Raw genomic sequence first — 457767 nt, 5'->3', positions numbered from 1 at the left:
CCCTCTCCTGTCTTCTCCCTGTTTCAGCCTCCTCCTCTATGCTCCACGTCTCCTCTGTGTCCCTGATCTCTCTCTCCTTACAGTGCCCTGGAACCACTGGGTGTGTGCATGGGTGTGTGCTGGGGTGGGTGGCGGAAGAGGAAAGAATCTAAACCCCTAGGGTAATGCAGGATGGGGGTGGGAAGGCAGAGGTGGGATGGGGCCTCGGAGGTTGTGAGGTTCAGATCCTCTGATATTCCAGATGGGAAAACTGAGGCCGGAAATGGAGGGACACTCCTCTCAACCAGACGTCAGTCCCTTGTCCAGGTCCAGGGGCCGGTTTGGAGCCAGATGAGCCATTGCAGTGGAAAGAAATAGCTTTGGTTGGTGTGTCACCCTGGCTTTAGAAACACTGCTTCCGGCAAGGGCTGTGACCAGGCGGCTGCGAGAGGGGAGAACAGACCACAGACAGGGAAGAGCCACCTGCTAGGGGCTCAGGGGGAGTCTGGGGAGCTGAAAAGGCACCTGGAGGCTAATAAGTATCGAAAATAGTGTGTGGCTTCAGCACAAATTGTCAAGTTGGGTAAATCTGACTCTATTAAATTAAGAATTTTCGCTCCAGGGGGTGCCTGGGTGGTTCAGCAGTTAAGCATCTGCCTTCAGCTCAGGTTGTGATCCCAGGGTCCTGGGATCGAGCCCGGCGTCGGGCTCCCTGCTCAGCGGGAAGCCTGCTTCTCCCTCTCCCACTCCCCCTGCTTGTGTTCCCTCTCTCACTGTGTCTCTCTCTGTCAAATAAACAAATAAAATCTTTAAAAAATAAATAAAAATTTAAAAAAAGAATTTTCGCTCCATAAAGGAAACCCATTGTTGTTTGCAAAATGCAGGTCTCCAGGGTAGGCAGTGAGAGAGAGAAAAAGAGAGGAAGTAGGGATTCATCTCGGTTCTAAAAGGAGGCTCTTCCTCCCCCAGGCCAGGGGTGGAGCAAGAGAGTGAGCTGGGTTTCCCTGCCCAGGAACTTCCAAAATTTGCTAATACCCTTTTAAACATGAGACCTCCTGCAGAGGGTGGGAAGTTCGGTGCCCCCACAGGGCCTACAGCTGCCCAGCCCAAAGATTCCATAGCCTCTGGCCAAAGGAGCCCCTGAAATATAGCTGGTTTAAATTGAAATGTGCTGTAAGTATAAAACACACTAGATTTCGAATACTTAGTACAAAAAGGAACGTAAAATGTCTCATGAATACCGTGTACATTGATTACATACTAAAGTGATAGTATTGTTGATACATAGAGCTGAATAAAACATTATTAAAATTCATGTCACCTCTCTCTTCACTTTTTAAAAATATGCCGACTAGAAAATTAAAAATTAAAAACAGGGGTTGTATTACACTTCTATTGGGCAATGCTGACCTAGAACAGAATGAACCCGACATAAAGGGGTCTTTTTGATGTAATAAAAACCCTAAGAGAAAAAGAAAAAGCCAAGAAGTCCCCAGGGTGGCTGGTGACTGTGAGGTTGCAGGGTGGGTTGGCTTTCTGGGTCTGCGGTGGGGGCAGGCTTGCCCTGCCAATGTGCGCGGCTGGGCTCACGGTGCCACCTAGTGGCCTGGTAGTGAGGAGGGGAATGACCAGAGATGGGGTTGGGGGTCGGGGAAGGAGAGAGGCAGGGAGAAGCCTCAGGTTTGGGCTCGGGGATGGTAAGCCCAGCCCAGCCAGTTGCCCTGGCTTCAGCCTGCGGTTGCTGCCTCCCCACGTCCCCCACTCCCAACTAGGGTCTTCAACGGAGGCCCATGGGCCAATACTCATCATGCAAAAAGGGTTTGGTCTGCACAGTGTTAATTCAATATGTGCTTTAAAAAAAATCCATTTCACATAGACGTGGAGCTTCGGACTTTTAACATGAAGATCTGGGAACTCTGGGCCCATTTTCTGCAGAACAGCGAGCTGCTGGGCAAGCTGCAGCCTTCAGAAGGGGGCATAGAGCTCCTCCGCCTTCATGAGGCCTGCCGGCCTTGGGGGGAGTTCAGCTGCGAGCCCCTGCGGCTAGACAGATGGATTGGCCTTTCTGTCCCAATGCTGTCCGGCCTGGCTGCTGAAGAAAGTCACTTCCTTCTCTCCCTCACCTCCTGACTTGTCTGTGAGGCTCTGGATGGGGCCACTGGGCCCCCCGGCTCCCTTGCCCAGGGTCTGGCCCAGTTATGGCTAGCTGCCTGAACCAGAGGAAGATGAAGACACCAACCAAGTGCCCAGAGTGTGTCCACATGGACACTAATTCCTACCTCTGCCTGCCCTGGGCTCGGTTCACCCCACACCAGGGGCAGATGCTGCCTTCTGGAAGCTGTGTGAGCACGCGTGTGCACGCACGCGTGCGCACACACACACTGTAAGAAAAACTTGATGTAATCCTGCTCCTATCAGCAAGCACCCGGGTTTCACATCCGGTGAGGTGGCATCCCTCCTAAGGAATCCACTCGGGATATTTTGTCCTTGCTGTCCTTGCTCAAAACATTTCCCTACCCCTCTTTGGAAGGCGCTCTGAGGAGACAAATCTTTCAGCTTTAGAAAGCAATTATGAAGAACCTAAAAGATACTAACTCTGTTTGCATCCCTCCAAATTCTCTTAGGGTATGTTCATGTACCTACATGTCTGTCTCCAGTTATAATCAGTGGGCACAGACCATTTTGTGATCTGCTCTGCTAACTCACCATGTTCACTCTGTTATAACTCCAGAGCTGGCTTTGCCACGCCTCTACGGCTGAGCATTCGTATTATTGCAAATCTTTCCCCGTGCCGTGCCTCTGGGACTGCCTTTTTGCAAATCTGCTTTTCGTTTTTGGATTACTCCCTTGGAGTCTTTTTAATGTGATTTTTGCCAATTTTTTCCTACCAGAAAAGGAACAGAGACACAGCACAACTAGCAAATCTGTAAATGTACCCTTTTCTCCACACCCCTGACAACATCAGTCCTATTTTTGCTGGTATGTCTCCTTCATTGCTAGACAGACAAGGTACTGCTCCCCTGACGGAGACAATGAGGATAAGGGAAGGGGTTAGAAGGCGCAAACTTCCTAAGGGAAGCCAAGAGACCGTGTGTATTGGAGCCCTTTGTGAGCTAAGGAGCTGCTGCAAGCATCTGTCATTCTTCTCTGCCCTCTCTCCTTGGAGGCTATTCCAGTGGACGGTCCCTATCAACCTTAGAGATATAGGATTTCTGTCTTTAGGTACACCATTCCTTCGTATCTTTTTAAAAAAGATTTATTTATTTATTTATTTGAGAGAGAGAGAGAGAGAGAGCGAGCATGAGCTGGGGGAGGGGCAGAGGGAGAGGGAGGGAGAGAATCTCCAGCAGATTCAAGGTATTCCGGCCCAGGAGACCCTAATGTGTCAGGGAGTACCTGTTAGGTCGATCCATACACATATGCACACACAAATATTCACACATCCACACATCTATATAAGCACTCACATGATGTGTGTATGTCAGAAAACCTTTATGACAAAAAAAAAACCTCTTTGAGGGGCGCCTGGGTGGCTCAGTCTCTTAATCATCTGCCTTCGGCTCATGTCATGATCCCAGGGTCCTGGGATTGAGCCCCACATCGGGCTCCTTGCTCAGCGGGGAGTCTGCTTCTCCTTCTCCTTTTACCCCTCCCCCTACTTGTGCTCGCTCGCTCGCTCATTCTCTCAAATAAATAAATAAAATCTTAAAAAAAAAAACACCTCTTTGAATACTAGGCAAACACCTAACAGCATGCAAATATACACATGTGTGCACTCAAACACCTGGTCCTGATAAGACAATGACTAGTGTGTTGTGGACTTAAGTTTATAAAACACCTTCCCGGGCATTCTCTCTTTATAACAACCTTGTGAACAGACTATGTCTCAATAGCTTCCACTCAGTGAGTGCTCACAGGGGCAGGCACTACACTAAGTGCTTGAAATGCATTCTCTCATTTCTCTGCACAACAGCCTCTGACGTAAGTCCATATTTTAGCTCATTATACAGGGTGGAACACCAAGGCTCAAAGCCCTTAGGTCATTTGCCCAAGGTCACTCAGCTGGAAAGTGAAGAGACTGAGAAGTACTTTCACTTCCCTCCCTCCGACCTCGCACATCTGCTGCACACTCGAGCTTCCACCTGCAGGGGGCGCCCTCACCACGCCTGAGCGGCGCGGGCCACCGAGCCAGATCGCGCTCACCTTTTTCTATCCTGGAACTTAAAAAGCAGGACTTGCTGGTCATTTCATTATGTTTCCAGGGCATAAAACCTGGAGCTGAAGCGAGGCAGAAGCACTGTCCAAACTGGTCATAAGATTATAATAATATACAAACAGAAACAATTGAAGGAACACCTTCTCATTGCCAGAAACCGTACCTTACGAACGAATGTTAACCCTCCCAGCCACCCTGAGATGGAAACATCTGGGTCAGCGGTGAGGAACTAGAGGTTTAGAGAGGGTAAGATAGGCCATGGGTCACTCAGGGAGTGAGTGGCCGAGCAGAAGTTGGACCCCAGGCCGGTCTGGCTCTTTCCTTTCCGCCATCAAAGAGCGGCACCGCCTCTCCACAGATGGAAGGCTCAGTGGGCAGGCCTGGGGCCGGATTCCCACATTTTGTTCCTGGCTGGACCCTGTGACTCCTCTGTCCAGAGTCAGGAGCCTTCCTGAGATCTGTGCTGCAGACACCTGCCCTGTGAAATAGGGAACCCTAACACCTGTGGGCTAGGGACAGGATGCCAAATGTGCCAGCCAGTGTCTCGCATGCAGAAAGCAGAGGTATCTTTAATTATGGCACTGAGCCTCACCTTGACTGTTTGGGGGACCCCTCACTCAACTCTGGGTCTACAGGCATCTCTCCAGCTTCCATGATGTCCCCCATTCTGAGCTGGGTAACTTTTCTTCCCACGGCTGGCAAGTGCCCAGCTCTCCAAGGAGACCAGAGAGCCCTCAGCCCTCCCCTGGCACATCTGGGTTCTCAACCCAGCCAGCAGCAGCTGCAGCATCAGCCTGTCAGCAAGAGTGGGGCCAGAGATTAGCTCAGGAGTGCTCAGCTTAGATGCAAAAGCTCTCGAGACCTCTCTGAGAGGGCTGGTTGTGCCTCCCACTTTCTTGGCAGACTTGGCCTGAGGCCCTCGTTCCCTTAACCTCTTCCCCATAATCTTTCCTGATTCCGTGTCTGCCCCTCATCATAGAGGCCCTGGCCGCACTGGACACCTTTTCCCTGGGAGCTCCATGCACCCACGCTCAGGGTCCAGGCGGGACTTACTGGCTTCCAGGCCCTGGTCTGCCTGAGGCTTCCTTTCCTGAGACTGGCCCAGACTCTGCTTCCATTGCAGCCCTCAGAGTGGCTCACTGCAGGGTGTCCCGTCCAGAGATGAGATGGACTGCGTTCTGAGTCTCTTGGTGCCACTCCCCCTCTTCAAATAATGTCCTCTCCCACAGTGCTCCTCACAATGCTCAACCACACCCTGGAGGCTTGCCATGAATCAATGCCCCAGGTACCTACCTGTGGGTGTCAGGCCCTGGGCCTGACATTCCACAGTGAGCTCCCAGACCTCAGGCCTTCCTGCCACCCTGAGCCACTGGGCCCAGTGGACACCTGATAGCAGACAGAGATGATAGTTTTCTGTTTTTATTTAGCTCCTTCTGTTGCCTCTCTCAGATCACAGACTTGGGGTACGGGCACGGGCAGGGGATGCCGATGCCACACTGTCATCAGACCACACCGGGCGTCACCCACACTCCCACATACAAGTCCCCCTGTCCAAAAGCCCCCTTTCTCCTAAAAAAAACAGCAAGAGAACATAGGGCTCAAAGGCACAGAAATGCGAAGTTTACTTTCCAAGAAGAGTTCATCAAGTCCAAATGGAAGAAAGAGCCCCAGCACGATCCTTGCTCTTTGCCCAGAGCAGCCACCCCTGGTTGGGATCGGGGCGGCAGAGAGGGGTGCTGGGGAGTGCAGCCCTGGGCTTGAATTCCTTCCCAACTGGCAAGGCTGCCTCCTCTCTCTGTCTCAGGCCTCAGCCATTCAGTTTTTCTCGGTCCAGGACGTTTTTTAGCAGTCTTCCCTTTTGTAGCCCTCCTACCATTGGTTGCTCCCCCGCCGGGCCTCCCTCCAGGCGCACCGGGTCGCTCCGGGGCCAGTCAGCAGTGCTGGAAGCCCAGCCCGGGGCCCGCACGCAGGTGCCCCCGCGGCCAGGCGAAGGGAGCTCCGGGACCTCTGCGCCAGCTTCCCGTGGACGCCTGGGCCGCGCCGGGAGCCTCGGCCACCGCCCGGGGCCGTCCCGGGGGCGTGTGCGGGGAGCACGAGGCACAGCGCGGCGCGAAGGGGCCGGCGGGCGGCGGGGCGGGCGGCGGGGCGGGCGGCGGCGGGCTGGAGCCCGCATCCCCGCTGCCCCCCGCGCGCGCGGCCTGGCCGTGGCACTCCAGGTGCCCGCAGGGCCAGCGGGGCGCGGGGCTGGCGCGCAGGACCAGGGAGAGCGCCGAGATGCGGTGGATGGCCCTGCGCAGCGTGGCGATCTTGGAGAGCCTCTTGCCGCCCAGGTCGTGCCGCAGCGCCCGGCGGAGCGCGTTAAAGGCCTCGTTGTAGTCCAGGATGCGCTTGCGCTCCCGCACGTTGGCCGCCATGCGCCGCGCCTTGGAGCGCACCGGCCGGGCGCGCTTCCTGCTGCCCGCCGCCTCCTCTGCCTCGCCGTTCTCCCTCAGCACCCCAAAGCTCCTCCCGGCCTCCAGGCAAGAGCCCCCCAAGTCCTCAGAGGAGCCCTCGGCCCCCTTGAGGCCTCTGAGGCCTGGTCCTGGCGCGCCTCGGTGCATGGCCTTCCCCGGGCCTTGCTGCCGCCCCGGCTCTGGCTCACGCGGCTGACAGTCCACCTTCTGAGCGTTGACTCCCTCAGGCTGGACACTCCCCGGACGGGCCCTCTCTAGCTGGGCTTTATGGCACCACGTGGCTCTCCACCCTTCCCATCCATCCATCTCCCTCCTCCTGCTTTATTACCTGCCTCCAGGTAAGCTGGCGAGGGAGGAACCGAGAGGAAGGAAACAGGGAAGGGAGGAAGCATGCAGATTCTTGTACGAGGGGACCAGACGGGCAGCCCGGCCACGCCCGGGGCAGTGCTCCAGCCGCCACGGAGAACTGGCTCTGCCTCACTCCAGGGCCTCTCTCTGGCGACCAGATTGAACATTCTACCTGCAGACCCCAAATACAGTGCCAAATGTGGCCTCTGGGCAGGAGTGCTGATAGGGGTACCGAAGGGTCACAGGGGTAGCTGAGTGTGTTTCACAAACCTTGAAAGTTCTTGTCAAGGCCTGTGAACAACACAGAGCTGTCCTTGAGGAAAGCGTGACTGTCCCAGTGGGACCAATATGTCCCAGTGGGGCCCATAAGCGGGGGACTCACCTGATACAGCAGGGCCCTGCCGATAACAGGGACCTAGAGCTTCTTGCTTTTTCAGCTACGCGAGTGAGGCTGACTGGGATTCTGGGTTTGGGTTTTGATTGGGCCTTACTCTCCCTATACCTCCCTTTGGCTCCCACTTCTGAAGGCAGAGCTGGACTGAGTCAGTAGCAGAGGGTGATGGAGATGGTCCTGTGGCCCTCCGGCTCCCTTTGTGGTACCCAACAGGGGCATCTCTTGGTATTCAGGGCCCTTGGGCTGCTCTGTCTCATGACACAGCACTGCCAAGTTATGAACTCAGTGAACCCACCCCACTCACTGATTCCTGGGGATTTGAATTTCTTTTTTAAGATTTATTTATTTATTTATTTATTTATTTATTTATTTGACAGAGAGGGAACACAAGCAGGAGGAGTGGGAGAGGGAGAAGCAGGCTTCCCACTGAGCAGGGAGCCCGATGCGGGGCTCCATCCCAGGACCCTGGGATCACAACCTGAGCTGAAGGCAGACACCTCACGACTGAGCCACCCAGGTGCCCCAGATTTGAATTTTAAATAGAGTCTCTGGAGAAAGAATAATACTTAATCCTAGAGAAAGACCATCAGTGGAAGTTCAGGCATCCACAAGTGAGTTACTTGGAGCACCAAGCTCAATCCCATTCCCAGCTACAATCCAAATGCCTCCAAAATGCAAAGGCTTGCTGTGGAATCAGCTGGGATGGGTATAGGGTTCACATCTATCTCACCAAAGAGCATGCCAACCACCCATTATTTCAAACTATTCATTGCTCCACAGAGGAAGAGAACAGGGCACTAGGAAACAAATTATGTAGGTATCTGTGTGATTATTTGTTTTATTGTCAGTCTTGCTCACTAGACTGTAAGCATCCTAAGGACATTTGTATTTCCAGGGCTCTATTCTCCAAATCTGCAATATCTGTGAAAGTCAAAAGTGAATGAAGGCAGAGAGAAGTGGATGTTTTCTCCTCTCTACTCAATCTATTTCCCATCGCCCCACAACACACACACGTGCACACACAATCACACAGAAATGCATGCCTCCAGCAGAATTCTACATAGAGCAGAGGCCACAGATGGCTGAGCACCCATGTCCATCCTTCCAGCTCATAACAGGATGTCAGTCTTACTGGGTCTCAGAGCGAGAGGTCAAAACCCGGAAAATCCGGTTTCTGAGTGTTACATTCGATGGCGACCTGTGCTCCCACCCCATCCATGTCCCTTAGCCCCTCCATGCCACTCTAGAGAGAAAATTGAGTCATTGCCTTGCTCATAGATTTGCGCAGCCCTTCAGAAAAGCCTGGCCCCAAGGGCCAAGGGTGGGCAGGTCAGGGGGTAGCAGGTGGACATTTCAGTCCCAGAAGGGCCAGGTGGGAGAAGTGATTTGGTGAATGGAAGCCCTCTCCTACCCTACCCCCCAGCCAGTGTCCCCTTCTGAAACTTCCCTTAGCCAGTGTCCCTCTCTGAAATTTCCCACACCCAGGGCACAGTTGGGCATCTGAGTACTTCCAGAGAATTCCACTAGACAGGGAGTCAGGAGACCTGGTTCTAGTTCTGCTACCAACTTGCAACATGACTTAGTACCAGTCATATCTTCTTCTCTGTACCTCAGTTTCCTTTTCTTTGCAAAGAAGACATCTTTTCTACAAAAGAAGGTAGGCAGGACCAGTTACATAATTTGCAGGGCCCAGTGCAAAAGGAAAACGTGGGGTTGCTCATTCAAAATTATCGAGAATTTGAAGATGGTGACAGCAGAGCATTAAACTGAGCTTGGGGCCCTTCTGGGGGCGGTGCACAGGTCCCATGCCCATGAAGCTGGTCTTGAGTGCAGGACACAGTAGTGTAGTGGTGATGAGCACAAACTCATCTGATAGTTGCTTCTTTCATAAAGACCTAGGGAAAGGCTCTGAACCTCAGTCCTCTACCTGCAAAATAGGATACCAGCCCCAGAGGTCTCAGTGAAATGGACCCCAGTAAAGAGTGGTCCTTAAGAAATGCTGCACCTGGTTATCTTGAGGGTAACCTCAGTCTGAGTGTGATCATTAACAGGTTTCCCCTCCCCCCTGGTGTCTCCAGGGAGCCCATAACCCTCCCCCCCCCATCAGGAGGAAATAGATGGGCAAGGCCAGAGCCCCCCTCATCTTCACAGGATAGACATGACCTACCCAAGGAATCCTTCCCTTCCCACCGAGCCCCAGGGTAGCCCCACAACAATCCTATATGGAAGGCCTTTTTATTATAAGACCCATTTTACAGACTGCAACCCAGAGAGAATTAAGTAATTTGCCCCAAGTCAGAGGGCTGAGCTGTGGCAGAGCCAGGATTTCAAATAAGGCAGTGTGGCTCCTACTCAAAGATCAAGCTCTTAACCCCTCTGGGCTGGACCTGCCTTCTCAACTCAGGGAGTCCCCCCACGCCCACCAACCACCTGCCTGTATTAGAGGCCTGGCACCTGACCTTTGAAACAAAAGCCATTAAGATACTCAAATAGTTTCAACCAAGTGTAAAAATAAAAAGAGCTTGGCTGATATATAGAGAAGGATTGGGGGAGGGAGGGAGGGTCCCCCCCCAGTGAAGAAAGACAAGCAGGAAAGAATAGAGAATATAGGCTGGAAGCCAGGAAAAGTGCAGAGGAGCCCAACCGCCTGCCTCCTGGGCTGAGATTTGTTGCCTGGGATTCCCTTGGCTAATCCTATTTCCAACACCAGCTGATCTGTTGACTGCTGGGACCCCAGGGAGAGCACAAGAGAGGAGGAGTGACAAACCCGTGCCCCCTGCTTACCTTACTGTAGGTGAGCAAGGGCCCAGTTAGCCAGGAGTAGCCCCAGGAGAGTCAAGATCAGCCTGGAGCTCTCTACACGCACAGGGTGGGAAGGCCAGAGTTCTGGATGGAGTTCTGGTTGGAGGTCAGTGGACTGCAAGGGGTCACTAGCTTCTGCAGCCACTTGCTAACCTTTTCTCCTCTGTGAAGCCAGCCCCGAGCCCTTCCCCACAGGGCTCCCTTCTTTATTTTTATTTATTTATTTTTTTAAGATTTTATTTATTTGAGAGAGAGAGCAAGAGCAGGGGGCTGGGAGCAGAGGGAGAAGCAGGCTCCCCGCTGCGCAGGGAGCCCGATATAGGGTTCAATCCCAGGACCCCGGGATCATGACCTGAGCCGAAGGCAGATGCTTACCAACTGAGCCAACCAGGCACCCCTTTATTTTTATTTCGTTTAAAAATCAATTAACATACAGTATATTACTGGTTTCAGAGGTAGAGTTTAGTGATTCATCAGTTGCCTATAACACTCAGTGCAGTGCCCTCCTTAAGGTCCATCACCCAGTTACCCCATCCCCCCACCCACCTCCCTTCCAGCAACCCTGTTTGTTTCCTAGAGGTAAGAGTCTTTTATGGTTTGTCTCCCCCTCTGATTTCACCTTATTTTCTTTTTCCCTCCCTTCTCCTATATTCATGTTCTGTTTCTTAAATTCCATATATGAGTGAAACCGTACGATATTTGTCTTTCTCCGATTCTTATTTCATTTAGCATAATACTCTCAGAGTGATTTGAAGGGGCATCTGCACCCCAGTATTTATAGCAGTAATGTCCACAATAGTCAAACTATGGAAAGAGCCCAGATGTCCATCGACAGATGAATGGATAAAAAAGAGGTGGTGTGTATATATACAATGTAATATCACTCAGCCATTAAAAAGAAATCTTACCATTTGCAAGGATGTGGTTGGAGGGCTCCCCTTCTTAACTCCATCTCAGAATTTAGCAGGTCATATTGTACTTTTATGTTTATGCTGGGTCCACATCTAGGTCCTGTCTGTATTCCCAGTCCTAGCACAGTGCCTGGTACATAGCAGGTGCAAGGAAATAGTTTCTGAATGTTGAATAAATGGTGCAGTCCCTAATATTAAGAAATTTATGAAACTCTGGAAACTGCATACTGATCTGATTAAACAAGCTCTATATTCAAATCCAGTAAACATTTATTGAACATCTACAAATACCGGGCTCAGTGCTATAGGCTTTCACGTGTGTTGACAGCCACAAATGTGTATTAACTTAAGTCTATAGAAACTCAGGATTAAAATAGGAAATAATAATAATCCCAGGGTGCTGGGATTGAGCCCCGCATCGGGCTCCCTGCTCCACGGGAAGCGTGCTTCTCCCTCTCCCACTCCCCCTACTTGTGTTCCCTCTCTCACTGCATCTCTCTCTGTCAAATAAATAATATTTAAAAAAATAAAATAAAATCTAAAAAAAGAAAGAAAAGGCTGTGGTTCTCATAGTGTGTTGTAGAGGCAGCAGCATCTGAGAACTCATTCCAGATCCATGCAATTCAAAATTCTGTCTTAACAGCAACGTGGTTAGAATGCTCAGAAGGATATATTTGTTCCTCCAGAGTCCAGCTCACCACAACGTAAGGTTTATTCAAGGGTAATTCTGATCACATGCAATTTTCTTCTCGTGCATTAACTTTAGAAATCCCTACCCATGTGTTGGATGGAGGGAAAATTTATGACAAGAGACAACTATGGGTCTCAAAAGGAACAAAACAGCCATAGAAAATCAGCAAGGGAAAAAAAGAGATTGAACCACCGACTTTTCTTGTGGTCCCCTAACATGAACCCTCAAATCGACCTTAAACCGAGGTTAGGAAAAGCCAAGAAAATGCCCAAGCAGCCCCAGTTCCCAGGCCTGGGAAGGGGCCCACCCTCCCAATCCCTGTCCCCCGCCCCCTCCCCCCAATAGTTCTGGCTTTTCTTTCCCGCGTTTCACACGTTTCCTAGCCAACTCCCCGCCCCCCTCCGCGCCCTTCCCCGCACAGATCAGGGAATGGCCCACGGCTCCAAATTCATAATTCTGAGCCACACTCCCCTGACAAATGGCCGGGGCCGCCGGAGAGAGGCGCCTCCGCCCCACCCCACCCCACGCCCCCCACGCCCCGGCCCGCTGCCACGAATCCCGGGGATCCGCGGGGACTCGCTAGGTCCCCGGGGCGTGCGGCTCCGCGGGGGGCTCCGGCGCTGGGAGCGCGGGCGGTACGGCCGGACTTCAAAGGCGGGCAGCGGGACAAGTATGTCCGCGGCACCTGCGGCGGCGGCCGGGCCCTCCCGCCGCGCGGCTGGAACCCGCCCCCGCCCGGGAGCGCCGCTTCCCCGCGCCCCGCCGCGCCCCGCCGGGCGGAGGGAGGAGGGGCCGCGGCCGTGATTTAGGGCCAGGCGCTTCCGCCCGCGGCCGCGAAGGTGCCTATTACCGCTCGGCTGGGCCTGGATTTCAGGAATTCCTGTTCTTCCTCTGGAAGTTCCGGCGCCGCTCGCCCGAGGGAGGGCAGAAGTCCCACCTGAGAGAGGAAGCCCCGGCCGGGGGACGGGCTTTCCGGAGAAATCGAGCCCGCGGGGTCCTGAGAACTCGATCACGCGGGGGAGCCCACCTCGGGGGAGGCCTGCAGACTTCCTTCGCCTTCAGGCCGAGACCCTCAACAGTTCAATTCCGACATAGTGCAGAGGTAGTTTGGAATCTGGCAAATTTGGGCTCAGTTTCAGGCGCTGCCCATTCATTCATTCATTCATTCAACAAAAGTGTATCGACTGCCCACTAGTTACTGGTGTAATGAATAAAAGAAAAACCTGTCCTCACGGGAGTCACATTCTAGTGCGGAGAGCAAATAATAAGGAAAAGAAGTCATTATGGAGTAAATCAGTACTATTTTATAAATACATTAGAAAAACAAAACAAAAAAAACTCCAGAAAAGATAGAAAAGTGGAGAGTGTGTGCAGGTTCAGAGCTTGGGGGAGGTGGGGTGAGGGAAAGCTCACCTGAGAAAGTGACATCTGAGTAAAGACTTGAATGAGACAAGGCATTGTGTCCATCTTGAGGAAGAGCTTCCAGGCAGCGAGAACAGCATGTGCAAAGGTCCTAAGGCAGGAGAGTATGGACAAGTTTCAGGAGCTATGGACAAGCAAGGTGGCCAGTGAGGGTGGGGCAGAGTAAGAAGGGAGCTTGGGTTGGCAACATGGCCATGTAGGCTACTGCAATATCTTCCAATTGTACTTGGGCAAGAGATGGGAAGCCATTAAACATTGATTCTACACCCCCCCCCCCGGCGCACCCCCATCCCTCTTCATGGAGCTTTAAAAACAAAACAGGGGTGCCTGGCTGGCTCAGTTGGGGGAATTTGTGACACCTGATATCAAGGCTATGAGTTCAAGCCCCATGTTGCGTGTAGAGATTACTTAAAAAAAAATTTTTTTTTTAAAGATTTTATTTATTTGACAGAGCAAGAGAGCACAAGCAGGGGGAACAGCAGAGGGAGAGGGAGAAGCAGGCTCCCTGCCAAGCAGGGAGCCCAATGCGGGACTCGATCCTAGGACCCTGGGATCATGATCTGAGCCAAAGGCAGATGCTTAACCATCTGAGCCACCCAGGCGCCCCTATAAAATCTTTTTAAAAATTAAATTTTTTTAAAAATTAAAAATTTTTTAAAATTAAAAAAAACCCAAAACATTAGCTTTCTCTTTCTCTGACTGCTGGATGAAGACTCCCTCCACCCTACCTCATCTCTTTGTGTTGGTGTCCTCCCTCCCCTGCCAGTGCTCTGGGGGCATGTCCTCTTCTCTCAGCCTCCACCCCACCTCTTCTGGGGACCTTGGCTCATCAGTTGCTGCTCCCTTGGCTTCATAGCTTTCCGTCTCCACTGGCTCCTTCCTTGGAAATACAAATGTGCTCAAGCTGCTTTCTCTGAGCTAGTCTTTCCCTACATCCTGCAATGACTATCTTCTTCCTTTCATCTCCTGGCATCAGTTCTCACCCCTCATAAACTGAGTCTGGCTCTTGCCACCCTCGATCCCCAGTCTCCTGAACCCCTCTTCTTATTCATTCATCTCCCCACCCCCGCCCCAGCCCCTCCATCTCAGCAAGCCTTTCCTAGGCAATTGAGTTACACATTTATTGAGCACCTATTTGCCAGGTCTTGGATTAGGTACTGAAGATACAGTGATGAACAAAATGGATAGGGTTCCTGCCCTCATAAACCATTTCAACAGCACGAAACAAAAGAAGGTTAGAAGTGATGCAGAGGATGGAGTATGAGTTTCTTTGAGGGATCAGGAAAGGTTTTACAGGGGACATGATGCCTGAACTGAATTTCAAAAGATGAATAGGAGTTTGCCAAGCAAACAAAGGGTGGAAAGGCATTGAAGACCGAGGGAACAACATGTGGGAGGGCCCAGAAGTTTAAGCCATCATAGTATGATGAGGACAATGCAGTAAACTGGCTTTGCCAACATGATATGAGAGACCAGGGAGTGGGAGATGAGGTTGGAGCTTACTAGGCATCATGTCAAAAAACTTGGCTTTTGGTCACTGTAGGTCCCTTGGTACCACAAAAGGATATTAACTTAAGGAGTGACACAGTCGTATATGGATTGTAGCTAGAATTCTTTGGAGCGGTATGGAGAATGGATCTAAGGCAAACTCCAGTTAAGAGGCTACTGCAGGGGTCCCGGTGACAGGGGAGGGGCCTGAGCTATGCAGGTTGGTGGGAGAGGGTGCTGGAGTCAACACCTGTTTGGAAAATAGCTTTGGTACATGGGGGCAACAACCAACTGGATGTGGCAGATGATGAAAAGGAAAGTGCTATCATCTCCCCATCCTCCTTCAAGAACCGGAAGCCGGGGATTTCTGAGCAGCTCCTAGTGATGGGTTCTCTGAACTAGGGTCCAACTGTGGACAAGAAGGCTCCAGTAGGGCAGAGAGCTGATGGCATTATGGTCACCTGGGACGGCGGAGGGGGGGCTTGCCGGGGGGGGGGGTAGACCTGGGGCACTGGGGCATTCCAAACCTGTTTTTTGTTGTCATTGTTGTTGTTTGCTAAGTGGCATCCAATAGTCTTCTTACCTGGGGGGAGGGACCTCCCTGGTGGGGCTCCGGGTGGGAGGCATTCCTCCCAGCTGGGACAGACTAGAGTCTTGACTTGAATGTGGAGCAGGTGTCCCATAGAAACAGGCAAGACAGGAGAAATTTCTCTGCCAGTCCCTGGGCCAGGAGCCTCCAGTGTCCTGCAGGGGCATCCACAGGAGGTTACTTTCTAGGCCTGGGTCCAGCCACCCAGTTTCCTTAATTCCCATGAGTTTCCCAGACATGATCCCCAGCCTTTCTTTTCATTGATCCTGCGAGTTTCCTCAGAGCTACCCAATAAGTTCCTCTTCTGCTTAAGTGAGCCAGATCAGGTTTTGTTGTTTACAACCCAGAATCCTGACAGCACAGACTCCCAAGCCAATCCCGGTATCTACCATGTACCAGCTTTGAGGCCTGGGCCAGGTGACTTAACCTCTCTTAGCCTCAGTTTCCTCATTCTCTAAAATGGTTTGCTAACTACCTCCTACCCAGATTATGGTAAGTAAATGACACCACGCACAGAAAACCCTTGGTGCTGTGCCTGGCACATAGATACTTGATACAATTTTGTTATTATGATAGTTATCCTCTTTCTGGCCGACGGACCACCCAGAAGTTCTTTCTTCTAAGCTCATGCAGGCATAGGGCCCTCTACCCTACCCCAAAACGCCCAGCCCACAGAATAACTTCCCTCCATCAAGCACATCCCAATAGCTTGTTCCTTCTTGCTCTAAAGCTAGATACTTCTTGACCTACCCTCACCTCTGATGTGCCTATAACACTTAACAGCAGAGTTGTTGTTTGGGCTCTGGGATAAGACCATCATTTATTAGCTGTATAGCCTTGGGCAAGATGCTTAATTTACCGCTCTGTGCCTCAGTTTCCGTATCTGTAAAGTGGGGACATGTAATAGTACTGCTTCATCAGATTTGTCGTGAAGATTCGATGAAACAGCATGTTATGCTTTCAGCACAGGGCCTGGCTCCTCTAAGGTGTTCTACGAATGTTAACTTTCTCCTCCTGCCACCACCCTGCTGCCTTCCCCAGCCAGTCTGGCCACTAGAGCTGTAAATCATCCAGGAACTAAGAGCATCCTCCCCCTTTCCACCCCAGTACCAAACTCCTTATCACCTCCACCCACTAATGACCCGGTGATTGGCTTCTCATTAAAGCAATGACAAAGGGCCTCTGTGATTTTAGCCTGGTTCTAATCAGCCATAGATCTGCCCCAGGGTCAGTCAGGGGTGAGGTAGGCATTCTGAGTCCCGGAGCCAAGCTTGGTGTAGACTGAGGACTCCGTCTCCCTGTCTCCCGGGGAGGCAGCCACTGCCCTGACCTGCAATTCTTAGGACAAGTCACTGCTATTGGGGCAGAGAAATACGGTTTCCCCCACCCCCAGCACCCAGGAGGCTGAGAGCCAGGTGTGGTCTCAAGGAGCCAACTCTGCCCTCCTGAAATTCAGTGTTCTCATCTGTCAAGTGGGAACACTACATGATTACCCCTTTCTTGTGGGGTTGGTGTGAGGATAGGAGATAAATTGAATGTATATTTCTACAACTTTGTAGGTATCAATAAATGGTAGTCATTATTGTTATTGTTATTGCTTTCATTATTATTGGATTTCTATTCTTATTACTATTAGAACCCAGGTGCCAAATTTTCCAACTCCATTTGGTAAATACTTATTCTGTCTCCAGTGATTCATAATGCCCCATCTTTATAATGCCACTCCCAGCCATTTCTGTTTAATCCTTCTGTGATCTGGCAATCCCTTGGCCTCGTTTGTTTTCAGAATTGGTTTGGATGTTCTTGGCTCTTTACACTTCCATGGGAATTTTAGAATCCTTTTGTCTAGTTTAATCATCCCTCTGATTATTCTTCTGTGATTCTTTTATATCTTTTCTTTGTATGTTTCTTTCTCAAGGTGGCTTCCCTCATGGTGGCAAAATAGCTGCAGGAGTTCTAGGAGTCACATGCATACTCCATCGTGTAAAAAAAAAAAAAGAGAGAAGAAATCCACCACCAGCTCCTCAAATCCTGACCCATAGAAACTGTGAAATAATTAATGTTCATTGTTGTTTTCAGCCAATAAGTCTTGAGGTAGTTTGTTATGCAGCAACAGATCATGAATACAGCGGCTACACCACTTCCCAGGCTTTCCTGCAGTTGGCTGGATTCTCCTGTGAATGTGAGCGGAAGTGATGTAGGTCACTCCCAGTCCTGTTCATAATAACTTCCCATATGCAGCCTCCATACTCCCTCCCCTTCCTCTTGGCTTGAAGATGGAGGGCAGCCATGGGAGCCAAAAGCTAAAGATGAGGAGTCAAAAAGGAAAACAAGCCTGGGCCTTTCTTCATGTCTGGAGCAGAGCTGCATCGAACATCACCTTAACAAATATACTTTTCTTTTTTTTGTTTTAAGATTTTATTTATTCATTGGAGACACAGAGATACAGAGAGAGAGGGAGAGTGCATGAGCAGGGGGAGAAGCAAAGGGAGAGGGAGAAGCAAGCTCCCCGCTGAGACAGAAGCCCAATGTGGGGCTCGATCCCAGGACCCTAGGATCATGACCTGAGCTGAAGGCAGACACTTAACCATCTGAGCCACCCAGGCGCCCCAACCAATGTACTTTTCATACAGTGTTTTACAGATTTTTTAAAAAATACAATCAATGTTCCATTTAAACTTGCTCATATATTCACGAATTTCTTTGCTCTGCCTTACCTCCTGTATCTCAGACATTCCATCTGGGGCCATTTATTTCTGCCTCAATGACAGTCTTTAGAGTTTTCTCTACTGAAAGCCTGCTGGTGATGGCTCTCTCAACTTTGGTTCTCCTATACAAGTCTTGGTTGACGATTACATTTTTAGAAAATCACTTTGAGGGGTACCTGGGTGGCTCAGTCATTAAGTGTCTGCCTTCGCCTCAGGTCATGATCCCAGGTCCTGGGATCGAGCCCCGCATCGGGCTCCTTGCTCAGCGGGAAGCCTGCTTCTCCCTCTCCCACTCCCCCGGCTTGTGTTCCCTCTCTCTCTGTCAAATAAATAAATAAAATCTTAAAAAAGAAAAAGAATCACTTTGAAGATATGATGTTGTCTTTTTACTTCCATTGCTATTGATGAGAGATGCCAGCTTCAGAGTAACCGTTGCTCCTTGGAAGGTAATTTTTTTCCCAGATTGGTTTTGAAAGCTTTGCATTGTTTTTGGTGGTTTTGATTGTTTTGATGGTTCACTAGGACACATTTAAATGTGTGTGCTTTTTGTCGTTTATTATCTCTTCTCAGACTGGTAAAATTTCTCACCTTTATCTTCTCAAATACTGCCTCTGTTGCTTTTTGTTTTTCTCTTATGGTTCTTCAATCACACACAAGATAGACTTTCTCACTGTCTCCTTGTCTGTTCTCTTCACTTTTGCTTTATTCTGCAGACAACTTTAAAAAGCATTTCCATAAACTCCGGTTTAGTTTGATCCTCCTAACTCCTTGTGAGGTAGGTAGGGAAGAGTTCCTCTTTTGCCAATGAAGACAAATGAGAATCAACAAGGCAAAAATATTTTCCCAAGCTCACACAGCTCCTGGTGGATCAGGAAGACAGCGAGGCAAGCCGTAGCAAAGATGCAGTATGAGCTACTCAAAAAAGTTTAAGCTCCAAGGACAAATTGCCAGGGGTATGAGTCCTAGACTCACTACTCACTAGCTTAGTGACCTTGGAGAAGTCACTTAATCACTTCTTGCTGGGATTTCTCCACTTGCAAAATGGGAACCATACCATACCAAACCTACCTTGCAGGGCTGTTTGGGGATGTTCACAAGATGGTATATGCAAAATTCCTGGCACCGAATAGGCATTCAATAAATATTTGATGAATGAATTAATAAAGAGTTTAGCCCGCTTTGGCGCAGTCTCTCAATCAATGTTAGCTATTGCTATTCCGTTTATATTTTATTTATATATAAACATACTACAGTTTGTTGCTATCAAGATTGTCATTTCAACAAGGCCCTCAGAATTTGGGAGCCTGTCAGGTGTCCCGCCCCTGCCTCTCCAGGCTCCCCTAGACGTGCCCAGCGCCCGCCGCAGGACGCGGCCCGCCCCGCCGTAAATCAGGCCCCGTAGGCTCGGGGCCTGTAATTAACATGCCGCACTGGGCGGGTCTGCGGCGGCCCCGCCCACCCTGTCCCTGGGGCTTCCTGCGCCCTCGTCCTCTCCAGGAGGGGGAGGGAGGGCGCAGGGAGCTGGGGGGTCTCCCACAACCCCCTGATTTATCGCCCTCTGTGTGAAGGAGATTTACGAGCTAAGAGGAGGTTGGCGGGAGGTGCAGGGAGCGGGGAGGCTAGAGGCGAGGGAGGCTGGTGGTCACCCACGTAAATCCTGTGGGCTGGCTCACGACATCCTGCAGTGTTCTGGTATCTGTTTACCTGTTTTACGGAGTCCCATGGAGATGATGTTCCTCCTAACGCTAGCACCTGCGGGGGCGCGGGGGGTAGGGCGGGGAGAAAGGAGAGTCTTCCCAAGCACTGCAGCTGTCTCTCTTAGCTTTAGGACAGCCCTCTGCCGCGAGTGTCCTTACGCCCCTTTCATAGATGTGGAAACAGGGCCTCCCAGAGGATTAGCAGTTCATGGGAGGTCAGGTGTCTGGACTGTTTTCTTTGTGTGGGGTTAGGTGAGGACACATGGGAGCACAGCTGAATTCGCCGTGGTCACAGGGATTCATGGAGGCTGCAGTGAGGGAAGGGGCTTTGGCTCCAGGGCCTCCAGCAGATGAACGGGACAACCAGGTCTCCCTCTCCCGGGAATATTCCTGACACACCAGCCGCTCCTCTGGTGAGATAGGAGGCCTGTCCTATCTACAGACCCTCAACCCTACCCACCGTACTTATGCTGGAAGGAAGAAGTGTAACCTTTACCTCAGGGTCGTTAGGACATGGAAGAAAGATCTTTCTTTCTTCTTTTTTTTTAAGATTTTATTTATTTGTTTGAGAGAGAGCACAGAGGGAGAGGGAGAAACAGAGTCCCCGTTGAGCAGGGACCCGATTCGGAGCTCGATGGGGGTTGGATGTGCCTGATTCCAAGACCCTGAGATTATGACCTGAGCGGAAGGCAGATGCTTAACCGACTGAGCCACCTAAGCACCCTGGAAGAAAGATCTTTCAGTTGATTTTGAGCCAGACAGACTCAGGCTCAGATCCTAGTTCCACCTTTGATCTGCTGGGCACCTTAGGTAAGTTATTTAACCTCTCTGAGCCTCTGTTTCCTCATTTAAAAAATTAGGAAAATAGAATCCTCCTCATTGGGTGATGTGAAGGTTAAATAACATAAAACATAAAATGCATTTCAAACAACTTCTGGCCTCCTATACATTAGGATCTGTATAGCAAATATTTCTTCCCAGGGTACAGGGCTAGCAGTTTATTTTTGTTTGAGTGAGCTACACACTACATCAGACGCACTCAGGGTGGAATTTCATAGACTCTAAGAATCTTTTTTTTTTTAAGATTTTATTTATTTGACAGAGACAGAGAGTGCAAGCACAAGCGGGGGAGCGGCAGACAGAGGGAGAAGCAGGCTCCCCGCTGAGCAAGGAGCCTGATACGGAACTCGATCCCAGGACCCTGGGATCATGACCTGAGCTGAAGGCAGCCGATTAACTGACTGAGACACTCAGGTGCCCTGACTCTAAGAATGTTGAGACAGAAAGATGATCATCTTCTTTCAGGATCCTGAACCTTGGCTAACTTCAGGTGTGGGGGTGGGGGTGGTTCTGCATCCCCCAAATCCATTCATCAGTACTTACAGGTCATCTACTACGTGTCAGGCACTGTTCTAGTCTAGACAACAGTAAATGAAACAGACAACAAACCCTGTCATCATGGGTGGAGACAGATAAATATGTAGTTTATTTAAAATGTTAACAACTAGGGAAGCCTGGGTGGCTCAGTTGGTTAAATGTCTGGCTTCCGCCCAGGTCATGATCTCAGGGTCCTGGGATCGAGTGTGTCCGGCTCCATGCTGTGATGGGGAGTCTGCTTCTTCTCCCTCTCCTTCTGCCCCTCCCCCTGCTCTTGTGCATGAGTGCGCTGTCTCTCCCTCTCTCTCAAATAAATAAATAAAATCTTGGGAAAAAAATGAAAAAACAAGTTACATCTACAGGCTTTTATCAGAGTGTCGGGGGAATCCATAATCCAAAAAAGGTTAAGAATCACTAATCTAGTCTGATACCCTAAAGGGGAGCCCCAAATCATAGGACCACCCAGGACTTGATTCAGTCAAAGTCTCTGAGAGTCCAGTGTCCCTCTGTCCCCTGCACCATTCACCCCAGAGAGCAGCTGAGCTGAGACCTACTAGGAGCTCTGTGTGTAGTGCGGGTTCGTGGTTTTTTTTAATTTTTATTGTTATGTTAATCACCATACATTACATCATTTGTTTTTGATGTAGTGTTCCATGATGGGTTCGTGTTTTTGTTGGTGGGTTTTATCACTGAGCCAAGCCTCCAGGGCTCACCTACACCCCCACCTCATCCAGGCACTTCACTCTTGGCAAGGCCCCACCCTCTGTGTCCACAATGAAAGCAGAAGTCACATGGGGGCCGGGGCAGGGGACTCCCCAGCTTCCCACCTTGTAACGCTTCTGTGTCCACACTGTCCTTTGCTTTTGTGTCAGGGGAAGAAGGAGCCCTCCCTCTGCCCAGGGCCATCCCTTCATTCTCCTGGACAAACTCACTCCATCAGTTATTCCTCCTCAGTCATGAATCAGTGTCTCTTCCCCCGGCTCCTTCCCCTCAGTCTAGAGATAGGGCACTATTCCAATTACCTATTGCTGCATGACAAAGCACCCCAAGTGGCTTGAAATACCAGTTGGTTACTTCTCATGATTCTGTGGGTTGACTGGGTGGTTCTTCTGCCTCGTGTGAAGTCAGCTAGGGTCACTGACATGACTTCATTCATCTGGGATCTTCTCTGGAGCTGGCGTGCCCAACAAGGCCCCTGTTGCCCTCCCCAGGGGCCTCTCCACAGGGGCCATCTCTCCAGCAAGATAGCCCAGCACAGCTGCTGGGTTCCAAGAGGGAAAAATGGAAGCTGCTGGTTCTCTTAAGGACTGAGCTTGGTGGGAAGAGCCAGGACGCCGCTTCTGCCAACTCTTTTGGTCACACACACAGCAAGTCTCAAGTCCAGCCCAGAGGGAGGAAAAATAGATTCTGCCTCTCGATAGATGGAGTGACGTGTGTGCCCATGGATTAGAGGAATTATTTGCAACAGTATTGGGAGACTATCTACCAGAAGTGATCCTGAATATAACAAAACCTTCCCTTGATCCGGCTTCACCCTACAAATCTCTCACTGCCTCACTACCCACCACCACCCCTGCCGCTTCATTTATGAACCCCGTAATAATCTGGATTAGCCTCTCTGTACTCTGCTGAAACTTCATCAATGACTTCCTACATGGCTGACATGATGTCCACCTCCAGTTCCCACCCTGCTTCCTCTGCCAATGAGCTCCAAAGCAGCTGACAACTCCCTCCTTCCAGAAATAGTGCTCCCTGCTTCCTGGTATGCACCTCTCTTTTGGGTCTCTTTCCACTCTTTTTCTGTCTTTTTTATTAGCTCCTCTTCTCCCATCAACCCCTTAAACGTTAGATCTCTATTTCCAGCTGCAAGCTCTCCCCCAACATGCATTTCCATGTTCCTTGCTTCTGGAATACTATTCTGCAGACATCGCAACCCAAACACACATCTCTTCTACCTGGCTTCCCGTCTTGGTGAATGAACAAGATCATCATCTCCCTGACGATTCCAGCTGAAAACCCAGCAGCCATCCTACACACTTCCCGCCCTCAATTGTCTGCTACCCTCCCAGATCTGCACAATCCGATGGTCCACTGGGCCTGTTGCTTTTACCTCCTGGTTTGTCTCCGGTCTATCTCCTCCTCTTCACCCTCATGGCCACTGCTTCATGGTAGAAGAGTCCCCAGACTGCTCTCACTGAAGTTCCTGCCTCAGTCTATCTATGTTTCATCTCACCCTGCACCTAGCTACCCAAACGCCCTTCCCAAACGAGTCTTGTCTCTCCCTTCCCTGCCACCACCACAGAGCCGACCACAGCACTTCACAAAGTTTGTTGTGTAGATGTGAACAGGTGTTAACAACAAAAGTTCTCTAGACAAAGACATTTGAAAAATGATGGGTTTGAACAAAACCAAGCAGGTTTCTTTGCTGCCTGCCCCCTGGGATTCTCTCTCCACTGTGCCAATATGCACAGAAACAGGGATAGTTTGCAGCTTTGCCAAATTTACTGACACACGATCCTTTCCTCACAGAGCATCTCCCAGGACAGGCGGCCCAGCACACACGTCTGTTGAATAACTGTGGACTGGTTAAAACCAAATAGGAATGCAGCTTAGCACGACAGGAATGATCTGGTAACCTCCTCGACCTCCCTGCAACTCTGTTTATTTGGCTGTAAAACGGGGATGATAATAACCACTCAGAGGTGGTTTGAGGATTAAATGAGACAGCACTTAGAACATCACCTGACACGCACTGGGTATTCGGTAACGGCTGGCGTGGACACTGCTAGCTCTTTCTTGAGGGAAGTAAAAGAAAGAAGCTTCCAGAGGCATAACCAAATTCTTTCTCTTCAAAGGCATTCCCTTTGGGCTGTTTCAAAGAGTTTCTCATCCTGCAAACATGGCCAGCTCAGAAAAGAACTTTTAACTCCTGGAATTGAAAGCTTTGGAACTTTGGAAAGAGAAAATTGGGAAATCTAAAGCAGGGGTGTGGGAAAGGGATTGTGTGGTGTCTTAGCGCCCTCCTCTGGTCAAGATGTGAAACTCCAAGGAGACGGTCAATCTAGGCTTCTAGGCTTGGGCCTCTGGGCCCTGCTCTTGGCACAAATCTGTGACGCGACGGGAAATGGCTCTTTTTTGTCCTCCGGTCAGCTTCTTCCTCTGCTCCCCTCAGCCCTCAGGGGCTCTCCAAATTTCACCACACGCAACCCACAGTTTTTCCATAGGTTCTGTCAGCAGGGGGCCCACCTCACCTTGCCTGTCAAGGAGGAGAAATTGAGGCCCTCAGGTGTGAACCCTCAACTTCCGGCTAGGGCTCACAGGAGTATCTGGGGCCCACCTCTCCTTTCCTCCAGCTGACCGAGGCTAACCCTGCGGCTGAGCTGAGGAGCCCCTTCCCTTCCATCTCTTACAAAACCTAGACTTTTTTTTTATTTTTTGAAAATAGACTTTTTTTAAAGATTTTATTTATTTATTTGAGAGAGAGAGAATGAGAGATAGAGAGCACAAGAGGGAAGAGGGTCAGAGGGAGAAGCAGACTCCCTGCTGAGCAGGGAGCCCGATGTGGGACTCGATCCCGGGACTACAGGATCATGACCTGAGCTGAAGGCAGTCTCTTAACCAACTGAGCCACCCAGGTGCCCCAAAACAGACTATTTTTTAAATGACTTTAGATTTACATAAAAATTGAGAGGATAGTACAGAGTTCCCATAAATTCTTCACCCCGTTTCCTTTCAAATAGCATCTCAGAAACATCTTCTTAGAAGTGCTCTTAAACATTCAGTATAAGCATTACCCACTTACTGAAAAACACTGTGCTACAATCATTTTTTTTTATTTTTAAGATTTTATTTTTAAGTAATCTCTACACCCAACGTGGGGCTCGAGCTCACAACCCTGAGATTAAGACTCGCGTGCTCTACTGACTGAGCCATTCAGGCGCCCCTGAAATCATCTTTTAAATAATCCTTAGAAAACCTTGTAGGAAGTCTTTTTAAACATATCTGTATAAGCATCAGAGAACGTCCACTCACTGAAACAACATTGTGCTGAATGCATCCTTCAGATCGCTTCTTAAAAACATCTTGTAAAAAGTGTTCTTAAATACATCAATATGAGCATAACAAGTGAATGTATGTTCCACTCACTGAAATCACACTTTGCTGATCCCAGGGTCCTGGGATCGAGCCCCGCATCGGGCTCCCTGCTCGGCGGGAAGGCTGCTTCTCCCTCTCCCACTCCCCCTGCTTGTGGTCCTGCTCTCGCTGTGTCTCTCTCTCTCAAATAAATAAATCAAATCTTAAAAAAAAATAAAAAAGAAAAATCTTGTAAGATGTGGGTTTTTTTTTAAGATTTGATTTATTTATTTGAGAAAGAGAGAGAGAGCATGTGGGAGCAGGGAGGGGCAGAGGGGGGGAGAGAGGGAGAGGGAGAAAGAATCTGAAGTAGACTCCCCACTGAGCGGGGAGCCTGATGCAGGGCTTGATCTCAGGACTGTGAGATCATGACCTGAGCCTAAACCAGGATCACATGCTTAACCGACTGAGCCACCTAGGTGCCCCGTAAGATGTGGGGTTTTTTTTATTTATTTAAATTCAATTTAGTTAACATATAGTGTATTATTAGTTTCAGGGGTAGAATTTATTTTTTTTAAGATTTTATTTATTTATTTGACAGAGAAAGCAGGCGGAGCAGCAGACAAAGGCAGAGGGAGAAGCAGGCCACCCGCTGAGCAAGGAGCCCGATGTGGGACTCGATTCCAGGACCCTGGGATCATGACCTGAGCCAAAGGCAGACAGTTAACCGACTGAGCCACCCAGGCACCCCTCAGGGGTAGAGTTCGGTGATTCATCGGTTGCATATAATACCCAGTGCTCATTGCAAATGCCCTCCTTAATGCCCACCCCCAATTGGCCCATCCCCCCCACCCACCACCCCCATGTAAGATGTATTTTTAACTGTTCTGTATAAGCATCACAGAGTACCACTCATTGAAACAACCCTGTTCCTGGTGCAGAGCTCCAAAAATCCTTGAATCTTCCTAAGTGATGAGAGCAATAAATGTGTCCTTTGTTGAATTAATGAGGTGACTTTCGGACCCTCTCTAAGGATGGGGTCTGGTTGCCAGGGGGAACCAACCATAGGATTAGAGTTTTGGAATTTCCAGTCCTCTGGAGGAGGAGCACGTCTTGAGAAGACAAGGAACTCAGTTTTTGAAGAGTTGAGTCTGGGGTGGCTGTGGGAGCTCCATGTGGCAAAATTTATAGAAGCATGAAGCTTGAGGCTAGGTTAGCATGGAGGTAGAGACTGGGGAGCCGGAAGCAGATACTGGCTGCTAACGCTAGGAGAGAAGATGAAATTGCCTGAGGCAACATGTAGAGCGAGGAGAGCAGTGGGCCTCAGAAAGATCATTAAGAACAGCGAAGTCGATAAAGAGGGCACGTTCTGCGTGGAGCGCTGGGTGTTATACGCAAACAATGAATCATGGAACACTACATCCAAAACTAATGATGTAATGTATGGTGATTCACATAACAACAACAACAACAAAAAAGAACAGCAAAGTCGAGGTGGGTGGTAAAGAGGAGCCCTCAAAGGAAGCTGAAGGAGGAGGCCAGAGGCGTGGGAGAGAAACCACCAGAGAAGACACAGAAACCAGCGAGGAGTATGTTTCAAGAAGGCGGGCACAGTCATGAACCAAAGACTCTGAAGAAGTCAAGTAAGATGATCAACCATCTTGATGACTGGATTATGGTACTGGCTGCATTATGAGGTTCTTCCAGGATACAAGGAAGGGACTTCTCAATTGACCTTAGGACAGTGGTTTTCAAACCTGAGCATGCATCAGAATCACACAGAGGGCTTGTTTAAAACATGGTTCTGGGACTGGTTCCCAGAGTTTCTGGTTCAGTAAGTCTGGGGCAGGGCTTGAGAATGTGCATTTCTAACAAGTTCCCAGTGATGCTGATGCAGCCGTCCCAGGCCACACTGTAAGAAACACCAACTTTGGGGTGCCTGGGTGGCTCAGTTGGTTAAGCGTCTGCCTTTGGCTCAGGTCATGATCCCTGAGGTCCTGGGATCGAGCCCCATGTGGGACTCCCCACCCGGTGGGGAGTCTGCTTCTCCTCCCTCTGCCGCTCCCCCTGCTTGTGCTCTCTTGCCCTCTCTCGATCCCTCTCTCAAATAAATGAATAAATAAATCTTAAAAGAATAAAAAGAAAGAAGGAAACACCAACTTTGGCATTACCATCCTCAGGGAAATGAGGCGGCAAGGACACCTTCTTGGCAGCCACATGGTGACCCAGGGACTCAAGGAGAACTAGAACAATGGTTCATTGGCATTCTAGCCATGGAAGAAGCTCCAGTAGATAAAGCAATCTAGCAGAGGGTTAAGAAGACATGCCCTCCTGCAGGGGGCCAGGCCCTCTCACACATGCTACTGAGAGGGAAACTGGCATCCCTCTTATGAAGGGCAATTCGGTAATAGCTATCAAAAGAATGCAGGTATCGTCCCTTTAACCCAGCAATCCTGCTTCATGGAATTTATTCTACAGATATCCCTGCACACATCTGCCAGTAGAATAGTATGCAGCCTTAAAAAAGAAAAGGACCGAACCAACATGGAAGTTTCTCTAAGACACTTTGTTAAGCGAAAACAGCAAGCCACAGGACAGAACAGGGCATGGAGTATGTACCTTTTGTGTAAAAGGTGGAAAATAAGAACATATATTTGCACATACTTGCATTTGCATAAAGAAATTCTCTAAAGATACATGAGAAATTAATATGAGTGATTTCAGAGGCAGGGATGAGTTAGGGCTAGAAGGATGGAGAACAATGGTAGGAAGCAAACTTTTTACTGAATACTTGTTTATGCTTTTCAAAAAAACATTTGAAATTGGGGAACCTGGGTGGCACTTACTGGTTGGCGGCTCAGGTCATGATCCCTGGGTTCTGGGATCAAGCCCCTTGTCGGCCTCCTCGCTCAGCATGGAATTTGCTTCTCGGTCTCCCTCGGCCCCTCCCCCTGCTTATGCTCTCTCTCTCCCTCTCAAATGAATAAATTTTTAAAAATCTTTAAAAAAATAAAAATAAACACTTGGATCATGTGACTCTATTATCTTTTTTTTAACAGACTTTATTTCTTAGAGCTGTTTTAGATTCACAGCAAAATTGAACAGAAGGTACAGAGATTTTCCATATGGCCCCGCCCCACCCCACCCCACCCCACCCCACCCCACCCCACCCCACCCCACCCCCATATATGCATGGCCTCCCCCATTATCAGCATCCTCCACTAAAGTGATACATTTGTTGCAGCCAACGCACCTTGCTGACACAGCATAATCACCCAAAGTCCACAGTTTACATTAGTGTTCATTCTCTGTGTTGTATAGTCCATGGGTTTGGACAAATGTAAAATGACATGTATCCACCATTACAGTATCACACAGAGCAGTCTCATTGCCCTAAACATCCTCTGTGCTCTGCCTATTCATCCCCTGCCCCCCAGCCCCTAGCAACCATCTGTTATCTTTTCTAATTTAAAATTTTAAATGATTTTTAAAAATGGAAGACAGTATCTTAAGTCACACTGCCTGGGTTTGGATCTCCTCCCTACCATGGCTAGATGATCCGTGAAAAGTTGATTAACCTGCTCAAGCCTCTGTTTTCTCATTTTTAAAGTTGAGGTTGCAAATAGTATCTATGTTGTAAGACTGCTGGAAGATTGAATCAGGTAAAACTTGAGAAGTGTTGGGCAGAGCCCCTGACACTAGGTAAGCATACATCCGGGTGCACACAGTTATTGTGATTCTTATTTGTCACCTCTTCCCTTGTCCCAGCGTGCACCTGGCATTGGAACGTCCAGAGAAAATCTGATTGGCTGATGGTGTTACTATCCAATATGGAGCATCCCTATTGGACAGACTCTCACAGGCTCGTATGTGGGTGGTTGGTTGTTCTGTGTCCAACCCGTCCATAGCCACTTTGGGCTTGGGACCCATTTCCGGAACTAAACTGTTAGTGCCAGAACAATCGTTCAGTCACATGATCCAGGGCAAAGCAAGAAAGCCCCAGAAAGTAACCACATTCCTCAGAGAAGGACTCTGGCGGTAGCGGACATAAGGAACTGTTTGATTCACGCAGTAAAGTTGGTTTGGACAGAAAGAGAATAGAGGAAGAAAATGAAGGAACAAGGGATTAAAAAAAAATCTGTTACTATTGCTTTAGGGTTGCTGCGAGAATTAATTGAATCAATCCACGTATAGTACTTAGCATAAGTGCTGGGCACATTGTAAGCATTCAATGGTAGCACGGAGTAGGAGGAGGAGGGGGTGACAACTGTTATCAGGTCTACTTAAGGCTGAGGAACAGGTTACAGGTAGAACGGGGAGAGGAAGATAATGGACAGGAGTTGTGCTCAAGGGAGAGAGGGACCTTAGGGTTTAAGGCTTCAAAGCGGGAGCAGTTCCTAGGCAGGTAATAGTACAGGATGATCTGGAGCTGGGAGTATGACGTGCATACACCTGTCAGGTCCTGCCTCCTTACATCTACAGATAGATTCAGTGTCCGAGCTTTGTGTTCCCCTGGGGTCTCACCCACTACCCACTCTTCCTGTGTCAGCTCCACGGGGAGCCCTTTGCCCCTCCCTATGCCTTTTGGATGTACCCAATTTTCTCCCCTTTCCAGGACTCCAGGACTGGGTCAGTGTTTGCAGCCCTCCTGCCATGGAGAACGAGCGCTCCCCAGAGCGGACGGATGGCACACACTGATGACTGGTGTGCGCTTCAGCTGCGGGGGAGGTTCCAGAACACTAGGCTATTTTTAGGCTGGCACAGATGCCCAATTCCCAGCTCAGGGAGGGGGCGTGGTAGGTGGGGAGTAATCTTGATTTCATCGTTTATTATTTTATTTTATTAACCACTGAGGTATGCAGTGAGCCTCACCCCATTTCATCGCTAGTTTTCCTTTTCGTGATTCCTTCCTGCTAGTTACGTCAGAAACAACTTTCTCCCCCGAGGGCCCAAGAAGGGTCAGGGAGAAAATGAAATTGACCAAGTGACAATGAATGAGGGCAAGGAAGGGATAAATATTCCATCCTGCTCCATCAGCAGTGGGAGTGGGTCCAAAAAAACACTTAGCCTCACAAATTGCTCACTTATCCTCCCTGTAGTGAGTTTGCTCCAAATGGTTTGGAAAACTATTGCTTCTAATCAAAGGCGTCAGGCCTGTTGCTGGAAGGGCGCCCGCATGGGCCCAGCAGGAGTCTGAATTGCGCCTGGATTCATTATCTTTATCTAGTCCAACGTTTTAGTGGTAGGTTTTTGTTTGGTTTCAAAGTGAGATGGTTAGGTCATTATTTGTTAAATTATAGCTTTTAATTAGCAGATCTATTGAAATGAAAAGCCTGAGAGAGGTTCACATGCCTCGAAGTTTTGTTTGGAATTTATAATTATCGCTGTTTGGAAAAGATTAGTTGGGGGCGTTAAAGTCTTTCTTTTAAGAAAATCCTCAAATTATATGCTGTTGTAGGAGTGGGAGAAGGGAGATGCCAGTAAACTAGACATACCTCTTACAAGTGATGCTATTTGTATTATTACCCACATCGAGGGTCCTTTTATTTGCAGAAAAAAGAGGGAGACAGATGTTTTATAACAATTCATGTAACTTTTCTCAGGGTGAACCCAAAATGGGAATCTAAGGGGGTAGTGAGTTGGGTCAGTAGAGTGAGTAGCCAAGGCTACAGCATGGAGTTTTGTTTACCACTTATCCATTCCTGATTCCTTCCTGATTTCCCCAGGAGGTACGGGATATAGGGGTCCTTGAATCAATCTTGGTAGATTTTCTCCCCTTGGGGATTTGTTTTCAACTTTTAGAAGGAACAAGGAAAGTTCTTGTTCCGCCTTTCGAGTCTGAGCTGCCTTCCTCCCACCTGGCTTGGTTGACGCAGCGCTAGTTGCAGAACGGCCTTAGATCCAGCAGGGGGCGCGCCGCCGCCGCCGCCTGATTTGGAGCTCTTGCCTCGGGAAACCACACCCCCACCATCTGTGCCAGCCGGGAGTTTTTCTTCCAGTCTCTGTTGGTCTTCCTTCTCCTGTAACAGCCGGGGTGCAGATTACAATCCCTGCGCGTAGGGCCTCGGGCTGTGAGCGGCGGTCGAGGTGGGCGCCCTGGCTTTCTTCTTACTCAAGGAGAGCATCGCTACTCACTGCACAGGGGCAGAGGCAGTGAGAGGCCCCCAGAATCTGAGTCATCTCTCCCAAGACTCTTTTGTTCTGCGCTCTGCGGGTCCCACCGACAGCGAGTGGGAAGCCTTTCTAGGCGAGGGTTGAGCCCACATCCACCGTCCCTCCTCTGACCATCTCTGGCGTTTGAACATCTTGTGCCGTTGGACCACAAACCCCATTAGGGCGGAGACCAGGGATGTCCTCTGATCTATTACCAGCACCCAGCATAGGGCCTAACCCACATGAAAGAAAGAAAGAAAGAGAGAAAGAGAGGAAGAGAGGAAGGGAGGAAGAAAGAAGGAAAGAAAGAAAGGATTCATGTAAACCATTATTTTATTCTTTCTTTCATGTACTGAGCATGTACTCTGTGCCAGGCATTGAGAAATCAAAGATTAAAAATATAATACCCATCCTCGGGGCTCCTGCGTGGCTTAGTTAAGCGTCTGCCTTCAGCTCAGGTCATGATCTCAGGGTCCTGGGATTAAGCCCCCTAGGGCTCCCTGCTCAGCAGGGAGCCTGCTTCTCCCTCTCCCTCTGCCCTCTGCCCCTCCCCCTGCTCGTGCTCTCTCTCTCTCTCTCCCCCTCTCTCTCTTTCTCTCAAATAAATCTTTAAAAAAATTAAATAAATAAAAATATAATACCCATTCTCAAGGAGATTACAATATGCACACGAGATAGACATGAATGTGGGCAACTAGAATTTGTAGCTTCCACTAATTAGTGGCTAACTAACTTCATTAGCCAGCAAAATCACGTCAGTCCCATAGTAGAAATACATACTGGCTGGACACGACAATATCCTGAAATTCGAGCACCTCTGATCTTGGCAGTGAACTTGACTCCCATCTTCTTTTCAGGCTTGTGAGGGCAGGGCAGGGTTCCAATTGAGATGCCCTCAGTCTCCTGTTACTTTGAAGCCCCAAATTACATTCGACATCCCATACTTCCTTTGAAACCAGTCCACCTCAGAAAGGTCACTTTTGACCTGAGGTCCTTTGTCTGTGCATCAGGGTCTCTCAGCATGATTTTTCCCTCAGAAGGGGAAATGAGAAAAAAAAGCCTATTAATAAATAGCACATTGTTTCCTAAAAGAGTTTTGGGCTGTTGCTGTTATTGGAATTTTGTTTGTCTGTTTTGTTTTAATTTTGCTTTAGAGTGTAAATTTGATGCTCTGCCTCCCCATCTTGCTTTCATCTTTATTCCTAATGATCACATTTACTCCACTTATAGGATTAATCAAAGAGATGAAACCCTCTCCCTTTGGGAGAGAACAGCACAGAAAAGCAGCCCAGAAATAGGAATTATGTTTGATGAGCAAATGTCAAATTTTATAGGAGATTAACTTTGGGGATTGGAGGGAGGATTATCACTATGGCCTGGAGCAACCAGACACATCTTTAGAGGTCTGAGAGCCAAGAAAGGCAGAATACACGTTTGGGAAGTGGTCCAACACATTTTGATCCCTGAAAAAGACTAGAGCATGAAATGAGTAAAAGAAAAAACTTTAAAGCTTTTTGACTCTTGCAACAACAAAAACCAAGAGTTAATCTTTATAATTTCATAGTATTAAAAATTTACTAGAATTAAAATGTTTTAGGGGTGCCTGGGTGGCTCAGTTTTTAAGCGTCTGCCTTCGGCTCGGGTCATGATCCCAGGGTCCTGGGATCGAGCCCTGCATCGGGCTCCCTGCTCGGTGGGAAGCTTGCTTCTCCCTCTCCCACTCCCCCTGCTTGTGTTCCCTCTCGCTGTGCCTCTCTCTGTCAGATAAATAAATAAAATCTTTTTTTAAAAAAAGAATTAAAATGTTTTAAATCATACAATTGCTCCGGCTCCAGCTGTGTGCATCGGTGTGGATCAAATACTGTCTGTCATTTAGATTACACTTGCCCCCTCCATAGCCCCTCAGCAAGGGTCGCAATGACTACAGTTAAAACCACTGCACTACATGGTTTCACAGGGGAATTCTACCAAACCTTTAAAGAGAAGACAATCACAGAGCTGTTCAAATTGTTACATACTATAGAAAACGAAGAAAAATCTCCAAAATCTTTAAAAAAAATATGATCACAGGACTGATACCAAACCAGCAAAAGACTTCACAAAAATAGATAAATATCTCTCAATAATGTTAGTGCCAAAAGTCCAAATGCAATTATTAGTAAATAAAATATAGCATATTAAATTAGTATGTCATGACCATATGGGGTTTATTCCAGGAATTCAGGACTGGTTCAGCATACAAACTCTACTACCAAAATCCAGAACTTCCTCTTCTGGTAGTGGTAGACTGGGTAATTTAGAACAATTCTCCACAAAGAAAAAGTTCTAAGCTGGACAAAATACAACAAAATTTTTAAAAAGCATCAAAGAGTTAACAAGATAGGGATTAATTACTGGATGAGATCTGGGAGAAGTTGGGAATGCAGATTGGTGAGCAAAGCACTGGGGTCACTTTTTCCAGAAACATTTGCTGAGAGTCTATGATGTACTTTGGGCAGTCCAACAGGGATGGGGGACAAAAGATAGAATCCGCATAGGGTAGGCACTCTGGTAAACTACTCCATCACATAGTGTTTATTTTATTTTTTAATTTTTAAAAAGATTTTATTTATTTGAGCTAGAGAGAGAGCGTGAGCATGAAGGGGGGAAGGGCAGAGGGAGAGGGAAAAGCAGACTTCACTAAGCAGGGAGCCGGACACAAGGCTTGATCCCAGGACCCTGACAACATGACCTGAACTGAAGGCAGGTGCCTAACCGACTGAGCCATCCAGGTGCCCTAATCCCAAGGTATTTAATTCAGATAGGATCTAAAACCTCTGGGGGAGTAGATTCACTTCTCAATAAAACAGTATTGGAACAACTGGTTAGCCACTGGAAAAACAAAGGTGGATCCATACTTTACACTTCAGATAAGGATAAATTCCAATTGGATCAAAGTTTAAAATGGGGAAAAAATGAAACCATGAAAGTAATAGAAGAAAGTACGAGAGGATTCTCATAACTCTGAAGGCAGTAAGACTTTTCTCATTGTATCACAAAATCTAAAAGCTACTAAAAATACATTGATAAATTTGGCTACATAAAAAAATCTGCAAGGCAAATAACATAAACAAAGTTGTAAGACAAATGACAAACTTGGAAAATATTTTCTTTTTTTTTTAAGATTTTATTTACTTATTTGACAGACAGAGACACAGCGAGAGAGGGAACACAAGCAGGGGGAGTGGGAGAGGGAGAAGCAGGCTTCCTGTGGAGCAGGGAGCCCGATGCGGGGCTTGATCCCAGTACTCTGGGATCATGACCTGAACCAAAGGCAGACGTTTAAATACCGAGCCACTCAGGCGCCCCAGAAAAATATTTTCAACTTATATTACAGGCAAAGGATTAGTTTCCCTAATAAAGAGCTCCCAAAAATTGATGAGAAAATGATTAATAGCTCAAGAGAAAAATGGGCAAAAGATATAAACAGATGGTCCACAGAAAAGAAACATGGCTCTTATTATGAAAAGATGCTCAACCCGTGTCATGATAAATGCAAATTAAAATCACATTGAAGGGGTGCCTGGGTGGCTCAGTCGGTTAAGGGCCTGCCTTCTGCTCAGGTCATGATCCCAGGATCCTGGAGTGGAGCCCTACCTCTGGCTCCCTGCTCAGTAGGGAGTCTGCTTCTCTCTCTCCCCCTGCGTCTTTCCCTGCTTATTCTCTCTCTCTCTCTCTCAAATAAATAAAATCTTTAAAAAAATAAAACCACATTGAGATATCATCTTTCACTCATTATCCTAGTAAAAATCCCCAAATTTGGTATCACACTGTGTGCACTAGCAAACAAACATTCTCATACATTGCTGGTAAATTGACACACTGTATCAAAGACAATTTGTTAGTATTTATCAAAATTACAAATGCATATACCCTCTGATCCAGTACCCACTTCCAGAATTCTTTTCTACAGATATCCTTACATGAGTACAAAATGACATTCATATCAGGTTTTTCATTACACTTGTAATGGCAAAAGATCAGAAACAGCTAAATGTTCAATGACAAAGGATTGGTTAAATAAAGGATGGTACCTTCATATACTGGAATATTATACAGCTGTAAAGGAATCTCCTTATGTATTTTATGAAAAGTTCAACAACATACATCCTAACAAAAAAAGGCAAGGTTCAGAACAGCATGTTACCATTTGTGGAAAAAAGAGGGAAACTATAAAAACTCCACCAAAAAACTACTGGAACTGATAAATGAATTCAGTAAAGTCCCAGGATCCAAAATCAGTGTATGGAAATCTGTTACATTTCTATATGCTAAGAATGAAACAACAAAAAGAGAAATTAAGAAAACAATCCCATTTACAATTGCACCAAAAATAATAAAATACCTAGGAATAAACTTAACTGAAGAGATGAAAGAAGGCTCTTCTGAAAGAAGGCTGTACTCTGAAAACTGCAAACCAATGATGAAAGAAATTGAAGATGACAAAGGAATGGAAAGACATTCCATGCTCATGGATTGGAAAAACAAATATTGTTAAAATGTCTATGCTACCCAGAGCAATCTATAGATTTAATGCAATCCCTATCAAAATACCAACAGCATTTTTCACAGAACTAGAACAAACAATCCTAAAATTTGTATGGAACCACAAGAGACCCTGAAGAGCCAGCGCAGTCTTAATAAAGAAAAACAAAGCTGGAAGTGTCACAATTCCAGACTTCAAGTTATATTCCAAAACTGTAGTAATCAAAACAGTCTGGAACTGGCAGAAAAATAGACACATAGATCAATGGAATAGAATAGAAAACCCAGAAATAAACCCACAATTATATGGTCAACTAATCTTTGATGAAGGAGGAAAGAATATACAATGAGAAAAAGACGGTCTCTTCAACAAGTGGTGTTGGGAAAACTGGACAGCAACATGCAAAAGAATGAAACTGGACCACTTTCTTACAGCATACATAAAAATAAACTCAAAATGGATTAAAGAGACCTGAAACCATAAAAATCCTAGAAGAGAGCACAGGCAGTAATTTCTCTGACATCAGCTGTAGCAACATCTTTCTAGATAGGTCTTCTAAGGCAAGGGAAACAGGGACTACATCAAAGTAAAAAGTTTCTGCACAGCAAAGGAAACAATCAATAAAACTAACAGGCAACCTACAGAATGGGAGAAGCTATTTGCAAATGACAGATCTGATAAGGGCTTAGTATCCAAAATATATCAAGAACCCATACAACTCAACACCCCACAACCAAATAATGCAATTAAAAAATGAGCAGAAGACATAAACAGACATTTCTCCAAAGAAGACATCCAGATGGCCAATAGACACATGAAAAGATGCTCAACATCACTGATCATCAGGGAAACACAAATCAAAACTACAATGAGAGGGGCGCCTGGGTGGCTCAGTCGTTAAGTGTCTGCCTTCGGCTCAGGTCATGATCCCAGGGTCCTGGGATGGAGCCCCGCATCGGGATCCCTGCTCGGCGGGGAACCTGCTTCTCCCTCTCCCACTCCCCCTGCTTGTGTTCCTTCTCTCGCCGTGTCTCTCTCTGTCAAAAGGATAAATAAAATCTTAAAAAAAAAAAAACTACAATGAGATATCACTTCACACCTGTCAGAATGGCTAAAATCATCAACACAAGAAACAACAGGTGTTGGCAAGGATGTGGATAAAAAGGAACCCTCTTGCATTGTTCATGCAGCCACTGTGGAAAACAGTATGGAGGTTCCTCAAAAAATTAAAAATAGAACTACCCTATGATCCAGCAATTGCAATACTGGGTATTTGCCCAAAGAATACAAAAACACTAATTCAAAGGGATACATGCACCGCTATGGTATTGCAGCATTACTTACAATAGCCAAACTATGGAAGCAGCCCTCATGCCTATCGATAGATGAGTGGATAAAGAAGATATAACGTGTATACACACATTATAATATATAATACCTGTAATGGAATATTATTCAGCCGGAAAAAGAATAAAATCTTGTCATTTGCAATGACATGGGTGGAGCTAGAGAGTATAATGCTAAGCAAAATAAGTCAGTCAGAGAAAGACAAATATATGATTTCAATCATATGTGGAATTTAAGAAACAACAAATAAGCAAAGGAAAAAGAGAGAGAGAGAGACAAACCAAGAAACAGACCCTTAACTCTAGAGAACACACTGATGGTGACCAGAGGGGAGGTGGGTAGGGGGATGGGGGAAATAGGTGCTGGGGATTAAGGAGTGCACCTGTGATGAGAACCAAGTGTTGTAGGGAAGTGTGGAATCACTATATTGTACACCTGAAACTAATATAACACTGTATGTCAACTATACTGAAATTCTTTTTTTTTTTTTTTTTTTTTTGAGAGAGAGAGAGGAAGAGGGAAGGGCAGAAGGAGGGAGACTCCCGAGGCAGCTCCATACCCAGCACAGAGCGCAACGCAGGGCTCTATCTCACAACCCCAAGATCATGACTGGAGCTAACATCAAGAGTTGGACGCTTAACCAACTGAGCCACCCAGGGACCCCTATATTGGAATTCAAATAAACAGAAAAACAAACAAAAAAGAGGGAAAAATAACATATATCCATAATATCTTGTATATGCATAACATTTTTTAGAAGGATAAACGAGAAACTAAAAACAGACTCACCTGCTGAAGACATGGGAAGTGAGTAGATGGGGAAAGTGTAAGAGGAAGACTTTTTACTGTCTTTTATGTTTTACGTTTATGTTTAATGTTTGAACAATGTGGATGTCTTATTTATTTACACTCTGGGTGTAACCTTCAGTGTCATGGCCAACTTTCCTAACCCACTATTTAAAGCAGCAGATGGATCGTATTTCTCATCAACTGGAAGATATTGCCCTGAGTCAAACTTTCTACTGGCCAAAGGCACTGATTTCCTTTTTTTTTTTTTTTAAGATTTTATTTATTTATTTGAGAGAGAATGAGTGAGAGAGAGCAAGCATGAGTGAGAGGAGGGGCAGAGGGAGAAGCAGACTCCCCACTGAGCAAGGAGCCCAAGGACTCTGGGATCATGACCCAAGCTGAAGGCAGACACTTAACCTACTGATCCACCCAGGTGCCCCCAAAGACACTGATTTCTAAACACCAGTTGGGTTTGGGATGGAGCTGAGGTGATTTATGAGCCAGAATGGAGCTAACAGGCCCCTACTTAGATTTTGTCCCTAACTTTGACCTAAATTTTTTTTTGATTGTAGTAAAACATACATAATACAAAATTTGTCATTTTAACCATTTCAAGTGTACAATTCAGTGGCATTAAGTACATTCACAATGTTGTGCAACCATCACCACCATCCATCTCCAGAACTTTTGAACGATCCCAAACAGAAACTCTGTACCCATTAAACAATAATTCCCCCCATTCCCTTTCCCCAGTCCCAGAGACCTTCTTTTCTACTTCCTGTCTCTATAAATTTGCCTATTCTAGATAACTCATATAAGTGGAACCATACAATATTTGTCCTTTTGAGTCTGGCTTATTTCATTTAGCCTAACCTTTCAAGCTTCATCCAGGTGGCAGCATGTACCAGAATCTCTTTCTTTTTAATGGCTGAATAACATTCCATTGCATGGATAGACCGCATTTTATTTATTCATTCATCTGTTGGTGGATATTTGGGCAGTTTCCACTTTTTGGCTGTTGTGAATAATGCTACTGTGAACGTTGGTGTCCAAGTATCTGTTCGAATCCCTGCTTTCAGTTCTTCTGGGAATAAACATCTGGGAGTGGAATTGCCCTAATTTTGGCTTTTAACCAACTGAGCTTGCCAGAGCAACACTCCTGTGATTAAGATTAACTGGATGTTAAGAACGTTGACTTGAGGGATGCCTGGATGGCTCAGTCGGTTAAGCATCTGCCTTTGGCTCAGGTCAGGATCCCGGGGTCTTGGGATGGAGCCCCGGGTCGGGCTCCCTCCTCAGCGGAGAGCCTGCATCTCCCTCTCCTCCCCACTCGTGCTCTCTGTTGCTTTCTCTCTCTAATAAATAAATAAAACCTTGAGGAAAAAAAAGAACCTCGACTGTGAGTTAGAATACAAACAGTTAAATAGTGTAAGACAGCCAACATAAATGCATCACCACCAAATGGCCGAATGTGAAGCCACAGGCTCTAACACCTCCCCTCTGTTTCCACAGATGATCCACAGTTGTGTTGGTATCTCGTGTGGGTCTTCATCCTCGGACCATAAGGAATCCAAGAGATGCCCGGCACCCCTCCATAGGAAGGACAGATGGGTCAGCAGCTTCTACCTGCTCCTTGTAAATTGGAACCAGGGCCATGCCTCTTACTATCACAGTTTTATTGGCAGTCAGAAAAGCTGGCCTGTGGTGACACTAATCTATCACTTGCTAATGAGAACTCTGAAAAAGGCTGCAAGCTTAGTAATTTGCTGATTGCCTCCTCCTGACGGCCTCTGAGAGGGCTTCTGGGCAGGGACACCCCAAAAAGCATTAAAACTGTGCCAAGACACCACTAAATTTGTGAAATAAGCACTCTGCCCTGCTCACTTCTCTGGCATCAGTTTGTACTCGCCCCGGAGAGTGGATGAGTGCCTATTTTCAAAGCGGCTTTCTCTACTTAAACTATTTCAAACCCCTTCTCCCGTGGGTCAGGCACTGGGGCTTTTGGGCATGGGCTTGGTCACTGAGAAATGCCCATGAGGAACACAGCTGCCCCATATTCACCCTGTGAGCCATCTTCTCATGGCCTGGGCGCCAGGCAGAGGGCCCAAGGAGGCTCACCCTTATCTCCAAGAAGAAATGGAATGGAATAGTGAATTCTTGGTAATGGAACACCTTTCTGAGGACCCTGAGTTCAACCCGGAGCAGACATTTTTGTTGGCCAACTCCTCTTCTCCTGCCAACATCACCCTGACTTGTCATGGGAAATTAACCTCTCCCTGGTTGTCAGCCATGTGATTTAGGTATAATTAATCCCACCCCCAGTTCCAGGGATGGATTCTGATTAGCTTAAGACAGAGCATCCCAACCCCTGGAGGTAATGATGTAGTTGGCCCAAGCCAATAAGATGCAAGGACATGATTGCTGGGGTTTCTGGCAAAGAAGAGCCCCCTTCTTTGGGGGAAGCATGCAAATAAGGGAAGACATAACCTTGGGAGTTCCTGGCAGCCATTTTGCCACCATGAGGGAGAACGCGCCTGGGATTAAAACCAATACTAAGGATGATGAGAAACCTACAGAGAAGTTGGGTCCTGGCACATCGTTTGAGCCTGTATCAAGCCCCACCTGAAGTTAGCCCCATCTTGAAACGAGGTTATGTGAGCCAATAAATGACTTTTATTTTTTAAGCCAATTTGAGTTGAGTTTCTGTCATTCACAACATAAAGTTGTCCAGCTAATTCAAATCTCCAAAACCAATGCTACATAAATATAGTTCTTCCAGTGAGAAAAAAAAAATTGTTAGCTGTTTCTGTGACATATTACTAAATGTTCAGCAGAGGATAGGGCAGGAGCATGGAAAGAGGGAGTTTGGTATTGCCCTGAGGGAGAGAGACCCTGCTGACAACCACTTAGTCATGAGGAGAGACGCTATGCCCAGGTGACAGTTATTAGGGCATTAGGGCTACTCCTGTACAAATTGGAGAAAGTAGACAAATCTATCTTAGTCTTATCTCCCCCTACTCTCCCTATTTCCTCCCTATAAAATGAGGATGTTGGATTTGGTGAGCTCTGAGGCCTATCTGGCTCTAGCAATCTGTGCGTCTTTGTTTCTGTACAAAGAACGCAGGTTTTGGAACTTCACATACCCAAGTTCAGATTCTGCTGGCATCAGCTGAGCAACCTCAATTGAGTTACTTAACCTCTCTGAGCCTCGATTTCCTTTGCTATAAAATGGGGATCTACTGGCTCAGTCAGTAGAGCATGTGACCCTTGATCTGGGGGTCATGAGTTCAAGTCCCATGTTGGGTAGACCTTACTTAAAAATAAAATAAATTAGATTTAAGAAAATAAAATGGGGATACTGATTGTACCTCCTATATAGTGACTTTTGTGAGGACTAAATGAAATCCCAGATATGAAAGTGCTAGTACAGGGCCTGGCATGTGGTATCCACCCCGTAAATGTCAGCTCTCCTTACCCCATCCCACTGCCCTTCTCTGTAAATGTGGGACAAGGGGTCGGCAACTTACGGCTAGCGGTGCAGGAAGTCTGGCTTTTGTTTTTTTTTAAACATTGGTTTTATTTTATTTTTTTTAAAGATTTTATTTATTTGACAGAGAGAGATAGCGAGAGCAGGAACACAAGCAGGGGGAGTGGGAGAGGGAGAAGCAGGCTTCCCGCGGAGCAGGGAGCCCGATGTGGGACTCGATTCCAGGACCCTGAGATCATGACCTGAGCCGAAGGCAGACGCTTAACGACTGAGCCACCCAGGCGCCCGGAAGTCTGGCTTTTGTAAGTAAAGCTTTATTGGAACACAGCTATGCTTTTCCACTGTGTATTATCTACGGCTGCTTTCTAGCTATATGAGGAGAGCTGAGTAGCCAGAACAGGGACTGGAAGGGCCAAAAGCCCCAAATCTTTACTTCTGAAACTTTACAGAATAGCTCGCTGTCTCTTGATATGGAACATGAGGCCTGAACTAGTTGAAGGAATTTCAGTCACCAGGCAGCACATAGGGGAAATATTGAGGAGGTATGAAGGAACGCCTCGACGCCCCTGGGTCTATCCCGCTGACTCAGGGGCCATGTGAGCTTTCATGCTGAGGACAGTGGCCAGTCTCTGAGGAGAATGCCCCAGGGCAGGGAAAAGTCCCAGTGGAATAGTGGAAGATTGGACAGGACTCAAACCTTCTCAAACCTTCTCTGGCATTCTAGGAAAGGGGCCAAAAGGGAGGTCGTCTCTTTAGACATCACATACACATACACACATGTACAGACGTGCACACACACACATACACACACACTGCTTCAGGGAAATTACCAGAATGTTTTGTTTTTGTTTTAAGTATTAAAAAAAGGTCAATGTTGCAATAGATCTCAGGTTCTGCTCTGGTGTGAAGAAGAAACTACTTCCTTTGGGGGTGGCATTTTTAGTGGGCATGGTATCTGGAAAGGATTATCAACACCAGGGTCATAAATATCAGTTGATCTCGGGACTCTTGGGTGGCCCCAGTACTAAGCATTTGGAACTGAGCTTAATGCCGCAAGCCGGTTACCTGACCCACCGCCCAAAGCGATTTATGGTTTTCTCTGCACATGTAACTGTCTGAGCAAACGGCACGCTCCACAGGTTTATCTGCTGCTCTTCCAGGTGGTACAGCCCACAGTCAGTCACTATGACTGTCCCTAAGATTAAGTGCAATTTGCACCCCTCTGAGCTGCATGTTGGTCTCCATAGAAGAATCTGGCAACTCAGCGTCTTCCTCAAACAGATAACATCAGGCACACATGCCACTGAACAATGTATCGTTTTTCTTAGCAAGACACACCTTGTTTGGTGAGGTCAGGGTCCTCAGTTCTGGGCCCTGAGTAACGAAATACCTCTAAGCAGTTTTTCTGTTTGTTTTTTCTCCTTAGCTCCATGAGAGAAGCCCACCCGTGTGTATCCTATTTTCTTCCCGAAACTCAGGGCGGGAGATCCCCTTACCCTCCTCACCCCCACCTCACTGGAGAAGTAGCCTTGACTAACTTGCCCTTGCCCTTTCTCCTTCACCCTCTTCCTGTTTTTGTCTCTCTCTTAGACACAGAAACTAAAGCTTATGACCAGGCCATTTTTTATGTGTTAACCGTTTTAAGCCTTGACACTATCTTATGAAGTTGGTAATACTATGATCCTTATTCTACAGATGAGGGAACTAAGGCAGAGGTCATTAAGTGACTTGTCTGAGGCCACACCAGCTAGGAAGGGGCAAGCATGGTAGTCAAGCCCAGGCTCTCTGGTCCAAAACCGCTGTGCTTTTCTGCTTCTCCAGACTCCACACACCACACGCACACACTCTCCTGATCCTTCACTGATCTGGACCCAGCTGCTGGAAGCAGGGCACGATCTGGGCTTCTGGGTTCTGCGCATTGTCTCTCCTGGACTTCACGACGCCCTTTCCTGCTGGGCTCTGCCCGTGCCCAGGGGTGACCTGATAGCACCCTCTTGTGATGATCACATAGCCCGCATTGCCCTAACCTCGGCTCCTCCAGATCTGGGCAGGGCTTCTCTAACTCTTCAGTACCCTTTGGTGCTCCCTGTGCATGGGAGCTTGTAAGCTCCTTAGGTGTCAGTCCTCTGTCAGTGACACCACAGAGAGGGCTTGCTGGTACAGGCGGGGACCACCCACCACCAGATGAGGAAACTGAGGGCTAGCGGGGTGATGTGGTCTCCCCAAGACACCAGCTGGCTCACTGCAGCACTGCAAGTCCAGCCCCGGGTCATCTTTCCCACCCAGATGGTGAAGCACATCATCATCAGGGTGCAGTGGCCCCTGGCACCAAGTGAGGGTGGGCATGGGGTCTGGGTTTCCTCAGAACATGGTCTTTCCTACGGAAGAGATGTGGACACAGGGCAATGACTGACATCTCTCACTCTGTCTCGGTTTCAGAATGCTTGTAGGGCAGGGATTCCCAGAGGGTGGCACTCACCCCCGGGTGGGTGGTCCACGAGATGATTTCAGGTGGCACCCCGCTTGTTTATTTTAAGAGTGACGTGCTTATGCTTCTGTGCACTGGGGAAGTATACAAGGAGGCACCAAATCTATTCACGTGTGTCATGCCTGTATATGACTGCTTAAGAGGGGGCTCAGTAACTAAAAATTCAGTCAGTAAATAGTAGCACGGGGCATTTGTTAATCGGGAAAAACATACTATGCAGATAACCGAAGTTTCGGAAGTGCTGTTGTGGAGAATACCAGCAATTTTACAGAGGCTTAAACTGGGGACTTGCCTATAATGACAACACACACCCTCAGCCTCATTAATTACCAAAGAAATGCAAACTCAAATTAGGATGAGATACAATTTTTCACCTTTGAGATTGGTAAAGGTTATGAAGATTATGTGTTCTCACTTCGGCAGCGCATATATTAGATTTAGAACGACACAGAGGATTGGCATTGTCCCTGGGTACAGATGACAAGCAAATTCATGGTAAGTCTCCCGTGGGGCTGTTGCACGAGTGATCAGGTTGGTGTTCTTGAGGACAGGAGCTCTTTTTTTGAGATGGCAATAGGAGAAGAGTAAGTAGAAATTCTGTCATCCTGAATATTAATTGGAAAAGTGACTATAAATTCATTGTGGGGCGACCCGAGCGGGTGGAGGCCGGTGGCACTGGCAGTGGAAGAATTCACCCCAGGCAGCACGAAGGACGCAGAAGTTTATTGAATACAAGGAAGCAGCCGGGCAGGACAGCGAGGGAGAGACTGTCTGCCAGGAGGCAGTGCTGGGGGGCTGTGGTTCAGGTGGGGAGTGAGGAGGTATGGGAATGTGTGGAATTTTCCATTTTTGGTACCGGTGCGCGGTTGTAAGGGGCCCATTGGTCAGCTAGGGCTCGCGGCTGTTTTGAGGTGGGTCGGCGGACGGATCTGTCTGCATTCAGCCCCGTGGTCACTGCTGATAGAGCCTGAGAGGTCTGTACTCGCGGGTGATCCTTGCCCCCTGCACAGCCCTTCTACCCCCCTCGGCTTCCAGGGCTCACACCAGCAGCCTAAAAGCTGCCTTTACATTGATGATGTAGTTTAAATATAAATATTTCCTAGTTTTTTCCACTGAAAAGACCTATAAATAATGACTGATGCAATAGAAATAAACACCTCGAATACCTTAACTGACGTCTCCAAATGCCATTTCCCACTAAAAGAAAAACTGGGCTCTTTGGAGAAATGGCTGATTTTATGCCTGGGACAGGAAATACAACAGACAAGATAAGCCTGGAACATCTTGTCAAACAAGAAAACAACAAAGCTATCCAAGACCACTAGACTGAGGTCCAAAAGCCTAGGAAGCCCCCAGCTTGAAGATGCTCCTGGGGGCCAAAGACGGGACGACTGGAACATCAGTAAAGACAACAGCGGAAGTGGAACAAAACACATGAGCATATTTAAAGTCCCAAATGAATTATTATACTAAAAACAATTCAAAACAAAATAAAACCTCATTGGTACCTCTAGGACACTAGTAAACCAACCCGTTTTATTATTTTTTTAAGATTTTATTTTTCAGTAGTCTCTACACCCAACGTAGGGCTCGAACCCACAACTCTGAGATTAAAAGTTGCATGGTCCACTCACTGAGACAGCCAGGCCCCCCTAAACCAAATCATTATTTATTTATTTTTTAAAGATTTTATTTATTTATTTTGACAGAGAGAGAGGGAACACAAGCAGGGGGAGTGGGAGAGGGAGAAGAAGGCTTCCTGCTGAGCAGGGAGCCCGATGCGGGGCTCGATCCCAGGACCCTGGGATCATGACCTGAGACAAAGGCAGACGTTTAACTGACTGAGCCACCCAGATGCCTCTCATTACTTTAAAAAGTTGGGAATAAGGGCTACTAAATGAAGCTACTAAATGAAGAAGGAATGATGGTTTAACACTATTTGCAATCATCAGCAATGGCTGCTAGCTTCACAAGACGAGACATGGCCAGAAATGATGACATTTTTCCAAAGAAGACATTCAAATGACCAATAGGCATATGAAAAGGTGCTCAGCATCACTAAGCATTAGGGAAATGCAAATCAAAACCACAACGGAGACATCAGCTCACACCTGTTACGATGTCGATTATCAAAAAGGTAAGAGATAACAAGTGTTGGTAAGGATGTGGAGAAAAAGAAACCCCAAGCGCTGTTGTTAGGAATGTAAACTGGGGCAGCCACTATGGAAAACAGAATGGATGTTCCTCAGAAAATTAAAAATAGAATTACCATATGATGCAGTAATCCCACTTCTTTTTTTTTTAAAGATTTTATTTATTTATTCATGAGAGACAGAGGAGGAGAGAGAGAGAGAGAGAGAAGCAGAGGGAGAGGCAGGCTCCCAAGGAGCAGGGAGCCCGACGTGGGACTCGATCCCAGGACCCTGGGATCATGACCTGAGCCAAAGGCAGATGCCTAACCATCTGGGCCACCCAGGCGCCCCAGTAATCCCACTTCTGGGTATATATCCAAAGTAAATGAAATTACCATCCGGAAGAGATATTTGCCCTCACACGTTTCTTACTAATACGTGCTATACCATGGATGAACCGAGAAAACATTATGTTAAGTGAAATAAGTCAGAAAAGTCCAGAAGAGGGCTAGTGGCTAGCGGGTTGGGAGGAACATAGGGAGTGATTGGTAATGGCACGGGACTTGTTTTTAGGGTGATGAAAGGATTCTGGAAATAAATAATGGTGATGGTTATACAAGTGAGAAAATATCTAAAAACCACTGAACTCTTCACTTTAAAATGGCAAGATTTATAGCACGTGAATGGTATCTCAATAAAAAATCAAAACAAAAAAAAAAGCTCATAATGAATTTACAATAAAAAATTACTAGAACTAATGCATAAGTTTAGCAAGGTCTCAGGATACAAAGTCAATATACAAAAACCAATTATAATGTTATATACCAACAACGAACATTTAGAAAATGAAATAAAAGTCCCATTTATGATAGCATCAAGAAAAATAAAGTACTTAGAAATTGAGCAAAAGATGTGCAAACCTACACACTGAAAACATGAAACATTGCTAAGGGCAATTAAAGAAGACCTTAATGTATGGGGAGATACACCAAGTTCATGGTTTGGAAGACTTAGTATTGTTAAGATGGCAGTTCTCCACAAATGTATCTGTACATTCAGTGAAATCCCAAACACAATCCAAATAGTCTTTTCTGAAAAGTCGACAAGCTGATTTTTAAGATTTATACCAAAAGTCAAAGGACTTAGAAATAGCCAAGACAAACGTTTAAAAGGGCTGTTGGAGGGCTTTCAGTACCTGATTCAAGACCTATTATAAAACTGTGGTAACAAAACAGTGATATTGCTGTGAAAATAGACATATACATCAACACAACAGAATGGAGTCTAGAAATAGATCCACACTTACATGGTCAATTGACTTTTTACAAAGCTGCCAAAGTAATTAGGTACGGAAAAGAGTCTTCTTAGTAAATGGAGCTTCAACAATTGGATATTCACATGGAAAGAAATAGCCTCTGCCCTGACCCTCTATCACACCCCTAAATTAACTAAAAGTGGATTAGAGACTGAAACACTAGCCCTAACACCCTTAAACTTCTAGAAGAAAACATCAGAGAAATCTTTGTGATGTTGGGTTAGGCAAAGATTTCTTTAACAGGACACAAAAAGTGCAAAAAAATTTATAAACTGTAAATTTTATATACATAGATACATACAAACTACACAATTTAATATAAACTGTAAAAAATTAATAAACTGTACTTCATCAAGATAAAAAAAATGTTCACTAGGGGCGCCTGGGTGGCTCAGTCGTTAAGCGTCTGCCTTCGGCTCAGGTCACGATCCCAGGATCCTGGGATCGAGTCCCACATCGGGCTCCCTGCTCTGCGGGAAGTCTGCTTCTCCCTCTCCCACTCCCACTGCTTGTGTTCCTGCTCTCGCTATGTCTCTCTCTGTCAAATAAATAAATAAAATCTTAAAAAAAAATGTTCACTAAAGAAAAAGGAAAAGGCAAGCCACAGACTAGGAGACAATTATTTGCAAAATACATCTGACAAAAGGCTGGAATAGAGAATATAAAGAACTATTACAACTCAATTATAAGAAGACAAGCATCCAATATAAAATGAACAAAAAGATATGGCCAGACACTTCATGAAGAACATATATTAATGGCTAACAAGCACATGAAAATATGCTACACATCACTAGTCGTCAAAGCAACATCAACTAAAATGGCTAAAATGAAAAGACTGACAATACTAAGTGTTGTATAGAATGTAGAGCAATGGGACCCTTACACCTTGCTGGTGGTAGCAGAAAATGGTATGACCACTCTTGGAAGCAGAATGTTTCTTTTTCTTTTTCTTTTTTTTTTTTTAAGATTTTATTCATCTATTTGACAGAGAAAGAAGTAGGCAGAGCAACAGGGAGAGGGAGAAGCAGGCTCCCTGCCAAGCAAGGAGCTGGACGTGGGACTCGATCCCAGAACCCTGGGATCATTACCTGAGCCGAAGGCAGATGCCCAACCAACTGAGCCACCCAGGTGCCTCTTATCAAGTTAAACATACAGTTGTCATACAATCCAACAATTCCACTCCTGTGTGTGTGTGTTTTTTCCCCTGAGAGAAATGAATATGTATGTCCACACAAAGACAAGCCAAATGTCCATCAACTGGAAAATGGATGAACAAATAGGGGTGTATTCATAGTATGGAATACTAAGTCATAACTCAGCAGTAAAAAGGAAAGAATGGTCTAAACTTTACCAACTCTCTTAATTTCATCGAACCATAATCCATTTATCTGCAAGATGATGATAATACTTCTGTCACAGCATTTATGATAGAGGTTGAAACTGATAAAGTACATTAAAATGCCTACTCTCAACCCTGGGGGAAGATGGAAGGGAGGAATGAAATATAAATACACTTAACATAGATGAGACTCAAAAACATTATGCTAAGTTTCAGCACTCAGCCGAATACCACAAACTGCGGTCATTCATAGAAAACTCCAGAAAAAGCAAAACTATAGTGACAGAAATGACAGAAAACTGGTCATCTGGGACTGGGAGCCAAGAAAAGGGATTGACTGCAAAAGAGCAAGAGGGAACATTTTAGGGGCTCCTGGCTGGCTCAGTCGTAGAGCTTGTGACTTGGGGTTGTGAGTTCGAGTCCTATGTCGGGTATAGAGATCACTTAAAAATAAAAATCTTAAAAAAAAAAAAAGATGGCATAGGGTAGAGGTTCAAGGGTCCAGGTGGAGCACTAATCATTCATTCATTCATCATTTATCATTCCTCAGCAGACATGTACTAGGTTCTGGCTGTTTGGCACTACATCAAGTACTGTGGCAGTTAAAGGGAGAAGAATTGCCACCAGAGTAAAGCCAGGATTTCCTCAAGGAGCCATGGAATTAATTACAGTGTGATGTGATCAGTGCTAGAACCAAGGGAAATCCCTCTGCAGATCAGCATGTCTAACTGGACCCAGGGTAGGGAAGGCTTTAGAGAGAAAGTCACAGGTGAGCTGGGCTTTGCTAGGTGAAAAAGGATCTCACCGGGTAGAGGAGGAAGCAGCCTGGCGAAAGAAGACACGAGAGACCAAGGAGTAACTGGGGGAATGGTGAAGCACCTGGTGTGGCTATGTCACAGAGGCCATGGGGAGGCTGGAGGGTGTCTTAGTGGGGAGAACAGAGATGGAAAGCAAGGAAGGACACAAGAACCTGGGGCAAATAGTTTAGTCAGGAGATTGTCCCAGAAAGCGGAAGTGAGAGAGACAGACAAGAAGGGAAGTCAATAGAGAGCTCATTATGGATTGGTTACCACTGTGAACCGCTGGGGCTCATTCCTATTGGACCACTGAGTCAGAAATGCCCTCCAAAGAAGGAGCCTGGGGCATTTATTAAGCAGCTCTCATTTCCACTGTCCCTGGGATGCCCATGGGGATATTAACATCCCCCTTAGAAGCTTCCATCTGGGATGCCCTTGAGAGCTTTGCGACTTAAAAAAATAATAATAATAACAGGGCAGAAAGTGGGAGAATCGTAGGGGTGGGGGTGCTTGAGGTGAGACCACAGCAGCCCATTGGAAGTGTCTGCTGCAGCTGCAGCAGAAATCTAAGATGGACCAAAGGGAGATGGCATGGGACCCAAAAGGTATCTGCTCATAGAGAGACTCAGATTAAGAGACTGAATGGGTGCAGCCAGTGGAAGAAAAAATTCAAGAAATGGGATTGGAAAAGTAGGCTGGGGGTCAGAGGATCCATTGTGAAGAGTCTTATATGCCAGGTTACAAAGTTTAAACTTTATTTGCCAGACCCTGGTACCTAACAGGTGCTCAATAAATACAGTTCTTAAAAGATTTACTTATTTATTTATTTATTTTAGAGTGAGGAGGTAGGTGGGGGAGGGGGCAGAGGGAGAGGAGAGAGTCTTAAGCAGACTCCCCACTGAACGCTGAGCCCCATGCTGGGCTCTATCTCACGACCCAAGATCATGACTTAAGCTGAAACCAAGAGTTGGATGCTTAACGAACTGCATCACCCAGACACCCCTTCAGGGGCTCCGTAGATATTTACTGAATGAATGAATGCTAATGACAGATGCACCTGGACCAAGCCCTTGCAAATCTACTGGGCTTTAGAATCCAGTAGACTAGCTGTGTGACTTCTAACCTCTTTGATCTTCTATTTCTCTCTCTCTCTCTCTTTCTGAAGTAGCAACAATAATACCTTTTTTATGCAGTTGTTGTGAGGAATTAGATGAGATCAAAGATGTATGGCAACTAGAAGTATGGATTCAATAAATGCCAGCCACTCTACCCCTGCCCCCATGATGACCCAAAGTCGAGTAATAAAGTTGAACTATCCACCAGCTAAAGACAAGGAAGGTTGCTCCTGGGATCTGTTTACAGAAGATGTATGCCGGCATTTCCAGCTATATTGGTCCTCGTGGAAAAAATTAGTGGTATTAGTAACAACTTCCTTGGACCAAAAGGGAATCATGCTGCTGTTTTAATTAAAGCACAGAGTTGAAACTATCCTCCTAGGGAATTTACAAATTCAGAAATTGATGTTTGTAGTAACTTACAGGGTTTTTTTTTCCTTTGTGTATTTAAATGTACATATAGAAACATCTTCCAATCAATATGCTGTTGACTGGGGTCATCCGTCCTTGCTGTGCTGCATTTCTCTCCCATTCTGAAATTTTAACAGAAGCCAAGATGCTTGTGGACTCCATTTGATGGAATACCCCTGCCCTGGCTCTCAGTAGGCATTGGGAGCCCCTCAGTCCTTCTCAGTAGACAAAAGAAATTGTGGCAGCCTCTGGGGAGGTAGGGAGAGACTATGAAGCTAAGGTGGGAAAGAAAACAGCTTGAGGAACTAGGTGAAGGACTGAGAAATCACACAAACTGGGGAATACTCAATTAATGTATTTTAAAACATATCCATTCCTTCAGTTTGGCACAAGACAAACACCATGATGAGTCATGCCACTGGCACACCAATTTTTTTTTTTTTTAAGAGAGAGAGAGAAAGAAGAAAGGATATTGGGAAAATGAGTAAACACAGACTTTGTCAGGAAGGAAATTCCAGAGTTGAGAAGCCTCTGTGGGAAGCACATCTGCTCCTAGTCTGGAGTGATTCACAACTGGAGAAGCTGAGCAGGAGCCACAAGGTGGAGATTCATTCACCTGCCTGCTCATTCATTCATTCATTTCTTTCATTCAACAATGTTCAGTTATCTCTCTACCACTCTCTGCAAGAAGCAGCAAGAATACAAAAGTGGAAAAGACACAAACCCTACCCTTGAGGGCTCTAAAAGTAGAGGAAACAAAAAATATCACTAATAGTTGTAATAAATTGGAGAAAGGGTAAAGATAAAGACGTGGAGGAGATGCAGTGGTGGCACAAACCCAGAAATGTCTTCTCAGAGGTGGCAATCCCTTAGCTGAGTCTTTTTCTTTTTTTAAGATTTATTTATTTGTCAGAGAGAGAGAGACAGAACACAAGCAGGGGGAGAGGCAGGCAGAGGGAGAAGCAGGCTCCCCGCCGAGCAAGGAGCCCGGTGTGGGACCCGATCCCAGGACCCCGGGATCATGACCTGAGCCGAAGGCAGCCGCTTAACCGACTGAGCCACCCAGGCGTCCCCCTTAGCTGAGTCTTAAAGGCGTTGGAATCCCCTAGGCAGCAGGGAATTATGCCTGTGTGTAGGGATGGGAGTAGGAAGAAAAGTCACTTGGAAAGAGGGAGGCGTCTTTGAGGACAGAGCGGAGTTGATAATTCTAAAGCATAGGAGGAAGGCAGAGAGGTGGGCTGGGGCTATGTGTGGGAGGACGTCCTGTATGCAGAGTCTAGGCACCGGCTTGTAGGTCATGAGGAGCCACTGGAGGGTTTTGAGCAAAAGCATGGCACTATCTCATTCATGGCTAAAAGATATCTTCCTGGTATCTTCGCAATAGCCAGCCTTGAAGGATGGGCTGAAAGGGATTGAAGAGTGAGAGCAGGATAGCTTGTTCAGACAGTTCAGGTGAGAGGCAAGTGGCAGGTGGCTAGAGGGAAAGGGTTGCTGAGCTTAGCTCTAGCCCCAAAGGGCAGGAAGAATTTCCAGCTGCCAAGTCACTAGTTTCTTAAAATATCAATTTCCTCATCCTTAAAATGAAGGAAGCATGAATCACCAATAAGGTCCCCTGTTGCATCAACCACGAGACAGTTTTTCAGGACCTCTCTGCAGACACTGGGGCCTCACCCGAAACCCTGGAAAGAGGAAGGGCAAAGTGCTCTGCAGCCACGTGCAGAGGGGAAAAGAAGCGGGAGCCCCCTAACCACTCCACCGTCAGTGCCCAGGCACCTGTCCCCAGCTCCTCCTTTCTATTCCTCCCTAGGGGAAGTATGTGAGGCCACAAAGAGGAGGCAGAATGGAGGGCCCTCTTGGATGCCCAGGTATCTAAGGCTCCTGCTGCCGTGGTTTGATTCAGTCAGGCAGGAGTACTCTCAGCTTTGAAGTCACAGGGGCCTCTAGCAGAGGCTAGAGGCTGTCACCCTTGCCCTTTTCTCCCCTGGAAAAGCTCTAAGGGAGCATTGGAGAGAGTGCTTTAAAGGGACTCGCAAAAACCAAAGTTCACTCCCCAGTTTTGGATTAAACAGCCCTGTGATCTTGGACACGTTAGTTCAAGGCGCTCAAACAAATCCTGGGTAGGGATAACCCCGCCGGTCGGCATACCTCCCCCTTTGACACCTGCCCTCGCAGCCGCGCCACCTCGCCTTACCCCCCACCTTCTCCTTCCCGGTCCAAGGCGCCGCGCTAGCTCTGGACAGACGAGGCTGCGGAGAGCCGGGCGGCGGGAGTTTGGCTGGGAGCCCGGGGCGCCCCCGCGCGCTCCCTCCCCGGGGCTCCCGCCTCCCCCGGCCGCGCGGCCCCGCGCTCGGATGCAGGGAGCCGGCGCGGACAGCGCGCGGCTGCGGGAGCGGCGCCGCCGAGGCGGCGGGGAAGGTGCGAGCCCGGCCTACAGCGGTCCGCTCCGAGCGTCGCGGGCGCCGCTCCGGGGCGCGCCAGCGGGGTCCCGGCCGGGCGCCACCGAGGCTCCGCCCCCGCCGCGGCTCGCCCGCAGCCCCCAGCCCACGAGGCGCCCGGCCGGGCTGCAGGAGGTGCAGACCGCCGGCTCGGCGCGTCCGGCCCAGGGCGGGCCCAGGGCGGGCCCAGGGCCCCCAGACGCCCGCCTCCGCCGCGGGTGGCCGCTTACGTCAGGGAGGCGAAACCCAGAAGAAGGGGGAAAAAAAAAGGCACAAGGGCGGAAGGGGAAAAACTTTTATTTTTTCTATTTTCTTCTGGAGCTGAAGTGAAGAGCAGGCGACTGCGCCAGCGCGGGCTTCCGGGAAAAGCCCGGCGCGACCCCAGCCCGGGGCGCGCGGCGAAGCCAGGCCCGGGCGGCCCGAAGGGGCGGCCGCCATGTGGGACCCTCAGGACTTTGAGCGCCACTGGCAGGCCGAGTTCCCCGGGGAGGAGGCACCAGTCATGCGGCTGGATTCGGTGCTGGACATGGAGCGGGAGCTGGAGCGCTGCAAACTCAACCTGAAGCGGCTGCAACAGGTGTTGGCTGAGGAGAAGTTCAAAGTCTCCTATCTGCAGGCGGCCCTGGCCGGGGAGAAGCGGGACCTCGGCTGCGGGCGCTTGGAGGGCGGAGACGGCGACAGCCCGGGAGCTTGGGCAGAGGAGCCGGCGCCGGCCGGGCCGGAGCGGGCGCCGCCACCGCGCGAGAAGGAGGGCGCCGCGGGCGGCGGCGGAGACCCCCCAGGCCCCTGGCGTTCGGCCCCGGGGGTGGCCGCGAAGGCCGAGACTCCTCCCTCCGCGTGCCGGGACCTTCCCACCTGGCCCCGGCCGGCCGGGGCCGGGGGCGCGGTGCGCACCTTGACCGCCGCCATCCACCAGCAGCTGCAGCAGCCTCGCCTCCTCTTCAGGCCCCAGGAGGACCACGCGCCCCCCGGCCACGATGATACAGTCCCCAGCGCCCAGGGAAAGGAGTCGTCCTCCGGGACCCGCGCGGGGCGGGGCTCGGAGGAGGGCGAGCCGGACGCCTCGGTCGCAGATGATGGGGGCAACAGCAGTGACCACGACTTCGAGATGGTGGATTTGAACGAGAAATTCGTCCTCGGCCACTTACTCGTGGCCCCCTGCCGGCTCGGGGCCCGCGATGAGGCCGAAAGGCCGGGGCGGGCGGGCAGCCCCCATCGCTGGATGCACCTGATCCCCGGGGGCTGGCGGCCCCAGCTCCGGAGCCGCGACCTGGAGCAGCTGGAGGCTGAGGCCAAGGACGGGCGGAGCTCGCCCCTGGCGGCGGAGGAGCACCCCCGGCGCGGGGCTCGCGAGCACCTACCCCCGTGGCGGCGCAAGAGGTTCCTGCGGGTGCCGGAGCGGGACTCGCCCAGCCACAGCTCTCCCGAGAGGGGCAGTGACTGCAGCCACAACAGCTCGGACCACGAGGACGGCTTCTCTGCAGGTAGGCGCACCCTCGCTCATCCCGGGGGCTCCTGGCCCCTTTCTGCCCCCCTTCCTGGCACACCTTGTTGGTCATGTTTAACCTCAGGCGCTTGGGAATCCCAAGGGAGATAAAATTTATGTTTACCTTGAAACCACTTGTAGAACTGGAAAAAAAAAAGTGCAACATGATTTCGCCTTGGGCGAGTTTATGAAAATAAGCAGTATGGCGATGCCAGGGGGTGATGGAATGGTGTGCTGGGCTACACCACGGGAGGAATCTTTCACTTCGGGCCTCAGCCCTTATGCTCTGACTATGGTAACATCACCGCCCTTCCTCCCTCCAACTCATCTTCCACAGGTCGGTCAGATTCCTTTGCACCACAGGATAGTACCTTACTCTGCACAAACGACAGTGGCTCCCCATTTCCCCCAGATTCCTTGATGTGAAAGTTTAAATCTTGCATGTAATTCTCCGAACTTCTTTCTCATCTTTCCCAGCCTCTATCTTGTGTTCTGGCCAAACTGAAACATCCTGTCACTCAGGGAAAGGTACATAATCCTCACTGCCCCCTCCCTTTGCTGGCTGCCCCCTTCCTAGAAGGCTGCTCCTGAGCTGTCAGCTTCCAGGAGCCTGAGTGGGAATGGGAGGGCATAGAGTCATAGTTTTCAAGCTGGCTTGGTGCCCAGAGATCGTGTCTTGCACAATATCTTCGTATGACAAAGGAGAAAGCTGAAGCTCAGAAAGATTAAGTGCTTGCTGAAGTGAGTTGAGAGCCCCACTCGGGGCTTCTGTCATTTGTTGTTTCCCCTGACATCTGCCCTCTATTTTTAGGACAGGACCTGGTCCTAGCCATCTTTGAATCCCCTTGTGGCAGTCAGTATGGTGCCTTGCACATAGTAAGTGCTCACTAAATATTTCTTGAATAAATGGATGACTGCATGGAACTGAATGTCTCCCAGCCACCCAATCCTCATAGGTCAGGGAGTGGGAATGGGGCTGAGGAGGAAAGGACAGATAGGGATGTGAGGAGGGCCTGTGACTGCTCCTTTGCTGCCCCTGGGATCGTCAGAGTCTCCTCAGTCATAGGGAAAGCATAAATTGATATCTGGCTGGGTCAAATCGTGATCAGGAACTTAAGATGCCTTCCTGCTCCGTGAAGGAGAAAAAAAAAAAAAGTAATCACTGATGCTGGGATTGTTCCAAAATCTCCATTATTAGATCTTATCTGGGTGAGTTTGCATTTGAATGAAAAACTGTCCACTTTGCTAAAAGCACATTTGGAAGGTCCATCAAGTCATCTGTTGTGATCAATTACACTTATTCATTAGCAGAGATTGGCTGCTTTTCCCATAGGTAATGCTTTTGCTGCCCATGCTAGTAATATTTTTGTGTACCCCTTTGACTTAAGGGAAGAGTCTGAAGATTTCACTCTAGTGCCAAGTTCCAAATACTGAATGGCAGCTACACAAGTGGCCCAGAGCAGCTTCAGAGCTGACTCCAATCCCATCTTCCTGGAGACCCACATCAATCACCCCTTCAGGTATGCCCAATGCACTGGATTTTCCCCAGGGAGTTATTTTTATTTCTGTGCGGCTGTCTCTTCTCTCCCTAAGGGCATTCTAGCGCAAAGAGCATCTTGATGCAGATTAGGAATTAGCATTCCCTCTGGACTAACGAATTACAAAAGGTGCCCGCTCTGGGTGGACCAATGATAAAAAGATTCTCATCCCTCTGGATTAAAGGCTCCGGCCCAGTCACATGTCTGGCACTTCTGTGGCTTTGGCTAGTGGTGCCTGGGCTGTATTTTAGGCCTCACTCCGGAACCCCGCTGCAGGGCTGGCTTGTGGATAGAACCCCCCCCCCCCCCCCCGGACAGCTGTTGTCGGGGCCCTACCTCCAAAGCCTCCCTGCCTTCCTCCATGAGGGAGTGACTGGGGCGGACATGCACATGCATTCACGCATGCGCACACGTACATGCATGCCTATACACGTATACGCATGTGCACCCAATCACGTACATGTGTGCATGTGCACACGGCCTTGGAGAAAGAGCCACTAGAGTGGATGGACTAAGAGTGGATGAGAGAGTCACTAGAGTGGATGGACTAAGGGCAGGGCTTTTCACCCGGTGGGTGACAGCCCACTGAAATCAGTGTAGTGGGGAATGAAAGCATCGAGAGGCTTTCCTCAGCCACTCTGGGCCATCGTGCTTTATTTTTCTCCATAGCACTCACCAGATTACCACTTCAGATGCTACAATTTTGCATGTTGATCTTATCTACTCTCTATCCAGTAAAATGCAAGGTCCAAGAGGGCAAGGATTTTTATCTTTTTCATCCACCGACATAGCCCCAAAGCCTAGAACAGTGTCTAACACATATTAGGTATTCCATAAATATTTGTTGAGTGATATATTTTTTTAAAGATTTTATTTATTTATTTTTGAGAGAGAGAGAAAAAGCACAATGGGGGGGGGGCAGAGGGAGAAGTAGACTCCCTACTGAGCATGGAGCCCCATGCAGGGCTCAGTCCCAGGCCCCTGAGATTGTGACCTAAGCCAAAGGCAGATGCTTAACCGGCTGTGCTACCATGCGCCCAAGTGATATATTTTTTAATAGGATGGAATAGAAGAGAAAACATGGGAGTGAATTGCCCGTTGTAATGGTGAGTATTTTCTGTTTTAAAACTTTGTTTCATTTATGTATAAATGTGTGAGTGTATATTGAGTCCTGATATAGAATGTATTTCTTGCTGTGGATTGGACAAAAAGGTTTGAAAATGCTGATAAAGACTATGGGCTTTGAAGCTAGACTGATCATGTGAACTTGGAAGAAGTTATTTGAATTTTCTGTGTCTCGGTTTCCTCATCTGTAAAATGAGACTAATAAGCCCTGCTTATATCATACTGTTGATATGAGTAATAAATGGGATTTTGTCTCTAAAGGGCTTTGAACACGTCTTGACACATAGTAGGTACCCACGGTACCTACTTAACTAACCATGACTACAGGTCATCTTCTTTGAGTTGATGCTTCAAAGATTCTCATTCCCAGGCCATTCCGAATCACAGGTGGTTTGGTTTTCTATGAGGCATGTGTTTTTTTCCTAGCTTGGCTCTGGCTCTTTCTAGAAACTTCCAGGAGCAGGGCAGGACCCAGGGCCAAGTCTTGGCTCATGATGCTCTCTTTCTGGCTTGGCCCTCATGTTTTTCCTTCACTAGCAATCATGCCCATTATTTGTATTCAGAGATCCTCAACTGAAGGTTGGGTTTTATTGGGCCATTCAGTCTCGAGGTCTTAAGGAGAGAGAGAGCCACGTGAGAGCTGCATAAAAAGGCCCAGAGGGAGAGATGCCCCCCTCCTTGGAAAAGGTCTGTTTTCTCTTACGAAAGGTAGATTCCCATCCAAAGACACATTTGGATCTGTTTCTACACATAGTAGCCAACCCTGAGTATAAGTTAGAATGCCAGTTCTTTTTTTTTTTAATCTTTTTTTTTAAAGATTTTATGTCTTTATTTGACAGAGAGAGTGCGCAAGAGAGATAGAGAGCACAAGCAACAGGAGCAGCAGAGGGAGAGGGAGAAGCAGGCTCTCCACTGAGCAGGGAGTCCAACTTGAAGCTCGATCCCAGGACCCTGGGATCATGACCTGAGCCGAAGGCAGACACTTAATCGACTGAGCCACCCAGGCGCCCCTGTGTACATTATTGTGATTTGCTTCATTGCTGAAGTCCCCAGCAGACCCCTGTCCATCTGCTGCTGGGGTCAACCCTCAGGGCTGCCGCCCACCCATGGGGCTCCTGGGTGGACTTGGCCTCACAGGGGAGCAGACCACCTGCTGTATTTTAGATCTCCCCTCTTCAGCGGGGCACTCTTGGGCAGACACAACTTCATGTCCACATGCGGAGGCCTCGTGGTGACATGCTTCCTTACCCCTCCTGCCATAGAGTTTGGTCGACATTTCCTTCTCGGGGCTTCTGCCTCTCTTCGGGAGGCTGTGGCCTCCCCTGTGCCACATCTATACTCCTTTTGCACCAAAGTACACTCTTCTAGCAAAGCCCAAAGGTGGCTTTTCAGCATCAGGCATCCTCTTGACTGGCAAATGATTCATCAGATATTCTGGTTGTAGTTCGGATGACAAAATAAATATCATTAGTATTTTAAATTGGCAGCATTTTCTTCTTGCCTTAAACTTTGCTCAGTGGAGGGCAAGTGTTCTCTGTTTTGGCTGGCCCTTGAAATCCTTCCTTTGTTCATTCATCTGCTCCACTCAACGAGAATTTATCAAGGTCTTACTTCATGCCAGGTCTGTGTTAAGGCCCAAGACTGCAAAAGTCGGTGACCTGCCTTTATGGTTCTCCCTAACTCTTTGGCTCCTGGGATAGATAAAGAAACAGCTTTCTATCAGGTAACTTGGTACATCCTGAAATGAATGACTAAGGACTGTTCATCTGGATCTTAGTGACATTCAAGAGTCTAGAAGAGGAAGAGATCTTAGAGTACGTCTACTTCTGCCCCTCTCCAGACAGAGCCCCGGAGACCTAAAAGTAACCTCAAGGTCACATGCTTATGACCCTCAAGGCTGGGCTCATGAGCCAGGACGAGGCTCTTTCCATTGTCCTGTGGCCTTTTCTCTCCTAGAATTTGAAGCAGAGAACTCTGAAGACCTAAGTTCTGTCAATGTCATGGTGACAGGAACAGTAGGCCACCTCCTTTAGCCTCCTAGCCATCTCAGGGGGTGGAAATTACTAGTGCTATCTTACAGGTAAGGTGCTGAGGCTAGGAGAGGTAAAGAAATGTACCCAGAGTCAAACAGCTTGTGATGGAATCAGCTTGAACTCAGGGCAGTCTTACAAACATCACACTCTTTAACTTCCAACATGTAGTGCTGTCCTCAGCCAGCTCTAGAATTCTAGATTTCTGAACTTGGGAGGCCCTGCCATCAGATTCTGCCAGGCTGCCAAAGGAGATTTTTTTTTTTTTTAAAGATTTTATTTATTTGACAGAGAGAGCACAAGCAGAAGGAGAGAGAGGGAGAAACAGGCTCCCCGCTGAGCAAGGAGCCTGATGTGGGACTCGATCCCAGGACCCTGGGATCATGACCCGGGCCGAAGGCAGTCGCTTAACTGACTGAGCCACCCAGGCGTCCCCAAAGGAGATTTTTTTTATTTCTAATCTGCATGGGCAGTGCACTTCCTATTAGGTACTCATGTTACCTAAATCATTTGTAACCGGATGGGTTTCTTCCCCCTTCCCTCGAGTGACTGATGAGATTTTACCTCCAGGAAGAATTCCTTGTGTTCAGTGGTTGTATCTGAATAACTTAATTCAAAGTATTGAGTTTTCGGCCTTAGCTGTGATAATTTTTTTTTTTTTCCATTCCCTGGTGTGGAAAGATACTAAAACACTCTCTGAGACACATGAGCCGCTGGTTGGCTGTGATTCATTTATCCCTGGAGGTGACATTGTGTCGCTGTTTGCTCGGTTTCTCAGTGCTTACTTCCACCCTCCCCTCACTCCCGCAATCTTAGCACTATCTGCACCTCAGGGGCCCTGGACCAGCCAGCCAGGGAGTATGGGTGGGTTTGTTGAACAAGTCCTTCCTCCTCTACACATAGTAAGCACAACCAAGACTCAAAACTTTTCTCTTCCTCATCTATTTGTTTTTCTTCTGGTTAAGAGAGTATTCACAAACGCAATCGACTCTATACTTGGTTCTGGATCTTTACGTTTGAAAATCAGGATCTTGACCAGTTTTCCTGGCTTTGAAAAAATGGGACAAACACATTCCTCATCTGACAAATGGAGTTGTTGGGAGCCAGCTTCCAGGGTTGTGAGGCTTACATTGGGTAAGTTACTGACTCTCTCTAAGCCCCAGGTTCTTTGTCTGCCAGATGCAGGTGATGATAGGACTATGTCATAGCCGTGTCGTGAAGCGTAAATGAGATAAGTGTGTGGAGAGTGCATAGCCCAGGGCCAGGCACATAAGCATTTAATAAAGCGTGATGGTGTTGTTACTGTTCTAAGTCCAGGCCACAGCTCATACTCCTGTCTCCTCATGTAATGAAGTTCCCCCAGCCTCTTCTGCCTCTTTTTCTCCTTTCGTTCTCCCTCCAGGTCCACAGGTGTTTTGCTCCTTTGGAGGGAGACAGCTTTTTTCTTCCTTTTTTTCTTTCTTTTTTAAAAGATTTATCTATTTATTTTGGAGAGAAAGAGGGAGAGCGTGTGTGTGGGGAGGGGCAGAGGGATCAGGAAAGGGAGAGAAGCAGACTCCCTGGTGGGCACAGAGCCTGCCATGCCATGGGGCTCCATCTCACAACCCCGAGATCATGACCCGAGCTGGAACCAAGAGTTGGACGCCCAACCGACTGAGCTCCTCAGGCACCCCAAGCTTTCTTATTGCTTTGTGGTCCCTGGTCCTTCCCCAGTCAATCCCTGTTTTCCCTGACATCTACAAAACCATCATCTGGCTTCTCTTTATTTCCTACTCTTTACCCACTTGATTTCAGCCAGTGCTCACTCCTGCCAGTGTCTTTCCCTTTGCTCTTTCTGGCATTTGAGATGCCCTTCCATCCCCGCCCACCCAGTCACAAAACCAACTCTTCCTTTAAAGCCTGGCTTTTCTGTGGAAACTTGTGTTAGTTAAGATATGGGTTTGCTGCATATGACAAAACCCACAAAAATAGTTTAGGCAAAATAGAGGTTTATTTGCCTTTCAAGTAAAAGAATGCCAGAAGCAAGCAGTCCGGGGAGAGTATGGTGACTCCATGATCATCAGGAATTTGGGCTTTTTTGTATTCATGCTTTTCTCTCTCAAGGTTGCCTCATGGTCCAAAATAGCTGCTGGAAATCCAGCCATCACACTCATGTTTCAGATGAGAATTAGAAGGAAGGGAGGAAGGACACATGAGTGAGTGGCAGCTGTTGGTCTGCCTTTTAAGGCACTTTCCTGGTAGCCTCTCCTAACAATTAGATCTCATTAGCACCCTCTAGCTACAAGGGAAGCTGGGAAATGTAATATTTTATCTGGGCATACGGCCATCTCAAATAAAATAGGGGCTCTGTTACGAGGAAAAATGGAAGAATTGATATTGAGTAGGCAGCTAGCAGCCTCTGGCACAAGGCTTTTCCAACTACTCCAGCCCATCTTGTGGTTCTTAGAGTGAGCCCCACATTCACACAATTGTCTTATTATTGTGCCCTCTATTAATTCATTGACCCAACGAACAAATGATGACTGATCCACTGCTCTGTGCAAGGCACAATGCCTTTTATATGTTTACTGTGAAGTGTTGCTTTCCAACTCAGAGGTTAGCTTGGCTGCTTGAGAGCAGGACCCCAGCTTATGCCTCTTTTTTCCTCCCTCACAATATCCTTCACAGGGCTGGGCACAGGACAGGCACTTGATAAGTACCTGGTTGATTTTGGAATATCACAAATGGGAAGTTCGGTGAAAAAATAAATCACCTGCCTCGGTACTAGGCTGGAAAATTCCGGTTGTGTAGGGCTTGTTTCTGGCTCATTGTGGTTTTGAGGAGCATGGGGCATGGGTCATCTCCAAACATCAGGGCTGTGCTGTATAGCCACATGGACTTGTCCAGGTGTGGGGGCAGGCTTGGCTGTTTTGGAAACCGGATGAGTTTGTATACCAAACTAGAATTATAAGCAGAAATCTCTGTGCCCACCTGATTTTCTTTACCACCACTCTGCGTAGCTGTATTTACACCACGCAAGTCTTGCTCAATATCTCTGCACCGCACAACTGCAGACTCAACCTTCAGTCTTTCTGCAGTGAGTGTGGGCTTTGGTTCCTATCGCTGTCTTCCCATTCTCTAGTCAGCCTGAGACGAGGCTGTCTGAAGGGAGCTTGCCTAGAGCTTATGTCACATCTTGTGGCTGCTGAGAAAAATGATTGTTTTAAAAATTTCGTTGGCACTTAAGAGGAGAAGAACCTGAATATGTTTAGCAACTACTACCCGCAAGGCGCTATGTTAAGAGTTTAACTTGCATGATCACATATATGTGAGAATATATGATCACATATATGATAATATATCACACATATGATAATATATGATCACATATAACAGTCTACTGTTCTTTACCACTGTTCTCATTTGGCAGAGGAGGAAACTGAGGTTCTGATCAGTGACCTCACAAGCCCAGGTTCCCTTAGGGCTCAGGGGTGGGGTTATTTTTCTCCTGTTTAAAAAATTAGTTATTTTTATTGGGAGATAATTCACATCATATATAACTCACCCCTTTAAAGTCATGAGTTTTTAGTAAAGTCACAAAGTTGTGCGACCATCCCTAGTCTCTAATGCTGACCATTTCCGTCTGTGGCGGGGGGTGGGGGGGGGCAGTGTTTGAGTCCTAGGCTTCTCCTGTAACCACACCAGTTCCTCTTCTAACTCACCCCATGCAGTGACTTAAAATAACTAGGCCCGATTTGGGGGGGACATCAGGGCACGTTTAGGTGAGATAGGGGCAGGAAAGGGCCATCGCTTCTTCAGTTGCTTTCCCGTCATTGCGATGGTCCTGGTGCCCCTTTGAGTTCCCCCCGCCCCCAGGCCGCACCCCACCCTGTCTCTGTTTCCTGGACTTGGGGTAGGGGGGCAGAACACCCCCAACTTGAGTTCCACGAGCACCCGTCATTCCTGCCCTGGGGTTGTGGTTGGCAGGGTGAGAGGCGCCCTTGCTCCGACCTGTGTCTTATTTGCCTTTGTAGCCCCAGAATGTCACAGCACATATAGGAGGTGCTCCAACAACGTTCATGAATATCTAGACTTTGATTTCATTGCCCCTGATATAAACCAGTGCAATAACGTCTTGTTCTGCCTCTGGCCTCAGCCTGTCTCCTCCAGCCTCCCTCCCCATGGCTTCCACATGAAAGCCAACAGGATTGCTCTTGCCCCTAAATCTAATTATGCACCCCCTGCTTGCATTCTTCAATGACTCTCTGCCACCTACAAAGTAAAATCGGAGCTTCTTAGATGCAAATGTACCCAGCCATTTGTGATGCGGTCCACCCTCATCTTCACCCTCCCCCACCCCATACAGTCAGACGCTTGACGCTCTAGCAATACTGAACTGCTTGTAGTTTCCAAACATACCTTGCATACTTGTTCCCCTCTGTGTGCTACACCCTTGCCCTGGAATGCCCTTTCCGTATTTGCCCATAGGACAAATGACTGTGCATCCCTCAGGTCTCAGCTAGGAGGCTACTTCATCCGTAAAGCCTCCCCTGCTTTCCTCGGTAGACCTGAGAGCTGGGTGTCAGTTAGGCATGCACTTGGCTGCAGATAAGAGAAAACTGCCATAATGACTGTGGTATGCAGAATAATGGCCCCCAAATATGTTCAGGTCCCAATCCCTGGAACCTATGAGTATGTTACCTTACAGGGCAAAAGAAACTTTGCAGATGTGATCAAATTAAGGACCTTGAGAGGCCCTGGAGTGGCTCACTTGGTTTAGTGTCTGACTGTTGATTTCAGCTCAGGTCATGATCTCAGGGTCATATGATTGAGCCCCACATCTGTACTTAGCATTGAGTCTGCTTGAGATTCTCTCTCTCCCTCTGCCCCTCCCACCATTCGGGCACGCTCTATCTGGCTCCAAAAAAAAAAAACATTAAGGACCTTGACATGGGGAAATAATTCTGGATTACCCAGGTGGGCCCAATGTAGTAATGAAGGTCTTAAAAATGGAAGAAGGAGGTAGAAGAGGTCAGAGTGATGCAATGTGCTAAGGACTCAACTCACTGTTGCTAGCTTTGAAGAGGAAGGAAGGGGGCCTTGAGCCAAGCAGTATGAGCAGCCTCTAGAAGCTGGAAAAGGAAAGGGAACTAATTACCTTCTAGAGCCTCTGGAAAGCACCTTGATTTTAGCCCAGTGTCAGACCCTGTCAGACTTCTCCCCTATAGATAATACATTGGTATTTTTTAAGCCGCAAAACTTGTGATCATTTGTTAATGGCAATAGAAACTAATGCAATGACTTGACCAGAGAAGGATTTGTCTTCCTCCAGTCCTAAGAACTCCAGAGGTAGGCTTTCTGGACTGGCTTAGCAGTGTAGTCAGGACCCCAGATTTCCCCATTACGTAGCAGAAAGGTGTTTGTCCTCTTGCCTGTTGCCTCAGGGTTAAAAAAAATCTGCTGCATCACCAGATGTGTGCTCATGTTTCAGAGAGGGAGTAGGGTGCAGAGGACTGTAGTGATCATACTGGATGTCCCTTTAAAAAGCTTTCCCTCAAGCCCTACCCAGCAACTGCTGCTTTCATGCTATTGGCCAACATCACAGGGCCATCATTAGCTGAAGGGAGGGCTGGGGGGACCAGGGATGTCGGCTCTTCAGCCTCTGTGTAAAGATCATTAAGGAGAGGAGACTGATTGGCTTTTGGAAAACCAGCCCAATGTTGGTCACACAGTTCTTCCTTGCACTTTGTACATTTGCTCATTTGAGCAATTATAATACGGTTTAAAAACGTTTGCCTCTTTGTCTGCCCCCACGGGATTCTAAACCCTTAAAGCTCCCGTGTGTTAGAAAAGGACTACTTTTTAAAATTCTAGTCTCCCTGCCCCTAGCACAATGCTGGTGTATTGTATTTGGAGGCTTTTTGTTTGTTTGTTTGTTTTAAAGATTTTATTTATTTGAGAGAGAGAGAAGAGAGAACGAGTGGGGGGAGGGGCAGAGAGAGAGAAGCAGACTCCCCGTTGGGATCATGACCTGAACCGAAGGCAGAGCCACCCAGGGGCCCTGGTGTATTTGTTAAACAAATAAAAGAATGACTGTGTCTTTTCAAGAATTTTGTGGGATTTGGACAGACTGGGCAGACTGTTGGGGTCTCTCAGCATTTAAAGACGTTTTACTTTTTTCTCCTCCTCTTCCTCTTGTTTGCTTTTAGATTTATTTATTTATTTTGAGAGAGAGAATGTGTGCAAGTTGGGGGGAGGGGCAGAGGGAGAGGGAGAGAATCTCAAGCCGACTCCCCACTGAGTGCTGAGCCCCAAGAAGCAGGGCTCCATCTCATGACCCTCATATCACAACCTGAACCAAAATCAAGAGTCAGACTCTTAACCTACTGAGCCACCCAGGCACCCCTTCTTTGCTTTTATCTTTATCTCTTCTTCCCCCTTCTCCTCTTTTTTGGGGAGCCAGTAGGACCAGCTGATAAGACACATTCTAGAACCATTATTCTCAAGGGCTGTGGTTTTTCTTCCTGAAGCCATTTTCAAACTTCATATGCCCCCGAGGAGATTTTTTTTAACATTTTATTTTATTTATTTTTTTTTTTATTTTATTTTTTTATTATGTTATGCCAGAGGAGATTTTGACATGTGCATTTCTAGCTTACTACCCTGTCTGCCTGCCCACCAGTTCAGAATCTGCTATGGGAGGGTGTTGTTTCCTGAAGGTGGACAATACAAGAGAAAGATAATACTCCAAACCTGACTAATGGAGACCTGTGCTAGTCGTTAGGACTGTAAACTAAATATTTTGATTCCCTCTTGCTTTCCAGGAGCATGGTAGGTAAGATTACATTCCTGGTTCCCTTGAAATTGGGTAGAGACCGTTGCTTAGTTCTAACCAGTGAGTTTGAATGGAAGTGATGTGTGCAGCTTCTGCCCCAGAGTATTTAATGCTGGTATGAGACCTCTTTTCCCTTTGCTACTGGAATGTACAGATGGTGACTGTTCAGTCAGCCTGGGTCCTAGAGGGAGGGCAGTACAGAGCAGAACTCCCAGTCAATCTTCAGTGGACATGTACTGAGTGAAAAATAAACCACTGTCATTGTAAGCCACTGAAATGTTTGGTGCTCTTTGTTACTACAGCATTACCTAGTTTGTCCTGACTGATACAAATATCTGACTTACATTCATAAAGAAGAATGGCTCTTTGGAGCTTCAGAAATCAAAGTATTTTCCTCAAAACCTCTAAGCTCCTGGGGCACCTGGCTGGCCCAGTCAGTAGAGCATGTGACTTTTAATGTCAGGGTCATGAATTCAAGCCCCACATTGGGCATGGAGCCTATTTAAAAAAAGAAGAAAGAAATGCAGGATCTCAGACTCCACCCTGAACCTGTATTAAAACAAAACAAAACAAACCTCTGAGTTGGTCACTAAGACCAAGGGGTAGCCATAGCTGTTTGTGGGTATATATCAGAGGGTGGGTCTCAAAAATGTGAAAAACAATGTTAGAAATGGCTAAATTGTTTCACCATTGTTTTATTCAGTGATTTGCTAGAAGAATTTATAAGACTCAATAGAAGATTATACTCATGGCTAAGATTTTTTTTACAGAGGATACAGAACAAGAGCAGCAAGAAAATATATGTATGGGGCGCCTGGGTGGCTCAGTCGTTAGGCGTCTGCCTTCGGCTCAGGTCATGGTCCCGGGGTCCTGGGATCGAGCCCCGCATCGGGCTCCCTGCTTGGCGGGAAGCCTGCTTCTCCCTCTCCCACTCCCGCTGCTTGTGTTCCCTCTCTCGCTGTGTCTCTCTCTGTCAAATAAATAAATAAAAAATCTTAAAAAAAAAAAAAAAGAAAAATATATGTATGGACAGACCCAAGAGAGATCCAGCATAGACTTTGATGTCTTTCCTTGCCTGAGGCCATGTGGGAGTGCCCTCTCTCTAAAAGCAAACTCAACGACATAGGTGGAATATCTACTCCCAATGAGTGGGGAGTAGCTTGTAGGGAGTTTGTAGGGAGTCTGTAGGGAGTCTGTTTGAGTCTTAGGGTTTGAGACTATTATTGGGTGCTGGTCACATGAGCATATCCTGATAAGTAACCAGCCTGGGCAACCAAAAATAGGAATCCCAAAATGAAACCAAATGTACATCACCAATCTTGATGTTTGTGCCAGAGGACCAAACATGCCATCACAGCATGGTCCACTGTTCCAGGTGCAAAATCATGAAATCACTAACATCATGAAAAGGATACTAGAATTAAAAACCATGGAAACCTGTCTTGTCCACAATGTCATTGATCTGGTAGTATATTCACTTTATTTGTGATGGTAGAAGGCCTAAACATCTGAGTGCTGAGATCTCTGATAAATGTGATTTCCTTGGGGATTTTGCACAATGGGGGTGCTGCTCAGAAAAGTTTCAGAAGTGCAGTGCACTTTTTCAAGGTCTTTGTTAATTAGACTTTGGGGGCCAATACTGGCCACCTACTCACCACTTACACATTATTTCAAATGCAGATTTGTAAGCAGAAGTTTGAAATTATCCATCTGTAATTTGGGGACCACCTGACTATAATGAAATGGTTTTGCCATGCTGAGTGTTTATTAGAATATATATTGCACACATACCTTATCGCCCATGAAACTGAGTATTATTATTCCCATTCTCTACTAATAAGTCTAGAAACATTGAGTCACTTGCCCAATCACACAGCTAATAAAGGACAGAGCTAGGATTGGAACCCAGCTCTTTCTGGGGCCAAAGTTACTCGAGTACAACCCACCACTAACTCTTTTTTTTTTCTTTTTAGGATTTTATTTATTTATTTGAGAGAGAGAGAGCATGAGCAGGGGAGAGGCAGAGGGAGAAGCAGACTCCCCGCTGAGCAGGGAGCCCAACATGGGGCTCCATCCCAGGACCCTGGGATCATGACCTGAGTTGAAGGCAGATGCTTAACCAACTGTGCCACTTCAAGCGCCCCTCTTTTTTTTTTTAAGTGAACGCTATAACCCCCCATGGGGCCCCAACTCACAACCCCGAGATCAAGAGTCTCATGCTCTACCAACCAAGCCAGCCAGGTGCCCCTCTACTACTAACTCTTAATCTCTCTAGGCTACACCTCCTCACCTGTAAAAAAAAGGTGATTAGACTAGAGGTTTTCCAGGCCTAACCGTTATGAGCCAGTAAGTTAGATGAACTGGTACTCTGGACCAAGTAATAGTTAAGAGCCTGGCTTTGAATCAGAGAAATCTGGGTTTGGATCTAGTATGTAGGCCACTTGTTATTTGTGCCCTTAACCAAGTCACTTCACCCTTCTATAAACCTATTTTCTATTCTGTACAATGGAGATGATTATACCTCACCTGGTGTTGTAAAGACTAAATGAAATAATGTACAGAAAATATGTGGCACAGCGCCTGGCATCCAGTAAGCTCTGCGTAAACGCAAACAGCCACTGGTATGATGGTCAAGAGCATACTGTCTAGGACCACATTGCCTGGGTTCAAAGCCCAGCTCTGCCACTTCACTGTTAATTTTTTTGTGCCTCAGTTTCCATATCTGTAGACAGAGTGATAATAACATGATATCAATATCAAATTAGGTTGGTGTAAAGATTAAATAACTTAATATATAAAGCCCTTAGAAAAGCACCTGACAGTATACAATGTGTGCTGGTTAATTTTACTATTATCATCACAGTTATTACTGGTTTGGCCATACGTATTGCTGAAATAGTAAGGGTGAAAAATGGTATGTGGCTCCTCTTGTTGCCTGGGCATATCCTTAACTGAAACCCAAGGCTTCGGGAAATCCTGCAGTTTGAATAATCCAAGAGCTGGAGCAGTGGAGCATCCAATTATGGATGCTTCACAGCTGCAGCCCGGGGGAGGAAGGTGAGGCCTCTGCACTGTCTCGCTGAGGTTGGTCCTATTATGGAGAAAGCCCTGCTTTGTATGCAGCTGCCTTGTCTTCAGTTTGGCTGCATAATTGCGCCTTTTTGTTTCATTATAAAGCATCTTGAGGAATTCAGAGCCCCCTCCCGCTGATAGCAGTGAAAGCCAGAGTGTCTGTCTCTAATGAGCCTCGGACGCTCTGATGGCCCTACCAAGGCAGCCAGGCAGGGAGCATGCACACAGGCCCTGGCCGCTAGCCGCGGGCTCCCTTTGAGCCCCGGCCGCCACTCCGGACTTCATTATGGGGCTCCCTGAATACCCCCAGGATCTTCCATGCCTGTCCTCATTGTCTCAGAAGGGGACGGAGCTGCTTCCTTGAATGCTGGGCTCGTTGGTAACCTTTGTGGGCCGGCAGTGAGAAAACAGAAATTAATTATTCATATCCATGGGCCTGAAGGATCTGCTGTTTGCAGAGCTGACTCCCCTTCTGGCTGCCAGACTCAGAACTCCCCAGGGCCTTTGGGCAGGCAGGAGACGGCACAGCCCTGGGAGACAGCCACCCTGAGAACCAGGGCAGCAGGTGGCCCGGCCCTGGGCCACATGCGGTCTGCCCAGGCACTTTGTTGGGGCTGCAGAAGGTTAAAACAAAAGGGAAACAATTTGAAATCCAGAACTTTCCATAAAAATCTGGATTTCCGGCTTTTCTTGAAAGATGGGAAGATCTTGGGTACCTGTGGAAATCATCAGGTCGTGCTGGACAGCTGACCCCTTCAGACCGGGCATGATTTTGCTAATCGCCTCAGCTCTCGTCTGGTCCTGTTTTCTGCTCACATTGTGAGGGGTGTGTGTATCGTGTAGCAAACAAGCAAGACTCTGGAGCTGGGCTGCCTGCCTGGCCTCCTGCCTCTGCCACGTACAAGCTGTATAACCTTAAGCAAATTACTTAACTCCTGTGGGCCCCGGTTTCTTCATCTGCAAAATGGGGGTTATATTAATAGCTTACCCAATAAATGGGTGAGAACCGAGTGAGTTAGTGTAAGTGCTTAGAGCTGCCTGTCACATCATAAGCGCTGCTTAGGTGTTGATAGCTACTGGCCTAGTGTTTTCGGCATCTGAGATTACAGTCCCTGTGTTAAGAGTTTTCCATGGAAGAAGAAAATGTTCTTTCCTAGTGTGCGTCTTCACTCACTAATAAGTCTTTCCTCCCTCCTCCAGCCCCTAATCTCAGCACCTTGGAGTAAGCCATGAGAATAGTGCTACCCTGTGTAACAAACCAACTCCAGCATGTCAGTGGTTTAACAGCTGAAGTTTCTTCTGGTTCCCGTGACAGTGGATGCAGGCATTCCTGACGCGCAGGTTTGCTTCCTGTGGTCCCCTTAGAACACAGTCTCCCGGGCTCTTGTGTATGGGCCCTCCTCTAGGTCCTGGTAGTTTTCAGCTTCCAGAGGGTACTGGGCAAACAAGAGAGGGAAGACACACGTGCTTCTTAACTCTTCTTAACCCAGAAGTGATACCCATTTCTTTCGCTGGCATTGCATTGGCAGAGACAAGGCCTGTGTCCCCTCTTAGACTCAGGGGTCCTGGCAAGTGTGGCACCTAACAGGCAGCTGCTTCCCTGCGACAGCCGTGCTCTGGGAAGGGGGCTGGGGCGGGAATCTTTGGTGGACCCTCAGCTGCCTTTACCACCACAGTCATAGTAAAGATGCCCCAAATCAACATCTCCCCGGGCTTATTTCCTTGTTGCTACTTTTAGCTCATGGAGGGTGACTGCCTTGTTTTTGTTTTTTGTCTGGTTTACTGCGGGAACAAGGAGGGAAACAACCTTTTTATTTTTATTTATTTATTTATTTATTTTAAGATTTTATTTATTTATTTGACAGAGAGAGACACGGCGAGAGAGGGAACACAAGCAGAGGGAGTGGGAGAGAGAGAAGCAGGCTTCCTGCGGAGCAGGGAGCCCGATGCGGGGCTCAATCCCAGGACCCTGAGATCATGACCTGAGCCGAAGGCAGACACTTAACGACTGAGCCACCCAGGTGCCCCCAACCTTTTCATTTTTAATTTCATGCTTCAAATTCCTATATACCATAAGAGCATTGATTTAGGTTATCAAAATTAGATTTGGGCAGTAAATCACATTTCATCTGAGTTACTTATTTGGAGAGACATGCAACTTAGTCATCGTGCTTATATATTCATTGAGAGAGCAGCCAACTTAGAGGAAAAAAGACATTTACAATCAGAATTTTGATATTCAAATATTAAATCTCTTTTCTTCTTTTAAGTTGGGTTAAAGTAGGTAATTTAAGCTTGTTACAGTAGTTACTTGTGGAGGGAGGTATATGTATATATAATACAATCATATGTATATATCATAAATTTTAAAAATTGATGAAAGCCAGAGTATATTTTTAGGAGGGACCCTTTAAAAGCTAATCTTTAGGATTAAGGAAAAAAGAAACAAAAAGATGTCCTATACAGCACTTCACATTGCTTCGAAATAGAAATTGCCACACACTGCCTTCTTTTAACCAGTTTGTTTCTTTGGAACCACAGGGCCTGTCACATCTTTGAAGAAGTGAGATCACTGTGGGGTTAAGACAGCGTCTTTGCCGCAGTTGGCAGACAATCTCTGAGAAGCCAGCACAGAACTTTTATGACCTAGAACAGTGACCTCAGTGACCTTCATTCAGACTTAATTAGTTTGCTCCCTGGCTCCCAGATTGACTGACAGCTTTCTCTGTCCCTGCCAATCAGTCTTGAGGTGAATCAGTCGTAGTCACAGAATGGAAAGAAAACACAGAATCGGCAGTTTTTTGTCTGACCGCTTCCCAGGCTGACCTGACTCACACCCTGAACACATTATAAAAGCAAGGGGTTTTAGAAACTGAGAGGTGGAAATAGCCAGCTCTCTTCCTTGGTCTCTGGGCTAGATAGAGCTTGTTTAGTGTCATACCTCAAAGAAGGATGTGTGTTAGAACAAACTCTGGATCTCTGCTTGTGGTCAGATGAGTTGACTCTTACTGATTCTTTATGGCTCCATTCAAGGATTTGCTGGGGAATTTCACACTACTTTAGCTGATTGGCAAAAGGGTAGAAAAAACCTCTTGAGTCCAAACCTGTCATGCCGGCTATGGCTCCTCTCCCCGCACTTGTCTTTGTGTCTCAATTTCACATTTGTTTCATTCTGCCTCTTATTATGGTAATTTCTATGTTACCCCCCACTTCACAAGGCTTGCTGGAAGTAGGGACTGGCTTATGGTGGTCAAGAGTGCAGACCCAGGAGCCACATTTTTTACTACTAGCTGTGAGGACTTTAAAAAGTTATTTAACCTCTCTGTGCCTCAATTTTCTCATCTGTAAAATGGTTGTGTTAATAGCATATACCTCCTGGAATGTTGTTAAGAATTAAATGAAGTGGGACGCCTGGGTGGCTCAGTGGGTTAAGCGTGTGACTTCAGCTCAGGTCATGATCTCAGGGTCCTGAGATCAGTAGCTCAGCAGGAAACCTGCTTGTCCCTCTCCCTCTGCCCCTCACCCTTTCACGCCCTTCTCCTTGCTCATGTACTCTCTCTCTCAAATAAATAAAGAAAATCTTAAAAAAAAAGAATTAAATGAAATAATCCATGGTACGTACTCAGCCTGATGCATAGTGAGCACTCAATGAATAATAACTCATATTCTTACTTACCCTCTGTTTTCCTAGCATCTGCCATTGAGCCTTATGTGTCTTAAGTGTTTGACAAATGTGTACTGACTAGCCTGAAAGAATGATTGAGGAAGTTACTAAATTCTTCTTCTTCTACTTCTAGAATAATCTAGGTAAGGAACTGACTGCAAGTCAGAGTCTTTTGCAGGAGCACTGTAAAAAGACAGATTCCTGGTGCCCAGGCCCACTGAAGTGGAATCCCAGTGGATCTGGGCACAACCTGGAATGTATATTTTTAGCCAGTCCTGGGGATTTGTGGCAGCCAGCCCAGCACCCTGAAGTTAAGCAGGCTTTGCTAAGTGCTTGATGTGAGGTAGTGGTCAATGTCTAGGGTTTTGTTGTTGTTGTTGTTGTTACTATTATACTGTTTTTCATGTGCACTTTCTTTTACCTTTTTTTTAAGAGATTTTATTTTTAAGTAATTTCTACACCCAGCGTGGGGCTTGAACCCACAACCCTGAGATCAAGAGTCGATCACTCCACTGACTGAGCCAGCCAGGTGCCCCTAATGTGCACTTTTATAGTTTGTTTTATCAAAAAGGAAATTTTATTATAATTGCCATCAAATATAGGAAACAGGGTGAGGCTATTACATTACATCCCCCCCTTTTTTTAAAAGATTTTATTTATTTATTTGACAGAGAGAGACACAGCGAGAGAGGGAACACAAGCAGGGGGAGTGGGAGAGGGAGAAGCAGGCTTCCCACCGAGCAGGGAGCCCGATGCAGGGCTCGATCCCAGGACCCTGGGATCATGACCTGAGCTGAAGGCAGACACTTAACTGACTGAGCCACCCAGGCACCCCTACATCCCCTTTTTTTTTCAAAAATTTTTATTGCAGTGTAATACACATAAAGTTTTTTAAGTGTACAGTTCCGTGGTATTAAATACATTTATAATGCTATACAACCATCATCACCATCATCTCCATAACTCTTTTCATCTTGCAAAACTGAAACTATACCCATAAAACAATAGCTCCCCAACCCCCACTTCCCCACTGCCTCTGGCAACCACTATTCTTTCTGTCTTTGTGAATGTGATTACTCTGTAAGTACCTCATGTAACTGGAATTACACAGTGTTTGTCTTTTTGTGACTGGCTTATTTCACTTAGCATGATGTCCTCAAGTTTCATTCATGCTGTAGCATGACAGGATTTCCTTCTTTTTATTTTATTTTAATTTTTTTAGAAGATTTTTTTATTTATTTGAGAGAGAGAGAGAGAACACTAGGGGCAGGGGGACAAGCAGACTCCCCACTGAGCAGGGAGCCCGACGTGGGGCTGGATCCCAGGACCCGGGGACCATGACCTGAGCCAAAGTCAGACGCTTAACAAACTGAGCTACCCAGGCGCCCCAGAATTTCCTTCTTTTTTTTTTTTAAGATTTTATTTATTTATTTGACAGATAAAGATACAATGAGAGAGGGAACACAAGCAGGGGGAGTGGGAGAGGGAGAAGCAGGCTTCCCACCGAGCAGGGATCCCGATGCGGGGTTCGATCCCAGGACCCTGGGATCATGACCTGAGCCAAAGGCAGACGCCCAATGACTGAGCCACCCAGGCACCCAGAATTTCCTTCTTTTTAAAGGCTGAATAATATTTCACTGTATGTCGATACCACATTTTGCTTATCCATTCATCCATCGATGGACACTTGAGTTGCTTCCACATTTTAGCTATCCTGAATAATGCTGCTACAAACTTGGAGTACAGATATATTTTTGAGACTCCGCTTTCCATTCTTTCGGGTAAATACCCAGAAGTGGAATTGCTGGAACATGTCTGGTATGACCCTTTCTGTCCATACAGCCCCAAAGGTTGACATTAAAAGGAAGCCATAAAAAAAGTCCCATTTACTTAAGAACTTTAGGTGCTCCTAAGTAAAATGTGGAGGGAAAAGCCTTTTGAGTTTGTGTGTGAGTAGATAAGGAGTTGCCAGACAGTTGATAAAGTAATCCACTTGTGTTAGGAGCCAGTAAGCCGTCAGAGGGAGGAAGCAGCCCAGGGTGACCTTTGCCCCGGGAGCAAACACAGCATCAGCAAGCTGAGTGACACTTGGATGATGATACAGAGAAGAACATTGTGATCTACTATTTCAAAACACTTGGCTGGTTGTGGTTTGAATCATGTAGGTCACCCTCTTGCTGCCCCCAGATAGTGATCATGGTGTTTGAAGGTGTTGGGTTCCAAGCTGGAATGCTTACCCATGTTCATTCCCCCTGCTGAGCTTCGGGGGAGGAGGGCAGTGGGGTGGGGTCACATCTTTCCACCCAGGTTACAAGTGACAGCCTGAAAGTCCCAACACAGGCTGAGCTTCTACCTCTCTGAATTTCATTACTTTCTGCCTCTACTTTCTCCCTGTCTCAAAGAGAACAGCCTTCACTGGTTTAGAGGTGGGCGGCATGAAATACCTGTGTGTGCTTTCTCTTTGGGAGCAGAGATTAATGTGGAGTTAAGGCAACCACTTCACTGCAATTTATAAATCTGCTGAGTTTGTAAATAGTTAAGCAAACCTACTGGTCTTTAATAAACGGAAATTTTTCTCGGATTTTAAAGTCACAGATAGCATGGAGTACTTATTAACCTCCAAACTGATCAATAAAAAAGGTCAACACATACCTTTACCATAATTCTCAATGTTTATGGAGTATCTAAATTACCAAGTATTAGAGGGTTAAAAGAGAAGGATTTGGACAATAAAACATCATCCATGGAGCGCGTTGGTGGCTCAGTTGGTTAGGCGCCTGACTCTTGATTTTGGCTCAGGTTATTGATCTCAGGGTTGTGAGATCAAGCCCCGCATCAGGCTCTGCACTCAGCTGGGAGTCTGCTTGAGATTCTCTCTCTCTCTCTCTCTCTCTCTCTCCCCCTCTGCCCCTCGCCCACCTCTCTCTAAAAATAAGTAAATAAGGGTGCCTGGGTGGCTCAGTTGGTTAAGCGACTGCCTTCGGCTCAGGTCATGATCCTGGAGTCCCAGGATTGAGTCCCGCATCGGACTCCCTGCTCAGCGGGGAGTCTGCTTCTCCCTCTGACCTTACCCCCTCTCATGTACTCTCTCTCTCTCATTCTCTCTCTCAAATAAATAAATAAAATCTTTAAAAAAATAAAAAAAAATAAATAAATCTGTAAAAAAAACCAAACCAAAACATCATCCACTTCAAAGCAGGTTTCAGAGAACAAATCATTGTATATCTGGTTTCATGACCATGCGAGATCAATCCTGGGCTACCATAAACCCCTTCTCTCCAGGACAAAGGGATGCAACCACCATTAAAGCAACTTCACTGACACCTGAATTGTGCCAAACATGCGTCTGGGGAAAGGGTTCAGAGCTCTGCTTCAAGACCCTTCAGTTGCACTGTGGGAGCAGGCTAGCCGACAGGTTTTCACTGCAGGAATGTGAATACAATAGAGACCCAGGCTAAGGGCTTGCCATCTTTAACTGTCTCCCAAGACACAAAGAAGGGGTTTATAAAACTGTCAGTAACCTCTGTGTTCAAACACCATACAGCAACAACCACATCTTCGCAGGTTGACCAATGGTTACAGAAGTCGTCGTACCTGCTTCACAGTCTTGAGGGCACATCCTTTGATGTTTTTCTCTGTTTCTTCAGCTCCAGTGCCCACATGCATACCAGCAAACATCCCAGCAACTCCCTCTTGAGACTTTCCCTTAGAGTCAAAGAGGGGGCAGTGGTCAGTGCTACTACACCCAAATTGGCAGAGAACTAGAGTCTCTTAGCAGGAAAGACTTCTCACTGCACAGGCCAACAGAGGTGGTATGGGACACAGAGGTGGTATGGGACACAGAGGTGGCATGGGAATGCACAGCACAGCCCGTCCTTGGGACAGGAAAAAGTTAATTCCTCAGTGCTAAGCTCCTCGGAGGACACCTGCTCCTGCTACCTGGTTCCTTTAGGCTGTCGACAGAGTGGCTTCCCGTGTGTTCATTTGCCCAGGAAGGCCGGGAGGACAAGTTCTAGCATCGCCACTATTTCCTTTCCCTAGGGGACCCATCTTGGGGGACTGGAAGACCTCTCTTTTTAAGCCCTCCGAACTCAGGGGGTCTTCTTACACCATCTTTCCTAGATTGCAGCAAGGAGGCTCTTCTGGTGTCAGTGTTCCAAAGCGGTTGATTTAAGACAGAATGCCCAAGGAATTTTAAGGCTATAAGGTCTGTGACTCTTGAGACCATTTTTGGGGGGAGGGCACTTCTCTTTTCTAGAGAAAAGGCAAAGGGGATAAATCTAATCCCTGGCACGGTGTCCCAATTTCTGCTATTACAAACAATACCACAATTAAAACCATATGCACAACCCATGTGTGCATATTTGTGAATATTTCTCTAGAGAAGATCTAGACATGGATTCGCAAAGTTGAAAACCATGTGCATTTTAAATATTAATCGATATTGTCAAATTGTCCTCCAAAAATGCTATTCCAGTTTAGACTCTTTGCCATACTTTTTGGGGGAACCTGTTAACTCCCTCCCCAACGTTTGTTACTATTTTTCATTTGGGCCAATCTCATGGACGGAAATGGCATCTCAATATACATATGGCCTCAATTACTAGTAAAGTACAGTATCTTTTCTTATATTCTTTGACAATCCTATTTCCTCTTCTTTGTGATATTCTTTACCCATTTTTTAAAGATCTAATAGAATACATTTAACGGTTTACCATTGAACAGCATGCTAATGATAGATTTACTTAAGAAATGTGCTGTTCTTTTTTTCTTTTTCTTTTTGGCTGTCCTAAATTGTTTATTAGGTAAGAATTTTACAAATGTTATTTACATTAGTGGTAAGGGTGAAGCTGGAGAGTATTGTGTCTTCTCCAAGCTGCATGGTGAGAACCACCCATATTGTGGTGGAACTTGTGACCCTTTCTAAGGTCATGGCTCTTGCAGCCTGCAGATGTCGGCCCTGGCATAAACCTGTGCTGGTGGGTTGGTCTGGTGACCTGGGTGTCAGGATTTCTTCTGATAGCTTTATGGAATGGATCAATGAGGATAACCTCAAAGAATTTGTATGTGGAATCTTCACCAACCCAGGAAGAATTTAGGACTCTCAGAGCCCCTGCTGTTCTTTGTATTTCTAGTTTCTGGGAGTATTTTTTTCAGTTCTTTTTAAGCAGAAATGGGTATTAAGTTTTAACTAATGCTTTTCTCACATATGTTAAGATAATCCTATACTTTTTTCTTCCTTAATCTATTAATACAGTGAATTACACAAATAGATTTTTTAATGTTGAACTAGGCCTGTATATTCCTGGGATTAAACCCTGTTTGGTCTGATATACAGGGTTGAGGGCTGCTCAGTGGTGCACTAAACAACTCGCTGCTCAGTGGTGCACTAAACAACTCATTCACACCTCAGCAAGTTGTGCAGTGTACATCCTGCACAACCGAGCATAGTGCCCTGACCTGTTTTTTAAAAAAAAAGTTTGTTTTTTGTTTTGTTTTGTTTGTTTTAGAAAAATACTTGTTTCTTAAAAAAAAAAAGCATTGCTAGATTCAATATGCTACTTGCAAGTTAAGATCATTTTTATCAGTGGCATAAGAAATATTGACCTATAGTTTTCTTCTTTTGCTATCCTGAATAAGGAATAAGTTTTAGTGTCAGAATTATGGTAGTATCATGAAATTAGTTGGCTAGCTTCCCATCTGTTTCTATGACCTAGAACAATTTATAGAACATGAGCATTTTCTATTTGTAGAGGTTTAGAAGCCCCTACCTTTATAGCCAATGGAGTCTCATATCTAGATCTTTGCATACTTGTCCAGTTTTTTAAAAGATTTTATTTATTTATTTGAGAGACAGAGAGAAAGAGTACGTGAGTGGGGGGAGGAGCAGAGGTGGAGGGAAAAGGAGGGGGAAAGAATCTCAAGCAGACTGTGCGCTGAGCACAGAGCCTGAGGCGGGGCTCAAACCCAGGACCCTGAGATGGTGACCTGAGCCACCCAGGCGCCCCAACCTTTTTTTTTTTTTTTTAAGGTTAGTAATTTGTTCCGGTTTTCTTCTCAAACCAATATTTGGACTTATTTTTTTCTGGAAAATCAATCATTTCAAACTTCAGATCAAGTTCTTGCTGTGAATTCATGCTTTAAGCCTATCCCTCCGCTCTAAACAAAGCTGTAGATAAAACATTTTTTTTAATTCAAAAGGTATAGCTGTGCCCAAAAATAAGATATACATTTCTATGAGCCAGAAATGGGATAAAAGCCCCAGTGTGAGAAAGGCAGCTGAAGCCAGAGCCTGTTGGGCTCTGGGTCTTGGGGAACGGAGGATGGGACAAGAGGGGCGTGGGCGTGCTAAACTGCCTGCGTGCTCCTCCTACTTTGTCTCTACTCGTCTCCCAGATAGCTCCCCTGCTGCTTTCCTGCTCCAGGATCTCCTTCTTCCCTGGACCCCACCTTACCCACTGTTTTGGCAGCAGTCTCCTCCTGGGCATGTGGTTTCTTCTTTCCATCCGATACTCCTATCCCCTTCTTTCAGGGATTACTTAGAATTCATGGTCTTTGAGAGTACCCTTTGTCAGGGTACCTTGTTATAGGTTTTGTGTTAATACATGATTTAGATCATGTCTAGAGATTTGGGCTAAGAGGGGGAGGCATATGACAAGTTTATTATAATGGTGTAAAACATACAAAAAACCTCCATGTGCTCAGTCTTCCACCTTGAACCAGAAGCCCCAAAGGAAAATTAAGTTAGAATTGAGATCTCAGTTTTAAAAATTAACATGAGTATCTACCATGAGGCAGTGCCTGTATTATGCATAAAGGTATTTTTAATATAAAAGTTGAAAACAGGGGCGCCTGGGTGGCTCAGATGGTTAAGCGTCTGCCTTCGGCTCAGGTCATGATCCGGGGGTCCTGGGATCGAGCCCCGCATCGGGCTCCCTGCTAGGCAGGGAGCCTGCTTCTCCCTCTGCCTCTGCCTCTCTCTCTCTCTCTCTGACTCTCATGAATAAATAAATAAAACATTAAAAAAAAAAGTTGAAAACAGTACTGAAGTCTTTGGAAGAAAACATCTCAGTTCCAGGCACTTATCCCCACCACTTTCACTCCTCTCTCCAGAAGGAACCTGCAGTCAACAGTTTGTTGTAGGTAATATATTTTTCCAGTCCTTTCATGGAACACATACAAATACTGTATCTCATTTGTTCATTGTTTCATTTGTTCTCACAACCATGAGAGGTTAGTATTATTAACCCATTTTATGGATGACAAAACCGAGGCCTAAGAAAGTTGGGTAATGTGCCAAGGGGTCCACAGCTAATTAGTTTGAACCCATGTTTCTCATTTTGAAAAGAGCCAGTGCCTCTTTCTCGGAAGATGGAGGCACCAGTCTTGAAAAAAAATAAATGAATAAGCCTTGCTCAGTGGTGTATTTCTTACAAACCCAAACCGGTCTGAAGGAGTCTAAGGGACACGGGGGTCTCCCACTCAGCTACATTCTCCTTTAGCAGTTGTCCTTTTGGAGACCTGGGGGAGCAAGCCCTTGCCTGATAATTCGAATTTCAGGTGACCCTCATCTGGATTTCAGATCTTCCATTTTGCTAGGACGTTTTAAGCCCTGTGAAAAGACATCGTTGAAGCGCTTCCAAGAAAGGGTTTCAGGTGCTAGGGACTCTCACAGTTCCCACAAGTGCCCCTGGGGGAAATCCCGGAGACCCTGACAGCGGCTGCTGCCTTGACGAGCTGGGGAAGACGCCGAGAGGAAGTAGGCTGGCCTGGCACCTAGGACAGGTGTGCCTGAGCTTTCTCGCTCATTCTCCCTCTGCTCCAGGGATTTCCCCAGTGGATCTGACACCGAGGCCAGGAAACGGAAACTCTTTGATCTATCTGTTTTGTTTCAAAACCTGAATAAAAGGTTGGCGCTAGCTCCTCCCACCACAGCCAGCCCCTCCCGGAATGTCCGCTGCTCGCTGCTAGTTGTTTGGCTGCGGCGCGGCGGGACGCACGCGAATGCCACACTCCCTGGCCCGTCCCTTCCCGCCGCAGCAGGGAGAGTCTGGGCCACCCTTCACCCCGCAAGGTGCGGAGGATTTAGGCAGATCCCGGAGGGTTTCGGCATCAGCCTTCCCGCGCGAGTTAGAGAAACGAGGCCCCAGGCCCTGAATACATTTGCATCTCAATAACTGCATAAACCTCAGAAACCGAGGCCGCCTCCCCTGCCGGGGTCCTAGAGCAGCGGGCCGCCACAGGACTTCTGATTTGATGCTGGATTAATTATGCGTGCTGGTGAAGGCAACTCTGGTCGCCTGCGAGGTTTAGCCCCAGTGCTCCATTTCACATTTAAATGCTGCAGCGCCCTGTCTCGAGACTAGGAGCCTGCGGCCCCGCCCCTATCCAGCCCAGCCGCCCCCCCCCTCCCCGAGCTGTCTGGAAACCCCAGTTGCGGTCAGAAGCCCTACCCAAGGGGGCCTCACCAGGACCCGCTACACACACAGACTAATGGAGGAACTAGTAGGGGTCAAGGAAGAGCTGAATTTACCATTTCTGCAGGCGTCTGGAACCTCCTCGTTTAAATAAGAGGGCCATTTGTCTTCAAACCAACTGTTTCCAGCCCCAGTGTTTCAAACCCGAAACCTAGCAGGCTTTCATCAAGGGTCTGTGGATTAGGAATAGATGATTATGAATCATCTTCCTTTTCCTAGCAGGATCATCAAATTTCATGCAACATTTACCAAGGGCTAATATGTGAAACATGAAGATGGTGTTATACACTCTGATGGGCACATCATAGCCGGAGGTCCTTCAGAAGAGGGTTGGGAAGTTGGGCTCTCTGTCCACCAGGGAAATGCCCTTAAATGTGGCCTCATCATTTGTGTGTGTCTGTGTGTGTGTGTGTATTGGTATATATTAATTTCTAAGAAATTTTTTTTCTTAGTTCAACATTTTGATATAGTGTTTACTCTGGATAATCCAAGGTTTACAATTTTTTTAAAAAAGATTTTATTTATTTATTTGAGAGAGAGTGAGAGAGTGAGCACAGGAGCAGGGGCAGAGGGAGAGGGAGGAGACTGCCCTGCTGAGCTGGGAGCCCGGTGTTGGGCTTGATCCCAGGACCCTGAGATCATGACCAGAGCCGAAGGCAGATGCTTAACTGACTGACCCACCCAGGTACCCCCAAGGTTTACAATTCTAACATAAAATTACCCACATATCTTATTTTCTTTGAACACACTTAGATACTTCAGACCTGTTTCCCCTTTGCCAAAGCTCTACTTGGTGTCCTGGAGAAAATTGTTTGTCAAGGAAGTCTATCCTGAACTGAATTTTTCAGCTTCCATCGTTTTGGAGGTCTTTCAAGGACCTTTACCAATCTAGAAGCCCCTGGCTCTCTCAAGCCTGACAGCCCTGACTTTACAGCAAAGGGATTATATTTTTCTAGATGGATCTTCCTCTTCCTGCTCTAGCATCTGTTGAATAGCAAAGTATGGGGGGTTCACACTTCTGAATAGGGAATAGGGTTGCTTTGACTCTTTACAAAATGCGAATGGAGCTAACGCTGCAATGAAGATGAGACACCTACGGAAAACAAAGGGTGTGGTTTGGCTTTGGTAACCTCAGTACATCTCACAGTATCTCTTTACTAGGTTTGCTGTAATGTTGGCGGGGGTGGGGGGCTGTTTCACTTTTAGCCTTGTTTTGGCTCTCAGGAGAGAGGTGTACTGTATGTGTGCATGCACGTGTATGTGCTTGTGTGCACATGCGCTTGCAAAGCTCAAGCAGCTTAATGGTGATAGCTAACGGTGCTGAGTGGGTAGATGGAGCCAGCACCCGGCCAGGTGTCTTAGCATCTGTTCTCCCATTTCAGCCACCTCCGATAAGGCAGTTACCATTAATACCCTCATTTTACAATGAAAGAAACCGAGGGCCAGAAAGATTGAATTAAGGACACCAGGTCTTAAACCCAGGTCTATTCTGTCTCTGGAACCCACATCCTGACCATTAAACTCTGCATCCGGAACAGCAGCGGCCCAGAAGCTGGCCCCATGAAGTTATTGCTGATGTGAGAGGCCATGGGGGATGCTGCTGCATGCAGGGGACTGGAGCTTTCTGCAGCAGTGCCCAGGGGAATTAGCAGGTGTCCCTCTCCCCCCTTCCCCTGCACCTGGGATGGGAGGATGGGCTAACCCAGCCCAGAAAAGAGCCACTCTCGTGTTGGCCGTTCTGCTTTTCTTAAGTAATTATCAGTTTCTGCCTTGGCCCGTAGGCCTGTAAACTCCTGAGCCAGGAAACAGAAACCTTTTGACAAGATTGGCAAAACTAATGTCTGGCCCAAGCCAGGGCGTTCTCTTCTAGGCGATCAATTCCATTTTATCAGCAGCCATGTCCAGCAGATAGATGTCCTGGGAAGAGTGCCTCAGTCCCATGGAGTGTCCAGGGGAAATCACCTAGGCATTGCCTCCTTTCATGGGCTGTGAGGACCAGGGTCACTGCCTTAGAGGGAGTTTCATTGATTTTATCTTGGCAGTGTGGGGGCTTCTAAAGTCAGAAATGCTTAGGAAGACTGTGGCCACTCGGGAGGTTTGTTAAAAGTAGAAGGGCCTTCTCTCCCCATTTCCTCTCCCAGAGTGTCCCAACCAGTGTTCCTAGAATGTGTTGAAGGTGTGAGGAAATGCTGATGTTTCAGACTCTTGGGCTGCTTGCCCTAGCATGCTGTGCAGACACCGGCATTTCCTGCCTGTGGCATGATGTGAGAAAGGTTGATAAGCACATCTCTCTCCTGTTCTCCTGAGATTGCAAGAGCAAACCCAACTTCCTTTGTTCCTATCACAGGTTGGGGTTTGGGTGGCAAATTCAAACCCAACTTTTTCTCTACAATTCTCCCTGCACCTCCCTCCCCCCACCCCACTCCTCCTCAGTTTCCATTGCTAAAGGCCTGATGTCACTAATATAGCCCTGGCCAATCCCAAGACTTCCCAGCCCCAGGGAAGGAAGAGTCCCCAGGCCCTGCCAGGAGCAGATTCTACTGAGGACACTACGGATTAGATTTTGTTTCCAGTATTACTGGGCAGTGCTGACTAGAGGGTGATAGTCCTCCCTCCCCCAAGGAATCAGAGACATCTCACTTGTACAGGGACCAAAGGTGGATGATGAACCAGTTTCCCCCTGGAGGGATCATTTTCGTGTCTAGGGCCAACGTGGCCCTGAGCAAAGTGAGGCTAAGGTTCATCTAGGTAAAACTTGCCTTGCTGGACACAGAGAGAATGAAAGCTGGACTGACCACGGATCAGTGGCTGAGAAATTCCTGAGTACAGTCTGGAGATCCGCTTTGATTATAACTACACAAAGACCCCCACTGTATATACGCATACTCAAAAAAGCTGGAAAATGCTAATGCACATTTTACTCTTTTATTGTCTAAAAAATGTGTTTGTGGCTTTATTACTTTTAGAACAGGGTGGGGGGGGAGCGGAATAAACTCACTAGTTAAAAAAAACAGCCTGGGGCACCTGGGTAGCACAGTCAGTGAAAGCGTCTGACTCTTGGTTTCAGCTCAGGTCTGACCTCAGGGTTGTGAGAGCGAGCCCTGTGAGGGGCTCCGTACTCAGTGAGGCATCCACTTGAGTGTCTCTCTTCCTCTCCCTCTGCCCCTCCCCTGCCACTTGCTCTCTCTCTCTCTCAAATATATAAATCTTAAAAAAAAAAAAACCAGACTATATGCTTCACAAAACCTGCTACATAGTCTTTTGATGACATGTGGGATGCATACAAGTAAGCAAATGACAGGTGCTAATGCAGTGTGGCTTCTGAGCCGGCAGCGTGGGTGTTCGAGGCAGGACCTGGCCACAGTTCATGTTTCCCCATTCTTCCCTGCCTCCTGCACACCTAGAAGGAACTTGTTTGCCCAAGTGTCTGTGACCCCGACCACACCTGAGCAAAGCTTCCACACCTTCACCAGCTCCCTAAGAACGAGGGTCTTCACGGGAGACAGAGCATCGGCACTGGAATGAGGCATCTTTGCTTGCAGGAGCAGACAGGCCAGCTGGGAAGTCAGCTTCTGTCGGTGTCTCAGGCCATGTTCTCCTCGGCCAGACAGAAGTGTGTCTTCCTTTTGAAATCGGCAGAAGTGTTGCCACGTGTACTAATGTTGGCGTTAGTGGTCTTTGTAGGAAGTCAAGGTTCCTTGTGGGCCTGGAAGGAAATGTGGCCTGCTTGCATGTACAGCTCCATGTGTGGTCTCCAAGAGAGAGAACAGCAGGAAACCAGGGGCTGCAGGGGCCAGAACGTCTCTGTGACTGCTTCCTCATCTGTGGTTAGTCGTGGTGGGAGGCAAATGGGATATCTTTTACAAAAGCTGTCCTTTTAACTCCAGAAAAAAAAAAAAAAATCAGCTCAGTTTCCCTAAGGGCCTCCCGAAAATGAACCTCCAGTGTGGAGGCTCTGGCCAGCCAGGAACGGCAAAGGCTCCAGTCTCAGCAGCCTCTATCATGGCTGTGCTCCAACAGTCAGTAGGGTACATTTGCCCCAAGAGCCAGGGATCTGAGGGACAGAGCAGGCCCGGAGCCAGGTCCAGCTGGTGCTAAGGGGAGGCACCGTGTCGTTCCTTGCCCATACGGAGTGGTGGCTACTGTCTTCTGTTTAGGGTGCCTGGCATAGAGCCCGGGTGCGGGGGCCACCCCTGGGGACTGCTCAACCAAGGCATGGCCTTATCTGGGCCTGCACTGGTTTCCCTCGGGTGGTCCCAGGCCCCTGGGGAAGAGTGGGGAACCACCACCCACAGCTCTGGGGTCCAGGAAAGGGGCCCTTCCAGCACCCTTCTCCCATTTGCTGGTGACCTGTGGCTACCCCCATGTGATGAGCTTGTGGCTTCCTGGAGGAAAGAAACTTGCATAATCAAATAGAAATAGGAACCTGGAAAATAACTCAGTGGGGCAAGTAAGGGATTAGGCAATGACTTATCTTAGAAGATTTTGGGCCATGACGGGGGGTGGTGGCAGAGTGAGGAACCAGGTTTCATCTGAGTCATGGCTAAGAATTTAAGGAGGTCTCTGGAGCATGAGACTTCCAAGGGGTCAGGAGGCAGAGGGACAACCTGCCAGCCTAGAAGTTCCTCAGAGCCTTTGCCCTTTGAGGTTCTGTGGAAAGGTTTCTCAGAAATACAGCATCCTTCCTTAGGAACGTGCACCTCTCACACCTCACCCTGTGGTGCTATCTTCCCCCAGGGCCTCTAGCTTTGTTCAAAGCACAGAGGATTTTTGAGAACATTCCCAGCATACCCGTCCTTTTCCTTAGGGCCAGGGCAGTGGAGACGTGAACATTGGATGGGCTGGACCTAGAGCTGACACCTCTGTTTTCTCTACCTTGTTGTGTTCATTTCACAATACATACAGTAAATTATCACATTGTACACCTTAAACTCACCCAATGTTATTTGTCAGTTACACCTTAATAAGCCTGGAAAGAAAAAAGGGTGAAAGTAATGTGCCTAACACAGCACCTCGAGCATGAATATTGGTGAAGCTGGAGACACATTGACTGAGGGCTTTCAGTAACTGGGTGCCTCTGCCCACAAACTCACAGAGACAGGAGGTGAGTCCTAAACTTTTGTTGTTGGTGTTGCAGGCAAGAGGTGTCCCTTGTTTATAAAGACAGGCCTAAGAAAGCTGCAAATTCTGTTGTGTCCCTGAATTCATGCTGAGGCCACATATGATATTAGCAACTGCCTATATTCTCCCCCAGTTCCCCAAAGAACCTTCTCTTCCAGGTATTCATTCTAGTTCCCCCTTCACCCCAATTTCTGCCTAATTATATTTCTGCATAATTGCTTATGCTTTTCCTTCCCCCCAGAATGCCCTGTCTCCCCACCCCACCATTGTTGCCATTGAAATATGAGGTGTCCTTCCAGGCCCTGGTTCAAATGACACTTCCTCCAAGAAGCATTTAGTTAGTCAGCCCCTTTCAAAGTGGTGACCCCTCCATCTCCTCCATAACATACTCTCCACATCACTCTCTGGACCCACCAGACACTGCCTTGCCTCTTGGGGACTTTTAGACATGTCTCAAATCCACTATCACAAGTATCCTGAGCAAAGGAACCCAGTCTTTTTTATTGTTATGTTAATCACCGTACATTACATCATTAGTTTTTGATGTAGTGTTCCATGATTCATTGTTTGTGCATAACACCCAGTGCTCCACGCAGAATGTGCCCTCTTTAATACCCATCACCAGGCTAACCCATCCCCCCACCCTCCTCCCGTCTAGAACCCTCTGTTTTTCAGAGTCCATCATCTCTCATGGTTCGTCTCCCCCTCTGACTTACTCCCCTTCATTCTTCCCCTCCTGCTATCTTCTTCTTTTTCTTTTTTTCTTAACATATGTTGCATTATTTGTTTCAGAAGTACAGATCTGTGATTCAACAGTCTTGCACAATTCACAGCACTCACCATAGTACATACCCTACCCACTGTCTATCACCAAGCCACCCCATCCCTCCCACCCCCCACCACTCCAGCAACACTCAGTTTGTTTCCTGAGATTAAGAATTCCTCATATCAGTGAGGTCATATGATACAGGTCTTTCTCTGATTGACTTATTTCACTCAGCATAACACCCTCCAGTTCCATCCACGTCATTGCAAATGGCAAGATCTCATTCCTTTTTATGGCTGCATAATATTCCGTTGTGTATATATACCACATCTTCTTTATAAAGGAACCCAGTCTTATATAGAGCTCAGGGAATATTCGATGGGCTAATGAATAACTTTTCTAGCCCTTAAAACCTATGGGACGTCCTGAAAAATTGGGGAACTGAGGGGTGGGAAAGAAGAAAGTTTTTCCCCTCTCTTATAAACCATTTCCTGGTCATCGATAGATTCTCAAGGAATCATAGGCAGGACAGCTTTCATCCCTGCATGTCAAGGTAGGAAACCAAGGTCCAGAGAGTAAAAGGGGGTTCCTCAAGGTCACACAGCAAGTTAGTGGCAGAGCCAGGGCCTGGACTCATGGTGTGCTCAGTTTAGTGCTCTTTCCCTTGTGTTGGGGAGGCAGTGGAATATTGAGGGGCAAAGATATAAATTCTGGGGCAGTCAGGGGTTACTTTGATAATTCAGTGATTTAACACATGCAGAGTCCTTAGATCAGCCCTAGCCCAGGAATCACAATATGTTTGTTGCTATCACCTTTGTTGTGATTCCTCTGCCCATCATAGGACAACTACTACCTCCTCCCACCAGGTCCCATCATTTCAGGGGAGAGAAGAACCCTGGGAGTATTAACTATGCCAGAACATCCTTCCTAGGCAGCAGGGGAGAAGCTGGTGGGTAGCTTTAGAGGACTAACCATCTGGTTTACTGACCCTAGGGGCCTAGGGTGATTTTTCTGGACCATCATAGACCCATGGCCCAGCAGATCAAACCTTGATTAAAAATTGGGTGTTTTAAAAAAAAAAATTGGGTGTTTTGTCTCTTTCTTTCAGGGAAGGAAAAATGAAAAGGAATCTTCTTCCTTTTTTGCAGGTACCTGGCCTGCCCAGGGGTCTACCAAGACCCTCTCAAGCTAGGTCCTGGGGAAGACAGGGTGCCCAGAATCAATTTCCAGGTACTCCTCCCATCCCTGAACTGAAAGCAAGATTTCCCATCTTTCTGGTTGGAGGTGCAGCAAAGTCATCACTGGAACCCAGTGAGTGACAGCTTCAGCTGACAGCCCCTGGGACTGGGGAGTTTAGCATCACTGCAGGCCAGCAGCATCTCATTTCTCAGACTCCCAACTTCTGTCCCCTGCCAGACCACGGGAGGAGAGACCAGACAGGTGTGCACCCAGGGACTGCTTTTTCCCAGAGGAGCACTACAATTTGCCTCCCTCCTCTAAAAACAAATGTAATTGCAGATTTCGGACGGGCCCAGGAGAAGGGCTCTGAGAATTGAGACCAAAGTTCCCTTAGTGGGCTGAACCATTTCCTGGTTTCTATTCCATTTCCATGTTGGAGTCTGATTGGGTAAAAAAGAATACAGCATTAAATGCTGGCTGCTTGGCAAGGGAGCCCTGTGCATTGGGGAGTTTTTAGTTGGGATTTTGTGTGAACAGTTAGGAATTAATTAGAGCAGCAATCCTCTTGCCCCAAATCTGCTTCTAGGATACTGTTGTTTTTTTCTGAGTCTGTCCAGAGAGCGTGACCCCTCTCGTCACGACATCCCAACCAGCCCAGACAGGGTTTTTTGTTTTGTTTTTTTTTTCTAGCTGGAGGACCTGGGCTGGCTGAAGTGTCTATACTCCCTCATTCCAGGGTCTTTGTGACCAGGAACATATTCAGTCATCCATTCATTCATGTACTCATTCATTCACTGAAACCACTATTTCAAGGTGCTGGGGTTACAGTGGTGAACAAGAGAGGGGGGCTAAGTCTAGCAGGAGAGACAGGCATTGAGGTGTTTGCAAAAGCACGGAGTATTCTGAAACGCAGGCCTCCTGGGTCTGGTGGTTAAGGAAAGCTTCCTAGCAGAGGTGATATTCAAGTTAAGATCGGAGCGAAGACCAAGAGATGTCTGGGCATTTTAGCTGGAACTATCATCCTGTGTAAAAGTTCTGAAAACGCAAGAGAGAGCCAGGAGACTGTGCCAGATGAGGCTGAAAGGAAGTAAGGAGCCAGGCCACAGGGCCTCGTCTGCCACCAAAAGGATGTGGGTCTTTATTCCGACAGCAGTGGGTAGTGTTCTAGTTGCCGTGGGACGCTGGGAAAGTGCTTCCTCTAACTGGATCATCGTGTGATGACGTCAGCCTCGTGGGCCTGGGACTGCTCAAACCAACAGACTCAGGTCGGATGTGACCACTGTGCGGCTTTCTTCGGCCACCACAGCCAGAGTTCCGTTCTTTTCCACTCGCCTTTCATTAGAATACATGTCATATGTGTTGGTTTCCTATGTCAGCTGCTGGCCCCGGGCTGTGTTCCTGAGACTGAGCTGACCAGCCCAGGGCTGAGTGCAGTGAGCCTGGGGAGGGGGAAATTAGGAGCCACAAGGTTTAATGACTAGAACCTGAAAGTGCCTTATGTAAAAGATGGGTGTCCTGGGACAGTTTGGGGAGAAAGCCAGCACTTAGGTTGAATCATCCATGCGGGAAGATTGGTGGGGTGGTCCCTTGGGGGCAGGGGGTGACTGGTCTTCTGTGATTCTTCTCAGACATTGCTGCCATTTCTAAGTGTCTGCGCTAGGCCACCCACTCGGCTGCTGCCTTCCTCCTTCCAAGGGTCGTGACCACCAACGCAAGCTGCATACAGGTGTGTACCCAACTTCTGGGTAGGGGCAACCCTTGTGAAGGTGGCCTATGCCAGACCGCTTCCTCTCTCCACCTCTAAGATTATAAAGATGAAATTTAGAGAGGACATCAAAGGTAGAATGCCGGGGAAAAGAACAGGGGGTGTGAGCTTGCCAAAGAACCTCTTCATTTCTGCCTAACCAACTAGTGTTCTCAGCACTGTTGACACTTGGGGACAGTTCTGCATTTTGCAGGATGCTTAACATCTCTGGCTTTAAAATACTCCTACAAAAATAAATACATAAATAACATGCTCCTACACATTTGCAAACACTTCCTGTGGGGCGGTACCAACTACCCCTTCCCTGATTGAGAACAACTGTTCCCATGTTTACGGGCACAGGATATGCACACCTGTGCTTTAGGTCCTGAAGCTGGCAAGCTGGGACACTGGAAAATCCTCCTGTTTGAGAATATCTTAGAGAAGCTTTTGTACAGTGGGATGGTTATTCTTCCCAAGCTACTCATGGGGGCTCCTGATGTCTCCTGACCCCACGTGGAGTTCCTCCTGCCTTCCCTAGCCTGGTTACTCACAATGGTCACCTGCAGCTCTGTGCAGAATCTGGTGGACAAAGCTGAGATTTTAGTACAAGCATTTCCAGGCCTCTTGGCTGGACTGTGGCCAAAGTTGGCAGGACCCCTTCTGGTGGCTGAGTAGCTGCTCTGTTGGGCCACCAGATGGCACTCGGGAGACACACACACACACACACACACACACACACACACACACACACACACACACACACACACACACACACACACACACACACACACACACACACACACACACACACACACCCGCCGCCCCCCCAACCCCACACGCAGTCCGCCGCAGGACTGCCGGTACACACACACACACACACACACACACACACACCCGCCGCCCCCCCAACCCCACACGCAGTCCGCCGCAGGACTGCCGGTACACACACACACACACACACACACACACACACACACACACACACCCCCCGACCCCCCAACCCCACACGCAGTCCGCCGCAGGACTGCCGGTACACACACACACACACACACACACACACACACACACACACACCCGCCGCCCCCCCAACCCCACACGCAGTCCGCCGCAGGACTGCCGGTACACACACACACACACACACACACACACACACACACACACACCCGCCGCCCCCCCCACCCCACACGCAGTCCGCCGCAGGACTGCCGGTACACACACACACACACACACACACACACACACCCGCCGCCCCCCCAACCCCACACGCAGTCCGCCGCAGGACTGCTGGTGGCAGGAGTGACTGCAGAGGGAACTTGCTTTAAGGAGGCCTGGTCCTTAAAGAGACACGGCCACACACCGCAAACTTGCATGGTTCACCCCAAAACAAGACTCCACTGATGACAAGCATCACAGCCTAGGCTCCGATTCTCCTTTGTCCTTGCCTTCTTGAATATTGAGCCGCCAGCTCTTGGAGCCAGTCTCCACAGCCTATCCTCAGCCCCTGCGGCCATTCCTGGGCCCGACAGGGACGGGGCCAGCTCTGGCTGGTGGCGTCACAGCTCCTGGCAGAGCAGCACAGGGCTGGGGTGCCTCTGCAGAAGTCTGGCTGGAAGAACAAGCCGCACAGCCAGCTTCAGGGGAATGGTGGCCTCAGGAGGGCGGGGGGCCAGCCTGTGAGCTCTGACCCCAAGGGGGCATGCCTCTGCTGCACTCGGACCTGAGCAGCTTGGAACCGCTGAACTTGGTCTCTGGGCTTTGGGGACTTAGAGAATCCTACCGTCTCTTCTGCTGGCCTCTTTCCAGATGCTGACAGGGATGCTGTGGTGAGTAAATTAGGAAGGGGGCTCCACCCCCTACTGTTGAGCCCTCTGATCCACGCTCTAGGAAACCTCTCACATTGACCCCTGGGGGTACAATCTGAGCCAAGTTGGGGAAGAGCCACTTTAGGGGCTTGGCACGAGACCCTCCTGAAATTGCACCTTACCTAGTATAATCCAAGGCAGCTACTCTGCCCAGGAAGCTGGACTCACTATGACTAATGGCCGGGGGGACTGGGCTTCACTAGAGCCTCTGGAAACTGCATGGGGATGTGGGGGGAGCTTCGCAGCTACAGAGACTTGGATGGCACTGTGCCTCTCCCGGCCACGGCCATGGTGCTGAGGAAGGTAACAAGGACGTGAATGCAGTTCTCTGGTTTATGTCTTGCCAGGGCTGTAGATATTTATGACTCAAGCTGACACAAAACTTTGGTAGAGAAATCAGTAACTGGGGAAGGCTTTGACTTCATCTGTGCTGTCTCTAGATCTGGCTGTCTCTGGAAAAGTAAGGAGGCTGGGAAGAGACAGGGAGAGGACAAAGGATAGAACTGTCAGGCCAAGCCTGCTCCCTGAGAGGTGACCCAGCAGAGGCCTAGGGAATTTCCTGCTTTCCAGGCCCAAGAGGGGAGGGTGAGCATCAGAACTTAGTAAATGCTACTTCACCATACCAAGGTAAAGGAAATGAAGCAAGGAACCAGAAACAGGCCCCACAAGATCTGCTAGGAAGCAGAGTTTATGGTCTACGAAGGCAGATAGGAAGCCTGGAATTCGTCCACCTGATCTACGCGGGTACCCACCTACAAATTTGAAAACTGAGCTGGGAAAGCCTAGAGATTGGCCCAAGGCATAGAAGCAGTGGGGTTCAGTGGGGACTGGAGTTCAGGAAATGGTCACTGGATTGATTACATCCAGCTTGTGTCCAGAGTCATCTGCCCTGTTGTGGTAAATGTGGCTTTGAGAACCAGTTCTCCTTTTGCTTAATCATTGGGGTGGGGGGGGGGGGAGGCAGGGTTTCTGGAATTACACTGCCTTGCATTCCTGCTGTGGCTCCAGCGTCTTTCTCCCTCAGTTTAACTTCATTCTGTTCATTCATTTTTTCACTCATTGCAGCCCAATACAGAGATTATACACATCTCAGTTCATTTCCAAGTGTCACCAGTGGCTGTAGCTGGCCGATGCTTAGCCCGACTGCTTCTGGGGAATGGAGAGAAGAGCAGTACCTATCTCGTTAGCTTATTATGAGGATTAAGGGAGATAATCTACCTGAAGCCCATAGAGCAGTGTCCCACACCTAACAAGCACTCGGCAAATGTCAGCTGTCATTCATTTTACGAATTCAACCTGTATTGTTGAATGCCAGTCTATCGGGCTTTGGGCAGAGAGTCTGGCTGGTCTGTGGGCACAATGTGATTATGAACACTTTAGTCTGCCTGAGCCTCAGTCATCCACTGGGCTGAGTGCTATGGATACCCCGGTGGAAAAAAAAAATGCAGTTCCAGCTTTTAAAGAACAGATCTGGCAGGAAGGGTACAAAGTCTTGGTTTTTTGGCTATCATAGTTTGTTTTTTGTTTTTTGTTTTTTAATTTGAATGCGGAGGCCCTCCACCCCCACCTACACCTCCAGCTTCTGCACAGTGGTGTTCTCTGCCAGCCCCAGCATGGGGAGAGGTGAACGGACATCCTTTTCACCAGCTGTGACCTCCGTGACCTCCGGGTGATCAAGGAAGCAGGGACTCCCCAGCCTCCCTCTTGTGCACCGTGGAACTGGGTTGCTAACAGTGAGGAGGGAAGAAAGGTGGCGATACTGAGTTTTGGTTGTAAGTACAGTTACCCTTTTTCCATCTGGCTGAGTGGCTGGTAGAAGCAAGAGTCAGTTGTTCCCAGGAAGACACCTGGGAATTAAGGGCAAGGCCACTGACCTTCAGAATGGGATATATCTCCTTCCCACTCAGCCTCTCATCATACGCCCAGTGCTACGGGCAAGGCAACCGGCCCTTCAATCCCCCTTAAATGGGTGGTGGTAAGGCAGGAGCAGGTGGTCATCAAGCCTGGCCTATGTGCACAGGCCAGAGGGATGGCTGGTGAAGATAGAGAGTGTTCACCCAAAAGCCTGGACAGAGAATGGTTAGTGTGGGCCTGGAGGATGAAATGTGTTGGGTGCTGATTCAGTGCCTTGGGGTTCGAAGGCAGATCTGCACTTAGCTGAATCAGGGCAGTCTGTCCACAGGAGAGCCCCTCCCCTGCTCAAAGAGATTGGGGTTGCTGGCAGAGCACTTAACCTTTGGCAAAATGCAGATGAGGATAATTCCTTAACTCCTTCCTTCCTCGAATGTGGTATTGGATCTCCCCAAACTCCTCCCCACCCTCAGTGCCAGGAATCTGGAGGCTTCTGTTCCAGTCTCAAATCACCCTGGTTCTCAAAGGCCCACACACTTGTCTCCAAGCCCAGATTAGAGTCAGGCTGTGTGGTGTTACCTACCTACTGGAAGCCACCAGCAATGGCATCAAGGGCATCTTGAAATAACTACCCTTTCCTGGGACGAGTGTTCGGGAGACGGGTGTGTGAAGATGGAGGAGGGCTGGGAGGGCTACTCGGTGCCTCCGTTTTCTCATCTAGAAAATGCAGGGAGCTGAGATGGCAGTGAGGTTCGCAGGGAAATGATCCTGTAAGCAAAGCACTGGGGTCCAAGCCAGGTGCACCACAGATGTCCTCCGTTAATTACTACAAGTGTTCCTCCAAGACTGTTCTCTCCCTGGACCCTATATTGTGTTCTGGAGTGGGAGGTCCAGGATGGGATTGGACAGAATGTAGGGGAAAAAAAGCAAACAGTGGCAATGCTAAGGAGAGCAACTGTAACATTTTCGCTTGAAAATGCTGAAAATAGCATGTTCAAGCCTTTGTAGATAAAAATGTAAAATGTATGCAAATGTATGTGTCTCACGCAGAAACATACATCTCTGGCCTCCTCACAGTCAGTGCCCGGATGTGGCCATCAGGAAAATCCCTGCAGCATACAGAGAGGGTCCAGGCTGCCCTGATGGAGGTGGTGGTTATTGGGGAGGGGGCAGTGCTGCTGCCTTCCTGGGCTGCGCTCCTGTTTCCACCTTTCTTCTGGGTTCCGTGCCTTCTGAGAGTTCCACGTGGGAAGAAGAGAGCCTCTGGGCCCCTCTCTGCTCCTCCACCCTCACCATCCTCCCTCTGGTTCCTCTGAGAGCCCATTTGCTTCCTCTCCCATTCTGGCTCTATTTCTGGAGCATCTCATTGGAGATGCACACCCCCCCTCTCTGCCAAGCTCCAGGTGCCTGCTTGGTCCTCCCAGTCTTGTGTGCAAGTCAGGGATGGTGGGAGGGTGACAGCTGAGCAGGGAGGGGCCAAAGAGACAGAGCCAGAGTCTGAGCCCAGAGAGTTGGGATGGGGGAGAGGGGAGTGGATGCGGGGAGGGGCCAGTGTTACCTCACAGTTGAAAAACACCCACGGTAGCCACCTGTGGAGGCTTTCCACACCCTTCCCCTGCACCTCCCAGGGGCTCACCTGACCTACTGTGAGTTGGAGGCCTCTACCCAAGCAGCTGCAGGGGCTGGGTGCAGGCTTCCTTTCAGCATTATGGGTGAGGGTCTGCTCCTTTCCTCAAGAACTGGATCTGTGGTTGTTTGGAAGGATGAGGAGCCCTGCCCCCATGTGGGTGGGTCCCAGCAGAGCTCAGGAGAGGCTTCTGAGTCCCAGGAAGGCTTCTGCTTCTCTTCTCTTGGGTTCAGGAGAGGAGCTTCAGCACCTCCTGCCCTTGCCCCCCCTAGCCGGAGGCCCCTCATTCCAGGGCCCTTCAGAGCCCTTTGGCCAGAGGAGGCCTACAGGACCAAATCTGCAGCAAAGTTGCCTCGGATCCCAGGAGACAGGCATAAAGCCCCCTCCCAACAACCTCTTCACTGCTCTTGGGAGGTCTTACCAGGAGTTTTATTTCTAAAGGTTCTGTTCGCAGAGGCATCTTGACCCCAGACTTCCCTCAACTTATATGTGATTACGCATGCAAGGTATGCCTTCTGGGCTGCGGGGACTGTGGATCCCCAAAGAAGTCTCCTGGGGAACCCAGTGAAGATCCTGGAGTCTCTCCTGTCTCCAGTTTGTCCTCCATTGCCCCTCCTCGACCCCCCAGCCCCGTGCCTTTCTCCAGCCGCCACCCTCTGGTGTGTAGGGCAGAACTGCCCCGCTTTCAGGGCAAGGGTGTTTAAACAGATGAGGTTGGTAAGGTTGAGAAGGAAAGACTGTCCCGGCGGCCAAGGCTTTCCTCCGGCGGCAGGACCTTAACCCCGTCAGGGCCGCCCCCCCCAGGCTTGCCTAGGGGAGGGGCTTGACGGCGGTACCGGCCCCAAAAACTGCGCTTTGAGATCCTGGGGTGGCAGGTGATGTCACCCCTGCGGGGCCCATAGGTCTCCCCGCGGCACTTAGTCTGCGGGTTGCCAGAATTCGGCTGAGCCCAGCGAGGGGAGGAAGAGGAGCCTGGACCTGCGCCGCAGCCCGGAGACCCCCCGCGGGACCACTTCTCCGTCACGGGCTGGAGCCCCTCTCGCCCCGGCGTCCGAGGGGACTGGGGCTGCTCCCCACACCCCCCGACCGGGTCTGGAGGCGTGCTGCGGCGGGGGAGGGGACGCGGGAGCCTCGCTCCGATTGGTCGCGGTCCCCGCCCCCCCGCCCCTGGCCGCCGCGCAGCCCCGGGGGAAGTTGCTAGTCTGCGGGCGAGCTGCGGGGCAGCCACTCGGGGTTCCGCAGCGGGGCTCGCCGGGGCCGCAGTGGCCGGGGGCGCTTGCCTGCCCTCGCCCGTCCTCCGCTCCTCTCCGGGCAGCTCCGGCTCGCTCCTCCCTGCTACCTGTTTCCCTGCCTCCCCCCGCCTCCACCCCGCGCCAGGCAACTTCGGCCTCCGGGGCTGGCCGCCCATCCCGGCTCCCCGCCGGCCCGCCCGCCCGCCGCCCGCGCCCTCCCTCCTTTGTTGTGCGATGAGGGTCGGGTTTCCGATTTGACGGAGCCACAGCCGCCGCGCGGAGCCGCGGGCATGGAGCCGCTCAGCCACCGGGGCCTGCCGCGTCTCTCCTGGATCGACACCCTCTACAGCAGTACGTGTGCTCTCGGGCCGGGGAGGCAGGGCGGGAACGGGCCTCGGAGCCCCGACGGCCCCCAGGGCCCGGATCTGCCCGGCTTGTATGGGGAGCCCCGCGCGGGGCCGGGGGCTGCCGGCCAGGCGTCAGGGGGCCGGGAGGTGGGGGGAGAGATCGGCCACAGATGGGGTCCCCAGAGCGGACTGAGCGCGGGTGGGGGGCCAGTGGCCCAACAGGACCAGGAGAGCTGTGTCACCCCTTTCCCACCTGTTGTGTAACTGAGCACTCCCCAGCCCTCAGGAAGGAGAGCCCTTGTAGGGTGCTCCCTCCGCTTCCCGCTGACTGCTCCTTCTGTCCGCGCTGAAGCAGAAAGGCCATTTTGGCAAAGTCCTTGGCGCCTGAGTTTGTCACCTCAGGGACATCCTGGGGCCGTTGTGTGTTTTGGGGTGGAGGTGGGGTCGGGTGGAAGGGACTGTAGGTGCAGCTCCGCGGGGGGTATCTGCATTGAAGGAGCTGGAAAGCTACGGCTCAGCAGTCTTTCCTGCCAGCCTCATCACCACCCCCACCTTCACCACCCCCCAAAAAAGAAAAAAAAAAAAAACACCTCGGCTTCTCCACCCCCTCGCTCCCAAATCTGCCTCGATCATGTGATTGCTCTTGCACTGCCGCTGGGGATGTGTAACTGATCACTCGTACATTCTGGGGGCTCTTGCGGAGCCGTGAGCGCCCCCACCTTACACCCTTGCCTTGCTGAGGTGACTAAAGCTCTGCACTTCTCTCCACCTCTCCCTTGAAGCACCTTCCCGGAAGCTTTCAGTGAGGTAGAAAGAGGGTCCTGCTGGCCCCTGAAGAAGGGGATTTTGCCTCTCTGAGCACTTCGGTGGGACCCTCCCACTCTCTTGCTGTGTCTCCTAGCCCAGAGTCCTGAGGCAGGGGGCAGGGGTTTGGGAGGCAGATGGTGCCAAGTTCGGTTTCTGGACACTGGATGCCATGGGACAAGGACATTTTTAAGGGTTAACCTGTTTTCAAATTTCTTGGTGACAGTTATATGGGGGAAGAGAGGAATGGACAAGGATGGTGCCTTGAACCCCAAGGCCTTGCCTTGGAGGCTCCTCAGCATCTGGCCTCTGCCCCTGGGTCCCTATCATTCCCTCTACCTTCTCCTTCCTCCTCCCCCTCCATCCTTATTTCCTTCCTCTCCGCCCCCCCCCCCCCCACTCCCGCCCCAGGAGCTCTCCTTGTGATGGTTCATTCTGCTTTGGTTTTTCAACATCAAAGAGGCAAAGCCAGATCCCCTGGGTGTCAGTCTTCCACTGAGCCCAGCCACTCCATCTGCTCCTTCCCCCCACCCGGCGGAGGCCAGCATCTTTGGGTGAAGGTCAGGGCCTGTGACTGTGTGGCGTGTGTGTACACGTGTCTGCGTGAATGGGGGCACACATCTGTTCAGAGGCCGGCTGCAGATCAGCTCCTGACCCAAAGGAAGGATTAGTGACCTCTTAGCTGCACTCCTGCAAATAACAGTAAAAACAATGCCTCATATTCACATGCTACTTATGTTCCCAAATATTTCTGGCCCTTTGCAAAACCCAGTAGTGATTTCTGTATTTCTCAAAGCATAGAATCCTATGGAAATCTGTCTCTGGCTTTTTCTCTATTGCCCTGACGAAGACTCCTCAACCTAATTATTTCCAAGTTTTCCTACCTCTCCCTCCCCCCACCTCTTGGAGCAGGGAAGTTGTCTGAGGTCTCCTTGAACATTTCTGACCAGAGGAAGGTGGGACCTGGAGAGGGAATTAGACTTGAGGCCTTCTCTGGGGGTGCCTGTTAACCAGCCCTGACTGAAGTAGGCTGGCATCTGAGCTGTTTGCCGTGCTGCTTGCTGCCCTAGCCCCTGGGCTCCTGGGGCAGCCTGGCTGGGGGGTGGGGGGAGGCACTGACTTGGCAGCAGTGTGAGAAGTCCCTGCCGCCCTCCTCAAAATGGCTTATTTGAGAGCCATAGAATGAGGCTTCCTGGGGAGGTGCTGTGCAGTCATGTTTGGGCTGTTAGCCATGAAGTTTCCTCTTGACAAGAGCCTAAATTAAAACAAATACCCGGGCTGTCATTTGCCTGGCAGCACGGTTTTGTGGTTCCCAGAGGAAGTTCCTCTGCCTCTCAGAAAGCTGTTTGCTTACAAGGCTCACAATCCTGGGGTGGCAAGGCCCCCACAAAAGCTAAATCCAACAGGAATTGTAAAGGGGATGTCCCCAAGGCACAGGGTAGCCCGTGTCTGTTTTAGAGATGTGACTGACCCCATGACAGAGGCCCTTCCTAAGTGCTGCTCCAGGTAACAGTGATAATAGCATATTCTGAGGAGCGTGGATATGCCAGGCACTGTGCTAGTCTCTCTCTGGCCATCCTGTCCAGACTGCACAACTGTGCAAGACACGTAGTCTGATCTCCATTTTGCAGGAAGAGAGGTGTGGTAAGCTCAAATCATTATCCAAAGTCACATAACTGGTAAGTGACAAAGCTAGAATTCAGATCATACCCTACGTTGGTGAGGGAGACTCTGAGCACCACCTAGATGTATCTGAGCTTACCCAAGGCCTCGGGATGTCATGGAATGGGTGGGGGAAGGGATGGGCATCTGTCTTTTTGGTCCTCTGTTTTCGCAGGATTCTTCCTGAAATGGTCCAGCAGGATAAGTGGCCTAATGATTCTGAGCCCAAGCTGTCCATGTGCCTCTTGCAGGAACTGGGGGCTGGTCCTGGAGCCACAGTGGGGGCATTTGAGGCTCTGAACTCACTGAGGTTGGTGATTCTCTACTCCTAAGGTGCCAGACTGCCAACCGACCCCTCCTCTGAATTACTTCTTGCCTTTGGAGTTGTCAGCTCATTCTTCCTGGCTTCAGCATCAATGCCAGGAGGAGTGTGCACATTTTCATTGCAGGCTGATGGTCGTTTGATAAGAGGTAGACAGCAGAGCCCCTTTTTCCCCTATGGTAGAAGTCCTGAAGGGCTGCCGTGATAGGATTTGTCCGACTCCAGGAGACGGGTTGACTCCCAGCTACCAGTGTGATATGGGGCTGATTGGAGCAGGGCCTTCGCTCCCAACAAGCCAGAGTGGCTGCCACATGAGGCTTCCAGACACCCCTCTTCTTGTCTCTGTACCACTCATTTTCCTACGTTAATGTAGTAATGTCAGCTTTGCCCCTCAGGGCCTTGCCTCGACTCTCTCCCCAGAGCTGGCGTGATTCTTTCTGTAGGGCTGCGTTCTTCCTTTTATCTTCTCCGTGTCTTTCTCTCATCACCTTCTCCACTGAGCACTTACCGCTCTCTCTTGGTTTTCTTCTATACCATGGGATTAGATTGGATTAAATTAAGTTCTGTGGAGGGGCGCCTGGGTGGCTCCGTCATTAAGCATCTGCCTTTGGCTCAGGTCACGGCCCCGGGGTCCTGGGATCGAGCCCTGCATCGGGCTCCTTGCTCAGTGGGAAGCCTGCTTCTCCCTCTCCCACTCCCCCTGCTTGTGTTCCCTCTCTCACTGTGTCTCTCTCTGTCAAATAAATAAATAAAATCTTTTAAAAAAAATAAGGAAATAAATTAAGTTCTGTGGAATAACAAAATGGGGGGTGGTCTGAGCCTGCCCCTCTGAGTAGATACCACCCTCCAAACAGAGCTGAACTGAGACATGGATGTGCCCCAGGCAGGCAATGATTTGGCACCTCTTCAAATGGAAAGTCTTTCTTCTTTTACCCCAGGCAACATTTCCAAGGGCTATTTCAGTCACTTGTGATATTTCCTTTGTAGACTTGTAGACTCAGTACCTTATCCAAGAGCCCAGAAAGCATTTGGGGCTGTGGGCATACCAACCCGTTTCCAGATCATCATGAACCAGCCTCAGTTTCCCATCTTACTCCTGTATTAGCCACACCAAGGAGCAGGCTACTGGCCTGACAGACTGTGGGTCTGATCAGAGCAGCTGTCTCACCCAGGCCACATCAGACCACCCCAGATATGCTAGTGAACACCTGCAGATGGATGCTTTCTTATCCTCTGAAAAGCCCCAGGATTTATTCCTTCTTGTTGACACTAGTCCATTATTGTCATGGCTGCTGGAGTCTCAGAGGTGGGGCTGGCAGAATGAAATCATCTACTTGGAGAACATTTTTTGTTACTGTGATTGTTGCTGTTCTTTGGAAAACAGAAGAAATGACAGGAACATTTGTGAAGAATTAGCTAAGTGGGTAGAAGACAGGGGAATAGCAAGAAAACCCATTCTGCCTCACTCTTGCAGGTGGGATGGAAGACTTGGGCTGTTCTCTGAGGTGTGGTCTGGCTCCTGGGTACCCTGTACATACTCCTCTGTAATGTGAGGCTGTGATATCTCTCGTAGATGCCACGTGGATTCATTAATCTGTATAAGGTGCTTTGAAGGTGAGGAGTGCTGTGGTACTGTTGCTCAGCTCGTCATGGTCCTCAACACGAACAGGGGTCCGTGAGAGGCTTGCTGATGAGTGGAAAGGGGCTGCAAAGGGGGTGAGGGGATGGCAGGTGCAGAGTGCTGGACCCAGTTCTTAGGTGGTGCCTAGGCCAGCTCCTCATGCGTAATAAGCCTTCAGTGATTTTTGGTAGCATGAGTATGGGAGGGAAAAGAAAACTCCTGGGTTCTTGGCTCCTTTAACTCCTTACTCCACCAGAAATCCCAGAAACCCATTCATTGGCCCATTCACAAGTTTCCAGCGGTGTGGATTTGGTAATTGTAGTAGTTTGTACTGGAGTTGGAGACCCCCCAAGGGAGTCCCACGTGTTGCTAGGGCTTGTGATTGTGCAGTTGGAAGACTTCCCTGCCAGGGTTGGTACTGCAGCTATTTGGCTCAGCTTGAGCCCTTTGGGGGCAAGCTGGGAACTAGGCAGCTTCACGGTCAACTCCACGTCCATCCTTGTTTGCCTCTGCCAGGCCCCTGGCTGTGGTAGGTGGAGGCAGTCCATGGGGCTCCAGTACCCATCACTTTCTACCTACAGGGTCTTAGCACTTTCCACTGAGTACCAGTAGGAAAGAGGCTTGCAGCTTACCTGTCTCCAGAGCAGGATAGGAGAGACTGATTTTGATTTGTGGCCTTGCTGTGCCTTAGTTTGCATTTCTTTGGGCAAGATAGGGTCAGTTGGAGCCATGGATACTCCTGACTAGTAGTGGGAGTGTTCTGCTTGTTCCTGAAGCTTGGGGAGAACCTGTCCAGACACTGTAAATGGGAAGAAACAAATCAGAGTAATAGGCAGACTATGGAAACGCCCCCATATGGGGATTGGGGATAGATGCCCAATCCAACCTCCTGCCCAAGGCATTTGGCAAAGAGCCCTTCAAGATGAGGCCAACTGGTACCATGACTGACTGGATGAAGAATAATGTTCTCTGTCCCCAGATGCAGACCTTATTTGGGCCTCTCACTCAGTTTTCTTCACCTACACTTTTTTCCTGTCTTCTCTTCTGCCCTTCCTTCCCCACCACACACCAGAATGAAAAATGAATATGGTTTACTAGCCATATAGAAACTACGGTCAGTGTGGTCTTCAGGAGATGGGGCAGATGGAGTGGGCTCTGCAGTGACCTAATTGGTCAGGTGCCATTTCTCTCCACCCTCACTTCTGATGCCTACATATCCCTCTAGACCACAGGTAGACCTGGAAGATGTGGTCAGGCATTTTGCCTCAGATGAGGAAGGTCTCCAGAAAGGGTTGGGTGGCTAGAAGGCCTTGGGTGGACCAGTGCTGATGGAGCTCAGAGTCCTTGTCACTCCGGGCGACCTGGCGGTTGGCCTCTCTTGTGTGTTGGCGGAGCTGGTGCTGCCTAGAAAAGCCCCATATTGACAAGGGATCTGTGGGTTTACTCAGGGCTGTTGGGAAAGGATGTGGCCATAATTACCTTTATGGGATTGAAGGGTTGATACTATTAGTGTGATGGGCTAACCCCTTCCTCCTGGGCATTACCTCAAACCCAGCAGCAAGGGTTTAATGGATCAAGATTATGGAGACCAAAGATGTTGTGTAATTAAGCCCAGTTATTTCCTTACCTGGGAGACATCTAGTTCCACAGCAACAATTGATTTCCTCACTTGTGGTCACCCTGTTCGGCTGCAAGTTACTCTGGGCCTAAAGAGCCTAGGGGCCATCTTTGTGATTGAGTTTCTCCCTTGAAGGTGAAATTTTAGGAGAAAAAACCCTTTTCTGAGAGTTTTGGGGTCAGAGTGGCAGTGTGTTCCATATGATGGCACACCTTGGAGTTGTACAGTGGGGACCTCTTTGGGAAATGTGTCTGGGTTCCACAAAGGTACATAGAAACCTCACCCTTGCGTCTCTCACCGGGCCCAATGAAAAGAAAGCTTGGGGCACCCAGTGGCTCAGTTGGTTAAGCATCTGCCTTCGGCTTGGGTCATGAGCCCAGGGTCCTGGGATTGAGCCCCACGTCGGGCTCCCTGCTCAGAGGGGAGCCTGCTTCTCCTTCTCTCTCTGCCTCTCTACCCCCTGCTCATGCTCTCTCTTTCAAATAAATAGAATCTTTAAAAAAGAAAAGAAAAGAAAGCTCATCAGTCCTGCTGAGTTTGTAGAAATTAGGTTTTCCATTTGGTCTGGGAAGAATGGACATGACACTATGTGCCAGGTGATGTGCTGTGCTACATACTTCCCCTACATTATCCTAAGACGAGAGAACAGAGGCCGTGAGAGGTTAGGTTATTGTCAAAGGTCTCCAGTTTGAACTGGATCAGATTTCAGATTGCCCTGACTCTCTGTGGAGCCTTCCAACAGCAATCATGATTATAGCCAATACTGTGGAGTACCTACAATGTGTCAACACGGTCTTAGGCATTAACCCTGTGTTGTCACCAGTCCTCATCGGGCCCTACTTTATGAGGCAGGAGTTATTATCTCTATTTTATAGAGAGGAAACAGGCTCAGACAAGGTTCTAGAGCTAGAGGACAAGCCAGGCTTTGAGCACAAGGTTGGCTGGATTCTAAACCCCTGCTTTCTCCCACACTCCTTGCCTTTCACAGCAGTGCCAGTGAAGGCCCCTTGGCAGCTGGTAGTTCATGGAAGTTGCTTGATCTGTTTGCCTCTCTAGCTAAAATGACAACTGTAAAAACTGTCTTGGCTCCCCCGTGGTGTTCAGGTGGCTCTCAGCCTCCAGGGGGCCTGTAAGTGCCTACCAACTGGACTACCTCTTCCGAAGGAATGATCCCAAGGAGATCTCCCCATGGCCGCTTGGAGCCCATATCTCAGCATTACCTTCTCCCTGGGATCATTGACAAGGAACACTGATGGTTAACAAAAACAACAACAAAGAGCTTTAAGGGAAAGAGAGAAAATAGACTTTGGGGGTAGAGATGAGGTACAGCTAGTGCCAGTTTCTAGAGCAGAGCAAGGGCAGAGGCAAGAAGATGGGGACTGGAGCAGGGGGGGACTTGGCAGAGCCTAGGTGTGCTGGCCTCACTCTTCGGCCTTTTAAAATTCATCTCCACAGTTTCCAAAGGAGAATAAAGGGCCCTCAGCCCTAAATCAGGCCACTGCACACCAAGGTCCTTTGCCGAAGCCCAGGGCCAGTTGGGCTGCAGATCCAGCCTCTGCGTTTGAACTCACCTATGTGCAGCATGCTAATGATGGGGTGGTTCTGTGCAGACCTGCCAGCCCCTCTCCTCATACCCCCAGGGCCCCAGAGCCCAGAGTCCCCTGCCAAGGGGTCAGTCTGCTGCAGCTTGCATCCTAGCAGACCCCTCTTCCAAGGCTGTTGCAGACTGTGTGTGGTAAGTGTTCTGGATGTGATAAAACAGAGGATTGCCTGCCCTGAGCTGAGAACCTGAAGCTGTAAGTGGGGACAAGGGAAGGGGCACTCCACAACACCATTCTCTTCCTTTCCCTTCCCTGCCCCAAATTTCACTGTCAGCTTACTTCCTTCATGAGTCTGCAGGTATTTTTAGGAATCCCTGTTTGGTTGGGTATAGGGACCCATGACCCTCCCCCTCCCCCCCCCCAACCCCGGGCTCCTCTGTTTGTAGAGGGACAAATAAAGAATTTCAGTTGCCCCTAAGGCTTTAGTTGCTACTGCCCTCCCTGTGGTTCCAGGATGCAGCCAGACCAGAGGCTCAGCCTTGACCAGGTCCAACCTCTGGATACCCCCTTCCCCCACCCTGTCTCCTCACCCCCACCTTTCTCCTGTTCTTGTTCTTCCTGCCCTTCCCCCTAGCCTTTCAAGGGAAGAGATGCCACTCAGGGAAGACTGTTGAAATGGGGCTGCCCAAGCCCAAGAATTGAGAGGGCCGGGAGAGCACTTCCTGGTGATGGGGATCCTGCCCCTCCCAAAAGGACATGGCTTCCCTCTAGTGCTTCTCCACAATTCTTTCTGTGCAGGTTGAAACACTGCCTCAGTGCAAGCTGCCCAAACCCTCCCTCACCTGAGCAGGGCTGGGGCGTGCCCGTTTTATCACCTGCTGCTGTAGCTACTAGTGTCAGCTCTGTGTAGTGAGAGAGGAGCCAGAGAGCTAAGGTGGGGACCTCCAGGGTGTGGCCAAAGGAGTCAGCTCCTCACCACTGGAATTAACTTAGTAGTGGCTGGGGACACCTACCAAAGGGAGACTGGGCTAGATGAGTGACCTGCTAACTCTTACAATCTAAACATAATACATATATTTTATGTTATAAGCCAGTACATACACAAAGTAAAATAAAAGTTTTTCACTGGACAGTACTTACCCTTTCTATAACGTTTGCAATGCACTTATATTTTTATGCCCTTCTATTCCATGCCATTCTGTTGCATTCAAAGCAAAGAAAGTGCTGGTCATGACCTACTACATTGATTTCATGACCTACAGTATGAAAACAGTGGGCAAGATGATCTCAAAAGGGCTTTTATGAACTGTAAGGAATAATAACTTACCGAACTGTAGTGATTTATATACCTTTGTTGTGATTTTTGCCAGATTCCCACAATTCTGTTTCTATGGACTTAATGTTTTTCTTCAGTTTGATTCATTGTTTAAAATATAACTTACTTAGAAGAAAGGGAACTAGTGGAAAATCCATACCACTTGCAATAAACCAAAAGTTACCTTACAAATAAATGCACTAAAAACTAAACAATATATTAATTCTAATTATACACTGTTGCCCTTGGAAGGATCTAGGTCTGAGCCTCCTGTGTCCTTGTTTAAAGCAAAAGGAACAGAAGAATAGAGAGATGTTAAAGACATACTAGCATCAAACAGAGTCTTTCTTCTTCAGTAACAGGGAGATTGAAAGGAATCAAGAAGGGAATAATTTTCTCAACATGTGCTTGAGTGTGCTTTAATGCAGTGTGGCTAGCAAACACATGCTAATCAAAGGGCACTTTTTTGTTGGCATTCTCTACTTCTATCTACCCAGAGTCCTGGGTCCTATATTTCCTGTGGTGGGAGAGGAGAGGAGAAAAGATGGTTTTCTCTTAGGAACAAACATAGTAGAGCAGAGTCTGAAACTCTGTCGTGCATTTGAATCACCTAGGGATCTTGTTAAGATGCAGATTCTCATTCAGTAGGTCTGAGGCCCAGGGTTCTGCATTCTAGCAAGCTCCCAGGTAATGTCAATGCTACTGGAGGTCTAGGGACCACAGTTTGGGGAGCAGAGCTCAGGGTCCTTTATTCCCATCCCTAGGAGACTGACTGCAGACCGTGAACCAAGTCAGACCCTTCTGTAACTGGATTCTAGCCAGATGAAAAGCAACCCATGACTTACATCTCTTTTGAGCCCACTTCTCAATAAAAACAAAAAGAACAAAGCAATTGATTGGACATCTAATGGGTACCAGACTTGAGCTAGTTTTCTTACATTCATGATCTCATTTAATCCTCACAGTAAAACCTGTGAAAGGTTGTTACCCTCAGGCTAAGGACGAGAAGAGAGAGCTGCCATTGTGGTTGGCCTTTGCTGGGGATTTCTCAAATGGGGGGGGAGGGGGCATACCAGGCCTTGATGTTCACCTCCTCCCTGAGTGGCAGAAGCTCAAGCATCTGCCTTTCTGAGTGCCTCTGTCTAGACAAAACCAGTGTCCTCCCCATCCCCTTTCCCCCTGAAGGGCCAACTTCAGTGTTAATGGAGCAGAATGCCTTGGCTGTTAATTTTCTGGTGCATCATTGAGAGGGTTAATGAAGGACCAGCTGGTGTGCCACTCAGCCGTGTGGAAGCACCATTTCCCCCTGATTTAGGTGGGCAGACACTTTGCAGACCCCATGGCAGCTCCTGACTAAACGTTCCCCTTTTGGGCCTGGATGGTGCCTACCTCGATGTGTCCATGGGTGCTGTGTGCCATCTTTGGGTGTAGAACCTTTAGAGACCAGAAGCAGGAGCAGGTACTGTCTCCCGCTCCCTGGAAAGGAAGAATGGGACACAAATTTGATGTCTGAGAGGCCGTTTCTGGCCTGGGCGCCCTGTCTTGGCTGATCACCACCACCATAGCCAGGCCCTGGCAGCAGCCGCCTGAGCACCCGCGGGCCCCTTCTCTGATGCCTCCTGATGCCACCCTCGTCCCACGTGGCCGTAGCTATGATAAACCCACTTCCATCTGCCACTCCTTTGTCCAGAAACCTTCCGTGGGGCATTTTATTTCCACATGAGATCCAAACTGCCTTCAAGCTCCCCCATGCTGGGGGATCCTCATACTATCCATTCAGGTTTCCCAGCATCCCGCAGCCAACCTCTGTGCTCTGCTGAACTCCCATCCACCCTCAAGCCTCAGCTGGGCTCCCGCCAACTCCAGGAAGCCCCCCATGCCTGATGATAGTGCTCGCCTCAGTGAGGGCCCCAGCTCAGAGCCCTGCCTGCTCTGGGCCCCATCGTGCGGCACTGACATACCTATCGTTTTGTGATGTTTACCCATATAGCTTGTCCAGGCTGTTGTCGTTTCTTCTCTGCCAGGCTCTAAACTCCTTAGCGGCATGAAGACGAATAACAAAGGCTGCCGTTTATAGAGTGTCAGACACTTTCCTTAAGCACTTTACAAACAATGTTCCATTTCATCTTCAACCTCCTGTGGAGGTCCCAACTATTTTTATCCAGTTTTATAGATGAGGAAACTTTTTTTTTTTTAAGATTCTAGAGACATTAAACAGCTTTCCTATAAAGGGCTGAGCTGAGCTCTAAACCCAGATCTGAAACAAACAAACAAACAAACAAACAAACAAACAAACCCAGATCTGTGTGGATGCCCCAGCCTGCAGTGTTCACCAGAAGGGTCCAAGTGTCAGGGCCCTCTGAACGAGAACTGTGTGTTTGAGAAACTCCTCTGCACGCCCCGGCCAGTTTGGGGACTGGCTCTTACCCGCTGCGTGCTTCTCCCTTTCCTGCACACCCAGCTGTGCCCTTGCACATATGGGAGCTTGGAAATGCTTTGTGATTGGTGGAGAGGGTAGGAAGAGAGTGTTCTGCGGGGGTCCAGGTCCATCATCCAAGGGCCGTCTAAGAGAATCGTGGTGCAGGGGAGATGCAAGGAGGCACTAGAGCTGGGCCTGAGGAGGGCAGAAGGGCACTCAGAGAAGGATCTTGGCGAGACCAAGCCGGTGACCCTCTCTCGGCCCCACCCGTAACTCAGGGCCTCACTCAGCTCAGGGCATATTAATCAGTGGGGGCATCTTGTGAAAATAGAGATTCTGATCCAGCAAGTCTAGGGCAGGGCCTCCCATTTGGCATTTTTTAAAAAAGATATTATTATTTGAGAGAGAACAAGCGGGCATAAGCAGGGGGAGGAGCCAAGGGAGAGGGAGAAGCAGACTCCTCAGTGAGCAAGGGAGCCCAATGTGGGCCTTGATCCCAGGACCCTGAAATCATGACCTGAGCTGAAGGCAGACGCTTAGCCAACTGAGCCATCCAGGCGCCCCCCATTTGGCATTTCTAGTAAGCCCTCAGGTGATGCTCTGGGTAGGAAGGACCTAGACTCCTCCAAGCCCTTCTGGAGGATGTGATTCAGTCACTTGCCAGTCTAGTGCCTTCCCACCTCCGTCCTTTCTACAGGATAAAATCTAAACTCCTTAGCATGGCATGGGAGCCTTTTCAGACACTGTCTCCAGCCCACCTGCAGCCTAACCTCCTGGTGCTCCCTACCACGCTCCTGACCCTCCAGGCAAACTGAATTTTCACAGTTCCTCAGACACACCATGCGCAGTCATAGTTTGGTATTTTCTGCACAGGCTGTTCCTTTGCCTAGAGGAGCACTCGTTGGCCTTTCTTAACTAGATGAGGATGAGGCTGAATGTCACTTCCTTGGGAAGTCATTGCCTGGGGAGTGGGCTCTGGACCTAAGCTTCTAGCCCTGGAGAGAAGTCCCCGAGAGGTTTCTAGAACCCTTCCCTGTCCCTGATCCCAGTAAAGGTCAGCTGTGGTCCCTGGCCTTGGAATCAGGTGACTTAATTGTCCTGCTTCGAACATTCATTGTTTGTTGCCACTTTGAGTAAAAATAGAGTTGAGAATGACCGAAGTGAAACCTGCCTTGGAGTCCAGGAGGGCAGGGATGGAGCCCCTCCCTGGGAAGGCGTGGGGGCGCTCTTTGGAGGCCCGGAGCCATCTGTGCGAGCTCTGGGGAGGGGGCCTCGTGGCCTGGGCCAGGGCTGCCGGGGCGCTGTGGTCATGCCCTGGACGCTAAGAGGCCAGCCTGGCCCTCCTGTCAGTATTCTTAGGGTTGCTGTCACTTTAAAAGTTTCTCTCTGGGCTGTGGAAATATTTCAGGACTTGGGGAGGGGTTTCCTTTGGTGTGGTGCTTCCGGAGTTTTCCCCTGGGCTTTTTGCCTCCAGGTTCCAGCTCCAGGCAGGGGCAGCTTCCGGAAGGGCTGGGGGTGCCGCCCTGGCTGCCTGCAGCCCTCCTCAGGACCTCCTACCCCCTGGTCGCCCCTCTTCCTCTCCTGACTCCTAGAGGCTAAGCTGATGAGAAGCTTCTGTGGATTTGACACAGAAATATTGAGACTGTTTTTATAGACTTGACACAAAAGAATAATGATATGATACATGGGGAAATGCCAGTGATAAAAGCTATCACTTACCTAGCACTTGCTATGTGTCCTACATTATTCTAAGCACTTGATGTATATACATTCTCTTCTTCTCGACAACAGTCCTATGCAGAAGACACTTATCTCCACTTTACAAATGAGAACACAGATACACAAAATAGACAAGTAACTTGCTCAAAGACAGATAGCTAGTAAGTGATGAGCTAGGATATGAATCCATGCAGTGGGACCCCTGTGTTCTTGCTCTTTAGCAGGATGTGAGTGCTACATCTTGCCTACCAACTGCCACAGTTAAAGATGTAAAGTTTCTTTAAGGTCAAGGGCATGGAAACCTCCAGGGATGGTTTCACAGAGCAGGTGATAACACAGCCTGCTCCCAGAGGGAGGTGTGACTTCATGGTTTCTCCGGAGATCTCTGGATGGAGAGATGGTTCGGGCAGGCGTGAGGGGCTCACACTAGGGTCTATACCCACCTGCCCACCACCCCCTTGAATGTTGGGGAGACACTGGCCACATGCCAGCCTGTCACCAGGTACAAGATACACTGTGCGTCTTTGTGTATTTGCTGAGAGGTTGTAGAAAGTGAGTGTCCCTAACTGGCCTGGGCTCCAGACCTGTCTGAGCTCCATGCCTGTAAATCCTAATTCCAGGTCCTTTTCAGATTTATTAATTCACAAATAATTGTGTCACAATGTGATATCTTCCTTCTCCTTGAAAATCTTCATGATTCTCCAGGATAGAATTTTTTCTCTTTATAAAAGGATTGCATGCAGTTATTGAAGATGAGAAAAATGCCTGAAAATAGAAGGGAGAAAATCCATGTTCCACTGCCCTACCCCCTGAGAAGAGCTTTCCGTCTTTGCTCTTCTTTGTCGCCTCGGGTCTGGGCACCCAGCCCAACTGTGTGCTCCCGGCAGAGGTGAGGCTGGAGGCCAGGGCATGACAGAGACCCCTCAGAGCCCCATGTCCCAGCACCAACCCTGGATGCTTGTGCCAAGGAAAGAGGATCTGGAAACCAACAGGTGGCAGCTCCCCTTCTCCAGCTGGCTCTTTCCGACAGGGCGAGGATCAGGGGCCCACAGCTTCCCTCTCCAGGCCATCACGCACCCACCCGTCCTCACCCCAGCGCATCCTGGGAGCACAGTGTGGAGGTGCCCGCTGCTATCCCAGCTTGTCTGCCCCGGGCCCTGTCCCAGCTTGTGACTAGAGACCAGTTTCCAGAACGCTCGCATAGGGAGCATTAGTGGCTCTGTTTGGCCAGAAGCCCAGATCCAAGTCTCCCCCACCTCTTTTTCCACCACGTGCCTCCCCCAGGCCCAGTTTCTCAGTGTTGTGGTCTTTCCTCATTTTCCAAAGGTTAACTCCAGTTAATTCAAAGAAATCTGAGACCAAGCGCTTTGTCTGCTCTCCCTGCTACTAGTTCCTTCCAGTTCTCTGCCATCTTCTTCCTTTTCTCCGAGTCTCCGCCCCCCAGGTCCCCAAGGGACTGTTCAGTAAGTGTTTGCTGGCAGGTTCTGAGAGACCCGCTCAGCCATCTGGAGACCAGAGTCCCCAACGAGTTACTTACTGCTGCATCCATCAGGGTCCAGCAGGAAACAGGTGGTGCATGCGCTCAGGCTGGGGAGTTTGGGGAGAGCTTAAATGGGACTGTGACCAAAACGTGAGCAGGGTGAGGGGAGGGTCTGGTTCCCACACCTGGAGGCACAGAGGCCACGTGTGAGGCTTGGCAGGAGCTGCAGCCTTCAGGGGAAGCACACAGCCTGGGTGGCCCACAGGGAGGGGCCGGGGAGAGGAATCCCCCCCTCATTCCCTCCCTTCCTCTGATTTCTCTGGGGCAGAAACCCGAGTGGAGAAGCAGGGAGAATGGACCTGGAGGGGCATACTCCAAGACACTAGCCTGTGTCCTGGTAAAATCATTCTCTCTGAATCTTTCCCCACCTGCGGAGTGAGGGCTATAAAACCTGCCCCGTGTATGTTGTGAGGTCACGGAAAAATCAGCGAAGGCAATGAATGATGACGACATGTGTTCATCATACTGCTTTATACCAGAGTAAAGGGTGATTGTTGTCATTAATAAGCACCCACTGGGTACCCCCTGTGAAATGAGGCTTCCACATTCTCATTTCTGCTGGGGGTCCTCTAATCTCCAAAGGATATGTGGGTAAAGGAGACAGCAGTTGCAAAATTGCAAAAGCCTGGATCTGAATCCCAGAGCCCTGTTTAAAATGTTCGTGTGGCATTGGGCAAGTTGTCAATGAGCCTCTCTGCAGTGAAAGTACCTCCTTGGGCCGGTTTGGGGTTCAGAGGAGCTTGGTTGCTGTTGTTACTATTAGCCAGCCTTGAGGGGGTGGGTAGGTTAGAAGACAGGCGACCTTGACCCAGTAGGAAAGATTTAACTTCCAGAGGGGTAGGGCTTTCTGAAAGGCCCAAGATGGGAGCTGAGGATCTCAGCCTTTGTGGTGTCCATGGGCTGGGGGTCTGCAGGGTTCTCTAGCAGGCAGTGAGGGCTGGCTGCCGCCTGCCCACTTCTCTTGGCCAGAGCACTTGTCAGCAGCACTCCCTAGAGGCTGAAAGGGTCAAGAACAACAACTCCATCAAGTGACAGTGTCTCCACTGGCTAAGTGTCCCACCCTGGGAGGCTTTCATATAACTGAGGATTTGTTGAGTGAATGAGTGAATGAACACGTGAATGCATGATTGTTAGTCTGCACTGACGGTTCTCCTTAGAACCCGAGAGCCTTGGATGTGAATGTGGGTTCTGTGACGTAGTTACATCTCTAACCCTTGGTTTCCTCATCTGTGAACTCGCGGTATGATTCCTACATATGGTGCTGACATATGAAATTCGGTTACATGATGCATGGAGATGCTGGGCCCATAGGTGCACCTGTTGAGTGTCACTTTCCGCAATACACGAGACCACAGGCACTGTGCACACAGGCCCTCAGGGCTCTGTTCCTAGCCATGTTTGGGCTTTGCAATAGAGCCAGCCTTCCTGTCTTCCAGGCAAGACCTGCTGTGGGTCCCTCTCCTCTCAGTCCTAAGGGACCTATTCTCTCCGGACAGCAGCCCCCTCCCTGGGGGTGCCATCACTCACAGGGGCCTGCAGTTCAGGGGTAGCATCCCTCCTCCTTCCGCTGAATCCAGGCCCTACGGTGGTCCCCAGGCTCCAAGGTGTGGGTCCCCAGTCTCTCTCCTTAGCCTCATTGACCCAGTCTCAAGGCCATGGAAGCAACTCCTAATATGGACAGTAACCATTGCTGACTTATACCAAGTCCTTACTGTGCACAGGCACTGATCGGTTCATTCTCTTGGACTCACCAGAGTCCCCATGGCTAGCATAGCATTTCAGAGTAACTGATTGCCCTGGCAGTCCTGTGTACTTTATGCATTTCAAAGCATTCTTCAGAAAAGGGTCCATGCACTTTGCTAGACAGCCATGGGTCTGTGGCACAGAGTGAAGGGTCCCTGCTCATTTCCTGCAAGTTCCAGGTTCCCTGGATTCTGAACAAAATTCAGCCTTCTCTGGGTAACTCTGGGCGGTGGCTATGACCATGGCCTTCACTGAACTGGGAGGCAGGAGACCCGGGCTCTTCTTCAAGCCTGGCTGCTCCCTGGCCATGTGACCTCAGGCAGGTTCTCAGTGTCCTCAAGCATAAAATGTAATGGTTGGACTATCCCTGCATGATTTTTATTTCCCATTTTCTATATGAAATATATAGCATATATACAAAAGAGTATATAAAATGTCTAGGGTTGGCTTAATAAGGCCTTACAAGACAAGTATCCATTTGTCCTCCATGAAGCTTAAAAAGACCTTTGCCAGGTCCGAGAAGTGGGCCTCACTGCGTTCGTTTGCTAATATAAAGCCCCACAGACTGGGGTGTTTAAACAATAGAGCTGTGTTGGCTCACACTCCTGGAGACCAGAAGTCCAACATCAAGGTGCCAGCAGCGCTGATTCCTTCTGAGGGAAAGTCTGTTCTGTGTCTCCCAGCGTCTGCTGGCTGGCTGGCAATCCTTGATGTTTCGTGGCTTGTAGATGCATCACCCCAATCGACCTCTGCTTTTCCTCTTCACATGGCGTTCTCCCTGTGTCTCTGCATCCAGGTTTCCCCTTTGTATAAAGAAAATAGTCGTGTTGGATTGAGACCCACCCTAATGACCTCATTTTAACTCAATTAGCTCTGTAAAGACCGTATTTCCAAATGAGTCACATTCTGAGGTCCTGGGGGTTAAGACTCCAACATCTCTTTCTTGGGGGACACAATTCATCCCATCACACTCATTTTCACTGCCCTCCCACCCCCAATGCAGACAAGGTAACACTGTCCTGAATTTTGTGTTAATCATTCCCTCCTTTTCTTCAGAGTTTTACTGCATAGGTATGTATTCCTAAATAATATAACTGTGCAGGTTTGCCAGCAATTTATATGAGTAGAATCACAATAGAAGTATTTTTTGTGGCTTGCCTTTTTCTGCTTAAAATTATGTTTTTGAGATTCATCTTTGTTCTTGTCTATAGCTTTAGATTATTCATTGTCAAAGCTGCATAAAATTCCATTCTATGAATAAACTACAACTTATTTAGTAGTAATAATGATACTCCTATGTTTTTGGACAAAATCCATAGTAGGGGGCGCCTGGGTGGCTCAGTCATTGGGTGTCTGCCTTCAGCTCAGGTCATGGTCCCAGGGTCCGCGGGAAAGCCTGCCTCTCCCTCTCCCACTCCGCCTGCTTGTGTTCCCTCTCTCGCTGTCTCTCTCTCTGTCAAAAAATAAATAAAATCTTAAAAAAAAATCCCCAGTAGGAAAATCATTTTACACTGCAACACAGCACACACATACAAACCATATATATACTATATGGATACATCTGAAACAAGCTTCACAAAACAATACTTACTCTTAGTCTGTGAGATGCTCCTTTTTAATCCATTCCAAAAGTTGACCTGCCAAACTGATTGCATAATGCACTAAAGGGTCAATTAACAATGGCTGAACGTGCCCCCTCGTACGTCCGGCTTGATGGCCTGGGGTTCTCTGCCCAGCAGGTGGGCACAGGGCATGGCTCCGCTTCTCTCACCAGGGCTGTCTGCGCATGCACCCACTGGCATGAGATCCCGGGCCTGCTGGTTCCCACTCTGCCATCTGTCATGACTGTTGGCATCTCCTGCCTCCTATTGGACATCATCTACCTGTGGCCTCACCGTTGTAGCACATCTCCTGGGCTGTGGCTGGAGAGACCAGATCCCTGGGCATGTTAGAAGTGTGTGCATTACTGATCTAGTCAGGTAGCAAGAGAGAGGGTAGTGTCTGGGACCAGACTGCCTCGGTTCCAAGCTTGGCCACTCAGCAGCTATGTGACCTTGGGGAAGACCTGTGGCCTCTCTGCGCCTCAGTTTCCTCATCTGCAAAATAGGGAATATTAGTAGTACCTACCTCATGGGGTGATGCGAGGATAAAGTGAGTTAATTGTTTGCATAAGTATAGGCTCTTATTATTGTTCCTGAGCCCAATTGTGTGTCAGGGCCTGATATCTAATTCTTTGCTAATATCTCTGGACACAATGGCTGTTTTGGGGAGAGGTCAAAACACTCAGTTAAAAGAAGTTGGAGGCTGGAATGCCTGGGTGGCTTAGCCAGTTAAGCGTCTGCCTTTGGCTCAGGTCATGATCCCGGCGTCCTGGGATCGAGTCCTGCATCGGGCTCCCTGCTCAGTGGCGAGCCTGTTTCTCCCTCTCCCTCTGCCTCTCCCCCTGCTTGTGTGCGTGCTCCCTCTCTGACAAATAAATAAATAAAATCTTTAAAAAATAAAAAATAAAAGAAGTTGGAGGTGGATGGAAGAGCTGGTTCTGGACCCAGGCTGCCTGTATTCAGATCCCAGCTCCACCATTAACTAGCCATGAAGCCATGAGAAAGTTGTTTAACCTTCCTGACATGAGGAAACTGAGGCACAGAGAGGTTAGGTAACTGGCACAAGAGCACACAGCTAATAAGTGGTGGGGCTGAGATTCCAACCTCAGGGCAATCTTCTCTCCAGTGTTCTCTCCTGAACAAGTACGTGATATTGAGTATTATCAGAAGTGATTCATTCTACTGGGAGTCAGAGCTGTTTGAGGGACGTGATGGTGAACTTGGTTTGAATCTCTTCTTTAGGCAAGCAAATGGGGAAGGAAGGAGACTTCCAGAGGCACAGAGGCAAGAATCAATGCCGAGTTTGGGAAATTCGGGGGGGAGTCAGAGGTATTAGAGCATTAGGTATAAATGCAAGGTGAGGGGTGGGACCAGTGCTGTGGCTCAGGAAGCCAGCAGGCTGGGCCACAGAGGTCTGGAAGGCTATGCTACTTTATGCTAAGGAGCACTACTCCTGATGATACTTAATATCATGCCAGGAGCTCTCAGAGTGTCTACCTCATTGTGAGAATTTAAGGGAGTTACTACACGCACCACACACATAGTCAGTATGTACTACCTGTCCACTGGATGTAAGCCTCACGAAGACAGAGGCGGAGTCTGCTTTGCCTCCCTCTTGCGTCCCCATCGCTGGACACAGTGCCTGGGGCATAGTAGGTCCACATCAGATATCTGCCGATAGAATGGAGGAAAGCCACCTTTACTCTCCTTGGAGAAATGTCTATTTGGATCCTTTGCCTATTTTTTAGTTGGGTTATGTGTCCTCTTATTGTTGAGTTGAAAGATTTCTTTATATATTCTAGCCACTAGTCCCTTATCAGATATATGATTTGCAAATATTTTCTCCCATTCTAATGGGTTGCTGTTTCATTGTCTTGATAGTATCCTTTGAAGCACAAAAGCTTTTGATTTTGATGATGTTCAGTTTATCTACATTTTCCCTTCTTGCTTTTGGTGTCCTTCGCCAAATCCGAGGTCATGAGCTTTACCCCTATGTTTTCTTCTAAGAAGTTTATAGTTTTAGCTCTTACATGTAGGTCTTCAATCCATTTTGAGTTAATTTTCGTATATGCAATGAAGTATGAAATAAGGGTCTAAGTTCATTCTTTTGTAGGCAAATATCCAGTTGTCTCAGCACCGTTTGTTGAAAAACTATCAAATGGTCTTGGCACTCTTGTGGAAAACCGGTTGATCATACGTAGATGTGTTTATGTCTGGCATCTCAAATCTCCTCTGTTGATCTCTATATGTGGCAAGCCACCTGTAGCTCTGAGCGTTTACCATCTCTGTCCACCTGCTCTCAGCCATCCTGGAGGCTCCGGCAGGAAGCGTTACCAGGACATTCCATAGCTGAACACCCTCTCCCAAGTGGCTCCTGGGACTTACGCACTTCCCGCATCTGCCAGGGCAACCACTGGGGGGGCCCAATGTGACCGGCCCCTGAAAGCACATGGGGGAAGGTGCTGTGGAAGCATGCTTTCCCTCCCTCTCCCTACACGCCTGCACACCTCCCAGCTCGGGGTGAGAGGTCCCAGAGCAGGGCCTGTTTGTGCCAAAGCCCAGCTTCTGATTGGGTGGATGCCCTTGATGTGGGCCAGGTAGGAGGGACTGTAGGGCGGGAAGTGGCTCTTGGGACGGAGACAGGAGTGGGGCCTGCAGGAGGGAAGCATTCCTGGCACTAGAGACAACAGCCTTGGGAGGGAGAACCCTGCATCCATGGGTAGGCACTGGGAGGCTAGAAAGGGCCAGTAGTGTTGCCAAGCTCTGGTCCTAACATGGCTTCCTTCCCTGTTTCTTGAGCGTGTGTGTGTGTGCGCGTGCATGCGTGCGTGTGTAGGGGTGAATGTGTGACTTGATCCCCCTCCTTTCCAAGTTCTTATTCCACAAGATTGGGGGACTAAGATGCTTTAAGAGGTTGGGTGGCTCTTGTCCAGAACGTCCTCTGTGTAGGACATTGCCTCACACTGACTCCAGCCAGTAAAAAAGACGTCTATGGAGTGGGATTGGGAACTGGGAGGCTGGGGATCAGGGGTATCATGGGGACATTTTAGCTGCAGGGGAGTTCCCGACTCCAGGGTACTTTCGTGCAGCACAGGCAGGGAACACAACGGAGCAGAGAACCGTGAAGCGTCACCTGTTGAGTTCTGCATTGCTGGGCTGCCTGTGGGCTGAGGGAAGCGGGGGTGCTTTCACTGGTGGGGTGCTGGCTCAGAAGGCAAGGAAGGGGCCGCGTGGTGGTGGAGAGGCCCATGGGGCAGTGTGTCTGCCCCTCCTCCAGATCTCCTAAGGCCTTAGAGATGAATCTTCTAGAAGCGGCAGCCACTGCGGTGACACCGTATTTGTTAGGCGCACCAGGGGGGAATCTACAGCTTCAGGGCACACCTTATCTCCAGTCCTTGAACAGAACTGGGAGAAGAGCAGAGTTTTCCGTGGGGTGTGTGCCCACCTCCTCCGTCTTCGTTTGTTCCCCCCACTTGCCCAGCCCCAAGTGGGAACAGAGCCATGTGTGAGCCTGATTGGGGCTGCTCACTGCCTGAGAATTGCATCAGCCCTGCCCCGGCAGGCTGGAGCGGGAGCCTGTTGCTATGGTGACCACGAAGCTTCAAACCAGTGAGAAGGATGAGTTAGTCTAGTCGCAGGGTGTGGTCTTCTCGCCTCGCGGTTGCCATCATGTGACAAGCACATGCGCCTGTGGGTCTGTATTTCTCTTCCATGGGGAGATGTGTCATCTGCTTAGGTGGGCAGGATGGGGACAGCTGCTCCAAAAGCTGTGTGGGCATTGACCAGGTCTGGTGTGTGTGACCGGAAAACGCAAGTGGCTCCCTTAGCCCTCCTGCCTCATTCTGGAAACCGTGGGTGATTTGACGAAGTAAATCAGCTTCTGGGGGAAGGAAGGGATCCAGGATGTAATCTGTCACCCAGGACAGAGGGCAGCTCTGCATCCCAGCCAATAAAACCCGCCCAGGCTGTGTCGTGATATTTTTTTCTAAACCACCTGACAGAGCTCATCTTGCTAACGGTAATAGACGGCTTGGCCAAACCAGCACAGTACCTTGGTTCACATCTCTTCTCTCACGTTTTGCCTATCATGGGAAAGGAGGGGGAAAGTCCACATTCCAGCCTCATCAAGCACCTGCTGTGTGCCGGGTACTGCACTAAAATATTGCCTCGTCATTTTATATCTCCTTACCTCTATGCTGGGAGTAGGTAATGCTGTCCCCATTTTGCAGAGGAGCAGGCTCAGGGACCCAGAGAGTTTCAGGTGACTTGCTCAAAGAGTTAAACCTAAATCTCCGGACTTCATGTCCAGTGTTCTTTTGGATTCCAGATCCCGCTAGAATCAGGAATTCTTAGGATGTCTAGTAATGAAACACGCCGTCTATCTTCTGTTCATAGTCCTTTCCTTGAGCTAACTAACTCATTTAACTGTCACAGAGCTCTGTGAAATAGTGCTATTATTATTATCGTCATTTTATAAAGGAGGAAACTCAAGAACAGAGAGGTTAAGCAAGTTGCCCAAGGTCACACAGCTACAACTGGGATTTGAATTTAGATAGCCTAGCTCCAGGGCCAGTACTGTCTTCGTGGTAACCATGGCAGTCTCTCCGCAGAGAAAACCACATGTTCTCTGTGGGGCACAGTGGACCGGAGCTGTTTCTGACTTCGGAATGGGAATACTGAGAGATGTGGGTGTTGCCTGCGGGCAGAGGAAAACCCAAGAAGCAGCGAGGTGGTATCAGCGCAGGGCACTGACAAAGCCCAGACTTGGCTTATTGACAGAGCTTGGGATTTCTGCCTGGGACCCTGTAGGGGTGAAGACTAATTGTCAGATGAATTCTCAGCAGAGAGGGGTCTGGTGACCTGGTCCAGGGTAAGATGGTGAACCAGGAGAACCACAGCCTGGCAATCCGATCCGACGTGTCGAGTTTATGAGTAATAGTAGTTAGTACTTAGGTGGTGCTGACACTTTTCTAAGTGCACTTTAGATGTAGTTACTCATTTCATCCTCACAGAAGCCCTGGGAGTTTGGGTGCCATTATTCTATTTTGAACATGAAACAGAAGCACAGAGATGTTAAGTGATGTGCCCGAGGTCACACAGCTGGTAAGAGGTAGAGCTGGGATTCAAGCCCAGGTAGTCTAGCTCCGGAGCATAAGCTCTTGACTACAGTGTCTGCTCTTACCTTCTGGACAGATGATAGGGAGTTAGCTTGTGTGGCCCACCCTGGGGAGTGTGTGTGTACATGTATGTGGACACACACACACACACAGACACACACACACACAGACACACACACACACACACACACACACACACACACACACACACACACACACACACACACACACACACACCCTAATATACCGGCAATGGGAGGGAAGGCTCAGGACTGCACTTCTGAGTTTCTGTGTGTTATGGCTGTGGCCTGTGCATTTGTGGGAGCTCAGGGAGACCTGTATTTGTGTGCACGAGGGCCCCTTCCTTCTTCCTTTCCTGCCTTTGTGGTTCCCAGGAGGCTGTGTGCTCTGCTGCCTCTGGTGTAGCGCTCTGGAACATATTGCTGCAGACTGTGCATCTGGATTGCTTACCTAATCCTGTTGAAGGGCCCCCAGCTCCCAGGAAGGAGCTTGGATCTAGGGCTGAGAGTGGACTGTGGCCCTAGAGGAGCAGGCCGTGACCTCTTAGTGTCTTTCCAAGGGCCAGGATTTGGGGGATAAATAATAATAATAATAATAATAATAATAATAATAATATCATCAACAGTAACAACCCCTAACATTACTTACTACGTGCCAGGCACTGTTCTTAGTCCTTTCCTTGAGCTAACTAACTCATTTAACTGTCACAGAGCTCTGTGAAATAGTGGTATTATTATTATCGTCATTTTATAAAGGAGGAAACTCAAGAACAGAGAGGTTAAGCAAGTTGCCCAAGGTCACACAGCTACAACTGGGGTTTGAATTTAGATAGCCTAGCTCCAGGGCCAGTACTGTCAAAGCACTGTTCACTACTCTGCCACTTCATGGCTCCCAGAGGAAGTCTCCAGACCCTGTAACCCTTCTCTTGCCCTCAATTCAGAATCTTGCTCTCATTTTCCTGGGAGACTGGGATGTGCCCACTTGCCTGCCTGGATGTCCTGTGTATGAGATGCAGCCTCTGCCAGCCAAGCCCTGGGTTTTGTGGGTATTGTGCCCCTTCTCTCCTCTCATGCTTACATGCCCAGGTGTGGAAGGGACAGTTCCAGAAGCTCTCCTAGGAGCAGAGGTAATTGACCTTGGCCATTGCTGCTCCAGCCCCATCCCACCAGTCTGCCTGCACTCAGACGATCCAGTGTAAACACCTGGGGCCAGGCAGGTCCTGCCGGCCCTGCGGGCCCTGGCACCTGTCTCTCTTGGCCTGTCCTCTCTGGCCTGTGGTCTACAGCCACACTTGTCATGAGAGCCAAGTTGAAACATCTCTTTTTCCTTTCCCTCCCCCATCCTGTGTCAGCCCCTGGGCCATGTCTGATCCTGAGCTTGATTCTTGGAGGAGACTTCCTTCCTGCGGGGGGTAAGGCTGTCATCTCTCACGGCCAGGGGTAGGATGGAGCCATGTGGATCTGAGTGAAGGACTTGGGAGGTGGCAGAGGGGTGGGGGCAGAGCCAGGGGAAGTGGAGACCTGCGGGGGGAGTTGCATTTCCAGCTGTGACCCCTGGGTCATTCTGTGTGTTCTCCAGGACGTCGCTAAGGCAGGTTGAACGCTGTAATGGGTGCCCAGGTGCTGTCTGACGGGAGAGGGAGGATTGAGATCGGAGCCGACAGATGTCTGGCAGCCCCTGCCTAGGGCAGAGCCAGGCTTGTCGGGTGCCAGGAAGTTGGCAGCAAAACAGAGATGAACTGTGGACGTGGAACCTGCCTGTGTAACTCAGAAAGTGACTCCAAAGCCCTCTTTGGAAATTAAGTGGACTCCAGGCCTGGTTTAGTCCCCTTGCCCCCCTACTGTTCCCCACGAAAGAGTTTCTGTCTCTGGTTCTACTCCTTCTGCTCCGTCCTGTCTGCTTTTTTTGTTTAAATTACGTTTTATTCTATTTTTAAATTGTGATAAAATACATAAAACAAAATTTACCATCGTAATCATTTTTCAGTATGCAGCTCGATGGCATGAAGTAAACTCACGCTGTTGTGCAATCGTGCCTGCCATCCATCACCAGCAGTCTTGTCATCTTGCAAAACTGAAACTCTGCACCCCGACTGAGGCCCTGGCAACCATCATTCCACTTCCTGTCTCTGTGAATTTGACTGTTCTAAGTACCTCGTATAAGTGGAATCATACAGTATTTGTCTTTTTGTGACTGGCTTCTTTCACTCAGCATGATGTCCTCAAGATTCATTCACACTGTAGCGTGTGTCAGAATTTCTTTTCCTTTTTAAGGCTGGCTAGTATTCCATTGTGTGTATATTACCACGTCTACCTTTCGTTTATCCATTTATCCGTCTTTAGAGACTTGGGTTTCTTCCACCTTTTGGCTGTTATGAATAATGCTACAGTGACTATGGGTGTTGCCCTGTCTCCGGGCTTACTTCTCACATCAGCAATAGGCCGTCCTTGGGGCTTGGTCAGGGATGGGCTTGCTGACCTTATCCTGGGAGAGTCGGTGGGTCACCAAGTTGGTGGGTCACCAAGTTGGTGGGAAGGCTTGGCCCTCTAGTGCCGGCTTCTACCAAACACTAAGCTGTTGATGCTCCTGGCACCAACCCACTTGCCTGAGGACATTCCAGATTTCCTTCCCCTCTGCCCTCAGAAGAGGTACTGGGTTCCTGGTTCTCTCCTGAATTGGAGGAGGGTGGCCGTGGTTCACCATGAGCCTGGCATAGGGTGGTGTTAGGAGAAAGGAACTGTTGGGTACTGGGACATGCATATGGAGCTTCTTTGAGACTAGGGCTGGCTAGCCGACCTTACATGGAGTAGTTGGAGATGTTTTAGGGTCGCTGGTTATGCCGCAGGACCAACTCAGTCCCGGAATCCCTGTGACTTAACACCAGCACGGTTTATTGCTTGCTCACACCAATGCATCACCGGTAGGCAAGGGCCTCTGCTCCACATGGTCACTCAGGGATCCAGTCAAATGGAGGCTGTCCCTTCTAAACCCACCGGCCTCCAAGTCACTGCAGGGGGAGAAGGAGAACAGAGGATTTTGCATGAGGGGTTACCAGAGCCAAGAGAGTTGGAAGGCATCAGGGCCTTGATGTGGATATTTGTATCTGTGTGCGTGTATGTGTGTGTGTGTGTGTGCATGTGTGTATAGTGTGTGTGCGTGTGGGCAAAGAGCAGAAACAAGCTGGCTGGGGGAACCGCAGTGCCCTTCCCCAGCTCAGCCCTCACCTGGCTCTGTACCGCTCCAGAGGAAAGGTGATTTGGTGGTTCAGGAAGAGGCCATTGACCTGGGGAGGTCCTCTCGGTGGATGACAAAAGGAAGTTGGAACAGGCAAAACCACTAACACTCTGGAGCTGAGGGGGCAGAGAAGGGCATGAATTTTGAGGCATTCTCATATGGCCCTGTCCAATAATAGAATGATTTTTAAGGTCCAGGGAAGCTCTGTGGAGAGCCAGCAGCTTGAGCTGAATGCTGGCGAGTCTGGCCTCCTGGCAGCCATGGGCCAGAGATGTGTGGTGTTTCTGTGGATGTATGTGTGAGGGTGTGCAAGCATGTGCAAGCTGGGAACGTCTCGGCTGACTTCTGCAGAGAAGGGTAGGAGCCTGGGGCCACGTGGCCCTGGGATTGAAGGGAACCCCTGGGGTGGAGGGCAGGGCTCTTAGATTCTGATCCTGGGTGCCACCAAAGTACAAGGCTGCTCTAGGGGTCTTACTGACCCCTCTGGACCTTACATTACTTATCTGTTTCCTGAACTGTCCCTTCCTACTTCTCAGCACTAGATTGAGAGTCATTTGATTTTTCATAAATACTCTAGGGACTCATGAAACCGTATATGGGAGAGGGGTCTCCGAGGAGGCCATCCCAGGCGGTGGTAAGTGGGATTGGATTCGAAAGTCATTGTCATAATGGTCCTTTGATTCTCCCTCTTCACTGCCTCTTATCCATTACCCCTTCTGCCTCTTTGGGGCCAAGTAGTGTTTGCCACCAGCATGCCGGTAGAGGGGAAGAAGAGCCGAGCCTTAAATCAAATCAGTCCAGGATCATTACTAGTCATCAATCATGACAGTTCAGAGGGGAAGCTGGAGACCAGTTAAAGCTGTTAACTCTAACAAGGGTTAGAACTCCTGTAGGATTTGTCAGAGGGACCTCCCAGCCCCAGACCCGAAATAATTGAATTGGTTGTTATGGGAGGAGATTCAGAGGAGTTTCAGCGAATGGGATCAGCGCGTTGGTGGTTGGTTACCCAGCATCTGCTAGGTGAGCGCTCTCCAGACTCCTGCCACCTAGTGGGCGAAGCCGGAATAAACCAAAGGCCAAAGGAATGGGAATTTGACTTTCTTTGTAGAGGAATATTTTTTGTCTGATTGATTGAATGCTATACTATTTGTGAAATACTTTTCTTGTGTGGCATCTGATAATGCTCTTCAGAGCAGCCCCATGGAATGGGCAGGACAGCTGTGTCATCCCATTTCACAATGAGAAAGCGGAGGCTTCCAAAGAATGAACAATTTGCTGCCAAGTCCAGAAAAGCTGGAACCAGAACCCAGATTTGTCTGACTTCTGGCCCCAGGCTTGACTCAGTGTAAACCACTGACTGGTAGTAGCAGTTGGGGGGGCACCCAGTCCTACTCAGGGTCCGTTCATTTCACTGCGTCTGGCACATAATAACGCAGGAGATGTTTGTTGAATGACCATTGCTCATTTACACAGAAAGATTTCCTCCATGATGGCAAGGTCATCTAACCATTCTGCACCAGTATTCCTATATGTTTGGTGGGCATATAACTGCTTTTTCTATAGAGCAATTAGAAATTCTAGGTCCCTGTGCCTGGGTGGGAGACTTGGTCCAAAGAGTAGACTTTAATTTTGAGGGTCAGTTGATTATTAGCCAGGTAGCCCTGGACAAGACCCAGAACCTCTTTGAGCCTCAGTTTCCCGCTGTGTAAAATGGGGAAGTAATATCCACCCTGACAACACCCACGTATTGTGAGATCTCGGCTGCGGGGTTGCTCTGTAGGCTATAAAACACGGTGCAGATAATAGTGTTTCTCTTTGATCTCTCTGAGCCTGGACACTGCTGAAGCCACCCTCTCTTCTCTGCCCAGGGCTGTCGGCAGGCCCCTGCTTCCCGCCCCGCTGCTTCTGCCCCAGCCACTGAACCCCACGGTGTAGGATTCCTTTGTCTCAGGCTTTGGGGCCCTGGCTTCTCCAGGCGTCCCCCATCTCTGCCTCCCTCCCCAAGGGAGCCTGGAGGTAGAGGATCTGATCGAATCTCCATGGCAACCCGAGAGGCCGAGCCGCACCCCCACAGGGGACAGGGAGTCCGTTCCCAGCAGCGAGGCCGAGCCAGAACCGAGTGCTCCAACTCCAGCTCTCCTGAGGCACCTCCAGGAACCAGCTGCCCCGTCATCTCTGCCCTTTCCTGGGTCAGTGCCCCTGCTCTGGGCCTACGTGAAGGCCTCCGGGTGAGGGGGCGGCTACCCTATGGTCCAGGTGGCTACTTGCAGGCCCTGCGTGAATGGGACAGAGGCTACCCAGCCCGCCTCCGGTGTACAAGCTGAGTAAAGCCCTTTATGTCCGCCTCCTTCGCCTCCTCCCAGTCCATTCCCCCTCCCAGTCCTTCATGACTTAATTCAAACCCCGCCTTTTGTGAGTAACCTTTCCATGTGGCCAGTGGCTTCCCAGGGCTGTTTCAGAGTTTGGTTTCATTCGACTCGGGGTCCTTGTCTTAATCGGGTGGTTCTCAGCCTTAGAATACATTAGAATCACCTGGGGAGTGTTATCAGCCTGGACACTGCTGAAGCCACCCTCTCTTCTCTGCCCAGGGCTGTCGGCAGGCCCCTGCCCAGGGCTGTCGGCAGGCCCCTATAACAGCCCTGATGCCCAGCGCCGCCCCCCCCAATTCAATATGGATCTCTGGAGTGGGAGCCAAATATGAGTAGTTTCCAGACTTTCCAGGGGATTCCAGTGCACAGTGAAGTTTGGAACTGGTGTCTTAAATTTGAAGATTTGTACTGTTTTGATGGCCTGGATGCCTTGCTCGAAGCTGAGCCTCCTGAACATAGGCTAATGGAGGAACAGTTGGGCCAGCCGATGGGAGCCTAGCCCAGGGGACTGTTTCCAAAGCCCTGGTTCTGTTTTTTGTTTTTCAAGGACTAGGAGATCCCTGAGGGCACTCACTGCGCAGGAAGAGGACCAATGTAGTAATGTAGTTACTGATTATATCAAGGGACACTCAGACCCTCCTCCAAATGGATCTCTTCCCTCCCGAGAGTTTGACACTGTTTCTTCCACCCGTGGGTCCTGACAGCAACCTGCCCAGATGATCTTTTCTCACTGTTCAGGTCGTACACGTTATGATGGTTAAAGCACCAGCCCTGGGGTCAGACTAGCTGTGTGCAGCCCCGTCTTCCACGAGCCAGCCGTTAAACCTTGGGCAAGTGACTTCACTCCCTGTGCCCTCCCTTCCTCAATTGTAAATGAGAATCATAATGGTACTGCTTGTTTGGTTTTAAATTTTACATGTGGCTACTTGCGTAACCACCCCCCAGATCAAGATGGAGAATATTTCCAGCACCCCAGAAAGTTCCCTCCTGCCCTTTGCCAATCAACACCCACTGCCTCCCACAGCTCGCCCCCGGGGAGCCACGAATGAGAATTTTTATCACCGATGATAGAGGAACACTTCATATGAATGGAATCCTGCGTGTGCACTCGTTCGTGTCTAGTCTCTTTTGTTCGGCATGTTTGTAAGATTTCTCCATCGCTGGGTGGCTTGGAAGATCAGGCGGTGCGCAGCCCAGGGCCCAGCACAGTCACGAATGACAGTGAGCCTGTGTAGGACCCTGTGGGGAGATCCCAGAGGGTGGGAACGCAGTCTGTGCCCCTGGGCTCTGTGGTCACCCCATGCAGCATGTGGCACACGGAGACTTCTGATGTATCTGAAGACCTTTGATGCTGCTTTGGTGGATTGATGGTCAGGACTGGGCCGCCCTCGCTGTTGTCCCCAGGTTGCCCTTCCCCATTCATCCTCTGTGAGCTCGAGAGCAGGTAATAAGCTTATCACCTAATATGAGCCTTCCTAGCACCCCTGCTAGGAGGGAAGGGCAGTTCCACACCTAGAACTTAACTTGATCCTGCACCCACAGGTTCTTAGAGTGGCCAAGAAGAGGTTGGAAAGATCCCCCAAACTACCCTCAGCCTCTGTTTTGGAGGTTAGGTGTACCAGGACATATGTTTGGTTGTGTTCCTCCATCACGAGTGCTGGACAGCCTCAGGGGAAGGTTGTAAACAGCTTGACGCCTGTGTGCCTCCAGCCACTGGGGCACCCCTTCCTTCCCCCATTGCACCTACCAGAGCTTAGGATGGTGGAAATGAGGACTGGTCATTTGGGTTTGAACCTACCCCCGATAGGCCCAGCTCTCCACCTTGCCCCAAAAGAGCAAGTCTGAGGTCTCTGTGGTCTGTCACTGGTTGGCTGCCGTCCTGTCATCTGACCAGGCTCCATTACAGGCTTGGAGTAGGTAACCCTATGTTCACAGTGGTTCCAATCTGGATGACTCCTAGGAGATCTGGGGGTCCCAGGATTCTGCCTGCATTGTAACATAAGAGAGGAACATAGGCATCGGGCAGAATTATCTAAAGTTAGTGATATTTGGCAATGATGTGGCTGGCAAGACCCCACATTAGGGAATGGTCCAGATCAGCCGTCCCCACTGGGGGACTGCCTAGCTCTTAGCCTGGTTCACGAGGCCTTCGGTGTGCAGGTCTGTGCCCACTTCTCCAGTGTTATCTGCCACCTCACCCTCCTGCTCACTCAGTGTTCTAGCCATGCTGAGCTATTTATAGTCCCCTTGAGGGGCCCTGCTGTTTTACATTTTGTGCCTTTGCCAAGCCTCTTCTCGTTGCCTAGAACTCTGCTCCCATCCCCATCCGCCTGGCAAGCTCCCACACATCCTTCAAGATTCAATTAATAATATTAATAATAGGCACTAAGATTTATAGGGTACTTACTATGTGCTAAGTGCTTTGTGTGCCTTATTCCAGTTCATCCTCAAAGCAGCCCTGGGCACTTGGCCCCTTCATCATCCTCTTTCACATTCACTGGGTTAACCAATATCCGTTCAGAGGTATCTGCCCTGTGCCAGGCACTCTTCTGAGCACAGAGAAAGATTAGGAAGTGATGGAGCCTGGATTGGAACCTAAGCTGGGGGACCCCAGGGTCTTGCTCTTAGGCACAGTAACAAACCACCTCCCTTTGAGTACCAGCTCAACTCTTCTAGCCACCCCTCACCCACACTGTTGCCTCCTCCCTCCTCTCTGCCTCACCTGTGAAGCCCTTCTGTCATGGCACCAAGGATGTCGTCTTGCTCATTGGACAGCCTTCCTCTGCTGGGCTGTAGGGGTATCACTTAGGAATGTGTCTATTTTAAGTGGCAGAAAATCCAACATTTAGGGGCTTATATTTTTCCTTTCAGTAAAAAATGAGGTGAGCTCTTTCTGGTGTGGCTCAGTAGCTCAACAGCATCAAGGGAACATCTGTGTTCTTTCTTGATCATTTACTCAGGTGGCAGTGTGGCCACTGTAGCTCCGGTTATCACACTTGAGTTCAAGGCAAGAAGTCCCTTTTTAATCACCAAAGCAAAGGCCTTCTCGGAGGCCCCATCATACTTTACTTGGGTCTCATGGACCAGAACGATGTCAAATGGCCACTCCTAGTTGTGAGAGAGTCAGAAAAAGCAAGCATCCTGCCTGGGACTGGGTCCTTTGCCACCTCATTTAAAACCAGGGTAAGGTAAGCAGGGATGAAGGGAAGATGGATATTGGGTAGGAGACCAGCAGTATGTGCCAGTGTCCTAGAGAGCAGAGATCATGTATTAATTTCTCCCAAATTCTTAGAACCCGAATGCTTTATGATTGTTTTGTGCTGTTGCCTTGCATTTTATTCTATGCACATACAGACACTTTTATTTTTTTCAAACATACTATCATACTGTACACACTACTATTTCCCTTTTCAGTTAATAAAATCATCTACACCATCCGTATAATTTTAATGGCTACATAGTAGTCCATCTTGGAGAAATACTATACCTAACGAGTTCCCTATAATCATTCAGTTTGTTTTTAATATTTCACAATCATAGACAGCCCCGTGATTAATAACCTTGCAACCTTATTTTTAGATACACTTCTCTTTTTTTAAATATTTTATTTATTTGAGAGAGAGAGAGCACAGAGGGAGAGTGAGAGGGAGAAGCAGACTTCCCGCTGAGAGGGCTGGATCCTAGGACCCTGGGATCATGACCTGAGCCAAAGGCAGACGCTTAACCAACTGAGCCACCCAGGCACCTCTGGATACACTTCTAATTAATTTCTTAGGACATAGTCTTGGGTTATGCTGGGTTAAAAGCTGTGCCAACTATCAAAGCTTTTGAAACAAGTTACCAAACTGACTTCAAACAAGTTGTGCCATACCCTCCAAGAGTTTCTTTTTTTCTTTTTTAAAGGTTTTATTTTTTTTTATTTTTTAAAGATTTTATTTATTTATTTGACAGAGAGAGACATAGTGGGAGAGAGAACACAAGCCGGGGGAGTGGGAGAGGGAGAAGCAGGCTTCTCTCTGAGCAGGGAGCCCGATGCCGGGCTCGATCCCAGGACCCTGGGATCATGACCTGAGCCGAAGGCAGATGCTTAACAACTGAGCCACCCAGGCGCCCCTAAAGGTTTTACTTTAAGAAATCTCTATACCCAACGTGTGGCTCAAACTCACGACCCTGAGATCAAGAGTCGCATGGTCTACTGACTGAGCCAGCCAGGTGTCCTCATACCCTCCAGGAGTTTCTGAGGCTGCCTCTTCCCTGACAACTTTGAGTATTTTTTAACCTTGCTGATTTGATAGAAAAATTCCAAATATATATACATACATATATATGTGTGTGGGGGCGCTTGCATTGTCTTTGATGACATCTTAAATGTATATATACATTGAGAATGTGTAGTTCCCCACTTAATTTTCTCTTCATTTTTCTAACATTTAGAAAGTCGAAGTATTCACCTTTTTCTCATTTTGCAGAAGTTTGCAAAAGTGCTTCATATTCAGGAGATGAGGAAGTTCCTGGGAGAAGGGTGCAGCTGAGACGGATTCATGGGGTGGACAAGGGGTGAGGAGGTCTAGGCGTTCTAGGTCTAGGAACAGCATGTGTGAAGGTCCAGAGGGGAAAACAGTGCCGTGTGTCTGGGGAATATATTAATTTCACAGGGGTGCCATAAAAAAGTTACCACAAACTTGGTGGCTTAAAACAACAGAAATGTATTTTCTCGCAGTCTAGAGACCAGAATCCAAAATCAAGGTGTTGGCAGGGCAGTGCCCCTTGCTGAGATTGTAGGGGGTGAATTCTTGCTTGCTTCTTCCCATCTCTGGTGACTCCAGGCATTCCTCGGCTTTTGGCAACCTAACTCCCAATCTCTGTCTCCGTCTTCACGTGGCCTTCTGTGCATCTGCGTCCTCTCTCCTTCTGTCTCCCATAAGGACACATCATCAGACTTAGGACCCACTCAGTCAATCTAAGAAAATCTCATCTCGATATCTTCAACTTAATGACATCTGCAAATACCCTCTTTCCAAATAAGGTCACATTCACAGGGACTGAGGTTAAGATTTGAATATTTATATATATTTGAGGGCTACTATAGAACCCACCGCAGGGACCAGGAAGATGTCTGATATTACTCGGCAGCAGAGTATGAGCCTGTAAAGGTAGATTCAGGTGCTTGCCATAAAGGGCCTCGAGCTGGGGCATTTGAGAGATTGACCCTTGAAGTGAATGGAGAACTGTTGAATTTCGAACAGGGAAGAAACACTATCAGATTTTCAGTCTGGGTCATGGGGCGGTAGTGTTGGAATTGTCTTTGTAAGAGCTGGTGAGGGTGGGGAAGTGGTTGAGGAGTGGAGATAGTTCAAGATATAGAAGATGAGGAGTAGGAAGAGGGGGGGATCTAGAATGATCCCTAGGTTTCCAACTTGAGCAATCTAGCACATTACCGTCAGGAAAAGGGTGGATTTGAGGCTCCTGAGAATGGAGATGTCCAGAAACCAATCAAAGAGATGGGTCTACAGCCCAGACCTCTCCCTGGCGTGTAAATAAAATTTGGGAGAGGGAGCAAAGCAGGGATGACAGAAGCTTGGAGAACACCAATTTTTCCCCATCATTTTATTATGAAAATTTTCAAACATACATAAAAGTGTAAAGAATTGTACGGTGGGGGGCTCCTGGCTGGCTCAGTCAGTGGAGCAATTGACTCTTAATCTCAGGATCATGAGTTCATGAGTTCATGACATGGAGTTGGGCGTGGAACCTACTTAAAATTGAAAAAAAAAAAAAGAATTGTTCAGTGAACACCCATGTACCCACCATCTAGAGTCTATAATTATCTGTACTTTTTGGATGTTTTCTGTTTTCTACACTTGCTTTATCATACCTCTCTCCATTCCTTTGAGCATCATCAATCCATCTTGTTTTTTATGTGTTTCAGATAGCAGTACACTTCACTTCAACACTTAAGCATGAATGTCATTAACTAGATAGAGTTCAGTGTTTAGCGAAATGCACAAATCTTAAGCGTATTTTACGAAGGTGATGAATGCATCCACCTATGTACTCCAAATCCCTTTCAAGATACAGAACATTTTTTAAAGATTTATTTATTTATTTTAGAGAGAGAGAGAGAGAGAGTTCACACACAAGAGGGGGAGAGACAGTGGGAGAGAGTTCTCAAGCAGACTTCCCGATGAGCACACAGCCCGACGCAGGGCTTGATCCCATGACTCCGAGATCATGACCTGAGCCGAAATCGAGAGTCAGATGCTTAACCGACTGAGCCCCCCAAGATATAGAACATTTCTATCACCTTGAAAGTTCCCTGTGCCCCTTACAATCAGCTACTGTCTCTATTCCAACCCCAGAGGTAACCACTGTTTTCTTTTTTATTTTTAACCATAGAGTAGTTTTGTCTGTTCTAGAACGTCGTGTATGTGGACCATACAGGATAAGCTCCTTGGTGTCTGACTTCTTTTACTTGGCATAATGCCTGTAAGAGTTATTTCTGTTATTGCATGAATCAGTAGTTTGTCCCTTTTTACTGGTGAGCAATATTCCATTGTAAGGATATTTAAAGAATACCCATTTTCAAGGGGTGGGCAGAGACTTAGAGACCAAGGAGACTTAGAAGGAACAGGGAAGGCGGTAGGAAAAGCACCTAGACAGAATGTCAAGGAAAATCATCTGGATCAGTTACAATTAAGTTTGAGTACATGTAACATAAAAGCTAAATAACAGTGGCTTAAATCACACGAACATTTTTTTTCTCTCATGTAAAAGAAGTCTGGGGGCACCTGGCTCAGTTTGTTAAGCATACACCTTTGGCTCAGGTCACAATCCTGGGGTCATGGGATCGAGGCCTGTGTCAGGCTGCCTGCTTCTCCTTCTCCCTCTGCTTCTCCCCCCCCTCCCCCACTCATGCTCTCTCTATCTGTGAAATAAATACAATCTTAAAAAAAAAGAAGAAGAAGTCTGGAGGTAGACAGTCCTGGAGTGGTATGGCAGCTCATCATGCCATCACCAGCCCAGGCTCCTAGCTTTCTGCTCAGCTAGCTTCAGCGCTGGCTTCAATCCTCAGTGTCACCTCATGGCTTAAAATGGCTGCTGGAGCTCCGGCCATTCCATCTACTTTCCAAATTGGCAATAGAAGGAGAAAACATGGGAGCGGGGCGAGGAGTGGCGTACCTTCCAACTAAACCAATTGTTTTTAGCAGCCTTCCTCAAAGTTTCACACATATCCACTTAACATCTCATTGGCTGGAACTTAATCACGTGGTCCCCACCACTAGGGAAAGTAGTCTTTTAGTTAGCCACTGGGCACACTGCCACTCCAAATACAATGATATTTCTGTTACTAGGAGGGGAAACGGATATTGGCTGTTAACAGCCTCCTCTGCCTTCTCTCTTTTGAGACCTGGAGGCCAAGCCTTTGTATCCATGGCCTCTCATAAACTGAAGCCTGTACTTGGTAGATTTCCGTCCTCCTGAGTCCCCAGGGCTCCTTCCTTCTCTGAGGGTTGGTTTCTCTGTCTTTTCTATAGCCTTTGTATCCCTTCTCCTGGTAGGGGCTCTCCTGGGTCTCTGACTGACTTCCTGGGCTGTTAGTTTTACAGAGGGTGGAATGAAAGAGAAAGTATGTAAGAACATTTGCAGAGAGCTCTGTGTGCACTTTCCTCCACTCCTGGGCTGGCACCCCTCCCTCCTGTCTTTGGTTAGCCTCCCCTGACCAGGAGAGCTGTGGAAGTAGACTTCTCTGGAAGTTAGAAACTCAAAGGGAAAGGACGGCATTCGGAGACAGACAGACAGACCTGGGTTCAGATCCTTTCTGGGCAAATCTTTCTGAGACTCCCTGACCTTGTCCATAAATTGGGGATGGAAACAACAGCCTTACAGGGGTAGCTAGGTTAAGAGAAGTGGGAGATGCAGGTCCATGGCTGCCCCTCTGATGAGGATGAATTGGAGCTCATGCAGATCTGGTCCTGTGACCTCTGGGAATATAGGTCAGTGTGCAGGAGAGTCAGCATGGCCTGCTGGAATCTGAACTTTCAGCGAGGTCCGGGTTCACCATAGCTCACACCCCTGGCCTTGACTCCAGGCCCTAACAGGCCAGCCTGGAGCCTCCTGGAGGAGAGATGGCAGGTTAACGTGATGTTTCATTCCCTCCTTATGTTTCTCACCAGACAGCCGGGCCCCCTTACAGTGCCAGACTTGGGCCGACTGGATGCTGCAGCTTCTCTTCCTTCCTTCTGCCCCCTGGAAATAGCAGAATCGGCTCACCCCCTGCCAGCCTCATGCATAGGCCCTGTGTCCTCCCGTCAGCGGGCCCTATCTCCGTGTGCATGGCATACACACATTTCAGTGGCTGGATCCTGTGGTTCTTTACATTCATGCCTGTTCTGGGGCGGGGGGGAATAATAGCTTACATCCTGTGACAGCTTAATGGGCCGTCAGCACAGGGACTGGAGAGAAAGTCAGAGGGAGCAGGTGCAGCGAGCCTGGGGGAAGCTCTCAGCTGCCAAAGGGCCAGATTGGACTGAGTATAGCTGTGGCCAGGCGCCCTGGTGACCTGTTGACACCGTTCTCAGGCTGCTGGCTGCCCAGGGTCTGGTATGTTGTGACAGGAGGAGCCAGGGCCCCGTGGAGAATTTGGCTCAAGCCTGAGACCTGAGAGGGACAGTGCATTCCTCTGCTCATTCATTCCCTCCACACACGTTTCCTGAGATCCTGCTGCACGTGGGTTCTGGGCACACAGCGATGACCGAGACACCCACTTCCCGCCCCAGGGCCACAAGGACGACTGGGCAAGTTCAACAGGGGCACTAGAAGGCCACATTGCTGTCGTTCTGAGATAAGACGCCAGGGAGGACAGCCTGGAAGTAATGTCATCTGAGCAGATGATGGGACGAGGCCCAGACGGCGGGTGAGGGGCCGTGAGAGGGTCGCTCGTGCCGCTGCAGGAGAGACCCCCCCCATTGGTGGAGCTAGGGGGCCTTTCTGAGGGGCTGTGCCCCCATGGGCCCGGCCCCCCGTGCCCGGGAGGGACATCTGTGCGTGGGCTCTGCAGCCTGGTCGGGTTCATGGCAGCTCGACTTCCCTGCAGCCTTTTCTTCCCTCACCTCTGAAGGGGGCCTCCACTGAAATTACAGAAGTAAGCACCAGCTTTTGAGTCTGCTATTAAACCATGTCCCTGCCAGGCCTCGGGGCCACCTTCTCGCCCACACTCGGCCAGCCCTGGGCTCCATCGTGCGCAGGGGCCTTGTTCAGAGGAGTGAGGGCTCCCTGGGTGCAGGGCCTCAGCCCTGCACCCTGAAGCCCGCTCGGCCCCCCACACCCGGGATCAGCTCAGTGTACAAATGGTACCCAAGGAGGAGGGGCTCAGGAAGTGACATCGCTTGGCCCGCCCCACCTCCTTATTCCCTATAAAAAGCAAAATGGTGACTCAGAGAGGAGAGTTGGAAGCGTCCTGCCTCCCGCTCTCTCTGTGAATTTTTAGACTTGGAATTAGGCAGGAGGCAAAGGAAACAGCGGCTCGAAATCCGCGACTGACATGCTATTAAGCGGGTGACAACAGTGGAGCCGCTCCCCCCTGACTCCCAGCAGCCCCTGAGCTGCAGCCGCGGTTTCTGCTGGCGCTCCCCAGCCCCTCACGAGGCCCGGGCCCCCCGCGCAGCCCCCACCCGGGCCAGGCCGCGCATGCGGCGGCGGGGGGCATGGCCGCCGGGGGTCGCCGCCGGCGCCCACTGCGCTACCAGTCCCTGGCAGCCCTTGTGGAGGACTCTCAGTGGCCTTTCTTGTTCCTTGTCTCAGACTTCAGCTACGGGACAGACGACTACGACGGAGAGGGGAATGAGGAGCAGAAGGGGCCCCCGGAGGGCTCAGAGACCATGCCGTACATCGACGAGTCGCCCACCATGTCACCCCAGCTCAGTGCCCGTGGCCAGGGCGGCGGGGACAGCATCTCCCCCACCCCACCCGAGGGGCTGGCACCTGGGGTAGGTACACCTGCTTTTCCTTCTGGGCTGGAGAAGTGGGGGTTCTCGGAGAAGGGGGCAGGCAAGCATGAGGGTCATGGGCCAGGCTCTGCTTAGGATGCTCCTGGGGGAGCAGCGCTGGGGAAACGTGGACCTGGATGTTCTTGGCGGCCTCGTCATCTCATTCCGGTCCTGGGCCCCTCGCAGACTAGGCTCTCCACCCCCTCCCTACCTGCTGCTCTCTCTGCCACCCCTGCACCTGTCTCTGCCTCCTCTACCAGTCATCTGCTTCCCTGGACACCCTCACTTCCTCTCTCAGCTTTCTCTTCCAGCCCCTCTCGAGCAGGATGGGGCCTGGTGTGGGGGGGAGGGAACCGGCTTTTCTCTGTGGGCCGGAGCTGGGCAGGGGCTGCACACGTGACCCGTGGGCTGTAGATGTCCAGATGCCGGCTCAGCAAAGCAAGGCTGGTCTCCGTGCTCTCTGCGGGGTGGAGTGAGCTGCTCCGGCAGCATTCCCCGAAGATCAAGGGCCCCATTCTGCCCTCCTCTGGTGACTCTGGAAGGGAATGAGCCCTAATGGTGTCCCCCTCTCCTCTTGTTGACTGATGGGAGCTCTGCTCCAAAGAGAAGCATTTTATAAGGAATATTAAGTATGTGCTTTGAGACAGGCTGGGAGGTTTGCAAGCCTTGTAATGAATGCTGTTTCTGGCCGGAGGGCCGGGCTCCCTCTGCGCCCAGCTTGTACGTGAGCACCTGAGACAGAGGAGCAAGTGAGACAGAGGAGTTCCTGGGGGCTGTTTTTCTGGAGTTGGAGAGAATCAAAGCCGTTCCTCCGTGTGGGGGTGGGGGTGGGGCTTGGAGGGCCTGGTCCTGCTCTGCTCAATAGAGGGCTTGTCCAGGTGTGTTTTGGGGGTCTCCTTTTTTCCCTCTCATACCCCCGAGGAGCAGTCACTGAGGTGCCTTGGGATACTTGTTACCCTCCTGAAGGGCCCGGCAATCCCCACTCCAGCAGGAGGGCTGCCTGGACTCTAGCATTTCTGGAGAACCCCCTGCTTCTTTCCCTCGCAGCCTCCTTGGCCACCCTCCGCCCCTCTACAGAGCTCTCACCCCCTCTTCGCACATGGGGTGGTTGTTATAGCCTTTGGCAACAAGGGCCTTGGCAACCAGCTTCCCACTTGGGGAAAGCCACATTGTTGCCATGGCAACAGAGGCCGAGGCAGAGCTTAGCGGCTGCCAGGCATTTCGAGTTTGGAAACGGATGGTGGGGGCAGGTGGGAGGTGGAGGGGGCGGCTGAGGTTCAGGACCTCCCCCCCAGCTGGCATTCTGGGATGTTGTCCTGTCCTCCCTAAGGAAGGTGAGAGACCACCGTCTTGGACAGACAGGGTAGGGGTTTTTCTACTGATGAAGGAGGGAGTATTCTGGGACCTGAACTGAGGCCAACCAGGGAAACGAGAAAACTCTTGCTTCTCATCTCTGCCTTTGGGTCTCTGACCAAACAGAGCTCAGAGGACCCCTGCAGGACTTAGCTGTTACCCACTAGGAGCAGGTGCAGGAAGATTCACTGTAGGACCCAACCCAGGACCAGGAATGTGGGCCAAGAGTTGAGAACGTGCGGCCGAATAGAGCTGCAGGTGGAAAGAAAAGCACCTTTGCCCTTTTCTTCCTCCCTCTCTGCCTTCCTCCTTTCTCCCTGTCCCGGTTCCTTCCCTCATCACATGACCCCCCTTGCTGGAGTGCTTGTCCATCGGTTTTTAGATTCCTTGGTGAAAGGTCCTGTTGGATGCTTTCTCCAGTGAAACAGGCACAACGGGAGACCCACCCCACCCCTTGCCTGGAGCGCAGAGGCTTTGGCGCAGTGACTTTTTTCTCTTTGTGGCTGCTCGTTTTGCTCGGTGGCTCACGAGGGAATCACTTGGTTTGAGGACTTTGAAATCCACAGATGCTACAGTGACAACTGACTAAAGGACTTGGGGCTTGGGAACCCCAGAATCGATTTTTTTACACCATTGGCTACAAGACATGCTAGGGGTGGGGAGCATTTACCCAACTTGGGGATCCTGGTGAAGATTCCAGCCCCGTGCACCCCCCTGCCTGCGGGCCTCACCGCCCCCGTGCACCCCCTCCCGATCTGCAGGCCTCCCTTCCTCTCCCCTCCCCGCGGGCCTCCCCTCCTAGAGTCAGTTGCATTTCCCCCGCTTTCCGCTGGGTCACTGGCCCCATCTAGTGGACTCTGCAACTATTGCTGTTTACATTGGGGTGCTGGAGAGAGTTGACACACCCCTTCCTGAGTACTTGGGGGTTGTTTTGGTTAAAAAAAAAAAAGAAAACCAAGGTTTCTGCTACTTGGCTCTGTTCATTTGGCTAGGCAGGGCCCCTCCCTGCCAGGCTTCCTGTTGGGGCCTTGGGAACCAAGGGGACTTTTGGACTAAATCAGACAATTGTTCTAGATATTCAGATGTCAGTCCTCTGGCAGCTGGGCATTTCATACCCAAATATGCAGCCAACTTGTTCCGGGAAGTCTAAGGTTTGGTCTTTGTATTTGGTCAGGGTTCTCCAGAGAAACAGAACCAATAGGATGCCTATCTGCATCTGCAGCTGCATCTAGATTTAGATCTATAGAGAGATTTATAAGGAATTGGCACACTTTGGGGCGCCTGGGTGGCTCAGTCATTAAGCGTCTGCTTTCAGCTTGGATCATGATCCCGGGGTGCTGGGACCGAGCCCCACATCGGGCTCCCTGCTCGGCAGGAGGCCTGCTTCTCCCTCTCCCACTCCCTCTGCTTGTGTTCCCTCTCTCGTTTTGTCTCTCTGTCAAATAAATAAAATCTTTAAAAAAAAAAAAAGGAATTGGCGCACTTCATTATGGAGGCCAGGAAGTCCCAAGACCTGCAGTCAGCAAGCTAGACATGCAGGAATGATGTATAGTTAGTTCTATGTTGAGCCTAAAGGCCTGAGAACAGCAGAGCCTGATGGTGTAAGTTGCAGCCGAAGCCAGCAGGCTCAAAACCCAAGAAGAGTCAGTGTTTCAGGCTGCATCTAAAGCCTGGAAGAGACTCATGTCTTAGCTCAACTGGCAGGACGGGTTCCCTCTTGTTCAGCCTTTTTGTTCTATTTGGGTCTCCAGTGGATTAGATGAGGCCCACCACCCACATTAGGGAGAGCAAGGGGCTTTACCCAGTCACCTGATGCAAATGTTAATTTCACTCAGAAATGCGCTCACTGACACACCCAGAATAATTTTGACCAAATATCCGGGTACCCATGGCCCAGTCAGGTTGACACATAAGTATAACCATCGTAACAGTCTTAATCAGCGCCCAGAGAATGGAAGGAACATGAGCTTTGACTAGATGAACACCTGCTACTCTCTAGCTGTGAGACACTGGACAACTGTCATAACCCCTCTGAGCCTCACTTTCCTCATCTTTATTTTTTTATTTTAAGATTTTATTTATTTGAGAGAGTGTGAAGGTTGGGGCAGAGGGAGATGGAGAGAGAGAATCTCATGCAGATTCCATGCTGAGCATGGAGCCCAATGTGGGACTCGATCTCACGACCCTGAGATCATAACCTGAGCCAAAATCAAGAGTCGGACGCTTAACCGACTGAGCCACCCAGGTGCCCCTTGCTCATCTTTAAATAGGACCAACTACCCGAAGGATTGTTGAGAGGAGGGACTGAGATAGCTCAGGGTAAAGCCCACAGCACTGGGTCTGGCTCATCCTGATGCTCAGTCCTTGGTGACTGGGACCCACAAGACTTTTCTTGACAGCTTTTGAAGCCAAGACCATTGCAAGGACCTAGGCTGATGATATTTGCTAGACAACAACTGAATCTGCTTTTTGCAACCTCCTTTCTGGGGTTGGATCAGTCCTGCCAGGTATGGTAGCCCAGATGAAGCCAGGTCCCTATCGTGTTGGCAGGATAGACACATACTCCTCACTTCCCAACACACCCCTAAGGCCTTGCTCTGCTGCGCTTGTCGTAGATATGCCCCAGCTGTGCAGCCCACCAGGCATCGGGGTGAAAGCTGAGGCTCTGCCCTGCAGACCCCTCACGCTCCTCAAGCCCAAGCTGAGCAGAGCTCCTTCATAGGGCCAGGGCCCCATACCACTGCTGGCTCCATTCAGCTGAGAGTGCCTGCTTTCACCTTGGGAAGGAAGGGCAGGGACTCTTGATCTCAGCTAAGAAGTAGGGGCACACTTTCCTCTGCCAGGACCATGGTCTTACAGAAAAGCTTCAGACTCCTCTGTCTCCCCTCTTGGGAGACGCCTTAAAAAGTGGAAACAAGGCAAAGATCTGGGTGTCCTCTCACTGCTAGCACTTTCTAGCTGTATGGCCTGAGGGATGTCCCTCATCCTGCCTGGGCTCCAGTTTACTAGTCTGTAAAGGGAAGATACTGAGAATTTCCTCCTTCCCGACCTCACACAGTCGGCGTGAGGTTTCCATAAGACAGTGTTTAGGCAGAGCATTTTGCCTAAAGTTTGTACACGTGTGGGTGGGACTGCTCAGTGTCAAACTCATTCTGTAGTTCCTGGGGCACCCAGAGGCAGTCCAGAGGTTTCGAATAAAAGGCTGAATTGAGGGGTTCAGACTTGAGCTAGCAGGAGAATCCAAAGTAAGGGTGGTGGAGTGTTGAAAGGATCCCCTTTGTCCACCTTTGTCTTTCTCGTCTCCCCCACCCCCTCCTCGCCCTCCTCCCCCTCCCACTCTCTCCCCCCCCCGCCCCCCGCAGCTGCTTATCCCTGCGCTGAGCCTAGTTTCTCCACTAGTGCATCTCCTAGCGCTTTCCTTTGCATGGATGATGTGCTGGCCAGCCGTCCGCCCTCAGGGCTGTGGACTGGTTGCTTCTGTCTCGAGGGCCGCCAGATGCCTCACCATCCCGCCCTGCCCCTGTGGCAGGAACAAAGAGAACTGAAGAGAACGCGTAGAAACACTTTCATAGCACTTACTAAATGTGGGCGCTGTTACAGAACTTTATAAACACTCGCTCACTTCCCTCACCATGACCCTGTGAGGAAGCCGCCACGATTGCCCTGTGTTACAGCTATGGAAACTCAGGCGCGGAGAGGTTATACCACCTACCCAGGGTCCCACAGCTGGTAGGTGGTAGGGTCCGCATCGCGGCCGTTATCTGTTACCTCTCCCGAGCAGAGGAGCCTTCATGCCTCTGTTTTGCCTCTTTCTGGCTGTGTGGCTTTGGGCAACTTGCAGGGTCTTGGTACCCTCAGCTGCAAATGAGGATAAATGCCTCCTATCTGGAAGGACTGCTGCGAGAACCAAGTGACATAGTCCCTTGAAAACGCCTCATGCCGGCCACACAGAGGACCCACTCCCGAGGTGGCAGTGAAATTTGAATCTCTCCTGGGATGTGAACCCCATTCTCCGGAAGGCCCCAGCTCTGGTCCTGGCAGCGGTGGCTCAGCTCCCAGTGGCATTCTTGCCTGGTGAAGGCCCCTGGTGGTGGGGGGGCACCACTGTGGTGGATTTAGGGGGAAGAGAGGCACAAAGAGGAGAGCCCAGCTGCTGGGAAGGAGGTGACACTGGCCTTGGGCTATTTCTCACTTGGCCACAATCTGCCTTGCCTTCTCCCCGAACCCCACTGGGAGGGTGTTCCCCGTAAGCCCACCTTGCTGGACACCAAGCCACTGCCAGGAGTTTGGGAGCTAAGGCAGGAGGGAAGTGCTGGGAAATCGAGATAAAGCCACACTTGTCCCACTGCGTTTGGCATTAGTGGGTACTCACCCTTCCTCCCTCCTCAGCCTGGTTGCCTTTGGTGGGACTGTGCTTCCTTCAGCCCTAGGAGCTCACATCATACGACCACTTTCCATAGGAACCATCCATCCAATCTGAACCCCTTGATTTATCTTCTTGGGAGACGCTTTGCCTTGCCCTGTAAGCTTCCATGTCTACTCACTAAGTATTTTCGGAGTACCCACTTTTTACAAGATATTGTTCCAACTGCTATAGGGAATTAGCATGCACAGGGGTTGTCCCCAACCCCCCAACACATACACACACACTCTATTTCGAGGCCATCTGTGCAACAGCCTTCAGAGATGCCCAGCATCCCAAGGGAGGAGTCATTGTGACCTCAGGTAGGGGAACCAGGGAGGGGAGTCCATGGGAGGCAGCCTCAAATAGTGGGTAGTGTTCTGCCTGGGGACTGGTCAGAAAGAACATTCTAGATAAAGAGGGCTGTGTAAGTTCTGGAATGTGGGGAAACCTCTGGAAGCTAGAGAAAAGGATAATGATCTCCTGGGCATTGGGTTCAATAGAAGAGGTGGGAGGTGAAGCAGGGAGTGAGCTAGGGCCCCCCACTTCTGTGCTCCCCACACCCCAACACCCCTGCCAAAGAAAAGGAGAATAGCTAGTGCCTAACAAGGGCTGACACTTGCCAGGCACTGCCCTACAGGTACTAGTCCTCACTGCACCCCCGGAGTTGGTACTATAACCCCATTTTACAAATGGGGAAACCGAGGTCCTGGAAGTTTGAATCATTTGCTCAGGGTCACACAAGTGGCAAGAGGCAGAGTGAGGAATCGAATCCAGAATCTAGGGGAGTTCTTTTTGTTTTTGTTTGTTTTACTGCATAACTAGTGTCATGTACTGGCTGATACCCAACATTTGCTTTATGTAATTAAACTCTGTATATGATTTTTGGAATGACTTCTATAACAGAAGAGGAAAGGCGGAGGGAGGAGCACAGTTATCAGGACGATGATGCATCTGATTCCGTCTGTGGCTTTAGTAGACTCTGCCTGCTCCTGGCACTGCCCTTTGGGGTGAGTTCTTATTGGCCCAGAGTCTCCTGAGCTCCAGCAAATCTGGAGGTGGAGCTTCAGCTTTTGCCAAGAAAGTTGAGAGGCCCAGGGATTGTCAGAGAGGAGGGAGAAGAGGCTTCCAGCCCAGGATGAGGCCTGGAGGTGAGAGGGTACCTGGCCCACTAAGGGGAAAGTGAGCAGCAGAGACTGTTGTCAACAGTTGGATTGGCTGAGGGGCCCCGCTGCCCTTGTTTGGGCTGACTTGGTGACTTCCTGTGGGCACAGAGTAAGCAATGTTTTAGAAAGAATAATCTGATGTCAGTGGGAGGTATGTCTGTCAAACAATGGTCACGTCATTCCCTGCTTAAAACCCTCCAGTGCCTTCCATTTCTCCTAGTGGTAAAATCCAACCCTTAGCAATGCTGCCAAGGCCCTGCCTGATCTGACCACTTGATCCCTGCCTACTTCTGCGGCCTCATTACCAACCTCTCAACTAGAATGTGAGCTACAAGATGGAGCTTTGTCAGTTTTGTAACCAGTGTTTGTTCATGGAAAACTCTAGTGCCTAGAACTGTGCCTGGCGCATAGTAGATGCTCAGCCAATGTTGGTTGAATGATTGAATGCACATTCGCCACCCAGACTGAACTCATTTCCTTGTGCTCACACAGTCCCGTCTGTCCTCCCCCGCTGCCCCCACTGGCGGGCTAACCCCTGGACATTTTTAGGCATGAGTTTCAATGTCGCCTCCTCCAGAGAACCTTCTGTGATTCGCCCTTTGCTGCCTCAGCTGCGCCTGTCTTGTACCCCCAGGGCTCAGTCTACTTTCCCAGTCGTAGCACTTGGCACCCTTCTTTTTTTAACTTCTTTATTTTCCCTGATTACATCACTGAAAATTCTCACTTTACAGAAATATGTAAGGTAGAAAGTGAAAGTCTCCTAAAGTCTCATCCTATAGACAGAACTTCTGTGAAGAGCTGGTTGTATACTTCTCTTTATTTTTACATGTGACATATTAGATATATGCTTTTTCCCCTTAAATCATACTGGTACTGTTATGCAATTCACTTTCTTTATTTTACTTAACAAGTCTTGGACATTTTGCACATCAGTAAGTGAAGATCTACCTCATTCTTATTTCTTTGTAACTGCATGCATATTTCACTTTACGAATGTGCCATAAGTCACTTAACCATCCCTTGCTGCTAGACATTTGGACTGTTTCTAGTCTTGCACTGGTATAAACATCACTGCAGTGAATATCTTTGTACATAGATCTTGTAGAAATGCCCTTGTAGAAATGTTTTTGCAGAAAAAAGTCCCTTAAAGTGGAGTTGCTGGGTTAGAGGGTGTGAACCTTTAAAATCACAATAGCTATTTCCATGTTATCCTTTCTGGGAGAGTTGTGCCTCAGCCCCATAGTTTTGAGATTGTACCTCACTCCTGCACTGCCTTGGCTCACAATGGTCAGTCTGTCCCCAAGCCTGTCAGCTCCATGGAGGTAGACATAGTATCCCATTTGTGCCTGCATTATGAATGCCCAGTGCACAGTAGGCAGTTAATAAATACTTATTGATTTAGTGGCTAAGAGAATGAGAATGGAGAATGAGTGTGAGGGGGAGGCCACAGGGTTTGCGGAGAGGAAACTATGGGTGGCCTTGTCAGTGTGCACTCACTCCCCCGCTGCCCCCACTGGCGGGCTAACCCCTGGACATTTTTAGGCATGAGTTTCAATGTCGCCTCCTCCAGAGAACGTTCTGTGACTCAGAGTGTCAGAAATCTCAGTCGGTTAAGCGTCTGACTTTTGATTTCAGCTCAGGTCATGATCTCAGGGTTGTGAGGTCAAGCCCCACGTCTGGCTCCATGCTGGGTGTGGAGCCTGCTTAAGATTCTCTCTCTCCCTCTCCCTTTGCTCCTCCCCACCTCCCTCCCTTGAAAAAAAGAAAAGAAAAGAAAAGAAAAGAAAAGAAAAAAAGAAAAGAAAAAAGCTCAGTCTGTTCCCCTCACCCTCTATAGTGTGGTTCCAGCCTACTTCTCCAAGTTCACCTCCTGCCCCTTTTCTATTCTGTCCTGCCTCTGTGTTTGCTTACCAGAAGTTCTCCTTTCTGGCAAACTCTTCCCCTTTTCCAGCTGCTGCTCAGAAGCCACTCTCCTGTGAAGCTTTTCCTCTGAGGCAGGGATAGTGCCTTTGTCCTATGTTCCCACTGTGTTGATCACTGAGGCACTGTCTCTTTTGTTCCTGTGTCCTTCACTTCCTATCGGTTGAGAGCACTCTAATGGCTGGGTCTCCCGGATTTGTGTTAGTAATGCCAGGCCTCCTCTGGGTATGACGGAGCAAACGAGCGAACAGATAGATGGGTAGGCAACATCAGGACTCAAAATGGAACATGATCGCGACTGTGCGGGGGCGAGATGTTGCAAACTTTGGCTAGGGTGGTGGCTTTACAAGAGGAAGAGAAGGAAGAACCAAAGGGACTCGGTAAAAGGGATGTGGGACGTGAGGGAAGGAAGAGTCGCAAGATGGTGGCCCTGCCAACAGAAGTGGATGAAGCCAGAAGGGGAAGCTGGCTTAGGGAAGGGAAGGGGTCATTTGGTCTGGATATGTGGAGTTGAGGGGCTGTTGGCAGGACTTCCAGGTGAGGAGACCCAGCGGACCGTGGAGATGCCACGCTTGGAGCTGAGTAGGTGTTGGAGCTACACATGGTGACGGGCTGCCATTGGCCTGGAAGCCAGAAGGGAGGAGTCCGTCAAGGGTAGAGAGCAGCGGGCTGAGGCCGGGGTCTTGAGTGGGCGACTCCAGTTTACAGGAGGCAGGAGAAAGAAGGGCCAGAGCGGTGAGAGCAGCACCGGCATGCTCATGGGACCTGAGGGCTTTGAGAAAGTCCAGACAGCAGAGGCTGCGGAGTAAGAGAGGGAGGCTTTGGAATAAGGCAGTTTGAAGACCTTTGGAGCAGGCTGCTTCTTTGGAAGGAGGAGCAGGAACCAGGCTGAAGCAGCCGAGTATGGAGGATGCAGAGAGGAAGCTCAGGTCCAAGGCTGGCTCAAGGCACTTGTGGGGGAAAGGGAGGGAGCATTGCTGGGACTTGTGAGTCACTTCCCCCCCACCCCAGGGGGAGGATGGAGGGCCTCGGAGTGGTGTCTGTGTGCCCGATGGCGGTGGAAGGGCATTCTAGTTACTCACTGGAATTTCCAGCCAGCTAGGGTGGGGTGGAGCAGAGATGCCTTGGATGTTTAGGGAGCAGCTTCTGAGAGGTTTCAGGGTTTGGGGAAGAAGTAGGTGTTGATCTGGCTATGCCGGTTAGGGGCGTGGGGAATGAAGATGGGGATACTCCAGGAGACATCCAAGGGTACTTCATGCTCCCTTGGGTTGGGGAAAGGACATAGGAGGGACCCTTGGGCTTTTAGGCCCTTCTCCCATTCCACCCGCTTGTCTGACCAGTGGGGGCAGTCCTTGCCATGCACTTGAAGCTTGCAGGGTAGGAGACAGAAACGGTGGCAGAGAGCCCTGGGCTGGCACAGTTGTGCCCTGGGGAATGCCAGGCCCGGTTGTTCCCAAGCCCTGGGAGCAGCCTCACCCGCCCAAACCAAATGAGGAATTGTGGCTGAAAGGGCCCTTCAGATGTGCTCCGGTTATTTATAACCCAGCCCAGGCAGACAGGGAAAAACCAGGGACTGAGGGAGGGGGCGGAGTGTAAGGTGGGGTGTGCCTCTGTGGAACCCTGTCAGCCCTGAGGCCCAAGAGCCTACCCCAAAACCCTCAGTCTGTATTTCAGCTTTGGTGACAGGGAGTCAGCGGTGAGGACAGATTCTCTGCTCTAACAGAATGGCAGGAGCCCCATCTCAAACTCAAAGCTTGCACAGACTTTTTTGGGGGGTTGGGATAAACCATTTCCATTCTTCTCTATTTCCCTCCTCTCTCTTCAACCCTCCACCCAGCTTGGAGGCTCAGCCAGGGGCCCTGTTCTCAGTTGAGGTGCCCGGTGGAAAGGAGGGGCAATGACACTAGGTGGACCCAGGATGGTGCACAGTTGACCTTCCTTTGGAACTCATTTCTTCTATTTTTTTTTTTAAAGATTTTATTTATTTATCTGACAGAGACAAAACAAGAGAAGGAACACAAGCAGGGGGAGTGGGAAAGGGAGAAGCAGGCTTCTTGCTGAACAGGGAGCTCGATGCAGGGCTCGGCCCCAGGATCCTGGGATCATGACCTGAGCTGAAGGCAGACACTTAGGAGGGAGAATTGTGAGCTAGAAGAATCAGGAAGATTTCAAGGGAATCCCTAGCTGGAGACATTGTTGAGGGGCTGGTCGGAGATTGAGGGGGTTGGCTTGAGTGGGGCTGAAGCTTCAGGGCTCACCACCCAGAATCCTGAATTTCCACTTGATCTACCCAGGTGGTGGCCCTGATTATTCAGGTCTACAAAGGGAAGTAGTGCGTTGGTAGTGTGTGATGCTGAATTGGATTCCAAGATGCCAGTTCTAGTGAGGAAATGGGACAGAGGGGATATTCAGGGAAAACCACCACCCCCGCCCCCCACCAACTTCCCTCAAAGAAACAACCAGCTGCAAGAAGGCAGCAACCTGGTCTGTGGGCCTAATTCAGTTCACAGGTGTGTTTCATTCAGACTGCACCATGTTTCGTTTTGTTTTAATGTCATTAATCTGCCACCGTTTTTAAATGGAGAGAGATCAGCTAAGAATCCACATTGCCAACGTCTCAGGACAATCTGAGATGGGGCAGCCTGATGCCCGCACTGCCCCAGCAGCCATCAGCTGGAGCTGAGTGGTGGCTTTTTCCCTCCCCCCCGCCCCCCCCCCCCCCCCGTGCCTACCTGCACCCTCGTGGCTGCTGGAGTCTGCAACCTTTGCCCCGGGTGTTGTGTGGTGGAGGAGCTTTTCCCAGGGGCTGCCCCTGACCTCCTCGCCTGGGAGAGTAAGAGCATACCCCTCTCTGGCTGGGGCCTACACAGCCACAGTGTGGACTTTTCTGTCTGGGTGGATTTGACTTCTGCCGCCGTTGAGGAAGCCAAGGGAAGCAGGCTGGGACCGGGAAGGGCTCCCTCCGTGTGTTACCCGCACCCTCTGCCGTGGGGCGGGCTCCACTGGGCCAAGGCCCCTCTTGAGGCAAAAGAGCCCCAAGGAGGTGGGAGTGCTCATCCCAGCAGCATCTGTGAGTAGGAGATGGGGCACCCGCGGCCGTCCAAGGTGGGCCTGCTGCAAAGCCTGGCTGGCACTTTTTGGTTCTGTTGTGGTGAGGCGGCTGAGGCCTCGTTTGCACAAAGCCTTGTTCTCCCAGCCGCAGTGGTGATAGAAACTGTTTTCTCACCAGGCCCTGGCCTCCCCTCCGCAAAGGTGTCAGAACATGAGGCAGAGATGAGAAGGGGGCTCATCTTGTGGCCATCCCAAGGTGACAGCGAGGTTTGCCCGGTCCTTCGGCGGGTCCTCCCAGAGGCCGTGCGGGCAGCTGCACTCCGCTCCTCCCCCTGCCTGCTCGGGCTCTGGCTAGGGGCCGTAAATAAAGCCTGCCTCTGGGAAGCAGACCTCCCCCCGCGCCCGGCCCGTCTGCGGCCTCCTTGCCCCTCCTCCGCGCTCCAGAAGCCTCCGCCAGCCGCCGGCCGGTGACCGCAGAGAGGGAACGGCTCCACCTCGCAAGTCAAGTCGTGCATTTCCTGCGTATTAATAGCAAACGCGAGCCTCCGAGCCCAGAAAGGGTGGGATCTGTGGGGCCGGCGGCGGCGGCGGGGCGGCGGGGAGGCCGGCCGGAGCTCTGGAGCGGCGGCCGGGGAGCGCGGGGCCCCGCCTGCGCCCGGGCCGGCACGCACGGCAGGAAGGGCCCCGGCGGGGGCGCCTCCTCCTGCTCCGCCGGCGCGCCGCGCGGTCCCTCCAGTCACAGCCCTGCGCTCGCGGCGGCGGCGGCGGCGGCGGCGGGGCGGCCGGAGCGCCGCTTCCCCTTTCCCTGGCTGGGGACGCGCGCGAGGCGGCCCGCAGCCCCGGCGCGCGGGAGGGCCGGGAAGCGGCAGCAGGAAAAGGTTCATAATGGAGCCTTTCATCGGGAGCCGGTGGCCGGGTGCCAGGACTGACTCCGGGGAGGCCAGCATGCTGGTTTAGGCCTGCCCTGCACGCTCTTCCCCTCCCTGCCCGCCTGCCTCCCTCCGGGGCGGCGGCGGCGGCGGCAACGGCGGCTGCTGCTGCGTGGACCCCGCTTCCTGTTTGCCCTCCGCGCCTTCGGCTGCCATGGAAGAGGAAGAGGAGGCTATAGGCTTTTTGGACAAGGTTCTGGAGGATGAAGATGTGTTTCTCCTGGAGGAGTGCGAGCTGGGAAGCCCGACCAGCCCCGGCTCAGGGTCCCCCTTCTTGGTGGCCGTGAAGGTGGGAATGTGACACGCCCTGGATGCTTGTCGGGGGAGGGGCAGGGCGAGCAGCTCTGACTGCCCAAGCCGTGTGCGGGCAGAAATGGCTGGTTTGTGCACAAACCTCACGGCTGGGTGGAAGCACCGCGCTCCGGCCCGAGGGGCGGGCGCCTGCCTGCGAGGGGGTGCGAGGGGCCGAGCCCTCTGGCAGCTGCTCCTGGGGGAGAGGGGCAGTGCCTGCCTCCTCCCCCTGGGCCAGTTGTCCTCGGCGCGAGTGGCTGCTGGTTTTCCCCGGGCCAGCTGTGCCGGGGGCTTTCTCTGGCAGTGACATGAGTCACCTGGTGGGCACGGCAGTGGTGTGAGCCTGCTGTCCCAGAGGAGCTGGCCGACTTGAAACCGGGAGGCCATAATTCAGTGTTTCCATGGCAACAGTAGGATAAGTGCACTTGGGAAGTTCGGGCCAAAGGGGCCACTCGCTTCCTCGCCAGGAGACTTGTCAGTCTGGGCTAAGGCGAGAGAACGTGGGGAGAGATTGGCAGCCAGAGGTCACTGAGCTTCCTTGAAGGAAAAGAATTGGATCGGCTGAAAAGGGGATGATAACAGTTGGCTTCCAGGCAGGAGCCAGGTGGGTAGGCACTTTTCCCAAGGTGGGTGTAGGCAAGAAGCATCTGCTGGGCCCCAGCCCACTCACTCTGGGGCTGTGAACGCTCTCCCCAGCAATGCGCCTGTCCTGTCATAGGAGTTGCCTTGAAGGCAGAGCAGGAATGTGCACCAATCCCCTTTTCTTCTCTTCGCCTCCTCCCCAGGGACCATGCTGCCTGAGGCATGGCACCCTGCACCGTTCCTTCCTTGCTTTCACGTCGTTGGCCCCCTCCTGAGAGCCCTAACCTCAGCCTTTTGCTCACCTCCTCTCTATTCTGTGGCCAGAAGGGAAGGCCAGTGGGAATGTATGGCAGGGAGTTTGCAGACTGCAAGCCAGGCTGCCTAGCAGAGTGTCCATCTGTGCCCCCCTCCCTGCCGGGCCCGGCTGCACCCCGGAGGGCGTGGTGCACGGAGCATTGCTGTGGGCAGGAGGCTGCCACTGAGCCTCTCTGGGCCTCTTGGTCCCTCCTGTAAGATGGGGATCGCAGCCCTGCCACACCCATGCTACAGTGTGGTTCCGAGGGCGAGCTAATGGAGGTGAAAAACAGACTACAGACCCACAGGAGCTGGCTGATGTGCGGCGTCTGGGTGGAGCTCTAGCTGTGGGCCTGGGTGCAGAGGAGAGAGGAGATGTAATGGGAGGCTGGCAGGCTGGCAGTGGCTAGCATCCCACCCCTGGTTCTCTCATCTGGTGCTAGCTCAGAGCACTGGGGTTAAGTCACATCTCCACTAAGCCTGCAAAGGTCCCTGTAGTTAGGGTCTAAGCAACCTCCCCACCAGGAACAGGATGCGGAAAGGTCTGGTAATGAACCAAGAGCACCGGCTGGGAGCTAAGTAGTGTGTGGGATGGGAGGTGTAGGGGGTCCCTAATGGGCCTTCTCTGAGAACCCCTCCCCAGCACAGAGGGGGTCCTGTTCATATGCTGCCTTATGGATCCACCCTTACTCTAGACTCTGGCTTATACCTGGGTCTTAGCTCGTATTTCAGTCTGCTCAGAACTCTAGACGGTCTGCCTCCTCGATTATGCCCTGTTTTCCTCTAGGGCAAGGGCCATGTTGTAGTCACTGCTAAACACTGCACAGAGCTTGGGACATGGCTGGTGTGCAGTGAATTTGTGGAGTGAGCGAGGCTCCATGGAGCCTGCAAAGGGGGTACCATGTTCCCGGCCTTGTTCTCCTACTCAGAGGTGTCCCAAGGAGGGAGCACACCGATGCCGAGGGGGCCCAGGCACACATCACACCCAAAAACCCTGACCCTCCCAGGTCCCTGTGAGCGCCTAGGTGGAGTCTTCCCCTCTTTGCCGCCTCAGTTTTCCTGGACTTGTCGCAGCATGGGGGAAGGGGCCTTTCCTGAGTGTTGGTGAATTCCAGGCCCCTCGTCTCATCCTGAACACCTCCAGGATGACCTCACTCTCTACCAAGCTTGGTCAGCTGTAGAGGGAGCAGGCAAGCAGGGTGGCTGCAGAGGGGTGGGGAGGAACCTCGTTGAGTCATTCAGCAAACACTGTCAGGTTGTGTTCTAGTCAAAGCACTCTGCCTGGCACTGAGGAAGAGACAGGATGAACATGGCATGGTGGCATGGTACTTTCTCACAAAGAGTTCACAGTTCAGGGCAAGGGGACAAGTGCACAGATAAAAGGAATAGAATGAGAAAGTCCTCAGGGTTCCGATAAAAGGGTAAGAACTTCGGAGGAGAGACCACTTCTGTTTGGGTCAGAGCTGGACTGGGTGCACGTGCGTGTGAGCATGTGTGTGTATGCATGTGCGGGGTCAAGGGGCACTTCTGGAGGGTGCGTTCCTGTCCTGGGCTATGGATGGTCTTGGCAGTTTTGCACGATAGCGTCTTCTTGGCAGCTGGTGGGAACCCAAGGCAGTTCTCTCTTGGCTATTACTTTACTTCAGGGGTACTTACCTTCAACAGTGGCTGTGTCCCTGAGCATGTGTCCTATAAATCAATCAATCCTGCTTGCAGTGTAATTTCTGAGATGCTTCATCTTCCTGGGGGACAGAGGTGGATAGGAGAGTGGTTTCCTCCAGAGCTGGAGCTGGAGCTTGCTCTGTCTTTCAACCCAGACTTCCTTTTGAGGAGTTAATTCTCTATTAACTAATAATCACGTTAATACCGATAGCAACACCCCCTCCTGTCCTTGAAGTGTTGTATGCTTTCCAAAAATCTTTCATACGATTCTATTTAAAGGTACGATTCTATTTAAAGGTACGAAGGGCTTATTGTGGCCTTGCTATCTAAAAGCTGCTATTTAAATGAACTCCTTTGTCAGTAATAAAAGTCCTTTTGTAATGCACATTAGCCCATCAGGTGTTATTCTGTGCCAGTTTTCAATGGATAGTCGGCAACGCCCACATTTGTTTCACCGGCCCCGGTGTCTTCGGCCCCCAGCACGTGGGGGCCGTGATGGCCACACCTGTGTCCCCCACCTGTGTCCGGGTGTTTTCCGGAGTGTGGGCCCCACTTAGGATGATTTGAGATGTGATTTTCGGTGGCACCTAGGTATATTCTTTTGCACTTTAATAGGCTTATATTTTAAATGTATATTAGGAAAAATATGACTTGTACATCTTATGATTTCAAATATAATGCTTGGGAGGCTGGGCTTTTTAAGAAGTCAGTTGTAAAGAACGATATTAAGTAGACAGTAGTGTAGGTGGTATGAATGCCAAAAGTGTAAAGGTGGGATAAAGAACACCTGACCTTTGGAAACACTGCTGGACCTTCCTAAAGCCTCAGACAGCAGGGAGCCTGGAATACAGGGATCCAGCCTCCGGAAGAGTGGGCTTTGTCCCCCCCTCCAAATTCTGCTAAGGAAATAGCTGAAGGAGAGCTCCCCAGTGCCTAGCGCTAGGACGAGGAGGAATGGCTGGATGTCCCCACGTTGTCTTGGTTCAGAGAGGGGCCACCTGTCCTGACGCTGATGCTTGGCATGGGCACAGCCCCTAGACCCCGTGGCATCTACTCTGTGCAGATTCTGCTGGGTGCTCCCCGAAAAGTGGTGTGGCCCATGAGCCGGGTGCAGATCCACTTGGCCTAAGGCTCTGAACGGCAGGTGGCCCTGCCGGTTCAGTCCTCGCTATTGTCTTGGAGGAGGTCACAATTCCTGGACAGATCGGATCTTGGTTTGGCCTAGGCCCAAGCCTTTAGAAGCGTTATATTTAGCCTCTGCACTCTGTAGAAGACCAGGCCAGAGCTAGCTAACCTGACCTTGTAGGTACTGTCCCTATCAGAGGGGCTTGAGCTCTTGGATTTGGGGGCCTCGAGCTGACAGACTTTCAGCCTAGCAGATTGTGTGAACTTCTGGGAGTGAACCAGCCCACAGGGGCTGCATTTCATGAGCCTCGCTTGGGGAGGAAGTGGAGACAGTCTGAGTGTCACTCAGAAGGTAGCTTCCCTGTGTTGGGGGACCGACAGTATGGCACACACTGTGGGGGCCCTGAACTCTTCGGGGAACTGGCCCCGAGGGTTCTCACACATGGGCACCACCTCTGGAGGGCTCTCTGGGGGCAGAGACCGTCTCTTTCGCCTTTGTATTTGTATTCCCAGCACCTGGCACATAGTGCTGAAAGAATGAATGAATGAATGTCCAGCTGTGGTGTTTTATGAAACAAGAATAGCCCCACAGGATTGAAGAAAAAATTGTGAATTTCCAGATAATTCTAAGCCAGGAACATGGGGGTATGAGGAAAGCAAAAAAAAGAAAAAAAAAGAAGAGGTTTTTGGTGGTAACCAAGAACAGGCCTCCTGTTGATAACATGAGCAGAACTTAATTTCACATGCTTAAGCTCTCTACCACCTCCGCCCCCATGCCAGCCAAAACTTCGGAGGGAGAGTAGCCCAGAGTGGGACTCCTGGGGGTGATTGTTGACTTTTGGGGAGCTCTTTCAAGATTGGACTCTGAGGGTGCCTGGGTGGCTCAGTTGGTTGGGCGACTGCCTTCGGCTCGGGTCATGATCCTGGAGTCCCGGGATCGAGTCCCACATCGGGCTCCCTGCTCGGCGGGGAGTCTGCTTCTCCCTCTGACCCTCTCCCCTCTCATGCTCTCTCTCTATCTCATTCTCTCTCTCAAAATAAATAAATTAAAAGAAAATCTTAAAAAAAAAAGATTGGGCTCTGAGGTGGGAGTTTCTTGAGGAGAGAGTCTTGCTGAACTGGGCTGTCGCAGGGACTGTCATGGGCTCTGTGCTCACACCAAGGTGGGGGACAGCGTGGTGGGAGCGGCAGTGACCAGGTCTTCATCCAGGTCCTAGGCCAGCCAGCCCTCCACTTAAGCTCACAGAGTCCCTCAAGTGACTTCCTTTACAAGATGTTTGCCAGGCCCTCAGGTGAATCTTCTGTTGGCAGGGAACAGGAGGGGGGTGGGGTGCCAAAGGGGCACACTGGCCCCCAGCATGGAAGGCGAGTTCCCATTGGTCCGGCTGCTGTGGCGTGCACGGAGGACACCTCAAGTCTGGCGTGGCTGGGGGGGGGGGGGGCGAGGGGGGCGGCCCTGCTCCAGGCTCCGACCTTGTCCCTTGAAGGGTGTGCTTCCTGCCTGAAAGGCCAACAGCTCCAGGCAGCTGGGAGTTTCCACTCTGTGGCTCGGGGGTTAATGACAACAGCTTCCAGAGTGTGGGGTGGTCCTGAGCTAATCCCTGGAAAGGTCTTAGAACAGCGCCTGGTACTTGTGAAGCCATCGATACAGGGCTGTTGTCCTTCCCCAAAGCTTAGTGTCCACACTGGTTTCCTAATGCTGCCGAAACAAGTGACCACCCATTTCGTGGTTTAAACACAAATTTATTCTCCTACACGCAAGTCTTAAAGGGTCAGCAGGGCTGCATTCCTTCTGGAAGCTCTGGGGCCAAGAATCCATTCCCAGGCCTTTTCCAGCTTCTAGAGGCTCCCTGTACTCCTTGGCTCATGGCCCCATCCTGATCCTGAAAGCTAGCCAGCCTTGCAGTCTTTTTCCCTCCCCCTGCTCTCCTTCTCTGGTCACATTGGTTTTTCTGACTCTGACCCTCTTGCCACCCCCTCATAAAGTCCCTTATGATTAGATTACATAACCCAGGGACTGTCATGGGCTCTGTGCTCACGCCAAGGTGGAGGACAGCATGAATTTCTCAGCTCAAAAAATCCTTAGCTCAATCATACCTGCAAAATCCCTTTTTCCATGCAAAGTGACGTATTGATAGGTTTGGGGCACTGGGATGTGGGCATCTTCGGCAGGACACTGTTTTTCTATCACAGGGTCAGATAACATTTCAGGCACTCAGGGGGCAGCAGCCTTTGGCTGGCACAGATCTGATACCTGGGCTGCTGATGGAAGGCCAAGGATTCAGGCCCTCACCTGGGGAAGGGTGGGAAAGCTTTGGGAACACTGTGGGGCAGGTCGTGCCGCTGGGGGGAAGCCACTCTTCTCTGGACTTCAGAAATTTCTGATAGCTTCATATACCCTCCCAGCCTGTGCTAAATAAGTAAGGGTGTGCATCTGGTGCCCAGAGAGGGTTCTGTGGTTCCCTTCCCTCTTCCAAGTCCTGTTTGCTTCCATTTGCATACAGGAGAAATACAGTACCCACCCCAGTGAGGTATAGGAGGGCTAAAGGCGCATGAAGAGAGCTTACAAGGCTTAGTGAATGTCAGGTGCCCACGTGTAGGGGGTATTGTGTGGTGCTGGCCTTTAGGGATGTGCAGAGGAGTGTGATGTCATTGCTTCAGAGCGCCCTCCCACCCCCGAATCTCTGCCGGTTCACGAGAGAGCTCACACGTCAGGCGGGAGGATCTGTGCTGCAGAGAAGAGCCAGGGCGGGAGCAGGCATCTTAGGTAGCAGGAACCAAAGTGCAGAGGCCCCAACACTCCCGGCAGGTCGGGGAGACCCAGAGATCTGCCGGCTGCAGGGGAGGTGGGCAGGGGGAGGTCGGCACAGTCGGGAGAGGTGCTAGGAGCCAGCAAAGGTTATTTAAGCCAAGAATAAGCCAGACCCCATATCACAGTGCATCGTTATGTATTTACATTTACTTGTTTTTTGTTTTTACTGTCTTTCCTCTAGATTATAAACCACATAAGAGTAGGGATTATTGTATGTTTGCTTCCCGGTGTATCTACAGAGTCTGGTGGGCGTTTAGTAAATATTTGTTGAATGAATAAATGAATGAATGACCTAATTGAATCCCCAAATAATCACTTTTTGCAGTGTTGATATTTTTGTTTCTGTTTTTTTTAATTCCAGTGTAGTTAACTAATTCTGTTCGTTTCAGGTGTACGATATAGTGATTCAACAATTGTCTACGTTACTCAGTCATGAAAAGTGTGCTCTTAATCCGCTTCACCCACTGCACTGCCCCCCACCCCCATCTCCCCTCTGGCCACTATCCGTTTGTTCTCTATAGTTGAGAGTCTGGTTTTTTGTTTGTCTCTTTCTCTTTGTTTGTTTTGTTTCTTAAATTCCACATACGAGTGAAATCGTACGGTATTCGTCTTTCTCCGACGGCCTTATTCCAGTTTGCTTTACACCCTCTAGATCCGTGCATGTCGTTGGAAATGGCAAGGTTTTACAGTATTGACATTCAGTTCCTGATAAGCATCAGGTGTAAGGTGGTGTTCTCAGAAGGTTAACCTGGCTCTGGTGTGTGGTGTGAAGGGAGGAGAGAGAGGTGGAGGTCAGTTAGAAGAATCCGGGCTGCAGAGCCAAGGCCCACAGCAGAAGGGAGGGGTGGAACACAGTCCTTGTAAGAGATTAGCAAGATGGACTTTTCAAGGCTAAATGGGGCGTGATCACCATAGAGGAGAAGAAATTCTGCAGTGGGAAGGAGGCCAGTTAGGATATGTGCCTTGCACAGTGAGGCAGTCAGGAAGTGCTGGGGGGACAGGGGTGGGGCTGAGGACCCCACAGCTAGCACCTTCTGTTGTGGGGTTGAGCCCTCGGGGACAGAAAGATATAGCCAGGGGTGTAGCCAGAGCCCCCACAAGATGGGGCTCCCATGGCCGCTTCATCTCATCCTCTATCCCTCTTCCCAGTTTATGCTCCTCCAGGAACCTCTTCCAGCCCCTGTTCGGTCCTCCCATGTGACCATGCCCTGCCTCAGTCATGGCTGTGATTGTCTGTCTGTCTGTCTGTCTTCCTTCCTTCCTTCCTTTCCTTCCTTTCCTTCCTTCCCTTCCTTCCCTTCTTTTCTTTCTTTCCTTCCTTCCTTCCTTCCTTTCTTCCTTTCTTCCTTTCTTCCTTTCTTCCTTTCTTCCTTTCTTCCTTTTTCTTTCTTTCTTTCTTTCTTTCTTTTCTCTTTTCTTCTTGTCTTTCTTTTCTTTCTTTCTAGTAGGCTCCACACCCAGCGTGGAGCTCAACTCTGGGCTTGAACTCACGACCCCAAGATCAAGATCTGAGCTAAAATCAAGAGTCCACTGCTTAAATGACTGAGCCACCCAGGCGTCCCTCTGATTTCCCTTATCTATATTCCCCCGTTAAACTGCCCCTACACGTGAGGCCAGGTCCCTTATTATCCTGCCCACTATTACAAGATGGAATAGGTGGATGGATGGACGACAAATAAGGAAATGTGGGAAAAAGAATGTGGGAGAGAAAGCAATATGTTAGCAGCAGAAATGTGGGTGTTTTTCCTTTTTTTATTCTGTATTTTCCAAATTATAATAAATATATTTGGCTTCTATTCCCTACAAAAGTGTTAGTGAAAGAGGAAGAAAAAGGCAAGAAAACAGGTCACTCAGGATGTTAGCCTCCTTTTTCATGAACTGTTGGCTCTTGGTTTGCTTTCCTACAGGTGGAAGCAGGGAAAGGCCTGGAGATGAGGAAGCTGGTTCTCTCGGGGTTCCTGGCCAGCGAAGAGATCTACATTAACCAGCTGGAAGCCTTGCTGCTGGTGAGTATCTATGCTCTGGCTTGCTGGTCAGTGTCACGCTCGAAAACTCCCTTTGGAGTTGGAGAAGAAAGGGGACCTGGACCAGTCCTTCCCTGTGGGCAGAATCTGCACTGCCCTGCTGACCAGTTGGCATTGGGCCGGGGTCATTGCCAGAAAGGGGCCTGTGCCTCTCAGACCCAGCCCTCCATGACCTGCCCTGGGAAGGGCGGGAGAGGCACAGCCGGGTTGGAGATGGCGAACACTCCCGTGGCCCGTGACCATGCACAGGCATCACTAATCATTGACAGTACTCTGTCCAGGTGGGAGTCCGGGTGGGGGCCCAGCCTCCGCCTCCACACTGTGCTCCGGGCAGTCTCTACCAGTCAGTCAAGCTGAGTCCTCTCTGTCATTCCCTGGTCCCAGTCCTTCCTCCTCCCAGGAGTAGTGAGCTGTGCCCATCCCCAGGCCCCGTGGCAGGAAATGTGAGGTGGAAGGGTTCCTGTGTCGTTTGAGAAACACCATGGCTCTGAGGCATTAGATCAGCCCCTGCCCTCTTGAAGGTGCCTCAGTTTCCTCCCAAGATGGAGGCATTGGGAGACTCAGACTGGGAGGGAAATATTATTAATATTAGGCAAAAGTACTACACAGATGTAAGGCGTTTTTGCCTTTGAAGAAAGTGCTCATTAGATGCGGCTAGATCTTACGCAGAGTAAGTAGGGAATGTAAAGTTCTTCCCCCTGGGTGTTTTGCAGCCTGAGACATGGGGAATAAGAAATGTAGATGTAGATGGGTAGAAACTCATCCTTCCAAGAATTGTAAAGTACACACTTACGTACTTGCTGTGGTGTGAGATGTTGTCACCCAGGGTCCCAGAGACCTTGGAGTTTATTACCCAAGGAATAACTATCTAAATGTGCAGATACTTTGGAGCACCCGGGTGGCTCAGTGGGTTAAGCATCCGACTCTTGATTTCGACTCAGGTCATGATCTCAGGGTCGTGGGATCGAGCCTCACATCTGCTTGTCCCTTTCCCTCTGCTCCTCCCCCTACTCACGCTCTCTCTTTCTCTCTCTCAAATAAGTAAATAAAAATCTTAAAGAAAAAGAAAGAAAGAAAGAAAGAAAGAAAAAGAAAAGAAATGTGCAGATACTTTGTGACAGCCTGGGCTCAGTTTGTGGTAGATGTCACTGGGAGTTTATCGGTAGGCACAGCAATGTTTTTCAAGTGATGGACAGGTTGGCAGATAGACAAGGACTGCGATCTGGGGCCAGAACTAGGGCAAGACCTGACTCTGCCATTAATCATAGACTCATGGCTCTGTTTTTCATACCTGCATCTTAACCCATTAGTGCATTGTGAAATCAACGTAGGTTGAACCAGCATTTTTTTATTAAATGAGAAAGAAAAATACCAGTGTGCGTCACACATAGTAAGAATAAGTACTATTTCACCTAACTTTGGGTTTGTTGCCTGTATATGTGTATATATACGTATGTACTGGGCCACGTTCTTTCTCGCGGGTACTGTCGTTTTGAAAACCACTGGCTTTGGGCAAGCCATGAATAACCTCCTTGAGCCTCATCTTCCTCATCTGAAGATGAGACTAATCCCATGACCTTCTCTGTCTTCTTCACGGGGTTGAGAGGATCAGGTGATCCTTTTGGGGACCCAGGCACTCAGATTAGCTAAGGACAAGCAGAGGGACCCGTCAGACACATGTGAAGTACACCGCAGAAATGGTGAATTTGCCATAGCAAATGGAGGGGGCGTTGTTGTCATTACTAAAAGGATGCGCGTTTGAGAGGAGTTCCAACAGAGGACCCAAACCGCCTGTCAGAATCCCTGCTTGACCGCTTTCGAGCTCGAGCCCTTCAGCACGTTCATGAACCCTTGTGGCCCATTTTCTCCACCTGCAAACTGCGGATCCTGATACTAGTACTCTGTTCGTGGGGTTGTTGTGGGGACAGAAGGAGTTTGTATGTGAAGCTCTTAGAACAGAGACTAAAGCATTAGCTGCTGCTATTATTTTGACCAGTGCTGAGAGAGACACAGGTTGGAGCCTGTTTCTGTCAACACAGCCTTTCCCCAGAGGAAGGGGAGGCGCGTCCTCAGAGGAGGCCAGCCCCTCATAGATTCCAAGGTGCCTTCTCGTCAGTCATTGGGCCTAATGTGAGTTTCCATGTGTCCGGACAACAGAAGTAGGGCCCAAGACACTGCCTCCCTGCCTTGCCTTTCTAACAGCTCCTGACTCAAAGGCAAAACCTGTGAGGCTGGGGCCGTAGTCCTGAGGCCACCCAGGACACCTCCCTCCGCTCCCCCTGCCCCCAGCTTGTTCATTGCCCGCCACCGATTGGTTCTTCCTTGAACAGAGGCAGGAGGAGGGAGGGGAGAGGCCAGCTGGGAGGCCTGGTCTATGCTCGCCCTGGTGGGCCCCAGGAAGAGGGGGCAGGACCCTCCACAGCCACAGCCTCAGATAATGAACCTCAGAGATAAGGAATCAAGCCTCCCCACCCCCCTCCTTGAGCTGGGAGCCCTCCCCTCACAGCCGCCTGGTTGCTAGAGCCCTTTGCTCTTTGCGGGGTGATCTGACCAAGGGGCCCTGGGGAAGAAAATCTCTCCTCTCCGTGGCCCACTCCCAGATCTCTTACTCACCCCCCCCCCCCCACCGCTCTGCTCCTACCGTGTTTGTGTTAGACTGTTCTCAGCTTAACACTTCCTGATATGCAGATGGATGGGTGTGTGTGGTGTGTATACCCAAGACTGTGTGCGCACACAGGCGCAGCTGGGACCCACGCAAGAACCTCTGTTCCTGCCCCCTGGGTTGTTGGCTGGGGCAAGATTTGGTAATATGGAAACTTCTGGGTTCCTGGTTGGCTCAGATTACAAACGGAGTGGGCCAAAGTGGGGCGTGGAGGAAGGGAGACAAACCAAATGCGTGTTGTTCTGCATCTCACCTACCGCGGGCAGTGTGGGAAGTGAGCTCAGGGGCTGCCTCTGGCCATTGTTACAGGACTTTCCATCCCTAGGCCCCACGGGCCCTCCTTTCTCAGCCTCTCATTCTGGCAGTTTGCTTTGGGGTTCTCAGGTTCCTTATCACTAAAATAGCTTAATGATGCTTCCCTCCCTGGGTTCCGGGAGGAGGAGTAACTGAGGTGATACGTTAGCAGCCTCCAGGCCTTCTGGGATAGGAGGTGGAGGAAGTGGGCTGATTTCTTTCCCCTGTTTCGAAAGGCAGGTTGCCGGGGGACAGAGCCGACAGACGGCTGTGTGAAGTCCCACTATGAGTCAGAACCCTCCTGGCCCTTCTTCCTGAGAAGCTCTTTGTGGGAAATGGAGAGCCAGGCTTGACTCCCAGATCACTCAGTGATCCTCTTTTTTTTTTTTAAGCATCCATTTCTCCCCGGATGAAATGGGCTAGCCTTGCTTTCTGCAGCAGGATTCTGGGAGGAGGTAGAAGTATGCTAGCACTTGGGCTGAAGAACAGTGTTGGGTCTGAGCTCAGTGTTGAGTTGCTTTTGCCTTGTAGCCGCCTGGCCCTGAGGCCTGGATTCAGGGCTTCACCAGATAAAAGTAACTGCCTTCAAGGGTCTCTGGCCAGCTCGGGCTCACACACGCCCCCCACTTTCCCTTCCCCCCAAGCGAAATCAGGGCTGAGACCAAAGGTCCCCGACTTTGTCCAGAGAACCCTCTGACGGCCCGAGTGCAGGCCCCGTCCACGTGACCCACTGCTGGTGAGCACCCATTTCTTCCTTTTTTGTAGGCAGAGTGGGAAGTTGAGGAGGAAGCAGAGTAATTGGGTCTTGTCTTCGCCTGGGTGGCCGAGGAGTGCTTACCCAACAGCCTCTGAGAAGTCCTGACCCTTCATCTTCCCAGGGCTGTTCCCGCCCTAGGTACTTTATTCCCCTCTGTGTGGGGATGGCACCCAGGCAGGAGTGAGGAGGAGAGGTTCTGGGACCCTGTGCTGACTTGTCCCTCCACTGGCTCCGGGGGCCAGAGCTGGGGGGAGGAAAAAAGGATAAACAAGGACAGCGATCTTGAGGAACAGCTCCGTATCCTTCACAGAATGTTGGGAGCCCTGAAGCTGAGTGGGGCCACCCACCTAGGGTTGGGAGAACAGTACGCCCTTCCTCTGGCTCCTGGTTCCTTCTGTTTCCCTGCCTGGCGTGCTTACCCACACCCCACCCTCCACCTGCTCAGACCTTCCCAACCTTCGAGGCCCAGTTCCTGTCACCTCCTCTGTGAAGCCCCTGAGCTGTACCAGCACAACCTGGGGACCACTTGGTTGGTATTTACAGCCCAAGATGGGTAATGCCCTATCTGGCTTTGTGTACTACATTGTTTCATGTGTGTTGGTCCAGTTTACCCAAATGGATCATCATGTTCTCCAGAGCAAGGATCATGAGTCAGAAAAATAATCTCCCGAAAAGAGAATTGGCCCCCCCATCACTCCCCTGCCTAAATCCCCTCAGGGAAAGCTGGGTCATTGCAAGGGCTTAAAAGCGACATTCCTTACCCCTGCCTGGTCTGGCCCCTGCCGAGTCCTCCAGCCCTGCCTTGGCCCTGCGCCTCCCCCCTGCCCCTTGCCCACTGCACCTGGGCTACCTGGCTTTCTCCAGCTCCTCTCTCTCACCAAGCCCATGCCCACCTTGGGACCGGTGTTGAGGAATACTGTGCTCTGAGCCCCCAGGCTTCCATTTCAGGGTAAATGTTCCCTTCTGGGAGAAGCTGTCCTTCCCCACCCTGGCTCAGGAGGTCTCCTTCTTATTATTTTCATTGCATTTAGGTGGAAATAATGTGTTTGACAGTTTCCTTGTGTTTTGTCTGTCTCGCCTACTGGACGGGAGGCTCCACAGGGCAGGGATTGGACGTCTGTGGTGAATCACTGAATACCTGGTCTGGCCTCACATTAGGCACTTGGTACGTTATTTGTGGGGCGAATAATAATAATGGTGGCAGCTAACATTTTTGGCTGCCTTCTGGGTACCAGGCACATACTTGATATTTTATATAAATTATGGCTTTTGATCCTTCCCATCAGTGTTCTTGAGAAGGTAATATTATCCCAGTTTTACAAATGAGGCTGCTGAGGCCCAGATGCTAAGTGACGTGCCCACAGCTATTAAGTGGCAGAGCTGAGACTCAAACCCACACCTCTTGGCCTGCACTAAGGAAAACCCCATCCTACTGCCCTAGCAAAGCCTGGACGTTAGGGTTAGTTGGTTCCAGCACTAGGAGGGTCAGAAGGAGGGCTCTGCTTTTCCCTGCCTTTATCCTCCCTTTTGGACTTTATAGAGCTGGGAGGACAAGGGAGCTGGAAGTCAGAGCATCATCTGGGTATTTGGGTAGATGGACTTCCTCTTATGGACAGACGAGGCCCCACCACCAGCAGAGGCAGCAGGGAGGAGAGCAGGAAGCGTGGCTGGAAGTTGGCTGCTGTGGTGGCTTGAGCTGCTGGTCCTCTCTCAGACTGAGCCAGGGATAACTCTGGCCTCTGTTAATGTCACTGTTCCATCCAGTCCAACACTAAGTCGCCCGTTATCAGCTAGAATGCTTCTCTGGCTGGAACCAATCCCATGAGGTAATGAGGGTCAGCTCTAGTGAGTCCATACCTGCCATGACTTCTCCTGGCTGTTCCTCGGTTTCCAGAGTGACTCAGACTAAGTCAAAGGCCTCTTTCCACACAGCCCTTCAGCTAGATGAAGAACATTAACCACGTCTGACTCAGGCTTCTCTCTTCTGCGTAAATGTACCTGCCCATCCCATACTTTCTCTTAGGTGGCAGTTGTCCAGACCCTGTCCCCTGGAGGTCCTCTGGAGGGCAGTCTAGGCATCTTCGGGGGCTTTGGGGCTGAGGGAAAGCCAGGCAAGGAAGAGTTCCTCATCTTTTGATATCAGGATGTTTTTTTGCTTCAACTATGAATTTTAATAGCTTTCCCCCCCCGATTATAAAATTAATATTTACTCATTTTAGGTGATTTAGAAAATACAGAAAATCACACTGAAGAAAATGCACCCAGGTCCCATTCTCCTACAGTCTCCTACAGTCCTACTGTTGGGCATTAAGGGGACAGCTGCAGCTCCCCGCCAGTGTTAGGTAGTGGTCCTGAGTTACTGCTTGTCACTGCATCCACTCCACCTGTAGCCCCTAGAGCATCTTGGTGGAGATAAGCTGAGTTGACAGATAAGGTTCATCTCACATGTCAACCTCAGCATGGAGAGTCTGAGACTAGGACCAGGCTCAGTGAGAAAGAGCGCTGTGATCGACTAGTAATGTCTGCCATGGGTACAGGAGGTAGGACCGTGGCATCTGTGCCACCTGCTCGCTCTCCCTATACTAAGGGATGGGAACTTGAAATGTCAGTCTAGCTGAGATTGGTCTTGAGTTTCTTTGAGGCTCTACCGCCAAATCCTAGAATCACGTTCTGTTTCTTGGAAGGAAATAGCTCAGGGCTCAAGTTCCCAGTCAACCCTCCCTTCCACGGATGTGTGACAAGGGAGCTGGTAACTCAACACATGAGGCCACCGTGGAAGAAAGGCGTGGATCCTGTTAAACCAAAAGTGAACCCAGTACAGGCTGGGGGCCAGGGACCCCTTGGGCGACAAGGGCGTGGGGGAAATGTGTCCTGGCATTAACCCGTGGGCCTGGGAGGGCTGCCGGACCAGGCCCTGGCTGTCAGGGTCCCCCTCCTTGCAGCAGGGCATCGCTCGTTGGAACCTATGACAGCAGCAACTTGATGCAAACCACACTTCAGGTGCCCTGCCCTCCGTGGCCTTGTCTGGGCACCACTCCAGCTGCGGGAAGGGCGAATCAGCGAATTCGCGGGAAGGGCAAATTGGTGGCCCATCTGGTTTCTTGCCCCTCACCTTCTCTTTTCTCCTTCCTGGCTCCCAGCCCATGAAACCCCTGAAGGCCACAGCCACCACCTCCCAGCCCGTGCTCACCATCCAACAGATCGAGACCATCTTCTACAAGATCCAGGACATCTATGAGATCCACAAGGAGTTCTATGACAACCTCTGCCCCAAGGTGCAGCAGTGGGACAGCCAGGTCACCATGGGCCACCTCTTCCAGAAGCTGGTGAGTCTTCCGTCGACGGACGGTCCTTATACAGTGCCTCCGTGGAGCTGCTGGTGTTGGGAGACGTCCAGGCATCCCCAGCCTTCTTGGCCTCCTCGAAGGCCTGGGTCATTTCTGAGCCCTGGAGGAAAGCCTGGCCCTCTGCTCTGTGGGGCCCTGGGCCTAGCTCTGAGACTGTCTCTGGCTGTGTCCCCTGGAGGACCCCCTAGGTCAGACTCACTGCACCCCCAACCCCATTCTTCCCTGATCTTTCCCTGCCCATAACTTCTGCCAGCCCAGGAGGCAGCAAGGAGACTGCCAGTCCGTGGTCTTTGTTCTCTGGGTGTGGATGGCGGTGGGCAGGGAGCAGAGCTTCTCCTTTAGCTCCCCTGCCGTGGTGGGACTGGTTGAATGGACAGGCCTGTACTTTCCTTACACCGGAGAAAACTCTTGCTTGGATACTCACTCCTAGGGCCTCAGGCTCACAGCATGTTCAGAACGGAGCTTACTGTCTCCGGAGTTCTTTGCTCTTCTTCCTGCCTCTGTGTGCGTGGGTGCTGCCACCATCCCAACCCCCGTCCATCCATGACTCCCTTGGACTAGTCCTTGGCACCTCCCCTGCCCCACCTCCTTCCTCACCCCCACTTCCGGAGGATGCTCACTGCTGCCTACCTCTCCCTGCCGCCTCTGGGGCCCTCACCTCAGGAGTGGCTCCTACCTCCAGGCCCGCCTCCCCATCAGCCCCCCACCTCTACCTAGCAGCAGAAGAGAGTTAGCCGAGCCCCTGACCAGACCTCGCTTGTTCCCTACTTAAATCCCTTCAGTGGCCCCCCCTTGCCCGTTGGATAAATGCCAGGCTCTGAGGAATGGCTTATGAGACCTTCTGCATGCTGGCCTCTGTCCAGGCCTCTGGCTGGTCTCTAGCTGCTGCTTCCTCTGTCCTTGTGCCCCCTGACCCTGAACTTTCTATTCTCAGTTCATGCAGCAGACACTCTTGACCTCTCTGTTCTTGCAGCTCTGGCTGCCTGAAATGTCCTTCCTCAACTGCTTCCAGTTTAGAAGTGACTTCCTTGGAGAAGACTTCCCCCAACCTTCAAATGCAGCCCCTATGCTTATCCCCTCAGTGAAAACGGTAACCTCCCGTGTCCCTAAAACCATAAGCTCTGGGAGAACAGACTGTATTTTCTTCATCAGTAGACCCCAGAACCAGCCCCGTACTCAATACATGAACGAACGAATGAACGAATGCACCATGACCTTGACCACTGTGACTAGGGAGAACTTGGAGGGCATTGAGGGGGACATCACAGGGCCTGAGGTCTGTGTCCCAAGAGGCCAACAGTGTTGTAGGGACAAATATAGCTTCTAGAGCCACAGCTGACTTTGGGGTTTTTGGGGTTTTTGTTTTTTTTTTAAGATTTATTTATTTATTTGAGAGAGAGAGAGATCGAGCGTACACACGGAGGTGGGGAGGAACAGAGGGAGAGGGAGAGAGGCTCCCAAGTAGACTCTGCGCTGAGTGCAGAGCCCAGTGTGGGGCTCACCAGCGGGGCTCCATCTCACAACCCTGAGATCATGACCTGAACCAAAAGCAAGAGTCAGACACTTAACCGACTGTGCCATCCAGGCGCCCCGGCCACAGCTGACTTTGAATTCTGGCTCTGCCACAGATTAAACCTGTGACTTTGGGCACAGCCTCTCTGTGACTCAGCTTCCTCATCTGTAAAAAAGAGGATAATAATAGTAGTTACCTCATTGAACTGTTGTGAGGACTATGTGAGTTAATACCTGAAAAGTGCTTGGAATCGGGCCCAGAACAGAGTAAATTAGTAAATACTCAATAGTCAGCCGTTAGCATTACTGTTATTACCATCACTGCTGCCACCATCATCGTTGTTGTTGCTATGGTTAGCGAGAGGCACCCCGGAAGGTGGTATTGCAGGGGAACCCCACGCTCCTGGGTCCAGCAGCCCCGGAGTACCTGCCCCAGTTCAGGGACCGTGCATACCCAGTGATCACTCCCGGCCTAGTCCCGGGAGCCTGAGCCGATCAGCCCTCCGGAGGGCATAAGAGAGCAAACCACAGGTGGGGGTGGGGCGGTGAGGGGGGTTGGGGGGTGAGGGAGGTGGGGCTGCATAGGCCAGAGCACAGTGGAAAAAGGCTGTCCCGGTTTATGTTTGTCACTCGGACCCTGCTGTCACCAGCGTCCCCCATTCAGCTCCGCAGGCCTGGGTCGTGGATTTGCTATCTCCCTTCCCTCCCCCCAGCAGCGTGAACTGCTACCCGCAGCCCTTGGAGCTGCAGGCCTGGGAGGGCTGGGGAGGAGCCCGGGCAGTCCAGGCATCTGGAGGTAGTTTATTTTCAGCTGGTCTCCATTACTGAGGGAAGGGAATTAGCATCTCTGCTATTTGTTTTATGAGATCACCCCAGTGCCAGGCTGCTGTTTTCCAAGCAACCTCCACTTGGCAGTTAATGGCCATGGCAGGCCGGCCTTAGGCTCTACAGACGAGGCTACACCGTGGAGATGGCAGCACCTGGGATGGTCAGTGACCCTGTGCGCGGGCCTTCCGCCCAGGTGGCTCCTGCTCTGACTCACCTCCTGCTACCCCCCTTGGGCCATGGGATGGGAGGATAGTGTTCCAACCTGGGCAGCCAGCCCTTATGTTCTTAAGGGAAAGGGGGACAAGGAGAGCACATCCCCGGAAGAAGAAAAGCAATGATTTTTACTTTGGTTTAGGAAGCAACTGTCTAGCACCTCCCCTGTAGCTTGGGACACTGGGGGACCAGTACTCCCCCTGGAAAAGCCATTGAATTCATCCCTTCCTGCACTTCCCCCCAGATTTTTCATCTTTGCCAAGTCTGGCCCATCTGGGGCTGCGATCTGCACGGCTCTGGCCTTGGCTCTTCTGCAAACATGCCAGTTCTCATTTTCCTCTCCGGCCTTCCTGGCCCCCCACCTGCCACCTTCCTGCCTGCCACTTTCCACCGGCCCCACCTCTTTGGGATCTGGAGGAGCACAAAGATTCTGCAGAAAGCAGAGTGGTCCAGGGTGGGTCCAAGCGGGGCAGCCCGCTTTCCCCAGCACTGTGGTGGGATCCCCGGAGGAAGCCCAGTAGCAGCTGAACCTCCTTCGCTGCTTCATTGCACAATATTTAAACCAGAAATTCTAGAGAATACATGTAACAAACAACTGTGCCCTCCTCTCCCGGAATTAAGGGATGTTGAGCTCTGAAGATAGAAAGACTTTTTAATCAAGAAAACAAAGTATTATAGATGAAGTCTCTCTCTCCCTTCCCCGTGCCCTTCTGCTCAGCCCGGAAGCAGCTACTGGAATGAATTTGGTGTGTTGCCTTCTTGGGCTGCAGTTTGTATTTTTATCATGTATCTGTATCTTTTTATGGCATTACGTGTACTTTTTAAAATGTACGTATTTTATGTATTTTGCAATTCGATCAACAGTTGCTTAGGAACTGGTCAGTGTTACTACTCATAGATCTCGTTCATTCATTTAACTGTGTGAGTATGAATTCCCCTATTTGTGAGCATCTGTTACCAGTCTTTCCACAGGAGGAAGAGTGAAGCAGTGAATCCCCTTGCTCACATCTCCTTGGGTCTACATACATATGCAGGTTTCTCTAGAGCGGTGCTTCCAGCAGAACTATAATGCAAGCCACATATAATTTTAAATTTTCTAGCAGCCTTATACTTAAAAGTAAAAATAAGTACATGAAATTAATTTTAAGAATGTATTTTTAAAGGGCGCCTGGGTGGCTCAGTCGTTAAGCGTCTGCCTTCGGCTCAGGTCATGATCCCAGGGTCCTGGGATCGAGTCCCACATCGGGCTCCCTGCTCTGCGGGAGGCCTGCTTCTCCCTCTTCCACTCCCCCTGCTTGTGTTCCTGCTCTCGCTGTGTCTCTCTCTGTCAAATAAATAAATAAAATCTTTAAAAAAAAATGTATTTTTAAAAAATATGTATTTAGCCCAAGAGATCCAAAATACTGTCATTTCAACGTGTAATCAATATTTAAAACTTAATAAGATAATTTACATTCTCTTTTACAGACTAAGCCCTTGAAATCCAATGTGTACTTATACTTAGAGCACATCTCGGGGCGCCTGGGTGGCTTAGTTGGTTAAGCATCCGACTTTTGATTTCGGCTCAGGTCACGATCTCGGGGTTGTGAGGTTGAGCCCCGTGTCTGGCTCCAAGCTGGGCGTGGAGCCTGCTTAAGATTCTCTCTTTCCCTTTCCCTCTCCCTCTGCCCCATCTCCCTCTCTAACACACACACACACACACACACACACACACACACACACACACACACACACACACACACACACACACACACGGGGTTGTGAGGTTGAGCCCCGTGTCTGGCTCCAAGCTGGGCGTGGAGCCTGCTTAAGATTCTCTCTTTCCCTTTCCCTCTCCCTCTGCCCCATCTCCCTCTCTAACACACACACACACACACACACACACACACACACACACACACACACACGGGGTTGTGAGGTTGAGCCCCGAGTCTGGCTCCAAGCTGGGCGTGGAGCCTGCTTAAGATTCTCTCTTTCCCTTTCCCTCTCCCTCTGCCCCATCTCCCTCTCTAACACACACACACACACACACACACACACACACACACACACACACGGCACATCTCAATTTGGACTAGCCACGTCGCAGGTGCTCACCTACTACAAGTAGTGACTGACTCCTGAACGGGACCCCAGAGCGCTGGGGTTTGTATGTAGAAGTGGTTTTGCTAAGGAGTAGGCCAAGCTGTGCATATTTTCGGCTTTATCAGTTATTGACAAATTACTGTCCAAATAACAGGCCTCACATCCCCGTGAGTGGTCTATAAAAGCTCTAATTTCCCCTGCATTCTTGCCAACCCTTGATATCATTAGACTTTTAAATTTTGGCCAGATTGATGGGGATGAAATAGTATCTCACTGTGCTTTTTAATTCACATTTCCACCCTTTACTCTCTCAAGAGGAAATGCATATGCAAAGCACAGGAAGACTTTCCATAAATATTTGAGGAATTAAATTTGTGTTAGGTTCAGAGCCACATGCAAATGTGTACTGAGGCAGGTAGGGTCTCTGGCTCCTTAAGAGGCTGAGGATGAGGGGACAGGAACTGAGAGAGGCCAGGGGAAGTGGGGACTGCACCTCTTTTTTTAAGTAATCTGTACACCCAGCATGGGGCTCGAACCCACACCCCGAGATCAAGAGTCACATGCTCCACCGCCTGAGCCAGCCAGGCACCCCCGGGACTGCACCTTTAAATGCTGTGCCTTACACTCAGCATGGGCAGTGGGGTACTGAGCAGGCCACGTGCCCTCCCTGCTCCAGCTAATTCCAGGATGTGAAAGACGTGTGAGGCCTTAAGGGGCTTCAAACCCTGGGAGACCTTTATGATGCTAAATAAAGCCAAATGCTGTTGAATTTCTAGCATGCCAACAAAGGCCCTGCCCCCTGCTCCCCCAACCCCCAGTACCCTCTTGTTAACCTTATTGGCTGAGCTGGTTTCCATGGAAACTGTCAAGTTCAAAGGGATACTGTAGTATGTTCATCCTGCCTTTCGCCTCTGTTCCAGCGTAGCCCTTTGGAGCAAAGTTAGAGGTTCCAAGTGCCAAGGGAGCTCCAGGTGCCCTGCTTACGCTTCCATCCATTCATTAATCCTCTCCCCCATCCCGCTGCCCTCCCTTTTCTCTCCTCTTCCCCCTGCAGGCCAGCCAGCTTGGCGTGTACAAAGCATTTGTGGATAACTACAAAGTCGCTCTGGAGACAGCTGAGAAGTGCAGCCAGTCCAACAACCAGTTCCAGAAGATCTCTGAGGTGGGCAGCTCCCTGCACGGCCCCTGCCTTCCGGCCTCCAGGCCTGTTGCCGGTTAGGGAAATGGTTCCCCTGAGGATAACAACTTAGACTGACATTTGCTTTCTCGCACTTGATATTTTCCCTCTTAATATAAGAATAACGATGTGTTTGATTTTGTTATTCTATTTAGGTTATTCTGTATTAGAACAGAGGAGACAAAAAAGAAAAAAGGCAGTATTCTCACACTGGTGACCTTGAGCCAGTCACTTCCCTTCTCTTGGCCTTATTTCCTCTTCTGTCAAGTGAGGTGTCTGGATTCTTCAGCTCACCCCCAGCTTGCTTGATAAGAACCACCAGGGCACTGTTTAAAATGCAGATCTCCAGACACCTTCCTTGGAGCTTTAATTCAGAGGGTTTGGGGTGGGACCCCGGAGTCTATTTTTAACAAGCTTCCCGGGTGATTTTTATGATCAGAAAGATTGGAAGAGGTCTGGACTAGGTAATCTTTTAAGATCCTTACAATTGCACGACAGAGAGAGGACCAGGGCCGTTTGTGAGAAGCAGCCCTACACTCTCTGGCTGGAAGCTTGCCTGTCCCTGCTGCTGCAGCCAAGCCTTCCTTCCATGCTCCTCTGCAGGGCAAGCTGTGTCATTGGCTGCCATTGCCTCTTCAGGAAGTGGCAGGGAGGAGCTCTAATCTCCAGGAGCACAGCACAGCCTCCGTCTTGGGCCAAAATGATCCCCGTGAGCTCCCCAAGCTACTGGCCTTGGCAGTCACAGCCCCAGCTCCAAGTTTGGGGCAGGAGAACCTCTGGTTCCAGGGCAGGGAGGGCTCCTCCTGCAGCTTTGGAAATTTTGCCTTACAGGCCTCTCTGGACCTTTTGCTTTCCCATCTCTGCTCTGATGCTAGAAAAGTTGGTGGGATGCAGGGTAGTGTTGGTGAGACTCCTGGGGTTATGGGTTCTGCTCCAGTTTGGAATCAGCTGAGAGGCAGCACACAAGTTGGACAGAGGGAGATGAAAATGTCAGCTCGATTACTAGTAAAAGCCGGGTTGGAAAAATGTGGACTTGGATCTGTAGGCACACTGGGCTTGCTAACACTTGCCCTCCACCATGAAACACATCTACCGGGGATGGAAACAGGGAGCTAAGTTCCGTTTCTTCTCCCAGCCGCAGCCATCAGGTGAGTCACCCTGTGCCTGGGAGGACGGAGATGGGTGGGGAAGTCCCTCTACATGGAGTCACAAGGCCGGAGAAATGGTGCTTCCCCTCATGGCTCCCAACCCTCCCTGGGAACAAACTGGATCCGCCTGATATGTGTCCAAGGCTGCCCAGGGTTATGTCTGCTCCAGAGAGTGGTGAGCCTCCTCTTAGCCTAGGCTGACTGCCCATTCTCTGGTTGGCAGAAACCCCTGCACTCCTCCCGAGTCCCTCTCCCAGCCTGCCGGCCCCAGCGGCAGAGCTGGCCCCCTGGCCTGCTGCCAGGTGGCTTCTCACCCTGACTCATGCGCTGACGCTGTCGCTTCATACTGGCACTTCTACTTAATTACTGCAATTAGGGCCCTTCTCCTCTGCAGCCGGAGCGATGTCATACCTCTAGGCTACACTGGAGGGGGGCACGGAGGCAAGTTTCCTGAAGCCAGGAATCCAGACAGCCACCAGGGACACACCTGCCAGGGACCCTTCTCCCCACCCCAACTCCCAAGCTCAGACCCTAGGGTTTTCTCTGTCCAGAAACAGCTTGAGGCAGGAGTAGGAAATGTGGAGCTCCTGCTGCCTGGGCATGTCCCCCCTTCCGGGCAGAGCAGGCAACATCCCCTGGGTTCCTGACCTTGGCCTCCCCTCACCCTGGCCTCCCTGCTGACGCCCCACTTGGAGGCCCCCTCCGTGCACTCCGCCCTGCAAATGGGGATTGCGTTACAGCTCCAGTTGCGGGCCCTAGTGGTCTGTCGCCAAGGGCTAGAGCTGGAACCTCTCTAAAGGCAGAGAAAAGAGGATCAGATAAGCAATCCCTAGAGTCTCTTTCCGGCGCTCACTCCGGGTCACTTTGCTTGGGGACCAGGAGGGGTGTGGCCTCTTCCTCCCTTGCAGTTTCCTCCCTGATGCTAGCACAGGCACCTGTAGGTGGGGGGTGGCAGGTGGGGTTGGGGGCTGGGTGAATCCCTCTCAATCGGGGTAGGATCTAGGTGGGACTGCCCTGTGGAGCTCAGTCTCTGCCCCAGGTGCAAAGGACCCCTCGCTCCTTATCTCCAGGGCTGCTCGCACCCTAAGGTGCTGGTACACCTGCTGTTTGTCCTCTGAAATCCCATGTACTCTGGGCTGATGGTGGACAGACCCGTAAATAGTGGCTGCTGCTGGGGGATCCCGCTCTTGCCACCTCTCTGGAAGGCCCTCGGAATCACCGGGGAGGGGCGTTAGGGGCGTGTCCGAGGAGCATCATTGCTCCAGACCTCTCTGGTACCCAGAACCCCTCCTTCCCGCCTATACGCAGCCTCCTCGGTACTGCATGGGGCTCCAGGAGATCATGGGTGTGGCACAGGGAGTCTGGAGTCATTGAGTCAGGGGGAGACCTGTGCTTTGGTCTTTGTCTTCCTGTTTGCACCCTGGGTTTCAGAGCGCTTCTTCCTGCTCTGCCTATGATGGGGGATGGGGAGGTTCAGGGGGCAGGCCACATAGTGATTCCTCCCCTCTGTTCGGCAGGAACTCAAAGTGAAAGGTCCCAAGGACTCCAAGGACAGCCACACATCAGTCACTATGGAAGGTACTCTGGGGAGCGGGCTGGATAATCGTCACCTTCCTTTGTCTGCTTTGTAGACTATGGTGCCCTGCTTGTGTGAGCATGTGCATGGGAGAGTGAGTGTGTGTGTGTGTGTGTGTGTGTGTGTGTGTGTGTGTGTGTGTGTGTGTGTGTGTGTGTGTGTGTGTGTGTGTGTGTGTGTGTGTGTGTGGTGCACAAATGCGAGGAATCCAGCCTCTGTCCCTAGGCAGCCGGCCAGCTACAAACGTGCCCCTCCTTAGGATGCCAGCAGGCAGCGCGCTCCCCCCTCCTCTCCCCGCGCGCCTCCCCGCCCCGCCCCTCCCCCTGCTAGAGGAGCGCTCTGAGGCGGCTGCTTGGTTCAGGCTGTGCAGCAGCAGCGGGCAAGGTGGCTGAGTGGCTGGGCTGCTGATGGGAGCCACCGAGCGATGGCCACAAGCTCCAGCCGCTGGGACGGAGGCTGCCATGGAAATTCTCCTCATCATTCGCTTCTGCTGTAACTGCACCTATGGTAACCCAGGCCCCCTCTCCTGGGAGGTGGTGTAGCTTCCCAGAGCTTCCCACCTCTGGGGGCTGCCTGGAGTGGGCTGGCATGTGGCCGGCAAGGTGGGGGGGGGGTGGCGGCAGGGAAGGGAGGGGGTACAAGTGGCTGGATCTGTGTTTGCCCCTGTTCTGGCCAGCTTCCGGCCTGGAGTTGAAGTCTGGGGCTGCCAGGGGCAGGGTGGCTTGGAAATGGAAGGGCCAGGCTAGAAGCATCCAGGCACCCCCTCCCCAAGACTTAGCTTGGGAGGCAGTGGGCAACTTCCTGGAGATGCTGTTAAGGAGAGAAAGTGACAAGGCTGTGCCTGCAGGCGTGGCAGCCCTGGGGCTGGAGGGGGGTCAGCAGGGGCCAGTCAGACTGGGGCATCTGGTCTGGGCAGCGGTGTCTCGGCCCAGGGGGGCGCTAGCCCCTGCTGGAGGGACAAGTTGGGAGTTTCTTTGTTTCCGGAGAGAGGAGAGGAGCTCGAGCCGCCAGGGTATTGTGTGCTCTGAGTGCACAGGCTGCCTTCGAGACATTCTCTCTTCAGAACCGAGCCGGTTTGGGGGGAGCAGGAGGGAACTGGGCTGCTCCCAGGGGGTTGTTTGTAGCCACGGGAGACCCTCAAGCTAAGGACCTGGCATTTGGTGCATGCTGATGGGAGGGGGGGTGTGGCAGGCTGCTGCTTTGTGAAGGTCACACACCCACCGGTCAGTGGAAGGGACCCAGGGCAGCCTCTGTGCAGCTCCCTCAGCACGGGGGTCCTGGGACAGGCGCATGCTGTCGGCTGGGCTCTAGCTCAGCAGGGGCCGAAGCAGGCCTAGGCAAGGAGGTGTCTGGAAGTGGACGCTGCCCTCTGAGGCAAGAAGTGCTTTAGGGATGACCCAAGCTGTCTTTGGCGGGGGCGGAGGGTCAAGTGTTGCCTCCAGGGGCTGGCTGCCCTGGGCCCCGGTGTGTTGGAGTGGCAGGCGGCTGGTTTTAGGACCTTCTTCCCTCCCACCAGGCATTTTGTCTGCACCCTCTCAGTCACTTTGCCTTCACATCTCCGTGGTAACCTGGAGCTCCTTGGTGAAGGCTGAACGGAGGGGGGTGGCAGTTTGCTGGAGGAGAAATGATGAGGTTTCCTGGGCTCTTTCTCAGAGGCCACTGTGCTGGAGGGGCTGTTGTCTGCTCACCTGCTCAGGCCCTCCCAGGGTCGAGGATCGCTCTTAATGGAGGAACCCCTGAGGCAGCCCCTCTCCAGCTGCCCCTGCAGGACAGCTGTGGGAACTCTAGTTACTGGCCAGAAGCTGCCCCGTGCCCCCACCTGTCGGCTCGGATTCTGACAGGCCGGGCTCAAGAGGCGAGATGGACTTGAAATTGGCCCGTTCGAAGATCAGAGGAGAAATGCTCTCTTTGGTCTCGCCTAGGAGTGGGTCAGGTCTCAATTCTGCCTCCTTAAAAAAGAAGTGCGGTTGGCCCTTGGCTTCCTCTTCCCTTCCCAAATGGGAGTTTAGTCTTAGTGAAACAGACCTGGGACTGGAGATTAGTGTTTCTTTGGTCCCTGTGATACTGTCTTTGAAGTCAGCTTCAAAGTGGGGAAGGAGGAGAGAACAAGCCCTTTACAACCACACTGTTTAGAATCTTCTCAGCCCTTCCAAGGGATGCTGCTTCTGGGGGCCCCAGGGTGGTGGATTCTGCACTTGGGGCTCACTCTGGCTTAATGGTTATTTGCTGAGCACCCACTCTGCAGGTCTCTGAGCCAGATGCTGGGGGTGGCATGCAAAAGGAAGTCTTGTGTGATCCAGGCCCCCAAGGAGGGGGCCCACCTTGGTAGCAGAAGAGGCCAGCTTACCCACTTCTTCCTGGTGAATCTTTCCAAGGATCCTCCCAAGGGTCGCTGAGCTTTTTGCAGATGCTGCCCTCCCATACCGAAGAAGACAGCTCAAAGTTAGGAGCACGGGTAGACCTACATTCAAAACCCAGCCGCCATTTGCAGCTTTGTTATTGTGAGCAAGTTACATAACTTCTCTGTGCCTTAGAGAGGTTTCCTCATCTGTAAAATGGGGCTAGTGATAATTGCTTCTCTTTTTAATCAGAGGAAATAGCACATATTAAATGCCACTGGACACAGACTAGGTACCCAGCAAACTACAGAGAGGCCAGCTTGCTCATGTCAGTGGTCTGACTTTCAGACACTGTGGGTATTGTTTGCAGAAGTCCTGGTCAGGGAAGGCTTCCTGGAGGAGGTGGGGAGACAGTCGTTGCAACTTGGTGAATGGTGTCTGTCTCCGGAACAGGAATGGCATGGTGAAGAGAAGGGAGGGTAGGGGAAGCAGGGGGCAGGAAGCAGCCCAGCCTGCTGGAGCCATGGGACAGATGAAAGGGGAAGGGTGGGCTCCTCACCCTGCATTGTCCAGGGGACCCGACAGAACAATTGGGGTGGCTCTTCCTCCCCTTTTTCCCTCCCTATCTGACTGTGGCCCCAGGGCCTTCTCCCTGAGTCCCCCTCCCCCCCCACCTTTCCTCCTAGCTGTTCTCCCCCAACGTGGGCACTCATTCCACATCCCCGGTCAGGTAGACTTGAGGTGACCGCAGGCGTATCAGTAACCCCTCTGAAACCCTGCCCACCATTTGTGCAGACCGCTGAGCTTAGTCAGAAACCTCTTCCTCCTGGGACTTGAGAGAGGGACAGAGGGAGCTGACGCTGCAGTATCGGCTTTGCCCTGAGCTGGAACTCCAGGGCCCAACCCAGCAGGGGCCTGCTGAACTTGCACTTTCTCCTGGGTCTTTGCTGTTCTCAGGTGTGATTTCCCCCTGAACATGAGCTAAGCCACAGGTGGGTGCTCTAAATAATGTCAGTACGGGCCCCCTCACCGCCCCCCCGGGGGGGCTGATAACTGAGCTCTACCCTCACTGCCCCAGGATAACCCAAGCCTGGTCGTGTTCCTTTGAGCTCACATAGACCATGGGGAGGGTCTCTCACAATTGCCACGTTAAGAAGGGGCTACAGACAAGTCATGGGAAGTGTGTTGGCATAAGGCAGTGGTTTTCAACAATGGCTACATATCAGAATCTGCAAAGAAGTTTTTTAAAAATGCTGATACCCAGGTTCCACCCAGCAGAGATTGGGATTTAGTTGATGAGGTGGGGAGAGGGGAACAGGCAGCTGTTTCTTTTAAGAGCTCCCCCAGTGATTCTAAAGGGCAGCCAAGCAAAGACTGCAGATAAGGCTCATGGCATACCACTGAGACTCTATCTTCTCCGGAGCCAGCAGATCGTTCCCCGAAGTGTCTGCTTAGCAATGCATGGGGTATTTATATTTAGGGCTTCAGGGGACTCTTTGGTTTGGGGACTAGCTAGGGCATGAGTGTCAGCTCTGCGACTGTCACAACCAGCATCCTGCCTCTTCCTGCCCCTGTGGCAGGAGGATGGAGGTCACGACCCCACGGACAGAGGCATCCAGGTGTAGGGCTGAGGCTGAAGCACGTATGTTTGGGAGGGGCAAGGCACAGCTGCTTGCAGGAAGCTTTGTTTGGAAGTGTGGTCAGCCAATTGCTGCCGCCACCTGTCCCCACTGAACCCCAGCAGTCCTCCTTTGCTGTCCTGGTCGGCCAAGGGATGTGGGGAAGGGGGGTCCCCCACTGAGTCTGCATTTTTTCCCCCAGCCTCTTCAGCACTCCCAGAGGCCCCACCTGAATTCCTTCGGGAAATCTTTGCTCCCTCAGCTGCCACTTGCTTGAGAGCAGAGGCTTTGTGTGAAGAGCTGGCCTGCCTCCTTAGCCCTCAGCTTGTCCTGTTTTGTCGGGGAGTTTGATGGCATGGAGGGGGGTCTTCTCATGGAGATGAGGCCGCCCATGTGAGTCAGAACAAAGCCTGTGGTTCCCAGCTGGCGATGCCAGGCCTTGGGCCAGAGGAGTATAAGAATGACTGGATGTGCAGGAGCCACCTTCCCCGGAAAAGCATCATGTCTCCTTCCCGCATTCTGGGGTGCCGGACGTGACCAAAGTGTGCCAGAACTCTGTGGGGTGAGGCGAGGTATAGCTGTATGATGCTGGGTTAAGGGTATGGAGGAGCATCTTCATGCGCTCTGAGCCTGGTCAGACAAGGAGAGGCCTGTGGGATGGCCCTTCGAGAAGTTACGTCTGGCAAGAGATGAGATGAGGCAGGCAGGAGGGGACCTGGGCTGCCAGTGCTGCATATCTCTGTGTGGGTGCCGTCCAGCCCGCCCTGGGGAAGAACGGATCTGTGGCTGCCTGCACCTGGGCATCCCGGTGGGGGGGGGGGGCACTGAGGCGGGTGGAGAGATGAGGCTCATCTCTGAGGTGTCAAGCTGCTCCCTATATTTCATCTGTCCTGTGTCGTCCCTGCCTTTGCCAACAGCTCTGCTCTACAAGCCCATTGACCGCGTCACCAGGAGCACCCTGGTCCTCCATGTAAGTGTCAGCCCCTGAATGGCCAGAGCAGGGCTAGGAGTTCAGTGGGAGACTGAGCCCGGGGGCAGGCGCTGGAGTCACTGAGAACCACCCACTTGGGGAGCTTGGCAGAGTGGCCCTGGGCCCTGACTGCACCTGCCTGGCCTCGGTAACCATGCCGGCGGAGCCAGGGCCCCAATATAGCTTGGCTTTGAAGTTCGACATTTGACCAGATGCTGCCATGGAGGCAGGCACTTCCTACCTCCCCACCCCTTGCCTCCTGGTCTCCAGGGTCCTTGGAGTAGCTGTGGGGGTGGATGGAGGGGTGTCTCTCCCAGCTGCTTGGGGAGATGAGACCCCACCTGACTCCCTCTGCCAGGGGGAAGAGTAATGACTTAGTAGTAATAAAGGGGCACCACTACCCTCACCCCTGCTTCTTGGACCCTCATTTTGAGTTCAGATTTCACAGGGATGACCAGATTAGAGCATGGGTCCCTTAGTGCCCCGCCTTGGAATTCCTCTGGTGAAGATTGAGTCCCCACTGTCTTCTCATTGAGCCCCAGAACTGCTGCCCCCGACTCACCACCCCACCCTTTCCCAGGACCTGCTGAAGCACACACCTGTGGACCACCCAGACTACCCGCTGCTCCAGGATGCCCTCCGCATCTCCCAGAACTTCCTGTCCAGCATCAATGAGGACATTGACCCCCGACGGACCGCGGTCACAACTCCCAAAGGGGAGGTGAGCTCAGGACCCAGACCCGCCTCTCACCCGGACTGAGAAGGGCGCAGCAGGCCACATCACCCATCCCTGCTCTCCTGCTCAGATGGGCACCACTGTCCCATCCTCGGTGCCTCTCTAACCCTCATCTCCCGTGCCCAGCCAAGAGAAGGTCTTCAGGCCCTGGGAGCTTTACGTTCAGTGTCCTGTTAATCTTCATAAGTCCACTGAGGCCTAGAGAGTCTCTGCAGATCTGACACAAGGTCTCTTGGCCATATGTGTTGGAACTGGATTCTTAGCTGGGGTTATCTGTCTGCAAGCCTTGTGCACTATCCCCCAGACCAGGGAAACCAGGGGCTGTGGCTATGGCATTATTGAATGCAAACCCCCACTGTGGGCAGTATGATGCCTCAGGGTCCCCTGGAAGGTAATGGCTCAGCCTGAGGGAGCTCAGGGAATCTGAGAGCGGGAGCTCTGAGCCTGCATGAACAGGTGGGGTAAGAGCTAGGGAGTGAGCCCAACAGTTAAGAAAGGCTGGAGCGGGAGGTGGCTAAGGCCGCCAGGTTGCTGGAATGTCCCAGGTGCAGATGTGGTACAGCAGCTCCAGTTCCTTGGGGGCCCTTCTTGGTGGACGGGTGGGGGCACCCCAGAGAGGGGAAGCGATTTGAAGAATTGGAGGGACAGTTACTCACATGGGTCAACAGCCTGGCCCTTATACAGTGCTTCCTGTCCAGGAGAGGTAATTAAGTGGCATTTAGGAGTGAAGACTAGCTGGGTTTATGCTCCTTTATTACATTTTTGAGCCTCCAGTGTCTCCTGGGGAGGGAAGTAATGAGGGACGGGGTCTGGAGCATGACAAATGGGGCACAGAGAGCTGCCCCCATATGCAACTCCCAGCCCTGGTTGGCAAGCCCTGGAATGTCATTGGTTTGTTTGGCTCAAGGATATCTGAAAGATCTCCAAAGGGTTTAGAGCACTGTCAGTTTCAGATCGTGTTAACTGGATACTTCTCCCATGCTCACCTACATATTGCAGCATAGGTAGGTCACAAGGCATATAATACAGGGAAGGCTGACATGGATCGCGACAGCCCCTGAGAAGCCTGCTGGCTGTGAGAGTGTCAGGGCAGAAACTGGAGGTTCTGCATGGAGCAGAATGCTCTTACCCATCCAGGACCCAGATTAGAGATGGCTGCAGGGTCCTCCAGGAGCTGCTACAGCTCCACCAAAGGTAGCCCGTGTCTCCCATCCACCTGAGGGCGGCTGTAGAATCCACTCAGAGGCCACTGAAACAGACCGAGAGGGCCCGTGGGTCAAGGCTGAACTGAAACAAGATCAACTTCTTAGGCAGGGTTGGGGGAATTCCCCAGGGGCGGGGGCAGTGTTCATGGCCCAGTGTGGAGGAACCAAGTCATTCTGGACTAGGGTCTATCCAGGTGAGAGCTGTTGACCGCTGCAGGAAAATAGAAAGCTACCATTTTTAAAAATTTTTTTTATTATTATTATTTTAGATTTTATTTATTTGAGAAACAGAATGAGGAAGAGAGAGTACAGGAGTGGGGGCAGAGGGAGAGGGAGACGCAGACTCCCCCGCTGAACAGGGAGCCCGATGCGGGACTCGATCCCAGGACCATGACCTGAGCCGAAGGCAGACGCTTAACCGACTGAGCCACCCAGGCGCCCATAAATCTACCATTTATTCATCACATATTATGTGCCAGGCATTGGGCTCTTTTACATATACCATCTTGATGAATCCAACATTACAGGGCAGCCATCATTATCCCCATTTTACAGATGGTAAGGCTGAGACTCAGGGAAGTCAGGGAACTTGCCCCAGATTACAACCAGAAAGCCCATGTCTGTGTGACCTTAAGCACCAGGTGCCACGCCCCTCCCTGCAGCCCCTCCCAGCTGGATGGTGCCCCCGGTGTGGGCTGGGCTCTGGGCTGACTCCCCCTGAGCAGGTGGGGGTGGGTGTGCCATCTCCCTCAGACGCGACAGCTGGTGAAGGACGGCTTCTTGGTGGAAGTGTCGGAGAGCTCCCGGAAGCTGCGGCACGTCTTCCTCTTTACAGATGTCCTACTGTGTGCCAAGCTCAAGAAGACATCTGCAGGGTGAGTCCAGGGGGCGGGGTGGGAGGGAGCTAGACTCTGCCCCCTGAGGAGCCCCCTAGCACCGGAGGCAATTGGCATTTAGTTTTTCCTTTTAAAAAATCGATTAATTAATTTCATTTTACTACATATCCTTTTTCTAAAAATAAATCATGTTTTTAATTATAAAGATAATATAACCAAATTACAGGGGGGAAAAACCCATCACCGACCCGAACATAAGCATCGGTCTCCTGCTGCTATATTTCCTTCCAGTTTTTTTAAACGTTCTTATGTTTTTTTCATGTACTTGTAATCAGAGTGAATGCCCAATTTTGGTCTCTGCTTTTTCCATTTCACGTCATAAGCATTTTCCCAGGCTCTGCCTAATCTTTGTAATCATCCTTTTACTTTCCTGCGTGATGTTACAAGTGGATATGCCATAATTTACTTAAGCACTCTCCTTTTATTAGACATCTCTAAATTTTTGCTAACTGCGATTCTGTGAATATTCATTAAATCTGCCGTCATTACTGAGTGCTTATGCCATTCCAGGTGCCATGACAAATGCTTTGACTCTATGATTTCCAGTCTTCCCCAAAACTCTCACAGAGGAGAGGAGAGACTTAGAAAAGTTAGATCAGTTGCCCAAGGTCGCACGACTAGAGGTAGAAAAGATGCGATCTGAGCTATAGTCAGACCTGAGCGCTGCCTTCCACCTCCGTCCCTGCCTCCGGCGAGTGGGGTCCGCCCTGTGCCACGAGCAAAAGAGGTCATGCGGTACTCATTCCCACATTGTTCCACCTCCATTTCCTTATCGACTGCCGTGTGCCAAGTACACTGACTGGGGGCGGGGGGACAAGCCTCATGCTCCTCTCAGCACTAAGAGGCCAGCGTCAGAGGGGTGAACCCACGTCCTGGGGAAGGTGAGGGAAGAAGAGGTTAGTATGCGTTTCAGTAAAGCAGGGGACTCCCTGGGACTGGATCACAAATGAGATCGTTCTAGAGCACAGATGGCAGTCATAATGAGCAAACACATCTGTGCCTTTAGTCCTCTGCCCGTGACAGACATTACTAACGAACCACGGCACTAGTACCCACTGGGCTTGGATGTGGCTTTATAATCTTCCACCCAGTACCCCCACGTGACCTCTATTGATCAGGGTTAAGAATAACATGTGTATTCCATCTCCAGCCCAAAGGACAATGACTATGAGCTAAGTATAGATCGGCTAGGGGGAGGGGAGAGCGTGGGATGGAGAATAGGAAAGTGTTAGAGGTTTGGAGTGTTTAAAAACATCAGTCCTACTGGGCCTGAAGATTGGCAAGGCCAAGGTCCAGAGCCCTCCCTGCTGCCTGACCCTAGACCCTGACTGTCATTTCTCCACATGAGGGTTTCCCGATCAGACTCCTCAAGGACACGGATCATTTTTGCCTGTGACAAGTTCTTAACAAATCCCTCTCAGGTGTTCTTCTGATTCTGGCAGTTCAGGCTTGAAGAGCCAAGTTCTCTCTCGCTCATGTCTTTCTCTGGCTTGTTTGCAGGAAGCACCAGCAATATGACTGCAAATGGTACATCCCCCTGGCCGACCTAGTGTTTCCATCCCCCGAGGAGTCTGAGGCCAGCCCCCAGGTGCATCCCTTCCCAGACCACGAGCTGGAGGACATGAAAATGAAGATCTCGGCCCTCAAGAGTGAAATCCAGAAGGAGGTGAGCAGAGCCTGGTATCTGAGCTGAGATGGGGGGTGGGGTGGCCCTTTCCCTTGGGGCCCTTTAAACCAGGTGTGGCAGGATGGCAGAAGGAGGGGAAGTTGTAAGACTTGAGAGTCTGATAAGGGAGACAGGATGCAGGAGTAGGAGGCCTCAAGGACATGCTCGGGGAAAGACTCTGGCCGTGGCACATTAGCACTGAGCAGATGGAAGGAGGGCCAGGAAGTCAGTGTTCAGAATTTAGTAGGGTTAGTCATGGGGAGCTGCCTAGTGTATGTCAAGCACCACAGAAAAGGAAAGCAAGAGAAGAAGGAAAAGCAGGATGAGTGCAAGAGAAGGAGCTTGAGGGGCCTCTCAGAAACTGACAAATGAAGTAGGCAAATAAGTAAGGGGAGAGGGGCTTTGAATACCACAGTTAACATGTTCCTGCTTGATCTAAAAATGCACAGAAGCTTGTGCCCGTATGCAACATTTACACACATTTGTCATGTATTAAGCTGCAAAGGAAATCGGAAATTTAAAAAAAACACTTCTTTGGTAATTTTTCTTTTTAAAGTAAGCTCTACCGAACGTGGAGTTTGAACTCATGACCCTGAGATCAAGAGTCACATGCTCTACTAACTGAGTAGCCACCCCTAAAAAAAATTTGATAGCATACTGGTTATGTTCACAGACCACAGTGCAACGAAATCAGAAATCAACAACTAGAATATGGTTAAGTATATGCCTAGAAAATTAAAACTTGGCAAGGTAAAGAGGAAATCCTAATGGAAACTGCAGACTATTTAGAACTACATGAAAATGAGAGCACTCATATCAAAACCCATAGGTGTGGCCAAAGCACTCTTTAGAGGAAAATGTATAGCCTTAAATTCATGTATTTGAAAACAGTGGCTAGAGGAAAGCCCCCCCAGGAGGTGGCTTCCCCACGCATGTCACACAGGGCTCAGCTTAGGCCTCCACCTCCCTGGGAGCCTTCCCTGCTGTGTACCCACTGCGTCTGGGTTGGGCGCCCTGCTTTCCGGTCCTGGGGTCCGCTCTTTCTTTTGCGTTACTGGTTCTGAATTGTAATTGCACAGTCCACTTTCTCTTTTCCCCACTTGAATTGGAACTCTAGTGACCGTGCTGTTTTCCTTAGTTCTATGTCCCTAGCACTTGGCACATAGTAGGTGCTTTGTAAGCAGTTGTTGAGGAATCCATGACCAGATGGCTTCTAAGAATCCTTTCAGCTTAGCCATCCCTCTTTGAAGGAGAGGAAGACCACAGGAATGACCCCAAGGGTGTCTGGGGCAGGGGGATGACCGAGGACTGAGGGTCTCCCTAGGGGCACATCTGCCCAGAGGGGCACAGGTGTCCTGCTCCTGACTGGCCTCACCCCACCCTGCTTTTAGTGGAGCCTGTCTCCCCAGCTCCACCAGCCCCACCCCAGGGCATCCTGCCTGACTGTTTCTCCTGGTCCTGGTTGCTGGTGGACTTCGTCCCCTCCCTCCTGCCCCAGGTGTGCACACATGGCCTTCTGCTCAGTCCAATCCACAGTTCCTGGGCTCCATTGGCTGCTCGTTGCAGGGGTGTGCCAGACACTTCAAGGAGTCCCTTGTCTTGCCCATGACTGACCTCAGCATGTGACACGATGTGAGGAGAGTCACCGGGGAGGCACGTTGTTGTTCACTGAGTCACAGAAAAAGCAGTGATTGATTTTTTTTAATAATACTTTTTTAAAGCTTATTTTTGTTCTCATCACCAACCTAACACCGGCTTGTTATCACAAGAAATATAATACTGAAGCCTACAGAGTGTAACAGATTATCACCCACCCCCCATTGTTAACAGTTTGAGGTATATACTTCTAGACTCTTCTATGCTTCTACCGGTGTGTATTTTTTTGTTTTGTTTTAATGAGACTAGACTATATGTGCCATTTTGCAACTTAAGCTTTTCACTTAATGGTGCATTTTAGAGCTCTTTGGATCTATCAGATTCTTTTTAACAGCTGCGTCCTATTCAATCCTGTCACTTCATTGCACAATGATGTACGAGATATGTAGATTGTTTCTGGTTCTTTACTCTTAACAGGGAAGACTGCAGTAAACCTGACTGCGCTCCTGTTTCTCTTTGGTAGCTTCCCTACAAGTGGGATGGCTGGGGCAGAGGCTTGCTCTAATTGCCAGATTTACTTCTGGACAGGTCGTGTCCGATTATATCCCCCCCCACCAGCAGTGAGAGAGTCACTGTTCCCCCACACTGTCACCGCAGCAGCGTGAGAGAGTCACTGTTCCCCCACACTGTCACCCCAGCAGCGTGAGAGAGTCACTGTTCCCCCACACTGTCACAACACTGGCTGTGAGCACTTGTTACCATTTTGCTAGTCTAGTGGGTAAAAAAAAAATGCAGTAGAGATGATTTCTAACTGAGGAGCTTGAAGTTGGCGCTGGAACTGAAACTTGAAGCATAATAGCAGTTACTAAAAGGGAGGGGATCCTTCACAAAATATAAACTTGAAAAATTGGAGAAGGGGGACACAGGTTGAGACCTAAGGGTTTTTTTTCAGAACAAGGAGTAATACGGTGCAGCTGAGGTGGAGGGTGCAGGGTGGGGCATGGTAGGATACTTGGCTGGGCACGGAGGCCAGCCCCACCCTTGGGAGGCCCCGTGTGCCAGGCAAGCAGTTAGGCCTTTTTGCTGAAAGGTGTCTGAGGTTTTTAAGCAGGTATTTTGATGATACCCAGGATCTGATTTATAGAAGTGACTGAGTGATGACACGCTTAGGCTAATGCCATTTCCAAGAGGAAGGGGTGCATCATCCTACACAGGGCCACAGGGGAAGCACCAGGTTTGGTCAGGATGCTGAAGGCACAGGGGGAAAGCATGGCTCAGAGCCTGTATTGTGTTTCCTGCAGGAAAGGAAAGCAGAGCAGAGGCAACTGCTTAGGACTGGGAGTTTGAAAAATGTCAGCAGGCTCTGGGCTATCGGGTGGTCCCTAGCTGTCTGCTACCTGGCCCTTGGTTATTTAGGGCAGAGGAATATTGGCTTAGCGAATGGGGGTATGAACTCAGGGCTGGTTGGTTTGTATATGAAAGGTATGTGCACAGGAAGGTATGTACCAGCTTAGGGGTCAGCTTGCCCTGGGAAGGGGTAGCTTTCTCCCTGGCCAGCTAGGTACCCCCTAGATGTCAAAGCATCATAAAATATAAAAAAAGAAAAAGACACGATGAATGCACAAGAAGTGCTGTGCTTAGAGCTGCTGAGTGAGGAGTGGAGTGTGTGAGGGAAACCACCTGTGCCCTCCGGCCCCCAACAGAAAGCCAACAAAGGACAGAGCCGGGCCATCGAGCGCCTGAAAAAGAAGATGTTTGAGAATGAGTTCTTGCTGCTGCTCAACTCCCCCACGATCCCATTTCGGATCCACAATCGGAATGGAAAGGTCAGAAAGGGGTGGTGATGGGACAGAGGCGGCCCCCTTCCTCAGTCCAGGGCTGCTCGTTCTCTAGGGCTCCTGTCCATGATCTGTGGGAATCAGGGACTCAGGCCCAGTTCCTGAGGATGCTGCCCCAGCTCCTACCCTGGACTCCCTCTCCCTGCTGGTGTGGAGCCAGTGCCCCCTGCTGGCCATCACCAACACTGCCACTCCAGTGCCTGGGCTTCCCGGAAAGGAGACTCTCCCCAGCTCCCACCTTGGCCAAGCCTCCTGGCGCCTCAGTAAGAAGGAGCCAGGGATGTGCTTGGCCACGTGGTCACCCCAATTAATTCTCTTTTCCTCTCTTCAGAGCTACCTGTTCCTACTGTCCTCGGACTATGAGAGGTCAGAGTGGAGAGAAGCCATTCAGAAGCTACAGAAGAAGGGTAAAGTCCCACCCTGCTCCACACTGCTCTTAGGGTGTCCATGGCAAGAGTGGCCTTTTGCGTTTCCATGCACTTCGATGTCCACGGTCTCCTCTTCGGCCCTTATGGTCACTCTGTAAGGTGCCAGGGCGGGTGGCATTTAACTGATGTTACTTTAACTGGAGGCCCAAAGAATTTAAGTAATTTGCTTATGGCACAGAATAAATTAGCGATAGGCCTGGGCCCAGAGCCCAGGCTTGTCTGTCTCTCTCTTGCTCTCCATGTTGCACACACACAGTTGGAAGCCACCTGTGACTGTCCCCATGTCCCTACAAATCTTCCCCTCCCTTCCCGTGACCAACTCTGCCCCTAGAGCTAAGCTTTGTTTCCTGCAGTAGCCCCCAGAGAAGAGCAGCAGGTCTTAGTGGATCTGTGATGACATTTTCCTCTCTCGGCTCCTCCTATAGATCTCCAGGCCTTTGTCCTGAGCAGTGTGGAGCTCCAGGTACTCACGGGATCCTGTTTCAAACTTAGGACTGTACACAACATTCCCGTCACCAGCAATAAAGACGGTAAGATCTGGAACCCAAGGTTGTCTAATCAGCAGGCCCAAGCCCCCAGGGCGTTGCTGGAACCTTCCATAAGGACCTAGCCAGACACATGGTTGTAACAACTCCATTGCCAGGTACATAGAGAGCTTGAATAGGGGTTGTTCTCTACTGAGTTCCCAGATAGTCCCAACTCCTCCCCGGCCCCCTCTGGCTTGAGAGAAGAATCTGGCACCTTCATGCCCTGGAATCATGTTGTTAATATGTTCATGAGGTAGTCAGATAATGGAAGCGAAAGACCGAAGCATGGGGCATGGTGGTGGTGGAGGGGGAAAGGGTAGCTGGAAGCGTATGAGAAGTAAGGCCAGAAGTTTCCAGGGACGAGATCTGGGAATGCCAAGCAAAGGAGTTTGTTCAAGCCAAGGAGCCTATGGGAGGTTTGTGAGCAGCGGAGAACTGTGATCAGGGCTGGTTGCTCATGGGTGTTGGGAAGGGGTTTTGAAGGCAGGCTCTCCTCCCCATATGGTATGAGATCCCCGGCCCAGTAGGGAAGGTGTGGACTGGCCTTCCAGGCTGAGCGGAGGGAGAAGGGGCACCAGCTCACATTCCCGGAAGCAGAGGGCTCTGGGAACTTCTTCCTCCAGCCACCAGGTGGTGCTGCGAGACCAAGGCTCAGACTGTGTCCTCCTACCCTTTAGGCCTTCCTGCGAGCCTGGGGTGAGAAGGGGCTGAAGCCGGCCTCTCGCCAACCCCTACTCCGGGGGGCTTTCCTCTCTTACAGACGACGAGTCTCCAGGACTCTATGGCTTCCTCCATGTCATCGTCCACTCTGCCAAGGGGTTCAAGCAGTCAGCCAGTAAGTGCCCCGGACCCCCAACCCTAGGAAGAGCGGGAGCCATGGTTCATCCTTTCACAGGAAGACCCCATGAACCCATTGCATGGGGCCTCCCACGGTCCACCAAGTCTGCTGTGGTCTGCCCAGGCTGCGGCCCTGCCGGGTGCCCTGACATGTGGGTGGGCATTCCCCCAACGGTCAGGAACCAGCTCCTCTTGGCAGGAGGATCATTCCTACCTTGTGTCTCCGAGGTTTGGTCTTCCCCAAGCCCTCCCCAACTCCTGGGTGTCTGAAATCCTGGACTCTAACCCCACATCTGCCAGGGACAAGCTATGTGACCTCGGGCAAATCCCTTAACCTCTCCGAGCCTCAGCTTCTTTCTCCATAAAAAGCGAACGCACTTGTTAATACTGACCTAAGAGCAGGCTTGGAGATGACTGAGTTATGTGCTCTGCCAGCACACGGCCGCACATTTCTCTCCTGCCTTCATCACCGTCTCCCAAATCCGTGCAGTTCTCAGCATCTGACAAGATACAACTACACTTTTTTTATCTAATTTTCCCCCATAGGAATTTATCTTCCATAGGAAAAAAACTGAGTCACAGATAAAAGGACTGAACCTCACAGAGCATCAGAAACCCAGGGTTCCTGACTCCTCTGCTCTCCACCTGCCCCTTCCCACTCCCTCCTCTTTGTCTCTGGGTGACGAGGTCTGCCCTGGGCCCCTCTACCTGCGCTGCACCATGCATAGAACGTGGCATTAACTCGCCAACAGCCATTCGACAAACATTAACTGTGAAGTTCATGGGGTACCTTACTGCTGGGTGCCTGGGTACCTTCTAGGTGCTGCAGAAAACTCAAATGTGGCCAGTGTGTGGATGATGCCTTGGCCTGTTTCAGAGCCTTTTCAAGTGCATCTTCTGCTCTGATCCCCCTGGCATCCCTCCTGGCATAACAGGTCCCTGTTATCACTCCCATTTACCAAAGCCCATCCCTTTCGCTTTAGAGCAGCGTTTCTCTCAGTATGGCCAGGAGCTCTGCGCTTACCACTCAGGCCATGCTGCTCATACACACGGGGCAGCCTCCTGGACCCTCCCCAGACACAGAACCCCTTTCTAGGGGGCACTGCCCAGGAATATTCCTGGTTGGTAAGTTCTAGAAGGCTATTCCACATACCTGAGTCTGTTGCCCACCATGCCCAGATGACTTACCCTCTCTCCCTGCTCCCTGTTGGCCGGGATGGGCCTCAGGGAGCAGGGCTGTGGGGTGGTGTGGCCCCCTCTCCCAGAGCAGATGTTCTGCCTCCCAAACTGGGTCAGGGGGGTCACCTCATGTCTATGAGGTGAACTGCTACTACAAAAATCTCTCCTGACCTCCAGATCGTCCTCACCTCCTCCCTCCACCGGCCTCCAGCGCCGTTCACATGTTCACTCTGACTCAGCGGGCTTAGGGCCCCATGAATCTTCAACCATGGTTCTTTGTCCTAATACGTTCATTACATCTGCACAGTCAGGCCTGGGGTGTAGGCACCATTGTTAGTCCTGCTTTACAGATGAAAGCACTAAGGCAGAAAGATTGAGTGATTTGTGCAGAGCTGGGATTTGAACCCAGACAGTCAGAATCAAAGCCCTCCTTCTATCTCATGAAATTTCCCCTAACCCGACAGTGCTCACTCACATGAAAATCAATAAATGGGGATGGCATGCATGCCCTCCATCTCTCCACCACCCAGACCTGCTCTCTGATCTGGCAGAGGCCTGGGTGCTTAAGGCCTCTGGTGTTGTTTGCCTGTTAATCTGTGCCCACCTCCCAGCATGCCCTGATACCCAGCTCTGTCTGGTCTACGTCCTACCCAGCCCGAGACAACTCGGGGGCTGCTCCATCCACTCTCCCTTCTCACTGAGGAGAGCCCTCTAATGGGGCCTCGGAGAGGCATGGATGTCCACCCTCTGACCTCTGCCCCTTGATTCACACTACAGAGGATTGGCTCTGATACCCTCAAGGCACCTCCCGTGCACCATTGCACTGGGATACAACCATGGCCACTTCCGTGGAGGGGGACACGTGTCAGGGTCTGAGCCCCAGAGGGAGGGTGTGGATTTGCAGAGCACCTGGGGTGGCCACCCAGTGCTGTGGCCGCGTCAGCTGGGGCTCACCGGGAGCTAAGAACACAAGGCTTCTGCCTGTGTGGTGTTGATGTGGTGAGGGGAAACCAGGCAGAAAAGAGAACTTGAGTTAAAGTCAAGTGCTATGAAGAAAACAACAAACCAAGCTTTTGGAATGTGGGGGGCATTTTTGGTTGTCACAGTGAGTGGCGGTTACTCCAGATTTTCAGCACTCAGAGGCCAGATGCCTTCCAGAGACTTCCACCTCAGATGCCAGACGCCCTGCTGAGGAACCTGGGATTAGTGGGAGAAGGGGTGGGGGAGAGCAAAACTTCTTTAGCCAGCGTGGCCAGTGAAGACTTGGCCTGAGGCTTCAGTGGTGAGGAGGCAGCCAGACAGGGACCAGGGATGGAGGGACTGCAAAGCCTTACAGGGCCCTCAGGTGGGAGCAGCGGGGCAGGTCAGAGAGAGGAGGCCAGTGTAGCTGGAGGGCGGTGAATGAGGCAGAGGGGGCAGAGCCGGCTAAGAAGAGGGCAGAGAAGTGGGAAGGAGCCAGAGCACACAGGGCTGTGGGAAGGAGAACACGGAGGGTGTCCTGCAGGGATGTTGGGGGGACAGAGGCATTTATCCCCCTTTCCCTCCCGAGGTCCCGAGCCTCGGGCCTCACTCAGTGTGTCTCTGCCTGTCCCCGCTGCAGACCTGTACTGTACGCTGGAGGTGGATTCCTTTGGCTATTTTGTCAGCAAAGCCAAAACCAGGGTGTTCCGGGACACGACAGAGCCCAAGTGGGATGAGGTGAGTGGAGGTGGCTGGCGTCCCCGCAGGGACCTCTGAGCTTATCACCAGGTGTACCCCCCCCCATTCCCTGTGCTCACTTGCTGTTGACCGGGGATGGCCGAGCCTGCTGGCTGGGTGAATTCCGTCTCCCTAACCCCTCTGCCCTCCACTCCCTGCTCATTTAGCGTCTGGTACTGTGTGCACGGCTAGATGTGGGGTTTTCAGCTCAGGCCTAGACTCCACTACGCCAGCAATTCGGAGGCCTCTGGGGCTCCAGCAAGGGAGGAAGTTCCTCCATGCCTTATGACGTGCTTCTCTTGGGCCTTTGTCACCCGCTTCTAACCCTTGCAAACTTGGGGCCCGCACTCGCCAGGAAGCTGTGTGTCTCAGCTTTGGAGGTTCAGGATCGTTTTGCCATCTTTCCCCAGGAGTTTGAGATTGAGCTGGAGGGCTCCCAGTCCCTGAGGATCCTGTGCTACGAGAAGTGCTATGACAAGACCAAGGTCAACAAGGACAACAACGAGATTGTGGACAAGATCATGGGCAAAGGGCAGATCCAGGTAAGGGTCCAGACGCAGCTGGGGCACCAAGGCAGGCCTCTGGGAGCTGCCAGGAGGTGGTGCTACTGGGAAGGAGTCCTTCTCACCTGCCTTCTTGGTTAAGGTGCTTGGCCTTTTGTGACTTGGGTTCAAAACTGGTTTGAGAAAAGTTCCCCAAGGTGGTGGTTCTTTCCTGCCGGAGATGGTGTCTTATTCTAGCTCCAGAAGCCCATGTGCACTCCTTCCTCGGTCTTCCATGGCTGGTTCAGGTGCATCATGCACACTCCTGCACGACGGATGGAAGGGATGACAACTCCCTTTGTTTTCACATTCCAACTCTGGTCTACTGGGGGCTTTTCCCAGGAACATTGTGTTAAGAAGGATTCTGAGGCTGTATCCATGAATGCTGTGTTTGGTTAGCAACGTCTGGCGTTGGAGGAGTGAGACCTTGAGCATTTGCCACTGGACTGGAAGGCCTTAGGATCCAGCTGGCTTGCTGGGGGCTGGTCTCTGACTTGTTGCTAGGGCTGCTGGGCCTTACTCATGCCAGGAGTTCAGTGACTTAAGGTATTGGTAGAGCCAGGTCCTGAGTCAGGTTAAGAGTATACATGCCTCGGCTGTGTTTCTTGGAAGCCCTTGTTTGTAGCCTGTGTCTCTGGAACATTCTGCCAGTTTTGAAGATGATTACTCTTCATTTACCTGTCAAGAGGACATAGGTCTGCGGGGGCTGGCATTCAGCATGGAGCCATCCACACTCCATCTGGCACCAGGTGTGGCCTCGTCCTTGGGACACAAGTGGCCTCATTGGGGGTGAATTCTGTGACCCTGAAATCAAGGGAAACTGGCACTGGGATCTGAGCCCATGAGCCTTCAGTGTTCTGAGCTTCTTAACAATTGTCCAGATGTGATCTGGCGGGGGCCGGTGGGGGGAGTCGGGGGAGCTGAATGGCACTTTTTTGAAGGAAGTGTTTGTTCTCTGATGCCCCGTGGAGGATGCGGAGTTTGGTATCTGGCTTTTGGCTCAGTGTTCTTGGTGGTAGTGCCCTTCGGGGACCCATGTGGGCCTTCTCCTCTCCCCACCTGTTTCACCTGAGTGTTTGAACAGGAGAATGGCATCGTTTGGTGGGGGCCCAGCCATCTGCCTCGTGTCACCCTTGTTCATGTGCACGTCCCTTCCTAATGCTGTGGGACCAGCTCTTTTGAGCACTGTCGCCAGGGATATGGTGCTGCCAGGCAACCTAAGCCAGCCCTTTGTCATTTAGATGAGAGAGAGGTCTGTAAAGTCAGTCCTGGGACCCTACTTCCTGCAGGGATGAGGGCTGGGAGCCCTGTCTCCACATGCCTGGGTGGCTGGTGGGACAGGCAGGGAAGGGGTGCTGCCCGCCCAGCCCCAGGAGATATCTGGCCAAGAAACATGTGTGACTGCCATGCTCCCTGGGCCACTAGTGGCCATGGAATGGATGAGTTAGCAGCCCGCTCAGGGAGCACCATGGGTCCTGACCCCTCCAGAATGCAGATTCCAGGGCCCCGTGGCACCATCCCCCACCTGGACTTCCAGCCCCGTTGCTTTCCTCCTCCCTGTTTCTGTCAGCCGCACAAGCCCCAGGGGAAACACACCATAAATCATTACATCTCGGAGACAGGAGCAGATGGAGGCTTTGGGGGAAGGGGAGGAAGCCAGGTTATGTTTGGCAGAGCAGAAAGCACAGTCTGGTAAGGAAAATGTTTCTGTGTTTAAGCTTCGAGGAATGTTAAATGCCTGGGAGTTGATATTAAAAGAAACACAGACCTTCCTGCTGCCAGCTGACCTGGGCCATGAGTGGCCAGCTCGGGGCCCACATTCTCTGGAGGACTCTGAAGTCTCCCAGCCCTCCCCTCCTCAGGGCGCAGCCCCGGTGCAACCCTTGGCCCTCAGCTGTGGAGCCGTCTTGCCCGCCTTCCTGTGGGTCAGGGAGGGGTGGGGGTGTCCCGCGAGGGGTGTGCCAATGCTCATGAAGTCAGCTTGCCCTGCGACGCGCCTCGGAGCCCCTGAGGATGACCAGGCTGGGTGGGAAGCCTGCACTGAGCCATTCCCATGTGGCCAGGCCCACCAGAGCCACGGAACAGTCTGTTCCCACAGCTTGCTCCCACCCCTTTCTGCCACGTGTCCAAAGAAGGGAATTGGCTCGAGCCTCTGGCACTTGGTTCTGCTCCCCTAAAGCAGGCGCCGAGGATGGAGAGAAAGGTGGCCTTGTAGTAGGGGCCATCCTTGCTAACATTCGGGTGGGCTGAAGGAGAGGCAGGGGGAATAAGGCCCACCTCTGTCCCCATCTAAGCCCCTTGTCACTCAGCCCATCTAGAGAACAGCACGGGACCCCATTTCCTAAGCTGCAGGTGTTTGCTCCAGAATGAGTCTCTCTCTGGGTTTGCCTGATGTGGCAGTCCCAGTGGGGGCAGGGAATCTGGAGCCGCAGGCTGGGGGTGGGAGGCGCACTTAGGGGCAGGCAAGTGGCAGCATCAATCAGCAACATGTGTGTGCAGCACTTGTCTCTTGGAGGCACATTCCCAAACGTGATCTCTGATCCTCACTGCAGCCCTGCAAGGAACATGACAATTACATCCTCCCCATGAGGGCACTGAGGCCCACTGCCTCTGCTGACCGTTTGCAGGGAAGCCAGGTCCTCCCTGCTGTGTTGTATCCCTATGCCCCAGGCCTACGTCAGGGACTCTCTCAGCCTGGGTACAGGGCCCTGGCATGGCTAGTGGCCTGGAGAAGGAGGCAGGGTGATGTTCCACCCCAGCATCCCACTTTAGGGTGTGAGTGAGCCTGAGCCTTCTTTAGTCTGGGGTCCTCTTACCTTGGGGTAGGGGGGATATCTACGGCCTGGTGCACCTGGGGGGGGCAGCAGAATGAGCGCGCATGCGCGGGAATGCGCCGGGGGAGGGAGACCTACCATCCCTCCGCAGTGTACCCAGCACTCACGGGCCCGCTCCAAGGGCCATAGGGGCCTGGCTTCAGGATGAGACAAGTGTATCAAGACAGGCCAAGCCACTAGAAAGCACAAGAAGGGATGCCAGTAACGATGATGACAATGCCCGAGAGCTTCCTGGGAGCCCAGCACTGGGCTGATGCTCACAGCCGTTATCTCAGGCGTCCTCCCGGGAGGAAAGCAATCACAATTAAATGAGAAAGCTGAGGCACCGAAGGGGTGAGTAACCCGTCCAAGGCCAGGCAGCCTGCGGGGAGGGAGCCGGGACCGGAAGTAGGGCTGGAACCAGGACCGGAAGTAAGACCGGAACCAGGACCGGAAGCAAGACTAGAATCAGGACCAGAACCAGGGCTGGAAGCAGGACTGGACCTAGGACCGGAACCAGGACCGGAAGCGGGACTGGAAGCAGGACTAGAACTAGGACCAGAACCAGGACCAGAACCAGGACCAGAAGTAGGGCTGGAAGCAGGGCGGGAAGCAGGACTGGAAGCAGACCCAGGCCTTGTCCTCTGAGGTGCTCTCCCATTGGCCATGGTTCTCTACAGAATAAGATGGAAGAGTGTGCAGGAGGAATTAAAGAAGGCAAGATCATCATGGGCTGGAGTTAGGGAGGCTCCCGGGAGGAGTTGGAGGGAGAGGGATTTGAGAGCCCTGGGTTTTTTAAATTCCAAATGCAATGTTTACATTAGAAGGAAAATGGCAATTATAGTAAGGCGACTTGAAACATAATCACTATCCATCCCTGCTCCCACTCCTCTGAAACAGCCATTTAATTTTGTGCCTTTTCCCTTCTTCAGGCATAGAAATTTTATATAGTTTTAATCACAAGTGTGTAGTTTGTATTTTTTCTATTTTCGTGTAATAGTTTCGTAAACCTCCCTTTTTTCTAGGGCTGTATGTAGTCTTTATAATGACCCTTTTTGTTACTTTATCAAAAGTATTTCTTATACCTCATAAAAATCATTTTACATAATGACCGGCACATTAATTGCCATTTTAAGGCTCTGTGTTATTCTAGCAAGGTGGGCAGGCTCTGGATCAGCAAAAAGGAGCAGGGTGGGCATTCAGGGGAAAGGGCCTTCGTGGCCATGCAGGGAGGCGGGAAGGTGCAGGGAGTGTCCCAGGAAATTAAGGAGCCCACCTGCGCTGAGCAGGAGGAACTGTGAGTCACACAAGTAAGAGCTAGGTTGATGGAATGAATGAAAGAAGAGAATCAGTAGGGTATTAGGCCAGAGGAAATCCTAGAGGGCATTTAATCCAGTCTTGTTTTAGGGTAAGAAGGAAACTGAGACCAGAAAGGGTAAGTGACTTGCCACAGTGGTTGAGCAAGGGTTCTAAATTCAGGAGCCCAGTCCCAGGTTGGTGATCTTTGGTTGGCTGTTGGACAAACGAGTGAGAGAAAATGCTCCTAGGTGGGGCAGGGGCAGACTTGAATGTCATTCTGTGACCCTCAGGGGTCTGCCTTTTGTCATTACAAATTCAGTGGAGCCCTCCTTCCCCTCCCCCCACCCCAGCTGGATGTGTTTCTGCTCTTCTAGGCTCAGGAGTCCTCCCTTTGTCATCCTCCCTCCTCCCCCAAGGGGCCAGTATCTCCACATTCTCCATCCAGGCCACCCCCACTGCCCACCTCCTTCTTGCCGCCCCGCCCCCCGCCCAGCCCGGGAACCTCTCAGCCAGGAGACCCCCCTTTGTCTGCATTGGCTCCCTGGCCCCAGGGGACTCCCATATATTTATCCCCGTCTATTTCCAACCATGCTGCTCCCGGCTCCAGATGTGCTATCCCCAGCTGGGACCTACCCGCTGGCTGATTAGCATATTCCCAGGGCTCAGCCCTGTTGACTGGCTGGGCCAGAGGGGAGAGCTCTCCCTGAGGACCCCACAGCTCAGTTCCTGCCACTGACACCAGACTGAAGAGGAGTCTGAGACCTAGAAGCCACCTAAGCCAGAGGAGCCCCTCCATGCCCCTGCTCCCTGCCATTCCCCAGTTCAGCCACAAGCCTGGGGACAACCCCCACCCTCAGCTCTGTCCCCCCCACATACCCCAGAGTAGGAGGCAGCTTCACTTTGGGAGTGCTCAAGACTCTGGCATGAGAAGGGGCAGGGTCCCAGGCCAGGAAGGAAGCTCCAGCCATCCCGGTGCCCTGCACCCCCAATTGCAAAGTTCAGGCCTAATGGGATGCCTCACCTCCGTCCTCTTTTGAAGCTCAGAGCCCATGTCTGAAGGGGAAAGGGGGGATTTCTGTAACAGTCTTGACCTGGCCTCTTGGAAGCTTGTTGAGGTTTCAGAACTATTATAAATCACAGTCAGGAGGAGGTCATGAAGGCCAGTCCCCTGTTTTAAAGATTTTATTTATTTGAGAGAGAGAGAGAGAAAGAATGAGTGGGAGGAGGGGGCAGAGAGAGAAGCAGACTCCCTGCAGAGCAGGGAGCCCAATGCAGGGCTGGATCCCAGTTCCCTGGTGTTATGACCTGAGCTGAAGGCAGCCACTTAACCGACTGAGCCATCCAGGCATCCCTAGATCCTTACTTTTTTGTTCAACTGTGGTAAGAAATACATACCATAAAATGTATCACTTTAATATAGGTGTACCATCCAGAGGCATTAAGTACATTCACATTGTTGTGCAACCATCGCCACCATCCATCTCCAGAACTTTCTTTCTTTCCTTTCTTGTTTCTTTCCCCCCCAGAACTTTCTCATCATCCTAACTGACCATACCCATTAAACAGTAACTCCCCAGGGGCCTCTGGCTGGCTCAGTCGGTAGAACACACGACTCTTGATTTCGGGGTATTGAGTTCAAACCCCACGCTGGGCATAGAGTTTACTTAAAAAAAAAAAAAAAAAAAAAAAAAACGGATTCCCCAGGCAACCACCATAGACTTTCTGTGGATAATTTTGACTATTCCATTCCAGGGACATCATGGAAGTGGACTCCTACAATATTTGTCCTTCTGTAACTTCACTTAGCATAATGTCTTAGAGGTTTATCCACGCTGTAGCACGTGTCAGAATTTCCTTGCTTAAGGCTGAGTAACACTGTATGTTACTCATCAGCGTTTTGTTGATCCACTCATGAACCAATGGACATTTCGGTTGTTTTCTAGACTTTCTTCCTTTTAAGTGAGAAAAAGTCTGGTCTTTGAGGATGGAGATTTCATAGCCTCCTTCTCTCCAAACCCAAGGTTCCCCACCCCCACCCAGTTGCTCATCAGTCTCCAGCTATCACCACAGAGCAGGGCTTCATGAGCAGAGGACACAACTGGTCACTATTAGCTTCTTTGGGTTAAAACAGTTGCCTCCTGGCTTTCTCTTCCCCAAGTTAGGCATCCCTGTCTCCTTGACCATATTTCCTCAGATCTCTTCTGCTTTCCCCTTGGTTATGGTTTATATATATCGAGTGTGGAGGGAGTCAGAAGGTCAGAAGGGGGTCAGAAGATCACCATCTGAGTCCTTTGATCTCTGGGAGCCTCAGTTTCTTTATCTGTGAAATGGGGATAATTATCCCCACTCCACCTTCATCACCAGCTTGTTGTGAGGCTCAAAAAACAGAATGTCCCAGTCAGAACTATGATGTGCACATTCATCCTGTCACCGGCTCATTCATGCATTCCTACTTGCTGAGCACCGTCTACGTGTTGGGCACTGTGCTGCGGATACAAAGAATGAACAGGTCCTCACCATGTAGTAAAGAGGACAGAAGAGAATTTTGATTCATCAGTGCCGGTGGGCCTTTGGGGCCAAACAGATCTGGGGGTCAGTCCACCTTTCTCCATTCATTAGTTGAGAGAACAGAGTAAGTTCCTTTACTTTCTGAGCCTCAGTTTCCTCACCCATAGAATGGGTCCTCATGAGACTTGGAATGTGGAAGTCCATGAAGCCCTTGGCACAGGGCTGGCACAGAGTCCATACTCATCTAACAATGACAGTCCTTTGCTCAAACTGGCAGGTCCAGGTATACTGTCCTCCAACTTCCTGCGGGACTCCAGGTGTAGCTTGTCAAGCAGCCCCCCCGCCCCAAAGGCCGTCACCTGCAAGAGACCCCCTGTGTATGGGCCTCAGGCTGGCTGAGGCCACATCTGTTCTCTTAGGCTGAAGTCAGATCCAGCTTTGATGAACTGACCTCAAAGTAGACTGGTGGCAAAGGTTAGGGCCCTCACCACCTACCAGCCAATATTTCCCTGCCTTAACCCTGGCTTGAGCAGCTCTGGGCTCTTCCCCCTTGGTGCAGCTCTCAGCTTGGCATGGTGTGGTCAGGCCCGAGCACAAAGTGAGTGAGGAGCCAGGAACAAGGGGCCATTGTTGGCTCGGAGTCGTTTCTGGTTTAAATTAATATGCAGAGCAGGAGGAAATTCAGAGTAAGCGTGGGTCAGGAGCCTGCTAGGGCAGGAGTCAAGGGCTCCCCCACCCACAGCCCTCTCTCTGGCCCTCAAGGGGTCTGTTGTCCCTGTTTGACCCTGCTGGGGGGTCGAGCATGCCAGCTTTATTGCTCTGGGAGCCTGTTTTTCTGGCCAACCCAAAAACACTTTTATTTCTTGCCCACTCTGGTTCTTCATGGCTGGTACGAGGAGGTGCCGGGTCCCTCCCTGGGTGGGATGACAGAGGGGCATTCACGTGGGTCCTTAACACCTTCTCCCAATGTCCTTCAGCCACAATTACCACAGCTGGGCCGTTGGGTCCTGGGAATGGCCTGGTTTTGACTGGGGGGTGGGGTGGGGTGGGGGGTGGGGGCAGCTGTGAGAAAGCCTGGTGGCTGGCTTCTCCCTTTCATTCCACCACCCCAGCCCCAACCCCCCTGGTCTGGCACCTCACAGCCGTAGGCAGCCCCCTACCCTGGGACGTGGCGGTGGCCATGCGGGGTGTGGCTCTCCAGCCCCCCACCACCACCCAGCCCGGGCCTGACGTGCATGACCAGGGGAAGCGTCTGCTTCTGGAGTCTGCGCTTCCTATCCCTGCTGCCTTCTGTTCTCAGCACTGCCATCACCACTGTGCCAGCCAAGGGGCACATGGGGCCGGGGGAGGGTGAGCGCCAGGATGGCTTCTCTCCCTGCCTCTGACATTACTTCCTTCCGGGGGCCTTGGGACTGGAGCCGTTGTCCTGTCCCCCCACTGCTGGAGTCGCTGTTCGTCCTCCGCAAGACAGGTCCAGATGCTGTGCTGACACTTGGAGAGCAGGCCAGCATGATGGGGGGAAGCCAGAGGCAGGACCCCTCGAGAGGGCCACCCTGCTGCCCGAGGACTTCCCCACACTTGTACAACCTCTCTCTCCTCTCCCTTGCTCAGCCGCCTGCCGCCCAGGTGTTCCTGAGCTGGGGATGCCGACCCTGCCCAGTGGATTCTGGAGACAGGAAGCATTCAAGAAGAAGCAGCTGCACGCTCAAGTCTCCCTCTTGCTCTCCCAGCCCATTTGAGAATGCCTCCTTGAGGGGTAGGCTGGCTGCCCACTCCCTAAGCCCTCCTCTCAGGGGTGGGTGTCGAGCAGAGAAGTGGATCCAGAGAGGACCCTGGGGGCTGACTCATTCAGTGCCTGAGAATACCCAGCTTCTCAGCCAACCAAAAGAGGGGTGCGCTCTTCCCAGCTCTGGGGGGCTCCTAGACTCAGGCGGAAGAGCCGGATTTGACCCCAGCTCTACCACTGGATAGCAAGGTGGCCCCAGGTGACCTCTTGGAGTGCTCCCTCTCGAACCCATGTGAATATTAAATGAGATTACAGAGCTGACCGTACCCGGCATATTGCACACTCTCAGTAACCGCTAAGCTCCCTGCAGGGGGAGGCTGCAACTGTATCCTCCTAGAAATCAGAAATCAAAACACCGGTCCCTACGGTGGTCTCACTTTTGATTTTTTTTGAAATCTCTGAGAAAAGGACTTAGTAGAGGAATTGCCAGGGACATCCCTAAGTGGGGGGGCTGAGGCAGATGTGAATGCTGTGAGGGGGCACCTCGCATGGGCTCTGCCAGCCTTCCTCACCACGGGTGCTGCAGACCTCACCGCAGCCCCTCACTGCAGCCCAGCTTCTGCCATGGCATCGAGGGGGTGAGCAGTGGTGGCCCGCGGTAAGGGTCTCACCCCGGGGCACGGCCTGCGCCTACCCTTACAGGCAGGACTGAGCCGTGCTGGCGTCAGGGCCAGGGTGACCCAGAAAACACCAGCCTGAATGACTCGATAAGCGTTATCCCATTCTAAGGCCTCCGAAGGGAACCCACACCAGCAAAGCGGAGGCCCACGGTTTTCCCAAAACAGAGGGAAAAGTAGAGATAAGACACAAGTTTCAGATCTAGGACTCTGACCCAGAAGTTTCCTTAAAAAGCCCCTAATCTCCCTGGCCTCCACATCTCTGCACCCTGAGGGCGAGCGGGGGCCTGTGGCTGTGGTCAAGAGAAACAGCAGTTCTCATGAGAACCATCCTCTAGAAGGAGGCTTGGGGGCTCCAGGTTCTGCCCGCAGAGCTTGGGGATTGCTGGCAGGGACCTTCAGCCGGGGGCCTCTGCTTTCTTCTGCTTTTATCTGATTAGGGGACAGGGAGACTGGCATAAGATTTCATTTGGAAAGAAAGACTGTGTCCTCTGCTTAAAAAAAAAAAAACTCATTGATGACCTTTTGTCTGGTCCAGGCTCCTGTTTTGACAGGTGTGGAAACTGAGCCCAGAGGGAGAAAGTGGCTCCTGAGTCTCCAGTGAGCAGGCAGGACTCTCACCCAGGTTCCCGGGCTCCCAGGAGCTTTCTCCTATTCACTCGGAGCTCAGAGTTGGGTGGAAAAAGAGTTGGGTAATAGAGAAGGAGAAGAAAGGCATGGGGGCTCAGTGGACCCTGACCTACTTTCAAACCTTCCTGCCTGAGGCTGTTAATGTCTTCAGCACGAGGCCTGGGGGGCCCCCTGCGGTGCTCTGCTTGGCCCCCCCCTTCCCCCCCGCCACCGTCCTTCCACTGTGCTGGGAGGACCCTAGCCATACACCTCCTTTCTGTGAGAAGGAGCAGGCAAGAGGCCAAGGGAGGCTGGGTGTTGGTCTGGCCATGAGTTTTATGGGGAAGGAATGGAAGGACATGTGGGTGTGCTCTGCCCACTCTGTCCCTCGGTGGGTTTTGTTTTAGATAAGCAAGATGTTCCCAAAGACTCAAGTGGATTTTCCAGCCGTTTCATGACCAAATATGCCGTGAGAATCACTAGGGGTTGCCAGGGATGTGCCATCAGGATAGTTCTTCTGCCGTGGACAAGCTCTGTGGTTATTTCAGCTTCTCCAGCCTACCTAGAGCCACCAAGCGCCCTCAAGACACCAGCCCCTGGTAGCCAGGCAGAGTGGACCGAGGCTGTGAGGGGAGCAGTGCGTGTTTTGTCCTGTGCTGTCCACCGGCGCGGGCCCCAGGACACGGGAGGACCGTGCCACACCTGGGGCGGGCCTGGAGGCTGGGGTTCCAGAACTGAAAGCCTGCAGCCCCATGCACAGCTGGTCAGTGAGTTGGGCCCAGGCCCCAGGGAGTTCTGGCCTGGACTGCCTGAAAGAGTCCCGATTGCTGTTACCTCCTTGCAGGGGTGGCTGTTAGACTGGGACCCGTTCACGGTCCTCCTCGCCTGGCGTTGTATGTGTGTGGGGGGGTGGTATCTATTCAATGATAAATGAATGCATGAGTCAGTGGGGGAAAATATAGCATCTAGGCTCAGCTCTGCCGTTGGCTGTTCAGTGACTTTGAGCAAAGTGTTCTGTCCCTGGGCCTAATGCAGGCCTTGGACATAGCAGATATTTGGAAAGGATGGATAGATAGATAGAAAAGCGAGACCCATAAATGGGTCTCACTTTCTCATCCTCTGGAGATCTGTGCCCCTCCAATGCACAGGTTTGGGTTAGGAGAAGTACCAGAAGAGGTGAGAACACGCATTAGGGATGCAGGGACTACGGAGCCAGGAATCTTAAGGGAAGTCTTCCATCCTCCTTTCTCACAGGTGCCCTGCAACGTGCCACCTCCCCCCCACCGGTTGGCACAGCCTGCACGAGGGCCCCAATCTCTCTGGGCTCCCCAGCCCTGCTGGCCCTGCTAGTCCTCTCAGCCTGGACTCTCATGCCCATCTTTGGGCTGGGTCTGCTGTGAGCTTCCTTTCTGCAGCCCTCCAGCCTCAGACCCCACCTTGCTCTCCACCACCACCTTGCCCCCCAGCTCTGCTCCTGTGGGGCCTGCCCCATGCTGTGCTCTGGGGCTGAGAAGGAGCATTCTTGGCAGACCTCCTGGCCTCCATCCTCAGCGCAATCCTAGGCTTCTCTCACGCTCCCAGCTCCTGTGCCCGGACTCTCTGGGTAGCCTCGTGGGGCTCTCCCCTCCGCCCCTCGCTCCCAGGCTGTGCACCGCGGTGCCTGTGGCCTTGATCTAGCTGGCTGCACAGAAACCCCCTTTCCTGACTTAGGGTCATTTGGCTAGAGGACAGGGAAAGGGAATCAGGGTTCCCATCTGGGCTGGGGGAGAAGACAGAAGTCATTCCAGTGGGAAAAAGGAGGTCACTCCAGAAAGTGGTAGCAGCATCTCAAAAGTTCTGAGAAAGAACCTTCTTCCTCGTGTTCACAGGCTGGAGGATTTGCCTGGAAGCTATCCCCACCCCCAGCTGTTGTCAAGGCAGCCCTGGTGGCCGTCCCTGCGTCTCCCACCCACACATCTCAGGCTACGTATATTCCCTGTTGACCCTTGTTCCTTCGGTGCTGCTGATGACCACTTTAACCTGATTTTGCCTAAGCCCCAGCTGTGGCTGGGTGCCCAGTCCCAACCAGCCCGGGGATATACCCCTCCCTAGGTAGAACCCGGGACCCTGCATTTCCCCGAGGATGGCCCTTCTCATTCCTCCTGCAGAGAGCCAGGGTTGGGGTGGGGGGAGCGGGAATGAGGGAGGACAGGGCAGTCCACTAGGAATGTTTTTAATTCCAAAGACAGCGACATCTGTTCATGTGGGCCTTTCCGCCCAGGCTCTGTTTATCCAGACAGGGGGCTCTTGCCTGTCCTCAGAGGCGGGTTCTGCCAGGTGTGGCTGGATGGAAGGGATGAACCGAGGGAGGAGGGGATGCAGTCCCTTCCTGGGTGGTCAGGACAGCCTGAGCCTAGCCCATCCAGCAAAGATGTGGAAGGGTCCGCGGTGGGCTGGAGGGACCAGAATTCGGACCTTTGCTTTTGAGGAACTGACTGGGAACATTTGTCTTGCACAACCCCGCATCCCCCTCCCCCCCCCCCCCCCCCCCCCCCCCCCCCGCGCCGGCTGCGGCCTGCTCCTAGACCATTGATTCCAGGAAGGAGTGAGTCAGGCTGAGGGAAGAGAAGGCAAATCTGTGCTGTCCCAGAGAGAGCCCCCAGCCCACAGGGAGCCAGGGAAAGATGAACATCTCAAGGGAAGAGCCTCCCAACTCAGCTACCCATCTGCTCAGGCGCTTATGTCACCATGGAGACCAGTTGGCCAGCTTTCACCCAATCGGAGCTTGCTTTACCCAGACAAGTATTGAGCCTGGGGTTCCTAAGACAGAGAAGCACGGGGCTTTGGGAACAGGATCTGTACTGCCCTCCTTCTCCCACACACCCGGTGGGGGCGGGGCACACCTTGCAATGCATTCCCCCAACCTAAACCCTGTGGTGTATGATCCAGATAGAAGGGAGAGAACCTTAGAAAGCCAGCAAGGGGCCGGGTTTGAAGTTAACCAGCTGGTGGTGCCAAGCGCACTGACATGGTCAGCAATTATAATGACCCCTTACCAGCCAGTTACACAACCAGAAATTGCACGTTAGCCAGAGGAATGCAGAAGAAAGCCAGGGTGGATGGCCTTTTTCCACAGCTCTTAAGGCCCATGCCAACCCCTCCTCCTCCGGGAAGCCTTCCATGGTTCCCTTGGCTAGAAATTTTCTCTCCTTTCTCTCAACTGTCATTGCACTTTATCTGTATGTTCTTATGGCTTAAGACTGGGTTTCTTGAGAGCAAAGATGATGCTTTGTCCATCTGGGTATGCACATGGTAGGTGCCCACTTGCTTTGTGCCAAGTGCATGAATGCTTTTCTGTTTCCTGTTAAGATGTGTTTAAGCCCACGTCTTGCTCTCCTCTTGGGCTGTCAGGCTTTTGATACATGTCTGTGATTCCTCAGCCCCCAGCCAGGGTCAGACACAGAGCCAGGCCCTCAGTGCCTCTTGAATGAAATGAATGAGTTGGAGAAGTGAAGGCTGCAGGAGTGAGCAAAGCCTTCCTGGAGAAAAGGGGTTTTGTGACAGCCAGGGTGAGGAGGCTGCCTGGCCCCTCATGGGACTGGAGGGAGACGCCCTTCAGAGGTAGCACCTGGTGCCCTGAGAGAGGCAGGTGGAGAATAGGTCAGGAAGGGTGGCTCAGGCCTTGGCTGGTCAGGGGACACACGTGTGTCCCTGCCTCTGTGGGTCTCCTTCCCTCCCCCTCAGGGAGTATTTCCAAGGTATTATGGGCTCATTAAGGGCAGCTCTTACTATGATCAGGTCTCGGCTATCTTTGTAGTGAAGCTCCCCTTCGCTCAACAAAACACAGAGGGTCTCTGATGTTAAGCCGCAAGACCTACATATTGGTGGGGATCCAGCAGGAGAATTCCAGATGCCAAGGGCTGGTTCTGTGCCCTGACCCACGGCCCTGGGGTCAACCAAGAAATGTGCCGACCCAGCGCCTTTTCCCGACTCTGAAGAAGCAGCCACACTTGAGCAGGCGTGAGCACCAGCAGCTGTGGAAGAGACCTGTCACTCCCCGGCTGCAGTGGCCTGACCTCAGGCAAGAACTTTACCTCCCTGAGCCCAGAGACATAACCCAAGTCTCACAAAAGTTGTGAGTCTTAAATGCAATCGGATATCTGAAAGCTCTCTGTGTGGGATTTGGTTCATGGATGGTACCGTGAAAATGTTGGTATCCTTCCTTATTCTGAGCCTAGCAATGCGTAACGTGACGTCCCGGGTACCTCTGGGGTTTGTGTACCCTAACCGTCTGGGGTTCAGGCCTCTCTCTTTTCCCCAGACACCAGACTCTAACTGGATGCTTCACTTCTCACTCTGATTAGAATGTTTACCAACTTGAGCATCAAGAGCAAGGTCTTTCTTCTCTATCTTCTGAGCCACACCCAGCCCAGACAGGGTGGCTGGTTGCCCCTTTGCCATTGGATGTCCTCTGCCCCTGGTGGCACAACCTATATTGGGCTTTTCTGGTGAGGTGCACGGGGCCACGGGTTAAAAGTGGCTGGGTGAGAGGCACCTCTTGCTGGGCGTTTGTAACCAGTGTCATTCTTGGCTTTCTGCTCACATCCCTGGAGACAGCCCATAGCGGCCAGGTCCTTCCGGTCCACTGAAGCCCAGGAGCCTGCCCCAACTGGGGATCTTCTTTATTCTTTACATTCCCAAGAGGAGGTTTGTGAGTTCCATTCCACACGTGTCTGGCCCGGTCACCGAACCGGCATGCAGGGAGGGGCCTTGGGGCAGGAGTCGAGAGTAGGGGAGGGGAACTCCATGGCGGCGCGGGTCCTTTGCCTGGGACAAGGGCGGTTGTCCAGGGCCAAAACGCAGCTCCTGCCCCTGCAGACCCCTTCTGGCTTCCTCCCAGGCCTCCCTTAGACATCCCGGGCCACCAGGGAGCAGCCTGGTGGTGAAGGGGTTAACCGGGGATCCAGAGGGGAAGGGACTGGATTGTGTTTAGCTGCTTGTCAAACTTTATTTAGTACTTGGGCTGAGGGTCGGTGAGCGGGAGCCCCAGCCTGCCAAGAGTTAAAACCCGGAGGTTGGGTTTTTTGGAGGGGCAGCCTCCAGTGCCTTCTTTGAGTCACTTCCTTCGGTGGGGGCGGGTCCCCGCGCCGTCTCGGGCAGTCCGTGGCGCACGCACTGGGGAGTCCCTGCGAGCCTAGCTGGGACCAGCAGGCGGAGGAGAGGGGCCCCCGCGGCTGCCACCGGTGCGCTCCTCTGGGAGGCCGTCTCCAAGGAGGGGAGGAGAAAACGGAGCCTCCCACCATGCGCTTCCCTGCCCCGCTCGAGTAAGAGTCGGGCCGGCCTGGGCGCCGAGCACTCCGCACGCTCCCTGGGTCTTCGCCGCTCCCGCCCAGCCCCCAGCGGCCAGGCTGCCCGCACCCTCTCCCGCGTCCCCGGAGCCGGCACCGCAGGCCGGGTGGTAGTCCGGGCCGGGCTCTGCCGCCGCCGGCATGACCGACATTCTGCCTCAGCCCGACTGCAGCCTGAAGGCGGTGTGCGAGCCCCTGGAGCGCTGCTGCCTGGATCCGCTGGAGGAGCCGGGGAGCAGGCGGCCCCCCAACACCGGCGCACGGCTCTGGGGCCGGGTGCGCAGCAAGCTGCTCCGCCAAAAGGTGCTAGCGGTGGGGGGGGGGGGGCGGGGGGCGGGGGGACCCAAGTGGGTGGGAGGGCTGGGGACTGCCGGCAGCTCTGTTTCCCCCACCCTCCCTTGGAGATCCATTCCAGATCCTGCCTGATCATGGAGTCCTAGGACGGAGGCTGGGGTATGTGTGTGGGTCTGCTCTAAGGGGCCTTAATTTGATGATTAATGCTGTTGCCACCCCCACCCCTGACCCCAGCGGCTTTCTCTGCATCTGTCCCCGTCTCAGGAAAAAGGGGACTGTCTCCTGTGGGAGAGGACTGCCCGGCTCCTTTCTGAGTCTATACAGGCAGGAATGCGAGTAGTTTAAGCAAGGGTCTCCTGGGTCTCAGTCACCCCCACCCAGGGTGCCCAGCCCCGACCGAGCCCCCTTCCTGAACCTAGTGGACATTGCTGGCTGCCCCTGTACGAAGTGGGGGGGGGACACTGGCAGAAGCACCCCAACACCACTGGCCATGGAAGACTTCTTTGTGCAGGGTTGCGGGCCTCCTGCCCCACCAGGGAGGAAGGGGAGGGATCGTGTGGAGATGGTGGTGCTGCTGAGGCTGGGGGCTGCAACCTCCAGGGGGCTGCCTCATCGGGGACCACCCAGGCGACGGCTGGCCCCGTGCCAGTGAGGCACCAGTGTGCCAGGGGTTTCCTGACCCAGCAGGCAGCTCAGCCCCCAAGCCGTGCCAGGGCAGACTGCCTGTCCTGCCTGCAGCCCCAGACCTTGATGGGGATGAAAATCTGAGATAGAAGCTGACTGTCCTGCAGCTGGGCAGGCTGCCTTGGGGCTGGCTTCGGGCCCTGGCATCGGGTGTCTGAGGAAGAACCAGGCCTGGCACCTAGAACACAGTAAGCGCTTGATAACTGCAGCCTGAATTCGCCACCCGAGCAAGATGTCGCAGGGGGCCTGTCCTGACTGGCAGGGGGCCGTGTCCATCCCTCAAGGGAGGCTTTGGCTACTCCATGGGGCTGATGGAGATTTGCAAGCTGTCCTGCAGCTCAGAGGAGGGGGGATCCCTCTGTGCAAGTCCTCGGTGCCAGCCAGCACCTGCCAGGAGGAAGCGATCTCGGGCCCGTTGGCTGCTTGTCTCATTTCACCCCCTGCCAGTGGGGCATACTTGTCCTCCCAGAGGTGACATCAGTCCTGTCACCTTCGGCATCTCCAGGGACCTGGCTCGCAGGACCCTGCTGGCCTCAGCTGCTACTGGAACTGCTCTGTGCTGATGCAGCTGTCCGTGCCCAGTGGCACGGAGCCGGCCCTTCCCCGCACCCCCCTCCCCGCCAGCCCCTGCTGAGGCCAGCAGACGCCAGCCCCAGGCTCATTGTCCATTCCCAAACCTCAAGGCTGCCAAGAAACTGACCCCACGGGTTTCCGGCCAGGTACCATACAAGCAGAGCTTTCCAATTTACCTGTCCCTTTGGGGAGGGGCCTGGCAAGTAGGTGACAATTTTTAAACCCCCACATCCCAGACTTTGTGTTCTTTCCCCGTGCATTTGTGGCTGGCACATCCAAGAATCCACTTCAGGAATTCTTTTTTTTTTTTTTTTTTTAAGATTATTTATTTATTTATTTGACAGAGAGAGAGAGAGAGAGCACAAGCTGGGGGAGCTACAGGCAGAGGGAGAGGGAGAAGCAGGCTCCCCGAGGAGCAGGGAACCCGATGCGGGGCTTGATCCCAGGACCCTGGGATCATGACCTGAGCCGAAGGCAGACGCTTAACCGACTGAGCCACCCAGGCGCCCCACTTCAGGAATTCTTGAGCCAGCCGTACCTCCACTGGTCTCTTGCTTCTCCGGGTCTGATGGTGCCCTCTGGGCAAGGGTGGTGGGGCGCCTGGCATCAGTGCAGCTGCAGGGTGGCTCTGGCAGCGGGGTCCCCTACCTCCTGCTGTGTGACACAGTATGTCCGCGTCACAGATTACAAGGGTTTGCATGCTGGCACGTTCATGCGCCCTGCTAGCGGGTGAGCGGGCGGACTTGCGGGCCCAGGCCCGCTGCCCACTTCCCTTCTTTTCCCAACTGCAGTAACCTATTTTTTGTCAGTGCTGCAGGCTCCCTGCCAGCCAGGGGGCTGGGACCAGGCAGCAGCTTAGGTGGCGTGGGGGAAGGGTGCCAGGTACCGCCCAGCCTGGCAGGAGGGGTTGCCCGTGAGCTCCTCCCCAGCTTTGCCCCGAGGATTTGATGCTGTGGATGCCAAGACACCTGTGGCCCTCCTCCCATTTCACTAAAGATTCACTGAAGGCTGCCGGGGGGGTGCGTGTGTGACTCATCTGGGGACCCGATGCTGGGGCGGGAGAAGCTGTTCCGATGGAAGAGTCCTCGTATTAACCTGGGAGGTCCCTGGCCCCAGTGGTCTGCAGTTGCTTGAAGAGGCTCTCCTTCGGGTCTCAGGGAGCTGTGCTTGGGGTGGTTCTTGTCCCCAAGGAGAGTTCTGGGGCTGAAGCCTCCTTCCGGCCTCCGACTTGGCAGTTGGTTTGTTGTGCAAGCATTTAGCTGAGGAGACACGTGGCACTGGGGTTTGCGGGTTCTGCCAGTGCTCTTGGCACTACACATTTCTACTTTCCTTTTCCTTTAGTTTTTATGTTTTAACTGTTTGCTTCAGATCACACTCACAGAGGCTAGGCTCGGTGCCTGCTCTTCCGGCCTTCCCACCTGCTTCTAGATCCTGAGGTTGCACTTGAGAGGCTCAAGGAGGAGTCCCATCCCCCACTCCCTGAAGTATCCCAAGGTTGTAATGGGGTCACTTGGGGAGCCATGGAGAGGCTAGAGGGACTGCCGTGAGGCAGAGGCCAAGCCAGCAGCATTTGGGGTGGGAGTTGCCCGGAGCTGGGGACTCAGGCTGGACTGGCAGGGCCCGGAGGACTGGAGGACAGTGGAGGACAGCTCTTGATGACCTTGTCTCTGCTTGAGGGGTTGCCATGTGGGGCTGAGAATTCCCTGCCTCAAAAGAACTTCTGTCCGGGAGCTAGAGGCCAGCAAGGTGAATGCAAGTGTTCGCTGCTGAACCGCAGTGATGGGGTTTGCTTTCCTCTGGCTCTGGGGACAGTCAGAGGTGTTTCCTGAGGAAGAAGAGGGTGGGAAGCCCCTTTGGGGCCACTTGTCTGGGGAACCTTAGGGCTCGGGAGGGTCCCTTTCTTTGCCATCTTGATTGCAACCGCAGGACGGCTCCTAGCCCCTCCCAGAGTCTGTCATTGAACTTGACCGTTCTTCCTAACAGGTAGGACCAGGTACACAAACCATGTGTACCCCCTCCGCCCCCCCGCCAGGCTCACACAGCCATTCACTGGCTGTTCTAGGCGTTGAGGGTACAAAGGTGCTGGCCTACCAGACATGGATATGTCTTGGGCTCATTAACTTTATTTCATAATCTGGCTCTGGGCATCAGGAAAGATCTTGAAGTAGACATCTGTCCTGCCCTGGCTGCCCGCACTCTGCCCTGCCCCTTTCCCCCTGCCCCGCCCCTGTCTGCTTTATCTGCTGGAGGGAAGGGACCCTTGTCTGTGTCTTAACCATCCACATGCCCACTTGTGCCCCTATAGTGATCCCTCAGCTCCAGGAAAGGGACAGTAGCACCTCTCTCTTGGGTCAGAGACCCCTGCAGCCGGCCCATTTCCCCCTGGGCCTCTGTGAGAGCCAGGACTGTGACCAGGCTGGCTGGAGAGTTGGGAGGGGGAGCAGAGCGACCTCCCTGCATTCCCACAGCCACGAAGCTTCTCCCAGCACTAGCTCACTCCCTAGAGGGAGAGGACCTTATTCCTGGTGCCACATGGGTGGTCTTCTGACTGCCAGTGCCCCTATTTCTCTACCAAGCTGACTCCCAAGAGGCCCGTTTGATTCCACAAAGCAGGAAACCTCAATTTTGAGAACCTGATGGAAGTCACAGAGCCCCCATGCAGATGCAGGGCCACCCATATGCACAAATGGTGTGCCGTTTTAGATAGGGTCACAGATCCCAAGGTAGGAACCCCTACTCTGAGTGCACTTGGCAGGGTGCTATTTCTTTGCTCCTGGGGAGGTTAGAAAAGGCCTTGGCCCTCTCTGACATCTCTGTGGCCCACAGGCGGCTTGGCCAGGCAGCCATGCTGGGCTTGGTGCCCCAGCTTTTAGATGGCCCCAGACCAGGGGGAGCTAAGCCTGCCAACCAAGGTGGTTTCTGAAAGGCTAGCGCTGGGGAAGCCCAGCGTTGCAGTAGTTTCCAGAGGCAGTGAGGCCCCAGGAGGGCAGACATTTTGGAAAGAGCCCAGCAACTTCTGCAGGTGCTGGTTTGGGGGAGTTCCCAGGCATTGATGAGGGAGCACCAGTCTGGAAATGCCCAGCCCTCTGCCGAGTGGCCTTGCTAGCTGCCCAGACTGTCAGGAGCTGGTCGGCAGGTACTGTTTTGGCTTCCTTTTCCCTGGCATGCTGGGGACGGGAAGGGTATGTGTGTTCTGTGTGCTCCCGAGCCCCTAGAGGAACACACATGCCCCCACGTCTGGAACCTGCATGCCCGATCCCCGGGAGGAACCAGAGTCAGTCCAGAATCCCAGCAAGCCTTAGATCAAGGCCTCATTGTCCTTTGTCCCCAGGGTGAGCCGAGAGAGATGGGAGGCCACCATGAGAGCTGCCCTTGGGATTCTTCTGCAGAGAGGCTGGGAGGGCACCGGAACCCCGCGGTGATCTCAGCTCTGCTTTGGCTGAGAGTCTGTGGAACTGATCCCTCAGCCAGGAGCTAGAACCGTCTCTGTCCTGGACAGTGATCCCTGCCAAGGTTGGTGCCTCGGATGGGCCCCGCCCGAGCAGTGACAGCCACAGCCCACCTTTGCCTCACGCGTCTGAAGCCTTCTCCGTGCCCCAGCCTCCTCCTTGGAGCACCCTGCCCCTCGGGCTCATGCGGCGCAGGGTGCTGGAGACTCCGCCAGGCTAGTAGCAGTAAAGAGGCCTTATTTTTCTAACCCCGAGTCTGCTCTCTTTACTGGCTGTGTGACCTTGGGCAAATCTCTTCACCTTTCTAGTTCTCTGGCATCAGTATCATGAAGTTGCTGAACAGGATGATCTCCTAGATCCAGCTCATATGATGATGTTGGCCATGTCTCAAGATTGCTGTTCCTAAGCCTTAAACTCCCAACACGCTGGGAAAGTCTGGGGGGGAGAGGTCACAGGGCTGCCTCTGGGCCAAGGCCAGCCAGTCACTGGACACACGAGAAGAGAGGTGAGCAGGAATGTGGGGCTTCTTGACCCCTGTCCCAAAGGAGCCTCGGTGGGAAGGCTTTGCTCTCTCCATCCCCCACATCCCGTTTCATTCATTTGGTCCCTGAATATTGATGGGCACCTTCCATGTACCGGGCACTCCAGAGGCGGGAGGCAGAGAACCCTTAATCTCATGGAACTTTGTCTACAGAAGGGGTCAGGCAATAAATAAGATCGTTTCAGGCTGGACAAGTGCTGGGGGGAACATAAAATTGGGTAATGGACTAGAGAGTAATGGGGAGGGAGAGGCCATGCTGGAAGAGGTAATTTTGAACTAAGATTTAAGTGACAAGAAGGATTCTGGGGGCGCCTGTTGGTTGGGCGTCCGATTCTTGGTTTCACCTTGGGTCCGGATCTCAGGGTGGTGAGATCGAGCCCTGTGTTGGGCTCCGTGCTTGGTGCAGAGTCTGCTTTAGACTCTCTTTCTCCACCCCTCTGCCCCTCTCCCCGCCCCTGCACGCTCTCTTTCTCTCAAATAAATTAATAATTAAAAAAAAAAAAGATTCTGGAAAGATCCAAGACAGTGCATTCCAGGCAAAGGAACTGGCAAGGTGAAAACCCTGCGGCTGGTGGGGTGGCCGTGGCATCTTCAGAAGCAGAGGCCTCAGGACAGGGGTGCACCCTGGACGGAGCAGACCGTGGCCAGCTGGGATAGGACGTTGCAGGCCCCAGCAAAGAGTTCAGCTTTTAATTTAAGTGCAGCAGGAAGCCACGGGGAGCATAAGCCCAGTTTGAGCGATGCTGTCGCGTTTTGAGCCCTGGCTGAGGACCAGACGTCATTCAGCCCGTGCTGTGCAATAAGCTCTGAGGGGCTATTATTATCTACTCCCTTTCACATGCAGAAACTGAGGCTCCGAGAGTGACCAGAGTGACAGCCAGCAGGCCGCCCCGCTGGGGTGGGGAGCCAGAGCCCTGTGAGGCCCCGGGGCGGCTCCTCAGCTGGATGCTCATGGTTGTCTGGGTGCTCATGGAGCCTGCTGGCGGGGCGGGGTGCCCTGCCTGGGGTGCCTTCCTGTCTGGAGTACCCAGCCCAGCACGCTGTTCAGAGACATGAGCAGTTCCTTCTGGTGCTATCTAGTGAGTGTGGGGCCGGGCAGGAGCCCACCGAGAAGCCCCTCAGAGCGGGCACGGACGGTGGACTCGCGGGGGCCGCTCATTCTCAGGAACAGGCTCTGTGCCCGGACCGCGTTCCTGGCCTGGGCAGGGAGGGCGAGGTCAGCTTCAGAGGAGGACTTGCACAAGGCTCACCGAAGCACTCCCAAGTCCAGAGGGAGGCCGCTGAGCCCACTCTGGTCCCGCAGGCCAGCCCTTAGGCTTCCCGTGGCAATTAGCAGGAAGCTTCCTGCTCAGGACCTCAGCCTTTCACTCCCGACTTGGGAGATGGGGCTGCCCCGGGCTGCAGCCAGAGTGACCCTCCCTTCGTTACCCTGGTGCCCCCAGCGTGGCCCTGAGCTGAGGTGAGGCAGCTTCCGGGCTGTTTGTCTGAGGCCTGGTTCTGGGGTGAAGTGTCCAGGCTCTGAGGAACAGGGAAGGCAGTGGGGGCGTAGGCCGGCCCCGAGGAGGACAGGGCCCCTGGGCTCGGGGAGAGATGTGCCCAGCACTGGGGGGGGCTTCTCCCGAAGCAGCCCAGGTTTGAGTGCTCCCTGCAGCCGTGCCCAGCCCAGGGACTAAAAGTGGGGCAGGCACAGGGCAGACTGGGACTCTGGAATGCTGAGTGCTGGGGAAGGCAGGTCACAGTGGGTGCTATGAGGCTAACCTGGCTTCAATAAAAGCCTCATTCAGAGCTGCTAAACCCTTTCCATATGTGGGCCTCTGAGAACTTCAAAGTCCAGGGGGGCAGGGGGAGGGGAGGCAAGATCCCAGTGCTTTGCCTGCAGAGTCAGCACAAGCCTGTCGTGTGGCTGCCCTGGGAGAGGGTACCTGGCCCTGCAGGGTGAGGGCTGGGGGAGCCCAGCTTGCTTGGCCCTAATGGTGGGGGAGCCAGCCTCTGGGCTGGCAGGAGTTCACCGAGCCTGACCGTGCGCTCCCCCGGCCCAGCTGCTGCCGCCGGAAGCCAGGCTGCAGGCCCTGGCACCCCCCCCCCCCGCCACCCCTGCCTCTCTGGGAGCTTCAGAGCAGCCACGTCGACGGAATCCTCCCGTACCCTTCCCAAGAAGGAGGAGAGGCAGGCCTCGGCCGCTCCCCAGTCCCCCTGTTGCCAGCCCTGCCGTGCCTCTCACGCCTGCGGTCTGTCCCAATGACAGACTGGCTTTGGTGTCCCAAGGGGACCCAGCCCAGAGTATGTGGACACACTTGGGGGAGGGCAGGAAAAGGCTGGCCCAGGACCGCCACCGTGGCCACTGGCCTGGGAACCACAGAACGCCTGGCTCGGGGCCTGCTCTCCACTGCCCGGCACTCAGCCTCTGGCAGGCACCCCCAGGAACACGGCCAGCCATCTCTGCCTTCCCTTCAGTGCCCCGCTCACCTCTGAGGGCCTCGGCTCCAGCAGACTGGATTTATTGCCCTTATTGTTAAAGAAGCACTTCGTTTTTATTAGCCCTAGAAACAGCTCTGGCTTCGAGAGAAGTCCATGCCACCTCCCCGGTCAGGCCCAGGACGCCAGGCCCCGGACTTAGAAAGCCAAGGGAAGGGCCTCGGAGGAGCGACAGAAAGCGGGAAGCCAGGCCCGCGGGGACAGGTCAGGGATCAGTGGGCTCCTCGGGGCCTCAGGCCTGCGCTGGGGAAATGACAGAGTGCGGTGCTGAGGGCAGGGGCCCAGCGCCAAGAGGCTTCTGGGGAGGGAGGGGAAGCGGAGGGCTCGAAGTAACACTCTGAGGACTGCTCTGTGCCTCGCAGCCCAGACGGTGCGGTGCCACCACGGGCCCCATGTGAGGGCGTGTGGGAAGGGGCCGTGGCACAAATCACCAGAAGACTTTGGGGCAAGCTGTGTGCCTGCAGGAGTGCAGTATAGTGGGAAGGCTGTGGCCCCACCATCAGAAGGACCCAGGTTTGACCGTGGGCCGTGTCATCTACTCAGGGGAGTGAGAACAGGGACCCCAAACTGGCTGGTGCCTCTGAAACCCCAGGCACTGGGAGGTGGTCACGAACAGCCCTTGAGCCAGAGGGAAGGAGATGTGCTGGCGACAAACGGGCTGGGAGGAAGGGCTTAGGCCTAAAGGCCCGTAAGGATGTTCCTGCAGGAGCGAGGTGCACCCACCAACCAGAGGATGCCCGGGGGGAGCACAGAGCATCCTCCCCTGCCCTCCTGTCCTCAGATCCTCCCAGTGCCCCCCTCGAGGCCGCTGGGCTTTCCTGTCCTAGGTTCAAGGCTGGGGAAGCAGCTCCCCAACCACCTGCCAGATTCTCTCTGAGAACATGTGTCTCCGTCTCCTTACGTGGGCTCAGGATTTTGTTGCAAATGACCTGGCAGTTCTCTTGCGGACATCAGTCCCCAAGGTCAGCCGTGTCTCCTTGGCAGCCATAACCTGACCGAGTCTAAAGACACAAGCAAACAGAACATAACTGAGCCGCTCCCCGCGGCGGTGTGTGGCCCACCCGGAACTTTCTCTAGGATGTCCTATGGCTCCTTTCTGTCTCTTGCCTGTGCCCCACCTTGGGGGAGCCCCAACCGTGTGTGTCTTACCTGTGGGGTGAAGGAGGGGCCCCCTGGGGGTCTCCCCCAGCCTGGCCCTTCGCAGCCCCATCTCCCTCCCTCCCTCGGGCGATCTGGCATCGCCCCGATACCCGCTGCCCAAGGCCGGGGGGTGGCACCTATCTGCTGGGACTGGAGGGTCAGCGGTCAGGTGTTCTGTCCACGGACATCCTGGGGGCTGGCTCTTCCGCCGCCGGCACTAATCTAATCAGGAAATAGCAGAGTCCACATTTCCCAGGGGTTATAAATAGCCACAGCAGCTCAGGCAGCATCATTTCTCTGGAAAATGTGCCATGTCCCTCTCCACTCCTCACCCTCCCTTCTCTGTATTTAAGTGACATCCTGAAAATAGCCTTGGTTTCTGGAGGCTGCTGGTCTGCTGGGAGACAGAACTTCATGGTCGGGGCACTGAGGGGCTAGGCCGGCCTCCCTCGAGCGCACCAGGGCCGCACCTGCCGAGGAGATCCGGGAGATGGCAGTGGTGGGGACTCACAGTAAAACACAGAAGTGCCACCTGACTCAGCCCTGGCCCCAGACAGGTGGGAGGATGCCAGCCAGCTGCAGAGGGACAGCGTCCTTGCGGCGGGAAGGCCGAGGAGAACCGAAGGCCTGAGGCCTGGAGTTCTCCAAGGAAGGCTTCCTGGAAGAGAAGCAGGCCAAGAACCGGGCCTTAGCAGCAGCATTTGCCTTTCCTGTATCTCACGTGCCCCCAGGAAAATGTAAGGTTGCTGCTCGGCAGCTAGGACGGAAGCAGTGGGGAGGGAAAGAGTGGCAGAATTATACTGGAAGAGGCCCTGATGCCTCCTTTCTAAATAAATACCGGAAAGAGCAGATGCCTTGTCACCGAGAGGCGCAGACACCAGGCAAGGTGCATTACACCTTCTCTTGCTGGGTTAGCAGAGTGGGCGAGTCAGGGACACTCGGTCTTGGACCCCAGCTCTCACTTCCTAGATGTGTGGCATTGAGCAAGTTCCCTAGTCTCGTTAAGCCTCAGTATTCTCGTCCATAAAATGGGAGCATAAAAAGCTAACAGCCCCCCCCCCCCACAACCTTGTTACGCCAATTGAGATTCTGTATGTGAAGGTTTGTCTTCATGCTAGACTCCTGGGAAATGCTCAGAATATGTTAGTTCTGTGATGATTTTCCAGAACCATCCTTTGAGGTGGTATGGATGCCCCGGTGAGGAAGTTGAGGTTGAGGGAAGTTTAAGTGACTTGCCCGAATTCACACAGTTGAGTGGAAGAGCGGACATTTGGACCTAGACAGGCCTGACTGTCGGTCCTTGCTCTTCCCCACTTGGCTGTGCCCAGACACCACTCCAGGACCCAGGGAGGGACCCCCTGGCTCAGTCTGTGGTGGCTGCCAGGAGGTGCCAGGTCCCGGGACGGGCGTTAGGTGCAGGGGCACCTAAGGGGCAGCCTGTGCCACAGACCTGGTGAGGGCTTGGGACAGAAAAATTTCAGGAGAGGGACATTTCAGGGGCTTCCTTTGGGACCCAGTGGGACGCCTGGCCCCAAGGCTTCTGGAGTATTGAGCCTGGGCCACAGCCAGGCTGGTGAGTCCCACGTGCTTCCCTTGGGTGTTGGAGGAGGTGCTGGGGTCTGTCCACACTGCCCTCCCTCGGTCCCCTTCTCAATTCCTCCCCTCATCTGGGCAGGGAACCGACTGTGGGAGGCTGGGCCACATGCAAACCCCAGGGCCCCTGCCACCCGCGCCCAGCTGGTGTGCGGATGATGGTGCAGAAGGACTTAGCCCAAGCTGTAGGAAGCCCCAGGGCCCAGCCACCCTGGGCTGACCCGACCATTTTCCTTCACACTGTGGGCCTGCTGGAACAGTGCTCTTCACACTGGGGTGCACACGCTCTTGGGGGCAGGGGGCACAGAGGCTTTCCAGGGGGTACGTGGGCAGGGAGAGTTTTCAGCGAATCAGTCTCTGCGGACTCTCAGCCCCCATAGGTGCCGCTGACAAAAAGCCATGTGCCTGAGAAGGGCTTTCCGCCTTCAGCCCCGTTCCCCTGCTGGGGAGCCCAGGGCTCGCTGCGGCGCAAGGCCCGGGGCGCCTAGGCTTCCCAGGTGGCCAACAGCGGGGCCTCATGAAAGGCGGGTGTAGGTGTGCAGAAAGTTGAAGACACCAATGGCCGAGTTCCAAATCCGTTCACGAGTCAGGTGCTTTCCAGTTCTTTGCTCGCCACAGAACTGATGGACATTGTCAGCTGAGAGATCATTTAAAATAAATTTTAATAGGCGCGCCTGGGTGGCTCAATCGGTTCAGCGTCTGCCTTCTGCTCAGGTCATGGTCCCGGGGTCCTGGGATCAAGCCCCGCATCAGGCTCCTTGCTCAGCAGGGGGCCTGCTTCTCCCTCTCCCTCCGCCTGCCACTCCCCCTGCTTGTGCTCTCTGTCAAATAAATAAATAAAATCTTTTTTAAAAATAATAAAAATAATATAAGTTTTGCTAATAGGTATGTATGCAACTTAAGGCAAACGAGGAGTTTAAAGAATCATATAACATTGCTATAATAAAACTATTTTCAGCCCCACCTAGTTACTTAGGTGAACAAGATGTTTCACCTTATACGTGTTTAAAAGCAAAACCAAGGGCGCCCAGCTGGCTCAAGTCAGTGGAGCCTGCAACTCGGGGTTGTGAGTTCAAGCCCCACATCAGGTGTGGATATTACTAAAAAAATAACCAACTTAAAAAACAACAACACTCAAGCATATTGAGGCTGCACCCAGTTCCACCCTAGCAAAAAAAAAAATACGAGAATTAAAACAGAAAAAGTGTTCTACCCACCTTGTGAAGAGACACAAGTCCACCAAGATGGTACCTTGCTACTGAATATTTATTAATACTTATTTGTAACATGCTGGTTAGTGTTTTTTTGTGCTGCCAATCATTCTAGTAACTAATCTTGAACATGTCTTGGATATTTGGAGTCTTGTGGTCTCAGGAAGTACTTTATTGCCATTTGTACAGGTATTTTTTTAAGGCGTTTTTTTCAATCTCCTTGGGAGGATAGGCAGATTCTTCCTTTTTTTTAAGATTTTATTTTTTTTAGAGATTTTATTTATTTGGTTGAGAGACACAGCGAGAGAGGGAACACAAGCAGGGGGAATGGGAGAGGGAGAAGCAGGCTTCCCGCCGAGCAGGGAGTCCGATGCGGGGCTCGATCCCAGGACCCTGAGATCGTGACCTGAGCCGAAGGCAGACGGCAGACGCTTAAGGGCCGAGCCACCCAGACGCCCCTTACAGATATTTTTGTTGAAGCAAAATATAATACGGTGATGAATAAAAGACTTTAAGACAAAAGTACAAACTAGGACAAAATTCTTTGGGAGAAAAAAGAAACAATGCAGGGTGTCTACAAGGGAAAGGAGAGCTTGTATTTTCCTCATGAACGATGGCGGGTAGCAGATCGCTGTGGTAATTGGATCCCACAGAATACATTGAAAAGAATGATGTCACAGTTTTATTTTAAGATGTAAATATTTACATTATCCTGGAAGTTATATTCCTTGCAACTCTTTAAACTTGCTTTGGAAATACTCAGATGTCGAGTTGCAAATGTGCTGGGGAGTGCATAATTTTTCAAAATCATTATGTGGGTGCACAAGGAAAAACAGTCTGAAGGCCCCTGAGTCAGAGGAGCCGAGTCCCGTCCGGTCCCCTGTGAGGGATGCCTCTGAGCCTCCCCTGCTCTCCCCACTTCCTGGGGCTCCCGCCCAATCCAGGGGCTTTCCCCCCCCAGAGTGTTTTCGTCCTTGGAGGCCAGCTGCTCACCCCCAGTTATCTCGGGGAGGCTTCCGGCCGGGTGGCTTCTGCTACTGGCTGCAGGGAGCAGAAGACACAGAGGAGGCTGAGCCAGGGTCACAACTTCCCAAGGTCACACCTGGCAGCGGCAGTGCTGGGATTTGGACCCAGGCAGCCTGACTCCTGAGATGGGCCCCTTGACCTCTGCTGGCCCCCATTCAGCACCTCCAAATGCACTGGCCACAGCGCCCCCTGGCGACTCTAATCCTGGCGGTTGAGCCGGCGGCCTCCTATTTGTGAGCCTCAGTGTATGCATCTGTGAAGTGGGCGACAATACCCATCTCAGAGGGGGATGGGCCAGAGTGCCTACTGGTGTGCCTCAGCTCCTTCACGGAGTTGGGGCGTCCTTTACCAGCCAGGACGGGAGGGGTTGGGGGCTGGCGCCACCCTGAAGGGCTGATTTCCAGAGAAGCCTCGGGCCCCAGTTCTGCCCTCCTGACCACTGAGCCCGCTATGAGCAGCCGTCGGCTCTAGGCGCCCCCACCCCGAGCTGCCATCTCCATCCCTCGTGCTCACATCCTTTTTCTTCCTTTCTGTGCAGTTGGATCCACAGACCGTAGAAACCAAGAACTGGCACACGGATGTGATTGAGATGAACGGGGTGAGCCGGGAGAGACAGGAAACGTCCGCACAGTGGGTGGGCCCCGGGCTGCTGTCCTCGGGCGACTGTCTTGCCCCCTGTCCGCTCAGCCCAGTTCCTCTCCCCTCCCCTGTGCCCATGCCCTTCCCACTCCCCCCTGCCTCCCCGCATAGGTGTTTCAGGGAGCCCTGGGTGGTAGAGGCAGCCCTCGGCAGCCGTCCTGGGGAGGGGACCCGTGTTTTGGAGGCTCTCCTCAGGCACTCAGACCCTGGGGGACCTGTGCCTGCCTCACTCCCAACCAGATCAAAGTGGAGTTCTCCATGAAGTTCACCAGCCGGGATATGAGCCTGAAGAGGACCCCGTCCAAAAAGCAGACTGGCGTCTTTGGTGTGAAGATCAGCGTGGTGACCAAGTAGGTGCCCCCCCCCCCCGGTGCCGGAGTGGTGGCCAGCCCCCTGCCACCCAGCCCTCCCTGCCCGCCGGGCCCCTCGGCAGTCACCCCCCCCAGCTCGGTAGTCAGGGGTGGCCCAGTCAGAGGCCAGAAGTGGCCCGCAGAGGTAGGGTTCCGGCTCACACATGCTTTAGAAGTAAACAAGCCAGCACTTAAACACCGGGAGATGGCCCGTGAGCATCGGACCAGCGGCAGCTTCTTGTAGTCAATGCAAAGCTCTGAGGACGTAGGCCCCACGTCGAGGCTCGGCCACAGCAGGTGGGAATCCGGGGGGGGCTGCCCCCTTCCGCTCCCCACCGCCCCCTCCACTGCCCTTTTCTCCAGGACCTCGGCCACCTGCCTCAGGGGACCACGTGTAGGTCCCACATAAGCATTTGAAGCTGAGCTCTGTGTTCTCAGGAACATTCTTGTCTCAGAGTCTTTGGGCTTGTCTCCCAAACCTTCTCCTGCCTTTGTCCCCTCTGTCCTGCCGCCGGTGGCCAGCCATGGCGGGGAGGGGAGGCCCTCCGCCCCCCCCTCACAGCCCCTCCCCCCCAGGCGGGAGCGCTCCAAGGTGCCCTATATCGTGCGGCAGTGTGTGGAGGAGGTGGAGAAGAGAGGCATCGAGGAGGTCGGCATCTACCGGATATCGGGGGTAGCCACGGACATCCAGGCGCTGAAGGCTGTCTTCGATGCCAGTGAGTGCGGGAGGCCCCACTGGGGCAGCGGTGGGGAGAGGGCGCCCCCCTCCTGGGAGCCCGGGAGCACCAGACGCCTTCTCCAGAGAGGCCCCAAGTCGCCGATGGCAGAGGGGCCTTGTTCTGTGAATGGCGGTCCAGTGTGGCATGCGCTGGGCCATCTCTGAGTCTCTGATGCAAGGAATCTGCCTTGTTCTCTCGTGGAACCCCCGCCCCTCCAGTCCCTTACGCACTGGTCCAGATAAGGAACTGAAGCTCAGAGAGGCCACGTCACTTGCTCAGGATTGCCCAGCTTGTAGGTTTTGCGCCTTCTTTCAACTCAGATCTTTCTTACTCCAGTGTTCCTGGCTTTCTCGCTAGCTCCCTGGTGCCTGGGGGGGCGGTGAGGACACTGAAGGGCTTCGAACCTGGGCTGGCTCGGGCTCCCCTCTGCTGCCTCCAGAGCCCTGAGCGCCCTTTGGGAGGGGCATTGCTGTCTAGCTCTGTAGACCCCAACGTGGTGGGGCCTGCCCTTTCTGGTGCTTCTCTCCCCCATCTGGCTGGGTCAGGCTGCGGTAGCCAGGAAGCCTGAACTGGCCGGGCAGGGCTGATGCCATGGGAGCCGAGGCGGGGCCCGGGTCCGGGAGCCTGGGGTGAGGGGCTGGGGACGGCGCCTCTGTGCAACCTGGAAGCCGAGGCTTGGTCAGAACAGGATTTTACGTGGAAAAAAATGTGCAGGGCCTTCCAGAGAGAGGCTTAGCGGCGGGGAGATTCCAGAGAGGGTGTCTGACGTGTGGTGTGAGTGTGGCTGCAGAACTCTGGACTGGCGCACAGGGCTCCCCTCCCCCACGGGGCTGAGTCACAGACCACCTGAGCCGCTGCCTCCATCCTGAGCGGAGAGGGAGTGGGAGGGGGCTTCCCCGGCTGTGTTGTGTGGGATGGAGCAGGGCCCACCCGCCTGGCTGAGGACTGCATGGAAGGGGGCGGGGCTCAGGCGGGCCCAGTCCTGATCGTGCACCGCCCCTGCAGATAACAAGGACATCCTGCTGATGCTGAGTGACATGGACATCAACGCCATTGCCGGCACCCTGAAGCTCTACTTCCGGGAGCTGCCCGAGCCCCTCCTCACAGACCGACTCTACCCAGCCTTCATGGAGGGCATCGGTGAGGCTTTGGGGGGACTGAGGGCTGGGCCGAGCCGGGCCTCCCTGACAGCGAAGAGCAGGAGACCCGTGGCTTCCCTTGCTTGTGGAGCTGCCCAGTGCTCTGGGGCGGTGTGGCTGAGTGGCCCAGACGGTGGGGTGTGACCCGCTGGGGCCTGAGCCAGAGGCTGGACCCTCTGTCACCTGCCTCGCTCCCCCCTTGGCCCTATGGCCCCTCTCTGTGCTTCTTCCTCGAATACTGACCTCCTTGCTTGGAAAGCTGAGCATCCAGGGAAATGTGCCCTGAGGTGGGTGGTCAGGGCCAGCATCCCAGAGCCAGACGAGCCCGGCCGGAGTGCACTGGAGGTGGCCAGCGCCCAGCCTTCCAGAGGAGCACCCTCCCACTCTCATGGATGCCCTGGGGAGGGGGGGGGGGGCCCGAAGCTGAGGGCCTCCGCTGGAGAGGCGGGGTTCCAGCCGCCACCCCCCTGGCCTGGCCGCCTCCCTCCTGCCTCCCCTCTGCTTCCTCACACGCCCCCCTGCCTCCTCCCCCCCCCCTCCTCCCGGGGCAGATCAGGGCTTCAGCCACCACAGGGAGTGAGGAACCCCTTGGAAGGCTGTTCACTGCCTACTCTAGCATCAGAGGCAGTTGAAAGAGAGGAAACGTTCAAAGCGGTGTCCTCATTGCCCTAAACTTTGCCTCCTAGACCCCGGCAGGGCGGGGCATGGCAAGAGCTGCGGGAGGGGCGGGAGGGGCAGGAGGGTGCCCACTCTCCGCCATCCTGCCTCCTGACTGAGCTGCAGGCCACGGGTGGGGGCTTCTACAGGAACCAGCTGTTCATAGCCCACCCTTGGGAAGATACCAGGCCCTTCCTTCCCTGCAGGGTCTGCTCCCTTCACCCCTGCAGCCTGGGCTCTCCCTCAGTGACCCACAGCCTCCTGACCATGGGGGCGCTGGCTCGGGCCTCCCCGCCTGGGAGCCGAGCCCCACCCTAGCCCCGCTCTCCCCACAGCCCTGTCAGACCCTGCTGCCAAGGAAAACTGCATGATGCACCTGCTCCGCACCCTGCCCGACCCCAACCTCATCACCTTCCTCTTCCTGCTGGAACACTTGAAAAGGTAATGAGCTGGGGCCTGGCCGGGGGGAGGGGCCAGGGAGCCCAGCTCAGGCCCCTGCGGGGGAGGACACATCTGCCTGGTGTCCCAGCCCCTCGGCTCTTCCTCATGGGTGCTGGCCTCTGCTGGGTCATCCATCACAGGGTAAGAGTTTGCTTTTCAAACTCTTGCCTTCAAATTCTTCTGTTTTGAGAAATATCTGGGTCCTAATAGCAGCCTCACACATCGGTCATATGCTGCTTAGAAGGCAGTGCCAGAGCCACGGACTGTGGATGGATCTTGCAGTTCGTGGTCCTTCGGTCCACTTCACAGTTTTAAACGGAAGGGAACGGACAGCCTAGGGGACGCTGCAAGCCGTAGCGTGCGTGTCGTTCGGTTCGGTTACACACACTTGTGCGTCCTGGGTTATAACGTAAAGTGTGTTTGCTGTGGGTCACAGTCCAAAGTTTGCAACCCGCTGGTCTTGACCTGCACCTCATCTAACAGACAGGGAAACTGAGCCCCAGCCCAGCAGGGCTTTGCTTAGGGTTGGCAACGTCTCTGTCCTTGGAAGGCACATGTCCCAAGTTCTAAGCTAAGTCCCCTCCCGCCTTCTCCCCCACCCCTTCTGTTGTGGGGTCCGACTGAGAGCTGCTCAAGCTGCTACCTGCAGCAAAGCCCAGAACTGAAGCCGGCCCCCACGGTGTCCTCGCCACTCACTTTTGAGCCCAGCACTGGTCCGGGTGTAAGTGGGGAGGGAAAGCTTCCTGGTGTCCCTTCAATCCACTTGCCACGTGGGACCAGGGAGCCCCCTGAGCTGGGACCACACAGTGGGTCCGGTCCTCCCTGAGCTCAGTTCCAGGCCTCAGGCCCATGCTGCGGGCTGTGGCTCAGCCAGGCCAGCTCGTGAAGGCCAGTGGAGACCTGGAAATGCCTGCGGCCGCGGTCCTATTTTACCCATCATGTCATCATTTTCCCTCTGGTTTGGCTGGAACTGAGCCCCAACCAGTTCCCGTAGTTTGGCGAGCACTGTGGGGAGGACAGGCAGAGGAGGAGTGGGAAGGGCAAGTTCATTAGGTTTTTCACCCTGGGAACCGGGCACAGTCTGTTCCCACATCTGGGCCCCAGGCTGGTGTGAGTGTGTGTGTGTGTGTGTGTGTGTGTGTGTGTGTTGGCATGCGTGTGCTGGTGTGCACGCGTGTGGGTGTGTGCTGGTGTGTGCGTGCACACGTGTGGGTGTGTGCTGGTGTGCATGCACACGCATGGGGGTGTGTGCTGGTGTGTGTGCGTGCGCTGGTGTGCGTGCGTGTGTGTGGAGAGGGGCTGGCCAGCTGCACAGCTACCTCCTGGCATGTAAGTGTCCGTTTCCAAAGCAGTAAGCATGCGCGCCAGTATAGTTGGGAGTGGGGGGGGGGGTGCTGCTCGGGGGGAGTGGTCTCAGCCCCAGAAACATTTCCTGGGCCTCACGAAGGCCCAGGGCCTCTGTGATGTGTTGGGTGGTACTGGGTGTGCCTGGACGCCAGCCATAGATGGCAGCCCCTGCTGTCACTCAGGGGAAATATCTACTGAACAAGAGAAGCAGAGAAAGATACAAAGGGAGGGAACTCTGGGGTCCCGTGGGGAAGACCCTTCTGGAAAGGCACAGGAGAACAGCCCCCGGGCTCCATCTGGGATCAGGGCTGTCTTGCCTCAGCACAGCCTCAGCAGAGCCCGGGGTCTAGTTCGCAACTGCTGCTAGAGCCGCGGCCCCCTCCTCTGGCCCCTGCCACGCACCCCCCCCCGCGCCCCACAGCTGAACCCCCACCCCCCGAGGCCACTCGCGGCAGCTCGGTTGACCCTGGGGAGAGCACGGGCTCTGGAGGCAGATGGTGTGGGGTCAGACCCCAGCTCTGCCACTGGTGAGCCGTGTGACCTCGGGCAAGTCACGTCCCACCTCTGTACTTCAAGGTCTTGGTCTGTACGGGGCTGTGATGAGCGGGGACAAGGAAGGTTCTTGAGTCAGGCACGTCATCCTCTTCGAGGGGGAAGGAGGTGGAGCAGGTCCTTCTGGCTTTGGCAGTTCACCATCAAGGGGTGGCCCCAGGAGCTAGGAATGCAGCTCCTGGGACAGAGCTGGAGACGGGGTCCACTGGCTTAGTACCCACCTTCTGGGATTTGTCCCAGCAGTTCTTATAGCTCAGGCCAAGCGTCTGGAGCTCCGAGTGGCTGCTGAGAAATGTCTTTTTTTTCTCTCCCTCCCCCCGCCCACACCTTTCAGGGTTGCTGAGAAGGAACCCATCAACAAAATGTCCCTTCACAACCTGGCTACTGTGTTTTGGCCCCCACGTACTGAGGACCGTCGGAAGTGGAGAGCAAAGCACACCTCACGTCGGCTGCAGACATCTGGTCCCATGATGGTCATGGCCCAGGTACCACCGGCACGGCCTGGGCTGCTCGGGCTGCACAGCGGGCTTCCCCGCGGGGGCGGAGAGAGAGCAGCTCCGAGTCCCACGGCCCGTCCCTGCTGAGCTGCTGGGTGGATGGTCTGTAGGATGTCCACCGGGGAGGCAAGGCTCCGGACAGTCCCGCCTCCAAGACCAAAACAAAACAAAAAGAAGCGTGAGCCCGGGTCCGGGGGACCCCTGGTGCTGACTGCAGTCCTGGGTGGAGTGCCGCAGTCTCGGACGGCAAGCTCAGGGCCGAGGAGACCTCTGGGGGCCTTGTCCTCCCGTGTGGAAGCTCTAGGATTGCTTCCAGGATGAGGAAGCGTCTTTGGAGTCCCTACAAGATTTCAGGTCAGAGTCCGGGCTGGAGGCAGGGCTGCCCAGCCAAAGCCAACCTCTGGAGCAGGTCGGAAGCTTCCGACTGAGGTTGGGGAGGTGGCCGCAGGCTTCCCAGCCCTCTGCCCCGAGGTGCCCTCTACCGCTGCCAATGGGCACACCCCCCCGGACTGCTGGGGGGTGGGGGGGCCAGTGGCCTGAGATGGCCTGGGGGCAGGGATGGGGTGGCACAGAGGGGACCCCGGGCGACCGCTTCTTCTTGGCAGATGGGAGGAGGGCCAGGAGGCCAAGGAGCCCAGCCTGAGTCTCCCCTGTCCCCCCCCAACAGGTCCAGGTCCTCCTCTACTACCTGCAGCACCCCCCCATTTCCTTCGCAGAACTGAAGCGGAACCACACTGTACTTCTCCACTGACGTGTAGCCCAAGGCGGGAGCCGCTGGGGGCGGGGGGGGGGGGGGCGACCCGGGCCGGCCTCTCCAGCCAGGGGGCCCAACACGGACTTGAAAGACTCCCATCGAAAACTCCCAAACCCAGTGCTCCAGCCTCCAAGGGATACCGATTTCCCCGAACTGGAATCCGTGCATCTTCCATGCCGCCCTGTACAAAGCAGCCGCCCCCAGCCTCAGCGCCGCGCCCTGGGCCCTGCACTCTCTCCCTCTAGTTGTGTCTCATGCCCCGTGCCGTTGGGGAACGGTTTCCTGCCTGTTTGTCCTGCAGAAATGGTAGTGACCGGCCCAGTATGGCATACGGACAGCCTGCTTTGTTCTTTCAGTTCCTCCGACACTTGCCTCCCCGCCCCCTGCCCCCGGTCAGTCCAAGGGCTTTTATTTTGCGCTCTGTCACTGCGGCCAGCTTATCCTCTCTTGGCCCTGCTTCCCAGATTGCAGTCTCCGGGCAGCGTCCCCTCGGTTTGCCTCCACCCTCCCCTTCCTCCCAGCCTGCCACATGCATGTGCAGCCTTGGTTTTCGCTCCATCACTCTGGGAGCCGAGGAGGCCGTGGGCGGCAGCAGCAGTGGCCCATCTGAGGCTGTGCCTGCTGCCCCCCCCCGGCCCCCCCCGGTCCCCCTCACCCATCCGCCACCTGCGGAAGCACACCTGCTTGGCCTTGCTGCCTGTGCAAATGTTGGACAGGGAGACAGCCTCACACTAATCCTCAGCTTAGCACAGAGCTACAGAGCCGATCTCTGGAATTTCCACCTGACAATCTCCATTTCTGGGGTTTAATCTGTTCTATCTCCTGCCTCCTAGTGAGGCATCTTTGACTGTTTCTTCTGCTTTTCAGTTCCTTTTCCCCTGGTGTTCTATTTCCTTTGAGTGTCAAGACTCACAAGTGACCTGATATCAAGAGAGCCAGAGGGTCACGAATGGGGGAAGGCGGGGGAGTCGGGCCACCGAGCGAACAAGACAGGTGGAACATTCAGAGGGGTGCCGCAGAGCACTGGGGGCCCGAAGTTGTGGGAAAGCAGCTCTCGGCAGCAAGGCATTCTAGTGGCTTTTCTAGGGGAGCCAGGTCTGTAGGAGCGCAACGAATATGGCTGAAGCAGGTGTCCGGAAACAGGCAGGCTCCGCCCAGGAGGCAGCCCTTTGAGGCACCACGCGTACCCTGCGGTGCCTTTGCCTTAGACTGTACAATCCTCCACAGCCACGCAACTGCCACGGGGCGACCCCCACGGCCACGTGTGCTCCGGGGCCTGGCCGAGACCGGCGCGGGCCCCAGTAACCAGCCACCATGGTGCTGCCTCCCTGCCCACAGCTTCCAGATGTGGCCTGTAGGGTGAACTCTAGGAAACCCCCAGGTATTGGGGAGTCACGAGCACCTGCCTCTCTTGGGACTGGGTTTTGCTGGGGACATTCCTTGACGATACCCTGCTCCAGAGAAGAGGATCAGCAGGTTCTAGTCCCAACTCTGAGGCCCACCTCTCCATGCCAGAAAGGAATGAGGCATATCCTCCAAGCGCAGTTTTCTCCCATCTGAGCCGCTGGCCTGGGAGGGCAAACGCTTCCGGGTGGCGGGGGCTTGAACACACAGCTTTCTGGCTCTCCTCGGTGGCAGAGAGCAGATTCTAGGCCCTCCGGGTTGGAGAGAACACCTCCTTCAGCTTGTGCTCAGGCTAAGTTCTAAAGAAAAGTTTGCTGGCCCTAAAGCCATAGCACCGGCTCGGTGAGAGGCGGGGCACTTTCCCAGGGTGTTTACACCCATGGCCCAGTCTTGGGCAGAACGGTGCACGTTGTGTGCACACCAGAGGAAAGAAATGCCTAAGAAGAGGGAAACGATTCTGCCCACGTAGCTGTCTGCTAGCAGCTTAGCAAGGAGCCCTGCGGCCTGGGACAGGAGGTGGAGAAAGACCACCACTTGAGTCTAAAGATCCCAGCCTGTGATCATCCCTGAAGTCTCTGCTCAGCACTCAGGAGTTGGTGTGTGGCATGGAAGGTTCTCGCTTCAAAGCCATTGATGGTAGTGAACTGGAGGCCCAGCTAGAGCTAAATACAGCCCCAAATGGGTGTCTCCCACCTCCCCGAAACAAGAGGTTTGCTTCTCGGCATCAGGTAGCTACCACAGCCCCCAAGCTGACTTAGGGAGGAAGGCTGAAGGGGCTGAGGGAATGCAAAAGGCTCAGAATATTTATGAATTCCACCCCCAGGGTGGGGAGGGGCAGGTACCAGACATGGACTAAGCTGCACCAAGGAAGGAGCCCATGGGTTGTCCCGAGAGTCAGGGACCATGCAGCCCAGAACCCCCGACCACTGTGCCCAGCAGGGCAGGCTATGCCGATGGGAGCCCAGCAGACAGGCCATGGGGGCACAGGGACGCCTGTCCCTGCTGGCAACGGCTGTGGGCTGCCAGTTTTTGCTGATACAGGTAGGGTGGGAACCTTCATTAATATCTGACTTTAATAAGTTGGTAAGGATATATTTTTTTTTTTTTTGGTCTATGTTCTGTTTCAACTTATGTAGAGATTATTATAAATTGATGTAAACCACATGAGAGGAAAATGTTAATAAAAAAAAAATGCAAAGCCCCAACATTTGCACACAACTCAGCCCTCTGGTGTGGACATTTGTATACTCAGTAGTCCAAGGAAGACCACCAATCTAAGTAACTCTTCCAGCTGTCTCCAGATGTGAGTTTCCAGGAATCTATGCACCTAGTTAACTTCCCCTGAGCTTCCCTTTGGCCTGTGGGGACTGTGGCAGTTTGGGGGGATGGGGGAGGTGAGCCTGAGCCCCCTCCTTGTGCTTCACAGAGGCCTCCAAGTCAGTCACCAGCAAGATTCCTTTCATGAAGGACAAACACCCCACCGAAGACCTGGCCATCAGTATCCCCCCGAGACATGGCAGAAAGTTGTCGATCCAAGTGGAGGCTTCTTATTTTATGCAAACTTTTCTCTACATTTTCCTTGGAAGTGGGCGTCTTTGGGGCAGCCTTTTGGCCTAGTCTGATTGTTGGAGAGGCTGGATCCCCTAGGGGGCCCGGCCTCCCTTTAGGAGAGCCAGTGGGGTTAATATAGGTTCTCAGCCTAAGCCATTGGACACTATGTTTATTCTGGAGATCAGGAACAGATGTCTCTGAAAATTGGTGTTTTGGTTTATGAGCTCATACTGACTCCTTAGCCATCTAAAACAGGAAACTATTCATCTCCTTTCTTGATTGAATAGTCCATGTGGACGACGCTTGGCTTATTGAAATGATGGCTACTGACAGCCCGAGGGCTCATCTGCCTCCAAGGCAGTCCGAAAGGCAGCATTTCTGGGCCTCGTTCAGCACACTGGGACCCTCCCTGCTAGGCCGGCTGGTGGAAGACGCCAGGCATCCAGGCACTTTGACAGCTGCCAGCCAGGAGCGTCTGTTCCTGCCCTCCAAGTGCTTAGAGGTGACTTACTTAGGGACAGTATAGGAAACACTCCTGACTTTGTCCCCAGGCCTCTGAGGATACTCCAGCTAGCTGAGGAGCAGTGAAGCCTCATACCTGTGAGACTGGGCTGGATATTACTTAGACTCCACCACAGAAGGACATAAGCCCTGTGCGTCAGCTCACATTCATTGCCCAGGAAGCGGCAGGCGCGGCCAGAGGAAGGGGTTACCGGCTGTTTGACATTCTCACTCACACACATAAACCTGGACATCTGGATGTCCCAGCCAAGCCTGAATTCTGGTTGGGGGGGGGTGGAGCATAAGCTAGAAGACAGCATAAAAAAGGGGGAGAAAGCAAACAAGGTGAAGGAGTCAGTGTACAGAACAGGAGACATTACCGCTGGCTGAAGGTTGCTGGAATTACACGGCCCCCACCAAGCCTACCCTCCGGTCCCCACGTGGGAAAGCCTGAGCTCATTCCCTTCGTGTCCTCACCAAAGGACCGGAGTGAAGAAGCACTCACAGCAGATCCCAACCATAAAAGCCTATTTTTTGCTCCGGGATACACAATTAGGCTGAGTTTCTTTTAAAGTCAGAAAAAGACCATTAGGTCAAATAAAAAACACTAATGTGTCAAAACAAACAAACAGGGACGCCTGGGTGGCTCAGTTGTTAAGCGTCTGCCTTCGGCTCAGGTCATGATCTCAGGGTCCTGGGATCGAGCCCCGCATCGGGCTCCCTGCTCAGCAGGAAGCCTGCTTCTCCCTCTCCCACTCCCCCTGCTTATGTTCCCTCTCTCGCTGTGTCTCTCTCTGTCAAATAAATAAATAAAATCTTAAAAAAAAAAAAACCTGGTACCAGAGAACAAGGGTAGTGGAGAATGGCCCCTCAACACCGTCTGATCTTCACTAGCCACTGCTCACGGACTCATCAGGAGGACCACAGCGGGACTCCACACAGCGTGTCCTTGAGCTGGGCCTGGTCCAGCGGTCAGAGCCTAAAACCAATGTGGCCCCGGACCGCAGGCATTCCCATCAGCCAGCCCACAGGAGGGTTTTTAGAAGAGGCTAGGGCTAATGCATGGAACTTCAGCGTATCCTAGGATATGGCTGGGCTGGGCGTCTTGGAGGGCAGGCCCTGGCTAAAGTAACAATCTCAGAGGAACGCTCTTCTGCAAACCCTGAGAATAGAACATTCCCACACTTCTCAGGAACCTTCTCACTCCCCCTCTGGATGTCCAATCTCTGGGCCACCTGGCACCATTTTTGGGACTCATGGAATTTGAAGATTAAAAATAAACCAAACTTTTATTTATTCATTTATTTTACGGTATGAAAAGCCTTTATTGTCCGTAATGGGAAGTGGAGGAGGAGCGGATGGGACCACGCTGTCGCTGTTCCCTCCCCCGAAAAACCAACCTTTTAAACTGTAACCTAACTTTTTTAACAAAGATGGCAGAACACTAAACAAATGACACAATGGGTTGGCCAGTCTACATTTACGCTGCCCTGCCATGTGGGACGGACGACTCCGTGGGGTTCCGAAGTACACGAGCTCCGGGTACGTGTCCAGTCACCTCTGGTCCCACCGCACGGAAAGCACCGGAGGGCCAGCTGTGGTTGGGACAGAACCTTTAGGGAACTTCACTCCTACCAGTCAACACACTCCTGATCTGCCCGAGAGAGGCAGGCATGGCACATCCCCCACACAGCGTGGCGGGAACCCGGGAGCGGACGATGTCGCTCCTCAGAGGTGGAGGCAGGCGGCAGCCAGGTGGCTCCCTCATGACACCACCGGTAGGAGGGAAAACAAAGGTCTGCGGTCTCTGAAGCAAGGGCCCTGCAGTGGGACAGAACTGGCCTCCACAGAGCAGCTCTGATCCTGGGCTGGCAGTGTCCTTCCCTGGAGGCAGGAACTCTCACCGTAGGTAATAATCAATGGCAGCAGAGAAAGCAGCAAAACCTCCACACCCAATGACCCCGGCCTTTAAGCCAGCTGTAAAGCAAGGAGAAATGACATTACCTGTGGTGACAGACACCGAGTCAGGCCGCATTCAGAAGTCTTGCCTAGCCATGACGGCGAAGAAACCGGTGTCAACATTCTGTCGTTCAACCGACCCATCGGATCTGTAAGACTTCCAGGAAGCTGCGTCCACAGTCGACTTCCAGTGTGCTTTATCTAGCTGTACGTTCAACTTTTCTCATTCCAAAAAATTATGATTTCCAGTTTCATGAAATAGCCCCTCACAGGCAGGAAACTGGTTAAGAGAACCAGCCCTTGGAAGCAAGTGAAAGCATATGGCCTGTTACCCTGATTTGTTTATGAACTAAATTCCTGGAAGGTGATCAAAGCAATCCTGGAGGGAGCTGAGCTTCTCAACGTCCCTGACAGAGCTGAGCGATGGGAAGACCAAAGGAAAAGTTACTCTATAAATTACAAATGGCTGTCTGAGGAGCAGAAGCAGCTTTAATGATAGCAAATCATCCTGCTCTCCGAGAAGGAGAAAACAGGCTTTTTGTTTTGGGTAAATCAGGCACGGAAGAGGGCGAGTGGCCCAGCAATGGCCCCCCGGAGGAGTCGGGTGACTGACCCCCCCAAACCGCACTCCTGATGGGCACACTGACAGGAGAAGTGCAGAGAACTGTTTTCTTTGTGGTTTCTTGCTGATAACCCACATTTCCAGAATACCCCTGTGTGGCTTACAATGGGTAGAAGTCTAAGAATCCTCAACTGCAGAAAGACATTACCATATAACTTACACACAATATTAAAACTGACAATTTGTATGGTATAAGAAAAATGTCTGAACTACTTGAAATGCACGGACCTGAAAGTTCAGCAGCGCCTGCCCTTTGGATCAATGGGCTCTCCAGGGCTGAACGAGCCCTAGTCGTGCTTCTGTCCTACCCTAACGGATCAATACACTTCAGGAATTCCTTACTGGGACGAAGTTCTTCCCATCTTTTCAATGTGAGGGCAGTTCTTTTTTCTAAAATCTAGATCTGGGGCGCCTGGGTGCTCAATCGTTAAGCGTCTGCCTTCGGCTCAGGTCATGATCCCGGGTCCTGGGATCGAGCCCCGCATCGGGCTCCCTGCTCAGCAGGAAGCCTGCTTCTCCCTTCCCCTATTCCTTGCGCTCTCACTCTCTCTCCCTCCCTCTCCAATAAATAAATAAAAACTTAAAAAAACAGATAAATCTTTTAATAAAGGAAGAAGGGGAACACCTGGGTGCCTCAGTCAGTTGAGGGTCTGCCTTCGGCTCGGGTCATGATCCCAGGGTCCTGGGATCGAGCCCCGCGTCGGGCTCCCTGCTCAGCGGGAAGCCTGCTTCTCCCATCTCCCACTCCCCCTGCTTGTGTTCCCTCTCTCGCTGTGTCTCTCTCTGTCAAATAAATAAAATCTTTTAAAAAAATAAAAAATAAATAAAATCTAGATCTTTTTGTGGTTCTATGCCATGGGTGATTTCGTCCCCTGGGGGAATTTGGCAATGTCTAGAGACACTTTCAGTTGTCACAACTAAGGGCTGCTACTAGCTTCTAGTGGGGAGAGGCCAGGGATACTGCTAAACATCCTACAATGCACAGGACAGCCCCACTCTCCATCCAGCAAAGATTTATGTGGTTCAAAATGCCAACGGTGCCAAAGATGAAAAACCCTGGTCTAGATACTAGAAGTTTCCAAAAGTAAGTTAATGCAAAAGTAACGTGATTTACTTGTCATAAGAGAAGAGTATCAAGTGTCCACATATGCCTTGGGCTGTCCTGGAACACGCATGTTTGGGAATGTCAACTACAGCACGTTGTCCAAGGCCACAAAACAAACCAAGCAGGGGTTGTTTACTAACCTCTGAACCAATGGCTCCCCCCGTGATGCAGCCACTAATGACACTGTTCCTGCCATCTGATCTCCCCCGGTGCTGTGGGTGGAGAAAAGCAGTTTAGAGCCAAAGAAACAAGCCAGACAAGATGTTTAAGGGAAAAAAACACAGGGTTTCTAGCTGGCTAATTTAGTCCCTCCCCAAAGGAAACCTAATCCTTTTCGCTTTCCAAAATATAGTTCCTAAAATTGAATGTGTTCATGGATGCTTCCTGCAGGTGGTACCGGAGCGCTGAAACCAAGTGCGCCATTTGAGGAGTAATCAAAATCCCTTCTCTCGTTCCCAAGAAGTCTCACGGTTAAAATCATTAACCAACTTCTAACAGACACATGAAAACAGGCTCAACATCTCTCATCACCAGGGAAATGCAAATCAAAACTAAATGAGATATCACCTCACACCCGTCAGAATGGCTAAAAACACAATAAACAACAGGTGTTTGGCAAGGACATGGAGAAAGGGGAACCCCCTTGCACTGCTGGTGGGAATGTGAACTAGTGCAATCACCCTGGAAAACAGTATGGAGGTTCCTCAGCAAGTTAAAAATAGAACTCTTGGGGTGCCTAGCTGGCTCAGTCATTGGAGCGTGTGTCTCTCTTGAGCTCAGGGTTATGAGTTCAAGCCCCACGTTTGGTGTAGAGATTACTTAAAAATAAAATCTTAAAAAAAAAAAAAAAAGAATTCTACCATACAATTCAGCAATCACACTGCTAGGTATCTACCCAAAGAATACAAAAATACCAATTCAAAGGGATACATGCATCCTGATGTTTATAGCAGCATTATCTACAGTAGCCAAATTATGAAAACAGCCCGTGTCCATCTATTGACGAACAGATGAAGATGTGATAAAGATATATACACACAATGGAATGTTACTCAGCCACAAAAAGGAATGAAATATTGCCACTTGAAACATCATGGATGGAGCTAGGGAGTATTATGCTAAGCAAAGTTAAGTCAGTCACAGAAAAACAAATACCATATTATTTCATTCATGTGGAATTTAAGAAACAAAACAAACAGGCAAAGGGAAAAAAGAGAGAGAGAAAGGGAAAACCAAGAAACAGACCCTTAACTCTAGAGAACACACTGATGGTGACCAGAGGGGAGGTGGGTAGGGGGATGGGGGAAATAGGTGCTGGGGATTAAGGAGTGCACCTGTGATGAGAACCAAGTGTCGTAGGGAAGTGTGGAATCACTATATTGTACACCTGAAACTAATATAACACAGTATGCTAACTAGGTTTTTTAAAAATTTAAAAAATAAAATCATTAACCAACTTCTAGCCTACAAGGAGAACTAAAAACTAATGCAAGCCTAAATAAATGCAATAAATGCCCAAAAAGTTTACATTAGGAACTATTTTTATTTTTTAAGATTTTATTTATTTATTTGACAGCGAGAGAGACAGAGAGGGAACACAAGCAGGGGGAGTGGGAGAGGGAGAAGCAGGCTTCCCGCCGAGCAGGGAGCCCGATGTGGGGCTCGATCCCAGGACCCCGGGATCATGACCTGAGCAGAAGGCAGATGTTTAATGACTGAGCCACCCAGGCGCCCCTACATTAGGGACTACTTAATGAAAATTCAATCTACCAAGTATCAGACATTTCTGATCTGCTTTCTAATCAACATTTCTCTTTAGAAGTCATAAGATGGAGGGGGAGGGGGCTGGGTAGCTCAGTCAGTGAAGCGACTGCCTTGGGCTCAGGTCCTGATACCGGGATCCTCGGATCAAGCCCCAGGTCAGGCTCTCTGCTCAGCAGGGAGCCTTCTTCTTCTTCCTCTCCCTCTGCCATTCCCCTGCTTGTTCTTTCTCTATGTCAAATAAATAAATAAAATCTTCACAAAAAAAGGAAGTCATAAGATGGTACAGGCAAGGCTTTTTCAGAAGGCAGAGACACTTACAGATTCTACCAAACACTCAGTGCAAGAAAACATGGCGCCCACAATGGCAAAATTTTTGGCGTAGGACATTCCTCTCTGTCCCATGTCTTTAAGAACTTCCTTTGCTGTCGGCGTACGGTAAGGATCCTTAGGGTCAAAGCCCACATTGGTATCAATGCCGGCAGTGAACACCCCAAATGCACCTCCCAAGACAAATCCTAAAAACAAACACAGAAATAAAGATTTCTTTGGCATGTTTTCTAATGAGGTCATCATACTCGAATACACATTTTGGATGGCCACCAGCAAAGAGGACACTCCCTACCTACCCCCGCCACTCCACCTTGCCACTCAGACCCTCCAGTTACCTGGTTTCCACATCCCACAAGCCAGACCTTGTTGACAGTCTCTCTGTCTTCCTTTGGATTTCATTTTTTCTTTTTTTTTTTTTTTTAAGATTTTATGTATTTATTTAAGAGAGAGACAAAGATAGCGATAGAGAGTGTGAGCAGGGGAGGAGAGGGAGACGCAGGCTCCCCACTGAGCAGGGAGCCCGATGCGGGCTCCATCCCAGGACCCTGGGGTCATGACCTCAGCAGAAGGCAGACACTTCACCGACTGGGTGCCACCCAGGTGCCTCGCCTCCTTTTATTTTCTAACATTCCTCAGGATTCAATCTTTAACCTTCTGCTCTCTGTCTATACTCATATATTCAGCTATCAATTTTGCAAATCACTCCCTTGACGATGGTGACGTTCATTAATTGTCATTTAGTGAGTACCATGTGCCAATTACTCTGACGCTTTATAGGCACAGCTTCTTTTATTCTTCATAATAGTCCTGTGAGGTTGATACTATTATCGTCTCCATTCTGTAGCTGAAGCAGCTGAGGCTCAGGGAGGTTAAGTAACTTCCCTAAGGTCACAAAGCTACCAAATGGCAAACCACACACTGCTGTCCCCAACTTCCTGAGCCTGCTGGACATTTCCATATAGATGTCCTCTCATCACCTCAAGGTCAATATATGTTTAATGAAATCGTGGACATCTCCCCTCCAGACTGTCTTATGGCTCCTGCTTTCCAGTCACTCCAGCTCCAAACCTCAAGGGCATTTCACTGCGGCTTTGCTCCCCCGCCCCAACCCTATGTTCACAATTGTCCTAGTCTAGGACCTTTATCACTTCCACTCTGAAGCATTACAAGACTTATTCATCATTTCATCAAATATGTGAGTGATTTATTAGGCTCAGGCACAATGATGAACAAAGACCCAGGCCAGGCCTCACCGAGGTTCGGTTTAGCAAAATCCTATACGGTCTCCCTATCCAGACTTTTCTTTCCTTCACCACACTCCATGCTGGTTCATCACGTGCACCAATCACCGCCCTAATGCCTAAAGGCAAAAGGCCCATATCCGCAACTCCACCCCCAACTTGAAAGGGCATTTCCCTTCCTTTGTCTACCCCCGTTCTCTCAATCCTTCAAGATACAGCCGCAGTCTTACCTCTTGTAGCCTTCCCCAAACCAAAAAAAAAAAATACCTCTCTTTCCTTCCTACTCTACTTCACATCTGCACTCACTATATTTGTTTCTTGACTGTCTTTCATTCTCATTGAGATTTCAACTCATCTGCAAATTCGGCCAATCTCTTTACAAGAGGGACACCATACATTCATACATTTAAACCTTCAAAATGTTTTAAAAAGGTGGGGGAGGGGGCTCCAGACTTCTTTCCCCCTTGTTCACTGCCATCTGGTCACACTGGCCACACGGGCCTTTGTTTTTCAAACCTGAAGCCGGTTCCTGGCAGACCTTCGCACTTGCCGTTCCCCTATGTTCCACTTTCCTGCCAGGCTCCTTCCCAACACTGTCGCTTCTATGTTAGTTTCACGAGAACCAGGCTCTGGTCTCTTACCCCGCCCCTCCACTGCCGAGCACGTGATAGCTACTTGTAACAATTTGTTGAAAGAATGCTTATTTAAAAGCGAATCAACGAATGAATGAAGTCAACCATTTTATAACCAACCTCCAGGCCCCGACCCATATAGTGCCGATTCTCTGATCCAATTTCCAGAGGCGAAAACTAACCTCAGGGCCTAGAGAAGGGTTACTCGGGTTCACGGATCGAGGCAGGGGTGAGGTCAAGATCGAGGTCCACAGCTCCTCGCCTCCCAGGCGCGTGGTCTTCTTGGCAGAGGACCCCGCTGCCGTCCAAGCCCTCAGCCTCCCAACGGCCCCCCTAGTCTCGCCTCACCTCCCACGCAGGCCAGCGCTGCCTTGAAGGCACAGCTTTCCATCGCCTTCTCGATCATCTTCTGTTCCTCACTCTTGGTCGGGCTCGGGATCCCGCCCAGGCTGCCGGGCTCCAGGAGCCGGGGCTGACGCTTGTCGCCCACCAGGTATTGCAGGAGAAGGCTGTACTGCAGCGGGGCTTCGGCGGAACCCGCCGCCTCAGGCGCGGAGGCCCCCGCACTGGGGGCAGTCGCCGCCATGACTGTAGTTGCCCGAGGAACCCTGGCGTTCTTCTTCCCGCAGCAGATTCCGCAAGCTTCACGTCAGGGCCCTGCGCGCCTAGCCACCGTCACGGCAACGGCAGATTCGCCACAACGAACAAGTCCAGTAAACTGGGACAGCAAAGTCCGTTCGTGCATCCAGCGAAAGAGAGAGGGTCTCCCAAAAGCCTCTTGCGAATACTGAATCAGGCTCGTGCAGCATCAAGATTTAGAGTCACCAGGAAGCGCCCTCTTCCTCGGGGCTGCAGCGCGGTGCGTACAGGGATTTGTAGGCCAGGCATTTCCCAGGAGGCTTTGCGCGGGCACTCGCCTCCGCCGCTTCCTCCCGAGCTCCCGACAGCCGGTGGAGGGGGAGCGGCAGCGCGCCCGCGAGGCTGCAGCGCTCCGGGGCCACGGCAGGGGGCGCACGCGCCTCGCCACTGCCCTTCCAGCCTAAGCATTTCTTATGGAGGTCAATGGTGGAAGGTGCTTTGTAAATAAACGTGAAAGCGTGGTATAAATGTATGCAGTATATGTTCTGTTTGACAGTTAAACCTTTGCGGAGAGAGAAGGGACCCAACAAATGAGTGAACAAATGAGCGAAGCTAGCCAAGTGTAAGAAAAATCAGGGACGGTGGTAGGAGGTGGAGACGACTGGCCAGATGGAGAGCGCAAGGCTGGGCCTGCTACTCCAGCCAGTTGTTGCTGTCAGTGGAATTGGTGATGGGGGACTAGCATTGCCCTGGAAAGTCACGTTTGTAGTATGTGAAATTAAAGTGTTCACCGGCTTGCAGACTCAGAACCTACAAGTACATTGTAAGATAGTAGAGTACTGCGTATGAACCCAAACTTTTGCAGTTTTTCCGGTACTAAAATAGATCCCAAGCTAATGCCTTGCTCCAGACTAGCAATGTATTTGGGTGTTTTAGCTAAGAGAAACATAAATGGAAACAGGTGGTGAGCTAGCCAGTCAACGTAGGCAGAGATACTTCACTGGTACCCAGAGTTCTCTGTGCCCGCGAGCATGGCAGATGCTTCACCCTGCTTCGGTTTGCACCAAGCCACTGACACTGAGCTGGTCCGAAGGTCCCCCCGAGGCTTCCCAGTTGCTGAATCTAATTCAGACCTCGTTTTACTAGACTTCTCCACTGCATTTGACACTGTTGACTCCTTCCTCCTTGCCTGAAGTTTCTTCATAGTTTTGGTGGAGCGTCTCTCTCCTACTTTTGCTACAGCCTCTCCAGGTGCCCCGTCTCCTTTGCAGGCACCTCTGCCTGGCCTTCTCTTGTTGGTCCTCTCAGGGCTTCATCTTTTACTGTCTTCTCACGCAGCTCGTTCTACCTGAGCAGCTCATCCTCGTGGCTTCTACTCCACCTCTAATGCAGTAGTGATCTGAAATCTTTATCTCCAGCTTAGGCCTTTCTCATAAACACAAGAACCAGACATTTCCCATAAGCACCTCTAACTCAACATGCCCTCCCAACCACCCTTTCCTTCCGGACGAATGAGGGACCCAGGGCTCTGATTTATGCCGAGGTCTTAAGAACCCCAGTTGTATCTGAGAGAAATTGGGACGCGCCCTCCTCCCAGACAAGTCCCAGGTAAGGTGGCCTTGGAAAGCAAGGAATGGTCTAAGTAATTAACCCTACTTAGAGAGCAATCATCAATCCCCAAATGAAGGTTCTGCTTTAGAGTTCAGGTGAGATCCAGGTCAGCACGTGAAGAAATTCCACGTGGCCCAGGTACATGAAGGAAGGAGCCTTTTATGGAACATCCTTGGATCCTTGGCCTGGATCACAGATAAAGAACAGTTACAGACCCTGCTCTGGTATCTCTCTCCACCTACCCATCTCCTTCCATAGGTGGAATGGGTTTCACTTGATGGAAAACTTGAACCTCTTCAAGCATATTCTGAAAGTAGGAAGTGGTTTCCCATGTCCATTTCCCTGGGCTGAACCTCTGCCGGTAGTCTAGGGACTCTCTCTGGCCCTGGAGTCCAGCAGTCTGACGTTACAGTTTGTTTCCCCACCCCAGGTTGTCTGTGCTGGCCACAAGGCTACGGGGGAGCATCTCAGTGGGTCCGGGAGAACAGGGGACAGTTAAAGATGAATTTGATGCACGGGGTGGGTTATAGGAAGAAGTCAGAACACTCTGAGGGAAAGACTTGTCATTTCAAGGATGCCAGATAGTAGGTGCTGGACGGGAGGGGCGTCTGACCGTATCTCATCCCAGGTGCCCAGGAGCCCCAGCTGGCCTATAGATTGCTCAGCATGTCACTGGAGCCCAGGAGTAAAAGAAACAACACCAGTGGGATAGAATCAGGAGGTCGAAGTGGAGAAGTGCATTGTGTCCTATGTGGGTTTGAAGTGTATGTGAACTTGGCAACAGGGAGTAAGTAGTCTGAATAGCCGTGTCGCCAGCAGGAGGTATGGCCACATAGATATTCTGAGTAGCCAAGTGATCCACTGTGGGTAGTGGTGCTGGACAAGTGACTTTGTATTTAAGGGGCCTTTGGGGCGCCTGGGGGGAACAATCAGTTAAGTACCCAACTCTTGGTTTCGGCTTGGGTCATGATCTCAGGGTCGTGAGGCTGAGCCCCCAAGTCAGGCTCCACGCTCAGCACAGAGTCTGCTTGAGATCCTCTCTCCCTCGCCTTCTGTCCCTACCCGCCTGCATGCCTACTCTCCTTCTCTCTCCCTGTAACATAAATAAATCTTTAAAAATCTTAAATCTTAAAAAAAATAAAGGACCATGGTCCATGTCCTCCAAAACCAGAGGACTTCTGGGAGCTGAGGATGGAAATATGGCGTCTGAGAAGGAGAAGATACTAAGAAGTGGCTGGAGCTGGGCTGGAGCAGGAGCTGAGGCAGCCTGAGAAGGTGACAGTATCCACCAGCATCACCAGGATAGCTTTGTCTTCATGTGAGAAGAGTAGGTCAGAAGGGAAATCCAAGGATGTTCAGGAATCAGGAGTACAATCCTTGCACTGCCGGTCACATCTGGTTGCATGAGGCAAGGTGTTCGTTTTAGCATAGGGCCACCTGAAGCCCTGCACACCTGTTTGGCTAGAGTTGCTGGTTAGGGAGGAATGGTGGGTCAGGCATCACACCTGGGCAGAGGCTGACCCTACCTGGGTAGACAGCCATACCACTTGTATCGCCCCAAAGGTGCCTCCTGGACAGCCCTAGCTCATTCCAAGATGCCTATCCAGCATCTCTTAGGGCAACAACAAGAGAGGCAAGTAACAACCAATTTCTCTGGGCTGAGGATCTAAGGTTAAAGTTGCCCACTTTTGTTGGTCCTCTAGATTTCTGTTCAGAAGCTTTGGCTGGTAAACTGGGAAGTGTCTGGCGTTGGGAGTGCACCCCTCTGATCATTGTAAACCCTGGGATGCAAGGTAACTGCTCAAAATTTGAGAGGCACCACGGGTATGCCCACAGCCCATTGGAACAAACGTGTAATTGCAAAGCCAAGAGTCTCAGTCATTTGCCGTATGCAGTCCTTCCTTCATCTTTGAAGGGATGGGCTTGGAAAATTGTCACCAGTGTCCCACAAACAATTGTTCCACATGGCTTGGCCTTTTCTTTCTAAAGGGAATATCCATTCAGATTAAAAGAAAGCAAGGGATCAAAAAAGCACGTGTTTTTGCAAATTTCATACATTTTCCTCCAAATATTTTGCTAGCTTGTTCCTTGATATTTAATGTATATAATAATACCTTCCGGTGTCTCAAATAAAGTTGTGATTGAAAATCATTTATACTGGAAATGGTTTCTATCTAATCATTTGGATTTTCAAAAGGAAGTTAAGTCACCCCACTTCTGGGAAGCAATGGTTAAGTCGTGTCCCATGAAGAACCTCCCTCTGTCCACCCCTCTAAGACAGGCAGGATAAGTTGTCTACTGTTTGAACTTTTGAAGCAAAAAGAACAAAATAAACCTTTCTAGAGGAGGGCTGAAGAAGCAGTGTATCTAATTTGATTGTTAATAAAGAGTCACTGCTTTATTACTGAGGGCAGAAAATTGAGACGTCTGAAAAACTTCCTTTTCTGATCCTTATCTCTTGCGGTTCTAAAACTTCAAGATAACAAGCAAAAGGGATGCCTGGGTGGCTCAGTCGTTAAGCGTGTGCCTTCGGCTCAGGTCATGATCTCAGGGTCCTGGGATCGAGCCCGCATCGGGCTCCCTGCTCAGCAGGAAGCCTGCTTCTCCCTCTCCCACTCCCCCTGCTTGTGTTCCCTCTCTCGCTGTCTCTCTCTGTGTGTCAAATAAATAAATAAAATCTTAAAAAAAAAAGATAACTAGCAAAAATGAGCCAACTAATTAACTTCTGGACTAGCAAATAGGAAGGAGCCTCCTCTGATCTCAGACCAGAATTGTCTAAGCCACAGAGTAAATATTACCTTCATTGTAAGCAACAGAAACCAACCCTGGTCAGCTCCCACACAAAGAGAGGGATTTATTAGAAGTATAACGAGGTGGGGGCACCTGGCTGGCTCAGTCAGTGGAGCATGTGACTCTTGATCTTGGGATTGTGAGTTCGAGCCCCACATTGAGGGTAGAGATTACATAAAAAAAATTTTTTTAAGGACAAATTATTTGTTTTAAAAAAATAAAATAAGGAGCGCCTGGGTGGTTCAGTCAGTTAAAATCTGCCTTCGGTTCAGGTCATGATCCCGGGGTCCTGGGATCGAGTCTCACGTCAGGCTCCCTGCTCACTGGGGAGTCTGCTTGTCCCTTTCCTCTGCCTCTGCCTGCTTCTCCCCCTGCTTGTGCTTTCTCCCTGTCAAATAAATAATAAAATCTAAGAAAGAAAGGAAGGAAAGAAGGAAGGAAGGAAGGAAAGAAAAAAAAGGAAAAGAAAGAAAGAAAGAAAGAAGAAAGAAAGAAAGAAAGAAGAAGAAAGAAAGAAAGAAAAGAAAGAAAGAAAAGAAAGAAAAAGAAAAGAAAAAAGAAAGAAAGAAAGAAAGAAGAAAAAGAAAGAAAGAAAGAAAGAAAGAAAGAAAGAAAGAAAGAAAGAAAGAAAGAAAGAAAGAAAGAAAGAAAGAAAGAAAGAAAGAAAAAGAAAGAAAGAGAAAGGCTATGGAATGGTGTGCTTCTGGCATTTTTTCTCAGCTCTGCGGTCAGTGACATCGTGTTGGTAGCCTGAAGTCGGCCATGATGGAGCATTCACCTCTTGGAAATGAGTACATGCTGTAAGTCAGAGCTTTTGTGTTGTTATTGCTGTTCAATATCTACCAGCATAGCACTCACTACAAGCAAGCTTTGTAAAGTGAGAACATCTTCCCCTCTCTGAGGAAACCAGTAACTGGGGGATAAGAGGGCAGAGAAGTAAGATATGAACTGCTCAAGTATGTAGGAAAGTCCCAGGAAATGGTGAATGTTGCTGACTCATAATTAGAAAGAGAAGGGTTCTGGGGCGCCCAGCTGGCTCAGTCCGTAGAGCATGTGACTCTTGATCTCAGGGTCGTGAGTTTGAGCCCCATGTTGGGCGTAGAGATTACTAATAATTATAAAAAAGAGAAAGGGGGGGTTCTCACTTCCATGAATGTAACACCATGTTTGGTATCATTTTGGATTCCTTGTGTGGACAAAATGTGGCCCAGGAGCTCTTCTGGGTTTTGTTTTGTTTTGTTTTTTTTAAAGATTTTATTTATTTGAGAGCAAGAGAGAGAAATAATGAGTAAGAGCACGAGCAGGGGGATGGACAGAAGGAGAAGCAGGCTCCCCACTGAGCAGGGAGCCCGGACACGGGGCTCGATCCCAGGACCCTGGGATCATGACCTGAGCCAAGGGCAGACGCTTAACGACTGCGCCACCCAGGCGCCCCTCTTTTGGGGCTTTCAAGTGCACTTCTGGCTGTTGGCCTGGAGGCAGTGCTGTACCCGGCACGTGGCTACATGTACCAGGGACTCTCAGAGGATGCTGGTCAAAAAGATGAAACGCGCCTCTAAGTCAGCAGTGGCCATTCAGTTGAGAAGGTTGCACAAGATGATTTTCCTCCAGGGCTGAGGGGGCTGGGGCACTGCTGCACAGTCCCATGTCCTGATGCTACATCCACGGCTGAGTGAGAAAGCCTGGAGGTCCTCTGGGTTGAGGATGAGCTTTTCTCGGAGGGATACAGCACACGCCCAACTTTGCTGGGGCCACAGCCCAGGCAGGGCAAGTGGAGTTCTATATTTTTTGTTAGAACTTCTTCACAGCTCATCACCTGTCACTCAGGAGTACTATCGTCTGCAAGGGACACCAGCAGGTAGGCTTCTGATCAGAAAGCGGGATAAGAGCCAGGCATTGAATGGGTTGTTCAGACATGGGAACCTCCTATAGACAAGAGTTGGTCGGATTGGAAGCAGGTCCAGGACTCAGAATGCTGAGGCCAACCTGGGTTTTAGAGAAAAACTTCCATCCCTCCATCCCTACCCAGGAGAAGGGACTTGGCCCAAGGTGGGCTCTCTGAGGTCTCAAGAGGCAACACTAGCGTGGGGGTTGGCAGGAAACGCTCTTTCCTGTGAACTGGGAGCAGAAGCCCCATAGGAGGCCTCAGAAAGCAGAGAAGAGCCTGAACCTACAGGGGAGCAGTTAGGAAAAAATAAATTGGATCCCAAATCAGGCTCCCTGAGGCCAGGGGAGCAAATCTGAGAGGCAGACCAGAGAGCTCGCCTAAGGATGTGTGACTTTTATTGAGCACCCACAGGTGGAAGCTGCTAGGGGGCTACCAGGTTCGGGTGGATCTAAATGAGAACTTATTTTCCCCCACAAACCTGCTCTTTCTGAGTTTCCCATCTAGGTGAACAGTGCTTCTGTGAACTCAATTAGTCTTAGACTCCTTGCTTCCTGCATCCCCTGTGTACCATGTAGATAGCTTTCAAACCCATCCCTTCATTTTATAATTCATTGCCACTCCCATGGTCTGGGCTCTAGTTAGTTTTCATTTCATAGAATTTTAATTGTTGTTCATACCTACTACCTTGCTCTTCTCCAAACTATCCAGAGCGATCTTTCAGCACAGAAACGTGATTAGTTCCCTGCTCAGAATTCTTCTCCATGCCAGGAGAAAATCTCATCTCCATATGTTCTTTTTACAGCTTGTGCCCAAGAAGGGATATAGGCTTCAGGCCACGTTCAGTTCTCATTTGAACATTTCCATTCCCAATTGTCTGCTTTCCATACCTCTTTTTTTTTTTTTTAAAGATTTTTATTTATTGAGAGAGAGAATGGTAGAGAGAGAGCATGAGAGGGAGGAAGGTCAGAGGAAGAAGCAGACTCCCCGCTGAGCAGGGAGCCCGATGCGGGACTCGATCCCGGGACTCCAGGATCATGACCTGAGCCGAAGGCAGTCGCTTAACCAACTGAGCCACCCAGCGCCCCTCCATACCTCTTTTGGATCTAGAAGTGATGGCTCAGAATCATTCTTAATAATTGGTGATCTATAGTGTTTGAGAGATGAGTTCGGACTTGTGACTTGTGCCTTATCCTCAGTCAAGAACAGTTGCTGAAAATATTTATTATTACTATTTCTTAATTCTTTTTAAAAAAGATTTTATTTGGGGTGCCTCAGTGGCTCAGTCATTAAGCATCTGCCTTCCGCTCAGGTCATGATCCCAGGGTCCTGGGATTGAGCCCCGCTCAGCGGGAGGCCTGTTTCTCCCTCTCCCACTCCCCCTGCTTGTGTTCCCTCTCTGGCTGTGTCTCTCCCTGTCAAATAAATAAATAAAATCTTTAAAAAATATATTTTATTTATTTATTTATTTGAAAGAGAGCGAGCGCGCAAGTACAAGCAGGGGAGGGGCAGAGGGAGAGGGAGAAGCAGGTTCTCCGCTGAGCAGGGAGCCCGGGACCCTGGGATCATGACATGACCTGAGCTGAAGGCAGGCACTTAACTGACTGAGCCACCCAGGTGCCCTATCTCTTAATTCTTTTTTGCCTCTTACCTAAGATAGCCATGGTGAGAGCAAAGGTGTCCTGTGCTGTTTCCAGTGACAGATCCTGAGCCTGTAGCCCGATTCTGGTGGGTGGTCTTAATGTTCTGGAACAGACTTCTCCCCCAGCATAATTGTTTGGAGATTTTACTTCCTCACCCATACCCAACAATCCAGATTTGCTTACTGTCTCTTGGGCTGTTGTTTTGGCTTTGCTTACAAAGAGCGATTGGAGACTTGGCAAACAGTCTGGCAGCCTGGTGGATTGTTAGGACCCACCTCAGACTCGGTTAATGAATCATCCACTTTGGCTGAGTCTGTAGTAGGGTCACAGTTGGGATCCTCGTTTGATCTGAGGAGCACTGGAGGCGGTGGAAATATGCATAATGTTTTTCTCGCACTTCACACTTCCAACACAGGAAAGTGTTAGGAGGCTTCAGGAACTAGAGACTTCTCCTGCTTTGCTGAGGGATGACATGAACAATAAAAAGAACAGTAATGGTGACTTCCCAAAATTACTTATGAAGTTGGTGCCAGCATGATAAGCACCACACTTCCTGTTGAAGCCAATGAGGATGATGCCCTACTTTCCCGTCCCTCATTGTGGCCCTTGTCACATCTCTGCTCAACTCTCTGTCCAGGAATTTCCCTTATCAGTGGATCTGCCAAAAAGACCAACTTTTAAAAAAGGAACAGATAATGGGGTGCCTGGGTGGCTCAGCCGGTTAAGTGACCGACTCTGTTCCAGCTCAGGTCGCGATCTCATGGGTCGTGAGATCGAGCGCTGTGGGGAGCCCCACATCCAGCTCTGAGCTGAGCAGGGAGTCTGCTTGAGATTCTCTCCCTCTGCCCCTCCCACCCCACTAGCGCCCATACTCTATCTCTCTAAAAAATAAACAAATACATCTTTTTAAAAAAAGGAACAGATAAAACACATGTAAAATCTGTAATACAACATTAATCTACAGGTAAAATCTTTAACAGGAAACTCGCAATTATATGGAACACATTTTTTGTTTGAATACATCTTGATTCAAAATTTGTTGAAGCAATTATTTTTTGAACTAAGTGGACTTGGAAGACTTTTGTAATCAAAATGTTCATTTTGTACTAACAGTTTTTTAAATTTTTTAAAATATTTTATTTCTTTATTTGACACAGAGAGAGAGAGCAAGAGAGGGGACACAAGCAGGGGGAGTGGGAGAGGGAGAAGCAGGCTTCCTGCAGAGCAGGGAACCCAACGCGGGGCTCGATCCCAGGACCCTGGGACCATGACCTGAGCCGAAGGCAGACGCTTAACGACTGAGCCACCCAGGCGCCCCACTAACAGTTTTTTTTAATAATGGAATTTGAATTTTTTTTTTGCATGAGACCTTTTTTTCTCTTTCATTTGGAGATGCTCCGATGTATTTAATATTTTTTACCCCACTTATAGTATCTTATCTTTTGAATAAATTCTTGTCTGAAAATTCAAAAAGTATTTTTTTCTTGGGTTAAAATAATACCTTCCCTATTTTTCTCACCTCTATTTCCAGTCCTTCAATTTCTTTCCCCAAGCAACCTGTTACTATTTCTTAAATGTCTTTCCAGATATATTGCATCCATATGTAAGCGTATTTGTGCATGCATATGTGTATTTTTCTCCACTTAAAAATTTACAAATGATAGCTTGTATTTCCTGCCTATTCTGCACCTTACTTCCTCTCATGCTACATCTTAGAGGTATTCCACATCAGTGTATGCGATGGTTAATTTTATGGGTCCATTTGACTGGGCCACAATGTGCCCATTTATTTGGAGACAATGTATTCCCCTTTTGGGTGTGTTACTCTGACTCATTTACGGAGTGACCCCAAAAGCTGCTAACTTTGAGGGGTGCCCAGAACAAGAGAAGGCTCTGCAGTAGGTCCAGGCTGCCTGGCAAGCTGCTCTGCCACTTGGGCCATATTTGCCAGCAGATCCAACGGGGCTTAAGGGTCAGTGGCAGACAGGGATGCTGTGGGGAACCTCTGGCAGACGCCTGTGGGTGAGGCCCTTAAGATTTTTGAGCAAAGCCCTGCCATTCTCTGTGAATAATGGTATTTTTAAAAAACATTCCTTTCTTTATTTTTGTAGAAAGAGAGAGAGTGTGGGTTAAGGGGCAGAGGGAGAGAACCTTTAAGCAGACTCCCCACTGAGAAGGGAGCCTGACGCGGGGCTCGATCTCACACCACAATCCATGAGATCATGACCTGAGCTGAAACTGAGTCGGACACTTAACCCACGGAGGCACCCTGGTGCCCTAATTAATGGTATTTGACAAACAGTACTCTCTCCATTTGAGAAACAACACTTGGCCTGAGTCTTAATAGAGGCTGAACGCCTGACCATGGGCCACCAGGTTACCATGCAACCTGAGCGTCCATCATGAAGTGGGTATGATCTGACCCACAAAGCCATAAAGTTGGGCATGCACAGGAACCCTCCATCATCAAGTGGAAGTGGTATCTAATGACTGGGCCCAAGCAGGCTCTAAAGGCCCAAGTAAGATACATCAAGAAGTGGCCCAATGTCCGTGGTCCCCACTCCTGCTATAATGCCTTCTAAGCAGTGGGCAGGACTCTGAGTAGTGCACCTGGTTATTCATTTTGCTTGGAAGGAGTAAGGCCAGATGTGAGATTATATACTGATTCATGGCATGTGGCTAATGGTTTGACTGAATGGTCAGGGACTTGGAAGGGGTGCAATTAGAAAATTGGTGACAAGAAACTTTGGGGAAAAGTTATGAGGGTAGACCTCTCTGAACAGGCAAAATACATGAAGATATTCGTGTCTCCTGTGAATGCTCACCAAAGGGTGACCTCAGCCGAGGAAGATTTTAATAATCAAGTAGGTACGACGACCCATTCTATGGCTATTAATGGGCGTCTTTCCACAATTACTCCTGTCATTGTCCAATGGGTTCATGGACAAAGTGGCTATGGGGACATGGATTGAGGTTATGCATGTGCTCAGCAACATGAACTTCCACTCACCAAAGCTAAATTGGCTGTAGCCACTGCTGGGTGCCAGATCTTCCTGCAGCAGAGACCAACACCAAGAGTCTAGTATGGCACCGGGGCGATCAATCAGCTACCTGGTGGCAGGTTGGTTACTTTGGATTGTTTCCATCAAGGAAGGGGTAGTGTTTTGTCCTTACTAGAATAGATACTTACTCTGGACATGGATTTGCTTTCCCTGCACACAACGCTTCTGCCAAAACTACCATCCGTGGACTTACAGAATACCTTATGCATCATCATGGTATTCCATACAGCATTGCTTTTGATCACGGAACTCAGTTCATGGCAAAACAAACATGGCAGTGGGCCCAAGCTCGTGGAATTCACTGGTCTTACCGTGTTTCTTACCATCCTCACCAACGCTGAAGATTCAGTTTATAGTGCTCATTAATTGGTACTACCTTGCAGAGTGGGGGAAGATTCTCTAGAAGGCTGTGTATGCTCTGAACTAGTGTCCACTATATTCATGGGTCCAGGAATCAAGGGAAAGACATTGGATGGGGTACCACTGATTATTACCCCTAGTTATCCACTAGCAAAAATTTTGCTTGTTGTTTGCACAACTTTCTGCTCTCCTGGCCTGGGGGTCATCGTTCCGAAGGGAGGGTTGCTTACATGAGGAAACACAACAATGATTCCATTGCCCTGAAAGTTAAGACTGTTGTCTAGCCACTTGGGGCTCTTCATGCCTCTGAACCAGCAGGCAAGGGTGCTACTGTGCTGGCTGGGTGATTGATCCTGACTATCAAGGAGAAATTGGACTCCTACTCCACAATGGAGGCAAGGAAGATTATGTTTGGAATATAGGAGATCCCTGAGGGCATACCTGGTGATTAAGGTCAATGGAAAACTACAACAACCTAATCCAGGTGAGACTACTAATGGCCCAGACCCTTCAGGAATGAAGGTTAGAGTCATTCCACCAGGTAAAAAAACAAGACCAGCTGAGGTGCTTGCTGAAGACAAAGGAAATACAAGAAGGGTAGTAGAAAAAGGTAGTAATAATACTACCTGTGATCACATGCCCAGTTATAGACATGAGAGCTATAATTGTCATGAGTATTTCCTTCTTATATTGTTATGAATATGTGTATATACATATATTTGGCAGACGTCTTTGTTCCTTCCCTCTTTTATTCGCTTGTAATATAAGATGTATTTAAGGATTGTTAATTTAACGTTATTGTATTCAAGTTACAGGAGAAGGAGAAGAGTAAATATCACTGAAGGACTTTATCTCTTCTTATGGGGAAAGGGTTAGTCCATTTTTGGTTCTACACAGGATATTTGTATCATGTTAAGTGGAATTATGATCTTGTTATTGTCTTTACTTGGAGAGTAAGCATGATTTAAGGGGAGGCATATAGGTGCCAAGTTGACAAGGGGTTGACTTGTGATGTTTAATTTTATGTATCAACTTGACTGGAACATGGGGCGCCCAGATAGTTGGTTAAACATTATGGTGGGTGTGTCTGTGAGGGCATTTCTGGATGAGATTAACATGTGAATCAGGAGATTGCCCTCTCCCATGTGGGCCTCATTTAATTGGAGGAAGGTCTGAACAGAACAAAAAAGTGAGGCGAGGGAGATTTTGTTCTCTTCTGCCTGTCTTCAAGCTGGGACATAAGTCTTCTCCTGCCTTTGGATTCAGACAGAACTCACACCTTCAGCTCTCCTGGTTCTCAGGCCTTTGGAATTAGCCTGGAACTCTGCTATCAGCTCTCCTAGGTCCAGCTCGCTGACTGCAGATTTTGGGTCTTCTCAGCCTCCCTAACCATATGAGCCATTTCCTTATAATAAATCCCTATAGATACTGGTTCTGTTTTTTGAAGAACATAGACTAATACAGTGTACATTGAATTTTCGTTCTTTTTAACGAATAGATTGTATTTCAAATGATGAATGTGGTATGATATAATCATCTTTGTTGATACACAGTTTGGCTCTTTCCAATTTTCCAGTCTTTTTCTGATTTCACCAGTGTATCAGGAAATATCTGTATACACACATCTTCGTGCACATATGCTACTATACCTGAAGGCCAAGGAATGTGATTTAAAAGTCTTAAAAGTGACATATATATGTGTATATGGATAGCCAGGGGTGCCTGGGTGCCTGGGTGCCTCAGTCAGTTAAGCGTCTGACTTTGTTGGCTCAGGTCATGATCTCAGGGTCCTGGGATCGAGCCCATTGTCGAGCCCAGAGTGGTGTTCCCCATTCAGTGGGGAGTCTGCTTCTCCTTCTCCCTCTGCCCCTCCCCCCACTCATGCTTTCTCTCTCTCTCTCTCAAATAAATAAATAAAACCTTAAAAAAAAAAAAGAATAGCGGGATGCCTAGGTGGCTCAGTTGGTTAAACGTTTGCCTTCTGCTCAGGTCATGATCCCAGGGTCCTGGGGATTGAGGCTCCCTGCTTGGCGGGGAGCCTGCTTCTCCCTCTCCCTCTGCTGCTCCCACTGTTTGTACTCATTCTCTCTCTCTGACAAATAAATAAAATCTTAAAAAAAAAAAGAAAAGAATAGCCAGTCAACTCATATAACTAGCTAAATACCAGTAGGGACATTATCTATAAGTGGGTCTCTTGAACTGCATAAGCAGAGAGAGTGCTTTTCACAAGCCAAAGGATGTTGGCTATTCTTTACAGGAAGCCAAATGAGTCTCTTTGGGCTTCTTGTAAAAAACACCCACTAGAATTATGATTTTGGAATCATTTCCATTGCAAATCTCCTCTTTCCACACCCCTTTAAAAGGCAGCTGTGCTATTTGGCTTCTAACCAAGGCCTGCTGCACCAACAATTCTCTAAATTTTATTTATATTTCATGTGCAGTATGTTCAAACTCTCACTTCCCCAGGTGCCAGATGCTGGTTTGGATGTACTCCAGTGGAAAGTGCTTTCCTGTAAAATAATAAAAGTAAAATACTGAACAAACTGCCTCTTTATATCAGACTTGCACCTAGTGTACCAAAGTTAAGTATTCTAATAGTGACTTCACTATTTCCCCAAATTTGCAATCCCCCAAATTTCCACTTCACCTAGCTCCACACCAAATACTTTGTCCTTTGGCTTCCATAGGATGTAAATGCTTCTAGTCCTTTTATACCTCTTCAGTGCTCATTTGAAAATGTCAGAATGTAGGATCTGTCTCACATGATTTCAGTGGTGCCTAATGTAACCCACCAATGGGTATTTCAAATATGATATGGATGAGAAAACAAGGATTTTAACTTACTTTCAGGATTTTTTCCTTTTTTTTTTTTTTATAAGTAATCTCTATGTCCAATGTGGGGCTTGAACTCATGACCCTGGGATCAAAATTTGCAGGTTCTACCAACTGAGCCTGCCAGGTGCCTCTACTTTCAGGATTTTAAAAGATATCTAATAAGTTAATGTCTGTTATGTTCATAGCTTAATATATTTTCACTAAAAAGTGGTGCTTTCTGGGGCACCTGGGTGGCTCAGTCGGTTGAATGTCTGCCTTCAGCTCAGGTCATGATCCTTGGGTCCTGGGATTGAGTCCCGCATCCGGCACCCTGCTCAGTGGGGAGTCTGCTTCTCCCTCTCCCTGTGTGTGCAAGCTCTCTCTCTCTCGAATGAATAAATAAATCTTTTTTTTTAAAGATTTTATTTATTTGACAGAGAGAGACACAGTGAGAGAGGGAACACAAGCAGGGGGAGTGGGAGAGGGAGAAGCAGGCTTCCCGCGGAGCAGGGAGCCCGATGCGGGGCTCGATCCCAGGACCCTGGGACCATGACCTGAGCCGAAGACAGACGCTTAACGACTGAGCCACCCAGGCGCCCTAAATCTTTTTTTTAAAGTGATGCTTTCTGTGTGTTTTATACTAAGTTTGTCCCTGCAGTGGCATAGAATTTTGGCACAACACTCTAAGACTTAACTCAGAATTTGCCTTTTGTCATAGGGTTCTTGCATTTTTTTTTAAAGATCATTTATTTATTTGACAGAGAGAGAGAGTGCACGCACAAGCAGGGGGAGTGGCAGGCAGAGGGAGAGGGAGAAGTAGGCTCCCCACAGAGCAGGGGGAGCCCGATGTGGGATTTGATCCCAGGACCCCGGGATCACGACCTGAGCTGAATGCGGTTGCTTAACCAACTGAGCCACCAGGTGACTGGGTTCTTGCTTGTTTAAAGGCAGGCCTCAATTCAGAGATCCTCCTTGTGAAATGAGCAGGAATATTAGGTGGAAACTAAGAAAGTGGATATAATTTTTAGAGATTGCCAATCCGCTCTTGGTTTCCACCTCCACCTGTTTTTCTTGTTCTATCCTAGACAAAATGAGAACGTTAGGCATGAAAATTTATGTTTGTGCCAAAATCTTGCGATTCATTGAAGTTTTTTTTTTAAAGATTTTATTTATTTATTTGACAGAGAAAGACACAGCGAGAGAGGGAACACAAGCAGGGGGGAGTGGGAGAGGGAGAAGCAGTCTTCCCACTGAGCAGGGAACCCAATGCGGGGTTTGATCCCAGGACCCTGGGATCGTGACCTGAGCCGAAGGCAGACGCTTAACGACTGAGCCACCCAGGCGCCCCGAGATTATATTGAAGTTTAAATGAACTCTTGTAAAGCGTGCCATGATTTGTGTGTGTGGAAAGCCGCTATAAAATAACAGAAATACTCTGCCTGCCAGTAACTCAACATATTGGGCTCTGGCAGATCTCGTTTTTTTTTTCCCTCTCTCCATTAGATGGCGGTAGATGCCCAAGAAATGACTTCCAAAGGCACGGTGGAGGGCGGTGAGAGGGGCGTTTTTTCCTTTCACCAGGTTGTTAGCTGAGCACACACACTGAAGGTCCTCTACTGAGGGTTGGCAGGGTATGCATTTTATTTTTTCGTGTGTGTGTGTGTGTGTGTGTGTGTGTGTGTGTGTGTGTGTGTGTGAGAGAGGCGGGAAGGCTTGCCACAGGCCACCTGTTCAAGCTAAGCACGGGGGAGCATCTTGCCAGCTGGCAAAAAAAAAAAAAAAAAAATTCCTAGAATTTTTCTTAACTATCATCCGACTTGATAGAAGCTATGGAACCGATTCAGAAGTGCAACCAGCATTGATTGAAAGATACTGCGGCATCTGTTGTCTACACTTCTGGAGATGGAACGGAGCCACTCGCTGGAGGGGAATGGCCTCTGCGACCTGTTGCCTGAACCCCCCCCAGTGCGACCTGTGATCCACTTCCAAGGATTGTGGACTCTCTCACGTGTGCCTAGCCCCAGATCAGAAGCTACCCGAGAAATAAAAGCGGGGGCGTCCTCCGGTTCTCTTATAGTACACAGAAACATACACAAAACACACGGTAGAGAAATTAGTGCAAGCAAGACCCAGCCTGATGAAGTGGTAATTGTGTATGAAGATGCTAAGTCCTGTAAGCATTCCAAGAGGCCAGTGGGGTACGAAATGGCCGATTAGGCTTTGGAGAGAGAGAGAAAGAGCACAAGCGAGCGAGCACTCGGGTGGGGGGACTGTGGGAATGTTTGGGGAAGTCCGGAGAGAATTGAAAGTTCGGAAGGGTGGAGGCCAAGTCCAGCTCCGCGAGGACTGCAGCTCAAAGACGCCAGCTCGGAGGACCCCTCTTCTGGCTGCACTTAGCTGGGGGAAAGCCCTCCGAGTGGGGCGTTTCCGGCCAGCTTTCTCGCCAGGGCTCTTTCCCGAGCAATCCCGCGGCGCCGTGGAAGCCCTTCCCTGCTCGCCAGCAGCCGCAGATTCAGGCCCAGCGGCGCGGCCCGGGACAGCCACGGAGGGGGCGTGGCGAGGGCAGCCCGGAGGGGGCGTGGCGTGGGCGGGCCCGGGTGGGCGGGCCTCTCCCCTGCCCCGCGCCCGCCGCTGCCGCCGCCGCAGCTGCCGCCGCCGCTACCGCCGCTGCCGCCTCCGCCCGCCTCGCGGACCGAGGGAGCGGGGTCGCCGCCGCCTGCCCGCCCGCGTGCCCGGGGCTGCGGTGGCCAGGATGTCGGGCTTCCTGGAGGAGCTGCTCGGCGAGAAGCTGGTAACTGGCGGCGGCGAGGAGGTGGACGTGCATTCGCTGGGCGCCCGCGGCATCTCGCTGCTCGGGCTCTACTTCGGCTGCAGCCTGAGCGCCCCCTGCGCGCAGCTCAGCGGCAGCCTGGCCGCCTTCTACGGCCGCCTGCGGGGGGACGCGGCGGCCGGGCCGGGGGCCGGGGCCGGGCCGGGGCCGGGGGCCGGGGCGGCCGCGGAGCCCGAGCCGCGGCGCCGCCTGGAGATCGTCTTCGTGTCCTCGGACCAGGACCAGCGGCAGTGGCAGGACTTCGTGCGGGACATGCCGTGGCTGGCGCTGCCCTACAAGGAGAAGCACAGGAAGGTGAGCGGCGCGGGCCTCGTCGGCGCCCCCCGCCTGGGTGCGCAGCCCGTGAGTTGGGGGGAGCGGGGTCCTCGCCGGCCCCGCCCGCACCCCTCGCAGCCCCTCGGCCCGGCGGCTCCTGTATCTTGGCAGGCACTTCCCCTCGTGTCCCTCAGTGTCTCCTTCCTCTGTGTTATGCCCGCCCCGGTCGGAGGACCCGCCGTGTTGGGGCTCCCGCGGCAACTTGTCGGTGCGGGCGCCAGGCCGCGCCCGTGGGGGAAGTTTGACACGCTCCGGCCCCCGACCCCAGCTTTCGGCCCGAGGAGTCGAGAGCCAGGTCCCCACGCGCTGGGAGCCTCGCACAGGGAGCGGCCGCGCTGGGGGGTCCCGACCCCGTGACCCCCGCTCCGGGCCAGAGGCGCGCGGAGGAGCTGCTTCCTTCCCTCAGCCGCCAGACTCCCGGCGGATACCTGTAGTGGGTGGGGGAGGCGCTCGCCCCCTACCCATAATGCCCAGACCAGGAAGTTTCCTCTCTCCGAGAGAAATCTGCTTTTCAGGGGACCCCTTCTCTCCTCCCACCCTGTGACCCGGGACTCGGAGGCCAGGCCGCCCCACGCCCTGGAGAGGCAGCCTCTGACCGTGGCTTTGGGTGAGAAGGGCGCTCACTCCTCTCCCCTTCTCCGTCCCTCCGCCCCCACGGGCTCGACTAGTGGCCACCGGGGAGCTTTTCATTGTCTGCCTGTCCAGCAGTCCTCCCCAGATGCCTCCCAGGCACAGGAAGAGACCCGTCCTTGCAGCTCTTAGTTGCTGGGTCGGGGTTGTCTTGGCACACTTGGAATTAAATGCTGAACTTAGGTGCAGATTAAGTGGAGAAACGAGGATTTGGGGAAATCTATACTTCGCTGTCAACTTCTCCTTCCTGCCAGTTTGCTGCTGAAATTAGTTTGGGTTTTCGAGTGTGTCTGTTGGATGAAGATGTCTGTTTTAAGAAAACGAATTCGGGAAATTTTGTCATAAATCCAAACAGGACAAGTTTTGGAGCGCTCTTGCTTAATTGGTATGCCTGATGAAACGTATGAATCTAGCCCCTTCCCTTTCAGGAGAGAATCTTAGTTTATGGAGTGAATAGCAGAAGGGCTGTTCTGGGGGCTTTTAGGTGCCTCTAGGGAGGATGGTAAGGGCATGTGTTTCTTTTATGTGTAGGGAGTCTTGTTGAGAAGTATGATTTAGATTTAGTAAGAGCAAAAGGCTGATACTGTGACCCCAGATGTCTCCAGTAAATCATCCATCCCCAAGCAGTATAAGCTACAGACTTGGGATTTAAAGTATGAAATACAGTTTAACAAATACAGTTTGTAAATTTAACATTGGAAAAACATGGGCTCGCTAACCACACGGAGGCCAAACTTGGCATTTTAACCACTTTTTAGGTGATTTTGCTCATATTTGATTTATATACTTGATAGTGCGTGGATGTGAATGGCCAGTCCTTTTTTGCTTCAAAAATATGGGAATTCTTTGTTTTCCTTGGTGGTGTTTTATGATTCTTTTAGGGAGGAATAATGTTCAGAAAGTGATTTACCAAAAAACATCTTCATTGTGGTGGCAAATTTCTATTGTAGACCAGTGTGTTTAAAATAATGCCCTTATTGGGCAATACAAAGGATTTCTAGCTTTTGCAAACGTATAATGATGGTAAAATGTTACAGACCTAAGGCCTATTGTGTTTTTCACAGTGGACGAAAGAAATTTGCTGGATGGTAAAAACGTGGAGCAAATTGAGATGTTTTGCAAATGCTTAAAGCTTTTTCTTGGAAAAGGAGAATACTTCATGTGATATACGCCGTGCTTGGTTCTCTCTGCCCTGGCTGGTCCCTTTGCACACACACAAAAAAGTGGTCTGTGGCCCTAGTCTGGACCTGCTCATTCCACCAGGATGAGAGTCTGGATGACACGGGGCAGACCCTCATCTGAAAATACAGTTCCGAATGCTCAACATGCCCAAATCATGGTGCCTAGCATGTTAAAAATGTATTTTTTTGCTCAGAGTTTTTCTGTCTCGCATCCAGTGGTTCACTTTGTTCTGTAAAATAAGTCCAGTTTTTGAGGATGTAGTTTCTGCTCCTGGATGCACACGAATAGGCAATTCAAGATCTGATCCCAGAAACATTCATCATGATATACCAGGTAAAAAGACTTCAGCTGTGTTTCTTGTGGAAAATATACTCTTAGAAATTACAAAAGCTAGGTACTCACTTTGACAGGAAGTATTTTATTCCTTGAAACCAAAGAGAATAAACAATTCCTTTTTTTTGTAATTTTGAGTTTTTGTCTGTCCTGTTTGAAATCGAGATGCGTAGAAGGAAGTCTGTGAGCTTGTGATGGCAACTTCATGATAAGAACAGTGAAAAAGGCCAGGGCATCCCCAGTTCAGGGTGCTGAGTGGGTGAACACTTATCTTCTTGCTTGATGGACCATGTTGTCTCACCAACTATAAAAATAGTTTCAAAGAATAGAATTTGTTTTACACTGAGGGGCAACCAGAGTTCCAGATTACTAATTTTTTTAAAGTTCTCATTAACATTTGTTCTTTACAACCATTCATATACTTCTTCCCACTGGGATGACAAAGGATATGGTTCTAATTAGTTATTGGCTGGCATTACTCTAAAGAAAATTGAAAAATTATGGTGGGGAAAGAAAATGCTGTGTGGTATTTTTTTTTTTTTATTAATTTCCCCTTTATGTAGTAAGAAAGTCTGGGGATGACCATATATGTTATGCTTGGGTTTTGCCTGGCCCTGCTCACCTTGATTGGAGCTGTGAGAAAACAGCGAATAAAAGGAGTCCAGCATCTTTAAAAAAAAAAATCCCAATGAAAGGTTGTCCTGTTTCTACTTGCTTTTGTGGTGGGTGCAAAAATAATTGAAGCTTCATATTTTTTCGCTTCCAAGCACACCCATATAAATAGCTGTATAGAAATTGTAATTAGATGATAATAGAACTTTGAGTGCCTTTATAAGAGCAGTTTTGTCAGAAAACATATAATCTTGAAGTTAAGGTAGTTAGACTTGTTTTAATAAGTAGGTTTGCTTTTTGTTTTGTCAGTAGACATTTTTCAGATTTCTGGAGAGAGAGAATGGGATGAATAGTTGGAAAGTTTAGGGATTTGATCTATTCCTTCAGATGAGGCTAAGTTACTTAGGTGTCAGACTAGGAGAGTCGATCCCCAGGATCTATTTCAGCACAGATTTTGATTTTAAAGCCCACCAGACTCCGTTTTGCCTGGGCTTGGTGTCCGATGGACTGCATTTGGTCAGTGTGGGTACACTGACATCGAATGGTGCAGGACCACTGGTCTTGGACTGCACAGGTTTGCTGGGATCTGGCTTGGCCCCAGAACTTCCTGCCAGACAGAAAGGAAAAGAGAAAGTTGGGGCGGGAGAGCGGCACTCAGGAGGTATCCCTGAGGATCCCTGGTCTACCTGCTTCAGTCAGCGGAAGTGGAATCTTCCTGCTGCCCTGTGTGGGTTGCTTGCTCTGGGTGATGCTTTTGGGTCAGACTCAATCACCGACTTGGCCTAGAATTCACCAGGATCCCCTTGGCTCTTTGGAACGGGGCAAGATTTGGTACCAACCCAAACAGTCTTATAGCTCCATCTCTCCCAGCTCATCCTCCCTCAAATCCAGATACCCCAGCCACTAAGAATGATCACTATGACCCTGACAGACCATTTTGAAGGCGCTAAAAGCAGAAAAGCACAGCTTTGACAATTGGGGTTTTCCATCTTCTGCGAAAGGAGCCTGGACCATCCAGGACAGGCTCCCCCCATTCGTTGTGTTTCCAGGACTTGGATCTGTCGAATAAAAGACCACGGTTCAATTAAAGTAATAAGAGCAATTTTCCTTGAGAGGCTTTTTCCTTCTTCCGTTATTTCTAATGTATTTTTTTAATCTTTAATTTTTCTTCTCTGCGTAACGAAGACATCTAGTGTAGTAGTAGTAGTTAAAAATAGGGACTCTTGTCCGTCCGCCTGAGCTCGGATCCTGCCTCTGCCACTTGTTAGCTGTGGGGACCTTGAGCAAGTTCCCTACTTGTCTGTGCCACAGGTTCCTTATCTGTAAAGTGGAGATGTTAATAGCGTCTGCCTTGGCATGTAGCATGTGCTCAGTAAGTGCTAGCTGTTGTTCATAAATTATCATGAAATTCGGGAATTCCTTTCATAGCTTGAGCCTCTGGAATGTATCACATTACAGAATTGCAAAACTGTCATGATTTTTCTAACAAGTGAGTTTTATCAGCATACAGGAGGCTATGGTGAAGGGGTTGAAAGAATTGCCCTAGAAGACATTCTAATTGAGGAGAAAGACCTAGAAGAGTGAAACAATGAAAGCAAATGAATATTTAAAAAACACTGCTTCTTAAAGAACTGAGAGTTCTGAGATTTACTGAGCACCATACTCACACTTGCCAGTGAAACTTGAGACATCAGATCAATGAAGCCCTGACATGATAGAGGGTAACAACTTTAAGATGATGAGGCACCCTTCTTGAGAGAGATTAATTATGTACTTGGTGATCGTTTTGTGGTTTGCCAGAGCTATTAGGCACGTCTGCCGCTGAGCCTGCCTGCTTAAATCTGGGCAGCGTGAAGGTTGCCGGATTGCTGCTCTTTCAGCATGGGAAAGGGATGGTGCCCGCTGTCCGGAGCAGTGAAGACCTCACCCCCTAACGCAGCCACCTCCCTTCCTAGCTCTGGAATGTTGTCGGATAGGTTTGCTCAGACGTGTAGCCATTGTGGATTACTCTTCAGGCCTCAAGGTAGCGATTTAGTCCTGACTGGCTAGCTGTCCACAGCCCTTGCTGATTGATATGGGTTGGGATGTGAACCAGAGCACAAGAGGAAAGCTGTGGGTTTTGAGGTTAGGGTCATTGATTTCATTTACACTCTCTAGCCCCACTCCCCCTTTTATCACTGTTCCTTTTGGTTTGAGGCCTTGTTTTAATATCTGCACCAATTTGAGAAAGAAGGCTTTGTGTTATACATAGCTGGGGTGGGGGATGGACAAGTCCCTTGGTGTATGGTACGGGGGGGGGGGGGTGTCTTTTTTTTTTAATTTTTTTTTTATAGTACTTGGGACTCCAGAGCTCCAGCTAGCCCCATTCTGAATAGACTGGGCTCCTCAAGGCATGATTTCCTTTCAAGGGGGAGAGTATAAGCTTGGCATAGGATGTTTTCTTTCTTCACAAACTGAATTCCCAGCGGCGCTCAGTGCTAACCACCAGGGTGCTTAGTTTTCTGTATTTCAATAATTTACCATTCTGCTTATTCAGAGACACTCAACGAAAATGGCTATGAGTTCAGAATCTTTTTTTGCTGGTCCTGACTCTCCTGAGGCTCTTGCATTCTGTTGCTTTATACCTGGCCATTATTTTATTTTATTTTTATTTTTTTAAAGATTTTATTTACTTATTTATTTGAGAGAGAGAATGAGAGAGAGAGAGAGCATGAGAGGGGGGAGGGTCAGAGGGAGAAGCAGACTCCCCGCTGAGCAGGGAGCCGGATGCGGGACTGGATCCTGGGACTCCAGGATCATGACCTGAGCCGAAGGCAGTCGCCTAACCAACTGAGCCACCCAGGCGCCCCCTGGCCATTATTTTAAAAGGAAAGAAGAGTCCTGGAATCTCAGGAGCCATCCTTGCTTCTCCTGCACCCCTCACATCCAAATGGCACTGAGTCTTGGTGTTGATTTGATCTTTTTAAAGATTTTATTTATTTATTTGACGGAGAGAGACAGCAAGAGAGGGAACACAAGCAGGGGGAGTGGGAGAGGGAGAAACAGACTTCCCGCTGAGCAGGGAGCCCGGTGTAGGACTTAATCCCAGGACCCTGGGATCATGACCGGAGCCGAGGTCAGGCGCTTAACGACTGAGCCATGCAGGCGCCCCATGATTTGCTCACTTTAGTACCTCCCAACTCTCACTTCTTCTCACCATCCCTACCATCACTGCTTGACTTCAGGTTTCATCTGGACCACTGTGTACCCGGCATCTTCTCCTGGGGCTCCTTACTTCCAACTTTTTTTTTTTTTTAAAGATTTATTTATTAGAGAGAGAGAGAGAGAGGTGGCACGAGGGGAGGGGCAGAGGGAGAGGGAGCAGACTCTGCGCTGAGCATGGAGCCCGACATGGGGCTCAGTCCCACAACCCTGAGATTATGCTCCAAGCTAAAACCAAGAGTCGGACACCTAACCCACTGAGCCACCCAGGCGCTTCTCCTTGCTTCCAGTCTTGACCCCTGAAATGGTTCTCAGACCAGCTCCTCAAGCTGTCTGTAGTCAGTGGTCGATTTTATTTTGTTAATTTCCAATCAGTCACACCAATGCAAGTGGCCTTATTAAGGCATGACTCCTATCTGGGTTGAAGCACATGCAGCGCCCCACTAAGTTGACCTCACACAAAGCTGGTCTCTGTGCTATTCAACATGATGAGCCCATTGATCACAAACCTGGATGTTGCTGCAGTGTTGAGCTGCTATAAACGTTTCTCGAGTACTCCTCAGTTTTTGTACTTACCTTGTGGACCAGTAACAAACAGCTTATGGGCAAGCACTGGGTTGCAGACCCACCTTGAGCAGCACTGCCCTAGACTGTTTCCAGAATGGGCAAGTCCAGAATCACAACTCTGATCATGTTATTCTCCTGCTTAAGAATTCTTTAGTAGTTCTTCATAGCTTTCGGGGTCAAGTCCAAATTCTAGAGCATGGTCCTTGATTGTTCTGTCTCCTCTCTCACCTGCTCAGTGTTCTCTCTCCTCCCAATTGGCTGAGTTTGGAACTTTAAACTCAGTCCTGGTTTCCCTGTCTCCGTAACAAGCTTTCCTGTCTCTTTTCCCTCTAGGTGAGATGATTCTGTGGGCTTCCATAGATCTTGTGCACAAATATCCTAGCACTTAGGTTGTTTTTTGTTTGTTTCGTTTGTTTTTATTTATTTTTAAGATTTTATTTGAGAGAGAGGGAGAGAGCAAGAGAGAGCATGAACAGGGGTGGGGGAAGGGGCAGAGAGAGAGGGAGAAGGGGCTTCCTGCTGATCATGACCATGACCATGACCATGACCATGACCAGAGCCTAACTGACTGAGCCACCCAGTCACCCCTGTTTTGTTTTGTTTTGTTTTGTTTTTCCGTTTAGACCGTAAGCTCCTTGAGGACAGAAACCCACCAAAGGGAGGGGAAGATAATCAGTTCTTAGGTGCTGAGACATGGGCAATGTGATCACAGAAAACAGGCATTTGACTTTAGATTGGGAACGTGAAAACATGGTAGTTTCCACATCGTGTAAGTGGAAATGTACGCTTTCACTATTACAGAGCTTGATTTTAACATTTAATATTAGAGTTGGGGCCTTAATTGAATTGTATAAATTGTATATATCCACAGTATATGGTGTTTTTGTTTGTTTTTGTTTCTTCATGAGTGCTTTAAAGAGCACTTAACAAGCAAATAGACGTGTAACTCTATTGCCCTGTAATTCTGTGCTCAAAAATAGGAAAAGACTCTACACTGTGCTTTTGAAATGTCAAAAATCTTAGGCCATTAAAATAGTCTTCTATCTGCAGACTTACATCCAATGCTTTTATATTTCATAGTTTGTGTTTCTCAAGAATCTTTCTTCCAAGGAACTCAAAATGCATGCCTATTTTATCTTCCAGCAACTAGTAATCAGTAGATATTAAACGTTTTAACTTTTCAAAGTATGTTCGAGTTGGAGAATTGAAGCAAAGAGAACCGATTATTAGATTAGGGTCACAGTGTCGGATGAAAGGGGCTCGGCTGAACTCCCTTAAATTCACCTCGGTCCTTTCTGTTCGTGAAATGTGACTTACAAAACGTTCACATCAAACATTCTCCATGGAAGAGGAGGGAGCTGAAAGTTCTCTTTTCAACAAATGGCTTTTGGTGTGGATTCACTCTCGATATGCATAGAAGACCCTGTAATAAGATAGAAGTAGTTTGAACTGCTGAAAGCATTTGCCTAGAAGACGGGAAAGCCAGAAGTTTTCTGCTGCTGCCTTTCGGTGGTGGTGGTTTCTAAGGACCTTTTAATGATTTGGCTTTTTTTAGATCAGCCAGTGAAGTGCCCCCAACTCCCCTTCATCCTCTGCAAAGCCTGCGGGCTGCTACAGTGCTTTTGTTCAGAGACAGAATTGAACTTCAGGTATCCTGCCGAGATCCTAGGACTAAATCAGTCCTCCCTTTTATGAGGTTTTCAGAAACTGCTGTTCTAACTTCCAGTAAAATCTCAAACATGTGCTTTCTGCTTTATGACAAGTAAGAAGTATAGTAATTGAAAGTTGCTTGAGTGCTGTTATTCCGAGTGAAACCCTGTAATGGAAACTTTTGTTCTGTGGCATCATGATTAAAAGCAAACATAAATTTTCTGCCGCTTGCTGGTCATAACTCTTGGACCAGATATACAGTGTATTTTTGTATGAACTATACTTAAGAAAATCCTTTTGAAAAAACCATTTATGCTTAAAATCCAGCGTTCCTTTCTGTTACATCTATCACCTACTCCCCATTGTATTATTTCAATGCAGACACCAGTCACAGGTAAATTCAAGTAATATTTCTACAGTTAAGAATGCTTTTATCTCAGATCCTTGTTGAATAATCGTAAAACAGGTGTGGTGCGTTTTGCTCTTCTAGGGATAGGGTTTCCCTCTTTGTTTTCCTACGAGAATTTTATCCAGATGAATCGGTTGTATAGTTTTTGTCTTTTTTTTGGTCAGTATGGCCAGGGATAAAAATCTGAATGGATGTAGTCTGCTTAAAATCAGAAGATGTTGCCTTTTATCCCCTTTAAATGTGATCAGGTCAAGACAGTTTTCTTTTGATCCTGGTGGCTCACAGCACAGCTGCCTCATCTGTTAGTCATTTTTCAGGGTTTGATGTGAAATATACAGATTGGGCAGAACAACCTGTGATGGGGAAAAAATCACAGTGTTACCCTCTGAGCTCTGAATGATCTTGAATGTAGCATTTTCTCCGCTTTGGGCCCCGGGCTTGGCCTGCAGCTTAAAAAAGCGTTTATACCCACGGATCTTCACAAATTCTCCCTTATTAGGAGCGAACGTTTAGAATCTTTCGCACAGTGGGTAAGAGTATGGGCTCTGGGTCTGGGTTTCCCGGTTTGAATCACACCTATGTCACTCTTGAGCAATGTGATTTTGGTGCAAGCTACCTGACTTGTGTGTCTCTAGGTCCTGGTCATTAAAATGGAGATAGTAGTATCCACCTTATAGGGTTGTCGTTAAGAGTTAAATGAGTTAATATCCGAAAAGTATTTAAAACAGTGCCAAGTGCATAGTAAATGCCTTTTAAAGGTTTACCCCAGGCGCTTGGATATTTCAGTCCCTATGTTATGGCTATTCAGATTGCAGGAGAGAAAAATTCTCAGCGTTTATTTCTTTGTATCACTCCTACCCTCAGCATTCTCTTACGCTTAGCACCTAGACTCTTTGCATCTAGTGGCCCGTCATGTAATCTTGCTTCTCCTCTGTTTCTTACTAAGACAGCGATAATTACTGGTCCGTTGTTGATTTGATGACACATTAATGTCTTTGGTTATGGGTAGGATTCTAGACCATCTCTTTGACTGCTTGCTCAGTTTTCCTGAGCAGATGCCAATTTCACTTTTGAGCCGGGAGGGGGGTAGCGGAGTCTGATCTCTGTCGATTTCTCCCTGCCATTTATTTATTTTTTGACTCTTATGGAAAACTTCAAACATCACACTGGTAGGGAAAATAGCACAGTGAGCCCCTATGTACCCAGCCCCCAGATGGAAGTATCACCAACTCACGTACACCCTCTCTCTGTCCCCTTCATTGGATTACTTTGAAGCGGCTCCCAGGCAATGTAGCATTTCCTTCATAAACATTTCACTAAGTACCTCTTTTAAAAAAATCACAGTATTGGGGTACCTGGGTGGCTCAGTCGTTAAGCGTCTGCCTTCCGCTCAGGTCATGGTCCCAGGGTCCTGGGATCAAGCCACGCATCGGGCTCCCAGCTCCGCGGGAAGCCTGCTTCTCCCTCTCCCACTCCCCCTGCTTGTGTTCCCTCTCTCGCTGTGTCTCTCTCTGTCAAATAAATAAAATCTTTAAAAAAAAAAAATCACAATATCATATCATACCTTAAAAAAAATCTAGTAATTCCTTAATATCGGCAAATACAAGTCAGTATTCAAATTTCTCTGATCATCTCATAATTTTTTTTTACAGTTATTTGTTTGAATCCAGGTAAGTTCTACACATTGCATTTGGTAGCTCTGTCTCTAAAGTCTCCTTAAACCTTAAGTTTCTCCTTCCACTTAAATTTTCTCTGGGTCTGCCCTCTTGCCACATTCCCAACCCCTTCTTATCCATATTTCCCCCCTTAATCTATAAAGGTCTATAGAATATTGACTCTTGGGTTCACAAGTATCCTAGGCTGTTGTCGCTGAGAAGTCCAGGTATTGATCACCTTGTAGGTCCGGGTGGCTCAAATGCAGTTTTCTAGACGGGCTGCCCTTCTCCATCTGTCCACTCTGCTTCTCTCTGTGGGGGCCCTGACCTCCAGCAGGCTGCTCTCATACTGACGTGAGGGCCACCACAGCTCTGGGTTTGCTTCCTGTCCTCTCAGAACCCCAGCAGAAGGAGGCCAGCTTGGTCACCCTCCCGTCCCAGGACCAGTCACTATAGCCAGGGTATGTAATATTCTGATTGGCCAAGCCTAAGTCATATCCACACCTGTATAGCGGGAGGGTGAGGTCACAAACCAAGTGGACTGAGCATCAGGAAAGTGGTGGGAGGGGCTTACCAAGGAAAATGAGAGTGTGTTACCAGAGGGAGGGGACAAGAATGAACTGTAGAAGCCCACTCGAGTCATCTGTGCTAACCCCATGGCAGTGTGCCTGGCAAGTGGTCAGCCTCTGTTGGAGCATTTCTAGTGACCATGAAGTACCATCTCCTTAGAAGGCCATTCTGACATCAGCCATTCTCTCCTAGGGGATTGGCCAGCCCATAAAGGACTGTAGACAACTCTTCTCTCTCTGAAATGGAAGATTCTTTTGGTCCTTTGGCCATTTCTCATATGAAATGGGTTCAGATTTCATTCCAATCCTGGCCATTTGTATCTGAGCCCTGTCCAAGATTGTCTGGGACCTCTCTTAAAGAGTCCCCAAACCTGAACACAGACACCAGGGTGGTCTGCCCTAAGCACAAAGGGTCAGCTTATTACCTCCTTTGTTGTAGATATTATCTAAACTTACATCATCATAGTTTGAGATTGCATTAGCTTTTCTGACTATCACATTACACTGGGTTGACTCACTGACCTTTTTGTCAACCAGAACTCCAAAGTTTTTTCATCAGTTTTATACCTGAACAAATGAGAACACAGTCCCAAATCTAACAGTTATCCTCAAGAATAAGTTTACTTAGGTGCGCCTGGGTGGCTCAGTTGGTTAAGCATCTGCCTTTGGCTCAGGTCATGATTCCGGGGTCCTGGGATCGAGCCCCAAGGTGAGCTCCCTGCTCAGCGGGGGGTCTGCTTCTCCCTCTCCCTCTGCCCCTCCTCCCTGCTTGTGTTCTCTCTCTTTCTCTCTCAAATAAATAAATAAACTTTTATTTTTTTAAAGATTTTATTCATTTATTTGACAGAGACACAGTGAGAGAGAACACAAGCAGGGGGAGAGGGAGAAGCAGGCTTCTCGCTGAGCTGGGAGCCCGGTGTAGAGCTTGATCCCAGGACCCTGGGACCATGACCTGAGCCGAAGGCAGACACTTAATGCCTGAGCCACCCAGGCGCCCCATAAATAAATTTGTAAAGAAAGAATAAGTTTACTTAGATTTAATCATTTTCTGCAGTCTGTCAAGATCTTTTTGCTATATCAGATTGCTTGCTATAACTTAGATATTTGCCGTTTCCCTTTCAAGGAAAGATAGTCTGAAGTGATTTCTGTTTAGTGAACCCATGCTTGCTTCTAAATTGATCACTTCTTTTCCGAAGTGTGTGTTTAATAACTGTAATAAGCTGTAGGGTCTGTTGAAGGGTTGATGTCGGCTTCACCGATCTGTTGTTTTGCAGAATCTCCCCCTTTTTGCCCATTTGAACGTCAGTGCTCCTTCCATCTGGTAGCTGCTGGTGAAGAAATCATTGCTGGGGTTGGGTGATCTTAGGGGCACATTTTCTCCCTTGAGGATGTAATTCATACCTTACCGGTGGAGAGTTTCCAGGTCGGCTGGGCCTACATTTGTTTCCTGCAGAGGACACTATAGGAAGAGCTGTGGCCAGACACCCCATTAGTATGTAGTTGGGAGCACCCTGTTTGTTCAGGATGTCCAGATTCTGCCCTTTCTGAAGGCTGTGTGGCAGCACTGGCTGCTTCGTCCCCAGCCCAATACCTCCCTCCCTGCACTGTCTCATTAGGGCACTAATAGAGCCTGAGGGAGTCTTTTCCTTAATGCCATTGGGCTCAGGCAGGATGAGAATCTGGCTGGCTCATTAAGTGTGGCATTTTGTTTAAAAATTAGCAAGAGACAGGAAACTAGCTACAAAGCAACCTAGTTTCCTTGTGCAGATAGATTTTTAATATTTGACTTTTTAGGATGAATTACTCCGTTTATTTTGAAAATTTTACCCTATTTTAAAATGGACTTGTTTTCTTACCCAGGTATATTTGCCTACTTAAGGTGACGCATAAACCTGTTCTACTCTTTGCAGTGTGGCACCTAAGAATTTGGAAATTTCACGTTAGGCACAAGGATGAGTTGAAATTAAATGCCTTAAAACACTTTTCCTGGGGGAAATCACTTTCCCAAACGTGCAGAGAAGGTTGCTGGCTTCAGCCCTCGGATGCATTGTTTTTACTTTTACAAATGTGCTTAATAGTAAAATACCACTTAATACCACTTGAACATATTCTCTTTCATTTGGAGCTGTGGGGAGTATTAATTTGCAGCGACTGTGGTGGGACACTCTAGTTTTGAAGCACTTTTCGAAGCAAGGCCTTCCTGTGAAGGCTTAGTGACTTTTTCTGAGGTCATCGGAGCCTAGTTTTTGGTTGATAAAACCGCGGAGAAAATAGTTACCATGCGAGTCCGGATTCCTGGAACAAAACATGGTGTGCCTTCACCAGGAGCCTGGGGTTTGTTGGTGTGCATCTATCGCACAAATTATGGTTTCACTGCTGTTCACATTACAAAGCCATTTATATTCCTTTACTCGGTGTAGACTTAAACACCATTTTTCCACTTACTAACTTTTTCCCATTTGCAAGAGAAAGCCAGCATTTCATTTTTTAGTTATAAAAATAATCCTCTTTCTAGAGATAATCACTAACAGTGTCTTACATATTCTTCCAGAAAAAGAGACATATCCTGCATATATGAACGTATATGCTTACATATTTTTTACACAGGTAGATTTAGCATTTGAAATTAATTTTTGTTTTGTGAAAGGACAGTGTCTTCACATGTTAAATAAAATTTCAAATAAAATGAAGGACGTGCAGGGGTAAGGAAGTCTCCCTACCGCTGCTGATGGTAGCTTGCCTCCCCTAGGGTGGCCACCGTGATCAGTCTTGTATTTCTTTTCAGAGGTGTTTTGTGCATATACACGCATGTACATATATGTGTGTCCCTGATACACACATACTTTTTTTTAAGCCAGGCCTTTTATATTTTTTTGTTTTTAAAGATGGTATCCGTTCATTTTGAGAGAGAGAAAGAGCGAGGACACGAACGGGGGGAGGGGCAGATGGAGAGGGAGAAGCATATTCCCCTTGATCCCAGGACCCTGGGGACCATGAGCCACTCAGGTGCCCCTAAGCCAAGCCTTTTTTTTTTTTTTTTAAAGATTTTATTTATTTGACAGAGAGAGACACAGTGAGAGAGGGAACACAAGCAGGGGGAGTGGGAGAGGGAGAAGCAGACTGCCTCCCTTGGTACTGAACCCAACACAGAGACAAGGAACAGAATCCTCCCAAACACCACTGTCCCTAGAAGGGAAATGGCTTAGCCTGACATGTTCACGGAATATGGTGGGCTTTGAAAGCAGCTTTCTCTGTCCTCGGAGAGGGGCCCCTTCTAGAATGGACATAAAGCACTGAGAAGACAATGTGTGTGGAATTTCCACTGTGTGCCCTGCCATTTGGTTAAATTAAGAGGTTTATTCTCTGAGCTGTCATTCTTCCCTTCCAAGTATTCGGATTTATACAGGGACAAAAGACTTCCCCATGCCGGGCACTGGTATTATGCTGTGTCTTTTGTGGTGACTAGTACTAGGCAACTTGTATTTAATATCAGTTTTTATTTGCTGAGTGTGCTGCACTTTTGGAAAATCCATCACCCCCAGAATCTAAAGTTATGAAATAGATAAAGTAAGGGATTATGTCTGTTATTTTTATTACGGAAGGATCTTCATTTTATTAGGCTGAACTGTTTTAGATTGTGACCTAAGAGATGTTCAAAAAGTGATTTCTTCCACTTGGGGAAAAAAACTCCTTTACAACATCTTTGGGATACATCAGTTGTTTGAGAAAAATGTACAAATATTGCATCAAAAGTCATCATATCAAATGTCACACACAGCTTTTCCCCTTCCCTTGAACATTCCTTACTCATTTCTAGAAGAGGCAGCAGAGAAAACTTATAACTCACTCAGTTGTAGGTTCGTGGATGCAAGTTGCTTACAAAAAATCAAAAGGTTGCCATGGGAATTATATAGGTTTATTATATAGATAAATAGTTAATAGAAATTACGAAAGGCAAACTTTGCAAAGATCTTGTGAACTTTAAAAGGGAATTTGATTTAAGAAGGGAAGGGAATGAGTGTTAGTTTAGAAGTGAGAATATTTTCTGAACAGTTCGTCTTAAATGAGGATTAAATAAATGTACATCCTATAGGTTAGAGCAAAACTGGAATGATTCTTGCCTCACCTTATCTTCATGAAGGTATCCTTTTAAGCTGTGTAATAATACTAAGGCATTGGAAACACTAAATGTTCATTATGGAATGGTTAAGTAATTACAGTCTCAGAATCATGTTGAACTGCTATTAAAAATGGAGTTAATGACCTTTGCTGGAACATAGAACTATACTTCAGATATTGTATTCAAAAAAAGATGCCAAATTATACAGATACCATGATTAGAGTATAACACTGTTTAAACAGATGTATAAGAAGAAAGCTTGAAGTAGATACCCCAAATTGCTTATCATTATGTTAGGGTAGTGGTGTCTATGGTGGTGGGTCTCTGATTTACAAATGCTCTCAATGTAATCACTTTTGTAATGAAAACATATGTGAAGAAAAGAATGGTGCTCTTGCCTGAAAAAGTGTGCATCTAGTTTGTGAATGCTTTGTTTTAGCATAGGGTTTTTTACCCCCTTTTATCTTGTTGGCAGTTTAGTGGCATTTTCAGAAGTTGAGCAAGTGACCTTGCTCACCATCGCATCTTACTGAGCAAAGTAACATGGAGGAAAAGAATGAGCTTGTGGCAACCTACTTCAAGAAAGCTTTCCTTGAAAGTGACCTTTTCAAATGAGGGGGAGGGTAGTCCAGTGGATTAAGAAAGAAAGATTCTGGATATAAATAACCATGTGGGAATGAAGGGGAAAGTTGAGAAGGAGCAAGTTCATTTGATCCAGCTCCAGAAAGAATAAGGACCAACAAGGACCAAGTACTCGGTGGAGAGGGTAGAGAGAGAAAGGCGGTAGAGAGACCTCTGTTGGGAAACTGATGAGTGAGGGAGGCTCCCCATGCTCAGGGAGAACATTGTTACCTTTTATAAGGAAAACAAAAGTTCCTTTGGCAGGTGGTCAGGAGAATACATTTCAGGTGATTTGGATTTGGAGGGGCGATTTCATGCGTGAAGACTCTGGGAAGCTGGCTGCTTACACAGTAATGCACCTCTCTCAGGGTTTGGGCTTGGAATGAGAAAAGAAGGTCTGGATTCCGGACGTGCCAGGTAGTAAGAAACAGATGCCTTCATACCAAAGAGGCCAAACTCGAACCCAAGAACCTCATTGTGAGCCAGGTTGCAGAAATGCATTTTCTAACGTGCTTCATTAGATCATGTAGAAGAAACCCTGGGTTAATGGCTTCTGTTTGTGAAATAAAGGAAAAGAAATGTCTCTGGGAATTTTCCACTACTGTATAGTGTTGGGAAGAGGGGGAGCAATGACAGGGACTAAGAGGCTCCCAAGCTGGATTTCTCACTTAGTATGTGCTCATATTACAAAATCAAGCCTGCGCTTTTCGTCACTTTGTATTGACACTGGCCAGCCTTGGTCAGTCTCGTTTGCCTCAGGCAGTGTTGGGATGCAGAGAAATTAGTGACTAAGTCCCTGCTCTCAAAGGCATTTTTAATTTTGATTTGTATGTGTGTGTGTACATGCATATGTATATATACGTATGTGTGCATATGTATATGGGTATATATATTATGCATATGTATATAAACACACATTTATATATGAACTTAGAGTCTCTATTGGATGCTGTTTGCTGAGTTGATTCTAATAGGGATGGGCTTGCCAACAGAAGCTTCAAGAACTGAGTCGGACAGCTGTGACCTAGTCAGACAGCAGCCAGAGAGGCTGACCCCTCTTGTGGATGACCTGGCTCAGACCTCTCTCTCTTATCCTCTAGGAGGATAGGGCAAGGTACTCTGATCTTTCCAAGTCCGTTTCCCCATCTGTAACACGGGAAGGATAGTAGTACCTACCTTGTAGGGCCACTGTGGAGGTTTGAGATGATGAAGAATTTAAAAAGCCCTCAGCATGGTAGATGGCCCATGGCAGCTGGTCCAGAGGTGGTGACTGTTGAGTGTTCTGTCCGACCAGACCAGAATGTTGCTGGGGACAGGGCCTCTCTGCCCTTCATCATTATGTTATTCATCCTTTATCCATTTGGTATAACTTATTAGTGAATATTAGGCACAAATATTTATTGGAAGAAAGAATGAAGAGGTTGGGACTAAGAATCGAAGAGTTGGCAGGAGTCGGGTAGAAAGAATGGATTTCCAAGCATAAAGGCAAGTCTCAAAGTTAAACAGAGACGATCATTCTTCTGTATATATTTGTGCTTGAATCATAATTAAACAAATGTTCTTATTATATAACATTGGGCAGTGGGGTCTTTGGATGTGAAACTGGAAAGGATGTTGGGGATTATGTAGCAGCTCGCTTCCTTTACAGCTGAGGAAGCTGAGGCCTGGCGCGAACGCAGCCACATTGCTGACCAGCCTCTAGGTTCCAGGTCTCCTACTGCTGGGTCTGTGATATTCCTTGATATTCTTCCTGGTAGCACTTTAAAAAATGGTCAGCAGCGTCCGCAGGACATTGCCAAATTTTGCTTGTAGCCCAGAGAGATAAGCATCCTGAAAAGAGGGAAATGCCACAGTCCTATTTTTCTCGAGTGATTTTGTGGATCTTGGCCTCTAGACAGCCGGACTGCGATTTTCCCGGTCCTAGGAGCCTGTGCCTGAGAGCTGAGCCACTTTCCTGTGGAAGGGCTGGGGTCAGGCCCGGGGTGCTGGTCAGACCTCCCCTGAGGAAAGCCTCAAGTGGCTGTAACTCATCGCTGAAAAAACAAACACGTTACTTCACCGAACAACAGCACTGAGCACTTAAGAAGGGGATTAGCAAGGCTGAAATATGGGAGATGTAAAGAAAGGAATTTAAAAGGAGCCAGGTGTTTCGATTTGTGAGTCCAGGCTGATGAGGTTCCTAAGTGTGAAAGAGAAATGCCATTCGGGTGACTCGGCGGCCACAGTGTTTTTTCCTGTTGGGCCAGCGGGGAAGGGAGAGGGGGCATGTTATCTTGGGGCCTGTCCAGGCAGCTAGCGCCCTTCCCGTGTTGAGGGATTACTGGGACCTGAACCCCGGGTACCTTGCCACGGGGCCTGGGGTCGCGGGAACCTGCCCCGTGTCTCCAGGAGGTCATTCCGACCTGAGCAGGAGGATGGAAGCTGGAGTAGAGAAGAGCCCAGTCAGCACAGCGCAGCCCTCCCCTGGACACACACTTGGCTGCAGCCTCGAGTTTGGAAAGGGGGCTGCTGGGCCAGACCAGCTATTGCACTAGAGGGAGAATTTAGATGTCCTGAACCTTCGGGGTGGGAATCATTCCTCAAGCCAGTTCTTATTAATGCATCATCTTGGTGTGCTTTAAAATACTTTTAGGAACCCAGTACAGTCTTCTGGAAGCGGTGCTTTGCAGTTTGCTCTCCAAAGAGGTGATGTGGCACGGAGCCGTGGTGACCGTGTGTGTGCTCGCGGTCACCTCCCTCCCCGGGGACCACGCACAGAGCTTGTTGTATTCGTGTTTCTGCTTTATGACACCGCATTCAACACAGACTGTCGATTCAGTAACATTGAACTTATGACCACAGCAGTATAACCCGTATCTGAGCGAAGCTTATCTTTCTCCTTAGGATACGACACAGGCTTCTTGCACTCAGGAACACTGGACAGCACTTCAGCATGATGCTTGGGGGCCATTTTAAACAGTGAGATCACCCACAGAAAGCACAGAAATGCGAAAAATGTGGCACTAAACAGACCATGCAAGGGACACTTGTTTATAGGATGAGCTGAAGCAAGAAGGCCGCATGCTGCCTAGTTTGACCTCTGCTGGGACACGTGTGGCAGGCAGGTGACTCAGATTTTTCACCAGTGCATGTCTGTGAATGACCACAAAGGCATCACTAGATCAATTTGAGGGTTACAGATAAATTTGAGCAAGTAGGCAAATTTACAAATACGGAATTCATGAATAATGATTGATCGAACCCATTTTTCCAGTATATGATGCTAAACACACAAAGCAGCCTTTGTAATTTAATCGTGCTTGGCTTTAGGGCCCACGCCTTCAGCAGGTTCCTTTATTCCCACTACCTTTTTTAATTGTGGGGTTATAAAAAAAAAATGAGAAAATACAAATTTGCAAAAAGGAAACATGCTCAGGATCATCCAGATTCCGCCAACCAGAGGTCATGATTTCTGACATTTTGGTGCCTGTCTTTCTGGAGTTTTTTCTATGCAAATGTATACCTGTCATCTGTACTCTCACGTTTTATAGATATCTGTGCATAAATATGTTTAAAACAAAATTAGGGGGCGCCTGGCTGGCTTAGTTGGTGAAGCGTGCAACTCTTGATCTTGAGGTTGTGAGTTCGAGCCCCACATTGGGTGTAGAGATTACTTAAAAATAAAATCTTATTTATTTGAGAGAGAGAGCACGAGAGGGGGAGAGGGGCAGAGAGAGAGGGAAAAGCAGACTCCCTGCCGAGCAGGGAGCCCCACACAGGGCTTGAACCCTGGACCTCAAGACCACGACCCCGGCCAAAGGCATACGCCCAACCAACTGAGCACCTTAAAAATAAAAATAAAATAAAATCTTAAAAAAATTAATATCATACCATACTCACTATTACACAATCTGCATTTTGCAGTTGGTTCCTCATTGCTGGAGCCTAGCATGAGAGGGGGGAGGGGGAGTAAAGGGTGAGGGATGAGGCTGGATGGACAAGCAGGAAGCAGAAGGTGAAGGGGCTTTAGGGTGCAGGACTGTGTCCTGATGGGAGCCACTGTTGCGTTCTAAGAAGGGACCTTCCATAATCAGATTAGATAACCATCGTGACCATGTAGACAGTGGACTTGAGGGAAAGAAAGAGACCACAGCCACACTGTCCAATAGCTTCTAGCCATGTGTGACATCGAGTACCTTGAAATGCGGCTAGTCCTGACTGAGATGTGCCGTGTTAAATATATACCAGATGTCGGAATGGTACCAAGAAAAGAATGTAAGCTATCTCATTAATACTTTTTTTTTTAATCAGTGCATATTGGAATGATAATCTTTTGGCTATGTTGGGTTAAGTAAGATATATTATCAAAACTAATTTCACCAGGCTCTTTCCACTTTTTAGTGGCTACTAAAAAGCTTTAAATTGCAGGTAGATTGCTGTGATAAACCCCATCATAAGTTGAAAATATCGTAAGTTGAAAATGCTTAATCTGCCAAACGTCATAGCCGAGCCGAGTCTACCTTAAACATGCTCAGAACACTACATTAGGCTACAGTTGGGCAAAATCATCGAACACCAAGCCTGTTTTATTTTTTTAAAGATTTTATTTATTTATTTGACAGAGAGAGAGACAGCGAGAGCGGGAACACAAGCAGGGGGAGTGGGAGAGGGAGAAGCAGGCTCCCGCTGAGCAGGGAGCCCAATGCGGGGCTCGATCCCAGGACCCTGGGATCATGACTTGAGCCGAAGGCAGATGCTTAACAACTGAGCCACCCAGGCGCCCCAAGCCTGTTTTGTAATAAAGTGTTGACTATCTCTTGTAATCGATTAAATACTCTACTGAAAGTAAAAACCAATGGTTGTATGAATGCAGAATAGTTTTAAGTGTATTGGTTTGTTCATCTCGGTGATCGCATGGCCAGCTGGGAGTCGAGGCTCGTTGCCTCTGTCCTGCCTCATGAGAGAGGATGCACCCCATATCGGCAGCCCAGGAAAAGACCCAAATTCAAAATTTGAAGTACGATTTCCGCTGAATGTGTATTGCTTTCGCACTGTTGTAAAGTTGAGAAATCAAACCACGGTTAAGGCGGAACCGTCCGCATTTCTCATGGACAACATTGGACCGAGGGGGAAAGATGGTGAGGGAGCTACACAGGGCAATGGGGAAGGGACGGGAGGGAGGGAGTGGGTCTGAGAAGCATTTGGAGATACAACCCTTGGCCGTGTCCTGGCTTTGGAGGCTGCTGTGGACCGAAGACAGACCGTGGAGGCACTGCAGGCTCTGTTCCAGACCACTGCCATAAAGCGAGTCAAATGAATTTTTTCATTTCCCAATGCATATAAAAGTTATGTCTGTACTATACTGTAGTCTGTTAAGTGTGCGATAGCATGTCTAAAAAATGTACATACCTTAATTAAAAATACTTTATTGCTAAAAAATGCAAACCCTATCTGAGCTTTCGGTGAGTTATAATCTTTTTGCTGGTGGAAGGTCTTGTTGATAGCTGTGGACTGATCAGGGTGCTGGTTGCTGAAGGTTGGGGCAACTGTGGCCATTTCTTAAAATAAGACCACCATGAAGTTTGCTGCATCGATTGACCCTTCCTTTCAAGAACGATCTCTCTGTAGCCCATGATGCTGTTTGATAGCATTTGATCCACAGTAGAGCTTCTTTCAAAACTGGAGTCCATCCTCTCAAACACTGCCACTGCTTTAGTAACCAACCTTCTGTAATATTCTAAATCCTTTGGTGTCATTTCAACAGTCTTCACAGTATCTTCACCAGGAGTAGATTCCATCTCAAGAAACCACTTTCTTTGCTCATCCATAAGAAGCAGCTCTTCATCCAGTTGATAAAAACTTAACGCTTTATCATGAGATTGCAGCAATTCAAATATACTGATATTGGAAAAGTTTGAAATACTGCAAGAATTGCCAAAATCTGACACAGAGATACAAAGTGAGCAGATGCTTTTGGAAAAATGGCGCTGTAGACCTGTTCAGCACAGGCTTGCCACAAACCTTCATTATTAAAAAACGCACCATCTGTAAAGCACAGTCAGGTGAAGCGCAATAAAACAAGGTATGCCTGTATTTATGTCCTCCCAAATGTATGTGTGGAAGCCTTAGCCCCCAGTGTGATGGCGTTTGGAGATGGGGCCTTCAGGAGGTAATTAGGTTTCCATGAGGTCACGAGATGGGGCCCTCATCATGGAATCAGTGCCCTTATGAGGAGATGAGAGCTTGCTCTCCCCACACCCGCATGTGAGGCAGCGGGTCTTGTAGACCAGGAAGAGAGCTCTCACCAGACACTGAATCTACCAGCACTTTGATTTTGGACTTCCCAGCCTCCAGAACTGTGAGAAATCAATGTCTGCTGTTAAAGTCCCCCAGTCTCTGGTGTCTTGTTAATGGCAGCCTGAGCGAAGACAGAGTGAGACAGGACGGAGTTAATGGCATCGAGGTATGTCACCAGCTGAGACCGGAAATAGGACGGTGTTGGTTTGGAGGGGAGGCTAGGGAGAGCAAAAGCTGGTAGAGATGTTCAGTTGTCTACAGAGAGGTGGGTCTGTGCCTCAGAAAGGCCTGTGAGTCACCAGCAAATAGAGCCGGGAGAGGGACTGAGATTTCCAGAGAGTGTGTGGAAAGAGAAGGTGGCCTGAGGGCAGGTCCTGTGGAGCACTGGCAAGGAACTGGGGACAGGACAGCAGGGGCACAAAGGAAGGGGCACAGTGGGGCATCACAGAGCCAAGGGAAGGTGTATCACAGAGGGGGTGAGCAACTAACTGTGAACGTGAAATGTAAGGCAAGTTTGCAAAGTAACACTTGGATTTATACATCTAGGCAGGGTGCTCTCAGTCTTCAGTAAGCAATCTTTACACTTTATTATTGTGAGTAGCAGTACTTCACATTCTATACCATTTATTTTGTGCCGGGCACAGCACAACAGGTTTCATACAGCAGCCCCATGGGGCACCTGCTGTTCTTATCCCCATTGCACAGACGAGGATACTGAGGCACAGAGCCCTGAAGGTACTGACCCAGAGTCGTATAGTAAGTGGCACCTGCAGGGCGGCTTCAGCCCCTCCCCCGCCCAGTGTGACCTGAACTTTTTTGCAACTTCCACACTTTCCCTGGCAAGAAGTGGGGCACTGTCCTTTCAGCCTTAGTCAGACCACACACAAAAATCTGCCCTTCCTTTAGTGCCGGCCCTGTGAGAGCAATGGTGATGGATGGCAAATTGTGGAGAATTCTGCATTCCAGTGCGCTGAGGTCAGTGCACATGTGGGAGCCGAGTAGCACACTGGTTTTCAGGGCTCAGCCTTTGCTCCTGGGCCCGCCTGGCTCCTTCCGTCGAGCCAGCCTCCACTTCCTGGGTGCCTCCTGGCTATTGACTGGGCTGGGTCCGTTGTTTTGCTGCCTCCCCATCCTTCCTGCCCTTATGGCCATTCCACTAGAGAATCCGTGGGACCCCCGGCCAAGGGCAGGGTGGCAGGGCTGGCTTTACCGTGAGGAATGCTGCCCCCACCCCCCAGCCCTGCCCAGACTCATGCCTGAGGTTTTACTGCTTTCGTTCACTTCCATACATGGAAGCGGGGTTGCCACCCTCTGCCAGGAGAGTGCCTGTAAGCAGGAGGTTTGTTTCCCCACAGCTGACAGACACCCCCTGGCTCACATTTTTAAAATGTATTTATTGAAAAAGACTCTGGATTTAACCACCCATGTCTGCAGAAAGAGAACTTGGCCATCTCCGCGGAGAGAAGAGGCAGCAGAAACTGCAGTCTGGTTCCTGAGTACTGTGGCTACACCACTTAATCTCCAACTTTGCAATCGTTAGGAAGTTCTAATCTTGGGACTGCTGAGCTAGTAAATCTTAAAATAAGGAGAAAAGCTTTCTGGGGGGAGGAGATGCATCTTACAACCGCGCGCGCGCAGGTTGATTTATGTGTGTATGAACGTAGATTAGCATACGTACATTTTTGTCACTGATTTAAGGAAGGACTCTCTGAGGAGGACAAACGAAAATGTAGTTGTGCTCTGCTGAAAGGAAGCACCAAACACATCCCAGCCCTGGGCCGCCGGTCCTAGTACCTGTAGACCTTGAAATTGCCCAGCAGGCCATGGATGTGTGTTTTCAAAGAACTTAATTGGCTCTGCCAAGGAAATGCTTTTTAATAATGCACAGGACTAGGGTTCTACCCATTTTACTTTGCGTTTGCTTCATAAACAGTGATTGGACCACGTAAGTTAGATTTTTAGAAAACAATCATTACAACAGCGGATGCTAAAGTCATTTGGGGAAATCATGAGTGTGTGTGTGTGTGTGTGTGTGTGTGTGTGTGTGTGTGTGTGTATTAAGAGTTATTTATTTTAGAGAGAGAGTGAACACAAGTGGGGTAGGGAGAGAATTTCAAGCAGACTCCCCGCTGAGCTGGGAGCTCGACGCGGGGCTCGATCCCAGGACCCCCCGGGGTCATGACCTGAGCTGAAGGCAGACGCCCAACTGACTGAGCCACCCAGGTGCCCCATGTACGGATATTTCTTATGGAGCCCTTTTTACTGGTTTGGCGTGTGATTTGCGGCTCCTCTTGTGCCAAAATTACCGTATGGTCTTGTTCTTTTCTCTGTTACCAGGTTGTGTACAGTTCTTTGGATATGTTTTGCTGGATTTTCTTTGTCATCTGCCTCACATCTCTGAAGTTTGTTAAGAGTGGAATCTGGGGCGCCTGGGTGGCTCAGTTGGTTAAGCGACTGCCTTCGGCTCAGGTCATGATCCTGGAGTCCCGGGATCGAGTCCCGCATCGGGCTCCCTGCTCGGCGGGGAGTCTGCTTCTCCCTCTGACCCTCCCCCCTCTCATGCTCTCTCTCTCTCTCATTCTCTCTCTCAAATAAATAAATAAAATCTTAAAAAAAAAAAGAAAAGAAACTCGGGAAGACTGTTTAAAAAAAAAGTGGAATCTGAATTATTTGAAAGCTGTAATTTAAGATTATAAAATTCTGGAAGCAGCATGTGACAAGCTCTGGTTTTGTTTTGGGGGGCGGAAGGAGGGGAGAGAAGATTGGGACTGGCCTGACCGTTTATTCAGCCCCCCCCCAAACACTCGATACCGTTCCTGCCTTAGATTAGATCTTAAGAATAAAATCACACCTTCTGTTCCTTTCTTATGATTTATTTTGAGCTGAAAATAGCAAACCTTAAGTTTCTTGATCTCTGTCCTTGCTCCCTTCCCCCACCGGATCCCTTTCTTTAATTGTATAAAAAGATTTTGAAATTCTTCTTGATTCTTTCCTGCCTTGAGGGAAAGGAGTGAATCGGCACCAAGCTTTATTGCTAGAGCCCGCGATGTTGATCTGAATTCCTTCTCTTGCTCTTTTGCTAGTTAAAAGATTCCCTGCTGTGACAGATGGATGTGTATTCAGAGGGCACTGAATTTGTAAGGTGGATGGAACTGCCTTCTGAGTTAAAGGGCTTCTTTTAAGCAACGCTTCTTTAAAAAAAAAAAATGATTTCTCACGCATCAGGCTGTCATCAACCTACTAATGGTTTTGCCTCCAAGCAGGACCGATACTTGGGGCAAATTACTCCTGGCTGTTGAGCTGTTTGGTTTCAGCTTGATCCTCTCCCAGAAGCTGCTGGCCAAATGGCTGTTGTCACAAGGTGTTGGGCCTGCACGCTGGGGCCTCAGGATGGGTAATGTCTGCCTACACCAGCCGCAGCTGCTGCTCCCAGGCTGGATCTCAGGCTGAGTCCCCAGCCTCCCAGGGGGCTGAAGGGGCTTCACTTTGCTGCCCTTTTCCAGATTGAGGAAGGGGGTAGTGCTAGCAAAGGAGGCCAGTGGAGAGGAGAATTAGTCTCTATTCTTTCTGTTCTTAAGTGTGGATCCCATATTCTTGTAGGGAATACACTTCGCAACCTCAGAGGGCAGTGGGGAGAGACAGGGAATGGTGTCAGAACCTAGTTCTGTTAGATTTGCCTGAAGAGCTTATTCCAAGTGCAACATCAAGTGGTAAGTTTTCAACCTTGGCTGATATTCAGAGTCAACTGGGGAGCTTTTTAAAAATGCATATTCCCCATGCTTGTCACTGTTATGTTCCCAGCATATACCACAGTGCCTGGGACATAGGACACGCATATATAAAATTTAGTTGAGTGCATGGGAACCCCATTCTGCCTGCCCATAATGTTTAAGAAAGTGAGTGGGTACAGTTTCGTGGTCCATCCTTCGTACATGTAGGCTCCAGAGTATCTGTGAGATGTATCCTTCCTTTCCATATGACACCCAGTAGTCGTGCAGCTCTGGTCCGTCTCAGACAGGCCCTGATGGTTATTGGTGTTAATTCGCTTTTAGGTCACCACTATACTCAGGTATCTAGTGCTTTGTGATCTAGAATGAGACCCATAAATGAAGGGGATGCTGAAAATAAAGAATCATAATAAGGGTAAGAATTATAGCTTCCATTTTTTGGGTGTGCAGTCTGCCAGGCCCTAAAGTGTTTTGTATGTATTTATTTAAATTCTCACATTAGGGGCGCTTGGGTGGCTCAGTCGTTAAGCGTCTGCCTTTGCTGAGGTTATGATCCCAGGGTCCTGGGATCGAGCCCCACATCGGGCTCCCTGCTCGGTGGGAAGCCTGCTTCTCCCTCTCCCACTCCCTCTGCTTGTGTTCCCTCTCTCGCTGTCTCTCTCTCTCTCTGTCAAATAAATAAATAAATTAATTAATTAATTAATTAATTCTCACACTGATGCAGGAGGCCGGGTCTGAGGACCCTGAGTGGGGTCCCACAGGACCAGCCAAAATGGCCCTTGGCTTCCTATAGGATGGAAATCAAATGTGAGCTGAGAGGCAGTAAGAGCAGAGTTTATTGAAGATCTAGGGAGAGCAAATACAGAGCATCTGGGAGACTTGGAAAGAAAAAGGAGCATGAGTCTTATCTTTGCTTTGGGTCTGGAGTTGTTACTGAGGACAGTGGTCTGGTGTCCATGTCCTCTCAGGCATCTAGGAACTGGTTGAACAAAGACGAGAGCTCAGAGGTCCTCCATAAGTCATTTATGCCCTGGGGCCAGGGGTCTTGCTTCAAGGTATTTGGAGTCCGTGGTCTTGAAAAACGTTCATGGGGCCCTTACTGGACTCTCCTTAGATGTTCTCTCTTGTGCTGGAAGACTCCAAAGAAATCATTAATTCCCTGGCCTTTACAAGGTAGACGTTCATTAAGGCAGGTGGAAGGCGGGGGTGCCAGTCCTAGCAAGAAAAGAAGCAGGAAAAGAGGCAAAGGAGAAAAACAGCTTTTCCTTTCAGGGGGTCCCTTCGGTTTCCCCGTCTCAACATAATCTTTGAGGGAGGCACTGTTGGACTAAGTAGTTTTGGCAGTCACGCTGATCAGTGGTTGAGCCAGTATTTAAGCTTGGCCCTCTGCTTCCAGAACCTGCCCCCGCGGCTGTGCTGAACGGCCTAGTGACTGACCCAGGCTGTCACACGGAGGCTTCTTCCAAGCGAGGGGGACCATCATGGGAAGTACTTCCATGTGCTGCCTCGTTTAATTTTCACACGAACCTGTGAGGTAGGCACTATTACCCACATTTCACAGATGAGGAAACTGAGGCCCAGAGAGATGAAAAGATGTGTCCACAGAGCTAGTAAGTGGCAGAATCACCTGGTTAATCACTTTTTTTTTTTTTTTGGTTAATCACATTTTTAAGGCACATTTAGAAGCAAATATGGCCTGTCTTTGGCAGGAATTTCTCAGCTGGGGTATTACTGGAGATAGGGCAGGCTAGGGTCTTGAGCACACCAACACTCTTAGAAAAGAGAGAATTCAGGACACACACACACACACACACACACACACACAGCACACCAACACTCTTAGAAAAGAGAGAATTCAGGACACACACACACACACACACACACACACACACTCTCTCTCTCTCTCTCTCTCTCTCTCTCTCTCTCTCTCCATACCCCAGGAAAGAATGTCTATGGCAGCAAAGAAAGAGCCCTTTGAGCAGCCAAACAGGGTGAAAACAGCCGAGGTCCCAGGACCCCAGGGACATTTCCAGGCTGTGGTTTGCAGACTCAACCCAGAGGAACTCCTGATTGGCTGATCATCTCTGAAAGGTTAGCATTTCTGTGAAAGGGCAGAATTGACAAGATTCTAGAGAAAAAAGGTTAAAAAAAAACCCAAAGTCATCCGAGAGCTAAGTAGTGGGAGCAATGGGAGGGGGCTGCCCCTGACAGCCGAGGGTAGGTAGAGGTGTTGGGGCAGCTGTGTGAGCTATGGGCCTGTGGTCCACTTTGAGGCACTTGTGCTGGACCCCTCGATTCTTTGTAATGGGGGACTTCTGCAAAGAAACATGGTCCTTGCCCATTTGTCTAGAATCATACATCCTTTCTCATGTATCTTCTATTTCCTGGCTTTTCGTAGAGATTTAGGAGTAAAAAGTAATTCGGTTTTGCTTCAGCTCCATCCCGTGTGGAGGTGATAGGGAGTCGGGGCCGAACTGGTGAGAGCATCCCTCATCTCAAAGGGGTAGCCATTCTGGAATGCAGAGCCAGGAGGTCAGATCTTCCAAAATGTTCAGAAAATGTGGTATCTTCCGATTTCTAAGTGTTGTTGGCTAATTAACATTTAAACTGTGTTTGTCAAGCGATACATCTAAGGGTGGCCTCTTGGTGATTTTGGCCTTAAGGGCTGCCAGCGGAGTAGCAACTCCTAACGCTGTCCTGTTTGTACCTGGTAGCCTGTAGGGCGTCTGTGGGTGGGGGGTTTGCACAGGGAGGCCCTAGGAGCACTCGGAAGTCTGAAGCACATGGTTTCCAGGGAGTTTGTGGTCTTCTTCTGGAGGAAAAGCCCTCCCTGGGTCAGAGAAGCAATGAAAAACATAGATGGCATTGAGCCACGTGGAACCTTGTGGAATGAGTCGGAAGGCAAGCCCCCTGGAGTGGTCCGAGAAATTAGGACGTGCTGTGGCCTGGGAGGAGAGGGGAGAAGGAACATTTCAGGCAGAGGTCCCAGTGTGAGCTCTAAAGTGGTCATAACACATACTGTCCGCATAGCACTTGGCTGTCCTCAGAGCGCGTCCAGCAGGGCTGCAGGATGAGTGATCTCACGGAGGGAGAATGGGCCTGCCGGGGACTGAGCACCGGGCCAGTGCTGTGCAAACTCTTCTCCATGTTACCCACAAAACACCCCTGGGAGGTGGGTGGTGTTAATCCACTTTTTTCAAGGGAGGAGACAGGCTCAGAGAAGCAAAGGGATTTACCCAAGCCATGCAGATTAGCAGGTGACCGTTACGGCATTCAAGCTCAGGCCTCCTCCTGTCACAAAAGTGTTCTGGTCCACACGGCTGTAAAAGTCAGACCAGGGACTCGAACCCGGGTCCTGAGAGGGCCCGGGTTGGAGGTGCTTTCTGGGAGTAGAGGACTAGAAGTCTGTACTGAGGGTGGGGCTGGAGAAGCAGGCTAGAAAGTTTACCCTGGGTGTATGATGATTTAAGCAGCCATTAAAGGGTTTTGAGCAGAAGCCTGAGATGATGATTGTGGTATTTAAGGAAAATTATTCTGGTATGATTTTGTTGGAGAATTAGAGCAGGGCAGAGCAGCCTGGGAGGCTAATGAGAGGGCACGGGCCAGGGTGGTGACAGAGGGCATGGCTTGTCACAGGGACTTGTCACAGTACTAAAGGCTTGAGAAAAGGGTTTTCAGCCCCTTTTGGCGCTTTCCACAAGTACTTTAAAGAGAAATGCTCGCTGTTACAAATCATTGGTATGTTGTTCATTACTGAGGCAGCCATTCCTAGAGTTCTCTGGTGAGCCCTTTGGGCATCTGACTCCATTTTAGAAAAATCCATTTCCATTTTGCACCCAATTTTCTCTTCTCCATGTGTTTCACAGTTGGTAGGTGGTTTGTTATTGTTGGTTTTGAAATATCCCCCAGTGCAGCCCTTGCCTGAAAGAAAACACTGACCCTTTTGGCCACAATTTAAAAAATTTGACCCAAGCATTTCTGGATTTTTCTATTCCGTTTCTAAGATTGAGGAATATGAACTCGGTGGGAATCCCCAAACAAAGCTTGGTGTTTTTGAAGTGAGAATGAGGAAAGGGGCTTCCTTCCCTTCCTACCTCTCTCCCCACCTTCACCCCGCTGACTGGCTTGCTTGCAAAGGGACTTTTCCAGCCCCAGATAATTTGTCAGAGATGAAAGAAAAAGGATCCAGTCATTTTTATCTTACTCACTGATTGATGGTAAGCTCTGTGCCCAATGTGGGGCTTGCACTCACTACCCCAGGATCAAGAGCCTCATGCTGTACCATATAAGCCAGCCAGGTGCCCTGGATCTGGTCACTTTTAGATACTTGAAACAAATAAACAACAAAAATTTACCATACTTTTGGCCCTTTGCCATCTGTTCAACCAAAGAGCCCTCCTGTTGCTCAAAGCGGAACCACTGGATGATGCAGAGGGAACAGAGAGGAGCCACGGTGTTGACATGAACACAAAGCAAGGCCTTTGCCCCGGACGGGAAAATAACTCCTTTTGGAGGCGGTCCTCATACAGGGAAGGGTCTGTATAAACTTTAAACTTTAAAGTCAGAAGTGTATTTGGAGTTTGGGGCTAATACAGACAGGATTGGAACACAAGTCGCCTAGATTCCAAGCTCACCTTATAGAAGTTTGAGCAAGTTGTATAGCAGGTGATATATATTTTTTTAAGTGGAAGAGTTATTGAGTGAAATAACTTTTTTTTAAAGATATTATTTATTTATTTTAGAGAGAGAGCACATGCATGAGCACGGGTGTAGGGGGGAGCAAGCAGAGGGAGGAGAGGGAGAAGCAGATTCCCCCGAGCAGGGAGCCCGATGTGGGGCCTGATCCCAGGACCCTGGGATCATGATCTAAGCCGACGGCAGATGCTTAGCTGACTGAGCCACCCAGGCGCCCCCTGAAATGACTTTAAAAAAAAGTTTTTTTTTTAATTGTGGTAGAATATACATAATTTACCATTTTAGCTATTTTTAAGTGTACAGTGCAGTTGTATTATGTACCTTCACATTATTGTGCAACTGTCACCACCATCCATCTCCAGAACTTTCTCGTCTTCCCCACCTGAAACTCTTGACCTATTAAGCAATAACTCCTCACTCCCTGTCCTTGGCATCAACCATTCTACTTTTTTGTTTCTAGAAATTTCACTCCCCTAGCAACCTCATTGAAGTGGAGCCATGCAGTACTGGTCTTTTTGTGTCTGGCTTCTTTCACTTCATGTAATGTCTTCAGGGTCCATCCATGCTGTAGCACGTGTCAGATTTTCCTTCGTCAGGCTAACACCACTGTATGTGTGTACCACATTTTGCTTATCTATTCATCTGTCTGTAGACACGGAGATAGATTTTAAGCTCTCTTCCAGCTCTTTCGTTTCATGAATCTCTGATTTTCCTCTCGCAACTTCATTTTGTTTTCTGTCCATAAAATAGGACTGCCAGTTAGGGATTTTTTGGGGAGGAGGATTATTTTAAAATGTGTTAGTAATGTTCTCTTGAAGAAAGATACATGATTTGATGACAAGGTGTTACTTCTCTTTAATGCCTGAAGGCTGGAAGAAGTATGTAAGCTCTGGAGAGCAGACCCACCCCGGGGGTGAATGCTCAGGACCTTGCCAGGGAATCCTTTCTGCTTTTCCTTTGTGATCTCAGAACCCTCTGGTCAGTAGATCTCCTTGGAGCCTCCATGTCCCTGCCTGTGACTTTTCTCTGGAGATCCCTGAACTAGGATCGTTCATATGGAGCTGGGAGTCCATTGTCCACAGGGTCACTTCATGCAGGACACGTATCTCAGTTGAGAGATTTAAAATTCACAAACAGTTTGAGAAAGAATTATGATGCCTGAGAAGGAGCTAACCCTAATATTTACCTTTAGAAACTGACAGGTTATTTAAAAGTAGTGAAATATGTTGGCATAGGGAAGGGAGGGTAGAATCTCGAGCCTGCCTATCCTGTAGAAAATCCGAGGAGGCAAACACAGACTATGAATTTATGACTGTGCAGTGGAATCCTATTTTTAAGGGTTCTGGAAAGCCTGCTGGGTTGTTGTAAAATAAGGCAAATGGTAAGGTGCCCATCCTGAGTAGTAAGGAGACTTGTCCGGGTGACAGCTTCGTGAGGGGAGCTGCCTTTGACCTTAGCAGAATTGATTTTTGGCAGCTCTACTGTTGTATTTTAAGGTTGCCCAAGGCTCTTTTTTCTTCATTTTACCAAAACATCTATCGGGATATTTTTCTCTTTCAAAAGTAATACAGGATCATTGTAGAACATTGGAAAATACAAACAAGTATATGGGGGGGGGGGTGATCACCTATCAGCCCCTTTTCCTGTGTATTCATATTTCCATGTAAGAATATATTCTTCGAACAGATGATCTCCAATAGCTGCGTGGTATTCTTACTATATAAATATGCCATGCTTTATTTAACCATTCCCTATTATGGGAAACTTAGCTTCATATTCTGCTATAATAATCAGTGTGGATGTAAACTTGGTTTTATGTACATCTTTGTGCGTGTCTTTGGTTGTTTTCAAAGAATAAATCCCTAAGAACTGCTGGGTCAAAGATTCTATTATATCTTTAGATATTCTTTCATTTGTTCTATCCTCAGTGTGCCTGCCTGCTTTCCTTCCTCTCTCTTTCAGAGAGAGAGAGAGAGAGAGAGAGAGAGCGAGCACTGGAGGGGGGCCAGGGGAGAGGAGCAGAGGGAGAGAGAGAGTCTTAAGCAGATTCCATGCCAGCGTGGAGCCTGATAGCGGGGCTCGATCTCATGACCCTGAGATCACGACCTGAGCTGAAATCAAGAGTTGACACTTAACCAACTGAGCCACCCAGGCGCCGCCCCCATCCTCAGTTTCATCTCCTTTTTCCTTCTTTTAATTTCTTTTGACTTTCCCTGTTCTCTTTTTATTGTTCCTTTCAGTTCTATAGTATTGGCTCTGTTGTTTTTTATTGCCTTTAAATGGATCTTGTAAAAAATGCAACAGCATTTTTAGTTTTCTTACAGTATTTCCTCATTTTGTTCAGCCCCCCCCCTCTTTTTTTAAACATTTTGGCCTAAAAACAAGCATGCATTTTCCACATTTTTCTTCTGTTTCCAGTGGTCTCCTCTTTGTATCTTAAAAGCAACTTTGCTATTGTGTTGTAGACTCTTTCTGGAAGCTTCATAGTTTGTATTGTTTATTTGCCCTTGAATAAAGTTTTGTCAGGTCCTGTATTTGCCCACAGATGGGGCTTGTAATTTCAACTTGGTTCCCCTTTGTCTGCCTTGTTGCCGACAGAGTCTCCTTTCAGATCTTGGGATTGTTATGTGCTGGTTCAGCTCTTCAGTATCCCCATGGGAGCCAGGAAGATGCTGGACACACAGGCAATTCTAGCAGGGAACGTCTCTGTTCTCTTTCTTCTGTGTTGGTTGGAGCCACTGAGATGGGGTCAACTTTATGCTCGGACTTTTTTCTTTTTTTCCTTCCTGCTGGCTGTCAGCCGTGACCGTGGCCTGCCCACCTGTTTGTCACATCTCTGCTGTAGACACCACACCTCCGCCCTCGGACCTCCCATCCTGTGCTTTCCAGATAGCGCTTTCCAGAGCAATAAACAGTCCAAGCGATATGCTTACTCTGTGCCTCGGGCCACTCGTGTCCTCCAGCCCTTGCCCCTCCAAAGAAGAGGTCATTAGTGGGGTCCTATCAGGGTCTCATTCACTTCATCTCTGTAGACTGCTGCTACTCACAAGGGCACTTGCCATTCTAGCCTTGGTAGCCTTTTCAAAACCGGCCCCAGCTACACTATTTATGTCTGACAGCTATTCCTTTTCCTTCCTTCATGTCCTTATATCAAGCATAAATCTTCTGGGTTATTATTTAGTGAAGAGAGGCTAACCCGTAAGCCGACGTGGATCCCTCTGGTTTTTTCCACTGGGTGCAGCATTTTTCTTGCCTTGCTGGCCTGCTGCTGAGTGCTGCTCTGGGCTATATGACTTCAAAGCCATTCCCCCAGAGGTAGCTGTCCTTAAACTAAAACTGAAACGAAAGACATTCTGAGCTCTTTAAATAATAATAATAATAATAATAATAATAATAATAATAATAATAAAAAAACACCCTGTGAATTCTCTGCTTTTCATGTGGTTCCTAGCCTCCCTCTGACAGCATGACCTGTTCTGGGCTGCCAACTCTCATTCCTTTGATGTCTGTCTCCAGGATACCTCCCTGGAATCTGCACAGAGAAGAGTGAAATTGTCTGGTGTGAGTGTGTGGGAGGGGGGTCGGTAGGGAGAGACCCCAGTAACTTTGTGGACGTGTTCGGAAGGAAATGAGGTTTAACTGGCAATAATCCTGGACAAACATATATTATTCTTGATTATGATGAATATTTCAGGTTTTCTTTCCTTTTTACCACCCTCCCCTCCCCCCAAGTTTTCCCCTAAACTGTGACTTCGGTATTCATTGTGTAGCATTGATCTTCGCCTGGTGGTAGTTGTTGTTTGCCCGAGTTCTTCCTCTGGCCGTTTGCCTCTCTGGAATGCATGGCCTCTTTCAGTCATGCTACACACACCCCCCCTCTCCTTTTTTTCCTTAAAAACACACACACACACAACAAAAAAATTTTTTCTTATTACAGAGAATATCAAATATATACACTAGTGGACGGAACCACATCGTGAACCCCCATACGCCGATCATCCAGCTGCAACAACGATCAGTTCGTAGCGTCTTTTGTTTCCTCTGTTCCCTTTGCCACCCTACTTCCCCTGACCCCCGCTGTTATTCTGAAGCAAATCTCAGACATCATATCATTTCGGCCCTAAATATTTGAATATGATCTTTAAAAGGTTAGCATTTGAAAAATAACTGTTATCACACCCCCAAATTAATAATTACTTAATAACATCAAATATTCAGTGTTCAGATATTCCATGTTTTGTCTTATGTATGTATTTAAGAGTCAGCTTTTAAAATTACATCCGTATCTTAGTTAATTGCAAGTTTTCTTTTCCTTAAGTGTTTACCCAACCAAGGCCTAGCCAGCTTTAATTAAACATCCCCCAAGACTAGCAAGGGGAATTCAGTGAAAGGCAGCCGGTCTAGGATGCCAGGCTCTCACCCAGAAGGTGTCTGGCCCCATGCTGCAGACCCTTCTAGCCGGACAGCCCCCCATAGCTGGAGCCCTAGGCTCCTTCTCCTCTATGGGCTTGGAGCCCCTGGAGGAGGCTGTGGACAGTTTCCTCATAAACTTTGAGTCTCTGGGGTCACAGCAAACTTTTGTTAAATATGTTGTTCCAAACTGTAGCATTTTAAAAAATGTTATTCCTGGGGCGCCTATTCATTCAGTGGGTTAAGCGTCTGCCTTCGGCTCAGGTCATGATCCCAGGGTCCTGGGATTGAGCGCCGCGTGGGGCTCCCTGCTCGGTGGGGAGCCTGCTTCTCCCTCTGCTTCTGTCTGCTGCTCCCCGTCTCTGTCAGATAAATAAGTAAAATTTTTTTAAAAAATAAAAATAATGTTATTCCTTTTTCTTGCTTAACAAACTTGCATAGCACTCCCTTTGTGCCTATACGTACATATTAGCTCTTTGTTCTCATAACAACCCTGAAGATTAGCTTGTGTTTACCAGAGGGAAAGGATTATTTTCTGCCTCTTTTATATCAGTAGGTATTGTGATGGTGAACACATGTCCTGCATTTTCTGGGCCACTCCCAGTTTTATTTTTACTTTTTTGGTAAAGGTGAGTTTCTATGTATAAATGTGAACTGTAATGTCTTTGTACTTGCAAGTTAGGGAAAAATTCTATTATGTGACCATGTAATCTGAAAGTTTTACCTTTCCCTCCCCTTAGAGCAGAAGAGCTCTAGGGGTTCAGCTGACCGCTCTGACTCCTGACGGATGTTCCATATGCCTGTTAAGGCTGGTGCCGGAACAACCTTCTTTCCTCCCTGTTTGCGTGGCCAGGTTTTGGCATTGGAGCACAGAGGCAGGCTGGCACACCTTGTCGTTCCTCCCCTGCTTCCCTCTAGCTTTGTGTTTCTCACCCAGGGCCGCTTGTCACAGCAGCGTCCAGTCTTTAGGTCACTTTTGGGGACTGGAAGGTGTGGAGGGAAAGACTCCGTGGCTGAGCCACAGCATGTGTCCGTTCACAGGAGGGCTTTAGCTGGGGTGCGTGCGGGCCCTGAACTTGCACCTGCCAGGCGGCCACTCACCAGGGCTCACACGGCTGTGGTGCTGAGACAAAGGGCAGCTCTTCTGCTCTAAGGGGAGGGAAAGGTAAAACTGAAGGCTTTGTCACGGAGAACATTTTTCATCTAATGAGAGAAGGCAGCTTTCGCCAGGTGTTCCAGTGAATAGTGTTTACACTGGATTGAGGCCTGATTGTGCAGCTTTACTCCATGGGTTGAATGAGCGGCACGCTAGTGATATGGAGAGACCCAGCCATGCTTTGGGGGACAGCAGATGTAGGCAGGAGGGGGACAGGAGGAGCGTAGCCTCATGGCCGCAGGACTGCAGGTCTTATTTGGGGTATGTTTGAAGGGTGTTAAGCGACTCTCATCTGGGCAGCATGGTATGAAATGTGGCTTTGATCTCTAGAGGACTCCAGCAGTCCATACCCACATTAATAGCATCTTCTCCAGAGTTCTATCAGAGTAAGCTCCTTCTGTGGCTCCTGTCCCGTTCCGCACAGGACCCAGTCTTAGACACAGTAGGTACTCCATATATATATATGCACATATTGAATGAACAAGCACACAGCTCATTGATCAGAACACTCCTTTACTGTAGCCCTCAACGACTTCCAAAGCTGGTGTCTTCTCATTTTCACAGGACCTAGCTAGGTCTTCTCTAAACTTTTATCACTTCTCATTTTCTAGATTCCTCTTGATTCTGCCTTGGCCGGAAGGTTCAAGGGCTTTCCGAGCTTTCCTCTGGTCACACCCCGACCCGATTTCATGGCTCTCAGTTTCCAAGAATTGCCCTTCTCAAACCTTGTTGCCTGATTGGCTACCCACAGAATAGCCCCTGGTGTGTGTCCCTGCCCTGTCGTCACAGCCATCCGGTGGTCACCCCTCCCCCCCGACGTCTCGGTGTTGTTAAGCTGGGGGGATTTTTGGATGTCACATAGACCACATAATATCAGAGAAGTGGTGACTTCTTGCCTGAGAATCCCCAGAAACCTAGGAATGGGCGTGGAGTCCTGCGGCTAAAGAGCTCTTCAAAATGATGCAACGGTGAGTGGCAGCAAGTGAATGCTCTGTCCAACTAGAAAGTCCGCTTGGAAACAGGTTAGGAGAATGTACTTACTTGGGTTGGAATTTGGCCAGACTTGGGATTTTATTGACCCTCAGTCATTAGTTTAAGAACTTTTTCAGAAGTGACCCCTTGGTTTTCTTTTTGTACTTCCTAAGTTTCCCTTAGCATACGTGACCCGAGCCGAAGGCAGACGCTTCATGACTGAGCCACCCAGGCGCCCCAGCATTTATTACTTTTATCATAACGTTAAAAATAAACTGCCTACTTAAAAAATAAATTGAAGTCTGAAAACATCACCTCATTTGTTAAATTGCATAGCGAGGCATGTACCTATGCCTTTTCGCATCTGTTTATTTTTCAATTAATAAAGGGCAAGGGATGTTTGTGCTCAGGGCTTGAGGCTCTTAGCTGCTTGCATTGGACTTTGTGAATTTAGTCCAAATTGATAATGTTCTGCTATTCGCGAAGGCTTTAATTTTATTTTATCAAAGCAGCTTAAATGAAGGCATATTTCTCAAACTGACCACGTAGTGTTCAGGATAAACAGCTTTCTCATAAGTGCTTTGTGAATAACAGGGATGTGGATTTACTGTAGGGGTCTTGAATATTTTTTTTAAAATGCATTGTTTTAAGTTAGTGGGAGGCAAAGATAAAAGGACATTTCAAGATAAGCCCTGTGAGTAATTTTTGTTGGAGTGAGGAGTTGAGATGGATGGGATTTGCTTTGGCATTCATGTGTAGTCCTGATGCGAAAAGTGTCCCGGAGCAGAATGCTGCCTGGGACTCACGGCAGGACAGGGCCCTCATTTTGGCTGGGATTTGGGAATTGAGCATGTGGTGAGTCTAATATTAGAAAATCAGTTCTTACCCTCCCCCCTTCCTTATCCTTAAAGCTCCCTGTCCCTCTCACAATGTGTGTACCAAGCCTCTCCCCCTCCTTCCTCTCGTGCTCTCTCTGTGAGCAGTCTTTTAATTTATTTCCTGGCTGCTTATCTTCTTATTAATCAGATTTTTCTCCCTTGGCCAAGCTCTTCTCCCGAAGGCCTTGCCTCGGTCTTATGAAGCACACTCGCCAGTTAGAATGGTTCTGTGTTTTAGATGCAGATGTTGGCTTCTGCATCCTGCATCCTGAAGGAGGAAATCTTACCAGAAACACTGAAGTACCTTCTCTGTGATTGGTTACATTGTGTCTTGGTCCCAGTGGCATCAGGAATGAGACACTAAATTATCTTGCATTTTGGAACTTTTGAGGATTTGGAAACGGACGAATTTTTAGTCCTCTTAGGGGATTCAGGCCGCAGATATTAAAGTTGGTGGGAAGGGACTATTCCGAGTGGTCATAAAGATTGAAAAGGAGCAGGGTTAAAGAGGGGGGCTGAAGGGGCGCTGGGTGACCTAGTCGGTTAAGCATCTGCCTTTGGCTCAGGGCATGATCCTGGGGTCCTGGGATCAAGCCTCACGCCAGGCTCCCTGCTCAGTGGGGAGTCTGCTTCTCCCTTTCCCTCTGCCCTTCCCTATTGCTCATGCTTGCTCTCTCTTTCAAATATATGAGTAAAATCTTAAAAAAAAAAAAAAAAGAGTGGGGCTTGACTACTGATCTCTGATTTCCTTTGTGATTTGGACAATTCAAATCAGTTGAAAGGAGATCTTTCCTGAGCACAGGCAAATAGCCCTTCTGAGTTTGTTTCCTCGTCTTTATCCAGTTAGTTTGACTGGGTCCTTCCTAAGTTCTCTCCAGCTCCAAAATTTTATGTGAACCTCAGGTGGTCACACGGATTCAGATGCAGTTGAGGGATGTTTAGACTTTGTAAGAAAAACCTGTGAACTGGGCGCCTGGGTGGCTCAGTTGGTTAAGCAACTGCCGTCGGCTCAGGTCATGATCCCAGGGTCCTGGGATCGAGCCCCGCGTTGGGCTCCCTGCTCAGTGGGGAGCCTGCTTCTCCCTCTAACCCTCCCCCCTCTCATGTACTCTCTCTCTCTCTCTCTCTCTCTCGTTGTCACTCTCTCAAAATAAATAAATCTTAAAAAAAAAAAGAAAAACCTGTGAACTGGCTGACTTGAAATACTAATCCACGAAAATAATCTTGGAACTAGTATAGTTCATATATGGGATAATAATACTACTGATAATAGGTATATTTATGAACATTTACTATATGTAAGACATTGTTTATTTTTTACATGTATTAGTTTAATCTACAAAACAACCCTATGAGGGAAGTGCTGATATTAGCCCCATTTTATAGATGCAGAAACTGAGACACAGGGAGGTTAAGGTAACTTTCGTAAGGTCATAGATTGGTTAAGTGATGCGTCTGGATTCAGATCCAGGCAGGACGGCTTGCGCAAGCCCAAGCTTTCCACCAGTATAGCCCACTGCCTCTGTAATTAACTAATTATGAACGCGTCACATTAGATCCCCTCAGTGACTTCCCAGCCCTCAGGTAACCAGAAGAGCTTCAGGGCATTTTATGGTGCTGGGTGCAGTGGCAAGACAGGGGTTGGTAGGATTGATGAGGCAGAAGGAAGGGGGAGCGGCGGGTCTGCATTCCTTGTCTCGTGGACAGCCGGCCAGGGAGAGACAACAGACCGCTCAGTGTCCTTGTTCCCAGAAGAGACCTAGGAAAGAACATGGCCCCATAGGTCCGGTTGTCCCTCCCCGAGCTTCAGTTCACCCCTCATGCGGTGGCACTCACCTTTGGTGAACACCAGTCTCACTCAGCCTCTCCTGAGCCAAAGTCTTCTCAGTTGTCCCACCCAGTCAAGTCCAGTTTCCATTTTCCCTGCTCTCCGGCCCTGAGGCATCTCTTGCAGGCTGGCTCGGCTCCTCCCCAGACCCCCCGCCCAGCGCCACAGGCTCTGGCCCATTTTCCTCTCGGTGCTGGTCGCTCCTCCTGCCTGGAGTGTCTGCCCTTCTGCGCTCTGCCTGCCCAAATCCAGCTGTGACCTCCAGAAAGCCTTCCCCAGCTTTCTGGGGACGTCCAACTCTCTGAGCTCCTTTCGGGAACGTCTGGTGTTTAATTCTCCTCAGCAATTTGGCACTCACTCATGTTGATTTGTATATTTCATTTTGCTTTCCAAACTGTGTGATAAGCACTTTGACGGAAGGGAACAGGACTGAACATTTAGATCACCCTGTTTATGTTCAGGTGGGACTGAGACCAGTTCTAAATGCTGTTTGGCACTTTCAACTTTAATTTCCCTTATTAAGGATGGTTAGGCCCACAGATTGGCCTGCCAACCTCGGGACATAAATTCTAGCAAGACTGTTTAGGAGAAATGAAAATGAGTTCTGTTTCATGTAGCTGATAATAAATGTAGGAAATTCATTACCCTAAGCAGGAAAATGTAGAGAAAACTCAGTCATTAATGACGGTCACCTCTTCCCACCAAGAGACTCGAGGGTAGCTATGTCATCATTCTTTGGGGCTTTGTGATGACAAAATACCTGGGTGTCCTGAACTGGGTATGATAAATTCATCTTGCCTGTCAAACACTGATTGATTGGGGAGTAGCTTTGTGAGGTGAATATTAGTGATCCCGAGGCTTTGTCTGATGGCCATGCCTGTCCGGGGCTCTGTGGAGGGAAATGGTGTCAGTCAGGAAACGTTCTCTGCCTTCCTGCAATGCTGACTACCTCCTAATGGGAGCAGAAGTGAGGAGCTGGCAAAGCCTATACCCTGGAGCCCATCCTCACAGTGTATATAGGATGCAAGATACTGCTTTCCCACTCCCACTTTGGTCTATTTTAAGTCAGAAATAGCCAAAGGATATCTGAGAGCTCTGTTCAGAATGCCAGGAGCCAGAACAGAAGTGAAGTGCCTCTTGCATCCTTTAATAGCAGATGACTTGTGCAAAGCCGGCCACATGGCACTCCCGCCCCCCTCAGCTGCTCAGCCGAGGGGCCACCCAGCCCACTTACTGCCCACCGATGGCTGTGGCAAACGGGTACCTCTCAGAAGCTTCTTCCTATGATAAGTCCTTTCTGCTGGCTCCCACCAGAACTCAGGGCAGGGTCGCCTCCCTCTGGCCCTGACCATGGGGAAACTAGCTCTAGAGATGGCTTTAAAATGCTTATTGTCGGGGCGCCTGGGTGGCTCAGTTGGTTAAGCGACTGCCTTCGGCTCAGGTCATGATCCCAGGGTCCTGGGATGGAGCCCCATGGCAGGCTCCCTTCTCAGTGGGGAGTCTGCTTCTCCCTGTGCCTCTGCTTCTCCCCCTCTGCCTCCCCTCCTCTGCCTCCCCCTCCCCACCGCTTGTGCTCTCTCTCTCAAATAAATAAATTAACTCATTAAAAAATATATTTTAAAAATTGGGGCGCCTGGATGGCTCAGTCGGTTAAGCATCTGCCTTTGGCTCAGGTCACGATGCCAGGGTCCCGGGATCGAGCCCCACATCAGGCTCCCTGCTCAGCTGGGAGTCTGCCTCTCCCTCTGCCCTTCCCCACTGTTCATGCATACCCGCTCTCTCAAATACATTTAAAAAATGTTTAAAAAAATTAATCTATTCCAGCACAGACTGTCCATTGTCCTCCAACATGGGCGCCTCCATCGCTCTGAGTTCGCACTGTTCTTAGTTTATCCTCGGAGTTCTCTACAGAGGGAGATAAGCCGTCAGCTGGAACTTCCGCATCACCCCGACATGAAACCCACCTGTGTCTTTCACTCTCCTTTGGTCATGATGGTTGGTTCCTCTTGGTGTGTTGCTTCCTGGTAGCATCTCAGTTAACTGTTTTCCTTCCTCTTTGTATTTATATATACTTGTTTTTCTGTTGGGTTCTCCTGTTAGCCTTGTAAAATGACCTAGCGTCCAGCCACGGTTGTCATTAATAATGTCCACAGTGTCACAGATTCCCATGTCTATTTCTTTCTTTCCTGGGGATGAGCAGCCCCTAGCAAGCCACCTGCAGCCACATAACCATAGGCACACCTACTGCATTTCCTTCTTTGTGAGCAATGATGTCTGCCGGTCTCCATCCAGGTCTGCATAGCCCCCGAAGCCAGGGTGGACCCTTCACATCTCTCTGTTCAGAAGAAGGGCCCAGAGAACACCTGGAGTGTAACAGACTCACCTGGATCTGGATGTTGAGGGCCATCTCCTCCCCCCTGCTGTGCCAGAGCAGGTCAGCCCACTCACTGGAGGGTCCAGATGTGTCCTGGTAATTGGCTCTTCCGACCTCTGATGCTCCCCTACTACCTCCGTTCAGCTAGATCAAGGATTTATTATTTAATTCACTCAGCTAATCTGTGGAGTAGCTGGGAGACAACATGCTGCATTTAAGGCTCTGGTCATGAATGACACATAGATAAGGGCTTTCAGAGAGGACTGGATCTAAGTCACTGAATGCAGTGGTGAGGACAGAGGGTTGAGGGTGTGCGAACTGCCCTTGTCAGGTGTGACATGTCACTGCAGGACCAGAGCGGGTGTCCCTTGTGCAAACGTGTCAGAGAAGGCAGCCTCTTGTGGGGCCTTTCTGGCCCCCGGGGAGGTAACGCTGGTGGCAGTAAAAACAACGCCGCCGTCCTATTAGGCACTTTACATGTAAAGTTACCACTGCAGTCTCCTATCTGTAAAAAAATTCAACAACATATGCTTATGGCTAAAAATAAACAGTATACATAGGCTTATAATAAAAAGGGATCTTTCTTTGTTTCTTTTTATTCCCAAAAGCTACCACTTTTAACTCTTATGGCTTTTTGTTGTTGTTGTTTAATTCTGGTAGTTATGTCAATTTCTCTAAATAATACATGTTCCTGCTGCTATTTCTCTGTCAATCCTTTTTCAACATTATCAGTTGCTTTTCTGTTCGGAAGGATGACAATTTAGCTCTCTTAAACTAAACCTTGCCTTCCTGGTTCTCTTGATATGATTATGTCACCATTTATAGCTCTCTCGATTACACTTTTAGCTTTATATAACATGCTTATGCCTTTGATCCTTGTCCTTCAGTAAAGACTTTCTGGTTTGAGACTGTTGGTGTCTTTCTAGTTTCAGTTCTTTTCCCCTTCCCTGTCCTGTTTTCTGGACCTTAACTTTTACTCTGTCAAAGTCGTTGCTACTTACATTCTGTTGTATAACTGTGATTCCTACTTGGTGTGTAGTTGAGAATCTGTAAATATTGTTCAGAGTGTATTATTATATATTTTGTATAGATTTTTGTTTTTGTTTTTAACTTTCTAATTTTCTAGTTGTCCCCCTTATTTATGTCCTCAGTTTTTCCCTCCAAAACTCAGTTCAGTCAGGCATTCTATTGAGTGCCCTCTTAGCCTTGGAGAGCCCCCCTTCCCTGGGATTCTTCAGTCTTCCTCCATTCTGGCTAGGTTGTTCTCGGAGTCTGCCACACACAGCTGTCATCCTGGAACTTTCCTGAGTTGGATTTCCAATGGGATTTTACTCTAACTCCAGTCACTGATTGGGTTCAAGTTTTTTGTTTTTTGGGTTTTTTGTTTGTTTGTTTGTTTTTGTAGCCCAGATACCAATTATTAATGTTACCAAGGAGATCTTAAAGAGCGAAATGCATTTTTGAGAGCAGAGATTTAAAATTTAGTATATGAGTTCAACACAGGTTAAGTGTAAATGAGAGTCAGCTGTCTTTGGACTAAACACTACTATAGAGTTTTTTTTAGAAGATTAAAAACGGAAGTAAAGCAAGGATTCCAAGTGCCGTTCTCTCTCCAGAGCAGCCCAGGGGCTTTGCAATCTGGCCTTATGTCTCCTCTGGTTGGGTCAGCCCGAATCAGGGCTGTCTCCAGGGGTTGAGGGGTGGTGCATGGTATGCTGGGAAATGGTAGATTAAGATTTAACCCAGGCCCTGAGTTGAAATCTTGCCTTTGGCCCCCTGTTGGGTAGTTGATCTCCCTTATAAGACAGACAATAAAGCCAGACTTCCTGGAATATTGGGAAGATTAGATGAACCAAAGGAAAAGAAGGCACACTGAAAAACTGGCATGTTCTGTATATACAGATATACATACATCTGTATATACAGATATACATTATGAAGTTGTGATCAGGTGTCGGCTCTTGCTGCAGGAGCAAAATCGGCAAAGGCTGAAAGTGAGAGGAGACTGAATTGGAGTTTAATGCACAATCAGAAAGAATGTATGTGGTCATATTTAATAATATAAACTAACATTTTACTGCTGTTGGCAGTCACCAACTCAGAGGCCAATGGGGGCCAGGCAGGTGAAGAAGAGTGAATTGAGTCATGTGGGGGCCCCAAATGGAGGCCTGTCCACGGGGGAAGGCCACACTCACCTCCACCTGATGCTGCCTTGCAAGAAGGAGGTCTTCTTCTTCAAGTTTAAAATACGGATTTTAAAGTGAAACCAATGAATTTTTACATGCTGTTAGCCAGGTTAAATTTTTTATTAACATTGAGCAAGCCAAACAAAGCACATACGCAGTTTACCAGTTTAAGGCCTCTGCTTTACCATATGGGGATTAAGTGTAAATTGGAAGCAGTTCATAAAAATTAATGTAGTATTACATGTACATAGCTAATTATACTATTTGTCTTCTAGTTTTGTGATATCTGTGTGTGTTTCGATATTTATTCCCTGATACTTTTTGCCAAGGGAACTAAGAATAACGTTGAGCTGAACACGAGAAACTTTCCTCTGGGTTAACGTTCATCCAATAATCCGCACTTGGAAGGCATGTTGGCTTGGCCCCTTACCAGTCTGCCTCATCCAACCTTCAGGTCTCCAGCTTGTCCCCCCACAAGGATTCCATGGAGAAAAGCTCCCAGAATGCTTTCCTCACGAAGTCAGATATGCCAGGTATATCACCTTTCCCCACACCGCCATTGTTTGGAAGTAAAATATGAAGTTAGATAACACATTTTAAAGAAGTGCTGCTGAGCCTTCATGACCCCACTCCCCCACACCCTCTGCTCATCGGCAAGTGAACAGCACGTTGATGCAATGCTTGAACGGCAGCACACCTTCATCGGCACCCTCCTTACTTCCCCGCCACCGTCCCGCAGCATCAGTAACTCCTGCAGTTCTGGCCAAGGTCTGCTTCAAGCTTCCAAGCTGTGGTTTTCCTTTATCTATGATGTTTATCCTCGCCTCTCTGTTTTAATTACCAGCAGCCCAGCTCCTCAGAGGAGATGGCTTTGTTAGTACGAGCTTCTCCGGCTACTGACATTCTAGGGGTCACAGGAACATTACGTGCAGACTTCAAGAACCAAAGGACAGCTGGTGAGGGGTGAGGAGAGGCAGTTCTTCACCTGCCTGGCCTTCGCCTTCCCCCTGCGCCAGGCCCATCTCCAGGCGCTGCTTTGAAATTCGTTTCACCTGTCTCCCATTTAGGCTGTCTGCTTTTTACCTCTCTCTCTTCTCTGCCTCCGAGAGCCTAGGGCCTTCTGATTGAAGCACCCCTGCCCTTCAGCCAGATCAGCCCAACACCCCCTGCCAGCTTTTGCTTGTTCTAGCTCTTGTTCCAATACTCCTCCTAGCCCTCCATCAGATCACCCATTCGCCTTCCAGGGTACTTGAACAGGTTTCTGGCTGCATCAGGTGGGAAGCTGGGCAGTTGTATTTAAGAGCAGAACTTTCCATTATCTAGAACCATGTTCCCAAGAACATGGGGAAAGCTGCTGTTAAAAAAGAGAGGGAAGGGGGGCGCCTGGGTGGCTCAGTCATTGAGTGTCTGCCTTCGGCTCAGGTCATGATCCCAGGGTCCTGGGATCGAGCCCCGCATCGGGCTCCCTGCTCTGCGGGAAGCCTGCTTCTCCCTCTCCCACTCCCCCTGCTTGTGTTCCCTCTCTCGCTGTGTCTCTCTCTGTCAAATAAATAAATAAAATCTTAAAAAAAAAAAGGGGAAGGAAGTGGGGGGGACAAAGCCACATAAACGTAATATACTTAGCGTTTGCAGATTTAACACTGTCCTGATTTTTTGAGTGCTTCAAGCAGTCCCCCAGGTTCCCGACAGGTAGTAATTCGTAATTTTACTGAGACCTGGATCTGAATTGCAGCTTGGTGGTAAATCTTAACTAATTAAAGCTTTCTTTGTGAGGGGAAAAAAAGTGAAACAAAACAGCACTTTTGAAAAGAAAATCAGCTGCTAGTATTAATGATGTTAGGGAAGAAAAAGCAAAGATGTCCGAAGAAGAGATAGGTCTTAGCCAGAAAAAAAAGGAGTTTTGGCTAAATTAAAGACTAGGATGATGAATTTTGCTGTGCTGGGAATAAGTCCACCGGATACTTCATAGGGAAACAAGGAAGTTCATGAAAGTTTTAGTGGTTGCTTGAGCCAGGACGGCATTTTTTTCCAGTGAGGTAGAGTAGTGGAGGAGGTTGAAAAGGGGGTTAACTTTCAGTGAGAGGTGAGACATTAAAAAAAAGGAAAAAAAATCAGGAAAAAGCCAGAAGCCTCTATCACCCTTTCTGTATTTATGGGTTTGGGGATTTATGGAGCTGTCTGGATGTTCCTCTCCGGAATGTCAAGGCTCCATTGTACCCCTGTCGTTGGATGTGTTGGGGCAGGTGCCACATAGCCAGCTGTCAAGAGTATTGTGAAAGAAATTCCTGCGTTTGGTTTCTGGGTGACCTGATTCGCTGGTGTTTAAGTTTCTCCATGTCTTCCTTACCATCCTTCCTTCCTTCTGCCTTATTTTGTGAGTGTGTGTCTCTTAGCCAGAGGCAGTGAGCATTGAACTGAAGGAAGCAGACGTTTATGGTCTTTATGGTCCGCTCGTCCCTGCCACCTGAAAACCCTGACTGCCCCCAGGGCCCTGGGCCAGACTTCAAAGCCAGCAGTTACTTCCCCTTCCCATTTCTGTTTTAGAACCTCCTCCCCCTGCTGCACCCTGACCTCCCGTCCTCTGGTTGTCCAAAATTGCCACCTAGACCTGTCTCCCGTCGCTGTAAAACCCTAGCGCCTGCCTGCCTTACTAGGGCCCAGAGTTTGGCAGATGTCTGTAATTGACACTTAACGTGTGAATGAAGCTTGGTCTTTGAATCTTGGCGTTTTAAAAGCAAATGAGGCCTCCTGGTTGCCAGAGGCTGGGGGAAACGTGGGGATTGGTGTGTTAGTGATTAATAGGTAAAGAGTTTCAGTTCAGGATGATGAAAAAGTTCTGGACGTGGATGGTGGTGATGGTTGCAGAATCAGGTGAATGTACGTAATGCTACAGAACTGTATTCATAAAGATGGTTAAAATTTTAGGGTGTGTATATTTTACCACAATTTAAAAAAGAATTAGTCAAATGAGGCTTTCATGAAGAAGATGGCACAAACCATACAAGAATACAAGATCTTTTAGAAAACTTGGCAAATACGGAGAAGCACAAGAAAGTAGGGATCCTAAATCTCCCTACTGCTAACATTTTGCATTTCACTGTCTTTGTATTTCCTTCCAGCCTTTTTTCTGTGTAAATATAATTTTTAGAGAAAAGTGGGACTAAACTATATGTACGGTTTGTAGTTTCCACTCACTGTGTTGTGAATACTCTCCTATGGATTTACTATTCATCAAGGCATCATTAGTTTTCACAGTTGTTTGATACTCCATCATTCCTGACCCCTAGATAAGGCCCCCTTCCCAGTATCATATGCACTTTCATTGTGACCTCTATATTTATTTCATACCGTTTCTCAGAGTTTATAATATATATGTTTTGGGGGTATTTGATGTCTGTTTCCTTACAAGAGTGTAAACTCTGGGGCGCCTGGGTGGCTCAGTCGTTAGGCGTCTGCCTTTGGCTCAGGTCATGATCCCAGGGTCCTGGGATCGAGCTCCGCATTGGGCTCCCTGCTCAGCAGGGAGGCCTGCTTCTCCCTCTCCCGCTTCCCCTGCTTGTGTTCCCTCCCTCGCTGTGTCTCTCTCTGTCAAATAAATAAATATCTTAAAAAAAAAACAAAAACCAAGAGTGTAAACTCCATAGGGATAGGTATTGGTGTGTGTTTAGCTTACCATTTTATCCCCAGTACCTGCCTGGCATGTTGTAGGTTTGTAAACAAAAAGTGAATAGATTTATACATTGTTGGACATTTCCTTTTCTGATTTTTGCTCATAAAGTATATATAAAAGTTCATTTTTAAAAAGATTTTTTTAATTTATTTTAGAGAGAGAGTGAGCGCACTAGCTGGGGGGGAGGGGCAGAGGGAGAGGGAGAAGACTTCCTGCTGAGCAGGGAGCCCGACTTGGGGCTCGATCCCAGGACCCCCAGATCATGACCTGAGCCAGAGGCAGATGCATAACCGGCTGAGCCACCCAGGCACCCCTAAAAGCTCATTTTTATAGATAAAACTTTGTACAAATTCATAATAATTTCCTTGTTAAAAATTCCTTTAAATCCAATACGTTTAATATGTCTTTATAATTATTAAGGTAATAATGCTCTGTTTGGAGTTTCAGAAAACAAAAAAAAAAGGAAAGATCACTCAGTCCTTTTTCTGGGGTCTGGAATAGTTTAAAGAGCATGATAATATCTGTTCTTAGAGCTTTGAAAGAAATTGCCTGTGAACGTGTCTGAGCCCAGTGCCTTTTTGGGCAAGTGGTGATTTGACAATAATGTCTAGATATTCTGTGATTATTGTTATATTCAAGTTTTTTACTTCTTAATTAGTTTTGGTCTTTTATATTTTCCCTTGAGAGTATCTGTTTCATCCAAATGAGCTTTTTTTTTTTAAAGATTTTATTTATTTATTTTTGACCGAGAGAGAGATAGCGAGAGAGGGATCACAAGCAGGGGGAGTGGGAGAGGGAGAAGCAGGCTTCCCGCTGAGTGGAGAGCCCGATGTGGGGCTCAATCCCAGGACCCTGGGATCATGACCTGAGCCAAAGGCAGACGCTTAACGACTGAGCCACCCAGGCGCCCCCAAATGAGCTTTTAATTGGTGGAATTCTGAGGAAAGTTGTCACCCTTAACCAATCTATGAGGGAATAACTCGCATTGCAGTCAGCAGGTAAATCAAAGGTTTCCAATGATGAAGAAACCTGGTTTCTGGGAGATGGGCAGCAAAGGGTGGAGATGTATTTTGGAATCTGAGAATCTCTTGGAGTTGCCCGAGTATTTCAAAATGTTCTATGTTCTTGTGAGGATTAATGAGATGGTACATGTAAAAAGTTTAGCACTTGCTAAATGGCTATTTTCATTAGTCTTCTGTGCTAGACACCCTAATAGTACCCCCTGGGGATAGAAACTGGATGGAAAAGATAAGGGCCCTGCCCTTGAGGGGCCCATCATCATGTATGTGTAGGGAAGACAGAGCATAAACAAACATAAGAAAACTCAGGGATGGAGAAAGGACAAACTCTCTGCCTGAGGAGGAAGCCTCATGCCCATGAGACATAAAAGAGAAGCGTTGGCATTGGCTGTAGGAGGGGTAAGGCAAGGAGGGGTGCCCCAGACAGGAGAAATAACCCATGTGGTGGTTGAAGGGGTCAGAGCGTGGCATGTTCTGGGGCAACAAAGAGCCCCAGTCGTCTGTCGCAGCTGTAGTGATGCCACATGGAAGCTGGAAAGGCAGGTTGGGGCTAGATTGTGAAGACCAAAAGAGCTGGTGCCTGTTCCTAATAGCAGTCAGGAGCCACTGAAGGTTTTAAAGCCAAGCAATGGTATAATCATAATTATGGTTTAGAGAGATGGGCGAAGCGAGAGACTCAAGGCTGGGAACAGCTTATGGTGGTTGTGGTTGGTGAGGTGAGACACAGAGAAGCCCTGGTTTGGTGGACGGTGGTGGCAGGGAAAGCAGACCAGAAGGAGCCTAGAAGAGTTTGTGAACTGAGTGGTTAGTAGAGTTGCAGTGAGAAGTAGAAGGAGTTGAGCGACCTCCGGCCACTGGGAGTCACGCATAGCACCTTAGAAGAATTGGGATGGATTTCATCCGGGCCCTTCCTCACTTTCTCTTGTCTCTCTGGCTCTGAGCCCCAAACTTGACCCCCAAACTTGAGCTAACTGGTCTTTTATTAAGCTCTTGCTTTGAGAATGTACCCCTTAGATTTTATTTGTGGCCCTATCCCATTTCTGACTCATGATCCTTACACTTGGTATCCATGCCTGTGAATACAAGGGTTACGCATTTCTCTTTACCAGAATGGCCCCAGGTACCGACTAAAATGGGTGTACTAGAACTGTGACCTTTGCTTAGCATGCTGCTAAAGGTTTGAAGCAGGGAGCTGGGTTGATAATGACATCATCAACCGATATAAGAAATCCAGGGGAAGAAGCAGGTTTGGGAAAGCAGTAACCTTTCCCAAAGGTTTGGACATGTTTGACATCCCCTTGGGATAAGCAGGTGGCGACATCAGGCCGATAGAGCCCAGAAAAGACACTGGGTAAGGAATGAACGAGGAACTATTAGCTACCAGACGTTGTCTAAGTTGGGGGAACAGATGAGCTCATCTTTGAGGGAGGACAGGAAAACCAAGGGTGGAAGCAGCCCTTGCATTTAGGGGGCAGGCAGAGGGGCTGGGGTCGGAGACCAGCAAGGACGAATCATGCAAGCTAAAGAGCCAAGAGAGGCAAGCAGAGGTCTGAGGAAGAGACGGAGGGCAGTGGTGTCACATGGGCAGAGGGGACTGAAAACGAAATCAGTGATGACTTCACTGAGAGCAGCTTCTGTAGAGTTGCCAGGCCAAGCCCGCCTGCCTGCAGGGAGCCAGGGAGTGAGCAGGGGTAAGGAGGAGGGGGTGGGGAGTCAAGAAGCTTGATGCTGAGGAAGAGAAAGCAAGCAGTTGCTTGAGGTTAAGCAGCTCTTTTGGGGGGCGGTAAAGATCTGGCTCTGTTTGTAGGTTGCGGAGAAGGAGAGGGGGCAGTAAAGGAAAATCCTCCTCTAATGTATGTCGTAGGCCCTGTTCTAAGTGCTTTATCTCTGTGGTCCCGCCTGGTCTTCAGGGAACTGAGTGGTTAGTAGAGATGGATGGATCTGTGAGATGGGTGCTCTGCTCTGTATTACACAGATGAGAAGACCGAGTCACAAGGACGGTAAGCGACTTCTGAAGGTCACAGCATTTGCATGGCAGGTTTGGGGTAACGAGAGCACAGGTGGAAGAGCTGGCTGTGGGAGGTGGGGTGCCAACTTCTGAGATGTGGTGGGGATGAGGAAGGAAACTGACTCCCGAGCCAGTGGCGGAATCCTCAGGTGCCTTGGTGGGTGGGTGGAGGACTAGAGACCGGTTAGCAGGGCAGCATAAATCAAGAGCTGGCTGAGAATGTGCTCCTTGCTGCAGTGAGGTTCTAACTGATGAGCCAGACCCTGTGGTCTAGGCCGGACACTAAGTGACTCTGGATCAGGGCGGAGAGCCTGAGCGAGCACTGTACATCTGGAGGGAATGGAGCTGGACGCTGGGCTGGGGGATGTGGGAGGAACTGAGCTAAGAGACTATGTGAGCACCAAGGCCAAGGGGTTTGCACAGGCCCTGCTGGGTTGTGAAGTCAGATTCCAGTGGGGCCCAGGTGTGCCCCAGGTGCCCCTTACTGAGAGGAGAGCCATGGGGGCACGTTGGCTTGTCGGGCTGACCTTAAACAGTTGTAAGATGCTGTCAGATTCCCCAGGGCCAAAGAGGTAGCTGTCTGGGAGAAGTAGGAAGCAGGATTTCTAAGTTTGCAGTTTGGGATTTGAGGCAGTTGGGTGTTAAAAGTTCAGGATGTTGCCATGCTAAGGTGAACTGGAGGTAGAGGTCCTCAGCATGGAGGGCATTATGGAACTGGGTGGGCAGTCTAGCCAAGTGATGAACACCTTTAGGGTGCTGGCAGGAGTTGAGGCGGAGACAGAAGGAGATAACGTTTTGTTCTGTGGCCTGGAGGTTCGTGAACGTTCGTTTGTAGGCAGAGGGAGGTCCAGTAGGATGAGCTCACACAACAGTAGGTCTACCAAGATTGAACAGGGTGTGTTCCCAGGTGTTTTCTACCAGGATTGCGTTGTGTCTAGTTGGATTTTCTGGATTCTTTTCCAACATTATCTTCCCAGTTGTTTGCCTCCAGAGCTATTGCACTACCTAATGAATGTTGATCGATGTCATTCTGTCTTCCATCTGAAGGCCAAATGAGATGAATGCAGGGATTTCAGTGAGCGAAGAAGCAGGACAGTGGTGGTGGGGGGTGGGGGGCGGGGGGGGGGACACAGACTCTGTCACCCACGATGAAAGTAGGTATATAGAGAGGGATTTGACCCAGTCTTCACAGAATTGGCTGCATTAATTTAACTTCCAATCGTGCTTAGATTTGAGAGCTTTTTCCTTGTTGTCACTCACATTTAATAGCATTTCAATATTCAGGGATTATCCCACGACATTGACAGAGCCTGTAACAAAGGCTGTTCAATTGGAACAACCCTTCCAGAACCATTTTAATAAGGAAGAGCTGTGCAAATTTGATTTAACCTTACTTTGTTATCTGAGTCCTTAAATTCACCAAGGTTTCAACCAAACCTTTTTTAAGTCAGGAAGACAGAAGTTGGTTAGAAGTGTATTGTTGACTCAGCAGGCAAGTGAAGTTGGGAATTAGGGGCCCCCTAGTCCAGTTCACAAAGGAGGATGCTGTGATGAGCCTCGCCGATGCATCTTGGGCTCCTCCAGTTTCCTTTTAGATCCTCCTTCCTTCTCCCTCCAATCTGAACGTCACAAAGGAAAATAACCTTAATCAGGACCAGACCCCTTTGGGCCCGGGGTTCTGTGGCTCTGTTTTTGGCACAAAGGGCCAGGCCTCGTGCAGTCATCCTGTGATTACAGAAGGGAAAAGCTCTGTTGTCTTGGGGCACGTGATTCTGAATTTTCTGGGGGTTTTTGCTTTCGTTTTTGTTTTGATACTTCTGGGAGGATAATGTTCTAGGTTATTTTCTGAGTTAGACATACAGCTTTACTTTTTAAATAAAACTGCTGTTTCATTTATTCCACAAATACTTAATGAGTTTCTGTTACGTGCCAGGTCCTGCAAGGGATCATGTGCCCAGAGCTCAGTAAACATTTTATTAGAATCAATTAGGGGTGCTTGTCTACAAAACAGACTACAAAACACATTCTTTTTCTTCCCTGACGTGCCCTCCCCTTTGTTTGGAATGCCCTCCTCACCCTTGCTCTCTCTGCTCACCCTCTAGGACTCAGCTTGGCCATCACCTCTGCAGAGCGAGGTAGGGTTAGCTCTCCTTCCTGTTACTCCTGTGGGGTGCTTGCTATATACCTCTTGTAGTGCTGGAAGCTGGGATTTACCTCCAGGAGGTTGAAGTGGGTAGGAGCGTCCGCCTAGGGGGGGTGGTCTGATTTGGGTGGGACGTGAAGTTGGTCTGAGCCAAAACATGACAGAGTGCCCACTTGCCAAGCCAAACTGCCCATAGGTGCCAGGGCTGAGTTCAAGGAGTAGGCATGAAAGAAAAGATGGGATGAGAAGAACAAGGTCAGGAAAGAGGCAGCAGCATGATCAAGAGAGTGGGATCGGCTTGAGAAGAAACGAGGATCTGTCACAAGGAGGTGACAGGGTAGCACTTGGGGCTTCACTTTTGGTTCATGAGTCTAAGAATCACAGATGGAAGACTTCATCCCTTTGTTCGCATAAGAATAAGCAATCTCTCGGAGGCAAAGTCTATTTGATTTGGAACTCCAGCATGCGTAATGGAACAGGAGGAAGAGTGAGTATAATATAAATGTGATTAGTGAATGAAGATAAAGACCCACTGAAAAGATCTGCCTTCAACTTGGTTAGAAATTTTTTTTGTTAATTTTTAAGAACGGGATGTAATGTACAGCATGCTGACTGTAGTTAATAATACTGCCCTGTGTACTTGAAATCCACGAAGAGGTTAGATCTTTACGTGTTCTCACCACATACACACAAAACATGGTTACTGTGTGAGGTGACAGACGTGTTACTTGGCCTAATTGTGGTGATCATTTAACAATATATGTGTGTATTGAATCATCACATTGTACGCCTGAAACATACACAGATTTTTTTCAGTTATATGTTAAGAAAGATGGAGAAAAAGAAAGGATAAATAGCAGAACACAAGGAAGGGAGGGAGGGAGGGAGGAAAGGGCAAGAAGGGAAGAGGGAAGGAAGGGAAGGAAAGGAGGGAAAGTAACTTAGTTTCCAAGGAAGAGGTTAAGATGGTGATTAAGTCAGAGGGAGGCCTGTTGGCTGTTGTAACTTTTGAGCACACTGGTAAGGCTCTCCGTACTTTGGGATATCTTCACAACTCCAAGGTCACTGCCCCATCTTTTCTTCTTTCCTTTCCCCGGTTTGCCCATAACATTTACCTTTGGGCTACAGGGATCCCTGGAATCTCCAAACACTTAGAACTTTGATTCCTTGAATATTTAAACTAGCTAATCTAGCTGGGGTGCAATTTCACATTTCACCAGGAGGAACCATCACTTAACTACATCCTAAAATCTCCTTGATTTTAAAGTTTGGGAATATATTTTTATTTATTTTCTTTGCCTCCATTTTTCGTTCAGTAAATTTGGAATTTAATATATTAATTTTACTTAAAACAAGGGATTTGACCTTGAATCATTTCCAAAAGCCCCCTGTAAGAGGAAATTATGTTTGAAATAATTTCATTTTCAGCAGGAAGAAGTAGAAAAGAATAAAACGGATCCTGGGCCACAGGAACCCAAAAGCACATCACTCCTTGTGGTTTTTCCTATTTGATACCGTGCTTTCTGGAAGATGCAATTTTCTGCTTCCATTTCTGTTGTCGACATGCCAGGATTTCCAGAAGTGGGCCCAGTGTTTCACTGGAGGTTACTTTTCCTTGGAAGCAATTCAAATAAAATCATCATTCCGTTTCTCCCTGTTCATTTGACATTTGACTAAAACAGTGTGCTCTGGCAGCTAGACAGGGGCGAGCCTCAGTACTTTTTTCCCAATCTTTGCCTTGCAAGAAGTGCCTTTTCAAAATGTGGTTTAAAACAGAGACTAGAGATAAAAACACAGACCTGATTGCTTGGAGAGCGAAACTCGAGGGAAAAGGGGAGAAGACCTGGCAGGGGGTTGGGGGTGGGGGGAGACCCTGGATGTTCCAGATCTGCACCCTGTATGTGGGCACCCATTTTAGTGTTGTGCCCTCTGGTTTCTGAGAACGCACACCCTTGCTTTGCTGGGTCAGCTGCCATCACAGTTTCAACTCCAGGGTATCCTTGTTATATATAGTCTTTCTTTGTTCTGCACCAAAGCTGGTGAGCATTATACTATGTATTAATTCATTCTCACTTTGAGTCCTTTCTTAGAAACACTTCTTAGAATTCAGAATTTTACTTTGTAATACGCCAAAGGTCCTAATCCTAATCCCACTTATGGTCCACACTGTAAAATCCCATTTTTCTAATTCAACTTCCTTTCTACCAGCCCCCACCTTTCATATTTTTATTTATCTGTTTTCCTTCTTCTACTTCTGCTGTTGATTCCACGAACTTACCACTTCTTCCAGGAAGCTCCGTTGCCCCAAATAGGGCTTGGGTGTGCCTCGTGCGTACCTCACAATACCTGGTACTTCCCATGTCATAATACTCTCTCTCTATTAAATTGCGTATTTTGTTAGATACCTCACTCAGTGGACTGTGAGCTTCTGGAAGCTTAGAAGCAAGTCTTTGTTAATCATCTCTGTCTCCATCCATTCCAATCCTGGCACAAGGTGACATTTAGCAAATACTTGTTGAATTGTGTGTATATCCTGGCTCCTCTGGGAATCTTGCTTGCTCTATCAATTGCAAACTCAGAAGTTGTTTTCCATCTTTCCTCTATGATCTGTCTACTTCCTCCTCCGTGAAAAATCTCCCTTCTCCCTTAAATAACCCTTAATTAAGCTCTTACTCCATTACTGTCCTTTTTATTTCCAGGCTTTTCTTTGCAGTAATCCACACTCACCGTATCCATTGTCTGACCCCCCCCCCCCCCAACTTCCAGTCTGATTGTATGTGCCCCCTGTAGTTTTTCTTAGCACTTTGATGCATTCTTGTGTGAAAAGACTTCAGGTGACTGCAGTCATTGTTGCATGGGCTTCAGTCTCTCATTAGACAGTATACTTCTGAAAGGCACGGACTCCGCATCCACAGATCCAGACATGTGGTAGGTACTCCAGAAATGTCTGTTAAGTAAACAAACATTTGTAGGGGATTTGTTAAATAAACCCCCTACAGAGAACCTTTGCTTATCATGGCAGTGGCATATTGATTATTATTTTTTAGCTCTCCCACTTTCGCATGGGCATTAATTTGGTACCATCATGTTCAACTACCAAGAACAAATTAGAATGCAGTTAAAATCTTCCCTGAATTTGGGAGGACACACCATTCTAATTAGAGTTAATGTCCTTGCTGTAACATAAGTGACTTTATGCCAGTGGAGGGGAAAAGAGAAATCTTTTTAATGTTTTTTTTTTCTATTTTTTTCCCCTATTTCATTTTTCTCTGTTCTTTGACTGGAAAGGATAAGAAGAAAGTGCCAGAAGAGAAATAGTTATCTGAGAACATCTGTCATCTGTTCATTGCCTGGGGACCTAGTAGGTAGTTGGAGAACCTGCCTCATTATCATTTTTCCTTTTGGTCTTATGTTGAGCCGTAGTTTCTCTGGGAAATTGACCAGATCTTTCTTTGCCTATTGAACTGGGTGTTGTGCTGAAGAGTCTCTGCTGTGGCAGGGCAATGGCCAAAATCTTCATCTGTAATCACTTCTGTTTTGAAATGGCTAAGCCAAGGCATCTTTTACTAGAGGCAAAGTGGGTTGCTGGACTCTGGGAAACTGACAAGCATAATGGACTTTTCAAACAAAAGGAGAAAATGTGCCTTTCCAGGGCACGTGCCATTTCGATGAGTTACATCACTGGGTGCTGGCAATGGCTTGGCTAACAGCTATTTGTTCTTCCAAGTTCTCACAGATTTAGGGGAAGGGTTTTTGGTGACTGGTTGTTAATTTTGCTGTCTGACTCACCTCTCTGGAAAGAAATTAACATATATTCGTGTTCAGAAAATTAAACTAGATTTTGTTGGTGACTATAACAGAGAGACTCTAATACAAAACTTCTGTGTGATTCAAAATACCAGAAAGCAGATCAAATGACAAGCCACGGACTGGGGAAAAAAAATCTTTCCAACACACACAACAGAGAAAAGGTCCATTTTTTTGAAATGCATAAACAGCTCTTAAATTTGAGTAAAGAATTTAAACAGAGAGAGAAACATAAACATGTTTGTGAACATGAAAAGATACCTGGTTCCACTTACAATGAACAAAGTACAACTGATAAAATATATGTCACAATTTAGATTGGCAGAAAGAACGCTGGATAATATATAGCACTGGCAGGGGTGCGGAGAGGCAGGTCCTCATGTGGTTTGAGGGAGTATAAACTGATGCAGTTTCCTTGGCAGTGTCACTCAGAATTAAAACACCTATCATTGGGGCGCCTGGGTGGCTCAGTTGGTTAAGCATTTGACTCTTGATATCAGTTCAGGTCTTGATCTCAGGGTCGTGAGTTCACGCCCCACGTTGTAGGGGACAGATAGATAGATAGATAAAATGTACCTCATCTTTGACCTACCAATTGAATTTCTAGGAATTGATCCACCAGAATTTACAAATGTAAACAAAGATGTCTATACAAAGATATTCATTATAGCAATATTTGCAGTTAAGATGTGAAACAGTATAAATGCCTATGAGGAGAAGACTGATTAAGTAAATTATGAAAAGATTTCTCATCAGTGCTGTGTAGAGTGTGCTTATATTTAGCCCTATGTGTCCAGTATCAGTTTATAGTCTCTCAGTTCCAAAATCATCCTTCATTGCCTGTTCTGTGAAAGTGTATCCATTCCCTTTGAATATTTATTTCTCTGTTGCCAGCTGAGAGGTAAGAAATGGATAACACTTTTTTAAAGCAAGGGGACGGGGAGAGATGATATTTATTCTTATATAAATATGCACATGCACGAACATCTTCTGGAAGCTACATAAAAAGATGTTGAGAGGGGCGCCTGGGTGGCTCAGTCAGTTAAGCGTCTGCCTTCGGCTCAGGTCATGACCCCAGGGTCCTGGGATCGAGCCCCACATCAGGCTCCCTGCTCAGCGGGGGGCTTGCTTCTCCCTCTCCTGCCTGCCTGTCTGCTTGTGATCTCTCTGTCTGTCAAATAAATAAATAAATCTTAAAAAAAAAAAAAATGTTGAGAGGCATTACCTCTAAGGGTAAGACTGAAACCTGGGGAGACAGACTCATTGGAGTTTCTTATCATCTGCATGTTTGTTTTTCTAGTTAGAGAAAACTACAACACTTTGGTTAGACGTTAAAGAAAAAAACCAGACTCGCATCAGTGGAGAAACAAACTGTTCCTAGCTGGAAATGTGAAATATTGTAAAGATGCCATTTAATCAGAATTAATTTATAGACATTAATGCAGTCATGGTAAAGAAAAAAACTCCCAAGGTGGAGGCAGGGCATGGTTTTTATCATTAAGAAGCTTAGAGTATAGTTTGGAAGACAGAAACATAATGTTCACAGAAAATGCCTTGAACAGTTACAAAGCAGTATATCAAGTGCAAAGCAATAAAATTGAATACATATGTATTGTGGGAACTTGGAGTCCTTCGAGAGAATAGACAGAATGGAGTTAATCAGCAAAGGATAGTTAAAAAAAAAAAAAGCTTACAAAAGATAAGCTGTAACAAGAAGGAATCTTTCCTAAAGTCCATATTCTCCCCACACCCCCCAAAGTGGAAAACTCCCTCTCTCCCAAAGTCTTCTTCATCTAGGGAGGGAATTCTTTTGACAGTGTATTTTTTTTAAACAGTCTTTTTTTTTTTTTTTTTTTAGATTTTATTTATTTATTTGATAGAGAGACAGCGAGAGAGGGAACACAAGCAGGGGGAGTGTGAGAGGGAGAAGCAGGCTTCCCACTGAGCAGGGAGCCCAATGCCGAGCCCGCTGTGGGACTCAATCCCAGGACCCTGGGATCATGACCCGAGCCGAAGGCAGACGCTTAACAACTGAGCCACCCAAGCGCCCCTCCACAGTGTGTTTTGTATTGCAAAGACCTATGTGAGAAAGTCTATGAACTGCCCATATTCCTTGTTGTGCCGCTGAATAAAGTGGCCCAAATGCCTCTGCATTTTCACTTTTGAGTTTGCAAATGACTGAAAATTAAGTAATCAAGGACAGACGGGATTAGGGGGACTGTACAAGGAGTACAATTGCTTGAAGAATCTGGAAACAATACTGACCACATTTGTTGGCATTAATTCATCGAAGCAATACTGCTGTATATAGAAAGTGTATTGTTTAAGAAAAAAAGTCATCAGTTCTGAGTATTTTTGCAGTTGAACTCTAACTTGGAACTGATGATAAATCCTCTAAAAAAAAAAAACAAAAACAAACAACGGACAGTATTATGCATTGGGAGCTTTAAAAAACATTCCCACAGCATTTGGAAAACATTTTATCATCTCTGTGTCAGTTATAAAAATTAGAATTTAAGTCATAGATTGTTTGATTTAGAAGGTATGACAAATTGCTCCAACCCAGAACTGGATAGAACTTTATAGAAAAAACAGTTGCTTTTGTAAGTCTTTGTGAAATTTTCACAGTGAATGGGTGAAATGATTTTTAAGATTTTTCCCCTGACAAATAAATTGCTTTTATGTTTGGAGGATTTCATAATGATTCTTTTGGGGTTTTTGTTTGTTTGTTTTAAAGATTTTGTTTTTAAGTAATCTCTACACCGAGCATGGGGCTCAAACTTACAACCCTGGGATCAAGAGTCACACACTCCACTGACTGAGCCAGCCAGGGCTCCCCTCGTGGTGATTCTTTTGTTTTTTGTTTTTTTGTTTTTTAAAGATTTTATTTATTTATTTGAGAGAGAGAGAATGAGAGATAGAGAGCACAAGAGGGAAGAGGGTCAGAGGGAGAAGCAGACTCCCTGCTGAGCAGGGAGCCCGATGTGGGACTCGATCCCGGGACTCCAGGATCATGACCTGAGCCGAAGGCAGTCGCTTAACCAACTGAGCCACCCAGGCGCCCTGTGGTGATTCTTTTGTAATATTGATGGAAAATAGAAATAGATATTAAAGGAGATCTCACTTGATAACATTTTTTTTAAGATTTTTATTTATTTATTTGAGAGAGAGAGAGAGGGAGCAAGAAAGCACAAGCAAGGGGAGCGGCAGAGGGAGAGGGAGAAACAGGCTCCCCGCCGAGCAGGGAACCCGATGGTAGGGCTCGATCCCATGGGATCATGATGACCTCAGTCGAAGTCAGACGCCCAACTGGCTGAGCCACCCAGGGGCCCCTCACTTGATAACATTTCTTAAGATACGTTATCTGTTGCATGCCATTTCCCATTAGCTGGCTTATCAATGTCACTTACAGTAGTTAAAATTCATTTCCTTTGAAACGCAAGTTTATGAAGCCTCCATTTTTCATCCCTTGCAAAGCTCCAGTAGAAATAAAGAAATGCGGGGCCCCTGGGTGGCTCAGTTGGTTGGGTGACTGCCTCCAGCTCAGGTCATGATCCTGGAGTCCTGGGATCAAGTCTGAGTTGGGCTCCCTGCTCAGCAGGGAGTCTGCTTCTCCCTCTGACCCTCCCTGCCCCCATGCTCTCTCTCTCTCATTCTCTCTTTCTCAAATAAATAAATAAATAAAATCTTTAAAAAAAAAAAAAAAGAAAGAAATGTAAATAGTCAAAGGTTGTCATGGTTTTGGTGGCTTTACGTTTTTCTAATCAGTGCAGGTCAGTCAAAATGCTATACTGAGACTTTATTCTAAAGGCACATCAATATCTACCTCTGTTTGGTATCATTGAAAAACAAATACAAAATCATCTGTCCCTTGCCAAAGAATAGAAAAATCGTAGAATGTCAGGGAGGACACTTACATGTAATGTTTGGGTTTATGAGCTTTTGTAATTTCAAAATTCTGCCATGTTTTGAGATTAAAACTGAGAAGACCAAAGTCTTTTTAATCCTTTCATTAATATTAATTTAAAAAAAGATACCAAGACAGATTACCTGCAGGGCATGTATTCTTTAAAAGCCCTAATCTTGGTCTCCAGTTTTTGTTTTTGTTTTTTTTTAAACATGAGGCATTCTTTTTAACATCAAAGCTTGCATGGATTTCCTCATACAGTAGCAGTTGTACTTTTGAGTTTTGGGTTTGTAGACAATTTTTTGTGCTCACGTGGTTGGAAGGAACTTCATAATGACCCTGAGGCCTGTGTTTGGGCACCACTGCCATGCACTATTCAGATTTAACCACAATGACTTCAGTCCAGAGAGTTAGAACATGGGTTTTTGAAACAGCCAAATTGGGCTCTAGAGGAGAAAAATCAGGGGTCAGAACTGGAATGGTTCTTCCTTTTTAGCGCATTCTCACCATGAACAAGCTCTGTGGAACACTCAGTTAAGACCATAAAAGTTATTATGATTCATTTTGTTTCCAAATGTTAACACCTTTTCTATTGGTACCTTTAGGTACAAAAGCAGAAATGCCTTTGATTTCGGGCCACTGGTTATCTATAGGGGTGGCCTGGGTGGTAGAACAGAGAAATCACAGGTTGGTGGGCCAAACTACTGACCCTGTGGCATCAGTCCACGCTGAGTTGAGTGCTGTTGAGGGTCAGCTTTGATACACAGTTCAACAAGTATGAAAACGACCAAACAGATACTCTACTACTTTCAGGGGAGAAGCTACCTTCTTCTTCTTTTTTTTTTTTTTGCCTCCCAGTATATTTTGTAGTTAAAGTGTCTGAAGACATACTCATATCAACTTGAGAATACTCCAGATCAGATACCTGAAAAAAATCCCTCCCCCGACCCCGCAGAACACTACTATGAGCAGTAAAAGAACCTGGTGAACTTTGTGTGGACCCAGGATTTCCCAACACTCACTTTGGGCCATGCAGCCCCCGCCTGTTCCCCCTTGTCCTTAATGAAATGACTGGACACATCATGCAGAACACACTTGGAGAAAGGCTGCTCCTAGATACAATCTGGACTTGAGAAACCTGGCACGTTTATGGCTTAGCTGTAAAGTGGGGATGCTGTCATTGACGGCACTCACAACCACTGCTGGGGTTGGCATTCTGTGTCCAGGGAGGAGTGCTCATGCCAAGTACTGCAGATGGCCTTTGCAAACACGGATTTGTTCTCTGCCTGCAATTCATTCTCAAAAGACAGAAGCTTTTTCTGGTTTCTCTTCATATCAGTCATTCTTCAAAACATAATTACTACTCACTTCTCACTTAAGTGCTACTCAAGGCTTGTATTATTGTCTGCATTTTCATAACAGTGGGTGCAAGGAGGAGCACCTAGCAAGTCTTTGTTCGACTATCAAGAAATATTTAGACAACAGCTCTCTTCTGAATCTTAAAATATTGATTATTTCTAACTACCCCAATTCACAGATAATTTGTGAGAAGAACACAAGAGTCAGGAGGCTGGAGGAAAGGGAACAAGGTGGAGTGAATGGGTGGATGGTGTGGAGGGTGCATGTTCTCCATCTTTGTTCACCAGTTCAGGACATGTTTTCTGAATTGTCTAATTCTCTTGGAGGCAAGGCTCATTCCCTCTAGAATTTGCTGACCAGTGATGTATTCCGTTTTTAAAGCAAGGTCTTTGTTTTAACTAAAAAACTTTTTAAATATGCCTTGGAAATTATGATGGGATTTTTCTCATAAAGTAGGTTTATGGCTTGTGCTGTGGTACCAGGGCTAGGGGATTACTGATATGCATTTCTTATTGTTTATATATGCCTCCAGGAAGGAAGGACAGCTGTGTGCAAACTGTTTATAGACTGAAGACAAGAATGCTATTGATCTGTAAGGATGATCTCTTCTCTTCCAGGAGCTGTAATAACAATAATTAGCATTTGCATAGCACTGTACAAAGCCCTTTTTATAGGCTTTGTAAATATTATAGCATATGATCCTTATAACAGCCATGTAAGGGAAGTTGCATGGCATTTTCATCTCCATTTACATTTTTTTAAAAATACTTTTTTTAATTTAAGATTTTATTTATTTATTTGTCAGAGAGAGCACAAGCAGGGGGAATGGCAGGCAGAGGGAGAAGCAGGCTCCCCACTGAGTGAGGAGCCTGATGCGGGACTCGATCCCAGGATCCTGAAATCATAATCTAAGCTGAAGGCAGATGGTTAACCAACTGAGCCACCCAGGAGCCTCTCCATTTAGATTTGATGAAGCTGAAGCTCAAGAAGGTTACGATTACTTGCCCAGAGTTATTTTAAAAATGGCTTTTTCTTTTTAAGAAATCTCTTAAAAACATAGTGTATATTTGTTATTTACAAGCCAGTCATTCAGAAATACACAATTTAGTAGCCGGAACTCTGGGCATACTGATTCCTAGAGCCACGTAGTCCATACGGTGGCCACGAGTCTCACGTGGCTGCTGAGCACCTGAGATTGAAATGGGCTGAATTTCAGTGACTAAATATGGAAAAAAAGAATGTAAAATATCCCATTAATAATTATTTACATTGATTATATGTTGAAATGATAATATTACAAATATATTGAGTTAAAATATATTAAGATTAGGGCACCTGGGTGGCTCAGTTGGTTAAGCAACTGCCTTCAGCTCAGGTCATGATCCTGAGTCCCAGAATCGAGTCTGGCATCTGGCTCCCTGCTCAGCAGGAAGTCGGCTTCTCTCTCTGACCTTCCCCCCTCTCATGCTCTCTCTCTCTCAAATAAATAAATAAAATCTTAAAAAATACATATATTAAGATTAATTAATAGGACTGGTAGGAAATTTAAAATTATGTAGGTGGCTCACTTCACATTTCTATTGGACAGCAATGGCTAGAACCATTTTCCATGGTTTGCAAAAAGTATAATGTCTCACACAAATAATACACCTTTATTTTTTTTTAAGATTTTATTTATTTATCTGACAGAGAGAGACACAGCAAGAGAGGGAACACAAGCAGGGGGAGTGGGAGAGGGAGAAGCAGGCTTCCCGCGGAGCAAGGAGCCCGATGCGGGGCTTGATCCCAGGACCCTGGGATCATGACCTGAGCGGAAGGCAGACGCTTAACAACTGAGCCACCCAGGCGCCCCAATAATATCCCTTTATATCTCACTACCATTCAGGCATATAACAGTGACCTTCACTTTTTTGGGAAGGGGCAGGGTGGCCTAAATTTCTCTGTTTAGAGGACTACTTTAAGAAGCTTATCAGTTATTTTATAATCTCATTATAATTTCCGTGTTTTTAATGATAGCACCTTACAGGAAAGGTTTGATCCATTGGCCCTGTACTTGTTTGGGGTCCATGGTGCTCTGAGGGTGGGTGAGTTTGTGTGTGAGCGCACGCACGCACACACACACACGCGCGCGCGCACGCACGCACATGTATGCCTGTGCTTGTGTACGACCAGGAGAGAGGGGGAGAGGAAGATGGGAAACAGATCCTCCAGGGGCCTTTGCCAAACTGTGCAACTCTCCACCCTTCAAGAATCTGATTCTTGAAGGGTGGGGAGTAAAGATTTGGGTTCTCCACCTTCCTCCCCTTCCCCTTAAAAGAATTCCAGCCCTGTGGCTGTGTCCCTGTTCCTGTTGGGAATGTACTGAGTTAGGGCCGGGCAAAAGGCTGAAAATCACATTAGAGAGAAACACTTTATAGCCCTTGACTCACAGTAGAAAAGAGACCATGGGGAAACATTTTTCTTTGTGAGCCTTTTCTGATTTGTTGTCTCCCTTCCTCTCGTCCCCGTTGGCTATGGGATATTATAAAAGTGGAGCGGGTTGTTAATCGGTTGGAAGGCCGAAGTCGTGGGCAGCCCCTAGGTGTCTTTCTCCACAGCCAGCCCTTCCCCAGGCTTCTCGGACCTTCCAAGATAACTGGTACATCAGCAGATGTTGTCAGGCATGTACCGACAGAATTTGGTCTCATTCAGCCTAATTATTAAAATTCTTGGCAGGAATTCTTCATGAATCACCTCCAAAAAAAATTTGCATTAAAGTGAATGCGACGAAGTCTGACTTGAGCCCACAAAACTGAGAAAACAAAGCCTGGGAATGTGGCCTTAACTCCTCCTTGTCCACAGACCAGTGACTTTTCCCCTCTAACAAAGGCACACGAATTTTATTAGGAGCCAGTGTTTGTTGGGGCAGGGTAGGGGCTGCTTCTGAGGGGTCACTCCAGAAGGGAGTTATTCTGATCTTTCAGTTAAGGCAGTTGTCAGGCCCTCTGGCTGTGGAGTTCGACATCTTAGGTTTGAATCCTGCTAAGCCACTTACGGATCGTAGGACTCTGGGCAGGTTCCTCGGCCATTCTGAACCTTAATTCTCTGTCAGGAAAATGGGGATAATAATGCCTCAAAGAGTTGCACTGTTGCATGTGATGCTTATAGCAGAATGGAAGAGGCAAGCAAGCACCTAACGATCAGCCTCAGCTGCTTGTGTTAACTGCTCTTACGGTAACCGTTCCTTGGGGGAATGGTTTTGGTCAGCAGCACACTGTGTTGAAATGGCAGGAGAAACAAGCATATAACAGTGCTTCTCTTCTCTCCCCTCCCTCACGGCCTGGTAGACATGTTTGGGGGAAAGAAAACAAGTCATGGAAAGCCTTTGAGGGTTGACTTCTGGGGCACGGGGCAGAGGGTGAGTCAGCCCCGGGAGGCCACATGCTTTCTGGTGGCATCTTTGTATTCCCTGCAGTCTCCCTCCTTAGTCCATGCCTGCCTCTCTGTAGGTGTGCTTGGGACCTTCACTGTGATGGGGGGGGCGGCTTCAGAAAGACAGTCTGATGCCCTCAGCTTGAGAGTTGTGGATATCAGAGGTTGCTCTTGGAAGATAATTTTTTCTCCTATTACCGCTGTAGTTTTTAAGAATGATAGAGCTAACGTTGATTTATGCCTGGGTTGGATCACAGGTATTTTTTCTTGGTGTGTGTGAACAATAGTAAGATTGGCAAGAGATAGGAGGTGAGTGGTAATACTTTCCCTCGGTTTCAGGTTCAGTCTTGACTCATCAGCTGGCGTAAACAGCCAGGGGTATTTTGGGGACGTGACCGTGGAGGGCTGGAACCTCCTACCAGTGTCACTGTTCAGCCAAACGACGGGACTGCATCAGGCCATGTTCAAACTCCAAGTTGGGGGCGGGGGGAGCTTTCATGACGAGTGTTTCCAGGACAAAATCCAGTTGATTCAGATTGAGCTAGTTTATGAAGTGCCTGCAACTTGCCAGGCATTGTGCTGGTTTTAAATGACAAGGCCTCCTTGAACTGTTGCCTGAGGTGGGTACCCGTGAGGAAGCTGGAGGTCAGGGCAGTTGCAGTACCTGAGCCACAGTGGAGTCGAGCAGAGCTGGCCGGGGCAACCAGCTCTCCTGTTTCTCAGGCCCAGGTTCTTCCCTGGCATCAACTGCAGAAAAGGAAGGAGCTAACATTCAGTAAGTGTCCGCTTCCATGCTGGGTCCTGTTGTCCCACTTCACTTAGATATATCATAGCCCCTCTTTCCAAATCCCCGAACTTGGAGAGGCTAAGTGAGTGCAAATTTGAATGCATGTCTGCATTTTTTTTTAAAGATTTTATTTATTTATTTGAGAGAAAATGAGAGAGAGAGAGAGAGAGAGAGAGAGAGCGCGCGCGCGCATTAGAGGGGGTTGGGTCAGAGGGAGAAGCAGACTCCCTGCCGAGCAGGGAGCCCGATGCGGGACTCAATCCCGGGACTCCAGGATCATGACCTGAGCCGAAGGCAGTCGCTTAACCAACTGAGCCACCCAGGCACCCGCATGTCTGCATTCTTGAAGGCCATGCTTGTTCTTGGAACCACTCTGCCTCTTAGAAGATGCTTCTAGCCCAACAGATGGGGTCATTTTTAAATATCTGTACAGAGGAGCCTTTAAATATTGCAAACCCTTATTTCTTGAAAAGAAAAAGGCAGACATTTTTGGCCGTCTTCTTTGTAGGCGTTGGCTTTTGAGTGGTTTCTGGCCTTCTAATAAAGTGCTAAAGTTTAGGCCCAGTCCCAGTGGTAAGAGTGAAAAATTAATGTCATTCATTTTTCTTCCTTTGAACTAGCAGATCCCTTTTGCCTATAAATAAACTCACCACCTCCCCCTTCCCACCCAGGGAGGACCCTACATGCTAGCCACAACTTGCTAGCAGTCTTCTATGAGGACAGAGATTTTCTCCTGACATTTCTACCTGATTTGTGTCTGTCTGGTTTCTACAAGAGGCAGTGGTATGTGGTGGGAAGAGCTTGGGTTTGGGAGCCAGACGTTCAGTCTGGTTTCCAGGCTTTTCTGACCTTGAGCAAGTCACCATTTCTGAGCCTCAGTTTCTCTATCTATAAAATGCTTGTCTCTCCTCATATAAGCAATTTAGCTCTATCTTTAGTTTAGTGTTAAAAACTATAGTTTGAGGAGAATCATTTAACAAAACCCTCTGGCTTCTCTCTATAAAATTTATAAATTGGGTAGGATTCTTCCTTCAAGAAGCTTACTGTATCCCAGGAGAGAACCCCTGTACCTAAATCTCATGACAGAGAGCAGAAGATGGCATAAGCCTGGAGAGAAAGCAGAAAGTGCTAGTTTTTTGTTTTTTTTTTTTTAAGGCTCAGTGCTAATTCCTACAGATACAGTAATGAATAAAGCAGTCTTTGCCCTTAAGGAGCTAAGTCTCCTAGGCCTGCTATATTACTTTATAGCTCATATTAATGTCTGCCATTTTCTTATTTGTAGTTATTTATTGCTTGTCCTCCATCGCTAGAACGTGAGTGCATGAGAGCAGGAACCCAAGTCTTATTTATGGTCATATTTCCTATACCAAGCTCCTCAATATTTGTTGCATGAGTGAGTGGAGGGATGAATTATTAAATGAAGTAAGGAGACAGTTATGGAACTGTAAGAGATGCTACCAGAAAAGTATGCACAAGGCAGGGTGGGCACACAGGGGAGGAATCCCAGCCCCTTTCCCTTTTTTGGGGGGGTGGTTGGCAATGTGGGAGCGTCATAGTAGTTTTCCAGAGGAGGTGCCGTCCAAACTGATTCCTGACAGCGGAACAGGAGTTAGGAGATAAAATTGGGACCAAAAACTATTCTAGGCAGTGGGAAGTAAAAGGGAATTTGTTCCCAGAGGATCATAGTGCACAGGACTCGGGAAGGGGTTCACAAACCAGGGGTCATTTTGTACCTGTGGGGATGTTTGTCACAAATGGAGGGGAGTACAGACCTTTAGTTTGTACAACTAAAGGCGCTGTGATGACTGGGCAGTCCCTCACCACAAAGAGCCGAGGTGGAGAAACTCTGAGCTAGGGGAAGAGAACTGCCTGGGGAGGCCTGGGGGGAGGGCTGAGGTGGGAACAAGGGTGAATAGGAGGGAAGAAAGGGGTGGTCGGTAAGGTAGGCAGTTATTGGAGAATTAAATGTTGTTGGGCCGACTCCATACATGGAAACTTCTAGGTACATAATATCAGGGTGCCCTTAAATAATCCTGAACCAAGAAGTCATTTCACACCGAGTTGAAGAGCATACAGTATGGAAGAAGTGTTTGCTGATCACGATGGGACGGGGCATCATGAAGCCAATAGATCATGCTGTTTGTCATTTCTCTGTTTCCTTTCATAATAGCAGAACATGCAGGATGTCAGTGAGGCTGCCCAGCATTTTCTTTCTCTTATTAAATTTAAGCGATTGCCTTTCTACATCTGACTAATGGGATACAAATGCATCAGACCCTAGAAGGTGCTTTCATAAAGAAATGGAGTTTGTTTGTTTTTCTTCTCTCGACCACATGACTCATTGTGCTAATTGATTGTCCCCTAAGCAGTGTTGGACAGCCCATGGTTTTGTTCCTGCCATGCTACGAAAAAGCCAGGCCCTGATGCTGCAGCCTTGATTTTCACCCAGCTGGGCATTGGAGGGTGGAAACAGCCCTTACCTACCTCTGTCTCCTTTCCCAAAGATGGAGCGTTCCAGGTCTCCAGTGAGCCTGGCTTGGGCTTGCCCGGGACCTGCCAGGAGCTGAAGGTTGTTTTCTTTCTCCCACAGGAAATAATTTTCCTGGGCACGGCATCCCTGGGTTGCCAATCCCTTGCTTTCATGAAAGCTCACACATGTGTGACAGTGGCACTATTGTTGGGAGTGCTGGAGTTCTCATTACAGATCCTGTTTATCTGCTGCAGGGATTTTTCTGAGAGGCATGACTTAAACAGTGAGGCATGCGAAAGTCACCACTGGTTTGGGCGGGGGGAAAGAATATTGTCTGTGACACGAGGGCAGTGGAGAAATGGGGTGTGCTGCTGATGGGTACACACTGCGGAAGAGCCTCCCTTAGTGGGCTGTCGTAGCCCAGGGCCACTTGGTCCTTTTTATTGTCTCGGAAGTCTGGAGAGGCTCAGGTGTCTGTTGGTAAGGGTATGAGGGAGTCTTGAACTGGGTGAGAAGCTCCTGTTACCAGGAACAGCTCTCTCCATAAAAACAAGTTCCAACTCCATAGAAACTTCCCTGGGCTAGGCTTGGTGAGATGAGGTGGCTTAATAAGTGTTCAGATTTAGTTAAAAGTGAAGTTGAGGGGCACCTGGGTGGCTCAGTCGGTTAAGCCACTGCCTTCAGCTCAGGTCATGATCCTGGAGTCCCGGGATCGAGTCCCGCATCGGGCACCGTGCTCGGCAGGGAGTCTGCTTCTCCCTCTGACCCTCCCCTCTCTCGTGTTCTCTCTCTCTATCTCATTCTCTCTCTCAAATAAATAAATAAATCTTTAAAAAAAAAAAAGTGAAGTTGAGGCACAAATCTAGATAATAGCAGAAACCATCTAGTAAGCACATCCGGTTGACCCACGTGTAACTTTTGACTCCCCAAAACACTTCACTACCCATAGGCTACTGTTGCCTGGAAGCCTAACCAATAACGCCAGTAGTTGACTGACACATAGTTTGTATGTTATACGTATTAAATACCGTGCTCTTACGATAAAGTAAGCGAGAGAGAAGAGAGAATGTTCTTAAGGAAATCATTTAAGGAGGAGAAACGACGTTTTCAGAACCGGACTGTAACAATCTGCGTGTGAGTGGACGTGCGCTGTTCAAACCTGTGGTGTTCAGCGGTCACTTGTACCGTGTGCGCCAGGCACCAGGTTAAGGGCTGGATGCACACGATCCTGTTTGATCCTCCCAACGGCCCTGGGAGGGAGAGGAGTCATTCTTAAGGCCCATTTTACCAAAAGGTTCAACCTTGGAAGAAGTAGACGGGGTAGAGGAAAATGGTTGGTGTGGGGAAAGCTCTGGTCTTTCCGAGCCGGGCCAGGCGGTGTCCCCTTAGCAGCATAGGAACACCACCGAGTGCCGCTTGTCCCCTTTCCCGTGGAGTGCACCCTGATTGTTTCCCCCGACGTGCGATGTGCGTATTACCCTCTCCTGTTTCTCCGGCTCTCCGAGGAGCCTCTTTTCTTCCTCCTTCTTTTAGAGAAGATGAACTGCCAAGGGAAGGGGAGACAGGAGAAGAGGAAAGAGGAAGGAAATGGGGCCACAGGTGAAAGGGGGAGTCAGAACTCAAGGCCGCAAGGGGGGGGACCGGCGTTGTTCACGTTTCAGGTGTGTGTGCTGCTGTCTGCCAAATGGGTGTAGACTGCGTACTGACCCATCTCGTTATGCATTTTGGGGGACGTACAAAGCAGAGGGCGGGATACATGGGTCCCTCTCCCCTTGTAACCCTGCCAGAGGCCTCAGAAACCCCTAGGCAGGGGCGCCTGGGTGGCTCAGTCGTTAAGCGTCTGCCTTCGGCTCAGGTCATGATCCTGGGGTCCTGGGATCGAGCCCCACATTGGGCTCCCTGCTCGGTGGGGAGTCTGCTTCTCCCTCTGCCTCTGCTTCTGCTGTTCCCCCTGCTGTGCTCTCTCTCCGTCAAATAAATAAATAAAACCTTAAAAAAAAAAAAAAAAAAAGACCTAGACAGAACTGTAGCAGCTGCCACCAGGAGGAGCCCAGGTCGGAGGGGGGCACCACTTAGACACCACCTTTGACCTTTTGGAAGCCTGATGCTCTCCATTCCTTACCTCAAGCTGTCGAGATCAGTCTTGACAAAAGGAAAATCAAGGAGGGTGTTCTTATGGAAGACCGCACATAGTGGCCGAGGTGCTGGCTTTGAGGCCAGGACAGGAGGATTGGGTCCCCCTTTCTTGGCTCTGCCTGGACTTTCATAAGAGATTTACTTACTTTCTCCCCCAATAAGATGATCCTCTAGAGGCATCTCTGCAACCCATGTACACTCAGAAAACTCACCTTTTCTGTCCTCCATCCCGAAGTGTAACCGAAATCAACTAGACTGGTCAGCTCACTCTAGGCACTCAGCCTGCTCCCCCCCCAGGAGTGGTTCTCACCTGGAACAGTTTTGCCCCATAAGGACGAATGGCAGTGTCTGGAGACTTTTTTTTTAAATTCATAAACTTAATTTTTTAATTAAAATTTGTTTATGATTCATTCTATTTTTTTAAACCCATTTTGCCCATCCCTCCACCCCCCTCCCCTTTCTGGCAACCATCATTTTGTTCTCTGTATTTATGGGTTTGTAGGGCAGTTTTAGGTTTACAGAAAAATTGAGCAGAAAGTACAGAGTCCCCATATAACCCCCCTTCCCTCCTCCCCCATTTCCCCTATTATTAACCTCTTACATTAGTGTGGTGCATTTGTTACAAATGATGAGCCAATATTGTTCCATTATTACTAAAGTCCATAGTTTACATCAGGGTTCATTCTTTGTGTTGTACATCCTGTGGGTTTTGACAAATGCATAATGACGTGTATCCACTGTTACAGTATCACACAGAATAGTTTCTCTGCCCTAAAAATCTCCTGTGCCTTCTGGAGACGTTTTTGATTGCCACAGCGAGCTGGATATTACTGGCATCTAATGAGCAGAGGCCAGGGATGCTGCCAGATACTCTCTAATGCACAAGGCAGTGCCCCCCAAAATGTCAGTAGTGCCACGATTGGGAAACCCCGCTGTACAGAGCCTTGTGCAGGTGTGGTTGTGTGTGGGGACGGGGTGGAGAGGCTCCGGGGCTGCAGAGGAACCTGGTGTTTGGACGGTGGGAGGCCTGGCCGTGCAGTGGCAGAAAGGAGAGAGCCGGGAGGGTTTGGAAAGGCCCAAGGAGAAAATGAACTGTAACTTGCAGGCAGCATTCCAGCCATAATCCCTACACACATTCCTTTAACTCTCACCCTCTTAAATTCAAACCCTGAGGTCTGAGTCCAATTAAAATGCCAAAAATTAAAATTATTGGGTTGTGCACGGTGGGGTTAGCTTAGGTTACTCTCAAATGGAATGCAGTCTCTGATCCACCCAGGGCTAAAAGCCCAGGTCTTGGGTTCAGATCCCCTGTGTTTAAGCAACATGGTTACTTTTCTCAACTGCCTCAGTTTCCTTTTCTGAAAAGGAAGACAGTTGTCTCCCTTGTCTCAACTTAGAGTGCCTTGTTGAGTTGGTCTCTGCAGCATATGTGCTTAGCTTTTGTGATGCCAGCGTTGTGTTATGGGCAGCAGGGCATACTGTTGAAGACCTAATCAATTAAAAACTGCCAAGCTGTAGCATTTTTATACTGGAACAGGCTTATGTGGATGCTGGAGGTTTGCGGGTGAGGGTGGCAAGCTACAAGAGGACTGCTTTTAAAGACAAGAGGTTTGTAAGGGAAAAATCCAAGCTGTCAAAGTCAGCAGTTTTTGAAAGTGGTGGTGGTGGGGGCCACGCATGAAGTGGGTGGTGTAGCTTGCATCAGCCTGCAGACCGCTCATTGCTCCATAGATCTTGTCAAGTGGGAGCAAGGACTTTATTCCCCTGATAGGCATGGGAGGAGAATCCAAAAACCATACTCACCCCCCGACAGAATGTAAATATGGATAAAGAGAGATATTCCTTTTCATAAATTACCTCCTCCACCTTTGTCTTCCTGAAGTCCTAAAACCTCAAATGTAACCAGAAAAATGATGCTGCGGAAAAAATTTTCCTTTGTGGGTGCATCTTGGGGCTGGAGAGGGAAAAGCTTTGCAGAACAAAAAGGTTCCAACTGAGGCATGTAAAACAAGTTTTATTAAAACGTTAATTATCTCCCACCTGCTGGTACTTTGTGAAGTTCAGAGGAAAAGGGCTAATTGAGAACAGCATTTGATGTTCATGAGAGTTGCTGGGTTCCTTCCTCTTCTTAAAAGGGATTTGTTCTTAATCAAGTTTATTTCATAATAAGTAGGTCCAGACGCTGCGTTCACATTTGCATTTTTGACACTGTTTAATTAAGATCCTTTACATATGAAGTGTCGGCTTCAGTTGTTTCAAATTTAATGTCCTGGTAAGTTTGGACCTCAGGTTTAAGGCATTTTTCCTTAGACTAATGGTGTAGGGATCATGAACCGGCCGTGCTCCTGCATGCTTTTTGTGAGTGAGTCTACATTTTGTGTGGCAAATCCAGGGGGAGCAAAGACCAGGCATTCCGCTGCTTTGTTCCTCACTCTGAAGTACCAGAAGTATCCATGGACTCTGACGTATCTATGGCCTTAAACTTGAAACTACAGGCACCACACTCATTTTGCATCCTGCAGCCCCCCGCGATTAACCTGGCTGCCTTTCTCATTTATCTCCACCTTTCTACCGTCTTGTTTTTGACTTGAATGGCACAATCACTCCAGCTATCAAGGCTCAGAGCTTTTCAGTGTGTTGCAACAACAGCAACTTCACTTAGTAAGCATTTGACTTGTGCAGTGGCGGGGTGGGGGGGGCGGTGTCAGAGCCGCTGGGCTTAATGCCCTGACTTCTCCAAGGAAGCAAGGGTCGCATCACTGGTGGGTTGAGGAGCTGAGATCTGAACCTCTTTCCTGACCGGCGCAAGCCCTTAACCACAAGGCTGTGGTGCTTTCTCTTTGTGCTCTGAGGATCAGAAAAACTCCCAACTTTCTGGGTCTTGTTTTTTGAGTCTGGCATTTGGAGTGGATCAATCAGTATTTGTGTAAGTTCCCAGGTATCTAGAAGGTTCTCTGACGTCTCAGCTGTCTTTTTTCTCTGATAATCAACGGTTGTCTGGAGACCTTAGAGCACACTACTTTTTAGTTTTTAAAATCTTGCTGAACATTCCCCTGTTTTGAGATGTGGAGTATCCCCCTTGCTTTTTTTTTTTTTTTTTCCATTAACATCTCCTTAAGCCCAGTGTTCTGTCCTTTTCTGTGCTTACTGAGGTCCCTGCGCTACATCCCTTAGGTGTGGTGTGAATCCAAGTAGAAGGGAAAGGAACACTTACCAAGTACACACTATGTGCCAGGTGCTTTCTGAACATGGGTTGTCTTTTCTAATTAGCTCAGCAACCTACGCAATAGTTACTGACATCTCTGTTCTGTGAGTGAGGGAACTGATGCTTGGGGGAGGCTCGGCAGACTTGCTCTGGACCTCATGGCTCCTCGATAGGAACAGAAGAAGGATTTGGACCCAGGCCCGCGTGCCACCGTAGCCCCCGTGCTTTCACCCTACATACTTCCTTTCCATTGTATGGGAATTGGGTTTAATGGAATTTTACTTTTTCTTAGGGAAAAGGAGGTAGAGAAGTCTTGTAGAAACACATGGAAAACCTTTCTTTTTTTCTGCACTGAAGCCAAAGGGGCCATCTCAGTAAAGGGGGTTTACTTACATGAAGTGAATGGAAAAACTGGGTCATGTCGCTGCCAGGAGCCTGCATTTCTGTTTAATTGGCTAGCACACACATTCTTTGTATTTGTTTACCTTGTGGCTAGTTCTGACAATACGGATTCTTTTCTTGGCCTCTTGGGAGAAATAAGCTGTAGGATTTTAGTGGGAGGAGAAAAGGACTGAAAAACACCTGGGATTAGGAAAAACTCCACGCAAAAAAAGAAGTACACTTGTTGACATTGATGACAAGAGCGTATGAACGGGGGCGCCTGGGTGGCTCAGTTGGTTAAGCATCTGCCTTCAGCTCAGGTCATGATCCCGGGGTCCTGGGATCCAGCCCCGCATCGGGCTCCCTGCTCAGCGGGGAGCCTGCTTCTCCATCTGCCCCTACCCCTGCTTGTGCTCTCTCCCTCTCTTAAATAAATAAAATTTAAAAAAAAAGAGCATATGAATGACAACTTCCTGCATCACACCCCTCGAATCACACACAGCCCTGTTACTGCAGAACTTTGTACACACCCTCTTCTCCCCTACCCCGCCGGTCCTTCATCACTGTGGTCTCTTCCCTGGGAGAATACTGGCCAGTCCACCAACAAGTGTTTATTGAGCTCCTACTAGATAAAAGTGTGTTGTACCCAGATTGTCAGGCAGAAATGTTAGAGTAAATAATAGAACAAGATCAAGGCATTTTTCCTTTTGATTTAGATCAGGATCAAAGTACCCAGGGGAGTAAGAGCTGTTCTTTCTAGATACCTTCTTTATGTCATGTCGTTTCAGGATCGCTGGAAAGGATTTGGATCCACTTTTTAGAACTGAAACTTTAAGGATTCAGCAGTTTCCCTTCAGAGCCTTAAAAGTCATTGTGTAATTGGGACTTATTTCCTGTCCCTTCTTCCCTTTCTCCTGCTGATGTCCCATCCCCCCTCCTGCGCACCCCCCCCCCCCAAATCTCTGGCTCTTCTCTCACCACAGTGACTCTTGGTAGCTTAGCAACATCGATTCTCATGTAGCAAAGTCTCCTGTGAACTGCTGGCCCTCCCAAGGAAAAATCCTGAGAAAGTGTCAGGTATCCAGCAGAAGAGATCTCCTTGGACGAAGTATTCCTTTGGCTTGGTAAGGGCAAAGCCCGTTTAGTCCAGCCCGGATGTGAAGGGACCTTCTGCTTGCTTTATTTATTGATTTTTTAAAGCCAAAGCAACGTTAGCAGAGCCAAGAATAATGTTGGAGAGATTCTGTACAAGAACATACATATCCTTGCATAGTTTCCTGATGGGAATCCAGTCAGCCTTTCACTTGGGACCCGGGAGCTTTGGTTGGAGAAATCCTGCACCACGATCAGAATGGGATGGGTCCTGAATGCAGAGCCTTTTAGTTCTGATGGGCTCCACCTTGTGCCAGCCTCTTCTGCCTTTTCCGCATGGCTCTGTGCAAGGGTTTTGAGTCGTATTTGGAGACTTTGTTCAAATTTCCCCCAAGAGACATCAAAAGCAAGCATCTCAGTCCCCAGGTGGCACAGAGCCTGTCTTCAGAATGGGGCATGTGTAAAAAGACTGGGGAAAGGCCATTTAATTACAGAGACCATTCCTGGCTGAGAAACTCAACAGGAGAAACATGGAAGACCGGAAGTAGGAGACACACTATGGGATCCTTCACCCTTTTTATAGCCAATCTCCTGCTCAGACGCACACGTCTGTTAGTATATTCACCATCCAAGGCTTGCCTGATTGTTATGGGACCTGTCATCCTGCCGTCCCTTTCCTGGATCTCTCTCCCTTGTACCAGTCCATCCTATCCGGGAGACCTAGCCTAGAACTGCTTTGTCTTAGATAGCCCTCTTCCCCCTCAGATGGCTCTTGCCAGATGATGTGCTCAGCCACACTCCTCTTTCGTGCATACCTCAGTCATTCTTCCTCAGCTATGTATCTGGGGGAAAAAACAAGTTAATTATAATAATAAATAACAGATTCTAATACTTCATTTTTATTTGATCTAGAAATTATGAGTATAAGTAGGTGGGCCACCCTGACCAGCAGTGTTTGACTGTTACTAAGGTAAGGTGGGCCAGATCTCCTCCGGGAGCTTCAATTTACCAAGTAACTTTGTGCAGTGGATTCATCAGATGTGAGTGTATGGATACCGTGTTTTTGATCTTTGGTTCCCTGGGTGCTAGACTGGTTATTGGGATATAGCTGCTAAAGAACCGTTTGTTCACATTCTAGAAATCAGTTTTGCCAGGACATCCACGGGTGGTGAGACGCTTGGGATCAGACAGCGGCTCAGGCTAGTTTATTAATTCACAGGGGGCATCCATATCTGTTCTGGTATCTGATCATTTGTATTCCATCCGGGACGCTGCATTTCCCTGTTCTCTGGTGGCTAGAAAACCAAATTAGGAACTAGAATTTTTTTAGAAAGGTAGGTGGATGGCAAGATATTTCCTTCCACCTGTTCCCAGCTCAGCCCTTCTCCTGTGACCCTTGACTTTCTTACCCCCAACAGTGCGGGGCACACTTCCAGAACTTGCTTTTGTGCATCCTGATTTTCTCTCTTCTTTGCTCACCACACCCCACATTATGCCCATGGTACCCCCCCCGCCCCCGTCTTTCTTTAGACGTGCTTATCCCACTGACTAGGCCAAGGTCCTGTGGTCTTGCTGCCCTGTCTCTGTACTTTGCACTGTTTGGGACAATTATCTCTAAAATCTCCACCAAGTGAGCTTTATGGGAATTTCTGGTTCTCCTGGTGCTGTGCCTGCTTTTTGGGGAAGATCCCGAGGAGTCTTCTCATGGGTGATCTCTCTTGGGAGGAGATTTTAGTTTCTTAGCCTAGGATGCATATGGCCAGCTTTTTTCTTTCTTTAGCCTCAGGTCATGAAGGTGGTGTGGGAGGGATTGCCCGCTGTGGGGTCATGGAAATTTGAGGCCCATGCTGGTTGAACTCCAAGAACAAAGACTACTTTTACAATAGCCAGCAAGCAGCTCCTGCCTGCCGAGCTCAGGGAGAGAAGAGGAGAGGGCTCGGTTGCAAACAGGGTGGTAGCCCGGCTAAGAAACCAAGATTTAGCAAGAGCGAGCCAGGTCCCTCATCCAAATGAGCTTTCTTCTTCCTCCAGCTGCTACCTTCAGCCAGATCGGCACAATTCTTGCACACAGTGTGAAGAAAGAAATGGGAGGAAAAGATAGAAAACTCCTCTTTTTTCTTCCACTTAAAAATGAAGAGTTTCAGATTCTGTGAACTGATGTCTCAGATACATGGAGGGGGAAGAGGCTGGGTCCGTTGCTCACAAATCTTTCCCTCACCCTACCCTTCCTCAGGAAAGACGGGACCACCCACCCACCAGTTTTCTGCTCGTGCTCCATGGCCTGGCTTTGGGGACCCCAGTGGCTTCTGCCTTGTGGTTCCACATAGCCAGGCAGAGTCCGTCTCGATTTCCTCATGTTCTCTGGGGTTCTGCAGGCTCTCTTCTCCACGAGATTACAGTTTCTATCAGCATGGTTCTCTGCTTTTTATCACTTCTTGGGAGATTGCGAGTCGATCACCTCCTCAAATCCCCAGTTGATAGAATCAACCTCACCTTAAACCCCCAGTTTCCCACAGGTATCTTCCAGCTTCCCTTCCCGAGTTGCCTGCAACACTTCACCTATCCCTCAAGGCAGTATTCGTGTAAAACAGTCTCTTCTCAGTTCTGCTGTCTCTACCTACTAGAGGTTTGGCTTTAAAGATTTTTGCTTTTTTAAGCCATAGCTATTAGAGACTGTAAAAATATTATGATCATTTCTCTCGTTCTCTAGAAATTCTGAACATGAAACCCGGTTCTTCTCAGCCATAAGATGGGTTTGGGTAGGTAGAAGTGTGACAGGCAGCGTGAACCGTCAGGAGGGGCTGGCCATGCAGCTCCCACCCCTGCCTCCTCTTGTCCTTACTCCTTGGCCTCAGCAAGGCACAGAGTTGCAGTGAGTTTTGGTTTCCTGTTCTATAAAAAGTATATACACATCTGTATGACCATGACTCAAAAACCATTGTCTCAAAGCAGTAACACGGTTATTCAGTTTGTCTTTCTTGGGGACGCAGTGTGGTGAGTGGGAAGAACATAGGTTTTTAGCATTAGAGCTGCTGTCTGTTCTGCCCTTACCATCCAGTGGCTCTGGTTCTTTCATCCAAGTTCCTTCACTCTCTCCGAACCTCTGTCTTCTCATATGTAAACACGGGGCTAATGATGATGATGCCCACCTTCAGGACTGTTGCTGGGATGAAATGAATCTAGGTGTGTGAAGGGCCAGGACAATGCAAGGTATACTGTAGGTATACCTTTATAAGAGGTGGCTGTAAGGAGCTGCTCGTAGTTAGAGAAGAGAGTAAGACAGTTGAGGTGCCTGGGGATCGGGCATGGCGCGTGACTTACCCCGTGAACTGCTCTGGATATGGTTGGGCTTTGCTACAGCAGGCCAGATAGAAGCCTCAGCAGCTAGCCTGCCCTACGTGCTCACTTCGCGTGTCGGAGTAAAATGAAATAGCAACCATCCTGTGCCTTCCCTTGTGTTGACATTCATTCATTCAACAAACCGGTAAGCTAGTACCTATATCCTCCTAGTGCTTGAAGAGGTACTAGGGAAAAATTTGAACAAAATAGCCCCTATTTACAACTTAGTCAGTTTAGACAAGACGGAAAACCAATCATCATTATGCAGAGTGATAATTACTATCAAATGAGCTAACATATGTAAAGTGCTTTGCACTCAGTCGGAACCATCTTATAAGCATATTAGCCCCACACCAGTGTAAAAAGATGTCCGGAGGCAGAGTGGAAAGGAAGGAGACCTAGGCTTGTGAGAATAGGTAATGCTTGATCTAAGCCTTAAGGAAGAGTGGGGACTTACCAGGTTGGACAGGTGTGAAGATATGGGTGGGAGGGAAGTATGAAGGCGGAAGGTGGTAGGAGGGTGCTCTAGGCAACTGTAACAGCTAAAGCAAAGAGTTGCTTGATGCATGAAAGGACCTGAGTGCTTGTGCTTTTCTTGCTAAGGAGTGTGATCTTTATGCTCAGGGTGATTGAGAGCAATAGAAGGAAGTTAAGCAGAGACTTTTGTGTTGGATGAGGTTAGATTGGGGGGACCAGACTGGAAATGGTCAGGAGGCAGGTGTAGTAACCCAGATCTGAACTCCAGCTAAGGCAGTTGGGATGGAGAGGAGAGGTGGGTTCAGGAGCGATCCATGGAGTGACTGAGTAGAAGGAAGAAGGAAGATCGTGGACGACTTCCAGTGTTCTAGCTTGGCAAATTGGGTAGAGGGTGGTTTTTGCCATTCACCAGGACAAGGAGTAATAGCAGAGAAAGAAGGGAATGGGAGGTGATCACTTGTGGAAAGGTGACCATGCCCAGTAGGCAGACACCACGTGTTCACCCTGGAGTTCTCCATTACCTACCCCTAGATGGAAAGAACAAACTTTTTAATACAAAAAAAAAAAAAAAAAAGGCACAGATCTTAAGCGTTCAGTTCAACGTGTCTGGACAACTCTTAGGTCAATATCATTCAAAACAAGATGTAGGAAAAAGAAACAAGATGTAGAACATTTCCATCTCCCTAGAAAGTTTCCTCTTGCTCTTTTCTAGTCACCCCCCCCATCACTTTTGGTCTTTTGTCACTGTCATTTGCTTTTGCACATTCTAGAACTTCATAGAAACAGAATCATACATATGCCTTTAACATCTGTCGAGTTCGTCTGTATTGTGGCATTTGTCAGTAGTTCTTGGATAGTGCTGAGAACTATTCCATTGAATGAACGTGGCACAATTTCTCCATTCTTCTGTTGTCAGAGGTGTTTCCAGTTTGGGGTGGGAGAAGGCTGCTATAAACTCGGACAGTTTGTTGCATGAACATATTTTTAAATTTCCCTTGGGGACATACCTACGAGTATGATCGTAGGGTTATAGGGTACATGTGTATTTACCTTCATAATAATTCTTCAAAGTGGTTGTACCATGTTATACGCCCCACCCCCCACCCCAGCAGTGTATGAGAATTGCAGTTGTTCGGACTCCTCACCAGCATCTGGTGGTGTCTCCTCTTTATTTCTGCTGTTCTAGTGTCTGTGAAGTGGTTTAATAAGCATTTCCCTGATGATTTATGACGTTGAACACTTTCCATTCGCTTATTGGCTATCCATGTATCTACTTTTTTGAAGTGTCTTCAATTCTTTTGCCTGTTTTTTTTTTTTAAATTGGATCACTCATCTTCTCATTGATTTGTAAGAGTTCTTTATATAGCTGGGGTATGAATCCTTTGTCAAATATACATTTGCACAAGTTTTTGGATTTATTACCACTTGGTTCTACCCATCTAAAGGCATTGAGACATTTTCAGATTCTTGCCAAGAAATTATAAGATGAAAGGTACTTTAGTAATTTTAATCATTTATTTAAGTTGTCGAGAGAGGGTATGGGGCACTGTTGCTGGCTGTGGGTTTAGGTGGGGGATCGGAGCTGAGCAGGGCCCATATAGGCCTAGGAGAGGCTCTGTATGTTAAGAAATATGTTCATGGGAGCCTGGGTGGCTCAGTCCTTAAGCGTCTGCCTTCGGCTCAGGTCATGATCCCAGGGTCCTGGGATCGAGCCCCCCATCGGGCTCCCTGCTCCGTGGGAAGCCTGCTTCTCCCTCTCCCACTCCCCGTGCTTGTGTTCCTTCTCTCGCTCTGTCTCTCTGTCAAATAAATAAATAAAATCTTAAAAAAAAAATATATGTTCATTTGTGGTGCCAGGGAGAGCCCTTCCCAGCCATTGAAGAACCAGTGTTAGAGCCTTTCCAAGAATGTATTCCTTTGTGTGTGTGGTTTTTTTTAAGATTTTTATTTATTTATTTGACAGAAAGAGCGAGAGAACACAAGCAGGGGGAGCAGGAGAAGGAGAGAGAGAAGCAGGCTCCCCATCGAGCAGGGAGCCCGATGCGGGGCTCGATCCCAGGACTCTGGGACCATGACCTGAGCCGAAGGCAGACGCCCAACCATCTGAGCCACCCAGGCGCCCCTTTGTGTTATTTTTTAAAAACAATGGTAATAATGGTAACTTCCAAACTTGATTTCACAGTAAAGAAAATATAATGAACCCCATCTCCTACCCAGCCTCAGCGGCTCACAACCGGTGGTATTTCATCTGATCTCCGTACACTACTCCTCCCCCGTTAATTTCAAAGCAAATCCCAGATGTCATGTCGTTTCTGTCATAAACATGTTAGAATGTATTTCTAAGAGATAAAGGATCTTTAAATATACACACACAACCAAATTATCACACCTTAAAAATGAGTAATTCCTTATTAATACTTTTGTTTTTTAACAGTTTATTTGAATGGCCTTTGTCTGAATTTTGATCGTCACTGACAGAAGACAAGCTTGCACCCCATTCATCCGTCCTAGCTCTCTTGTATGTGGGCTTTCTGGGGTCATGTGTTCTCAGTCTAGCTGTCTGCTTCCCCTTCACTTTTTCTTCTTAAAATCTTTATGTCCAGGGGGGCCTGGGTGGCTCAGTTGGTTGAGCATCTGACTCGTGGTTTCAGCTCAGGTCATGATCTTGGGGTTGTGGGATCAGGCCACATCAGGCTCCACACTCAGCGGGGAGTCTGCTCGGGATTCTCTCTCAACCTCTCCCTCTACCCCTCCCCCCTGCTTGCATTCTTGCACGCGCTGTCTCTCATAAATAAATAAATCTTAACAAAACAAAAAGAACAAAAGGGGCGCCTGGGTGGCTCAGTCAGGTAAGCGTCTGCCTTGGGCTCAGGTCACAATCCCAGGGTTCTGGGATTCAAGCCCTGTGTCAAGCAGGGAGCCCACTTCTCCTTCTCCCTCTGCCCCTCCCCTGCTTGTGCCGTCTCTCTCTCAAATAAAGAAATAAAATCTTAAAACTTTATGTCCAGCACACATACATGCAGAAAAGTGGATACGACATAAATATATGAGTTACTGCATTATAACTTCCATATAACCACATCTAAATCAAGAAATAGACCTTTGTCGGACTCCAAAAGTGTGCACGCCTTCCCTGGCACAGCCCCCTCCTTACCTTCCAAAGAAACCATCACCCTGACTTTTATGGCAATCACTTCCTTGCCTCTTTCGAGAATTTTCAGCTGAAGTGTGCTTCCCTAAACATTATGGTTTAGTTATACCTGTTTGGAACTTCATATAAATAGAATTATTTATTAATCTTAAAATGAAGTCAAATTTGTCAGACTTTTCATTTAAGGTTGTGCTCTTGTGTCAGGAGAAGAAATCCTTCAGTACCCTGGGGTGCTTTCATCCTAAGTTTTTTCTTTTACCTTCTTATCTTTTGTAAGCTTTATTCTGCCTTTCGTGTTTAGGACTCCTTTTCACTTTTCCGACCAATTTTCCATCTCACTTTTCCCAGGAAGTCATTCCACAGCCATGCCAACTCGAGCCGATTGCTCTTTGTTCTAGCTTCCCACTCCCATTCACAACGCTCCCTGACTGTTGACAGTGTGCACTCACTGAGCAGAGGGCAGGGCTCACACTACCCAGCAAAAAGGGAGGGAGACAGTTTCAGACACTTGAGCCCCCCGACCCTGGTCTGATCACCTCTAGGAGCTCTGGCCCAGACTGGGATTTGGGGGGAGGGCCTCATTTAAGACAGCCTTACCCTGTTGTCCGACCAGATGTCCCACTTGGTTTCTGGTTGGAAGCATCTGCCCTTCACAGTCAACTTACTCTTTTGGCCTAAAGGATGCTCTGCTCCTAAATATGTGTAAGGAATTTGATGGAGGGATCCCCAGCTCTACCCCTTGTGGGTCAGGGGAGCGCCTTTTCCTCTTTTCTCTGCTTCTTACGCCTGTGAGTAGTGGTCTTCGGGTGTGCTAGCTCCCGGCCACTTGGAAGAGTCTGTGGCTTTTCTGGGGCGCTCTCTTTTGAGACCAATTGTTTGGATTTGATCAGAAAAGTAAACACTTATTTTGAATTTTCTCCCTGACCTCTCTGAGCTAGGTTCAAATGATCTTTTTTAACTCTACCACATGTGAATTACAGGAAATGCTCTCCTATTGGGGAAATGGGTCATTTCCAAGATTTTTCTCTCCAGGAAAAGTGTAACTTATTAGTTTACTAAGAAAGGCTCAAACAGGCAACAAAGAAGTGCTTTTATTAAGACATTTTCTTCTTTTATGTGCCCCAAATCACAATCTTATCATAAACCTCAGCCCTGGTAGTTAATCCAAAGTTATTTAATTAAATTATTTCATTTTACATATGAGGAAATAACCCCTCCCCCAAAAGGAATGATCTGCTCAAGGCCATGAGTTGTTTTCAGAGACCAGGATTAGGAATTATGCCATGACTGAGGATAAGACCCCCTTTTTGTCCCCGAAACAATGCTTTAAAAAAAAAATCATTGTGATCTCGCTATTGGTTTTTTTGGTTGTTGTTGTTTTTAAATTTCTTGAATGAAACCTTATCCTTGAATTTGGTGCATCAGACAATCAGGTTGGAATACAAGTGGAATTTCCATTCTTTTTTTTTTTTTTTTTGGAATTTCCATTCTTAACCAAACAAAATATAGCTCAGAGATTCTGCATGAAAGATGAATTGGTCTCAATGTCATTTTGTTCGTCACTCTTTGCTTGGATCAAAACAGTGCTTTACCACAGTGGGCATTGTGGTTGAATTCCATACCTGTGAGAGAAGCTTCTAGAGACCTTTGGCTTGAACCACACATACTTAGCTGAGTTTTTTCTGAACCATCCTTTTTGCTGCCCCCTGCTGGAGGCAACAAAGAGGCAATTGCTGAAAGCTCCTCCCCAGTGTAAACCCCCGCCCCCAGGTGGGGGAAAGGGCGAGTCCAACAAATTGCCAGGGGCTTCACATGCAGTATTCATGTTGGATGTCTTCTACTCATCAGCTACTCATCAGTCAGCCGGTGGTGTCTTTACCTGGTTGCCTGAGAGACCTCAGTTTCCATGGGTCCAAAACCAAACTCATTTCCTGACTTCCACCTGTTCTGCTTCCACTTTGTGTTAGACACTGCTTCTCCATCCCTCGCTCTCCACCCAGTCTTTCATTAATTAGTTCATTCAACAAATATTTGACCTCTTAACAGGTTCAACCTGCTTTTTAAGGCTCTGGTTAACTCCTACTGATTCATTGACCCAAGCTACATTCCTTGGCATTTCTCAACTCATTTCCCCCCCATTCTCAGGATCTGATTAGGTCCTGCAGGATTGTTCTAGTAGTGCCTTGACTAGTCTGTAGACCTCCACTACATGGCTCCCAGCAGACCTTTCTACAACACCAGTTGTTCATACATACAAACCTTCATTGTAGATGGATTGAATCCAAAACTCCTTGGCGTGGACTTCAAGGCCTCTCACCACCAAGCCCCACCAAGCTTCCTGTGTCAACTTCCGCACGCTCACCCATTGCTCTGCACTCTACCATGTCGACCTGCCCCAGAGATTGTCAGACCACCACTCGCTGTCTCACCCTTGAGCCTTTGTGCCTGCTGATTCCTCCACCAGGGCTACCCTTCCCTTCTACACTTGGTGAAGCAGTGCTCAAAAATTAGCCATACGCATGGTCTCTTCAGGTGTTGCGTACTCTTAAAAAACCTGTCCTCCACTTTGCAGTTACCTCTTTGCTCTGCAGATGTCATGGCATTCATCACTTGTCATATAGTTAGTTCTTTACTTGTCTGTTTCCCCCTCCAGACTGTGTCCCCAGTGTGCAGCCCGGGTTTTCACTGCTGGCCTCATTTCCAACAGTTTGTTTCTATGATGACATGAATGAGAGTCCTACTTGTCAGCCCATGTGGCACCAGGCTCATCATCTCCCACTGCTCCACTACCCTCCTTAACAGCCTCCAAGGCTTTATATTCCACAGGATGAAAAACTTGCAGTTCCCCAAGTGTCCTGGGCTTTACCCTGCCTCTCACTCTTAGGATGCCTTCTCCCATCCTACTCATGACCTGCCTGATACAATCCACTTCATTCTTCAAAACGCAGCTCAGACATCTCTTCTTTCTCCTTCACTTGCTCTAGCTTGCAACAAGATTAAATAATCAAAATGCTAATACTTTATGTGGCACAATCAGCTCTAGACACTGTTCTAAGCATATGATGCTTGACACAAAGTAAGTAGTCAACCAATGATAGCTAATATTATTTTGATTTTTAATCATAAGTTGCATTATATTAATTGTAGTGTTGATGTATTTCTTCAAAATTATTCTTTTCTCTTGTCATTTTTGTCTTTTGTTCCAGCTAATTTCTTTATTCATCTAGAGCAGATTCTGGTTCTCTCATGCAGGACTCTGCGGTGAATACAGTTGCCTGTGTGGCAAAAGGATTGTGCTTGAGTGGGGAACTCAGGCAGGAGAAGAATATGATTCTATTTTAGGAGCGAGTGTTAGAGAATGAAAAGAAGCTGAGAAGTGTTCATTCTCACTAGACTCCGGTCTGTTTCTTTTTCCCACTTTCCCTCTTCTGTTGTCCTATAATAAATGAGCTGCCCTGTTTTTCCAGGGAAATGGTTTAAACGAAGGCTTGAACATTTTTCCTTGATCAACTGTGAGAAGATTGGGGTTTTGTATTTTCTTTGTGGAGGGAGGAAATTTCCTACAGACTCATTGGATGTTATTATTATTATGAACAAAGCTTCTAGAACTTCACTTCCAGTCCTTCTACCACAGGGGCTATGGAGGTCTCGGGTAAGCAGAAGCTGAAAGTTTCCAGTAAGAGCCTGATGTTCCCCAGTGCATAATTTCAAAGGTGAAAGGCTCTCTCAGTGACCTGCAAAAGTCATTGATTTGGGCTCTGTATTCGTCTGGGTTCTCCAGAGAAACAGAACCAACAGATGTGTGTGTATTTATAAATGAAGAGATTTATTATGAGGAATTGACTCATGGAGTTTTAGAGGCTGAGAAGTTCCAAGGTCTGCAGTTGGCAGGCTGGAGACCCAGGAGAGCTGATGGTGTAAGTTCCAGTTAGAGACCAAAAGCAGAAGACCAGTGTCCCAGCTCAAAGACAGGAAGAGGGTGAATTCTCCCTTATTGAGCCTTTTGTTCTTTGCAGGCTTTCAGCTGACTTGGACACAGCTTACACTGGGACGGGCACTTAGCTTTATTCAATCTAGCGATTTACGTGCAAATCTCACCTGGAACCACCCTCACAGACCCACACAGAATAATGTTTAAGCAATATCTGGACGTGCTGTGGCCCATTCAGGTTGACACATAAAATATCACAGGTGCTTGCACACTCTGTCTGTCTGTCTTTAAATGATGTGGTTCGGTGTACAGGACTGGGAGTGTACAGCAGCTTAGCTGAGAGACCAGGACTTGATCCTGGAGCTCACCATTTTGTCCCCTGGTTATTCCATACACAGCTGGTATTACTCCAGGCCTTCTTTGTTCTGTATTAGAACCACAATCCTCAACATTTTTCTTCTTTTTCCCCTTTTTTTTTTTTTTTTTGCCACAGCACACATGGTGTATAAAATTCTATGTATAGCATACTTCTGTGGCTGTGTCCAGATTTTGACAATTCCTTCCCCATATCCCACCCCCCAGTTTCCCAGGAAATAAAGCAAATAGCACCATAGATGCTCTATGACTTGTTAATGAAAGCATTTTACAAGCTTGAGAGAAACTCTTGGGTATTCATCAGTAATGCAACGTAGCTGGATTGGGATTGGGCAGAACACATACTTCCTGGTTAGCTAGTGGTCTTCAACTTTTTCCACTCAAGGAAACTTATGAGAAACAAATGCATGGGCTGCAGTTTATATGTGAAAAACAAATGATTTACAAACTTCCCTTTAGGTGATACTAATAATAGATGACTTGTCTATCTCATCATGGAGGTGATTGTACTGGCCTAGTGTTTAATATTGGAGCTCCTGGATTCCTGAGGATTGAATACTCTTTGGTTAATGGAAGTTGTGAATGTGTCTTCAGAATTACAGCAGTGAGTGGCGCCTGGGTGGCTCAGTTGTTATGCGTCTGCCTTCACCTCAGGTCGTGATCCCAGGGTCCTGAGATCCAGCCCCCGCATCGGGCTCCCTGCTCAGCGGGAAGCCTGCTTCTCCCTCTCCACTCCCCCTGCTTGTGTTCCCTCTCTCGCTGTCTCTCTGTCAAATAAATAAATAAAATCTTTTTTAAAATTTTCAAAACATTTGAAAAAAGAATTACAGCAGCCAAGATCATCGTGTTTAAAATCAAAGCATATGTCAAGGTTCTGAAAGTGTGGGTGATTCCAAAGTTTTTGCTTTGGAAAGATGATCTGATTCCTCATCCAACCTGGTCCTTCCTGTCCCATGATGTTCCTTTAGGCCTCCTCTTTTTTTTTTTTCTTCATTAGAGAGAGAGAGAGAGAGTACAAGCAGGGGGAGTGGCAGGTAGAGGGAGAGGGAGAAGCAGGCTCCCTGCTCGGCAGGGAGCCCAATGTGGGGCTCGATCCCAGGACCCTGGAATCATGACCCGGGCCAAAGGCAACCACTTAACCAACTGAGCCACCCAGGCGCCCTAGGCCTCCTCACTCTTTTTTTTATTTTTTATTTTTTTAATTTTTTTTTTAAGATTTTATTTATCTGACAGAGAGAGAGAGCACAAGCGGGGGGAGCAGTAGAAGGAGAGGAAGAAGCAGGCTCCCTGCCGAGCAGGGAGCCCGATGCGGGACTCGATCCCAGGACCCTGGGATCATGACCTGAGCCGAAGGCAGACGCTTGACCATCTGAGCCACCCAGGCGCCCCAGGCCTCCTCACTCTTATCAGATTATAAAAATGAGACTCTTAAAGCTTGCCTGTGAGTCTTCCATATCACACAATAAATTCAAGGTGATTTCCCTATTACTAATACTTGGCAGAACCAGTGCCTTGCTAAGTTAACTTTCCCTTGGTTTCTCTAATCTGTTACCTCCGTTCCTGTGTTGGGGAATTAGAACTAGGAAGTGATTCAGGATTGAATGGAAACCAAAGGAATTGCAGCAGAGGCTTAGAGCAAGGCTTCTCAACCTTGGCATTATTGACATTTTGAGCCAGATCATTTTTTGCTGGAGGGTGGTGTGCTCTCCTGTGCATTGTAGAATATTTAATAGTACCCCTGCCTTCTACCCAAGACATGCCAGTAACACCTGCTGTCCCGAGGTGTGACAACCAAAAATGTCTCCAGACATTGCCAAATGGGAAGCAAAATCACCCCTGGTTGAGAACCACTGGTTTGGAGCAAGCGCTCAATGCTCAGCACCATTCCTTTCTTCCTGAGCAGCTGACCTTCCCCGGGGCATCCTGCAATGCCATGGGGTAGCAGGGTGGCCTGTTGACTGAGAGCAAAGAAAAGGTGAGGAACTTGTTCCCAGAGACAACGGGAGGGAGAGTTGGCAGGACTTAGCAGTTAATTGTCCATGGAATACAAAAGAGTAGAGGGAATAAAAAAACGATGTCAAGATCTACCTATTTAACACTTTCTCCTTTCCTTTGAACTGAGTATTTGAAATGAGGAGTCTAGTGGGTAGTGCTAGGGAGCTAATTGTTTCTATTGAAACCTATCTACACTAACCATTCTTACAGCATCTTTCTACAGTATTAGGTTTAGATGCTGCAGAAATAACTCTCGGTATTAAATACATGAAAGTGAACTGGGACAGAAACTTCTGCCAAAATGCCTCAAGAAGATGGTTCCATCCGCAGCTCAGGGCCATTTCGAGTACTTTAGAGACCTCCCTCCACTTTGTAACTGTGAAGGTTCGAAGCCCTTGTTGGATCAGAGCAGAGATGTGTCAGGCAGCCCCCTGGACGTTAGAGTTGGCTGTCCAGAGCTTCCCGATCAGAGAGCATGAGCTGGTGCCTGGTGAGTCAGAAGCTGGGATGCTCCTGGGGCAGCGTCAGGAGCTGCAGGAGCGGCTCTCTGTGTCTGTTCTGGATGGCCTCCTCGAGGCAGCCTGGCCCTTGATGGAACCTGGTGTGCGTAACGACTGCCTGCCCTTTGAAGAGAAACAGGTTTGTGCTGGGAAGCTAACAAATAATGAAATAGAAAAAGATGCGAGAAAAGGAACTCTTTGGTGGATGGGGTTTGCCAGGTCTCAGGGTTCGTGTGTGAGATGGCCAGACTTGATAAAGGCCTGGGGCTGGGGATAGTGCACCCTATGCATGGCCATTGCCTCGCTACTGGAGTGGGCTTCTGTGTGCTCTGCACCTGTCACTTGTGCAGTGATTTCTTTCTTCTTTCTTAAAAAGATTTTATTTATTTTATTTATTTGATAGAGAGATAGAGCCAGAGCGCACAAGCGGAGGGAATGGCGGAGGGAGGAGAAGCAGGCTCCCCGCTGAGCAGGGAGCCCGATGCAGGGCTGGATCCCAGGACCCTGAGATCGTGACCTGAGCTGAAGGCAGACGCTTGACCGACTGAGCCCCCAGGCGCCCCGTGCAGTGATTTCTTTCTTTCTTTCTTTTTTTTTAAGATTTTATTTTTATTTATTAGAGAGAGAGAGAGCAAGGGAGGGAACACAAGCAGGGGGAGTGGAGGAGGGAGAAGCAGGCTTCCCGCTGAGCGGGGAGCCTGATGCGGGGCTCGATCCCAGGACCCCGGGATCATGACCTGAGCCGAAGGCAGACACTTAACGACTGAGCAGGAGAGAATTGGTATATGTGTGTTGGGACAGCGTTGGGTATGCCGCATACCCAGGGGATCTGGGTACTCTGCTGGCTGGATAAGAGTTGAGAGAGAGATCAGGGAGATTTCCCAGAAATCTTCTCAAGTCTTGAAGAAAGAGTAAGACTCAGATAAATAGGACAGGGAAGGGCAATTCAGATACAGGGAAGAGCATGTGCAGAGGACAGAGGGCAGGGGACTCTGAGGTACATACAGTTGTGAATGTTCAAGTACAAGGCTGGCAGTTGGAAAGAGTGAAAGGAGCAAAACTTACATGGGAAGGAGCTGAGATTTCATTTTGAAGGAGTCAGAAGGGCTTTAACATGAAATGGCTTTAAAAAAATAGTCACTTGGATGCATTTGTGGGTTTTCTATTTTATTCCATTGGCTTCCTATAATGTACCAAAACACACTGTATGGAGACTTTATGATAACTTCTAATAACCAGTAGTACAAATCCTGCATTTTTTAAAAGATTTTATTTATTTGAGAGAGAGAGACAGCACAGGCAGGTGGGGGGAGGGGCGGAGGGAGAGGGACAAGCAGATTCCCTGCTGAGCTGAGAACCCCACGTGGGGCTCGATCCCAGGACCCTGAGATCATGACCTGAGCCGAAGTCGGACATTTAACTGACTGAACCACCCAGGTGCCCCAAGTCCTGCATTTTTATTATATTTTTCAGGGGTTTACCGGCTGTTCTTGACTGTTTTATTCCTGGGAACTTTAAAGCAAACTTGATGTTATTCTTTTGGGATCACTTTAATTGATCTACATATTAACTTAGAAAGAGCACATATCTCTGTGATGTTCCATGTTCTGATGCAGTAACAGTATTCCTTTCCTTTTTACAAGGTCATTTTTGTGTTTTTCTGTAGTTTTTTTTTAAAGCTTTCCTCAAGTAGGTCTTGCGAGAAACATGAAATGGTTTTAAACCAGTGTTTTACGATAAGCTTACAGCCAGCCAGTGGGTAGGAGATGGAGGGAAGTGGCCCCAGGAGTGGACACAGGGAGACCACTGGAGCTTTTGCAGGGGTCCGACTAGGAGATGATACACAGGAAGCCCCACGAGCCCTGCCCACAACCTAAGTCTCCCTACCCCTGAGCCCCTCCAACTAGGTCAAGTTCCTGTAACTCTGAGCGTCTCTAATGACAAGGCCTAGTCCCTAACCAGGACCTTCACTTACATTTTGCCATATTCGGCATATCCGTTGCAAGTTAGCTGATTGCTCATATGTTTGTTTAAACTTTGGAATCTCCCAAATTAGGCCGTCTATCTTTCTCTTATTAATCACAAGTTTGGGATTATCCAGAAGGCCAAACTGTTCTCCCAGCCTCTGAGAAAAAAAAAAAAAAAAAAGTCATCGGTGTCTTGCAGCTATGTAGTTTGGCTGGACTTTGCCTTCAACAAAGGGAGACTATACTTTCGTAGCAGTGCAAGCCCTACCCTGAACCTAACTTGAAGGACTGGAAAGAATTCCCCAGAGGAGCCGGAGAACTTGCTGACCAAGCTGGTATCGGCTTTCTTTCCTGTAAAATGTTTCCACTCAAATGTTCTGACTCCAGCCTGAGGCTGGTACTGGCTGAGGGTTTGCAGCAAAGTAGTATCTGAACGCTGGCCTTGCCCTGACCCGTGTTCAAATCATTTGTTTCACTAGGAGTATATATTTGGAGAGAGCAAACTAGATTAGCTCACATCCAGCAGTTTAATTGCTAATTTGGTTAAAAAGTCTTCATTTGATAGGGTCTGGGCCGAGACTGAGCAGCCTCTAAGGCTGCCAGAACTTTTCCTAAAAGAAGAGGTCTTCCCCTTTTTTCTTTAAGTATAAAAGCGGAGCTACGTGCACGTGGTTAAAAAACATAAGCAGTACTGGAGGGTAAACACAGGTATCACTCAATAAGCGCACGCCCTGCTGGAGTAAGAATAAATACACCTATCTTTCTCCATGTATTTATAAACATACATATATGTATGGGTGATATCTGTCTCGTTTACCCCCCCCCCAAAAAAAAACCTGATTAAAAAGTTGTAATTATGTATCTTGACAGTCTTTCCCTATCAGCATTTGCTGACCTGGCTGAATCTTTGAAATACCAGTGTTATATTCCATTTGAAAGGGTATAGCATAATTTACATACCCAGTTCCCTGGAAATAGACATTATACCCCTCCCCCAGTCTTTTGCTATTTCAAATAATGCTATGATTAACATTCTTACACACTTATGCATGGATATCTGTGGAATAACTTTCTAGCATTAGAATTGCTGGGACCAAAGATACGTACGTTGTTAACTTTGTTTGATGACATTGCCAGAGTCCTTCATGTCAGGGACAGAGCAGGAGCTGCTTTACAGAAAATGTCTCACTCCAGCTGCTTACAGCTAGCGCAAAATGCTGGCAGTTTCCTCCTCCCAGAAAATGTCGTTGCTCCCTAATACAGAGGCTATAAGCCCCTGCGTTACAAACTGTAAGGCAGCACTGGCAAGGAGCATGAATGACATTTGGCAAGACAGATGACCTCTGGGCTCCTCGGTTTTCTTGTCTACTCAGTGTGGGCAAGATGATCTGCTTAGTCCCATGCCATGATTTTATATAAATCCGGGTACAGTTCTAGTTCTGAGACTTGGAAGCCTGGCCTCTGGGAATGGCTTAAGCGGGAGATAAAAAGCGATCAGACTTTCAATTTTTAGCTCCTTTACTTCTCACCATCATTTAACGAAGCGAGGAGGCTTCAGGCTCTCTGGCCCTTCCCTGGGCAGCAGACAGGCTGAGCAACTCCTGGGTCATCTGTGTTTTCAGGAGATTTCATAACAGTTTACTTAACTGTGCATCATCCTCTTTGCTCCTTTAATGCCAAATACATTCCTTAAGGAGGCCCTTTAATTAGAAGAACCTCAGAGTGAGGGATGGGGTAATTATGGTTTCCGTTGCAATTAGCTTAGAAATTCTCTCCCGGTAGAAGTCTGGTGAAAAAAATTTCTGAGATGCTGGACCAGAGAATTGTCTAGAGAGGGAAGAAATGCAAGGTGAGTTCTTCCAAAGCTTCATCCATCCTAGTCAAACTGATGTTTATTAGAGAAAAACAGCCTGAACACCAAAGGTAGCAGTTCACAGGGACCCATTTGTTCCTCTGTTCTATTTCTTTCAGAGAGTCTGCTCCCCTGACCGGCCCCCTTTGAGATTGGTGTCTCAGTCGAATATTATATGTGGAGCAGTTGCACATTCAAGGACCAACAGTTTGAGGAAGACCCATCTTTAGATTCCCTGAGAAAGAAATGGATTAGGACTTCCCTCTCTATACTCCCAGCCTTTCACTTTGGGAAATTTCAAACCTACAGAAAAGTTAAAGAATAGTATGATGGATGTCCACCGTGCACCCCACACCTAAATTTATCTATGGTAAATGTTTTGCTGCATTGAGTCCCAGGTGCCGCTGGGCTGTTACTGCTGCTGGTCTGGGAAGCTTAGTTTGAAGAACCTGTGGCATAAACCCGTGGGGCGCCTGACCGGCTCAGTTGGTAGAGCATACGACTCTCGATCTCAGGGTCGTGAGTTCAAGGCCCACATTGGCCGCAGAGCTTACTGAAGAACCTGTGATACAGGTCTATACAAATGTATGAGTGGTGGGTATTTTTTTTCCCCTGAACTATTTGGAAGTAGATTGTGTACACCGTGATAGTTCACTCCTAAACGTTTCAGTATGTATCTCGGAAGAACCAGGATGTTCTCTTCACAACAACAGTATCATTATCATATCCGAGAAATTTAACGGTGATACATGAAAGATGTAGGCCAGTTGTCTTCTAGAAGTTTCCAGTCTGAATTTGTGTAATTGTTATCTCAGGATAAGATTCAAGTCAAACATTTTTGTCAACACTTCACAGTTGATGCATACTTCCTATCGTAATTCGTCAGGAGGCATGTAATGATTTTGTCCTGTTGTTGGTATCTTTTATCTGTTGTTGGGCTGCTCTAACAAAATACCATAGACTGGATGGCTTAAGTAACAGACCTTTTTTCCTCACAGTTCTGGAGGCTAAGAAGTCCTAGAGCAAAGCCCCGGCAGGTCCGGTATCTGGTGAGACTTGTGTCCTGCCCCATAGATGGCCTTCCTCTTGCTTCGTCCTTGTGTGGGCCAGAAGAAGCAGATGAACTCTCTGGAGCATCTTTTATAAGGGCATTGATCCATTCATGGAGGCTCCACCCTGGTGACCGAATCACCCCACAAAAGCCCCACTTCCTAATACCGTCATGTTGGGGTTTAGGATTTCAACATACAAACTTGAAGAGATACAAACATTCGGTCTGTAGCAATTGGCAAGGCTGAGCCTGAACACTTGGTTAAAGTAAGGTCCTCCAGATCTGTTTCTTGTAAAGACATTTTCTCATTCCTAATTAATGAGCAATAAATGGTATGATACTTTAGGACCATAAGAACATTCTGTCCCCAGTAACTTGTCACGCAGTGGCTTTATTTTATTTTTTTTTAAGATAGAAGTTTCTTGAATACACCACAAGGGAGCAGTGGGCAGAACAGCAGAGGAGAGGCTGTCTGCCTGGCCCTGTGGCTTCGCATTCACTGATACACTGATGATCCTTGCCTAAATCTGTTTTTACATGGATCAGTGAAGAATGTTGACCTTTACATTCTGTCATCCCCATATTTATTAGCTTGCATTCTTTTATAAAGAGGAGACCCTTGTGCCATCAGCCCCCCCCGCCCAGTATCACTTCAGACTCATGGATTTTTAAAGAGTTCAATGAAATCTATTAACTTTATTATTCTTTTTAGTGCTCTCATTATCCCAAGCCTGATAAATGGGAACATTTTCGGGGTATCTCTCGGGTCCTTTTAACATGTCCTCAACATTCTTTTTTTTTTTTTTTAAGATTTATTTATTTGTCAGAAAGAGCGTGCACAATCAGGGGGAGCTGCAGGCAGAGGGAGAAGCAGACTCCCCGCTGAGCAGGGAGTCCGATGTAGGGCTCGATCCCAGGCCTCTGGGATCATGAGCTGAAGGCAGATGCTTAATCAACTGAGCCACCCAGGTGTCCCTGTCTCCAACATTCTTTATAAGTATTTCCTTGCTGTTCTGGCACACAGGAAGATGTTCACGCTCAGCTTATGCTTTCCTTGACCCCATCTTAGAATCAGCTAAAACCGTGCTTCCTTCTGGTGGAGAAATGGTATTTAGAAACCAAGGTGTGGATGTCAGGTGTGCCCACTGCTAGGAGTGTCACTGCTTCCAGACACTTTCAGTAGACATAGTGAAGAAACGCAAATGTTTTTTAAAATCTCAAGCTCAGGGTGATCTGTTTGATTCAGAACCAGCATCACAGGGCACTTCCTTATTTTCTCATTGCATATTTGCATCCTTCTTGTCCCAAAGTGAGACCCTTGTTTACAAATTTATAATACTGATATGGCCAGCAATAAGCCTACTAAATAAAGCTCAAGATTCCTGCCTGCCTGCCTGCCTGCCTTCCTTCCTTCCTTCCTTTCTGACTACAGACAGGTAAGAGTGAATAGTCAGAGAACTGTATCCAAAAGTCACTTGAATGATTTCGCTCTTTTGTACAGATAATGTAATAATTACCATATACAGTTACGTTCACATGTTTCTGTTCCTATTCAACTTTAACATTTGCTTTTTCTCTCATGCTTTTTATTTGTTTTTATTCTTTTGACACAAAATATTTACATGGTCCCACCGTCAAAACTGTATAAAACAATAAACTAAGAGAAGTCTCACTTCTACTTCCAGAAGTAATCCTTTTTTAAAGATTTTATTTATTTGAGAGAGAGGCAGGAGGGACAGAAGCAGAGGGAGAGAGAGAATCTTAAGCAGACTCCTTACTGAGCGCAGAGCGCAATGCCAGGCTCGATCTCACAACCCTGAGAACATGACCTGAGCCGAAATCACGCGTCAGACGCTTAACTGAGCCACCCAGCCTCCCCAGAAGTAACCATTTTCATTAGTTCCTGATCTATCCTTTCTGTTCTGCTTATTGTGAAACTAACCAATACCCACCTGTCTAAGACCTGTTCTTCATGCGCACCCAGGAATGGTCTAAGGTGCTGCTTCTCAGGGTCAGCCATGACCCGAGGAAGCAGATTCGGAACAGGGAAATGTGGTGTTCCTTATCTTCCCCCCACTCTGTTAATTTGCTTAGTTTTGTCTGTTGCTTCAGTCATCTGTGCGAAAGGCACAGCACTCTGTGGGAGGATGGTTAACGGGTCACTACGAGGACCTGAGGTGCAGGCCTTTCAGAGAGAATGAAGATGTCCGAGTTTGGTTTCGCCAGTCAATGTAATGGCCTTTGACAGGAGTGGAGCTGATGCTGGTATCCCCGGAGCAGATCTGGGATCTGTGAAACAGATTTTGATTAACCAGATAAGTTGCTTCTCTGGCGGGCCTTTTAATGCAGCTGTTGTTTTGTACTGGAGTGATTTGGGTTTCCCTTTCCTTTTCATACCATAGTATCTAGCTTTAATCCCCTCCTTCATCAGAACTGCCGGGAACACAGTTTTTCTTTAGAATAAACATCTTGGGGAAGTTAACTTCTCACGTTTGTTGTTGTTCTTTCCTTGACATTAAGGAGCTTTTATAAGCAATTAAAACGAAGAGAAAACCCAAACCAAAAATTCCCCTAAACTGCAAATGACCTCAGTAGGGATCTCTTCCAGTATTTCTGGTCTTAACTCCTTTGGTGAGTTTAGGGAGTGACTCTTGGTCTCACTTCCAAGTGACAACTTTCTACTATTGGTAAATGTGGATAAACACGTCTAATAAATTCCATTAAACATGGTTTTGGGGTCAGATTGAGCAGAGTTAGCCATAAAACTCTAGCTGAACAGGAAGTTGGATCTGAAAGTATTTCCTGGAATGACTTGGTCTGTTTCTTGAGTGGTGAATGTTCTTGGTAAAGAAACTCCTGGACAGTGGGAGATGGCATGGCTTCTGAACCGGATCCTTCCAGTCTTAAATCATTTCATCAGTCTTTCCTTGGAGGATGAAGCCTAATTTGACCATGTCGGGACGCTCGGAAGGGAGTAAATAAACTCTGAAAATTGAGCACTGCTCTTGGCTAGAGATGGGTTAAAAAGGGAGATGTGAGGTTTTCCCTATTTTCCACATCTCAGTCATTCCAGTACCACCTTTGTGGTTTTGTCACGTAGAATACCAGCTGTATTACCATTTACTTATTATTTTTCTTTACATCGACTCATTTTTAAAGTTTTGATTTGTATCGCTGTTGAAAAGGGAGATGAGCAGGTGTTGGAGAAATATTCATCATTTATTAGCATCAAACTAAGACTTTTCCCCTAAAGTAATTGGAAGGACCAGAAGAAAATTGAAAATGGAGTAACATTTGATCCCGATTTGATTCAGTATTATTGAGAGAGTGGCAGGAGGGGCAGAGGCAGAGGGAGAGAGAGAATCTTAAGCAGACTCGTTGCTGAGCGCAGAGCCCGACGCGAGGCTCAATCTCACAACCCTGAGAACATGACCTGAGCTGAAATCACGAGTCAGACGCTTAACTGACTGAGCCACCCAGGCGCCACAAGAGTGGCACCTAAAGATGACCTCCGTTGGGTATAGATAAGGAATTCCTCTAGGGAAACACTGTCCAGTGACAGATTTTTGACTGCCCTGATGGTGTTTGGGATGGTGGTAACCACCGATACAGATAGCTTTTATGCTCAAGTTTTTAGACTGTCCTTGAGAACTAGAGGTTTCATAGTAGTAGACATGGGTCTGAAAAACCCCCTTATTTCAGATCAAGGCACTAGTGTTTCCTCTAGAAACAGATCACAGGCATACATATTGCAATCCATGTTCAAAAAAGGAACGAGAAGATGTGGCAGGATAAAATAAAGGCGAGACAAAATAAGATAAACAAGGGATAAGATACATAAGAAATAAAATAAAAATAAGGAAGGGGAGGACAAAGGAGAATTAGCGAGGTTAAAAACGTGTATCATGGTGACCTGTGCACGGGGATGTAAGGTTTTGCATGTCCTGACGGCTCGTGTCACCTTGCTCAAGAAAGAAAACCCTAGCAAATCCCTCACGCACTACCTAGCTGTGATCCTGGTTCCTGGTGAACTGTGTGTGTGGCAACTGAAGGAAGCAGCTTGTCATGGGGGGACTGCTGCTTCATTTACAAGTCAACTAGAAGCTGGAAAAGGTCTACCAAAAACAGTAACTTTGGCTTTATTTTTTTTTAAAGATTTTATTTATTTGAGAGAGAGTGAGAGAGGACCCTGAGATCATGACCTGAGCCGAAGGCAGACACTTAACCGACTGAGCCACCCAGGTGCCCCTAACTTTGGCTTTAGAATAGCTGGTGTTGAGCCCTTCCGGCAACACTTAATCAGCAAAACTAGTTGTCCATCTGAGGCGATAAAGTTGTATCACAGGTGGTAAAGAAGGCCTGTCTGTGTTTATTGTACTAGAGAGGCATGTGCCCAGCTCATCCAAAAGTGGCATCATTAGAAACAAGGTACAAAGAAGAGAGGCTAGAGTGGAAATCTGTTCTGATCTGTTTGAAACCACTCCCTTAGGAGAACATTTCTGATCATGACTCATGAATGGTTACAGTACAGGATCTGAATGAGCCTCAGTAGCCCAGGGTTGAGTTCATGCCCTCGGCCTATGACCAGCTCCTATCCGAAGAAGGAGAGGCCTATCAGAGCTACAGGTAATCTCATGTTTCTGACGATTTCTCCACCAAGTGGAGAAAAGTGACTGGGGTATGAGGTGGCCTGCCCTTCCGATAAAACATTGGCCTGAGAAACCCTGACTTACGAAGCGGGTAGCAAGTCGGTACTCTCGGTGGCCTCTTTGGCCAGGGATGGGTCAGTCTTACTAGTAAGCCCCAGTTTATTGTGGATGATGTGGCTGCGCCTTGCAGGCTAATTAGCTAGAGTGAATTTAGCCATGCAGGTGCAGGGCAGGCTCCGCCATGGAAATTGTGTGGTTTCTAGTGAAAGGCAAGTACTTAGCAAGACCAAGGGAGCCCTATTGTAAGACCTGGTAGGTCCCCAGCGTAGAGCATGCCTTACAATGGTTTAAGATTCTCCTCCTGCCGAGTGCTTCCAGTCAGAATCCTAGAAATAAGGGCCATCGTGAGAAAGCCAACCTGAGGGGTTTTAATGTTTGTTTTGTGCTTGCAAAAGCCTTGACTTTAGAATGTCCATCTCCTCTTACTTAGGGTTTTAGGCCATTTCTTTCTTCAGCCATTATTGAAAAGAATTTTGGCAGATGCAGCGCTAGATTAGACTTCCTTATCTCCATCTCCCTTCGGGGACTGCTGTCGAGTTGCCTGTCTCCTATGACAAGAATCATTCTCTGCTGGTTTCGATTGAGTTCTCTGGCACACTGGATTTGATTTGTTGTAGCACATACATTCCCTCTGCCAAGGTACACAGAGTCTTTAGACTTAGAGGCTTGTTTTATGATTTGTCCCCCTCAACTTAATTTATTCTACATATCCCGTGGCAGAACTAAACATTTGTGGGTGTTTGGCCTGCCAGAGCTGGTGGTAAATCAGATGGGCTGTCTATACTCGTTGAAGGATGGGAGGATTGCTTCCTTCTGGGGCATATTTTCAGAGAGCGTTGGACTAATTCAAACAAAACTTTTCAACAAACTTACTCATGAAGAGAACTTATGGGATAAATTGATCCTAGGGTAGCAGTTAAGTTCTTGCTAGCCTTAGGAAAGCTGTTTTGGACTGGATAGAAAGCCCTCCCTTCCCTCTGCTTGCAACCCTGGGCATAACTCTTCTGGATTTCCTTAGAGCACAGTAGGACCCAGGAGATTCAAGGGCTGAAACGAGCAGGGGGGACTGCGAGGCTTTTAAACCTCTCATTGTGTATAAATAATTCTAAACTTTTAAAACTTCCCTCAGGTGAGCAGATGGAATCATTTAAAAATCCACTTAACTAAAAAATATCTCAACAACAGGGTTCCCCCTTCCCAGTACCTGCTAAGACAAAGACTTTTAAGGTGCGGGAAAACTTGGGTGAAGAATAGTGAGGTAGGGTGAGAAATGAGAAGTAGAAACAGTGATTCCAGACTTGTTCACTTAATCGACAGATTTTGATTATGTGCCGACTTGACGCCAGGCACTGTGCCAGATGCTGGGTCTACAGTGGTGAGCATAGTATCAGCCCTGTCCTCTCGGAGCTCTGCAGGCCATCAAGGAGGACCGACAAGTCACACATACCATGAAAATCATGAGTAGGGCTATTTAGGAAGAGCATCAGAACTTGGATGTATAATGGGGGACCTGGTCTAAGACTCAGAGGGGGCAGTGGGCAGAGATGGCTCCCCCGAGGAAGTGACATTTGATCCGAGATCTGTGGGATGGGTAAGAAATACCTGGGGGAGGGGAAAATAAAGCTGGATTCCAGGGGGACCTAGGTAGGAAAGGGCACATAGGCCCCAAACTACAATGGGTGTAAGAATTGCCTGGCAGCTTTCTTAAAATTTATCTTTTTGCATCTCACCCTCAGAGAGTCAGATTCAGCGGGTCAAAAGTGGGGCCCAGAAATCTCTAGCACCCCAGGGGATTCTGATGCAGGTCTTCCTGGGGAGAATGCTGCCTTAAACATTGTTGGAGAAATTTTTTTTCAATTTGCATTTTTTTGTTGGAAACAACTCCAGGCCTCCTTTGTAAAGGTGGATACAGTTAGGTTTGGCATAAATGTAACCCGATTGCTCAGGGGACCTTGCCAGTTTCCTGGTCATGGCGTGTTTTATAAGTTTCCTTGATGGAGACACCACTACTGTGGCCAAACCGAGAACTGTGGGTTCTCACTGAGGGGACTTGTGGGGAGGAATCATTGTGATGCCCCCAATGACAGAAGTGAGACTGATTTTTTAAAAAGAGTATTTAAAACAAGTAGAGTTAGGGGGCACAGACTGTCAGTGATAGACGTGAACAACTGTGTGTGGGAAATCTGCACACTGGAAGGAGCCATCTGGATTTTCTGTGTCATTCCATCCTCATCACAACCCTCCGAGGCAAGAACGGCCATTTCCCCCAGCTTACAGCAGAGATCACTTTCTCCAAGAAGTGAAGTGACTTGGAAAGCCTGGTTCCACGGCCCCACTCTGCTCTCTCAGCCTGCTCCTTGCCATGACTAAGGGACACGGTGACCACATACGCCTCTGTGAGCCGTCCCCTCCCCTGCTTGCTCTGCCTTCGTGCTTCCTGGGCATTTTCCCTTTCTGTCTGCAGCCTGGAGCTGCTCTCAGAGGAGTGGGCAGGGCTGACCCCACGCTGGGTCCTGGCCTTTTTCATTTCAGCCTGGAGAACTTGGGGTCTTCAATTTTGTTATGTCACCAAGAATAGAGCTCAGGGGCCCTGGAATTCAGTTTCTTGCTTTTGGACACAGATTATTCTATGGGTGGTGTGGAGCCCAGTTTGAAGCTTGTTGGCATTTAGCAGTTCAGTTCTGGTAAAGGTTGACAAGATTACTGAGCTCTTGAAAACGGTCCGCGTGTCCCAGAAAGTCCGAGCTGCTTCGGGAGAAGCACTTCGTGTGTGGTTTCTGCTCAGAAGGCCCCGCAGCTTGAGGTCCCTAAGCAAGGGATTAGTGGCCTATTCGGAGGTCTGATTCACTGGGACAGTTCTGTTCTGGAGGAGAAAGCCAGTCTGGCTGCAGCCTCAGAAACTTTACACTCTCGGCCCCCTTTGGTTCTGTGGCACCAGTGGCTTCTAGAATCAGCCCATAGGGAGGTGCTGGTGCGCCTCGCTGGGGAGCGTCCGCAAAGCGCAGCGCCTCACCGAGCTGTCTTGGAAACTCATCGGTGGCGACTGGCTGCGTCACGAATGCTGTGAGACCTTGGGAATGTGCTGCAAAGGACGCTGGGGTTTTTTAAAGTGGCCATTCATCTTGTCTGTGGAAGGAAACCTCAGGCTTTCTTCCCTCCTGACTCAGCTCAGGGCAGCGTCTTCTGGAGCCAAAGAGAAGGCAGAGCCTTTCTGGAGGGAGAACCAGCCCTCTACTGGGGAGCTCACAGGAGCGGCGCTTCTCTCTGCAAGTTTGTGACAGTTTGTTCACGGCCACCTTCCCTTTGACCCGCGAGGCAGAGAAGCAGGCTGGTTTTTCTCACGTCCACATGTAGTATTTTAGGCTCCTGGTTAAGAAGTACTGTATTTTCCAGGCTGCTGGCTGGCACTGATTGGCTCTGTCACGTTAGGCGAGTCATCTTGCTCCTGTCTCTGCATCCATAGCACACGGGAGGAGTTTCCTCCCCAGGGTCCCGGAATCCCGTGGGGACAATATAGGAAGGACAGAGGAGAGAGGGATTTGAAAGGGTTCAGGGTATAATGCAATTTTGCTCTTTCTTTCACTGGTGTTTTAAGCAGTGAGGATTTCATGGTGCACACGGGCCCCCATGCACACATGTGCACACATCTGGCTTAGTTAGGACTTGTTTACAAGGAACAGAAATGCACTCAAGCCGGCACGAGGAGATTGGGTTAGGCTCTCAGAATACAGTTGTTAGTCACATGGGCATCCAGATTCAGGAAATCGAGTTCAGCTGGGACACAGAGGACCAGAGAGGGATTCAGAAACGGGGCCCCTCCTGCCCTCCTCCTTGGGGGCTGCAGTTTCTCATTTGTGTCTCCGTTCTCTGCCGTCTGTTTTTCTGACTGCCCCTTCTCTGTCATCTTAATTTTTCTCTGTTTGTCGCTGGCCCAGCAAGTCTACTCTTGCCTCCACTTCACCTCCACCACCGTCTGTCTCATCAGCACTGCTCCACCTTTTCCACCTCCCTGCCACGTTAGAAAACAATCACTGTTTGTCTTCTGGGATAAAGGGACAAGGCAGCTTGCCACCAGAGCCCAAGGAGTAATGGAGGGGGAGGGGGGCCTCTGGGCTCCAGCTGCCCCAAGGGCCGAGAGGATCAATACGGCGCCTTCCTCTAACCTATGTGTTGCACGTTGGTTGGGAAGCTCTGACCTTACTGAATCTGTCTTTGATTTCTTTTTAAAGATTTTATTTATTTATTTGACACAGAGAGGGAGAGAGCACAAGCAGGGGGAGCAGCAGAGGGAGAGGGAGAAGCAGGCTCCCCGCCGAGCAGGGAGCCCGATGCGGGGCTCGATCCCAGGCCCCTGGGACCACGACCTGCGCCGAAGGCAGACGCCCAACTGACTGAGCCACCCCGGTGCCCCCTGAATCCGTCTTTGTATCCAATTTCTGAGTTACCAGGAGAGAGTATGATTGGCCTCAGATCAGGTGTCCACACCGCTGCAGGCTCCTGTGGCCCGAGATCGGTGCCCATGGAACACACGTGTCCCACCACGGGGCTCTGGGGTGTGTGGGGTAAGGACCAGCATCCCAGGTGGAGTGTCCAGATAACAAGCAGGTTCAGGTACGTAGCAGGCTCCTTTTCTTCCTTGAAGGCAGGGACCTTTGTCCTCAATCTCTCTATCCCCACACCATCTGGCACAAATAGTTGGTAGGTTTTAGATGCTCAGTAAATATCTGTTGATGAATAAGCGACTAGGCGTATGCATGGTGTAGATCTGAAGTTACGCTAAGCAGTACCTTAAAGTGTGATGCTTGATCTCTCTAGAAGACTCCCTCATCTGCCCCGCACCCCATGTCCTGTCCTTGGACGCGGCTTCACCCCATTTCTCTAGCACTTCTAGTGACTGGGGACATTCTTGCAGTTTTCTTCTTTCTGGTTACCATCTGAAGTCTCAAACTGAGAGTAGTTAACCAGCGAAGCAGGCCGCCTATGTTTCTTCTCAGTATGAAGCATTTGGAACCAATTGTGTGGTGGCCCCTTTGAGTTAGCTGTTTAGAAGTCAAACAACACACACTAATACTTCATTGTAAAAATGTCTTTCCGGCCAATATCTTGAACTTTTGTGTTTTTGTGGAAACGCCCATCTAAATTTCCTGCTTGGTTTTTTTTTTTTTCTTAATGGCCAGGCATTAACCTGGCAAATAGTACTATTTTTTAAAAAATTCTGCTGATGTTAAGCAAGCGGTAGCGGTACCTTTTGGAGATTAAGAAATCAGCGTTCAGTATTTGGACATAAATTGTTGGTGGTTGACATCCTGTTGAGAGTGAAAGAGACTGCAGAGACCCTCTGCTTAATTGATGGTTTCATCTTGGACCCTTCACTCACCCTGTTTTATAACAGCTTTATTTAGCAGAGAGATGTGGATTGATGTTTCTTTGTAAGAATTGGGGAATGTAATTCTTTGTTCTGTATTTACTCCCATATTTATTTCTATATTGGGTGTGTAACTCTTTTGTTTTGTTTTGTTTTCCTTATTCTACATGAATCACTTGGATGCATAAATTCAAGGACATTTGTTTGCGGCTCTCATACATCTGTCTTGAATTTCATCTTTTCCACCCTGTCTTCTACTTTCCAAACAATTTACCTCCCTCTTTCTCTCTCCCTGCTGTTATTTATTTCACTGTGGACCCTTTCATTTCAAGAGCTGGCAGAGGGGACCAATGCAAGCCACAATCCATTTCTATATAAAGGCCTTGCGGAGCATGGTGAGCACAGCTTCTTAGGATAGGACACGGCTCCTTTCACTCGGGACACAGCTGGTCCGTAGCAGTGTGGCTCACGCCGCTGTCGGAGCTGCAGCGGAGAATGCCGGGTTCCCGGTGACAGAATGCTGTAACACAGAGATTGGGCGTTCCTGTCACAACCCGATCCAGTCCAATTTATGGAGCACCTTCATGTGCCAGGCTCTGTGCAGAATGGGCCCTAATGACTGTCCTCTTTCATCTTTTTTTTTTTTTTTTTCCAGACTGGGAATTTCTCACATCATTGTAAATGTTTCCTTCCCTTCCCTTGTCGTTTGGCCCGGGCTCCATGGGCCTTCCTGAGGCAGGAAAGTGGTAACAACGGGTTTAACTGGGCGCTTGGAAAGTTCTGCCAAGAAACAGAGCTTCCCTGCAGCCAGTGGAGGGGGGAAAAACACAGCAAAAACACCCCAGTGAAATAACAATCAGGTAGGAAATTGAAAGGAGTGTTCTGCTGAGTGCTAACGGCCCCGCCGTGGATCAGGTATGGATGGCGCTGAAATGGCTAAACATCTCCGTAATTCGCACAAACCATACTTCCTGCTCCTGTTTTCGTTTCAGGAGTGGACGTGGGAACACTCAGCCCGCCCTGCTGGGCTGTGCGTTATAGCATTGGGGTTAGGAGGGGTGACGCAGTCGCAGTCCCGATTGACTGGAAGCTGCGGGAAGTTTTCAGCCTATTGGCCTGATTTCTTTTTGGAAAGCAACCTATTTAGTAGCTGTTTCGGATCCACGATGAACGCGTAAAAATGAAACACCAGCTCACTTGTTTTTCATGCTGCATCTATGGAGTCACATGCGAGAAGCTGAGAAGTGGCCTCTTTCTCGGCCCGCACGTCATCGTCGTCATCATGATCATTTATTGAGCAACTACCATATGCAAAAGCAGCAGGAGATTTTATTCCCCCGGAGGGATGCGTCTAGTGAAGAACACGCGAGCCAGTCTTTTGGTTTTGAGCCCTGTGAAGATGACGGCAGTAGGATTCTAGAAGGATGGAATCCCGTCTTGCTGTTGACTTGGCACATCACTTCACAACCTGGCACTCCCTTATTTCCACAGTGAATGAAATCTGCCTTTTCCTCATCGGAACTTTCCACTGTGGTACTCGGTCCAGGGGCTGTGTCGTGCGCAGTATTCGTGTTGGATGTGTCATTCTAGTGCTGAGTGTGAGAGTTAGTAGAAAATCAGAGTCTGGAGCTCCAAGGTCATGGCTTGTTGGCGCCCCCAGGACGGAGGAGGCTGGGGAGCCCTTTTGTCCTGTCCGGGACCCTGCACTAACACCATCTCAGTGGTGGTTGGGCGGGGGGAGGGTATTCTGTTTTCAGATGAGAAAAGGCTTCTTAGCGTGGATTTTTTTGTTTGGTTTAACAAAATGAAACAAACCTTGCTAGCTTATTTTTTTGCAAAGTCCTTTGGATGGATTAGTTGGGGTGAATTGATGGCATCTGCCACCTTCCAACTAAGGGCAGGGAATAAAGAGAGAGATTCCTGTCCTGACAAGCGACTTCCCCCAGCAGAATCACCACATCTACAAGGAATGGCACTCTTCCTTCCACACGGTCCTCATTTCTAGAGTTCCTTTCTTCCTTTTGTGTTTTCTTGCAACCTTCTGGGTCCTATAAAAATCTGGTGTGCAGACGCTCAGAGTTTATTTTTCTGTGGTATGAACTCAACATTCTGGGTTGAACTTGTATGGTGACACGTCTCTCAAAGGAGGTGGCAGATCAGGGATCCCAGTGTTCAAGTAAAAATACACTGCTCAGAGCCAATGTGGGCCAACTTGAACTCTTTCCGGATTATATCAGCAGAGGATCCTCAGTGACACAAGCCACAGAAACCCTAGCTCTGCCCCCCCCCCCATCCCCCAGGCCCCCTGAGCCATTGCCTTTGGAGCTGGGACATGGTCTCTCAGATTCCAGACTGACTCTGGCTCCTTGTCCTGTTTCACCGGCAAACTCCCAGCCACTTTAATCCTCTTCCCTGTACAGCATTTGGCCCTGGTCTGTTATTACTAGCCACCCTCTTACTATTCCAAACCACTCTGCCCAGTTAGAGGTTTTTGCACCAGATGGGGCTTTAGGAAATCCCTCTGTCAGCTTGTGAGAGCTGCAACACGGGGAAACAGAACAGCCTTTCCCTCCGTCTGTGGTGTCAGCCAGAAAGAACTTGGCAGCCATATGTCGCTTTGTACTCCCAACAAACTGCTCATCTCCCGGCTTGTTGAGTCATTAGGGCAGGAAGCTGTGCAGCATAGTCTCTTTAATTAGCGATACAAATGATACCAGGTTCCAGGTGTTGAGGAACGAGATTCTCCAAGGCCACAGGGAACTAGAGTGATGAAGAAATATTTGGGGAGGGGAGGGAGGAAGAAGGAAATATTTTGCATTTCAGCGATTTTGAAAGGGAGAGAAGAAAATATTTACGTTTTTGTCTTTATGTTTGTGGCATCGTTTCTAATCTTAATAATTTGTTGTTGTTGTTGTTGTTGTTGTTGATTGAGGCCGATCCGAAGGTGCAGCTTTCTGAAAGGAAGTTTGGTGGCAAAGTTGGTTGGTGAGCAACTTCTGAGAAGGAGGGAGGAGGAGGCAGCCACTGGTGTTTTAGAATGTGCTTTAGTTCCCTGTTGGCTTCTTCGACTGCTGGTCACATGTGGGATGCAGGCTCCTTCCCATGCTCTTTGTCACCAGAATCGCAAGACGGCAGCCCACTGCCGCTAGACCCGGGTCTCCAAGCCGTGGGGGACACTACTTTTTTATTTTTTTAATTTCTCATGCCCGCCTGCATGGCCACCATCAGCCCCTTGTGTCTCCGGTGCTTGTAAGCATTTCTTAGGCGATTTCTGTCACTCCACAGAAAGAAGGATCCACAGACTGGGTGCTCCCAGAATGCAGCGATCCCCTGGGAGAAAGGACTAAGGGGTAGTGGTTGGTTTGTGCCCGACCTAGTAGAAGACCATGTATGGCCCTTTATCCTGGGAACCGGCCGTGTATTTGACAGCACCCTGGAGTTACAGGTTAAGTCGGAAGTATGGCTTGCTGTTGACGGGTGAGGTGTGTGCTGGAGGGCTGGCCGCTGTTGAGGAGAGACAGCTCTTGGATAGAGATGCAAGGAAGAAGCACCTTATCCGATTCGGCACCTCTCCGACCAGTGCAGAGTGATTCCTGCTGTAAAAGAATTCATGCAAAGCAAAGTGAGGCTCGCAAGAACTTAAGTCCGCACAGCATCAGTGAGTGCCTGGCATTTCCTCACTCCACCGGGTTGTGTCCTGGCCCGGTTCTTCTACCTGTGAGTGCCCCAAATGATACAAGGCCCAAGAAGTCATTTCCTCCACCCCCTCTACCAGAATGGGAACCGGCGGCTGACGTGGGCACTGATTAACAGGAGTTAGAAGGGTCACCACATTTTTCTCCAGCCACATTCCCTAACCGAGATGGAGCCAACCTTCCTCCTACACTGTGTGTTCCTTCCTCCTGGCAGTGGCCATGATCTGCCCTGGGCCTGGACAAAAGTAGTCATGGTTCCAGCTTTTTTTTTTTTTTTTTTAAGATTATTTATTTATTTGTTGGAGACAGAGAGAGCACAAGCAGGGGGAGTGGGAGAGGGAGAAGCAGGTTCCCCGCTGAGCAAGGAGCCTGATGCGGGACTCGATCCCAGGACCCTGGGATCATGACCTGAGCTGAAGGCAGACGCTTAACGGGCTGAGCCACCCAGACGCCCCATGGTTCCATCTTTTTTTTTTTTTTTAAATTGTGGTAAAATAGATAAAACGTTACATCTGTCCTTTTAATCCTTTTCCACTTGTAAACTGTAAGATTCCTGAAGGCAGACCCAATATTCCACCCCGTCATTTCTCCTGCAACACTTTGATTCATGTTGATTCATGTTGGATTCGTGTTGGATTCATGTGGATTCATGTTGGATTCATGTTGGATTCATGTGGATTCATGTTGGATTCATGTAGGCAATGGCACCTAATATCAGACTGCAGAGCCCAGCTAGGTCAGCGATCCGTTGGTTAGAAAACTTAAGTGTTCTGACATTTAGAGTAATGAAGAATAAATTTTTAGTATTCCTCTGACATTAAAAATGTCCCCCAGTCTTGTCTTTTGCGTTTAGTACAGCCTGGAGTGGTGGAGATGACCCCAGAAGGAGGGCATGTGGTGCATGTAATGCCTGATACCTTTGCCCGCAGGGAGCAGGGTGGACGTGTTCTTTTCTGAACCTCACACTCTGTGACCCGTGGGGCACAGGCCCTCTTTCTGAAGGAGCTATGGTGAAGGGAGCATTGATCATCGCTCCAGCTTCGTAAGTGCAGATCCCCGAGGAGGGCTTTGATTTCTCGTCGTCAGCCTGGCCCGTCCACCCGCCTCTTTCCCTTGGTCTCACCTGCTGGTTGGTTCTCTGTGTTGGCTTCAGGCAAGGGAGAGGCGGGAACATGAGGTGGGTGCAGAGGTCAAATGCCCCGCCAGAGAAAGGGAGAAAAGCTCTAATTCTTCCAGCTCTTGTTTTGAGCTAAAAATTTATTCTTCAATTTAAAAAGCCTTCTGGGCCCCCAGCTATCCCAAGGCCCTGGGAAGAGTCCTGGTCATCAGGGGGCCTACAAGCAGTTGCACTTGATTGCTTAGTGAGGCATCCTGTCTGGCTGGCCCCCCAACAGTGTTCCCCCCCCTCCCTTCCTTCCAGTCCTTCATTCCCCCATTCGTCCACCCATCATTCACTGAACACATCACATGTGCCTGGCCCTGTACTTGGCCAACCAACAGCTGTACCAGGCTAAAATTTCAGTCACAGGACAGATCACACTGGAATCATGCCTCAGAAGCAGGGTTTCATCTTACCTCTGGGACAAGGCCTGCTGGAGTGTTGAGAGTGATCCTGAGATGACAGTAGCAACAACAACAATAATAATTGATAGTAATCACAGGAGCTAACTATAATCATATAGTACCTGATCCATGCCAGGCTCTATTCTAAGCACTTTATGGAACATGATCTAAATCTTCACAACATCCAGTGAAGTGTAGGTACTGTTATCCCCATTTTGCAGATGAGAAAACCAAGAGAGAAGTTAGGTAGCTTGTCTGAGGTCACCAACCAGCAGGTGGCCAGAGCAGAATTAGATCTGGGCCAGCCTGTCTCCAGAGCCTATGCTAAGTAACCTCTAACCTTATAGACTGCCTCCACATTGGAGGGTGGGACCAGGGGACGGGGGTTCTTTTCTCTCAGACTGTATAGATAATGAGCTGAGCTTTAGTAGTGTTCGGTTAGGAAGGGTGGGGACACTTTTAAGCCTCTGTGGTCAGCATTTGGTGGAAGGGCAGGGGGAGCCTAGCCTGAGAAGGCTTCACTGACCTTGCGGAGGAGCTTGCTGATGAATCTTACATCTGGGTTAGCTTTGGCTTGATCCCATAGATTTGCAGCAGCTGTTGAGAAATAAAAACTTGGACCCCCAGTCAAGTGCAGGGCCCAGTCCTTGGAATGAGAGGCAGATTCTGAGTCACCCTCCGGAGTTGGGGCTTCTCGGAAATCGCCAGGTTGCATTTCCCTGTGGCATCTGTGGGTGCTGACGAATCCCCCCAGTGTGTCCAAGGAGCTCGGCTTTCGCGTGTGCAGTTTTACAGTTTCCCAGTTCCCAGCCCTGTCCCTTTTGATATTTGCTTCATTGTTTCATGGGTCACTGGAGAAGCGTTCCTGGCCGGCATTCCTAGGATGATAGCTCCGACCACAGCCTCGGAATCGCTAACCAGAACCAGCCGCCAGGCCGAGGAGTGGGAACTTTGAAGTAACTCAACAGCCCGTTTTGTCATTCTTATTGATTTCTGCCAAGTTCAGCGAATATCGTCTCCTCTCCCTTTTTTTCCCATTTCGTCTTTGTTGCCTTGCTTCTGAATCTGGCGAACTAGTTATAAGCCCTTAGATCTCTAAGCTTGGCGGGTTTGCTGGTCTCGGGGCAGGTCTGAAAGGAGGTGGTGCAGCCAGTCCGACTATGGTCGAGGTGAACCCTGGGTGGACGTTTGGCCACATGGTCGCCCGAGAGGGGCAGGCACTGGGTGTGGAAGTCACTCACTTGTCTCTAGCTACAGCAGTACCAGCCAGGGAGGCCCTTTCCAAGTGCTGAGGTCGCCGGGAGCCTTTTCTCTCCGATGGCCCCGCGGGATGCAGGCTCCGGCTCGGCCTCCAGCGTCTGGTTCCAAGGCTTTGGGGCGGGGCGCCGCCGGCCTGGGCTCCTCCTCCCCGCGGCCACCTGCCAGAAGGTGAGGGACCAAGCTCAGAGTCACACATGTCACACGTGTCAGAGTTCTCAGTAGCGAGAAGAGCAGCGTCCACAGAGTGTGTTCAAAACAATTTCCAGATGCCCCTTTAAAATCTGGAAGTCCGAAATGGGCCCTGGAAGGCAGAAAAGAAAGGGGGAGGGGGGAAGCAAACAGACCTCCTAAAACTGGCCCCAAAACAGGTATATGTTTTGCAGAAGGTGCTTATGGCAAAAATACTGCTCGCTACAGACGGAAATCCCTGTTTTCCGAGGAGTTCTATATCCACCCTACTAACTGTGCAGTTGATTGATTAACTTTACAACAGAGTTGACAGGAAAATGTTTTTTGAAGAGGATGCTGACAAGACAAGGGGGAGAAATAAGCATAAATTTGACGCAGATATTAGCGAAGTATCCCATGCGTACAGTGCTTTGGTTTTCACAGCATCTCCACACACATCACCTCACTTAAGTTCCAAATTCATCCCGAGACGTGGGCATTACTGCGCCAGGCAAGCCGGCATGACCCGCCCGAGCTCTGGAACCGTGTCACCGACTGACGTCCACTGAGAGGTCAGGGCCAGGAGGTGAACCGGGCCCCCTAGAGCCTGTTTTCATTCTGCACTCCCAGATTTCCTCCCACGAAGGAGCTCTAAGAGAGTGAGGAAGCCCCAACTCGAGCTCCTGACTCTGATGAAATGCTCTAACATCACACCAAGGAGGAAGAAGAACTCCTTCCTTGGGGATCCTTAGAACTAAGTGCAGTCAGCGCTCAGTCCTGGGTGGTTCTGATCTTCAGCATCCTGAAGGCAGAGGATTAATGGGCAGGCAGTAGTCGGTCCCGACAGAGTTCAGGAGCATAGGGCAGGGTGCGGCCAGGGTATAACCTCCCACTCCTCACTGTTGCGTCATCTCAGAGTTTAGGCAAATGCTGATTTTTATGAGAGGGAGTTTTATGGTTGGGGCAATATCATAGCTCTCTCGGTTGAATCAAGGTCGAGCCAAGGCCTGCGATGAACTCCTAGGACAAGGGAGTCATCATCTGGGGTCCATAGGCCCCCTGGGATCAGACAGGTTCACTGACAGCCTTCAAGGAATTCAGAGACTCTGTGAAATGACCCACAGACTTTTTTGTGTATGTGCATTTTTTTGCCGGGGAAAGGATCTGTAGCTTTTATCCTCAAAAGTGTCCGTGACCCCCAAAATGGTTATGAAACCACTGTTTTAAGAGGCCTTTTTGCAAACCTTTAGTGGACTTGAGCTGTGACACACACTTGAAAAGGCAAAGGGGTGAGTCGTGGGATCATTTCTTCAAGCTGCAGCATTTCACCTTCCCAGTCAGCATAAGAGAATCATCAAAGCGGACCTCTATGACCTTTCTAACATAAGGTTCACTTTCTGATTCAGGTATCCAAATGGACATGGTTAGAAAGATCATTCCCGTGCCTTCTGCACTGACTCAGAGCAGAGCAGCTGTGATACTGCACCTGAAAAAGACAGTCCCGTGTGGTCTGCTCGTCACCGATGAATGCCGGAAGTTCCTCAGTAAATCGCCGTTCTATAAAATTATACCATGATGTATTAGTCTACAGAAGGATGGACTTTTAGTGTCAGATGTGAGTCTAAAAGCATAATTATTTTCCACTGAACCAGTGGGCCTTTATTTGGAAACAAAAGATCTAACAACTGTGGTTAAAACACAAGCCAAGACCTCCTGTCTTCCTTGAGCCCCAGTGGGAAGGAAAGGGGGGAAATCGCTAGGGAGGGAGGGAAGGAAAGGGTTATGGGGGTTACAGTTTCTTACCTCTCCAAGAAGGACACTGAGAGAAAAGAAGTATTTCTGATGATTAGGGGTGGGGCAGAGGGAGGGTGTTATAATCCTTCTGCCCACATGAGGGACCCCGAACAAATTGTTCTTTTTTATCTGTGCGGGGTGGAGAGACAGCATCTCTGTTTTTAGAGTCTTAAAAAGTATTGTACTGATGTCCCTAGGGTACCCCCAGCGGGCCAGCCAGCCCGCATGTGCCCCTTCTATTATGTCAGCTGGGGGATGGCCCTGACTCACACTGGGTGGCTAATAAGCTTCTAGGTGCTAGGTTGCCCAGGTACCAAAACCCCGCCTTCCTTTAAAAATATCCAGCCGGGAGGCAATACATGCTTACATTTCAAGTACAATGTGGGTGCCTACACAAAAGCATTGTATTACAAACACAATAAATCTTCCATTTTTATATTTAAGGCTCACAGACTGCAACTTACTTTAGGGAACAGTCTAGCTGCCCCTAAAGAAAGTCTGTTTCCAGATGCCATTTGTTTGTGGGAGCCCCAAGCCCCAGGGAAGATGATAGTTGTGATCCCTTTACAATACGTGTGACCAGGAAGGATTTCTTCTAGGAAGGCAAGGATGGTTTAACCTTGGAGTTAAAGGCTACTACTAATGAAATGTATCCATTCCTGATAAACAGATCCATTCCTGATAAAACTTTTGGTCAAAAAGTTATGGAAGGCTATTTTTTTTTAATTGTGGTAAAATACACGTAACATGAAACTTACCATCTTCGCCATTTTTTAGAAGATTTTATTTATTTGAGACAGAGGAAGAGATAGCAAGATAGCGAGAGAGAGAGCGCACGAGCAAGGGGGAGAGGGAGAAGGAGGCTCCCCACCTATCAGGGAGCCTGATGTGAGGCTCGATCCCAGGACCCCGGGATCATGACCCGAGCCAAAGGCAGACGCCTAACCAACTGAGCCACCCAGGCGTGCCCATCTTAGCGATTTTGAAGTGTACAGTTCAATGGTATTAAACATATTCACATCATCGGGTAGCCAGCACCATCCCTGTAACTTTTTTAATTTTGTAAAACTGAAATTGTAGGGGCACCTGGGTGGCTCAGTCAGTTAGGCTCTGACTCTTGATTTCGGCTCAGGTCATGATCTCAAGGTCCTGAGATCGAGCCCCTTGTCAGGCTCTGTACTCAGCAGGGTATCCGCTTGAGACTGTCTCTCTCCTTCTGCCCTTCCCCCTGCCCACGCTCCCTCGTGCACATGCACTCTCTCTCTCTCTCTCTCTCTCTCTCTCTCAGATAAATGAATTAATTTTTAAAAGAGAAATGCTGAAACTATACACCCATTAATGCCACATTTCCTCCATCTCCACAGTCCACCAGCTCCCGTCAACCACCATTACAATTTTCTGTCTTTACGACTTGGACTACTCTAGGTACCTCATAGAAATGGAATCACACAGTGTTTGTCTTTTTGTGACTGGCTTCTTTCACTTAGCATGGTGTCCTGAAGGTTCATCCACATTGTAGCGTGTGTCAGAATTCCCTTCCTTTTACGGCTGAATAATATTCAAGACTATTTTATTTAATGTGTAAAGAATATCTGTCTCACACCAATGGCTGATACTACATATGATAGTAAAAGATCCATCCATTATGATCAGGTAGAAGTTAGAGATGCTTGCCACTTACTCTTTTGTTCTGGAAATTCCAGCCAATCTAGTTCTATAAGAAAAGGAAATAAAAGTTGAAAAAAGAAGATAAAGTTCTCTTTATTTGCAAATAGCATGGCTTTCTATATAGGCTCCAACGTGCTTTGAAGCAAGAGTGTATTACCAGAGTTAGCTGTTTCTCCAGCTCCACCTTCCTATTTGTGACCGTGATCCCACCCTCTGGCCTACTCACTGACTTTGTTCTTGCATTTTTCCTTCTCATCAATTTTTTCTTTGTCTGGATTATCCCCAACAGCATATGTTAAACTACCTCCCATCTATAAAATATCCACCCCCTGACCTCATCTTTAAAATATCCTCTCTCTGAGCTCATCCTGTTTTTCCAGCTACAGTCCTATGCTCTGCTCCCTTTACAGTAAAACTCTTAAGGGAAGTCCTCAATAGTCACCACCTTAGCCCCTTATCTGCCATTTTCTTTTTGCCTGTACAGCCTGTCTTCTTTTTACTGTCCTCTGCTAGGTGTTTTGTGTTGGCAAGCGGACTCGAGTTTGTCTGGTCCCCCCGCCCCGCAACTCGAGGTGTGTGTGCTGGACAGAGCTGCGCCCCAGTCCCTCCCTCTTCCACTGGCTCTTTCATCCTCGCGTCGCTGACTCCTTGACCTGTCAAGGTCATGAATGACCTTAGTTGCCATATCCGCTGGTCAGTTCTCTGTCCGCATCATACTCAGCATCTCAGCGGCATTTGAAACGGGAGTCTAATCTCTCCTCCCCAAAACACTTCTGTCACCTGCCTTTTGGGACACCAGAGTCTCCCCGTTTTCCTCCTCTGTCACTTGTCATGCCCTCTCAGTCTTTTGTGGGTGGCCCCTGGATCTGCCCGGGGGTGCCCTTCCCTCTGTAGCCATGCCCTCTCCTTGGGTAACCTCATTGCAGGCCCATGACCCCTAACAGCATCCAGGCAGTGAGGATTCCCGATTTATATCCCATGACCCCCCCCCTCCCCCCGGCTCCCCAGAGATTGGTCAATCCAGGTGCCTCCTTGAAATCTCCACTGGTACCTCAGACTGACCTGTACGATCTTGATTTTTCCCTCCCAAAGTTTCTCCTCATCTTGGTCAGTGGGAACCCTTGGCACACTTTTGCTCAAACCCCCAAACCACAGTACATTGTTGATCTTTTTCTTTCCCTCATCGCTTCGCCACATTCAATTTGTCAACCCGCTCTAGTGACTGTCTTCAAAATATATCATGTGGGGGACACCTGGGTGGCTCAGTCGTTAAGCGTCTGCCTTTGGCTCAGGTCATAATCCCAGGGTCCTGGGATCAAGCCCCGCATGGGCCTCCCTGCTCCATGGGAAGCCTGCTTCTCCCTCCCCCACTCCCCCTGCTTGTGTTCCCTCTCTCGCTGTGTCTCTCTCTGTCAAATAAATAAAATCTTTAAAAAAAAAAAAATGTGCTCGCTCTTTGCTGCTATAGCCCAGGTCCTCGCCGCTGCTGTCACCTCCTGCCTGGGCTGTTTGCACTGGCTGCTCCAGACCCTTTCTTTCCCTGCAGCCTATTCCTTCAGGGCTGCTGGAGTGACCTTTTAAAATGTAAGTCAGATCATACCACTCCCCTGCTAACCCTCCGTAGTTTCCTGTTACACTGGGAATAAAATTCCATCCGTTTTACTGGACTGCAGAGCCTTAAAGATCTGCCAGGAGTGCCCTTCTGACGTCATCGCGCCCCCTCCCTGACTGTCTGGCTGCTCCACCCCAGCCCTCTTCCTGTGCCTCCCAGCCTCTAACAGGTGCCGGGGGGGCCTCAGGTGGCCTCCTTCCATGCGCGCGTGACTCACTCCGTCTCATATCAGGGGTCGTCTGTGCTCAAATGCCATTTCTTCAAAGATGTCTTCCCTGATCCCTCTGAAATATGTACCACTACCCCCTCAGCACGCCTTTGCTCTTACCTTGCTCTTTTTTCTTTTATTAAAGTTTCTGAAATTATTCTGTTCTTATTTTTGCCTGTTTCTCGCACTAGAATTGAAGCCCTGTGAAGGCAGCGACTTCATTTGCCTTGTTCTTTCTTGCATCTTTTGTGCTGGGCACAGGGCTGGCACATAGTAAGCGCTCAGTTAATACTGTTGAATGAATTTTAGCACTTAGCAGTCACAAAACATACTGGGAAGGAACAGTGTACTTATAATAGTGAGATACGAAATGCCTCAACATCAATAAGTAGAAGATAAGCAACAAAAACAAGGCTTCATTTTTTCCTGTCAAATTAAAAAAAAAAAATGAGTATTGGTAAGAATACTGGGGAATGGGCTCTCTCATTTACCGCTAGTGGAAATATAAAGTTGTCCAAGCTTTCATAAGTGGTGAGTCATGGGTGATTTTTATCTCAACTTTTGTGGTTTGCTATGTTTCTCATTTTTTCCAATAATTACTTTTCTCCCTCCAGTAATTACTTTTTAAACCAGAGAAGTCCCTTCATCTTCCTCCCTGCGCCCTTTGAAACTTATTCACCTGGCTGGGTCCTTGCACTAGCAAACTTTCAGAGCTAAGCCCAGCAGCAGGATGGTCTTGGCCTGTCATTGAACCTCTTCTTCTAAAAATGTTGAATCCGCGGCCTATATCAGGTTTCTCTGGAATGATGCAATGCTGGGCAGTGCAAACTGTGCAGAGTTGCTCTTGCTCGAAGGGCTGGTTTGGGAGCCCACGGCAAAGGCAGGGCCCACCCATTTGGAGGTGGGGTACTATAGCCTTTCCTGCCAAGACCCAGATCTCCACAGACAGGGGAAGCCTAACATTTCTTGGTAGATACCCCACCCGACTCCCTCGCTGCTCGGGATTGAATTAAAAACAATAATAATCTGCTCTGTGCAGCTGGACTTCTGGTGCCTGCTTCCCTTTGACACACCCATGCCCCGTTCTGCCAATGCCCAGGCGGCCGGCCCCCCTGCGTGGGCCCCAGGCCCCGGAAGGGAGGCTGCAGCTGAATCACCAGTGGGCCATTCTTCCCTTTCCCCTGGTTTCTTTCTTCTCTGGAGCTGCCTTAGTAGTTGGACATTATATCTAATTATGTCGCTTTCTGGGCTCAGCAGTTAAGTTCCAGAGCGCCCAGGGGCCCACCTGAATGATGTTCACCCCGATGGCTGGGAGCAAATAAGGGGAGCCGCCCCCTACTCAGCTCCCTGTCCTGGGCTGTTGCATTCATGCTTCCTCAGCCCTGTCCCTCCTAGACCCTGCTCCTCTGACAGTTGGCACAGCCAACCTCAAGAGCCTGCCAGTAGACTGTGGGTTATTTTAAGTGGCACTGAGAACTGAGGCTTGGGGCTGGCTCAGGATGTTGCTTCCCTCGTGTTTGTGGGTGAGTGGCACACACCACCGCTGCCAATATTCCAAGTGCAAGAACCCGGTGGAGTGGGAGAGGGCCAGACTCTAGCTACTTGGTCTTCTATTTAATACCCTTGTCCCCTCTCCCTCAGGGCTCAAGGGGCACAGCAGAGCCGGGAAGCAGGGGAGCACCTGCCTGCTGATAGGGTTGACAGGCACCGATAAAAAGCCTTCCTTCCTGCCTTAAGCACCTGGCGTTGGGGGTGTACGTGTGGTTCATTTCATAATCCATTTTCCATCTTTATGCTTTTTGGAGGAAATGCCCGCGGGAGAAGGGGCATCGAAGAGCTCTCTTGGAACAGGTGTGATCCCTCCGTCGGCCTCAGTCACAGCCTGAGCCCGGGTGGGACTCAGACTCCCCTGCCCTGCCCCAGACCACAGAGGCCAGTGGGCTCGTAGCTTCACTTGTTCATTGATCTGTACTTCAGTGTGTTACAGTTCATTCACCCCTTGGGCCCAAGGGGCTCAAAAGGTTGCTGCAGTTAATGCGGTTGGGACTTAACCACCTATTTCCCTTTTCTTCTTACAGCTGAAACTTTGGAACAAATACCGCATTTCCAACATTCCATCACTAATATTCCTAGACGCCACCACCGGGAAGGTCGTGTGCAGGAATGGGCTGCTGGTGATCCGCGATGACCCAGAAGGTAGGACCTGTAGGACCTTGGCATGTCCGTCCCATACTCCCGGCTCCATCCTCCTACCCTGACTTCATCCCCATTGGCAGAGAACATACAAATGAAATAGATATGAGTGGGTTCACTTGGCTAGAGGATATTGTCATGATGAAATTAGAGTATTCTCCGGGTCATGGTTAAGATTTTTAAAGAGATCAGAATGTCCCTACTGGGGGCTTTAATTCATGGGCCAAAGGAGACGGAATCGGAGAAAGGAAGTTCGGTTCTGAGGGCTGAGGAGGCCGTCGAGAAGCAGTGAGAGCCCGGAAACGGACTTGGGTGCTATGTCCATAGCAGCTGTCACCTCACCAATTAGAGGCAGGTTCAGCGGTTGTGAGGTTTTTGTCTCTTTAAAATCTTACCGTCGCCAAGTCACAGCCTCTGTGTTGCTCTCCTGGCCCAGGGGGTGACTGACCTCATTTCTTGGTGCTGCCCAAGTGCCTTGGCCTTGGCCTTGCTGACTGGCCAGGTGGGTGGTCGTGCGCTGGGCTGCTGTTATCACTGTCCCGCTCGCTGGCTGCCCGAGCTCTGGTTCTCTCCCCACCGCACTGCTGTCCTAAAGTGTCGTGAGGCCTTCCCTTCCTCACTTACTGATTAGGGGATTCACCCTGGTCACAGATTTTCCCAGGAAAAATTTCACCTGCTTCAAAGAATTGCCCTCAGTAAAAACCAAGGCGTGGTAGAACCCAGTCTTTACCCTCTCAAATCACACACACACTCTCTCTCTCTCTCTCTCTCTCTCTCTCTCTCTCTCTCTCTCTCTCTCTCCCTCCCCCTCCTCTGAGCTTGTTAAAAATGCAGATTTCCCAGCCCCACCTCCAGAGATGTTTGGGTCTCTTTGATTCAGGGTGGGCTTGGCCACTTGCATTTTTAACCAGTCTGTGCTTCTCCCATCCCCCACCCACCCCAGGCGATTTTTGAGGCCGTGGTCCATGGACCACCCTGTGAGAAAACACTGTTGTGTTGCTCTTCCTGCCTGGGGCTTAAGTGTCATCAGAATGTAGAACATCTGGGTTGAGTGAGTTTTTACTCTTTCCTTTAACTGGATTTAATTCTCACTTGGTTTCCTGGGCCCCAACCCAGACCAACTGCATCAGAATCCCTGGGGGTGGGCCCCAGGAGCATCCTATTTTAAAACTCCCCCGCTGATTCTAAAATGCCATCAGAGTTGGGAGCCACTGAGCTTCCAGGGTTGGACTTGAAGCAACTCATGGTTCCTCCATGAGGATTTCCCAGCCTGGCGCAGCATCAGACTTACCTGGGGGGAGTCTGTTTTGCTTTGTTTTGGACATACATCTTCAGCCTTGGCACCAGATCCCAAGACTCAAGAGTGTGACCAGGGCTTCTGTAACTTTCCAAAAGCCCCCCCGGGAGATGGGCCCTGTGATCACCCAGGTTCGGGAACCATCATCTGCGAGGTATGTGGGGCTCTGCCATGAATGGGTTCTGCCTTCCTTCCTGTGCTTTAGCTCCAGATCCTCTGTGTGTGTTAACAAATACTATTTGATGATAATGCTGTCGGGCCCTGCCTCTCTGACGCCTCTTGGGTCAGAGACCGTAAGGAAGAGTCTTAACAATGTTCTCACCCTCTGTTGCTTGTTTCAGGTTTGGAATTCCCTTGGGGACCTAAACCCTTCAGGGAAGTCATTGCAGGGCCCTTGCTGAGAAATAATGGACAGTCCCTGGAGAGCAGCAGCTTGGAGGGGTCTCACGTGGGAGTCTATTTCTCCGCACACTGGGTGAGTGTTCAGTCCAGATGGAAGGAAGCAGTGATGTTGCGACCAAGACCAGTCGTGGTTGGCTCTTGGAGGTGTTAACTGCTCGGGCATGACTCTCCGTGTTCTTACTTCCTCCTGCACCTGATGCATTGTTGGCATGCCACGAGTGCTTATTATTATGAATGATGATGGCAGCAAGAAAATTTCTTCTTTTGACTGGTCTGAAAGGAGAGTCTTCCTAACCCATTCTGATGAGGCTTTCAGTAGTCTCTAAGGGGGTTTGTTTTCCCTGCCACCCACTGGCATGACGTGTGGATGGGGGGTACCCCGTGTTGGACACTCACCATTACAAGAGGCGTGTTTGTTTCTGCCTCTTTATTAAGCCGGGCTTCGCTCTCCCAGTCCTACTTGGGTCTCGCTTACCCGGTCTCTTTTGGCAAGTGGCTGGGAAATGGGAAGGCCAGGTCCAGCGTCAGGCTGCAGGATCCCCCTCTCCTCTTGCAGTGCCCACCCTGCCGAAGCCTCACCCGGGTCCTGGTGGAATCCTACCGGAAGATCAAGGAGGCAGGCCAGAAATTTGAGATCATCTTTGTTAGTGCGGACAGGTAACGTGAGCTGGGGAAAGTGGCCGCGCCGTTCTGTTCCCTTTTCCAGAGGTTAACACACATTTCTCTTACCTTACACGTCTCACTCCCTAAGGGTAGAGCATGGAGACGGGGGCTGGGCAAGGCTTATCTGGGATGATTGGCGAACGGCCAGATACATTTCAGATTTCCTGTCTGAAGGGGAGCCGAGAAAAACCTGTTCTTGCTGTAAATAATTGTGGCATGTCCCCTTCCAGCCTGGGTCATTAGAGATTAGGATGCGATTTTCTGATTTGTTCAGCGTTGTGGGTCATGATGAAAGGGCTTGGAGGGGAAGGATGGAAAGAAAAGAGCCAGAGGCTGATGGAATGTGACACTTGTCTGGGACGGCTGTGCCATAATTTCCCTTCGCTCTGGCCACGTCCTTTGCCTGGGGGCTGTCCTAAAAACAAGAAGGGCAAAGTCTCCTCCTGGAGTACCTCAGGTCCTTTTCACCACAACTTCCTCTGCTGCGGGCCCTCTTGCTGGTTTTACCCATCAGCGACCCTCCTTCATCACAATTACGTACAATTCAACGACTGTTGACCAACGTATGTACCCCTGTAATCAGCACCGTTAAGTATAGAACATTTCTGTCATCACAGAGTGCCTTCTCAGTCGTCACCCGCAAACCCCAGCCCCAGGGGGCCCCTGATCTGCTTCTTATCACTGTGGTTAGATCTGTCATTCCGAGAGTTTTTTAATACAGGGAACCATAGGCTTCGGCTTGGTTAAGAGTGTGCCCCTGTGCACGGCACTGTTACCCTCACAGAATAGCAGTATCATGGGGAACAGTGTCGAGTACATCTAGGCTGCTTGCAAAAGTACCACCTGTCTCTCTTGAAAAATGAGAACTTGGGCCTGAGTTAAACTGGTAGGACCCAGAGGAGCAGGCTACTTGGAATGGCCTGTCGGTCTAGTTCACATCCGCCTGCCGTGGGGAGGCTGTTGCTTCTTGGTGTACACCAGAGGGGGTAGAATAGTTCCCTCCCATAGCCTGGTGTCTGCGGAGCACGATGATTCGGGGTGCTGGCCATAGCTTGGTAGAAGGCGGGGAGGACCCCGCGGTGGTGCTTTCAAGGATAACAGAGCCTTGCTTCCATGTGTGACTCTGTAGGTCCGAGGACTCATTCAAACAGTACTTCAGTGAGATGCCCTGGCTTGCTGTCCCCTATACCGATGAGGCCCGGCGGTCACGCCTCAACCGGCTGTATGGAATCCAAGGTAGGCCTTCCTGACTCCATGGGGCTCCCCGGAGACCTGCCCGTCTGGGCTCACTGCATCTTTGGCTTTTCTTTTAGAGGGAAAACGACATCTTTATTTCCATAAATGTTCGTGTTCCTTACCATCTTAAAAATGACGTGCAGTGAATTCTATGGTATGTAAATTATATCTCATTAAAGCCATTAAAAAAAAAAAAGTACTCGTCCAGGTGAAACAGCCGCTTCTCACCACCTGACCTCGTGTGCTCTGATGCAGTTGGGCCATGGAGCAAGCACACGCTCCCAGATGACTTGGCCAAAACCCTATCCTGAGGGTTCACCTGTCACATAGACCTGGGAATGGTCTTTGGTTCCATCAGTCAGATTGTGAGCCTCAGTTTCTTCATCCGCAAAGTGGGCATGATAAATCCCTGCCGCAAAGAGTCTCTGGGAGCATTCATAGGATAAGGCATATAAAGCATTTCCTGGTTCCTGAAGCACAATAGTGAGGGCTGAGTGGCTAGGACCTGTAGGTGAGAAAACTCATTTCCTGAGAGTGTTGAAAACTTGGACTTAAAGTACTAATCATGGTGTTTTCTGGAAATAATGATTATTAAGTGAGACAAACTGTGTTGTTTTTTTTTTACCATTTTTTAAAAATTTTGTTTTATATTATGTTAGTCACCATTCACTACATCATTAGTTTTTGATGCAGTGTTCCATGATTAATTGTTTGCGAATAACACCCAGTGCTCCATGCAGGACGTGCCCTCCTTAATACCCATCGCTGGGCTAACCCATCCCCCCCACCAAAACCCTCAGTTTGTTTCTCAGAGTCCATAGTCTCTCATGGTTCGTCTCCCCCTCTGATTTGCTCCCCTTCATTTTTCCCTTCCTACTCTTTTTTTTTTTTTTAACATATATTTTGTTTCAGAGGTACAGGTCTGTGATTCATCAGTCTTACACAATTCACAGCGCTCACCATAGCACATACCCTCCCCAATGTCTATCACCCAGCCACCCCATCCCTCCCACCCCCCACCACTCCAGCAACCCTCAGTTTGTTTCCTGAGATTAAGAATTCCTCATATCAGTGAGATCATATGATACTTGTCTTGCTCTGATTGACTTATTTCACCTAGCATAATACCCTCTAGTTCTATTCACGTCGTTGCAAATGGCAAGATTTCGTTTTTTTGATGGCTGCATAATGTTCCATTGTATATATATACCACATCTTCTTTATCCATTCATCTGTTGATGGACATCTTGGCTCTTTCCATAGTTTGGCTATTGTGGACATTGCTGCTATAAACATTGGGTGCAGATGCCCCTTCGGATCCCTACATTTGTATCTTTGGGGTAAATACCCAGTAGTGCAATTGCTGGATCGTACGGTAGCTCTATTTTCAACTTTTTGAGGAACCTCCATACTGTTTTCCAGAGTGGCTGCACCAGCTTGTATTCCCCCCAGCAGTGTAGGAGGGTTCCCCTTTCTCCGCATCCTCGCCAACATCTGTCGACAAACTGTTTTTATTCTCTATTATGTGAATACCTTCTTCCCAGCCTTCATCCAGCCAGGTTTTCTCTTGGTAAAGCACTTAACTGACCTATTAAGAATTAAATGCATTCTTCTATGTCGATTATGTCTCAATTTTTAAAAAAGGATTAAACTCATTTCCTTTGTAGCAGTAGTACCAGATCCTGGTTAGCCCTAGGCAGGAACAGCTAATATTTGAGTTCTCAGTGCTTCTTATAGGGAGTAGGAGGGAAAAAAAAAAAAGACAAATCAAAATTTTGTCCAAATTCCACCGCTTAGGGGGGACTCATCAGGTTCTTTAAGCTTTTTCTTCATCATTTAGAGAAAGCATATGGCTTTGTTTGGAGCTAAGGTTTCAAAAAAATGAACAGTTAATTTTAAATCATTGCTTTTCCATTTCAAATGCACATAAGAGTCCTCTAGGGATCTTGTGAAAATGCAGATTCAGATTCCCGGGGTCTGGCTAGGAGTGGGGCTGAGATCCTCCCTCTCTAGCAAGCCCCCAAGTGACACTGATGCTGGTGGCCCAGGGACCACTCTTTGGGTATTGATAAGCTAGGTCTGTTAACCCTTCAAGAATTTTGGAGGCTCATGCCTCCTTTTAAGGAAACAGATGAAATCAGTTCCCTTCCCAAACAAAAGCTGAGTGATAGATAAGAATTGTTTACTGGTCCAGAAGGAAGGGTACCGGGTTGAATAACTTAAAGAAGATGTCACAGGCTTATTTCCTTCTAGCACTCTGTTTTTACAGAGACTTAAAACATGCGTGCCTTGACATAGGAGCAGCATCTGTTGAGATGAGTATCAAGAGTGACCTTTGGCCAGTGGTACTGAACAGAGGGTTAAATTGCCCCTTTGTGAGGATAAGTTAAACTTAAGGTTTCTGAATTCGTTTATTCCTTCATTCAACAAGTATTTACTGAGAGCTGACTAGAGGATGTCTGTTCTTCCAGGCAGGGGAGATATAGTCTTGAGTAAAAACAGACCCAATCCCTACCCTCAGGGAGCTTACAGTCCTAGAAGGGAGGCTCACATCCCATCAGTCAATTGTACAAATAAGTGTAAGTTGCAATTGTGAGTGCTCTGAAGGAAGGTGTCCCCAGTGCTAGCAGGGCCTGTAACAGGGAATCCGGATTGGTTGGGAAGATAAGAATGTTATGCTCAAACTGAGATCTGGAAACCGTAGGAGTTGCTTTAGTAAAATGGAGAGGAAAGAATGTTATCGGCAGAAGAAACAAAGGCCCTGCCAGTGTAGGGCTGCTGGGAATGAGGGCTGGGATGTGACAGAAGAGACTGGCTTTGGCCCTAGCAAGGGTCCTCTGCTATCAAAGAGTGTGACAGGGAAAGGACAGGGCTCGACGGTTTTAAATGTTCTCCTCGGTCCTCTTTGTTCATTTAAAAAACACACCTTCTTCCTCCTAGGATTCAAATCTTCACCCCAGAGGTAACTCTGTGTGTCACTTAAAGGAGATGTGACAGTCTTGTTTTTTTCCTAAGATTTTATTTATCTGTTTGTCAGAGAGAGAGCGAGTGAGCACAAGCAGGGGGAGTGGCAGGCAGAGGGAGAAGCAGGCTCCCACTGAGCAGGGAGCCCAGTGTGGGATTCGATCCCAGGACCCGGGGATCATGACCTTAGCCGAAGGCAGACGCTTAGCTGACTCAGCCACCAAGGTGCCCCGTGACAAGCTTATTGTAACTGCATAGTGGAAAAGGGGTGCAGCCAGCCAGTGGGAATGTCCCTCAGCCTCAGTCCCTGGGTTGTGACTAGAAGTTCTTGGAGGGGCTCGAGGTGAGACCCACTGGTAGGCTGGCTAGTTCCAGATCTTGCCTTAGCATTACCTAGATTTTGCGCCCGTCAGTGTCCATGTTTACACACGGCTGTGCCCTGCTTCTTTTGAGGACCATAGATTTCTCATCTTGGTCCTTGCAGCAATACAGAGACATTCCTGAGTTTTCTCTATTCCCTATTTTCACCATACACACCAGTAGGTGTCTTTGATGTGTGTCTTCCTCTGACACCCCTAACAAAGGCCCTTCAATTATGTTCTGGCTTCTCCTGCCCCCCTCTACCAGCTTCTGTACATGTCTGTGGGCATGCGCATATTCACACACAAATGTGCACAAAATGTGACTCTGTGAGACATGCTTGGGCCTTGGAGCATACCCTCACAGATGACTGGGGAGGCATCTTAGAGGTACGATCCAAGAAGAATGTCAACTGTCCTACCTCTACCAAGCCTGGGACATTGTTGCCTGTTTCTTGTTTTTCTCCACCCTCATTGATACCACCTCTCTAGTCCAGGCTACCAACAACTCAGTTCTGTCCCTACCTCCCGCTGAGTGACCTTGAACTTATCCTCTCTTTTCTCAGTAAAATTGAGAGGCTTCAGTGTTGGGCCTTAATAAATATTTAACTGATTAACTTGGGGGGAAAAGGGAGGAAATTTCATTTTACAATAAAAATAACTTTTGGATGTCAAAAAGCTTAAACAAAGGCAACCAACAATATTAATAACATGTATGGCAAATAATCAGTATCTTTCATAGAGAAAGAGATCTCCCTAGGGGGGAAAAAAAAAGAGGGGCGCCTGGGTGGCTCAGTTGTTAAGTGTCTGCCTTCAGCTCAGGTCATGATCCCAGGGTCCTGGGATCAAGCCCCACGTCTGGGCTCCCTGCTCGGTGGGAAGCCTGCTTTTCCCTCTCCCACCTCCCTTGCTTGTGTTCCCTCTCTCGCTTTGTGTCTCTCTCTCTGTCAAAATAAATAAATAAAATCTTTAAAAAAAGAGAGAGAGAGAATTGGGCACCTGGGTGGCTCAGTTGGTTAAGTATCTGCCTTTGGCTCAGGTCGTGATCCCAGAGTCCTGGGATTGAGCCCTGCATCAGGCTCCCTGCTCAGCAGGGAGTCTGCTTTTCCCCTCTCCCTTTGCCACTCCCCCTGCTTGTGCTCTCTCTCTCTCTGTCAAATGAATAAATAAAATCTTTAAAAAAAAGATAATTTAGGGGCACGTGGGTGGCTCAGTCGTTAAGCGTCTGCCTTCAGTTCAGGTCATGATCCCAGGGTGCTGGGATCGAGCCCCGCATCGGGCTCCCTGCTCCGCGGGAAGCCTGCTTCTCCCTCTCCCACTCCCCCTGCTTGTGTTCCCTCTCTCGCTGTATCTCTCTCTGTTGAATAAAAAATAAAATCTTTAAAAAAAGAGAGAGAGAGATAATTTAGTAAAAAGTATGTATAGGATATGAGGTAGGCAATTCATCCAGTGCATTGATATGATGTGAAAAATATTCAGCATAATTTACTTCCATGATTTACAGATGAAAACACTGAATTTGTATCTATCTTATTTGCAAAGAATGCCCACCACCCCCAACATCCCCCCTAAAAGATAATCCCCAGTGTAGGGAAGAGAGCAGACTACTAGTAAAAATGTAAATCAGGACAACCTGTCAGTAGAGCAATTGGCAATATACATCAAAGGCCTTTAAAAATCTACAGAACCTTTTAGAAATCCCACTTACTGGAATTTATGCTCAGGACATTATCCTATAGTGCCCAGCAGAAGCTGAACTTCTCTTAAGCCAGTGGTAGAGTTTTGTTTTTGGTTTTTTTCTTTCATCTTTTGTATGTGTTGACTTCCGTTATGGACCACATTTTTTTTCCCCCTTTAGCCCCTAGAAAACCCAGAGCTGAATTTGTAACCATGTTTAGGACTTTGCAAAACTCACCTTTTCTGTTGCATGCCCTTGAACTTAGCTTCATTTACTCTTCTGTGTTTTCCCTTCAGGAGGATATTTTCATCTGTTTTTATTGGATTATATCACACACTTTTTAAGCAGCCTCCAGCCCTTTTTGGAAAAAAGTAGAGTAGATTTAAATGCATAGGAATCTTATTTCTTGAGCTCCCACTAACCACCAAGCCCATGCACTGAGCTCTGTGGGAAATAAGAAACCAGAAGAGTAGCCCGGTGCAGCCCTTGAGTGGACAGGAGGAGATTTACGTTGGCAGATATCTCAAGAACAGAGTATGACAATGTCTTGGGGATCTAGAAAGCGTTGGTCCAACAGGTGCCATTTTGTATGAGGGCTTAGAAGACTGCCACTTGTCCCAGAGGGCGGAGCAAGTGCTCGGCCTTACGCGGCCACCCTGCCCCACCACAAGGCCACTCCAGGCAGAGGCACATTCTTTCTGAGCCCGTGCCATCAATGAGCAGAATCTTTCCTCCCCGAGGTAGAGCCCTTTCCTGGATGGCACGATACCAGCGTGATGCAGGTATGACACAGAAAAGCAGTCTCAGAAAGAGGGATCACAAGCTCTGTAAGATTCAGCACAAGTTGTGGATACACTGCTAGGCCTGGAGGGTGCCCTGTAAACTGTTGGGCAGGGCACAGAAAAATTAAATGGATCATATTCTGCCTGCCTTCAGCCAGCAGAGAAGGGAACTCTCAGATTCCCCAGCTGCCAGCCTATAAAACATTCTGGACGGAGCCGCCACGGTTGTTAAGTGTGGCCCAGGCAGCCGGAAAGTGGCTGACCACCCCTGAGGAGGAGGAGAATGGGGAGTTCTCAGAGACACATTGATTTGGCACCATCCCTCAAGGCCCTGGCGGTGTGGGGATGAGAAGGACGCGTGTGGTCGCGACTGCAAGGGGCCCTCAGTTGAGGATCAGCAAGCTGCCCTGGAGAGGCCCTGTGTGCAGGCAAGCAGCAACCAGCTAGGCGCAGTGAAAGAACGTGCGGTTCGGGCGAACCCAGCTCCCACCAGCGAGCATCCTCTGCCTCAGGCCAGCCCCGCTGCGGCTGGTTTGCTGGCTTCATGGCACACAGCCCCTGCCATCTGCGCTAGTCCCTCATCGGGGCGGGCCTGTCCGCTCTCCTAGCCCCCAGCTCCCGCTGCCTGGCTCTCAGGTTTATAGTCTCCCTGGCACAGTGTTTGTGCTGACCGCTTCCTTGATCGCTGACCTCTTGAGCTAAGCCTTAGGACTCATTCCTGCAGGCAGCTTGGCAGGCATTGCATGCTGACCTTGATCTGCCTGCCTCTGGCCCCATCAAGCCAGAGATGCACTAAGCACAGTGAAGTGAGAGTGTAGAGAGAAGCACGGGATCCTTCTCAAGGCAGCACCTAATGAAGGGCCGTGCAGTGGAATAATCTGAGTTCTGATGAGACTCTGGCTTGGAGCTGTAGAACCAGGAAGGCTTCCTAGAAGAGGTGGCTCTGGAGCAGAGCCTTACCAAGTGGATGGGATTTAGATAGGGAGGGTCTAGGGCAAAGGTCAGAATAGGACGCCTGTGGTGTAGTGTAGGGCAGAGTGGGCAGTGAGGTCAATGATGCCACCTCTTAGCGAGCCTCTAGCATCATGCCCCATGTCTCCTCGAACTTGACCCTTTGCACTTTGCAGCCTTTTGAAATTTTTGATTAAAGTTGTAACCAGTGCCATAGTGACACTTAATCTAGACTGGAAGAGAAATCCCAGAGGCAGATTGTCTGCTGATACTTCTGATGGACACAGTGAGCACCCACTGTGACCAGGCCTCACACCGGGGTTCATGACGGGCCTACCTGTGGGGAGGGGGACAACTGGCCCACGTGGCTTCTGCAGCCCGGGGCCCATCTCCCTGCCTCTGCCTCCCTCCAGCCTCATAGGGTCACTTACGATCTTCTGCTTCATGGCATCCTGCGGGGTCCATGTGCATCAGGGGTCTGGTTTCTTTCTTTTTTTTTTTTTTTTAAGATTATTTATTTATTTATTTGAGAGAGAGAATAAGAGAGAGAGAGAGAGAGCGCACATGAGAGGGGGGAGGGTCAGAGGGAGAAGCAGACTCCCTGCTGAGCAGGGAGCCTGATGCGGGACTCAATCCCGGGACTCCAGGATCATGACCTGAGCCGAAGGCAGTCGCTTAACCAACTGAGCCACCCAGGCGTCCCGAGGTGGCGGGGTGGGGGGAGTCTGGTTTCTATTGTAAGTGCATGTTGTTGGTAAGCTCCCGTGCAGCAGTGTATACTGATCTTACCAGCCAGCTGCAAGTCCAAGTTCTTACAAGCACAGATACTCCTCAGAGATGGTGCAGGTTCGCGTCTACACCCCCGTAGTAAAGCGATACCTCAGTAAAGCCAGTCAGATTAATTTGGGGGTTTTTCAGTGCATATAAAAGTTATGTTTACACTATAGCGTGGTTCTTCTTTTTTTTATTGAGTGTTTATTATGTGCCAAATGTGGTTCCGTTTTCATATGTCTTAAGTCAGTTAATCCTCCCCATGTGATCAACACCATGTGATAAAATCGTTGTTCTATCCTGTAGTCTAGTAAGTGTGCAACAGCATTATGTCTAAAAAACAACGTACATGCTTTAATTAAAAAATAGTTTATTGCCAGAAAATACTAACCTGTCAGGCGAGCTTTCAGCAAGTTACTGATCACCAATCACAGATCACCGTGACAAATATAATGCTGATGAGAAAGCTTAAAATATCACAAGAATTACTGAAGTGTTGACAGAGAGACTTGAAACGGGCAAACACTGTTAGAAAAATGGCGCCGATAGACGTGCTTGAGCAGGATTGCCACTAAACTTCACTTTGTAAAAAACACATTATCTCTGAAGCGCAGTAAAGCGAAGTGCAATAAAACAAGGTGTGCGATAAAACATCCCGCTGCCTCCGACTACCCAAACAGCAGGTAGAGAAGATGCACAGCCTGTTGCAGGGGTGGTGGTGCTGAGGACGTGCCTTTGCAGCCTTGCACGGACGGGGCCGGAGCAGAGCAATGAGGGTGTGGAGCAGGGGCCGGCCGGGGCTCACCCAGGGACCCCAGGCTGAGCTCCGTGGCAGTCCCCCTCCTCCCTGCTGGTGTCTCCCATGGTGCAGTCTCTCTTGAATTCCCCATTTCCCTCCTTTCTGCCAGGGAACATCTCTGCAACACCGTCAAGCTCATAACTCCGAATGTCTGGATGACTCCCCCATCCCTTTTCTTTTTTCTTTCTTTTTTGTTTTTTTAAGATTTTATTTATTTATTTGACAGAGAGATAGAAAGCACAAGTAGGCAGAGTGGGAGGGAGAGGGAGAAGCAGGCTCTCCCATGAGCAGGGAGCCCACTGCGGGGCTCGATCCCAGAACCCTGGGATCATGACCTGAGCTGAAGGCAGACTCTTAACTGACTGAGCCACCCAGGCGCCCCTCCCCCATCCCCTTTCTTCTTTCTTGTTAGAAGAAATATCCAGGCTTTCTGAGATCCTGCCTTTGTTCTTCTAGAGTCTTGCTTTTGCCTCCTCCATTTTTCCTTCCCATTTTTGCCTCCCCGTCTCTCTTTCTCTCTTAGTTCCTTGTCCTCCGTGGAATGCTCAGGACTCTCTTAGCCATAAAAGCTACTGTCTCAGTTTGCTTGGGCCGCCATAACAGACACCGTGGCTTTTAAATAGTTGAAACTGATTTCTCATAGAGAAATAAGGATGGGACGTCCAAAATCAAGGTGCTGACTGACTCAATTCCTAGTGAGGGCTCACTTTCTGGTTCGGAGATGGCCACCTGCTTGCTGTGTCCTCACATGGTGGAGAGAGCGCTCTGGTGTCTCTTCCTCTTGTTATAAGGACACTAGCCCTGTCCAGTTAGGGGCCCCATCCTTATGACCTCCTTAACCTTTACCACCTCCTCACAGGTCCATCCCCAAATACATTGGGAGTTAGGGCTTCAAATGTGAATTTGGGGGTACCACATTCCATCCCTAACAGCTACCATTCCTCTCTCTTTTTCCCAAACATCAACTGGCACCTCCTGTTGGTGTTTAACTTAACAAAATGTGGTGATGTGCATATAAGATGCCAGATGCTTATCCATTCGTGAACTCGTGAAAAAAGCAGAGGCTCCTGACCTCATGGAGCTTACATTCTTGCAGAGACAGGCAGTAAATATAATTTTTAAAAATGAAGTGCATGGTGTATTGAGTTATGAGTGCTGTGGGTTAAAAAATAGAGCAAGGTAAAGGCATTGGGAGGACAAGGTGTGGATCACAGTTTTAAATAGGGTGGCCAGGCCGGCTCCATGGAGAAGATGAGAGATTGCACCTGGTGGTTCTCTGGGAGAGAAGAGTGTACCAGGCAGAGCAAACAGCCAGCGAGAAGGCTCTGGGGCGGAAATATGCCTGACATGTGTATGGAACCGTGTACCTGGAGCAGAATGAGCAAGGGGGGAGTTTGGGGGGGTTAAGACCAGAGAAGGTCCCCTAAGGGCCTTTGTTAATAAAACTTCAGCTTGCCCACTGAGTGAAGTGGGCCAGCACTGGGGGGTTTGGGCAGAGGAGTCCCGTAAGCGAATGGCAGGGTCCCACTGGTTGCCATGCTGAGAAGCAGGGAGAGGCATTGGGACGTGGTTGTAGGCATCCAGGGGACAAGATGGCGGTGCTCGGGGAGGGAGAGCGGCAGTGGGGGTGGCAAGATGTGGCTGGTTCTTGACAGAATTTGGGGTCAAGTCTTAAGTTTGACAGATCCGATGTGGGATGTAGAGTAAAGGAAGAGTCAGAGACGGCTCCACGGCTTCCTGCCCAAGCAGCTGGAAGGAGGCAGTCCCCATCAGCAGAGCTGGGAGAGCTGTGTGCACTGGATGAGGGGCATGTGGGCAGGAGCCGTACGGAATTCAGTTGAACGGTAGCTTAATTCTGACCACGTTGTGTCTGAGATGCCCATTAGACACTCAAGTGGTGGTGTGGATTTAGTGGTCTGGAACTGGGAGGGAGATGGGCCTTGAGATACAAATCTGGCATTCTCCAGTCGTCCCGTAGATCAAGTCTAAAAGTGGATGAGGTCTCACGGGAATGAGTAGGGATATTGGCAGTCAGTGACCTCCGTAGCCTCCCTCTTGCTTCATTTGCTTTTGTTTTTGGAAGTCTCTTCCTGGCTCACTGAGGTTGCATGGGTCCAGCATCCGGGCTCCTCGCCCTCCACCTAGGACAATCTTCGCCTTTGGAACCCTTGTAGTTCACGTCCCTGGTGTGGTATCATTTCTGAATGCTTCTCTCGAGTCTTGGAAGCGGGTCACTCCTTGCCAGGCTGTACCGTCCCTTGGTTGGATTTTGCTTTTGTTTGCATCTGAGGATATTTAAATGCCTCCAGTCCAGCTCTGATACCTTTGACCTTGATGGAATTGTCTATTCTTCTACACTCATCATAGCATCATGGAACTCTGAAAATTATTTTTGATTGAATTCAGAGTATTTCTGAGTTCTGTGTGACTCTGTGGTTACAACTTCCGAAGTCATTCAGCAGATGTGTTTATATGTATGTCTGGATATTCTGGGCTGTTTTTTATTCACAGCACTTCTTTTTTTTTTTTTTTTAAGATTTTATTTTTAAGTAATCTCCATGGGGGAGATGTGGGACTCAAACTTACAACCCTGAGATCAAGAGTTGCACACAGAGCACCTGGGTGGCTCAGTTAGTTAAGCAATCTAACTCTTGATTATGGCTCAGGTCTTGATCTCAGGGTCGTGAGATTGAGCCCTGCATCGGGCTCCGTGCTCAGCGCAGAGTCTGCTTGGGAGTCTCTCCCTCTCCCTCTGTCGCTCCCCCCGCTCGTTCACTCTCTCTCGTTCTCACTCCCTCTAATAAATAAAATTTTTAAAAATCTATATTGAAATAAAAAGAGTTGCACCCTCCACCAGCCGAGCCAGCCAGGTGCCCCTACTCACAACACTTCTGATACCAAATGTGTGTGAGGGTTTCTCCCCCCGACACTCACCTCCTGGGTTCTCTGACACCACCTGGGTGTCCTACAAGTCAACTGAATTCTGATACCATCTACATGAAGTGAGTGTTGGATCCCACAGATCTAGCACTCAGTCCCACCAGAACCCCCATACTTTAGACATTAATCATAAGTCCAGGCCTCCCATGCTTCTGACCAACTGGCCATAAATCAGGGGTTCCCATGACCCCCTCCTTGGGTTCAGTACTTTGTGGAATGGCCCACAGAACTCAGGAAAGCAGTTTATTTACTATTATCAGTTTATCGTAAAGGCCACAAGCCAGGAAGAGCCAGATGGAGCTGATGCCGAGGTGTGTGGGAAGGGGCACAGAGCCCCCATGTCCTCTGGGCACGCCACCCTCCCAGCATCTCCACGTGTTCACCACCCTGAAGCTCTCTGCCCCCACCAGTTAGGGGTCTTTCTGGAGATTCCATTACAAAGATAGAATTGATTAAATCACTGGCCACTGGGGATTAGTTCAACCTCCAGTCCTTCTCTCCCTTCCCCAGAGGGCAGAGGTCAGGGGGGCCGGCTGGAAGTTCCAACCTTCTAATCAGGCCTTTCTGGCCACCAGCCCCCACCTTCTGAAGCTATTTAGGGGCCCCCCAGCCACCGGTCATCTCACTAACATACAAAGACACCTATCACTCCCAGATTCCAAGGGTCTTAGAAGCTCTTGTGTCAGGATCTGAGATCAAATGTTGAAAGATCAAATATTGTAACAGGAGGTACCTCTCACCCCTTCCTCTCAGGAAATTACAAGGGTTTTGGGAGCTTGGAGCCAGGAACTGGGGATGAAGACCAGTTGTGTATTTATTATATTACAATATCACCGTGTATACACACTCCACACGTATGCAGGGTCAGTAGAGGGTTCTTGCTGTTTTGAGGATCCAGTCTTCAGCAAATCCTGCTGGGCTGTGTCTGGGAGAGCTCACGCTCCCTGGTTGGCTCCCTGTGTGCCCCAGGCTCCGTGATTCCTCCTGAAGTCTTCTGATGAAGGTGCTTTCACAGAGCCACACTAGGTACATTCCCCTGCCCACACCCGAGCTGAGCCACCTCCACCTGGCCTATGCCTTACAGCGAGCAAGTAACCTGACCTCGTGGTCACTTTGTGTACTGAGGCACCTGAGGACAGAGCTTCCCTGTGTTATCCCGACAAACTCCAATGAAAATGGGTAATGCGGAAGGGACCCGGGATCCTCTGAGCATCCTGGAAGCTGGACCCAGAGCATCGCTGGATTCCGAGCACCACCCAGCATCCTGAAGGACGCCTTGCATAAGATGCTTTGTTGAGGTGCCCATCCAGCAGCTTCGCCGGGCCACCTGGGCTCACCGAGGCCCTGACCTTACTTCGTCCCACGGGAGCGGCCCTTTTACTCAGAGCCCCTGGCCTCCCTACTCCCACAGCTTTACGCAGACTGGGGAGTTTGCAGTCCTATAAGCTGTTTAAAAATGCCTTTCTAAGAAAAGGGTTTAGACACACTTGGCAAAAGGCAAATCCCATTAGCAATTGTCTAATCCTGGCTGTCAGAGAACACCGTATTCTTTGCAGGGAGGCTTAGCACCCCTTCTCTCCTGGGTTGGGGACCCTAGTGTTTTGTTCATCCCCTCCCCTCTGCTGACCCCGACCTTTGGGGAAGGCAGACAGCCTAAGGGCTGTGTAGGGGACAGATGCAGGCCCCACCTCCAGGAGAACAGCCCTGGAACAGGAGGGTGCCTCCAGCCTGGCTGCCCCGGGGGGGGCGGCAGCATGAGGGCCCTGGGCTGCAGGATCTCCTTCTCCAGCTTCTCTGTCGCCCTCTTTCCCTGCTCCTTATCTTTCTCCTTCTCTTCTTCCCTTTCCCTCCTTCCTTTTCCGACTGCGGCCATCCTCCTCTGTCTTTCCCAAACTTGACCCTCTTTCCCGCCCCTGTCAGAAAATGAATTTGAGGCAGAACCTATTGATTTTCCACAGAAACAAAGCATCTGGAGATCATGTTTTTCCATCTGTGGAGGGTGAGGGGCCAGTGATGGTGTGTTTCATAGATTGATCTCAGTGTTTGAAGGGCTGGCCCCGTGGGCCTGGGGATGGCAGGCTGGGCACTGTCTCCGTGTCCCTTTCTGGGTGTCTCGTTTAACTGGGAGAACATAAAAAAGAAAAAATAAGAAAAAACAAAGGATAAGAACAAGCTCCCTTGTGGCCACCACCTAGAAGTGACCATTTTTCCTCAGGTGTTTAAAATCTAAACAGATGGGAGCGTGAACACAGACAAAGGTGAGCTTCCCATCCACAGTGCTTTGCTCCTTGCCCCAGGGGAGATGCTACCATCCGTTTCATGTGTATCTTCATAATTGGTTTTCAAATTTTTGCCGCATATGTATGAATCCATGAATAATATATAGTTGTGCCGGGTGTGTTTTTTAGAAGCATACTTAAGTGCTGACATGCTGTAATATCATTCTATAGCTTGCTTTTCTCACTAAACATTGTACGTTCAAGATTTCTCCTTGTTGATACTGATCTCTGGTTCATTTCTCTTCAGTGCCGAAAAGAGTTTCACTGCGCGACTGGACCACAGTTTACGTAGCTGTTACCCTGTCGATGGACACTTGGTTGTGTCTGGTTTCTCTGTATCACAAGAACAGTGCCATAAATGTCTTTGTGCCTCCCGACGCAGACACATGTCCAAGCAGCTTGCGGGCTTGTGGGCCAAGTTCAAGTAGGCCAGAGCCATCCCTGCACCTTGCCTTGCGATTCTCCCGAGTTTTGCCACCCAGACCAGCCGCCCTCTCCCTCCCTGAGCTCTCCAGGCAAGGGCTGGTTTGGGGCAGTCAGCAGGCAGTGCAGAGGGAAAGTGGCAAGCGGTGTGGCCAAGGCGTGGCCTGTGTATGCGTCCCCGCCCGACTGCCCTCCACTTCTGTTTAAGCTAGTACACATTTATCGTAACACTGCCTAAGACAACTCAAATCTGTATCTCTTCACCCACATTCCTGCCTTACTCCACACTTGTTTTTCCTGTTCTGAGTCCCTTTTGGTCTCTGTCCACAAGCATACATACTTACCCAGAGCTGTAATCGTACACACAGTGCTGGGTATTCTCTACTTCCTACCTAACGACATATTACAAACCATTTCCACCTTGCTCTAGTCTCCATGCTGGGATCACGCATGTTGCCCTGCCGTGCACCCTCACCTGCTCTTCCTGATGAGGGGCTGCTTTTCCTCCATTTCTCTTCCAGCTCCCAGCAGTCTTTGCATGACAACTGCCAGCCCCCTCAGATCCTGTGGCTGTCTAGAAGCAGAGGAAGAAAGCCCTCGGGGTGACAGCCCTGCCCAGCTGCTGTCCGGCGGCCCAGAGTGCTGTATGACGGCGCTTCCCGGCCGCAGGCCCCACCACTGCCACCTCCTTCGAAACCTCCTTCCCGGCAGCTGAAAAGCCCCACACTGCCTGTAGGACAGGCTCAGGACACATGGCTTTGAGACTGTTTTAAAGACTCACAGGCTCCTCCCAGGAGGAAACCGTTGGGAGCAGGCTTTTTGGCCTTGCTCTTTCTTCTGCAGGTTTCGAGGGAGACCATGAAGGGGACTCTTAGGCACTGCTTGTGGTCCAGCCCAGCTCCCCAGGGCAGGGGGCTTGAGGTAGAAGCTCCCTCGAGGAGCGGGGGCGTGTTATGTTCTTCCCCCGAGCGTTAAGCTTGGGATGGTGCGAGTGAAAGAACGCCAACCCCACGTGTGGTAGACATAACGCAGTTCCTGGAACGCTCGCTGCAGCGTGGACATTGTCTCTGCATTCTGTTTCCTTAGCTAACTTCCTCCAGCCAGCACGGAGGTTGCTGTCTATCTCACTAGACCAAGGCACCAGTCTTCTATACCTCTGCCTTCCCATGAGCCAAATAACCCAGGGATGACCAAAACTAATAATAATGAACTTCTTTAAAAGAAGAGCTAGTATTGATGGAGTACTCATCGTACACCAGATACTCTGCTTTCAGCATTTTGTACTTGTCATCTTGTTCATTCCTCACAACACTCAGTAAGAGAAGGAGACTGTCTCCACCCCCCTGTGACAGCTGTGGAAATGAGGCTCTAAGAAGTTAAGTGGGGGCGGGGGGGGCCTGGGTCTTCCTTAGAATTCTCCCTGTACTTTGCCTCAGCCATCCCGGCCATCCCAGCTGGGAGCCAACAAGCTCAGGCAGAGATGAGATCCTCCCTTTGCATTCCCTTCAGAGAAGCCCCTCGCCAGCGTGGAAGTTATTTTGTACAATGGCATCGATTAGAAATTTTCCATTCCCTTTCAGTTTCCCATTAGAGGCTTTGCCCTATTTTCTCCTCAGAAGGCTCTGCTTTGGGGAACCTGCTTCAAGGGAGGGGAGCGGGGAATGCTTGCTGCGGGGAGGAGAGGGAAGAGGGGTGGCAGCCCTAGCCTCCCTCCACGTGGCCTTGAAGAAGAAGAGGAGGAAGTGCAGAAAGCTGTGGATGCGGGGGGCCTTCCCTCGCCTACTTGCCCTACTTGCGAGAGCCCCCATCCACATTGGCCGGGTCAAAAAACAACAGGCAGACCAGGGCTCCTGTCTCAGCATGGCCACTTGCGGCCCGATGACCTTAGGTGGGTGACTTGGCCATCCGGGGCCGTCTGTTATGGGGAGTAAGGAAGTAGCGTGGCCGTGCCAGCACCGGGCAGATGTGCGGAGACACGGCGCTCCTGTTCTTCCTGCGGCTCATCCCTGGACGAAAGCACACACACTTAGGGCTCTAGGGCCAAGCCAAGCCAAGATTGGGTGCTGGCAAGGGGGCCTGGCCCAGGGCACGTGCCTGAGAGGGGCCTCTCCGGGCTGATGCCTGACTGGGCTTATTGTACCCACTTGCTTTCTGTTCCTGCACCACAGGCACACACACCTTGTTCTCTTGGGCTCTTCGACGTGGCCTTTGGTGCTCAGAGCACAGATACGGGTGGGGACTTTGCTTTTGTGCAGCTGCGGGGAAGGGCTGGGGAAAGCCAAGGCCCAGGGATGCTGTTCCTTGGTGGAATCAGCTGTGGCCCCCTCAGCAGCCAGCTGGGCGCTTCATGTCCTGCCGGTCCCCACCAGCAAGGACTTCAGAGAGGCCGCAGCCATGGTAAGCGAGAAGGCCCCTTAGAAAGGAGTCCCTTGGAGAAACTGAGGCACCAAGCCAGAAACCAAGTGGGTTTCTTTGCCTGCAGGTTTTACTTTTCTTCCCTTCTCTGTCCTCGGCCTGCTTGTCTTCCACAGACCAACTCAGCATCCCATGTCTGGGCTACAAACAGGCCCACTGCTCTAACCGTAGCCGTGGGCAGGCCCCGCTTTAACCCCACGCTTGGATTTGCCCAGTCGGAAGCACAGCACCTCTGATGAAAGGACTTCGCCAAAGCAAATTTGAGATGGGGCGCGGCAATGGGAGGCACTGGCCCACAGCCGGCTGGCCTGTTGCGGCGCCCAGCTGCATCCTCGGGGATGGGGAGCGCAGACTCTGGAGGCTGGCATGCAGCTCTAAGGATGAGGCTGGAAAGGCCCCAAGTCTCTTGTGCTCTGTGTGACACACAACTCAGGAGGCCTGGCCGGCCCTGAGAATGTCCTAAAAGCCCCCAGGAGCCCCGGCTGCCCGCGTCTGTACATGATGCGGTGGGAATGACAGTTCTCCGGAGCCCTTTTCTCTCTGGACCTGTTCTCCAACACGCCAAGCCACTTCCTTCTAATAGGTGTGAACATAATGGACTTGTTTAAATCCTTCTGAAGACAGGCCCACCACTGCATGCCTGCTGCGCCAGCAGCCGCGCCAGGTTACAAAACACTAGGGCCATTTTCCTGGTCCCTCAATACCTGTCCCCTCCCCCCCCCCCCCCACAGAGAAGTGAAATGTCAGTGGAGCAAATTATCACTGAATACTTTGGAATCTATAAATATTAAATTGCTGTGGCTTTCACTGGCCCATATAAAATTAAAGCTCTGGTCAGCTCCAGAGGAGAGGTGGCTGGTTGGGGGTGGGGTGGGGGGGTTGGGGGGAGGGGAGCTGCTGCCAGTGGAGAGACAAGTGTCTCCAAAAGGGCAGAGCCGTGGCTAAGGGCTGTGGTTGGTAGGGGGGACCCTGGCTGGGGGAGAGACAGTGGGCAATGGGGTACAAAGAGCAAGGAGGTAGAAATTCCAAATGCCACCGTAACCCAGGATGGGGTTTTCTCTGTTTTTTCACTTGGGGCTTTATGGTTGGGGATGTGTGTGGGTTGCCCAGAGTTCTGTGTCGCACTTCTTACTCCAGCCCCAGACTCTAAAGTCAGCACGCTCCCTCCAGGGACTGTCCCCCCTCAGAGCGGGTACTAGAACCTCCCCAGGCAGCAGGGCTGAAGATGGGGGTGGGGTCGCGGGCTCACCGGCAGCCAGCTGTCCCCTGTTGTGTGCAGCCCCTGCCCCAGGCTCCTCCCCTCCTCTGGCCCCTTTGCTCCCACTGGTGGGGTGGCCTGCCTGTGTGCGGACACCCACTGCCCAGGTTGATCTGTGCTGGCTTGGGAGGGTGTTTTCACACCACATCGGTTAGGTTTTAGGTCCCCTGCAGGTGGCAGGGGTGTCTTCTGCTTGAGATCTCTTGAGGATTTATTGAGTGCTTCTATGTGCCAAGACCCCATGCCAAGTTCTTTAAATGCACCCCCTCGTTGATCTTTACAAAGTGGGAGGAGGGAACTGTCGCACATTCACCACATTGCAGGATGCTGAGGCCTGGAGAGGGGAAGTGAGTTGCCGGCTTCCCCGTAGAAGTCAGAAGTCGCAAGGGAGTCCTGTGGCTGTTCAGTGGCTGAGCCTGGAATCCAGCCCAGCACCCCCGGCACTTCCGGACTCTCAAGTGAGCTCTCTTTCCCTTGCAGGCATCCCCACCCTCATCGTGCTGGACCCCCAGGGGGAGGTGATCACGCGGCAGGGGCGTGTGGAGGTGCTGAACGATGAGGACTGCAGGGAGTTCCCGTGGCACCCCAAGCCCGTGCTGGAGCTCTCCGACTCCAACGCCGTGCAGCTCAACGAGGGCCCCTGCCTCGTCCTGTTTGTAGGTAGGAAGCCCGCAGGAGCCCCAGGGTGGGCTGGACACCACGGACCTCTTGTGTGTGTGTGGGGCGGGGGGGGGGGGGGATGTCCGTCCCTGCAGCTTCTTTCTGTCACCAACAATGCCAAGCCTGGGCCTTTGTCTCTCCCAGCAGTCTTGCTTCTGACCCCAATGATTTATTCATGGCTCTGCCCCTGCGGGAGGGGTTCTGGGAGCTGCCGCTGTTTTTGCCTTCCTGGACTGCCAGCTGAGAAGAATAGGTCAGGCGGGAGCCCGGCCCCCACGACCAGACCCATTGTTGGAAGGAGGCAGGCAGCGAGCACAGCAGCTGCAGGGGCCAGGCCCCCTTGGGCGAAGGCCCCCCGCCCCCAGCCTCAGGGCAGCATCTCTGTGGCCGGGTGCCCCTCTCAGTCGGCTCGCTCTCTGCTCAGTGGGTGACTGCTCTGCGGGGCAGAAGACGCCAGAACGTCCACTCCAGGCTCCCTGCAGCCCTGTGGGATGACCCCTGTTCCTTTTGCAAACGGAGTGACTGCTGGCCAAGGGCCACCTCACCTTCTGCCTTGGGACGTGTTACTCAGCTCCAGCTCAGAATAGTTTGGGGTCCTAGGACCAAGGCTGAGATGCCGCCATACCCACCTAGACTGATGGGGTTGGTAAGGGAGGTGCTCTGGAAGTCTGGTGTGGGGGCCCCCACAAGGGGCGCCAATATGCAGACTCACGGGAATTCTTACACAAACTGACTTGCAGACTGGCCCCTGTGCTCGGAGAACAGAGGTCTCCTGGGGAAAGATGGCCTTGGGGAGTCCTTGTCCTCGGGGCTTTGCTGCTGGCCGCTGGCTCACACACCCACACCCCGGGGCCTCTGGGAAATAGTCCCGAACTGGGGGACAGTTGCATCTCACTGGGCCTCTGTAGATGTTGGTAAGGAGGTCCCAGAGAGGCAAAGCGAGTTCCCAGCATCGCAGAGTGGGTTAGATGTGGATCAGGAATACGTCCTGCTGCGTCTGCACGCTGCGGGGGGCAGTGGGGCATTGCTGGGCGAAAATCCTGCTGCCTGCCTCCCCTTCCCCGCTTTGCCGCCCGGGCAGTTGCTCTCGTTCTGGGTTACAGGGTCCTGCAGGAGTGAGCCCCAGGGCCCCGAAGTGTGACTGCCCCCACGCTGCTCTTTCACTGGAGGCAAGAAATGACTAAAGGGGGCTCTGGGGCACCTGGGCAGGCAGTCCATCCCCTCCCAGGCGAGTCCGGCCAGCCGTGAAGTTGGCTTTCCAGGGGTCCCGGTGTCACCCCACTGCCACAAAGCTGCTGACAGGACTGCAGTCCTGACCCCCCGCCACCACCCCTTCTGCCATTTTCAGCAGGAAGTCAGATCCGAGGTCGTTCTTTGGCTCTGTGATTGAGAGAAAAACTACAAGGGCCTCAGGTCCTGGCCTTGGGGAAGCTCAGCTTCCAAGGCCAGTTTGTGCAGAATTCGGTGGAAAGAATCGTGGCGCCTGGAGTATTAGTGACACTCGGGGAGGAGCCCAATGCGGTGGTGCCCATGCGCCGCAGACACACCCTCCCGTACCCCGGAGGCGAGGCCTGTGTCCCAGGGGAAATCTGGTTTCCATTCAGGGGCTGCCCAGATGGGCATTTCAGGCCCAGGACCCAGCTCCCTCAGGGGGCGCCACTCCATCTGCTCCACAGACCAGTGCCTCTTGTGTCTCTCTCTCTCCATTACAGATTCTGAGGATGATGGGGAGTCTGAGGCAGCCAAGCAGCTGATCCAGCCAATAGCCGAGAAGATCATTGCCAAGTACAAAGCCAAAGAGGAGGAGGCGCCACTTCTGTTCTTTGTGGCGGGGGAGGTGAGTGCTGCTGGGACCTGGCCCGCTGGCTGCTCAGCGGGCCAACTTTTGGGACAGGAGTGATGCGGCACTAGGGGATGTTTGAAGGAGCCCCGGGATGTGGGGTGGAGAACCCACAGACAGGTGTGGCATGAAAAGGTGTGTCATCCCGCACAGAAAACCATTTCGTGTCGCTGCTGTACATTCCTCCCTTGTTTGCCACTCAGAGCCGCAGGGTGCCCTCTCAGGGAGGGGCTGCCTCTTGCACCTCTACCCGCCCAGGCTGCTAGGAAGAGTGGCAGCCACAGAGATGGTCATCAGCACTCCCTCCCTCCTGGCTGGGTCCGGACCAGGCCCTGGACGCTTTACAAAGCGTCTGCTTGGCTAGTCCCTTGGCCCTGGCCTGCAAAGTGGGCTCTTCCCATGGCAGGCATCCACAGCTCAGACCAGCATGTCTCCAGCCAGCCCGGGAGAGGGTGCTGAGGTTGGACACTGCTGCTGTCCCAATCTCTTTTCACCCCAGGCCTGTCCCTTGCAGGCCTCCAGCTGGGATGGACATGCACAGAGGAATTCTCACAGGGTGAGAAGGCCGGGCGCTCAGCTGGGGCCACCTCCCACAGGTGCAGGAGCCTCTATCCTGCTGACGCGGGGATCCCTGCAAGATGGCTGTCGCCGCTCTGACTCAGTCCCCACCCCCAGGAAGCCCGTCCACGCATGCTCCGCCACCCGCCCCCCCACCGCCGGGTGCCGGCCAGAAGCTGGTTATTGACAGACACGCTTTTGGAAGCCCCCTGCCCTGTTTCCACCCATCTGCATCCCCAGTTGGTCAGAGTCCTGCACTCATTTCATGCTGTGCTATTTGGTTCCCCCGAGAGGCAGCGCAGCCAGACACCCTGAATGACCACCCATTCATCACCTCTTCAATAGCCACCCCTGCTAAGCCCTGCCGGGCCCTTCGGGCCCCCTCGCAGGCAGCTGAAGTTACCCTGCTCTGCTGTGGGGTGGAGGGAACAAAGCAGGTTCACAGGGCCCTGCCTTGGGGCTATACAAGCCTGCTCCACACAAAGCACAAATGGAAGCCGCTCTGAATATATTAAACTCTAACCCCTTTCAAATGGCTGTGAGAGAAAAGATGGGTGTGGAACAGAAGGGGCCAAGCCAGGGGCAGGGTTGGGGCTGGGGAGCTCCAGTAAGTGCATTAGGAACATGGCTGAAAAGGCGCATTTGCAGGTCTTCTATGCACCAGGCAGCAAGCCGAGCATCACCGGCACCCTCCCATTTGCTCCTCACCTCTCGGACTGGGAATGGCGTCATTCTGTTTCACAGATGAGGAAAGCGAGGCTTGGAGAGAGCCAGACAGCTCTCAGGTCTGCTCCCAGCTCTGGTCGGCCGGCCGGGGTGTGCATCCTTGCCGACTCACCTGCTGGCTTGCACCTGCCCCATGTGAGCCGTTCTTGAATCCATTTTACAGGGGACAAGGCCTGGGCTCACAGAAGTGACTTATCAAAGCCACACGTTTAGTAGGGGGTGCAGAAGACTGAATGTGAGGTCAGTAAGACTCCATAAGTAGTGTTCTCACTCCTCTGTCCACGTGGTCTGGCAGGTGGCCAGGCCCTGGGGGGCAGGATGCCTGCACCAGGACAGAGGAGGGTCTGACAGAGTCATCCACTGTCCAGCTCCTCGCCTGGCTGTCGTGTCCTTCCTGTGCACTTCACCTGGGCTCCTGACCTCGGCAGCTCTCTTGGTCCAATTCTCTGGCCTCATGCTCAGAAGCCAGGTGGCATGGAAGGGGATGGGCGCGGGGTGCTGGGTCATCGAGCACCGACGGGGCACCTCTGAGCCAGGACTCTGGCCCTCTCCCACTCCTCCCAGGGCTAAGGGTGTTTGTCGTGATCCCCCCTGCTCAGACAGGCAGAAGTCATCCCATCTGAAGCCTTAGTAGCCGTTAAAATTCATCTCCCTGTGGTTTGCTCCGAGGGAGAGGGGAGGGGCCCAGCACTGTGCTCAGCTTGGCCCAGGCCTCCTAATGGGAATTCGATGTACAGCCGTCGTCGTCCAGGTGCCTCCCCTCTGATTTATCATGAAGATCATTTATTAACCCACACGGAGGGCCTGGGTGGGGTCAACAGTGCCACAGATGCTGAATCACCCATCATTGCCGGAAGTGTATGCCATTTCTAATCATCTGCCTAAAGATCTGCCCTTTGAGAAAGGAATGGTTTTTGGTTTGTTTTTTTTTGTCTGAGAAACCAGTGAGTGGTAGATTTCGTGCCTCCTGCTCGCCAGCATTTAAGGCCAGGATGCCCCAAGCCCTTCCTGTGCAGAGGCACTTGGGTCTTCATCCAGTTCAGAAGGCTGCGTGTGTTTTATAGTGACCTAGCCTCTGGGTGGGTGTATGGAGTCCGTCACCTGCTCTCTACCAAATGGGGGGGACGGTAGCCTGAGAGGTAATCTCAGATCGTTGCTCCCTTACAAACTCTTCCACTAGTCTTTGGATTTCTGGGTTTGCTTTTATCCTTAATAAGGGAAATTCACCTGGACAGTCCGTGGGAATGTATGATCAGTACAGGCACCTGTGGCAGCTTCAGGAGCCCTGTCTTCAGAACTGACTGTGCACCTCCTGCCCCCCTGAACCTCAGGGGTGGGGTGGGGACAGTGAGCCGTTTCTGTTCACATCATTCCAGAGCTGGAAGTCGAGACTGGCCTCAGACATCCACAGTGGGGCTGCAAATAATTGAGAGGTAATGGCAAAAGGAAGTCATTAAAGGACAACACATTGTTAGCAAGCAGAGGACACGTTGAAGTTGCTTTTGTGCTAATGAAGAGAGAGGACTTGTCTGGTGGTCTGGGGAGATGCAGAGAGAATCCTCCAAGGCAGGGTCGAGTCCACTGCTCCCTGTTCTGAGAGTCCATCTTTCCCGGAGGGCCACCCACTCTTCGGGGCACTTGAGTGGCGGCTTTCCATGCCGTCGGAGGGGACGGGGGTGGGGGGGGGGACTCTATCCTCTTTCTGGAAGACTTACTCGTTTTCTTTCCCTCTGGTGACTTCCAGGATGACATGACTGACTCCCTGCGCGATTACACCAACCTGCCCGAGGCTGCCCCTTTGCTCACCATTCTGGACATGTCGGCCCGGGCCAAGTACGTGATGGACGTGGAGGAGATCACCCCCGCCATTGTGGAGGCCTTTGTGAATGACTTCCTAGCAGAAAAGCTCAAACCAGAGCCCATCTAGGGGGGGCTCCAGCCTCAGGAGACGTTATTTAAAACTCGGTCTTCTCCTCTTCCTCCTCCCCTTCCTTCCCTCCACCCTTGGACTTTTCCAGCGTGTCCCGAATCACACAACCCAAGTGTCCAACCTCTCTGTGGTGCCTTGTTTTCTGCATTAACTCCTCAGCCAGCACCCTAAGGTGCACAGCCTCTCCGCAGCACAAGAACCCACCGTGTCTGGAGGCTCTGCTTGGGACCCACGGGGCTGGCAGAACCCGGCCAGAACCAGGACTGCAGCGCGCTCCCGGTCGCTGGCTCTCGGTGCAGTACGTACCCGCTGGTCCTGTGCCGAGCGAGCGTGAAGGGACGGCGCCCCGGCGCTCTGGCCCCGCCCCCGGCGTCCGCACGGCACGCAGGGCCCGGGCCCGGCGCAGTGACGCACGTCCGTACGTGCGGGTGGAGCAGGGAAAGGGCCTCGGGCTCGCGAGGCCTCGGCTCGGAGCTGCTGGCGGGAACGGCCTTTCTCCTAAGTGAGTCCGTCTATCCTGTTGTGAGGGAAAAATACCAGCTGGGCAGTCAGTTCTCGGGCCAGGGGATCGCAAGATCGCGAAGGAAGCTCGTGTTCCTTCTTGGGAGAAACAGTAGCTCTGGTAATGATTCATGTAGTAACTGCTTCTTCTGAGCTCCTACCACGTGATAAGAAAGAGCTTCTCGTGTTTTCCTTACGTCTTTCTTCCTGGATCTTACCTTCTCCAAGTTTCTGCCTTCTCATACGAACAGCCTCTACTGTCTTGGAATTTTGTTGATGAATTCTTCCCCCTTGGACAGCTTCCCGAGAGGCACCCAGCGCTGTGTCCTTAGAGGAGAGCGCAGACCTCTGGCTCGGGGCCTGGGGCCACTGCGGCTTTGCCCAGGTGCCTGTGTCCGCCTTTGGTTACCCGTCATCCCTCTTTTCTTTTCAAAGCAGAACTAAAAAGAGACAAGAAATTGCCAGAAGCCTAGCTTTTCCCTAAGAACCAGCACAAGGAGCTGTGTCGTAGGGTGGCAGTGGGAGCAGAGGACGTGTCCACTAAAAGTAGGCCTTGGATCCCCTCGGCTAGGCTCCAGTAGCTTGGCTCCCACAGAAGGACAATAACAGTTGTGTCCTTGGCACTTGGGGTGGAGGGCTTTGCCTGGGGTTCACGGGGTTTGGGCCTCTCTCAACCAGGTGTTAGGGTCTTTCATACGATCACAGGCCTTACCCTTGGCTCCACTTGTCAGCCAAGACCACCGATTTGGAAAACCCGGCCCCCCACCAGCTGTTGACACCACTGCTCCTTGCTGAATTGGATTGTTGATGAGTAGTTCAGAGGCACAAAGTTAGTTGGTAATTAGTTACTTGATGGCGTAAGCCTGAAATGCAACTACCTAGTAAGAAATAAAGCAGGCATCTCTGGACATTATCAACGACTTGGCCTTTCCTGTGCTTAATGACAGATCTTTTTGCTTGTAGTGCTGGGCTCTGGGGAGGGGGTTGGGGGGGAGCATACAAGATCCTCTTGACTTTCTTTGGCTACCTTAGTAGCTGTGTTCCAGAATTATCGAGAACTGGTCGCCTGAAGCCGAGGAGTTCCTTTGGCTTAGAGCACCAGAGGCAGATCCCTGCCGGAGCTCTGGCTGCCATCTCTCCTGGTTCCACTTGTGCTGGCGGAGGGTGGATTCTCCGGTCACAGGCCTCCTTGTGGACACTGGCGCTCATTCCCTCCCCATAGGGGGAGCAAGTGCTCTGAAGCCCAAGGAGGCCAGTTGCAGAAACGAGGAATCCCACGCAGGTCTCCCTGTGAAGAACGGGCAATAGCTGGAGACCCTCAGCCCTAGCTCTAGCCTGGGCTAGGGGCTTCTCTGGAAACCCTGCCTGTGTCTCCTCCGGGTGTGCGGTGGATGCAGGGACAAGGTGAGCTCCACCTCACTTGGAAGATGGGTTTCTTTGGATTTCTGCCTGTGTCCCATATCATGACAGCCTTGGAGGAAAAGTGGTCTCTCTCAGCAACTACTTCTCTTCTGGTGCATAAGGAACAGAGTCCAGTGAGGGGTCCCTGTAAGTCCCTGCAGCAGAAAAATTAGGTCATCTGTGATTGTCCTCTGGCCTTACGGCGCTGACTGAACTACGGCTCCCTGCCACCAGAATTCCCCCCTTAGAGTGAGTGTGTAGGTTAGGATCAGGGGAAGGTTTACTACAAAAAAGCTTTAGGTTTATGTGGCGGCTTTGAGGGGAAACGCTGGGGGAGGACCACTTTACCAATGCCAGCAAAATCCTGTCTCAATGGTGCCAGAGATCCTAAAAGTTCTTGATGCAGACGAAGTGGGTGGCTTCCTAATTCCCACTAAGCGGCTACAAAATACCTTAATTCTTGTCACTAATTGGAAGCAGGTTAAAACCCCGGCTGTGATCTCTTCAAGGGCTTCCGTCAGCAACAAGGGAAACCCGCGCCCCAGCAGGTTGAGGCAGGAAGGTGGGCTGTAAAAATGCCATCCTGGGGTTCCAGATCTTGTGCTTGCCACAATGACCTCCAGATCTGATTCTACCCATTTCCACAACAGAGATGAGATTTTTTTTTACCTGTCCCTAACAATAAAGATCTGGTTAAGAAAAAAAGGGTATGTGTTTGGAATTGGTATGTACAGTGGGCAGTGCTGAATGCCAGGGCGCAACCAAAGCTTCCTTTCCAGGAGTGAGGTGGCTGCCTGCCTCCACCCACCCACCCACCATCTCTAAGTGTGTCCTCAAATTCAGTGGCTCTCACTTCTCCAAGCACAGGGAGCCAGTACTGTTTTGGCATCAGCCAAGCTTCAAGTGGTAGTTTTCAGCCAGACTTTGTTTTTGCCTCTTGCCTAATTAAAGACACAAAAAAGCTGTTCTGTCCTCCTGCCGCCTTTTTCCAGGGTAGCCTCGTTCCAGGGTAGCCAGTGGAGTTCTGCAGTGATCTAGAGACAGAACCATGGTCCAAGATCAGATCAGCGGGACCCAATCAGGTATCAGCTTAGGGAGAACACCGTGTGTGTGTTTCTCTGTGTGTGTGTGTGTGTGTGTCAGCTTAGGGAGAATACCGTGTGTGTGTGTGTGTGTGTGTGTGTGTGTGTGTGTGTGTGTGTGTGTGTGTGCGCGCGCGCGCACATGCGCCTGTACACTTGGATTGTAGCTCTGAGAGAGATCTGAGCAGGCACCTGGCCCAGCCCCCTCCGGGTACACAGGTGCAGGCACAGCCTAATCATAAGTCATTTCCCCAGGCCAAGCTGGGGAGGCCCATGCTTGCCCCATAGGACTGGAACTTGGCCTCATGTGGACCATGGGAAGCTTCCGCACTGGCCCTCTGTGGCTCTTTTGGGTGGTGCTATGTAAACAGAGGACTGACCCGGAGCCCCAGAGCTCGGGGTCTTTCAAGTTCCCTGAAGCAGCTGTGTAGAAGTAAGCACTTCACCTGCATCCCTCTTTGCCCACCCCACGACTTACATCCAAAGCAGGCTGCCCAAGGGAAAATTCTTTGTTGACAAATGGCTGTTCCCTGTTAGCGTCATTTTTGATTATTCAGTGTTAGTAAATGGTGCACGGGAAATATTTTCCAGGAAACGGGAGGCGCTTTGTAGGTAAATTTCATATTGCATCTACTTATGGCTGGGATTTCTCCTTCTAGTGGGGGAAATAGGACATTAGGATCTCCTAGGCATGCCTCAAACATGAAAGCATGAAAAAAATCTGCTTTGTTTAAGGCATGTGTCCCAGCCCCTTGGGGGTTTGGAATACTTCCCAAGCCACGAAGTCTGTTACTGGCAGTTGGGTAGGACTTGTTCTGAAGGACTGTTGAATTTCTATTAAATAATGTACCACCAACTCATGGAAGCCTGTCCCCAAGCCTGTTGGCCAGTGTGCAGCCCAAAGGAGGCAGGCAGCCCCAAGTCTGGATTCCTGGGTGCTCATGCCTCACACAAGCCAGTCAGCCACAGGGGCTAGAACTAGGATACAGTAGGAGGCATGATCTTGGGACCCAGGGCTAAAAAACGAGATCTCCTTTGGACATCACAGGATGTGGAAGGAAGTCCCCAACCAATCAGGAGCCACTCTGCCGGTCTGCAGTCAGTATGCACCCCCCTCCCCCCGCCGCCCCACCATTGCAGAGGTGAGGGAGGCTGGGAGGCCAGAGCCTGCTGTGGCCCTGTCCACCCTGCGCCCCCAACCCTTGTTCCTTTCTTGTGTTCTGAAGTAGCAACAGCTTTGAGGAGGGCCCTCCAAACAGGCAGCTTCGGCTGAAGAAGGTAGCTTCCCTACAATAGAAACGGAGGAAGAGAACTGATGCCATCTCTAACGGATTCAGACTCGGTCACGCTTGGCCTCTGAGCATTGGCCCTGGCTGCGGCTTCTCGAGTCCAGCCAGGGCGGCCCGGCTTGTGGGCTCCGTCTGAGCTGCACCGATGTAACGTGGCAACCTAGTTCAGACTTCCAGTCGCCCACAGCAATGAAGAGCTCATCCGTTCATTTGGCTTCTAGCTTGTTAGCTTTGTGTGTTCACTGATGAAGACAGAATGTAAGTTCTTGGAGTTTAAAGATGTCTACGTGAGTGTTTCCTAAAATTGTTTAAGTGAGCCAGCCAGATCTGCTCCCGGTGAGGGGTGGGCTGAGGGGCTGGGCCCCAGGTGGGGGGGCACCCTGGCCCTGCAGCCCAGCTGGTGGCTTTCACCACTAGTCACAGGACCCTGGGTGAGGTGCTGCTGCTGGGGTCTTCGTGGGGCAAGACGACAAAAGTGGAGCTAAAGGCAGCTCAGCTTGGAAGGGGACATCGGGTGTTCCTATCAACCATGGGGCGAGGGGTAGGAGGTCCCAGGTGAAACGAGACCCGTCCCTGGAGGTCTGGCTCACCCTCTGGGTCTTAACGACAGGATTCTCCCGGCGAGCTGACCGCTGGGGCCGGGGGCCAGGAAAGGACAATGCAGCTCTCCCTGCCCCGAAGCTCCAAACCGGTGTGAGGGTCCCCAGGCGGAGTTGCAGGTGTCCAGGGACATCAGCATTTGCCCAGCGCTTTCCCAGACGTTCCACTCACAGGAAGAAGGTGGGCCACTTGTTCTTGCTGCAAGCAAATTCCCCGCTGTCCAATTCCTCCTTAGTTTTTTGGTCCGACGTCTATCTAGGCTTCAGATCCTGCTGAGAATGAGAAGCTGGATGGGTCTCTTTTACCCTCAGCCCCTCCGAACATGAGTGGCCTGCAGAATGCCCTCTGTGGAGAGACACTGGACTCCTTTCCAACAACTTGAGTCCGGGAAAACCCGACCCCTCCCTTCGGGGCTGGGAGTGGTTTTGAAGCACGGCTGCCACCTCGTGGCAGAAATCACCCCCAGCGCTTGCGCCACATGAAGGTGAGGCGCCCCTGGGCCAACCATCCCACAGCTTCCCTGAGCCCATTGCTGGTCATGTACTGCTCATTTTATTATTCTGATTTCCTGGGGCTGTGGTGAAAAAACAAATGTTGGCCTTAAGATGGAAAAGAATTCAAGAGAGCAATTTTCCATTATCACTCAATAAGAACTTCGCCACCACCTGCTTCCCCTCTAGTCTTTTTAAAGAAAGGAAAGCTTGCTCTCTTCTGCTAAATTATCATCACAAATATACAGAAAGAACTCCTGAGACACGGTACATAAGCCACTGACTAGAAAGTGAATGGGATGTAAATTTCTTTCACCCAGTATGATAAAATAGGCTCTGAATTACGTGCCCAGATACACATTTTTTTACAGTTTTAACAGGAACAAGGCACAGGGTTTGTTGCTTTCATTGATCTTTATTTTGTAACGAGGATCAGCAGGAACGATAATCCAGGACAAAGCTGCAGGAGACTCGTTTCATGCTGGAAAGGCATGAACTTCCCGTTAGTGACCTCTGCTTTCTTAGTACTTTTCCAAGGTGTTGAGAACAAATGCCAACAGACTTCAGTGGTACAGGTCCCTGAGCTGCCTCCCAGACTTAGCCCATTGGTGGGACAAGCATTACAGCTCTGTGAAGCTAGAGGGCCAGGCCCCGGCCTTCGTGGGCTCTCCTACCTTCTAAAAGCTGACAGGGCCTGGAGGGTATCAAGAACAAAGTGTGGGCCACTTGCATCAGACATTTGTGTGAAGCCCCGGGCAGGCCCAGACTACAGTGGGGCACCAGAGTGGCGATTCCAGGCTGTCCGCCAGGGAGAACACAGCCAACCCAAGGGACTGTTCCTGCCAAAACCTCTCCCCTCTAACATATCAAAGCAATCCCACTCTGCCACCACTTGGGGCACGAGTCATGCTTGATCTTTGGGTTCTCTCAAGAGGAAGTTTTGTTAGGGAGCAGGGGGAATCTCAGAAGCATTCTCACCCTTGTTATTTTTGAGGATAAGCAGAGATTCATGGAAATTCTTATTTTTCCAATAACCATGTAATAGTGTCTTGCCCACCTCTTGCCCCCTGGATATGGCCTAGGAAGCCACAGTTACCCACTCTGCCTATCTCCTAACAATGCAGGAGGGGCGGGGACCCCCTCAAACCAAGGACTGACTTCCATGTTCCGTCTCAGTGGTAACTCCTGTCCCTGCTCGAGTGTTCTGCCCTCACACGCAGTTGTCTTTTCCCTTCAAAAAGCAGGATGCTCGCAGCCATGGCCGAGTTTAGGCTGTCCACACCAGGCACGACGGGGATCAGCAGCCTCTTGCCCCCAGTGCTCTCGGCCAACTGCAGGGACTCGAGGCTCACGCCGTGGGTCTCTCCACCTATCACCACAGCTGCTGGTGCCTCTGTCCAGTCCAAGTCATAACTCTGGACCTCAAGTTCAGGGAGCCAGGCTCTACTGGCTCCAGGTTCTAGATCATCGTCTTCTTCCTCATACTTGTGTAACTTCGAGAGTCGTCGCTCACATACCCAACCGTGGTCACTGGCTTTATCAGACCTCTGGGCCTGGGCATAAAGGCCGCAGTTGTCAGCCACGTAGACCCGCGTGTTGGTGGGCAGGTAGTTGGGCAAGGTTTCCCAGTCCAGATTATTGACGATGGGCACCTGGAAATGTGCACCCATTGCTGCCCGTAGCACTTTGGGCTCCCAGGCATCCACACAGCCTAGAAAATAGAGACAGGATCCAATTAGGATTATAAACCTTCCCAGACAAGGCGGCTGTGGAGTAAATCAGATTAATTCTGGATCAGGAAAGAAAGCAAAAAATGTCCTACTGTAGCCTTCTTGAGAGCTGGGACCTCTGCCTCCCCAATTACGGCAGCGTCCAGCCCGCCAAGGGACCGCAGGATGAATTCCTGCTAGTGCTGACACAGACTTTTCTCATCCCTTCAACATGACCATCCATCTGGGCCAGACACTGTACAGGAGATGCAAAGAGCATTAAAGTCCCCAGTCTCGAGGGGCTCATGGCAGTGGGTGATGGTGTTGGGACAATATCCAAACACATGACTACAGTAACTGACGTAAAAGCACCATGAACAGGGTGACAGAAAACGCTTGTAACAAAGCGGACCTCCCAGGAAAAACACCCCACCGAACATGACCCTGAGCTGGATCTGGGAGGACAGGAGGAAGCTGTCAAAGAAAGGCCAGGGGAGTTACAAAGTGGGGAAGAACACCACAGCCCAAACCCTGTAAGCAAAGTGATCTGGCCGACAACGGATGGGGCGCGGTGGGAGATGAGACAGGAGGCAGGCAAGGACCAATTTAAAGGAGGGTGGGTAGCCAAGCTGAGGAAGTTTGGGACTTTATCCGTTAGACAACAGGATATCCATTAGTCGAAGGATTTTAAGCCAAGTGGTGACAGAATTTGGTTTATGCTTTGGAAAGGCCCATTTGGCTTCAATGTTGAATCTGCACTGGAGCCCGGAAGCTGCTAGAGAGGGGGAAGTAGATGGGGCAATTAACAGTAATCCAGGGAGAGCCAAGGCAACAGCCTTCCCTCCCTCCCTCCCTCCCTCTCTCTCTCTCTCTCTCTCTCACACACACACACACACACACACACACACACGCGCACGCCCCCCCCACCCCACCCCCGCCACAGCACAGTAAGAAGCCTAAAAGAACTCTTCTTAGGACTGCTCAGCCCAGCCACTCGCACGCGCTCTTTCCCAGGACCTCGGGACGGGGAGGCAGCAGGGCCAGGCCACCACCTACCTGCCGCCCGCCCCTAACTCGTTAGCACAACTCTCTGCATTCTAAGTTACTGCAAAAATTAACCTAACTTCAGGACAGTAAGGAGGCAAACCAGATTTGAAATGGAAAATAAGACACAGAGAATGGAACGCTGCCCACACATTGTGCCAATGGTGGGCTTTCCCAATCACCGCAGGGACCCAGAAGCTGGGGGCAAGGGAGGGACAGAGGAGAGGCCAAGACTCATGGAGGGAGCCATCCAGTCTGACCCCTCTCCCTGGTGGGGAGTAAGGGACAAAAGATGAACCCCCTCACCCTCATGCCCTCCATCCTGGGCACCATGACAAGTGTTCCCTACTCCCTCCCCACCTCCTCTATAGCCGCTACCACCAACGCCACCACCATCAACGTGGAAACCACACCGCCTGCAATATATAGGTGCGCTTCCAAAACCACACCGGCTCTCAGAGCGCTCAATGACGGGGTGGCTAAGTGGGGTCCTGATGATGGAACCCCAGCACCTCGGTCTCATGCTGGTATCTCTCCATCTACTCCATCTATTCCAACAAGGTGGGACGGGGGCGAAGGGTTGAAAGGAGCAACCGAGGCAAGTCTCAGCAGTGGGAACCATTACTAGTTTACAGTGAATGATCCTCTCCCTCCCACCGTCCCCACAAGTTGTAAGAGGCATTTTTTTAGGTATGTCCCAGGTGTTAGGCAAGTCTCTTTAGAACCAAGCCTACTCATCCCATTACTTCTTTTTTTTAAGATTTTATTTATTTGAGAGAGTGAAAGCATGACGGGGCAGAGGGAGAGGAAGACGCAGGCTCCCCGATGAGCAGGGAGCCCTGACACAGGGCTGGATCCCAGGACCCTGGGATCATGACCTGAGCCGAAGGCAGATGCTAACCGACTGAGCCACCCAGGCGCTCCCTACTCATCCTATTTCTGATGACAGGAGAGAAATTGTCATGAGGCTAGCTTGTGTGGGGGTGTTTGACCCATCCCAAGGCTCAGACAAATGCATCCCAATTTCATAATCACACTCTGTCGGTATCATTCCTTCCACAAGATTCAGAATGTCAAGAGTTAGAAAGGTGTCATATGCCCAACATTTTGGGAACTCAAGATCATTACACAAAAGACTTGAAACGAAGTGTTAAAACTGGCATCTGTTTCTTCCCAACTGATTTTAAGTTCTTTAATAACCTAGCAGATGTCAAAATAATTTTAAAAGATAATCCACATTTCCTGAAGTACTTAATGTGAGCCAAGGAGAGCCTTGAGTACTTCACGTGCACCATCGCAATCGCCAAAACAGCATTACCAGGTAGGTTCTGTTATGCCCACATTACAGATGAGGAAACCGACACTCAGAATATTGCTCACGGACATACAGCTAATAAGGGGCAGATCCAAGACTCAAAACCACGTGTGTCTACCCTCAGAGCCAGCTCACTTACAAATGGCCACCCGATCCACCCAGTATCCAGTGCTCTGACCTTTGGTGAGTAATACTTTGCTGCAGCCAGCCCCAGCGGCAGATCTCAGAATCGTCCCCAGGTTCCCGGGGTCACGGAGATTGTCACAAATCAACAATAAGGGCAGCAAATGGCGAAGTTGAGTCTCTGGGTATGTCATCTTAACATGGTCAGGTCTGGCAAAAATCCCTGAGGAAACAAAACAGGCAGTTCACTTGTCTGATGTAACCACGGGGAATAATTTGGCTTTTCATTTATTTACCCATCTTTCTAATTCTTAGTTACATAAGTAATGCAGGAATGCATTCTGATTGAAAAAATTCATACATAAAGTCCTACCAGTGATACCCAGCCCCCATAACTGATTTCGATGTGAGGGTGTATCCCCTCAGAACCTGTTCCATCCATCTGCCTACGTATATATACATCTACCCACATAGAGGTACTATCTTCTTTTCCGTGAAAGAGTCACACCCTTATGTGTTATTCTGTAACCTTATTCAATTCTCTAACATGAGATGTCTTAGAGAACTTCCCACATCAATCCATTCGGAGCTACCTTATTTTAACTGCTTCACGTTATTTTGTAACATGAACATACCAGGTTTATTTAGCTCTTCCCCAACTGACTGACGTTTAGCTTATTTTCCATTTTTCCCTATTATAAACAACCCTGCAATGAACATCCCTGTATCTCTATGAACATCCCTGTATCTCTATGCACGTGTCCAAACATTTCTGTGAAAAACACCTGCAAGTGAAATCGCTATATGCTGTGTGTGCACCCCTAATGTTAATAGGTACTTCTAAACTGCCCTCCCCACAGGCTAGGCCAATTTATTCACACCAAGAACACATAAATACCTATACCTAATCCATCAATGAAGGCACTAGAATATTAGGCATCTGCGTGCTGTAAAAATGTCCTGCACTTAGGAGCCACGGATAGCCGTAAGACCAATGAGCAGGGCAGGGGCCTTTCCTTTAACTTCTACCTGATCAGCTGTAGTGATGAAAGGTCTCTACTACAGGCCCTACTTACATTACTGGATTTTAAAGATATGCTGCAAGTCTGACAGGAGGTCTTACCTCTTTCTCCCTTTATACCACCCCTCCAATATTAAATAAAACATAAAGATAAGCTAAATAATATGTATTTTTCAGAGGCATGAAATGATGAAAGCCGTCACAACAACAAGGAGGGCTACACAAGTCCTGGGTGGGCTGGCTACTGTTAGCACACATGCCCAAAGTGGTGAAAATGAGTGATACTTGCACTGTAGCATTAAGTAGGGAATTAAGAGGTGTAGCTAATGAGAGCACAAATACTTAGAGTAAGGGAAGGACTCTAGCAGTCCCAAATCCCCATCCTAGGGGAAGAGTTCTAAGCACAGGGTCACAGATCCCTGACTTGCTAGGTTACAGAACAAGAGATGGTCCCCAGAATATCCTCTCCCAACTAATCACTGAACTTTACCACAAGGAAACACATGCACAATTGGTATGAGAGATCCTGGCTCAAACATTTAAATCTTGAAGATAACTCCCCCTGCCCTAACTGTCCCTTACTATCCAAGAGAAACTTCTACACTTACTGCCATTCAATTCTCAGATCTAAGATATAATTCCAGTGTCAAAAAGTAGAAAGAATTTAGTCTTTCCGTATTTAGAAAAGAATACCTAAGTGCTAACAGACATCACAGTCTATTAAAATCTTGTTAGATTCAACCAAATAAAGACACGGTTTCCTGTTCAATGGGCAACTTACTGCTCAGACATGCTTCTAGAATAAGGGGGTCAACGCCAGAGGGGTATCACCACACTGGCATAAGTCTTGTGCAAATGGAGGGTGAAATATTTTAGTAAACATTTTCTTAAACTTTAGTTGGACATTAAAGTTTGAAGAAGTGACCTAAAAAATATGATGTTCAAACAAGAGTGGTTATTCCTAAAGACTATGAAGAGCCATAATACAGTTTCCACTGAAAATACTGTAAGATGCACAGACTTGAGAACGGTATTTTTCTGGGGGTCTTAAGAAAACATTTTGAATTTGGTTCAAATAAAATTCGTTGCCCTAACACAATTATAAATAAGTAATCCTAGATCTCTACTTCTAGTGACACATAGTATAACCACTGACCCATTATTCCTTGTGGTGTTACTAGGTCGGACCAATCCTTGATATCCTCAAATTTCACCTTAATGAGGCTGACACCTTTCAGCTTATCAATGGGTAGCTCCTTTATGTATTCCAGACGGCTAAAGAAGAAAACTTTGGGCACAGCACCAGCCTTGAGAGCATCTGCAATCAGCCTGCGACCTTCCAGCAGGATCTTTCCTTGCTTTTCCCGAAATGGCCTGGACTTAACTATCGTCATTACACTGCTGTGGGTGGAAACAAAAAGACGGGTAATTACCAACATCCTTGTTACGGAGTCACACCTAGTTCTAACAGATATAAAGAGCTTCACAGACATAAACTAATTCCATAGAAAACACTTATTCTGCCCTCCATGCGTAATAAAAACCAGAGGGTTGTACCGGGAGAAGTCCTCCAATAGGAGGAAAGAGGTTAAGCTCCCGCTGACAGGTGGGAAGAGAAACGGAAATACAAGACAAGTCTCAGGAACACATCACCTCAGCCTTCTGTCCCCGGGTAAAGCCTTATCATAGCGAAGCCCCGACTCTTCCCAGGTGCAGGGCGTCTGGGATGGTGACACCTGAAGCGGCTGCTTTGGTCGCTGCTCGGAGGGACTGGCCTCAGCCGCAGCCCTCCGGGGCTGCTTTCCAGGACCGGGCTTCCGTTCCACCACCTGTCCGGATGGAAACACCACCCTCACGGGGTTCCGCCGCAGCGCCCGGACCCAGCGCCGCCCGTCAAGGCACCAAGTTTGGACCACCCGCAGCAGCGGCCGCGTGGCCCAGCCCAAGCCATTTACCCGCGCCGCCATCTTCCCCCGCGCGGTGGGTTGCGTCACGGAAGCGCGCCGGCGGCGGCCAGTGACGTCACGACCTGTCTGCGCATCTGCGGGCTGACAGGCTCACACCCCTGACCGTGTGGAGCTGGTGGCTATGGCTCCTCGTCGAGCTTTGCACTTCGTATTCAAAGTGGGAAACCGCTTCCGGACGGCGTGTTTCTTCCGCGATGTCCTGGGAATGAAGGTGCAGACGGGGCCGAGAGGGGCTGGCGTGCGAGGGTGGGTGGCCGGGGCCGCTCAGCCCCACTGGCCCAAGAAGGGGACAACTGGGTGTGTCGTGAATCTCCGCCCGTGCCCCGGTGTCCGACCTTAGCCCTGGACTCCCCATTAGCCCTGTCGGGTTTTCAGCTTCAGGAAGCGTTGCATGTCGCTGGTTGGGTTGGTGGCCTTTGAAAGGGGTCTTTATTAGTCGCCGACTGTGTGCCCACACACGTTTCTTTCACTTAAGTTCCTTCACAAACACTGAGCCTGAGCCCTTGCGGAGCTTCCAGTCTAGTGGGAAAGACCGTAAACAAAAAGTAATATAATACTCTCCCCATGAACAATAACCCAATCTCTTCCGGTTTGGGGCCTTTCGGTTTAGATAATCAGCCTATTTAGACCTCTGCTTCTCTCAGGCCTGCTTTGAATGGTATCTTATGTATATTCAATCTCCGGGTGAATGCTCCGGACTTCCTCTCAACAGTCCAGATCTAAGTGTGAAGTCGGAACCCATTGTCTCCAACACCCGGAAGCCGCCTCTCCAGCCCTGAGCAGTTGCGATTCTGCAGGGATCACCTGGGTGGCAAATGCAGGTGGAAGCTATTGGGGAGCTCCCGATAAGCAAGGGCTTTAGAGGTGCAAGAGTGCAATTTAATGTAGAGAGTGCAGAAGATGTGGCGTGCAAGCGAGTTACCTGAATTCATCAGTCATTTAAAATATATCGTTTGTGCTTCACGGTCCTGTGTTGGTGACAGCTTTGGTGACAAAGATGAAAATAACCTTGGTGTCTGTCCTCAACTAAAGCTTCTGGCCAGCCTAGGATGTGGGTGGAGATGAGAATTTGATTTGTACATAGCTAATGGTAATGGAAGTCAAAACTTGATAAGTGATGAAAACCCACAAAACTCTCCCTTAATGTGTTTCGTCGATGATTGAAGCGTTGTTTTGAAGATTAAACACTGTTATGTGTGTAGTATTTGATACATCATATGTATTATATAGGTGGTAGCTACCACTATTATGAAAAAATACTATAGGAAAGATTTAACTTCAGCCTGGATCATCAGGAAATAATTCACGGAGATCTTGCATTTGAGTTGATCTATAAAGACAGGCAGGATTTCCACAAACAAAGATTAGAGGGAGGAGTCTACTGGAAAAACCGAAAGAGCCAATGCAAAGATAAGGTATGTTTGGGAAACACCACTAGTTTTCTGTGTCTTTAGCTTAGATGACGTAGTTGAAGTTGAGATGGGGTATCAGGACAAATAGACTGGGATTACTTCTGATAGTATCTTGAATACTGTGGAATTTGGATGTTAAGGCTCAATAAGTAGGGAGCGCTCTTACATTTTAGAACAGGGTAATGATGTGATCAGAGCTGTGCATGAGGGACATAATTTTATGGTGGTATTAAGGAAAGATCAATAAGGATGATTTTTAATAGTCTGGGAGAGAACTGATGGGAACTTGAGCTGGAGCAGTAGCAGTGGGAATCAAAAAGGAGAATAGAAACTTAAGACGTTGAGAGGCTACTGTGTGTGGGGTTCTGTGTCAAATAGTTTAATAAATTATCTATTTTCAGAACACATTGGGAGACTCAGGCCCTAAGCAACATTCTCAGACAACGTTCTCAATCTCAGACAACTATTGAGTGACAGCCAGGATTCCAAATCGGAATTCTTTAATGCTGAAGGCCATACTTTGGTTTTCTGGGTGGTGGGGTGATTTTAATTCCACAGCGCTGCTTCCCAATCCAAGTAGATTTCACAGCATTGGTTGCCTGACCCTTGGTGTCAAACTGTTCTTCCTCACTTCTACTACTTCCAGTCTGGGAAAGATACAAAGCTCATTGTCTTTTGTTTGTTTTAGAAGTAAAGCTTACAAATTATAAATGTCTGTGTTTTAACATTTTAGCTTGTGCTAAATATGCTGTGTACAGTACTGGTAACACTTTAAAACGTATTCTAATTCCCTTACCAGATTCTGCGGCATGAGGAATTTGAAGAAGGCTGCAAAGCTTCCTGTAATGGGTATGACACCTTGTTTTTTAAAATCTCCTTTAGGCTCTGAATACCCCTGGAGAACAGAAGACAGTTTCTCGAAGTGAGTATAAGGCGGTGGAATAAATTCAGGAATCAATAAATTAGGGTGGCAGCTTCAAAAACACAAATAAGTATATACTCTAAATGAACCAATGTCTTTTTTTTTTTTTTTTTTTTAGGATATTTATTTATTTATTTATTTGACACAGAGAGAGAGAGGCAGATACCGATACAAGCAGGGGGAGCGGCAGGGAGAGGGAGAAGCAGGCTCCCACTGAGCACCAGCACCCTGGGATCATGACCTGAGCCAAAGGCAGACACTTAATCGACTGAGCCACCCAGGTGGCCCTAAATGAAGCAATGTCTTATTGAGCGTCTTAGCCTAGTAGCCATAGCAAGCTGGAAAATTCCAAGGCCTAAAGAGAATTGCATGCTTGTTGAGGGATGTGCAAAAAAATAAAGACTGGAGAAGTATCTTTAGAGGAGTATGTCCCCTACTTTAAAGAAAAGGTAAACAAATCTTTCCCTCAAGTAAGTGCGAGACAGGTGATCTTTGGAGTCCCTGGTGGTGAGGCCCACGAGCACTGTCCATAGCTGCTTTTAGCACCAGCTGAGAGATCATCTCATCCTTACAGATACTCAGAGGACCAGAGGAGACTGCCCACTGTTCTGTCCCAAGAGTTCCTCAGGGGAGGCCTCAGGCAGATTTTGTCTGTATTCACTGGGTTCATTTACTTTCATTTTCTAGGCCTTATGATGGGAAATGGAGTAAGACAATGGTGGGATTTGGACCTGAGGATGATCATTTTGTCGCAGAACTGACTTACAATTATGGCATCGGACACTACAAGCTTGGCAATGACTTCATGGTAAGTGTCATTTTGTTTGAGCAGATTTTGGCTGTGCCTTTTATTGAGGTCCCTGATACAACCTTAGGTATGATGATGGCTCAGTTGGTGGCTTTTGATTAGTTTTATGTTTTTTATTGGTTGGTGATTAGTGTTATGTTTTCTATTAAGAAGGTAATTGCTTGTGCACCTGTCTCAGAGCTGGCTTCGGGATGAAATGTGTTCTTCCAGTGTTTAGAAGTCAAACTCGAGACTTAGAGACAGCTTTGACAGAGACAAAATGACTGAACCTTGAGAGATAGAAGGGCCAGAGTCATTGGTCAGGCAGGTCCTGATCACCAACCAGAGAAATATTTTCTCTCTAATGACGCGTTAGGATCAGGCTGTGCTATTATGGCCAGTGCTAGTCATTGAAAAACATAAGAAGCTTTTAAGGAGAAAGCGAAAGAAGCATTGCATATACTGCATTCATTCCTTCATTCATGCAAGAGTTCAAGTCAGTGTGCATCTGATAGTTACGGTATCTGCCTCTTATTGAGCAGCTACTATGTGCTAGATAGAATGTCACTGGGCCCAAATACACAGCAAGATAGGAGTAACTAGTTTTCTCTCAGGATCTACTGAGCAGATCTACCTCATGCTAGATGTTATTTTGGTCATTTAATCCTGCTATTACTCTTAACTCATGTTAAAATAATAATGACATTTAAATGGAATTTTTATGAGAATCAAATATCCATCAAAGTATTTTGTAAATGAAAAGGATGGTTCAAATTTAACGTATTAGTGTCTGTTTTTCTCATTCTTCATGTCTCTCACTAATTTATTCATTTATTTATTTTTATTAGAGAGGGAGAGAGAGAATCTTAAGCAGGCTCCACGCCCAGCTCAGAGCCTCATGAGGGGCTTGATCTCATAACTGTGAGATCCTGACCTGAGTCGAAATCAAGAGTCAGATGCTTAAGTGACTGAGCCACCCAGGTAGCCCTAATTTATTCATTTGACAGATATTTATTGTGACTTCCTACCCTCCATGTACCTGGTTAGGTCCTGGAGATACAGTATAGTGAAGCATGTTCCCTGGCCTAAGGAGCTTCCTGTCTGGTGAGGGAATCAAGTAGAGATGGAAGAATACGGTGTGATTAGTGCTAAGATTGGAATAAGAATAGGCGGATGTGGGAACACCTAGGAGGAATTCCCCAAGAGGTGAGAGTTCAGAGAAAGCTTCCCAGAAGTGACACCTGAGCCAGGTGAGTGGGGTGGAGGTGGGACGGTGAGGTGAGTGTCCTCAACATGTGCACAGGCCTGGAGGTGAGAGGGAGCTTGGCTGTCAGGGAGCTGGGACTAGCACAGTCTGCCTTGAGCTAAGTGTGTGAAGAGGAAGTGAGCAGAGAGGAGGCTGGAGAAATAAGCTGGGGCCACATCATACTGGGGTGTTTACACTTTATTCTAAAAACGGAGTGAAGCCAATTTTAAATGACACAGTATATGTGGTGTGCAAGAATCCACCTGGCTGGAGCATGGAGATTGGGTTGGAAGGAAGCAAAACTGGACGCGAGGAAACTAGCTCAGAGGGTAGTAGAGCAAGTGACTGGAAGCTCCTTAACTCATGTGGTAGTAGTGGGAGATGGAGAGAAGTGGGTGGATGTGAGAGATGTTTAGGAGGTAGAGTTAATAGGATTTGGTGATTGAATGTAAATGAAAATTTCTTTGTGTTTCTCCTTATCTTTTCCTTACTCTCCAAATTTAAATCAGGGAGAGAAAAAAGAGCAAAACCATCTTGGCACCATCAACATTTCACCGGCTCAAGTCAGATGTTGACTGATGGTGCTGCAGGGGTTAGAGGTCATGTAGGTGGAGAACCCCGGGGCTGCTCCACTGTGGGTCTTCCTGAGAGACTCTGGTAGTAAAATATCCCTAATGAAAGGAAACTTCTGGGCTCCTCAGTTCATGGAACAAAAAGAAAGACAGGTTACATAGACCTCCAGTTTATATAAAGAGTTCCCATACATTAAAAAGAAGAGGATCCAGGGGCTCCTGGGTAGCCCAGTCGGTTAGTGTCCAACTCCTGATTTTGGCTCAGGTCGTGATCTCGGGGTCATGAGATCGAGCCCTACATCCGGCTCCACACTCAGCCAGGAGGCTGCTTGAGATTCTCTCCCTCTCCTTCTGCCCTTCCTCCCTCTCTGTCTCTCTGTCTCTCTCTCAAATAAATAAATCTTAAAAAAAAAAAGAGGATCAACAACTCAATTTTTTTTTAAGGGGCAAAAACTGTGAACAGACAGCCATAGAAAATAAATCAGAAATGTCTCTCAAACATTGAAAAAGATGTTCAACTGCCAAGCTGCCATTTGTCACCTATCAGACTGACAAAAATCAAGAAGTGTCATAACACACTGTGTTACAAAGGGTGTTAGACAACTGCCACTCTCATACATCACTTTTATAAGAGTGTAAATTACTACAACTTCAGTTTGGCAGTATCAAAATAATGCATTTGGCCTTGGACCTTGCAGTTTCACACCTAGGAATTTAGTTTACATGTATGTTAACGAATATGTGAAATGAACTATGTATTAAAGTATTTATTGTGGTATTTATTCATACAACAAATATTTATTGAGTGCCTGCTATGTGCCAGGCATGGCTCCAGGAACTTTGGATAACCAGTGAACAAAACGGGCAAAAATCTGTGCCTGGCAGGGGAGGGAATCAGGGCCTGACAGACAACATATAATAAATAGAATAAATAAATCATATAATATGTTGTTTTAAAGGTGATCGTTGTTATTGGAAAAGAACAGAGCAGAGGAAGGGGGATGGGGAGTATGGGACAGATGACTGGTTTTAATTTTAAGGAGGGTGTTGAGGGTAGGTATCAGGGAGGAGGGGACATTTGCGTAAAGTCTCACAGGAGAGAAGAGAATTAGCCATGTGGATATCACAGGGAAGAGCAAACCAGTTAGAAGAGCCTGTGCAAAAGCCCTCAAACAGCACCTGGCATGTTCCAGAAAATGCAGGGAGGCCAGTCTGGCTGAAATAGATGGAACAAGGGGGAAAGTAGGAGAAGATGGGGTCAGAAACGACATGGGATAAGGTTGTGTTGGGCCTTTCAGGCCATTAGATGCCATCCCTGAGTGAAACGATGAGCTATCAAGGGTTTTAAGCAGGGGAGAAACAACATAGGGTTGCTGTCTTGAGGGTAGAATATGTTTCAGAAAAATTTACTTTGGCTACAGAGTGGGTGATGGATTGACAAGACTCGGAAAGAGGGGGTGTTATGATAATCCCAATTAGAACTGCAGCTGGTCTTATCAGAAGACATAGTTTACATTTTTAGGTATTTTGATTAAATTTAAATAATACCTTGATAGTTGGTTTAAATTTTTTTATTTCTTTTTAAAGATTTTATTTATTAGAAAGAGATTGAGAGAATGAGTGGGGCAGGGGCAGAGGGAGAAGCAGACTCCCTGCAGAGGAGCAGGGAGCCCGACGTGGGACTTGATCCCAGGACCCTGGGATCATGACCTGAGCCGAAGGCAGACACAACTGACTGAGCCACCAAGAAACCCACATTTTTTTGTTTAAAAAGCAAAAATAAAAATAAAACATCCTAAGTAGGTAGCTGGCAAGCCAAGGTAAGATCAAGGTTTCTCTGATTAGATCTTTAAAATTAAAAGAGATTATCTTTGGTATAAAAATGATCAAACTTCTCAGGGTGGCTCAGTTGGTTAACTGGCTGCCTTCGGCTCAGGTCACAATCTCAGGGTCCTGGGATCAAGCCCCACATCCGGGCTGCCTGCTGAGCAGGGAGTCTGCTTCTCCCTCTCCCTCTGCCGCTATCCCTGCTTGTGCCCACGCTCTTGCCCTTTCTCTCTGTGAAATAAATAAAATCTTTTAAAAAATAAAATGATCAAATTTCTCTAGCCTTTGAACTTCTGTCCTACAATTCACATTTGGGATCTTTGTGGGAGAGGTATGTCCAAAACCTACTTTAAAATCACTAGAAGAGGGGCACCTGGGTGGCTCAGTCGGTTAAGCATCTGCCTTCACCTCAGGTCATGATCCTAGGGTCCTGGGATCGAGCCCCAGGTCAGGGAGCCCACTTCTTCCTCTCCCTCTGCTGCTCCCCCTGCTTGTGCTTCCTTGCTTTATCTCTCCCTCTGCTCGATCTCTCTCAAATAAATAAAATCTTTTAAAAAATCACTAGAAAATTTTGAATGCCAATTAAATCTTAGGTAGCATGATGTAAAGGCAGTGGGATTTTGCCTCATTATCTTGCTCTAGAAAAGATCTGTGGTTATACACTTGGTGATATTGTTTTTTGTCATAGGGTATCACACTCGCTTCTAGCCAGGCTGTCAGCAATGCCAGGAAGCTGGAGTGGCCACTCAGTGAAGTTACAGAAGGTGTTTTTGAAACCGAGGCCCCAGGAGGGTATAAGTTCTATTTGCAGAATCGCAGTCCACCTCAGTCAGGTAATTATACTGGGACTAACAAAAGCCCTCTGTCTAACAGCATCTTTGATGAAAGGAGAGAGGAAGTGGATTTCTTTCTCCCGTAGAGTCTTTCTATATTGACATATCTTTCCCAAGCCAGTGTTTCTTATTCTTTGAGAAATCATATTTTTTCTTTTTCCTTTTTTTTTTTTTTTTAGAGAGAGAAAGCACACAGAGGAAGGACAGAGGGAGAGAGAGAATCTTTTTTTTTTTTTTTAAGATTTTATTTGTTTGTCAGAGAGCATAAGCAGGGGGAGTGGGAGAGGGAGAAGCAGGCTTCCTGTGGAGCAGGGAGCCCCGATGCGGGGCTCGACCCCAGGACCCCGGGATCATGACCTGAGCCGAAGGCAGACGCTTAACGACTGAGCCATCCAGGCACCCCTGAATATTTCTATATGTACTGTTCATACTATCATGTGCTCTTTGCAGTTATTAATGTCTCTTAGCCATCTTTCCATATTTCATATAGATCTGGGGTTTTTTTGTTGTTTTTTTTTTTAAAGATTTTATTTATTTGGCAGAGAGAGAGAGACAGCGAGAGAGGGAACACAAGCAAGGGGAGCAGGAGAGGGAGAAGCAGACTCCCCACTGAGCAGGGAGCCCGATGCGGGGCTCGACCCCAGGACCCCGGGATCATGACCTGAGCCGAAGGCAGACGCTTAACCGACTGAGCCACCCAGGTTTCCCTGGAGAGAGAATCTTAAGCAGGCTCCACACCCATTGTGGAGCCCAGTGTGGGGCTCGATCTTACAACCCTGAGATCATGACCTAAGCTGAGATAAAAAATCTGACACTTAAACGACTGAGCCACCCAGGGACCCGGAGAAATCATATTTTCATATTTGAACTTTAGTGCATAATTCTAGGGGATCTCACTGGTTCTGGTTCTATCCTGCTGTTAATATATCTGTTTCGGATACTTTCAGCTGTAATAGAAAACCAATCTCAAACTAGCATGAACGATAAGAAAATGTTTTAGCTCACAGAGTAGGTAGTCTGTAGGTTAGTTGATTGAGCAGCTCAGCAGTGGCATCAAGAATCCAGCTTTTCTCTTGCTCTCCATTGTCTTGTCCACAGGGGTCTATTTCCGGAGCCGGTTCCCTTGTGGTTGTTGGGTGGCTACCAGTAGCATTGGGGCTACCTGCTTCCACATTCCCATCTGGCAGGGGAAGGAAAGACTGACTTCTGGTGCTTTTTATTAAGAGCAGAGCAAAACTCTTCTGGAAGCTTCCTGCAGACTTCTTCTTGGTCAGACTTGATTCACACTCCTGAATGAATCACCATGAATCACCGCTAAGGGAAATAGGATTATCCTTAGACTAGTTGATCTTACCTCTCCAGCTGAGGTCAGTTTCACAAACTATAGTGCTGGTACTAGGTGAGTGAGGGTGGAAGAGAAGTGAGGAGCCCAACACACTGACTGCAGATAGAAACCTTGCACGACCTGTTTCGTTTACTGCAGAAGCATCCTCATCGTATGTGTAATCCCTGCATGTTGTGCTATCTGCTCAGCCGAAAGAAGAACAATAGCAGAAAAAAACACTAGTGAATAGCAAAGGCCGTTCTACCTGCCATTTCAGTCTGTGTGCACACTTCCTTAAGCGGACCTGAGATGGGAGACATGGATTCTCTTTCTTCCCCTGGTCTGCCTCAGTGCCCAAATGCCTCTTGTACTGAGTCTGATTGTGTGTATAATGCTACTTGCTTTTCATCTGGAGCTCAGCAAAGGAAAGAATGATGTGTTCCAGTGTGGGAGGTTAGACTGGTGCTGTAGGACTTACTGCCAGATGGTATTTCTGTACTTCACTGGTGATTTAAGGAATTTTTATGATTATTTTTATTGATGGGTGATTCTTGCATATAAAGCAAGAATTTAAAACTTTAAAGCTTAACTCCTGCCACTAATTCTGCTATGCATTTTTTCTTTCCTAGTTCTAATGATGTTTCAATACATAAAAAATGGAGGGGCGCCTGGGTAGCTGAGTTGGTTAAGTGTCTGACTCAGTGTCAGCTCAGGTCATGATCTCAGGGTCCTGGATTGAGCCCCGCATTGGGCTCCCTGCTCCGCGGGAAGCCTGCTTCTCCCTCTCCCACTCCCTCTGCTTGTGTTCCTTCTCTCGCTGTGTCTCTCTCTGTCAAATAAAGAAAATCTTTAAAAAAATTAAAATATTAAAAAGAGTCTCTTTTAAAAAAGATATATAAAGCGTCTGCCTTCGGCTCAGGTCTTGATCCCAGGGTCCTGGCATCGAGCCCCGCATCGGGCTCCCTGCTCCGCAGGAAGGCTGCTTCTCCCTCTCCCACTCCCCCTGCTTGTGTTCCTGCTCTCACTGTGTCTATCTCTGTCAAATAAATAAATAAAAATCTTTATTAAAAATATATAAAAAATGGAGAGCCCTACAATCCTAAGATGTTTTTGTCCTTTGGAATGATAATACCTTTGGGGCATTAATTTCCAATTGGTAATAGAGTCAAATCTATCAGTCTGGCTGGTGTCCAGCCTTCCTTTGAATCACTGGGTCCTGGGTAGTCTCATCGATTTGTTACCATTCCTGTCCTGCATCCTTCAGGGATCCAGTTGGCTGGAATTTGTTGATTTCTCAGTGAACGGGGAAAACAGTCTGCCAGGCAGAGGCACCTGTGAGAAACACTTTGCCTTCGTCATGGTATTTCAGTTCTAGCAAATGGGGCTGAGGCTGTGAAAACCAAAGAAAAATACCGAACTTATCACAGTAGAGCAGCGCTTCAGAAGGTCACCTTAGAGTATAAAAATTTCCAATAATGTTACATGTTTTAGTATATAACTTTTATCCTTTTTGCAAAAAAAATAGATTTTTTTTTCCTAGACAGATAAGCATAGAAGCAGAAAGAAGAAAACAGTACCCACCTAGCCAGATAATCACTGTTAACATTTTAGAGTGTATCTTTCCAATCATTTATCAAAAAAAAACCAAAAACAACTATCTATCTATATATCATATATTCCATTGTAACAATTCCATTGTATTACATCGTGGGAAGATTAAACAGTTGTCTGCTGTTGGATATTTATGTTGTCCCTAGTGTTTCATTGTTACGAGCAACACTGTAAAGAATGTCTTTGTGCTGAAAGCCCTTCATACATCTACAGTTACTTCTTTAATTGGTGATAATAGGATTGCTCTTTGAAAAGCAGTTTACATTTTTTTAGGCTTTGGGTACATCTGTCAAATTGTTGCCCAGAAGTATACTAATTTGCACTCTGTCAGTATTACATGATTTTGAATTTTTTCCCCTGCCCTATCACAGTTAACACAGTGACTTTTAAAATTATTTGCCAATGAAATAACAAAATGTTTTGTTTTAATTCTAATTTCTTTGATTATTTGTGAGGTTGAATGTTTTTTTTGTATGTTCGTTGACCATTCCAGTTCATTCTTTGTGGAATACCACTTTTTACCTAATTTTTCTAGGATGTTCATCTTTTTTTCTTTTTCTTTCTTTCTTTTTTGGTTGTTGTCTGGGAATTTTCCATTTCATGTAATTAACCTAGTAAATTTTTTCCTTCATGGTTTTTCTATCTCTGGTGTCAGGTTTTTTTTTGTTTTTTTTTTAGATTTTATTTATTTATTTGAGAGAGAGAATGAGATAGAGAGAGAGCATGAGAAGGGGAGGGTCAGAGGGAGAAGCAGACTCCCTGCTGAGCTGGGAGCCCGACGCGGGACTCGATCCCGGGACTCCAGGATCATGACCCGAGCCGAAAGCAGTCGCCTAACCAACTGAGCCACCCAGGCGCCCCACTGGTGTCAGGTTTTTGAAAAAATCTTTTTCCACCCCAAAATTGCAGCAGTGATGACCTGTTTTTAGTATTTTCATGGTTTCATTCTTTAAACTTAATCCTTTAACCCATCAGATTGAATGTATTTTGCCATTTAGTTTAAAGGTGTAATTTTTCCCACCAAATGACAAGCCAGTTATCTTTGTGCCATTTATTGAATAATGTGCCCTTTCATACTACCTATAAAATCCCTTTCTTATCATAAACTAAGTTCTTGGGGCACCTGGGTGGCTCAGTTAAGCGTCTGCCTTCGGCTCAGGCCACGATCCCAGGGTCCTGGGATCGAGCCCCACGTCAGGCTCCGTGCTCTGTGGGGAGCCTGCTTCTCCCTCTGACTCTGCCTGCCGCCCCCCCTGCTTGTGCTCTCTCTCTCTCTGTCAAATAAATAAAATCTTAAAAAAAATAAACTAAGTTCTTATACATACTCAAGCCTGATTTAGTTTTTCTGTTCTATTCCATTGCCCTGATCTGTCCATTCCTACTGTTTTATTACTCTTCAGATCCTGTATTAAAAGTAACTCTAGCAGTGTCTGAACTTCAGAAGTCCTTGAACTACTGGTCTAATCTACTGGGAATGAAAATTTATGAAAAAGATGAAGAGAAGCAAAGGGCTTTGCTGGGCTATGCTGATAACCAGGTGAGTGATCTTGGAGAGAAGTAATCTGTTACTTTGAATTTGGCTTATAAATGAGGTTAACATGAAGGTTATTCTCAGAGTTTTTTTTCACTGTGATTCAGTATTTACACAGATAAACAGAAATAAGAAAATAAAAATTGCTGATAACCTCATCACCCAGTATTACCTTTGTTTATATCCTGAAAGGATATCCTTTCAGAAGTGGAATTGCTGAGTCAGAAGAGATGGAGATAAGAGCTAGTACTATAATGATAATCTATTTTCATCTTTTTTTTTTTTTTTAAATAACCTAGCATTTGAACATGATTTAGTCCTTGCACTCTGACCCAGCAGGTCTACTCCTAGGAATTTTATTTCACAGATGTACTCACTCTTCGTGTGCGCAAGGAAATGTGTTCAAGGTTATCTGTTGCAGCATTGTGATAGCAAAAGATAAGAAATAACCTCAATGTCCTGTGCGTTAGAGGAATAGTTCAGTAATTTATGGTTTATCCATAGAATGGATTACTGTGTAACTATCAGAAAGAATGGGGTGAATCGTTATGTGCCAATAGAGTAACATTGGATAAAAACAAGGGACAGAATAATGTGTAGATTATGCTACTGTTTATATAAAAAAAAAAATCTGTGCATGCCATGTGTCTAGCAGGACACACAGGAAGCCTCTGGGAGAGAATAGAAGGGAGAAATAGTTTTTACTTTATTCCTTTAGTACTGTTTGATTTTTTTTTTTAACCACATAACCTGTTCCAAAAAAACAGACCCACTTTCTTATTTCTTTTCAGTGTAAGCTGGAGCTACAGGGTATCAAGGGTACAGTTGATCATGCAGCAGCTTTTGGAAGAATTGCCTTTTCTTGTCCCCAAAAAGAGGTAATGTTTGTTCTTGGATCTTTTGTGTAAGCTCTGGGACTAGCTAGTTGAACCAGCTAAGAACCTCAGCCCTCCCTTCTTTTGGTTCATTCCGATTGTGGCTTGGTATCAAGTTCAACAGTTGTCTCAAGAACGGCTGAGATAATAAAATCAAACAAGTGGTGCCTAGGTGATACTCCCCTAGGGCTGATGTGGACCACAGTGTGGGAGTGGTACGTGACCCCTTGCTCACTTTGCCTCTTTGTTTTCCTCAAGTTACCGGACTTAGAAGACTTAATGAAAAGGGAGAACCAGAAGATTCTGACTCCCCTGGTGAGTCTGGATACTCCAGGGAAAGCAACAGTACAAGTGGTCATTCTGGCTGACCCTGTAAGTATTACTCAGGAAAGGAATGTGCTGCACGAGAGGTTTCTTCAAGGTGTCTTTTTGCCAAATTTCTTTTCTCTTTATTGGTGTAGGATGGACATGAAATTTGCTTTGTGGGGGATGAAGCATTTCGAGAACTTTCTAAGATGGATCCTGAGGGAAACAAATTGTTGGATGACGTGAGTCTCATTTCTGACTTTGTATCCCCATGGGCCCACAGGGGATGATGTTAAGTGTGTGGGGAAGGGCTAAAGCAAGAGGGTCCAGTGCTGTGTCCTTTTGCTCATAGGGTGACTTTTGAGCCAGGAACATGGGTCTTCATTGCCACCCGTATGAATTTTTTTTTTCCCTAGTCAAGATTTTATTTATTTATTTATTTATTTTTAAAGATTTTATTTATAAGTGGGGTACCTGAGTGGCTCAGTCGGTTAAGCGTCTGCCTTCAGCTCAGGTCATGATCCCAGGGTCCTGGGATGGAGCCCGGCGTGGGGCTCCCTGCTCAGTGGGGAGCCTGCTTCTCCCTCTCGCCCTGCTTGTGCACTCTCTCTGTGTCAAATAAATAAAATCTTCAAAAAAAAAAAAAGATTTTATTTATCAGTTACCTCTACCCTCAACATGGGGGTCGAACCCACAACCCTGAGATCAGGAGTTGCACACTCTGCCGACTGAGCCAGCCAGGCAGCCCAGCGGCCGTATGACTCTTAACTGGGTGCAGCATTTATGCCTTCACACTTGCTCACGCTGACTGGGGAACCACTCCTGCTCTGTGTATCGTGATTCTGCTCAGTGAGGGGAAAGGCCCGGATACACCCCCTGGCTTCTTCAGCTCTTTTGGTCCTTTCATTTCCACTCTACAGTGGCATTCCCTTCCTTTCTAATGAATCGTTCTCATCAGCATGCAAACAAGGTTTCATGTCTCCCATCTTTTAAAAATCTTTTGCCCCATATCCCTTCTCCATAGTTCTTTTTAAAAAATCTGCCTACACCCTGTTTCTACTTCTTACCTCCCATTCACACTTGAGTCTGTTCTGCACTGGCTCCTTTCACTTAGGGAAATGCTCCTGTTGATATCATCAGTGACTTCTCTTGCCAAGTCCAGCAACTACTTTTCTATCCTCATCAAACTCAGTCTTTCATCAGCATCCAAAGCCACCATTGTCCTCCAGCTTCTAGCACATACCTGGTGTGTAGTAGGAACTTAGTGAATGCTCTGTTGATGATTAAAGGAATGAATCAATCTATCCTGGTTCTTCACTTACTATCTGTAAGTGAACTTACTGACTGTAAGTAATTTCCTTAAATTCTCTGAATTTCAGTTTTGTTTGTTTTGTTTTGTTTTAAGTAATCTCTTTGCCCAACATGGGGCTTGAACTCATGACCCCAAGATCAAGAGTCACATACTCTACCAACTGAGCCAGCCAGGAGCCCTTAAGCTTTAATTTTCTTACCAGAAAAATTGAGAAAGTAAGATTATCCACCTCGTAGGATGGTTGTAGGGTTTACAGAGTGTGGCAAACTGCTGACATAACAACAGACATTCAGTTTAATTAAAGCAGGAAACAGAAAATAGAGCATTAATAACTTTTATCATAAAGGAAAATAGAATCTCAGACAACCTCCCAGTTGGCACATTTGTTAGACTTTTTCCTCCTTGCTTTTTCATATCACCAACTTCCTCCTCTTTCAAGCTCTCTTCTCCTTTGGTCTTAGAGATCCTGCCATCTTCATCGCTCTCTGACAGCTTCTCGTCAGACACGAGAACCTCTTTCTGTCTCATTCCAAAACGATTTACCCACAGTCCCACTCCAGCTGTCTTTTATTCTCATTCCACATTTTTCCTCTTCTCTGAGTAGAGGTTACCTACTACTCTGGTTACTTCTCCTCTGAGCTGCAACCATAGTCTGACTTCCTAATTTCTAGTTCTTACTCCTCCCTAAGCTCCAAACAAGTATTTTTTGTTGTTACTGAGGTAAAGTGTATGTGAAATATAAATGAACAGCGCTCCTGGGTGACTCAGTCGTTAAGCGTCTGCCTTTGGTCCAGGTCATGGGATCGAGCCCCACATCGGGCTCCCTGCTCCGCGGGAAGCCTGCTTCACCCTCTCCCACTCCCCCTGCTTGTGTTCCGTCTCTCACGGTGTCTCTGTGAAATAAATAAAACCTTAAAAAAATTTATATGTATATATAAATGAACAGAAATTTAGTGTTCCATTTGATGAGTTTTGACAGTTAAATATTCTCATACAACCACTGTTCAAAATATAGAGCATTTTCATCATTGTAGAAAATTCTCCCATGCCCATTTCCAGTTAATTCCCACCCCTGCCTCCCAGAGGCAAGTATTGTACTGATTTGTCACATTATTTTTGTTTGCCCTTGGACTTCATATAAGTGAGATCATTCTGTAGGTATTCTTTTGTGCCTGGCTTCTGTCACCCAACATAATATTTTTGAGATTCTTCCATGTAATTGTACATATCGGAGTTTGTTCTTTTTTTCCTTTTTTATTGCTGAGTGGTATTCAATTTTATAAATACGACTGTTTGCTTATCCATTCTTCCAATGGTAGATACTTGAGTTGTTTCCAGATTTTTATCCACAAGAAGGAAGACTGCTATGAACATTGTTGCGTAAATCTTACAGACATGTTTCATTTCTGTCGGGTAATAACTAGGAGTGGAATTGCTTTTACTTTATGAAAAACTGCTAAAAAGTTGTCCAAAGTGATTGAGCCACTTTACTCTCCTGTCGGCCATGGATGTGTCTGAGGGTCCCAGCTGTTCCATGTCCTCGTCAGCTTTTGTGTTTTGCCAGGTTTTGGTTTCAGCTATGCTAGAACATGGGACTTGGCTTCTCATTGTGGTTTTCATTTGCATTTCCCTGATAACTGCTGATGTTTAGCACCTTTGTGTATGCTTATTGGTTATCTGCATACCTTCCTTTGTGAATTGTATGTTCAAGTCTTTTGTCCATTTCTTTCCATAATAGATTTTATTTTTAACATTTGGTGATTAAATATTCCAAAAATACACAGGTGACTACAACAAATCTCTATGCGACTGTCACTAATCAACGCCTCCATAATTTTTCATCATTCCCACCCCGCCTTTTTTTTTTTTTTTTGGCTGGGGATTTCTTTTTTTTTTTTTAAGTTTTTTAATTTATTCATTTGAGAGAGCAAGAGCATGAGCAATGGGCAGAGGCAGAGGAAAAGGGAGAGGCAGACTCCCTGCTGAGCCATGTGGGGGCTCAATCTCAAGACTTTGGGATCATGACCTGAGTTGAAAGTGATGCTTAACCAACTGAGCCACCCAGGGGCCCCTTTTTTGCTAGGGAATTCTAAGGCAAATCTTAGACACTGTGTTATTTCAACCTTAAATACTTAAGTATTTTATACATTTTAGTTTTTTTTTTAAGATTTTATTAATTTATTAGAGAGTGCACGCTTGCGTGCACACACAAGCTCGGGGAGGGGTAGAAGGAGAGGGAGAAGGAGACTCCCCACCAAGCAGGGAGCCTGATGTGGGGCTCAATCCCAGGACTCTGAGAAGATTAAACAGTTTTTGAAATGACTGGATTTATGCTGATGCTGGCAGGAGGGACGGCAGACGAAGGCAGACGCTTAACTGACTGAGCCACCCAGGCACTCCAGTTATTTTATACATTTTAAAATTATTTAAAAGAAAAATCAAGGAATTTTTTATGTACCATATTGATATTAGCACACTTAAAAAAATCACCAATATATCTTTAATGTCACTTAAAATCCAGTTTTATTAAAATTTCCCTGATTAATTAAAAATGACCTTACATAGTTGGTTTTTTCTATGTATTTTTTAAGTAGCTTTAATATAATTGGACTGTATCAGTACAGAACAATTTATATGATCCATTGAGATTCCTGACAAACTAGTTGGAAGACACACCTCTGATGTGTTTTACATTTTAGCCATTCTAGTCTATATTCTCTACGAATGTATTTTCACACTACATGACTTTGCTCACATGATTTTATTCTCCTGGAATGTCCCTTATTTAAATATTTGCTTATTTTTTAAGGCCCATTTAAATCCACTTAAAAAAAATTGGTTATTTATCTTGTTGATTGGTTGGAGTTCTGGATGTGAGTCATTTTTTAAATATCTACAAATGCAAGTACTTTTCCCAGTCTATGGCTTGCCAGTTTATTTTCTTAACAGAGTCTTTTGGGGACACCTGGGTGGCTCAGTCAGCTAAGTGTCTGCCTTCGGCTCAGGTCATGATCCCAGGGTCCTGGGAAGGAGTCCCCCATCGGGCTCCCTGCTCAGCGGGGCGTCTGCTTCTCCCTCTGCCCCTCCCTCCCACTCGTGTGCTCTTGAAAAAAAATAAAATCTTAAAAAAAAAATCTGCAAACGGTTGCTCAATACTTATCAGCATCCTGTCAAGTTAAACAATACTCTATGCCGAATGAATACTTTTTTAAAGATTTTATTTATTTACCTGAGAGAGAGAGCACGAGAATGTGAGCTGGAAGGGAGAAGGAGAAAGAACTAAAGCAGACTCTGTGCTGAGTGCAGAGCCTGATGTGGGGCTCGATCCCATAACTGGAAGATCATGACCTGAGCCGAAACCAAGAGTCAGACGCTAAACCGACTGGGCCACCCAGGTGCCCCCTGAATGAACACTTTTTAATTGTTAATGACTGCGGACAGTGCAATGAGGTACAAAGTGGACTGTATGTTTTGTTTTATAGACTTAAATGTATATTCCAATTCTCTTTCTGTAGGCAATGGCGGCAGATAAAAGTGATGAGTGGTTTGCTAGACAAAATAAATCAAAGGCTTCGGGGTAACAGAAGACATGATGTGGAACAAGCATTTGTGATTCCTGTCTAGCACCTGCAAGGCCTGATGTGTCCGTGCATGATAAATGCTCTCACAACTTGGTTGTTTCCTGTACAGGCAAGGAGGCTGGGGTGGTGAAGATCTGTGTGTTTTAATCTTTGAAAGCTCTAAGATATATTTTAGAAATAAAATTCTATGATTATCAGTCCAATTAGAGGAGAACTCTTGCTGTAATCTGCACTGTCACTGGAATGGCAGATTCTATGTGTAACTCTATTAGATTAGTCATAAATTGTTTTTAGCTTGGGCAACTATGTGGGACATTACCTTTGGTTGAAGATGGAGGGAATTTTGATAAGCTTATAGCAGGACTACTTCCAGCACCATGATAGTATGCTGTTCTAAATGCCTTCCTCTGGCACGCCTTGACATTGAAAAATGTTAAATAAATTTTGTTCCTTGAATCAAAAGATTTGACTAACAGCCCCCACGTTCCTTGCTTTGAAATTTTGAGCAGCCAGAGTAAACAGATGGAAGGATCTAATGTGCTATGTTGCTACATGCCTGGCTTCATGCTATTTTCTTTATATAATTTTTAAAAATCTTCACAAGAGGGTGCCTGGGTGGCTCAGATGGTTAGGTGTCTGCCTTCAGCTCGGGTCATGATCCCAGGGTCCTGGGATTGGGTCCCGCATCGGGCTCCCTGCTCCTTGGGAGCCTGCTTCTCCCTCTGCCTCTCTCTCTCTGTCTCTCATGAATAAATAAATAAAATCTTTAAAAAAATAAAATAGGGGCGCCTGGGTGGCTCAGTTGGTTAAGCGACTGCCTTCAGCTCAGGTCATGATCCTGGAGTCCCGGGATCGAGTCCCGCATCGGGCTCCCTGCTCAGCAGGGAGTCTGCTTCTCCCTCTGACCCTCTTCCCTCTCGTGCTCTCTATCTCTCATTCTCTCTCTCTCAAATAAATAAATAAAATCTTTAAAAAAAATAAAATAAAATAAAATAAAAAAAAATAAAAAAAATAAAATCTTCACAAGAATTTCAATTTCTTAAATATGGGTTAGATTTCTTAAATATGGATTAGATTATTTCTTCAGCCTAAAAAAATTTTTTTTAATGATTTCTTGTAGTTTTCTCTTTGGTTCCACAGAACAAATAAATTTTAATCACTGGAAACAAAATTTGGCCATATTTATTATAAATGGTTTTTGAAAGTATACTTCTGAAATCAAGTTGTTATGCAAGCCTCTAAGACTCTATTTAAAATGGCGGTGGCCTGGGGTGCCTGGGTGGCTCAGTCGTTAGGCGTCTGCCTTCAGCTCAGGTCATGATCCCAGGGTCCTGGGATCGAGCCCCACATCGGGCTCCCTGCTTGGCAGGAGGCCTGCTTCTCCCTCTCCCACTCCCCCTGCTTGTGTTCCTCTCTTGCTGTGTCTCTCTCTGTCAAATAAATAAAATCTAAAAAAAATAAAAAATAAAATGGCAGTGGCCAGGTTCAAATTTTAGGGAAGAAACCGAGGAGATTGAAAAGGATTGACTCAGAGGTTACCAGTTCCAGATTAATATATATGAAATTAGAATAATCTTACCTTCACCAAGAGAAAAAAATCCTTTTCCAGCTCCCCGGCACTTTTCATTCAACTTAAATTCTCTTAGGGAAGCAATCATGAGTTTCAAAGAAAACCAAGTTATATGTTCCTTCTCTAGACCATTGGTTCACTTTTTTCCTATATACGGGGAAATTATTGTATGGATTTTGAATAACTTCTCTGTGTTTCTTTAGACTATGATTTGTTAATTTTCAGATTTCCTATTATTAAGTAATTCTTGATGTTTATTTCCAGTAACACTGTTCTTGTGCAAAGAAATTATGCTTTTCCCAGTGTATTAGGCTTAGGCCTTCTAAGTTTGTCATAGTAAAATAAATGGTTTATGTAAGTACTTAATGACCAAACACATACTAGATTTCATTTTATCTGCTTACATATTAACATTGCCAAAATTTTTCTTTCTTAAATTACAGCTATGCATGACAGAAGTTAATGCTATTTATCTCCCTGGGACATTTTGACTTTATGATATAAGCCCCCTTTTGTCTCACTGCCAACCATTTTTCTTTTGTTTCATTCTTTAACATTGTATTCACCCTAAAACCATTTAGTGTACAATTTTGGCCTTTTATCAAGGAATCCAAAAATCTACCTCTGCACGGTGTAGCTAGTGATTTTATTTATTTTTTTAAGGGGAGGGGAAGGGCAGAGGGGGAGAGAGAATCTTAAACAGGCTCCATGCTCAGCAACATGGGCCTCGACACGGGGCTAGATCTCACAACCCTGAGATCATGACCTGAGCTGAAACCAGGAGTCGGACGCTTAACCGACGGAGCCACTCAGGCGCCCCTGGTGTAGCTAATGATTTTAAACCACAGGTACAATCGATTACTTTCCCACCTCTGAGGATGATATGATCCGTTAGAAAACAAGGTTATAAGATGGTTTTGCCCAAGCTGGTGTTTTAAAACAGATGAAGTTGGAACGTCCTTTGGCTTCTCCAGAGTTGTGTTTTCAGAGCATTCATTTTGGTTTTTTGCATTGAAGGGTTGAGGAGTTATAGCATATTAAGTTTAAATTCAAACTTCCCTTGGGTTTAAATCCAGAGAGATTTAGAATGACTATGTTGCAAGAGCTCCCCTAGCTTAGCCCGGGGAGTTAGTATGAAATCCATATTTGCTTGACATCTTGGTAGAATTAGCAAAGCTGTGGACATTCACAGCTCCTTTGTGTGACTTTCTGCCTATCTCGCCTGTCACAGGCAGTTGCCATTGTGTTTAGCAGAGTTTTTAGGAGGGCTCCAATTTGTCCACTGAAATTTATGGTGAGAGTTAATGGTAAGTTTCAGTTTGGTCTAAGACTTCTTACCTTTCCCTTGGGAAGTCCATAGGAACTTTACTCTGGCCTTAATGGTCAACAAATGCTCTTGGTTTTTTTGTTTTTTGTCTTTTTAGATTTTATTTATTTTAAAAAGAGAGTGCACGTGAGCAGGGGCAGGGCAGAGGCAGAGGGAGAGAGAAACTTAAGCAGACTCCACGCTGATCATGGAGCCCAACATGGGGCTCGATCTCAGAACCCTGAGATCATGACCTGAGCCAAAACCAAGAGTCAGTTGCTTAACCTACTGAGCCATCCAGGCGCCCCAAGAAATACTCTTGCCTCAGATTTCTATAAGGTAACAGAGTCAATGATACAAAAATCAGAACAATATTAAAAAGGTACACTCTGAAAAGTCTTGCTCCTACCAATCCCATTCCCCTTGCCTCCTACTTATTATTCTTCCCCTTGCCCCACAAAATTCAACATACTGTATACACTATATATTTTTTTAATAATGTATCCTATAGTTGCCTTCTGCAGTCCTAACTATGGTGCATTTTTACTTTATCAGGTTTTATAATGATTTCAGAAATGACTATACCTACAGTGCCGAAGTTGACATTATATTTTGGAGCAAGATGTTCCATTATTATTTTTACTAGTAATTCACATTTAATGTGAATCAGGGCCCTAAAAGCATCAAAATGTGCTTGTAATATCCTCCAAAGAAGAGAGGACAACACAACTATTGTACAATGTGGCTTTTTTTTTTTTCTTAAGACTTTATTTATCTGACACAGAGCGAGCACAAGCAGGGCGAGGGGCAGGCAGAGGGAGAGGGAGAAGCAGGCCCTCCTCAGAGCAGGGAGCCTGATGTGGGGCTCGATCCCAGCACCTGGGACCACAACCTGGGCCGAAAGCAGATGCCCAACTGACTGAGCCACCTAGGTGCCCCTACAGTGTGGCTCTTGTCCAACTTACAATAGTTCTTTAGTCACTGTGGCATCCTGCGGATATTCTCAAGTCCTGTATTTAGTCTATAGCAACTTCCTGCAAAGACATGAACAGAAGATACTGAAGATACCTGGTGAGATTTGGTTTCCTTTGTCTTCTGAAGTCTTCTTGTTGTTGCTTCTATTGTTTAAAGGCCCTGCATGAACTGGAGCTGACCCGATGTTATGATCTATGAAAATAGTTCTTGAGGAAAAGTATTGGGAAGACCCATGCCATAGCAGAGCTTTTTCTCTGAAATTTCTTTAATAGTAGCATTTAGCACTCCATATCCCAGGGCACTTACTGTGTATTGATGCCTTCGGCACTAAGGAGTGGAAGCTGAGCACAGGCACTTTGGGCCTTGCATGGGTCAAAGGGTGTGTTGTGCTTGTAAAACAAACTCATTTATATGTACATACACATTGTCCTACAGACATCCCCAAGCAGAAACCAGGGTTAACTATGAACTAATCCCAAGAAAACTTTGGTTGCATGGCCTCTAATGAGGCTTTCAGAGACTGGGATTTTGAAACCATCTTCTCCAGTGTTTCTCTGCTGTGTTGTCAGGCATCCATTACTTCACTAAAAGTCGACTTCCCTCAAAATATTAACTTCATCAGGCCTGTGTTCTAGTAGGGGCTTTTGGAGTAGCACTTGACTTTAGCTTTGTGGAAGACAAAGCCCCTTTCCTCTCAGTAATGTTGGGTTAGTACTGAACGGACAACCCCTAAAGAGATAGGGGACCTTAGCCTCCCCTTCTTTCCCCTTTCCCAAGAGGCCGAGCCTCTGGAGAATGGTCTATTCACCTCAAATCTGGAGGCATTTTCATAGCATGATTCTTCCCCCGACCCCTCTACTCCTGCCAAGCAACTGCATATACTCTGGGAGTAGGAAGGCTGGGAACTCTTACTCAAAATCATAAAGCCAGGTGTGACGGAACTTTCCCTTGAGGAGAGCTGCTTTTTATATATTTTGGACACCTCCCCAGGACTCCGACAGTCACTTTGAGTTTAATCACCTTTCCAACAACAGTCACTCACTCTCATGCAGTTTAAGTGATTTATTGATGTCTCTCAGCTATGGTGGTTATGGTTTCAGGATGTTTCAACCATGTCTTTTAAGAAGCCCTTTTCCCTACCGGAGGAGCCCTGCTACTTCATTCTGTTTTGACACTCTGTCCTCCTTAACCAGTATCATTTTTCTTCAGTTCTTCCACTTTGGCAACATAGATCCTCATGGCATCCATCTTGGACATCCCTTTGTTCTCGTTCCATGCCTCCCACTTGGCCTTGGCTTTCACATCTGTAGCAGGTGGGGCGGGGATGTTGCAATCACCCTGGGTGGCCTGTTTGTAGAAGCTGTACACCAACAGTTTCTCCTGATCACTCACAGGTCCCTTCAGCTGCTTGACAGCAGCACAGGCCATCTCAAACTCCACTTGGCACATTGGGGGAGCTGAGGCGTGGCCCCTGTGTCCTCTCTAGGTGATAGCTGGTGCTGCAGGCTGGAGGATGGAGAGTTAGAAACCCTGGAGGCTGGTGATTAGGTCAGGGAAGAAGGGAAAGGGGGCAAAGGAGACAGGGTAATGTGTGAGAAGAAGATAGGATATTCGTGTGTGTGTGTGTGTGTGTGTGTGTGTGTGTGTGTGTGTGTGTGTGTGTTTCTCAGACCTGGGGCCCATTGGATTAGATCTCCCCCACCGATGCTCTGGCTAGCAAAGTGCATTTTCTGGGGAGGACAACCAGTAACACTTCAAAGGCGCCTATGATGCCAGAGAAGAAGATAGGATGTGTGTGTGTGTGTGTGTGTGTGTGTGTGTGTGTGTGTGTGTGTGTGTGTGTGAAGATAGGATGTGTGTGTGTGTGTGTGTGTGTGTGTGTGTGTGTGTGAAGATAGGATGTGTGTGTGTGTGTGTGTGTGTGTGTGTGTGTGTGTGTGTGTGTGTGTGTGTGTGTTTCTCAGACCTGGGGCCCATTGGATTAGATCTCCCCCACCGATGCTCTGGCTAGCAAAGTGCATTTTCTGGGGAGGACAACCAGTAACACTTCAAAGGCGCCTATGATGCCAGAGAATTAAGGATACCGTGCTGCAGGGGGAAGGAAGTGCGCTGGGGGGCGGTGGGGTGGGAGGAATTGTGCGTCTGTGGGGCCGACCCGCTTCAGGGGAGGAAGCCTCTCAGAATGGCACATCTGTGCTGGTGAGTGGGCAGCCTGGGGAAGGCGTTCAGTGCGGGTGAACTGTAAGCGGGGGATCCCGGGGGTGGCTGGATGGGAGCGAACGCGGAGCCTGGGACGGAGCTGGTGGGTAGGCTCCACTGGGACTCAGAAAGCTAGGCTGGGCAGGGGCTGGACAGAGGCGTGGCCGAGCGGCCCGAGCGAAGGGAACGGGCGGGGCGGAGCACGCTCGGCGGAAGGGAAGTGCCGGTACTTGCCTGTTGGCTGGTTGGAGGCCTCGGGCTGGTAGGGGGGCGCTGTGGGCCGGGCTGCTTGGGAGCCGCGGAGCTGTTGGTGAGGATTGCGCGTGCGCGCGGAGCGGCGGGAGGCCTGCGGCCGGCGGCGCGGAGCCCGAGCTGAGGTGGTGGGCGGGGCTGAGGTGCGGCCATTGTCCCGCCCCGCCAACCACCCATTGTGCCGTGGCGCCTGCGCGGCACTCGGGGCGTCGCGGGGGAGGGGCGGCCGCTGCGGCCGCCAGCGTCGCCGCCATGGACCTAGGTGGGTGTCCCGACTACCCGTTCTCGGCCCTCGTGGTCTGCGTCCCGAAACCCGCGACCAGGGCAGTGCTGAATGGGCCCGGGCTAAGGGAGACCTCGGGGTCGGGGAGGGCTTGGGAGGGCGGGCGTGTCCTCGGGGTCGGGAGGCCTGGCTCCAGCCCCGGCCCCGCAGCTCCTAAGCCTGCATCTTGCCCCCTTGGGGCGCCTTTCCACGTGAAGGGCCGAGCGGATGTGAGGTTAGATTTCCTGAAAGTGGACAGGGTTCGTGCACGTGCTTTTTGGAAAATGCCGGGCTCGGAAGACGCCCTCGGGGAATCCGGATACCCGGACGGTTTCATTTGTTGGACGGCTGCTGAGTTCTTGAGCAAGCGTCTTACGCCCATGAGGCCCTCCTCGATAAAACGGGGATGATAACGTATCCACCACACAGAGTTTTGGGGCGTTGTGATTGAGAGCACGTGTATACGGTGTCTGGTACGGCGCCTTGCGCACAGCTAGTTCATCCGAGCAGCAGCTGTGGGGAGCGCCGCGGCAGCCGAGGTGCCACTTTGGAACCTCTGTGCACTTTTGAATCAGAGTACTCACAGGCGGGGTCTGGGAGAGGGGAGGGGGGAGCTAGTATAAATCGGTGGCTCCTTGTCCAGCCTCCCACCCTGCTGGACATGCTCTTAAAGAGATGAGACCAGGAGGCTGTTGTGAGAGAGCTGGGGTGAGGCACCCCAAGATGTGCCAGAACAGGCTGTGGAGAAACGGTGTAGTCCTGTCGCCAGCCAGGTCTTCAGTGGTGGAACAGTAGAGCTCTAAGCTTGGAGCCCTGCAGCTGTGGTGATTTCTGTCGCAGCCCCACCACCCTGTAGTTGGGACATCCTGAGCAAATTGTTTCTGAATCTCAGTGTTTCCCTCTCTAAAACAAGAATGGTTGATTTGAAGATTAAAAGAGATCTTGCACAGTGCCTGGCACGGAGTAAGCACTTAATAAACATACAGAGTGGGCACTTACAAACACCAGTTAACCAGTAGTGATAAAAACACTTGGGATTTGCCCAGCTATTAACCAGTAGGTCCTGGGACTTACTCCTTCAGGTAGCACAATGAACATAATGTCTCTGGAATATTGGTATTGGGGGACAAACATCTCAGCTGACTGTGCAATAAATTTAAATTTACAGAGTCATAAGGGGACATATTTGGGGAGCCTAGGAGAGCAGCCTGAGCCAAAAAGGGGGCGGGCAGAATCCCCAGTGAGACCTCTCAGCACCCTAATCCTCCTGGCAGTCAGCCTCAGCCACTGGGAGCCAAGGTGGACTGCCTTCACCAGTTGGTTGCATAGGAGTGTTGATCCTTTGGCCTTTTGCTGCTCCCTTAAAGTCGAGAGGCAGGATCGTTTTTAGTCTCCTGAATCAAGATTCTCTTGCTGGCTCCTGGCCTGTGAAATTGGGAAAGATGTGTTCTTTGGGGGCATGAGGGAATGAGGAAGGGGTAGCATCTCCGGACCCTGGGAAGGGGGAGAAGTTGGGAATACTGAACAGTGAGTAGCGTTTGTACTCCGATTTTGTTTCTGGGCCAGAAGCAGCTTACCTGAGGAAGACCTATGTCCTTTCCTATTACTGAGCTAGGGAAGGCAAAGAATAGCGACAGGGTTCCAGTCCTGCCAACAATGGAAAGATCTGCGGGGAATCAACACTTCTGAGCGCTTATCAGGCTCTTTGTAGCCAGAGGCTTACAGTAGCTGTATCTTGCGTAACGCTCAGCAGCTCTGGGAGATGGAATTGGGAGCCGAACTACCAGCTCAGTGTTGAGGGCTTGACTAGTATATGTCATTCGATCCTCCCAGTCTAACACCAAGTCTGTATTTTTCCCACATACACAGAAGGGAAGCTCAGAGAAGCTTTAGCTTGTTCTAGATGGTTGAGCTAGGATTTAAAGCAATGTCTAATTAAACATCCCCAAATGCCTTCCTTGATAAGTCTGTTGATTCATGGCTTCCTGGACAGAGGACTTTTCATTTGTATCTACCTCTTGGTTTTTACTAGAGAAGCAGAGCCTTTGGTAGCTTCTTCTGTTTGACAGAGCTGTGGGGTAAACTGTTTCCCTGCAAGAACACCGGAAATTTGTTTGCAAGACAAGGCTGTAAGAGAAAAGAGGGAAGGCAGGGCTTGTCTGATTGCTTCTGTGCCCACAGCCCTGGCCCCTGCCCCCCTTAGGCTGTATCATTACTCAGAAGCTCAACTGTCATGTTCCACGGTATGTACTTGGTCGCCCCTGTTGCTTGGTACTGCCCTGCTCTCTCTCTCAGCCCTTCCTCCCCACATCCTCTGCCAGCCCGTCCTTTGCCGGAGGGCCTAGCCCTTTCCTTTACCCATGCTTTTCCTGCAGGATCTCATTCACTTTTTCATTCCATTGATCCCCTCTGAGCAGACACCTCCCTGAGCCACATTTCCATTGCTGGAGGACGTCTCTAGCTTAATGTTCTATCTCAAACTCCAAATAACCAAAACTGAACAGTGTTCCCTCCAGAGCTGTTCTGATTCTCTGTTCTTCCAGTGATGCCCGTTGTCTTCCCAATCCAGGCTAGAGTCTGGGAGTCCTTCTTTATCCCTTAGCTAAGTGCTTTTGATTCCAGCTCTACAGCGGCTCTTAGAACCAACCCTCCTTCCCCGTTCGAGCCCTTATCATCTCTAACCCCGATGATGACCGCCGGCCCACCAGCTGCTGTCTCTCTGTCTAACCTCTGCTAATGATTCTCAAGATTTTTCACCACACTCTGTCTTGTGCGGCTTCTCTCTGTGCAGGACCCGTGAATATCTGTGAGGAAATGACTATTCTGCATGGGGGCTTTTTGCTCGCTGAGCAGTTGTTCCACCCCAAAGCGCTGACAGAATTGAAAAAGTCTGACTGGGAACGCGTTGGGCAGCCTATTGTGGAGGCCCTAAGGGAGATCTCCTCCGCCACAGCATGCTCCCAGCCCTTTGCCTGGAAGAAGAAAGCTCTGATCATCATCTGGGCCAAGGTTCTTCAGCCCTGCCCTGTCACCCCTTCAGATGCTGACACTCGGTGGCAGGAAGATGTGTTCTTCTCAGTAGGCAACATGATCCCTACCATCAACCACACGGTCCTTTTTGAGCTGCTCAAGTCGCTGGAAGCTTCTGGACTCTTTATCCAGCTCCTGATGGCCCTGCCCACCACTATCTGCCGTGCAGAACTAGAGCGCTTTTTGGAGCACATGTCTGTTGACACGTCTTCAAAGGATGTGGCCTTTTTCCTCAGTGTCTGGTGGGAAATGATGAAGCACAAAGGCAATCAGCAGGACCCCCTGCTCACCCAGTTTAGAACCATGGCCCATAAGTATTTGTCCTCTTCAGATGAGTTCTGCCACCCTCCAAAGAGGTTTAAGTCAGACCCAGATGTGTGTCCCACTATGCCCCTGTTGGCCATGCTGCTCACTGGGCTGAAGCAAATCCAAAATAGAATCCTATGCCCAGGGATGAAGTGCTGTGCGTTAGCCAACTTGGCAGACATGCTGACGGTGTTTGCCCTGATGGAGGACGACCCCCAGGAAGTATCTGCAACCGTGTATCTGGACAAACTGGCCACGGTGATCTCTGTGTGGAATTCGGACACCCAGAACCCGTATCACCAACAGGCACTGGCAGAGAAGGTAAAGGAGGCCGAACGGGACATCAGCCTGACCTCCGTGGCCAAGCTTCCAAGCGAGACGATTTTCATCGGGTTTGAGTTCATGTGCACCCTGCTGCGGGAGTGGGGGGAGGAGCTGCAGGCCATGCTCACCAGCAGCCAGGGGACAAATTACGACAGCTTCCGGCTGTGTGACAGCCTGACGTCCTTCAGCCAAAACTTGAAGCTCTACCTGGATTCTACCAGCTTGTCCAAGGAGGAGAGGCAGGTGGTCTCGGAGCTGGCAGAGTGTGTTGGGGACTTCCTGAGGAAGACCACCAGGGTGCTGAAGAACAAGGGCTTTGAGAAGGACATCACCGCCTCGATTGCCATGGCCATTATTGAGCAGAAGATGGACCGACACATGGAAATGTGCTACATTTTTGCTTCTGAGAAGAAGTGGGCCTTCTCAGACGAATGGCTAGCCTGCCTGGTTAATAACCGAGCCCTCTTCCGAGAGCCAGACTTGGTGTTAAAGCTGCTGGAAACAGTGATGGAAGTTACCATGACAGACAGAGCCGTCCCTGAATCTCAGATCAGACAAGTGATCAGCTTGATTCTAGAATGCTATGCAGACCTCTCTCTGCCAGATAAAAACAAAGTCCTCTCGGGCACCCTGCTCTCCTGGGGGCGGAAGGGTCTCTCTGAGAAGTTGTTGGCTTACTTGGACAGGTTTCAGGAGGACCTCAATACAACTTTTAACCAGCTCGCACAGAGCGCCTCTGAACAGGGCTTAGCTAAAGCTGTAGCGTCTGTGGCCCGCCTGGTAATACTGCACCCGGAGATCACCGTGAAGAAAATGTGCAGCATGGCTGTGGTCAATCTTGGCACCCACAAGTTCCTGGCCCAGATTCTCACTGCCTTCCCCGCCCTTAGGTTCACGGAAGAGCAGGGTCCCGATCCATCCGCTACTTTTGTGGTGTCATGCCTCAAAGAAACTGTCTGGACAAAGTTCTCTACACCCAAGGAGGAAAAGCAATTTTTGGAGCTCCTGGGCTGCCTAATGAATCCTGTGAAGCCCCAAGGTATCCCGGTTGCTGCTCTTCTTGAGCCAGATGAGGTGCTAAAGGAGTTCGTCCTGCCTTTCTTGATGCTAGACGTCAAAGAGGTGGATCTCAGTTTGAAGATCTTCATCCAGACCCTTGAAGCAAATGCGTGTTTGGAGGAGTACTGGCTCCAGACCTGCTCTCCGTTCCCCCTCATCTTCAGCTTGTGCCAGCTGCTGGATTGCTTCAGCAAATACTGGCAGCTCCCCAAGGAGAAACGGTGCCTCTCTTTGGATGGGAAGGATCTGGTGACCCGTGTCCTGGAGATCCTCTGTGACATTATATTGGCTAATGCTGAGACCTTCTCCCCAGACACCTGGATCAAGTCCCTGTCTTGGCTCCACCGGAAGCTGGAGCAGCTTGACTGGACGGTGCGCCTGAGAATGAAGAACCTCTTTGAGGGCCACTTCAAGTGTGAGGTGCCCGCCACGCTTTTTGAGATCTGTAAGCTTTCTGAGGACGAGTGGACCTCCCAAGCCCACCCTGGGTACGGTCCGGGCACAGGGCTTCTTGCCTGGATGGAGTGCTGCTACATCTCCAGCAGCATCTCTGAGCAGATGCTGTCCCTCTTGGTGGTAGATGTGGGCAACCCTGAGGAGGTCAGATTGTTCAGCAAGGGCTTTCTGGTGGTCCTGGTACAAGTCATGCCTTGGTGCAGCCCCCAAGAGTGGCAGTACCTTTACCACTTGACCAGGAGACTGTTGGAGAAACAACTCCTGCACGTCCCATATAGCCTGGAATATATTCAGTTTGTTCCTCTGCTCAACCTGAAGCCCTTTGCCCAGGAGCTCCAGCTCTCCGTACTGTTCCTGAGAGCTTTCCAGTTTCTCTGCAGCCAGAGTTGTTGTAATTGGCTTCCTATGGAAGGCTGGAGCCATGTAGTCAGACTTCTCTGTAACAGTCTGACCAATCTTCTGGACTCCGTTAGGTCGATACAGTCAGTTGGCCCTTGGGCTCAAGAACAGGACCTGACCCAGGAGACCCTGTTTTTTTATACCCAGGTATTCTGCCATGTTCTGCACATCATGGCCATGCTCCACCAAGAGGTGTGTGAACCGCTCTACGTTCTGGCCTTGGAAATCCTCACTTGCTACGAAACCCTGAGCAAGGCCAACCCTTCTGGTAGCTCCTTGCTCCAGAAGGTAAATGAGCAGCGCTTCCTGAAGTCCATCGCTGAGAACATTAGCCCTGAGGAACGGCGCCAAACCCTGCTGCAGAAGATCAGCAACTTCTGATCTTTGTACTTCGGAGAATGGCTGGGCCCCGACTCGGTGGGGTCTACAGGGGCTTGAGCTGAGAAACACGAGCTTTTCGGTTATGTGAAATTGTACACAAGCTAAAAAAGTATATGGCAATAACTGTAAAGAAAATAGTTTCTTAGGTGTTTGTAACATACAAATTATAAAATTCTCGTTTGAGTTTCATCGTCTCTCTTTGAGTCTTTCTCGTCAATAGAATAGGCTTAGATATGCTCTGCAATTGGGCTCAGCTAGCCTTAAAGAACAAAGCAAGCTGGGAGGAACATGTTCACAACTGGATTTATCCACCCTAGAATTTGGCGAAGAAGTCCAAAGGTGAAACCACCCAAGTGGAAAACTTACAGGTATTCTGTTCTTCTGCACTGCAGCCCTCTTCAAGAGTCATTTCGTGGTGTCTTGGACAGGGCAGCCAGGGGGAAAAACTCTCTTCTGCCACCAATTGGCCATGTATTTGTGAACCCAAGCGGCCTGCCCCACTGTAAAAGGAGAACACTGGCCCAAGAAAATTAAATGTCAGGGAGTAGACTAATAACCCCAAGAAAATGGGTGTGTTCTGAATGGAGGACTTCAGCCATATAGGCTGAACTCCATTTAGTGGATCCAGGAGGGGCTGTGTGAAACAGTCTGGTGAACACCAGAGGTGGGTTTAAAGGGTGGGTACAATTATCTTCTGCCTGGGGTGGGCTGTCCTGGTTTTCAGGGGTGAGTGGGAGCAGTGGCGTACACAGCAGCTTAAAAATGTGACCTTCCCACGTCCAGTGTCTATCACAGGACTAGGAGAACTGGTTGGGGAGGTGTTTAATTTGAGAGGCAAGGAGGGAAAAAGGATATGCCCCATCACCTTCATATGCTTACCCTCACTCAAAATGAGCTGTTACTCTGGTCCCCTCCCAGCTCCTAATTGGGATTCACGTAGGAAGGGAAGATTGCGCCAGAAGTTGCCCGCCCACGGGGCTCGAACTCTAGGACCTGACGATGTACTCTCGGAACCCCCAGACACATGTGAGAGTAAGGTCTGAGCCGGGCCCCCCTGAAGGCTGAAAGCGTGACCACACCCCTCCACAGCCCGCTCCTGCCAGTTGCGTGGTGGATGCGAGCACAGACCCAGAACAACAGCACACAGCGGGGAGGCCACTCCGGTCACAGGATGGGTCTGGAAAGAAGTGGGTATTGATGTATTTCACAAATGAGAAGAAGCTGGGAAATATTAGTGCACTTTAATCACCACAGGGGTGATTTATAAAGATATACTGACAGTAAACAAAAATGGTAAAAAAAAAAAAATTACAGCATTTGACATTTTTTAAATGGCACCCATTAAAGACAAATAGAATTTGAGACACTGTTACATATTGAGTACAAGTTCATGGACAACAATGAATTAAAAGGCACTTTAGAACTTCTGGATTTTTACTACCATTTGAAAAAAAACTTCATGGTAGCAGTTTCTAAAACCCATCCTAGTGGGTAAGGAAGAATTAGTGTCAGCACCAGAGGGTCCTATCTGCAAACGGTAGGTGGGTCAGTCCCCAGGACGGAGTTCGGCCAGGGCTATCTCGCACTCTTCGTTCTCCAGCCTTCGGGGGCAAAGTGGCAGACCGCTCCTGTGGGAACAGGCTTTGGAACACAAGCCCTGGCTTACTGGGGGGGGGCCCGGATGAGACCTCTCACGGTTTGAAATACAGAAGCCCATTTCCACGTCCTATGGAAAGGACAATGTCGAAGAGGGGGGTTCCCCAGGAAAGAGCTCAACAGGCACCATGTTGCTTTACCCCTACAGTTTTAACAACAGCATCCTGTGCGTGTGGACATGGGGAAAGCTGGGTTTGAGGGGACATGCTAAGAAAGGAATAGTATTTGTGACTTTACAACGAGCTCACAAGTTCGACACTGGTCTTCCCAAGTCGGCCTGCAGTGGCGCTGACCTGTGGGCCTCCCTAACTACTCAAGTGCTTCAGGTTCCCCTCCCTGCCTCTCACCCCCCTGCCGGGGACACTTCTGAATGGAAGTCAGGGGACATGGGAATTCCGTGTTGGCACATGGATGACAGGATGAGGCATGGGACCAGTGGGGTATCGAGTAAACAGTAAAAAACTACCTACCCACGACGGTTTGCCCAGGCCAACATCACGAGAACGTATTTCGAGAACCAGGCTCACCACTTGCTGCCACTGGCCCAGTAAGTGTAGATACTGCCCTGAGTGGTCGGAAAGGCGGGTAGCCGCCCATATTCGGGCCAGGCGGGTGCCCAGACGCTTCACCCTAGTCCACCCGTCTCCACACCCCATGCTTCTGCCTCCCAGAACCCTTGAGGTGAGACTCAAGGAAGGATCCTGGGGCTTGCGTTAAAACCACCTTGCTGCCAGCGGGGGGTCTGACAGGATCCAATCGCTGTTCCTTAGGAAAAAAGTGCTTTTGCAAAAGGGGCAGGTTAGAAGAGGGAGGTCATGTGAAGATTCTTTAGAAAAACTCAAACCCATCTGCTTATCAATACACCCAAAGGCTGGAGCCACCCAGGGCACAGTGTGGTCCGTGGGACTACCAAGTGGAGGAGGCACCTGCACTGCCCGACTCCCGGGAGCGCTTAGCCGTCCTTGTTGTCCGGGGGGCGGTCAAAGAGCCGGGCTGCCTTCTTGCAGAGCAGAGAGAACCAGTAGATCTGGGGGGCGACGAGGACGGCATTGGCCACGTTGCAGTAGAAGGGGATACGGGACGGCACTTGGAGCAGGCTTAGTCCCCGCTGCTGGCCGTACGACCAGTACATGAACGGGAAAAGAAGGATCCGGCAGGAAAGGAAGGTGGTCAGCGTGAGGATTCCGTTCACTTTGTACAGGAGGGTGCGCTGCTGCTTCAGCTGCAGGAGAACGGGGAGGGGAAGGCCGTCGGCGAGGCTGCGCCTGCCGGGAACCACCCGCCGGGGGCCCGCAGCCGGAAAGCCAAGCGTCGGGTCGCCTGACACGCGTGGCAGAGCTGGCCGAGTGCCGCCCGCTTTATGGGTGCGCGCAGGCTCGCGGTGTCGTCTCCAACAGTGATACTGAGTTTAGCCTAAGCCCCGCAGCCGACAGGCACACAGGACAAGCGCGTTTAACAACAACAACAAAACAAAACAAAAACACCAAAAAAAAAAAAAAAAAAAATCTGCAGCCAGGAAAAAATACCTAAAAAACTATCAAATTTGAATCAAAAGTACAATTTCACCCCCCCACAAACACACACACACAGGCTCAGAAGACCAACTGACCTTGGCATCTGTTAAAGGGTCTCCTGCCCCACCATTCCTAGCACTAAGGGGTTTCCACAAGCCCCCCCAGTCCACCAGGGAGAGCGGCGCCTGCTTCCTCCTGCCATACGGCCATGGTATCTGTACCTGAATCAGAACTCGGCCCAGGGACACGAACGGAGTGCTCAGTTCTGCCATGAAGATGCAGCCGACAAAGAAGTCCCCGAGGTCTCCCCTGAGCCTCTGCAGAGGAAAAGGGAAGAAATGGGAAATAAGAACTAGAGGTTAAGGAACCACTGGAAGGAAAATTCTACTGGAGGGCTACTGGAAAGGGTAACCATGAGAGACCGTGAAGGGAAAGGGAAATGCTAAGTGAGTACAGACCTGGTTAATACTCTGCTGCTCCCACAGCAATAGCACTCGGAGGGGCAAATCCCCTAGGATCCAGAGACAACTTCAGAGATCAGCTGATCGCATCACACCCCAGGCTTTTTCTGAATTTCAATGTCAGCCCGAAGGAACCCTGTAGCCTACTCTTGGGTACCTAACTTAGTCATGCCGAGGGCACTCGGCCAGTTTAATTCAACAAAATATGTGCCAGGCCCCGTGCTAGATGTCAGGGTCCCAAAGCAATCAGGAGAGACTTCTTTAAGAATGTAATGTCCTCCCCACCACTCCTTTTATCTTGTCAAAAAAAGAGACTAGCACAGAAGAGCAGCTCTGTCACTGACTACCACTGAGTACAGTAAGTAAACTCTTAGAGCCCCCCGTTTCTTCATCTCTGGTACAGGGTGAATAATATCTAATTGTCACTTCTAATAACGTCTAATTATTAGTAGAAAGCGATGAGCTTTGCAGCCCAGTACCTGTCACTCAGGAATGACTAATTTCCTTTCTGCCTTCCCATCTCTCCTCCTCGTTGGGGGCGGGGGAGGGGGCTTATGGGGAAATGGACCTGAGGAGAAATTATACGGCTATCTGCTTTGAGAGCGAGCTTTTGTGACATCCGTATAGCACAGACATTACTCTCTGGCACTGCTGGAGCACATCACCAGGTGACTGAGCCACTCTCATTTTTTTAAAAACAATTTTTATGTTGTTTTGTGTTGTACTGCATACTGTTTTTATATCGTGTAAACGGAAGACAGAGCCTCTGACAGAGCCTAGGGAATCACAGAGGGCTGGGGGACTGCATAAAGGATGATGCTGGCAGGGAGGACCAGCATCACTGCAGACTGCACTTCTGTCCTGGGGGGTGTGCCCGGGAGGTTTTACTGTGGAAGCAACTGGCACCGGAGGAAGCGGAAAGGAAAGCGGGACAGTCCAGGCTCGTAAGTAATGGTCAAGATACCCAGTTTAACAGGAGGAAACGAGGGACCAAGTCTGCTGGTGGCTGTTCTGGAAGGCCATACCTGGGCAACTGGCACCAGGGCAAACAGAATGACCGCGTGGTGCGCGATCATGAGGCGGTTTTTACTTAGGAAGTTCCGAAAAGTGGTGAGGGAGTGTCTGTGGTTCTGGTCTCTGGTTCGGTACCACTCACAGAGGTACATGGCGTAGGAGTCGTAGATCATGTATGGAATCAAGAACCAGACATACTCTCGGGCAAGCCAGTGCCTAAAAGAAAGCATATGAACAGTCCCTGAGAGGATGATGGACGTCAACTATGAAGGCTCAACGTCAACCGCTTCTCAAACACATCCCCTTCAGCTTTGTACCCTGATCAGCTATTCTTACTCCAAACGCTTTACGAGGAAGATGCTGACAGTAATAAATAAGGTGAGTGAAGAGTTTTCTCTCAATTGCGAGGCCAGTTAGTAAGTGTCAGGGGCAGAAAGCAGGGGACTCACTCAGCACCATGTGTTTCAGTAACTAGCTTCACCATTTCCCTGATTTAGCTACTCCTTTCCAATGGATTTTTCTGGCATTTTGTGATATAAGCTAACTTTGATATAGATATCTCTATAAATGATTCATTAGCCCCACCAAGAAACTTGTTTGAAGGTGTCCCAAATGCCCAATCCAATATTTCCAGTTTAGCTCCACTTAGTTGCTCAAGAGTTGGGAGTTTCCTCACGTATCTGCTTGCAACCCCACTTTAGGGAGTTTCTGAGAAGCTCTTTACAATTCTATGGCTAATCCCAATTCCACTCATTAAGAAAAATACATCTGGAAAGGAACCCGGAGTTCAAGGACTACCTTACAGCAATCAGATACCAGAAGAGAAGCTGGGACCAAAGACAGTTTTCCCATTTACTTGCCCAAAGGGGTTAGATCCATATTTGCTGAGTCTAAATGACTGCTTATCACGGTCCCAGAGCAGGTTAGAAGGAAAGTCTCTAATTTCTACAGTTTTGTTCCCAATTGAGAAATAATCATTCTACAGAAAATGTGGGAAAAATCAAAATAGAAATCATATACTCTGCTGAGGAGGATTAGCTTCACTCAGTCAGCACATTTTTACTGAGCACCCATGTGTCAGATAGAAGAAACCGTTTAGTTTCATGGTTTGGTGTTCCCAAACTACCTGAACCCCAGCATCACCTGCGGTGCTTGGTAAGGACTCTACTCTCCAGAGACTCTACATGCTAGGCCTTGGGAGCCTAAAGCTGTATTTTTAACTTTGTCTCAGGTGATTTCCTAAGAAGCCAGTCCACTGAACTGCAACACTGGCAATATACTCTAGCGAGGGTGCCATTCAAATTTCTGTTCCTGAACGAGTCCACACTTATCATGGCATGACTGGATCATTCAGAAGCAATGAACCAGGCAAACAAGTAAGTAATGGCAAATATACTAGATGTGTATGTGAATTCATTAGCCAGGTTCCATTTAGGTAAAAAGGTGTGATATTTATTCTACTGCCCATCTATGGTCTCCAATTGCTTTCTTGAAGCAATTCCAAGTAAAATAACTATGAAGAACTACTAAAAGCTTAGCTGAAATATAACCGGCCCCTCCCCTTGAGTGGGGCCTAGGATTTTAATATTTTGCACACCGTACCAATTCTGTGAGATCTGAAATTGTGTAGAATTCTCTGAAGACTTATTAACAAGAGGTTTGGATTATAATTTTTTTTTAAGATTTTATTTATTTATTTGACAGAGAGAGACACAGCGAGAGAGGGAACACAAGCAGGGGGAGTGGGAGAGGGAGAAGCAGGCCTCCCGGCCGAGCAGGAACCCCAATGCGGGGCTCGATCCCAGGACCCTGGGATCATGACCTGAGCCGAAGGCAGACGCTTAACGACTGAGCCACCCAGGCGCCCCAAGAGGTTTGGATTATAATCTTAACTACCACCAGGCTGGGACTTAACTTTCTTTATAGTATCAGGATAATTCTTGTTTTCCTTCCCTGACAAAGTTCTTGTGTGGATTAAAAAAACTAGTAGAAGTGTTAAAGTCCTTTTAAATTAAAAAGTACTATCCAAATATAAGTGCTTAAACTGGTAAAATTGCCTAGGACTATGACTCTTAGCCCGTTTAGGGATCTGGACTCCTGAAATCTTTGGTCCACCACCACATTATGCATATAATTCAGGGGGATTTATAGATACATATTCTCTATGAAGGCATAAGATGAAAAGGCATATAATAGGGGCGCCTGGGTGGCTCAGTCGGTTAAGCATCTGCCTTCAGCTCAGGTCATGATCCCAGGGTCCTGGGGTCGAGCCCCATGTCCGGCTCCCTGCTCAGTGGAGAGCCTGCTTCGCCCTCTGCCCCTCCCCCACTTAAGCGCAGTCACACTTCTCTCTCAAATAAATAAAATCTTAAAAAAAAAAGAAAAGGCATATGATAGAAAAATATTTGAATGTATAGCATATGAGCCCCAAAAGGCCTTTTTTTTTTTAAGATGCCCTAGGTGCCTTTAGAACATCCTTATGCATACATGCAAAGGCAGAGGGCACAGAAATGTGTCTATCTCCATTCTGTGCCCAGAGAATCTAAGGCATAAAGATACACAAAAGGAGGAACCTGAAAACCAAACTCAGGTGTGCTACCATGATCCAGCCACTAAAAACACAGAGCTTCTAAGGGGAAAAAACACAACAGTGGTGCTACAGAACTAATGGCGTGCAAATATCTTCTGAAATGTATAGTGGTTGCCTGCTCCTTGCCCTCGTATCAGCTCAAAAAAATGCTGCGAAGTCACATTTGTCACTTTAATCTTTGCAAAGGAGGCTGGTTTCAAGTTTGATGTGACAAACGGGGCAGTGAGGGAACTTGTTGCCTGATCAGAAAATGCTCAATGAAAATAAAAAACTGAACCCAGCCAAGCAAATGCTGTTAGCCTTTGGTGTATGCAGTCAAGGTCACTTGACCTATCTTGTCTCAGCATCTGTAATTCATTGCTGATAGCTGGTTTTGTCTAAAAAGAGGCATAGGAAGAAAAGCACAAAAGTCACAATGGCAGGACTAATCCCAAGTAAGATCCAGACACTAAATTTGCAGGCCACAGGGAAATGGATACCCCACTCCTGCTCCCATCCCATTCCAGTCTCAACTCTCAAAAAGCACGACACTCTGCAGAGTCAACATGCGAAAGGGACTAGGAAAGGCTGTGAGACTTTCTCTGAACATTGGACTATCACTCTTTAACGAGAAGAAAGTTAAGAGTGGTTCTAGGAAGACGGGTGAAAACAATGGCTTTTTAGAAAAAGGGGGGGGAGTCCACAACTGCCCAGGTCTAAACACTATACCAAGTAGATCGCCCTGGTCTTTATGATTTGTTTCACTAGATGCACATTTCTTGACCTGCCTCTGGACTGAGCTCTTAACTCCGGTACAGGTCAGTTTCCTGAAAGCACTAGAAACCTTTTCATTGCCTTTAGCAAATCCAGAGGAAACAGGGGAGCAGCACTTGTAAAGAAAGGATGGCCGATTTGTTCCTTTCCACAGAGGGTCTCTACTAACCACACCGGACATATGTCGGCCAAAGAATGCTCCAGGGCAGGACTCCAGTGAAATCATTTAAAAGACCTAAAAGCCAGACTCCCACTTCCAAATAATTCTCCCACTTACATATCTCATAAAGAACTTGAATCAATGGGCCACCTTAAATCAGACTTAGACCCTGTCATTCTCTAGTATGTCTTCAGTTTACTTCAGTCTCCTAAGTGGGCGAGGCTGAAAGCGGTAAGGAGAGGAGGAGGGACTAATTATGGTGCCCAAGTTCTCCCATCAGCTACCTAACCGCATGTGCTGGTAAAAGAACTAGCGCTTGGGAGCCGCTCAAATGTGGAAACTCCAACAAAGCTCAGCGCCATCGTCGGTGCTGCTTTCACCTGGCACTGGATGTTACCTGTCGGTGATCACGTCGCTACAGGAGCGGATGATGACGATCCCTGACCCGGTGGCCAACACAGCCTGCACTGAAGAAACCAGCCTAACGTGCGGCAGAAAAGAAAAAAAAAAAAAATCCAGTCCAGTGGACAGCGTGAAGCCCAGAGCCTTCAACCTGCCTCTCCCCTGGGCTGCCAGTGCGGGGAGGGAGAGGGTACGCGGCCGCCGCGCTCCCGACCCCAAGGCAGCGGGCAGACCGACCAGCAGCTTCCCGCCCGGTCGTGCCCCGCGCGGGCGCCCTCCATCCTCCTCCCTCTCCCTCTCCCTCCCCGGGAGGACGCCGGGGTCTGCGGAGAGCTCCGGCCGGCGCCCCGGAGGGGCAAGGCACCAGGGAGGCAGCCCCCTCGCTTCCTGTCGCCCCCCTTTTCCGCCCTCGGCGCGCCGCAGGGCCGGGCGCAGGCGGGTCGGGTCGCGGGGCAGCCGGCGCGCGGCCGGGCGGGGCGGACGGCGCCCGGCCTCGCGCGTACCTGGTGCTGATCATCACGCAGTCGGAGTCGCTCCATGCGGGCCGCGCGCGCCGCAGCCCCCAGGTGCAGAGTGCGAAGAGCCCCGGGAAGAAGAGCGAGCCCAAGGCCAGCGTTAGCAGCATGGGTGCTCGGGGGGGGGGGGGGGTCGGTCACCGCGCTCGGCGCCCGCGGCGTGGCTCCGATCGGCTCCGCGCGACTCCCGACTGGCGCGGCCCGCCCGCCCCTATTTCTACCCTCCGCCCTCCGCCCTCGCCCCGGCCCCGGCCTCGCCGCGACTCCGGCAGCCGCCGGGCGCTGGCCCCGAGCCCGCAGCGCCACTCCCCGCGTGACTAGGCCGGCGGCCGCGATAGGCGCGGGCCGGCCGGGCGGGGCGGGGTCTCGCCGCCGCCGCCGCCGCCGCCGCCGCCGCCACCGCCCCTAGGCCCCGAGGCTTCCCCGGGTTCCCCCGGCCGGCCGGCGAGTGGGCGGCGGCGGCGAGCTGCGGCCCGGGAGGTTCCGAGGGCGCGGGCACTGCGCCCAGCACGAGCGGCGTGGAGCGGTCGCCGCCGCCTTCCGAGCGGCCGCGGGGCCGAGGCATTGGTGGGAAGGGCCGAGGCTCTCGGGGCTTCTGTTCCGTCACCGCGGACGCGTCCCCCGCCCTGCCGGACCGGCGCGACCGACGAAAGGCCCCGCACCTGCCCACTGCCCTCCTCCGCTCCGCAGCCCCAGGCGAAGGGGGCGGGGTGTTGGAGGCCCCGAGAAAGCCCCGTAGAAAGATGCCTTCGGTCAAGACCCCCCCACCACGAGGCTGGGCGAGCCCTCCGGGCTGGGCCCGGGCATCTCTCTTCGGCAGAAGGAAAGAGAGGACGGGTGGGCTTGTGGCCATCTGCCCGCCTGGCTGATCTACCAAGCACTCTTGCGTCTAAGTAGGAGTCTCAAGGAAACGATCCCTCTGTAGGCCAAAGATGGCTTTTCCACGTCCAGCCAACTGCTGCAGTTCCTCCAGAGGGGTCGGGGGTCGCTCCTAAAAGCATTAAATCCTGCTACAGAATCCAGCAGTCCCTCTCTCAGTCTGTCTAGCGAGGTGAAACACCAGGTACGCAGACTCTCTGCGGCACCCGCGGTACTGCCTCTCGCCGCCGGGGCAAGATACTAGGCAGTCTCGGGGACTGTTGACAACGTTTTCTTTTAAAGTTCTCCATCCAGGTGCCCTAAATTTGAATGGGTTGGAAACGATTCGTTTTCACTCAGCACCAGTCACGTGGGCCAATACAGTAGCTTCAACATTACTGGCTTCTCTCCCTCTTGGGACTTCCCAACGTTTTCCTTTGCTTTGGTCTCTCTCTTCCACAGCTAACGTGGGGGGAAGGACAATTCATTTATGCCTATTGCGATTGAAAGGCTCTGTGGGTCTCTTCCCATCATCACCATGCAAGGAAGGCCCCGTAACAGGACTGACGCTGTCTGAAACAGTGGGGCTCAGCCCCTCTGGGCCACTGTTTCCTCGAAATTTGTGAAATGAAGATGCTGAACTCCAAGCTCTTTAAGGTTCTTCCAGTTCTAAATTCTTATGATTCTATGACTTTTATAAGATAACAGATGATCTCAGATGCCAATTAAATTTCTCTAACATGGCAGTTACTGATGTAGAAGCAGATATCAACACAGCTTTTAACATATATTGTCAAGTTGAGGGATTTAACCAACATCAAGGAAACAGAATACCCAAAGGAAAGTCTGAAATTTCTTCCAATGAGAGTAACATCTCTAACTCCCAAATTCACTGCTAACATACTTGGTGAACTGAAAAACACACTTCAAGTTGGTAGCAAGGTATCTGGCATATACAAAGCTTTCTGTATTTTCACATTTGCATGCAGACAAAGGACAGCTATGTGTAAACTCTTCACTGTCTCCAGAACAAATGCTTCTGCATTCCACTTTCTATTCCCTACCTGTTTATCCCAGTCACCTCCACCTCTTTTCCAGAGAGGGACAAGTGGTTACCAGTCTTCCCTGCCTTCTCTCCTTAAAGGAATCAGCAGCATGCACCAAGGATGCTAACACTTTTAAGTGGTGGGAACCAATCTAGTCCCTATGCAAAAAGTTGTCTGTACAGCTCTTGGAGTCTATGAAACAAAAACAAAACAGATGTTTCACATACAGAAGATAGCAAGTGAAATCAGTTTCCAACACCAGGCTCACGAAGTCACCAGAATGTTAAGCTTGAATCACCAGAAAGCCAACAAGCATAAACATGAGCCTTGGCTTTTCAACCCCTTAGGCAAATAATAAAGCCTTTTTAACACAAACTTCTACTCACCCTTCAAAGGTTTTGAGTTTTGTTTCCTTCTCCAGGAAGGTTTCTATCTATCTGTTTCTTCTAGGCACATTTATAAATCTCCTTCTAGATCACTTTTGCATTTGAGTAGTGAACATGTTGGTTTTTATTTGTCCGTATGTTTCCCCACAAACTGTTAGCTCTTTGAAACAGGACTGTGTCTTTTCATTTTGTTTCCCAAGGTGGGCCTGGCACATTGCCAGCGCTTAACATTTGATACTTTTTAAAGCTAATATTTATTGAATATTTACTGTGTGCCAGGCACTGTATCAAATGTTTTACAAGCTTAACTCATTGGATTCCTCACAAAGAATCTATCATCCTCTATGTGTGTGTGTGTGTGTGTGTGTGTGTGTGTGTGTGTGTGTGTGTGCAAAATAAGACCCAGAGCAAAGAAAGCAAACTGGCCCAAGTTCACACGGCTGGTGGCAGAGTTGGGATTTGAACTCATTACCTTCTGCCTTCAAGGTCAGTGTGCCTAACGACTGCGCTGCCTTCAAACTTGATAAACAAGGGAAGAGTAGTTGTTTTTCACAATATAGTTTCTGATTAATAACCACTGTTCCTAATTGTTTCCTCACAAATTTAAATGTGTGGAGTGTAGTTTATGGGCTCTGATGCTGCTATATATTATTTCATATTTGTATATGCCTTTACAATTTTTCAAATCACTCTCACATATATTAATCTCACTTGGTTCTCAAAATGACCTGGTGAGGTAGGTGATCATATTACTTCATTTTATAGATGAAGAAACTGAGGTGCAGAATGGTAAACTGACAGGCTACTCTATGACATGGCAAGGCTCAAGTTAGAACCCAGGGCTCCTGATTCGTGTTCAGGGTGATTTCATCTTGTAGAGTTGGGATTTAAGGAGTTTTTAGTTATGCCTCTTAGGTGGGTTTTGAGAGTGAGGTTTGGGTTACCAGATGTCAAGAGAAGACTTGTTTACAAAATGAGAACTCATTTACAAAATTCCCTTGAATGGGAATTGATAAAGCTCCCAGTTAGGGAGGGCCATGGTGGGATTTCTCTGGTTTCTACCCTATCTCTCCCATTCCTTTAAACCCCAGTCTGGATACCATTAAGGGATAGAATAGCAGAACTCTCCCCATTCTGCTCCCTGGTTTTGCTAGCCTTAAACTGAAAATACAGTATTTACTAGTAAGAGACTCTGAGAACACTCAGGTGAATGTCATGAAGATGTGCAATGTGCGGGCCGCTACCCTTGATCAAGGGCATTTTCTTCCTATCCAGAAAAATGCATCAAGGAAAAACAACTGAGATTCACACATGAAACACCTTCATTTCAAGCTCCAGAACTGAGAGACCTTGGAGGTCTTTATCCACCCATCTACTTAAAAAAAAATCGTAACAGAGAAAATGAAACTCTACTCTGAAATGAGTTATTTTGCTTAGAACTGCACTTCATTTCTGTATTATGGGCTTTGGAAGCAGAGACAGAGCAAGAAGAACAAGGGAAGAAATAAAATGACAGGAGACATGGAGAGAAAGATACAGCACAGGAAGATCTATCAGAAGGCTGAGATCGGTACAGTTAAGGGGAATAAAAATGCCAAGATACATCTCCTTTGACTCAGGAAAAGAAACAGAGATCCAGATCCAGAGACTGGAATTCACAACAAGTGAACAAGACGAAGGAGCTGTGAGACACAGGGAAATGTAAAAGAAGGTATACAAAGAGAAAGAAAGTTGACAGCCTTTTATGGAATAGCATTCCCTTTAGGCTGGCTATATTGCATTTGAAGATCTATGGCACAAGTGAGGAGGCGCCTTGTTCTCAGGCCAGAAGGAAGTTAATCAATTGCCTTCCTCCTCTTTCTCTCATACTCTGTTTCCACTCCACAAGAATACCTGGTCAATACGGCCTTGCACTGATACTTGTATATTTATTTCCCCTTTAGACTGAAGGCCTCTGATGGGCAGGCAGGGCCTGTCATTCCAGAAGGCAGCCATGACACAGAGCGCAAGGGTTAGCGTTAGAGGGCCTGAGTTCCAGTGATGGCTCTGCTACCCGTAAGCTGTGTGACATGGGGAAAACGACTTAACCTCTCTGCAAAATATGGCTTCCTCTACCTACCTCACAGGGTGGTTGTGAGAATTAGATGAGAGATTTTTCAGAAATACACGTAAACTATGTGCTGGGCAGGGGGAAGGGACTCTTCTCCATCCTGGTATCCCGCAGCACGTTACTTGCTGTGAAACTTCTCGGTAAACAGCGACTGGATTGACGATGATCTAGGCCTGGCCTTAGCCAGCTTCCAGGATGCAGCTTCCTCCGTTTTATCCTGGACTATTTGCAAAAGCAAACTCTCAGTCTAAGAGGCAGAGTCACACCCCAAGCACATGGTTTCTACAAACAGTGACCACAGCTGTGCACCACAGGGAAGTCTTTGCTCTGCACACAGTGATAATGATCCCTGTCAATAAAGACCATAATTTACACAAAGAACTGATTATATAGTACTTGCCTCTGTGTATTGCTTTATATTTTTAAGACACTCTCACATATTTCTTTTGCTGTAAGTGCAAAAATGGGCTT

At 49.3% G+C, this 457767-nt stretch overlaps 8 protein-coding genes and 2 long non-coding RNA genes across 31 annotated transcripts; 5 read left to right on the top strand and 5 right to left on the bottom strand.

Moving 5' to 3' along the window:
- Window positions 1-6126: 6126 nt before the first annotated feature.
- Window positions 6127-6795, bottom strand: BHLHA9 (basic helix-loop-helix family member a9). Its single transcript, XM_027624684.1, has one exon. The coding sequence runs from the start codon at window positions 6793-6795 to the stop codon at window positions 6127-6129; it is 669 nt and encodes a 222-aa protein (XP_027480485.1).
- A 46960-nt stretch (window positions 6796-53755) lies between these two features.
- On the top strand, window positions 53756-229003 carry ABR (ABR activator of RhoGEF and GTPase). 4 transcript variants are annotated; one of them, XM_027625396.2, is made up of 23 exons: window positions 53766-54969; window positions 135871-136055; window positions 157550-157648; window positions 164520-164705; window positions 170419-170526; window positions 173207-173267; window positions 178141-178193; window positions 178774-178914; window positions 180888-181009; window positions 182531-182696; window positions 185996-186118; window positions 186462-186537; window positions 186984-187088; window positions 187846-187920; window positions 190702-190799; window positions 191210-191341; window positions 219825-219884; window positions 220166-220275; window positions 220852-220991; window positions 222000-222134; window positions 223126-223231; window positions 225465-225615; window positions 226295-229003. In XM_027625396.2, the coding sequence occupies exons 1-23, from the start codon at window positions 53922-53924 to the stop codon at window positions 226376-226378; spliced, it is 3564 nt and encodes a 1187-aa protein (XP_027481197.2). In that variant the 5' UTR covers window positions 53766-53921; the 3' UTR covers window positions 226379-229003. The 4 variants fall into 4 exon arrangements, with proteins under 4 accessions (XP_035580449.1, XP_035580450.1, XP_027481197.2 ...); XM_027625397.2 differs by lacking the exon at window positions 53766-54969 and adding an exon at window positions 96769-97427; XM_035724556.1 differs by lacking the exons at window positions 219825-219884; window positions 220166-220275; window positions 220852-220991; ... (2 more) ...; window positions 225465-225615; window positions 226295-229003 and adding an exon at window positions 199573-199970 and having other exon boundaries at window positions 53756-54969.
- A 2138-nt stretch (window positions 229004-231141) lies between these two features.
- On the bottom strand, window positions 231142-238337 carry TIMM22 (translocase of inner mitochondrial membrane 22). 5 transcript variants are annotated; one of them, XR_004819708.1, is made up of 4 exons: window positions 237673-237830; window positions 235606-235802; window positions 233664-233735; window positions 231142-231814 (listed from the first exon to the last, which is right to left on the bottom strand). XR_004819708.1 is itself a non-coding variant. In XM_035724798.1 (4 exons), exons 1-4 carry the CDS (start codon window positions 238074-238076, stop codon window positions 231738-231740), a joined length of 603 nt encoding a protein of 200 aa, XP_035580691.1. In that variant the 5' UTR covers window positions 238077-238329; the 3' UTR covers window positions 231142-231737. The 5 variants fall into 5 exon arrangements, 2 of the variants coding, with proteins under 2 accessions (XP_035580691.1, XP_027424147.2); XR_004819709.1 differs by lacking the exon at window positions 237673-237830 and adding an exon at window positions 237375-237567; XM_035724798.1 differs by lacking the exon at window positions 237673-237830 and adding an exon at window positions 237839-238329 and having other exon boundaries at window positions 231142-231841; window positions 233672-233735.
- A 16538-nt stretch (window positions 238338-254875) lies between these two features.
- Window positions 254876-402051, top strand: NXN (nucleoredoxin). 4 transcript variants are annotated; one of them, XR_004819671.1, is made up of 10 exons: window positions 254876-255358; window positions 373585-373702; window positions 375338-375471; window positions 375955-376055; window positions 377191-377297; window positions 395397-395576; window positions 397289-397413; window positions 397931-397972; window positions 398623-398940; window positions 400445-400577. XR_004819671.1 is itself a non-coding variant. In XM_035724456.1 (9 exons), exons 1-9 carry the CDS (start codon window positions 254987-254989, stop codon window positions 400625-400627), a joined length of 1362 nt encoding a protein of 453 aa, XP_035580349.1. In that variant the 5' UTR covers window positions 254876-254986; the 3' UTR covers window positions 400628-402051. The 4 variants fall into 4 exon arrangements, 2 of the variants coding, with proteins under 2 accessions (XP_035580349.1, XP_035580350.1); XR_004819672.1 differs by lacking the exon at window positions 397931-397972; XM_035724456.1 differs by lacking the exon at window positions 398623-398940 and having other exon boundaries at window positions 400445-402051.
- Window positions 402052-406389: 4338 nt separating this feature from the next.
- On the bottom strand, window positions 406390-413295 carry MRM3 (mitochondrial rRNA methyltransferase 3). Of its 3 annotated transcripts, none has more exons than XM_027624789.2 (4): window positions 412860-413295; window positions 412363-412604; window positions 410241-410408; window positions 406390-407705 (listed from the first exon to the last, which is right to left on the bottom strand). In XM_027624789.2, the coding sequence occupies exons 1-4, from the start codon at window positions 413171-413173 to the stop codon at window positions 407167-407169; spliced, it is 1263 nt and encodes a 420-aa protein (XP_027480590.1). In that variant the 5' UTR covers window positions 413174-413295; the 3' UTR covers window positions 406390-407166. The 3 variants fall into 3 exon arrangements, with proteins under 3 accessions (XP_027480590.1, XP_027480589.1, XP_027480591.1); XM_027624788.2 differs by having other exon boundaries at window positions 412363-412607; window positions 412860-413291; XM_027624790.2 differs by lacking the exon at window positions 412860-413295 and having other exon boundaries at window positions 412421-412539.
- Window positions 409643-413057, top strand: LOC113939170. The gene is made up of 3 exons (XR_004819673.1): window positions 409643-410245; window positions 412478-412631; window positions 412917-413057. It is a non-coding gene; the product is annotated as an uncharacterized LOC113939170 (long non-coding RNA).
- Window positions 413229-431464, top strand: GLOD4 (glyoxalase domain containing 4). 2 transcript variants are annotated; one of them, XM_027624791.1, is made up of 9 exons: window positions 413229-413384; window positions 415385-415434; window positions 416195-416315; window positions 420628-420772; window positions 425108-425244; window positions 426030-426116; window positions 426372-426485; window positions 426575-426661; window positions 431247-431464. In XM_027624791.1, the coding sequence occupies exons 1-9, from the start codon at window positions 413295-413297 to the stop codon at window positions 431310-431312; spliced, it is 897 nt and encodes a 298-aa protein (XP_027480592.1). In that variant the 5' UTR covers window positions 413229-413294; the 3' UTR covers window positions 431313-431464. The 2 variants fall into 2 exon arrangements, with proteins under 2 accessions (XP_027480592.1, XP_027480593.1); XM_027624792.1 differs by lacking the exon at window positions 413229-413384 and having other exon boundaries at window positions 415395-415507.
- Window positions 413392-423479, bottom strand: LOC113939171. Of its 3 annotated transcripts, XR_003525155.1 has the most exons (4): window positions 421778-421997; window positions 415382-415480; window positions 414096-414217; window positions 413392-413692 (listed from the first exon to the last, which is right to left on the bottom strand). It is a non-coding gene; the product is annotated as an uncharacterized LOC113939171 (long non-coding RNA). The 3 variants fall into 3 exon arrangements; XR_003525154.1 differs by lacking the exons at window positions 413392-413692; window positions 421778-421997 and adding an exon at window positions 423338-423479 and having other exon boundaries at window positions 413700-414217; XR_003525153.1 differs by lacking the exon at window positions 413392-413692 and having other exon boundaries at window positions 413700-414217.
- Window positions 431465-435082: 3618 nt separating the features above from the next.
- On the top strand, window positions 435083-444014 carry GEMIN4 (gem nuclear organelle associated protein 4). 4 transcript variants are annotated; one of them, XM_027567712.1, is made up of 3 exons: window positions 437602-437876; window positions 439909-440119; window positions 440668-444014. In XM_027567712.1, exons 2-3 carry the CDS (start codon window positions 440110-440112, stop codon window positions 443829-443831), a joined length of 3174 nt encoding a protein of 1057 aa, XP_027423513.1. In that variant the 5' UTR covers window positions 437602-437876; window positions 439909-440109; the 3' UTR covers window positions 443832-444014. The 4 variants fall into 4 exon arrangements, with proteins under 4 accessions (XP_027423514.1, XP_027423513.1, XP_027423510.1 ...); XM_027567713.2 differs by lacking the exons at window positions 437602-437876; window positions 439909-440119 and adding an exon at window positions 435083-435259; XM_027567709.1 differs by lacking the exon at window positions 439909-440119.
- A 1019-nt stretch (window positions 444015-445033) lies between these two features.
- On the bottom strand, window positions 445034-453209 carry TLCD3A (TLC domain containing 3A). 4 transcript variants are annotated; one of them, XR_004819690.1, is made up of 6 exons: window positions 452885-453196; window positions 452377-452460; window positions 448488-448692; window positions 447223-447318; window positions 445958-446709; window positions 445034-445472 (listed from the first exon to the last, which is right to left on the bottom strand). XR_004819690.1 is itself a non-coding variant. In XM_035724562.1 (5 exons), the coding sequence occupies exons 1-5, from the start codon at window positions 453004-453006 to the stop codon at window positions 446440-446442; spliced, it is 777 nt and encodes a 258-aa protein (XP_035580455.1). In that variant the 5' UTR covers window positions 453007-453196; the 3' UTR covers window positions 445034-446439. The 4 variants fall into 4 exon arrangements, 3 of the variants coding, with proteins under 3 accessions (XP_035580455.1, XP_035580456.1, XP_035580457.1); XM_035724562.1 differs by having other exon boundaries at window positions 445034-446709; XM_035724563.1 differs by lacking the exon at window positions 452377-452460 and having other exon boundaries at window positions 445034-446709; window positions 452885-453209.
- Between the last annotated feature and the right edge of the window lie 4558 nt (window positions 453210-457767).

The sequence above is a fragment of the Zalophus californianus genome, chromosome 16 (genome assembly GCF_009762305.2).
Source record: "Zalophus californianus isolate mZalCal1 chromosome 16, mZalCal1.pri.v2, whole genome shotgun sequence".
Taxonomy (NCBI): domain Eukaryota; kingdom Metazoa; phylum Chordata; class Mammalia; order Carnivora; family Otariidae; genus Zalophus; species Zalophus californianus.
This window is presented reverse-complemented; position numbering and strand designations above follow the sequence as displayed.

Coding starts and splice junctions, on each gene's coding strand:
- BHLHA9 (XM_027624684.1), bottom strand. CDS start 6,795: ATGCACCGAGGCGCGCCAGGACCAGGCCTCAGAGGCCTCAAGGGGGCC.
- ABR (XM_027625396.2), top strand. CDS start 53,922: ATGTGGGACCCTCAGGACTTTGAGCGCCACTGGCAGGCCGAGTTCCCC. Junction 220,276..220,851: donor AAGATCAGCGTGGTGACCAA/GTAGGTGCCCCC, acceptor CCTCCCCCCCAG/GCGGGAGCGCTCCAAGGTGC. Junction 222,135..223,125: donor AGCCTTCATGGAGGGCATCG/GTGAGGCTTTGG, acceptor CTCTCCCCACAG/CCCTGTCAGACCCTGCTGCC.
- TIMM22 (XM_035724798.1), bottom strand. CDS start 238,076: ATGGCGGCGACTGCCCCCAGTGCGGGGGCCTCCGCGCCTGAGGCGGCG. Junction 233,736..235,605: donor CTGAGTGTTTGGTAGAATCT/GTAAGTGTCTCT, acceptor CTCCACCCACAG/CACCGGGGGAGATCAGATGG. Junction 231,842..233,671: donor CATCACGGGGGGAGCCATTG/GTTCAGAGGTTA, acceptor CTGTCACCACAG/GTAATGTCATTTCTCCTTGC.
- NXN (XM_035724456.1), top strand. CDS start 254,987: ATGTCGGGCTTCCTGGAGGAGCTGCTCGGCGAGAAGCTGGTAACTGGC. Junction 375,472..375,954: donor TCTATTTCTCCGCACACTGG/GTGAGTGTTCAG, acceptor CTCCTCTTGCAG/TGCCCACCCTGCCGAAGCCT. Junction 397,973..400,444: donor CACAGAGGAATTCTCACAGG/GTGAGAAGGCCG, acceptor GGTGACTTCCAG/GATGACATGACTGACTCCCT.
- MRM3 (XM_027624788.2), bottom strand. CDS start 413,173: ATGGCGGCGCGGGTAAATGGCTTGGGCTGGGCCACGCGGCCGCTGCTG. Junction 412,608..412,859: donor CCCGGGGACAGAAGGCTGAG/GTGATGTGTTCC, acceptor TTCCACCCACAG/CAGTGTAATGACGATAGTTA. Junction 407,706..410,240: donor CAAAGTATTACTCACCAAAG/GTCAGAGCACTG, acceptor TCTATTTTCTAG/GCTGTGTGGATGCCTGGGAG.
- GLOD4 (XM_027624791.1), top strand. CDS start 413,295: ATGGCTCCTCGTCGAGCTTTGCACTTCGTATTCAAAGTGGGAAACCGC. Junction 415,435..416,194: donor TGCAAAGCTTCCTGTAATGG/GTATGACACCTT, acceptor TTCATTTTCTAG/GCCTTATGATGGGAAATGGA. Junction 425,245..426,029: donor TGGGCTATGCTGATAACCAG/GTGAGTGATCTT, acceptor ATTTCTTTTCAG/TGTAAGCTGGAGCTACAGGG.
- TLCD3A (XM_035724562.1), bottom strand. CDS start 453,006: ATGCTGCTAACGCTGGCCTTGGGCTCGCTCTTCTTCCCGGGGCTCTTC. Junction 447,319..448,487: donor CCCTGGTGCCAGTTGCCCAG/GTATGGCCTTCC, acceptor TTTCCTCTGCAG/AGGCTCAGGGGAGACCTCGG. Junction 446,710..447,222: donor TGGGCCGAGTTCTGATTCAG/GTACAGATACCA, acceptor GTTCTCCTGCAG/CTGAAGCAGCAGCGCACCCT.